General features: G+C 45.7%; 4 protein-coding genes, 1 long non-coding RNA gene, 1 other non-coding gene and 1 pseudogene across 23 annotated transcripts in view; 2 read left to right on the top strand and 5 right to left on the bottom strand.

Moving 5' to 3' along the window:
* Positions 1-9,789: 9,789 nt before the first annotated feature.
* Positions 9,790-53,206, top strand: GPAT4 (glycerol-3-phosphate acyltransferase 4). 4 transcript variants are annotated; one of them, XM_033232106.1, is made up of 14 exons: positions 9,852-9,941; positions 16,474-16,605; positions 31,149-32,156; positions 38,937-39,006; positions 39,173-39,473; positions 40,256-40,330; positions 41,445-41,534; positions 41,721-41,814; positions 42,412-42,527; positions 44,270-44,325; positions 44,847-44,932; positions 48,606-48,734; positions 48,820-48,899; positions 50,806-51,827. In XM_033232106.1, the coding sequence occupies exons 3-14, from the start codon at positions 31,992-31,994 to the stop codon at positions 50,912-50,914; spliced, it is 1,371 nt and encodes a 456-aa protein (XP_033087997.1). In that variant the 5' UTR covers positions 9,852-9,941; positions 16,474-16,605; positions 31,149-31,991; the 3' UTR covers positions 50,915-51,827. The 4 variants fall into 4 exon arrangements, with proteins under 4 accessions (XP_033087995.1, XP_033087997.1, XP_033088000.1 ...); XM_033232104.1 differs by lacking the exon at positions 16,474-16,605 and having other exon boundaries at positions 9,790-9,941; positions 50,806-53,206; XM_033232109.1 differs by lacking the exons at positions 9,852-9,941; positions 16,474-16,605 and adding an exon at positions 28,997-29,129.
* Positions 53,207-73,297: 20,091 nt separating this feature from the next.
* On the bottom strand, positions 73,298-79,500 carry NKX6-3 (NK6 homeobox 3). Its single transcript, XM_033232113.1, has 3 exons — positions 78,563-79,500; positions 76,190-76,359; positions 73,298-74,822 (listed from the first exon to the last, which is right to left on the bottom strand). Exons 1-3 carry the CDS (start codon positions 78,942-78,944, stop codon positions 74,583-74,585), a joined length of 792 nt encoding a protein of 263 aa, XP_033088004.1. The 5' UTR covers positions 78,945-79,500; the 3' UTR covers positions 73,298-74,582.
* Positions 79,501-81,636: 2,136 nt separating this feature from the next.
* ANK1 (ankyrin 1) lies at positions 81,637-325,531 on the bottom strand. 13 transcript variants are annotated; one of them, XM_033232122.1, is made up of 44 exons: positions 325,131-325,528; positions 188,194-188,295; positions 164,440-164,538; positions 158,723-158,821; positions 158,071-158,169; positions 156,561-156,746; positions 155,311-155,409; positions 154,716-154,814; positions 154,306-154,404; positions 150,519-150,716; positions 148,943-149,041; positions 148,441-148,539; positions 147,794-147,892; positions 146,497-146,694; positions 145,816-145,914; positions 144,976-145,074; positions 139,282-139,479; positions 136,315-136,413; positions 134,546-134,644; positions 134,202-134,300; positions 131,946-132,038; positions 131,449-131,521; positions 130,413-130,436; positions 129,434-129,530; positions 127,754-127,832; positions 126,387-126,484; positions 126,074-126,298; positions 124,894-125,048; positions 124,323-124,534; positions 123,643-123,847; positions 122,871-122,967; positions 122,430-122,658; positions 120,252-120,377; positions 120,005-120,124; positions 118,317-118,380; positions 117,951-118,022; positions 115,963-116,094; positions 114,350-114,496; positions 102,181-102,739; positions 96,735-97,032; positions 92,103-92,186; positions 90,273-90,413; positions 89,893-90,027; positions 83,100-84,211 (listed from the first exon to the last, which is right to left on the bottom strand). In XM_033232122.1, exons 1-43 carry the CDS (start codon positions 325,254-325,256, stop codon positions 89,929-89,931), a joined length of 5,823 nt encoding a protein of 1,940 aa, XP_033088013.1. In that variant the 5' UTR covers positions 325,257-325,528; the 3' UTR covers positions 83,100-84,211; positions 89,893-89,928. The 13 variants fall into 13 exon arrangements, with proteins under 13 accessions (XP_033088043.1, XP_033088044.1, XP_033088042.1 ...); XM_033232146.1 differs by having other exon boundaries at positions 90,348-90,413; positions 102,181-102,253; positions 118,302-118,380; XM_033232137.1 differs by having other exon boundaries at positions 102,181-102,253; positions 118,302-118,380.
* A 42,124-nt stretch (positions 325,532-367,655) lies between these two features.
* Positions 367,656-493,306, bottom strand: KAT6A (lysine acetyltransferase 6A). 3 transcript variants are annotated; one of them, XM_033232156.1, is made up of 17 exons: positions 493,179-493,306; positions 489,569-490,493; positions 425,222-425,330; positions 418,484-418,599; positions 417,487-417,568; positions 414,899-415,013; positions 413,250-413,569; positions 410,986-411,104; positions 392,879-392,994; positions 387,167-387,308; positions 385,394-385,555; positions 384,235-384,328; positions 381,699-381,930; positions 380,732-380,939; positions 378,818-379,420; positions 375,321-375,633; positions 367,656-372,966 (listed from the first exon to the last, which is right to left on the bottom strand). In XM_033232156.1, the coding sequence occupies exons 2-17, from the start codon at positions 490,166-490,168 to the stop codon at positions 370,310-370,312; spliced, it is 5,988 nt and encodes a 1,995-aa protein (XP_033088047.1). In that variant the 5' UTR covers positions 490,169-490,493; positions 493,179-493,306; the 3' UTR covers positions 367,656-370,309. The 3 variants fall into 3 exon arrangements, with proteins under 3 accessions (XP_033088047.1, XP_033088045.1, XP_033088046.1); XM_033232154.1 differs by having other exon boundaries at positions 414,878-415,013; XM_033232155.1 differs by lacking the exon at positions 493,179-493,306 and adding an exon at positions 490,798-490,885 and having other exon boundaries at positions 370,310-372,966; positions 414,878-415,013.
* On the bottom strand, positions 484,118-484,189 carry LOC117096077. Its single transcript, XR_004442339.1, has one exon. It is a non-coding gene; the product is annotated as a small nucleolar RNA SNORD112 (small nucleolar RNA).
* Positions 493,178-576,716, top strand: part of LOC117095527 — an 84,315-nt gene continuing 776 nt past the window's right edge. The window contains exons 1-3 of the long non-coding RNA XR_004442061.1: positions 493,178-493,263; positions 576,014-576,076; positions 576,707-576,716. The exon at positions 576,707-576,716 is cut by the window's right edge and continues 414 nt beyond it. This is a non-coding gene — a long non-coding RNA (uncharacterized LOC117095527). The remainder of the gene's footprint in view (positions 493,264-576,013; positions 576,077-576,706) is intronic.
* Positions 522,383-523,102, bottom strand: LOC117095511 (annotated as a pseudogene).

Below are 576,716 nucleotides of genomic sequence, written 5' to 3' on the forward strand. Positions count from 1 at the left end.
CCTGCCTCGGCCTCCCAAAGTGCTGAGATTACAGGCCCGAGCCACCACACCTGGCTGCTACTACTTTTTTGAGTCCAATTTACCTAGACCCAGAAGCCTGACCTTTGCTCCCATGGCCCCCATGGCTCCCCGTTATGTATTGATGGTCCAGTATTGAAAGCATCCACTGAAGTGTTTGCCTCTCCCAGGATGGGAGAAAGTGAGGACAAATCAGCCTTGGACACAGCCAGCCCCAGGCTGGCCACCCCGCTGGAGTTCAGAACATATGGATTAGAATAATATATGCGAATGTGTGCCAAGTGTGCCTCTAGCTTCAATTTACAATGTTCTGAGAGCTTTAGATGTTGGAAGGCTTTAATCTCTTTGTGGGGACCCTTCATTCTTCAATTATTATTCATAGATGACAAATTTTAAATAAAAAATTCCTTTGTATACACTTTTATCTCTTCTGATACTTGGACTACATTTGTTTGTGCCAATGGCAGGTATTGAGGCTGAGCAAGCAACATTCACTTTTTTCTTCCTTCCTTTTTTTTTTTTTTCCTTCCTGTCGCCCAGGCTGGAGCGCAGTGACACTATCTTGGCTCACTGCAACCTCTGCCTCACAGGTAAGTGATTCTCCTGCCTCAGCCTCCCAAGTAGCGGGGATTACAGGTGCCTGCCACCATGCCCGGCTAATTTTTGTATTTTTAGTAGAGACGGGGTTTGAATGTTGGCCAGGCTGGTCATGAACTCCTGACCTCAAGTGATCCACCCGACCTTGGCCTCCCAAAGTGCTGGGATTACAGATGTGAGACGCCCCACTCGGCCACTTTATTTTTTTCCCTAAAGGGCCTGTCCCGCCTGACTCTGAAACAAAACAGACAGGGTGCCCTGCCAGGCAGATAACAGGGTAAAGACAGAAGCAGCCAAACACACAGGCTTCCAAGAACAGTGTGGACACAGCTGCAGCTTCCTCATCTGATAAGGGGAGCTATTGCAATCGCTACTGTTTCCCCCTTGCCTTCTGGAAGGCCTGACTCCATTAAGGGTTGATCATGAATAGGGCAGGTGGACTTACAGAGAGCATGCTGTCAGAGTTGGGGGTTGCTTTCAAATTCAAGTTAGTAAAAATCAACATAAAAGATGAGTAGCCAGCTGTAGAAGTGACGTACTCCTAAGATGTGTGGTAATGTATTTCTAATGACATTAGAGTTTCTGAAATCCATCTCATCATCATGGCCTAGCACTGGAATGTGGAAGTGCTGGGAGACCACGTGGACCAGGCATCACATTTAGAGAGGGCCTGGGACCTAGACTTTTGATATTATCACCAAATTAAGTTACACATACAACTACAGAGAGAACTAACAGGATTGAAAAAAGATGCTGCTCAGCTGGGCTCAGTGGCTCCTGCCTGTAATCCCACCACTTTGGGAGGCAGAGGTGGGTGGATCACCTGAGGTCAGGAGTTCAAGATCAGCCTGGCCAACATGGTGAAACCCCGTCTCTACTAAAAAACACAAAAATTAGCTGGGCATGATGGCAAGTGCCTGTAATCCTAGCTACTTGGAAGGCTGAGGTGGGAGGATCGCTTGAACCTAGGAGGTGGAGGTTGCAGTGAGCTGATATCTCACCATCGCACTCCAACCTGGGCAACAGAGTGAGACTCTGTGAAAGGAAGAAAGGAAGAAAGAAAGAAAGAAAAAGAAAAAGAAAAAGGAAAAGGAAAGAAAGAGAGAGAAAGAAAGAAAGAAAGAAAAAAAGAGAAAGAAAGGAAGAAAGAAAGGGAAAGAGAGAGAGAAAGAGAGAAAGGAAAGAAAAGAAAGAAGGAAGGAAGGGAAAAAAGAAAGATGACTGCTGCTCATCATTCACCTCCAAATTTCACATTTGCATCTCATAGCCAGAGATGTATCTCATGTTGCCCACTTTGCACTTTGAAATAATATTTGACATTTTTATAAAGCTTTATCTTGTAAGCAGCACAATTGTGAATTGTCAGTTTTGGAAATATACACAGATGCCATATGCCACAATTGTAATCCTGTAGTTCTTTCTTTTTTTTAAATGTAGGAATAGTTTCAAAAAATAAAAATAAAAAGTGATCAAGGGCTCCCTTGACCTCTGAAAGGTCCAGACGAAGATAAACTGGTCTGATTTATTACAACCTTTCCCATCTAGGTGATGTTTTAATATGTATGTATAATATGTATAAATGTATGAATATGAGTGGATATTCAATAAGCAGGGCTGGGCATGGTGGCTCACGCCTGTAATCCCAGCACTTTAGGAGGCCGAGGCGGGCGGATCACGAGGTCAGGAGATGAGACCATCTTGGCTAACACGGTGAAACCCCGTCTCTAATAAAACATACAAAAAAATTAGCCAGGTGTGGTGGCGGGCGCCTATAGTTCCAGCTACTTGGGAGGCTAAGGCAGGAAAATGACATGAACCTGGGAGGCAGAGCTCGCAGTGAGTAAGAGATCGCACCACTGCACTCAGTCTGGGCAACAAAGCGAGACTCCGTCGCAAAAAAAAAAAAAAAAAAAAAAAATTCAATAAGCTCAATATTTTTGCTGTTAAGAATTCCTTTGTGCCACTTGAGGTGGCTCACGCCTGTAATTCCAGCACTTTGAGAGGCCAAGGTAGGAGGATCACTTGATTCCGAGAGTTCAAGACCAGCCTGGGTAACATGGAGAAACCCCGTCTCTAAAAAAAAAAAAAAAAAAATAGCCAGGTGTGGTGATGCACACCTGTGGTTACAGCTATTTGGGAGGCTGAGGTGGGAGGATCACCTGAGCCCCAGGAGGCAGAGAGTGCAGTGAGCTGAGATTGCACCACTACACTCCAGCCTGGGTGACAGAGTAAGAACTCATCTCAAAAAAAAAAAAAAAAAAAAAAGAACATGTCTTCATTCTCTCACATACCTAAAGTATTTTCTATCAAACTTTGTGTATTAAGTACTAGTTTAGTTTATACTTTTATTCATCAGATGTATGCATAATTTGTCTAGTAGTTTCTGGTAGTCATCATGTAGTTTTCACTCATCCAACAAACATTTATTGAGCAACTACTATATATGCCAATTGGTGACAGAAGGATGAATAAATCAAAATTTATGGTCTGGTTGGGGGACATACATGTGAATAAATAATGAAAGTAAACAATATTAGAGGCACCCAAAGAGAGAGAATGAGCCCCTGGGGGAATCAGAGAAAACTTTCTGTTGGGGTTGATCTCTGAAGTGAGTCCCTAAAATATGAGCGGATATCCGCAAAAAATTACATTTTAGTCCATTTAAGTATCCTTATTTCAGGTAAATGTGTGATTTCTACTAGACTTTTTGAATTGTTAAAATAATGTACAAGCTCCTGTTTTCTTTCCGTGGGAACCCCAGGAAGGGAACTATAGTCTCACGGGAGGTGGTAATGGTAGGTGGGAGTGAATTTCAGAAAGTGGGGAGCTGGGCTAAGAGAAATAGTGTATCATGGTCATCCAAGAGGATGGTCTGCTATGCCAGCTTTTATCCACTGCTTGGCAGGTGCAAGCAGAACTTTGCAAGTAGAGCCCATTGCCAGAGCCCTGAGAGCCACACATTTCCTCGTTTCTTTTTTTTAAAAAACCTTATAGTAAACAAACAATCAACTGATGTTGATTTGATTTTCCAAGTATGTAGACTTTCCTACTGCTCAAAGTATGAGCTGACCTACTAATTCTATCACTCCAGTTAATTGTGCATTTTCAATCCTACAAAATAATAAACCTTTTTGTATCAGTGTCCCTTGTTGGTTTGAGTCTCTGAACCAAATTGTCACAATCAATTCATTATAAATTGGCAAAATAGAGTGTGTTTTTCTTTTTTGTTTTTTGTTTTTTTGTTGTTGTTGTCGTTGTTGTTGTTTTTGAGACGGAGTTTCGCTCTTTTCGCCCAGGCTGGAGAACAAAGGCGCAATCTCAGCTCACTGCAACCTCCACCTCCCCAGTTCAAGCAATTCCCCTGCCTTAGCCTCCCCAGTAGCCAGCATTACAGGCAACCGCCAGCACACCTGGCTGATTTTTGTATTTTTAGTAGAGAGGATTTCTCCATGTTGTCCAGGCCTTGGTCTTGAACTCCTGACCTCAGCTAATCCACCTGTCTTGGCCTCCCAATGTGTGGGGATTACAGGCACGAGCCACTGCGCCCGGCAGAGTGTGTTTCTTTCCAATTGCAGACTACGGTGTAGATCTGGACTGAAACAGCCTGTCTTCTTCACTTTGCTCGTAACTGCCAAGTCTCGCCTTAAGTCTGGGCTTCCTTGTATTCATCTGTTCATACTCTGATGACTCTAAAATTTTTTTTTTTTTGAGACATGGTTTCACTCCAGTAGCCCAGTCTGGAGTGCAGTGAAGCAGTCTCAGCTCACTGCAGCCTCGACCTCCTGGACTCACGTGATCCTCTTATCTCAGACTCCCAAGTAGCTGAGACCACAGGCTCCTGCCACCATGGCTGACAATTTTTTTTTTTTTTTTTAGAGAGAGAGGGTTTCACCATATTGCTCAGGCTGGTTGGAACTCCTGGGTTTGAGCGATCTGCCTGCCTCAGCTTCCCAAAGTGTTGGAATTACAGGCATAAGCCACCGCACCCAGCCTGACTCTCAAATTTACATCACTAGCTAGAGCTCTCCTCCCAACTCCAGACTTAAAAAAACTGAAAGTAGAATTACCATGCAATTGGGCAATCCCACTTCAGGGTAGATACACAAAATAATTGAAAGCAAGATCAATCCCAAATGTCCATCAACAGACAAACAGATAAAGAAAATGTGGTATACAAATACAATGGGGCCAGGGGCAGTGGCTCATGCCTATAATCCCAGCACTTTAGGAGGCTGAAGCGAGTGGATAACTTGAAGTCAGGAGTTCGAGACCAGCCTGATCAACATGGTGAAACCCCATCTCTACTAAAAATAAAACAACAGCAACAAAAAATTAGCCGGGCATGGTAGCGCACACCTGTAATCCCAGCTATTTTGGAGGCTGAGACAGGAGAGTCTCTTGAACCCCGGAGGCGGAGGTTACAGTGAGCCAAGATCATGCCATTGCACTCCAGCCTGGGAAACAAGAGCAAAAACTCTGTCTCAAAATAAATACTTACATACATACAATGGAATATTAGCCCTAAAAAAAAGGAAGGTCTGACACATGCTACAACATGGATGAATCTGGAGGACACCGTGCTAAGTGAAATAAGCCAGCCACAAAAAGACAAATACTATTTATGTGAGGTATAGTACTCGAACTCCCATTAGAAGAACGTAGAGTGGTAGAATGGTTTTTATTGGGGTTAGAGAGAAGAGAAATGAAATTTTTTTGTGTGTGTGGGTATAGAATGTCAATTTTTTAAGATGAAAAATTTCTTTCTTTCTTTCATTTTTGTAGAGATTGGGTTCCCCCATGTTTCCCAGGCTTGGTCTTAAACTCCTGGGCTCGAGCAATCCACTTGCCTCAGCTTCCCAAATAACCAGAATTACAGGCATTAGATACCACCCCCAGCCTTGATGAAAAATTTTCCGAAGATTCACAATAATGCCAATATATTTAACACCACTGCACTGTACACTTAGAAATGATTAAGATGGGCCAGAAATGATTAAGAAGTGCAGTGGCTCATATCTGTAATCCCAGCACTTTGGGAGGCCAAGGTGGGTGGATCACGTAAGGTCAGGAGTTCGAGAGCAGCCTACCCAATATGGTGAAACCCTATCTCTACTAAAAATACAAAAATTATCTGGGTGTGGTGGCGCGCACCTGTAGTCCTAGCTACTCGGGAGGCTGAGGCAGAAGAATTGCTTGAACCAGGAGGCGGAGGTTGCAGTGAGCCGAGATTGTGCCACTGTACTCCAGTCTGGGCAACAGAGTGAGACTCTGTCAAAAAAAAAAAAAAAAAAAGAGAGAACTGATTAAGATGGTATAATAATTTTAGGTTCTACTGATTTTACCATAATTTAAAACTTTTTTTTTTTTTTTTTTTTTTTGAGACGGAGTCTCGCTCTGTCGCCCAGGCTGGAGTGCAGTGGCCGGATCTCAGCTCACTGCAAGCTCTGCCTCCCGGGTTCCTGCCATTCTCCTGCCTCAGCCTCCCGAGTAGCTGGGACTACAGGCGCCCACCACCTCGCCCGGCTAATTTTTTGTATTTTTTAGTAGAGACGGGGTTTCACCGTGTTAGCCAGGATGGTCTCGATCTCCTGACCTCGTGATCCGCCCGTCTCGGCCTCCCAAAGTGCTGGGATTACAGGCTTGAGCCACCGCGCCCGGCCAAAACATTTTTTAAAAATAACATTTCTTTTGCTTTCTTTGGCTTTTTCTTTTGGTGCTTGGAAATGAGCTTTGATGTTGCTGATTGTGCAGTCAGCAGTTATAGATTCACCTCTTAATGAATGGCAAAGTCTTTGTAGATGTTAAGGTTGACTTTGGAAGAAAGATAAGTTGTACAGCACAGGCATAGTATTCTCCTGGGGAAAGGAGTCCTTCCCAGGCTCACAGCACTGTGCACCATGTACAGAGCAAACACACATTTTGGGGAAATGCCCTCATACTATGAATGAATTCAAAGTTAGTATGGGGTAGGATCTAAATCTTGTGATCTCTTTCTTCTAAAGGACTACCCTTCATCAGGTTTTAAAAATTACTCCTATAGTTTCCGTAGTATGAGTTTTTTCATTCTAGAATGTGAAAATACTGCCAGCAATAACCTAAGGACAGCCCATATTCACAGCGACAAGAAGTTCAGTGTTGGCTATAAGCTCGGTCATGCTATGGGCAGGAGGCCTTCTCTAAAGATAGGTCTGCTTTGTGTCAAGCATTTCAAGCATGACTTGCTTGTTTCATCTGCCCCATTTATATTCCTTGTACCTAGAAATGAATGTGATAAAAGTTTTGGTGCCTACAGGAACTATATTTACCCAGTTCATGTTGGCTTCCCGCTCAGAGGGAAGTCTGATTGCCTTCCTGCACTTGAGAAGTTTAGAGAATGTGCCAGTGAATGTGCACACTCACAAGGTGTGTGTGTATCAGTGTCAATACCCAATAATTGAGCCTACTATTTGCTTGGGCAAAGAATCAATCAACACCATTTTCTCTTGAGCTTCTAATATGTGTGAAATATTTGAAGATTTCAATATTATGTACAAAGAACTAGTAGATGTGAGAATTGTGACAAAATATCATGAGAACACAAAGAGAGTAGAGCAGATGAGTGGCTACTTCCAAGACTGGTTCTGGGGACAGAAAACGAGACCAGGCATAAGACTCCAAAGAGCAATTGTGTGATGTCTGGTTTCATCTCTTTTTTTTTTTTTGAGATGGATTCTCCCTCTATCGCCCAGGCTGGAGTGCAGTGGTGAGATCTCAGCTCACTGCAACTTCCACCTCCTGGGTTCAAGCGATTCTCCTGCCTCAGCCTCCCCAGTAGCTGGGATTACAGGTGTGCACCACCACGCCTGGCTAATTTTTGCATTTTTAGTAAAGACAGGGTTTCACCAAGTTGGTCAGGCTGATCTCGAATGCCTGATCTCGTGATCCGCCCACCTCAGCCTCCGTAAGTGCTGGGATTACAGGCGTGAGCCATGGCGCCCGGTAGTTTCTTCTCTTGTGGATTTTTTTTTTTTTTTTTTTTTGATAGGGAGTCTTGCTCTGTCGCCCAGGCTGGAGTGCAGTGGCACGATCCCGGCTCACTGCAAGCTCTGCCTCCCGGGTTCATGCCATTCTCCTGCCTCAGCCTCCCTAGTAGCTGGGACTACAGGCACCCACCACCGCGCCTGGCTTTTTGTATTTTCAGTAGAGATGAGCTTTTACCGTGGTCTCGATCTCCTGACCTCGTGATTCGCCCGCCTCGGTCTCCCAAAGTGCTGAGATTACAGGCGTGAGCCACTGCGCCCAGCCCTCTTATGGAATTTAATGTAGTTGAAGATTAGACATGGCCATGCATTACTCAATCTTGAATTGGGATCCCCAAAAAAGCTGGGCAAGTAACAAGGGCTCAATGAATGGATAAGTGATTGAGTTAATAAATATGTGATCAGTTCCAAATGGGTAACATTTAGTTATATTTGGTGGAGATGAGTAGTCCAGTGTTTTGGAGCAAAGTGGTTATTCTTTTCGTTCTTTCTTTTTTTTTCTTTTTTTTTGAGATAGGGTCTCGCTCTGTCATCCAGGCTGGAGTACAGTGCCACAATCTCAGTTCACTGCAACATCTGTCTCCTGGGTTCATGCAATTCTCCTGTCTCAGCCTCCGTAGTAGCTGGGATTACAGGTGCGAGCCACCAGCCCCGGCTAAGTTTTGTATTTTTAGTAGAGACGGGGTTTCACCATGTTGGCCAGGCTGGTCTCAAACTCCTGGCCTCAAGTGATCTGCCCGCCTCTGCCTCCCAAAGTGCTGGGACTACAGGAGTGAGCTACCTGCGCCCCACTCCCCCCACCCTTTTTTTTAATTTTAAAAATTTTTGTAGAAGTGGGGGTCTCGTTATGTCGCCCCGGCTAGTCTCAAACTCCTGGCCTCAAGCGATCCTTCTGCCTTGGCCTCCCAAAACGCTGGGATTACCGGCATGAACTACCATGCCCTGCCCATTATTCTTACAGAGATTTTGAGGTCTAAGAATGTGGACTTTACCCGAAAGATTTCATTATCAGATTATGCATTTAGCATGGAATGACAATCTGACAGCAGTGTACAGCGTAAACCGGCAGAGAGGGCTTGGCACTAAAGGCAAACTGTCTTTTAAGAACAGGAAAAAGGGCCGGGCGCGGTGGCTCAAGCCTGTAATCCCAGCACTTTGGGAGGCCGAGACGGGCGGATCACGAGGTCAGGAGATCGAGACCATCCAGGCTAACACGGTGAAACCCCGTCTCTACTAAAAAATACAAAAAAAAAAAAACTAGCCGGGCGAGGTGGCGGGCGCCTGTAGTCCCAGCTACTCGGGAGGCTGAGGCAGGAGAATGGCGTGAACCCGGGAGGCGGAGCTTGTAGTGAGCTGAGATCCGGCCACTGCACTCCAGCCTGGGCGACAGAGCGAGACTCCGTCTCAAAAAAAAAAAAAAAAAAAAAAAAAAAAAAAAAAAAAAAAGAACAGGAAAAAGAAAGGTAATATATATTTTAAAGAGGTCCAATTTTAGGTGAGATAATAAGCTTGGGTTAGGCGTGTGAAGTCAGAAGATATGGTAAGAAACTCCAGCAGGCACCAGCTAGACTTGAATACAGACAGCAGGTCCAAGTAGAGGTGGAAGTTGGCAAGTTGCATCTGCGAGGGAGGGCAAAGGTGGCCCACACCCACTCCTGGAGCACCTTGCTTGAGAAGCAAGGCCGACAAGATTGAGGGATGCTGCTGGTGATGACGGTGGTCGTGGTGATGGTGGTGATGGTGCTGGCAGCTAACAGATCTTGAGCGTACCAGGCCCTGAGTTGAGTCCTCTACGGGCAGAATGTCGCTGCACACGGACAGCAGCCCCAAGAAGACAATGTGATTTCGTGACTCTAGCCTCTTTCCGCGGTGCAGAGTTGATTTCACCCTCTCCGGAACGCACGTGCGAACCTCCGGGTAGGGAGCCAGTATCGGGTCCTGACGCAGGGAAGCGCTCGGCTTATCTGACAGGGACGCGCCAGCTGAGGGGCGGCCAGGGCCCGGCCTCTCCCGCTCCCGCCCCGCCCCGGGCAGGGGCCCCTAGTCCGCCAGGGGGCGACTCCGCGCGTCCCGGGCGCGCCCACCCGGCGGGCCCGGCCACGCGGCACCCGCCTCTCCCTAGGCCCCCGCCCTGCCGGCCCGCGCGCGCCCGGCGGGAGCGTGCGGGGCGGTGGGCGCAAGGTCACGTTGGGTGGCGTAGACAAAGGCGGGCGCGCGCACGTCCTGACGCAGCCTGGGCCCGCGGCGTTGGCAAGGGCGGGAGGGAGCGGTCGCCGCGGGATTTGGAGCTGCTGAGCTTCGCGGTCGGTGAGTAGGAGAGAGCTGGCCCCTTCCCTCAAAGTCCCCGGCCTCCGGGGAGCCAAGAGCGGGACGAGGGGGCCGGGCTCGGGCGGCCGCGCGGGGCCTGCAGTCTGGGACGCCCCGGCGACGCCGCGCTGGCGTCAGGAGGCGCCATCGCCGCGCCCCGGGGATCCCCGGCGGGTGGAGCGGGTGCCCCCCGTCCCCGATGGAACGGTCCGCGCCCGCCCCGAGTCCCGGCCGCCCGCCTCTCCGCTCCCCTGCCCTCCGAGCCCGTTTCCTCGGAGCCCCGCGCCTCCCCCGAGTCCCAGGTGTCCGCAGCTCTCCCGCCCCGGGAGTCTGGGAATGTGGGTGGCGAGGGCTGCGGGGCGTTGGAGCGCCAGGAAGCGCCTTCCCCTGTCATTCCCCTTCCTGTGTTCTCTGGTTGCCCTGAGATGCTTGTCTTTCCCCTCTTTTTCTCCAAATGCATGCTCCCATTTTTCTTTCTTTAGGATTTCTTAACTCCCGAAATCCCTTGCCTTTCCTTTTTTATTTCAGCGCCCTCCGAGGCATCCTCTTACTGGGGCTTGTTTATTTCCTCGCTTTCCATGTCACAGAAGGCTGAAGTTTTACTGTTCAGAAGTGCGGAAAATAGCTTATAGGAGACATACGGTGTAGCACAATGGAAATAAGTTCCATCCTCTGCCAAGTATCACCATGAATCTTCTCATTGATAACCTTGAGGTTATTTGAGGAATTTTGGTTCTAGTCCGTTTTCCTTAATTTTGGCTGAACTTTGAGGAGTTCTGATTAGTTTCATATGAGTCTTGTAGATTCTATCTCAATCCAAGGGAAATGGTGTGAAGAGCAGTTATACCATACCAAAGTCTGCAGACAAAATCCTGTAATAATGCCAATCGAGTATACTACTCTCTCTTTGAAAGAGATGTGCTTTTTAAATTTAATTTTATTTTATTTTAACTTTGTATTTTGGAGAATTTCAGACACAGGAAAATAGATGGACTAGGGAACCAGCATGTACTTTGTACTTGGTCTGGCCTCCTCAGCCACTTAACTGTGGCTATTCGTGTTCCATCCACACCCCACCCATTTCCCTTCCCGTTGTCTCAGGGAGAACTTGATGCAAGGTGAGTCTGTCAAACGTAGCTTCAGTTCCATAATGAAAACCACCCTACGAAGTCGTAATGTGCTTTTTGTTTTGGAACACAGCCCACTCTTATGAGGTCTTAAGAAACACACAATAGAGTTAAAGAAAGAGCACAGCAAAAGGTATTTTAACATGATCGAACAGGTTAAAAGAAAAAGTATGGCCAGGCGCGGTAGCTCATGCCGGTAATCCCAGCACTTTGGGAGGCTGAGGCGGGCGGATCACCCTAAGGTCAGGAGTTCAAGACCAGCCTGTCCAACATGGTGAAACCCCACCTATACTAAAAATACAAAAATTAGCCGGGCGTGGTGGCGAGTGCCTGTAATCCCAGCTATTTGGGAGGCTGAGGCAGAAGAATCGCTTGAACTTGGGAGGCACAGGTTGCAGTGAGCCGAAATTGGGCCACTGCACTCCAGCCTGGGCGACAGAATGAGACTCCTCTCAAAAAAAGAAAAAAGTATTTCAGATCTGGATGAGAACATTTGGAATGTCCTGTCCAATGTTTTCATTTTTTCTGAGCCCTTGGAAGTCCAGAGAAGTTCAGTGACTTGTCCAGAGCCGCAGGTCGTAAGAGGCCGAGGCTGGAAATCCTGCCTCTGCTTCCAGGCTGTGGTTCCACTGACCCATACTGCTTGCCTTTAGGTTGCCTTCAGGAAAGAGAAATGTGTAGGAGGGCTGTGGATGAAGACGCTTACGTTCATGGAGGGTTTGGATAGGCGAACATGAGCTTTTCCACCAAATTCCAGAATTTTAAAAAATGCCTTAAATTATTTCTTAAAACTTGAATTGGGACAGATGAGAAGTTCTGATAGTAGTTTTTAGGGAACATGATAAAATTCTGACCTTAGAACTGCTATACCAGTTTGAGAATAAGAACAAGCTATAAACTATGTAGAAAACATTCACAGCTATTTAAGAAAGAGTTACTAAGGGAAACCAGAATGACTTGGGAGTGTTACTCTTCTTTTTCTGAGAAAACAATAGAATCCTCTCAGAAAGCCTTTCATGCCATTAACAGATAAGAATCTGGGCTTCTTGGACCGTGGGTTAGACTTTCTTACAAAACCATAATATGCATTTCCTAGCAAAATCTTGATATTACGTTTCCTTATCTCAGCGAAGACTGGTGAATTCAGTACTTGTTCCTCAATTTTCCTACCCTTAAAATGGGGATATTCTACCTCTCCAAGGAATGCTGGAAACAAGCAATTCCTCATGTTAGGGGTCTTTGAGTTTTCATGGAAGTTTAGGTTATTTATATGGTGACATAGTTGTCAACTTACTTTCAGAATGGACTTTTCTTTTGTGAGTTTGTGACCTAAATACAATAGTTGTCATGCGTGTCCAGTTTATGGAAGTACCACTGCAATAACAGCATTTGAGTGTCATGGTAAATCATTACCCCTAAAGCTAGAGGAGGGAGGAGGAGGAGGAGACTGTTGTGTCTATTTTGTGTTTGATGTGAGGAGTGCTGTGGCTAGTCTCTTCGGAGGCTAGCCTAACTTGTTAAGTGGTTTCTGCTAAAGAAAAACCCACTTTTCTTGTGTGTGCTTGTCACCAAAAGTTAGCTTGTATTAGAAACAAAACAAAACTCTCTGAGCTATCTGGAGGTTATTTGGCCCTGGTTAAACTTGAACTGTACTGCAGAATTTTTTGTTCAGGTAAAGTAGAACCTCATTATGGCATGTCATTTACTTCCTACTGTGTCATTGTGTTCACCGGGAAAACTTGATGGAATATCATCTGTTCCGTGTATCACTAAATCATGTAGTAGCGTACACTATGATTAAGGCTTTTTAAGAGAATAGAATTTTAGAGTTAGAAGGAGCCTTCTAAGTGCTTAGAGTTTAGCCTGAGTCCTTCAGTGTACTCTTTCACCTTTAAAACACATGCAGACATGTGCGCATGCCACACAAACACAGAGGCTCCTCTAGGGCTCTCTTCATTTTGCCTTGTATAATCTTAGTATGTTTGGATCCCACCTCCAGTTAATTTGTAAGCTGAAGATCTGCTGTAATGGAAAAATACTTTGTAAAACAGGAGTGTAATACATTTGCGCTTGACTTTTATCTATTTATTTTACGGAGATGGTCTTGATCTGTGGCCCAGGCTGGGGTGTAGTGGCATCATCAAGGATCACTGCACCCTCAACCTCCCTGGCCCAAACAGTCCTCCCGCCTCAGCTGCCCAAAGGGTTGGGATTACAGACATGAGCTACCACACCTGGCCTTTGTTGACTTTTCTGAATTAAAAAAAAAAAAGTTCAGGAAACTTAAATGAAGGGAAGTTCAATGATTTTTTTTTTTTTTTTTTTTTTAATTTTTTTTGAGGCTGAGTCTCCCTCTGTTGCCCAGGCTGGAGTGCGGTGGCGAGATCTCGGCTCTCTGCAACCCTCCACCTCCTGAGCTCAGATGATTTTCCTACCTCAGCCTCCCGAGTAGCTGGGATTACAGGCGTGCGCCACCACACCCAGTTAACTTTTGTATTTTTAGTAGAGATGGGGTTTCACCATGTTGGCCAGTGTGGTCTCAAACTCCTGACCTCAGGTGATTCACCTGCCTCAGCCTCCCAAAGTGTTGGGATTACAGGCATGAGACACTGCACGCGGCTGAAGCTGAATGATTTATTCAAGGACACATAGACCACACAGTAAGAATTGTGCCTGGAACCTAAGAGTAGCCCTGGTTCCAGATCTAAGCCCTCTCTGCTGTACCATTTTCTTCTCCTCGGAGAAATAGGGTGGAAAATTATATATATACACACACACACACACACACACACACACACACACGTCTTTCTTTCTTTGCCAGTTGAAGATATGTTATTATTATTATTATTTGAGATGGCAGTCTTGGTCTGTCACCCAGGCTGGAGTGCTGTGGTGGGATCTCAGCTCACAGCAGGCTCCGCCTCCCGGGTTCACGCCATTCTCCTGCCCCAGCTTAACAAGTAGCTGGGACTACAGGCGCCCGCCATGACACCCAGCTAATTTTTTGTGTATTTTTAGTAGAGACGGGGTTTCACCATGTTAGCCAGGATGGTCTTGATCTCCTGACCTCGCGATCTGCCTGCCTCGGCCTCCCAAAGTGCTGAGATTACAGGCGTGAGCCACTGCGCCCAGCTGAAGGTATATTATTTTCAGAGTCTCCTTTAAAAATTTTTGATAAGTGCTGTCCCATAGAAATATTATATGTACTATATACACAATTTAAAATTTTATAGTAATGCTTTTTTAAAAAGCACAAGGAAATAGATTAGGTTGATTTAATCATTCCACAAGGAGAGAGAGAGAGTGTGTGTGTGTGTATGTGTATCTCAAAACATCACGTTGTGCCCTATAAATATGTAAATGTATGTATCAATTTTTTAAAAATTGAGAAACAGTAATTTTACATATTTATAGTGTAGAGTAATATTTGCCCACATGGATAGAATGTGTAATGATAAAATCAGAGTATTTAGGATATCCAGCACCTGAAACATACATTGTTTCTTTGTGTTGGGAACATTTCAAATCTTCTACTTAACATTTTAAATTAAAATACACAAGAAATTGGCCCAACGTGGTGGCTCATACCTGTAACCCCAGCACTTTGAGGGGCCGAAGTGGATGGATCACTTGAGGTCAGGAGTTTGAAATCATCCTGGCCAACATGATGAAACCCCTTCTCTACTAAAAACACAAAACTAGCTGGGTGTGATGGCCTGTGCCTGTAATCCCAGGTACGAGGGAGGCTGAGGCGTGAGAATTGCTTGAACCCAGGAGGCAGAGGATACAGTGAGCAGAGATTGCGCCACTGCACTCCCGCATGGGCTACAGAATGAGACTGTCTCAAAAAAAAAAAATGTGTGTATATATATATATATATATATGTACAAGAAATTGTTAACTATAGTCATCCTACTTTGCTCTTGAATACTGGAACTCATTTGTTCCAGCTAAGTTTTTTTTTTCTATCCATTAACCAAGCTCTCAACATCCACCCTTCCCAGTGTCTGGTATCTATTATATTCTACTGTCTACCTCCGTGATCTCATTTTTAGCTCCTACAAATGAAAGTCAATTTAAATTTTTTTAAAAAATCATAAAGTAAAAAACAGGTGAAAATAATTTTAACAATATATTTTATTTAACTTAGTTTATCCAAAATATTACTTTAATCCATAATCAATATAAAAACTATTAATGGGATATTTTACATGCATTTTTTCATACAAAGTCATGGAACTCCAGTGTGTATTTTACATTCACAGCACATTTCAAGTGCTCCAAGGTCACACATGGTTAGTGGCTGCTCTGTTGGACTGCAGAGAATCACTGTCAGTGGAACATGAAGGAACGTTTTATTTTGCTTAGTAATGTTCAGGTCTGAGGTTAGAGTTTGTGGTTGTCGTCATTGTTTTTTTCTTTCCTGTTTTAGTGATTTTTTTCTTTGCACAATTAGAAGTATTTTGAATTTGCAGAGAGATGAACAAAAAAATCTGATGTCACAAATTTGTGCATTTGTGATGAAAAGCTTTCATTTAAGACAAGCGTGTTGCTCTGTTGCTCAGGCTGGAGTGCAGTGGCACTATCAGGGCTCACTGCAGCCTCAGCCTCCTGGGCTCAGGTGATCCTCCCACGTAAGCCTCCCAAATAGCTGGGATTACAGGAATAAGCCACCATGCCTGCCTAATTTTTGTTTTTTTAGTAGAAATGGGGTCTCTCCTTGTTGGCCAGGCTGGTGTTGAACTGGCCTCAAGTGATCTGCCTGCCTCGGCCTCCCAGAGTACTGGGATTACAGGTGCGAGCCACTGTGCCTGGCCAGTGATATGTCTAAATTTAAAAGACTGACCATATCAAGTATTGGTGAAGATGTGGAACAAGTGGGAGTTCCTACGCTGCTAGTGGGAATACAAAATGGTACAACTCATTTTGGAATTTGTCATTCCACTCCTAGGTATTTACCCAAGAGAAATGAAGTATATGTCCATACAAAGACTTGTAGATAGCATCTTTATTTGTAATAGCCCCAAACTGGAACAATCTTAGTGTCCATCAGTAGGGGAATGGATGAAGAAACTGTGGTATATCCATATGCTGCAATACAGCTCAGCAATCAAGAGGAAGAAACTGTTGACACATGCAGCAACGTGGATGGTTCTCAGTATAATTATGCTGAGTGAAATAAACTGGATAAAAAGATTTTTTAAACAAGAAAAAGGCCAGGAAGTTGCTTCTAATTAGGTATACAGTACTCAGATGTCAAGAACTGGTATTGAAATGGAGCCATCAGAGCAGTGTTCAGGTTGAATAATGAATTGTCTTGGGTCTTAAAGCTCCAGCAAATCAAATTGTCCTCATTAAAATATACTCTGTCTTTTTGTCTTGTTTTCTATTTTTTGTTTTGCCAGCTTCAGTAGATGGTTCCGTTACATTGGGGTGAACTTGGTACCAGTGCCGGTTCTAACTCAAGAAAGTTCTGGAGGGCATAATGATCTTAGATAAGACCAAGGCCCTGAACCTGACCATGTTCTATTTTCCCTGTGAGTTGAATCATCCTTTGGCCGGTTGGATCCTGGCTTTGTCTTGAGTGATTTATTTTATCCAGGATTGATGCCAACTGTGTGTGTTCTGGGTTTTCAGCACTTCAGGTTCACGTCAACCAAGTCGCTCTGAGAGCTACCCTCTTTGGAAACATGCACTTTCCCCACTAAGCAGCAGAATCCTATTCAAGCAAATTTCTTAACACTCTACTAGTCCTGGTACACTCGACATTAAATTCAGCCTAGCATACATTTCTTCGTGCCTGTCTGTGCATGTTTGCTTACATCACATTTGGGGTATTTGATGGGCTATGTTCTGACAGTAAGTAAACTAGGAAAAATGGATGCTTTTCTCTGAATTGTAACCCACCCTAAAGCAAGTGAGGAGTCAGCTGGGGAGTAGGAAGCGCACTCGACTGGGTATCAGATGGGCGTTAGTCCTGCCTCTGTTACCAGCCAGTTTTGTAACTTGTCCCTGTCTTCGAACCCTTTCAAGGCTCAGTTATTTGAGCCATAAAATGAAAAGGTTGGACTAGAAATCTGAAAGATTAATAAAGTTGTGGTTTTTTCATTTTATTATTATTGCCTCCAGCTTTATGGTGATGATTAGTAGTAGAAGCTTCTATGTATAGATGATTTTGTGCCAAGCACTACACTGATAGCTTGATAGGCATCACATTTAGTCTTCACAACAATACCACAGGATATGTATTATTCCCATTTTACAGATAAGAAATCTGAAGCATGGAATGTGACTTTTTTGAGGTCAGACAGTCAGAAGGTAAGGGAGGCTGGTGTTTTTTTTTTTTTTTTTTGGAGACGGAGTCTCGCTCTGTTGCCCAGGCTGGAGTGCAGTGGCCGGATCTCAGCTCACTGCAAGCTCCGCCTCCCGGGTTTATGCCATTCTCCTGCCTCAGCCTCCCGAGTAGCTGGGACTACAGGCGCCCATCACCTCGCCTGGCTAGTTTTTTTTTGTATTTTTTAGTAGAGACGGGGTTTCACCGTGTTAGCCAGGATAGTCTCGATCTCCTGACCTTGTGATCCGCCTGTCTCAGCCTCCCAAAGTGCTGGGATTACAGGCTTGAGCCACCGCGCCCGGCCTGGGAGCCTGGTTTTGAATGTAGCTTGTCTGATTCCCTGTATGTATGGCCATCATGCTTTACTGCTTCCCTCACATTCTGCAATTTTAAATAAAGACGTAAGGACAAAAAACTTGTTTCAGGAAGGAATTTTAAAAGACATCCAGTGTAACCACCATAACGTATCTGCCACTTGGCAGAATGCGGATGTAGGTGAAGGTCTCCCTATACAGTCTATTCTTTTTGAACAACTCAATCTTAGATTCTTTTAAAAATAGCTTTATTGACTTACAGTTCACCCAATGAAAGTATCCAGTTCATTGGGGTTTGTTATGTTCACAAGTGTGTACAGTCATCAACATAGTTTTAGAATGTTTTCATCACCTCAGAAAGAGACCTTTTAGCTGTCGCTCTCGTATCTGCCCGCTCTCGCCAGCTCTAAAGTAACCAGTAATCTACTTTCTTTTTATGTAGATTTGCGTGTTTGTATAAGTGGAATCAATATGTGGTCTTTTCGATGAGTTTTATTTACTTAATATGATGTTTTGAAGATTCATCCATGTTATAGCATGTATCATTTCTTCATTTTTATGGCCAAAGATTCCATTGTATGGATGCACCACATTTTGTTTATCCAGTCATCAGCTGATGGACATTTTGGTTGTTTCCGTCTTTTGGCTGTTCTGATTAATGCCATTGTAAGCATTCATGTGAAGTTTTTTTGGTGTAGACAATTTGTCTTTCTCTTGGGTATATACCTAGGAGTGGAATTGCGAGGTACATGTTAACTTTGTTTAACCATTCTCCGAGCTGCACTAGCTTACATTCCAACCAGCAAAGCATGAGGGTTGGATTCTTAGTATTGAGCTAGAATTTGCATCCCATACCTGCCAATCATAAAATCAATTCCCTTGCATCAGGTGTCCCAAGCAAATCCCCTTTTTCTAGGTGACAGCCAGTCCGGTCTGACCTTCTGAGTGCTCTCCAGTACTGAAGGGTTTCCACTGGGTTTCATGTCATGGGTTGTCATTCTAGATCCTCACCACCTCTCTTATGAATGTGATCCCCCTCCTTTTTTTAGAGAACTAGATGCCTTTTACGTATGGGTAATTTGTGCTCAGAGATGGTTGTCTTCTCAGTTTCAGTTGTCCTATCTCAGTTAACTGGTAAGAACCCTTAACCCGGTAGTCTCAACTGACTACACATTAGAATCGCTCATTAGAATCGCCCAAGTGTCTTAAGAACAAATCCAGATTGTACCTGCAGATATTCTAATATATTTCATCTGGGCTGAGGCCCAGTGATGCAAATGAGCATCCTGGGTAGAGAACCAGTGCAGCCTTTAGTGGCCAGGGGATGGCTCTGGCTGGGTCTCTGAGGGCCCACGTGGCTCATGCTCCTGCCATCTGTGCTTGGATATCAGCTGTCCTGATTCAGAATTACTGTGAGAGTCTCAGTTTTTACTCATGCGTTTACACAGAGTGCCATCTTGAAGCCTCAAGCATTTATGTTCCTGTTTTCTGGAGAGTCTCGTTTGCCCCCAGTGTTCTCTGCAGACACTGACTGTGGCAGTGTTTGCCTCCCTGTCAGGCCGTGTGCACTTCCTGAATGAGAAAGCATGCTCCAGCCATTTTAGAAGCATATAAACACCTTTAGGCAAAAGTGGTAGTTGAAAACCTCATTAGTGTAATGTCATTACTTCTTGGGAAATACCTTCAAATTCCCCTTCTCCTTCCTAGTGACAGGGGCTCAGATGAATAGTATTCCATTATATCCTCTATTGGGAGACATTGATGTTTGTTTTGATATTACAGACTATGCTGCAGTCAGTAACCCAGCACATATTATCACTTTGCTCATGCTTTAAAATACAGGATTTATACACTTCTGCACTACTGACGTTTGGGGCTGGACAGTTCCTCATTGCGTGGGAGCTGTCCTGTGCTTTGTAAGATGTGCAGTGCACTAGATCCCTGTGCACTGCACTAAATGCCAGTAGTAGCACTCCCATCCCAAATCATGGCAGCCAGAAATCCCTGCACATGTTGCCAGATGCTCCCCAAGGGGGTAAAAAAAATCATCCTTGGTTGGGAACCACTGGTCTGATTTATCCTTAGGATAGATTTCTAGAAGTGGAATTGCTGAATCTAAGGTTATGTACTTTTAAATTTTTGATGGCAGTCGCTAAATTGTTCTTTGCAGAGGTTAAACCCATTTTACAGTCCAACCAGCAGTATTTGAGGATGTTTTTTCATTCTCACCAGTACAGTGGTTTATCAGAATTTCTTTGCCATCTCACTGTACTTTCAGTTCAAATTTCTCTGTTTTACGGCTAACCTTTTTATTGAACACTTACTGCTTGCTAGGCAAGTTGTGTTGTTTGGCCTGTGTATTTTGTGTCATACATTATAATGCCTTCCTCTCTAAGCCTTCTTGAAGTTTAGTACCTAGCACTGACGACTGAGTTTCTTCTGATTCTAATGAAATGATAATATATACCATTCATTGAGATCTAACATGTCACCGGCATTGTGCTTGGTGTGCTCTAAAAATATGTGCATTCTTGTGTGATCTCAGCGTGTATTAATAAAGTGGCCTTTCTTTTACCTTTTGAGCTGGCACAGGGCTTCTGTCTGCACATATTCTAGCAGTTGTGGTCCCTGAGTTGGGATGTGTCACAGAGAGCCAACTGAAAAGTATTTGACTCTGCAGTTAGGAGTGATAATAGTCCCAGTCCAATACCTTGTGATTGGGACGGAATTGGTGTAGATGCCTTGATTTAAATTAAGTTCTGTTCTGTTTTGTTCTCTTTTTTCTTTTCTTTTCTTTTCCTTTTCCCTTTCCTTTTCTTTCTTCTCTCTTTTCTCTTCTTTTCCTTTGTTTTCTTTTCTTTTCTTTTCCTTTTCCCTTTCCTTTTCTTTCTTCTCTCTTTTCTCTTCTTTTCCTTTGTTTTCTTTTCTTTTCTTTTCCAGGAGTCTATTTTCCTTGTCTACAGTCATCATAGTTTGAAATTACGACTTTTTGTGTGCTTGTTTCTGGATGGGCATATCTTTTCACCACTGAACAACAGCTGACACATGGTGTACTGTCTGGCACACACTGTGTGCCCAGTGAGTATTTGTTGAATGAATGAACTAGTCACTCCAAGAACTGAGGCCCTTAGGGGGCCTAAAGGCCCAAATTTGCCATTCCATGGGTTGAAGAGTTAGGTTAGCTTAGTGATGGGCTCTGTTGCCTTCCTGGAATGGAGGCAGCTTCCTTCCTAAAAGGCTCAGAACTAGCTGATTCTCTGGAATGTTTGGCCTGTTGGGGAACGTTGGCCCTGATGATTCTGGGTGAGTTTGGTTGGAACCCAGCTGTGAATGTTGAGAGAATAAGTGAATATTCCTGTGAATGAATGGCTGCCCCAGCTCACATTCTTAAGGCGTCATGCTTATATTTACTTGAGGCCAAGTGATAGCCTCTTGTAAATGAACGGTTATCGAGAAATTGTGGTTGGATTTAGTTCTGATGTGAACAGTTTTGATATTTCCACACATCAAAGTCTGTATTAAGGGGACCTTCAGCCACCAGTTCTCTCTGGCTTTAATGAGTTTTCAGTTTCCAAACACTACCGATTCGATAAACTCAGTTGGCTTGCTCTTTCCTCTACTTCTAAGAATTTGTGTGAGTATTGTTTAGTGTTGGCCTAATAACTTGTTAGGCCAGTTTGGTGTTCTCTGTCCTGGAGGCTGGCATTCAGCAAAAGGAACTCGGGGTAGGGTGTGGTGGGGGGGATAGGGTGGGATGGGATGGGACTGGGAGAGCCAGCAGGGGGCCTCTGAGCGGAGGAAAGACCAGCAAGGTCATGAGTGCAAACTCTTCCTATAAGGCGCAGATAGTGAGTATTTTAGGGTCTGTAGGCCATGGTCTTTGACAAATCTTCTTTGTTTTTTGCATCTGTTTAAAAGAGTCTAAGAATGTAAAAACTCATGAGCCTTTGTGAAAAAAACTGTAGCCAGATGTGGGCTGTAATTGGCCAACCCCTGAACTAGGTGAAGAAATTGGTTTATTGCTACACGTGTTTACTGGTTTGGGGACATGAACCCAGAATAACCTTGGGAATTTTCAGTTGTGATCCTTAGAGGAGTGATCTATACTCTGGCATGAGGGTCAAAGTGACCCTGGTGTCGGTCACCTTGGGTCAGTGGAACTCAGGGTAACCCTGACCAGTAGGACAGAGGCCCTTGCCGCCTCTTTCCCATGGCAGTCCTGTCCACGGGGAGTGGGGAGACAGCAATGAAGGAGGAAAGGAGATGTTGCCTTGGACAGGCCTGAGGACTTTGGTAACTCAGGTGCCTGGACTGCCTCTAGAACACAGTTAGAAAACTGGTGTGTATGAGTGTTTATGAAAATACAAGAGCATGTGTGTATCTTGGATTCTGAGAACACCACCAAATTCTAATACTGGAGTCCAGATCCTGATGGTTTTGTCTCATCACAAGAAGTTCTGTAGAGCAGTCTGGCTTGAAGGAAGTACTACTTCTTTTTTTTTTTTTTTTTTTTTTTTTGAGACAGAGTTCTGTTCTGTCTTCCAGGCTGGAGTGCAGTGGCGGCGATTTCGGCTCGCTGCATCCTCTGCCTCTCTGGTCCAAGCAATTCTCCTGCCTCCTGAGTAGTTGAGATTACAGGCATGCTCCATGATGCTCAGCTAATGTTTGTATTTTAGTAGCGATGGAGTTTCGCCATGTTGGCCAGGCAGGTCTCGAACTCCCAACCTCAGGTGATCCGCCTGCCTCAGCCTCCCAAAGTGGGCTTACAGGCGTGAGCCACCGCACCCAACCAGTGGTACTTCATTTTAAAGCACGTAGTTTGGGAGATAGGAAGGAGTAGGAGTTACAGAGCAGGGGCCTGGAGACGGATGCTCTTGTCCTGCTTCCAGCTCTCTGCAACCCTGGGTGACTTGACTCCCTTAATCTTCCCAGCCTCAGCGTCCTCACCTATAGATCAGAATGACAATGACTCCACTGTACAGCCATCGTGAGGATTATGTGTGGGTGGTGTATGTGAAATGCTCCTTAGCGCAGTGCTTGGCATGTTGTAAGCACTCAGTCAATGTTGGCAATAGCAGTGACAATGTGAAAGTGGAAGGAAATGTAAGAAGTGGCCATCAGAACTAGGAACTAGGGTTCATGACTCAGCGCCACTGATTAGCATGTCCTTGTAGACTAGAGCATTTTGTCCTCAGACATGTGTGAATGTCATGGAGCCGTACAGAGGAACTGGGTCTGCAACTGCCTCTCTCAGCTTCCTGATGTGTAAAATGGAAATCATACAGATTGATGGGCTGGGAATAAACAAACGAGGTAACAAGGGAAGGGGCCTTGAGTTCTCTAAAACTGTAACAGGATGAGCCACAGATAAGAACCTCTCAGACACCGAGTTGTAGAAGGAAAGGGCTTTATTCAGCTGGGAGCATTAGCGGAGTCATGTCTCCAAAAACTGAGCTCCCCGAGTGAGCAATTCCTGTCCCTTTGAAGGGCTTACAACTCTAGGGGGGTCCACGTGAGAGCGTCTGATTGATTGAGCAAGCAGGGGGTACTAACTGGGGGCTGCATGCACCGGTAACCAGAAGGGAACAGAACAGGACAGGGATTTTCACGATGCTTTTCCATACAATATCTGGAATCTATAGATAACACAAGCAGTTAGGTCAGGGGCTGATGTTTAACTACCAGGCCCAGGGCATGGTGCTGGGCTGTCTGTCTGTGGATTCCATTTCTGCCCTTTAGATTTTATACTTCTTTCTTTGGAGGCAGAAATTGGGCATAAGACAATATGGGGGGTGGTCTCCTCCCTTAAAACATTGAGCAGATTTTAAGGCAAAGTCAATACTCGTTCGTTCCCTCCCTCTGAGAACCTCACTCATTAGTGGGAGTTCTCACTTTCATCCTCACTACCATGTCTTCTTGCAAGACAGATCAATAGTGATTCATATAGTACACTTGTGCTGAAGCATTTTGGTGAACTAAGGTAGCGATGAACCTTTTTATAATTTGAAGAAGTGCAGGTAGCAAACAAGGGAGTAGTAAGCAGATTCCTATTACTATTATAACTCCTATTATAAGAGTTTTAAATCCTCCTAGCGCTGGGAACCATTTTCCAAACATGGCCCCAGGATCAAATTCATGCCACACTTGCACTGGCACATGTACCAGTTTTGTCATATCTCTAACTATGTCTTCAACTACTTGCCTTAGATAATCTATGTGTAGATGGCAGTTAGTAAGGTTAAATTTCCCATAGACCCTTCCTTCAGCTGCTAGCAAGTAGTCGAGAGCCAATCTATTTTGATAGATAGCATTTCTCATCCGAATTTCCTGCCGGGCCAGAATAGTCAAGGCTCTGCCAGTTTTATTAGTGATTATTTCTAAGACAGCTTATAACCATTTGATTCGGTTGAGCATGTAAATGGCTGTCCGGTATCCCTATGAGCCGTCTTGTGCCCAAGTAGCAGGCCCATAATATGGTTTGATTCTCTTAGGGAGCCATTTATCTTCTTTCCAATTTCCTATAGCTATGCTTCTCTTTTCACAGGAAGCATATACAGGGAAGCCCAGGAGGTCGCCCATTTTTATGGGCAGTAGGAAGAAAGATGGTTTAATAGTGCCAATAACACAACTACCTGGCACTGGTCGGGTAATGTGACGTAAGCTCTATGCCCACATATCCAGTATAATCCAGTGGGGGCTCTCCAGTCCCAGTGGGACTCCGGGTGGGTCCACACGGTTTGCAACTTTGGGAATTTACTAAATGGATTCCTTTCTTTTTTTTTTTTTTTTTTTTGAGACGGAGTCTCACTCTGTCGCCCAGGCTGGAGTGCAGTGGCCGGATCTCAGCTCACTGCAAGCTCCGCCTCCTGGGTTCACGCCATTCTCCTGCCTCAGCCTCCCGAGTAGCTGGGACTACAGGCGCCCGCCACCTCGCCCGGCTAGTTTTTTGTATTTTTTAGTAGAGACAGGGTTTCACCGTGTTAGCCAGGATGGTCTCGATCTCGTGACCTCGTGATCCACCCATCTCGGCCTCCCAAAGTGCTGGGATTACAGGCTTGAGCCACCGCGCCCAGCCTAAATGGATTCCTTTCTGTGTGATTTGAACTCCACCAAGTGACTGTTTTTGTGGTACCATTATACAGTTTCTGTCCATACAACTAAGTCGTCCTACGGGGTGAGTGAATTCTTTTCCTTCTCTAGCTATGCAATATTGTCCAATAATTGAGGCTTTTAGGACCCAGAAATTATCAGGGTGATTCTTTTGAGCCGGGAATTCATCAGGAACTGGGTCTGTAGGTACTAATTCTCAGGCTTCCCATGGCCATTGATCTCCCATTACATTTCCTCCACATATATAACATGAAGTGACATTGAGAGACTGGGCTACGTGCTCAGCTAATTGCAAAAACAGATTTCTTGTTTTTCCTGGAATTTCTGGTTCTGGCACATTTAGTTCATCATAGAAGGTTTGAAACACTTGCTCAGGAGAGCATTTGTAAACTTCTCCTCGAACTAAGATATTTACTCGAGGATCCAGTCCGGCCCCATCCATTCCTAAGCAAGGATCAAGGGGATTGGTTATTACTAGCTCTAAGGGGTTACATTGTCCCTTGGTACAGGAAGAGCCACTTTTTCCTTTCTCAGGGTGGACTGGATCCTTTTCATTTTTTATCCAAGTGGCCCAAATGACACAAGACCAGCATCCACATACATTTCCACACAGTCCTAATTCATGACAAATGTACTTATTTTCAGTCATATAGCCTTTTTCCCAATCAAAAGAGCCACATCCTCTTCCTAATGACAGCACAGGCATCAAATTTCAAGACTATGCATTTGGGCACCCCTTTTTTCTCTGTTCTGGCTAATACTTTACTTGTATCATTTACAACTCCCCACCAGTCTTCAGTCCTTAATCTTATTTCAGAAACTGAACATGGGAGGCTCAAAAGGGTTATAACACACATCAGGCTGGTCACTTCCTGGGCTGCATACCCTGTACTGGGTGGCATTATGCAAACAAGTCCTTTTTAGAGTTCCAGCACATTTATAATAACTATAGAACAAAAAGTTTTAACTTTTTGCCCTACCTTAGTGACTGGATGTATACACTGGGAACAGTCCTTAGTTTGAGGAAGGTCAGTTGAAGTCCCTACTGTACAAGTCCAAAATTTAAGGAAAATAAGTCCCACGGTGAGTTTCCTCATGCTTTGTCCGTGTGTGGACCAGTCAGCCTCAGGTGTGACTGGGACTGTGTGGCCCACGACTCAGGAGGAGATGCCGCTTTCTTGGGTGTGATGGGTCTGTCCCTTTTTCACTGTATGAACAACAGTCTCTGTGGTTAGCAGCACAAGGTAGGGTCCTTCCCAGGCTGGCTCGAGTTTCCTTTCTTTTCACCCTTTGATGAGAACATGATCTTCAGGCTGATGCTGGTTTACCGGGAAATTCTAGGCGTGGTACATGTGCTAAAAGACTTTTAGTTTTGAGGGAAAGGAAAGTGGAAGATAACCAAGTATATAATTTTTAAGAAATTGACCTTTGTTTTAAATGTGGGGACATCAGCAGTGGACTTTATAGTCCTTGGTGCTTTTCTACTGAGAAATTTCCTTTAGTACCTATTTTTATTAGTTTTTAGACCGAAGAAAGCCAAACACTGTTTGATATTTGACAGTGCTTCCTGTATGATTTTTATACCAGATAAGCTAAATTTCATTTTTATATTAGTGTGTTGTTAATGTTAAACTTAGTTTTAATAAAACTTTGTAGACGTATTTATTCAATTTTTAATGTCTGACCATAAGGTAAGATTTTTATAGATTATTTTTAAAAGAGCAGGTTAGTGCTTTAAGAAAAACCCGTTGTGTTTTTATTTAATGCTCAGTTTACAGAAAAACTGGATGATACCTCTTTAACTTTAGCCAATATGTTTACACACAGAATTTTCTTTACAATTAACGTTTTAAAACTTGCTTAAACCTTTAAAACAATTTTATAACCTTTTAATGTAGGTAAAAATTTACATTCTTATGCCTCCTTATGATGCCTTTACCAAAGGCATATTTTACTTTCCTTATACACGTTGCACATAAACTTTTTTTTTTTTTAATAGTTTCACATTCAGGAGACCTAGTTATTTTTAAATTATACAACATTTCTTGCATAAATTCCTTTTTTTAATAACTTTTTTTTCTCACGACTTTCGCAGACAATTCTTTGACATGTCTCAACTTTCTGACTTATTACAAACTTTTTTTTTTTTTAATAGTTTCACATTCAGGAGACCTAGTTATTTTTAATTATACAACATTTCTTGCATAAATTCCTTTTTTTAATAACTTTTTTTTCTCACGACTTTCGCAGACAATTCTTTGACATGTCTCAACTTTCTGACTTATTACAAACTTTTTTTTTTTTTTAAACAACCAGTTAATTTATTTCAGGACAAGAATTTACCATATAACTTTTTTTACGTAAATTCTGTCCCCCCTTTTTTTCGAAGATGATAACCATTCTTTTCCAAAGTGAACTTCCTTTATGTCTGTGGACTAGACTGTCTAAGGCTACAAGATTAGAAGTTACTGTAATACATGTTACACTGTTAACTTTTAGCAAACTTTACTTTTGTTGAAAACCTTGTAAGTTTGGGATTTTAATTATCCTTTGTTATTAATAAGACCTTGTTTAGTCCAAATTGACTTAGAATTTGTATAGATTTTTTTTTTTTTTAATTACCCAGGAGGAACCATCTATTGTCCTGTCCTGAAGGGAGTTCCTGCTAGGTCTGGTCAGACCTTTGTATGATAATTAAGATTTAGATCCCCTGTTAGGAAACTTGCTGGGTTAAGGCAGTTTTCAGTGGTTAATGTTAAATCATACTTTTTTTTTTTTTTTTTAAGGATACTTCTGAACTGGTGAGGTATGCTTTCACAATGCGGTTTCTTCTAAAAGTTATTTTTCTACTTTCTTCTGTTAGCAGAGCAATTGCCGCTACAGATTGAATGCATTTGGGCCATCCGCAGACTACTAGGTTAAGGATTTTTGATAGGAAGGCTATAGGTTGTTAGTGACTTCAGTGCTTTTGGGCTATGCCCTTGTTTACACTTATAACAAGGTGATATTGGAATGTTGTAGGGTCACAGAGAAGACCTTCAATTATCAATTATAGGTTTTAAATTTACCCTGGCTTTTAAAGGAATAGGGTACACTTTTTTTCTTAACTCCTTGTGTATCTCTCTCTGACTTTCTGTCTCTCTCTTTGACTTGCCGTCTCTCTCTTTAACTTTCCTTTTGCCTCTGTCTCTTCCTCTCTCTCTCTTTCCTTGACTCTGTCTTTGTCTCTGTCTCTTCCTGTCTCTCTTTGCCTCTTTTCCTCTCTGTCTCTTTTCTCTCTCTCTCTCTCTCTCTGCTGGTCTTTTCTTGCCTCTGCCACCCGCTTATGCTGCTGTTCTCTCAACCTCTGTGTGGGGGGACGTGGGGGAGTCTAAAACCAGCTGGTAACCAAGTGTCTATGAATGGGAACTGGTCTGGGTGCCATGGCTTACAGGTTACCTTGTGCCATATCTTTGAAACAAGGGACCTGTCCAGGCTTCCTTCTGATGGCCAACCTACCTCTAATGCTGGTCAGTCTATTTCACACAAAGTTCTGAGTTTTCCTGGTGTCATAGTAATACCATAATCTTCCTTAAGTCCTTTCTTGGAAAATTTTCAACATAGTTCCTAGTGGGGTGGGCTTACTTTGTGCCTGACCCATGCTTCCTCAAGACAAAACACCACGCTCACACCACACGCACATCACAAAACAAAGAATGGGTAAAAAGGGCACACACACACTTTTACAGTTTATACCAAACCAGAATCAAAACCAAAATCAGAGTATCAAGAAATCCAAGCCAGGTCAAAACCAAAACCAAAGTATCAAGCAATCCAAGTTAAGTCAAAAACAAAAACCAAAATGCTGGTACAGGCGTGCCGTGGGTGATCAGGCCACGCTTCCACTCAAATGGAGTAGGCAAGTTTTGAAGACCAGTCTTACCAAGTTTCAGATGTCCGGACTCCAAGTGCCAGTTCCTTCTCCGTGTTCAGCCACTGTGTTGATTGTCCGCGGGAGCCTGCCACACGCTGCTCTAGCGACGCATCCCTCCCGGGCAACTGCCTACCCAGGAGTACTCTTTGGATCTGCATCACTCTGGCTGGTCTGAGTCCCCTGCAGAGATGCTGCACAGAGCATGCCTAAGTCACCTGAGGGGCTGCCTTGGCCTTCCGCTGATCACCTCGCTTCCTGGTCAGGGAACCAAGAAATGTAGCAGTACTAGCTACAGACAAGAACCCCTCAGACACCAAGTTGTAGAAGGAAAGGGCTTTATTCAGCTGGGAGCATTAGCGGAGTCACGTCTCCAAAAACTGAGCTCCTGGAGTAAGCAATTCCTGTCCCTTTTAAGGGCTTACAGCTCTAAAGGGGTCTGCGTGAGAGGGTCGTGATCGATTGGGCAAACAGGGGGTACTGACTGGGGGCTGCATGCACCAGTAATCAGTATGGAACAGGACAGGGATTTTCTCGATGCTTTTCCATACAATGTCTGGAATCTATAGATAACACAAGCAGTTAGGTCAGGGACTATTTTTTTTTTTTTTTTTTTTTTTGAGACGGAGTCTCGCTCTGTCGCCCAGGCTGGAGTGCTGTGGCCGGATCTCGGCTCACTGCAAGCTCCGCCTCCCGGGTTCACGCCATTCTCCTGCCTCAGCCTCCCGAGCAGCTGGGACTACAGGCGCCCACCACCTCGCCCGGCTAGTTTTTGTATTTTTAGTAGAGACGGGGTTTCACCGTGTTAGCCAGGATGGTCTCGATCTCCTGACCTCGTGATCCGCCCGACTCGGCCTCCCAAAGTGCTGGGATTACAGGACTATTGTTTTTTTTTTTTTTTTTTTTTTTTTTTGAGGCGGAGTCTCGCTCTGTCGCCCAGACTGGAGTGCAGTGGCCAGATCTCAGCTCACTGCAAGCTCTGCCTCCCGGGTTTACACCATTCTCCTGCCTCAGCCTTCCCGAGTAGCTGGGACTACAGGCGCCCGCCACCTCGCCCGGCTAGTTTTTGTATTTTTAGTAGAGACGGGGTTTCACCGTGTTAGCCAGGATGGTCTCGATCTCCTGACCTCGTGATCCACCCATCTCGGCCTCCCAAAGTGCTGGGATTACAGGCTTGAGCCACCGCGCCCGGCCAGGACTATTGTTTAACTACCAGGCCCAGGGCATGGTGCTGGGCTGTCTGCCTGTGGATTCCATTTCTGCCTTTTAGATTTTATACTTCTTTTTTTGGAGGCAGAAATTGGGCATAAGACAAGATGAGGGGTGGTCTCCTGCCTTAAAACATTGCACAGATTTTAAGGCGAAGTCAGTACTTGTTAATTTGTTCAGTTTCTTGAACTTCTAAGTGTTGAGAACAGCCTGAAGGTGATTGGTGTGAAGCCAAAATGTTTACCAGAGAGAGTTGATAGGATACTCCCAAGTTCAGGGACTTGGAATGTGTGATATAAAATTGGAATACTTTTGTGAGATATTTGAAATAGTGGAATTTCACAATGAGTGACCAGTGTGGGGAGAGGCTGGAGGAGATTTATCTCTATGTGGAAAATATGACAAGATCTTGCAAATTTAAAAATGTGTATTTTCTTTTCCTCTGCAATTCCATTTCTCGGAATTTACCCCGAAAATATATTTTCTAAGCACATTTTGTGTACTAAGTCATGCATGTACCTGGTTATTCCTTACAACATTATTTATACAAAAAAGAAAAAGGTAGAAATATCAGTGTTTAACCTTAAGAGACTGGTGAACCAAGTTGTGGCACATTCTTAAGTTGAAAACTGTGCACCTGCGGAGTGAGGGAACTCTATATGTATTGATGGGACATTCTTCTGAAATGTGTTAAGCTAAAAACAAAAACAAAAAGCAAGGTGAAGAATAATATGTGGTTGTTGCCCAGCCTGGGGGCCAGTGGTGATGGAGAACCATTGTGATTTCCTTGTTTAAGCACAGAATGTCTTGGGAAGAATACAAAGGTGGTTACAACCTTTGGCAGCATCTGTGCAGAACCACTCTGAATACCTGGGGGACAGGTAGTAAGGAGATGTACTTTCCATAGCACATGCTTTTTATCTTTCAGATGTGTCTTGTATACACGTATTTTCTATTCAGAAAGTTTGACCACAGGTCGTATCATTTGGGTTGAAAACTGAAACCTCTATGTTTCCCTCCCACATTGATGTCTACCACCTGTTGGCTCTGCCTGGTCTCTTTGACCTTGATGACTTGAAAAGTGGGCATTGACCACACTGATAGTTTTAGGCTTACCCTGAAACAGTCCCCCTGGTCCCCAGCATATTGACATTTCTCCTCTTGATTTGTGTGACTAACAGTGTTTCTGTTTCCCTCCCCCAGCTTTGGCAGCATGTAAGCAGCTATTTGCCAAGAACCCAGGTCACTGCTAAGAAAGGGAGCCTTAGGGAGAAGAGTGTCCAGAGGAAACCAATGCCAGATGCGTCTGGAGTTACACTCAGCACTTGCATTATGAGACATTGTGTGCCAGCATCTCTTTCCTGCTGGCAAAGACTGTAGCTCTCCAGGTAGGAGGGTCCTGGAAGCTGTGAGCGCCAGGAGCCTCACCAGAGGAGGATGGGGCCAGATAATGAACTCTCTACAATGAACATGGTTTTCAGCTTATGAAGGAATTTTAAGTAAAACAATTATTTAATTTCCACATATTCAAGTTCAGAAGCCTTCTGTGTAAAGTGCCAGTGATTACCCCTCCACAGAAGTTATCAGGATTTTTCTGGCACCAAGTTGAACTCTTCTTGGTACTACTGGCAGTGACAGGGACAGATTTATCTGTTGAATGCTCTTGGGCAGGAAAACCATGTAAAACCTCTGGAAGCAGCATCAGGACAGCAGAGCAGAGCCCCTGCCCTCACTGCTCACTTGCACAGAAATTCCATCTGGACTCGGATGCTTTTACTGAAGACCTATCGAGCTTCATTCATCTTTAGAGTCCATCCGTTTTGTGGAGACCTGGCGTTTGCAGCTGCCTCCTGTGGCCGTGTTTTCCTGTCCTTCTCTTCCCAGGCCTTCTATTCAGGTGGTTGAGGGGTGTGGACTTTGGAATGGGGTTTGCTGTTCTTCAGGAGCTTGCTTCCTTTCCCTGGCTGATGCTGTCAGGAAGGACCATCTGAAGGCTACAGTTTGTTCTTGGGGAGGCAGGTGCTGGCCTGGCCTGGATCTTCCACCATGTTCCTGTTGCTGCCTTTTGATAGCCTGATTGTCAACCTTCTGGGCATCTCCCTGACTGTCCTCTTCACCCTCCTCCTCGTTTTCATCATAGTGCCAGCCATTTTTGGAGTCTCCTTTGGTATCCGCAAACTCTACATGAAAACTCTGTTAAAAATCTTTGCGGTAAGTTGTGCTGTTACAAAAGGTTGCTTCACAGAGTCGGGTAGAAGTGCATTTAGCAAAGAGAGTTATTCTTACAGGCCTATTGTTATCTCTTTATTAGACAGGGAGAAAGTTGGGAGAATGGGAAGTGGCTTTTTGAGTAAGAAGAATAACTAAACGTGTACTTTTGAAAGGCACTTGTATGTTTGATTTATGCTGAGCTGAGGGACCTATACCATGACTCCACATGTCACCTGTTTATTTCAAAGAGAATGGGGCTTAGAATTAAAGAAAATTGCTGCCAGTCTTTTGTCTCTTCTTACATAACTGATGTCATAGCTCAAAGCTGCTGCAGGCATATTCCCTCACTTGAGAAGCATGGGAAAGCCTCTTCTCTTCCAGTCATTTATTCTAAGTAGGTCCTTGCATTTCAGACTAAAAGAATGGACAGAAAAGGGCATTGGAATTGTTTCATTTTCTTTAAAGGCAAAGGATACATTTCTGAAGATATGTCAGAACTTACCTGACCGTTGAATTATACCAAACTGGTCACATTGTAAGGAAATGGGTGAGAAGTGATGTTTTTTGGAAGTTGATCTCTCCCATAAGACTTAAATACTTCTGCACAGATTTGGTGATTTAATTGTAATGTCTGTTTTTAGTAGTCACCAAATCTTTAGGGATTCATGTATAATTTGAGAAACGCACTTATAGTAGTAAAAATAATACAGCATTGTTTGTTCATATTGTATCTTTTTTTTTTTTTGAGACAGAGTCTCACTCTGTCACCCGGGCCAGAGTGCAGTGGCACAATCACAGCTCACTGCAACTTCTGCCTCCCAGGTTCAAACAATTCACCTGCCTCAGCCTCCTGAGTAGCTGGGACTACAGGCACATGCCACCACACCTGGCTAATTTTTTTGTGTTTTTAGTAGAGACAGGGTTTCACCACATTGGCCATACTGGTCTCAAACTCCTGACCCCTCAAGTGATCTGCCCACCTCAGCCTCCCAAAGTGCTGGGATTACAGGCCTGCGCCACCGTTCCTGGCCCATATTGTATCTTCTGGTTTTGAGAGTAACTTTTATCATTTTTCTTTGGTTCCTTATAATTCTGTGGTAGACGGGATGTTTTATCAACCTGCATTTTATTTATCTGCATTTTTATCAATGAAGAAAACGACTCAGATTAAGTGAGCTATATGAAATGTTACATTATAGTGGGAAATATTTTTATGTTTGTCATTGAATCTTGGGTTTTATCTTTTTTGGTACTTAGTATGTCTGTAAGCATATGGGTTTTTTTTTTCACATTTAAGAAAACCAAGGGGAAATTGACAACATAAAGTTAATAATTTTAGAGTGAACAGTTCAGTAGCGTTTACTATATTCACATTGTTTTCTGTCCAGTTCACAACATTTTCATCAGTCCAAAGGAAACCCCACACTCATTAAGCATTCACTCCCATTCCTCCCTCCACCAGCCCCTGGCAACCACAGTCTGCATTCTTCATAAAGATCACTAAAACTGGATACCTAATAGTTCATGCGGTACATATACCTGTGCTTTTGGCAGACCTAAGCAAGCCCTGGCTTAAAGCTCCTTTCCCATGACTAGTTCTCCCTATATAAAGGAACTAGGAGAAAATATCTGTGTACCTGCCAAGTGATGAGGAATATGGAGAGGATATGGGTGGATCAATGTCGTTTCTATTCCCTTTCCTGGAAGCCCTATCTCAGTGCAGGTCCTGTTCATGCTGAGTCACAGAAGATCTTTGTGTGCAGAGAGCAGCATGTGACTGGAAGGGTTTTAGTCTGTTTGCTTAATGTTTGTGCTTCACATGAACCCTCTCCATAGTGGCGATGGTATCACTAAGAGCAGAATTCCCAGGAGTAGACTCTCAGCTGAGTTGAAAATGACCTGGAAGAGGGGAGAGGAGAAAGCCTGGATGTAAAGGAGAAAGATGAGAATAAATGATGTGAAAGGAGTTGATCAGGTCACGTTAGAGAAGATGAGACAGCTGTAATGTGATCTGTGTTAAACTCCAAGATGGAACTTGCTGGTGGAGAGTCATAGAAACCAGTGGCAGTTGTGGAGAAGCTGAAGAGGTTGGTGGTGAAGAAGCTGAAGAAACTAGTGGTGAAGAAGGAGAAGCTGAAGAAACTAGTGGTGAAGAAGGAGAAGCTGAAGAGACTAGTGCGATGGGCATTCATGCTGGGTCAGGCAGGTGTTACCTTGAATCCCAGGGCTTCCATTACTGGCTCTGAAAAGGCATTGAACTTTCCAGTGTTTCTTTGTCCAGAGAGTGGGAGTATTAATACTCCCTTTTACATGGTTGTAGTGAAAGAGGTCATCCTACTTACCCTGATGAGGAGTGTGATTTTAAAATAGCCTTGAGTAGGTTAAAGGACAAACTGAAGGAGACAGGAATTGGGGGGAAGATGATAGGAAATAGTTCCAGGTTTTGTCATTTTGGTTCTACTTTTCCATAAGGAGACCTTGATGGAGAGAAATATTGGGAGTTGATAAATTAAATCAGTGACTGCCTACTAAGTGGAAGGCACTCTCTCAGACTGTGCTGAAATGCACAAAGGGGTAAGTTCTGGCTGCTGCCTCTTGAGGTGTGTGTAGTCTAGTAGGAAAGACAAATATACGCATATATAACTAATTCAGAATGGGATACCAGTTGAAGTACACAGGCAGAGGTGAATTCTGATTGCAGGAATTGAGTAGGTAGCATTTCTTAGATTTGACATTTGAACTGGATCCTAAAAGGGAAAAGGATAGAGCATTCTGGAAGCACAGCTGATAAAGGCGAAAAGGTAAGTCTTGTTCAGAGATGGCACATAGTTCAGTAGAGCAAAAACACTGGGCACATGGAGGGAATGAGGTGGGTTATAATACTTTAGACATTGGGAAGTCATTGAAGTCAGTGAAGGTTGTTTTTTTTTTTTTTTTTTTTTGGAGACAGAGTCTCCCTCTTGCCCAGGCTGGAGTGCAGTGGTGCAATCTCGGCTCACTGCAATCTCCGCCTCCTGGGTTCAAGTGATTCTCCTGCCTCAGCCTGGGATTACAGGCCTGTGCCCCCACACCTGACTATTTTTGTAGTTTTAGTAGAGATGGGGTTTTGCCATGTTGACCAGGCTGGTCTCAAACTCCTGACCTCAAGTGATCCACCCGCCTCAGCCTCCCAAAGTTCTGGGATTACAGGCGTGATCTGCTGCACCTGGCCCATTGAAGGTTTTTGAACAAGAAAGTGGCATGACTGGACTCTGGCAGCATGTGTTCAGATGGATCAGAGGGAGGCAAGAGGGAAGCAATTCAATAGGGAATAAGGGAGTGCAGAGAACAGGGCATGAACCAGGAGGCAGCTAGGTGAGAGCATCCTCTTGAGAGAAATGGCAAGGGCTTGCCGTATCTTGCACTATGCATCTCTTCCATCTGTTGCTTCCTGAGCTGTGTGTCCTTTATCGTAAAGCCATACATGGAAGTAAACCATTACCCTGAGTCTTGGGAGTCACTCCAGCAAATTGAACCTGAAGAGGGGTTGTGGGAACCCTGATTTATAGCTGGTCAGTCAGAAGTATGGGTCACATGAGACTTTCAACTTGCATCTGAAGTAGGGGCAGTCATACGAGACTGACTCTCATAACTTGTGGAATCTGATACCAACTCCAGGTCGATAGCCTCAGAATTGAATTGAATTAGAGGACACCCAGCTGGTGCCTGCTGAAGATTTGCTCAGTTTGGGTTTGGGGGTGGCATTCCTCACACATCTGGTGTCAGGAGTGTGCTGTGTGAATATAGTGCAGAGAAGCAGTGTTTTCCCAGAGGCCCTTTGATTTGGTCCAGTAGGATTTGTAGGGGCCAAGGGAAAGCATCCCCTTTGCCCTCTGAAGATTCACTGAAAAATCAACTCTCAAAAGCAGATTAATAAAAGAAAAGACATACAGATTTATTAAAGACATACAGATTTATTAACGTGCACAGGAGTTTTACAAAGATTTCAAAGAAGTAGCCAGATGGTTGATGCTTTTGTAGCATTTGAGGTTACAGAAGCAGTGGGGACTCCGAGCATGGCCAAAAAACAGGCTATGACGGTAAATCAGGTGGCAATAGGTAACAAGAGGGAGAGAAGAGGAGGCCTGGCTGGCACAGGTGGTCTTGTGTAGATGAAACCTCACAGATAGCAGCCCTTCAAGAGTGTAGATGCTAAGTGTTTCTTTCAGACCTTTAAAGGCGTCTCAGTTCTTTCTAGATTCGGACAAGGAGGGAGGTGCTTCAGAGAAAGCCCGTTGGCATCTGTTGTTTACTTCACTTTGTCTCCTCTACAGATGCAAATTCCTCCTGCAAAAGACAGCTTCTCCATTTTTCTTGCATTTCCAGTCCTTCTGAACAGTCATCTTGAAATATGACAAAGACGTATATTTCAGGATGAAATATTTTGGTTTCTTTCAGGCCAAAAGGATCCAGTTCATTGATCAGCCATTTCTCAAACTCCTGGGCTTAAATGATCCTCCTGCCTGTAATGCTGTGATTACAGGTGTGAGCCACTGCACCCAGCCACCTGATCAGCCATTTCTTAACAGGCTGTTCAGCCCTCTCCTTGTTTCCCCTGCCCTTGTGACTTTGGACAATTCTTTCCTAAACACAGACATGTTTTGTCATGTTCCTGAAGTTAAAAAGCGGGAGGCCAAAGGGATGTTTATTACTGAACTGCCACAGAACTAGGAGATGTAGACTCTCAATTAGCAGATCCCTTTCCTGTGATGACAGAGACTGTAGCCATCTTGAATTTTGCACATTGAAACAGTCCTCAGACTGAAATTGTCATCCGTAAGAGGTCTGATGTCATATATTCTCCACCTGTTGCAGTCTCATGGAGTCTCAGAATTGTCAGTACAGGATCAAGTTTCTCTCTCTCTCTCTTTTTTTTTTTTTTTTTTTTGGCGACAGGGTCTCGCTCTGTCTCCCAGGCTAGAGTGCAGCGGTGCGATCTCCGCTCACTGCAGCCTCAACTTCCCTGGCTCCCATCTCAGCCTCTGGAGTAGCTGGGACTACAGGCACACACCACTATGCCTAGCTAATTTTTTTGTATTTTTTAGATACGGGATTTTGCCATGTTGCCCAGGCTGGTCTCAAACTCCTGGGCTCAACCGATCTTCCTGCCTTGGCCTCCCAAAGTGTTCGGATTACAGGCGTGAGCCCCACTGCGTCTGGCTGCAAGTTGTTCACTTCTGATTATTCTTGCAGTGCCAAAACAGAGCCTGGCCAAAATGTAGAACCCTAAATTCTGGTTGAGTGACCTGTGTTTTTGCATGCCAGGATTCTTGTGAACTCTCTTGCCCCTTTTCACCTCTTCTCTAGTTCCAGGAAACCAGATGAGATTTACTTTCCTCCATTTTAGGTATTAACATTTTTAAAGGAAAGCTCATGTGTGCTTAGAGCCAAAAGACATCAATGGCCAAATATCTGAAACAGAGAAAGTCATGTGAGTTTTCTTGCCTTTGAACTTTCTTTGCGTGCTGACTTTGTGAGCCACCTTCCTTTCTAGACTGTGGGGTTTGAGATTTCCAGATGAGGTCAGATCACTGATTAAACTCGCGTGCAGCATTCGGCTTTGCTGGACCACGTGGTGCAGTCTTGCTGACCCTTTGGGCTTTGCCAGCAGAATCTGCACCATGTGCCCTGGGCCATGTACATCTTCCTGTGCCATAGAATGATGGGCTTGTGCCCACCATGCATAACCGTGGAAGCCGAAGTTTGAGGCTTTTGAAATGCCTGTTCTGTTTCTCTGACTTGCTGTGGACATGACATAGCTTTCTCTCTAGTGATACCATATCAAAGAGGGGATAAGTGCACCCACGTTTTCACCTCTCATTTGATAGTGGAAGAGAACCAGCCTGTTATACCAGCTGTCTTATACCAGCGAAATCGGTTTTAATGAAGAGGGGTTCTAGGAAAAGCATCTTTTTCCTAGGTCTGTTCCAGAATCTGTGTTATTTCAGTAATAATGAGGACAGAGTGCTTTGCATTTCCCCAGTTTTGTCCCATACACGATCTCATTTGATCCTAAGTGACCTCATGAAGTAGGAGGTTGAGGTAGTATCAATACTGTTTTGCAGATAAAGAGATCAAGATTCAGAGACTTGGAATGGGTTGCTTAATGAACACAGCTAGTGAGTGTAAACTTGGGAATTGAATCTGGGTTTTTTTCGGTTTCCTGATAGTGTTCTTTTTCTCCTTTAACACTATTAAGCCACTCCCAGGCCTTTCAATGTTAAGTTTTGGGATTCTATCATTAAAATGTTACTCCTGTTACTGGACGGTCCAAACACATGTATTACTCAAGTTCTTTGTCTCCTTGAAAATGAAAATTGCTGCTTTCTTGGAGTAATTTGGTGGCAGGCAGTAGTTTATAGGATGTCTGGCTTCGCTGTTTTGAGTAGCTGCCGTGGGGTAGTGCAGGAGGAATTGTGAGGTCTGTGTTGTCAGCGAGTGAGCTCCCTACAGCCCGGAGACAAAGAGACGTAGGCAGTGAGGAACCAGGCCTGAGGAACTCACCCCAGCTTCTTGAAGTTCCCAGTGTTTTGCTTAAGGTGACTTAACTCTTGGTCCCAGCTGTCAAGGAAGGGGCTTCTCGGGGGAGAGGTGGTTTGAGTTTCCTTCTAGACTATGTGCTTCTTGGCTACAGTCTTAAGTGACTAGGACTGAGGCTTTCATAGAACAGAAATGGAGGTGTTCACTGATTGAAAACAGATCTCATTCTCGCTCTTGTATCTTGCTTCCTTCCCCTCCTAGTGGGCTACCTTGAGAATGGAGCGAGGAGCCAAGGAGAAGAACCACCAGCTTTATAAGCCCTACACCAACGGTAAGATGGTGTGGTCCTTGTCTTGAGAGGTCCATTTGAACAGTGTTCCCCAGTGCTTCTGGTGCCACACACGCTCTTCCCTGCATTAGTGCAGGATGTGTGCTCTGAGTATGTCTCATGTGCTCTCCCGGAGCATGCTGCTTGACAGGGACACACTCTTTTGCAGGAATCATTGCAAAGGATCCCACTTCACTAGAAGAAGAGATCAAAGAGATTCGTCGAAGTGGCAGTAGTAAGGCTCTGGACAACACTCCAGAGTTCGAGCTCTCTGACATTTTCTACTTTTGCCGGAAAGGAATGGAGACCATTATGGACGATGAGGTGACAAAGAGATTCTCAGCAGAAGAACTGGAATCCTGGAACCTGCTGAGCAGAACCAATTATAACTTCCAGTACATCAGCCTTCGGCTCACGGTCCTGTGGGGGTTAGGAGTGCTGATTCGGTACTGCTTCCTGCTGCCGCTCAGGTGAGGCAGGGCCTGTGGGGAGTGGGGCTCGCTGCTGCCACCCCACTTGGTGCACGGCCCACCTGCCTGCTCTGCTGTGTGTTGCCGTTTTAAAAAGGAGGAGGGAATGACTGTCACTAGCCAGGCCATGTGACTCTTTGGAGGGGTACACTGGTGATTCTCTTTTAGAGGCCCTTGGATTTTCTGCATATCAGACAGAAGTAGTTGGATTTCTTAAAGACGGCTTGCTTGTCTAGATCACAGCAAACACAGGGATAGGGCACATTGTGTGCTTTCTGCCACTCCTCCCTGGGCATGGCTCATTCTTTCCTGAAGCTTGCCTCTCAGGTACAGAGGCAGTATTGATCTTTCAGCTTCTCTGCACCATGTGTTGCTCTGAGTGTGACTTGCCAGATGCCAATACCCTTCAAGCTCCACTTCCTGTTGCTTCAGAGGGAAGCTGTGCTTCCACCGGGGTTTTCAGCCAAAGGGAAGGGGTGGGCAGCAGGGAGCAGCCCTGCGGCAGAACAGCCTGCGTAGGGTTTTCCAGCCTTCCAGCTGCCTGAGGCCTCAGGAGATGCTGGCAGCTGAGAGCCAGACCCAGGGCTCACTGTCAGTTGGAATCAAAAGGATCTCTGGTTCTGATAGGCCTGCTCACATTTCTAGCTGACCTCTGGTCCAGATCCCAGGTGAGCAGGTCTTGGGGGTGGTTTTTGTGATGCCCGCTGTGATTTTCACACCTTCAGTTCTGTACGTGGTACAAGGATTTGCTGGCTATGCTCTAACTTTTCTTCTTCTTACAGGATAGCGCTGGCTTTCACAGGAATTAGCCTTCTGGTGGTGGGCACAACTGTGGTGGGATACTTACCAAATGGGAGGTGAGTAGAATGTGGCAGTCCACACCTAAAGGGCAGTTAGTTCTGGGAATGGTGCTCAGATATCGAAGGCCAGGCCCCTTCTTTGGACACAACCAAAGCCATGGAATCTTAGATGGATTAAATAACCCAGTGGTGGCCAGGCATGGTGGCTTATGCCTGTAATCCCAGCACTTTGGGAAGCTGAGGTGGGCGGATCATCTGAGGTCAGGAGTTCAAGACCAACCTGGCCAGCATAGCGAAACCCTGTCTCTACTAAAAATACAAAAATTAGCCGGGTGTGGTGGCGGCTGCCTGTAATCCCAGCTACTTGGGAAGCTGAGGCAGGAGAATCCTTGAATCCGGTGGGCAGAGGTTGCAGTGAGCCAACACCACACCACTGCACTCCAGCCTGGGTGACAGAGCGAGACTCTGTTTCAAATAATAATAATAAGAAGAAGAAGAACAACAACAACAACCCAATGGTAACAATGGCATCAGCAGTAAAGTCTTTACTTTTTTTTATTTTGATCTATGACTATTCTTTTTTTGTCCTTTAGCCCTCACGTTCTTCCTATTTTAAAGACAAAAGGGAGAAGCCACAAACGTAAAGTCCAAGACTCAGATGCTAACAGATTTTACAGCTTGTTGTTTAGTTTTGAGCATTTGACTGTGTGGATAAAGTGGTGAGACAATACAGTTTTTAAAATGATATGAAATGTAGGGAGGTTTTGTCTGTTTGTGAAGAATATTTTGCTCCCTTCAGGAAATTCTGGGGCTTGGAAACCTTTCTTCTGCCTGGGCGGGTGAGGAGGTTGGCCTCTGGCCTTGGGCCTGCCACTGGGTGTTGACTGGGGGAACGGAATTCAGCCCGCCTGTGGTCTTTTGATGTCACATTCTAGGCTGTGAGTTCTCCACCCACTGATTTGGGTGGATGTAAGCGAGTCTCCCTGTCCCCTCTTTCTTTCCTTGTGTGTGAACATAAAGGTGGTCATGCATCACAGGGCTTTCCTGTACGTGCTCATGTCTATGAAAGCACTTTGCCGTCATAAAGGACTGCTGAACTGTTCAAGTCAGCAACTCTTTCTGTCTTCCTGTATGTAAAATAAAACCCAGAATCCTTGTCCTGTTGTTGCAGGTTTAAGGAGTTCATGAGTAAACATGTTCACTTAATGTGTTACCGGATCTGCGTGCGAGCGCTGACAGCCATCATCACCTACCACGACAGGTGAGAGTGCTTTGTATCGATAGGAAGGGAAATGGCACTGCAGGAAACACCACCCACCTATACTTGACCAAATGGGAAGGCACTTCTCAGCTTTTAGTTAGAGCAGATGAAACGTGTGAGGTGAGAGGTGTGTTACATGAACTGTTTCACACTAATTTTGGTTGCTTTGCATACATTTAAACCCAGGGAAAACAGACCAAGAAATGGTGGCATCTGTGTGGCCAATCATACCTCACCGATTGATGTGATCATCTTGGCCAGCGATGGCTATTATGCCATGGTAAGAGCTCTTTCCGGTGCATTCTTGAGGCAAGACTTCCTGCTTTAGACTGGTCAGGGCCAGGAGGGTCTAGGAGGCTCCTGGACCCTTCACATAAACACTTTTATGCGTGGGCCACCACCTTACTGTCACTGTGGGGGCTCTGTGGGACTGTGATAGGAGATACCCTGGGTAGAGTGAGTGGTGAATGTGGTTGGAGAGGATGCTGAGGGCGGTCAGGCACACCAGCATGGGGAGAGGGAGGAGCTGGCAAGGACTGTGTCCAGAGCATCTGAGAATCTGCCCAGGGAGAGGCAGTTTTACACAGGGATTTGCACTACTTTAGTATTTTGTCTTAGGGGTTTCAGTTATGTTTTTAATTACCTATTTCTAGTATTACTGATTAAAAGGAGAAGTTTAAGATTTGGGGAGTCTTGGTAGTGGTTTCTTGGCAGTGAGCAACCTCCAGCCAGCAAGTGTTAGAGGTGAGAGGTTGGACCAGCAAGCGTTAGAGGTGAGAGGTTGGACTGCTTATTTTGTGAGATCTGGGGCTTCCTAGAGTGGGGAGATTTGTGTGAGGATGACTTCACTACTAATGGGTCCTGTGCCTGCGCTTAGGTGGGTCAAGTGCACGGGGGACTCATGGGTGTGATTCAGAGAGCCATGGTGAAGGCCTGCCCACACGTCTGGTTTGAGCGCTCGGAGGTGAAGGATCGCCACCTGGTGGCTAAGAGGTAACAGACAGAACACTGCTGTTCTGCTTGGCCGGTTAGAATGCTGAAAAGGTTTCAGGGAGTTATCCCTCCACAGTGTAGTTATATGCCTTCTATCATAAGTCTATACTGCTTTCATAATAATCTTTTCCTAAAACATGAGATTTTAAAAGTGGCCGGGTGTGGTGGCTCATGCCTGTAATCCCAGCACTGTGGGAGGCCGAGGTGGGCAGATCACTTGAGGTCAGGAGTTTGAGACTAGCCTGACCAACATGGTGAAAATACAAAATACTAAAAATACAAAAATTAGCTGAGTGTGGTAACGGGCATCTGTAATCCCAGCTACTAGGGAGACTGAGGCAGGAGAATCGCTTGAACCAGGGAGGCAGAAGTTGCAGTGAGCCGAGATCGCACCATTGCACTCCAGCCTGGGCGACAGAGTGAGACTCTATTTTAAAATTTTAAAAAAGTATAGAAACCCTAGTATTATTTACCAAGTTAATGATGTTTCTTAACCTTTTTTTACTCCTTGTATCCATCGTAATAAACAAAATACGACCTTTTACTGCTATTTGAAACCTCAAAATGAATTCATTTATCACAAATAAAAAGAAACCTAGGGCAGTGGAACAAAGTACTACTCTGTTTTCAAACTTTAAGAAGGTGAATCTGGTGTAAGTAATGCAAAGAGATTTGCAGCAGAAAGAGACATCAAGACAGTTGAGACCAAGCCACAGGCCTGTAATCCCAGTGCTTTGAGAGCCCGAGAGTTCAAGACCAGCCTGGGCAACATAGGGAGACCTCATCTCTACAAAAAATTTAAAATTAGCCAAGCATGGTGGTACGCTCCTGTAGTCCCAGCTACTTGGGAGGCTGACGTAGGAGAATCGCTTGAGCCAGGAAGGGTGAGACTGCAGTGAGCTGTGATTGCACTACTGTATTCCAGCCTGGGCAACACAGGGATACCCTGTCTCAAAAAATAACAAATAAGAAAAGACAGTTGAGATTATCTTCCATAGAGACAGATGAACCCTCTCCTAACTCCCTTTGCTACATCTCAGGGACAGAGCATTGAGTCAGCAGGGCTGGGCCCAGCCTCACAACTGTTACACAGTCTAGTGCCACAGGTTTATTGAGGGGGCCATGCCCAGGCCTTGTGGCAGGCATCTCCTTCAAGTGGCCCCCAGGTTGAGTGGCATCGTTGGTGCTCCGATGTTCACACAGAATTGAACAGTTCTGTGAATTAAATAGTAACCTGATTTTCTCTATCCATATACATTTTTTCTTGATGAGCATTAGATTATGGGTTTAAAAGGATATGGTCATGCTTATTAACTTTTTCTTTTTTTTTTTTTTTTTGAGACAGAGTCTTGCTCAGTTGCCCAGTTTGGAGTGCAGTGGCGCGATCTCGGCTCACTGCAAGCTCCGCCTCCTGGGGTTCCTGCCATTCTCCTGCCTCAGCCTCCCAAGTAGCTGGGACTACCCGCGCCCGCCGCCGCACCCGGCTAATTTTTTGCATTTTTAGTAGAGACGGGGTTTCACCGTGTTGGCCAGGATGGTCTCGATCTCCTGACCTCGTGATCCGCCCACCTCGGCCTCCCAAAGTGCTGGGATTACAGGCGTGAGCCACTGCGCCCCGCCCTGCTTATTGACTTCTTATAATCGAAACTAGTGTCACAAATAAATAGGTTATTTATAAACGTATTTTGACAATGATGTGTATAAGGTTGTCTGATCCTTCATTTTATTTTCCTCTTTGAAAGACTGACTGAACATGTGCAAGATAAAAGCAAGCTGCCTATCCTCATCTTCCCAGAAGGTAAGAAGGGGTTGGTTGCCACAAAGCGCTTCTGTGAGGAGTGCGAGAGTGTGATGCTGATGTTTCATGGGAACCAAGGCCCTCAGCCCTTGTTGGGGTTGTCTGTTTTCACTGAATAATGTTAGGTCCCCTTTAGATTGGAAGTAGGACTAAAAACTCAGGCAAGTTCAGAATTTGAACTAAGAATGCCATAGTGTAGACTCCCCAAATGCAGGAATTTTTTCTGTAATGTTTCAGCTCCTCATGGAGCTCGTGGAGTCCTCCTAAGGCCACTGCGCATCTCTGCTTTATCCAGGCTGTGTGCGTGAATCAGGGAAAGTGGTCCTGTAGCAGGAGAATTGGAGGCACCATCTTGCCTGTCTCTGTTAAGTGTTTGTTTTTAAGTTAGGGAGATGACAGATGTATCTTATTGGAGGAACCATTAGAAGAATTTTGACTGTTATACTTAGTCTTTAAGAAACGCCTAATATCTGGGGTAAAGGGCCAACAGAAATAGCATTTTATTGTCTCCTGCATTTTAGGAACCTGCATCAATAATACATCGGTGATGATGTTCAAAAAGGGAAGTTTTGAAATTGGAGCCACAGTTTACCCTGTTGCTATCAAGGTACAAGACCTCCGATGGTACACACTGTCATTATTGGAGCTGCTGTGAGTGGAGCGTAGCAGGAGGAGGTGGAGGAAGGAGCCGGGGTCACCAGTCTGTGGTCGATGCCCTCAGCAGAGTGACATGGGACTGGGCTGATGTGGGTCAAGTGCTGCCGGAGGAGGATGCTGAGCACTCAGCACCCCCTTAGAAGGGCCTGGGGAGTGTGGGATGGGGGACAGCCAGATTCCCGCCTGCATGCTGCTGCCGCTACCATTCGGGAAACGGCAAGCCCTTCACTTCTTACTTTGCTTCATAAACCTAGCTGGAATGTAGGCCCCTCCACCTGGAAAGGTGACTGATTGCAGGGCACAGAGGTATAGTTTCAAGCTGGATTTTTGCATTTTGGGGGAGCTGGCGAGGATGGGGGGGTCCTTATGCCAGCGCAGTGGGAGAAACAGCTTCACTGCTTTTAGTTATGTCATCTTTTAGACCTACAGCCGCTCCTGACAATGAGATGGACCCTGGGAGTTTATCTAATCTACGTCGACACTTTAGGAACTGCTCCTCTAACCCTTCAGACACCCAGAGCTATAGGATGTGATTAGCCAGTCATCTGCACTTTGTTCCTCCGTGGTCTTACCCTCTCCACATCCACGAGGCCTCACATCATGACACCTACAAAACACAGGCCATCCTCAGTGTGGTTAAAGTATTTAGACTGCAGCCTGAGAGCTTGGTAAAATGGTGAGCAGATATGAGTCAGGCTCACGCTTAGAATTTCTTTTATAGGGGACTGTGGGTTGTCTGCAGAGCCTTCTGTAGAGTTGGTTCTGACTTTCTTTTCACCTTGCCAGTGCCACTGGACAGGTGTTACTCCTGGTGAGACAGATGCTCACCAGCCACTCACTGTTCATCATTTAGGCAGAGGACCAGGCCAGGGATGGCAGATGAATATTGCCTGCAGGGGACTCTGATTGACAGGTTAGGACTCACCAGAGCCTGAGGGTGCAGTGTCTGGGTACAGCAAGAAAGAGGAACATAGTCTGGTAGCAGAGTCTGCCTTGGGTGTGGGAGTGAGGAGTGGCATCTGCATCCTATATTCTGGCAAAACGAGGACAGGTGCTTTGCAGTGTGACCGTGAAGCTGCTGAATGGAAGCCCTTGCTGCTCCCCTCTGGAACAGTGGCTCTTGAACTTAGGCTGCATCAGCATTGCCTGGAGGGATTGTTAAAATGCAGATTGCTGCCCCCCCCCCCCATGGGTTTCTGAACTTCCCATTCTTTTTCTTTTGAGGCAGGGTCTCAGTCTGTCACCCGGGCTGGAGTGCAGTGGCACAATCATGACTCACTGCAACCTCGACCTCCCACATTCAGGTGATTCTCGTGTCTCAGCCTCCCAAGTAGCTGGGATTACAGGTACACGCCACCACACCCAGCTAATTTTTTAATTTTTGTAGAGACGGAGTTTCACCCCAGACTGGTCTGGAACTCCTGGGCTCAAGTGATTCGCCTGCCTTGGCCTCTCAAAGTGCTGGGTTTACAGGCCTGATCCACCCCTCTGGGGCTTCTGAATTTCCATTCTAACATGTTCTGGGTGGCACTGATGGTGCCAGTTGGGACCACACTGTGGCAGCCACAGTTCTGAAGCTGCTCTTAGCTGCTGTTGAAACACAAACCCTGAGGAGTTTCCGCTCCTCTCCAAAGTAAATGCTTATAAATTTTAGATACATTTCCATTCAGTCCACAGAGTAGAGCCCATGTATGGCTAAGAACATCTGGTCTACAGATTACTGGTTTTTGTGAACCCTTTATTGGTAACCAAACTTGGATAACCTTAGTGATTTCCAGGCTCTTCTTATATTCACACCGGAATTCCACCATGACCTGATGTGAGGAGTGTGTCACTGTGTTGAGCTTCTGCCTTGTTTCTCTGTCCACACACACTGCCCAGTGTGGAATAGAGAATCAGCCCGAAACAAAGGGTTCTCACACTCTTGTGACATCAGAATTTCCATCCATATCAGGCTTTATAAAATATAACATGACCAGGTGCGGTGGTTCATGCATGTAATCCCAGCACTTTGGGAGGCTAAGGCAGGTGGATCACTTAAGGCCAAGAGTTTGAGACAAGCCTGGCCAATATGGTGAAACCTCGTCTCTACTAAAAATACAAAAAAATTAGCCAGGCATAGTGGCAGGCGCCTGTAGCCCCAGCTACTCAGGAGGCTGAGGCAGGAGAATGGCGTGAACCTGAGAGGCGGAGCTTGCAGTGAGCCGAGATAGCGCCACTGCACTCCAGCCTGGGCAACAGTGCGAGACTCTTAGCTCAAAAAATATGTATATATAATAATAATAAAAATAAAAAATAAAATAAAAAATTATTTCTGATCATACACATTAGCTTAGTTTTAAAAACTTATTATTTTCCCTTGTTTTGTTGGTATTATAATAACTCATTAAGCCTTCTGTGGTTAAATCTAAATTTCTTAGCTTCTATAATTAAGCCTAAATTACCTTCATTTTTGTAGTTAGGGCCACAGTCTTGTCAAAATTATCCAATTTTTATACTGTGGATCATAAAAGTTAGGCTGGAAAGGCCTAAAAGATCATAGAGTTCAACCCCACCCCAGCCCATGCTCACATGTGGGACCCTGCCCTGGGCTACTTCTCAGGCTTTCCCAGGAAAAGGGCATTTTTGATGTTGTTGGCAGCATGGCCGTGTGGCATAACTCTTGAAATTCTGGCTCCTTTATTTTTCCACTCTGGTCCTGGGTGTTTGCACAAGGTCAGCCTACTGCCTTGTATACAGGATCCCTTCAGACATTTGCTGGCAGCACCAGGCACTTTGTCCAGGCGTTCTCAAGCACCCAGGTCCTCCTGTTGCTCCTTGCGCAACTTCCTCCGGAGCTTACCCACCCTGATCACCTGCCCCTCCAGCTGCTGGTTTGGTGAGAATGTGGGTCACAGCTGCAGCCACATTTTCCGCAAAACGCCACTGAAGTGCTGCCTTTTGCCTCCATTAGAGCCATTGGCAAATGAAAGGATCTGATACCTGCTTCATGGTAGAAGCATCCTATGTGGTTGAGACCTCCCGGGGCTATCAGCGTGAGCACAGAGCCGTCTCCTGAACAGACGACTGACTTTGTTGAAAGTGTAAATGCAAAAGCTTTCTAATAGTTTCCTCCCTGGTCTGGGCACCAGAAATCATATTTAAAACTTGGTGTTTGTGTAAGAAAATATCTTTATTTGGGGGAGGTACACTAGATGAATGACAGGATGCTGGGAGGGGAGAGATGGAGCAAGTGGGAAGCGGTGATGGTGGTTGAATCAGGGAATGGGTACATGGGAGTGCATGATCCTTTTCTCCCTGGTTTTGAAGATGTTTGAAAACTTCATATACCTATGAGTAAGACCTGAAACTAATCAAAGAGGGAGACATTTGCTTGAGGCAGGCTGTCAGGGGAGCCTTACTTACTGATCTGCAGCAGAGGCCAGGTCCCTCGGGGGAGAGCAGTGTTGCTCGCAGTCAGAACCGGCCACATGGAGAGGGGCTTCTGCAGTACTCATGCAGGGTCAGGGAGCAGCGCCCCGGTACCAGCGTGGCCCAGTGGAGTCACTCACAGCAATCGCTGTGGACTCGCACACGTTGTGAGAACTACTCACGTCTTACCTTCAGCTTTCCACTGTTTTCAGTATGACCCTCAGTTCGGTGATGCCTTCTGGAACAGCAGCAAATACGGGATGGTGACGTACCTGCTGCGAATGATGACCAGCTGGGCCATTGTCTGCAGCGTGTGGTACCTGCCTCCCATGACTAGAGAGGTGAGTGCCTGCCCCAGGCAGATCTGCACCTGCTCTGTGTAACGTCAAGCCAGGGCTGAGTGGTCTCATTTGTTCTTTCTTGCAGGCAGATGAAGATGCCGTCCAGTTTGCAAATAGGGTGAAATCTGCCATTGCCAGGCAGGGAGGACTGGTGGACCTGCTGTGGTAAGTTTAGAGCCAGGCCTTATCAGCTGAGTTCCTGCAGCAGATGCTGTGTCATTGACTTCACTTACATGTCATTCCCCCTGCTGTGGAGAATTCAACTTGTCAGCTCTAGAGAGAGCAGTTTGACTCTCCCCGAATTCCAACCCAGAAGTGCCCTGTGCTTCCTTGACCTTGGGGAACCTGGATCAGGGACACTTGGACTGAAGCCATTGATTCTGTGTACCTTTCTGGGGTTTGAACCTGTCTTCCAGGACACCTGGACAGTGCCCTTCTCTGGGTGGGTGTGACCTGCTACTGATCTGAAAACCTCAAGAAGGCAGGGTGACTTTCCCTGGTCCCAGTGTATCTAGCAAAATTGAACCATCCTTAGAAAGGCAAAGGTTGTGTTTGTTGTATTCAGCTTATTACCTAATAGAGCAGGATTGGCATACTTTTTCTGTAGTCAGTAAATATTTTAGGGTTTGCAGGCCATATGGTGTCTGTTGGAGCTACTGATCTCTGCCATTGTAGTGTGAAAACAGTCTATAAACCAATGAGCATGGCCGTGTTCCAATAAAACTTTATTTACAAAAACAGGTATCAGCTGGATGTGGCCCATGGGTTGCATTTGACCAGCCCTTATACTAGAGTATAAGGTAGTTTTATCCCAAACAGTAGGAGAGTGACCAGGGGTGAATGCTGGTTCAGAGAAACTTTTCCACTCTATGGGTCACTTAGGTTTAAGAGCCAAGGGTCAACTGGGGAGAGCATTTGACTTAGATGGGCATTATCTATGAGAAAAGAAAGGGTAGAAATTCACATTGTAAACCCAACTGTATAGTCTCAGGGATTAGATTGGCTCTCAGATCATGGCCTTTTAAAAAATGCTAGCGTGGATTGTGCACTCACTGTGTGCCAGCCACCGAGCTTCTGGGGCCCTGTGTGATCATCTCTTTCACCCTCACAGTAGCTGCAGCCCTGTAAACAGTGTTCCCATTTTACAGATGAGAAACTGATACTTAGGTTAAATCACTTTTTTCCAAAGTCATAGCATTGGCACTTGGAGCTAGATTTTGCATCCACATCTAACAGACTTTTAGAGCTTCGAGGTTTAACTTCTGCCCCATCTTCCCATCTCTAAGAGAGACAGAGTGGCTGCCTTTAAAAACCATGCCTTTGCTATGGATTTTAAAGGGTGTAGTGGAGAGACTGAAAACAGGCTTGGATTTTTATAAGTTGTTGAAGGTGGTGATAATTCTAGAGTGTAGGCACAGAGGGGACCAGCAGGTGAGAGGGAATGGGACTGTAACGAAACAACCCCAAGTCTGATAGGTTGGTTTGGGGCTGCTGCAGGGAGGCACTGGGGCAGTGAGGTTGGGACTCTGAGAGGCAGCCCCGGAGATAAACCTCCATTCCTGACGGCACTCTTTTTTGAGCATGGAAGAAGTCAGAACGTGCATTACCCCTTGTGTTAGCTCTCTGCATGAATTCAGAGTATCCCTGGGTCTGAATTAAACAAATGACATTTTACAGATCGATATTACAGATATGTTACGAGTCGATATTTCGGAAGCATGTCTACCTTCCGTAATGCCAGAATTCCTCCTCTTCCTTTGTGAGGTGAAGATGAATGTTAGAGTAGAAAGAATTGTAAACTCCTTGGTAGGTTTAAGCAGTTACCAAGTACTTTCAATGTGAGTAGTAAATTCTTACTCCAGGGCAAGAGTGGACCTTTTGAGATAGAAAGGGTGAATATTGGGAGCCCAGAGCCCCAGATCCCCTGAGGTTGTCGTGGTGAGAGTGCCACGGGGTACCCTGTTTCTGGCAGGTTTTTCTTGGTATTTGGGCAGCACGGTGCATCTCCCATGGTGTGAGGGTGCCTGGGAACCCTCTTGGCTGTTACTACATCCAGCCTTTGTCTCTCCAGGGATGGGGGCCTGAAGAGGGAGAAGGTGAAGGACACGTTCAAGGAGGAGCAGCAGAAGCTGTACAGCAAGATGATCGTGGGGAACCACGAGGACAGGAGCCGCTCCTGAGCCTGCCTCCAGCCGGCTGGGGCCACCAGGCGGAGTGCCGACGGGCTCGGAGCTGGAGTTGCCGCCGCCGCTCCCACTGCTGTGTCCTTTCGAGACTCCAGGGCTCCTCGGGCTGCTCTGCATCCCAGGACTCCGGCTTTCGCCAAGCCGCAGCGGGATCCCTGTGCACCCGGCACAGCCTGCCCTTGGTGGTCTGAACGGATGCTGCTGGGTGTCACAACCCAGGACGAGATGCCTTGTTTCTTTTACAATAAGTCGTTGGAGGAATGCCATTAAAGTGAACTCCCCACCTGTGCACGCTGTGCGGGCTGAGCGGTTGGGGAGATGTGGCCACGTTCTTGTGCTAGGGATGGCGGGACAAGAGTCTGTTATGCAAGCCCGTGTGCCAGGGATGTGCTGGGGGTGGCCACCCGCTCTCCAGGAAAGGCACAGCTGAGGCACTGTGGCTGGCTTCGGCCTCAACATTGCCCCCAGCTTTGGAGCTCTGCAGGCATGATAGGAAGGAAACTGTCATCTGCAGGGGCTTTCAGCAAAATGAAGGGTTAGATTTTTATGCTGCTGCTGATGGGGTCACCAAAGGAAGGGGAAGAGGCCAGGTGGACCGCTGACTGGGCCGTGGGGAGAACACGTGTTCATACTCCAGGCTAACCCTGAACTCCCCATGTGATGCGCGCTCTGTTGAATGTGTGTCTCAGTTTCCCCATCTGTAACCTGAGTCGGGGGGAAGGGTGGTGATTCCTACCTCACAGGGCTGTTGTGGGGATTAGAGTGCTGCGGGTGAGTGAAGGATACGTCACGTTCAGTGTTTCAAGTACAGGCCCACAAAACGGGGCAGGGCAGGCCTGAGCTCAGAGCTGCTGCACTGGGCTTTGGATTTGTTCTTGTGAGTAAATAAAACTGGCTGGTGAATGAACTGGGGGACTTCTCCCTTTACTTTCGCCCCGGCTGTGGCCCTGAGTAGCGGGCTTCTCGTGAGAATTCCCGTTCTCTTCTGGGAGCATGGCCCTGGGGCTGCGGAGAAGCTGCCTGACTGCTGGAGCGAGGAACCCTGCAGCTGAGAAGGTGAACGGGCTCGTCTCAGATGCTTGCAGATCTTTGGTTAATTTAGAATTTCCAGCACAGACGTGAATTTCTCCAGAGATTGGGGATACACAGGGTGCTGATGTGAGGCCTAGGGGAAGCAATGAGTAAACTCCAGGGCGGGGGAGGAGTGGGGCCCAGGGAGGGCTGCAGAGGGCCAGGGTGGGCAGGGCGTGTGCTGCGTGGTGGCTTCCACACAGCCAGAGCAGGCACCACAGGGAAAAGACTCGGCCACTGGTGCCTGCTGTACAGTCAACAGTGGAGGCAGAGCCAAGGCCAAATAGCCCCTCTGGGTTCTGGGGTTTCACCAATTTCATGCCCCTCCGCCCCCCATTCATGTGCCACTAGCCCTCACTTAGGACCCACGCTCCCTTGTGGCACAGTCATGACGCCTCAGGATTTTGTGCCAGTGGTGCCGTGTCGTGTCCCTAAGGTCGCCCTGTGTCCTGTGATTCAGGGATGGGTGGGAGTGAAGCCGTGTTCGTGGGACTGCAGACGGATCCACTTTGTCATGTGGGGACCTGCTGGGTTGGCCCTGCAGTCTCCCTTTCTCTGCGCCTACCTGTGACCTCCCCGGGAAAGCCTCCCATTTCCTCACCTGCCCTGTTGCCAGCCCAGGGGAGATCCTCTTTTTGCTCTGAAATGAAGACTGAAAAAATAAATAAAGTCAGTGTTATGACTAATAACAGTCTCTTAGGAACTGTTTTACAAAATACTTAAGAATGAAAAGTGATTTTCAGCTTTTATAGGTGATGTTTACAGTGTTTGTAAACTAACTGGAGGGATCAGAGATCAGGTTCTCTTTTAAAAAGTTCATCTGAAACTTTATGATTTGTTACTTTCGTGATTTGCATAGGTATTTATGTATACACACACAGGTTTTGCTTTTGTTTGTCTCACATTCAGCACAGCTGTCTGCAGCCCCTGCCGGCAGGTATGGCCACACCTGGTGTGAAGTCACGTGGAGTCAGCGCTGTGGAGGGAAGTCCTGTGCGGGCCAGGCAGTGAGGAGAGGACTGACTGTCACTCCTGCAGAAACAGAACCTCCCCTTTCTGTGTATGCCTTCTATCATCATCCAGGAGACTGCTCCATCCTTTTAAATTAAGGGTCCTGCAGGCCCCAAGTGACCCATAGTGTATCTGGTTTGGGATGACTGAGTTGGTCTTATGGGACAAAACCTCAAGACACTTAGAAACATGCAAAGTACAAAATAATGTGTTCCCTCCTGTTACCCCAGTGAGGGTGGGGCTGAGCCGGGAATGACACCTGGTGGTGTAATGAGTGCAACAAGTGCTGGCCAGCTGCTAACCCCCCTCCAAGCCTGCTGCATCTTCACTTCTCTGCGTCTGTCTTCTGAGTCATAACTAGGGACTTGGCTGGATGACCTCAGAGACCCCGTCCATATCTGAATTTTCTATTTTGAAGCCCATAGTTCAAACTTTGGTTTTGATCTCTGAAGTCTTCTGGGTTTGGAAATACGGGAAGTCAGCTTTGAATCCATTGCTTCTCTAAAACATCGGGGCTAGAGGAACTAACCCACTTGAGGGGGACCTCAAGGGCTTTAGGCGGCCGTGGGGCTGGTGCCACACTGCTCTCAGGCAGGGTAGTGGCCATTGTGGATCTCTTTAAAAAAGGACAGCCTTTTTTACTCATGTTACATGAGACCTTGCACCCACCAGTTAGAAAGGGAACTTTTTTTTCTTTTTTTAACACAGAGTTTCACTCTTGTTGCCCATGCTGGAGTGCAATGGCACAATCTCGGCTCACTGCAACCTCCATCTCCCGGGTTCAGATGATTCTTCTGCCTCAGCCTCCAAGTAGCTGAGATTACGGGCATGCACCACCACACCCAGCTAATTTGTTGTATTTAGTAGACTGGATTTCCTCATGTTGGTCAGGCTGGTCTCAAACTCCTGATCTCAGGTGATTCTCCTCAGTCTCCCAAAGTTCTGGGATGACAGGCATGAGCCACCGCACCCAGCCAGGAGGGAATTTTCTCATAAAGCTAGCGGGGTTCCCTTGACAGCAGAACCAGCTTTGGGACTTGATGCTTCACTGTGGCAGAATCCAGTCCCTGCTGCTGCCTGTCAGAGATAGAAGAGGCTTGATGTGTGAGGGGTCGGGGGAGTGCTCCAGATCCCTGAATGTCCATCCCACACCAGTGACAGGCACTTTTGTGTGCCATCGTGTGACCTTCACGGCAGAACAAACAGTGGGCACTAACCCTGTTGTCCTGTGGAAATCTGAGTCTCTGAATCCTGCCGTTTCCTTCCTGGAATTGGCCAGGAATTTGATTGTCTGGGCTAGTGCTTGCTGCTGTCCCCTGATGCATAAAGGATCCCCCCGTGTCATAGGTCCCACCCGCCTGCTGTGCAGCCCGGGTGGCCAGACTCGGCTTCTGCAGGTGCACTTGTCCTGGGTGGCCCGGCCCGTGGGCTGGAAGGGCAGCTGCAGACGCACTGCCTCGCAGACAGGTTAAGAGACGGGCACACGGCCATCCGTCTCCTACAGCACGCACACCCCGCTCTCCCCCCAGTCAATATGTCTCTCTCCGATGGGAAAGTTAATAAATTTTGCTCTAGATTAAAAGTATTGATCATTTCATTTGTAAACGATAAATAAAAAGGGGGAACTTTTCATTGCGCCAGGGGTGGCGCCTGGCGTGTGTTGTGGGGGTGATTGCGCTGGCTGCCGGGGGGTGGGCTTCTCATATGCATTCTGGCCGGCCAGCTGCATTGATTTCCTATTAGTCTCCCAGCACCACCCAGTAACACATCATTTCAGTACCTGCTATTAATGGTCTTTTGATAAATAATCACTTGTAAGTCAATAAATTTTTATTAAACAGTGTGGCTCTTTGATTTATTAAAATCCGACCGTGTTTGTCTGGGAGAAAAGGGATGCCGAATTGAAGCGGAGGTTTTCATACATCTTCCTGACGCAGAGCAGTCACCACACACTCCAGAGAAAAACAATTGCATTTTAACAGAAACAAAACGGCCGAGTTTGGAACTTGGGCCCAGGGAAACTTTGTCTCTACTCTGCCGGGATCAGCCGCAGGCTGGAGGGCACAGAGTTGAGAACTTTGTGTTGGTCTCCAAGAGTGCCCAGGTGCCAGGGCTGGATGCCCCTGCTGGGCTGCATTCTGGAGTGGCACCTACCGGCCCTCTCCCAGCTGGGGATGCACCCTGGGGCAGGCACCCTTTGCCAGCAGACATCTGGCATCAACAAGAGAAGCTCGTATGGCAGGACCCTTTAGCTTCCTTCCTGGCCAAATGGCCACCAGAGTCACCTGTGGCAGGAAGATGTGCCAGGAGACAGTCTTTTGCAGCAATCAGGCTGTGTGGATTATTTTTTTAAGTGTGGGCCAATAGCTGAAGACTGGAAATGCCATTTTGTGAGATTTTCATTGGCATAGAGTTTGCTGTAAAGAGTTTGGCACTTTTCATCGAGACGAATATGGCCCCAAACAGATGGTCTTACGTAGAGCAACCCAACCACTGACGATACAACCAGAATTCTCACCCAGGGAGAAGTTGTAGGAAAGGGAAAACACTTTCCATTCTAGTGTTTCTAATAAACGTTTTTATTAAAGCGAATAGTTGGAACACCTTCTTGACCCTCCCTCGTTCAGGCTGCTGCTGCGGACTTCCTTCCATTCATGCTTAGTGTGGCGGATAGGAACACACAAGGGCTTTTGACAGCAGGACTCTCAGTAAGAAGTGAGGCTGCGGGCCCCAGTGTGCTCCAACCTGCTGCGGGCCTTCTCTGGGGTTGTTAGGATTTCCTTTTCTCTTCTGGTTTCAGGGGACCTTGAAGGTGGTTAGGAAACTGGATGGCAGAAAACAGGTCTGAGTGTCCCACAAAGCAGGTGAATGCCAATAGAGTAGTTTTCAGGAGTGTGGTCCAGGCTGTGCCCACGTGCAGGAGGCTGGTCAAGGACCTAGTTTCTCTTCCAAAGACTTCCAGCCCTGCCCCCAGGAATGTGCCAAGCTGGCCAGTGAAGCCGGGGGACACCATGGATGTGGATTCCCAGCGCACCTTGCATGTTAACACGTACAGACTTCAAGTCCACTTTCGGGGTTAAGCAGGACACTTCTGAAACATTTCAGTGGGGGCTTCAGTGCGCTGGCTCCCCGACACCTCACTTCCCGTGCCCACACCCATCCCACTGCACTGTTAGGAGCACTTTGCTGGGGAGGCTAAAGAATGATCTCAGGCTTTCTCATACTCCGTGAGGTTACTTCCTGTGCAGGAGTCAAAATACATTAAGCTGGGAAAGGAATGGCTCTTGCTTGGCAGCTGCCATTACAGTTGCTGATGGGGGGCCAGAGGAGTGAGGTTGGCTAAAGGTGGGATAAGGGGATTTGGGCCATCACCCAGCAGGTACCTGCACCACCTGTTGATGTCACCAGCAGGAAGCCACAGCAAGGCGGATGTCAGGAGGCTCTGTCTCCCTCGAGAGCAAAAGAGGAGACCTGGTAATTCCAAGAGTAGCCATGACTGCACTCCCTTCCCTTGAACCCACAGGTCCCAAAATGCACTTATTGGTTGTTGTTTTGTTTTGTTTTGTTTGTTTGTTTTTGGGACAGAGTCTTGCTCTGTTGCCCAAGCTGAGTGCAATGGCATGATCTCGGCTCACTGCAACCTCTGCCTCCCAGGTTCAAGTGATTCTCCTGCCTCATCCTCCCGAGTAGCTGGGATTACAGGCACGCACCACCATGCCTGGCTAATTTTTGTAGTTTTTAGAAGAGACAGGGTTTCACCATGTTTGTCAGGCTGGTCTTGAACTCCTGACCTCAGGTGATCCACCCGCCTCAACCTCCCAAAGTGCTGGGATTACAGGCATGAGCCACTGCACCCAGCCCAGTTGTTATTTTAAGAGACAAGACCTCACTCTGTTGCCCAGGCTGGAGCGCAGTGCTGTGATCATGTTCATGACTCACTACAGCTTGGGCTCCTGGGTTCAAGCAATCCTCCTGCCTCAGCCTCCCAAGTAGCTGCGACTACAGGCGCACCACCACACTGAGCTAATGTTTTAAATTTTTTGTAGAGGGGGGGGTCTCACTATGCCGCCCAGGTTGATGTTGAACTCCTGGCCTCAAGCAATCCTCCTTTCTTGGCCTCCCAAAGTGCTAGGATTACAGGTGTGACACACTTTGCCTGGGCAACCAAAATGTACTTTCAGTGCATTCAAACTCCTCCATATGCACAGACTCAGCTCTGGATGGCTGGATGTGAGATCAAGAGGTTAACTGGTGCCTTCCCTTCTGATCCATCCAGAGTTCTAGGCAGATGTTCGGAGGCTCCCTCTGCTCCCTCTTGCCCTGTGTTCCAAATACAAACAAACACCTTGCCTCTGCCTGCTAAGGAGTCAGGGCTGGGTGGGGGCATGGAGGCCCTGCTCAGCCTCTGCAGGAGAAACTGGAAACAGAGGCTGGGAGGGCCCAGCCCCGGGCCGGGGTCCCGGTTCCTGCTGCTCGGTGTGGGCTTGGGGAAGGGCTGCGCGTACGCAGATTGATCCACCAGCTGTGATTTGTCATTTCTCCCAGGCAGGCGCTGTTTTCTCTTGGTTCAGGAGGCCCCTTCGACACCTGCTTTATTTTTCTTCCTGCGCTGACGTGACGGGAGACAGGTGTTAAACTACTTAATCACTTTAAAATTGTTTTAATTTTCTGTTTTTTATTGATCTCTCCAGCACCAATTAATCAGCTCAGTGGACCAGGCAGTTAGTACATTAAAAATTGTCAGAGAGGCCGTGCATCTTGCAAAATGTCTAAAAAATATTCAGCTAGCAAATTTCCCTTTTCTTTCGCATGCAACAGTCCATGGCCCATGAAACTCCCACTCAGAAAGGGCCTCTACCTCCGGGACTCGTGTGCGGGGAGTATTCAGGCCACCGCAGGAGCTCAGGGCAGGGGCTTCCGGTAGGGCAACACTGGACGCAGGTGCCTGGCTCATCCGTCATTTGCCACCTTTCCTTCTACTTTGTTCTGTTTCTTGCACATCCGGGGTCTGCTTTCCCCAAGGACTTTGGGAGTTTTTGTGGAAGGGGATTTGACAGTCTATGACTGCTCTGTGGGGCCGGGACAGAGGGTCTAGAGCAAGCGTCTCTTTCCACAAAACCTCCCAACATTTGGCCCCCGAGCCCACAGCCAGATTTCCCCTCCCTGGGACAACAGCACTTTTGGCTTGTCCTTCTGACAATGCCGAAACCACCTCCCTGGGGCAGGGGTCCCCTATGCTGGGTACACTCCATCTGCTGGCGGGTGACATGGTGTCATGCTGCCTCTTCCCCGGCACTCAGTGATGGGCCTGAAGCCCTTCCACAGAATGTCCTGGGCAGTGCCACTCCACACCCACCGTAACTGTCACTGGCTCCCGTGCTGCAAGCCTTCACTGCCTGTCTTTCGTCACCCCTCTGGAAAATGATGTATTAACTGCTTGACTGTACTTCTCATTCAATAAAATATGGACGGAACAACCAGAGACTTCAGCCTCACTTCTTGGGGTGAGAACTGTGTTTTCCAGTCTTCCCATGTTTGCCTAGTTTCCTATCACTTCCCAAGAGCAAGCCGCTTATTTCTTCCGGGGTGCATTAACCATCCTGCAAAGTGTCCACAGGGTCTGGGGCGCCCGCTCCTTCCCAGGGGCACCACCCTCCCACAGCAGCCCTTGCTCTCCTGGCCCTGTCTGCAGGCCCAGTGGGCCCCATGCAGGCAGACAACATTTCCTCCCCTCCCACATGCTTCCCGCTCACGGGGCTCCCCAGAGAGCTATGGTCCAGGCCCTTGAGACTCAGGGGTCCCAGTCCCTGCTGAGAAGTGCTGCCCCCTGCCCCCCGCCCCACATTCTGGAAAGTTGGAGGGTGTGGGCCTCGGGGGCCGGCACAGCCAGCCCTGGTTCTGGCCGTGGACTTATCTCCCTCGCCCCACCCGCTTGGTATTAATTGGTATATGATTGGGCCGGGACATATAATCTAGTATTGATTTTCTCTCTGGACGCCACAGCTTTATTTGCTCACATCTGCCTTGTGTTTAATTGGTGCTTTGCTCTGGAAACAGAGATCTTATCGGCCTGCTGCGTTTCTTTTCCTGGGGCACACAGGCATGCACAGTCCCAGCCCTACCTCTCCCGGAGCCTCCCACAGCCAGGCCTGCCCGGGCTTAAGGGGACAGCAGGGAATGACCCGGGGGGCTTGCTTTACACTTGACCTCCCGAGCTGGGGCCGATCCTTCCTGGAGTGAATGTGTGTGTGTCTCTGATGATCACTGGAGAACACTGGCTTTGGGTGGGGCCGGGGTTCATACCCGCTTCCTCCATGTATGTCTTCGTGGCTAGCCTATTTAGTTTCTCAGCACAGTAATATCTCTTCCTTATCTGAGAGAAAGGTAAAGTGGATACCTGCCCTGTGGGACTCCTGGAGATTAGCTTTCAGGCCCCACACAGCACCTGGCACTTGGTAGGTGGAATGAGCAGCAGTTCCTTTGTCATTTGCCTGGTCCCACTCAGCCCATGCAGCTCTGTCAGAGGCCTGTGAACCACAGCAACTCCATCTTGAATAGCGGCTGGGTAAAATGAGGCTGAGACCTCTGGGCTGCATTCCCAGGAGGTTAAGGCATTCTTAGTTACAGGATGAGATCGGAGGTCAGCACAAGATACAGGTCATAAAGTCCTTGCTGATAAAACAAGTTGTGGTAAGGAAGCTGGCCAAATCCCACCAAAACCAAGATGGTGACAAGAGTGACCTCCGGTCGTCCTCACTGTTGTACTCCCACCAGTGCCATGACGGTTTACGAATGCCATGTCAACGTCAGGGAGTTACCCTATATGGTCTAAAAGGGGAGGCATGAATAATCCATCCCTTGTTTAGCATATCATCAAAAATAACCATAAAAATGGGCAACTGGTAGCTGTCAGGGCTGCTCTGTCCATGGAGTAGCCATTCTGTTATTCCTCTACCTTTTTTTTTTTTTTTTTGAGACAGAGTCTCGCTCTGTCACTGGGCTGGGGTGCAGTGCTGTGATTTCGGCTCACTGTAACATCTGCCTCCTGGGTTCAAGCGATTCTCATGCCTCAGCCTCCTGAGTAGCTGGGATAATAGGCGCCCACCATGACACCCAGCTAATTTTTGTATTTTTAGTAGAGATGGGGTTTCACCTTTTGGCCAGGCTGGTCCTGAATTCCTGACCTCAAGTGATCCACCTGCCTTGGCCTCCCGAAGTGCTGAGATTACGGGCGTGAGCCACCGGACCTGGCCTTAATCCTCTACTTTCTTAATAAACTTGCTTTCACTTTACTCTGTAGACTCACCCTGAATTCTTTCTTGTGAGAGATCGAAGAGCCCTCTCTTGGGGTCTGGATCGGGACCTCTTTCCTGTAACAGTTCCATGTGACTGTAGGCATGGAGAGAGAGAGCCACAGGCATGTGCATTGGAAAGGCGGTATCTCCTGCTGACACCTCTGTTTGTAGGACTGGGCTGGGTGGATCATGTCCTCCTAGGGACCAACAATCCAATGTCAGCCTCTGACCCTGAGGCCCTGTGGTCACCACCCCCCACCGCCTTGTCTGAGGTTGAGGGCTTCTGTCCTCTGCACCCAAGAGCTCACCCTCAGGAGGGCCTTTCCTGCCCCTGCCCTCCCAGCTCCATCACACCCCCACCCCTGCATTTTGGCTTTTTGTTTTTCCCTCATCTGGCTGTGGTCTGGCATTGGGGCTGTTCCACCCTGCCTGGGCTTTTTGTAGTAAAGGGAAGAGAGAAAGGCCAGGGGTAAACACTGATTTCCTATTGACACAACATTAATTCTCTTGCTTGGACAGGTGAATGTGCTTTCACTAACTTTACCAAGATTAATGATACTTGTTTGCTTGCTAAGAACAGCCTAATGAGGGGCTTTGGAACACATGCCTTCTGAGCTGGTGGAGGGAAGGAGGCTGCAGGCTGCTGGACGTGGGAGGAGAAGCAGCCTCCCCACTCTGCTTTCAACGCTACGGCTCCTCCTTGGGCGCTGGTACCTTTCCCTAGTAGCAACAGAATCAAGGAGTTATTGGATAAAGAATGTGGGCTTTTTGTGTCCTGCCCCTGGGGTTATTTCTGACAAGGAGAACTTCTCAACAGACCTGCAAATGGGGTCCCTAGTCAGTCCGCCCCTACCTCTACCCCTGCCCCTACCCCTGCCCCTCCCTGCCAGTCACCGGAAACTCTCCTCCCACCTGTGCAAACCGGATCCTCCCTCCATTTGTGCCCAAGGCCAAGGTCAAATGTAGGATCAGTCTTTGCTTTATGGCTCTGAAGAGTAAACAATAGCATTGGAGAGGACAAGCTGGGGCTTCTGAGGTGGGACAGCTGGCAGAGGAGCATCGGAGCCACGAAGGATGCCCTTGACCTAAAGGGAGGGGACTCCTGGGCCTGTTGAGTGATGCAGCAATAAGATTGGATCAGAGCTGTTTCTGCCTTGTGACTTTGTAGGTTCAGCACAGCTTGAATAGGGCAAGAAGAAGCCCTACAGCCTCTCTTCTCAGCAGAACAGCGGTGGCAGGTCATGAAAGCGGGTGCAGGGGTGGAGTCGCCCCAGTCACAGGCTGTTCCAGATCCAGGGACTGCCAGGATCTCCTGAGGACTCCCTCACCAGGTGGGAGGCAGACAAGGCCATGCCACAAGCAGCCAGACGCAGCAGGCCTCCACCAAACAGAAGCGCCAGCTCTCAGGCAGAGCCATGCTAGAATTGTAAGGCTGGCATTGCTTTCTTTCCAGCACTGAGCAGCAGCAATTTAGCAAATTCTGCTAAAGCAGGGTCTCTTGAGAAAATAAATAAACATGATCTTAAACTCCAAGAGCCTACGAAGGTTTTCTTCCGTAAGACCTTCCGCGGGCATTGCGTAGCAGGACACCTGGGCCTGTCCCTGCTCTTTCACTCTTGCCACCTTTCCGGGTCATTCATATCTTTATCATCTGGGGAAGAAGGAAAAACTACAGAAATCAACTTAGATCATATATGGACAACTCCATAGGGGGCAGGGAGAACCAAAACATATGGATTTAAATCAAATTGGGCTTTAAAAATCACTCTTTCCCAGGAGGGAGAGCATTAGGACACATACCTAATGCATGCAGGGCTTAAAACCTAGATGACAGATTGATGGGTGCAGCAAACCACCATGGCACATGTATACCTATGTAACAAACCTGCGCGTTCAGCACATGTATCCCAGAACTTTAATTTTTAAAAAAAAAATCACTTTCTGAAATGCCTCCGTCGCAAGTCCCTGGGGCGCTTGTTAACCAGGCAGGTTCCTAGGCTGCCCCTCCCTTCCCCTTCCAACTCCCACTGAGTCTGAATATCCCTGCTGGCTATGGGGTCAATGTGTCTGACTAGTCTGGTCATCAGGCGGGTTGGGAAGCTGCCCACATGAACATTGCTGGCCGAGGGGTATCTGCTCCATCCAGGAATACTGGCAGCCAAGCTACAAAGCAGCAGGAACTACTCCAGTAAATATGATGCTTGCTGTGAAAATGAACTGGAACACATTTGATCAGCGTGCCTTTGGTTAGAAGACTTCCTCTCATCCTCTTGTGTCCACTGTAGCTTGGAACTTCAGGCCTTTATACACCTGGGGAGTGGACACAGATCTGGATGAGAGCTGGAAGGCAGGGTGTCAGCCCCAGGCCTCACACTTACTAAAGTTCTGGCCTCAGAAAAGTCTTCTCAGCACTACATGCCTCAGTGTTCTCATCTGCAAATTGGGAATAAAACTGGATGGCGGGTCTGAGAATTACAAAATAATGTTCAAGAATGCAATCCCTATCAAAATTCCAATGTCATTTTTCATAGAAATAGGAAAAACAATCCTAAAATTCACATGGAACCACAAAAAATCCTGAATAGCCAAGGCAATCAGGAGCAAAAAGAACAAAGCTGGAGGCATCACACTACCTGACTTCGAACCATACTACAAAGCTGTAGTAATTAAAACAGCATGGTACTGGCATAAAAATAGAAGCACCAAACAATGGAACTGAGTAGAGTCCAGATATGATCCCACACACGTATGGGCAATTACTGTTTCTTTTTTTTTTTTTTTTTTTTTTTGAGACACAGTTTCACTCTATCACCCAGGCTGGAGTGCAGTGGCACAATCTTGGCTCACTGCAACCTCTACCTCCTAAGTTCAAACAATTCTCCTGCCTCAGCCTCCCGAGTAGCTGGGAATACAGGTACCCACCACCATGCCCAGCTAATATTTGTATTTTTAGTAGAGACAGGACTTTGCCATGTTGGCCAGGTTGGTCTCAAACTCCTGACCTCAAGTGATCTGCCCACTTCGGCCTCCCAAAGTTCTGGGATTACAGGCGTGAGTCATTGTGCCCAGCCTGATTTTTGACAAAGATGCCAAGAACACACAATGGGGGAAGTATAATCTCTCCAATAAATGATGTTGGGAAAACTGAATATCCACATGCAGAAGAGTGAAATGAGACTCTTATCTCTCATAACATACAAAAATCAACTCACACCGAAATAAAGGCTTAAATGTAAAACCAGAAACTATAAAACTTCTAAAATAAAACATAAGGGAAAAACTGCACAACATTGGTCTGAACAATGATATTTTGGTTTTGACCCCAAAAGCACAGGCAACAAAAGCAAAAATAGACAAATGGGGTCATATCAAATGAAAAAGCTTCTTCATAGCAAAGGAAATGATGAAGAGAGTAAGAAGCCAACTTATAGACTGGGACAAAAAATTTGCAAATAGGCCGGGCATGGTGGTTCACGCCTGTAATACCAGCACTTTGGGAGGCTGAGGCAGGTGGATCACCTGAGGTCAGGAGTTTGAGACCAGCCTGACCAATATGGTAAAATCCCATCTCTACTAAAAATACAAAAATTAGCCGGGTGTGGTGGCAGGTGCCTGTATTCCCAGCTACTCAGGAGGCTGAAGCAGGAGAATTGTTTGAGCCTGGGAGGCAGAAGTTGCAGTGAGCCGAGTTCGCACCACTGCACTCTGGCCTGGGTGACAGAGCAAGACTCTGTCTCAGGAAACAAAACAAAACAAAACCCTCCAAAACAAATCAAACACTTTGATAGCAAGAAAACAAACAACCCAATTAAAAAATGGACACGGGACCTGAATAGACATTTCTGAAAATAAGACATATAAATGGCCAAGAGACATGAAAAACACAATGCTCCACCTCACTAATCATTAGGGAATGCAAATTAAAGCCACAATGAGCTATCGCCTCACACCTGTCAGAATGACTATTATCAAAAATACAAGTGTTATTGAGGATGTGAAGTAAAGAAAACCCTTATCTGCTCTTGGTGGGAATGTAAATTAGATTAGGTATTGTGGAAAACAGCATGGAGATTCATTCCTAAAACTAAAAGCAGAGCTCCCATATGATCCAGCAGTCCCCTATTAGGAAAGGAAATCAATAGATCAAAGAGATACCTGCACTCCCACGTTTATTGCAGCACTATTCACAATGGCCAAGATTTGGAATCAACCTGTGTCCATCCATCATAGATGAGTAGATAAGGAAAATGTGGTATATGTCACAATGGAATATTATTCAGCCTTAAGAAAGCAGGAAATCCTGTCATTTGTGACATCATGGATGGAACTGAAGAACATTCTGCTAAGTAAAATAAATCAATCACAGGACAATAACCACATGTTCTCACTCATATGTGGAGTCTCAGACAATTGAATTCATAGTAGCAGAGAGTAGAGTGATAATTACAGAGACCAGGGGTTGGGAGAGTGGGGAGATGATGGTTTCCCACACAATTTGACAAGAAAAATGAGGTTGTTTGTTTGTTTGTTTTTGAGACAGAGTCTCACTTTTGTCACCAGGCTGGAGTGCAGTGACATGGTCTCAGCTCACTGCAACCTCCACCTCCCGGGTTCAAGCGATTCTCCTGCCTCAGCCTCTTAAGTAGCTGGGATTACAGGTGCACACTACCATGCTCAGCTAATTTTTTGTGTTTTTAGTAGAGAAGAGGTTTCATTGTGTTAGCCAGGATGGTCTCAATCTCCTAACCTCGTGATCTGCCTCCCAAAGTGCTGAGATTACAGGCGTGAGCCACCGCGCCAGGCCAGGAATGAGGTTTAATTTGAGCTCTATTGCACAGTGTAGTGAATATAGTTAATAATAGTGTATTGTACATTTCAAAACTGCAAAGAGACTAAATTTCCATGCTCTCATCACAAAAAATGATAAGTATTTGAGGTGATGGATCTGTTAATTAGCTTAATTTAATTATTCCACGTTTTATTCATAAATATAGCATCACTTTCAACCCCAAGATATACAAAATTATAAACCATCTATTTATAATTAACATTTTAATAAAACAAAAAATAATGTACAAGACAGCCAGGCACAGTGGCTCACATCTGTAATCCCAGCATTTTGGGAGGCTGAGGCAGATAGATGACTTAAGCCCAGCAGTTCGAGACCATTCTGGGGAACATATGAGACCCTGTCTCTACAAAAAATACAAAAAATTAGCTGGGCGTGGTGGCACACACCTGTGGTCCCAGCTACTGGAGAGGCTGAGATGGGAGGATTGCTTGAGCCCAGGAGGTGGAGGATGCAGTGAGCCATGATTGTGAAACTGCACTCCAGCCTGGGCACAGAGTAAGACCCTGTCTCAAAAAAATAATAATGTATAAGGAAGTGTCTTGAAAAACTTCAGCTTGTAATAGTGAGTATATTGTTAGCATGTTAGTGAGTTACATTAGTATGTTGTTTAAAATGGGAATCTGGTCATGGCTTTTCATATACTATATAGTCTCATTGAAATTCTATGAGTTCTTAATTTTAGGTAATGTAGACACGATGATTCTTACTGAAACACCTTGATTTTAGTACTCCTTTTATGTTAAAGAATATGTTTAGTAATCCTTATATGTTAAAGGATGTAATGCTTTTGGTGAGAATGGTGCTGTGTGGATCGATTGTGAGTCGCGTTATTGCTAGTGTACATTACTTAATGTTCTTGCTTCTTTTTTTTTTTTTTTTTTTTTTTTTTTTTTTTTGAGACGGAGTCTTGCTCTGTCACCCAGGCTGGAGTGCAGTGGCGCGATCTCGGCTCACTGCAAGCTCCGCCTCCTGGGTTTACGCCATTCTCCTGCCTCAGCCTCCCGAGTAGCTGGGACTACAGGCGCCCGCCATCTCGCCCGGCTAGTTTTTTGTATTTTTTAGTAGAGACGGGGTTTCACCGTGTAGACCAGGATGGTCTCGATCTCCTGACCTCGTGATCCACCCGTCTCGGCCTCCCAAGTGCTGGGATTACAGGCTTGAGCCACCGCGCCCGGCCTGTTCTTGCTTCTTAACCACTGCCTCCCACAGGTCCCTCTGTGCCTGGTGAAAGCATTCCTCAGAGCACTAGCAGCCGCATTTCCTTTGTTTCTTGGTGCAGTCCTCTAGACTGTGAGGTCAGCAAGGTAGGGAGCTCGCCCTTGTCACTATCCCCAGCTCTAAGCACAGAGTGAGGCAAAAGGCAGACCTCAAATGTTGATTGCATAGATTTTCATTTACAGCACGTATGACCTTCATTTTCTTTTAAACAGTTCAATAGCCCAGTCTTAATTCAAACAGGCCTCTCCTTTCCCTTTTTATGGTGTTTTTATGGTGGTTAAGAGCGGGAGCATCAGGGTTTGTCTTCCGGGATTAAGCTGTGTGACTCAGGACAGTTTACTTAACTTCTCTGTGCTATGTCCTGGCAAGACAGTGGGCATAATAGTAGTGCCTATTTGATACAGATTTTTGAAAATTATACGAGCTAAGTAAAGTACCTAGAACGGTGCCTAGCACATAGTGAATGTTTAATAAATGTCTGCAGAAAGTGGCAGCAGGAGTGGGGCAGGCTTGGCTGTTCCGTTGCAGTGTGGTGAGGGCACAAAGCATGTGCTTTGGAGTGGGGCTGAATCACCACTGAGAAGCCATGGGCCTGAGGCACTCCAGTGAACCTGCCTGCTTCAGCTTCTTCATCTGGAAAATGGGGGTGTTAATCATGCACAGCTGTTGGAGGATAAAAGCGTGAATGTGAGGCATTTATTAATAGAAATATCCCTTTTCTTTTTTCTTTCTTTCTTTCTTTTTTTTTTTTTTTTTTGAGGCAGAGTCTCGCTCTGTCCCCCAGAATGGAGTGAAGTGGTAAAATCTCAGCTCACTGCAATCTCCGCCCCCGGGTTCAAGCGATTCTCCTGCTTCAGCCTTCCCAGTAGCTGGGATTACAGGTGCTCGCCACCACGCCCAGCTAATTTTTGTAATTTTAGTAGAGATGGGATTTCGCCATGTTGGCCAGGCTGTTCTCAAACTCCTGACCTCAGGTGAATCCACCCACGTTGGCCTCCCAAATGCTAGGATTACAGGCGTGAGCCACCGCACCCAGTCGAGCCCATTTCTTAGAAGGTGCTGGAGTCTCCCCTGCACCTGGGACCCCTGCATTATAGGGAACACACAAGCACCTCTTCGGCAGCCTGGTCTGATGCCAGATGGGTCCTGTCAGAGCTCCAGGCCCTGGAGACGAGATGACCACAGGGAACCTCTTAACCTCGTTCCCAGGGCCTCTGCCTTGGGATGATGGGAAATCCTTTCAAGCAGAAGTCTGTATTAGATTCCTCCATAAACTCCCAGCCCAATCTCAGAACCAAGCTGAAATGATGTGATCCAACAGTGATTACAGGATTTGTATGTAGTTGGTACCATTTTGTTTATCTGCACATTATCAAGGGTGAATGAATTGTTCTAAGCAAGATAATGTTCCAATGAAAATCTTCTAGAATATTATGCTGTCCTGGCCATTTGAAGCAGAAGATAAAAAAAACAGAGCTAATCTCAATTACTGTGGAGCCTCATTCTAAACAGGAGCCCTGTGATGTCCTCTGACTTTGGATTGGGTTTTCAGTGCTATCAGAGGCTGAACTCCTGGGCTTCCTCCTTTTGCCTCCTTCAGCCTCTGCTAGTGGTTTGCTTCCCTGTGTCTTCACTGATGGGACCCTCGGAGTCTAGTCTTGCACCTGTTAAATCTCCTGGCCTTACCTGGGAGAGCATTGCATGGACTCTATGGCAGCTGCCCTCTGGTCCTCAGAAGATTTTCCTTATTCTGCTCACAGTCGAGTTCCAGCTGTGTTGCCCATGCTCATCTGCCCATACCTATCTGTACTTGTTTAACAATTTTTTCATTGAGCCTCCAATTTGGGCCAGTGTCTTAGTCCATTTGCATTGCTATAAAGGTATACCTTAAGGTGGGTAATTTATAAAGAAAAGAGGTTTCTTTTCTTTTCTTTTGAGACAGAGTCTCACTCTGTCACCCAGGCTGACATACAGTGGCACAATCTCAGCTTGCTGCAACCTTTGCCTCTCGGGTTCAAGCAATTCTCCCTACCTCAGCCTCCTGATAGCTGGGATTACAGGTGCCCACCACCTCACTCAGCTAATTTTTGTATTTTTTAGTAAAGACAGGGTTTTGCCATGTTGGTCAGGCTGGTCTCCAACTCGTGACCTCAGGTAATCTGCCCATCTTGGCCTCCTAAAATGTTGGGATTGCAGGTGTGAGCCACCGCACCTGGCCAAGAAAAGAGGTTTCTTTGGCTCATTATTCTGCTCGCTGGGAGGCTGAGCATCTGGTGAGGGCGTCCACCCCTATGACCCAAACACCTCCCATTAGGTCTCACCTCCAACACCGGGGATCACGTCTCAACACTGGAGATGGCGGGAACAAATATCAAAACGATAGCATCCAGGCACTGTGTCTGAGAAGAGGGGTGCTGTCCACACATGTGCACACAGACATGTCCACTCTGGATCTCCTCACACCAGCAGGGAATTTGTTGAAATGCAGATTCTGATTCAGGAGGTCTGAAATAAGGCCTGAAACACCACATTTCTAAAATTTCCCAAAGGAGGCTGCTGCTTCTGTGCATGGACCACTTCTTTGCATAGTGAGGTTTAGAGCAGGTCCACAGACTCACACACCTGCCTGAGCCAGACAGGTGATGTTGCTGTGGAACCCAGGTGTGGGACGTGAGAAATGGTGGGTCACTCACTGGGCCAGGCTCGTCCTGCCTAGAGGCAAGCTACAGTTTCTTTCTTTCTTTTCTGAGACAGGGTCTTGCTCTGTCACCCAAGCTGAAGTGCAATGGTGTGACCTTGGCTCACTGCAACCTCTGCCTCACAGGTTTAAGTGATTCTCCCGCCTCAACCTCCCAAGTAGCTGGGATTACAGACGTGTGCTACCATGCCTGGCTAATTTCTGTATTTTTGGTAGAGACAAGGTTTCGTTATGCCGGCCAGGCTGATTTCGACCTCCTAATCTCAGGTGATCCATCCGTCTCAGCCTCCCAAAGTGCTGGGATTACAGGCATGAGCCACCGCACCTGGCAAGCTACAGTTTCTATAAAAGCACTGTTCCATGAATAAACACATCTGCATGCTGAATTCAGCCCTGGACACCTTGTTCAGACCCCTACTCTAGAGTTCAGATCTCAGGGGTTTGCAGATAAACTAATCTGGTCACTCACTGAGTCCTTCCATAGCTTCCCAGCTAGTAGTTGATTTGCCAGGACTGTTACAGGAGTGGGTAGCTGTGATTTTGGACCAGCTTGTCCCATTGTTGAGAAGATCGATTAGAACTGGCTCTGCCGCTTACTAGTGGCGTGAATTTGAGAGGAAGGAGAGACTGTGAGTGTGCCAATGTTTAAGTGCCTGCACCATTCTATGCTTTGTGCATGATTCCATTTGAATCGTCTCATCTGTCTTGCAGAAGTGGTTCATCTGCTTCATTTTACAGGTGAGAACAATGGAGTTGAAGAGCTTAACTAACCAGTCCTGGCAGCCCAGCTACTACTTTGTGAAGTGGGGATTCAAACTCAGGACTTCCAGCCTTCATCTTAGTCCATCTGTGGCGTTTTAACAAAATATCTGAGACTGGGTAATTTATAAATGATAGACATTTATTTCTCACAGTTCTGGAGGTTGGGAAGTCCAAAATCAAGATGCTGGTAGGTTCAGTGTCTGGCAAGGTCCTGGTCTGTGCTTCCAAAGTGGTGACTTGACCTTGTGGAGGTCACATGGGGGAAGGGATGGAAGAGCAAAAAGGGTCGAACTAACTTCCTCAAGCCCTTTGATAAGGGCACGAATCTGATCCATGAGGATGAAGCCCTGATGGCCTTATCACCTCACAAAGGCCCTACCTTTCAATACTATCACCTTGGGAGTTAAGTTTTGACATGTAAATTTTGGAGGGGACACCGACACTCACACCAAAGCCCTCTCTGAATAATACAGGGCTACTGTTTACTGTCTGTGTATGCCAGGCCCATGCGTTAGTTCTAATCTCACAGAAACCCTGCAAGGTGTGTGGAATTATTCCTATTTTACAGATGAGTAAACTGAGGTTCAGAGGTTAAGTAACTGGCCCAATGATACGAAGAGTGGTGGAGCTATGGTTTAAGCCCCTATCTAACTGACCCCATTCCCCTAACCCATGCTGCAGGGACAGCCAGTTTCAGGGGTCAAAACCTAGGGGTTACCTGTGGATGAGGAGGGGTTACCAGAAGTGGGACTTCAGCACCTTGTCGCCATTTTTTTTTTTTTTTTTTGAGATGGAATCTTGCCCTGTTGCCCAGGTTGGAGTGCAGTGGAGTCATCTCGGCTCACTGCAACCTCTGCATCCTGGGTTCAAGCAATTCTCCCACCTCAGCCTCCCCAGTAGCTGGGATTATAGGCACCCACCATCATGCCCAGCTAATTTTTGTATTTTCAGTAGAGAGAGGTTTCACCATGTTGCCCAGGCCAGTCTCCAATTCCTGATCTCAGGTGATCTGCCCATCTTGGCCTCCTAAAGTGCTGGGATTATAGGCGTGAGCCACCGCGCCTGGCCTCTTTGTCTTATTTCTGACTGTTACAATCAGCATATGGCCACTGTGAGCCTGGTAAGGCATGGACATCCATCCACCCTCGCCCCAACCTGCTAAAGACATATCCCAGGTCCTGCTGATAGCGGAAGCCACAAAGATGACGGCTACGGCAGAATCAGTCCTTACTTGGTGGAGCCCATGGAGCCACCTGTCAGAGCAGATGCCACAGCTGTCATGGACATGGGACTTAATTTCTTTCCTTTTGTCTCTGAAAAGTTTGTGATGTGGTAAGAGAGGAGCTGCAGGGAACACGCATTTCCAAAGTTCAGTTGCTTTTTGTATGTTTGTGAATTCAACCCAGAAATATACAAGAAGTTCTACTTATGAGCAGGGATAAAAGTGGAGCCTATGGCTTATGATTTTTTTCTTTTTCTTTTCTTTTTTTGAGACAGTTTCACTCTGTCACCCAGGTTGGAGTGCAGTGGTGCAATCTTGGCTCACTGTAACCTCCACCTCCCAGGTTCAAGGGATTCTCCCACCTCAACCTCTTGAGTAGCTGGGACTACAAGCACTCACCACCACACCCAGCTAATTTTTGTATTTTTAGTAGAGACAAGGTTTCACCATGTTGGCCAGGCTGGTCTCGAACTCCTGGCCTCAAGTGATCTACCCATCTCAGCCTCCCAAAGTAATGGGATTACAGGTGTGAGCCACCACGCCTGGCCAGCTTATGATTTCTTTATGATGGACGAAGTGAAATAGCCTTGTGTTCTCCCAAGTAACACATACACACGTATGCACACACAGGCATGCACATGCATTCACACGTGTGTATATCTGCAGAGGGCCAGACTTATCTCAAATCACCCTTGGGAATCTGGATCATCCACCTTTGAGTTTTCTCCTCCTTTGAACTCCAAATCTAGTCTTTTGAATATGCTTCAGCATGATCGTTAGGGAAATGAGAGGCAGTGCCTCTCCTGTGCTTGGCCCTATGTTCAAGCAGTATATGAAAGGTGGCGTAGAGTTAGAGGAAACAGCCTGGAAAGCTGGAGTCTTTAACTAAAGGTTCCAGTGGCAGGTGACCCAGAACTTTGAGGTCGAAGGAGGTCTTGTTTAGCTCAGCAAATGTCTCCTGGGAAAAACTTTCCCCTGGCTTGATTTCATATTGACCCCAAACGACTTGAATCAGACATGCAAGAATTACAGCTACAATAGAGCAGTTAAGATTACAGCATTGCTTCAGAAAAAGATAAGGAAACACAGTTTTTATGTCACTGGCATCTTCCTCCATACCTGCTTGGTGACTTCGCACCTGGGCTATGTGATAGCCTTTTCCTGCCTGCAGCACTCAGTGAATCGCAAGCCTCCCAGGGACACAAAGACTTTTCTTCTTTGAAGCCTGTGCTGAATTCTAGGGTCCTTTCCTGCTGTAGCCACTGTAGGACCCACTCAGGACACCCGTGACAGAGCATGGCTTCTCAGTGTGCACACAGAAATTGTGCTCAAGTCCCTTCTTTTCTCCTTTCCGCTTTCCAAGGGGAGAGACTGACACCTGAGCTTGGGCATCTTCACAGATGGAGGGTGGAAGTTTGCACACATTCTGCATTTTCTGGTCATGTTCCCCACTGTCCTCCGGTTGCACTAAGGGTCTTAGGAAAGGTGGGTGCACCACTTTCTGAGATGCTCCTAGCTGGGTCTTCCTCCACCCTCATCCCCTCTCAGGCTGGTTCCAGAGCCAGGTTCACCTGTCCTGGGGGACCAAGGATGGACGATGGACTTCTTGGGAGAGCAAAGGGGTCAAACCTAGTTGCTAGTTGCATAGATTGTTGAAGTTGGAGGGCCTTAAACTACTTTTGGTTCTAGCCTCTCATTTGACAGAAAAGGTTTTGAAGGGTGCCCTTCACAACCCAAGGAAGTGGCTGAAAGGGCCTTGGGATCTACTCTGAGGTTGCCTCTTCCCACTTCCGTGACTTGGTTTAGGAACTTTCTGAGATTTGGTTTTCTCCTCCATGCATTGAAGATGATACCTACTGCCTAGTTTTCTTGTGGGGTCAGTGATAATCCAGACATTCTACAGGGGAGAAATTAGCAGGTGTTCTGTTAAAGTTAGCTCTTCCAGTCTCTCCCTCCTTATTTTTCTTATGATACCCAATTCTCCACACAGATCATTTTCCCCACTAGGGTATAAATTCCTGGAGATCAGGGACCCCATAAAATTCATCTTGGGTTTCTCACCGCCTGGGGACAGTGTCTGGCATCTACCAGCGAGGTTGCAAATAACCTGTGTTGTGCAATCTGTCAGAGCACGAATGTCCCCAGGAGACTAGACAATGGCCCTCGGGGAAGGCCCCACAGCTGGCAAGTCTGGGACCTCACAGCCAGTTTCCTGCCGTTCGTCCCTTTCACAGAAGTACAGGAGCCATAAGGTTCACGGGACTTTTATTTTTACTGTTTATTTTTTGAAAGCCAGCAAGGATGGGCAAGTGCTCAGTCCCTTCTGGGCTGCATTCCTCTACCACCAGTCCCCACCCGCCTCCCCCAGCCCACCCCCCTACCTGCCAGCAGCTCAGATCACCTGGGTGAAAAATATCACTCTGTTGCCCAGCGTCCCTGTCAGCACCAGCTCCAGTGCCAGACCGCAAGATTGTCCGAGGAAAGGAAGGGCCATGATTCCCAGCAGGCCGTGGTTCAGCCCCTCCCTGGCATCCTTCACCCAGTTGGAGGGGCTCTCCTTCTCCTTTCCTGCCTTGTTGGAGGGATACTGTTCCCAGCCCTTCCTTTCCTCCCCAGATGGGATGTTCCTTCTCTCTGGGTGGGCCTGTCCTTATATCTGCACCAAATGATGCCCAGGTGGGCAGCCCTTGGGTACACTGTCCCCGCCTCACTTCTCCCTGCACCCTCCCCTTTTCCCGGTTGTCAGGGAGTTTCCGAGTCTTCCGGTCTCAGAGGTATTGACCCTGAGGGTAAATCGGAGAAAGGAGGCCAAGGGGATTTCCGCAGCTCAGGGGCCATCATTCTGGAGTGTCAGGGGCGTTTATTCTTCACTGGGATGTCCCACTTCCCCTCCTGGAGGCAGATTCCTGCAGCCTGGATTAGGTGCTCAACTCTGGCCCCTCCAGTGGGATCCTTCCTGTGCACAGGTCTGAGGAGTGCACCTGGCCACTCACCTGTCTTTTCTTCTGCAGCCAGCAGCTGGCTTGGGGCCCAAGACTCTGGTCTTCTGACTCCCCAGCCAGCTGCCTTCCTTCCTGGGATGTCCTGCCCCCCACCCCCACAAAAGTTGGATCACAGTGGCATGTCTGGGACCCCACAGCCAGTTTTCTGGCTGCAGAGCCTGGTCATTTTAGTCCTCTGTCCACTTGTGAATCTGCAGAAGTGGCAGGCGAAGCCCGCGGAGGTGCAAGGGGCAGCGGCTTCCAGGTCTCAGGAGTGCTGTGCCTCCCTCTTGGCCTCCTCCTCCCTTAGTTAGGATGCCTGTCCCCTTTCCCTCCTTTTCCTCCTCCTCTCCCGCCTCCCCTCCCGCCTCCCCTCCTCTTCTTCCGCCTCCTCCCCTGCACCTGCCGCTCCTCCTCCACCTCCTCCATGCGCTCCTCATCAGAAGACTCAGTCCCTGCGCCCCCAGCAGCGTGGGGAAGGGGAGGGGAAGGTAGGCTCCTCGGCATTCCCCCGCGGGCTGCAGCCAGGATCCCGGGCCTGGACGGCGGGCGTCAGACGCTGTGCGCTCCCAGGCTGAGCACCGAGAAGGCGGCGCGGTGCTTGCGCAGCAGCAGGCGGATCTTCTCGTCGTCCGAGTCAGGGTCCAGCGGCTTGTTGTACTCGTCGTCCTCGTTCTCCGAGGGTGCGCGGTCCCCGCCTGCGCCCGCGCCGCCCGGGGCCCGGGGCGTGGAGGACGAGGGTTCCAGGGCGCTCTTCTTCCGCCACTTGGTCCTGCGGTTCTGGAACCACACCTGGGATGAGAAAGACTGTGAATGGCACAGGGGCACAGCGCGCACGGGACGCGGGAACAGCCATCCTGCTACAGCTAAACAAATGGTTCAACAATGGAGTGACTGTCACATTCACGTTTCTGTTGGGGAAGGACAATAAAATTTTAAAACGTGAGCGCAGCAGCCCTCCCCTCCTCTCCCCCAACTCCCCCGTGTTGCCGCCGCCTCCTCTTCCTCCTCCTCCTCTTCCTCTTCCTCTTCCTCCGCCTGGGCTCTAGGTGGAAGATGCGGAGTGCGGGGGTGGAAGGCTTAGCCCCGGTACTCATTGGAAGGTGCTTATGAGCAGTCCCTCCTCTGGGCTTCATAGACCCTCACCCTACTTCATAAATAATTGTTCCCCTGGTTAGAAAAGTAACGTTGGTCCATTCCTTGGGATAGTTGAAGAGTGCAGGAATGCACCCCAGAAGCAGAAAGACATGCAGAGGAGTCTGCCTCTTCCCCCCAGCTCTCGCCCCAGGGCAGTTGAGCGGCTGATGAGGAGGGCTCAGCGGGTGGGAGCTTGGAGGCCCCAGGGCCCTGAGCAAAGCCCAGACCCAGGTGCCAGCTGCCCGTGCTGCATCCTTAGGCCCGTCGCCAAGTCACTGAGCCAGCAGTTCCTGCACAGTTCCGAGCTTTCTTGAGCTTCGGTGCCCCAACTCAAAGTCCCAAGAGAGATCTAGCATCAAAGTGGGGAAAGTTGCCCCCAGACTCTGAGGCGGTAGAAACAGGTCTCCTCAGGTCTATTTAGGGGACATTTGGGGCCCCTGCGTGTGGAGTGGGAGAGCCTGGGCTCACCTTCCCTAGCCCTGGCGGGCGACAAGGCTCCAGGCCCCTTATAGCCCATCCGATCCTGCTTAGTAGGAGGAGGCCTTGTCTTCATCTTAAAGATTGGTAAACTGAGGTCAGCTCCTTTTGCTCCAGGCATCAAGCATGAATCTGGGCCAGAGGCTGCCGACAGTGCTTGGAATTTTTGGCCAAATACGGGGGGAGAGGGAAAGCCTGAGGTTGGAGTCCCCACCTCAGGGGTTGAATCCCAGCTCTGCCAGCTCTCCCAGACACTGACCTTCATCTGCGAAATGGGTAATAATACCGTCTCCCCGGGTTGCTGAGATGATGAAATGAGGTGCCGCGCATAAGGCTCTGAGAATGGGGCTCAGTGGATGATGGCCTTTTCCTGGCTATGGTTAATTACCACAGGCTCCAGGGTTAGGCAGGCAGGCAGTGCCCAGACACCAGTACAGCTGTCCTCTGGGGGGCTGCGTTGTGTGGCCACCTCTCTCCAGCGCAGTGCCGTCCTGTCCAGCAGGCTCCTCCCTGCAGAGCAGGCGCCATCTCCCGCACAGACTTACCTTGACCTGCGATTCAGTCATGCCCAGGGAGTATGCCAGCCGCGCCCTCTCGGGGCCAGCCAAGTACTTGGTCTGCTCAAAGGTTTTCTCCAGGGCAAAGATCTGGTGCCCCGTGAAGGTGGGCCGGGTGTGCTTCTTCTTGTGTACGCTGTCACTCAGGGGATCTGGGGCTGGCAGGAGGAAGGAAGTGTGGGGTTAGTAGAGTAAGTGGGGACCCTGAGGCTAGGCACGACTGTCAGGGCAACAACCATGCCCGTCCTCTCCTTCCTACAGAGATTGCCAGAGCACCAAGATTCCTTTCCCCTGAGCAGCATTTTTTTTTTTTTTTTTTTTTTTTTTTTGAGACAGAGTCTCGCTCTGTCGCCCAGGCTGGAGTGCAGTGGCCCGATCTCGGCTCACTGCAAGCTCCGCCTCCCGGGTTTACGCCATTCTCCTGCCTCAGCCTCCCGAGTAGCTAGGACTACAGGCCCCCGCCACCTCGCCCGGCTAGTTTTTTGTATTTTTTAGTAGAGACGGGGTTTCACTGTGTTAGCCAGGATGGTCTCGATCTCCTGACCTCATGATCCGCCCGTCTCGGCCTCCCAAAGTGCTGGGATTACAGGCTTGAGCCACCGCGCCCGGCCGAGCAGCATTCTTGATATTGGAGAACAGTGGCTGTGACCTCTGCCCCGCCTGGGTGGACAGGGCTCCGAGAGGGCAGCTACCCTAGGGTAAGGGGACTGAGGGGCAGCAGAGCCTCATGCCTCTCTGTCTAAATTTCTCAATACTCACTGATGTTGCCTTCTCCTGAGGGGCAACAGGAGTTCCCTCTCTGTCCCAGGGATGTCCCTTCAGGTCACCCTTCTCCTATAATTAGGGACCGGGGCCTGTGAATTCCCTCCACCCCTGGCTTCTGCCAACTTCCTTGCTCTTGAGACCCAACTTCCCAGGTCTCCAGGAAACCAGGGAGGGGGAACCTCAAGCCCCAAGCTGCTCCTTCCCCAAGTCACCAGGCCTGGAAGTTATGTGGCTTAAACCACCCTAGAGAGCCTGGAACAGAGGCCAGAGACCTCCAGCCTGGCCAGGGCAGCCGGCTTGGGAAGGAGTTGTGGAAAGTGGGCTCAGGGGAGTCAGAATTCCCACGTGTCAGGCCTCGTTCTGTGCAGTCTGACAGCTCAAGTTACAGGTGAGGAAACTGAGGCACAGAGAGAGGAAGGGCCCTCCTGAGAGATCATCTTCAAGTCTGTCTGCCTTTGCCTTCATTAGCCACTGACTTTCTTGGCTGTGTCCCTGTGTGTGTACCTGCATTCAGGGCTGAAGAGGTAGTGTGTGGGTTGTGGAGAGGGGACGGGGAGATGGAGGGAAGAGAGAGCCAGCTGAGGCTTAAAGCGCCCCCGAAGCCAAGCCTAAAACAGGATCCAAGAGAGGAGGCCTTCACCTACAGGGGCACAGGGATGGGTGGCAGCCCATGGAGGGGTGGCTGTCAGGCAGTGTGACTGGCAAGGCAGAGTAGCAAATGGGGGGACAGGTGTGCTTTTGGGGATTCCTAGGTTGGCCCCAAGCCCCTATTGGTGTGGGGGAGCCCAGAGATCAGACAGAAGTGGAGGCCCCTGCCTGACGTGGGCAGGGTTTCAGTGGCACAGGGAAGGTTCCAAAAACCCTCACCTCCCTGCCTCCCAGTGGAGCCTCATCTGCCCAGGCATGCCCTGCCACCTCCTCCAGTAACCCTGAATGGCATCACAGGCCCACCCTCTGAAAACCTTGGCTGAGGGATGGGTGGGCTGAGAAGAGGCCCTCTGCTTCCCCACAGCCAGGACCAAATTCAGCTGGGCTCAGCAGCAACTCCTGGAGACAGGCTACTTGGTGCGGCTGCTGTTGCTAGAAACCAGAGGATGTGGTGGGCATCAGCCCCCTGGCTCAAAGGCTGGACCTGGATAGGGTCAGGGTGCATTCTGCACCCCTGAGTGATGCCAGGGCTGTCTGGGAAGGTAAGCTGGGACATCTTCCTCACAGGGTAGCATTTGCCTGCTTTGGGTGAAGAAGTGGATGCATGCGCCCTGGGCTGCAGAAGCAAGCTGGGCTGCCTGCTGGACCCTGCAGGTGTGGGCTATGGGGCCTTCTCTAGATCTGGAACTCCCGGGGGCCCTAGGAGGGCAGCTAAGGTGGCAGCAGGTGAGGGGGGTGGCTCAGACACCTGTGTCCAAGCACTGCTGGATGGGAAGGAAGAGCGGGTAGAACTCAGCCTGCACTGAGCTGAGGCCACGAGTCCAGGGGTTAATGGTGGCTGGGGGAGAAGGCAGTGGTGCGGGGTGCCTGGGAGGAGGCCCCTCCTTGTTCTCTGCCCCCCGGGGCCTGGTGGGTGCTGGTAAGTGGCTGGGGAGGCCCCGTACTCACTGTTGCTGCACTGCCGACTGCCTCGCCAGTCCTGGCCTGTGTCCGCCCAGCAGTTCCGGGTCCGGGTGGGGTACTCGTTCCCAGCCTTGGAAAAATTTCCTACCTGGGGGCTGTAGTACACCCCCTGCGAGCTGAGCCCCCCGAAGCCTGCCACGTGGGAGTAGCCGGAGAGGAGGCTGCTGTTCGGTGCAGCCACGGGCCTGCTCAGGATGTCCGTGATCCCGTGGGGGGTCCCCGCGGCCAGCTGGGGGCCCAGCCCCGGGGGGCTGAGCTTGTAGAAGGAGTTCTGCACTGAGTACTGGCACACAGGGGCCTTCATCTCTGGAAACTGAGCCAGCGGCGTGTTGTTCAGCAGGAACGTCCCCTGCAGGTTGGACTCCATGATCTCCCAGTCAGGACAGGGAAGGCTTCTCCAGGCCCCTAAAACCCAAGAGCCCACACTCTAGCCCCAAATCTCATGGCAGGCCTGGGGGGTCAGGACCAGCTCTGAGCCCCTGACTGCCTCCCACCTGAGGCCTCAGCCAGGCCCTGGCCCAGGCACCCGCACCGGGTCAGCTGCTCGGAAGTCAGGTGCTTGGGGCAGGTGGGAGGCCTCCCCAGGGCTCCTGGCCTCTCTCCTTGCCCTGGCTGGACGGGGTGGCTCCCTACGCCTCAGCTCAGACCCCCTTTCTGCCTCTGAGTCTGGGGACCCTACATGAGAAGTTTTAAGTTCAGAGAAGGAACATTTCCCTGATAAACATACGGCCCATTAGAATACAGGCCCGAGACTGGCTGAGCCGCCGGAGCCGCGCCACCATTGGTCGGGGCACACACGGGCCTCACATTGGCTTTTCCTAGACAAATTGCACTTTGAAAGATTGACTGTAAAATCAGCCAGGGTGTGTGTGTGTGTGTGTGTGTGCGTGCGCGCGCGTGTGTGTGAGAAAGACAGAGAGCGAATTAGCTCTAGAAGCCCTGCTCATCGCCAGAGGGTCCATCTGCTCCCCGCAAGTCTAGCATCTAGGAAAAGGTGAGTGTCTGGGGGCCCCTGGAGGCTCCCAAGCAGCTGTTTCCCTGGGGGAGATAAGGCCGAACTCTGAGGCCACTGTCCGGAGCTGCGCCGGCCCCTTTATGCGCAGATGCCCAAGCTCCACAGGAGAACACAGCCTCTTCCTTCCCTTCCTCATGGGGGGATGGGGTAAGTGGCTTAAGATTGGGTAAGTGTGGGGATGGGGTAAGAGGCCGAGTGGCATTGCTTTCTGGGGGATGCAAGTCCCTGTGGCTGGCTTGAGAGCCTAGGGTGGGAGCCTGCTGGGCAGAAGGCAGGGTGGGGAATGGGCAGCCCTGACAGTGCCAGGGTGTGCCTCCTCCAGCTGCAAGAGGCTGAAGAGAGGGCCACCCTGCACGCGTGTTCTTGCCTCCACCTCTGGTCGGCCTTCCCTGAACTCCCTATCAGAATCTCTTCCTCATTTGTGCCTCGGCTGGAGCAATGGCCATGCTCTGTCTGGTGTGGTGCCCAGGTTTGAAATCCCTGATGGCTGAGAGGGTGGTGGAGCCCAGTGCCAGGCACTCTGTCGGTGCTCAGTTAGTAGTTGATGCACAGGACTGGGCTGAATCACAGAGCATGCATATGCTTTTTTTTTTTTTTCTCGAATAAATTTTTATAATGTACAAGGCTTTATTGAGGGAAACTCTCATTTTACAAACAGGGAAACCAAGGTATAGAGGAGTTGGAGCCCACGTTCCAGGTATATGGGTGACTTCTGGACTGGGCAGGATTCTTCCCTGCAGTTTTTCTCTAAAAATGGAAACTAGCAAGCATGCCACTGGCCTGAACATGTAAAATGCTAGGAAAGATTGTGACTGCCAGACAGATGGATTTCTGCTCATCTCTGTGCCTGGTGGCCTCAGAGCCCTTCCTGACCAGGCATGAGCTCTGCAGAGCTTGATCTCTCACTCCCCAGAGGCCGCCCTGGTAGGTGGGAGACGAGAGGCACTGCTTCACTGAGCTTCTCCTGGGTTTCCAGGCCATCTTGGTTTTCAGTGGGGAGCAGAGGACCCCAGGGCTCAGGGCGAGCTTCCTTCTCATGCAGAAGCTGACCCTCTGTAGCATAAAGATTTAGGTTATGCAAGAAAGACCTCACAAAGGGTGTGGAATGATTCTCTACAGATTTGGTTTAAAGGGAAAAGAGCTATGTCTTCGTCTGAGATGGCTTTGCCACCAGGCTGCATGCCACAGCCATCTGATAGACCTGGTTCTGGTTCTCAGCGTCACCACCCAATCCCACCCAGGCAACTGTGATTCTGAAACTGCATTTTGAAAAGCCCCCTGGGTGCTGCAGATGACCTGCTGCGGTTGCCCACTGGCCTGGATGGCCTGTCTGATTCCAGGAGAGAGGCTTGGAGTGGGGTGGGACTGGGGTGCTCCAGGGGCCTTGGGATTCTGACTCCGTCACCCCCTCATGATGGGGAATTTATGTGGCAGGAAAGCCACAGCCAATGATTTGATTCTTAATTAATGCCAAGCCTGACAAAAGCATTGGTGTCTGGCGCCCCTAGGATGAGAAACTGAAGAGACTTTAGCAACCACCTAATCCATTCTTCCATTAGACAGATGAGGAAACTGAGGTCAGCTTGGTGACCAGCCTTGCAGGAAGTGTTAGCAACTAGCTAGAAACAGGGCAATTTTTTCCCTATAGCAAGAACAAGTTCTTGAACTTTGAATGGCATTGAGTACTGGGGCCAGATGCCTTCCTGGGGAACGCTGGGGAGCCCCCTCAGTGCATGCCAGCTGGGGGCCTGGCCAAGAATCTTAGTGAGTTGTGGTGCCCCCTCCCCCGACCCCCAGCTTCTCCCCATCTCATGGGAGCTATCAGGTGGAATAGAAATCTACTCTGCCACCTCTCTGGAGGCCTCTCCCAGGTCAGGGGTCCTGATTAAGGGATTGTCCAGGCTTCTGGGAGGACTCGGCATTGGCAGGCTCTCTGGGACCTGAGCCCCACTCATAGATTCCTTCACATCCCAACCTAGGCTTTAGGCTGGCCTCAGCACCCCTTACCCCCAAAAGACGAGTGGGAAGGAGAGATAGAGCCCTGTGCCATTAGTCCATTTCTTTATTAATTTTGACATTGGTTCGGCTGGTGTAGGGAGAATGGTCTATACATCAGAGTAGGGTAGGGGGTTCTCTCCCGTAACAGAGCATGTGGGAGAGTCAAGAAAATATCCATTTTCATAACAATTAAAAAAATCAAGGTAATTTCAAAACTTCTAAAAAGCGTCTAATGTGCAGACTGCAGCATTCTCTAGGCATCGTGTGGAGACCCCAAACTCCTCCCCTAAGGGCTCCTACTAGCAGCCGGAGCGTGCAGCCATGCCAGCCGGAGCAGAGGTGCCAAAGCGGAGCCTGGAGCCGCGGGGCCCGCGGGGGCGCTAAGGGGGCTACTGGGTTGGCTGCAGCGGCGACCTGGGGAGAGGAAGGTGCAGGATCGAGGCGTGGGAGGCGAGCCCTGCGCCCAGCTTCCTTGGGCCGTCATCGAATCGGTCCCAGCCGTGCTGCGCGACCCCCCTGCCGTGGCCCCCGGGATGGGGGGATGGATGGGGGCGCCTCTGCGCCCTGGAGGCCGGGCCGGGGTGGCCTCTGGCGGCGACGGCAGCCATCCGGGCTCGCCCTGCAGCTCTTCAGAGGCAGCCTCGGGGAAACTGAGGCCCGGAGCTAGAGCTTCCTCTCCCTGCCCGCCCCTCTAAGGAAGCAAAAGCAGCCCCGCCCCCGGCCGACAAGGTGCCTCGGCCGCCCCGGGGCCTGCTCGGCCCTGGGTGCATCAGGGCGGACTTGTGGGGGAGGCAGGGCCCCTCTCCGCTCACAGGCCCCGCGACCAGGGGGCCTCTGATGTGGAGGGGGCTTCTGTGCTACTTGGAAGGTTTAAGTGTGTCCCGAGGACACTCCCGCAGAGCGGCGGGGCGGAGGGGGCCAGGCCGTCCACACCGCGGCTCCGGGGTCGAGAGGAGCCAGCCCTGTCTCTCTCTCCTGGCCCTGGGGGCGCCCGCCGCGAGGGCGGGCAGGGATTGTGCTGATTGGGGCCTCCCTGGGCCGGAGGCTCTAGTGGAACTTAAGGCTCCTCCCTGATGGCACCGAGGCGAGGAACTGCCAGCTGTCTGTCTCCTTTCTGCCCTGACCCGGAGCCTGGCCCCGGCCTCTTGGCGTCCAGGCTCTCTGCCACCGACTCTGCTACCACTGGTCATGCGATCCAGGGAGCCCCCTGGCTGGCCTCTCCAAGAGGCCACAGAGGCTGGGCAGAGGGGAGGCACCGAGACAGACAGGAAACAGCCTCGAGCCTGGCACCTGCACCCAGGGCCCCCAGCCTGCAGGCTGCCTGGACTTAGAGCACCAAGTTCACTCTGGGAGACCTTGGGTGGTCCTAACTTCTAAGAACTGGCAAATACATTCACTAGACCTTTCCTTCCTCTTTCACTGAAAGGCAGGCCACAGCTCCTTCTCCTGAAGCCACAGAAGTCCTCAGGAGCTGTGCTGTCAGGCTCTGTACATACTGCTAAATGTTTCTATTGGTTTGCATAGTATTTATTGTTTTTCATATACACAAGGCTGATTACTGTACAGTTTACACTTTGAACACGGACTATGATATAGTGCTTGAAGATATAGAAAACCTCTTCTCTATGGACATGCTGGTGCAATCCTGGGTCAGCCACCGGCCTGTCCCCCAACTGAGAGAGGAGACCCTTTCAGATGGGGTTCTGGCTCCCTTTGAGCCCTACAGGTAAGCCTGGGAGTCCTCGCCTCAGATTCTTAAGTCCCTAACACAAGGAACCCCGAACGCACTCTCAAGGTAATGATTTTCCATTGGAAGATGACTTGTACTGAAATTGGCAGAGAGAGAGAGAGAGAGACAACATAAAAAATTCCAGTTTATCCACAGCAGAGTCTATACAGCTTCAGAAGTCACAGTAACATCTGTGTGTAGATTCAGTGGAGGCAAGTGGTGTGTGTGTATGTGTGTGTGTGTGTCTCCTGAATGTCATGTAGAGCGATCTGGGAGGAGCATCACTAGGGAGTGAAGGGGGTGTCACAAGTGGAATGGAGGTGTGTGGGTTGGGTTGGGGAGGGTGGGCAGATGAGGACACGGCTTAAGATTAAGGTGGCTAAACTGATTTCATGCCTAGTTTTCTTTCTTTCTTTCTTTCTTTCTTTCTTTCTTTCTTTTTCTTTTTTTTTTTTTTTTCTTTCCAGGAAGCCCACATGGATTTCTGACAGATGAGGTCGGGAAAAAGTACCCTGTGCGAAGTCAAAACAACTAAAAAAAACCCCCCAAAACCAAAACCCATCCCCAGCCACAAAAAGCCCTCATTCACTGTTGCGTTCACACACTCTCCCGCGCCTGTTCTCTGTCCCTCTCTCTCCCGGCTTCTTGCTCCTTTTGTGTCCTGGTTCCGACAGATCAGCTGTCATTGCAAGAGGCAGGATTGAAGCCTGGAGGTCATGCGTCTACAGTCAGTCATTCATGCGTAGAGGGGACTAGCGGGAGTCCCTTACAGAGGTCATGCCGTCAGCCCAGAGGAACGTGTGCACCACTGCGGTGGCCCTCAGGTCCAGCTCTCCTCCTGTGTGCATGGCAGAGTGTGTGAGGTTCAGGGGTTGGGTGTCGAGGTGTGATCCTGGGAGACACAAAGAGAGAAGGGGTCACTTAGAATGCAAAAGGGCAACATCCAGCAAAAACCCGACACACAGAGTTTTGTGCTGGCAGCTCAGGCCAAATCTGACTCAGGAAAAACAGTCTCCCTAGGCAAGGCGACATGCAGAGGGCGCTGCTCTTACAGGCCCAACCTCCTGAGATGCTGCCCTCCTTCTCTTGCTCCCTATGCAGAGGCTGTTCTCAGAGCCGCCACCCAGGCCTCATGAATTCCTTCTGAGTGCTCAAGCGCTCCAGGATGCCTCTCTGTATGGGCCAAGGAGAGCGCTGTGCTCCGTGTCCTGGGAGAGGAGCAGAGGCCCCTGTGCCTATGTGGTCACCTGGGGAGACATCCTCCCAGCAGATCCTTGTACTTAGGAAGGGCCATTTTTCTTGAGCCAGGGCTTGTGCCAAGAAGGGGCTAGGTGAGGTTAGGTGATGCCTTCACTTTCTCAGTTCAGCTCTGCCAACATGCACTGATGTCTGCCATGCGCCAGCCTTGGGGACCCAGGGATGGTGCGGACGTGCGCCCTGGCTTTGGGAGCTCATGCTTCAAGGGTGACAGCTCTCCTTCAGCTCTGGTCCACAGTTCTTCCTGACCGCTGCCTCTGGCTGCTCTCCCCATTCCCCTCAGATGGACAAGATCTCTGAAAAGGAGATGCATCCTCCTCTCTTCCTCCTGTATTGAGTCCTAGGCTGGAGAAGAGCAGATTTGCTGGAGGAGCTAAGCCTACATTCTTCAGCCTGGGATTCACAGTGAGAAACCTCTCCTGTCCCCATGGGGCCTCCAGCCTCCAACCTGGGGTGAAAACTCCATGTTTTCAAGACCAGTCACTCATGTTCTATCTGCAGGGACCCTGGGACCGCTGGGGAAAGGAGGATGCTTCAACAGGGAGGAGGTGACAATCTCTTGGGCAGGGCAGGAAGTGACACAGGGGGGCAGGAGCTCATCCTCAGGTGGTGCCATCCCCAGACATACTGCTGTCTTGGGTTCTCCAGGTGAAGGTGTTGGGGAGGAGTGTTGGAAGGGAGCAGGGAGAACTCAGCTCTTGGGTGGTTCCCCAGGGATGGGAGGGTGGTGCCGGGTTCCTTGCCAGGGGCTGCTGTAGAACTGTAAAACCAGGAACCGCTGCCGCAGTGGGTGGACAGTGCTGTCACCGTAGAGGGAAGATGCTTTCATCACTGCCGGGCCATCACATCAGTCAAGCCTGACTGTCTCCTCTAAGCCTCTGAACATCCTCTACCCTCCTGTTCTCTGCCTTTGGTCACGCTTCTCCTGTCAAGGCTGCCTTCCGCTCTCCTTTCTGCAGAGGTTCTGTCTGCCGCCTTTAACATTTCCACTCCACAAAACCTTCCTGATCCTTGGAGCAGGCCCCTCTCCACTCTGGAAGCTCTCCCTTTTGTATTTTGTAAAAATACAAAATACAAAAAAAAAAAAAGAGGCTGCCTTTTCTGATCGGGAGATGGCAGAGTCGAATGGGTAAGAACATGAACTCTGGAGCCAGACCACCCGGGTTCAAGTCCCGTGCTGCCTGACCTCAGTCAAGTGCCTTACCCACTCTGTGACTCAGTTTTCTCTGCTGTAAAATGAGGGCAGTAATAGGACCTACCCATTAGAGATGTGTGATGTTTAAAAAAGCTAAGACACATAGGTGCTTAGCATTGTATAAATGTGAACAATTACTTGGCTCTCTAGAAATGTTACCGTCTCTGTCCGTCTGTGCTTTTTGATGTCTGCATATTTCCCTGGTTGGATTAGAAACACCGACGGCAAGAACAGCCTCCTGGTGCTCCCCACGGTGCCTGCCCCAGGGGGAAGCACTCCTCAAATAAGAGACCATCATGGAATGTGCGGCCTAGGAAAGATAGTCTAGGATCTCCCATCTACTTTACTGCCCAGGCACTGAGCAGAAGAGAAAGTTCAGACCTCAGAGATCATGCTGGCATGACTGCCCATTTCATCCCTTGGTAAACTGAGACTCTGGAGGCACGGTGGCAAGAACAGGGGTGGGATGAGGATCTAGGTCACCTCACTCTGCTCAGGACTCCTGCATTGTTCTGGCCTCTTCTCCTGGGTCCCCTCACCTTTCAAAAGGTTAGAAAAGAGTCTCTTTCATTCTTTATTTTTATTTCATTTAGAGACAGAGTCTTGCTCTGCTGTCCGGGCTAGATTGCAGTGGTACGATCATAGCTCACTGCAGCCTTGAACTCCTGGGCTCAAGCGATCCTCCCACCTCAGCTTCCCAAGAGGCTGGAACTACAGGTGTATGCCACCATGGCCAGCTAATTTTTAAATTTTTTTTAGAGACAGGGTCCTACCACATTGCCCAGGCTCATCTCAAGTGGTCCTCCTGCCTCAGCCTCCCAAAGTGCTGGGATTACAGGCATGAGTCACTATGCCCGGCCCTAGACAGCCCTTTCACAAACATAAACTCAGCAACCATCATAACCATCCTACAAGGGAAATGCTGACATTATTGCTATTTTATGGCTAAGGAACCTGAGGCTTAGCGAGGTCATTTGACTTGCTCTGAGTCACACTACAAACAAGACCTGCAATTATTTGAGTCCCAGAGCATATACGTTCGTTCTTACTCTCTTCACATCAGTGCTCACAGTTACCATTATTATTTTGAAACCTTTTTCTTGAAGTGTAACACATTGAAAGGGACTATTTTCATCCTCCCTTGAGGAGACTGAAGCTCAGGGCTGTTACATGACTTAAGGCCATACAACCTGGAAGCAGGAGGAAGAGGCCTTAATTCTAGACTCACAAGCTCCAGCTTTCACTCTTTGAAACACATACAGCCCATTCTAGTCATTTGCAATAGCTCTGTTCTATAAATTAGTCGCTGTTTGAGGCTACACACAGTGGCTCACGCCTGTAATCCCAGCGCTTTGGGAGGCTAAGGAGGGCGGGTTACTTGAGGTGAGGAGTTTGAGACCAGCCTGGCCAACATGGTGAAACCCCGTCTCTCCTAAAAATACAAAAATTAGCCAAGGGTAGTAGCACATGCCTGTAATCCCAGCTACTCAGGAGGCTGAGGCAGGAGGATCACTTGAACCTGGGAGACGGAGGTTGCAGTGAGCCAAGATAGTGCCACTGCACTCCAGCCTGGGCGACAGAGTGAGACTCCCTCTCAAAATATAAATAAATAAATAAATAAGTCGCTGTGAACATGGAATTAGCGAACACTGAACCACTGCTCCTAAGGGAAATACAAGGTTAGGCTCCCGCGAGCCTCTGGCCACAATATTTTGGTCAACTGATGAATACATAACTTTGTCTTAGGTGCGTTTCTGTTTCAAGACACCTTATGTAATATATAGGGTTGACTCATTAACACTGACTTCACCAGCACAGGCACTCTAACTCATCCCTGAGCACAGCTTATCTGATGTCCGTTCTCTCCTTAAGGAACATCCCAGCCTTCTTGCGCTTCACACCAGATACCAGATAGCACTTCCCTCAGGGGCCATTCTAAACAATGAAACCAAAAATTCGAAAAATGTGGCACTACACAAGCTGTGAGGAGGACACTTATTTATAGTATGAAGCACCGAGGCAGAGTGTGGCTTTGTCCATCCTCAGCTGGGATTGCACATGTTGGGCGACTCAAACTTTTTGCCTCTGTGTGCATGCCCATGAATGAGCAAAAGCATGGTGAGTGTCAGCTTTGGGGCTACAGATAAATGTTAATGACTAGGCGAATTCGCAAATGCCGAATCGGTGAATGATGAGGATCAACTGTACACGCTTGTCGGGGGTGGGGGTAGTAAATTAGAAAGCCTTCGGGCCCTCAACCGTCTTCTCTGTAGCCTTAGCCCTGGTTGGGAGGGTAGGGCATTTAATGCTGTCCCCTAACCCTCCGGGACTTCAGCAGGAGCTTTTCTCCGCCTCTCCCTCGCCACTGCTCTCACCCCTCCTCGCCCCCTTTCCCCACCGCCACTGTCACACTTGTCCCTGTGCCTGTCACTGACAGAGGGCCAAGTGCTGTCCCAGAGCCGGGCTGCTCCGTGTTTCTGACACCCACGCTAGTGTGGTCTGGTCCTTAATCACCTGGGGTGGGGGCTTCAGCCACACTGCAGATCATTTACAGCAAATTAAAATGAAATTCAAGGCTCCCTCCTTCCCCCTAGCCTGGCTTTTGGGCTGCCTCTCTCCCGCCTGCCTCTCTCCCGCTCAGGAGCATCCATAGAACCTGAGCCAAACAGAAATTTAAAGCCACAGCTGCCACTGCTACCATAAGAAAAACAAGTCAGAAGAGTGTACTTTTCCTTTCCGTTTGCTGCTTTTAAACATTATTTGCATCTTTGGGTTCTTTCCAGGACCCAACAGCAGCTACTCAGAGTCTTCTAAACCAGCAGCCTAGTGGGACCCCGGCAGTGCAGGGGTTAACACGGTGACCTCCTTAAGCTGCTGAGATGTCAGGTCTAATTTTATCCTATAACTGGATCTGCCAGTCCTCTTTTTTGCCCAAGTGCTGAGATATATCGGGAAGCCCAGAGTCAGCACTTTTGGTGGCTCAGGAGGCAGCGGGCCCTGATTTTTGCTGAAAGCTTTGGAAAGCTAGAGCCTCCTTGCTGCTCGGCCCCAGAGTCAGGCCCTGGGGTGTGAATGGTAACGACCCGGTTAGTGCTGCACTGGGGCCACCATGCCCCTCACCTCCTGCTGACTCCCACCCCGAGGTATCCTGTACTGAGCTGCCCCGAGCTGGGCAGCATGAAGGGCCTCGGGGCAGCTCAGTACAGGATGCCCCAGGGAGGATGGAGATCAGAGCCGGCCCCTGAAGCCCCCAGCACCGCACACACCTGCTGGAGACGGTCGCAGTCGTGCAGCGTCTTCACGTCCCTCCCTCATGGCACGGCACGGCACGCCCCTGCTCCGTGGCCACACTGCCCCGTGCTCACACACATGCACCATGGCCCAGGCCCCAACCCTGATGGTCTCCTGACTTGCAGAAAGCATATCGTCCACCCCTTAGGCCTGTCAGCTCAGCCCTTTCCTAGAAAGCAAGGGAGCAACATGTTTCATAAAACACCAAGGAGAAGCTAAGCCTTGGCCAGGTCAGAACTGTAGCTGGGCTCCAGGTTCAAAAGACAGTCCAGTCCTCAGTCTTGGAGCTCTTATGTTGAAACATCACAGCCCAGATCGACTCTCCTGTCCTCTCCAGTGCCCTGTCCACCACCTTCTAGACCCCCATTTCTTGGTTTCCAAGATAATATTACCACTTAGATTTACAGAGTGCTTTTACTCTTCAAAGAGCCTTTTTTCTTTCTGGCTTTTTGTTTTTTTTTTTTTGAGATGGGGTCTTGCTCTGTTGCCCAGGCTGGTCTTGAACTCCTGGCCTCAAGCAATCCTCTCGCCCTGACCTCACAAAATGCTGGGATTACAGATATGAGCCACTGTGCCTGGCCCAAAAGGCATTCTTACAAAACTGTGCGGTCCCTGTTAAGTGGATGTTATTAACTCTGTTTCCTTGATGAGGAAGCTGGGGTTCAGGGCCGCTGTTAGTAGGGCTGGGAAGCGAGAATCTCTGCCTCGAGACACAGCCGCAAGTTGTCCCACATCATGCTGGGGTGGCTGGGAGGGGATTGGGTGAGACAGGGAGCAGCCACTCCACCAAAGAACAGGCCATGCAGAGGGGATGAGAAGGGCTGCGTTACCTCCCGAGAGGCTACTCCAAGGAGAGCGGCTCGGGGTCACTGTTTCCCCCTTTTCAGGCTGGCCCGCTTCACTATCTGCGCCCCTTTCCTGCCCTCTATCAGGTCCGGCTGTAGGCCACTCCCTCTCAGCGCCACCTGCAGACAGCAGCAGAGACAGAAAGCAGGATAGATGGCAAAGATGGGCAGAACACAGTCAGAAAATCGAAAGGAGGCTACACAGAGGCGGCAGACGTACTGCCCACAGGGGAGAAGGGAGACTGGAGGGAGAGCTCATGAAGAGGTGAGTGGAGGGAGATGTCACACAGATGGCCCGGCAAGATGGGCAGAGCGAGGCAGCAGTGATGGCGCTGGGTCCCCCAGGGCGGCAGGAGCCTCAGTACCTTGGCATGTTTCATAAAGGAATCAATATCGACCTCCAGCTCACTGGGATCCTCCAGGGGCCCCGTGACAGTCACCTCCTCGTGCTCCTGGGCAGCGTCGGTGCTGGACGAGTCTATCTGCCGAACCACCTTGCGAATGATCTGGGAAAGGAAGGGAAGGAGGAAAGGGCTGGTCAGGCCGGGCACGGGGGCTCATGTCTGTAATCCCAGCACTTTGGGAGGCTGATGGGCAGATCATCTGAGGTCAGGAGTTTGAAACCAGCCTGACCAACATGGTGAAACCCTGTCTCTACTAAAAAGACAAAAATTAGCCGGGTGCGGTGGCAGGCGCCTGTAATCCCAGCTACTCAGGAGTCTGTGGCAGGAGAATCACTTGAACCTGGTGGGTGGAGGTTGCAGTGAGCTTAGACCACACCACTGCACTCTAGCCTGGTCGACAGAGCAACGCTCTGTATAAAACAAAAACAAAAACAAAAACAAAAACAAAAAACGCTGGTCAAGCCCTCAAGAGCAGGTCCCAGGAATGAGCTCCGAATGGGGGAGGTAGCCTTTGTCCTAGGAGCCCCTCCTTGAGAGGCCAAGAAGAGGGACAGCCTTTGCCCCATCGCTTTATGGAAAACCCTCTGGTAGACAGCCCTGAAGGGGCCTTGGCAGTGCCATTCCATGACCAAGGAGTGACTGGGTGTGACCTCCCCCTTGAGCACACAGCCTTCTGTTTTGCTTTTTGGTATGGATGGAAGTTTGTGCTCTTCCCCATTCTACTCCCATGCGCCTAAGGGCAGAGGGCATCTCTTTTTCGCCCACCCACTCCCGTATTCACCTGTCCAAATATTCAAACCCTTTACTCTGTACCTGCCATGTGGTCTGAGTGGGAGATGAAACATCAGCCAGACACGGTCCCTGCCTGCAAGCAGCTCAAAGTGCAGGAGGAAAGATAGACGCACAAGCAGCCTTGCTCCAGGGTGATGCGAGCTGCACCCCAGCAGAAGCACATTCGAGACCCTGCCTTGGCTCCTCCTCTCTTTTACCCATAGCTGGCACTGTGCCCCATACTTGACAGGCAAGGTCATGTCTCTGAATTAATATCTGCTACCAATCCAATGCGTTTTCACTTCCTTTAAATTATTTAATTATGGTGACGGGGTCTCACTCTGTCACCCAGGCTGGAGTGTAGTGGCTCAATCAAAGCTTATGCAGCATTGAACTGCTGGGTTTAAGTGATCCTCCTGCCTCAGCTTCCTGAATAGCTGTGACTACAGGCATGCGCCACCATGCCTGGCTAACTTTGTGTGTGTGTGTGTGTGTGTGTATTTCTTTCTTCCTTTTTTAAAACTTTTTTAGAGATGAAGTCTTGCCATATTGCCCAGGCTGATCTAAATGCCTGGGCTCAAGTGATCCTCCTGCCTTGGCCTCCCAAAGTGCTGGGATCACAGGTATGAGCCGACACACTGCCCACATCCATTTTATTTAAGAAGGCCCATGGTAGGCCTGGGATGCTCAAACTACTTGTTTAACAGCTGTTTTCAGGGTTAGGCATCATGGGACTAGGTCTGGGGTATTTCCTTGGGGCTGGCCCTTCTGGAAGGGAGCAGCAGAAGCTATTCAGGTTGACTCAGACAAAGCAGTTGTGAGGACACCGTGTCTGAACTGCAGATGACCAAAGCTCCCAGCTCCTGGGCCCTCCATCCGTCCTGGGCGCGGGGGCAGCCAGCCTGGCCGTGCTCACCTGCTGTGAGGGCAGCGGGGAGAAGCTGCTGGCTTCTACCGCCTTTTAGCTTCTAGCCCACCTGCCTGTCCCCAGCACAGAAGGGAACAACACTCTGCACCCACCTTCTTGGTGACAATGTTGCCCTGCTCATCCGTGAACTGCTCCTCTGTCACCTGCTCCCCTGGAATATTCTGAAACTCATTCCCCTGGAATTAGAGAAGAGGAGAAAATGCAAGATTGGTGAGTGGGAGTCTGGGAGGAAGAGTGGAGGAAGAGGAAATGAAACAGCAGCAGCCAAAATAGCCATGGCCCAATAACTCCTCCAGCAGGAAACTCCGGCTCAGCATGCAGTGGGAGACACGCCAGGGCTCCCAGGGCGTGGGCGACGCCCCTGAGGGTCTGGGAGGCATGAAGATGAACAGCCCAAGCTCGCAATTGTGCACTCGGCCCTCACAACACCCCCTGGGAACTGGCAAAATGGGGGCAATTATGCAAGTCTGACAGAGGAGGCCCTGAGAGAGGAAGCAAGGCACCTGTTTCCTATTTTTACAGCACTTTGCAATATAGAAAAGCCCTTCGACAGGCAGCATCACCCAGAATGTGACTTGCCCGAAATCCCAGAGCCAGTTGGTGACAGAAACAGAAACAGGACAATCCAGGTGCAATCCCATGGTGGCACATGCCTGCAATCCCAGCACTTTGGGAGGCCAAGGCCAGAGGACCACTTGAGTCCAGGAGTTCAAGACCAACCTGGGCAACATAGTGAGCCCCCGTCTCTACAGAAAATTTTTAAAAATAGCCAGGCATGGTGGTGTGTGCCTGTAGTCCCAGCTACTCAGAAGGCTGAGGTGGGAGGATCACTCGAGCCCAGGAATTTACAGTGAGCCCAGGTTACAGTGAGCCATGACCATGCCACTGCACTCCGGCCTGGACTAAAGAGCAAGACTTCACCTCTAAAAACAAAAGAAAAAAGAGAAGAGAGAGAAAAGAGAGAAAGAGGAAAGAAACAAAGAAGGAAACAGGACGAGCACAGCCTCCTGAGACCCAAAGCTGAGTGTTTAATGTCACTGTCACAACGCACTGGGCACCAGAGGGCAGGTTCTGGTGGGCACCATACACACTCTGGCTCCCAGGGCAGAACCTGATCCCAGGGGGCCTCCTGGTCCTTTTCTTCCAATGTCTCCCAAGTCTGGGTCCGGAGCTCCCCACAGCAGCGTCCCCTCAGCCCTGGCCTCCGGCGCCCACACCGCCAGCCCTGCCGGCCTCCTGCCAGGCAGTTACCTTCAGGAAGACCCGCCGCCGGACCACCCTGGTGGAGATAGTCTCCTCGTCGTCACTGAGGCCCTCGCTCTCCCCCAGCTCCTTGTCCAGCTCCTGGTGGATGTGCTTCAGTACGAAGCACTGGGACCCCCTGACAATGTGCATCACGTTCTGACAGCTGACCAGGAAGAAGCTCAGCAGCACCAGTGTGACCAGGAGCTGGGTGACGAAAGTCCACATCCTCCCCTCCTCACCAGCCCAGTCCTCCGGGGACCAGAGCAGCTAGGGGCCGGACTGCCACGGGGGGCCCGCCTCTCATTCTCCACTGGGACTCCTGAGTCCCCCAGGGACCCCTTGCATTCCCCCTCCCTATCTCTCTGGTTTGCTCTCTTGGTCTCTCACTGTTTCTCTCTCTCTGGGTAGGACACCGAATGGCCCTCTCGGCTGAAGCAGCCCAGCCCAAGTGCCCTTCTGCCCAGCAGCCAGGCTCTGCCCTGAGTGGCCCGGGTGGCGTCACGCTCCTATAATTTTAGCTCCCCAAACCAGCTGCCGGAGCTGTCCAACTGAGCTAGAAGGAAGCCGGCAGGTGCCCATGTCCTGAGCACTGAAAGCACAAGTGAAAGTCACTGTGTGAGTGACACCCGCTGCTGCCTAACCCCGCCCTGCCCAGCCCTGCCCAGAGAGCTGGAAGTGGGGGCTCGGCCTGTCGCCTATCCTGCCCGTCCCCATGGGAACTAGAAAGAGTTCTGCCCAGGGAAAGTTTCTTACTTTCAGAAAATAATATGGTCCCAGAAACCAGCTACTTGTGTGTCTCCTTGGGCTGCTACTGCAGTGATCTGAATGATGTTCCTCAGCATGGTAGGGATGAGACCAGCTAATACCCTGGACACTTGTCTGTTTCAAAAATTGCCCCAAAAGGGTGAGTGATGGGCTCGCAGACAGTCAAGTGAGCCCAGCAGGGGCCCAGCACAGGTGGTGGGGCCACCTGGAAGCCAGTCTGTAATTCCTATCAGCCCGCAGGCCCTTGTACCCTTCCTTTACGGGGCACAGCCTCCCGAAACTGAAGCGTGGAGCTGGTGTGTCTATTTAAGGCCTGTCCTTAAAGGCTCTTCCAGGGCTGGGCTATCAACGCCCACTGAACAGGAACCACGCATATTAAACTCGTGTTTACAGAGCTGATTCACAAATATAGCCGCAGCAGCTGTGGCTGGAAAAAAATTTCACTTTCTAGATCAGGTTGTTCCTCTCTGAGTGGCAATGCAGCATGGCAGAAAGAACACAGATCCGGGACACAGCAGACTGACCCCGCAACTCACCTACTGTGGGGTCTTGGGAAGGCTGGGTACCTTCTCTGTGCCTCAGTTTCCTCATCTGTGAAGCAGGGATTAAAGTGCTCTTCCCACTCCTCTCCCTCAAGGCTGCTGGGACAATCATGCCGCTTTTGAATGCTAACACTATGAATAATAATGGCAAATGCTTGTGATAGTGCATGGTTCTTTGTGGATTTCACGTTAATTCAGAGACACCTTACCACAAGCCTAACCAAGGAGGTTCTATCGTCTTCCCGTTTTACACAAAGGAAACAGAAGTAAAGTATTCTGCCTAGGTGGAGGAGTAAGTAAACGGAGGAGTCACATTCCAAATGCCTTTCACTCCACAATACTCCTCATTTCAACAAGAAAGATTGGGAAAAGTATGTGCAAAGAAGCCAGGCACGGTGAAGCATCTGGTTTTGGCCCAGTCAAGAAGAGTCCAACTTCAGATATTTCTTCCTAAGTCCTCAGGGAAATCAGCTGGGTCACAGTCATTTCAGGCCACCTCCCAAGTCCCAAGTTACAAGCAATCTCTCTATCTCCCTGTCACTGTTTTCAGAGGTCCAGTGGAAATACTAATAAGCTTTGCAAACCATCAGTCACCTTCAAGGGTCTCCTTATCAGCCCTTGGGGCCTGTGAGACAGGCACTGGCAGCAGCCTGCCAGGCCCTCCAATCAGCGTCTCCAGTTCTGGGCTGGGCATGCTGGCGTTGCACGTGCATGCTGGACGTGAGGATGTAGGGCTTGGGAACTGAGGGATCTGACCCTCCTGGTCCCTGACATTGGTCCACTGTGTGACTCTGGAGAAAGTTCTTGGCTCCTCTGGTCCACAGTGCCCTCGTTTATAATTGAGGGGGTTGGATGTGTGATCTAGAAGGTCCTTCTAGTTCCCCTCACCAAAGGCTGACTGCAGACAGGCAGTGGGAAAAAGTGCTGTAGGCGTCTTTCTCTTTCCCCAGGGATTCAGGAGAAGAGACCCAGTTAAGATCATGTGTGCTCTGGGAGCAGGAGAACTAGGTGCCCAGGAGGGCGTGATGGAAGAAACGCACAGGCCACCTGTGGTGAGGAGTGCACACAGGTGCTGGCTCCGCCCAGGGCACATACTTGGCAGGGGAGCATTCTAAATAAAACCTGACTGAATTCCTAGCAGTTCTATGGCTGGCAGCTCAGGGTCTCCCTTCCAGAGCCACCCTAGTCCTGGAGTCTGAGGTTCAGGTAGAAAGGAAGGGAGAGAAGGAAAGAAAGAAAGAAAGGAGAGGAGGAAGCACCATGCCTGGATGAGGCGTGAAAACAGAAAGAGACAGAACATGTCGTTCATGTACACACTAAACACGCACATGTGGAGAACAGTGGTGCATGTTTTATAAGAACACAAATGGAAAAGACACCCATTAATATGATGGCCAGGATGTGCTTCCAAATAATAGGTCAGTGGGAGAAAGTGGGGGTGCAGATGAAACAAGATTGGCCACAAGTAGATCATCATGGAGGCTGGGAACGGGGAGTGGGGAATGAATCAAACAAAATGAAGTTCAGCAAACTCAAAGGGAGTCTGGGGAAGTGGAAGAAAGGAGGGAGGGCCGGGAGAGGGAGAGGCCCGGGAAATCAGGAGCAGGAGAGGAGACCTCTCTATCCCAGGGCCCCTCTTCTACTTGGTGACCGCCATCCAGAGTCCACCTGAATAGCCACAGAATTCCAGAGCCAAGTAACTTCAGCAACATTCCAATCACTCCTTCCTTTACCAATGAGGACCCTGAGGTGCTGGAAAGAGAGCACCTTGGGCACATCACACAGGACACCGTAAGAGAAGAGTAAGCCCAGCGCCCAGTGCTTGGTTCCTAGCCCTTTCTAAAACGAGACGGAACAAGAAAACCAACAAAAGCCACAACTTTGGAGTCAGCCAGACCTAGCTCAGAGCCCACTTCTGAAACTGTGGTCTTGAGCAAGTTGTTCAGCCACTCTGATCAGCAGCTGCCCAACAGGTACAGGCGCCTTAGCAGGGATCCGGGAGGCAGAAAGGCGGGCCTTACCCTTGACTTCTAGAGAAAGGGAAGCACCACCAAGTGTTAAAGGGAGATATGCTTAGCTCAGGGCTTGCATGTCTGAGAGACAGCCCTGGAGTCCCGGTCCCTTCCGCTGCTGGGAAGGAACAGCAGCGTGCAGCTCCCCACTGGCTCTCACCTGCACCACCTGGGTGAAGGTGTTCCTGGCCTCCTGCACCTGCTCTCCTTGACCTTGCTGCCTCTGGTCCCTATCGGCCTGGGAGCTCTCAGCCTCGGGCTGTTCTGTCCGCGTGTGCTTGCTTACAGACACCAGGACGTTCTCGTACTCCTGAGATCCACTGGGCTCTAGCCCTTCGGTCGTGGTGCTCGTTCTCTGGAATAAGTGTGGGCCTTGCGTGACCTCCTCTCGCCAGGAACCTTGTGCAGCATCTTGCAGGTATGAGGCAATGGAGCCGTCTGGATCCCAGTCCTGCAGTCTGGGGTCCAGGGAGGCAGCAGATGGCCGGCCGGGGAGAGAGAAAGGACATCTGGTCACCCGTCAGTCTCATTCCTTTCAGACACTCCCCCCTCCAGAGCTCTGGCTCGTCAAGGACACAGACTGTCCTCTCATCCCTCCAAAGGTCAGGAGCACGTGAGCACATTGCCCACCTCACTGCTGTGGTTCAGAAGGGTACATGTGGCCCATCTAATGCTGTCCAGGTAGAAAGGCCACTGGTCGCTCCCTGTGGGTGAACGGCTCGCCCTTGGGGCTCCCAGGGCACTTGGCTCACCCTAATGGTCCAAACACTGGGGCCTCCACTCTCATCCCACATCCTCAAACTCTGCCACCACCTCCTGCTCTCCGGGCCCTTCCCATTCAGCAGTCCTCATCTGACAAGGTGGTCATTCTCTCCCCCTCGAGACACATTCTCCCGTGGATCCTGGAAGGTGCTGGCCTGGCATCCCCCCTTCCTCTCTGGCCACTGTTGCTCCATGTCCTCTGCTGATTCCTCATAACTTTCCTGACTTCTGAACATTGGAGCGCCCTGGGATTCAGTTCTCAGACCTCACCACTATCCACATCCGCTTCCTAAGCAAGCTTGTTCATCCCATGGTTCCAAAGCCCATCTCTACACTCAGCGTGCCTGGATGTGTGTCTCCAGCTCAGCTCTCCTCCCCGAACTACAGCTGTGTGCATCCCGCTGCCTCCTCCACATCTCTACTTTGTTGTTGTTTTTGAGACAGCGCTTCACTCTGTCTCCCAGGCTGGAGTGCAGTGGTACAATCACAGCTCACTGCAGCTCTGCATTCCTGGGCTCAAGCCATCCTCCCGCCTCAGCCACTTGAGTAGCTGGGGCTGCAGGCACATGCTACCATGTCCAGCTATTTAAAACATTTTGTAGAGATGGGTCTGACTCACAGGTCTACTTTGGATCTCTACTCAGCATCTCCAGGACAGTGAGATCCAATCCACACTCAGAATCTTCTCCCCTAGCCTGTCCCACCCCATCCCTGCTGCCATCCCGGGTATCTTCATCCTTGCAGTAGGCAGGTCGAGGACACCACTGCCCTCCTTGACCCCTCTCTTCCTCTCTTCCCCCACATTGTATTTGTCAGCAGATGCTTCTGAAATATGTCCTGCACCCACCCACCTCTCAGCATGGCCACCGCTGCCGTTCCAGTCCATAAGCCCACGGCCCTTTCCTCCCGACGCACCTCCTGCTTCTCTGCCAGGTTGCGCCAGCCTCCCCTCAAGGCAGGTGCAGCTTACCCTGCTCACCCTCCCCTCCCCAGCTTCATGGGCTTGGTTACTCTGTTAGGGCACGTGCCAGGCACGGTCTCCTTCACAGGGCTAGGCCTTCTATGGGGCATCCTCCCTGAGATGTCCTCACGCTCACCCTCAATTCCTTGAAGTCTGTCAGCTGGCACTCATGCAGGCCTCCCCTGGCCGCCCATCTGTAATTCCAGCCGGCCTTCTTTCCACACACACACTCCTACCTCCTGTCCTCCTTCTCTGCTTGATTTTTCTTTTTAGCACATATTATCTAGAATTTCTGTTTTAATGACTTCTAATTTTATTTACTTTATCTTGTTTCTTATTAGTCTCCCTGCTAGAACCACGTTTCTTGCAGGTGGAGACTTTTTTCTGTTTCATTCAATGCCGGCACCCAGGCACTCTTTATAGGTGCCTGGCACACAGTAGGCGCTCAATAAATATTGTTGAGTGAGTGGATGAAATTCATCTGTCCCCATTAGAAGGCTGACCAAGGTCACAGCGCCAGGAAGTGACACAATAGGCCTAGAGGCCAGGCGTTCATGTCCCCAGTTAGCAACACTGGGTAATGCAGGGGCCAGCATTCAGCCCCCGTAGGTGCTCAATAAATGCTTGTTGAAGGAACGGCCGTCCCAGGAAGGTGCCTCTCTCCCGGGAAGGCCACTATTTCACTTTACACTGGCTTAAGCTCCATCTGTTCAATCCTCCCCATGAATCCAAGGATTTGTGTAGGAAAAAAAATTAAATCTTTGCTGTCTCAACTTCCAAACTACTTCCTTTCCCTTCCTGTTAGGGTATTGGGGCCACGCTGAACGGATCCTGTGGAATGACCCTACCAGCCTGGGCCTCAGGGTGGGACCGAGGGGTCACACAGGTGGGGAAAGGACACGAGAATAGCTTTCCTTTACCTGGCCAGTCCTGAGCTCCTTGGGGTGGGGCACAAGAACCATGTCCTTTCTTTAGGGAAAACTTAGCAAGCCAGGTGACCTGAAGGAAAGGGGATTCCTCTGTCATCTGCTTCCTGTGCTAGCCCAGGAGGACAACGTGAGCCCCACCTCATGTCTGTCTCATCTCTTTCTGTAACTGCAAGGGCCTGGCTTGCCTTGGCATCCTTCCCTGCACTCAGCGGAGGGGCGTGGTGTAGGCCCTGGCCCAGATGGGACAATGAGAGCTCCAAGGTGAGCCTGCCCTCGGCCGCAGACTCGCAGTGTCTGGGAAATGCATCCCCTTCTCCTGACCTGCCGACACTGCTTTTCTGCTGCAGCACGGGGGGGTCTTCTCAGCACAGGCAGCTTGGGGAGGAGAGACCCACTGCTCTACAGCTGAAAGCTCTGTCCTGCCCCAGATAAGCCCACCAGCCCCTCCTTCAACATGGATAAGTGAGGAAGGCACCATTCTCAGCTCCATCACATGCAGGCTGTGTGACTGCACACAAATAACTTCCCTGGGTACTGGTGCTTCTAAATATGGTCTTCAACTAAATATGGCCTTCAACTGGAAGCACGCAGTGGGAGAGGAGCTCAGAACACCAGCTCCAGCAGCACACTGACCCATGGTCTCCCCCAGCCTCATCATTGCTCTCCTATGTGAGCCCTCCGTGTGCCCTCATGTCCCTAAGCAAGCCCTCCCATGCCCCAGTGTTCCTAAATGAGCCCTCTCTGTGCCCTAATATCCCTAAGTGAGCCCTCCCGGCGCCCTGATGTCCCTAAGTGAGCCCTCCCTGAGCCCTAATGTCCTCAAGTGAGCCCTCCCAGTACCCTCATGTCCCTCAGTGAGCCCTCCTAGCCCCCTAATGTCTCTACATGAGTTCTCCCAGCAGCCTAATGTCCCTAAGTGAGCCCTCCTGGTGCCCTCATGTCCCTAAGTGAGCTCTCCCAGCACCCTGATGCTCTAAGTGAGCCCTCCCGGTGCCCTAATGTCCCTAACTGAGCCCTCCTGGTGCCCTAGTGTCCCTAAGTGAGCTCTCCCAGTGCCCCAGTGTCCCTAAGTGGGTCCTCCCAGCAGCCTAATGTCCCTAAGTGAGCCCTCCTGGCACCCTAATGTCCCTAAGTGAGCCCTCCTAGTACTGTGATATCCCTAAGTGAGCTCTTCCCATGCCCTGATGTCCCTAAGTGAGCCCTCCCAGCTCCCTAATGTCCCTAAGTGAGCACTTCCAGTGCCCTAATGTCCCTAAGTGAGCCCTGCCAGCACCCTAATATCCTTAAGTGAGTTCTCCCTACTCTCTAATGTTCCTAAGTGAGCCCTCCCAGCTCCCTAATGTCCCTAAGTGAGCACTTCCAGTGCCCTAATGTCCCTAAGTGAGCCCTGCCAGCACCCTAATATCCTTAAGTGAGTTCTCCCTACTCTCTAATGTTCCTAAGTGAGCCCTCCCAGCTCCCTAATGTCCCTAAGTGAGCCCTCTGGGTGTCCTAATGTTCCTAAATGAGCCCTCCCATCGCCCTAATATCCCTAAGTGGGCCCTCACAGCAGCCTTATGTCCCTATGTGAGCCCTCCCAGTGCCCTAATGTCCCTAAGTGAGCCCTCCTGGCCCCCTAATGTCCCCAAGTGAGCCGTCCTGGTGCACTAATATCCCTAAGTGAGCCCTCCTGGTGCCCTCATGTCCCTAAGTGAGCCCTTTCCATGCACTAATGGCTCTAAGTGAGCACTCCAGGCACCCTAATGTCCGTAAGTGAGCTCTCCCAGTACCCCAATGTCCTAAGCGAGCCCTCCCAGTGCCTCGATGTCCTAAGTGAGCCCTCCTGGCACCCTACTGTCCCTAAGTGAGCCCTTCTGGCTCCCTAATGACCCTAACTGAGCCCTCCCCACACTCTAATGTCCCTAAGTGAGCCCCCCCCCGTGCCCTAACATCCCTAAGTGAGCCCTCCCGACACCCTAATGATCCTGAGTCCTCCCAGTGCCCTAATGTCCCTAAGTGAGTTCTCCCCATGCCCTATGTCCCTAAGTGAGTCATCCCAGTGCCCTAATGTCCCTAAGTGAGCCCTCTCCGCACCCTAACATCCCTAAGTGAGCCCTCCCCGTGCCCTAATGTCCCTAAGTGAGTTCTCCCCATGCCCTATGTCCCTGAGTCATCCCAGTGCCCTAATGTCCCTAAGTGAGCCCTCTCCACACCCTAACATCCCTAAGTGAGCCCTCCCCGTGCCCTAATGTCCCTAAGTGAGCCCTCCCCGTGCCCTAATGTCCCTAAGTGAGTCCTCCCCGTGCCCTAATGTCCCTAAGTGAGTCCTCCCCGTGCCCTAATGTCCCTAAGTGGGTCCTCCCGGTGCCCTAATGTCCCTAAGTGAGTCCTCCCCGTGCCCTAATGTCCCTAAGTGAGCCCTCCCCATGCCATAATGTCCCTATGTGTGTTCTCCCAGTGCTCTCATGTCCCTAAGTGAGCACTCCCAGCCCCCAATGTCTCTACGTGAGTTCTCCCAGCACCCTAATGTCCCTAAGTGAGCCCTCCTGGTGCCCTAATGTCCTTAAGTGAGCCCTCCCAGCAGGCTAATGTCCCTAAGTGAGCCCTCCCAGGAGGCTAATGTCCCTAAGTGAGCCCTCCCAGCAGGCTAGTGTCCCTAAGTGAGCCCTCCAAGTGCCCTAATGTATGTAAGTGAGCCCTCCCAGCGCCCTAATGTCCAATGTGTGCTCTCTCAGTGCTGCTCGGGGTCTCTCCTGCTGGGCATACTGGGTGGGGTCTTGGGGAGGCACTGGCTTTTGCAGATGGCACCTACACCCCTATATATGGCGTCTGCCAGACTGAATGTATTTGTTCCTGTGCAATTAGAACCCAGGGTCAGGGTTGGCATCAACACCTCTGTCCTCACTGCCAGGCACAATCTTACCCAGGAGCCCAGAAGACAAAAAGGGACCCTGCTCCCGCAGTCAAGCTCTTACCTGTCCTGACTCCTCTCCGTCACCCGACTCATGGTAGGGGAGTATGTGACTCGGGCTTGCCCCCTCTGATGGCCTGAAACAAGAGACACTTCATTCTCTGAGTCCTGCCCTGCACCTGTCGCGTCATCCTGCCTCTTAGAACCTGGCAGCTTCTCTTCTGACCTCTGACCTTCCTCCTGTTCAAGCAAATCGATAAGGCCATTTGTGGCATCTGAATCCACTGTGTCGTCCTCCACAAGTTCCAGAGAGCCCAACTCGGGGCCCTGCGGTTCCTCTGAGAGTGCCCCCTCCAACTTCCACTCGTGACCTGTGGCGTCAGAGTCCTCGGCCTTGCTGCACTCCAGAGAGGAGTCCTCAGCAGTGACCAGGGAAGGCATGAGGCCCGCGGACCACACCTGCATGTCAGACATCTCCAGCATGGTGTCATGCTCCGTGGCCACCAAGGGGATGGCGTCTAGGACGGCCACCTCGTTCCAGTACTGGTCTGCACGTAGCGGAGAGGAAAGCGCACAGCCCAGGGAGGCAGGGGACAGCAGCTCGTCCTGCAGTGAGGAGTAACCTGGATGGGCAGACAGAGGGCAACATGCTCCAGCAGCGATTCCTGTCCCACGCATTCACGTGCAGGTCAACGCACACGCACAAACACACACACGCAGGCATGGCCAGAGAGGTACATGCACATTCGGGGTGGGTTGGGGGCTTTCCAAGCTCCAGGCCCAATGCTCAGGCCTTGTGGCTACTGCCTGGGCATCCAGGCAAGAGAAGCAAGGCTCTGAATTGGGTGGGGGCAGCCAGGGTGTGAGGCAGAGATGGGGGAGCTCCCTGCTGGATGGTGAAGAGGAGACTGGACTCTTTCTTATCCAGTTCAGAGCACTAGATAAAGAAGCCTTTATCCAAAGGACTTGTGCTCCAATCTGTCTCTGATCCCATGAAAGCTCCACTTCTCCACGGCTGGGCAGAAATAGACGTAGCTCCTCTACTCAAACTTCACTTTAGCTCAGTTCTTAGGTTCTCAGGGATATACCTTAAAGGGAAGGAAAAGCCACCCAGAACCAGGGGTAGTAACCAGGCTGCCCTTGAGGGGCCTACCAGGGTATACCAAACACCCATAGACCTCAATGTGGTGGTCACATGGGAAACAACCTTCTGGTGTGGCCAGGTGTCACTTTCCTCAAGTTGCTTATTGGTTCTAGAAACTCTGAATGATCTAAAGTGCCAGAGGGGAGGGCTCTTAGGGCTCAAAAGGGGCAAGGTCAGAAGGCAACAAGAGGCACCAGGTCTGCCCGCCCCAAAGCCCTATGTCCAAGAGCCCTGAGCTGTTTGTCCCAGCTGCAGGTCAGCACTGACCTGGTGGGATGGGAGCCAGCTCACTCAGGCCCTGAGTGCATGACCTGTAGTCACCATGGCCTGCCCATCTGCCATTCCCTGCTGCCTGGCTGGGATGGGAGTCCCTGCTGATGTTCTGGTTGGCTTTGGCACTGGCTCCCTGATGTTCATAAGTGACCGTGACACTGAGTGGCATGCATGCACATGAGCATTTGTGGGGGCATCAGCGCTCCATCCGGGGCTTCTCAGCCCTCCTCTGGCTGGGAGCAAGGACTTCTGCTACAGGAGAAAGAGGTCTCTGATGTCCCTTCAGAGCAGGTGCCTCTGTGGGTGGGAGAAGGGAATAGAAGACAAGATTCTACAATGGTCTTGGCCTGTCTAGGAAACCAGGAAACAAGTACGTGCTTACAGCAGCTGGAAAGCCCACAGAGCTGAAAGGGAACCCTGTGAATGGGCAGGGCTGCCCCTTGCATCTCTCTAGGGACCTTCCTGCCATCCAGAGATGTCCAGACAACCCCCAGCCTAGAGTTCAAACCTAGTTCAAATGCTCCATTCTGCCATTCAGTCCCTACCCCCACCTCTACTGACATCCAACTGTCCCCAGGCTGTGCTTTGATTCAAGCCAGGCAGGCTCCTTTCTTGCCCTCTTAACCCTCCGCTAAGGGCCTCAGCTCCTGATCACCTGCTCCCCTGCTTTTACATCACTAGCTCCATTTATTCTCATCCACTCACTGTTCAACCAAAACAAGAGAGGTCCGATTACATGCCAGGCACTGTGCTAGGGGAATGGGGATGACAAACCCCAAACACACATGAACACACACACACATACACACACTCACACACACTCTCACCCACACACTCACAGATGGGACAGCTTCTTGTTTCACGACATTTTCACAGCTTCAGCTCCTGTTGATCCCTCCCATCTCTGAGGCTGTCCTAAGGCCCTTGCTAAGGCTGTTCTCGGAAATGCAAACCCATGAGGACAGGGCTGATGTCTGCTTTCCTCTCCCCACCCTTTCCTACAACAGGATTGGGCCTCCACTAGCCCCATGACCACTGCAGAGCTCTCCAGGTGTGTGAGGACCCAGCAGCTGGAACAGAAAGACCTCAGGCACATTTAGTGGAACTGCAATTGCTAACATGTACCTGTGTGTTCAGCGTGCCTGGAGCCGGGCTGTGTACTCGGCATGCATTCTCTTAATCTCCCAGGAAAGTTTCCTTCCCTACAAGCCTACTTGGTTCCAGGTTCCAAATGAGCGGGGAGGATGAGCCCGTGAAGGTGGGGTGGCTGGGAGCAGGGCTGCACAATGGCAGAGATTGAGGGAAACCTCTTTTAGCTTTGGCCAAACTAGGAAGAACAAGGAGGAGGGAGTGGGAAGAATAGGTGAAATGGGTCACATCTTACCATGAAATGAACTCCAAGTCACTGTACATGAAACTGTGACTTGAGGAATTATATAGCTGACCAGGGCCCTGGCCTTCAAACCCTTCATAGAAAGCCCTCCAGATATACAAAAGCAGGACATTTTGGGGTCAAGTGATGATTATTTTTCTTATTACTCTTGAGAGCATTTTTTTATTTACATCACTTACTGAGCATTTTTTTGTTGTTTTTTGAAGCAGAGTCTTGCTCTGTTGCCCAGGCTGGAGCGCAGTAATGCAGTCTCAGCTCACTGTAACCTCTGCCTTCGGGTTCAAGTGATTCTCCTACCTCAGCCTCTCCACCGGGAGTAGCTCGGATTACAGGTATGCACCATGACGCCTGGCCAATTTTTATATTTTTAGTAGAAACAGGGTTTTACCCTGTTGGCCAGGCTGGTCTCAAACTGCTGACCTCAAGTGATCTGCCTGCCTCAGTCTCTCAAAGTGCTGGGATTACAGGGTTCAGCCACTGCACCCAGCCATTGAGCGTATTTTTAGTGCAAAACATATCTAACGTGTTATTTTTAATTGCCACAACAACCCTACAAGGAAAATAATATGATTCCTACTTTATAGATTAGGAAACTAGAGGTTTAGCAACTTGGGGAAGGTCACACAGCTAGTAAGTTTGGTCTTTTCCATAGACTTTGCCATTAATCTCTTTTAAAAATAGCTTTGTTGAGGTATGTTTGACATTCAATAAATATGTATCTTTAAAAGGGGGTAAATTGATGCATTGTGAACATGTGTACCCCCATGAAGCCATCACCTCAAAGAGGAAAACGGACATTTGTCACCCCAGAAAGGTCTTCTCAAGCTTCTTTGTAATCTCTCCCTTCCCTTTCCCCATCTACCAACCCCAAACCATTCCCAGGTGACCCTGATCTTCTTTTCGTCACTATACATCACTTTGCATTCCCCAGGATTTTACATAAATGGATTCATACAGTATGCACTCTCTCTTTTTTTTAAGCCTGGCTGCTTTCACTCAACACAGTCATTTGTGTTTCATCCATGCTGATGCATGTATCAATAATTTATTTCTGTTGCTAAGCCATAGTCCATTGGATGGATATATCACAGTTTGCAAATCTATTTACCTGCCAATGGACATTTGGGTTGCTTCCAGTTTGTGGCTATTACAAATAAAGCTGCTAGTCTGTATGGACATAATGCTTTCTTTTCTCTTGGGTAAATAAGTAGGAATGGAATGACTTGATCATACAGTAGGTATATGTTTAACTTTGGAAGAAATGATCAAGTGATTGTACCATTTTGCAGTCCCACCAGTGGTGTATGAGAGTTCCAGTTCTCCCATAGCCTCACCAACACTTTATATGGCCAGCCTTTTTAATTTTAACCATTCTTTTTGGTGTGTGGTGGTACTTCCTTATAGTTTTGATTTGTATTTCCCTAATGACTAATGATATTGAGCATATTTTCATGTGCTTATTTGCCATGTGTATATATTCTGGGTGAAAAGTCTGTTCGAATCTTTTGTTCAATCTAAAAACTGAGTTGTTTTCTTATTATTAAGTTTTGAGAGTTCTTTATATATTCCAATACTATAGCAGATGGTTATTTGCCAATATTTTCTCCCAGTCTGTATCTCGTCTTTTCATTTTCTTAACAGTGTATTTTGAAGAGCAGAAGTTTTGATTTTGTTGAAGCCCAACTTGTCAATTTGTTCTTTTATGCATTGTGCTTTGGTGTTGTATCTGAGAAATCTTTGTCTTAACCAAGATCTTTAAGGTTTTTTTCTTATGTTCTCTTCTAGAAGTTTTAAGTTTTAAGATATTACATTTAATCTATGACCCATTTAGAGTTGATTTTTGTATACAAGGTAATAATTCAAGTTCATTTTAGTTTAGATTTTTTGCATAAATATTCATAAATGATACTGGTCTGTAGTTTTCTTGTTAATTGTTTTTCTTCCCAGTATCAGGGTAATGCTGGCCTCATAAACTTAGCTGAGAAGTATTTTCTCATTTTCAATTTTCTAAACAAGTTGTTTCTTCCTTAAATGTTTGGTAGAATTCACCAGTGAAGCCATCTGGGCATGGACTTTTCTTTGTAGGAATGTTCCAAACCATACATTTAATGTCTTTCATTTATATGGCGCTATATCTATTTCTTCCTAAGTGAGCTTTGAGAGTTTGTGTCTTTCAAGGAATTTGTTGATTTCACCTGTTTTCCAATTTACTGACATAAAATTGTCATAGTATCCCTTTATTGTCCTTTTACTACCTGTAGATATTCTATAGGTAGTATATATTCCTTATTCCTGATATTGGTAATCTGCAGGTCTTCTCTTTTTTCATAATCAGTTTGGCTAGAGGTTTATCAATGTTATTGATCTTTTCAAATCACCAGCTTTTGGTTTCATTAAGTTTCTCCAAGTTTTTCTGCTTTCTATGTCACTGATTTCCACTCTAATCTTTATTATTTCCTTTATTCTATGATTCTAGGTTTAATTTGCTCTTCTTTTTCTAATTTCTTAAGGTAGAAAACTCTTTATTTTGCTTTCATTTTTGAAGTTACGTGTGCTAGGTATAGAAGTCTAGGTTACTTTGGAGATGTTGTTTCTTTCCTCTTTAAAGATGTGGCATACTTTAAAGATGCCATACCATGTTCTGGCTTGTGTTGTTCCTTTTTTTTCTTTCTTTTTCCTCTTTTCTTTTCTTTCTTTCTTTCTTTTTTTTTGAGACAGGTTTTCACTCCTGTTGCCCAGGCTGTAGTGCAATGGTGCAATCTTGGTTCACTGCAACCTCTGCCTCCTGGGCTCAAGCGATTCTCCTGCCTCAGCCTCCTGAGTAGCTAGAAGTACAGGCATGCACCACCACGCATGGCTAATGTTTGTATTTTTTGTAGAGATGGGGTTTCACCATGTTGCCCAGACTGGTCGCGAACTCCTGAGCTCAAGTGGTCCACCCACCTCGACCTCCCAAAGTGCCAGGATTACAAGCATGAGCCACCATGCCCGTCCTTGGCTTGTGCTGTTTCTAATAAGAAATCTGAGGTCAGTCTTATTTTGGTTCCCTTGTACATAACACATCTTCTTTCCCCCTCTGATTGCTTTTAATATTTTTCTCTTTACCACTGATTTTGACCAGTTTGCTAATAATGTGCCCTGATAGAGTTGCTCACATGTTTCCTGTGCATGGGGTTCATCAAACTTGTTGGATCTATGTCTTTATGATTTTTATCAAATTTGGCAAATTTTTGTCTATATTTCTTTTTTTTTTCTTTTTCTTTTTTTTGTGGGAGGATGGTTGAGAACTCTGTTGCCCAGGCTGAAGTGCAGTAATGTAATCTCGGTTCACTGCAACCTCCACCTCCTGGGTTCAAGCGATTCTCCTGCCTTGGCCTCTCAAGTAGCTGCGACTACAGTCGTGCACCACCATGCCCAGCTAACTTTTGTATTTTTTTTTAGTGGAGACAGGTTTTCACTATGTTGGCCAGGCTGGTCTCGAACTTCTGATCGCAAGTGATCCACCCACCTCGGCCTCCCAAAATGCTGGGATTATAGGCATAAGCCACTGTGCTCAGCTCCGAATTTCTTACAATACTTTTTCTTCCTTCTTTTCTGTTGGGAACTGTAATTTCACATATTAGGTCACTTGAAATTTCTCCATAGCTCACTTTCTGTTTCTCCAAAACAGAAAGAAAAGAAAAATATTTGGAGTTTCTCTTGCTATATTGTCAAGTTCACTAATCTTTTCTTCTGCAGTGTCTAATGTCTAATCCTATCCAGTGTATTCATCCTACACATTACAGTTTCATCTCTAGAAGATTGGCTTGGGCCTTTAAAAAATATCTTCCATGTCTCTACTTAACTTTTTTTTTTTAATATCTGAAATACAGTTACAATTACTGTTTTACCATCTTTGCTAATTCTTTTTTTTTTTTTTTTTTTGAGACAGAATCTCACTTTTGTTGCCCAGGCTGGAATGCAATGGCACTATCTCAGCTCACTGCAACCTCTGCCTCCTGAGTTCAAGCGATTCTCCTGCCTCAGCCTCCTGAGTAGCTGGAATTACAGGTGCCCGCCACCTCACCCAGCTAGTTTTTTTGTATTTTTAGTAGAGACAGGGTTTCACTGTGATGGCCAGGCTGGTCTCAAACTCTTGACCTCAGGTGATCCGCCCACCTCAGCCTCCCAAAGTGCTGGGATTACAGGCATGAGCCACCACGCCCAGCCCTTTGTCTGCTAATTCTAACATATTTGTCAACTCTGGGTCAGTTTCAATGGGTTGATTTTTCTCCGCATTATGGATCCTGTTTTGCTGCCTCTTTGTGTGTCTGGTTACTCTTAATTGAATGCTGGACATTGCGAATTTTACCTTGTGGAGTGCTGGATGTTTTTGTATCCCTGTATGCTTGAGCTTTGTTCTGTTATGCAGTTAAGTTACTTGGAAGCAGTTGGATCCTTTTGCATTTTGCTTTCAAATTTTATTAGGAAGCACTGGAGCTTTAGGGGTTAATTTTTCCCTATTTCTGAGATGAGATCCTTCTTTGTCTCCTGAACAAAGGCTGTGAGAGATTAATTGGGAATAGCTGGCTAATACTCATCTGAAACTTGTGGGGGACCCTCTGCAGGTCTCCAGAGTGTTCTAACTGTGCAACGGTCTCGTCTCTGGTGCTCTGTCTTGAGAACTCCAGCTGTCTTGGTCTCCTTGGACTTTCAAAACAGTAAACTAGACAGCTGTAGGACTCACTTCATTTATTTCCCATGCTTTGTGGATCAATGTCTTTTGTTATTTGATATCCAATGTCTTAAAAACTGTTGTTTCATATATTATGTCCATTTTTTGGTCTGCAGTAGCTTCAAGCAGGAGGGTATATCCGGTCCCTGTTACCCTGTCTTGGCCAGAAGTGGCACACATTGCATCTGACATGGCTCCTTGGATTTGGCTGGATGAACATTCCATCACTCCTTGAAATTGGGATGAGACTTGAGGACTGGGAGAGGGCAGCTTTGTAGCCACAGAACACTTGAGGCTCATTCTTGGGTTCCTTTTGTGACTTTCCCACCTTGAGACTTCCACGGTATTCACTTTAATGGAACTTCACCCAAATAAAGATGTAAGGGGCCGGGTGCGGTAGCTCATGCCTGTAATCCCAGCACTTTGGGAGGCTGAGGTGGGTGGATCACCTGAGGTCAGGAGTTTGAGGCCAGCCTGGCCAACATGGTGGGACCCATGTCGCTACTAAAAATATAAAAATTATCTGGGTATGGTGGCAGGCACCTATAGTCCCAGTTACTCGAGAGGCTGAGGCAGGAGAATCACTTGAACCCAGGAGGCAGAGGTTGCAGTGAGCTGAGATTGCACCATTGCACTCCAGCCTGGGCAACAAGAGTGAAACTCCATCTCAAAAAAAAAAAAAAAATGTATGGATACAGAGAGCACATGTACCACCTCTGCAGGAAGTCCCTGCTTGTCCTCACTCTGGGACTCCTTCCCTGGTAGCAGTATTTAGGGTGCATGCCCAGCTGCTTCCTCTCCCAGCCTATGCAGGCTGAGATCCAACGCCGCCGGTAGCTAGTTGTACTCCTGGTGCTGATGGGGATCACTATGAAGCTGGAGCAATACTCGCAGAAGCACAAGTGCATCCTCATGAGGAACATCTCACAGGTCTGGGGTGGACCAGACCATAGGCAGATCCACTGGATGCCCCAGGGTGAGTTCCAGAATGTCTGTCTCTCTGGTAGTCTCATGCAGCCCCACCACACCTGGGTCACCAGCCCCTCCCTCAGTCTAGAGACCTCCTCTTGGGGCTACATGTTGAAGAAGTCAGGTAAAAGGCAGCCACACATATCAGTTTGGGGCCGCATATGGTCAGGTGGTCCCTCCTCATTTGAGGTCACTGCCCTGGTTCTGTGCTGACCCAGAGGTAATAATCGTCCTGCTAGCTTAACGTCAGCAGCAAATGGGGCAACAGGGGTCATCAGACAGCCTCGCCCCTGACAAGGCCACACTTCACTAGCCACAGTTGTGAAGAATTGAGGGAAATAAAACATGTTTTATTCCCAAGTAGACATTAGTTTGTGTCTGATTGATCAGGCCAAATGGAGCTCACATGGGTGTGAGATGACCATTTCTCCTCTCACAAGGGAAGTCTGTTTTATTTTCAGAAACATGCTATTTTATTTTGGCTCTATATGCCATGCTTTTTTCATGTTTATTCCCAGGGCCTGGGCAGTCTTCTTCTGTGTGGGAGAAGCACACTGGCCTTTTGGCCTGAGTGCCTCTGCTCTGGCCAATTCAGGCGCTGGTGGCCAGCAGAGCTATGGAGGGAGAGACAGCCTCAGGCTTCTAATTCCCAGACACCACCCACTTATGTCGCTCTCACAGAGCTGCCTATCACTGCCTGGAGTCCCAGGGCCTCAGAAGGAGGCTCAGACACACAGAGGGACCAGGAAAAGCACAAAGGAGCCAAGGTCCGACTGTGGGCATCGGTGCAGTGGGCTGGGTGGGCACCAGGTCAGGCCATCACGAGCCCTGCCCAGGGGAGAGCAGAGAAGCTGCAGAGCCTGTAGTGTCCCCCCAACTCCTCAGACCTCTGACTGTCCTGCCACCTTCTCTCCAGACCACAAGGGCATCCAGATGAGGGCCAGACTTTCTGGGGCAGGGAGGAAGGCAGGAAAAATATAAAGACGCCAATTCTAGACCAAGCAGGGCATCGGTGCATGAGTCTGCTGGGGCCGGGGGAGGGTGCATGGGGCACAGGGCTGGGTCTAACGGGGACCCGCCAGAGAGGGCATTGGGGGCTGCTGAGGCTGCACAGAGCAGCCAGGAAGCACGGAGCATTCGACTGTGACCATCTGAAATCAACTACTCGGGAGAGGGCTCCCTCAAAGACTGAAGTGCAGTCATGCCACTCTTTGGCCAGAACCCTCTGGTGGCTTTCCAGCTCACTCCACATCAAACCTAATGTCCTCATGACAGTCTATGGGTGGGCTCCGTGCCACCCCTTCAGCCCCCACGCCTGCCCTCTCTCCCACTGTCCCTTTGCCTCCACCTCCAGCCCCATCCTGTGAACACATCAGGAAAGCCCTCTTCACACTCCCTGCCCTGAAATCTTCCTCCTTAGCGCCGACGCATGGCTCTCACCTCATCTCTGGCAAGTGCTCGAACGCCACCCACTTCCCTTGCACCATGAGACCCCCAAGCCCTGACACTGGTCTGTTTCTCCTGCACCATGTGCGGTAACTGCTGGTGCGTGATACAGTCCCCTGCGTGGTTTTCCTCACAGGAGGGAAAAGTTCCACGAAGGCAGATTTTTGTTTTGTTTTGTCTGGTTGAGAACAGGTATCTCTCTCCTGCCTAGCACAGTGCCTGGCGTGCGGTTGATGCTTGAAAAATATTTGCCAAATGGGCTGACCCCCCGAAGCAGAACCCTTTCAGCAGACATGGAGTACACAGGCCCAGTCCCACACAGGGATTGAGAACCACTCGGGCAAGAATGCCTCAAAGCCTGGTGGAAGCCAGGGGTCTGTGGCCCGGGGAGATGCTCACAGATGCCCAGGTCTGTAACTGTGAATATTCACACTCATGCGGTTCTGGTGGCCCATAGTCCTGTAGCTGCTTCATCAGGGCACAGGAAATCAAAAGCGTGCCCCTCTGACTTGACCAAAAGTACGCACTGGGTGTTAAAGAAGCCTCCACACACTGGAAGGCAGAGGAGCTTTGTCACCAGAATTTCCCCAGGTTTGTGACCTCCCTCAACTGCCCTTAGCCCACTGAGCTCCTGTAAAGCTCCAGCCAGGTCCCCTGAGGGGAGGCTGGAATCCCCAAGGGGGTCGACCCGGGGAGTGGGCTGGGCACACGCGGCAGGCAGCACCACACAGCAACACCCGTGCACACACACGCACACACACACATAAGAACACACACACGCACATGCACACACACGCACATGCACACACACGCACATGCACGCACACGCACATGCATGCACACACGCGCACACACATATGCACACACACAGGCACACACACATGTACGCCTGGGACACAGCCATGAGATGCGTGGGGAGACAGGGCTGGTGGCCATGACATGCATGTGGACATGGCCGGCTCTGTGCCTGCCAAAATGGGGACAGTGGAGACAGTGGAGACAGGCAGCACCATAGCATGGGTGCACAGAAGTCAACATGAGGTTAGAGGCAGAAGAGAGGGGTTGGGATGTGACCAGCAGATGGGCCCTGCTCCCAGGGTGCAAAATGGCACACTTCAGTAGTCACAGGATGTGGGGCAGGGAACAGGGAGGGCTCAGCGAGCACAGGGTCCCCTGGCAGGGGCTCCGTGCCCAGGCCCACCTGGGACTCACCCTTGGCCGCATCCCCCAACTGTGTACCCAGTCACAGGTGTCCACCCTCAGTCTGGGCGTGGCGGGGATGGCCCTTAAGACGAGGAGCTTAAGGAGCATACACATAACCATGCAGGCATCCAGGGTGACGGGTCAGCCACCTGAAGATTCCATGTCACAGACATGGAAATTTTGTTTCAAGGTCTGTAAGGAATTTTAGGGATCCAATCCAACTTGCTGATTTTACAGAAGGGGAGAGGGCTCAGTCATGCAGGGAGCTGGCAGGAAGGAAGGGCCTAGAACCAGACCTCCCAGCCAGAGAGTGGGGCCTCGCCGTTTATGTGCCCGCTGGCCAGAGAGGGGGTGGGCGAGGAAGGGGTTGTGAGGGGGCCTGGCCCAGGAGTGATGGGGCTTGGGGACAGAGGTCACAGCCTCCTGTACATCCTCTCTTTGGGCTGGATCTCATGGGGGACCCCTGCCATGCTGAGTCACATCAATAAAGAATGAGGGGAAGGAGATGAGATGATAGAAAAGGGAGAGAGGAAAAAGCAGAGAGACCTGGCTCCAGGAAGAGCAAACTGCTCAGTCCCTAGAAGTGGCCACAGCAGGATTTGTAAAACATCGTCCAGTTAAACTGCCCTAGACCTTGTGCCAGGAATGGCCCTCTGCTTCCCAACCACTGACTGTTTTACAGATGGGGACACTGACACCCCAAAGAGGGCCCACGCCTTGCAAAGAGCTACTGGAAAGTCTGCAGCTGTTTAGGGGCAATGTCTAGCTGGCTGCCTCTGACTCAGCTTTTTCTCATACACCAGGCCCTCTGGGGATGCAGTTGCTGATGGCAAGGGCCTGGAGGCCATTCTGCAGGGCTGCAGAGGCTCAGTCGGCAGGCGATGCCGACCTGTACAGGAGCAGCCATCTCTCTCTCCTTCACCTCTGCTTCCCCCCGAAAGGAGGAACTCATTGCTGACAAACCAGCCCTCCCACCAGTGGGAGGCAGAGCGGGCTTTGAGGGATGAAGTATTATGGGAAGGGGTTATTGGTGCTGATGCCTGAAGGGCAGGGCCCCGGCTCAGCCCCCACCTGGTCTAGGTGACACTCACCATTCATCTGGGAGGGTGACAGCGAGTAGTCGCGGTCCGCGTGCCGCCTGTCTGGCTTCAAGTTGTGGCTCTGTCGGCCGGAACCCTCCAGCATGTTCACAATCTCGCCACGGTCGATGCTCTGCAGGGCTGTGCACAGATTCTCCACTGAGGGCGCAGAAGAGAGATATGCGTTACTCCAGGCCAGCGAGCGAGGATCACATGGACTCAGAAAATGGGGTCAGGACGAAGATGGAGAAGGGAGATAATTTTTTTCAGAAGGTGGAGGCACCCTCTTTTCTTAGAATCAAAACAAACTTCCTCTTGGGAGAATACTTTTTATATTTCAACAGATCTTTTCCAAATGCTAACAGTGGGCAGTTATTTTATTTACTGGCCTGTTACCAAAAAAATAGTAAATTATTTTATTTATTGCTCTTACTCTGTCACCCAGGCTGGAGTGCAGTGGGGCAATCTTGGTTCACTGTCCACCTCCCAGGTTCAAGCAATTCTCGTGTCTCAGCCTCCTGAGTAGCTGGGATTACAGATGCATGCCACCACACCCGGCTAATTTTTGTACTTTTAGTAGAGACAGGGTTTTGCCATGTTGGCCAGGCTGGTCTCGAACTCCTGACTTCAAGTGATCTGCCTGTCTTGGCCTCCCAAAGTGCTGGGATTATAGGCGTGAGCCACCACGCCCACCACAGTGGCCAATTTAAAAGTCTAGAAAGACTGTTTTTTATTTATTTTTATTTTTATTTTTGTAATCTAAGAGGAGTACCACAAGAAAATAAGGATTAGAATGATTAGATTCTGTCCTTTTGAAATTCTTGGTCCTTGCCAGATGATTTGAGATGCAAATGTAAACACTCAATTTCTACTTAGTGGTTTTAAGTCTGGGAATCTGGTTGAGGAGGAGCTGAAAAGAGAACGAGGCAAAGTTCCCTCCAGGTTGGAGGAAGCTCCTGGGAGAATGAGAACTGGTTCAGACTGGGGTCCAGCTCACCCAGACTGTGTCCTGAGAGGACAATACTCATTTGCTTGGGAAATTCAACGGGAAGACCTCAAAGATGAGTCATACACCCTACACACATGTTGTCATCTAGGAGTCCTGATGCAATTTTTATTTTATTTTTTTTAGAGTCAGGGTTTTGCTTGTTGCCCAGGCTGGAGTGCAGCAGTGCAATTGTACCTCACTGAAGCCTTGACCTCCCAGGCTCAAGTGATCCTCCTGCCTCAGCCTCCAGAGTAGTTGGGACTACAGGTGTGTGCCAACACATCCAGCTAATTTTTAAAGGGCTATGTTACATAGTCTGCTCTCAAACTCCTGTGCTCAAGCAATCCTCCCACCTTGGCCTCCCAAAGTGTGGGGACTACAGGCGTGAGCCACTGTGCCAGGCTTTGCAATTTTTATCTTATTCCAAGGATATGAGAAAGGCCGAGGCCAAGCTTCTCTGATCATGCCTTCTGGCAGGACTGCCTGGAGACCTTCTGATGCGAGAGGTGCATGCGTGTGTGTGAGAGAGACAGATAGACTGACTCCAGAGGCCAGTGTCATGAATGGAATTTGAAGAAAGAACAGTTGGGTGGGGAGGAGGTCCTAGGACAGGCTTCCTCAGCGGGACGGTACTGACTGTCTGTATTTTGGCCTTCACGGATGACCCAGAGGTTCAGCAAGGCCACGCTCTGCTCCAACAGGGAGTTGGGATTTTCCACTCGGATCCTGTTGATGTCTTCCACACTGAACTGCAGCTCCCGGGCCAACTCTGCAAGCAAAGAAACAACAGCAAATGTGAGCCACGCAGGGGGCCTCCAGCACACAGGCTGGGTGGGCACTGGGGCGTGAGGGCACCCAGTGGGGAGCACAGAGAGCTCTGAGGCAGCCTCCCTGTGGATTTGGTCTTCCTTCTTATCAAGAAATTCCTTATGAAATGCCAGCACCTATACATTTATATCTCCAGAAAATGGAAGAATGGGAGGGGTGCTTGATAAATAGGTCCTGAATGAATGAATGATTAAATGTCCTTTCTTCCTTTCATAACTTCCAATATGAGCTGACATGGCCTCTCAGCAAGGTCAGCAACTTCTGCAAGGTCACAGAGCCAGTGAATCCCTGAGCCAGGAGGGAGCCGCACCTGCCAATTCTCACCCCAGCGCTGCCTTGGCCACACCAGGACACCATGCCCTGCTGCCGAGAACCAGTGAGAACAGAAATGGACTCCTGAGCTTATGCTTCTTCAGGGAGAGGTGTTATTTACATTTAAAATGAAAATACAAGTTCCCATCTAAATGCAAGGCAATAATGCAGACTGTTAGCCAAAATCCCCCATTATTTTTATTGTTATTTCTTTAGAAGGAAAATAGCATTAGAGTCTAATTTCAAGGATAAAGAAGACTGCGGAGAAAGTGATGGTGAGAATCAGAACAGGCACACACAACACAAACGTGCACACACTCACAACACATATGCACGCACACACGCAAGCACATACACGCCCCCTGAGCAGCCAGCAGTCATGGTTTAAACAAGGAGCCATGTCTGAACTTCTGCCTTTCCACAAGTTATTGCCAAAAGGTTTCTGAGTATGTCTAAAGTCTTCTCCAGGTGAAGTGAATGAAGGGAGTCTACTCATATAAAGGCTAACAAAAAATAACGAGGGGGAGGGGAAGCCATCTTCTCAGCGTCAACAAGAATTGAGCACTGGGCTCTGGACAGAAATACAGTTATAATTAAGCATTCACCAAGCTGCATTTGGGTCCTCTTCTTTGTTGCTCAAAGCCACACAGTGCTGGATACTGACTACTTGCACCCCCATTGTTCCTAAAGACAGGGTTTCTGACATTAGGCTTCTGTTTAAGGATCCCTTAAGATGGTTTTCAGAGTCCCAATTCCAGCAACCAGTTTGAAGGCAGGGATCAGCACGAGAACGTAGCTTCTTCCTCTCCCTGTCCATGACTTCACCCTGCACTTTCCAACCAATCAACCACCTCCACACTTCAGCCACTCCAAAGCCTTTAACAGCCCTAACCCTGAACGCCTCCTTGGGGAGATGGATTTGAGGTTTCCTCCTCCCTCCTTGTGTGGTGGCCCTGTGATTAAGCCTCTTTCACTGCTGCAACCCCGTGTCTCCGTGTGTCTTGACTTGCCATTCACATCAGGCAATGGACCTGCTGCGGTTACACAGGGAGAATCCAGTTCTAGGGTCTGTGGTTGGGCACAGCACATTCTGAGCCTTCACTTTATTTGCCCACCTGCCTCCCTTAAATAAGATCGACCCCGACGCCTGGTAGGACTTCTGCGAGATCCAGGCACAGCCACAGACCACAGTGAAATATGTCGAGACTTGCCCTCTCCTTCCCTCCTTTTCAAGGTCGCCTGTAACCTCAAAAGTTGATTCTTTCTTAGAAAGGAAAGTCAGACAGAGATGGAGGCAGGGGGCTCCCCCTTCCATGGGCACTCAATGGTGTGGCTTGGACAGCAGACCCAGCTCAGACAATCACAAATCAGATAACCCATGGGTGATAAAAGGAGGGTTAGAAATGCCTCATTCATTGCTCATTAGGGGGGAAGAGGGTAGGTGAGACAGACAAAGTGCTTTTCTGCCCCCAATTTCCCACTCACCTGCCCAGCTGAGACCGAGGTGCTCTGAGATAACAGCCATCTTCTCTGCCTGGTCTGTCCCGCTGAGAAGACCTGGAGAGAAGCATTAGATTTCATTTAGTAGCCAGGGCAGGACACAGTTGACAGGCGTGAGGATATGGCCTGTGATGGACATGGCTTCCGTGTGCACTAGGGTGATTGTCTAGACTCTCTGCAAGATCGGGGAAGACCCGAGTCAGCTCTGCAGCTGCTTTTGGAACTGGCTGAGCGAGCGGCACCTCAGCAGAGCCCTCACATGGCTGCAGGGAGATAAGCTCACACCCACCCTTCTTGGGAAGGGAGCAAGCATGCATCATCACACAGAGGCTGTACCTGGTGTGGACTCACTGAGAATGCTGTATCGCAGGGCCAGGGGTGTTGGGGTCCTTCTCCTATCTTCAGCTCCACTTCCCTGCAGAAGAAGAAAGGGTGCTTTGGGTTTTGGACTCTCCCCGCCTTCCTAGAGAAGGTGATCTGAGCTCCTATGATGCAGGGGTGGGGAAGGCTGACCCCAGTCCTGGTAAACAGTCCATTTCTTCAGGGACTTAGCACAAAGAGTAACGCATGGGAGGAGTGGGAGTGAAGGGAAGCTGACGAAGTGTACATGCGTTATTAATCACAGTCATAATAACGGCAAGCCCACGTCACCCCATCACCTGTGAGGCCCTATTTAATGTTCATGGCAACGTAGGAGCTGGGTACTGTATTACTCCCATTTCATCAATAAGGAAACTGAAGCATAGAGAGACTAAGTTCCTTGCCCAAGATCACCCAGTTAATAGGTGGTGGAGCTGGGTTTGAACTTAAAACAACTGTTTTTCTTTTTGGATTTCTTTCTGCTTCAAAGACCCGTTTCTGTACTGCCCTAAGGCCTTAACATCAAAGCCCTGTGGAAAGCATCCAGATGCTCTCCCGAGGCTGCAGAAAAATATTCTCTCTTTTGTTTTTAAGAGCCAGGGTCTCACTCTGTCTCTGAAGCTGGAGCGCAGTGCAATGGCACGATCACGGCTCACTGCAGCCTCAAACTCCTGGTCTCAAGTGATCCTTCTGCCTCAGCCTCCTGAGTGCTGGGGACTACAGGTGCATGCCACCATGCCCAGCTAATTTTTCATTTTTATTTTTTTGTACAGACAGGATCTCACTATGTTGCCCAGGCTAGTCATGAACTCCTGGGCTCAAGCAATCCTCTTGTCCCAGCCTCTCAAAGCACTGGGGTTACAGGCATGAGCCTCTGTGCCCAGCCTGAAAATCCTCTTTTGAAAGATAAGTTGGTTCACCCTCATCTCATCCCCAAAAAGAAAAGAGATTGAGCCATGGACTTATGAATGTAACCTTGCTTCTTTCCTAGTTTAGCATGGAAGGCTAATGATTAAAACAACAACAGCAAAACAACACCAACGAAAACCACGGAGACGGTCTGGAGACGTATGATCCCTCCAAAGTCCCTAGCAGAGGTGGTGACTGGGATACTCTTACAGGTATCGACAAATGAACATACGTGGCCAAGACTCCTTTGCTGAGCTCAAAACCCTGGGTGTTTGCAGTGGCTGAGGACACCAGGCTTCCCTTCTGTGAGGGCCTAGCACCCTGGGAAGATAAGCAGGTAGATGAAAAAGCGGCCTGGGAGAAGCCGTGCCGGGGCTGGGAGACCTTAGCAGCTCTCCTTGGTGCGAACCTTGGAGGCCTCGGGCCAGGGATACTGAGGCAGATGCTCTTAGGGCCCCTTGTCACCTTCACACCTAGGGAGCCCAGGGTCCACAGCATGAATGTGCCCATCACCATCTGATACCAACATTTGTTCCTCCTGTCACATAACCAGTGCTGCACATGAATTGCAGAGAGGGCCAGGGCACGGTCTCCCCCCCAGGCCATAACATGGGCATGTGGAGGAGAGCTCAGCACCTTTGTGTGCCTCGGGGGACTCAAAGGTTCCACCAGAAAGAAGCCCCTTGGAAGTGCTGAACCTGGGGTCTCTTTGGGGACCTCCTATGGGGAAGCCTTCTCTGGCCAAGGCTCCTCGGCAGGTGCCAGCTCACCTTGCTGCAGGGGGGCATGGTGATGTTCAGGTGGCAGAGTATGTGCTGGGTGTCCTCGTACTTCATCGCCTTGCGCAGAAATGACAGGGACCCTCCCGGCTCTCGACTGCTGTCCCTCACCTAAACTCAATCACACAAAGGAGAATTCAGGGGCCCTTTTCTAGGCCACTGGGCTGTCTGGTTTAGAGAATTCTGCCTCCCCAACTTCCTAGACCCAGAGGAGAGGTCAGCCAGAGGGTGCCGGCACCTTTACAGGTATGGCCAGACGGTTCTCCCGAAATGACTGGAAGTGGAAGCTCCGCTGCTGGGCAGCTTTCTTCACAGGCACCAAGTTCCCAGAGAGTTCTGCAAAGAGGGACATTCCTTCCAACACCTACAGGAGAGGAAAAGCAGATACAGCTTGTCAGGGAGAGAAGGGCCCAGATGTCCCACCTTCAACCTTCGGTCCTTCCCTCTCCAAGACACACCCTGCCACAGCAAGAGGCATGGGGGTGTGTGCTGAGAAATCCACTGTTTGTTTTGGGAAAGGCTTTATTTCTAAAATTGTGATCAACGAGGCATGCTTCCTGACTTCAGTGGATTTTGTTATATGTAGGGATCTTCTAATATCCCTGAGATGTTGATGAGAATTGCTACCAAGTACTCCAAAACGTCACTTGAATATCATAACACAGTTTCTGAAAAACAAACAAACAAACAAAAAAAACCACCACCAACAACAACAAAAAATCCTGGTTCTGGGCTCATGCCTGTAATCCCTCCATTTTAGAAGGCCAAAGTGGGAAGATTGCTTGAGTTCAGGAGTTTGAGACCAGCCTGGGCAACACAAGGAGATCCCCATCTTTACAAAAAAATGTTACAAATTAGCCAGGTGTGGTGGCAAGTGCCTGTAGTCCCAGCTACATGGGATGCTGAGGCAGGAGGATCACGGGAGGCCAGGAGTTTGAGGCTGCAGTGGGCTCAACAGACTGAGATCCTGTTTCTAAAAATAAAACCAAGGTTCTGTTTTTACATCTGTCCAAAGATGCTTTGTTCATGAGAAGAGCTGGAAAGCACTTGCTCTATTTTAATCTCACCCATAATAATGGTCCCTACTGTGTATATATAAAGCTTTCAACTGAGAAGTTATCATTAACCCATTTGACAGCTGAGAAAATTGAGGCCCAAAGAGAAAAACCAGTTTGCCTCGTTAGTGCCTAAGACAGGATTAGAACCAAGGTTCCAGTCCTGTGCTTGTTCTACGGGGCCCCCAGCCTTCCCCAGGAAAACTCAGCACAGATTCTGAGGCTTAGATCACTGCTGGCTTATGACACATCTTAAACCAAGTGGGTCTCTTAGGATAGGGAACCGGTTCAGACCTAGCCCCCATGCCTTCACTCGGCACATTATCTGTTGAGCCCTTTCCTCTGCCTCCTCACCTGGGTGCTACTGAAACTCTAGCACAGCAGGTCACAGTGTGGACTCTGGGGCCAGAGATGACCTGGATAAATCCTGTCTCGACCACTCACTTAGCTGTGTGACCATGGGCACATTACTTAACCTCTCAGCCTCAGTTTCTTAATACCTAAATAAGGAATAATAAAGGTACCCACAAATATGATAATTAAATGAGATTATGCAAGAAAAACATTTTTAGTTATTTGTTTAATAGAGATGGTATCTCACTATGTTGCCCAGGCTGGTCTCAAACTCCTGGGCTCAAAGTGACCCTCCTGCCTAAGCCTTCCAAAGTGTTGGGATTATAGGCATGAGCCATTGAGCCTGGCCAGCACTTTTGTTTGTTTTTTGTTTTGTTTCTTGCCCCCCACTACCATACCCAGCTGGCTAGCACTGTTTTTGTTGTTGTTGTTGTTTTTTTAAAACAGAGTCTTGCTCTGTCGCCCAGGCTGGAGAGCAGCGGTGCGATCTTGGCTCACTGCAATCTCTGCCTCCCGGGTTCAAGTGATTCTCCTGTCTCAGCCTCCCGAGTAGCTGCTATTACAGGCCTGTGCCACTACGCTGGCTAATTTTTGTATTTTCAGTAGAGACAGGGTTTCACCATGTTGGCCAGGCTGGTCTCTGACTCCTGACCTCAGGTGATCTGCCCGCCTCAGCCTCTCAAAGTGTTGAGATGACTGTGAGCCACTGCGCCTGGCCTGTCCAGCACTTTTAATAGTCCCTGGTGCACAAGACCTTCTGCAAATGCCAACTCTTTTCACAGATCACTGGACCAAAAGCCTGCAGCCTCCTCTGATATGTGCATGGTGGCATCTCTCAGCTTTCCTGAAGCTTATCTAAGATGCTTCTCAAGAGGAGTCTCAAAGAGAGACAGCTGTGGAGCCCCTCGTCTACAGAGGGAGGACTACCTGCCTGAACCAGGCAGGGGTGTTCTGGAGAAATGGCAGGGAAGTTTGTCCCAGAGGCAGTGCAGGACCCAGCCCCGTACCTCTATGTCCCTGCTCCGGGCCACCTCCACGAAGTTCTCATGCTGCTCCAGGGTCTTGTCCACTTTATCATCCGTCATGCAGTAGCAGCGCAGGCGGCCCTCTCGGGGGTCATTCATCTTGGCAAAGATGACAAATTTGGCCATGTAGGGCACTGCGGTGAGCTCTTTGTACAGCAGAGTGGCGAAGTTCACAGCCTCAGCGGTCCGAGGACAGTCTGACAGCCAAAACCTAAAAAGGAGGGCACGTTATAATGTGTTCCCAAGTGCCCAACAGAGAGCATCCTCTCCATCCAGATGGAAGCAGCCCATGAACCATGCCATGGCTACTCTTGCCACACCTGTGGTCACAGAGGCTTCCACGTGGAGGGAACAGTGAGGGAGCCTCAGTCTCAGGCCTGAGGATGGCCCACACAGTGCTGGGCTGGGTTGGCCTTGTCTCACCTGGCGGAGACATTGGTGGTGAAGTTGGCGCACTCGTTGGCATATACAAGTTTGGTGGTTCCTGTTATGTCTTCCCACTGAGCTTGGTCTGTTCCTCCTGTAACACCGGCAGAAACGGGGCTGGGGACAGTCTTCAGGATGTAAGGATGGAGCTTACTAAAATGCTAAGGCCCTGGTGTGCAAGGTGAGCCTGGGTGAGGCTCACTTGGTCTGCAGCCCTGGGCACACCTACCCTCACCCTCTGCTCTTCCTCCTAGCGACCTGCACGCCCCTCCTCCTAGGGCTTGGAGGGTTCTTCCCCACGGCCATGGACTTTTTTTTTTTTTTTTAGATGGAGTTTCAGGCTTGTTGCCCAGGAGTGGAATGATCTCGGCTCACTGCAACCTCCACCTCCCAGGTTCAAGCAATTCTCCTGACTCAGCCTCTGGAGTAGCCGGGTTTACAGGCGTGCACCAACACGCCTAATTTTTGTATTTTTAGTAGAGATGGGGTTTCTCCATGTTGGTCAGGCTTGTCTCGAACTCTTGACCTCAGGTGATCCACCCGCCTCGGCCTCCCAAAGTGCTGGGATTACAGGTGTGAGCCACTGCATGGGCATGGACTTTTATGCAGATGCATCATCCTTCCACCTCTTGGAAGAGCACCTCACTCCCGGGGAAGCCAACAAAAACTAAGGGGATTGCTGGCCTCGCCTTCTCGCGTCACCCCCTACTGTGTTCCAGAAGCACTGCAGCTGTGGAGAAGACAAGTCTGAGACAGGGGCCCCTCTCACCAATGACGCTGCAAAGCAGGCGCAGGCTGGTGGTGTCTCCCTCCCCGCTGTCCCTCGGGTTGTCAGTCCAGGAAGGAGGTAGCGGGATCCGAAGTCCGATGGGGCGGTGGAACTTCCGGCGCCGGGGCTCCACGGTGACAATGGGGCTGAATGTGGCCTGGTTGCCCAGGAGCTTAGTGACAAGCTCATCTGGGACAGGCTGGGCCTGTGAAATGACAGAAGCAGGACACTCAGGCCCAAGCAGGAGAGGGGCTAGTCAAATGGGAGGCAGCTCCATGCCCAGAGAGAGTGGCCGTCAGTGCATGGGGTCCCCTCTGCTGTTGGACTGCAGGACTGACATGGTGGAGCTCGCCTTCCTGAGCCCTTTCTCCCCCTCTCCTCTGCTTCTTACTCCCAGGGCTGGTGCATCTTTGCTCACATCACGGTCAGCTCCCAGAGGTCACGTGGTTCCCGCATGCTGCACAGACCGGGTCATGCAGCTTGATGGATGCAACTTATCAGGGAGCTTCTGCCTCACCCCTTCCCACTCAACTCTCCTTTGAGCTTTAAAGTCAGATCTCCACTGTGGCATTTCAAAGCACCGGACAAAAGCATGGGGATGTCCTGGGGAAGAGGGTGGCCTTCCCGGGGGCCTGGAGTTCAGTCCACCCCCAGGACCTGGCAGGGAGGAGAGCTGTCACCTGCAGAGCCAGCTTCACTCTCTTGGTGACTGCATTCTCCGGGAACGTTGCCTGTACCAGGGGCACCAGCTTGCTCTTCAGGGAACCCCCTTCGGGACCGATGGTGTCGTAGTCCTGGCAGAGCCGCGACATGATCACAAAGTACAGCGGGAAGTCTGTGGTGATGATTCGGCACACCCTCTTCTTCTCCAGCTCCTCCAGGCTCCCCAGCTCTGGAATCACACACACAGGCCACCACCGCAGTCACATCAGGCACAGGTTCAGGCCTTCCAGGGGCCCCAGAGCCTCCTTGTCCCCAAGACCCAGTGCACACACCCTCTCCAGGTGCCGGGCGGCATAGTGGCCAGAAGAAGTGCCCAGGCCCAGAGGCCCAGCAGAGCAGATGCGGCTGCAGGCAGCAGCTGAGCATCCCCTCACACATCCTGGGGACCCAGGGCTTGTCCACACCAGGCCATTTCCAGCCTCTTGGGGCTTCCCAAACTCCAGGTGGCCCTGAAAGACCACCTTTAAGGTGCAACTCAAACCCCTCTTCCGCAAGGAGGGGACCCAGCGCTGGGATCCGCCCCCCTACCTTCGTCCATCCCGTTGAGGATCTGATCCAGGTAGCTCTCTCCATAGCGGCTCCTGTGCTCCTTCCACACGGAGCCGTTTTCACTCCTCAGAACCACGAGCTCCCGGTCTCCACGGCCATGAGAGGCAAAGTGCGGGATCTCCACGATTACAGGGCTGAGGCAAGGACACAGTGGTGGTGGGGAGGTGCTCACACAGGGCAGGCAGGGCAAAGGGAGGGATGGGGCTGCTGGCTCCCACCCAGATGGAGAAGACGCTTCCACAGCCACGTGGAGGCCCTACCTGCAGGCAGGTCTCTAAGTGGACCAGACCCGTGGGGGGTCCCCCCGGGCTTCCCACAGCCCTGCTTGCTCCCCACCAGACTTGCAGTAACAGTGAGGGCAGAGCCAGCCTCATTTCACGGGGGCTCTGCTCCGGCGACCTAAGGATCCTGTCCTTGCACCTAATTCTAAAAACCCATCTGACACCCCTAGACGGGTAACCTCATCTACCAACTGGTCATAATGACATTTCCTTTGGAGGGACGCTTTGAGGACAAAGAAAGGTCAATGAGAAAACTTGCTGCTTTGCAAATTGTGGTGACCGCTCTGAGGGGGGCCAGGAGGGTGGACAGAGGTAAGGGCCTCCTGGTCAGCCCTGTCCCCACATCACACCCATGGTGCCTGAAGGGTAGCAAAGCTCCAGGAGGAGCCCACACTGCTTCAGGGAGGTGGGCCATAGGCCTCTGGAGCTGGGTACTTCGCTCGTCGTCAGGGGAAACAGCCAGGGAGGCTGTCTTCCTGGGGACTCTCAGTGCATAAATGGTCAGACCCTCAGGGCCTCAGTTGGCCTTGTCTCTAGTGTCACGCAATATTTAAGAGTTGTTTTTTTGGTTTTGTTTTTTATTTTTTACAATGACGGGGTCTTGCTATGTTTTCCAGGCTGGTTTCAAACTCCTGGCCTCAAGCGATGCTCTCACCTCAGCATCCCAAAGCATTGGAATTACAGGCGTGAGCTATCATGCCTGATCTGAGATCTGAGAGTTGTAAGCCCTCTCAGGGCTATGGACGCCTTCGTGTGTTAGGAAAAGTCAGGGAAAGGGGAGGAGCACCCAGTTCTGTTTCCCCATCGGGACAGTGGAGATGGCGTGGCCTCCATGGCACAGGGACAGGTGAGGACATGGGCTGCCTGCGCATGCTCACCTTAGGAACTGTGCCCCTGTGGGCCCCAGGGCAATGATCCTGCTGGCCAGGCCCTCCTCCTCGGCCAGTGGGGGCGGCGTGCTGAGCTTCTGGGGCTTGACCAGGCGGCAGGTGATGCGGGTGGGCGCTGCGCACGTCCGTGGCGGGATCACCACTCGCAGGCCGTTGTGGCGACTTCCTCTCATGGAACCACCCCGGGCATCGACCATGAAGCTCACCAGAAACCTAAGAGTGGGGCAGATGCACGCTGGGCTTCTGGATCCCCTCTGGGAGATGGAGACAGGAGTCCCCGAGCCCTGCGCCTGCCACTCACCCTGTGTGCACCGGGCTGGCCACCGGGCTGATGTTGTCTGAGGTCTCGGTGGCCGGACTGCTGGGGATGAGGGAGTCCTCATCATACTCTTTAGATGCCTGAGGACAGAGAAAAGGTCCTCCTGTTCCACTTCCTCCCTGGCCGGCTGGATGCCGTGCCAGGGCATGAAGGCTTGGAAGAGCCTTGCTGCTAGAAACCAGGTGCCACGTGGAGAAAGTGCTCCCACGGGACCCCACCGCCCTATCAGACAAGGCTGTCCTGGAGTCTAAAAGGAGACAGGAGCTTCCTCCCACCTCCATGCCTCTCCTGGGCTCAAGACCCTGGGACACAGCCTTGGAATGAATGGAGCCAGTCCTCACCATTCAGTCTGACTCCTGGCCCCCAGGCCCACTGCACCTGCTGCAGACCCGCCCCCTTCTTTCCAGCTCTGCCCACGGGGAGCCCTGCCCTCGGCAGGCCAACTTCCTCTAGGGTGGGCACTGCATCCCAGCACCATGACCGCCTCACCACTTAGCTGTGGGCGGGCTACCTGCCCTGTGGACATCTGGAGTCCACGAGGTGAACACAACAGACTCCCACCCTTGTGGGGCTTCCTGCTTCCTCACCTGTATAGCAGGGACTTGCCTTAGGGTAACACTGCAACTACAGGGATGCCAGCCTGCCCTGGCACAGCCAGCAGGACCTGAGCCCAGCCTTGGTGCTCTCTAGATCTTCATGTTTGCTTTTCCCCCAGTCCAGAACATCCTTGTCCCTCACCCTTGTTGATCTAATCCTCTCCACTCCCCACATCTCACCTCCTCCACAGATGCTCCCGGCCACCCTGGGGCTGGCTAGGGCCTCCCTGTTCTGCACTCTGCCAGCACTCACACCACACAGTGGAGCACTCCCCTGCTCTCCCTCCCAGTTCTATGCTAACTGGGTTCATGCGTCCGAGTCCAATCTTTCCGGTTGGGCCCTGGCTCCCAGGAGGCAGATGTCCAGCCCTCCTGCCTGAGCCTGTCCAGGGCGCACAGCAGGAATCCAGTAAACATCTGCTGGCTGGAATTCCTACCCTAGGCCAAGAGTTGAAGACAGTGGGCTGGTCAAGGACCCGCAGGTTTCTCACTGCTGCTGTCCTGGGCTGCATCCAAGGACTGAGCCACCACAGGATAGGGCCCCATCTGACCATCTCTCCCAGATGCGGCCCACCCAATGCCGCCGATGTTGCACCATTATGAGGCATCCAAGCATGGAATGCCAGTTGGACAGTGAGTGGCATGTGAGCTATTAGTGTCTATTGTGCTACGTACAGGCCACCCGTCAACAATCACTGTCCCGGGGTACTCATGCTCTCCACGTGGGGAAGCCACAGACAAGCAGCTTCTTACCTGCTCCTGCTCTTCTGACCTGATCACCACTGTCTCGGGTGTGACACAGGGAATCCTGGGGATGGCTGGAGATTCCACCCTGTATGCCAAGACCACCAGAACATCACAGGGCTGATCCACATGTGCACACAGCTTCCTCTTCCTCTTGCCTCCAAGTCTCTCCCTCCTGCTTTCCACTCCGGAGCCTAACTGCCCTTCACAACCTGGTGGAAGGACCACCTCCTCCTCCATGAAGTCCTCCCCAATGACTCCAACCTACACTCGCCACCCCTTTCTCCTCCTTTAGAACCTGTTGACAGAATCCTCGCTCTGGCTAACAATATATCTTTCTGTGTTGCTACATGACCACTTGGTGTGCATTTCGATCCCACCAAATGAATCCGTAAGTTGCTTATGGTCAGGGTTACAGCTCTGTATTTCTTTCTAACAGATGTCTAGCAAATTCAAATGGAGCAAATGGCCCCATGGTTTCACTCCCTGCTTGTTCAGGGACATTTCCATCTTTTCAGAAAACATCTAGGGTTTAGTGTTTCTGCAAAGTCATTGATGCTAGATTGCTTTGCAAAATGTCCCTGTGTACACTGTGCCCACAGTGAGATAACTCATAGCAGTCACGGGGGAAATGAGAAATGTGGTCCAGACAGACCTGAATCTCCCCTGGCTTGTACCTAACATACCTCAGGGGCAGGATGTAGTCAGAGTTCGAGCTTAGCCTGGCAATAGTTTCTAATGTGAATCTTCCTCAACCTTTTTTTTTTTTTTTTTTTGAGGCGGAGTCTCGCTCTGTCGCCCGAACTGGAGTGCAGTGGCCAGATCTTGGCTCACTGCAAGCTCCGCCTCCCGGTTTACGCCATTCTCCTGCCTCAGCCTCCCCAGTAGCTGGGACTATAGGCGCCCGCCACCTCGCCCAGCTAGTTTTTGTATTTTAGTAGAGACGGGGTTTCACCGTATTAGCCAGGATGGTCTCGATCTCCTGACCTCGTGATCCGCCCGTCTCGGCCTCCCAAAGTGCTGGGATTACAGGCTTGAGCCACCGCGCCCGGCCTTTTTTTTTTTTTTTTTTGAGATGGAGTTTCGCTCTCATTGCCCAGGCTGGAATACAGTGGCACAATCTTGGCTCACTGCAACCTCCACCTCCCGGGTTCAAGCAGTTCTCCTGCCTCAGCCTCCCAAGTAGCTGGGACTATAGATGCGCACCGCCACATCCAGCTATTTTTCTGTATTTTTAGTAGAGATGGGGTTTCACCATGTTGGTCAGGTTGGTCATGAACTTCTGACCTCAGGTGATCCTCCTGCCTCAGTCTCCCAAAGTGCTGGGATTACAGGTGTGAGCCACCGCGCCCGGCCATCTTCCTCAACTTTTGGATGAGAAGTTGAGTGTTCATAAGAGGGAGAGGGGTTATGGATATAAGGCTGTGAATGAGGGGAGCCTGGGAAAGGAGGGGAGACTAGAAGAGGAGCAGAGAGGCATCCAGGCAGCATGGTGTGAGGAAGGCCTCCTCCTGCCCTGGTGGCTCAGGTGCACAGCTAGCGCATCCTAAGGTGCAAACTGTCTCTCTCTGCGGGCAGCATGCCCAGCACCTGGCCTGCTGTGCCCTTCCTCCCTCTGGAATCCCTGCTCTGAGCCACAGGGCTACATCTTGGCATCCTCCTAGGGACCCTCCCAGGAGCCCTGCTCACACTTGGTCTAGCTTTGGCACAAAATCCAGGAGCTCCTTCTCTTCATCGACATCCCTGGAATCCGGCCTCTCAGCCTTGGAGCCGATGAGTTCTTCCCCTGAAACAGCAAGAGCTCAAGTGAGCGACAGGGTAGAGGGAGAAGAGTCCCTCTTTCTTTTTAAAAAGCTCTGTTCCCACTCCGCCTCTCAGAGCTTGCTCCTGAGGAGTGGGGAAGGCCTTGATGCTGCAAGGAGACCGGGAGCAATGTCTTTGCCCAGTCCTGGTCTTCCAGCTCTGGGATAGAGAGCAGGGCAGCCAGCTCCTGACATCTTAGATGCCTGACGCTTTGCAGGAAGCCAAAGACACAGCCAGAAAGAACTTTCTTCATTTAGTTTCAATTCAAAACAGCCCTTTTTGGGTGCAATGACACCAAAGAAGGAACTGTTACTGCTCTTTTCCACTCCACACCAATAGAAGAATAAACTACAGTGGAACTGGACCCACTCAATTCAAAGGGCTGGAGAATTTTCTGTAACCATGGCAGCCAAAACCTCATTACTTCCAAAGCCCATCACAAAGAGGTTCAAACTATGGGTCAATCAGCTGCCTGCACCTCTGACTGCCCCTTTGTTTCTCTCTCCTAGTTTGAACTGGAGCTGGAGCCCCGGCCCTCAACCTTGAGGGGTCATTCAATGCCACCCAGCAGTGAGCACCATGGCTTGTGATCTGGAGCTGACAGGATGGAAGAACAACAGCTCATGCAGTTATGATCACAAACATGGTGGCATGGGCACAGACACAGAGATGGACCGGCAGGAGCTGCCTGCCGGGCATGGGTCTCATGGGTGTGAATTCCTTGGTTTAGTTGAGCTCCTGGCTCCAGATTATTAGCTGTCAGAGGAAGATGGAAAGCAGGAATGGATTAGTGAGCATCTGGGTTGCTTAGGGTGAAATGCACTCTAGTGAGAAAAGACCACAGGAAACAGAAAGCGTTCCATACCCATTATAGTTATATGAGCAGTTCCTGGAAAGCAAAGGAGAGCAGAGTTGAAAGAAGGACCACATTGAAGGCAATTAAAGCGAGAGACATATATTATCCAAAGGAGCACCAGACAGCTCTGCTTCTCTAGTTGACAAAGTTATACAACCATGGAATAACCCGGATGGAAAGGACCACCGAGCTGATCCAGCCCACCCCACTATTCAACATCCCCGGAGGTGAGGACCCTACTACTCAATATCCCCATCTAATTAGTGATGAAATAAGGTTTGTTGGGGGTAGGAAAATACTGGAAGCATTCTGTAGTTCATAAAAGCTGAGACTATAGTAATTTCTTTCTTTTTCTTTTAGAGACAGGGTCTGGCTCTGTCACCCAGGCTGGAGTGCAGTGGGGTGATTACAGCTCACTAATTTTTAGTTCCAATTTTTTTGTAGAGACGGGGGTCTCCCTATATTGCCCAAGTCTGGTCTTGAACTCCTAGCCTCAAGCAATCCTCCAACCTCGGCTGCCCAAAATTCTGGGATTACAGGCATGAACCCAGGCACCCAGCCAGACTATAGTAATTTCATAATCACAGAAATAACCCAAAACCTACTGACCCGCTATGTGGTTGAAGTGCAGCTTAAAAGGCATTCTCACAGATTTTGAATAATCCACTTAGTATTCATTCAAAGCACAAAGAAAGAACCAGGCAGAATTTTATTACAGTTCCTCATGGCGCTGAGAGCTGGTCTGAGTAGAACCACGCTCCAATTTGATACACATCCATAATCTATGCAAACACACATGTGTTTTTGAAACTTCATGGAATTTTAAATTTAGTCAATGTTCTTTCATCTAAGATTGTATTAACAGAGTAGTATTTTTGATAATAGACAACAGCTATAAAAAGCAGGTCTCCCCACTTTCAGTGTCCATCTACAGCTCTTGGGCGTGTTGTAAGAGGACAAAGCCGGCAGGTGGCAGGAAGCCCCCTTGGAGGGTGCCCAGAGCCCCTCTGTCCCCACCAGCCTGGGCTCATTACCCCAACTTTACCTTCATCTTCCGAGACATCCAGGATCTCATCAACTGTCTCAGGGAAACTCATCCGATGCTTATCACTGACTAACTAAAAGGAGAAAAAGCAGATAACCCAAACTAGAGCCGCACGCATTTTTTACCAGCCCAGCGGCTCCCTGGTCACGCCTGTGGGGTGTGCCTCAAATGCAGAAAAACGGACGGAGGAGGCGCTCAGCCTGGAAGCTGCCGGGCAGGAACCACTGAGATGGGACCCGGGAAAACTGGCTTCCCATCTCCCCAAACCCCATCCACTCCGCTGCTGCTCGGAATGCTGGTCCTGCCCCGAGTCCTCGGGCCGCTAGGTGGCAGCACAGCCCCGCTGGAAGGAGGACAAGCTCCCACCCGTCGGGCGCTGCGCCTCCGACCGGCGTCCTGGAGCCCCAGAACGCACCCCACTTCCAGAGTAACCCCGGGCACGCCTCTGCGCCAGGTTGAGTGTGTCCGGGGTGGGTGCGGGGGAGAGGCAGACATACCACGAAACTGGTTTCATCCGTGACGACCTTGAGCACGTCGGTGACAGAAATGTAGCCCAAGCGCTTGGCTATGGCCAGAGGTGTGGTTCCATCCTGGGAAAAGAGCAGCCCGGGTGCAGTCAGAGGATGGAGTCTAGCAGGCGCCCCTGGCCCCTTAGACACAGATCGAGTTCACCTTCTAGTTGTTCAGGAGAACCTGAGTGGACAGATGTCACCGTGGGGCCCAGAACGAGATCCCTGCACGTGTGTGTGCCTAGATGTGTGTTAGCAGCAGCACCCAGAGATGGGTGTGGGAGGAGGGAGGGCAGGGGTGCTTTCGATCTGCAGTGTCAAGTGTGGGGCCTTGCAACCCAGCAGAGGAAATCTCCCAAGGAGAAGTCAGGCTCTGCCAAGTGGGTACCCACCGGGAAGAAGGTCAGAAAGTTAGCAGATGCAATTTTAGGAAGATGAGGACAGAGGGAGGCTGCTTGCTGCTCCCAAAGTCTGTTCTTAGGTGTCAGTGATGGGGTATTAAAGTAGTTGAATTAATCCATATACTTCAATGAACTCTAATCGGAATACTCAGAAATCACAAATCACCAGCAACACAGCAAGGGCATACTTTCCACTTTGATTTGAAGAGAAAGAGCTATGTGATCATAAATGGATACTGAGGCTTGATTTTTCTTTTGACTTCTCTACTTCTAGGATGTGCCTTGGGCTCCATTCAGATTCAAGCCCAGCTGCAGCTGCAATTTCTGCAACCCCATCTACAATCAAGGATCCACTTTTGTGTGTGTGTGTGTGAGACAGAGTCTCACTCTGTCGCCCAGGCTGGAGTGCAGTGGCGCAGTCTAGGCTCACTGTAACTTCTGCCTCCTGGACTCAAGTGGTTCTTGTGCCTCAGCTTCCCGAGTAGCTGGGACTACAGGTGCCTGTCACCTCACTCAACTCATTTTTTTTTTTTTTTTTTTTTTGAGACGGAGTCTCGCTCTGTCGCCCAGCCTGGAGCGCAGTGGCCGGATCTCAGCTCACTGCAAGCTCCGCCTCCCGGTTTACGCCATTCTCCTGCCTCAGCCTCCCCAGTAGCTGGGACTATAGGCGCCCGCCACCTCGCCCGGCTAGTTTTTGTATTTTTAGTAGAGACGGGGTTTCACCGTGTTAGCCAGGATGGTCTCGATCTCCTGACCTCGTGATCCGCCCGTCTCGGCCTCCCAAAGTGCTGGGATTACAGGCTTGAGCCACCGCGCCCGGCCAACTCATTTTTTTTTTGTATTTTTAATAGAGACACTTGCCCTGGAGTGTTGGCCAGGCTGGTCTCTAACTCCTGACCTCAAGTGATCCACCTGCCTCGGCCTCCCAAAGTGCTGGGATTACAGGTGTGAGCCACCGCACCAAGTCAAGGGGGTCCACATTATTTCAGAGATAGAAGCAAACACGGAGATAATTTCATAGAACCTCCGCATGGTCAGATGAGAAAGCTCATAGTGAACAATGATTGCTGATGTCACTAAAGATAACCTCGAGCCTGAAAGATTAGGAACCACCCAGGACATTGAACTATGTTCACTTGCACCATATTGAAAACAGTTTCACATATTTTAGAATGGGTTTCAACAAATATTTATATATATGGTATATATGTGTGTATGTGCATATATATATGTATATGTGTGTGTGTGTGTGTGTGTATATATATATAAAGACACAAGGTCTTGCTCTGTCTTCCAGGCTGGCTGTCAAGTGGGCAACTGGAAAATGGACACTGAACTGCAGTGGCACAATCACAACTCCCTGCAGCCTCGACCTCCTGGACTCAGGCTATCCTCCCACTTCAGCCTCCCAGTTAGCTGGGACTACAGCTAATATGTGTCACCACATCCACGTAATTAAAAATTTTTTTTTGTAGATTCAGGCACTCACTGTGTTGCCCAGGCTGGTCTTGAACTCCTGCCCTGAAGCAATCCTCCCTCCTTAGCCTCCCAAAGTGCTGTGATTACAGGCGTGAGCCACTGCACCCGCACTCAAGAAGGATATTTTAATAAACATAAAAGAGGAGGGAAAATGGTGATTAAAAGGAAAACGATCAATTTACCAGAAAGAGGAACTGATCACAGCGCCCCATCCCCAGGATATTCAAGGTAGCTATAGCTTTAGGGTCTTGCGGCCCTGTCCGGGCCCCAGACATGTGCATTAACCTATACGGTTAGGGGAGGTCACCCAGGGCTGCTGCCACAGGGAGCAGTTTTCTAAACTCAGGAGAGAGAGTGTACTCACCGAGCTGACCTCGTTTGGGGAAGCACCGTTTTTCAGAAGCAGAGTCACGATGTCTGTGTGTCCCTGCTGGGCTGCCTGGTGCAGGGGGCTGTATCCTAGCTGCAAAGCAAGCAGACATTTTGGCAGGGTTAGCCAACCATTAGACAGAGACCTGCCTACACATGATAGTGCCTGTCCATCTTCGAAATGGGACATTAATAAAATGCATTTCCCCCTTTCTTCCTTCAGCGTCCACGGTCAACTGTGGTGGAACCCCTAGTGGCCCAGAGCAGCAGCTCTGGCTGCACCCTGATGTGGCATGGAGAAGGGTCAGTGCAGGAGTCGGGGCTAGGGCATCCCTGTACCTTGGTCTTGGCATTTACATCTGCCTGGTGCTGCAGCAGAAACTTCACCAGCTTGATGTTCCCGTAGTGACTGGCCACATGGAGGGGAGTGTAGCCCATCTGAAAAGCAGATGAGAAGGAGTGACCAGAGCTCTCCTGAGCCGGGCATCACATGAAATCCTTCCCAAAGCAGCCAAATCAAAGAGAGAATGGACAGGGAGCCCCTTGAAGGCTGACACTGAGAAGCTGAATGGCTGCTGCTGGGCAGAGACCACCAGGCTGAGATGCTTGTGGGAGACCCAAGGGGAGATGTCAACCTGGCAACTGGAAAATGGACACTGAACCGCAAGAAAAGGGCTATGCTGCGGTCGTCAGTGCATGGGAGATCTGAGAGCTTTGGAGGTGAGTGAGGTCCCCCAGGATAAAGTGGAGGGTGAAAAGTGGGGCCGAGGGAGTGAGGCCGAGGCAGAAAAGAGGGAGAGGGAAACCTGGAGAGAGGAGCATCACAGAATCCCAGGGGGGCTATTTCAAGAGGAAGAAATAGCCTTCAGGCCTGGGAAGGGCGCAGAGATGAGGGCAGATGGGGATGTGAGGTCATGTTCACTCCAATGACAACAGGCTTATTTCCATTAGAAAGCTGAAATCCCATTGAAAAATCCCCAAAAGGCTGTCCAAGTGACTTAGTTGTGGCGTGATGGAATTTACGGGAACTGGTCATTGCTTATTGAAATGCACGGGCTTGGGACATTTGCTCATGTGAGTCTGGGCTGTTCAAGGAGTCTGTCCGGCTGAATTTTGTGGTAATGCTTCCTGTGGGCAGGCAGGCCAAGGCCCTCTGAGCTCTTTGGTCCCAAGTGTCCCGGGAAGCTGGTGCCAGATTCCAGAGACCACCCAAGCACAGGTCCTTCCCATAATGGGGTGAATTTGGGATCCTCAAGGCCATTCTAACCCACAGGACAGGGTCTCTTGGTGCAGGACCCCAAAAGACTAAACAGGGCCCGCAAGTGAAGCCTCAAAGATCCAGAACATTCTTAGATTTTAAGCAGATTCCTGTGGAAGCTGCAGGCAGTTGGAGACAAAACACAGTTTCCAGACTTTTCTCAGGGTGACTTCAGCATAACATTGTTGCTGGCATTTCTGTGCTACTCTGGAGGGGGCAGAAGTTCCTGGTACTGTCACTGTCTCTTCCTTTTAATATGGTTCCCTTGTGGGGAAAAGAAACAAAATGTGGCTTCTTCCATGAAGCCCGCCTCCTCGCACCGACTGAAAACACCCTGTCTGCCCTCTGTGCTTCCAGCTCCTCTCTTAAGAGTAAATATCAAATTACGCTCTTCCTTCCTGTCCCTAGCAATCACCTCCACACCAAACTGCAGACGCTTTGATGGCAGATTCCATTCACATAGCTCCTTACACACATCAGAGGTTCAAAGAAAGTTGAACTGAATTTAACCAAGTGCTGGAAGAAAAGGTGCTAAGCTTTTGTGTGAATCTGGGGAAACTTGACATTTTGACATGCTGGCTACTCGTATTAGACAGGTCTTAGAGTCATGATTAAACATTCGTCCCACTTTCTCACTGCAGAGGCTCAAAGGTCTAGCAAACTTTAAAAATCCCCAATGAGAAAGTAAGATAATGAGGAGTAGCGTTTTCAAACTCCACTGCCCGCTCTAGGAAGTGGCAGGGAAGAATGTTCCACTGGGTCTTCAGGGTTTCAAAGCCCCGTGGAAGATTCAGTTCTGAAGTGTGAGCAAGGAGTCCACACAGACTGAAGTTCTGGCTGCCTGCCTTACCCGGGTGGTGGCATCCACCATGACGCCGTGTTTGATCAGCACGTCTGCCACTGGAACGTGGCCTTCTTGTGCTACCAGATGGAGGGGAGTGAGTCCACTCTGCAAAGAAAAAGACGTTCATTACCTTCTAGCAAGTAAAGAATTCCAGGCCACAAGGAAAGAGCTCTGAGGTCTGGGAGCTGAAGCTGACTTTGCAGTCACCAACTAGTTATTTGGCTCCAGGCAAAGCTCTTCTTGTTCTGGGCCCCAATGTCCTTATCTAAAAAGTAAGGTGGTTACACTAGACCATGGGTTGGCAACTTTTTCTGTTAAGGGCCAGATGATCAATATTTTTGGCCATGTCTCTGTATGACTAACATTTAAATGAATGGGCATGGCTGTGTTCCAATAAAACTTTATTTACACAAACAAGTGGTGGGCCAGATTTGGCCCATGGGCCCATAGTTTGCTGACTTCTGATCTAGATGAACTTTATGGCACTTTCCCAGTGTTGGTGCTTTATGGACTGCCCAATAAAGAATGCCCTATTTCCATGGTGAATTTCAGAGCCCTGTAGCCTTGGTTTCCTAATCTAGACAATAGGGGTTATCATGGATCCATCTCAGGGGCAAGGTGAGGAGTGCTGGAGAAAGCACAGGTGAAGCACATTGAGAGGCACACAGTGCTGTTTAAATGAAGCACGCTGGCTGGGTGCGGCAGCACATGCCTGTCATCCCAGCACTTTGGAAGGCCAAGGCGGGTGGATCACCTAAGGTCAGGAGTTCGAGACCAGCCTGGCCAACATGGTTAGACCCCCATCTTTACTAAAAATACAAAAATAAGCAGGGCATGGTAGCTCATGCCTGTAATCCCAGCTGCTTGGGTGGCTGAGGCAGGAGAATCACTTGAACCTGGGAGGCAGAGGTTGCAGTGAGCCGAGATCGCACCACTGCACTTCAGACTGGGTGACAGAGCAAGACTCCATCTTAAATAAACAAACAAACAAACAAACAAACAAACAAATAAATAAAGTACCATACTGTTATCACTGCACAGCCAGTGCTGGCATGGTCAAGAAGGCAAAGCATCCCACCAGGAGTGAACGGACCATATTCTTGCACGTGGCATCACAGCTTCCTCAGGAAGGCAGTAAGGTATCAGAGATGTTGTTTGACATGTGGGCACCCACAGGAAAATATCAGAAAAGTCTTCTCTCCCCTGGACTTTGCCTCAATACCCTTTGCTAACGTGGGACCAACAAAACTGGATTTCTCTGCAGGCACAGACCATGTCCCCTCTACGGGACTCCACTTGCCCTCCTCTGCCTTCTGCACATCCCGCAGGCTGACCAGAGGCTTGTGGGTAGTCATGACACCCCACCACATGTCACAGCGGCCAGAACTGGCGGGCCTGTCCTGCAGGCAGACCGGGGATGGCTCAAATGAGAACAGTCCTCAGTTGCGGAGTGACTGTGTCAGCCTCTCAGGCAGGCGCTCTGCCTCATTCTTGAGCTAACACCAATCATCTGCCTCGTGAGGGCGGCGTGTGGATGACAGAGTGGGTTACCAGTCACCTTACTGCCTTCTGTCAAAGCTCCCATTAAGTGGGGCAGTGAAGGAACCCAGAATGCCATGAGATATAATGGTCCTACCAGAATGGTTCCCTCATTGGGGGTCAACTGTTCAAATTTGTACAAAATGTGCCAGATTTTGTACAAAATCTACAGGTTTTTGTTTTTTGTTTTTGTTTTTTTTTTTTGAGATGGAGTCTCGCTCTGCCGCCCGGGCTGGAGTGCAGTGGCCGGATCTCAGCTCACTTCAGCTCACTGCAAGCTCCGCCCCCCGGGTTCACGCCATTCTCCTGCCTCAGCCTCCCAAGTAGCTGGGACTACAGGCGCCCGCCACCACGCCCGGCTAGTTTTTTGTATTTTTTAGTAGAGACGGGGTTTCACCGTGTTAGCCAGGATAGTCTCGATCTCCTGACCTCGTGATCCACCCGTCTCGGCCTCCCAAAGTGCTGGGATTACAGGCGTGAGCCACCGCGCCCGGCCAAAATCTACAGGTTTTTAAGAAACCTTAAGTTGCCCTGAAAATGCTTGCCTTTCTGAGTATTTGCTATGTGAATTTATCATCGAAGAAGTGGTTGTTCACATTGCATGGTTCCACTTATATGAAATGTCCAGAACAGACAAATTCCTAGAGACTGAAAGATTCGCGGTTGCGAGGGACCAGGGGCTCTGGGGGAAATGGGAAGTGACTGCCAACAGGTACAGGGTTCCCTTTGGGGGTGATGAAAGTGTTCTAGAATTAGATCATAGGCTGCTGAATTCTGTAAAAATACTAAAACACATTGAATTGTAGAGTTTGAAAGGGTGCCTTCTAGGTGAATTATATTTCGATAAAACTGTTATTTAAAAAAGAAGTGATTTTTAGTCTTTTTTTGGGTCACACATTCCTTTGAGAAGCTGAGAAACACTGAACACTTCACCCAGAAAACTGCTCACACACCCTTCCTCCCCAGATGTGTGCGCAATTTTAGAAGGCTTTATCCTCACCTATTGTCGCTAGAGTAAGAACTCCCAGTGTATAGGTCAGTAGTTTTAAAATATCTTTCCCCCACAGAACATAGAATATTTAGTCCCAAATGATAGAATGTACTCCTGAAGGTAGGTGCCGGCCTATATTTGGGAAAGTGTATTATGGATTTTAATATTGATCTTTCTGCAGATCCTTAAGTCAATCTGTTTAGAAAGATCAGCAAAGGCTTTGGCATCAGAAAGGCTCAGAATCCTGCTATCTCGGGACTAAGCAACCTTTCTGACTCTGTTTATTCATTTATAAAACGAAGGTGAAATGTACACAGGGCTGTTCCAAGGTTTACACACACACAGCCCTAACTCAGAACCTGGGCACACATAGATACTTAATATGCAGACACCACACGTTGTTAGCCAGCACTCCAGGGCAGATCCAAAGACACCACGTCTACCTTGTTCCCCAGGTTGCCATTGGCTTGTTTCGAGAGCAGCAGAGCCACCATCTCTGCATGGCCCTCCTGGGCAGCCAGGTGAAGGGGCGTCACACCTTGCACCGACTCGGCGTTTGCTGAACCCCCATACTGCAGCAGACTGCGGGCCACCTCCACCTGGTTCTGCTTGGCAGCGATGTGCAAAGGGGTGTAGCCATTCTGAAACAGAAGAAGCCACACAGAGCCTGGTTACAGGAATGCTGAGCTGACAATATCAACACACGAGCAGGGGCTGAGTCTGGTTCTTGGCCGGCTGGACACCCAATGAGCAGGGCTGGCGTCACCCAGGAGCAATTTAGGTAAACGAACAAACAAACAAACAAAATCCATTTGATTTGAAGCCAGCGCCTCAGGCTTGCATAGCTTCTGTATGTCCACCTTTTTTCACCATCTGTTTTCTGTTATGCTCCGACAAACTGCTGGACAGGAAGAGAACTGGAAGGCCAGGTAAGGAAATGAAAGGTTCTCATTTCTTCCTTCCTGCAATAAGAGCCAAAAACCCTAAATATTTCATAAAGAAGAAGAAACAACAGCCCCTTTTTTTCCCAGTGCAGCTGGGCCAAGTGCTGCCCTCTGGGCCTTGCCGGCATTAGGTAGGGTGGTTTAAGGGACTTGCACCTGGCAAGGGACTTGAGGATGTGGGACAGTCCTCACTCCACTATTAACTACCTGTGTGACCCAGGGCAAGATATTCCATGACCTAGACTTCCTTCTGTATCTTTTAAGTCATTAAAAGTGGATAATAGCATCTATCTTTTTCATTTCTCAAAGTTGTTAGGTAGACCAAACATGATACTATATGTGAAGGTATGTTCCAAAATTAAGATATAAAAAGTTGGCAGGGCACAGTGGCTCATGCCTGTATTCCCAACACTTTGGGAGGCTGAGGTGTGAGGATCACTTGAGGCCAGGAGTTTGAGACCAGCCTGGGCAACATAGCTAGACCCTATCTCTACAAAAAAATTAAAAAATTAACTGGGCATGGTGATGCATGCCTGTAGCTACTCAGGAGGCTGAGGTGGGAGGATGGCTTGAGCTAAGGAGTTGGAGGTTGCAGTGAGCTCTGATCGTACCACTGCACTATGGCCTGCAGCAGAGTAAGACCTTGTCTCTACACATAAAAGTTTTAAAAAGTAATGCACTTGTGTGTCATGGTTTTGCAGTGCACTGGTTTGCAAGACATTATAATTGCATAATGAGATGAAGGAGCTTGCCTCAAAAGTAAATCAATGATGTCACTGTGCACTGTTTATTCAGCCAATTTTTGTTTTTATTATTATCATTGATAGCAAGACTGTCTTAATGAAGGAAGCAGTGCATGGGTTTACACTCTGGAGCACACTCCTTATCTCCCTGCAGGCAAGAGACGGTTCCCAGGTGGGCTCCTTTGCTCATCACTGCCGAAAACCACTTTCACCTGCATTATCTTTTTTGTGCTTCATTAAAACCACATAAGGTCACTAGGGCAGGCATTTTTATTATTATCCCATTGTGTGGAGAAAGAGGCCAATTCTCTGTGAGGTTAAGTGCCTTATTTAATGTCACATAGTAAGCAGAACAACAGATAACCCAGCCCTGACCTTCTGATTGCACAGCCCAGGTAATTCCAGCTAGAACAGTGGTTCTCCAACTCTGATGTGTACACAATCCCTTGGGACCTTGTTAAAATGCAGTGTCTGATTCAGAGGCACTAGGGGGGCCCAAGATTGTGCATTTCTAGCAAGCTCCCAGGTGATGCTGACAATGCTGGTCCAGGGACCACACTTTCAGTAGCAAGGCCCTAGGGCACTCAGGGTTAAGGGCAATGCCAGGCTGGAGGACGTCCTGGACATGCGCCCACCCGGGCCCATAGCAGATGGCTGCCCAATGTGGGATCTGTCTCAGGGCACGAGATTTCCCCACCTCGGCCAGCATTCCTCTGGCTGAGGACTGAGTTCTCCCTGCCAGCCACTCTCTTACTGTGGAAACTAACATTTCTGATTCTGCCAGGATCACTGGTCAGGAAGAGGAAAGGGAAAGAAAGGTGCCGGCCAAGGCAGTCAAAGCCCTGGGTACAGAGAAAGCTCAGCAAGGTGGGCCCATAGGCGGCTTTTGTGGTGAAATGAAAAGTTGTGACTTACCCAAGGAATTGAATTAAATTGAAAAATCATTCTTTTTGAAGAATGACGTGTGATAATCCTTTCCAGTATTCTTCCTTTTTAATTTGATTATGTTATGAGAAAACATTAAATTGTTCTTTGTAGGTTGTGTTCATGTAACAAGATCAGCATTTGGATTATAATAAGTTTAATTAAACAGCATGATTTTTGCACTGTATTAAAAGAGAGCAAAGGAATGGGGTGTGATGCCACAGATCCAGCCTGAGATGCAGGGTTGGCTCAAAAGGGAGCTAAGCCTCCCCACAACGAGACACAGCGCACCAGTCAGCACTGGCCCAGAGAAGCCTTTCACTATGGAAACGGAATATAAAACCCTAAGCCCCCAAACAGACCCCAGTTGGACCAAAGAGATCCCAGAAAAACCTAAAAAACTGAATTCCCAGCCATGAAGGAAGGGAGGTTGGACACGCCTTGCTATACCCACTCCCTTTCGGAGTTTAGGCGCAACTGACCAACATTCATGTTAAAAGAGATCATAAGACTAACCAAAGGGACTCTCTGTGACAAGACACCAAATTATCAACAGGACCCAAGGCCACAATAGGCAAGGGCTGAGTCACACGTCCCCTGGAGGTCACTCGGCCCAGGACACTGGTGAACAGACCCTTCTCTCAACTTAATTCTTTTCTGCTGATTCCAAACTTTTTTTTTTTTTTTTTTTTTTGAGGCAGAGTCTCGCTCTGTCGCCCGGACTGGAGTGCAGTGGCCAGATCTCAGCTCACTGCAAGCTCCGCCTCCCGGGTTTACGCCATTCTCCTGCCTCAGCCTCCCCAGTAGCTGGGACTACAGGCGCCCGCCACCTCGCCCGGCTAGTTTTTGTATTTTTAGTAGAGACGGGGTTTCACCGTGTTAGCCAGGATGGTCTCGATCTCCTGACCTCGTGATCCGCCCATCTCGGCCTCCCAAAGTGCTGGGATTACAGGCTTGAGCCACCGCGCCCGGCCATGATTCCAAACTTTTAGATAAAGCTTTACTCCTTTAACCAACTGCAAATTAAAGAATCTCTGAATCTGCCTATAACCTCCGGGCCCCTGTTTCTAGGTATTTTTGTCAATATATACCTTCCATGTATTGATTTATGTCTTTACCTATAACTCCTGCCTCCCTAAATGCATAAAACCAAACTGTAACCTGCCCCAGACACACTTTCTCAGGACCTCTTGATACTGTGTTGCCCAGGGCCATGGTTATCACATCAGCTCAGAATAAACCTCAGAAATACTTTATGGAGTCTGGTTTTTCCATTAATAACTACATGAAAGCAACGATTATTAGGCTTTTTTTCTTGAGACAGAGTGTTGCTCTGTTGCCCAGTCTGGAGTGCAGTGGTGAGATCTTGGCTCACTGCAATCTCTGCCTCCTGGGTTCAAATGATTCTCCTGTCTCAGCCTCCCAAGTAGCTGGGATTACAGGTGCATGCTGCCATGCCCAGCTAATTTTTGTATTTTTAGTAGAGGCAGGGTTTCACCATGTTGTCCAGGATGGTCTTGAACTCCTGACCTCAAGCGATCCGCCTGCCTCGGCCTCCCGAAGTGCTGGGATTACAGGCTTGGGCCACCGTTCCTGGCCCTATTAGGCCATCTTTTAATGTACAAAGGACCATCACTTGAGCAATCTGCAGTGTGTTCACGGATGTATCCTCAGGAATCCCAGGTTACCTGGGAAGCAGTGATGTCCACACTGGCAAGGCCAGCCCCCTGTCCTGCCCTGGACATGGCTCAGGCTGCCAGGTAAACCTCTGGTTAAAATTGAGATACAAGTGCCACTGTCACTCTCAGAACATGGAGTGTTCACAGAACAGAGCTTCCCCTAAACCGGGACTGAAAGGAACGAATGAACTTCTGCAGGTGACAAGGACAAGGACAACTAGGCTGGAAAGTAATGGAGAGGGGAGGGAGGAATGTGTGCCCGCAAAAGACTCTTCTTTCCCAAGGAAATGAGCTCATCCTAAGGAATGCACACGGAGGGAGCTCTGCCCAAATGTTCAAACAACGTTAGCATCAAAATTAGAAAGGGGAGGGTTTGGTTTGGGTGCAGAGAGATTTGCATGTGAAATTCTACAAAATTGCCAGACTACTTTGGAAACTATTTTTTGCCATGGAAACAAAGCCCATCTGTACAGGGTTTGTGCTTGGATTTAGTTCTCTTTAAATATAATGAACCTGGATCCCTTTCCTTTTATATAATTAGGGGAATGAGGAGGAGGAGGGGAGTCCAGGTTTTTATTTTTAGAGGCAGGAGTAAGTCGACATCGCAGCAGGGCCATGTGCTCCCTCTGCACAGCGACGTGGGGCTCGCTGCAGCAGTAGCGAGGACAGGAGGAGACAGCTGTCGGGAGCCGGCGTCTGCAGAAGAGTGATGATGCAAGATGGGGACACGTGTCTGTCCAGGGAGGGAGAATGCGCTGCACCGACACTGAGGCTCCCTGCCTGGGCTGCGGCGGCCCTAAGCCAGCAGATGTTGGCTGGAGTCATGCGGGGTCCCACCCTTAGGCTCCTTCTCTGCGGCACTTGGACACCTGCCACATGACGGATCACAGGGGTTTGCTCTCCCATAGATTATCCTGTTCCCCGTGTGCCTGGCTGCCCCATAGAGTGCGGGGACTGCGTGTGGCTTTTGTCTTCCTGGCCCCGCTCCCTCTCCTCTCCCCTTCTCCCTGCTGGCCACCAGTCCCATGGCACCTATCCCTACACAGCCTTGTCTTCCCACAGCAGGCAGCCTGTTCCCAAAAATGATTATTCCAGCTTCATCCTCGCACTACCCAATCCCGTGGGGTCTTCCAGAAGCTACCCATCTGCTCCCTCCTCTGATTCCCTCAAGGGCCACGGAACCTGCTGCCCTGAGCAGCTCGCCTCTGAAGCTGGTGTGAGGTCGGGCCAACATGTCTCATATTCAGGTAAGCCTCTCTACAAAAATGCCACCATCAAAAAGTCTGAGCTCAGAGAGAAATGAATTTGGAGGCGATCATTCTCATTTTAAAGAGGTCCCTTGCTTCCAGTTTCCAGCAAGCTCACCAGCAGCCCTGAGGATTTCTCAAAGTACGGTCGCTGTGGCCCCAGCCTCAGAACCATGCAGAGAGTAGGTTAAAAATGAGGCTTCCAGGCCACACTGCACAGTCCCACAGAGTCGGAATCTGCTAGAACCAGGCTCACCACTCCCCAGGGATTTTTATCCACACTGATCTCTGACAGTCAGTTTACAAAACCCAGCTGACACGCAACTGCTTGGGGACACATTTGCTGTATAAAACAAGTTCTGCCTCTTCGAGGTAAGCCCTGGCTGGGAATTGTTACCCACTTCCCATCCCACTCCTGGGCCCTGAATAGCACGATTACAGGACAGGTAACATGTGTGAAAATGAGGCATGATTCCTGAGGTAAAAATAGCAACAGAACGCAAAACCCCTGGGCTGCTGTGGAAACCCCCCTCCCTGAGGGACTGGAAGGTAGCAGGTGACCTGCTCTCCGGGGCAGCTGGGGAGAGGCGCCAGTCTTACCCAGGCGGGGCTGTGCGGGGAGCCACCCCGGGGAAGCAGCAGCTTGACGATGTCCAGGTTGTTGTGATGGACGGCCACGTGCAGGGGGGTCAGGCCATTCTGCAGAGGAAAAAGACAAAAGAGATCAGATGTCACTCCCACGGACTTTCTCCCAGGGTTCCCTTTAGGCATGGCAGCACCTATTTTACACAGTAAAATCCTGTTTAAAATCCTTCCCAGGCCAGTCTTAACTTGGAGTCACGACAGAATGTCATCGGCAGGACCCAGAGCCCTGTGGGAACCAGAGGGGACGTGGGCAGTGAGATCAGCACATTTGCCCAGAGAAGGCCGTTGGGTCTTTCCAAATGGATAAGGCCGGTGACAGAAAGGCCAGTCTTTCCAAAGGGCATTCTCTCTCCATGGCTACCCATGGAAATAGGAACAGGCCGGGTGCAGTGGCTTGCACCTGTAATCCCAGAGCTATGGGAGGCTGAAGAGGGAAGATCACCTGAGCCCAGGGTTTGAGACTAGCCTGGGCAACATAGTGAGACCCTGTCTCTATAATTTTTTTTTAAGTTAGAGCCGGGCATGGTGGCACCTGCTTGTAGTCCCAGCTACTCAGGAGGCTGACACTCAAGGATGGCTTGAGCCCAGGAGTTGAAATTGTAGTGAGCCATAATGGCAGCACTGCACTCCAGCCTGGGCAACAGAGAGAGACCCCGTCTCAAAAAAAAAACAAGAAAAAGAAAAAAAAAAGGATGGACAACATAGGCAAGAGATGGAATCTGCAAGAGCTGAATTGCATCCTCTGTTCTTGCCTCTAGCCTGAGAGCTGCAGGGGAGGGCGGGGTTCAAACTCACTTTTCCGGCAGCATTCGGGTGTGCGTCCTGCTCCAGCAGCAGCTCTGCCACCCGCACCTTCCCATACTTGGCTGCCACGTGCAGAGGGGTAAATCCTTTCTGAGGAGAAACACAGGCCGTCAGGACATCGGGGCCCCAGGGCTGTCCTCTCTGGAGAAAGGGCCCATGGCAAAGGAGGCTGCCCCCCTCTGCTGGCATGGAGATGCCAATAAAAGCAAAGGCACAGCCATTTTTGAGCCCTCCAGGAGGCTGAAGACCTCAGGAGTGGGCAGGCATCCCTGCACTTGCTGTACACGCTCCTCTGGAGAGAGGGTCTCGACCACCTCGCAGTGGTAGTTGATTGCTGGCTAGCTGAGGGCAGGGTATGAGTCTTAATCCTTCTCATATCCCCAGAACCTGTCTGTGACTTGCCCAAAGCAGGTTTCAACTAATAATTGTGCCATGATAAATGGATGAAGGCTGGCTGGGCGTGTGAGAAGCTGTGATTGACCTCCCGTTTTGGGGAAGGATGGAGACACGTCGGGCTTGCAGATGGCGGGCAGCCCCGAGTGTGATGACCCTTCCAGTTGCTTGCAGCATCACTGAGGTGACAAAGAGAACCAGGCACGAATTCCCCTCCAAGCCCCAGGCCTGGCTGAGTGAGCCTGTTGCTTCCTTAGACCGAGAGGAGGGAGGTTGTACCTTGGTCATGCAGGCCTGGGATGCTTCCTTTTCCAGAAGAGCCAGGACTGTTTCCACGTGGCCCTCACGGGCTGCGATGTGCAGGGGCGTGTGCCCAGCAGTGGTGGCCAGGTTGGGGTTGGCATTGTTTTCCAGCAGGAGCTTCACTATGTTTGTGTGGCCGATGCGAGCTGCACAGTGAAGTGGGGTCTGGTCATCCTGGACCCCGAAGCGAAAACAAAGAAGAAGAAATGCTGATGTTACCAAATCCAACTTTTCATCTTACAGAATAACAAGGCAGGACCCAGAGAGGGCAAGTGACCTTCTCAAGGTCACACAGCTAAGAAGATGAAGAGTCAGGGTTTGAATCAAGTCTCTGAGTTACAGGAACCAATATGCTGTACCCTATTGAATCCTTACAACAGCTCTTCAAGTGAGCTGTTATTTCTACCTAATTTCGCAAAGACCCAGCCCTGCCATCTGTAAAATGGGAATAATAACATCTACTTGCTAGGGCTCATCTGGGATCAAGCAGATAATGTACACGTTTCTGTGTTTGTGTATAAAAGGCACTCAATGCAGTGTGGTTGCTCATCTGTCTCCCATATCCTTTCTGAGAGGATGCGCTTGTCTTTCTGCTTGAACTCTACTTTGATTTTCTCTGTGCTGGGGTCAGGAGAGTCTCAACTGCTGACAGAGAATGAGGACTTTTCATCCACACCCCCAGCTTCCTGCTTCTGAATGCTGCTATGGAGCTGCCTGGGCCAGGTTTCATGGGGCCCAGCTGGAGGCATCCCTTGAGGGCCCCAAACACAAATCACAGGACTGACTCTAAGGAGAACCCATCGTGGCCTGTGGTTAGGAAGCCTGCTGTTGGCCAAGTGAGCAACTGGCAAACTCCACAGCTCTTCTCACTGCCTACTCCTCCAACCCCCGCAAAATGTGCTTACAGCAAGGGGGAACCCTCCAGTTTTAGATCAAGTAATTCTTGCCTGATTTTCGCTGGCAATGCTTTCTTCAAAAGGTTGCCCCCCTCCTTACATGGCAACTGTCGTCGTTAGCCCAGGACATACTCAGCCCAACCATGCACCTTGGACTTTCCTTATTTTAAAGAAATGTGGCGCTAATGCAAAAATATCCCTGGTCTTCTCAAACCCCCTGCAAAGCAGAATCGGAGCACGCGGAGCGACCTGATTGGGATGAAAAGCGATCCCCAGGCCACAGTACTGCAGCCCTGCCTGGAATGAGGATGGGTTCTCTGCACAGTGCTGGAACTGCTCACATCTGAAACCCTTCTCTTCCTGCCTTCACAACTCACCTTGGCCTTGGCGTTGACTTTGGCTTTGTTCTGGAGTAAATATTTGGCCACTTCCGTGTGCCCAGCTCTGGCTGCCATATGTAGCGGGGTCTCCACTTTCTATAAAATAACAAAATTGTAGAACTGTTCATACATGCCTGCTGTCCAAAACTGCACACACAGAGCTAGGAAGTGCAGCTTCGAGTGGCTTGGTGGGTTTTTGTCCAAGAGGTGGAGTTGCCCCAGCAGGCACTCTTTAGTCTGGTGTGTGTGCATGTGTGCATGCGCATGTATGTATGTATGTGTGTGTGCACGTGTGCAGGTGCAGGCATGTATGTGAGTGCATGTGTGCATCTGTGTATTCTAGGTACACTTAAAAGTAAACCCCAGAGCTAATGAATATTCAAAAATGTAAATGTATTCCCAGTGAACACTTACAGACATTCCAAAATTATTGTCCAAAACAAAACCTCCAAGGTTTATGGATGTGTGAGAAATTTAATCCAGAAAGCGTCAGTACACAGGGATGTCCTCCCCCAGTCTGAAGCATTGGCTATTCTGGGAATTGTAGTTCTGTCCCCAGAGAAGAGGCCTGGGAGCACTGGTGAAAGCTGCCCTCTGAACTCTTGGTCTAGAGGAGCAAGTCCCTTGCCTGCCTGAGGGCTTACCACGTTGGAGACGTTGGGCGATGCCCCCCGCTGCAGGAGGTTCTTCACGATGGGAAGGTGCCCCATGAAGGAGGCCACGTGGAGAGGTGTCAGGCCAGACTGAAACAAACAAGGGCAGAGTGAGATAAGTGGGAGTCTTTCCGTTCCCCTGAAGAAGAGAGAACCTGACAGCATCTAACGCTTTCACAAATGGTTTTCCAAGAAAATGGAGTTATATGAGGTGGGTTTGCTTCCAAGAAAATGGTTGGAGAAAAAAATTACCGTGGGCAAGTCGTGCCCACTCTTACAACTTGCAAAAATTGTGTCTGATCTTGGAAAGCTCCGTGAGACTTGACTCATATTCCCTTGTCTTAGTCACCTCTAATTCATTCCTTCCAGCAGTCCAGACTTGCAGACACACACACCCCTGCAGCCACTCAAAGCTACAAAGAGCGACTCTTAGAGAGGGTGGGTCAGGGGAGACCACAGGCCTGCCCCCAGGCTCCTCTGCAGTCTCTCCTACCTCAGTGACCGCGTCAATCGAGGCTCCCGTCTTCAGCAGCAGCTCCATGACACGAACGTGGTTCTTTTTGCAGGCGATGTGTAAGGGGGTAAAGCCATTCTGCAGCCCACACAAAGGAAGACAGACAAGCAGGAGTTTACACATGGGCCCAAGGAATGCCCAGAAGACCACCTCGCTGCTCTAAAAGGCAGCTGCTGCCCAGGCCACCAGCAGATGCCTACAGACCAATCAATGAATTAATGCCAATTGATTAGTCTTACAATGTCAATTAATGCAAGTCACATAACAGACAGGTGGCTCTCACTTGATGCACTAGATATGTTCCTGAACATGTTGTTTATAAACTTTTAAAAACAATTTATTCACATTTTGGATGCACTAAAAGATCCTGCTGTTTAAAGTCCCTTAAGGGTAAATTTACAATAAAAGAGTACTTTTGTGAGGCAAATCATGTTCCCTCTTCCCTGAAACCACTGATCATTTTTAGTGAAATGGATTTCTGCTCTAAAGTGTGATGTACTCTGAATATAAACTCTGAAGGGCAGAAAAGTATGTTTGTTTTTATCTGTTTTTTCAGTGCTTTACCCACTTAAGGCAGTGGTTCTCAAATGTGGGAGGTGGTGGTGGGGGGTATCATTTGCACCTCACCGCCAAAATATGTGGCAATGTCTAGGGACATTTTTTATTGTCAACTAGGGAAGGAGAGCTATGAGTGCCTAGTGGGTAGAGGCCTGGGATGCTGCTAAATATCCTACAACACACAAGACCACAAATATCGACCCAAATGTCAATAGTCCTGAGGCTGGGAAATCCCAACTCCCCTACAATAGCATGTGGCCTGCGGGCATTGCTCAGTGAAAGCTTTTTTGAGTGAGTGAGTGAGTGAGTGAGTGAGTGAATGAGTGAGTGAGTGAATGAATGAGCCATCCTCTGCCATCCCTGGAGGATATCCTGCCCCTCAGTTCTGCTGCCCTGGGAAGGGGCAGAGAGGAGATGTGGTTACGGGCATGCTTAGTGCAAAGCTACAGCCCTACTGGATCCCCAGACCTCCCTGGGAGGCCCTGTCCTGGGAAGGAGGCAGAGGAACCACAGGAGGGATTTGCTCTGGGCCTGAGCTTCCCTTTACATGAGTGCCATGAGAACTGCAAGCCCCTCTATAGACGAAGGATGCTCAGCTCCAGCCACCTCACACATCCCCAAAGCAGCTCAGAAAGCCACGTAGCCCCTAAAGAATCACTCAGCTCCAGGCCTGACTTCAGTGGACAGGTGCCCCAAGCCTGTATACCTACCATGCGGGATGCTTCCTGAGTCCGGTTTCCTGGGCCCAAACTCACGCCTGACCTCAGCCTGGTCACCAGGGGCAGGGGTCAATACCTAGCTGGGTATGCAGTGGAGGGTGCAAGAGGGGTGCACACCAGGCCCCCACCATCCTGTGCTGTCACACCGCACTTCTCAGGCCTCGAATCCGGGGAGCTCTGGGCACCTGCCGCCCTTCCCACAGGTCCAGCCATGCCTCTCTGGTCCTGCCCCGAGCCTGCCCTGACCCTCTGCACCTTCTCCAGCAGCCCCCACTCACCAGGGCTCTGGAGTTGGGTTTGGCCCCTTTATCCAGAAGGACCTTGGCCACCCTGTGGTGTCCGCAGTGGGCAGCCACGTGGAGCGGGGTCAGGTGGTCCAGGGTGATGTCGTCTATCTCTGCGTCATATTGCAACAGGAGCCGGACACAGTCGAGGTGGTCTCCCTGAGCCGCCATGTGAATTGGGGACAGGCCGTTCTGGGTAAAGAGGAAAACACAAGCAATCACAAAGCCTTCTGGGGACTGAGCATGGAGATTCAGGACGGCTCCAACGTCACTCCCTATTTCTGCCCTACACGATGCTTCCACAAGGCCCCGGAGGGAGCTTGGCTCACCCTGGCCTCTACACTTCTGCCAGTCTCTGACCACAGACATTCTCCTTTCCGCCTGGCCAAACCTTCAAAGCCATCTCCAGCAGGCCCACCTCTTCCAGAAAGCCCTCCCTGACCGCCCTAGACTCCAGCAGGCTTTCCTTATCTGCGCCATGCACTTGGACCTTATTCTCATATTTGCCCAATTACACTCATAGTTAACTGTTTAGGGGAGTGTATCTTTTCAACTTTTCTCTTTACTTATATGCCTCTTAAGATCAGTGACTGAGCCTAATATTTCTTCTTAAATGCCCCACAGTGCCCAGTAAATGCATGTAATACACATTGTGGTCCTTAAATTATGCAATTTTGAATAAATGAATGAATGAATGATGATAAAATAGAACTTGGATCTAAATCCCTCTGTTCCTTATCCCTGCCAAATGCAGTTCAGTTAAAGAAAATTCATTAAGGATACTCATTTCTCAAACAGCAATTTGTTGAAAAAACATTAAAGAGAAAGGAGACTCACTCATTCATTCAGACATTGATTCAACACATACTTATCAAGTGATTAATGTGTTCCTGGTAATAGGTTAAGCTCTGTGGAAACAGAAGAGAACAGACATGAGCCCTGGCCCCAGGAAGCTTGTGAACAAACATGGTGGTATCTTTCAGTGCCCTGAAGTGGGATGAAAAATGATCAAAGCACAGAGGTGAAAATCAAACAGATGGCGTCCTTGCTGAAGGAGGGGCACTGGGAGGGAGGAGGTGAGGCCTGAACTAGGACTTGAAAGGAGCTGAATGGAAGTTCACCAGGAGGACCAAGGGGGAAGAACATCCTAGTGAAGGGAGCAGCATGTGCAACATCACAGAGGCAGCTACCCTAGGGGAACCCAGGGGCCTCCATGCAGTTCGACAGGCCAGGGCAAAGGGATGGCAAGCATGGAGGCGGGCTGGAGAGGAGCCTGGAGCTGCGCCAAGAAAGACTAGGAGCTCAGAACTTGGGACTTCAGCTTTTCGAAAGTGGAAATGAGAGGATTTTCATCAAGGAAGACGCAAATCAGGTTCCATGACAGCAGATGTTAGTGTTACAGGCTGAATTAGGTCCCACAAAATTCACATGCTGCAGTCTTAACCCCCAGGACCTCAGAATGTGACCTTGTTTGGAAACAGGGTCTTTGGGGATGTAATGAGCTAAAATGAGGTCATTAGTGTGAGTTCTAATCTATGACTGGTGTCCTTAGAAACAGGCAGATTTGGACACCTGCACAGCAGGAAGATGCCACATGAAGATGAAGGCAGAGGTCAGCATGATGCTTCTATAAGCCAAGGAAACCAAAGATTGTGCTCAAACCACCAGAAGCTCGGGGAGAGACCTGGAAAAGATGCTCCCTCACAGCCTCAGAAGGAACCGACCCTGCCAGGCACTGTAGCTCACCCCTGTAATTCCAGCACTTTGGGAGGCCGAGGTGGGCATATCACTTGAGGCCAGGAGTTTGAGACCAGTCTGGCCAACATGGTGAATCCCCACCTCTACCAAAAATACAAAAATTAGCCAGGTGAGGTGGCATGTACCTGCAAGCCCAGCTACTTGGGAGGCTGAGGCACGAGAATTGATTGAACCTGTGAGGCAGAGGTTGCAGTGAGTGGAGATCACACTGCTGCACTCCAGCCTGGGTGACTGAGTGAGACTTCATCACAAAAAAAAAAAAAAGGCCGGGCACAGTGGCTCATGCCTGTAATCCCAGCACTTTGGGAGGCTGAGGCGGGCGGATCACCTGAGGTCAGGAGTTCAAGACCAGCCTGGCTAACATGGCAAAACCCTGTCTCTAATAAAAATACAAAAATTTGCCAGGCATGGTGGTGCATGTCTGTAATCCTAGCTACTCGGGAGTCTGAGGCACAAGAATTGCTTGAACCCAGGAGGTGGAAGTTGCAGTGAGCCAAGATCATGTCACTGCACTCCAGCCTGGGTGACAGAGAGAGACTCTGTCACAAAAAAAAAAAAAAAAAAAAAAAAGAACCAACCCTGCTGACACCTTGATCTTGACCCTCCAGCCTCTGGAAGTGTGAGACAGTAAGTTTCTGTTGTTTAAGCTACTCAACGTGTGGTTCTTTGTTAGGGTGGACTGAGCTAACTCAGTTAGTTACACTTGCATTTCAGAAAGGTTGTACCATAGTTCCCAATTGAAAAGTCACATATTCTCATATTCTCAGAAAATACTTATCATAAGCATTCCTTTCAGCCCCATTCTAATGATCTGGATAATAAAACAAAATATCTTAACTTCTGGTCATGTATTATGTTTAAATACAGCACTCCTGGAAAAACGTTGGGAATTTCCTGACCTAATAATCTAACTGATAGTAGCAATTCTACTTTCATTTAGCTGAGGAGTTTTACTGTTAGATATACTCTTGAAGACATTATCTCACATGGTCGTCCCAATAATCCTAGGAGAGAGGGCGGGGGCTCTCCAGATGAGGAAACTGAAACACAGAGAGGGCAAGACACATGTTCAGAGTCACACAGCAAATCAGCCAAGGATGGAGGGTTAAATGAGAAACTGCTTTAGTAGAGGACACCCTCATGCAACAGCACACACAGACACAAACAAGAGCCAGTGTGGGGACTATGAATCATGACCCAAATTAACGACAGCTCTACAGAACAGAACGTGATAATGTGTTGGGAATAAATCAGCTCTCACTGTATGGACTGAGCCATCATTTCATGACAGAAGTGCTCGTGGGAAACCTCCGGGTAGCCGTGAGTGGGCCTGGCTTCTGCCTTGCTCTGCACTGACACAGCTCAATTCACGGGGCAGAGGGCCTGGAGTAGGCTCAGGCAGCTCTGTGTGGCTGACAGCTTTCTTCCCTGGAAGACTTAAGTCCTTATGTTAGAACCACGTAACAAGCCTTTTCTCTGGCCTGTAATGGAGCCTGAGAAGAACTGTGTTCTTTTCTTTTTAACTTCGCTCCAGTCTGATCCGGGCTCTGCAGACTTCTCAGAGTACTTAGTGCCTGTCTTTTCTGGAGCTAGGAAGAGAGACATGGAGATTGATCTAGAGCAGTAGTAGGCAAACTATACAATCTGTGGGTCAAATCTGCCCCACCACCAGTGTTGGTCAATAACGTTTTATTAGAACACAGGCCCTAGTTTGCATATTGCCTATGGCTGCTTTTCTGCTACGTTGGCAGTGTTGAATCACTGCAACAGGGACCATGGCCTGCAAAGCCTAAAATTGTCTAATACCTGGTCCTTTAGATAAAAAGTTTGCCGACCCTGATCTAGTTATGAATTAGAGCTACACTGAGGGCCTCCTATGTGACAGACCTTGTAATAAATGTCAAAGGTACTATTCATTTAGTAGTATTAGCATTTCTGTTTTACAGAAACAGGATTTGATGCCAGGTCTGTTGGACCTGGAGCCCTGCCTAAAAAATGCTCCTCACAGGAAGGAAGCACACACCTTGGTTTTGGCTTGGATTGGTGCCCCGTGGTCCAGCAGGATCTCTGAGATTCGCACGTGCCCATTTCGAGCTGCACAGTGGAGAGGTGTCAATTCGTCCTTTAAAAGACAGAGTCAAAAACAGAAAGCCCAAAAGGCGGCTATCAGAGGTCATTTGGAGAGAAGACCGCCTATGGCACCATCCCAGCCCATGCAGGTGCTGATGTTTCCTCAAGCACCAGCTCGGCCTCAGCACCGTTTTACTGCTGCCTCCCGCTGCACGCGGCACTGCCCAGAGTACTGCTGCAGGCAGCTCCAGGAGGCTGCTGGTGCATCCCGAACTAGGTCACCAAGGACCCGCTGCTCTGGGTGAGGTTCGTGAGGGGGGAACTCCCTCCCCCTGCCTGGCTGCGGAGCCTGCTGGCACCCACCTTGGTCTTGGTTTCTATCTGGGCTCCCCGATCCAGCAGCAGCCGCACCATGATCACGTTGCCCCTGCGGGAGGCGATGTGCAGGGGCGTGATGCCGTTCTGAAGGGAGGAAGCAGGACAGTCAGGGCGTGTCATCCTTCCCTGGAATGCAGCTGCTGTGCACCCGCTCCCCATGTCCCCAACCCCCAGCCCCCAGTCCTGCAATGGTGCCGTCAGGGCATTTCTAGCCTAAGACATTTTAAAACCTGTAAGGATCTGCCAACAGGATGGGTCATCCCACCACACCAGCCAAGCCCATGCCTCCCAGAGTCAACATAACAGACTGCAGGAAGGTCAGTTATTTGGAAATCACTCTCTGCCCTCCAGATTTCCCACTTCTAGGATGGGCAAATGGACTTTAGGGTTTTCTCAAGCAAAGCAGGTAGAAACTGGGGGGTGGATGGTCAGAAACCTGCCAGCAAGGAGGTCGAACAGGCAGCAGGGCTGTCTGACCTACAGGCACTTCTGCCACTGGGATGAAATCCATGGTGCCAAGGCAGGAGCACCTGCTAGCCCCAAGCCCCCAGACAGTGAGGGCGCACCTGCCCCAGGTTACCTGTGGCGTGAAATTGACGCTGGCTCCCCTGTTGAGGAGTAACTGGGCCACGTTGAGGTTCTCGTAGTGGGCCGCAATGTGCAGGGGCGTGAATCCCGTCTAGGGCACAACAGAGGGGGAGAAACTTGTCGTATGTGATTTACTTCTATCTCAGAATCAGCCCTGGGATGTCCGAAACTCAGGTGGGGTGACAGGACTTTACAGACAAAGGAGATTTTGATGGGTGGGAACATTTGGTGAGGGGGTCAAGAGAGGCTCTGTGGCACAGTGTATTCAAAAGCTGGGTATCCACCCTGAGCAAACTGACTTATATGCTAACCTCAGACTCTGTGGGCCTGTTCGTCAGAGTGATCACCGACAAAGAGATTTTCATTCATGAATGAAAGTGTGATGGTGCCATGGTCTTTTTTTTTTTTTTCTTTTTTTCCCCCTCCATTTAGACAGGGTCTCACTGTGTCGCCCAGGCTGGAGTGCAGTATGATGTGATCACAGCTCACTTCAGCCTCGACCTCCTGGGCTCAAGCAATCTTCCCACCTAAGCCTCCCCAGTAGCTGGGACTACAGGCGAACACCATCATGCCCAGCTAATTAAAAAAAAATGTTAAGAGGTGGGGTCTCACTATGTTGTCCAGGCTGGTCTCCAAATCCTGGGCACAAACCATCCTCCTGCCTCAGCCTCTGTCCATTGTCATCATTCTCTTCCAGAGCCTCAAGCCAGGCCTAACCCCACCCAGGTGTTTTCCAGACAAAACCCGGTGGATCTGGGGCCGGTGGAAGAGGGGAGGTGCGGGGTGCAGGAGGGGACTGTGAATAACTCCAGCAAATCCATTTCCACTAAAAGAGAACCAGCAGCCTCACCCTACAGACAGCAGATCAGCAGTGCCTCCGAACACCAGAGAGCATGCCCAGGTGGCCCGACTCCTGCACGCCTCCTCCCTCCACTACCGGGCAGCCGGGGAGGAGAGATGAAGGAACATCAGGAAGGCCGCCTCCTGGCGTTCCAGGGTAACTCGCCCTGCCCGCCTGGACGCAGAGCACATCTGTTGCTCCAGATGACCTGGAGCAACAGGAACCACTCCTGCTGCCAGGGATTTAGAACAGGGCTGTCCAGGGGCCCCTCTGCGTCCTGGGATGGGGACGCTCCGTGAGCACGCTGGGGCTCCTGCTTGGGAAGTCGCAGGGCGTACTCGGTGCGCCCTGAGCCCGTGGGCATCCGCGGCCCAGGGCTCCTCCCTCCCCCTCGCCCTCACCTTGGAAAGCACGTCCGGGTTGGGGTCATTCTGCAGCAGCACCGCAGCAGTGCGCGTGTCGTCGTTGCGGGCCGCGATGTGCAGGGCCGGGAGGCGCACCTTCCCCTTGGTGCCGTAATTGATGAGGTGCGCGACGACATTTTCGTGGCCCTGCTGCAGGGCCACCGCCAGAGGCGTGAACCCGTCCTGGCCAGAGGAGGAAAACGCTTTGCTCTGACTGCTCTGAACCTAGCTGCCCTTCACACAGGACACAACCTTGCCCCTCGGGCTCATGCTCCCAGCGGCGCCAGCCTGAGGGACCTCCCTCCACCAAAGCCCTCTTCATCCACCAAGTTCAGCCTAAATACCACCTCCTCCCTGAAGCCCTTCCTGCTTCCACTTCCTTTCTCTGCAATCTCACAGAACCTGCCAAATTTTTCTGTAGCATTCCTTTAGTTTTCCTTTATAATTTGCTTCCAGTTTGATTTGTTTTAAGAAACTTTTGACTGCTCGGATTCTTTGCCTGCTCCCCTGCTCACCCCATCTGCTGGTGCCAGGATAGTGCCTTGACAAAGCAGAACATTATTAACACTGACCAAAGGCCAGAGTCCACAGAAGGCCCTGATAATTCAATTGTGAGCTACTACTACTACTATTACTATTATTATTATTATTATTATTTTATTTTTGAGACAGGGTCTCGCTCTGTCACTCAGGCTGGAGTGCGGTGGTGCAATCATGGCTCACTGCAGCCTTGACCTCTTGGGCTCAAGTGATCCTCCCACTTCGGCCTCCCAAGTAGCTAGGAATCAGGCACACGCCACCACACCCAGCTAATTTTCTTTTTCTGTAGAGACGGGGTCTTGCTGTGTTGCCCAGGCTGGTCTTGAATTCCTGGCCTCAAGTGATCCTTCCACCTCAGTCTCCCAAAGCAGTGGCATTACAGGCATGAGCCACTGTGCTTGGCCATGAGCTACTATTACTAATTCCCTCAGTTGTGGACATACTAAGGGGAGCAGGACCCCAGGAACTGATAAAACGGAATGACAACAAAGTCATGTCATTGAGCCATCCAAAGTTAAGAGTCAAGAGACTCTTTGGCTCTATCTAGTCCAATTTCATTATTTCGCCAATGACAAGACTCAGGACCACAGCAAACGAGAATTGTCCAAGGGTGCATGGTGGTTTTGTGGCAAAAGCCTTTCTCATTAAGGCCCAATGAAAACTTGCCAACCATACACACGCATGCTTTGCCTGCCCCTCCAGTCACAAGTATTGGCCATAGCGGGAATGATGCCCTCAAGTGTGACGTCGTTTCTTTGGTACGTGTCTGGGCCTTCTTCAAGACCCACAACTTTGTCATTATTCCCTTGCAGAACTCGACAGTGCTCAGGATTAGTGCAGCGACCTGAAGGTCATCTATCACTACATGGATGCACCCCAAGCCACACACCCAGAAAGGTGTCACTTGAAGCAAGGTTGTACACCTGGGAGACTTCCGGTGGTGATGACATTTTTCCAAGCTACTTACTTCCGTGGCTACGTTCTGGTTAGCTCCATTTTCCAGTAAAAACTTAACCACTTCCAAGTGGTTCTCTTGTGCTGCCATGTACAGGGGTGTAAAACCTTTCTGTAAACCAAGAGAGGACATCATTAGCATCCACCCGCAATGTAAGAAAGGCCGACACCAGCACAAAGCCCTCTCACCTGGAGGACAGCACTCTCTTTATTCCATTTCCTCCCACCTGACCCCTCCTAAGGAAACTCATTGTCACGGTGACTAGCTTCCTGGGATTATTACAAAAGGCCACAGAGGCTGTGCCTCCCCTCGCCACCGTAGGTCAATCTCTTCGGCTCACACACTCATTGATTTCATCAATGCTGCACCCCGTGCCTCATTCCTCCGGTCCTCCATTTCCCTCTCCACCTGGGCCATAACTGGACATATTATTTGGCTTAGGTCCACAACAGTTCAACCCCGTCATGCTTAGGACGTGCGGTCTATGCATGAGAAATAATAAAGGATGTCTTCACCACTGCTTGGAGACACGCTCCCGAGAAATCTAGGCCCTGCCCCACAGTGTGTCTGTTAACACAGCTGCCAGTGGATCCACGAGGGAGCAGGAAAGAGGAACCACGTGTGGAAAGGCAATACCCTCTGGTACAGACCAGAGAGCCATTACCTGCGACTGGGCATTGACGTTGGCGCCATAGTTGACAAGCTCCCGGACCACCTCGTCCTGCCCGGCCAGGGCAGCGATGTGCAGGGCCGTGTTCCCCTTCTGAAACACACAGGGGAAGGGAACAGAGGCGGTTTCCCACTGGGCCTGCTATGGGACCAGCAAAGGTCTGTGGATAGCTGCTGCTTGAAGGACCCGGGGGCTTTCTCCATGGCCAAAAGGGGTAGAAAGGACACACGTGTGTGCTTGACCCCTCGCACATCCTGAAATCACACTGAAAGTACAGGGAGGAAAATCCTGCCTATTGTCTATGAAAAACAATGCTGCAAGAGCCATAAAAAAGAAGGAAATCAGGTCTTCTGCAGCAACTCTGATGGAACTGGAGGCCAGTATCTTACATGAAGCAACTCAGAAACAGAAAGTCAAATACTGCATGTTCTCACTCGTAAGTATGAGCTACATAATGTGCACACGTGGACATACAGAGGCTGGAGAGACACTGAAGACTCGGGGGGTGGGAGGTGGGGGCGATGAGAAATTATCCTTTGGGTGCGATGCCCACTATTTGGGTGATGGCCACACTAACAGCCCAGGCTTCACCTCTACACAATGTATCCATGGAACAAAGCTGCATTCGTACCCCCTCAATCTATAAAAAGAAAAACATTTAAAAAGAAAACCACCAGCATTGGCTGGTGTGATTGGAGTGGCGCAGGAAGGGGACAGATGACACTGAGAGGTGTGGTTGAAGGAGACTGCAGCCATGTCAAAAGAACTCCTTTATTGTTATTATTATTATGTATCCATAATAATTAAAAATTTAAAAATGTTTATAAAAGAAAAATAATACTGAAAGAAAAAAAGAGCCCCTGCCAACACACACAACTTCTGAACACCTAATCTGCTGTGTGGGTGCGGTGTCCTGTCCCCAGCAGACGGCACGTCAGTGTCCCTCAGGACACACACTGGAAGGCTTGTCAGCGAGCTGACCCTCCGCGGACCTGCAGCTCCGCTCAGCCTGCAACCCTGCCAGGCAACAAGCCCTCTGAGAGGCCTGGGAGCACTGGGAAAGGAGGCCGGCGGGTCCCTCAGGCCCAACCTTTGACACCGTCCCAGGGATACCCACAGACCACAAGCTGCAGTGGAGGGCACAAAGAGATGGTAGGCAGAAGAGTGAGGAAAGTATTGGACAGTAAAGGAAAGGGTAAGGTCAACTCTATTATGTATGTAGGGAAGAGAAGAAAAATCAGAAAATAAATGGGGGTTAATAAATGGAATACAATCTGACCAAGAAAAATATAAAGAATATGCGACATACTAGTAGGCAAAATGTAATGAGTAAGGGTTCACCAAATCGGAGAGGAGGAAAAAACTGGAGAGAATAAACACTGGAGGAAAACAAGGCATGTAACTGTTTTAAACTTCGTAAAAGATGAGAACCAACAGCAGAGACTGAGAAATAAGGCAGTTTCTGAGAAAGTACGTTGTTTTGGTTTTAGAATTGGAGCTCTCACTCTAACACCCAGGCTGGACCGCAGTGGCACCATCATAGCTCACTGCAGCCTCCAACTCCTGGGCTCAAGCGATCCTCCCACCTCAGCCTCCCACGTAGGTGGGACTAAGGTGTGTGCCACTGTGCCCAGCTAATTTTTAAAATTTTTGCAGAGACGGGCTCTCACTTTGTTGTCCAGGCTGGTCTCCCGTTTCAGCCTCTCAGAGCTCTGGAATTACAGACATGGGCCTGAGAACATGAGTTTAATGTTCTCAGGTTTTCTTGTCTGGATTCTTCTTGGATATTTAACAACAACTCACAGACAGGACCAGCAGCCGCCATCTGTTGCCGGGATACCCACAGCCTTCCAGCCAGGCTCCTGCCAGCCCCCGGGGGTCCTGGACCAGAATGTCAGCACTGCCTCTGGGGGTGGACTCCCCTGGGTGCCCTGCACCTGCGCCCCCATTCAGGGAGTTCGGGGGCGGGGGTGGGCAGGCCCCACCCCATACTTCCGTCAAATAGGGCGAATGCAGAAAATGTGTCCATGGTCGGACCCATCTGTCCCTGCACTACTTAAGGAGCAGAGATCTCAAACAACCTCGTTTTAGAGTTTAGACAGTATGTAGTTCTTTTTACTAAACTACATAATCGTTAACTAATCCATTTCAAGAAACTTAAGAACTGACAGGCAGGGACTTCGGACTCTGACCTTGCCCGGTGGCACCTGTCACCTGGAGGAAAAGCTTCCTCACTGAGATGGAAGGGAGCAGCCCGGGGCCCAGCCGTGTGGCCCACCAGCCGCTGCTGATCCAGCTTTCCTGGGTCAGGGAGGCAGGCCCATGAGGCCGCCCTGGGGGCTGGGAAGCAGCCCAGGTCTATTTCTTGTACTCTGCCTGGTAATTCAAGCATGAAGCCTGGGGCTAGGTACAGCAGCTCACATTCGTAATCCTGGTGCTTTGGGAGACCAAGGCAGGAGGATTGCTTGAGTCCAGGAGTACAAGACCAGCCTGGGAAACAGTGAGACCCAGTCTCTCTGTCTTTAAAAAAAAAAAGGCATAAAACCGGTTTTTTGTTTTTGTTTTTGTTTTTAAAAGGCAGGCACTTCCCATTTGTTGCCTCCTGAAGTTGTCTTTTTGATTTCTCCTCAAGTTCTATTTGATGAAGAACAAAGTTCTTCCTCAAGTGTCCATTGGAGAATAAATGCCAGATATGAATGTCTGGAAGTTCATTAATAATTTTTCATAGAAGTCCAAAGAGCCTCCATTGAGAGGCTTGGCACCTGCTGTACCAAATGGAGCAGGGCTGCTGGCACCAGAAACTTTTCTAGACACCAGGACGCTGAGCTCCAAGTAGCGTCTTCTGGGCTCCCATGGAAAAGAAGGAGGCATCCTGGGTCCTTTCACTCACTCGTCACATGCTTCCTGGGCATAAGCACAGCAGGCCTGGGCCAGCATGGAGGCACAGAGGCCACGGAGACATCAAGAGGCTCACGTCAAATGTTTCTTTCCATCTGACCCTTCCTGCCTGAAGTCCAGCGATATGAGAGCTTTCCTTACCCCACGAGCAGGGCAAGGCCTCCTGTCTGGGGGAGCTCATCAGTGATGGAACTCTGGCTATGGATCTTGGTTCAAGCCAGCTGGGCCAAGGGCAGCATAAGTGAGGAATAAGAACACAGGGAACATTCTGGAAGTGAATCTCCTTTCCCCTATCTATACACACACATTATGAGGCTCAAGAAGGCCCCTGGCCTAAGTCGTGGGAGTCACAGGAAAAGGGATTTGTGAGCCTCTGTTTCCTCTGCCCCTCCCTCAATATGAAAGAACATTGCCTCAAAGGAGCAGGAAAAATCACTTAGCTGTATTTTGCTCCACAAATACCCAATTTCTCTATTTTCAGGGGCTTACAGAGCTCAGAGCAGGGACAATGGTTGTATGGGTGCTGGGTGAATGCAAGCGGAAGGGGGAGAGGGACCCCGAGTGAGACAGCAGGCTCTTCTCCAGTGGAGATGAAAGCTGTCCCCGTTCATTAATAGCTTAGGTGCTGAGCTCCAGTCTTTAAGAGCTGGAGATAGGAGGATGGGGAGAGAATGCATTTGTTTTATGCTTTTAAAATTTCTAAGTATATTTTAGGAATCTAAATTGGTTTTGGCTTTTTACTCTTTTTCTTTTTTTTTCATCTTTCTGCTGCCTGGGAGCCTCATCACCGTCCCCAATCTGTTGTGACTCTTCCCCAGCCCACGGTTTCAGTTCCACCTTTTTCCCCTCTCTCTCTGGATGGTATTCCAAAGCCACGTTGGCTTAGAAAATTTCTAAAAATAAAAAAGACACACCAAGTGTTCACTTGCAAAATCACAACCTGGGGAGGAGATTCGGAAATAGTCAAAGCACTGAAGCCTCGTGTTTCCGCAGCCCTTGAAGGCACGCCAGGGCAGGCGCCGCTCCGGCACACAAGGGGCAGGTCAGATGGCACGCAGCTCACAGCCAGGTACGTGGGAGTGTGCAGAGAAAATAATCTCATCCTTCATCCACACAAGAAGCAGAGTGGGAACAATTGGAATTTGACATAGAATTTGGGGAAAAAATACCCCATATCCAGTCAGAAAGAGCAACTCAGTTTATTTTACCCAAAAGTGCAACAAGATCTTTTCACATTCAGGAAATGACATGAAAATTACAGAATTTTACCTGAGAGATGATTCTACCTTCATAATATTTTGGTAGTTCACTTCATAACCATAAATTATATCTGTTCTCTACATACTGTTCTTCTACATTCTCTGCTTGAGAGGCAGCAAACTGTTTGCTGCATGGAACTGAAATTGAGGCTGTGTGTGAGAACATGTGTAATAAATACCAAATGGAAAATAAGAGGCTAGCGGGGAAAGAACTCCAGAAGAAAAACATGGGAAAGAACAGAGGAGGGAGGAGAAGAAAAAACAAGAACTGGGGAGACAATACTTGAGTTAGCAAATGGAGATGATTTTTTGTTTGTTTTATTTTATTTACTTATTTTTGAGAGGGAGTCTGTCTCTGTCACCCAGGCTGGAGTGCAATGGCATGATCTCAGCTCACCACAACCTCCGCCTCCTGGATTCAAGCGATTCTTCTGCCTCAGCCTCCCGAATAGCTGTGATTTCAGGCCTGCGCCACCATGCCTGGCTAATTTTTGTATGTTTAGTAGAGGTGGGGTTTCGCCATGTTGGCTGGGCTGGTCTCAAACTCCTGACCTCAAGTGATCCTCCCGCCTCGGCCTCCCAAAGTGTTGGGATTACAGGCATGAGCCACTGTGCCCAGCCTGTTTGGTTTTATTTTTAATTGCTGGCTGCATCCTGTTTGATAAATAAGATGTGTGACAGGTAAAAAATGAAACTTATTTTGCAGTCTGTAGATGTATCAATTTCCTGACTCTGGGATTTCGGAAGTTGAGTCACTGGTGTTTATAATCTACTGAAATGGAGTGAAATACATTACTGTGGATGCCTGGTGTTGCCCCATGCCAAACACCTCCTCGTGAAAGAGAATGCCGTTCCAGGTCATTAGCGAGGAGAGGAAATCAGTTTGGGGCTGAACAAGGAAGACTTGCTGGAGAAGGAAAAATGAAAGAGATCTGGATTCTTTTACACAACCCTCAGCAACAACATGGTCACCAGTATTTATTGATTCCTTACTATAGGAATCAATAATCATTAATAAATCCAGTAATCAATAAATAGATCCAATAAGCAGTAAATACATCCATCCAATAAATACATCCAGGCATTTGATGTATGCCATCTCACTTAATTTTCATACCAACCCTGCAACTAAGCATTATAATCTCCATTTTACAGACAAAGCTGAGGCTTCACAGTGGCCAAGTAACTCGTTCCAGGTCACAGAGTGTGAAGTACGTCTGCTGGGATTCAACTCCAGGCACCTGACTGGCGCTTCCAGAACCCTTGGACACTGAGTTAGAGTCAAGGACCCTGAGAAAGCATAAAGCAACCAGGAAAGGGCTCTAGTTTTAGATATGTAACCTAGTGATGAGGATAAAGGCCCACTGAATCTTTCTGGAAACGGGGTCTGTTTCAGGCAGCTTCAGGGATTCAGAAAATCAGTAGAAAGTGATTGGAAGGATAAGAGAAATTCAGATGCATGCCTGAGTTCTCTCATGAAGGACTGGTTTCTAAGGAAGGACTCACAAACTTGAATTTTCAATGCAAAGCTCCCCCACTCCCTGTGAGACATACCTTGGTTGTTGTTTCTAGAATGATTTCTTTGTGCAGAAGTTCAACCACCATTTTCACATGGCCTTCCTTAGAGGCCAGATGCAAGCCATTCAACCCATTCTGTAAAGAGCAGAGAGGCGGGAACGGGATGGTTAGTCAAATGGTGCATTCTGTAGGTCCCAGTGGGGGCCCAGGCCCCTTCCCAGCCCTGAGGTGTTCACAGCACTGGAGGGAAGGAGTGGAGGGTGTCTAGGGGTTGAAAAGGGCACAGGGCAGGGCCACTCAGCCTCCCCTTCATACCTCAGGTCACAGCAGAGCAGAGGTGGAAAGGAAGGGCAAGAACTGGCCCACCACTCCCAGATGGGAATTACGCAGGAAGCTCTCACAAGACCCATGGTGACCTTGATATTCAGGTCGAGGCCACGCTTTAGGCAGCCCACTTAATTAAAATGATGTAGCTTCAACCCCTGGTTAATTTTCACAGCAGTGACCAGGAAAAGCAAAGTGGTAACACCAGTGCATCCTAAATGCTTGTAGAAATAGACATATGTTTGGTAAGATGTTAAACTGTGAAGCAAGCTCATATGAGAAATGAATACCACCAACCACCCAGCTGTAAGATTTCCTCAACAGAAAAATCAGTATTAAAATAGCCCCTTTGGCCCAGTACAGTAGCTCATGCCTGTAGCCCCAGCACTTTGGGAGGCTGAAGCAGCCTGGTTGTTTGAGCCCAGGATTTTGAGACCAGCCTGGGCAACATGGTAAAACCCTATCTCTACAAAAGAAGAAGAAAAAAAAAAAAAACCCACAGAAGTAGCCAGGTGTGGTGGTGTGTGCCTATAGTCCCAGCTACTCAGCGGGCTGAGGTGGGAGAATCATCTGAGCCCAGGAGTTTGAGGCTACAGTGAGCTGAGATCCTGCTACTGCCCTCCAGCCTGGGTGACAGGGCCAGACCCTGTCTCAAAAATAAAAATAAATATAAAACATAAAATAGCCCCTTTACCATCCCATAATTTCAAAGGTGACCAAAGAAGGCTGGCTGACAGTTAAGCTTTAGGCAAAGCAAAAACAAACAAACAAACAAACAAACAAACAAAACCATTTTCCCTGCCCAACACTTAGCCCACAAGAGCAGAACCAATTAAAATTTAACCAATTAAAGTTCCAGCTGCATCTGGTGAAGCTGCCACTGTGCTTTATGGAAGGCAGCCAAGCTCAAGTTTTATGTATCACTCTCATGCTTCCTGCTCTTCTGATCCTTGCCCTGAAAGGTCTTGAAACTTTCTGGCAAAAGCTGACATCAAGGAGTGCTACTCGGAGCCACAAATAAGTCTGAAAACATGAAGGAGCAAAATATCAATTCCAACAGATGAGTTGATCTTGGCTCCGTATAGAAAATGATTTTAGTCAGTAAGCAAACTCCACCCCCTGCTTTTTTATTTTGTTCCTGTCCTCCTCCTTCCCCACTAGCAATTTTCCCCTCCTCTCCTGCTCCTCCTCCTGGCCTCCCATTTTGATTAATTCTGTTCTATATCATTCCTTTCCAGGGGAGGCCTCAGAGCCACTGCAGGCTCCAGCTCATGAAATAGATCCTAGCCACCTAGACAGAGGGCTTGGTTTCTGCAGGTATGATTTGTGGGGTCCCTGACTCACATGTCCCCAAATATCTCTGCAGTCCCACTCTGCATTCCTCAAATTCCAGCTCTCCCACTGTGTCAGGGCATCATTTTCAAGAGGTTCTTGTTCAAACACAAGTATTCTACATGGGAGTGGGAGTGCATTAGCCCATTCACAGATTAGGCAAATTGCTTTGCCATAACTAGCAGAGGAAAGTCACCCAAAGTCACGATAGGAGAATGGGAGGGGGCCAATGCTTCTTTTATGTAGGGGCCTTGGACAGAGCAAATATAACAGGTGCCTTGGATGTTAGAGAAATGAGAGGGGGCTGCAAAGGGAACATTAACTACCTCCTATTTAGGTCAGGGCAGCCCTACACTCCCGCCTATCAGCACAGCCAGCCTTGCCAGGGTGTGTGTGTAGGGGAGAGAGGGTGGTTCACCAAATACTTCCTCATGCAAACGCCTGAAAATGACCACTGGCCATTAGATTTCCTCGTCTTGCAGATTTTGCACACCATTCACTGAAGGGTCCAAAGCTGTGTGGATTCTTCTCACCCGGTGTGAATGAGTTTATCAGAGAAAGCTAGGTCAGAGCCATTCTGGGTAATAGAGAGGGAGAAAGTGCTTGAGGGCCAAATGGGAATCCAGGAGAAGGGGAGAGAGCACTGGGCAGGCAGAAACCAGTTCCCCTCCCCTCGATTTGCAAGACAAATTCACTGCAAAGCAATTTGTTGAGTGACCAGTGCGCTAGTAGCCCGGAGTCACTCTTGCTTCTGCCATCTTGCAACTCTTTTCTGGGGTGGGTGAGCAGGAAGGAGTCCCTGCTGCTTCTCAGAGCAGGGTGAGCTTTTTCAGGCAGCACACAGCATTTCTGCAAGCGCTCTTCCAACCCAGCGACAGCCTTATCTAGAAGCTTTCTGGTGCTGACAGCGGATGCCTTGTGATTGCTTGGGAACTGGGGTGGTGTTTGTGGCTGTGGGCGCGGCTGGAGTGACAGTCCGGCAGCTGCCGCAGGCTGCTTACTGCGGGAAGCTGACTCGCAGCGGCAGCCAGCCTTGACTTGGTGCTGACGGCTGAGGTTTTAGTGCTTACTTGGGCAGCACAGTCGCTCTGATGAGCATTTGTGGGTCCTGAATGCATCAAAGCCGCAAAACCAGCAAGCCTGGAAAGAAAATAGCTAATGCTTGCCGCTAATGCTCTGGGACGGCCGGCCCCTGCTCTTTGAGGCCAATGTCAGGATTTCAGTCCGGAGGCATTCTAGATATACTATCTGACCAGAGAATGCAGGACACGAAAGGGATATTAGAGGTCCCTGAACTCCACCCTTTCATCTGCAGCTGAGGAAGTTGAGGCCCAGAGTAGTCAAACAATTGACAGAGGCCAGGCAGCCTCTACAGGGCACACCCACACACAGGACCAACCTGGAATTCCCAGGGAAAAAGAGTTTTGGTTTTCTTCCCCCTAAAAACTACTGTGATAACTGGCTGGGCACAGTGGCTCACATCTGTAATCCCAGAACTTTGGGAACCGAAGCAGCTGAATCACTTGAGGGCAGGAGTTCGAGACCAGCCTGGCCAGCATGGAGAAACTCTGTCTCTACTAAAAATACAACAATTAGCAAGACTTGGTGACACACGTCTGTAGTCCCAGCTACCCAGGAGCCTGAGGCAGGAGAATTGTTTGAACCCGGGAGGCCAAGGTTGTAGCGAGCAGAGATCACACCACTGAATTCCAGCCTCGGTGACAGAGACTCTGTCTCAAAAAAACAAAACAAAACCCCAAACGACTGTGTTTCTTTTTATCAGATGATGAAAGCATATCTTCCCTTTTCTGGTCTCCATGAAGTTTAGCGCTAACGAATGGATGTGACCTCGGCAATTGATCTCTAGGATTTTATTCATCTCCCGATCTGCAGAAAATCCCCCTTCTTCCCTTCCTGGGTCCCGCGCTTCCCTCGCAAAGGGCAGAGAGTAAGGACCCTAGCCACGACAGGGGCCTCCTGAGTAGGCCTGCCTCTCGCAGAGCTGCACTCTCCCTCCATCCCAGATACTGGCTCAGTGACCTCCGTCTTCTTTACGATTTTTGAAAAATGTTTTCTCACTTCAGTGTAAATTTGTCTTTAACATAGTCACCCTAAATCACTTCCAAGTCTATTACTATGGGGATCTGAATCCACTGTTCTCAGCAGGGCCACTGAATCAAACCCCACTGGGCACAGTTCATGAGAGAGATGCAAGATGGCCTGGGAATGCAATGCCTGTAAAAACCACATGGGGACGGGACTGCAGAAGCACTGGTCTCAAACACAGGTGTGGGCACTGTTGCCATCAAACGCTGAGCAATTGCTTAACCCCACTCAACAAATATTTATTGAGAATCTAGTCTGTGTCTAGCCCTGTGCTAGAAATGAATCAAACACAAACTATTTCCCTTGAAGAACTCAGTTTTGTAGGGAACACAGATGCATAAAAAATAAACGCAAAATCATGTGAAAAAGGTCCCAAACAGCATGTAAAGGGGTAGAGGTGGTACAGAGGAGAAAGGAGTTGCTCTGTCAAGAAGGCCTAGAAAGCTTCACAGAGGCCTTTTCAAGGCAGAGGAGCCCACCTGCACAAAGACAGGGTTGCAAGTTCATTAACAACAGCAAGATGAGAAGCGTGTCTGAGTTTAGATTCTAAACCCATAAGCTAAAATATGCTACCAGCTCTCTCAGCAAGTAACCTCCTCTTCCTTTCCCAAAGCATTTGGATACAAGGGATGCACAAACATCCAGACCCCAGCAGCACCTCTCCTCCAGCAATTGGTCTTAGTAGAGACCAATTGGCTGCGTCTACCTACTTAAGGGGTGGTGACAGTCACAAGTCACCACCATTTAGCAGCGGAAGTTGCTGAACATCTGAAAACGAACCTCCTGCACACACACACAAAGGAGCTTGTACAGCTGTCTTATTAAATGTATAGCTAGTTTATTCAGGAGACCACTTCTGATATCCAAAAGAGCATTTCGTGGATAAGTACCATATCTAATACTTCCTTTTTCTTTAAGCAGATTTTTTCATTGCTCAAATGAGAAGGAGGAGGAGGAGTGCAAATTATGGGAGCTATTTGTTCTTAGCTGTAACTATGGACAGAGATGAACTGTAATTTACCACCTCTTCAAAACTGAGAATCATGTTTTACTTTAGCTAAATCAAGTTTAAGTTAGCTTGGTTGCTAAAAGGCAGCTTGCTGAGACTTGCTTTGAATCTTTTTGGTGACTCCCTCTCACCTTCACAGCCACTTTTCTTGAAGCCAAACGGCAGACACGCTGTTAAAGGGGATTGGGGGTGTGGATAAATCACACATTTCTTCCCTCAAATAACAGGGTGTAGAAGATAAACAAGAAGGAAGTGGAAGGATATAAGAGTAAATGATTTCACTAAATTAGAAGCTGGGAAGAAAAGCAGTAACAACTTGTGGCCATTTTTTAACCATATGGCTTTTCCTGGAGGAAAACACTAGAGTCCTTTTCCTACAGATACTGCCTCCCGGAGCTCCAATTACATGTGTTTTAGACCAGCTGATGTTGTCCCATAGCTCTTGGCTGCTCTGTTTTGGTTTGTTTTTCCCCCTTCTTTTCTCTCTTTTGTTTCAATTTGAATTATTTCTATTGACTTATCTTCAAGTTCTTTGATTCTCTCCTTAGCTATGTCCAGTCTACTGATGAACCTGTTGAAGAAATTCTTCATTTCTGAGAAAATGTCTTTTGCTTTCAGCATTTCATTGTACTTTTTCTTACAGTTTCCATCTCTCTGCTGAAATTTTCCGTCTACTCATGAATGTTATCCACTTTTCCCACTAGATCCTTTAACATATTAATCATAGTTATTTTAAAGTCCATCTAATACTTCCAACATCCAACATTGTGGTCATCTCTAGGTCTGATTCTGTTTATTGCTTTGTCTCTTGAAAATAGTTCATCGTTTTTTTCTTTTCTTTTCTTTTTTTTTTTTGGTGTGTGATAATTTTTAGTTGAGTGTCAGACATCAAGCATAGAAGAGCAGTAGAGACTGAGGTAAATAGTTTTTATGGCTAGAAATGAACATGCCTCTTCTTCTGTGAAGTTGTCAGCATGGAGGTGGGAAAGCTGAGTCAATCTTAGGGGTTGACCTGAGTTTGAGTTTTGTTGTTACTTTCAGTGCACCACAGCCTTCACATTCTTATAAAGGTAGACTGTGGTTATCTTGAACTTTGAGTTGGAGCTGGGGTGCTAGGGTTTTTCTGGGTGAGTGTTCCTGACCTCCCTCAACTTCCAGCCATCCTGCATGCCTGGGCCTTAAGTGAAGTCTTTCTCCATGCTCCTACTCTTCTCCCAGCAGTGGCCTGCTCTTGCTTATTATAACATGTTAGGCTGGTAGTAATGAGCATGTTCTCTTTTCTTGTGCTCCAGCTTCAGTGTTAGGCAGGCTCTGTACATCTGGCCCTCCAAGGTGGGATTTCTCTTCCATGTTTAGCAATCCTTCCCCCTTCTCTGTGGCAGCAAAACCTGTCTCACTTGCATTGGTCTTGGGTGTGAGTTTCTTGTTCCTCCCCCAGCAGTCGCCGACCCCTGCTTGTTTTTTTGTGTGTTTGTTTTTATTTTTTATTATTATTATTTTTTGAGATGGAGTTTCGCTCTTGTTGCCCAGGCTGGAGTGCAGTGGCATGATCTTGGCTCATTGTAACCTCCACCTCCCAAGTTTAAGCAATTCTCCTGCCTCAGCCTCCCAAGTAGCTGGGATTACAGGTGTCTGCCACCACGCCTGGCTAATTTTTTGTATTTTTAGTAGAGATGGGGTTTCACCATGTTGGCCAGACTGGTCTCAAACTCCTGAACTCGGGTGGTCTACCCATCTCGGCCTCCCAAAGTGCTGGGATTACAGGCGTGAGCCACCATGTCCAGCTGCCTGCTTATTATTGGTGTAGAATCCCGGGCCCAACACAATCTCCAGCCCCTCCCCTAGGAGTCCCAGGGTGGCTGCTCCTACCTTCCCTGCAGCAGCAAGTTGTTGGCAGGAATGTTTCCTACCCTTCCCCTGGCTGAGGCAGTTTGTTTCTATTCCTCCTCTAGGTGTACGCTCTAAGGATTGGTGTATCTCTATATGCATGCACTGTATATACACATTCATGTAATCACTACCCCTCAATGTCTACTTCAAATTAAGGTTCCTGAGTGCGGGTGCAGTGAGTGCTGGATAAGCCAGCTCAGGCCTATGGGGCTGACACATGGATCTTTGCTTGACCATGTCCTCTGGGATACAGGTGCAAACCAGGCCCAACTGGCAGATCTGTGGGCTTCAGCCTGGGGCCAGACACTGCCTCCCATACCCGGACAGCACTGGGTTAACAGGCCTGCTCTTACAGGTAGGCTGGGCTGGCTCCTGGCCATGCAGGGATCTCTGGTCCCCAGGACGGGGACAGGGCAGGTGAGGATGCTGGGTGGGTGGGGAAGAGCAATTGCTTTGTTCACCTCATGCACCCACAGGGACCTGGGAGTCCCATTTACAGACGGGTGGGGCTTCCAGCCCACTCCACCCAGAACTGGGCTTCCCTCCTCTCAGAGTGTCCCATAGGAGTGGGGTACGAGAGGCCTGTTTTATTCTCAGGATTAATGTTACCACAATTTCAAAAATAAAAATAAAGGTGAGAGGGTCTGTTTTTGCCTCACACGAGGGAAAGATCTGGAGAAGCAGTGAAAGCTTCATGTCCATTCCTCCCTCCACCCCTGCTTGAACAGCCAAGGGTCACCTCCTGCACACCTGGCTGCCGAGGGGGCCTCATCTGGCTCCTGACATATCCCAATACTTCTCATGGGGGGCCCATGGAGAAAAGCCTGTTCCAGACACACCAGCCCACACTTGGCCTTCAAGAACTTTTAAGATTTTGGTGGCTGGGTGTGGTGGCTTGTAATCCCAGCACTTTGGGAGGCTGAGGTGGGAGGATCCCTTGAGCCCAGCAGTTCAAGGCTGCAGTGAGCTATGGTTGCACCATTGCCCTTGAGCCCGAGTGGTGGAGTGAGACCTTACCTTAAAAAAAAAAAAAAAGAAAAAGATTTTGGCTTGTATGGTGAACACCACTCTTTCCCGACCTCTGCCAAAGCTGAAGTGATTTATGTGACCTGCTTCTTAGAGGGCCTTGCTTCTGTTTGAAATTCTGTTTACTCGCCTGCCTTACTACCTCAGGCAGGCATGAGATGGGTTCAGGAAAAAATGACCATTTTGTAGATTAACGAGTTTTTTCTCATCGTCAGGGTAGGAACCATGCTCTCTGCAGCCTTCTGCATCCTACATACTCCCTGTACTGAGCCCTTAAGGCCAGCTGGCCCCATATGATCTCTTTCCAAATGGTCCTAACACAGCAGATAACCTTTTAAGGCTCTTTTTGGCAAAAATCTTCATGCCAAGCACACACACCTGGAGTTGTGCATCTGCCTTTGCTTTTTCAGGTGAAATGTCAATTGACAGGATTGTTCTGAAAAGCGATCTATCTGTGTGGTGGGCGGGGAAGGAGACCTCAGCTGGCTATGTTTCTTTTAACATTTTTACAAAGAAGAAGAAAAAAGTCACATTCAGCCTGATTGATTCAATTTGGAGTATTTTCTTGCACCAACTGTGAGAAATTCCATTGGCAAAATACACAATTCCAGACATTTGTTCTCGTTAAATGATTCCTCTGTTTAGCTCTTCTGATTGCCCCAATTGCACTAATTGATTTCCAAATGTATGAATACAGGAGACACAGGGAATTTAACTCTGCCTGTCAAGAGAAGGGGAACGGTTTGAAATAGAAAGGCCTTGGTGTCTCTGCAAAACTGCAAGAACATCTCAAAAGCAAATGCCTACATTCCCATGAGGACACACAGCCCTCACACCTCCTTTCCACACAGCTGTTTATTTCACCTGTGCACAAGGCTGGCCCTGTCTCTATGGAGCAGGCAGCTTCAGCTGTGTCCTGTGACTGAGGACCTCCCCACCCCACACCTCCTGAAACTCACTGCTCAGACCCCCACTCCCTTTCTTTGAGCTGTATTTCTGGAGAACCTAGGAAACATGTTCATATAACACTCGGGAAACACAACGTTTGCATCCATCAACAGCTACTATCCAATGATTGGTCGAGCCAGGCCCAGAGGCAAGGGAGCACTGGCCAGGGGAAGATGTTATGGGGATGGAAGGCACTGCAGTCCTGGAAAAAACAGGCCCAATAGCAGTGGCAGAGACACCAAGGAGTCTGAGGACCCCAGAGTGAATAAAATGAAAGGTGAGAAAAGAAATGCCTAGATGCTTTTACATTTACCCATGCAGGCAGTAAAGATCCGATCAGAAGATCTTGCTTGTGATAAGGAGGAAGCTGTCTACATAGTGGATGCTTCTATTTAATATCCTAGGTTAGTGGGATACATTTCATATCCCAATTTCCTATTCAATCTGGATTCTCTGTTGAGTTCGCCATAAACAAGCAAGTGTTATACTCGATGTCACAGAAGCTTAATTCCCCAAATAGCAACCAACCTGTACGTGTGTTACCTCTCACTTTGCTCTATTATTGGTCCTTGTTTGTGGAACAGACAGAATATATTATATTTGCAGGTCTGCAGCCCTGCAGCAGAGTAGGAGAGAAGAGCCTAAACTGGAGTTACAGAGAGGGAAAGGACTGGAGTGACTGCCATTCTTACTCCAAATTCTGAAACTGATGAGAATGAAAGAAAGAGTAGGGAAGAAAGCAATGCAAAGACCATGGAGCCACAGGAAACAGAGCGGATGATGGGAAGGGAAGGAGCGACGGCACGATGGTTTGGCTGGAAGAGGAAATGAATTGAGACACATTTAAAAAATTACTAGAGCTATATAAGTTTTGATTTCTTTCCTCAAATTGCCTACATCAAATTTTCAACCAAAACAGAAAGGAGATCAAAGCTGAAGGGGTGCTTTCCCATCTTCCCTTCTCATCCTTCTCCCTCCCTCCCCACCCAGCTGGGAGAGATGTCAGCCTTATAGGGCAGTGAGCAGAGAGGTGCCCTGCAGGGCATGGGCAGCAGCATGTCTGGGGTCTGAGAAAGAGGACAGCTAATGGAATGGCTGGGATGTTGTCACACTGAGCAAACGAGTCAGTGAATACGTTAAGGAGGATGGGCATCAGTGGCATTCAGGCCTCCCACTGTCTGAAGGACTGTACAAACATGGGGAAAGGAAAGGCTAGAAAGAATTCTGAGCACTGGGCTGGAATCGAAAAAATATTGGCGTGATCTCATTGACTCTTAAAATATATATACATAGACAGCTGTAGATGTAGTTAACAGACTCGGGTATGCACACATGCATGCACACAGACATATGACAACCCGGAGCAACTGGCACACTGGAGACCAGACCCTGGTGTCTGAGTGCTGTCTCCACTAATAGGAACCAGGGATCTTTGGAGAAGCGCTGAGCCAGGGCTGGGGCAGGGCAAGTACAAAATGAGCCTGGGGCACCTTATGCCAGAAAGTAGGAAAATGCTCAAGGAATGAGGAGGACATGTCAAAGGATGAAGAAGCCAACTGATGGGAAGGACTCCTACTGGCCCAGCTTAGACTTGACCATTAAAATAAGTCATGGGAGTATCAGGTTGAAACCCATCAAATGGAAGATGGATCCATGAGTCCAAACAGGTCTACACAAATAAAGAAAAAATAAATGAATGGGTAGAAGAAAAAGCTTATCCTTTAGTAGAATGCCAGCTAAAAAATGTAGAAGACATGATGGAAATGGGGAATTACTCTCTGGAGCCACCACAGCAGTAGCTGATATAGGCAGATGTCATCAATGGGCTCGCATCAATGGATCCCTTTAGACTGAAATTTCCCTCCCCCAACACAATACTGATCAATTACAAAGGGAAAATCAGTGAACTTACAGTAGAAAAACGTGGCTGACACCAATTTTACTGGGTGATCAAGATTAACATCCCCAGGAGTGGGGAGGGAGCATGGTTTCTATGGTATTCCTGTCGAGCATGGCCATATGGCCATGAGGCAGCATCAGACAGACAGCTGAGGTTCAAACTACAGCATGGAAACAGTCAAACATAGGAGAAATGGGCACGCTGAGGGCCTATTCCAGATGGAAGGAGGCTGATGAGATGTGACAACTAAATGCAAAATATCTTCCTGGAGAGATTTCTGAAACAGAGAGAGACAGAAAAAGGTGGAGGGGAACAGAGGCAGTGAGAGAAAACAGACATAGACAGAGAGACAGAGAGAGAGAGAGAGGAAAGGAGGGAGGAGAGCAGGAAAGGGAGGTGAGGGAGAAAGAGGAAGGAGTGGGGAGATGTGAGGGAAGGAGGCACAGAGAGAGGGATAAATTGTTGGGACAGTTGGCAAAATCTTAATGGAATCTGTGGATTGGATGGTTGTGTTGCATCAATGTTGATTTCCAGATTGGCAGGCACGTGGGATGGATACATGGGAAAGTACCCTTACTTTTGGATGGTATACACTGGACTGTCTGGGGATGTGCAGAATCATGTCACACGTCCTACATTATAGACAGATGGACAGGGACAGGAAGTGCAGGAGAACGGGCATAGAGAATGCAGACACCAGAGACGCAGGAATTCTCTTTATGGTTCTTGTAACTTTTCTGTAGATTTGGAACTATTAAACGATGTTTTTAATGCGAGGTAAAGAGGAGTGGTAGTGAGCTGCAGAGGCTGTGCAGGAGAGGAGTGATGTTGTGGGGGTAATTCTGGGGTCTAAGTAGGGGACAGGTGGCACACTGGGGCTTCTACACATTTGGGAATCACAGTCAGTATGAAGTTATAATTACATCTATCTGTCCTGGTTTTTCTTTCTTTTTTTTTTTTTTTGGAGATGGAGTCTTGCTCTGTCGCCCAGGCTAGAGTCCAGTGGTGCGATCTCGGCTCACTGCAAGCTCTGCCTCCCAGGTTCACGGCATTCTCCTGCCTTAGCCTCCCAAGTAGCTGGGACTACAGGCACCCACCACCACGCCCGACTATATTTTTGTACTTTTAGTAGAGATGGGGTTTCACCATGTTAGCCAGGATATTTTCCATCTCCTGACCTTGTGATCAGCCCACCTCAGCCTCCCAAAGTGCTGGGATTACAGGCATGAGCCACCATGCTCGGCCGGTTTTTTTCTTTCTTGCTTTTAGAGGTTGGGCCTTGCTGTGCTGCCCAGGCTGGAGTACCATGGCTATTCACAGGGGAGATCACAGCTCACCACAATCTCAAATTTCTGGGCTCAAACGATCCTCCTGAGTAGCCGGGACTACAGGTGCAGGGCCATGCCTGGCTAATTTGTTTTTTAATGTTTAATTTCTAAATTATTTATTTATTCTGTAGGACAAGGTCTCGTTATGTTGCTCAGGCTAGTTGTGAACTCCTGGGCTCAAACCGTCCTCCCGCCTCATCCTTCTGAGTGGCTGTGCATCTGTCCTATTTGTAAAGGATCCGTGAGGCACGACCTTTACTGGAGTTCTGATATTATTCCAGGAATGGAAACCCCAGAGTGCAATCAAACATGCTAAGAGAACATCCCTCAACCCACACAGAAACCTGCTGATGGGGGAGACCTCTTCTGAAGGGCAGGCCTCTCGTTCTGTGGGACCACACCACCTGCAGCCTCTTTCTAACCCAAATAGTTTATGGCTCCCCAGAGACCGCTTGGTGGGGAAAGGTCTGCTAAAAATACATGATCTTGGAATCTAATGAATCAGAAGCCAGGCAGAGCTGAAGCAACTGCCATAACCATAGTAGAAAGTCACACCTGATCTCCTTTGCAAACCTGTCTCTTGCCTAGGGGCAGGAAAGACAGAATAAGAGAAGAAACTGAGAGGACAGCACAAACTCAGAGAGAGGTGGTGCAGATGGAAAGGAAGGCGACCGGCTCTGAGCATTTTCCCTGTTTGCTTTCTTGCAATCTAACTTTAGCCCTCCTGCCCAGGTAGCACTTAGGATTCACAGTTTGCTAGATACTCATGAGGAGGAAAAACACTCTAATCCTTTTCATTACCTTAAAGAAAAGGAATGCACAATGATTTTAGAGCTCTGCAAGGAAATGAATCAACCCCAGCTCACCTTCTTTCTACTCTGATTGTACAGAACTCGCAGCAGCCCTGTGCTCTGAGAAATCCTGTAGTTCAGCAGCAAATCAACTGCAGAGGTTGATAGGCCCTTGGGAAGGTGGAGGAGGAAGTGTGAGCTTGAGTTAATGAGAGAATGGGACTCTGAAATGCAGCTCAGCAGCTAAGAATATCTCCTATGGACTAGAAAGAGCATCTATGCCCAAGATCTTGGTATTCTTTTTAAAAGCAAAACAAAAAAAGACCCAGACTTTCAGAAGAAGGGCAGTGGGGTCAGGAGAAAAGAACCCTGGACTTCTAAAACTGTCCTTATCTATGACCTCCCAGCCTTCAATTTATGCTGCTTTGCAATGACAAAACTGCTCTGAGCTTCTAGTTTCCTCTGAATTCCATAATTCCAAGAATAAGACAACGTAACAGCTTGCAGAAAACAGTTAAGCCATGTGTTTTGCATGTACAGAAAAAAAATATGCCAAGATTCATATAAACTGTTAACAGTGGTGTCGGGGAACGTAAGGGAGTTAAAATCAGAGCCAAGGCTTGTCAAAACGGACAGAAAGGATTTACACCAAAGAAGTCACAGTCGAACGCAAATAATCGCGGCCAATTCTCATTCCTCCTCTAGTCTCATCACAACCATGGGATCTGCTTTCAGCATTTCCTCTAACAACCACAGAGGCAAATCTTCCTCAAGGCCCAGACCCAGTGTCATTTTGCCTGTGACTTTCCCTGTCTGCTCTCTTTGCCACGCTGTACCCTATTTCCAGCCCCCTAAAAGTGGATTGCTTTCTTGGCCATGTTCCCATGGCCCTTGATAACTCTCTCAAGACCCTCATCACACAGAATTGCATTTATCTGCGCTTGTGTCTGTCTATCCCAAAGGCCTGAATTGTTTTGCTCACCTTGGTAATCAGGTCCTAGCATGGAGCCTGGTGCATAAGAGTTTGCAGAATTGAATGCACTTTCATGGAACCACACACAACCCTATCTTTTTTCTTAGTCTCTCAGCACTATGAAGATCACATCTGGTCTTCATATTCTAAATTCCTAGAGCAATGAAAGCATAAAGTGGAGTTTAGAGAGTGTGCTTTCCTTGCACTATGTTCCGATCATTCCTGAAGGTGCTAGTCACCCTTTGCCTAGTCCCTAGGATTCCACGGAATGTCGCTGCTGTGACTACAAATGAAGATTTTTATGTAACTGAACTGGTCAACTAGTTGCAGAGGAAGGGAAAATGAAATCAGTCTGGGGTAGATCACTCAGAGCAATAACAGGCTTGCTGTACAGTGTCAAATCCATCCTCTGAGTGAGTACAGAGGCTTGGGCTGGTCGTCTCAGTCCTGGGCTCTGAGGTTCTTCACCTCTCTGAGTCTCCCCAGCCTCCCTGGTCAAGTACCTGCTCTAACCAACTCTCAGGGTAATGTGAGCATTAATGGTGGAGCAGGCACTAGGTGCCAGGCATAGGGGCACCTAGCTGCATATCTGGTTTAACTATTTAACACAGAGCACTCATTTCCCAGGTGAGGGCTCCAGTGAAACATTTTCTCTTCCTCATCACTATTCCAGAGCTGCACCAAGGCAGCAAGTCTAAAGAAGCTTTAATACCACAACACCATCATATTAGGAAGGCTTTCTGTGTGTTTTGGGGGTGCAGGTAGGATCAGAGAGCTATGTAGTTTAATACATTTTTCTATGCTTGTCAACAGTTCCTAAGAAAAAACCAACGACAGAGAAAGGTGCCAGGTTCTAGATCTATACAGATCTAGCTCTAACCTCCTAAGATGGATTGACCACCATCCTCATCCTCTTTCATTTCATGTACCCCAACCTCCACCAAACTGCCCCCTGCCCCAGTGCCCTATGGCACTCCAGCCTTTGCAGTCCATTCCTTCTTACAGCAATTCCTGTTTCCCAGTTCTCTACTAGGAGACTCCTTCCTTCACGACCTTTCTCTGACGCATTGGCAGGCCAGCCATTACCCTTAGACCAGAAACGACGTAAGGGCAGCTCCCGGGACCTGCTCACCTTTGACTGGCTGGCTCTTGGAACATTAGAACAACAAAAAATATTTGTTGAATGAATGATTACATGGACAAAAACATCTGCTGTACTCCTTTAGGATGGCACTTACAATACTGAATTTGTAATCTTTTATCTACAAGCTGGACCTTTTACCTGCCTCCGAGTTCTTTGAGAACAGGGCGTGAATTTATTCATCCTAGTTAGCCCTAGTCTCTAGCATGGTGCACGGGCCATTGTAATTGGTCAATATATGTTTGCAGAATAAATGAATGAGCAGAGAAATTTCATTTTGGACATTTTTTTTTTTTTTGAGATGGAGTCTTGCTCTGTTGCCCAGGCCGGCAGTGGTGCAATCTTGGCTCACTGCAACTTCTGCCAGGTTCAAGTGGTTCTCCTGCCTCAGACTCCCAAGTAGCTGAGATTGTAGGCATCCACCACCAATGCCCGGCTAATTTTTTTATTTTTAGTAGAGATGGGGTTTCATCTTGTTGGTCAGGCTGGTCTCAAATTCCTGACCTCAGGTGATCCACCTGCCTCGTCCTCTCAAAGTGCTGGGATTACAGGTGTGAGCTATTGTGTGTGGCCTCATCTTGTACTTCTTCTTTTTTTTTTTTTTTTTTTTTTTTTTTTGAGACAGAGTTTCGCTCTCGTTGCCCAGGCTGGAGTGCAGTGGTGCAATCTCAGCTTACCACAACCTCCGCCTCCCAGGTTCAAGTGATTCTTGTGCCTCAGCCTCCTGAGTAGCTGGGATTACAGGCATGCGTCACAACACTCAGCTAATTTTGTATTTTTAGTAGAGATGGGGGTTTCTTTATGTTGGTCAGGCTGGTCTCGAACTCCCAGCCTCAGGTGATCTGCCTGCCTCGGCATCCCAAAGTGCTGGCATTACAGGCATGAGCCACCGCGCCCAGCCTCATCTTGGACTTCTTAAGCCCAACTCACCAAATCCAAAGTCATACAGCATAAGATATTCAGAAGTAACTTCTAGACCTCAGTTTCCTGAACTACAAACTGAAAATTGAATGCCGTGAGTTCCACTAAGCCCTAAGATTCTATAGCGTGGAAAGGTCATAATTATCACCATCACCAGAGCCCAAGAAATCCTGATCAAAAGACTTGGCATTTGGCTGCTGTAAAAAATACTACACTGTAGCAGAAATTATTGTTATAGGTGCTCCATTTATTCCTAATGCCAGCAACCCTTTACCTTCGAGATAAACAAGAGCCCAACAATAATAGGGCTTCCTAATGCACATTTCCACACAGTGGAAATTTAGGGCACATCCAGGGAACTGGCATGGTTTCAGGTGCTTTCAGTGGGCTTTTGCACTGGAAATCGTTTATGCTTTTGTGATCATTCAGATGGTCGAGCTTCTGGAAGCTGCAGCAAATATTGCCAAATACTCAATCTGTGGGGCTAATGTCAGCATCTGAGCCGTGTTTATTGCAGGAGTCATTATCCTAAGTATGCACGATTGCACAAGGCTCTTACAAAGTGATGGTGCTTAGTCTAGTTCCTACATGGACTAAGTATAAAATATATAAGCTTTCACCATTCATAGCTACAGCAAACAACATCGCTGCTTTTTTTTTTTTTTTTCTTCAGTCTGTCAACTGAGTTTATGAGCACCTACTATAGGTTAAGCAGGATCCTGATATGGAGCAATAAGGAAAGCAAAGCCCTCTCCCCTTAAGATGCCTACAATTTAGTGAAGACAAAAATAAGCAGACACATAAATGCGTATGAAGGCAGGCAGTAGCAAGCACTATGGAGAAAAATGAGACAGGCAAAGAGGACCAGTGGCGCCTGGGCTGCTCCGGGAAGTCCTCACTTTTAACTCTGCCTTACACTGAGTCGTGGATGACAAGGCTTCTCCTTTTCATGGAAAATTATCTCCTGGAGCCTCAAGCTCTTTCTTTCCTATCAGGAAGGCCAAATGAACCAGCAAGTGTCAGCGTCATCGGAATAGAACAGAAAACTAAAACCATGAGGCTTTTTGCCCCTGGGATTCCAGCTCACAGTCCCCAGTGGAGCATCCACGTCAATCTGACAGTTGTAGGAATTCAGGGGACACAGGCTGGCACTGGTCTTTTCTAGTTTTATTTTATTTGGTTGACTCATTAATGTATATAGTCAGTTACTTCATCCCAGAAAGTATTTTTGTATTGCTATAGTCTCCATGAGAAAAAATTTTGATTTGATATCAATCTAACAATAATTCTGGAAACTGAGCATGTGAAGCTAATACAGGTCTGTGCACAATTATGTGGCCATTTATTAAGACAAATGCCAGAGCATCTAATATAGGACACATCCTATGCCAGGTGCTGTGGAAAAACAGAGTCCCCAGTCATGGGCTTTGCCTTCCTGTAGTATGGAGCCCACCAGGAGAGGGAAGACCTGCTCAATGTTACTACGCCACATAGTGGGGCCGGCTAGGCTTAAGCCTTAAGAGAGGTACTGACACATCACAAAGGCAGGGATGGCTTCAAGCTATGGGGATCAGGGCTGTCTTCACAGTGGCTGTTGAGCTGAGATGGAATCTACCAACCCACTGCTATGTGGCTGCTCCAGCAGCAAGAATGACCCAGTCCCGGGCTGCGTAAGGGGCCCCGGCAAAATGTGTGCTGAGACCACCACATCTGAGGTGATGACACTCCAAGCCTGGGCAACAAGTCCTCTGGCCTCCCCACCTCTCTTCTCTCCCCCTTATTCAAAGCCGCCACAGGATTCCACCTGGCCCCCTACAGCAGCCTCCTCACCAGTCTTGCTGCTCCTGTCCCTGTGCCCCGAGTCTGTCCTCCACACAGCAGCGAGGGCAATTGTTTAGAAACCTCCATCAGCATAAGCATCTCTTGTGTAACACCTTCAAATGACTTCAACCTTATGGCAAAATCTAAGCCCTCACCAATGCAAGCCCTCCTTGATCTGGCCCCAGGCACTCCTCCCACCCCACTGCCTACCACCTTCCCTTCCATCACTCAACTCCAGCCTCGCTGTTCCCCAAGCAAACCACTGTCACTCCTGTCCCAGGGCCTTTGCACGTGTTTTCTGCTCTCCCAAGAATGCTGTTCCCCAGAAACCACATGGCTCTCTCCCTTACTTCTTCCAGGCCTCTTAAAAGTTGTCTCCCTAGACAGCCCTCCCAACCACCCCACCAAAATAGACACCTTGACCTTCCTCCTCCCCAGTGTCTCTCATCAGCTGACTTCATGTATGTGCCCATCCTCTTAGCTATTGTCTATTTCCTTCACCAGCACGCACAGGCCACCAGCATGCAGACTATTTTGTCTGTCTTGTTCAGTGCCTAGAATAGGCCTGGCACAGAGTGGGTGTTTAATGAGTGCTGTGGAATGACCCCACACAGGCGAGTGGGAGTATATTCAACATGCCTTTCCTCCCTGCTCTCATCAGCCCCCACCAGCACTTGACTTCCTCGAAGGCTGAATGACTTCCAAATATCTATCTTTGGGCTGGACTTCTTATCTGAATTCCGGGCTCAAATATCCAACTGCTTACTATATATTTCTGCTCGGATTCCTCAGAGCCTCCTTACCAGGATCTGGACACAGCTCTGCTTTTGACTCCTCCCCCATGTTTCCACACCCCGGTCCGCTCCCAGTATCCCTCATTTAGCGGATGGTGCCACCACCCACCTGCCATGGAAGCCAGTCCTCCGAAGGTCATTCTCAAGTCTCCTTCCCCTCAGTGCCCCATCCAACCCATCACCCAAGCCTGCTTGGCTTTGCTCCATCTCCACAGCCATGACCCTCATCCAAGCTGCCCATACATCCCTCCGATGCTGCTGGGCACACACAGGCTCCCCCACTGCACCATTGTGCCCTCCGCCTGTTTTCCACGAGGTAGCCAGTGAGACCCTTTAAAGCACACCCTTAATCACATCACTCCTGTGCTTGAATCTGTGGTTCACTTTCCTCTATGCTCGGGAGAAAGACTGGAATCCTTCATGTGGCTTCTACAAGGGGGGGATATTCAACCAGGACACAGCAATACAACTGCGCAGGTGTTAAATGCTGAAATCCAGGTCAGTGGCCACTGCCGCAGGCTTTTTTTTTTTTTTTTTTGAGACAGAGTCTTGCTCTGTTGCCCAAGCTGGAGTGCAGTGGCTCGATCTCGGCTCACCGCAACCTCTGCCTCCTGGGTTCAAGAGATTCTCCTGCCTCAGCTTCCTGAGTAGCTGGAATTACAGGTGCCTGCCATCATGCCCGGCTAATTTTTTTATTTTAGTAGAGACTAAATAGTTCCACCATGTTGGCCAGGCTGGTCTCAAACACTTGACCTCAGGTGATCCACCCACCTTGGCCTCCCAAAGTGCGGGGATTACAGGCATGAGCCATCGTGCCCGGCCTGCTGCAGGCTCTTAAGTACCCCATCCCTGCTGCTCTGGCCACTGTCCCCTTCCCCCAGGCCTCTTCCCTTCAGTCAGCAACTATAGGGTTAACGTCTGGTGCAGCTGGTGAGCACACACATGCATGCACACACACTGCTCTGGCCCAGGGGCACACTGTCCCAGTTGTTTATCATTTCAATTTCTAGTTTAGATTCGGGGGTACCTGTGCAGGTTTGTTACACGAATGTACTGCATGACGCTGAGGTTTGGAGGACGTATGATCCTGTCACTCAGGTAGTGAACACGGTACCCAATACTTAGTTTTTCCACCCATGCCCTCTTCCTGCCCTCCCCCACCCATAGTTCCCAGTGTCTCCTGTTCCCATCTTTATGTCCCTGTCCCAGTTACTGAATGTTGTGACTCTCGCCCCTACCTGTAAGCTCCAGCATGATCCCAGCTCCACCTCGCCTGGCCTCTCGTGCTATCTGCACTGCGCCCACTCTGGCCTTCCTTCAACCCCCTGCTCCTTTCCCTGCCTCTGGGACTTTGCACAGGCTGCTCTCTAAAACCAGCATGTTCTCCCTTGCTTCACCTCATTCGCCCCTGCTCCTCCCTCAGCTCAACTGTTTCTTCCTCATGGTAGCCTTCTCTGACCTCTGACTCTAGGGAAGTCCTCTCATATACTCTCTGCCTTCCATTCATGGTTCCTAACACAGTTTTTAGTATGCATATCTGTTTGTGTCATTATTTGATTAATAGCTGCCACTGCCAATAGACTACAGTTCAGAGTGGATAAGGACCATGATTTTAAAATGAAATTATTCTATTCCTTCAGCCCAGCTCTCCATATACATGTGGAGATGCACAGAAGTACATTGGACACAGCCATCTAAAGTGCAAACAATAAATTTTAAAATTGGCATTCATATAAAGGGGCTCATGTATGCATACATGTGTGTTCTTACATACACATTTCTTCTTTCCTGTAGACATGGTCATGAGAATGATGATAGAACATTAGTAGGCACAGTCTATGCAACAAGGAACTGCCCTGAATATTCAGACGTCTGTTATATAAGCCAAGAGTTCTTCTTTCTTCACTACTTAGAGTAATTACTTCCTATTATGGCAAACAGTATGCATTCTTTCCACAAAAACATACTATTTGAAAGTGTGTTACTTATGTAAGGATAAGTATTTGCCCTGTTACCACCACTACAGTCCATCAGCTCAGAAGATTCAAGCTGAAAGCAAATTCTCTTGCCATGACCCCGGGACAACAGCTTGCTTTTATGCGTGTTTTAAAGAGCAGAAGGCTCTAGTAGCATTAAGAGGCTGGCCCTGTGCACATTAAGCAGATGCAGGATCGTCCCGCTGGGTGCACTCATGGGTTTCATGCAGGCATGGGTTCAGTCACTGGAGTCCTTCCCCCACTACCAGGACTCTCCCGCCAACAGCAAAACCAAACTGCCCTGTGCAACCAGAATGAGGTTCAGAGAACCCTGATCAGCTCCTTTCCAGGCGCAGTCACCTGCAGCTACCTGTCCTGCTCAGCCATAGACCATAAGACAGGGACCAACAGGGCCACATCTGGCAGCTGTGGGAATTAACCAGCAGCAAGGGGCTTTGCACTCGATGCATCCTGTCTTTCGTTCCCTTCTGACACTCATTGCCTAACTTGCAGCAGTATCCTCTTTGAAAGAGAGGCCAGGCTTAGCCAGGACTGCAGTCTTGAGTCTGAGGCAGGAGCCTCCCCTCAACCTCGAGCAGGGCTGACAGCCACTTGTCACTGGCGCTGAGCCGATCGGAAATGGTGTCAATAAAGTGCAAATAATCCCTCAGTGCTTGCTGCTCTCTGAGCCCAAAATGAACCGAAGAGGTGCTCTGAGGAGAGAAGGCAGAGTGACAAGGCAGTTATACCCAAGGCCTCTCCAACGGGAGACCAATCAGGACATAGCTATTCCCCGAGTGGCATCAAAATCTTCCAATTTCACACCGAAAATGAGCCCTGGCTCAAGTCTCACACACGTTCAGTTGTCCCCATTTTAGCTGAGTGGATTCCTTTGAGAGCTAAAATCTTAACCCTTGAAAGGCCTCTGAAGGTGTGATTCACCTCCACTGAGAACTGCACTGCAGAGAAACACATCTGCAGTTCTCCAGCCATAGTAAGAACAAAGAAAGCCTCTAGGTGTGCATCTCTGCAAGCCCAAGAACACATCCCAGGTGGAGAGAGTGAGCAATCCCCCTGCCTATGGGGGGCTGGGGCAACACAGCTGCAGCCTGTGCAGCTGCTTCTGGAGGTGTGGTGCTAAGAAGGTCCCAGACCCTGTCTCCTGAACAACTCTCACACCAGGACCTTCATCCTGCCCCCAGACTTTGCTGCATCCACCTCTTGGCATCAAAATATGGGCTTAGACTTTCAACCTGCTGTGCAAAGGTCAGCCTGAGCGGATGCTTGGTTACAACCACCACAATATCCTTTGGGCTGTGGATATGTGGATGTTGGCATTTCTGGGTGGAGGGATGAGAAAAGGGGCGGAGGGCCTGGTCCCTCATCCAGTTTGCAAATTCCAGTCAGGTCCACATACCTCACTTTCCCTCTGAAGTGCACTGCCAGAGGCTTTGCTTCCTATCAGACACCTACTTCTGTTTCCTATCACACACAACACTGCTCCATTCTCTCTGATCTTTTAGTTGTGAATTTCTACCACTGCAAGACCAACTTAATCCAAATGGGGTCTCAGTCCTAGGAATGGGGGCAGGTAGTACTTTGCATTTTATTTATCTATTTATTTACTTATTTATTATTATTGTTATTTTTTTTGAGACAGAGTTTCACTCTGTTGCCCAGGCTGGAATGCAGTGGCACGATCTCAGCTCACTGCAATCTCCACCTCCTGGGTTCCAGCAATTCTTCTGTCTCAGCCTCCCAAGTAGCTGGGACTATAGGTGTGCACCACCATGCCTGGCTAATTTTAGTATTTTTGGTAGAGACAGGGCTTCACCATATTGGCCAGGCTAGTCTTGAACTCTTGACCTTGTGATCTGCCCACCTTGGCCTCCCTAAGTGCTGGGATTACAGGTGTGAGCCACCATGCCCAGTCTATTTTATTTTATTTTTGAGATGGAGTCTCGCTCTGTCACCCAGGCTGGAGTATAATGGCATGATCTGGGCTCACTGCAACCTCCGCCTCCTGGGTTCGAGCAATTCTCCTGTCTCAGCCTCCCAAGTAGCTGGGAGCACGCACCACCATGCCCAGCTAATTTTTGTATTTTTAATAGAGACGGGGTTTCTCCATGTTGGCCAGGCTGGTCTCAAACTTTGACCTCAGGTGATCCGCCCGCCTCAGCCTCCCAGAGTGCTGGGATTACAGGTGTGAGCCACTGCACCGGACGGTATTTTGCATTTTAAACAGGGGCAGGAAGGGTAGGGAAACTGTAGATGAGGGGGTAGGACAGGGGCACGTGGCCCATGGAAAACAACCTACATTCAGAAAATCTGGCCCTGCTAGCTTGGAAAAGTCACACAAGCCACTAAAGTACAGAGGAACCATGAAGACATTATGCTAAATAAAAGAAGTCAGTCACAAAAGTACAAATATAGCAGGATTCTGCTTCTGTGAGGTCCCTATAATAACTCGTAGAGACTGGAAGTTGAAGGGTGGTCACCAGGGGCTGGGGAGTAGTCGGAAATGAAGCGCAAGTGTTTAAAGAGTACAGAGTTTCAGTTTTGCAACATGAAAAGAGTTCTGGAGATGGATAATGGTTACAGGATAATGTGAATGGACTTAATCCCATTGAACCGTATGCTGAAAAATGGTTAAGACAGGAAATTCTATGCTGTATATTTTACCACAATTAAGAACACATTTTTAATGGCTCAGATGGTTTAAAAAAGTTCACAATGGGTAAGTGTATTCTAAATTAGAAACAATTAGCATGTGTAACTAAACAACTTAATTGGCAGGCAGATATCTACAAACAAACAAAACCTGTCACCAATCCACAAGCCCAAACCGCACACCTGTTCCCTTCCTGGAGGGTCATTTCCTCTCTATTCAGTCAGTTCCTGGATCTTTGGCTCCAAGCCTGAGTCTCTGCCCTCCAACCCAACCCGAACACATTTTGTTTCCTGGCCAGCCCCTCCTGAAGCTAAGGCTCAGCTATGTCACTCAGGAGCCCTGGAGTGCCAGCCTCTGTGCCAGCCCCACCATCCTCAATCCGAGCCCACCCGCCTTTGTCAGCACCTGACCAAAGCAGGGCCTCATTCCCCGACTTTCTTCTCAGGCTAGCGAGAACCCACACAGACTGCCAGTGGACAAAGGAGACTGAACGTCCCTACTGACACAGAATCTTTCAAAGGCTCTTCCTCCTGCCCCAATTCAAAGGCCACATATTCTAAGACAACAGCAGGGACTGACTGGAACTTCTAAGTGAGAAGACCACAGGGGATCTATGCGGGCCTCGCCCACACTGTGCAGGCATCAGCCCTTCTCTGTGGGGCCCTGGGCCACGGCAGAAGTGGAAACAGCAAGGTTAGGGCCTTTGGCAGGCAGAAGCCATGGGGGAGTTTTGAGGCCACTGGGAAAAGGTTAATAGAGGCAGTTTCAAAGCTCTCAGGAAATGGCATCAGGCAAGAGCTACTCTTCAGAGACAACAGGCCTGCCTCCATCCCACTTACCTGGTTACAGGTGTTAATGTCTACCCCATTCCGCAGGTGATCCAAAGCTTTGTCCAAGTTACCTGATCTTGCTGCTCTCAGAAAGCTGGTAGCAGCATCGGCCTGTGAGGAAAAACAACAGGCGTTGAGTGTCCTGGGTATATTAATGACTTCTCCGCCCCATCCAAGCCCCAGGCCCCTGCAGCAGCCCCTGCATCCTCTGATGTGGCACCCTGGTACCCACAGTGACACCAGGTGTGCACAGGAGACCTACAGCCCCTGGTTGGACTGTTCTTGGGGTTAACTGCCTTCACACCCAGGCCTCCTTTCCTGTGGTTTTTTGTTTTTGTTTTTTTAAGAGAGTCTTGCTCTGTCACCCAGGCTGCTGGAGTGCAGTGGCACAAGCACAGTTGGCTGCAGCCTTGAATTCCTGGGCTCGAGAGATCCTCCCAAGTAGCTGAGACTACAGGTGTGCACCACCATGCCCAAATATATTTTTTAAACTTTTTTATAGAGACAGGGCATCACTATGTTGCTCAGGCTAGTCTCAAACTCCTGAGCTCAAGCGATCCTTCCACCTTGGTCTCCCAAAGTGTTGGGATTACAGGCCTGAGCCACCGTGCCTGGTCCCCTTTCGGTACTTTTATAAGCAAACGTTCTTGGCTTGGACTCAGGAAGAATCAGCCTTTGAGAGGGAGCCCATTCCAATGGCAAGAGCACAGCATAGCCTGGTGTCTCCTTGCTCTGAGGTTTCGGGGGCTCCACGGTCTTGCTGAAGAGTTTGCAATATCACAGAGGTCCCTGGCCCCAAGAGTCATGAATGCAGGCACCAAAGGAACCAAGCCTGGGCTCTTTGGAACTGTTTTGTGTTTTTGTTTTTATTTGCCTGTTTTTCCTTTTTAGAGATGGGGTCTCACTATGTTCCCCAGGCTGGTCTCGAACTCCTGGGCTCAAGCAATCCTCCTGTCCCGGCCTCTGAAAGTGCTGGGATTACAGGCATGAGCTACCATGCCTGGTCCTGTGTTTTTGTTTTTTAAGTAAACAGCACATAGCACTTACTATGTGTTAAGAACCATTATTAGCACTTTACATATACAGTCAAACCCATTTATTCAACCAACCGTGGATGGAAAATTTGCAGGAAAAGAAAATAAAAATAACGATACTAAGATAAAAAGGAATACTAACAGAAGGCCGGGTGTGGTGGCTCATGCCTGTAATGCCAGCACTTTGGGAGGCCGAAGCAGATGGATCATGAGGTCAAGAGACCAAGACAATTCTGGCCACCATGGTGAAACCCCATCTCTACTAAAAACACAAAAATTAGCTGGGCGTGGTGAAGTGCGCCTGTAGTCCCAGCTACTCAGGAGGCTGAGGCAGGAGAATCACTTGAACCCAGGAGGTGGAGGTTGCAGTGAGCCAAGATCGCACCACTGCACTCCAGCCTGGTGACAAAGCAAGACTCCGTCTCAAAAAAAAAAAAAGTAATACAGAAAAGCAATGCTGTACAACAATTATTTACAAAACACTTACAATAGGTATTATAAGTAATCTAGAGATGATTTAAAGTATATATGAGGATGTGGGTAGGTTATATGCAAACACGTTATCATTTTATATGAGGAACTTGAGGAATCTGTGGATTTTGGTATCTGCAGTGGGTTCTGGAACAAATCTCCCACGGATACCAAAGGATGACAATAATATATATTCACACACATGCACACGCACAGATATGCATTTTATCCTAATTTTAAATACCCAAGAAGTAAGTAGGATTGCAGAGTCCCATTTTACAGATGAGTGGGCTGAGGCACAGAGAGCAGAAGTGCCTTGTGCAGCATCCCACAGCAGGGAGGAGGCACAGCCGGGACTCAGATGCAGGTAGTGTGACTCCGAAATTCATGAGCTGAACCTCCCAGCTCTGCAGCCAGCTTGGTCTCAGCTTTAACTCCGGGTGCCCCCCACCAGATTTACTGAATGAGAGTGAAGGCTGTTCCTTAGCTGTGCTACGTCACCCACCCCATGCAGCTCAGACCCTGCCCCCAGGAACATCTGTTTGCTTTAAAGATGAGTGACAGCCAGAGAGGGTGAGACCTGAAGACAGTAAAATAAAGTTTACCAATTGATATGGTTTGGCTGTGTTCCCACCCAAATCTCATCTTGAATTGTAGCTCCCATAATTCCCACATGTCCTGGGAGGGACCTGGTGGGAGGTACTTGAATCATAGGGGCTGGTTTTTCCCATGCTGTTCTCATGATAGTGAATAAGTCTCATGAGATCTAATGGTTTTATAAAGAAGAGATCCCCTGCACATACTTTCTTGCCTGCTGCCATGTAAGACATGCCTTTGCTCTTCCTTCATCTTCTGCCATGATTGTGAGGCCTCCCCAGCCATGTTGAACTATCAGTCCATTAAACCTCTTTCCTTTATAAATTACCCAGTCTCGGGTACATCTTTATTAGCAGTGTGAGAACAGGCTAATACACTCACAAAGACAAATGTAATGATTAAAGTCCAGTGCTCAGGCACTGGAGCTGGTGGCCTAGACTCAGAGCCACTCCACTGGGTCTAGCTGAGTGCCCTCGGGTACTTAGACATCCTCGGCTTCTATTTCCTTATCTGTAAGCTGGGGAGAGTAAAGCCTTTCTTGTCCCCTTTTCATGATGCTTAAAGGAAATAAATAGTGCTTGGCGCATAGTTGCATACAAGGCTGAGTTGAAGGGGTGAGAGTGGTCATATGACAAGCCACAAATGGGAGAAGCATGTGACGCCATTCCCACAGAAGACCCACAGTGGCTTCCTCTCCACCCAGGCACTTTGTCTCCTTCCTCTACGTGCCCTCCTTAAAAAAAAAAAAAAAAAAAAAAAAGCATGCTGCAGTGGGCTGAATGGTGTCCCCCAAAAGATACATCCACACTCTCATCCCTGGAACCTGTGAAGGTGACCTTATTTGAAAAACAAGTCTTTGTAGATGTAATTAAGTCATGGATCTTGAGATGAGATCATCCTAGACTACCTTGGCTGGCCCTAAATTCAACAACAAATGTCCTTATAAAAGACAGAAAAGGAGAAGACACACACGCACACACATACACATGCACACACACAGACATGCATGCACATATATGTGCGTGCACACATGCACACACACAGATGCACGTGCACACACAGCTGCAGACACACACACAGATTTGCACACATACAGATGCATGCACACACATGCACACCAAGAGATGCACACACACACACGCACAGACATGCACACACATGCACACATACACGCACACACAGAGACCCATGTGCACACACACACACATGTGCGGACATACACATATACACATGTGCACACACACGTATGCACACACACAGAGGTGAAGCTATGTGAAGACACAGCCAGAGACTGGAGTGACTTTAGCCACGCACAAGGAAGCAAGGAACCTCTGGGAGGTGGAGGCTCATGGAAGAGGACCCTGAAGCCCTGGAGGGAGTGTGACCCTGTGGAGGCCTTGATTTAGACCTCCAGCCTCCAGACGTTGAGAGAACACATCTCCGTAGTGTTAAGCCACTAAATGTGTGGTGATTTGTTACAGCAGCCACGGGAAACTCATGCACACACTAGTAATGACCACCCTCGAACACCCTCAAACACGGAAGACTCCAAATCTACAGCCAAAGACCAAATAGAACTCTCATCCTCCTCCCCAAAGCAGCGCTTCACATCTTCACCATTGAAACAGGGAGTCCCCAGGGTGTCAGCAGTAGGGCTCTCCAGCCTTCCAGACGGGGTCCTCCCTCCACATTCAGGTGCTGCCCCACACCACCCGCCAACCCCGCCCACAACCCCAGGCCTGCAGAAGTACCACTTCCTCCCTCTGCCTCCCAGCCAACCTCCTCCATCCCTGCCTCACTGGTCTTCCCCAAATCCTGACTTCCTGCCAGCCCTTCCCAACCTCAGGTCCCACATGGGCCCTCTATGATGTAAGCTCAAGTTCAAGTACAAGCCCTGTGGCTGCCTGCTCATAAAGCACACTCATCTCGTTGTCCCCATGGCGGCAGGAGCCCCTTCTCACCTCCCTTGTCCTCTGTGACATTCCCATGCTCTGTCTACCTCCTGGCCTGCACGTTCCTCCTCCCTGGGCCCTGAAGCTCTGTCTCCCTCTGGTTTGCTAATTCCAATCCTTCTTCTGTTCAAGGCCCCGATGGTGGCTACTTCCTGCGTGAATGACACTATGCTTAGACACTCAGTATTTGCCATCTTTAAATCTAGAAACCACAAAATAGGAGCTTGGTTTTTTTTAAAATGCACTTAAAATATCTCTTTCTCTAGCTATTTAATTCAGGCAAGTCTTGCCTCCCCAGCCAAACTGTTTGCTTCATGGGGCAAGGACCAAGTCTTCTATCTCTTTTGAATCCTCCAGAGCATTAAGTGTCTGCTAGGGCGAGGCCTCCCTTGACCTAAAGCACATGGCATTCACATCCTAGGTTCCTCAGCAAGGCATCTGCGGGGCAGGAAATAGTTCAGAAATGAAGATCAAACTGTTGGCTCTCCAGGCACGAGCTGGGTTTCCAGAGAAAACCCAGTCAAGGTTTAGTCTCTCAGATAAATGTCTATTTATGCCTGCTGATTCAGAAAGTCTGTCTAGATTCAATTACTAGAAAAACACTATATTATTCCCCAAGAATAAAAGTGTTAAAGAGACATTTCTCCCACCAATTAACTACCGTTTATGGCACAATAATAGGATTCAGGCTGAAAACCTGAGAATGGGTGGATAAAAATAGACGCAATATCCACTAATGACACTGTTTGACTGTTCAAAGCACTAAATCCAGGAAGAAAAGAAGAATATTTATGACAAACTGGCTGGGCGCGGTGGTTCCTGTAGTATCAGCACTTTGGGAGGCTGAGGCGGGTGGATCACTTGAGGCCAGGAGTTAGAGACCAGCCTGGTCAACATGGTGAAACCCAATCTCTACTAAAAATACAAAAAGTAGCCAGGCGTGGTGGTGCGTGCCTGTAATCCCAGCTACTTGGGAGGGTGAGGCAGGAGAATCACTTGGACCTGGGAGACAGAGTTTGCAGTGAGCTGAGATTGTGGCACTGCACTCCAGCCGGGCAACAGAGCGAGACTCTGTCTCAAAAAAAAAAAAAAGTTTATGACAGACAAGCACATACATAGAGGGTAAGGGAAGCCCCATCTGGACTTGACTGAGGAAGGCTAAACTGTTTCTGTCGTTGCCATAATAGAATACTAAAATTATAATACCAACCATTGGGTCAAATGTATTACCAGCATTATATCTTTTAATTCTCATCACAACCTGTGGGTAGGTATAATTATTATCCCCATTTTAGAAGTGACGAAACTGAGATTTGGAGAGGTTAATAACTTGCCCAAGTTCTGTAGATAAACACTTGGGGTGATTCAATCCAGGGGTACCCCACTGAAGTCTATGCCTTTCCACTGCCCTTGACCCCAAGGGTGTTCTCAGCAATTTCAAGCCTGAAGGTGTCCAGGCAGCCCTGACAGGTGGGCGGCTGGGCAGGCCTGCATGCCCACGCCAATTAAACAGTTAATCCACGGCAGAGGAAAAATGCTGGGAGGTCCCACTAGGTCTGGGCTCTATCCCTGAGCACTCTATTCAGACCAAGATAGGTCTCTAGAAAGGAACCATCTAGTTCCAGCCCTTCTTGTCACTGATGATAAAATTGAGGCCTGGGGAAGTAAAGTGACCAGCTAAGGTCACCTAGATAGTTAGCAGTGAAGTGCAACTGCTAAAGCTCTTTCTTTCTTTCTTTCTTTTTCTTTTTTCTTTCCTTTCCTTTCCTTCCTTCCTTCCTTCCTTCCTTTCTTTCTTTCTTTCTTTCTTTCTTTCTTTCTTTCTTTCTTTCTTTCTTTCTTTCTTTCTTTCTTTCTTTCTTTTTTTTTGGTCTTCTACAGACTTAGAGTAGTCAGGACTCAGCAGGATCCTCAGGGCATCTGGGAGGTGAACTACAGATAATGATGCCATGATGCCACTCCCAGTAGCAACTACACATCACTTAGTTTAATTCTACAATGTATTTACTGGGGTCCTATTTCAAGACCAATATCCTGCCAGGATAAAGAGAGAACAATAACTCAGAATAGAGGTCCTTGCTCTCTTGATCTGAACAATCAAGTGATTGTGTTATAAAGGGGTCATATGTGCATGCATGCACCCATGGATCCATTCCATGAGTATTCATTGAGAACTTCCTAAGGGCCAGGAAATATTTCAGCTACAGAGCAAATGGCCCTTGTTGGGATGTGACACTCATCTTTACCATCGTGTTCTGCTGAACCCCTACTGCCCACCTGTCTAGTCCAACTGCTCCAATTCAATGACCTGTCCTGGGTACATCCAACAAATGCAACAGGGCAGGAGAAGTGTCCAATGAATCCAATGTGTTCCATTCAAAATATTTACCTGAGTGCATACTGACCTGAAAAACAACAGCAACAAAATACAAACCTGACCAAGGCTCATCCATTCCCAGATTGGGAGGCCAGGAGGCCTGCTCATCCTATACAGAAAACTAACCCACCGTGTCCACAAACCCCGGTCACCAATGAGGCGCTGGCACCTCTGCTGTGCACCCCACCAAAGCTGTCTTCTGGTGTCTCTTCCCCTCCTCGTCTCCAGCTTCATTTTAATTTAATTCTACCTGTGTGAGTGTTCAGGGATCTGCACACAGCAGACATTCTGCTGTGCCTGCATCCCTGCTGCCTAATCAATGTGATGTCCCTGAACTTCCTTTCAAAACAAAACAAGTTTACTTTCACAAAGCTCTCCCTAGGTTTTAAACATGCCACATAAATTGATTCACTCCCTCCTCAGAATACTGTCACAAGGCAGGTGTTTTGTTATCGGCTCTTTACAGATGAAGTGACCAAGTCACAGAAAAGTAACTTGTCCAAAGTCACACAGCTAATATGTAGTGTGGCCAGGATTTGAGTCTACGTAGCATCTTCTTAACTATTGTGCTATACTGCTTCCTGGGCCAATCATTTCCCTTCCTTCCTTTCTTTCCTTCTTTCCTTCCTTCCTTCCCTCCTTCCCTCCTTCCTTCCTTCTCTTTTTCTTTCTCTTTCTCTCTCTTTCTTTCTCCTTTCTCTCTCTTTTTTTCTTTCTCTCTCTTTCTTTCTTTTTATTTCTTTCTCTCCTTCCTTTCTTTCTCTCTCTCTCTCTCTTTCTTTCTTTCCTTCTTTCTTTCAAGACAGGGTCTCCCTCTTTCTTCCAGAGTGGTCCCCCAGTGGTGCAATTATAGCTCACTACAGCCTCAAAGTCCTGGGCTCAAGAGATCCTCCTGCCTCAACACCCCCTCCCCCCGAATAGCTGGAACTACAGGCGTGCACCACCACACCTGGCTAATTTCTTTATTTTTTCTCGAGATAAGGTCTCCCTATGTTGCCCAGGCTGGTCTTGAACTCCTGGCCTCAAGCAATCTTCCCACCTCAGCCTCCCAAAATGTTGGGATTACAAGTATACACCACTGTGCTGATCTAGTCATTTTTTAGTGCTCATAAGGGTCCTCTCCAATTCAGCTCTGGCTGGAGAAAGCCTTCTGCCTGGGTTTGGAGGCTGTGCCCATGTCAGGAGGAAGGGAATGGAAGAGAAGGAAGGGAACAGAATTCTTCCTAGGAATTAAGTTATCATCAGGCCTGCTCTGAAAGGGTGGTGAATCCTGGTTACCTGAGACACCCAGACTATTATTAAACTTGCACTTCCTGAGCAGATACTAATATAGCAATACATGGTGAGCGAGGGGGCTCCAGTATCCTGGGAGGGAGGGGCCGGAAACACACTGCAGAATGTCAACATGTTGTCACCCATGAGCAGGGGACGTTCGGAAACACAGGCAGGCAGACCCAGGTGAGAGAACCCCAGGGCCTCTTCACACCTTCTCTGGGGGTTGGGGTGGCCTAAGTTTTCCCTAGAACAAATCAGACTGACCTTCTCAAGATCTGTAGTACAAAATTCCTATCTAGAAAGGCGAATGGAAACTGAGCTAATATCAATTACTGTAAACAGTGATAAGGCAATACCATTTTCCCAAGGGGTCTTGTTGGAGCAAAATGCAGTTTCTTTAACACAGCCACTGTCAGAGCTCTCAGGAAGAGATTCCAGGTCCTTTCCTGGGGGACCTGCAGCCCAGCCAGAAGACAGGCAGCAGCCCTGATGTGGAGCTGTCTGCTTGTGCGTGGGGGATCAGAGAGCTGCACTGGGGTATGAGGAAAGACAGCCGTCCCCAACCAGCATACCCGGGTGGCCCTGCCTTTACTCCCTTGACGATGGAGAAACAGAGGTGAACACTGGGCCCTAGTGAGTGTGTGTTTTATTATGTGTCTTTCCTTTTGCCTTCCAGAAAGGTGTGCTGTTACAGCTTTACAAACTGTCTCCAGACTCCCCAGTCTGACTATCATTGGCAAAAATAAAATGAACAAGTCAAAGGTGTCATTGAGGAAACAAGACGCCTGAGCGGGAGTGCTGGGCTCCCTCTTAATCCCTCAACCCGAACTCGGGACCTTGGGAAAATCCCTGGGGTTCCCTGTGCTGTCTGCACCCCTCCCTGGAGGCTGGGCAGGGTGGGCTGGGATGTCGCCGGGGAAGACCTGGCTGGGATGCGCTGCTTGGCCTCTTGATGCTGTGCTCATCCAAGACCCCAAAACTCCATTTCCCCATTGCTAAAATGGGGATCCTGCCAGGGAGCTGCGAGGATCGAAGGCGACAGCGGCGAAGAGCTCCAGGCTTGCCAGGGCGCCCAACAGGTCTGCCTTCCTCTGCCCCATTCATTTCCTGATACCTGGGGGCCTCCGGGCGTCTCACGTTTCTGAGTTTTAGGGGCCAGACGTGCCGCAAGCCAGGGGCCCGCCCAGCCCAAGGCCGTGCATCTCCCACCCTCTGCTGAATCTACGTGGCTAGGCTCTCCCCCTGGGGTGAGGGGACTCGGCCTCGGCCAGGGCCCGGCCCCCCTCGGGGCACTCCGGCGGCGGCTCCACGCTCCCGCCCGTGCGCCTCTCCCGGGCCGGCCACAGGTCCCGCTGCCTCCCAGCCCTGGCTCCAGCCCCTCCGCAGCCGCAGCCTTCAGGCCAGAGGAATTTTCCTCTGGATCCTGCTAGAAGCCTCGGCAGCAGAAGGGCAGCCCCGGCGCGCGAGCCCGCACCCGCCCGGGAAAGTTGGCGCCAGGGAGCCAGGCACGGAGCCACAGCCCGCAGGACGGACGCAGAGCCCCAGCCTCGGCCCGGTCCCCGCGCCCCGGCCCCGGACCGGCCACCGCGACAGCTCGTGCACTCACCGCAGGGTCTGGCCCGGACCTGCCCTGTCGCGCTGCCATCGTCCGGCGCCCGCGCTGAAATCCGAGCCCGGCTCCCGCTCCCCCTCCCGGTTATCTGCTGGGCGGCGCGGGGAGCGCCAGCAAGTTACGCGGCATCTGGCTAAAAATACAGGCGCCCTCCGCTTGCCCGGGCCCTGCCCCGGCCCTGCGCTCTCCCGCCCGCCAGCCCGCCGCTAATGGGATCTCTTCATTTTCTCTCCATGATTATGTCAGATGGGAAAGTTAATGCTAAGCGCTCTCCAGAGAGCAGGCACCTGCTGCCAAGCCCCGCGGAGGGGTTGCGCGCGGTGGCGCGGGCGGGGGTGCAGTCCCAGCTGCAGGTGCCGGCCGGCTGGCGCGGGGCGGGCGTCCTGCCCCTGCGGAGGGGAGGCACACACGTCCAATGGAGGTGAGGAGCTCCAAGCTGCATGGCCTCCCGCCCTGCCTCCCGCCGCCCCGAATGCCCCGGTAAATGGGCCCCGGAGCCTGCCGAGACGCGGCCGGGGTGAGCTCAGCAAACTCTATTTATGCCCCATAACCGATTTGCATGTTTTGAGTTCTTCAATCGTGTCCTGAGATACCAGTTAATCAGCCTATTCCAGATTCTGCCTGAGAGCCGCCACGCGAGACGCAGCTGGGTTGCAGGAGAGCAGAGCTGTCACTCCCCGCTGCCTCCCGCACTGCTCTGACGCTGGCGGTTAACTAGCGTCACCCGAGGCTGTGTCCGTGCAGTAAGCAACCAGTGTTCTGTCCTGGGACCACCATCACCTTTTCATGCAGTCATTTCAGGGGCAGATGTCAAAACCCATGTCTGAGGTTTTGGAGAAGACTTGGGGTGACATCATCAAGAGTAGGTTCAATTCAGAGGGATGAGGGAACCGTCAGTAAAAGCAGTGTCAGGTAACTGGGCCCCTGGTAATATGGCTTGTTCAGATCATAGGTGTTTTGTATCATGAGTCGGCTTCGTGCTGGCTTCAAGTCACAGTCAAGACACAATACCAAATGCTCTTTTCCTCTCCCACTGTCCCCTGACATTGTACAGTACAGCTGTGCGTTGGTGAGGAACTAGCATGCTCAGCGCCTATTAGCTGATGGACATACTGCATTATTCCACTTAATCCTCACAGCCACCCATAAGGCAGGCAACGCTACTACAGTTGGATAAATGAATAATCTGAGCCCAGGGAGGTAATGGGTCGAGACCAAGGTCATCACTAGTAAATGGTGGGTCCAACTGGTTCGGAGCCAAACTGATCCAAAGCCCTGCCACTAGCAGCACTAGCAAGATTCCTAACAATAGTGTGCTCAGCGCCAGGAACAGATAATGTGGGGGATGATCTTGAAGGATCATAATCCCAGCACTTTAGGAGGCTGAGGCGGGAGGACTGCTTGAGGCCAGGAGTTCAAGACCAGCTTGGGCAACATAGCGAGACCCCCTGTCTCCACACACGCACACACACACACACACACGCACGCACAAATTTAAATAGCCACGCATGGTGGCACATGCCTGTAGTCCTGGCTACTCAGGAGTCTGTGACAGGAGGATTGCCTGAGCCCAGGAGTTGGAGGCTGCAGTGAGCCATGATTGCACCACTGTTCTCCAGCCCAGGTGACAAGAGTGAGACCCTGTCTCTAAAAAAAAAAAAAAAAGTTAAAAATTAAAAAAGAAGAAAATACTATGAGAGTGTGTTGCAAAGCAAACCAGGTACTCTTCAAAGCCATGCAGCAATCGGCGGGCGTCCCAAGGAAGTAGGATAATCAAAGATCAAGAGAAAAAGCCAGGTTATTGCCAAAAACAGGGACCTGAAGTGTAATAATACTACTCCTCCCCATGGGGGTTAAAAAACTGGTATTTGAAGACGACAATGTGAGAATTCTCCAGGCAGAAGACCCTCCACAGCACTGGGGCTGAACTTGAGTATGGGCACCCTCTGGAAGGCAGCAGCCTGTCTGGATGTAAGTCATGCAGCCCCTTCCCAGCTAAAGCCCAGCTCACCCTCTAGGTCTCTTGCCTCACGCCTCTGAAAACCACCTTCCAGATTTGCTAGAATCCTCTACACAGAGAGCTCCAATTAACAAATGATGGTTACTGGAACATCCCTGATCACAGCCCGGTGGAATATCTCAAGAGATTCTAATGCACTGTTCCAACATTAATATTTAGAGAGAGAGAGAAAATTCCCTGCTCAAATGAATAAATCATATATACGATACTTTCAAAAACACGAATGCAATTGACTTTCACAATGAACTGAAAGAGATACTATTTTTTTAGCAACTATTTCTATTTGAGGATTAATTGACTCACTATGACTTGCACATTTAAAATGTACAATTTACTAAGTTTTGGCATATGTATATTCCTGAAACCAGGGCCACATAAGATAACGGGCATAATCACCTCCAAAAGTTTCCTCATGTCCCTTGGTATTCCCTGCCTCCTGCCAGCCAGTCCACATCCTTTTCAAGACTTGGTATGGTCTGTCTTAATTCAGACATCCTAATAGATGCACCACATGGCGAATTTAAAAAAAAAATTTTTGTAGAGAAGGGGTCTGTTGCATTTCCCCAACAACTGATAATATCAAACACCTTTTTCAGGTACTTATCTGCCATCTATATATCTTCTTATTTTTTCTTTTTCTTTTCTTTCTTTACTTATTTATTTATTTAATTTTTTTTGAGACAGAGTTTCGCTCCTGTTGCCCAGGTTGGAGTGTAATGGCAAGATCTCGGCTCATTGCAAACTCCGCCTCCCAGGTTCAAGAGATTCTCCTGCCTCAGACTCCTGAGTAGCTGGGATTGCAGGCATGCGCCAACATGCCCAGCTAATTTTGTATTTTTTTAGTAGAGATGGGGTTTCTCCACGTTGGTCAGGCCGGTCTTGAACTCCTGACCTCAGGTGATCTGCCTGCCTAGGCCTCCCAGAGTGTTGGAATTACAGGGGCGTGAGCCACCACGCCCAGCCTATATATTTTCTTTGGTGATACATCTGTTCAAATCTTTTGTCTATTTTTTAATTGGAAAGTTGGTTTTCTTACTAAGTTTTCAGAGTTCTATCTATACAGAATATCTGTCTTAAAGGTGAGATAAACAGATCTTACACGTAAGATATTCAAAGCTCAGTAGCAAAACATTTCCAGTCGCATTTTGGTACTCAGTTCTTATAATTCTTAAGCTGTGTCTTTCTTCATATTATACAATACTGTGGGTTATATAGAATCACAAAGAAAAAGATGTGATAGTCATAATGGACCAGAAGCTGAATACAACACACAGCACTCTGAGTGTAATGGGAAAGATGCCGAAGTATTATCAGAGGACTTAAGTTCTCAGAACTGCCAAGAATTCTTGACATTAGTCATGACCTCCTTAGGGTTGAGGCTTTGAAACTTAGACAGGCGATGAGTCAGGCAAGGCCCAAGAGGAGGAGAAAGGACACAACTACAAACATGTTGCTCAGTGAGGCCTGAGGTTAAAGGAGTTGAGATGATAAAGCTAAGGGAGAGAGCCCTTGAAACATAAATTCCAGCACTGCAGCCTGAAATGCCACAGTGGAGCTAATTATATGGTACCAATTCCCAGGTGTGGTCCCTGCCACCGGGACTGAATTCTAAATGTCTCCCAGGCAGAAACAGCTTGGTTCTCATGTTCCAAATTCCCAGTCCTTCTCCCTTGCTTTCCCCACCTACTCCTCTATGTGACTGGCACAGTGCTGGGCAGTGCTAAACACAGTGATTACTGACTGGTGTTAGAAGAATGATATCCCCACCACTTCCATGAGTCATAAAGAAACTGTAAGTCTTAGGATTCAGTTGCTATGGAAAAGATTTAGATTCCACAGAAAGAACTTTCCAACTATAAGAGATATGTGACTTGATAGAACTCATTAGTCAGAAAGGGGTTAATCTTTGCAGGAGATCCTTCAGGATGGCAGGAAAAAAAAATAACCTCAACATTTGATCTGGCATAGAGACCACTCAGTAAGCTGTATGACTTGAAAGGGTCTTTTTGGGTTCTAGGGATTCAGAAAGCTAAACTATTGTTCTTTTCCCCATAACTGACTGCCCCTCAACCTTCCCTCACAACCACACCCTCAGACCACAAATAATCATCCTGCTTCTCCATCTCCATTTTGTTCATACTTCAAGGCTGCACATTTTAATGTAGGCATTTAGTGTGCTAAGATCTGCCGGTGAGATCAAAACAAACCACCAGAAAGGAATTGATGGGCTGAAGAAAAGGCTAAAGACTCTTGGCAGACATAGACCACTGTTCTAGCCTGTAGCTTCATGGAGTCTTCAGGCTTTTCCCATCTTGCTAAATATTTTACCGACTGTCTCCTTGCAGGTCTCTCTGCGGACAAGCATAATGAAATGCTGGAGGCCTCGCCTTTGGGGTTCTGTCCTCTGGGCCACATGCAGCTATGCCAAGTGGGGATGATGTGGGAGAGAAGAAAGGGAAGAAATAGACTGTGCAGCACTTAAATCCCCAGCTTGCTCCTGGCTTGATGTGGTAGGCTGTTCTCGGTGTAGACAGGGACTCTGGGACACTTGACGGGCTGCTGCTGCTGTCAGTTCCTGCAGGGATTTCATGAGCTGGAAGAACACAAGCCTGCAGCAAAGAATCCCATGCGAGTGGAATTCTTAGGCAACTCTGCCTCCCCAGGATGATTTGGGAGAACAGGTCCAGGCTGCTTCAAATGGTGGCCAGTCAGAGACTTGAGGTGGCTGCTCTCTATAGGGACATCAGAGCTGAGATCAGGGCAGCCCCAGGATTCGAGAGAAGGGCGTCCTGGCAGCTCAGGCCCTGTAGCAATGACCATCCCGCTTAACCCTCCTATTCAATCAACTCAAACCCAGAACTCAATAGCAACAACACTATTTGCTTTCTGGACAGTCTCTTAAGAGACTCTAAATCAGTAGAGCTGTGCAGCTTTTGATAAAGGAAATAACTTTTCTGAGCGTTGATTTCTACATCAGTAAAATGAAAATAGCTTCACCCATCTCTCCAATATTGGGAGGATAATGTAAAATGCCGACCACCATTTCCCGCACACGGTAAGTGTTCCATCAATGACAGCTGACCCTCTTTTTTCCTCCTCCCCTCCATTTCTTCTCAACTAAAGCTTTTGTCAAAGGTTAACATCTCCCCCAGAGGTGTGGGGTGTCACTGATATCACCTCAACACTGGAAAATCGAGGCCTCATCACTGATTACCCAGGGTCAAACACCCATGGCCGAAATCAGGACCCCAAGAAATCTCAAAGCTCTGCCCTGCACCCAGACCTCTTGGGCTTACAAAGCACCCTTTTCAATGCCCATATTCTCTGCAGCAAAGAAACAATGTGTGGACTCAGTTGTGCCCCCATGCTCCCTGTCCGCAGCTGCCCTTGCAGTGTCCTGCCGCTGGCTGTGGCCCGCTGACCCGTTCAGCTCTTCTTCTGACCCTCCTTCCGTCTGTTCCATCCCCACCCACCCAAGGAGCCACCCCCGTTCCTAGAGACTCTGGGCACCACCGATAAGGGTGGGTACCAGGAACTCCACCCTTTACTGAGAAAGGCAGGCTGGTTTATCGCCACTCAGACCCAGCCAGCGACCACCCTGGGGAGTGTGTCAGCCACCAGGAGCATCGCTGTCAGGGAAATGTTATTAACTAGGAAGGAACTTTACAGACTGTTCCACACAAATGTCACATTGAATTGAATCAGAAATCCAACCTGACCCCCTCCAAACCTGGTCATTCCTTCTTAACCTTGATGGCAGTGACAGAAGAAAGGGAGAGGGGAATGGAGTCTTGGTTGTTTTTCTATTTAACTTTGTGTGGGGCGTGCCCAGTGGTCAATTAAGGTACTCCTGGGCCTGGCTGGAGTAAGGGATGGCAAGTGCGGGGGTCTATTTAGGGAGGTGATCAGAGCCCAGATCAGGCCCCACAGAGTTGGCACCGATCTCCATCATGTTCTTTTTAAGAGGGTTGGCAGCCCTAGAGTCTATTTTTAAACCCATGAGAAAGGTGCTGTGTGGATTCCAAAAAGGGCCAACATTAAACCCGAGATCCCTGGAGGAGGGAGGGAAGCGGGGAGGCACAGCTGAACCTAAGATTTTCTCTTCACACACACAGGGTTCCCCTTATTCCTGGGATCAGATATTGACAGTCCTTCCAAAGGGATCTCTTGGGTTACAGGCCCACTCTTTGGCACGGCTTTGGTGGAATTGGACTCCTAATGAGCTCGTGAGTTGGAAAAGGGTTTGCACACTAGGTCTATTTTTCAGAATTGAGATTTTTTTTAAACCCCCTACCCCCAGTGTGAAAAAATCCATGTGCTTTTTATATATCTGGCATCTCCCCCTTCTTCCTATTTTCAAATCATATGCTCTGGAACCCCGGCTCCTTCCTGCATGCACTGCAGAGCCCACAGCCAAGAATTTACAACAGAAAGACCCCACAAGTCTAAGTTTCCCATGGCCATAGTGCCCAGCTCCCCAGAAACCCAGTCACGGTGCTGGAGGAGGATGGGGAGTGGACCCAAGTGGCAAGCCTGCAGGAGACAGGATTATTTTACCAATAGTGAGAAATAAACAGGCATCCAAACGCCACTGTTTCCCATCAAATAACCAGATGAAGCGAACAGAATGTTTTATGTACAATAACAAATTTCAGCGTCAGTATCTGTGTCTCTTTTTGGATAAGAAATAGAACCAGAATTCCTAAAGAACAAAATGCCTTGAGATTAAGCAAATGCTTCTGCTGAACAGTTCTGGGACCACCAAGGACTCCCTGGGCAGGGAAGTAGGAGATGAGGTCTCTTCTCATCTCCGCCCAACTCAGAATCCCCAAGCCTAGCACAGAAGCAGCACTCAATACATGTTTCCTGAGCGGAACACGATGCAGTTATGTGCCCCATGTCAACCAGATAGGAGCTCCGGTCAGGCATGCTCAAAACAACAGACATGAGTTTAAGCACAATGCTGGCCACACAACAGGGGCTCAATAAATGTTAGCTGGATTGGAATCCAGTCAATTCAGATTTCTAAATGAATCAGATATTCGGGGCTGGTTGACTAAACTGTCCATGCCCCCATGTGCTGTTATGGCCCCTGTAGAAACAGCCTTGGGACCAGTGTCCTCTTCTAGGCAGAGAAGTTTCAGGTGCTTCCCATCCCAGGGCCAGGGCCGTGTTGCAGAAAAAAGCCTTCACACCCCAACCTGCCCTATCTATCCTTTCCCCACAATCTCCATTAGTCCTAAATTGCCAGTCACGCCCAAGAGAGCAATTCTGTTTCTTCAGTCCCAAGGCAGCGAAGCAGACAGCTCTTCAATAGTTTACATCTTTCTGCTGAGGATGGGAAGATGTTGGGGTGTCACATGGGTGCCTAAATAGAATTCCAAGTGCACCCACATCACCAAGAGCCCTGGCCCATGCCACAGAGCATGCCACATTTCCCCACTGTGCAAGGAATGGGCTGCATTTAGAACTGACACTTCAGAACATATTGCAGACTGGGGAGCCGAGACTAGAGTGGAAATTACACACATTTTGGAAAACGTGGATGAGCAGCACTGCCAGAACAGGCCCATTTACTAAACTACCTTCAGTGTTTCCAAACATTAGGGAAACCTTCCTCGGCAGCCTGCTGGTATGCGGGGAGGAGGAGCACATACCGGAGAAACTGCAAAATCAAACTCACTGGGACGGTGCTAATGGGCGCGGTGGCTCAAGCCTGTAATCCCAGCACTTTGGGAGGCCGAGATGGGAGGATCACGAGGTCAGGAGATCGAGACCATCCTGGCTAACACGGTGAAACCCCGTCTCTACTAAAACTACAAAAACTAGCTGGGCGAGGTGGCGGGCACCTGTAGTCCTAGCTACTCGGGAGGCTGAGGCAGGAGAATGGCGTAAACCCGGGAGGCGGAGCTTGCAGTGAGCTGAGATCTGGCCACTGCAGTCAAGTCCGGGTGACAGAGCGAGACTCCGCCTCAAAAAAAAAAAAAAAAAAAGGAAATTAGGGACTCCTTTTTTTTAAAATTGCCAAACAGGCTTAAGTACTGGCAGTGAACCCCATGGCTCCAGAGTTTCTGAAGGATGCCCAGGGGTTGGACAGCCCTGCATGGCATGCTCACCCTCAGCAATGAAGAAAGGTTCCCACCCTTCCTTAGAAATGCAACTTTGCCTGATATGAGCTGCCATCTGGAGCAGGCAGGGCCAACCAGGGGGTCCCCTGAGGCTTCTCCTTTATTTAAACAATTCACCCCAAGGGACACAGCCAGATGGGTGGCCCATTGCCAGCCAGAGAGACCTGCCCAAGATTCCAGAGGGGTTTGTGACCCTGAAATTTGGGATCTGTACCACGAGAGTTTGTTCAGACTCTGGAGCAAGGCTTTCCCTGCATGGAGAAGGTAGCCTTGAACCATCCATTGGGAACTGGGCCTGGAAGGCCCCATCCACATCCTCTAGCCCATGATGATTCACCACAGAGACCATGAGATACAGAATTAAGAGCAGGAAGGGGGAACCGATTTGAAGACAATAATAATAATAAAGCTACAGTCAGCAAGGCATTGTGACTTACGCCTGTAATCCCAGCACTTTGGGAGGCTAAGGCAAGAAGATCACTTGAGGCCAGGAATTTGAGACCAACCTGGGCAACATAGCAAGATCTCTGTTTCTCTATACACACAAAAAATTTAAATTAGCCATACATGATGGTGCGCATCTGTAGTCCCAGCTACCCGGGAGGCTGAGGTGGGAAAATCGCTTGAGGCCAGAGTTCAAGGCTGCAGTGAGCTATGATCCTGCCATGACACTCTAGCCTGGGCAACAGAGTGAGACCTTATTTCTAATAATAACAGTAATAATAGTAATAGCTACAATGTGTGAGCCAAGTATTGTTCAAAGCATGTTAGATGTGTTAACACATTTAACCCTCACAACCACCCTATGAGTTAGCAACTATTATTATTCCTATTTCACAGAAGTAGCTAAGGCACAAAAACATTAAGTCATTTGTCCAGAGTCCCCCAGGAGTAACATGATGCCTGGGGCAGTGCATGGAACACAGCAGAGGGACTGACCCTGGGCTTTGCACCATCCTGCAACCCAAGGTATTTTTAGGGTAGAGGGGGAAAACTGAAATTCAATATTCTCCAGTAAGAGTTGCTCAGTGTTGGAAATCTGGGTGCAACCAGGGCATCTTTAATAATTTGGCCATTATCTCTATTCAGAAAAGATGCCAGCCACCAATCACCATCACGTTCAATGCAGAAATGTGAGGTATCTGTTTCCATGAACTAGGCCCTCCAGGGTTTAAAGAGGGGGGAATCTGTCCTTTACAAGAGCCATAGAGAAATGGGGAGACCTTGAATCAATAATCCCAGCCTCTCCAATCGAGTTCTCTAGAATTACAACAATAACATTATCATGTAACCTCCATTGCACACTTCTGAACCAAGAGAAAGAAGCTCCAGGAGCTGGTGCTAGGCCTTCCCAGCTGGCCCAGAATGATCCTAAACTCCAAGAAAGGATAATGAGGTAGACCAAGCCCGGGGGACCCTCTGCTGTAAAACCCACTTACTCGTCATCATTGGGACCCTGCTGATAAGGGGTGGCTTCCACTGGCTAAATGCTGACTGCAGAGGTTTCCCCTCTCTTCCCAGAGCCAAAACATTGCAATTAAACCCAATTAAATTGCTAACTGGCCTACCTGTGCCTCCTGAATTTTTCCATTTGTACAACTTAACAACAGGAAGACAGGCTCCTTCCTCCAAGATGCACTTAAACTCCTTTCAACAGGGTGCTTAGCAGCTACCACTGGAAAACACCTTGGAATCAGCCCTCAACTTCCTAGTCCTGTTTTCTCTTTACTACCAAGGCAACAAGAGCAGGTGCCACCCATAGTACTTCACATGGGGCTCATCGTATTATTTTACTAATTGAAGAGGGACCATTATCTTTCTATTTAATCCTCTTATGAATTCTGGCTGGCTGCTCTTTCAGGTATCTTTTCATACAGTATTTATATCACCCTTTTTGTAACTATTTAAATTTAAAAGGTGAGGAAATAAGCTCTAAACTGTCAACCACAGCTTCATTTCTTTCTATGTTGCTTATCTGCAGAAAACCCTGCCCACTACAGGGGAATCCTAAGGTATGTGTCTAATCTGGATATTTCTTATCTGCACAATATTGAAGGGTATCTAGAGGGCCTCCTCTTAAAGCCTTGGCTTCATGTCTTTTTAAAGAATTACGGCCAGGTGCAGTGGCTCACACCTGTAATCCCAGCACTTTGCAAGGCTGAGGCGGGTGGATCACCTGAGGTCAGGAGTTTGAGACCAGCCTGGCCAACATGGTGAAACCCTGTCTCTACTAAAAATACAAAAATTAGCTGGGCATGGTGGCGTGCACCTATAATCCCACCTACCCAGGAGGCTGAGGCGGGAAAATCGTTGGAACCCAGAGGCAGAGGCTGCAGTGAGCTGAGATCACGGCACTGCACTCCAGCCTGGGCCCTGGGCGACACAGCAAGACTCTGTCTCAAACAACAACAGCAACAACGTTATGGCTGTGTCGGCAACGTTCTTTCCACCTCTGCAGTTGCATGAATTTGTGAAGTGAAGACCTCATTTCTACTCTAACATCAGTGCAGAAGTCCACTTTCATAAGCTCCTTTTCAAAGTGACCTGTCTCAGCACCCGTGACCTTGAACTCCTGAATAAAGGGATGTCAAGTGTTAGAGAAAGAATGAAAAATGCACAGTGAATCAAGCATCACACAAAAACAGCCAACGCATCATTTCTGGAATGACTGAGCTTTAGTCTTCAGAGAGAGACATTTCTAGGATTTCTGAAATAAGATACCAAGATGCCAATCAACATTTCCGAAGGAAAATCATTGCCAATATCCATATCCACCTCTAGTGCCTCAAGTGCTTTTCGGGTGAGAGTCACAGAGATAAAGTCTCAATGCAAAAATTCGATGGGACTAGATAGATAGGATTTTTCCTCATTCATTTATTCTTTCACTCAAATGTGAACTGTTGAATTGCATTGTACAATCTGAGCACCCAGTGGTAGACACAAAAAAAGTAAATGCTGTTTGGTTGCTACTCTTGGAAAGACTGCAAACTAATAGAGGTGAAAGATAGAGTTCTATGAAAAATAGGACAATAAAAGGGTTACATACTCAGTAAGATAAGAGCTCAAGAGATGCCCCAAGACAGTGTACAATTAAATACCAAATGAGAGGTTGCAACACGAACCGCCAGGAGTTCAAGGGAGTGGCTGAGATCAGAGAGAGCTACAGCTCTGGGGGCATCTTTGATGGAGCAGTGAGAACTGAACAGAATCTTCAAAGACTGCCAGGTTTTAGGAAGTCGTGGGGATCTATTTCAACACCACCAATGTTTTTTTGAAGGCCACTGTGTTCCAGAATCTTCTTGATTATAAAAGATAATCAGAGAACACAGGCTTCCTGACCTCCTGGAGAGAACATGTGGATCTAGAACCAAACGCTTGAAAATTAAAACATATATGTTAGACGACAACATAAATATGCCTACTGTAGGGAGCTGTGTGAATGTTATGTAAAGGAATGATTCGTTGCTAATGATTGTATAGCCTTTACAGCCTTAAATGTCTCCTGTCGTGAGGCTGGAGGGAGTTTCCATCCCTCACAAAGATTTTATACAAAGAGGAAAATAAAGTAATGATTTTTAGATTTATTCAGTCATTTAAAAATTATGTGTGTGCCTGTGGAGGGGCCAGGCCTTGTTTAGGATCCGACACTGACCAGACAGGCAGGAATCCTGTGCACACAGAGCTGACATTCCTATAGGAGGGAGGAGAGAGAGACAGATGAGCATTAAGATCTATTTATCCCACAGGGAAGTGGTGAGTGCTAAGAAGAAAATCAAAGGTGGAGTGGGGATGGAGAGGGCTGTGGGGTGAGGTGACCGATGGTGTTTGGTCCCTGAGGCCTTTCTGAGGAAGTGACACTTGGGGAGCTGGATGCAGGCGGGGATAAGGCCGCAGTACCTGGACATGCCCAGGTTGTGACAGGTAAGCTCCATGCAGTGGGAGACCACTCTAGTGCCCCACCCCATCCCTCTCCTATCCCTGAGATATGCCCCTTGCTTGGTCTGGAATGTCCTTCTCTACACCTACAGATGTTAGGCAACTTTTTTTTTCCTTTTTCTCACTCCGTTGCCCAGGCTGGAGTCCAGTGGCACAATCATATCTCACTGCAGCCTCGAACTCCTGGGCTCAAGTGGGCCTTCCACTTCAGCCTCCCAAGGAGGTGGGACTACAGGTGAGCACCACCACACCTGGCTAATGTTTTTCATTTAGTTTTTGTTGAGATGAGGATCTCACTATGCTGCCCAGGATGGTCTCAAACTCCTGGCCTCAAGTGATCCTCTTGCCTTAGGCTCCCAAAGTACTGGGATTACAGACATGAGCCACTGTGCTCAGTCTTTAGTTTGATGCCCATGGGACAAGCAGTTAGAGGCACTGGTGGAGGAACGAAAAGAAGAAAGAAAAGACAGGAATCGATAGCATTTAGGAGGTGCTGGGTACTGCTCTAAGCATTTTACAAGTGTTCACCCACTTAACCCCCACAACAACTTTATAAAGCAGGTTTTCTACTTATCCTGATTTTACAAGTGTAAAACAGGGCACAGAGAGGTTGAAAAACTTGCCCAAGGTCACACAGCAGAGAAGTGGCGGGGTTGGGATTTGAACTCAGCAACCGGAGCCAAGTCGGCCCCCACAAGCATTCTGCTCTTGTGCCTCAAAGATGCCTGTGCAACAACAGGAAGCTCAGGAACTCTGAGGAAGTAATGAGTAAAAGAGACATGGGAGCTGGCTGGGAAAGCCATGAAAGAGACTCTAGGGAGGTTCTTGGTTCTCCATCGACAGCTTTTGCTACAGAGCACAGTAGTGCCTTGTTCAGGCCACTAACTCTAATTAGTGTTTTGCATTTGCCAAGTGCCTACCCTGTGCTGAGGCCAATGGAAGGATGCTGAAGTCAATGACAGCTGACATAGTCCTCCCAGGGCCTCCCTGGGGACTCACCTGGGAGGCAACTGGTCAATCGGACCAGAGAGTTGGCCTGGGTTCATTTCTTTTAGAATTTTTTTTTAGAGATGGAGTCTTGCTATGCTGCTCACTTTTGGTCTTGAACTCCTGGGTTCCAGCAATCCGCCCACCTAGGCCACCAAAAGAGCTGGGATTACTGGCATGAGACACCGCACCCAGCCTCTTCTCGATTTTTGACCAATAACTTTCCATTATTTCCTCTTAGACTCCAGTTGAATTCATGAATAGCATTAACATTTTTCAAATGCCCGTAGGAGTTTGTTGAGTTAACCTGAGTGACTCACCAGAGAGCCTTCAGCTTATTCTCCTCCTCTCTGGGGGGTGAGACATTCTCCTCTGCCCACCCAGGGGGTGGGGATGGGAGGGGACACTTCTCCCTCAGTAGATTCTTCCCTCCGTAGTGGGTCAATGTGTCTCAGATACCAAGGGTCAGGGTGTTCCTGGAGTCTGAGGCCTCGGTGGCGCTGGCTGCCAAGGGAATGTGTGTTCTGTGGGCCACCCAGAGGGAACATGTGTGCACATGTGTGTGCATGCATGTGTGTGCACAAGTGCCTGTGTGTGCACATGTGTGTATGCATGTGTATGTGTATGCACAAGTATGTGTATGCACAAGTACGTGCATGTATGAGTTTGTATTTGTGTATATATGTTCATACGTGTGTGTGTCTGTGCATGCATGCATGGATGTGTGTGTATGTGTGTGTGCATATATCAAGGCAACTTGAGACAAGGAAACCAAGAGTGGGTCCCAAGGGGTTAGTGTCTGGGGCTGGAGGCAGTGTTGGGGGAGAGGATGACAAGGAGGATGCAGCTGGGGGTGGGGAGAGAATATACTACAAAAAGAAATCAAGAGTGGTTCTGGCATTTAAATTTCTAATCTCTTCTCACTAGAAAACTTGTAAAATGTCTAACCAGAAGTGTTCAAGAGAAACATCTCTGCCTAGTTCTTTTACATTTGTGGAAAGTCTCCCTCAACTTTTTGTGTTGAGTCTCCCTCAAACACTTTCTGTTTTCACTGGGGACTCCATTTGGAAGGCTGTAGAGAAGAGCTGAAAGCCAACAGAAGGTCTTGCTGGTGATGTGAAGTGGGGTCCATCTGTGGCCCATGCACGCCAAAGCCTCTCCAGCCACCTCAATCTCCTGGCCCTCAGCAGTTTCTAAAAGGTGGCAAGCTCTGGACCACACACAAGCCTACCAGCTAGGAGCCTAATGACTCCCTGCTGAGCAGCCATTCCCCAACTGGATAGGGCCACCATGCCAGCCAATTCCAAGACACGCCTTTTAGGCAGAATTCACGAGAATCTGTTCTCGCCCCAGCACAGCTATGCATAGTGCCTGTTGCGTGGGTACCACGTCCATGGACCACCTTCCTAGGCCCTCTCACTGTATTTCCACCACCCTGCCCTCCCTTCTGCAGTCATCTACCACACTACTGTTGTCTTCTGCAGAGGAATAAACACACCTCAGTCCCCATCCCAGCAAGAGCAGAAGGCATGACAGAGGTGGCACCAGAGACCACATCCCCTGTGGTCTGGGCCAGTCCATTCCACAGTCGCCCCACTGGAGTCTGCACAGATGGCTCCTCCCTGTCCTTCATGGGAAGGGATGGAGCTGAGAGCAGAGACCAGCAATCAACAGAGCCAGAGGAGCACAGACCCTGCCCCAGGGTGGTGACCCAGGGTCAGGAGGGAGGCAGAGGGTCTCCAAGGCCAAGAGGGCTGGGGGCAGAGGTCAGCTTCAGGGTCCATCCCGGGGGCTAGGGCTAGGAGAGGGTGGAGAGCACACTGAGTGAGGACTGGGGGTCTCCACTGCTGGCGGCTCCCCAGCTGCCTCACAGCTAAGGGTCTACGTCACAGTCAGGGACAGAGTGCCAAGAAATACCCCTGGCCAAACTGGGAATGGAGCTAAGTAAACCCAGGGATTTAAATAACTGGGATTTGTAAAGGCTAGGCACAAAACGGGGGTTTGTGACAATGTGCAGAGCCCTCCATCTAGCGGAAACATTGCTTATGTGCTTGACACCAGCTCCATCTCACTTGGGCCGGGGGCCCTTCAGCAAGGGTTCCTGCTGCCACACCCCCTGCCATGGGGCCATCTGATGGAAAAAATAACTGAATATTTCCATAGAGAGCTTTCGAACCAAACATGCAAACTCACAAGGCCAAAACGCAGGGCCAAGAAGAAAACGCAGGGGCTTGCTGCAGAGGAGCCCACCGTGTTGCGTGAGGCTTTGCCTGGCATTTCTTGGATAGATATTTCAAACAGGGGGAGTAAAGCTGCCCTTCTGCGAGTCCCTTAATGTCACCCTCTGTGTCTCCTTTTATCTATTTGCCGCTAAGCAGCAAGCCACTGAACCATTCCGCTCCCCAGTTTCCTCCCCAAAATAAGATCTTATTTCCCAGAGGGAGCAGCGTAGGAACTGAGTCAGCCCTGCATCTAGCAAGTCTTCCCCTAAACACTGTAGGGCCCTCCTTGCTCCAGGTACTTCCTGACACCCAGGAAGGACGGGGCCGCCTGTTGAGAACCGTCTCAGGGGGTCTCAGATTCTTGGCGAGTTGAATTCTAAGCATTTTATTTGAATCGAAATACATCACATTGTATACATCAATGTTTACTTCATCTTATGCATTTGGAGTTAGAGCCTCTCTAATCACCTAGCAAATCCAAGTAAACAAGGTGTAAATCTGGATCCCAAATTAGATGAAAATATTCCATCCTATTCAGCTTATCAAATTTCAAGTATTTCATTAACTTGATCATTAGATGCTAGCTGATCAGAAAGTCCCAAGATTTCTAACTACTATAATCTAAATGGTATAGGCGTTTCTAAAATATCCACACTGAAAAAAGCTCCTTTGCTCATCCAAATCCATTTCATCTGATTGAATGATTTTCTCATTTCCACAGAGAGCTGTTAAACCAGCCATGCAAACTATCAAAGCTACACAGGCCCAGGAGGAGGAAGAAATTAGACAACATTCAAATAAGTCAATTCTTAGCAAAGTAACGGTGCACCTAATTAATTGAATGCAGTGCATGGGGTTTCTGTGAACCAAGTCCTATTCCTCTGAGAGCTGTCTAACTGGTAATCCAGTCATTGAAGGAGATCGTTTTGAAGGTCTCCCAAGTCCTACTCCCGGTCCATGCAACTGTCCCTCCTCCAAAATTATTCACAAGACTCTGATCAAATACTTCCCTCTTCAGAGAATTCTAATTTTTGGAAAGTTCTTTCTCATCTCAAGTTGAAATCTGCTTTCCTGTGACTTCTACCCCACCCTTTCCCAGGTTCTTCCCTGGAGCACCAAGGAGTGAATCTCTACTCTCGCTGGTAGCAACCTGGTGACAAATCTGGACTTTTTTCAGCCTTTTCAGTACTCTCTTTTCCTCTGTTCCTCCAAGGTTTCTCCCAGGGATGGAGAAAGACCCTTTTCCTCATTGAACCCCTGCTTATGTTCATCCAACGATCAAGGTCTCTCCAATAAAGGAAAATCTGAATGCCATCCTCTTAATGAAGACTGACACTGCATTTCCCAAAGTGTGTTCCCAGGAACACCAGCCCTGTATAATGTCACCCACACCAATCCAAAGGGTGCTCTGGGTAAGTAAATGTGGACAATGCAAACCTTATCCTTAAAGAGTCACAAACCAAGGAAGTATATTAAAGCCCTGAGCAGGGCCAGGTATGGTGGCTCATACCTTTAATTCCAGCACTTTAGGAGGCCGAAGTGGGAGGATCACTTGAGGCCAGGAGTTTGCCACCAGCCTGGGCAACATAGCAAGACTCTGTCTCTCAAAACAATTGTTTTTAATGAGCTGGGCATGGTGGTATGCACCTATAGTCCCAGCTACGGGAGAATCACTTGAGCCCAGGAGATAGAGGCTGCAGTGGGCTATGATTGCATCACTGCACTCTGGCCTAGGCAGCCTTGGTGGCATCGCAAGATCCTACCTCAAAAAAAAAAAAAAAAAAAGGTGTAAGCATTCTTGGAGAAGCTAATGAACAGTGTTTAAGCCAAGATTCCATAATCACATTTGACTCTAAAACTCTTTATTTCCCCCACATAACAAACATGCTTTGGAAAAGGATGGTTATTTTCACTCTGACCGAGCTTTTAACATTTCACTATATTTCTCTACCCCACTCTCTCACCCTCACCCTCTCTATCCCATTCCCCACTCTTAGCCTCCTGGTCCCCAGGAACTAACACCATCAAAACAGAGAACTTTAATGCAATAGTTCTCAGTATTTAGTGAATGCCGTCTTAAAGCAAAGCATCCTTTTGGGATACAATTAATCAATTCCCTAATTTTCTGGCTTTGTACATGTGAACATTAGTATATTAAGTATCCACTCCTTCAATGAGATCTGTAATACAATTCAGTGCTACCACCTACTGCAAGGGCATTTTTCAGGTAATTGATGTTTGTCATTAAATTCGCTGACAAATATGAAAGGCAAGGAGAAAACCAGAAACATTTTGGACACTTTTTAGCATGCAAGTATATCTAAATCTACTCAGTTGAAGCTTTTTTTTTTTTTTTTTTTTTTTTTTTACTTTCCACAAATGTTTTTAGCTATAATATTTTTCATATGCACTTACTCAAAGAAACCTCATGGTGAAGGTTTTGCAAATTAAACAAACATCCTGCAATGCATCTGGGCTTTGAGTCTTGAGCGTACACAGTTTTTAAGGTGGTTTTGTTTTTGGTTTTCTGAGTTCAGAAGAAAACCCTGTACATAGTGGAACGAACTATGTTCTTTCAACAAATCAGAGTTTCTTGAAGGAATGGGCAAAGCAGGTGATACAAAGTTTCCAAAAGATGGGCCTCCCCTGGGGTCACACATGTGGTCAGCGGGCTTCCAAGGGTCCCATCTGAAATGCCTCACAGGACCCGGAGAAGCGACGCTGGGCTTTGCCAGCCCTCGAGCCCCAGCTTCTTCTCTTGAGTCTCCTGTTTCTGCCCCTCAAACGAAAGCAGAATGAGACTGGGCATGATGGCTCACTCCTACAATCCCAGCAGTTTGGCAGGCCAAGGCAAGAGGGTCACTTGAGTCCAGGAGTTCGAGACCAGCCTGGGCAACATAGCAAGACCTCTTCTCTACAAAAAATTTTTTAAAAATTACTCAGGGGTGTGGTGCATGACTATGGTCCTGGCTACTCTGAAGGCTGATGCGGGAGGATGACTTGAGCCCAGGAGTTCAAGGTTACAGTGAGCTATGATCACACCACTGCACTCCAGTCTGGGTGACAGAGTAAGACCCTGTCTCTAAAAGCAATTAATGAGATAATAAAACCACATGAAGCAGAATGATTTTGTGATTAAGGACTCTGACTCTGAGGCCAGCTTGCCTGGCTTCCTGTCCTAGTCCGCAGCTGTCTAGCTATGGAGAGGTGAGTAAATCAATCTCTCTGTGCCTCAGTGTCCTTATCTGTAGCCTGCAATGACCTCACGGGATAACTATGGGGACGAAATGCGCTCCTGCCTGCATGGTTCTTCAATGAGGCTTGGCTGGGGTCCGACCTTCCCCTCTTCTGGGTGTGGTCACTCCAGTCCCAACCACTGCTGCCCCTGCTCGCTGCGCATCCCTGAGGTGGGGTCTTCATCACTTCCGGTCTGGGCCTTCCCGCAGGCGCTGCCGAATTGATCTTGGTATCCAGGCTTCCTTCCTTTCCAGATCGCTCACTGCCAAGGGTCCTCCCGCTCAGAGTTGTCCATTGCTCCTTGGTGTTTTCCAGACCCTTTAAACACTCCAGCGGAGCCTTGCCCAGCCCTTCTGGGTCCACTTGGCAGCGGAGGGTCGGAGCTGACCTCACGCTTTCCGCACTGCCGGGCAGCGTTGCCATCAGCCGTACTCTCCGCCTGGGAGCCCTCCTGCGTCCCTTCTCCCTGCACGCTGGAGTGTCCCTTACAGCCAACTTAAAGGCGCCTCCCCGCGGATCGTCCCTATTCCCTCCTTTGCAGTTTTCTCTCAAAGCGTTGTACCTCTTGTAGCAGGTTCCTTTTGGCAGCGTTTGTGGTCGAGGCACAGCCCATCTCCCCTTCCAGGCTCTTAAGTGCTTTTCAGAGAAACCACCACAGACACTGAAAGAAGAGGAGGAGCTCGCGTCTTGCCAGGGGCCAGGAATTAGGAACATCTCAGAGGGTGGGCTCCCTGTAGGAGGCAGGGCTGAAGGGGCCTCTACAGGCAGCCCTGCATGCTGCCCCTGAGCCCTGAGAGAACCCAGGGGACCCTGTAGACAGGCTCCGCCCAGGTCACAGTCATAATAATGCCCCTGAAGAGAAAGCATCTTTATTGGTAAAGAAATAAAATTAGATGCAAACAAGCAAAGCAAAGATCTTTCAACACCACCTTCAGGCTGCCCCAGCGACTGCTGGCTCTGAAGCCATCCCATTTATTCAAAGGCTAGGGACAAGCCCCCAGTGGCCACGTTACAAACTAACGGAGTCGAGAGAAGGGCTCAGAACAGTTATCCTAATCCTGGAGTGGCTATTTAAGTACCTCTTTGTGCCTGAGACATTCGGAGCAATTTGCTAATCCCTACCCAGCACTCACTACCATGCACCTCTGTGATGGTCGGTGCCACACACTAGTGTCTCCGTTTCTCAGATGCAGGCATGAGGACACTGAAAACGAAGTGAATTTTCAAAACTCCGCAGGAAGACTATGTAGATGGAGCCTGGAAATTCAAGTCTCTCAATTTGCCAGTTCATCACTCCGCCTGCAGATGCTTTTTAACCAAATCTGAGAAACACAGTGGTTCTAATGAAAGGCTGTTTCTATGGCAGATTCCATAAAAAGAAAAGAACAAAGGTGGTGGTGGAACAAGTTCCCTTTAACAAATCACTCAATGCAAGAAGTTTGACATGTTTTCATGGTTTCCCACACACTTAAGTCAGAGTGGGTATCCGGTGGTCATTCATTTTTCCACTCCACATATATTTATTTAGTGCCAGCGACATCCCAAAGCACAGAGGGATGCCTGATGGGGGTCATGGCCTTAAGGGGCCCAGAGGGTGAGGAGCCAGGAAGCTGGACAGGAGGGCAGGCCCTGGCCTGGCCCAGAGGGGTGGGCTGGGTTTGGACAGGGGCAGGGAAACAGTGGTGGAGGGGCTGGCCCTGGGGGAGGCCAGTGGAGATGAGCAGTCACGGTTTGTGGGTGATTATGTAAAAAATGTGGGAAAAGTCTGCTCTGGCTGATGATATTGAATGGCAATTCACACCCATTTGGTAATGAAAAGCCTCCCCAACTTACGGATTCAGCATAGTAGAAAGAGCTGGGCTTAGAATTCACACAGTCCTAGGTCAGACCCTGCCACTTACTGGCTCTCTGACCTATATTTAAGGGAGACCCACCTCCCTACCCCCAGCCCAACCTGACAGGGATAGCTGGGAGAGATAAGGAACTGGAAACCGTGTGGTATCATATGACCTTCTGAGAGGTAAACCAGTGCAATCAACACAGATGCATAGCCCCAGCTAGCTTCAAACATCCTTGGAAAACAGGATGTCTCTTAAGTAAACAGCAGTCAAAACATGGCTCATCTGATTAAGGCTAAACTAAAGAAGGAGACAGAAAGTAGAAAAAAATAGCCAGACATGCTGGCCTGCACCTGTAGTCCCAGCTACTTGGCAGGCTGAGGTAGGAGGATCACTTGAGCCCAGGAGGTGGAGGCTGCAGTGGGCCATGACCACAGCACTCCAGCCTGGGTGACACAGTAAGACCCTGTCTCAAAAGGAAGAAGAAGGAAGGGAGGGAGGGAGGGAGAGAGAGAAAGAGAGAGGGAGGGAGGGAAGGAGGGAGGGGGAGAGGTGCGGAGGGGAGGGGAGGGGAGGAGAGGAGAGGAGGAGGAGGAAAAGAAGGAAAAACACCAGTGACCTAGAAATGGCTACCATAACACTCCCAGTAACACACCACCCTGCCCCTCAGTACCCCTGGCAGAGGTTGCTAAGTTATCAGAGCACTCTTGCCCGTAAGTCTAAAAGTGCCTTCAGAATCTCTCTCAACACAGCATCCCAGGCAGCTGTTATCAATTGGATTGGCATTGACACTGGGCAGTGAGACTCATTTTCTATTCCAATGTTGTTTAATCAGTAATTTGTAACAAACATGGTGCTCTCGGCTATGGGGCATGCATGATTCATCACGCCATAGCACAGTCTTGATGACAGATTCAAGATGATGTAGCCTCCTGTTTTTCTGATTGCGCCCTTACCAGGACATTGGTTGTAACTGACTTGCCTTTTAGGTTTTCTTGATAGGACAGAATTCACTGACCAGAGAACACAAGTGAACAAGAACACAGAAGAAAGGCAGAGGACCGGAGGATTTCTCAATGTGAAGTTGGAGTGCTGACGCAAACAACAGACACCTGTGAGGTGCATTAAGTCAGTTTCCAAACCTGCTATCCTCTGGTTGTGTCTCAAAATCAAGTTACCGGAACTACATCTCAGACCACAAGGGCACCTGCATGATCAGCCAGTCAATATCCCCAATAAACAACTTCATTTCATCACTCTTCCTAGCTGCAATCTCAGTTTCCTCATCTGTAACATGGGTAATTTTTATGTGGCTGCTGCGAGCATTAAATACGCTGTGATATTTAATCACATAGCACCGTGGCAGGTACACAGTAGCTACTCAAGAATGTTCATGATCTTCCAGGTCCCTCTATTTAGGACCTCATCAAGCCTTACCGGTAGAGGGGCAGTATTTTCACTCCAGTGACCCCTCTTTGAGAGGGTCTTGCCAGAGGGGGCTTCCTGAAGCCGTAACACTTTCCTACTCAAAACCTTTGTGGGCTTCCCCAACCCTGTGGACTAAAGACCAAAGTCTCAGGCTGACGTTCAGAAGCCTCCTCAAACCAGCCCCTCTCTATCTCTTCATCCTCATCTCCTACTCTGTCCACCCGACCTGTCCCTCAACACTGGATCCCACACCTCTCCCAAACACACAAGCTACACTTTTCATGAGGTTTTCTGTTTTGTGAAATTCTACAGATTCCTCAAGGCCCATTCAAAGTTCTCTTCCTCTGCAAAGCTTCCCTGGCACACTCCCTGGCTTTCTTGGCCAGAGCGTTCACTCTTCCCTGTTTCAGCCTCCATGGTATTATTCGAAAGTAGCATTTCCCACTTCTGAGAACAAGGGACTGTGTGATTTACTGTTTCCTACTCCATACATTCTGTTGGCCTGAGTCAAAGGTACGTGGAAGGTAGAAAGATCTTTTTTAAATTTCCAGAGTTCTCAGAAGATTAAGAGTTATTGATCCAGAGAAGAACCTGTGATTCCAAAAAAGTTTATAATCACCAACATTTCCCAAAAGGCTTGCTCTGATTTCCTGTATTGCTCACAGCAACCCCAGGACAACCATGATGGTCTTCGGTTTCCAGGTGCGGACTGGAGATGCAGGGAGGGCAGGTATCTGGCAAAGGATAACGTCCAGAAAGCAGCAGAGCACAGGTTGGAGGTCAGCCGCTCTGGCTGCGGTGCCCACAAGCTGGACCATATGCTGTGCTGCTGGGTCCCTACGGTCACACTGCCAGCCTCGAGGCCCTGCGTGGATGGGTTCACCTGCACCAGGCAGTCTGGGTACTGGGACTGGGACTGCAGACTAGTGGGGAGACAGGCATCTAAATAATAGTTTCAGCATGACCAGTATGGTGAAGAGCGTCTGTCTTAAAGGGTTAGGAGACAGACGTGAGCTGGAAACCTTGCTGGGAAACGTAGGCCAATCAGCTAACTGTTCAACCCTGTTTCCTCATCTAGAAATTGAGGACAGTGTTACCTACATCCAAGGACAGTTTCAATACCACATTAAGATGAAATATATAAAGAAAGTTCTGTGCTTCTTGTATGGTAAAACTATATAATTCCACACACAAGGTTTGAAAAGCTGGTAGAGAGGTAAGGGATAAAACCCCAGGGATCTCAGGCCACGCAGTCCAGCCAACTCCTGGGCCGACCCTGTCGCCACCTGGATGATGTGTTCATGAAAAAGGTTTTCAGAATCCGGGTAATTCCTGTCACCTGCCTCCAAGTCCACTGTAAGTCCTACATCACTCACCAAATTGCACTCTCCATGCTGTGACAGGCCAGACTGTCCTAGGGTATCTGACCACTTGGGAAGGATTTTTTTTTTTTTCTGAGACAGAGTTTCACTCTTGTCACCCACGCTGGAGTGCAATGGTGCTATCTTAGCTCACTGCAACCTCTGCCTCCTGGATTCAAGCAATTCTCCTGCCTCAGCCTCCCAAGTAGCTGAGATTATAGGCACCCACCACCACACCCAGCGAATTTTTGTATTTTTAGTAGAGACGTGGTTTCACCATGTTGGCCATGCTGGTCTCGAACTCTGGACCTCAGGTGATCCGCCCGCCTTGGCCTCCCAAAGTGCTGGGATTACAGGCATGAGCCACTACACCCAGCTTGGGAAGGAATCTTGAGCCCATTCCTATCCTAACTCAGGGAGCGAGCTTCCCCTTCCCTCCTAACCACTGCACCAACACCTCTGCACCTCCCTGCCCGCCCAATTCATGAACTGCCCTGAATCTCACTCCTGGCGTATGCCTAATCCTCAACTAATCCCACTAGTTCCCTGCCTCTGTACAACTCAAGATCCTATTATACAGCTTTAAATGCATGCAATTAATAGAAGCCTTTGAGATATAAAACCCCTTTAAGAACCTAAGGAATAATCTCTGATGGTGAAACTTTAGACTTCCTGGCTAATGGGGGTTGGGGGAGATATTCAAGGACTACGAAGACATTCTGGCACCTTCAAATCACGCCGTGTAGACAGAACATTAGCCAGCCCCAAGCGGGACTTAGACATGTTAGAGGTTAGATAGATGGCAGATGAGGAGCCTCTCGCTATTGCCTCCCTTTGGAGAAAAAGCAAACTACAGGTACACACCCTGGCCCAGCCCAGCTCCCCCACCCAGAGAAGAGGTTGCCAGAGTGGGCGGAGAGCAGGACAGAGGGCACCAGGCGGTTGCACGAGCTGCTAATAGGTTTTCTGAGTAGCTGGAATCCGCTCCACTGTTTGCAAATCATCATCACCCTCAATCAGTGGCTGCGCCCCTAGGTGTGGAGAAGGGCTGGGCCTCTGCCAGCCTCTTTTCAGCTTTCCTCAGTACTAACTTTTTTTTTTTTTTTTTTGTGAGACGGCCTCTCCCTCTTGGCTCACTGCAACCTCCGCCTCCTGGGTTCAAGTGATTTTCCTGCCTCGGCCTCCCGAGTAGCTGGGATTACAGGTGCCTACCACCATGCTAGTTTTTGTATTTTTAGAGATGGGGTTTTGCCACGTTGGCCAGGCTGGTCTCAAGCTCCTGACCTCAGATCCACTGGGAGGCAATAACTTTCTTTTTTCTTTTTTTTTTTTTTAACAGAATCTTGATCTGTCTCCAGGCTAGAGTGCAGCTCTGCTCACTGCAACCTCCACCTCCCAGGTTCAAGTGATTCTCCTGCCTCAGTCTCCTGAGTAGCTGGGACTACAGATGCGCGCCACCATGCCCAGCTGATTTTTGTATTTTTAGTAGGGACAGGGTTTCACCACGTTGGCCAGGATGGTCTTGATCTCTTGACCTCGTGATCCACCCACCTCAGCCTCCCAAAGTGGGCAGGCACTAACTTTCTGAAGGAAACTGAAACCAGGTGCTCTTTCTTCCAAAATATTGCTTCATTTCCCACTTCTGGAAAGGGCATAACAGTGTTCTGACCAATATCACCCTGGGGGAGGGCCAAGAGGCTCCCTGCTGCCTTCCAGACACCACTGGGGGGCCCAGAGCTTTCTCAGGAAGAAAAACCCTTCCAGGAGTTCCTATAGGAGAGAAAGGCTGGGGGCAGAAAATCGTTTGCTTGCTTTGTTTTTCCTAATCTGTCTGTAAACAAGTTTTCTGCACAGGCAACACACCCTGTTTCATTCCTGCACCACCTTCCCCTACACGCTAATAGGTTTCAGCAGCTGCTCAGCCAGGCCCATTAGCAGCAGTCAGCCTTCCTCCTGTAATGCGCTTTTCTTCCTGAGCCCCCATTGTAAATTCAGGAGATAAATCAGCCTCTGCTCAGAGAGCAGCAGCCGAGGGGAGGGTGATGGTCAAGGGTGAGTGAGAGGCAGCGGGAAAAACAATGCCACTTCTCACTAGATTTCTAATTGGTTGTCACTGCCTGTCGGAGAGTGATGACAAACACCACACTTGCCCTGAGAGGGCTGCAGTCCAGGCTGGGCTGTGCCGAGAACCCTTGGCCGGCGGGGGCATCAGGCTGTGACCACCTACTCCCGCACGGGGCCAGCTTGCAAATTTATTTTCCAAATTTTCCCAATTTTCCCAACATCAGTTGGCCCAACATTTTCCTAACAGCCAAAGCTCACGATCTGGGCAAGCAAAGGAGAAGCAGGAGCTCAGACTCGTTCATGGGTTTCCAATTAATTCATTTAACAAATCTATTTTTCAGCCCCAGGTTCAAGACCTTGGTCGAAGCCAGGGAAAATAAGAGGAAGTGACTCAAAGATGAGTCAGATGGAGCTGCTGTCCGCCTCCCGCCTGCTCACAGCGTGGAGGAGAGATGACATATATGTAAATAAGCGGGGAGGTGTGGAAAATGAGGAGGGCCGTGAGGGAGGTTCTGATAAAGTGCAATGAGAGTTCAGAGGAAGGAGAAACTATTTTATGAATTTTAAAAAATCCCAAGAGCAGAGTATCTAAAAAGGCATCTACGCAAACCCTAGAGCAATAATTTTCAATGGCAGGTTTGTGAGCAAACTGCTAAGCAGTCATCAACCACGAGGTGTTCTGCAAATAATTTACTGTTCGTTCATGAATGCAACCAACATTTAATGAGCATCTACCATGTGGCAGGCACTGTGCTAAGTGCCAAGGACACAGCAGTGAACAAGGCAAGCCTGAGTCCCACCCATGTGGAGTTTCTGAATATTATATAAAAATTTCCAAGTGCAGTCTGTTGAAGGAACTGACAGTGTCCTGGAACAATTATTGTGGGAGTGCTGAGTAAGAAGTAGTCCAGGGCCAGGTGTGGTGGCTCATGCCTATAAACCCTGTGCTTTGAGAGGCCAAGGAATGAAGCTCACTTGAGGCCGGGAGTTTGAGACTAGCCTGGGCAACATAGTAAGACCCCTATCTCTACAAAAAATACAAAAATTAGCCGAACGTGGAGGTGCACACACCTATAGTCCCAGCTAATCCGGAGGCTGAGAAAGGAGGATCACTTGAGCCCAGGAGTTGGAGGCTGCAGTGAGCTATGCTTGTGCCACTGCACTCCAGCCTGGGTGACACAGTGAGACCCTGTCTCAAACAAACAAACAAACAAAATAAAACAGTGCAGGATCAGGACAGGAGCCATCTCAGGAAGGAGTTTACACTGTCCTGAGAACACTGTGAAGCGGCTGAAGATTTAAAGCAAGAAAGAGAAGTAGTAAGATTTGCCCTTCTAAAACAGTACTTTGGTTGTGTGTGAAGAATGGATTAGAGGGAGTGAGACCACCTGTAAGAAGACCACTGCTAGTTTTTAAAATTTAGAACACATTCAAGGTTCCCCTTTATCACAGCGCTGCTCTTGCCTGCTTACACCCGAGCTTTCTTGACAGCTCATGCTCCAGAACCTTGGTCCACTTTATCCATGCCAAGTTCCCAAGAAGACCACGAAGGATCTTCTGCAGCTGTGATCACAAGTTCATATACTACATATGAATTGTGATTTTATAGTGGCTCCCATGTCCTTTTAAATATTACCAGTGGTAAATTATTAAGTAAGAAGCATCTATAGCACTATCTATTTTCTCATTAAATAGGAAAGTGTAAGAGAGAGGGGGATTATTAATACCCAGGTATGGTCATGAAATATGTCATGCAGAACAATGTCAACAACCAGCCCTATGTATCCCAGAGGGAAGCAAGTTGAGAACAGTTGCATTCGAAGTGCATGATAACACCATTTGCCACACTATATCAGGTGGTTTAATTTGGTAGCCCATCCCTACAAAATGTGAATCCCTGGTTTCAAAGGCATTAGGAAGTCATAGATATAGGTAGAAGTCAAATGGTGCCATTTGTATCATACCAATACCGTCTAATGATTCTCATCTCGCTCGAGGCGGAAGTAAAATCCCCACATCAATGTACAAAGCCCTGCATTTTCTTCACCTGTGCCCCTTTCCCAGTCTCTCCGACCTTACCTCCTCCTGCTCCTCCTGCCTCACTCTGCTTTAGCCACACTGGCCTCCTGGTTATTCCCATGACACACGCCTGCCCCAGGACCTCTGCATGTGCTGTTTCCTCTGGCGTTGGGCCTGGTTGTCTCCTTCACCTCTTTATCCAATGGCACCTCACTGAGGCTGTCTCAGAGCACTCTATTTCAATTGCAGAACTCCCCACACATCCTATTTCCCTTGCCCGCTTCCCTCTCCCTCAATAACAGGACTGACTTTTCACCTTTCAACAGAATGTAGTTGATTCCTTTATTTTGTTTTTAGTCTGTTTCCTTTCCCTGCCGGGAAATAAGCTCTGCAAGACAGAGTTTTTGTTAGTTTTATTCACTGCCATATTTCCGGTGCCCCAACAGGACCTAATACACAATAAGTGCTTCATAAATGTTTGTTAAAGGTTGTTTTGTTTGTTTGTTTGTTTCTGAGACAGAGCCTCACTCCATCACCCAGGCTGGAATGCAGTAGCGTGATCTCGGCTTACTGCAGCCTCCACCTCCCAGGTTCAAGCGATTCTCCCACCTCAGCCTCCTGAGTAGCTGGGACTACAGGCACACGCCACCATGCCTGGCTAATTTTTTGTATTATTAATAGAGATGGGGTTTCACCCTATTGACCAGGCTGGCCTCCAACTCCTGACCTCATGATCCATCTGCCTCGGCGTCCCAAAGTGCTGGGATTACAGGCATGAGCCACCATGCCTGGCCGTAAAGGTTGTTACACAGACCTCGAGGACAAAGGTTTTTAGTCACTTTACCTTTAGAAAACACTCTATTTTCTCTGTTCATTTTGTCAACAACAACAACTGAAACCCTGCTTTTCTAAATATATTTCAGTTTAATTAATCTCAAAATAAGTCAGCTGGTTTTGCAGAGACACTGGCAGAACCATTTTGAGGTGAGAGGTGGCAACCTGGGTTTAAAAACCATTATAGACCAGGTGCAGTGGCTCACGCCTATAATCGCAGGACTTTGGGAGACTGAAGTGGGTGGATCACCTGAGGTCAGGAGTTTGAGACCAGCCTGGCCAACATGGTGAGACTGAGACCTAAAAATACAAAAATTAGCCAGGCAGGGTGGCGCACACCTGTAGTCCCAGCTACTCAGGAGGCTGAGGCACGAGGATTGCTTGAATACGGGAGGCAGAGGTTGCAGTGAGCCAACATCACACTACTGCACTCCAGCCTGGACAACAGAGTGAGACTCTATCTCAATAATAATAATAATAATTAAATAAATAAATATAAAAACTAATTACAGTTGCACAAAGGAATATCACTGAGGCATGAAAAAGAATGAAATCATGTAGCAACATGGATGAAACTGGAGGTCATTATGTTAAGTGAAATAAGCCAGGCACAGAAAGACAAATACTGAATGTTCTCAGTCATACATGGGAGCTAAAAAAGTTGATTTCTTGGACCTAGAGAATAGAATAATAGATACCAGAGACCAGGAAGGGTGGGTGGGGGGCAAGGGGAATGAAGAGAGATTGGTTATGAATACAAACATACAGTTAGAGAGAAGAAATAACTTCTGGTGGTGTTATAGCAGATTAGGGTGACTATACTGTAAGAGCAACAATACCATGTACATTTCAAAGTTACCAGAAGAGAGGACTTGAAATGATACCAACACGTAAAAATGATAAACATTCAAGGCTGTGGACACCCCAAATACCCTGTCTTGGTCAGTACACATTCTATGCGTGAGACAAACACTCACATGTATCCCACAAAGAAGTAAATTATTATATACCAATAACAGAGAAGAAACTAATTATAATTGACCCATAAAGTCAAGGGTGAGCTGAGTATATGGATCCTCGTTACAATAACCAACTTCAAGCCTCTGTCCCCTTTGCTAATGTTTTCATAACCGAGTACCTCACTTCAGTCTCACAGCAGATCATTTTCCACACAAGGAAACTGAGACACAGAGAAAAGTGGCTTGAGGTTTGTGACTTGGTTTGTGAAAGGAGGCTAATTTTTACCCATTTTTTTCCATCGGCCATCCTTTATTCCTGCAAAAGACTTGTGTTTGAGTCTGAAGACAGTTCACACATTACACGGGACACCTGCAGTCACCTGCCTCCTTCCAAAGTTGGCTATGAGCAGGTCTCCAAGGCTCACCCTGAACCTCTGCCCTAGAGTGGCCCTGTGAGAGGAGAAAGACTCTACGAACTTAACCTGAAGTGCTTGCCGCTGGTGGAACTAAAGCTTCCTCTACAGAGCCTCCCCATCCTTAGGGGGAAAAAATCAACCAGGAAAGGCAAATTGTGCAGATGCCACTACAAAGAAATTCCCGCTTAATATTGCTTCCCCTGCGCCCAGCGACTTTTAGACAAGCAGAAGAGGAGATGCCCTGCCCGCGACTAAACCAGACTCCCTTTCATTTACTACCCTCTCAGCGTGTGGGCTGATGTCCAACTCTGGGCTCTGAACCCATCACCAAACTAAGAACCGTACCCAGCACAGGACACTGACACATGGTGCAGGCTGGCTGTGCTGCCAGGCAGAGATAGGATGGGTCCTATCTACACAGGGAGAACGAGAAGGCTGGGCTGGCCTTGCTAAGGCGCCATTATCACTTGAAAAATATCCATGAGAGCCTATCTCCCAGGGCCATGCTACCGCTCTTTTCCTTCCTTGGTAGACGTCTTTCCCTCCATGAATTAACAACATAAATCCAAAGAACCGAGCAGGTGTGACCATGAGACCACCGGCCTCCGTGGGTCTTTGAGAAAACAAGCCAAAGTCCCCTTCCAAATGACAGTGACAGCCCCCTAGCCGGGAGGCCCACCCCGCAGCCTGTGATGATACACCTACAAAACGCAGTTTAGCAGACTCAAAGGAAAGCCTCTAGGATCTCAATAGATGTGGACTATAATCCAAAAACCATCCCTCCTCAGCGCTGTTGCTGACAGGACATAATTCAGAGACCCAGGTAGTTGGAACTCAATTTGACAGCAAATCTCTGAATGTAAAAAATATATACTGGCTTGAGCTAGTAGGGCAGAGTCCACCTGCTCCCTTCAGCTACAAGGCCGATGTGCCGCTCTGCTAAGGCAGGGAGCCCGCGGGGAGGCAGGGGGCTGCAAAGCTGCCCTTGCCCGCGTGCTGTCCACCGGAGCGGCCTGGGTGGCCCCCTCCTGACATCTCCGCCCCCGTCCACCCGAGAAGCCGCCCAGTACTCACTTTGCGGAAGCCCACCGACCAGGGCATGCCGGTCCCTCAGCAGGGGCCCGCCAAGGGGCCGTCGGGGCTTGAGGAGGAGCAGCTGGGGCTGGCTGACTCCCCGCAGCCTCTGCGGGGCCTGTGACGTGCGGGCCGGGCCCCCGAGGGCCTTATCGGCGCCGGAGGCGCGCGCTATCGGGCCGGGCGCTCCTGGCACGGGCGGGCGGAGGTCCCCGCCTGGGGACCACAGATTACAAGAACACCTCCCCCCCAACCCCAGGCGGCCCCGCTCCCCAGGCCTCTGCCGGCGCGGACCTCTGGGTGCCCCGGGATCGGGAGCAGCCTGGGAGAGCTGAGTTCAGAGCCCAGAGTTGGACATCAGGCCACACGCTGAGAGGGTAGTAAATGAAAGGGAGTCTGGTTTAGTCGCGGGCAAGGCATCTCCTCTTCTGCTTGTCTAAAAGTCGCTGGGTGCAGGGGAAGCAATGTTAAGCGGGAATTTCTTTGTAGTGGTGTTTACACAATTTGCCTTTCCTGGTTGATTTTCCCCCCCTTAAGGATGGGGAGGCTCTGTAGAGGAAGCTTGGGCCCTGGGTGCCCCGGGGTTGGGAGCAGCCAGGGAAAGCTGGGCCAGGTCCACAACCTGTCGGCGCTGAGGGTGTGGGGCGCAGGAGTCCTTCCGGCCATACCCCCCACCACCCCCTGGGGAGGCTGGAGCTCTCCAAGGCTGGGGAGCCTCTGGAGCGCGCTGCCCAGCAACCCTGGGCCCTCTGTTCTCCGCGTGCTTTCACTAGGGCCCCATGCTGCTTAGTGGACGATTTGCAGGGAATCTGGGGACAATCTTAATAACATCAGGGTCAAAAATAACAATGTTCCTGGGAACCAGAGGTGAGTCACCACAAACAGCGGCTAGGAGGCCGTGGTTGGGGTGGCGGGGCGCCCAGGCGGTCCCGCAGCTGCCAGAAGGTCGGGGCTGCCCGCCAGCCAGGCTGGACCATCCCAGGCCAAGCTCCTGTGGGCCTGACCTAGGAAGCCTTCTTTTGCAAGCTTCTTATCCAACAATGGGATGAGGTGTCATATGCCCAGAGTGGCTTTATCAGTGAAAATACCGCGCCCTGGAATGGCAGTTGGTGGCTGGCAGAGGGAACAGGTGATCCCGAGGAGCTGAGCTGCCCGGCCAGGGGCATGGCAGACTCCCTGGAGCCTGGGGGTGGTGCCATTAAGGTGGGGGCTGTCTCCCTCCATGGTTTCCTCTAGGGGTGGGTGTCACCGCTGGGGGCTGCTGGTGCAGTCTTCCCTGAGAAGGGTCTCTCCAGCTCTCCTCACATGATGCTTGGCCTCCTGCTGGACGCACACTGGTCCAGGTCCCCTGACAAGGCTGCCATCTGGCTTTAGAGCTTTCCTGCAGCACCAAACCAGCCTTGCCATGAGGGCACAGCTGCTGCGGAAAGATGCCATGGAGATCGGCTTCATGACCCCTCTGTGTTTCCCACAGCAGCAGGAGCGCACCCTACAGGGGCTGGGCCATCTCCCCGGGTACTAGTGCCTGACAGAGCTGACACAATTCTAGGCCACATCTGGGCTAGAAGGAACTGCCATGTCTACCACAGCACCTTCCTTAAGCAGGAGACTTTTGAAGCACTTGGACTCAAAACAATGGCTGTTTTTGTTGTTTGTTTGTTTGTTTGTTTGTTTTGAGGGAGACAGAAAGCTAAAAAATGTAAAAGAAGCAGGTCACATTAGACATGATTTCAGACAGCCTCCCCGAAGGACAGATGATCTCACTTGGCAACACATACTGGGCCAGGCTCATTCATGAAGGGGCAGTATGGCCTGCACCCCACTCGGGGGCAAGAATGAGGCTGAAATAATAGCGGACTCGGAACACAGCAAGTGCTCAGTAACGGCTTCTGGAACAAACCTGCGGTTGTCACCAGCAGGAGTGATGAAAGCTAGAAGCCGTTTCACCATCCAGGGAAGAGGAAGAACAATATTTTTCTCTTTGGAGTTCCCACACTCAGAAGAGAGAACACCAGCATATGAACACAGAGTGTCACATGACGTAGGAAACGTCCTTTAGGAAGACAGTATCATTCCAAAGCTTAGGATCCTGCTAGTTCCTTCTGCGGTGCTTCTGGTGGCAACATGGTGCCTCCCCAGTCCCTCAGGCCTGAGATGGGCCAGCACAGCTTCTCTGGGAGCCAGATCATTTCAGAATTTAACCCCAGAACCAGGTCCCCTCAGGCAACATAAGGCTCCTCTCCCTTGGATACAGGAAGCGGAGGAAAAAGCCAGGTGTGCTCGGGGGCAGGCCAACACCCAGGTGAGAAGGAGCTGGGCTGGTTACTCACGCAGCTTGGTTTTAGGGAGCCGGACTCACGATGTGCTTGAGACCCCCAAATTCACCCCTGGAAGCAGCTCCCCCCATGACAAGGAACTAAGGACAGGCATGTCATGGACTGTGAATTGGAGTGACATTTGTCCCTCCCTTCATCAACAGACTGCCCGAAGAACTTCCCAAGTTACCTGCCATAGAATACCTTGCTTCCCCCTAGTCTCTGAAAGGGGGCCACAAAAGCTGTCCCCACACTGGAAGTGCAGTGCCAGGCCTTTAAAGTTTTGCTCCCGGTTTATGACAACACCTCGAAAATTCAGTGCTTCCCTCCACTCCCCCAAACCTCTTCACAAGCCCCCACGCTTTGTTTAACATATATATATAGTGCTTTCCTGGTACCGGGTACTGCTTTAAGCACCTGACAAAATATTAAGTATTACATATAACCCTTATAATTTCGCTGTAATCCACTCTTGTCAGATCCAGTTGTTGTGAAGAAATGGAGACACGGGGAGATTAAGAGAGGTACTCAAGAAGACACGGTGCCAGGTTTCTACCCAAGCCATTTGGATCTAGGGTCTGGAGGCCATGTGCACCATTTTGCACTAGATTAACACTTTAATTCAGTTCACAGTTAGCCAATACACATTCCCCATCTATATTTATACCCATCTGGAAGGCATCAAAAAGATAATAAACCAACAGTGTCATGCGCCCATGACCCAGCTAACAAAGAGGCTCTGGGTTCTAATGTCCCATCTTTCATGGGATTCCATCGACCTCATGCCGTGCTCCCCTCCCCAACAGAGATGGAAACATTATCCTGAATTTGTATTTATCATCCCTTGTTTCTCTTTATAGTTTTGCCACTTATGGTTGTATGATTGTTGTTTGTTTGTTTTTTGTTTTTTGAGACGGAGTCTCGCTCTGTCGGCAGGCTGGAGTGCAGCGGCGTGATCTCAGCTCTGCCTGCCAGGTTCAAGCCATCCTCCTGCCTCAGCCTCCCAAGTAGCTGGGACTACAGGCACGTGCCACCATGCCCAGCTAATTTTTGTATTTTTAGTAGAGATGGAGTTTCACCTTATGGTTGTATCTTCAAACAATGTCTTGTTTAGTTTTGCCATGTTTTCTGACTGTCAATAAATAGAATTATGTTGTGTGAATTCTTCTATTTGCATTTTTGCTACAACATGATGTTCCTGAAATTCAGCCATGATTCATTTATTCCTTTTCACTGCTGTGTGATATTCCATTGAAGGCAAATAGTACACAATATTTACTTATTTTCCAGATGGGATCTCATTCTGTCGCCAAGGCTTGGAGTGCAGTGACCCCATCATGATTCACTGCAGCCTTGAACTCCTGGGCTCAAGCAATCTTCCTGCCTCAGCCTCCTGAGTTGCTAAGACCATAAATATTTATCCATTTTACTGCTAATGGAATTTGAGCTTTCCTATTGAAACATTATTGCTATGAACATTCTTATAAAAGCTTCCCAGTGCACATGTGCAAGATCTTTCTAGTGTATATGCTAGCAGGAGAATTACTGAATTGCACCGTACGTGTATCTTCCCTCTTATTAGATGACACTGACTTGTTTTTGAAATTGGCTTTTCTAATTTACACTCTCAATAGCAGGGTGATGTGGTTGCCTGCAAGTTCAGCAACATTTCGTATTGTCAGACTTTAACGTTTTTGTCAATCTGGTTGGTATAAAATGGTATGGCATGGTGCTTTTTATTTGTATTTCCATGATTACTAATGAGATTGAGCATCTTTTCCCATGTTTATGGGCCATTTACTTTTCCTCTTCTATGAAATTACTACTCAAGCCCTTTGCCCATTTTTCTGTGATGTTTGCTTTTTCTTACCGAGGTGGAGGAGTTCTCTGCAGTCTGAATACGAATCATTTTTCAGTTATGTGCATTGAAAATATCTTCTCCCAGTGTGTAGCTCTTTCCACTTTTTAAAATGATATCTTTTGATGAACCAATGTCAATTTTAATGTGGCAAATATGTCGATCATTTTCTTTATGGTTTGTGTTTCTTTTGTCTTATTTAAGAAGTCCACTTCTACCCTGAGCTTATACACTTTTTTCTGTATTATATTTATTTTATAGGGTTTTTGTTTTGTTTTGTTTTTGAGATAGAGTCTTGCTCTGTTGCCCTGGCTAGAGTGCAATGGCACCATCTCAGCCCACTGCAACCTCCGCCTCCCGGGTTCCAGCAATTCTCCTGCCTCAGCCTCCTGAGTAGCTGGGACTACAGGCACTCACCATCATGCCTGGCTAATGTTTGTATTTTTAGTAGAGACGGGGTTTTACCACAGTGGTCAGGCTGATCTCAAATTCCTGATTTCAAGTAATCTGCCTGCCTCAGCCTCCCAAAGTGCTGGAATTACAGGTGTGCTTCCCCCCAGTCTCTGAAAGGGGGCCACAAAAGCTGTCCCCACACTGGAAGTGCAGTGCCAGGCCTTTAAAGTTTTGCTCCTGGTTTATGAGAACGCCTCGAAAATTCAGTGCTCCCCTCCACTCCCCCAAACCTCTTCACAAGCCCCCACCCTTTGTTTAACATATATATATATATAGTGCTTTCCTGGTACCAGGTACTGCTTGAAGCACCTGACAAAATATAGTTTTCTCGTATTTAGGTCTTTAAATCCACTTGGCTTATTTTGTGTATGATGTGAGTTGAGTTCTGATTTTTACCATGTGGATAATGAAATATCCGTGCATCATTGATTGAATAGCCCATCCTCTCCCCGCTGAACTGCAGTGTCATGTTCATCGTTTATTAAGTCTCCACATGCATGAGTCTGTTGGAGAGTCTGTGATCCATTGGCCTGTAAGTCTGTCTCAGTACTGATGTCATAGTGTCTTCATTGCCACTGCAACTAGTAATACATTTTATAATAAGTTTTAATATTGTCTGTAATAAGTCTTAGTATTGTTGAGGAAGTCTCCTTGCTTTATTCATCTAGAAAAGCATCATAACGGCCAGGTGCAGTGGCCCATGCCTGTCATCCCAGCACTCTGGGAGGCCGATCACTTGAGCCAAGGAGTTCGAGATCAGCCTGGGCAACATGGCAAAACCCCATCTCTACTAAAAATAGAAAAAAGTAGCCAGGCGTGGTGGCTCGCATCTGTAGTCCCAGCTACTGGGGAGGCTGAGGTGGGAGGATCACCTGGGAAGTCATTGAGGCCACCGTGAGTGATGATCATGCTACGGCACTCCAGCCTGGGTAATGAAAATGAGACCCCATCTAAAAGAAGAGAGAGAGAGAGAACGATGATAGAAGAAAGAAAGAAGGGAAGAGAAGGGGAGGGGAGGGGAGGGGAGGGGAGGGAAGGGAAGGGAAGGGAAGAGGGAGGGAGATAGAGAAAAAAAAAGCATCAAAGCTTCTCTTGGTCCTTTGCCCTCTTGTTTGATATTTTTATTGGGTTGTTACAGTCTATAGATATATAAATTTTTGTATCTTGAGCCTGTAGCCAGAAATCTTGTTGAGCTCTTTTATGAGGTCTCATAGTTTGTCCCTGGCTGGTCCGAGTGCAGTGATGTTTACAACTAATTGATCACATTCAGTTACAGATTTATTTGTTCCTTCTCCATTCCCACTGCTTCACTTGACTAGCCTTCAAAAAAATTGACGATGATTCTCTTTGATTTTTCTCTATAGACAATTATTATTCACAAATCAGGACATTTTGTTCTCTTCTTTTATAGTTTTTGTGCCCCTTCTTTGCTTTTCTTGCTCTATTATGTTGGGTAAGATATCCAATATATTTTTGAGCAGAAACAATGATAGGACGTTTATCTAGTTGCTGACTTAAATGGAGCTGCTTTTAAAGTTTTACCATTAAGTATAATGTTTATGTAGGACTTTTGTGAATATCTTTGTATTAGTTAAGGAAGTTAGCTTCTAGTCTCAGTTTATTAAAATTTTAATCATGAATGAATGTTGAAATCCAAATTTTTATTTTCCTTTTTTGTGAAGGTGGTACACTGCATTAATAGATTTTTCTAATACTAAACTATCCTTCCATTTTTGGGTTAAACCCTTCTTGGTCATAATGAATTATTAGTAATATAGCACCACTGAATTAGAGTTGTGGAATTTTCTACAGGATTTTTACACCTGTATATTCGTAAGTTATATTGGTTATTTTATTTTGCTACTGTTGCATAACAAAGTAGCCCCCAATTGTGCTGATTTAAAATACATAAATTTAGTATTTCAGAGTTTCTGTGGATTGGGGATTCAGGGGCAATTCATCTGGGTGGTACTGGCACAGCATCTCTCAAGAAGTTGCCATCAAGGTGTCAGCTGGGGATGCAGTCATCTGAAGGCCCAACTGGGGCTGGGATTCACTTCCAAGATCCTCCTATGGCTGCTGGCAGAAGCTCTCAGCTCCTCACCACATGGACCTTCCACAGGACTGCCAAGCATCCTCTTACACTGCAGCTAGCTTTTCCCAGAGTGACCCAAGAGAGAAGGCAGAAGCCACGAGGCTATCACGGCCTAGTCTAGACATCACATATCATCACATATTTGCTAGAAGCGAGTCACTAAACCAGCCCACCCTCAACGGCAGGGTAATTGTCCAAGGGAAGTATATCAAAGAATATGTACATATTTAAAACCCCCACATTGGCCTATCATTTTATTTTCCTAAATTGTCTCCAGTTTTAGTATCATACCATACTAAACTCACAAGGTGAGTTGACTGGTTTCTCTCCCTGGCTACGAGAGGGATTAATGAATTGCCTACAAAATAATCTGGTCTTTTTCAATGAGAGGGTAACTATGGGAGAGAGATTACTGATTTACTTTATTTAATGTTAAATGTTTGCTCAGGCTATGAGTTTAAGGATCAATATTTTTAGAACATATTCCAGATTCTGAAAACTTGATTCTCATTCGCTTAAACCTTACACATCTCCATCTGCTCGGCACTGGCTTAGAGTGCTACGAAATTCCCACATTCAGGCAAAACATGATCAAAACAGAGAAGTGACCTTAGTCTTTTTTAAAAGTCTGCATGAAGGGTGGGGGAACTAAAAGCTTTAAGAGGTTAAACAACAGATGCTTAATTAATTTTTTAAAAATTCAAGGACAAACTCCCACTCATTCTGGTAAACTTCGAATAGTGTTGAATGGAACTCAAACTTTTTGATCTCGGGACCCTTTTACATTAAAAAATATTAAGGACCCCATAGAGCTGTTTCTTTCTTTCTGTGTGTGTGTGTGTGTGTGTGTGTGTGTGGTGTGTGTGTGTGTGTTTCTCTCTCTCATAGAGCTCTTTCTCTATCTCTTCTTTCTCTCTCATAAAGTTCTTTCTTTCTCTCTCTCTCTCTCAGATTCTTGCTCTGTCACCCAGATAGGGGCACATTATTACGATCATGGCTTGCTACAGTCTAGAACTCCTGAGCTCAAGCAATCTTCCCACCTCAGCCTCCAGGTATCTGGGACTACAGGCTTGTGCCACTGCACCCAGCTAATTTTTTAAATTTATTTTTTGTAGAGACAGGATCTCACTATGTTGCCCAGGCTGGCCTTGAACTCCTGGGCTCAAGCGATCCTCCTGATTCAGCCTCCCCAAGTGCTGAGATTACAAGCATGAGCCACTCCACCCAGCCCCATAGAGCTCTTTCTTAAATGTGAGTTATATCTAGCAAGATTTACTATATCAGAAATTAAAGCTGAGAGTTTCTAAAACTATGTATATATTAGTTCATTTGAACATAGCATAATAAACCAGTTTCATATTAATACAGACAACATATTTTTCTGAAAAATAACTATATTTTCCAAAAAAAATCAGTGCAAAGAGGGTCACTGCTTTCCATTTTTGCAAATCTGTTTAATGTCTGGCTTAAGAAAAAACAGATACGTTCCCATATTGCTATCTACATCAATGTGGTGGAATAGGTTGTGTCGGTTGAGGTATATGACGATCTGGCTTCACTTGGATATGTAGTTGGAGAAAGGAGGAGTATTTTAATAGCCTTTTCAGTTAACTGTGAAATTCTTTTGTATACCACATAAAAACTCAGCAAGTGGTAATTTCTTAAAGGCTGGTTACAGAGTGGAATCACAAAGAATATTAACGAGCTTTTCATATCCTTTACACTTCCAAGAGAGAGAAAGTGAAAAATTCCAATAACATTGCCGTATTGTGAAGAATTTTGACCCTAGAACCCCTTGAAAGGGTCTTTGGGGAGCTCCCTGGGTCCCCAGGCTACACTTTGAAACTGCAAGTTTAGGCACTCAAATATACCTTGACGTTAAGCTATTTTTAAAAATCACAGAACCAGACTATGATAGACTGGACAAGAACTCAGAGAGTGATGGCACTCATGTCCTCATTTTGAGAATAAAATGGCAGCCTAGGGAGATAACACGATTTGTCCAGTATCTTTCCAGAGCAGAGTTCATGCATCCCCTGTTCTTTGCACTATTATGTATAAAAAGGAGCAAGATAAAGGGGAAAAAGGAGGAAAAAGATAATATAAAAGCAGCACAGGCCAGGTGCAGTGGTTCGTGTCAGTAATGCTGGCACTTTCAGAGGCCAAGGAGAGAAGATCACTTGAGGTCAGGAGTTCAAGACCAGCCTGGGCAACATGGCGAAACCCTGTCTCTACTGAAAATACAAAAATTAGCTGGGCGTGATGGCACCTGTAAGCCCAGCTATTCGGGAGACAGGAGAATCGCTTGAGCCTGGGAGTTAGAGGCCACAGTGAGCTATGATGGCTTGAGCCTGGGAGTTTGAGGCTACAGTGAGCTATGATGGTGCCACTGTGCTCCAGCCTTGGCGACAGAGCTAGACTCTGTCTCAAAAGAAAAAAGCAACACAATGTTGTAAGACAGCAGATTGTGACAGACTCCACTCTCAATGGTTTTCCGTGATGATCATCCAGTTTATAGATGTCTCAGGCCCTTTTTGTCCTCAGAAATCCCTGGTTATGCCTGCATTGGATCATGCTCCTGCTGCTAACAGTTTTACCATCCACAGATGTGAGAAAAAGAGGCGAAAAAGCAAATCCATAAAATTATACTTCTTATCCTTATAAGAGGGATGGAAGAATTAGATACTTCACTATGCTAATAATTAACATTTATTAAGCACTTACTATGTTCTCATTCATTCATTTGTTCATCATTCATTTATTCTCTCATCTGTCTTTCTCATAATATTTACCAAGCACCTATTATGTGCCAGTGATAGTACTAGGTATGCAATGGGTGAAAAAAACAGACGCGGTCTAGAGTTCTGCATCATTATTCACTCATGACTCCAGCAGTCTGATGGGGCAGGCACTGTGATAACCCCCCTGTTACTGATTAGATGACCAAGGCAAGAGAGGTGCTTACCAAGGTCACAGAACCAGTGAGAAATGGAGACTTCAATCTAAGTTTCATGCTTAACCATGACACTGTATTGCCTCCCAGATAAGACTCTAATGTGGCTTCAAGTCACTTTTAGTTTATTTATGTTAATTTATACTCCCTTCAAGTCCAGCATTGGAAACAGAGAGTCTGTACTGCCCTGTCTGTTATGGCCCTTTCACCTTCTTTCTGTGAATGGCTGGCCCAACATCGCACCTTGTATCTGTGAGCAGGACTATCCCTAGGAGTTGACAGGAAATGGCATTGAAGAGGGGTTGGTGTCCTGGATGGATTGCACGGTGCTGGTGGTGGCAGTGGTCATGATGAAGAGGATACTGATGAGGCCAGGTGGTATCACATAAAATCTCTGATCCCCTCTGAGATAATATTTGAAATCTTAGGGCACTGACTTCCTCTGTCTTGTTTTTAAATCTGAGAGTAAAATATTAGTGTTCAAAGGACGCTAATTGAAGAAAGCCAGATCATGTCTCCAAAACTTCCCTCTCTCCCAGCGTCTACAAGGGGGAGCCAAAGAAGGGAGTGGGAAGGAGGATTGGGTTTCTCTCTACAAAAAGGAGGAGGAGGGGAGAAAGAGGACAGGAATGGGGACAAAAGAAGGGGGTAGGAGGAGGGAGGGAAAGAGGAGGAGGAGAGGAGGAGGAGGGAGAAGAGATGATGATGAAAGAGGAAGAGAAGGACTCCTTCTGGAGACCGTGCCTGGCCAGCCCCAAGGTCAGCAGCCCTCTGCTCTAAGCCCAGACCCAGAAAAGGTCTTCTCTGCAGAGCAGGCCAGGGCTGGGGACACTCCACCTCCTCTATGAGTGCCATGCCCTGTGGCTACCTGCTGCACCAACTCAGACCGCTCTGGCCCACCACTGCAGACCCACCATGCAATTTCTGATCACATGCAAGCTCCCATGGGGTTGTTTCAATTCCAGAGCAACTTTTCCTGACAGCTCCTTGTCTAGAGAAAAGCACTGGAGTAAGATGGTCTCAGCCCTGGGCAAGTCTTTGTTACTTAGGCCATGGAACCTGGGACATGCCACTTACCTGTTGTAAGGAAGGCACAGTGCCTCAAGCCTGTAATCTCAGCACTTTGGGAGGTCGAAGCAGGTGGATCACTTGAGGTCAGGAGTTCAAGACCAGTCTGACCAACATAGTGAAACTCCGTCTCTATTAAAAATACAAAAATTAGCCAGGCCTGCTGGCTGGCACCTGTAATCCCAGCTACTTGGAAGGCTGAGGCAGGAGAATCAAGTGAACCTGGGAGGCGGAGGTTGCAGTGAGTCAATATCATGCCCACTGCACTCCAGCCTGGGTGACAGAGCGAGACTCTGTCTCAAAAATAATAATAATAAATAATAAAAATAAAAATAAGAATGTTTGCTGTTGCATTTAATCCACCCCCTACTGTTGCACATAAATGCTTCCTAATTTTTTTTGGCTAATTTAGACAATGTTACAATTAAGATTTTGTGCTCTTGAATGTGACTGTTTCCTTAAGATCTTTCCCAGATAATTTTCTAGACTGGCTGAAGTCAAAGCTTATGAACATTTCTGAGGCCTTATTGGCATTATAGATTTTCCAACCAGAAAATGAGTGTTTCTCTGCACCGTGCTGGCAAAGGGTACTTGATATTATTATTTTTTAACTTTTTGCTATAGGATTATCATCCCCACTAGTCACCCAGCTGCATGACTGCCCTGCAAGTCTTGTTCTTGCCTGTGGATGGCCAGACCCAGGTGACCACACAAGTGTGGTTCGTCCAGGGCTCACACTTCCCCAGATGAGTCTCCTTAAATGGGGAGTCATTCTTAATCTCCACTTTGACCTCATGCCTTAAGGGTCTTTCTGTGCATGTTACTGAGCTAAGGGCATGACTACCTTACACATGCTGGCTTAGCCAATATTTATTTAGCTAATTATCCCAATCCTTTGAGGATCCATAAAACAAACACTACATCTACACCAAATACACAGCTCTGTGAACACTTCCAAGCCAGCAGGAGGTCTCCATCTTACAATCATTATAGAAATAACATAGAGCAATTAGCCAACACTCAACATGCACTATGGTGTGTGATACTCAAAACCATCCTGGAGTTTCAATTACCATGAAAAATTGTTATTATTTCCGTTTTACAAAGGGAGGAATTGGGACTGGGCATGGTGGCTCACGCCTGTCATCCCAGCTACTTTGAGAGCCAAGGTAGGAGGAACACTTGAGGCCAGAAGTTCAAGACCAGCCTGGGCAACATAGCAAGACCCCACCTCTACAAAATTTTTTTTTAATCAGCCAGGCATGGGGGTACATGCCTGTAGCCCCAGCTACTTGGGAGGCTGAGGCAGGAGGATCGTTTGAACCCAGGAGGTCAGACTGTAGTGAGCTATGATCGTGCTACTACAGTTCAACCCAGGTGACATAGTGAGACCCTGTCTCTAAAATAAAAAATAGGGAAGAATTGAAACTTAGAACATGACACTGCACTGCCCATGGTCCTACAGCTAATTACTGACTGAGGCTGGAATCCATTCTTCTGACCAAACCCTAGATGCTCTGCCTCTCCTACTTTGTGAAAATAATCAGTCCTGTTGCTTCAGGTTAACTGATGGCTTGTACTCTCCCACTGTCATGTTACTGTGAGCCACGGGGATCCACAGATGTGGGGAGGGCATGTTATATGCAGGCAGTGGGGAGGGAGGACAGAGAGAGAGAGTGAAAAGAATTTTGCTTCAGGTTCCCCTAAATTCCATTTTTACCCCTGATTTGCTGATTATAAAGTTTAAAACGTAAAACATCTTGTTGAAGGATCATTCTCCAACCTGAAGGGCATTTAAATGCCCAAGCTCTTTCCTTTCTGCTTTCAGATCTGGGCGAGGTCGGCCTGATTATTCATAGCTTGGCATTTCCTAAATCCAGGTGGCTCTGGGGGAGGAAAGTCTGTCAGACTGACAAATGCTGAATGTGCACAAATTAGCTGAAGAATCAGCGAATCTGCGGTTTCATGTCAGGAGGTGTAAACGTTGAAGGCTATTTTCTATTTCCCCCCAAAAAAGGGAAAGCTCGGGCAATGGCCACTCCAGCTTGTTTCCTGCACCCCTCAGGCCGTGAATCTGACCTCCCCAGAACGAACGTGTTTCCACGGTGAAGCCATCTGTGGTCCCTCTGCTGAGGCTGCCCTGAAGCCCTGTGAAGGCTCTTTAGTGGCTGGCAAACCCACTGTCTGTAAGCAGTGGCTGCAGGTCCGTCAGGCCACACAGGAGCAGAGCATCTCTGAGTCATCCAGGGTGGAACCCCTCTTCTGGCATCCCTGAGGAGGAGCTGTGCAGCCTCTCATTGGCCTTCCAGAGCAATGTGCCGCCGAAGCGTAACAGCCGATGGGTTCATCTTGCCCGCTGCCCAGAAAGCCAAATGCGCTGAGAACAGGCACTGCCCCAAAGGAAGGCCTCATGACCACAGGGCCGGGAGAGCCAAGAGAACGGGAGAAACTTCTCACACCTGTCTCCCCAGAAATTCGGAGGCCGGGGTATTTTAAGGGTACTTTGGCAGGCAGGGGCTGGGAAACTGAAGCAATGGATGGCATCACAGAGGTACCTAAAATCGTCTTCACGCAGGTGCATCGGTTCCCGGGTGCGGGTCTCAAGACCGGGTTGCGGTTCTTGGTCTGAGAAAATGCTAAATCTGAAAAAATATCTCAAAGGCCCCTTCTTTAGGTTTCACAGTAGTGATGTTATCTCTAGGGATAGTCAGAGAAGTTATAAATCTTGCCTACCCTGGTTGCATGACCCTGGGGCAGTACACAATTTATAGAAAAACAAGCTAAGCATGGCAGCTCATTGTTTAACTCTGCCTATCCTTTAGCAAAGCTCAAGCCTCTACCATAATTCAAACCTTGTTTCCTGAATGCAGCTTCGCTCTCCCAGGAAGGGAGCAGGGGTTTCAGTTTTCCTTGCCTCAAAGTTTAACTATAAACTAAATTCCTCTCATAGTTATCTTGGCCTCCATGCCAGAATAAGCAAAAAACAAAACAAGAAATAAGTTAGCCTATGAGATTAGAAGCAAGATGGAGTCAGTCATGTTAGCTTGCTCTCATCACTTAGAATTCTGCAAAGGCAGTTTCAGAAGATTCGAAGTCCCTCCTTACACAGGAGCTGCCATTGCGCCACAGCTCCCACCTTCTGCTTCCACTTCTGCGCATCAGCTCCATTCGGAATAAACCCACAGCCTTCCCCTCAGCCTTCATCCACACATAGGATGGCACTGCCCTCCCTGGCTCAGACTGCCCTCTCCAGGCCACAGGCCAGACCCTTCCACCAGTCTTTGTGCTGCAGAGGCCAGAGCACAGAACCTCCCAAACCTCAGTGTGTCCAACTGCACAATGGGACTGCCAATAGTGTCCGCCTCACAGGGCTGCTGTGAAGACTTCGTGAGGTTGTGCCAGTGCAATGCTCAACGCAGTGCTCACATGTGGTATGTGCTCAGTACATGTAGCTATTGTTATCATTATTATGGTTAATTTCTCTGACTGTACTTTCGGTTTGTCCATATTTCTCAAGATCTTTCAGAGGTGGTGACAACATACTTGTATATGTCCTAACACAAGACAAAGAGCAATTATAGCCTCCACTCATCTGAATACATTTAATGATCCGGCTCCCTGAGAATTAAATGAAGCTGCTTGCTATGTCTGCAGGCAACTGTAAACTGGAATGTTAATCAGTATATGGCCAGGGATGGGGCCCAGCAGCACATCACTAAAGCTCTCCCTTGAGGCTGATATTAATTCATCAAGTAACCCACTTAATGTATAGTTGTTCCATGAGTTCCAAATCACTTCGTTATCATCATCCAACTCAAATATCTTCACTTTCCTTCATTTTGTCTGCAGGGGAGCAAAAATGGCTTCTCCCCACTGTTCTAGGTTCTTTGGCTGTGCTATAAATTAAGTTGACATAATAAGATGAACAGGGAGAAAAAAATAATTATATACTACTTATGCATGGAAATCCCACAATATATGAGACTCAAGGGTCGGATGTTTGAAGCTGATAGAGTGTCCTAAACTGTAGAAAGGAAGAAGGGCCTGGGGCCTCCAGGAGGAGGCAGTGGCCAGCCATGGAAGGTCAACGGAGGAAATGCATGGTCAGCAAAGGTTGTCCTGCTGTGCAGATAAAAAGTAAAAGTTGTCTAGAGCAGTCCTCTTTCTGATAAAGATACTTTCATTACTGTAGGTTTCCTTTATAGATGTAGATTTCCCTGACAAAAGGACAACTTCTTAGAGCTACTCTTTTGTCTGTAGTTTCTTAGAATAACCAGCATGAAATACACCAGAGAATAGAGGTCCCCAAGCTTTTTGGCACCAGGGACCAGTTTTGTGGAAGACAATATTTCCACGGACCGGAGGTTGGGAGATGGTTTTGGGATGAAACTGTTCCACCTCAGATCATCAGACATTAGTTAAATTATAAGGAGTGTGCAACCTAGACCCCTCTTATGCACAGTTCACAATGGGGTTCACACTCCTATGAGAATCTGATGCATTTGCTGACCTGACAGGAGGCGGAGCTCAGGCAGCAATGCTTCCTGGCTCATTGCTCACCTCCTGCTGTGCAGCCCGGTTCCTAACAGGCCCCGGACAGGCTGAAACTCTCCCAAGAAGTTTTTTAGTCCAGAAACTGAGTTGGTAGATTGTCCAATAATCCACCAAAGAGTCATTTCTATGGCAACAAAAGAAAAATGTAAGTTAATAACTGGAGTAGAGAATAAACCAAATTTCTGAGTCTGGAGGGCAGCCAGTTGAGAAAATTTCTAGATTGTGGGCTATAACGAAGCACTTTTTGCAGTTTGAATGTCTCTGGTGGTCTAAGTGGTCCATAGGGCAATAGGCACAAAGGTTATCCTTACATAAGATGTTGTGGTGATTTCTCCAAAGTTCACATCGGGTCGTCTGGCTTCAGCTTGCAGGGCTTCCGGAAATGGACAGCTTTTGTTTTTAGTGATTCCAAGTCAGAAAGGTGGGAGAAATTCTGAAATGTTAGCTTGTAGAGTCATAGCCAGATATTAAGGAAATTTAGGTTCCAGTCCAGTTTAGAGGTAGATAAACATCTCAAGGAACATGAAGGCCAGAATATAACAACAGGTACCCTATAGTTTCTACTGAAACATGGATTTTCTTACAGTCACCTCCAATTTTACCAAAAATAATTACAGTAAGACTAATATATCTGCAAAATAACTTTAGTCTTCTTAAACTTGGCCTGAGCATTTACAAAAGTGCAGCAAGAATAGTGATTGATCATACAAGCTCTTTGAAGTCTGTTTTTCTGAAACTTTTAATAAGGAATCTCAGACTGGACTTTTAAAAGCCTATTAAGGCTAGGAAGCTAAGCAAAGGACTTGCCATCAGACTTTGTCTGTAATACCTGTCGATTGGGGTGAATTCCTCTCTTTTCAAGATCCCTAAAATATCCTGAGGTTCCTGGGCCTGCCAAGAAGTGACAGTCCTTACCCACCTTTAACGTTTCCATATGAACGGTTGTTTTGTTTTTCAAGGGCTTCATTGGCTCCATAAAGTCAACCTTAGGTCCTTAAAGTTGTCTGGCATATTATAAAATGTGACATTCCAGTCAAAGCATTGGTAACATAATCAGTGTTTCCAATTGTGTCCCGTTACAAGAACAGATTCTTATTAAACTTATGCAAATAACTATATTGCCATTTTAAAAAATTCATAGAGGCCGTGCACAGTGGCTCATGCCTGTAATCCCAGCACTTTAGGAGGCCAAGGCAGGTGGATCACGAGGTCAGGAATTCAAGACCAGCCTGGCCAACATGGTGAAACCCTGTCTCTACCAAAAATACAAAAACTAGCTGGGCGTGGTGGCGGGCGCCTGTAGTCCTAGCTACTCAGGAGGCTGAGGCAGGAGAATGGCGTGAACCTGGGAGGCGGAGCTTGCAGTGAACCGAGATCGCACCACTACACTCCAGCCTGGGGGACACAGCGAGACTCCCCCTAAAAAAAAAAAAAGTATTCCTCCTGGGCTCATTCAGTTGCATGTAATTAGTTCTTATTCTGCTTCATGTTATTAGCAGTTTCATGAATCTACCAGGTTCCTTACTAGAATTCTGGAGATTACTATGCAGTCTCATGGTATGATCTTAAAGTTATCAGAAACCTGTATTCCAAAATATTTGTCAGAGTGTTTTCTGTAAATCTCCTTAAAGAAGCTTTTAGAGAATTAAAGTAAAACAATAAATGAATGACAAAGACTTAAAATAGCCATGGTTAAAGATCAGATGAGAGTTCATTATAATAATGATGCACCTGACAAGCTATTTGTTTATTTTTATTGTTTTATTTTTTATTTTTAAATTTTTATTTATTTTATTGTTTTATTATTCATTGTATTTCCATGGCAAACAACATCTTAAAATAACAACTAGAATCATGACTGATTTATCAGAACTTAGCAGATTTCTAGGAATTGCATGTAATAACATATATCCACATAACTCAAAGAAAGTTAAACATCATTTCCTACTTGATAATGCTTTCCATGCAAATGTAACATAAAATAAGCCTAATTAGCTTACCAGGTATGTTTCATAAGAAGAGAGAACAATTTGGTTTTGAAAACTTCCAGGAGCCCATCTGAAAAATCCCAAAGTTATTTCGAGGTCAAAAAGATTAACTTTGAATTTGATTTTGGAACGTGCCAATATCGAAAGGTTTAAACACTTCATTAAATAGGATCACAGATCATTATGAAGGAAAATCCAAGTGACATGAGAGCTTAAAGGCAAATATTTAAAAGCTTACATAATCATAAAAAGCCTCAACTCTTTTAATATTGAGAAGACTCAGTTTTCTTAAGTAATCAGAGACCTAATAATGAAAACAGGAAGCACAGGAAATTATTTTGATAAAACACAGAACCCTCTTTTGTTTTTTAAGGCAGATCACTCAAAAGGTGGGAAAAAAATTTCACTATCTCTTATTAAGACTACAAAGCACCCTTGTTGTTAGAAGAGAAGACTAAATTCTAGTTTTGCACCAGTGTACTTTTGATATTAAGGCTCATTTTAAAAATCATTATAATAAATGTATTCCATTTTAGTCAGTTTGACCCTATGGGATCCCTCTTTCTCTCTTTCTTCCCAACTTCATATCCGTTCAGTTTTCCCCCATCTTTCCTTCTTTCATTTTGAAACAACCTTTTAGTAACCTCTAAACTAGACAAAGTTATTTTCCCTCAACAAAAAAAAACCTCATACCTTATAACAACTTACTTTTCTTGTACACTTTCCATACAGAATTGTTTTTCTTATCATTTATAGTAGTTTTAATTACATTATTAGAATTTTAAGACTTAGTAACCCTAATTTCCAGTGAAAACCTAGGAAGCAAGCAATTTTGAACTGTCACATAACATTTGTTGACTGCATATTTCATCATTTCTAGAAATATATGCTTCCTGCTTCCTCATAGAATATCTTTTCAATGTGGAACAGGACATATTTACTAACCCAAGTACGTTTTGTCTTTCTATAAAATTTAAGAACCCAAATGTAAATAAACTTAAATTTATGTTCACCAGTTAATGTTTCAGTATTTTATCTTATTTGGAAATAAACTAGACATTTGATGAAGATATCTAAGGGTATAGTTATGAAAGAGATTGGGAAACCTTTTTAAACAGATATATTATAAAACATAGGCCGGGCGCGGTGGCTCAAGCCTGTAATCCCAGCACTTTGGGAGGCCGAGACGGGCGGATCACGAGGTCAGGAGATCGAGACCATCCTGGCTAACACGGTGAAACCCCGTCTCTACTAAAAAAAAAAAAATATACAAAAAATTAGCCGGGCGAGATGGCGGGCGCCTGTAGTCCCAGCTACTCGGGAGGCTGAGGCGAGAGAATGGCATAAACCTGGGAGGCGGAGCTTGCAGTGAGCTGAGATCCGGCCACTGCACTCCAGCCTGGGCGACAGAGCGAGACTCCGTCTCAAAAAAAAATAAAAAAAAAAATAAATAAATAAAAAAAATAAAACATATTTACTGTTTCAAAGTCCATTTATAAACCTTTATCATTCTTACATCTGTGTAATTCACTTGTTCTTAACAATTATACTTGGATTATTCATAAAAATTAGATAAGACATTAGATAAAGCTAGCCATCATTTCCATTAACTATTTTAATAGTTGAATGGAACTATTCAACTATTCAGCAATAACGGAAACGCTGTTTCCATTAACTATTTTCATAGCACCTGCATGTTATGAGAGTCACAAAAGCAATAACATAAAAAGTTAAATAATTGGATTTTTGTCTTACTGCTGTGCTTGATATACACACAGCAATGGACACTGCAGTTTTACTTGCACAGTTGATCTTAGGTTGAACCCACAATCTTATGATTTTAAACATCTAAGAGATGAAAATTTGTTTGCATTATATTTAATGCTAACAATTCTGAAGACATGCCTGTTTTAATTAAACAAATAATATTCATTTTTTTCTTATTTAGAGATAAGGTCTTGCTCTGTCACCCAGGCTGGAATGCAGTGGTGTAATCATAGCTCACTGCAGCCTCGAAACCTGGGCACAAGGGATCCTCGCACCTCAGCCTCCCAAGTAGCTGGGACTATAGGTGTGCACCACCACGCCTATGAAAAACTATGTAATTAGTTCTTATTCTGCTTCATGTTATTAGCAGTTTCATGAATCTATCAGTTTCCTTATTAGAATTCTGGAGATTACTATGCAGTCTGAAAATAAAAATTTTTTAAAGTTTATTTTTTGTAGACACAGGGTTCTCGTTATGTTGCCCAGGCTGGTCTTGCCCTTCCAACCTCAAGCAGTCCTCCCACCTCAGCCTCCCAAAGTGCTGGGATTACAGGCATGAGCCACCAGGTCTGGCCAATAATATTTTTATTTACCAAATTTTATCGGTTACATGAAGTTGAAAAGCATTTTGGTTAGTTTCTCTTTTTCTGAGACAATAATTTTTATAAGCACTTATTTTTCTTTAAGCCAATTTAATAGACCTCATCCAGAGGCAGAAAATATCACATTACATGACATACATACATACATAGACATACATAAGCATATAGACAGAAACAGATCTTTCTAAATTTTAATCATGTACCAGATACAATAATTCAAAACTCACTTATAAGAGAATAGCTGGACCTGGCAAATGGGACCAGTGAAGGTTCCCTGCTCAGGTGGCTCATGCTTTTGTAGTCAAGACTTTTCATTTGCCAGTTTCCAAATAGTTTCTTTTTTTTCCTTTATTTTTAACCTGAGAATCATCTCCCTGAAGTTTGCACTTCAAGAAGGATTGTTCTTAGGTAAGACAGGTTAGAAAACTTACATCTCAAAAGCACAGAGAAAGAATTCAAGTTTTCAACAGGAAAGAGTTTTGGGGGCACATTTGCCTATTATCAGAAGCCTAGGATAAATCTATTTAAACTTTTCCTTCTTTTTCTTAAATGCAAGACAGCTTTGTTTCCAATGCTCTGATTTGTTGAGGTTTCTGCAAGCATCTTGAGATGAACAGGTGAGGTTTGGGTACTGGTAAGAAGGCTAGGTGGGCTTTGAATTGCTTCAAGAGGCACATTCTTGTTGTGATAAAGCCTCAACATGTAAGACAAGGACAGTTGTTTTTAATTCCCCTAAGCACTGGGTTGCAGCCTGAATGTCAAGATGCTGACCCATCCGCCCATTCTCAGTTTGCTCCTTTATGTAAGGAAACAGATTTCCAACTAGAATGGAAATCAAAATATTCCTTTGTTTTAGAGGTAGAGCTATTTGTCTTTGAAAAGTTTTAATAAACTGTTTTCTTTATTTCTGAGTACACAGTTCCATTTTAGCTTAGGAGGGAAGAGCTAAAGGAAAAAGTTTCTATCATGCTCTATATAAACCAAAGCTCTAAACCGAAGATATAACTAACAAGTGACTCAAGACTAAAACAAACATGCTTTTCACCACTGAACCACGGACGCATGAAGCATCTCCAAAGAGAGATAGAAAAGATGCAGCCCTTTCACAATCCAGGGTCACTCTCAAAGACAGCCACAGAGAGAAACACTGAGACAGTGCTCCTGAGAGCTGGCAGCAGTTGGTGTGCCAGCTGCCAATGGGCTGCACCCATGTTTCTGTCCAGCCACATTCTTGGAGGTTTCCAAACTTTTGGCTGGCCACCTGCACACACAGGCCCAATAACCCAAGTGCCCCCGCTGGTTGCAAAGTCAAACAAAGCTCTTGGGGAAGAAAAAACAAAAGAAGACATATAGGAAAGCAATAGCTATCCATGGGAGGGAAAGGGTTAATAACTAAGTGGTACCCCAACACCAAGACTCAACTCAAATCCATTCCTACAAATGTTTCCCGCCTGAGCTAATGGAATTTACTGAGAAAATGGAGCTGGATTTGGAGGAGTGACATTTTAAATCAGGGGCCCAGAGCTCCAGAGATCTTCCAGAGGGTCAGGGCCAGGGAGTTGTGGATATATGAGAGCACAGAAGAGGAATTTAGGTCAAATTTAAGCAATTTTCACTTGGTTCTAAACTTGATTTCTGCTTTTAATCTTGCTAAAGGGGCCCTAAGGCTAATCATTAAATCCATTATGTCTTCTTTTCAGTTGGATTATCCCACAGGTATCAGTAAGACAGTTGTTCAGGATGGGAGCGCTCTAAAAATTTTTTCAAATATAGCCAATGTATTTATCCCAGAGGTAGTGACTCAAATCAGTAAGTCTTTTCTTTCTTTTTTCTTTCTTTCTTTTTCCTTCCTCACTATATTGCCCAGGCTGGTCTTGAACTCGTGGATTCAAGCAATCCTCCTGCCTCTGCCTCCCTAAATGCTAGTGAGAGAGGAGAATGGAAAAAACCTGGTCAGGCAGTTAAAGTGGGTTCTCGGTTGAATCCTTTCAAACAAAAGAACAGTCTGTAGGCACAGATAAGGGATCTTGCACAGCGGGGCTTGCCAAAGGCGTGCCCACAGCTGCACAGATAAGAAAGACTACACAGGTAACTTGCCCAGACAGGCCAGCAATGGAAAATTCCATCCCCTAACACATGCACAGTAAAGGTAACAAAGCAATATGGAGTAACTCAAGCCTGCATGCGCACTAGAAGAACAGGGTGGAGCTTCTAGCCTTATTGATGCTCAGCCCTCACTGGTTTCTCATAAACAAGCCTTTGCATTCAACTGTAAAAACAGCAACCCTCTTCTGGGTCCCCTCTCCACAGCAGAGAGCTTTCTTCTTTCATTTGTTAAACTTTTGCTCCAGCCTCACCGTTGGTGTCCATGCTCCTTAAATTTCTTGGTCGGGAGACAAAGGACTTCAGGTACTACCTCAGGCAATGAGAGACTGCTACACTGTGATGCATGTCGAGACTGTAACCCTAGGATTATAGGCTGAGCCACCCCACTCAGCTCCAATAAGTCTTTTCATAGAAAGACCCAGAGGTAACTTGCAGGTTTAGAAAGTGGGCACAAAAGACACAGCTCCCATGACTGAAGAGTTCATTCCCACAGACTGATAAAGAAAGCTAAGATCTTCATTGCCACAGGTAGAAGGGATGGTGTTTGTGAAAATGGTGCCTCCAGCCTCCCTTGGACACATGGGGAGCTTCCAGGCACCAGCCTGTCAATCTATGACGCCAGGCAGGACCTACTGGGATTGGACTTTCCCAGTGCTAACCAAGCAATCAAAGGTTGGGATGACAAGGGCCCTCTGAACTGGGACCTCTGAAGACAAACTCCCGAAAGCAGGCACAGTCACAGAGAGAATACTGCTTATGGCTTGTGACTCAGGCTCCCAGCCTACTGCACTGGCCTCCCGACACAGGCTGACACATGCACCCCAGCCTGGCAGAGGCCAGAGAGTATTCTCTCTGATCAAAAAGACAGGATCTCACAGCATAAAACAAGCTGGAAGGAGACTCTCATCCATTTTCTTCTGTCTCAGGGTCACACAGCAAAGTTCGTCTAAACAGACACCAATATGGTGAGAACCACAAACTCAGCAGCCTGTGAGGCCAGCTCAAACCACTGCCTTATGTAGGGTGCATGCCACTGATCCTGCTCTGAGAGTCTCCTCCTTGTGACACATGACACAAGAAACACAGGCAGGAAAACAATGACCATCTCTGGGAGGGAGAGGGTCAGAAAATAAAAATACTCATACTCCCCCAAAACATCAGAGTTGCTCCACAGGAACTAATTCACACACGTTTTCTAATCTAAATTTAGATCTCACCTTTTTTTTTTCTTTTTCTTCTTTTTTTTTTTTTTTGAGATAGGGTCTCACTCTGTCACCCGGGCTGGAATGTAGTGGTACAATCATTGCTCACTGCAGCCTGAAACTCCTGGACTCAAGTGATCCTCCTGCCTCAGCCTCCTGAGTAGCTGAGATGGCAAGTGTGCACCACCACATCAAGCTAAATTTGTGTGTGTGTGTGTGTGTGTGTGTGTGTGTGTAGACGTGTTCTCCCTATATTGCTTAGGCTGGTCTCAAACACCTAGTCTCAAGCAATCCTCCCACCTGGGTCTCCCAAAGCACTGGCATTATAGGCATAAGCCCCCACACCCAGCCACCACTCTCATTTTGACCAGACTCTGCAGGCACAGATCCAGGAACCTAATTTGGTACAAAATGTTACCTGTGGCCAGTGTTTTCTCAGGGGTCCCAGGATCCTGTAGCTGCAGCAGTCCCAGAGCAAGCTGGTCCCAGCCAGTGATGACCCACACTGGGCACCAACTGTAGGGAAGCAAAACAGGGCTTTCCCCACCTTCTAGGTCCTTTGGCTGGGCTAGGAATTAAATTGACATAAACCAGATTAACAGGAGAAAAAGCATTTTTAATTGCTTATGTACACATGAGAGTCCCACAAAACAAGAGAATTGATGAAGGGTCAGATTATGGAAGCTGATACGGCATCCTGAGCTACACAAAGGAAGACGGCCGGGGCTGCAGGGAGGTGGTGACCACCAGTGGGAGGGCGAAGGGAGGAAATGTGTGATGAATGAAAGCTATCTATCTCCAGTTGACCTCTCTAATTTGTCATGATTTCACCAATATCCCCAAGAGCATTGTTGCGACCCTAAGTATGTCCAAGCTCACTCAGCCCAGGAATGGCGTAGCTCTGCGCTGGAAGACAGCAAGCTTGTGTGCTGATGGCTGATTGGGAATGAGGTGGATCCGTTTGGCAGAGTACAGTCTCTAAACTTTTAGAACTTTATACTTCTATCAATAAAAATATTTTTGAGCAGGTATCTTAATATACACATATTAACGTATTTTTAAATCATATACCTGTATTATCTTGTGCCAATACATGATGTGCCATATAAAACACACAACAAAATAGAAATTTTTAAAGGGTGATATTTTTCAAATCTGGATACATAGAATCTCTAATGACTTCTTTCTGCATCCTTGTACCCTGCACACTGCTGGGTACAAGGACCCAGGAGACCACAGGACTTGTGCTTGCAATGAGGATGATGAGCTAATCCCCCGAACGGCCAGAGAGGGTCACAGGCCTCCGGAGCTACTGCCTTGGATCCTTGACCCTGCAACCATCCCACCAATAGGGGCCGCTGGTCACATGGTCAAGAGCCAGCAACGAGGTTGGATTTGCACCCCTGTACGGGAAGCACAGCGTGAGAGCAGGAGCAGTGGAGGGCGACTTGGATGTCAGCCAGTTTTATCCCAGGCTGATCTGGGGCGCTCCATGTGTGTCTTATTCTGGGTAGTCGCTGAGCACTGCTGAGCCTGCCTTGCCAATTTGTGAAACAGGAACACTAATGCCTACAGGACAGGCTGCTCTGAGCAGGAACGGAGGCAGGAAGGGTAAACTCCTGCAATATGGGCAGAGGGGGTGCCCACAAACCTCTGTCTCCTCTCGTACACGGTGCATGACCTTTTTATTTATTAGGTGGTATCTGTAAGAAATGGAGTTGCTCAGATCTCATGAAGAGCCTCCGTACTGATGAATGGGAGCATTTACCTTCTAGCCGGTAGCTGAAGATAGAATTACTTGGAAACGCTGCAAGGGACCATCTAGGGGGAGAGAAGTGGTGGGTGTAGATAAGAAAGGGAGTGGGAGTAAATGCACAACATTAGAAAAAAAAACGCCCAACTTGGGGAAGAAAAAGACATATTTACTCAACTTTCCACCCTCCGCTTTTTCTCCAGTGAAGTAATCTTTATATTAGAGATACTTTTTCAATGTAGTTGTATGTATCTTCTAACTGTATTATGCAATGTTGAAGACAAACAAAAATGAGTAAAGAAAAATAAACGCAGGTATCCACTACTCAGCTCAAGAAACAGCACTTTGGGAGGCCGAGGCAGGAGGATCCCTTAAGTCCAGGAGTTTGAGACCAGCCTGGGCAACACAGCAAGACCATGTCTCTACAAAAACTAAAAAAAAAAATTATCCAGGCATGGTGGCATGAGTCTGTAGTTCCAGCTACTCAGGAGGTTGAGGTGGGAGGATTGCTTGAGTCTGGGAGTTCAAGGCTTGCAGTGAGCTACGATTGTGCCACTGTATTCCAACCTGGGCAACAGAGCAAGACTCTATCTGAAAATAAATTTTAAAAAAAATTTTAATCAAACACTGCCCACACAGTGAAGTTCACTTTCTGCACCTTCTCCAACACCTCCCTCCTAACCCACTATTTTTAATTTGGCATTTATCATTCAACATACTTCTGTATACTTTTACAACATACATATGTATTCCCAAGTAGCAAATTTTATCTTTCTGAGTATTTTTTGTTTTGTCTTGTTTAGTTTTTGAGACAGAGTCTCGCTCTGTCGCCCAGGCTGGAGTGCAGTGGTGTGATCTCGGCTCACTGCAGACTCCACCTCCCAGGTTCAAGCAATTCTCCTGCCTCAGCCTCCCAAGTAGCTGGGATTACAGGCACGTGCCACCACGCCTGGTTACATTTTGTATTTTTAGTAGAGATGGGATGGGGTTTCACCATATTGACCAGGCTGGTCTCAAACTCCTAACCTCAGGTAATCCAACTGCCTCGGCCTCCCAAAGTGCTGGGATTACAGGTATGAGCCACCGTGTCCGGCCCTTTTTGAGTATTTTTAAACTTAAAAAGTCTTATAATTATTATTATGAATTTGGGTCATTAACTCATTCATGCAACACATGTTTTTAAAGCACCTACTATGTTTGTTGTGCCGTGAGTAATCACAACAAAAAGTCCCTTCACTTTCAAGTCCCGGAAACATGTCAGCACTAACTACATGAAAAATGATTCCTTTGTAAATTCATTTTCAGACTTTGCAAATTCTTGCTGCTTTCATGTCACCACTCCTATGGAAACAGAAACTCTATATCTACAGAAAACCCACTGTTCTGTGATTAGGCAAAACGGTGGTAGATATCGTGATTCAAGGAACAGGGGGGCATTCCATTCTGCAAAAAGATGGGTCATGAATTCTAAATAAGCTGTCCCCAGAGAAAGCAATCTGGGGCTCTAGGAAAGGTGGAGTTCTGCCCTGACCCCACCTTCGCCACTCTTATTTTCTAGACAGCAGAGTTCAGCATAGTGTGGGATTCTCTTGAATCTCATTCAAGGTATCTGCTCAGGAGTGTAGGCAAAAGACTCACTAACTCCCCTGGTTGTGCCCGAGCTCACACAGCGTGAAAGAAGGGAGTGTGGAGGGCTGGTTGCGGAGCTGGGGCTGGCTGGCTGCAGGGCCTGAGTCCCTTCCCAAAGTTCTAGAGGTGGGGTCCACTTGAGGGTGAAGGGCCCCCATTTCTTGCCTTCCACTGATCTCAAGTGGCTGGAGCAAAATAGTGAGCCCAAATTTCACAAGTTACCAGCAGAGTAACCTAAAGATGACCCTTCAGGGGTCCCTGAGCATGGAGGCCACAACAGGAAGGAAGTCCTTGGGGCTCAGCCCGGCTACTTCCAGGTGGAAAAAGGAACTTAGGCTGCATTCTGCCCAGGACCCAGCTACCCAACTAGGACATTTTTGCTCTTCCAAATGCACTTCCATTCTAGTTTCCTATGACATATGCTTCTCGCTGAAAAGATTTTGAGTTCATGATGTTACTGTTCTGTGGATTAGGTAAAGAAATGTATTTCTGTGAATATAAATGATCAATACTCTATTAATATTTAATCACAATTGTTAGTAAGCTGCAAAACCTCTCCAGCTTTGTCCCCCCTAGAACTGGCCTTGGGGTCACACTTTCACTTGAATCACACTCTGGCCTCCCACATCCACCATACAGTCAGAAGTTGTTTTGGCCACTGACAGTTCAGTGTTTCCGCAGGTATCTGTGTGGCAACGGCCTCCGAGAACTGTGTCCTGTTGACCAAGCTGAGCTTCTCAGTGAACCGCCAGGTCTGAGCTCAGCACTGGAAACAAGTCCATTTTCTCCCAGTGGAGACTGGACAGCATGGTGGGATTTCACCTTACCCTTCCATATGGTTTGGCTGTGTCCCCACCCAAATCTCATCTTGAATTGTAGTTCCCATAATTCCCACATGTTGTGGGAGGGACCCAGTGGGAGGTATTGAATCATGGGGTTAGTTCTTTCCCATGCTGTTCTTGCGATAGTAAATAAGTCTTAGGAGATCTGATGGTTCTATAAAGGAGAGTTCTCCTGCACATGTTCTCTTGCCTGCTGCCACGTAAGACGTGCCTTTACTCTCCTTGCCTTCTGCCATGATTGTGAGGCCTCCCCAGCCATGTGGAACTGTGAGTCCATTAAACCTCTTTGTCTTAATAAATTACTCAGTCTCAGGTATGTCTTTATTAGGAGCATGAGAACACATTAATACACCCTTGGTCCTGCCCACTAGTGACTTTTTGTAGGCAATCAACAAGCCTTTAGTGCTAATCCAAAGAGGTCTGATGATTTAGGAATGTCAGAACTAGGGAATGTATGCCCCTAGCATCCAATCCTATAGAGGGGAGGGGTCCTTGGTGCCCCCAACCTGCCAGCTGTGAGATTTCTAATCCTCCCTTTGCTGCCTGTGCAATTGCCCTATTTTTCTAGAAAAGGCTACTCTGGCCCATCGCTGATTGTCTGTGACCCCACGGGGTCTAAGTTACTCACTGTAACTGTCCCCAGAGAAAACAGTCTGGGGTTCTAGGAAAGGTGGGAATTCTGCCACCTCGAAGTAACCTTAGAGCTGGTCCCTTCCTCCTCTGGTCACCATGCTCGCTCCTGCTGCCCAGGTCTCAAAGACAGCCTGTACCACCCATTCCCTGGCTCAGCACCATCCCCTGACCTCTGTCCCTGCCGCCTGGGCCTCTGGATTCCCTTGCACCCCAGGCCCACTGTGTGCTGAGTGTCCTACCATCCCACCAGCACCTGAGCTGGCCCCTCTCCAAATAATGAACAACACTTTATTTTCTAGTGATAAGAATAAATCATTTCATTGAAAATAGGAAATAACAAAAAGTAAATAGAGGAAACTAAAAATCACCCATAATCTATTATATCGTAAACATGATTTACATTTTGATGCATTTGCTTAGTCTTTTTTCTTTGCACATTAATAATACATGTTTTTCCACAACTGGAATTATACCATGCATAATATTTTGTACCCTGCATTTTTTTTCTAGCCTCGTCGTAACAATAAACATTCTGCTCTTATCCTTAGATCTCCATGTGAGTTTTCGAATTCCCCTCTCCTCCCCTCCATCCATCTAAATCTTTCCCTGCCTTTAATTCTCCGTCCCAAAAAGCCTGGCCTAATAATTCTGGTTGTATGTATGTATGTTCCTGTCAATATGTTCAGCCTTTGCCGCACAGATTGCATAATTCACTGCTTGATCTATTGTCTTTTCTAATGACTTTGAGAATTGGTTTTCTGTTGCTGGTAATAATATAAGCCCTTAACAATCAGCAACCTTGTCTTATACATAGTAGCGCTCAGTAATATTTGCTGATTTTCAGATTGCTTCATATTATTTGAGTTCCATATTCTCCTGCCCCTTTTTTGTTTCTATGCAAAAGTGAAAATTCTCAGACAAGGTTGCTGGAAGCCAGGAATAAATATCCATCTAATGGTAGCAATACTTGTAAGGTTTGTCCTAGAAAAGTACAGGACTCCCATCTTGCATTTTCCTAATCCAGTCTTTCCCCTTGCTGGTGTGAATGAGATGTATGCCTCTGCCAGAGTAGGTGGCCAAGATGCACCCATCTTGCCAGCCGCGAGCGTCTTGGACTGCTCTCTGAGTTGGAATTTAGGGCCTGAATCAGTCAAGCATCAAATGAAGAAATAATGAGATGCCAACTCTCCTTCACATAGTATCTTCACAGCTTTAAAATAAAACAAAATAAAATGGCCTTTAAAAGGAAATGTAGGTTAGACAGGATTGCAAGTTAACTACAGTTATTTTCTAACACTAAAGTAATAAAAGGTATTTTTGACCTCGTTTTACAAAGGCTATTTCTTCACACACACACACACAAACACCCAACCCCCCACACACATCCCCCCATATACATACACACTCACATACACTCATACACACACCCACTCACACACACATACACACTCACATCCACACACAGCCCTACACCCACTCACACATCCCACACACCCACACCCCACACACACCCACACACACCCCACACACATGTGCACGCCCACACACATGCACACACACATGCACACACCCACAGACACACACGCACTCACACATGCATACACAGATACACACCGCCCCCACCCACACACACACCCTTGCCTAACCAATAGGAAGCCCCCACAGTTTGCCCCCACTTTCGTCCTGTTAAAACAGACTAAGATCATTCAGGGTTCAGCCCCACCCCAGGGCCGCTGGTGCTCAGGGATTTTGATTCCAGGCCCTGGGCACCAGGCTGGAGTTCCCTGTCGGTCCTCCATCACCCGGTGCTGAATGTTTAATTTCCTACGAAAGGCTGCGAGCTAGAGGAGGAGGAGGAAGCAGGAACACCCAGCGCCGTTCCCGCCCATCCTCTCGCCCCGCCCCGCCCCGCACGTGCTGGGCTTTGCCCTCTACACCACGCAGCCGCCCTGGGCCGTCTGTGCGTGCAGCAGCGCCGCCTCATTCAGCTCAGGCCGGGCACCCCATGAACTCTCATGCTCCACCTTCCCCGTCTCCAGCTTCCACGCTGCACAGGGCCAGGCCAGGTGCGTGATGGCGGGCACTGAATTACAGATCCCGTCTGTGGCCGCCAGCCTCTGTGTCCTGCCACCTCCTCCGGGAAGCCTCCCTTCCTTATAAACACGTCACCGCCACCAGGTGGAGCGAGTCTCCTCCTCTGCGCTCCAACCACGTGCTGTTTATTACTCTGTGGGGATTCCCATACCGAGGCCTCTTCAGTTCCTGGAACAGTAGCACTAATTCTGTTAATTGGATTGTTCTGGTTCGCACTACAATGATCGGGTTGGGGAGGGGGCGCTTGTAATGAAACAGGAACTGCTCCTCGCGCCTGTTCCAGAGTCCTTTACATCTTTGGGGAGGTGGGTACGGGGAGCTACATTTCATTTTCCTGAAGATTTTCCACGCGAAAGTGCTGGGGAGAGAGTTGGGCCTGGGAGGCTGCGCCTCCTTCCCGCGAATCCGGAGAACTGCGCGGCAAAGGTGGATTCCGCAGAAGTTACGGGTGGCCCGGGGCGCCGCCCTTCTTTTCGGGACCCATGGCGGGGTCCATTCGAGGACCGGCCGCCCGTCCTCTCCAGAGCACCCCCTGGCGCCCTCTAGGCCATCTTGATTCCACGGCCGCTGTTGAAAGAATTAGTAAATAAATACTAGTCTCCCGTCTAGACCCGCACATGAGGGTCCCCTGCTCACTGGACACCCTGCCGCAGTCTCTGCTGTCCGATCCTGCCCCTCCCCCTACGGGGATGGGGGCCATTGTTTGCACATCAGCGGCGTTTAGGACAGCACTGTGCAAGATCTGTGACTGGGCTTTCAGAAGCTTCTGCCACAAGGCTTCAAACGAAACCCTCAATTTTCACATTTCCTAGGGGAAAAAAAATCTGGTTTCTTCTTGTGGCTTGATGAACTTAGCTTTCATTGCTGGAATAAAACCCAAGGAACAGCGTCTTCGCCACCCTCGCCACCTTACTGATGTTTTTCAGCATGTAGCATGCCCATGGCAACCTTATGAGTGGGGTCATGACCAATCCCCATTTTTCAGATGCAGAAACAGGCTCAGAGAAGTTAAGTGCTACTTGCTCAAGGCCACAGCAGGGAGTGGAGCTGGGTTCGCTCCCAGGCAACTGACCCCAGCGTCTAGTCGATGCCTTCTCCTAGTCCCACTCACCCTGTAAGACCTGGCACTTACAGCTCCCCAGGATACAGTCAATAGTCTTCCAAAATTTAGATGCTCTTTGTGATTCACAATCGGAAGGGCACTAGGGGAGCTCATTGTTTAAGACTGCCATTCCTAACTGCCTTTTAAAAAGAAATCTGAGGTGACAAGGTCTTTAGTTTTTATAAGTGAGGTCTCCTCTCTTTGCCTAGATATTCCTCCAATAACATCAATGAAAGTATCTAGCACGTTTTGCCTAGCACAGAGCAAGTACTAAATAACGATTTGGTGAATCTAATGTTGAGCCCGCAGTAATCCAACTAGAAACACTTAGCCACTCCAGGCATACCTTTTATCTGGGTGAGGGGCACTGCAGTTCTCTGGGCAGGGGTTAGCTAGGAGAGACCAATAGATGCCCCGACCCCAGGCTGCTAGACCCATCTCCAGGACCAAACAGCCAAAGCCCCTCTTCTTTTCTTCAAAATACACACATTTCTAGAAATTCTCTGCAAAATACATGGGCTACTAGATAAGCACCAAGTTCCCCTCTGGGGTCATTTGTTCCCGAATGAGGCTTATTAAAATAGCAAACTATTTTTAAGCTAAATCATCAATCAAAAGTATTCTTCATTCTGGTATATGGCTGCTTTCCACAGATAATAAAATCCCATCAACTTGATCCAAAAAAAAAAAAAAAAAAAATGACCTACATAACAATGACAGCATGAATAACAATTAATCCTCCATTGAAATATTCAAAAGTTGGAATTGTGGTAAAGCCAAGATTCCCAGGGAGTGTCAGGAACTGCTCTCTTGATTCTAAGCTTGAAGCAGATAAAGAAAAGATTGTCTGGGACTAGGGTTTTTTGGGGACAGGACCCAAATCCCAAGGCAAAGGGAGTCAGAAACGAATAAGGAAAGCAAACAGCTCCTACCTACCCAGTGCCAAAGAAATGCAGACACCAGTTCTGTGTCGGTTCTGTTTGAAAAGATCTGAGAAGAAGAATTTGGTAGATGAATCATTGAAGAATAATTTTGCAGACAGCTCCATCAAGCCAAATGGCCAGCATGAGGGCTGTGTATATAATACTGTCATAACCTTTGAAGATGGATTCTGTTAATCAACACAGCTGTTTACAGAATCACTTGGTCACTTCACCAAATGAATTAATCTTTTTGGTCACATTCCTTATCAGTGCATGGAGAAGCTTATTGTTGGTGGCCCAATGTGTCCCATAAATGGATCCCATGAGAATAAGGTTGGAGCAACAGATGATGAAGGGAACTGAGATACAGACGAAAGCACAGCGGCCTGGGAGACAGGAGATGAGGCTCTGCCTGGACCTTGACGACGACCTTCCTTAAAACTCTGGACTCATCTTCTGACCTCTCGAGGCCTCCATTTCCCCATCTGTAAAACCAAAAGCCCCTCAGCAATCTGGGGCTATTATCTGAAAAGTGTGGGCAGCTGTGAGCGCTCATACCTCAAGTCCCAAGAGTTTCTTCTTCTAATGGTAACATACTTTGTACGTGACCCAGCAATCCCACTCCTGGGTATTTACCCGATAAATGAAAACCCACGTTGACCAGGCGTGGTGGCTCATGCACGTAATCCCAGCACTTTGGGAGGCCAAGGTGGGCGGATCACTTGAGGTTAAAAGTTTGAGACCAGCCTGGACAACGTGGTGAAACTCCATCTCTACTAAAAATACAAAAATTGGTGGGGTGTGATGGCACATGCCTGTAGTTCCAGCTACTCAGGAAACTGAGGCAGGAGAATTGCTTGAATCCAGGAGGCAGAGGTTGCAAGTGAGCCAAGATTGCGCCACTGCACTCCAGCCTGGGCGACAGAGCAAGAGTCCATCAAAAAAAAAAAAAAAAGAAAAGAAAAGAAATAAAGAAAGAAAGGAATGAAAGGAAAGAAAAGGAAGGAAGGGAGGGAGGGAGGGAAGCAGGGAAGGAAGCGAGACCATTGAGAAGGTTAACACAAAAACCTGTACCCAAATGTGCAGAGCTTTATTTTTACTTATCGTTGCCCCAGACTGGATGTCGGGACGTCCTCGGCATGTGAATGAATAAACCAACCGCAGCACATCTGTACAGTGGAGTGCTACGGAGGAACGAATATGGATTCGCACAGCAACATGGGTGCATCCCAAAGGCATACTGCTACACGGATGCAAGGCCTTCAGACTATATGATCCCATTTAGGAGACAATTGGGAAAAGGGAAAATCCAGGGGTGAAGAATAGATCTGTGGTGGCAGGAGTGGGAAAAGAGGGGAGAGAATTTTGCAGGGCAATGGATCTGTCTGTATTTTGACCATGGTGATGATATTTGACTGTGCATTTGTCAGAACTCACAGGGCTGAATGTGAATTTTACTGCATGTGAATTTTCAAAATAAATCCTAGAAAGTTTTTAAAAAATCAAGCCCAGATCCTGCAAGACATTATGGCTCCCCACCAGAAAGGGAGACATGGGGAAAAAGAAGTGTCCCCAAAGTTAACCCATGTTCCCTGGGACCCACCTCTCTCCCCACTGCCACTTCCCACCAGCCTCACGCACGGGCCAGACCCTTCCCTTCGCAGCTCACAGCACAGCAGATGTTAGGTCAGAATGCATCCTCTCACTTGACTACAGGTTTAGAGCCAGCAAGGTTGAAACAAACCAGGTATTAACACTCCCTCCTCCATGCCCTGCCCACCTCCTAGCCAGTACCAGTGAAGCAAAAGCCACTCTCCCACCCCCAGGCTGTCCCAAAGCCCTGAAGACCCAAGAAAGCAGAGCCAAAAGGAGTGACCCTGATACCAGGGCCAGCTGCCCAGGCCCCTGTAGCTGGGGAGGACCCCCATCTTCTTGCGAGGCAGACACTGGGAGTGCCCCCTCCCTACAAGGGAGATTTCTCCTCCGCCAGGGTTCCCAGAGGAAATACAGGATACCCGAATCATTTGAATGTCGGATAAACAATAAATAACGTTCTGGTACAAGTCTCTCCTGTGCAGTATTTGCATGTGTTTTTATTTGCTAAATGTGGCAACTCTGTCCGCACCCACAGGGGCATGCCTATGGTCACCACACCAGAAGGTAGTCCATTACATCTCAGTAACTCTAGATCCGTGCACCCACGTAATTTGCTTCTTGGCTCATCTCCTGGGAATTAGAGAACTGGGTCTGTTAGGCAAACTCTCAAGACACCTGGCCCCAAAACAACCTGGGGTGCTGAGGAAGGGGCAGAAAAGGCAAACAGCATGCCCTCTCCAACTCCCACCCCTACTACAATCTGGGGTCAGAAGCCAGATGTGGGTGGCATGAGAGGGAAAGGCACACCCGCCTGAGGACCTCTTCCTGAGCAGGCTGCGGGGAGGGAGGCCTATCCCAGGCCTCCCTCCAGTACCCATCAGACTCTCTCAAAGGATACACGGATCACCCCTAGAAACCCCTAGATAGACTCTGCACCCAGCCCAGCCTCCCAGGTCTCCCCCAGTCACCCCAGGTGGCCCACAGGGGTTTCTACACCTTCCAAGTGCCCCGTGGTGATAGCCGGTGTCTGGGGGTGGTGAAACCCATGGGTCCCTGCAGTGTAGGGAAGGGGGTGGTGCTTCCTTTCTGGGGCTTTTTATTTTGCCATTAACAAAGGGAAAATCTGTCCAGAATTTATATTAAAAGCTCCAGCAGATGCTAAGCAGCTGGCCTCCATCTGCAAGGTTGATGGAACAAGGCTAAGAGGAAGCGTGGGGATTTAGGTTAGCTTAGACATGGAAAAGGAGGTTGTGAAAAGAAAGAAAGCTGAAGATGATAATGGTCACTGCACAAGACTGGTATGTCTCCTGTCTCTGGGTGTCCCAAAGATGGGCTGGAGTTTGCCTGATGAAGGGTCCTATCTTTTCATCAGTGAACAGGCAGTTATTAGGTACCACTGTGTTCTGGGCTCTGTGTTGGTGCTGTGGCAGCTAAGATGTGTACAGAACAATCCTGGCACTCAAGGAGGTCGTGTTCTAGGGGACAGCCACCACCACAATGGGGCAAGCATACAGCAGAGTTCAGGAATCCTGGAGCACTGAGGAGCTGCAGGATTGGACTAAGAGCCCGAGGCCATGCCTGACCGTAGTATGAAAGGAAAAGCAGAGGTCAGCCAGGAAGAGGCTGTGGAGGGACAGGGCTCCAGGCAGAGGGCCCTGCATGGATAAAGGCATGGAGGTGAGAAACTGCTGTAGTATGTGGGGAACATGGTGTGGCTCGGGCATGACATCAGAGGGTGAGAGGGCACCAGATGGAGGCCTGGCATGATCAGTGGGGGGTTTCCGCCTGTCCCGAGCAGCCGGGGGTCTCTCAGCAGGTCAGAGCCACAGGGTCCTCTGTGCATTTTGGAAAGATCACTCCGGTAGGAGAAGGGTGGCTTGTCAGGAGGCTGTCCAGGCTCAGGCTGTCGAGGCCTCCACAAGGCCATGGCCGTGGGGCAGAGAGCAGGGGTAGGATTGAGAAAACCTGGAGGCAATGCCAGCAGACTTGGGAGAATAACGGGATGTGGGAGGTGAGGAAGAGGCAGGAAAATATGTGCTTTAGCTTCCCAACACCAACCAGCTGGCTAAGAGAAGGCAAATGACACGGCGCCCACGTCAGAGGCAGCACTGGGGCTTTGTTCTTGCAAACCCCTGGCTCTTGCAAACCCCAAGACCTGCCCTGACCAGTCAAACCCCATCCCTAAACCTAGGACACAAGTCACCACAGAGGCTGTCCTGTGGTCTCCAGCCTGGCCCAGCCTCTCCGCAGCGTTTCAGCCACAGTTGCACAGGTGTGGCTGGACCTGGACCTGCTGAGGGAGGTTCTCAGGGTCCGGAGTTGGCCTTAGGTGGTCACCATGGTGAGATCCTGAAGGCATTGAAGAGGCCTCAAGAAGTACAGGAATACAGCCCGGTCTTAGCGGAGGCCATGCAGCAGTCGGGGCCCTGGGGGGGATTCTGGAGCACCTGCTCCCATGCTAGGGCTCAGCATAGCTGTCTGTCCAGGGATGAGCATGCAAAGGCCACATCCTACTGGGTCTAAGCTCTGGATCCTGTTGAGGACAGAACTCAGCAAATACAGCTCAGTGCTGCCGCCTACTGCTCACCTCTTGCCATTACACACTCAGTGCGGGGATCATCCCCCCTGCCAGGGAGGAGCTGGAGGGCAGGGTCCTGACCCAGAATGGCCATCATCCTGCCCCAGGGCGGCTAAAGGACCCTACAACCTACTGTCTGATTTGAAGGCAGCCAAATGCGCTTAGGAATTAGGTCAGAGCAGCTACAACGGGCGCAGGGCAAGAAGCAAGCAGGTGTTGTGGCCATTGGAGGGCCGGGGGTCCCTTTGCAGAAGTTAGCAGGTGTAAGCAGGGTAGGGTGGCTCATGCCTGTAATCTCAACACTTTGGGACGCCAAGGCAGGTGGATCACCTGAGGTCAGGAGTTCAAGACCAGCCTGACCAAAGTGGTGAAACCCCGTTTCTACTAAAAATACAAAAATTAGCCAGGCGTGGTGGCCGGTGCCTGTAATCCCAGCTACTCAGGAGGCTGAGGCAGGAGAATCGCTTGAACCCAGGAGGTTGAGGTTGCAGTAAGCTGAGATCGTGCCACTGCACTCCAGCCTGGGAGACAGAGCGAGACTCCGTCTCAAAAATAAAATAAAATAAAAATTAAATATATATAGTTTAAAAAGCTAGCAGGCGTATACTCTGCAAAGACCTTCGGGCCGAGGCTGCACAGTCACCTTGTCACAGGGGCTTCCACAGAAAAGATCCAGGTTTTGAGGGGGTTGGGGGAGGAGCGGGGAGCAGGGGATGCTGCCGCCAGCAGAGCCCACACTGGCCGCAGGGCTGCTTCTGTGCAGCCCGCGCCAAGAATGGTTTTTACATTTTTAAATAGTTGAGAAAAGGATTCAAAGACAGCAGAATAGATGCGACCTAGAACATGTGGTCCTCAGAGTCTGAAATATTTACTATCTGGTCTTTGGCGGAAGCGTGCTGCCTCCCGGCCTACACAACGGCCCAGATGTCTGTCACCTGAGATGGTCGTTTAGGGTCGGGCACACTGTCACGGAGAAGCCTGCGGTGTCGCCCCGCCTGGGAAGGACCCTCATGCCCCGCACAAGCTCCGGAGTCTCCCGCAGGCCCCGCCAAGAAGGGGAGAGGACAGGGGGAGAGGCAAGGGAGAGGGCAGGAAGAGAGGCAGGGGAGCCGGAAGGACCACAGCTCAGGTCTGATCTGCTGGTCTGCAAGCCTCTCTCCGGGCCGTGCCCAGCACAGATGTTCAGGTCGGGGTGGCGATGCTTCCCCTGGAACTCTCAGGGACGACACAGCTGTCAGAGGACCCAGCAAGACGCTTCAGCCACTCTGGGAGGCTCCAACTGGGCCGGAAGTCTCCCAGAACCCACAGCATCTCACGGGAAGTGTCAGAGTGGCCTTCTTTGCTGCAGATCCCGTCGCAACAAAATCCCGCCGACAGTTCAGTATTTTCATTCACAACCCGAAGAAAAAACACCCCTCCATTCTTGCTGTTTCTGAGGGGAGAGGAAGTCATTCGTCACATACATTCATTGAGCGAGGTTTCCATTCTCCAGTAATTTCTTCTCTGTCTCCTGTCTGCAGTAGCAGGGACCGCGTGACTAAAGAGCAGGAACTCATTGTGGCGGCACCCTGCTGTGAGCACAGCCAGTGCTGGGCCCTTTCCTGACGCCACCCAGCAATGTGTCCAGGCTTCCCCTCCCCCGAGGTGGTGGTGGGCTCCTAGACCAAGTTCCATTCTTCAGTGCCCTGGCTTCCAACCGGCGAAAACTCAGCCTGGGCTAAGGGCCATGAGGGCAAGGGCCTCTCAAGAGGAGGGTAAGAGGTGGATGCAGTGGTTCACCTCTGTAATCGCAGTGCTTTAGGAGGCTTTGCTTGGGGCCAGGAGTTCAACACCAGCCTGGGTAACATACTGAAACTCCTGTCTCTATAAAAAAAAACTTTTTTTTTTTTAATTAGCCAGGCATAGTGGCACACACTTGTAATCCCAGCCACTCAAGAGGCTGAAGCAGGAGGATCACTTGAGCCCAGGAGTGGGAGGCTGCAGTGAGCTGATTGCACCACCGTACTCCAGCCTGGGCAATAGAGTAAGAAGCTATCTCTGAAAGAAAAAAACAAAAAGGAGGGTAAGAGGTTTCCAAGGCATTGGGCAGAGCGTGGGCCTGGGGTCTGGATGCAGAGGTCTTGGTCCTGGTCTGTGGTCAGTAGTTGTGTGAAGTCCCCTCAAGGGCAATGTGCACTGGTGAAATGAGATAAAACCAGCAAAACGCCCATTGAGAGAAGACCCTCGATAAATGTGTCTTTCCCGTACATTTCCTTGACTGGTAAAATGGAGATAATATCATCAACCCCTTTCTCACAGAGTAATTTTAAGTCTCAGGTGAGACAAATAACGCAGGAGAGATTTATAGCTATAATCGCTATAGTCACACCTTCATCCAGCACTTACTAGGTGTGAACAAGACAGAAGCAGTCCCTGCCCTGGCGTACATTTCAGTCTACTTTTCATAACGAAAGATGGTATGTTTTTTATTACTCAAGCCATAGTCCTTTTGCTCAGGAGTGGGGGGAATGCACAGACAAGTGGGCTTCCTAATTCACCATTAGTGACCTCCTGATCCAAGGATGGTTATTTGAACATTCATTTCTCCACCTGTCAAGTGGGATATTTGTGAAAATTAAATGAAATAATATGTATGAATGCATTTAGCCAGTCCATGCACACAGTAGAGCTTAAAAAGTGTTAATTTAGGCCGGGCACGGTGACTCACGCCTGTAATCCCAGCACTTTGGGAGGCTGAGATGGGCAGATCACTTGAGGTCAGGAGTTCGAGACCAGCCTGGACAACATGGTGAAACCCCGTCTCTACTAAAAATACAAAAATCAGCAGGGTGTGGTGGCGGGTGCCTGTAATCCCAGCTACTCAGGAGGCTGAGGCAGGAGAATCACTTGAACCCAGGAGGCAGAGGTTGCCATGAGCCGAGATCACACCATTGCACTACAGCCTGGGCAACAGAACGAGGCTCGTCTCAAAAAATAAAAAATAAATAAATAAAAATAAATAAATAAATAAATAAATAAATAAGTTAATTTAATGGCATGACACCTGGTGAACACTGTAAGCTCATTCACCTGAATGGCCAAGGCTGCAGGGCAGGCTCTGGTCACCCTGAGTTCTAGGGGAGGGGTGACTGGACCTCAGACATCACCTCCTCCACACATCCGTCTTCTGCCATTTGTGATCCCTCCCTTGCCCCTCACCAAGGCCTACAAGGACAGCGCTCACAGATGTGTTAATAACATAAATTGCCACTGTTTATTGAGCACTTTACATACTCCAGACATCCCTCCCCTCACTTTATCCTCACACTGAGGACACCGGAGGTACTGTTGTTATCCCTTTTTATAGATGCGGAAAGCAGGGCACAGAAAGTTTTGGTGAATTGCCCAAGATCACACAGCTAGTGTGAGGGCAGCCAGGGTTTGAAGGCTAGTCCATTTGAGTACATCTGAAGTTAACAGTTTCCAGGCTGTAGGACCTGAATAACCTGGATGGCCGGAAGCCCAGGGTATTTGTAAAACACACTCTACTAGTAAAGCTAACATTTATTAATAGTAAGCACTTACTGTGTGCCCCAGACTGCTGTATTATGTTTTAAAGTGATTGTTAAAGATGCAACAATGGGCTGGGCACGGTAGCTCACGCCCGTAATCCTAACACTTTGGGAGGCCGAGGCTGGCGGATCACCTGAGGTCAGGAGTTGGAGACCAGCCTGGCCAACATGGTGAAACCCTGCCTCTACTAAAAGTACAAAAATTAGTAGGGCATGGTGGTGCATGCCTGTAATCCTAGCTACTTGGGAGGCTGAGGCAGAAGAATCACTTGAACCCAGAAGGTGGAGGTTGCAGTGAGCCGAGATGGCACCACTGCACTCCAGCTTGGGTAACAGAGTGAGACTCCCTCTCACAATTAAAAAAAAAAAAAAAAAGCATGCAATGATGACCATACCACCTGCACCAGTTAATAGTCATGCTGCAGAAAGAGAAATTCACCTGTCTCCTCCATGTGTCAGTAACTTCCAGTTAAAACTGGTGCTTTTATATCATAATGATGGGAGCCAGGTAGATAGTACTGACCCTGTGCCAAGCATGCTCTGAGGACTCTGCACACATTAACTAAGATGGAACCAACTGTTATCCTCACTTCATCTGAGATAAGGAAACCCAGTCACTTGGCCAGGTTCCCTGGCTGTTAGTGGCAGATCTGGGATATAAACCCACTCTCTGCCCACTCATTACACCTGCCTGAGCTGCAATGGGCTCAGGGGCCATTGTGAAGCAGACACAGCAGACCTCTTTGTCCTCAGAAAACTGTGAAACAAACAGTGTTTAGCAGGAGACAGGCTTGGCCTCCCCCGGGCCCTAGAGATGATTTTCATATCTTTGGAAGGCACAGATGGGTGGGATAAAATTTCCTTTGCCAGAAACATTGCCCAGGAAAGTGTATTCAGCCCCAAATCCTCACCCACTGTGGGACTTCATCCCCTTCACCAATGACTTACGACAACCACCTCAGCCAAAATGACATTCCAGAAAACCAGGGGTCATCTGTCGAGGTGGCCAAAGACAAGGAAAATCTGAGACACCGTCAGTCAAAAGGAACCTAAAGAGGCACGACAACTAAATGTCATGTGGCATCCTGGATGGGTCCCTAGGACAGCAAATGGACATGAGGAAAAATATAAGGACATCTGAATAATGTACAGATATCTAGTTAATAAAACTGTATCAACACTGGTTCATTCATTACAACAAATGAAGCATATTCATGGAAGATGTTACCAGTAGAGAAACTGTGTGTGGGGCTTATGGGAGCTCCCTGTACAAGCTTTGCAAATTTTCTATAGATTTAAACTTTATTTTTTCTTTTAAAATTTTTATTTTTTAAGGAGATGGGGTCTCACTACATTGCCCAGGCTGGAGCACAGTGGCTATTCACAAGCATGATCCCACTACCGATCAGCACAGGAGTTTTGACCTGCTCCATTTCCAACCCGAGCTGGTTCACCCCTCCATAGGCAACCTGCCAGTCTCCTACTCCCGGGATGTCACCATATTGATGCTGAACTTAGTGTAGGCCTCTGATTGACATAGCACACTACAGCCCAGATCTCCTGGACTCAAGCGATCCTCTCACCTCAGCCTCCCAAGTAACTGGGACTAAAGGCACACTCTTTACAAATAAAACGTGTTATAAAAAATATATACTCGGCCGGGCGCAGTGGCTCAAGCCTGTAATCCCAGCACTTTGGGAGGCCGAGATGGGCGGATCACGAGGTCAAGAGATCAAGACCATCCTGGCTAACACAGTGAAACCCCGTCTCTACTAAAAACAAATACAAACAACTAGCCGGGCGAGGTGGTGGGCGCCTGTAGTCCCAGCTACTCGGGAGGCTGAGGCAGGAGAATGGCGTAAACCCGGGAGGCGGAGCTTGCAGTGAGCTGAGATCTGGCCACTGCGCTCCAGCCTGGGCCGCGACAGAGCGAGACTCCACCTCAAAAAAAAAAAAAAAAAAATATATATATATATATATATATATACACTCATTAATGATACTACTTAATTTTATACCTACCTCTTTTTTTCATATTTCAATTTGTCTTAGCTCTGACTGCTGTAACAAAATAACATAGACCTGATGGCTTAGACAAATCTTTATTCCTCACATTTCTGGGGGTTGGACGTCAGAGGTCCAGGTGCCAGCAGATCTGGTTCTGGGTGGGGACTGTTGCCCTGGCTTGCTGGCAGCTGGCTTCTCTCTGTGTCCTCACACGGCTGACTTCTAACAAGTCCCATCACGGGAGCTCCACCCTCACGGCTCAATTACCTCCCAAAGGTGGGGTCTCCAAAGACCGCCACACTGGGAACTAGAGCTTCAATCTAAGGATTGGGAGCAGGGACCCAAACATGCAACCCGTAATACAACTGAATTCCATAAGGAGCATATCAACGCCACAAACAGAGAGGCCCGCTTGAAACGGCGGTAATCCCTCCTTTCACCTCACGCCTGTGAGGATGGCCATATCGAAACAAACAAGGAATGCCGGCCAGGTCATGGAGAAATCGGAAGACTTATCCACCGATGGGGAACAGGAAATGGTGTCGCTGCTACAGAGAACAGTGTGGAGGGTCTTTCAGCAATTACTGCGAATCTACCACGTAACCCGTCATCAGTCCACTTCCGAGTATTCATCAAAAGAACGAAAATCAGAATTTCTGGGAGATACCTGCAGCACCACGTTCACCACGGCAATATTCACGCAGCCAAGACATGGAAACAGCTCACATGTCCAATGTCAAATGAATGGATTGAGAAAATGTGGTCTATCCATACCACAGAATATTATTCGGCCTTGAAAATGAGGGAAATCCTACTGGGAACTTGGAGGATGTTACGCTTAGTGAAATAAGCCAGGCCTACAGGGACAAACGCTGTATGATTCCACTTAAATGGAGGACTAAAATAGTCAAACCCATAAAAGCAGAGACTAGAATGGTGGTTGCCAGGGGCTGGGTGAGGGAGAGCTGGGGATTTGCTGCTCAGTAGGCATAAGTTTCACTACGCAAGATGAATGAGTTCTAGCTATCCAGTGTACAACATGGTACCTACAGTAAACAACACCGCACCAGGCACTGAAGCATTTGTTAGGAGGATGAGCCCCCAGCTAAGCGTTCTTAACACAAAGCAGACAAACAAACAAAAACAGGGGTGTACAAGGACACCTTTGGAAGTGATGGATGTGTCTATTACCATTTGATAGCGATGGTTTCACAGGTGTGTGCAGATGTCCAAACTCATCAAATATACACATCAAATACACACAGGGTTTTTTTGCGTATCAATCACATATCAATGAAACTGTAAAAAAGGAAAAGGAAAAAAATGACCCTTTCTGCCACACATCAAGACCCCTGCCCCTCTCTCTACTTCCTCCTCAAAGGGTAAACCCAGAGATGTGGTCCTAACTGGTAAACCCCTATGGCCAGGACCCTAAGGCACCTCCTGGGGCAGAGAAGCAGCTTGTGTCACCTGCCATGGGGACTTCCCCAGCCAGTGTAGTTCTATCCTGTTGTTGCTCCTGTTGCTGGAGTGACAGTTGCATCGTGTGTTCCACTTATCTGGACAAGGATGAGAGGAGGCGGGGCAGCCTCTGTGGTAGGAGCGGCTGTAGAGACACCTTGGCTGGAAGCAAGAAGGCACTGCTTTGACTGTGACCCAGGCCACCCCAAGGGAGGCAGCGGCCCAGGAGGCACCAGGGTGGGCAGGGCAGGAAGTAAAGCGTTGCTCCCTGTCCAGTGCTGTGGCTTTCGAGTAAAGATCTGGAATGAGGCCGGACACAGTGGCTCATGCCTGTAATCCCAGCACTTTGGGAGGCCAAGGAGGGCAGATTACGAGGTCAGGAGTTCGAGACCAGCCTGGCCAACATAGTGAAACCCCTGTCTCTACTAAAAACACAAAAAATTAGCCAGGCACGGTGGTGGGTGCCTATAATCCCAGCTACTCGGGAGGCTGAGGCAGGAGAATCATTTGAACCCAGGAGGCGGAGATTGCAATGAGCCAAGCTCACGCCACTGCTCTCTAGCCCAGGCAACAGAGCAAGACTCCGTCTCAAAAAACTAAAAATAAAATTTAAAAATAAAAATAGGAATGAAGCCCTGACTCTGCCTTTTCTTAGCACAAGCAACCCTGTGAGAACCACATATCCCTGTAAGCCTCAGTTTCTTCATCTGTGAGATGAAGACCACCCGCCTCGTGTAGTTGTGGTGGAGGTTACAGGAAAGTGCATATTAATGCAGATGTGGAGGGGGCCACAGAAACACAGAAACAGTTAAGGTGACTTTGTTTGGGACTGGGGCTGGGCATTGAAAGGTGTGGGTTTGGGGAGTGCTGCTTTCACTGAACTGTGTGAATCTATTATTTAGATTATTTAGATAAAATAACTGAACACATTTTTCGGGGATTGTTCGTTTGTTTGTTTGTTTTGAGACAGAGTCTCCCTCTGTCACCCAGGCTGGAGTGCAGTGGCGTGATCTCCACTCACTGCAACCTCCGCCTCCCAGGTTCAAGCGATTCTCCTGCCTCAGCCTCCTGAGTAGCTGGGACTACAAGTGTGCACAACCACACCCAGCTAATTTTTGTACTTTTATTAGAGACGGGATTTCACCACATTGGCCAGACTGGTCTTGAACTCTTGACCTCAGGTGATCCGCCCACCTCGACTTCCCAAAGTGCTGGGATTACAGGCGTGAGCCGCCGCACCCAGCCAATGTTTATACATTTTAACAAAGTATGCTTACATTGCCTTACATTTTTTACTTGTGCAAATTCCTGGGATACACGAGAGATTTTGTTACACATATATAATGTGTAGTGATCAAGTCAAGGTATTCCCGTGTCCGTCACCCAAGTATAAAACATTGTTGTGAAGTATAGTCACCCTGCTCTGCGATCAGACATTGAATCTGCTCCATCTTACTGTGCACTTGTCCCCTTTCACCCACTTCTCTTCATTTCCCCCCCGACCCACTCCCCACCCACCCCGCACTCCTCCCAGTCTCTGTTATCTCTTTCTGAATGTGTGTTTAAAGACAGGAGCCTGCAGCAATGCTCTCAGCCCTGGTCCGGCACATAGGCTAGGCTCATGGTCCATGGAGCAGACAGGGCAGCTAGGGGTGATCAGAAGATTCATTCTGCTGCTGGAGGCCTGCTTGGGCCTTCCTGGAAAGGCCAAAGAGATAGTGGTGATAAGAATCTAGAAAAATCTCATGAGAAGGACTGGCAGACACTAACTTGTTCACCAAACCCCACAATGCCAGATCTCTCTACCCTCTGCCAGAGAGCAGATCTCTTCTTCAAGGTGATTTGAGGACAAATTTGCAGCAGCTTGTACATGTACGGATCTTGTTAACTCAAGATATGTATGATGCAGGCCGGAATCAGAGAGAGACAGGTCAAGAGGGGTCTCCATAAATCTCATGCCATGAAATCACACATTTGTCACTGAGGGAAGCCAAAGAGGTCATGCTGTGTCACCCAGGCTAAAGTACAGTGGCACAATCATGGCTCACTGCAGTCTCCAACTCCTGGGTTCAAGTGATCCTCCTGCCTCAGCCTCCCCAGTAGCTAGGACTATAGGCATGCATCACCACACCCAGCTACTTTTGTATTTTTTATAGGGATGGGGTCTTACTATGTTGTCCTGACTGGTCTTGAACTCCTGGCCTTAAGCAATCCTCCCACCTCGGCTTCCCAAAGTGTTGGGATTACAAGCATGAGCCACTTCACCTGACCTGTCCCTGCCTTTTGAGAGGAGGGCATCTGTGCCCTGCCCTGGTCCAACTCCTCACCCTGGCAGACCTTGCTATACCCTCAGGGAAGTCTATAGATGAACCATGGGTGTGACCTGGTCCAGTAAGAACAGTCAGAAAAAGTTATATTGGAGGTGCTGGCAAATGGGTAGATCCAGGTCAGAAAAGTGGGCAGATGGGAACAGAGACCCTCTGTACCTCTCGGCCCAGGACAAACACGTAGAGAGGACACCCTCCCCCACCTCCACCACCTGAGCCCCAGCCTCCCCACCCGGCCATACACCACAGGCACACACCCCTCCCCCCAACTGATGCACTCACCGCACACACAGTGCCACAGCAGGGCAGGCAGCACAGGAGCTGCAGTCGAAGGCTCAGAGCCCCAGCCCTGCCACCTGTCTCTAACACGATCTCAGGCATGCCTCAGACTCTCCCTGAGCCTAGACTTCCACAGCTCTGAGTACAGAGAAACGTGGCCTCCAAAGAAAAGTGGTAACGAACAAATAGGAATAAAAAGTCTCTAAAGAGCTTTGTAAACTGCAAATCAGCTTATCAATGTAAGTTGTTTTTGTTCTTAATGAAATGGTCCTTTCAGCGTTGGACCCCAGATGTGATGTCTTGGTCCAAGCAGGTTACAAAGGGGTGAGTGAGGGAGAGCCAGAGGGAAGAAGAGCTGGGAGTGGGAGACAGATGAGCAGGCCCCTGCCCCCGTCCCCAGGATGCACTTTCTGGACCCACTGCACACCCACTGGTCAGGTATGGAATCTGCACCAGCCCCAGGATTGCAATGCAGAAGAGCTACCTCTACTCAGCAGATAGACCAATTTCCTGTTTATTTTGAAAGAGACACTCTACCCCTGAAAGTAACTGGTAGCCAATCATGTCACACAAAGATGTGAATTCCAGGCCAGGCACAGTGGCTCATGCTTGTAATCCTAGCACTTTGGGATGCCGAGGCAGGAAGATTGCCTGAGCTCAGGAGTTCGAGTCCAGCCTGGGCAACACGGTGAAACCCCGCCTCTATAAAAATACAAAAATTAGCCAGATGTGGCGGCATGTGCCTGTAGACCCAGCTACTTGGGAGGCTGAGGCAGGGGAATTGCTTAAACTCGCCTGGGAGGCAGAGGTTGTAGTTGCCAAGATCATGCCACTGCACTCCAGTCTGGGTGACAGAACGATACTCCATTTCAAAAATAAAAGATGTGAATTCTTGAACCAATTGACTGGTGATTTCTGTTTGTGTTCTCTTTTCATTTCTGCTGCTTGCAGTGGCCTCACTGGGCACAGTGGGGTCTCCCCTCAAGAAGTCCAATGGCACTGACCATGGTGTGGTGCGTGCCTTTGGGGAGAAGAGTCTGGGGCTTGGGGGGGTCTGGATCATGAAACAGTGATTCACTCCCTTCCTACTGCAGTTGCACCCACTCTGTTTGTGAAGAAGGGAGAAATGATTAACTCTAGGAACCTGGCTCATTTGCATAGATGTGCATAAATTATGCCTCCTCACGAAATGATCTGAGCATGAGTAAAAGCAAATGGGAATGTGTTTTTCTGTTCTCCTTTTCCATCTGTTTTTCTCCTCCCCCTCCTGCTACTTCCGTAAACATACCAAAACCGTTTTCAGTTTCCCATGCAGAAAGTACATGCTGGTGCATGTATTACACAGGGATTTGCAGAATGTTGATATATCAGGATCACCAAAAGTCCTGCTTTCTTCCATCCTTTTCCCCCTACCTTCTCTCCATATTCATTTCTACCATTTTCTCTGCAAAATAGAAGGCTTCAGATTTCAATGTTCAGCATGCATGGAAGCTGATAATTCTTAAGCTAACAGGGCACAATAATGGACCAGCCAGGAGGCTCCACAAACTCAGGGATGCTGGCTACCTGCACTGCACTGTGTCTCCAGGGTCTATGATTGGACAAACAAGATGCCTCTGGCCATTTTATAGGGACAAAGCAGGCCTGGAGTATGACTGTGGTGTGGCTGGACTTAACAAAGCTTGTTACAGACTAAGACGAAGTGCTGAGCAGAGTCCAGGGTCCTGCCGCAGAGCCCAGAACTCTCTCCACAGGCCCATACCACCCATTATGCTGGCAACTGGCCGAATGGGCAGATTCACCTGTGTGCCCTTAAAGGCCCTTTCCAGCCATATTCACCCACAGAACAGAGCACCAGATGAGCCAGGCCTGGAGCTACGATGGCAGAGCTCTGCCAAGGCCCGTGTGGGCTGCAGCGCATGCAGATGTGTGTCACCTGCCCCATCTGAGCTGACTCCTGAAGTCAGGCAACTCTGAAGGCTCGCAGCGGCTGGCGTTTGTCCCAGGAACAGGGGCCAAGGGCAAATTGCTTCTTAATTACTGCTTACAGTGCAAGTTTTTGCTTTGGCTTGGGCAATAGCCAATCCCCCAAACACATTGAGTCTCTTATCAGCCTTCAGTTAATTGATCCTGGAAATTGATCCGTGACTTATCCATGGATTCTATGGTAACTAAAGAAGCTGCAGCAACCACCCCTGGCCACAGGCTGTTCTCACAGCTGGAGGACACCCAGCAGCCCTCATCTGGGCTCCTTTTTCCCACACCCTCCCACCCTGCTCTGCAGATGGTCTGCAGCCAGGCCTTCCTCATTAAGAGCCTCAAGCACACAGCCCACCCCACCTGGTCTGTTCCACATGGCCCGGGGGCCTGGAAAAAGCCCAGCTCCAGGTCACAACCCGAATACCTCGGCCTGCTACTCCCTGCAACGTTCACAGAGTGGCATGACCATCGCCTCTCATGGGATTTTCACACACAGCCCTTGAGGCCAGAAACAAAAGCAAAAAAATGTGACTTTCTCACCTTCCAGTGAAGAAACTGAGATTTAGGCAGCAGAACAGAATCACAAACTCAGAACCCTGACAGCAAATAAAGTAGGGTAATTTAATATACCTAGCACTGACAACAAATGACCCCAAAATCTCAGTGGCTTAACACCAGGAGTTCACTTCTTGCTCCTATCAGTCTAATGTGAACCAGCTGGCTTTCCAGGTGGCTGTTGTCCAGGTGGACACTTAGGGATGACACCTTCAGCTCTAAGGTTTACCTGGGGAGGTGAAAGCAAGGAAGACGGTGCAGGTGGATTTACGGCCAGGCCTGAAATAACACACATCTTGTCTGCACACATTTCACTGGCCAGAACCAGTCACATGATTGCTGACTGCAAGGGAGGCCGGGGAATACGGTCTTCATGGGGGAGCAGAAGAGGAAAGACAGGTGAGCATCCACGACCTGCTACGGAGGTGAAAATGACACTGACTTTTATTGATGGAATTCCGTAAGCCAAGTATTGTGCTAGGAGCTATATAAGCATCATCTCCTTCAATCCCCAAGACAGCTTGTGAAGGATTACTCATCTTCATTTTACACATGCAGAGATTCAGAGATCCAGCAACCTGATTCCAAGTTCCTGCTCTAACATAGAAATTATAGTCTTCTTGTGCAAAATTAAGACATTACAGAGCTGCGTTCTTGGCCACCTTGCCTTTTATCCCAGATTCCCCACATACACACCCAAATTCACCAGAGCTGGCAGTGTGACGTGTGTCCTGAATCTTTTTGTATGCACATTTATATGCATGTACTCATGATTATCTGGTAGATTTATCATTTTCTTTAAAAAATAGAACTGTGGGCCAGGCACAGTGGCTCACACCTATAATCCCAGCACTTTTAGAGGCCGAGCTGGGCAGATCACTTGAGGGGCAGATCACTTGAGGTCAGGAGTTCGAGACCAGCCTGGCCAACATGGTAAAACCCTGTCTCTACTCAAAATACAAAACTTAGCCGGGTGTGATGGCATGTGCCTGTAATCTCAGCTACTTGGGAGGCTGAGGCACAAGAATCGCTTGAACCTGGGAGGTGGATGTTGCAGTGAGCTGAGATCGCACCACTGCACTCCAGCCTGGGGGATACAGTGAGACTCAGTCTCAAAAATAATAATAATTATTATTATTATTAATAAATAAAACTGTGCAATATACATTATTATGCAATAAATATCTAGCACATTCCTCTGCATAAAACATCCAGTGATTTTTTTCTGCTGGATCACACAGCTTCCCAACTTTCCACCATAGAGTAAGTAATCCCTTTGGACTCTAGAAGGTTCTTGGCTAAAATGTGAAGACCTCACAGGCAAGTGGGAAGCGTGAAGCACTAACAGTCACGCTTGTGTGTAGCACCATTGGTCACTGCAGAGCTGGGCCGAGGGAGAGCAGGCCCAAGACTGACACTGTGGATGCCCTTCCCCAGAGGCCAGCCCTGGGCCCCCGGCCTGGTTTGGGGACCCTCTTGTCTGTGCCCTGAGACCCTGTCTCTCATCAAATTGCCCAGAACACTGGGAGTTGGGGGATAAATGGATCCCTTGAAGGTGAAGAAAGAAATCACGCTTTTTGAAAGACAGACAAGACTACACCAACTTGAAAATAGCCCCAGGTCTGGACAGCTGAATTTACTGAGCTTACGGTGATCTCATGCAATCCTTATATAACTGTGCAGACAGCCTGGCATTGGTATCCGCATTTTACAACTGGATACATCAAGTCCCAGCAGGGAGTAGATGGCCCCAGGTTGCACCGCAAAGCCCATCCCCCACTGCAGGGAACATTGCTTCAGGGGCCCTGGGCCAGACCCAGTCTCCAGGCCTGTGACCATTGCCCCAGGTGCCACCTGCCCCCATCCACCTGGAGCTTGACCTGCCTCCGTCCACCTGGAGCGTTATTGATTGAAGTTTCCACCCTCCAGGACCAGAAAGGGCACCAGGGACTGGAATCAAATCCAAAGAGAATTCAAAAATGACTAAACTGTGTGAACTTGGAACCAAGCTTCAGCATTATTTTAGGGACCTCTGAACCACATTTGGAGGGGCTCACTTCATATCCCCTGTCCATCTTCGAAGGCCTAATGGAAACCCTCTGGGTGAGGCTGCCCTGATGTCTCCACTGGAAGGGACCTGTGCTCTTCTGAACTCAAGAGCACTTACTGTCTGTACAAGTAATAGGCCAGTTCATCAGCCTCACTCCATGGCAGCTCTTCTTTGGCCTTGGGCTGTGGTGAAACCCCGTCTCTACTAAAAATACAAAAATTAGCCAGGCATGGTGGCAAGTGCCTGTAATCCCAGCTACTAGGTTAGGCTGAGGTAGGAGAATAGCTTGAACCTGGGAGGCGGAGACTGCAGTGAGCCAAGATCACACAACTGCACTCCAGCCTGGGAGACAGAGTGAGACAACGTGGCAAAAAAAAAAAAAAAAAAAAAAAGGAGTCATTTATAACGAGTTCCTGTCCTATTTCCCCCAAATAGAGGGTAACCCCCTCGAAGGCAAACGCAGGATCCTGAGCATGACAACAATCCCCTGGGATCCCACCACCGCGCAGGGAAGGTGCCCACCACACACTCAGGGCTTTCCATCACTTCAGTGTTTTCATTCTTTAATAGTTAGTACTCTGTTATTGCACCTAACAGGACAATGTCTTTTCTACGTGATCTCTCAGCTCCTTTCGTCAGCACGTCACTCACAATTTTCTCTCTTCCTCTTAACTCGTTTTCACCAAGCATGCTGAAGTTTGAGAAAACTTATTCCATCACCATCTTCATCTTCCCCATTATCTGTGGAGCGCCTGCAAATGGCCAGGCACTGTGCTACAAGCAGACAGCATCACCACAGGGATCGCCACAAACCTTTATCGCCTTCCTCTGATCATGCCGTCAGAGGCCCGGCAGCGGCTCTCAGACAGTCCCTCACTGCAGCCTCCCCACAGCCCTGCAACCGCTCCCACACATGAGGTCCTCACCCTCCTGCCGGCACCAGGCTCAGCACGCTTCGTGAAGTCACTCGCTTCACCCTTTATAAGGTAAGTAGAGTTTTTCCATTTTGCAGATGAAGAAACTGAGGCTTGGGGACAGGGGTGGTCCCAGCAACTTCCTTTCACTCTTGTTCTAGTGCAGCCATCGTTTAGCCCATGGGCTAAAAGTTCTACCTGAATGCCCAATAACTGTTGAAACTAAATGATGGTTAAATGGGGCTAACGGTGACAACTCTTCACCTGAGTATAGTTGACATTTTTCATAACAAACATTTAAAATCAAAAGTTGTTTCTTCCAGAAAGGAAAAATTTAAAAAATGACCAAAACAGTAGCAGGTCTAACTAACTCACTGGCATATTGAGTACCTGGTATATAGTAGGTGTTCAATAAATAGTCATTTTAAATCTGTCTTTATGAATTTATTTATCTTTTAGAGACAGAGTCTTGCTTTGTCACCCAAGCTGGAATGCAGTGGTGCAATCATAGCTCACTGCAACCTCGACCTCCTGGGACCAAGTGATCCTCCCGCCTTAGCTTCCTAAGCAGCCGGGACTACAGGTATGAGCCACCACACCCAGATAATTTTTTATATTTTTGCAGAGATGGGGTCTCACTATGTTGCCCCGGCTGGTCTCAAACTCCTGAGCTCAAGCCATCCACCTGCCTTAGCCTCCCAAAGTGCTGGGATTACAGGCATGAGCTACCATGCCTGGCCCACAATAACTAATTATTGAATGAAAAACAAATGAATGAAAAGCTTAAGCAATATGCCTGAAGCCTCAGCTAGTAAGTGGCTGAGTCAAGAGCGAAACCCAGGTTAGTCTCATGGCAAAGCTCACATGCATGTCACCACATAGGCTACCTGGCCTCTTTCTAAGGGAGGCAGGGTGAGTCAACACCAGGTGGGCGTCTGGTAAAGGGAAGACGGGTTGCGATTTCTGTGGTTTCTGGAAAAGAAGGCGCCTCCCCAGAAATCTTAACTGTGTCTTTTCAATCAAAACTTGCTCCAGCTCTGAGCTGACCTTTGACAGTAAGATGCCTCCCTATTCAATTTTAGTGCTTAGAGATCAATACTGGAGCTGCAGAGTTCACAGAATGAAATCGATCAAATTGTGATCAATATTAATGGCACAGCATGGACATCAGCTTACTCAGCAGTTTCTCTCTTCGTCCGTCTCTTCTTTCTCTTCCTCCCTTGAAGCTTCACTAGGGCCCACAAGGACCGCAGAGAACACTCCAGCAATGAGGCAGTGGGTGTTGCAGGCCCACGGAAAAGCCAGAGCCCCACCCTGCTCCCAACAAGATCTGAATCTACTAAGTCTAGACCCAGGGCTCATATGAGGCCAAACGCCTAGCTCCCTGCTAGGCACAGGGCAGGCAAGCGGTGGTATTGACTGCCTCCTGCCCTTCCTGCCTGCTGGGCCTCACTCCCTGCAGTACCACTCCACCTCTGGAGGCTGCTCCTTCACATGTAAGTATTAAAAGCCCCAGGCAGCTGGGTCCATGGCTCACACCTGTAATCCCAGTGCTTTGGGAGGCTAAGATGGGAGGATTGCTGGAGGCCAGGAGTTTGAGACCAGCCTGGGCAACACAGCAAGACTCCATCTCTACAAAAAAATTTTTAAAAAAACATTAGTCAGAGCAGTGGCATGCGCCTGCAGTCCCAGCTCCTCAGGAGGCTGAGGTGGGAGGATCACTTGAGCCCAGGAGGTCGAGGCTGCAGTGAGCCATGATTGTACCACTGTACTCCAGCCTGAGTGACAGAGGCAGATCCTGTCTCTACTAATTTTTTTTAAGACCCGGCTAAGCACAAGTGTGTTAACTGGCTCAGCTGTGACATTCCTCTACCATTGGCCCCCAGTCCTGTGCACAAGCAAGTTCATATTCATAACCCTCTTCAGAGGCTTTCTCTATACTATCCTGCGTGTTCAGACATCACCACGCCCATTTTATAACTGAGGAAACTGAGGCTTTAGGAAGAAAAGTAGCATATTGAGATCACATATGGCTAGTAGTAGATGGCTGAGCCCAGGATACCTACCTAGGAGAGAATATTCAGGTAGAGGGAAGGAGAACAAAGTTAGGGGTTCTGGGCTGTGGAGGGCAAGGAAGAGTGCACAGCGATGCCTTGGGAAGGCATCTGGTGGGGAGAAAGAAAGGGTGAGTACTCGGGGGCCCTTAGCCATGGAGCAGATGCTGGGTCACAGAGCGCCTGGCTCGCCCTAAGACGTGGCCCCTGCCTGACAGCTTCAAGGGAACATGCAGGCCGAAGCAGGGTGTGAAAACTAGGAGGCCCCTGTAACATCCTGGTGCCACTGCTTGCCTCTCATGCACTTGCAAGAGGCTCTGCTGATGACCAAGGCACCTCCTATGCTGCTCACTGAGAGGAAGCATAGCACAGAGTGCGCACAAATGGGGGACATACAGAGGAAGAGGCTGGGAGAGACCCCAAGAGGCCACGGTTTGGCAGAGGGGCTCTGCACCCAAAGACCTCCAGCTCCCTCACTAAATATGGCTACCACTTATTGAGCACCTGCTGTTTACTAGGCACAATCTCATTTCATCCCTTAAGCAGCTTCTAAGGGAAACATCCTTCACCTGGTCACAGAGCCGAGGAGCAGCAGCTCACCATGGTCTGATGATTTATCGAGGATGATGCCGCTGATAGGTGATGGAGTCAGGAGCTCACCCAGGTCTGTCTGGCCTCAAGGCAATCCTCTCCCCCACTGGCTCAGTGTCCTGGCCATCAAGTGCCTGGGTTTGCCCAAGGCCTGGAAGTCTTCCGTGAGTAAGGCTTGTCTGAGGCTTTGCCATGTTTGACCTGGCTCAAGGACATGTCCCCCAGAGTTTAGCCTGAACTTCACAGGTTGTGATGGGGACAAATTATCCTTTCCTTCTTTGTCCATATGTGGTGGCTGCTTTAAGCAGACTCAAAATACAAAAATCCAGTCTTAGAAACAATCTTTCCATGTAAAACAGTGAGAAAGGGAAAGTATTCGCTTACCCGAAAGGCATCTTCATTTTGACACCTATGAGATTCCCCCAGTGCATTCAGAAGTAAGACTCAAATGACAAAAATTCATTTGACATTCAACTTTTCAGGAACACGACTATTGTCAATTTATAAGAGAACAAAACAGTTCTCTTTCCTGGCTTTCTTCCTGATACTGACATGCCAAAGAGAGTCAAGGTTTACTGAAAAATGATTTACTCTACAAAAATGTCTGCCAACTTTGCTTACGACGTCTCTTCAGGGCAGTGTTGAAATAAACTTTCAGAATTTCTGCAAAGGCAAAAGAGGGAGGGAAAAATAGCAAACTTAAAAACGCTCTGACAAGATCAACGAAACATATTTTAGACGTTTCTTTCTTCTGAGGTCAGAACACTTAATGTTTTTCTTCCTATGGGTAATTTTTCAACTTGAAATTTTATTATTGATTTTGCTCTAGGCTGTCTTGATGCACTGCTCCTTTTAAAAATCAAATTTATTTTAATTTTTACATTTTAAAGATGGCAAAAAGACCACACTAGAATAAACTGGTTCTTTTCCTCTCTAAATTCAACCTCTTCATCCCTACCCCCACCACCTTATAACAGAGGCTGGGCATTGGTGAGACACAAACTCACCTTCCCTTGGGATTTTACTTATTTTATTTTATTTTTTAATTTAATTTAATTTTATTTTTAGAAACAGGGTCTCGTTCCTGTCACCCAAGCTAGAGTTCAGTGGTGTGATCATAGCTCATTGCAGCCTCAAACTCCTAGGCTCCGGCAATCCTCCCACCTCAGTCTCCCAGAGCACTCAAATTACAGGCAGAAGCCACTGCACTGGACCCCCTGGGTTAATATTTTATTGGCTAATGAAGAACCACTCTGCTCTATTTGGGCTTAATATACATGACCATTTTCCTATGAAGGACTGAAATGCCTTCTCCTTATCAGACTAACAGTATTTATTCACTAATTAATATTTGATTAGATACTTGGCTATTTATTATGGCTTCCAATCTTGCCAATTAGTTAAATGGCTAAACCACATCTTCCTGCAGTAGGTCACTGCTCCAGCTGGGCTGTACCAGGGCTCTGGGCACTCCCAGGAGAGAGAGAGCATCTTTCATATAAAACGTTTCAGCTCGTTTCAGCTCCCATGAAATGAGGAAATGGGAAGGAGAGGAGAGAGAGCACTGAACTTATGTAACTGCTTGCTGTGACTCTGAGTCTAGATTAAAACCTGACTCTGCCGGTATCCATCCAGCTCAGCCTGGTCCCCAGTCCCATCAAGCCAATCACAGAGCCAAATAATTCCAACTGAACCCTCTATTTCACCTAATTGTCTGGAGACCCAGAAAGGATGCACAGCAAGCACAAGCATCATATCTGAAACATGCCTTCTGCTTTCTAAAGCACCTTCACATGCTTTCTGTACTGGGCCTTCACCATAATGCTTCAGTGAGAGGTGGTGAAAAGAGAGACAAGGGAGGCAGTGAGGGCCTTCCAGTTACTGGCTCTTGTTTTAGCCAGCAGCATCGGCCCCACCTGGGAGTATTTTTAAAATGCTGAACGCGCTGGTCATGGTGGTTCACATTTGCAGTCCCAGTGCTTCAGGAGGCCAACATAGGAGGATTACTTCAGGCCAGAAGTTTGAGACCGGCCTGGGCAACATAGTAGGACCCAAATCTCTACAAGAAATTTTTGTTTAAAAAATCAGCCAGGTTTGGTGGCGCACAGCTGCAGTTCCAGCTACTCAGGAGGCTGAGGTGGGAGGATCACTTGAGCCCAGGAGTTGGAGGCTGCAGTGAGCTATAATTGCATCACTGCATTCCATCCTGGGAGATAGAATGCAACCCTATCTCAAAAGGAAGAAAAAAGAAAAGCAGAACACTGGGCCCTATTTTAGACCTATGACTCAGAATCTGCATTTCCCAAGATTCCCAGGTGATTCGTGTGCATATAAACATTGAGAAGCATTGCTCTAGTATCCAGAGCTCAGAGACTACGTCTTATTCATCTCTGTATTCCCAGTGTCAGTTAAGTAGCTGACACTCAAGAAATGTTAGTTGACCAGATGATTGACAGGTAGATAGATAGATAGGTACAGGAACAATTGAATAAATAAATGAGATGCATTGAGAGATAGGACACAAAAATGTTATGTGACCAAAGTCACCAGGAGATGAACAGCTAGAATCCCGGTGATCTCCAGACTCATCCACTTTCCATTTTTTATTTGTCAGTGAAGAAAGTGGACTACAAAGCCCATATGAGAGCTCCCTTTTAAAAGGTGCTTGAGAGGAGAAAGATATGTAACAAAGCACTGCACAGAGGCCATCCTCCCTCCGTCCACATTTTGGATCACTGGGTCATGTTTAGAGAGGATTTTTCAGAGAGCAAGTCAATCAAAGAAGCCGCTTTCTGTATAAAGGAACGCAGAGCCACTGCAGGCTATCTGTTGTGTCTGTTTTTCAACCACATTGGAAATCAAACCATTCTGAGAAAAAAGTCAAGAGGAAGGTCACTGCCTATCCCAGATAACCGGCTCTCTGTTTCTATAAACGTGGACACGACAAGATTTGGATGATCTGAAGGTGGGGACTCTGCTGCGAGTGTGCTCTGCAGGCTGGAGACATCCTTCTCCTTTCCCCAGCATCAGCAAAATCACCGAATGCATTAACCCAAGGGGGCAGGACTTCACTCAGAACCTGCCCTTGCCAAGTGGAAAATCCTACAGCTCCTGGCTCCCTACCATCCAGTTCTGTCACATCCAATTCATCACTTACTGTAGGCCGGGCCTGGAGACTGCAGTCCCTGTGGATTTAAAGCCATGACATCCTGAATCTAGAGCTTCAAAGGGGCATGGCGAGATCGCTCGCCCCGACACCCTCAGCACGGGAAATTCTGATGTCAACAGGCCAGGACAGTCTCCTCCACCAGAAGTCCATGGACGTAATGCTCTTTGGGAGAAATCTGGTTTTCGTGCCTCTAAAGCGGAAGTCCCCAACCTTGCTTGAATCATGGACACGTTTGAGAAACTGACGAAAGCAATGGCTCCTCTCTTCCAGGGAAAATGCACACGTGCACATTTTGCTTTCAATTTCAAGAGAACTTCTTGAGAGCTATTTGTAGAGTCCCTAAGGTCCAGAAATTCTAGGTTAATAATCCCTGATAGAAATGCAAACTCTAGACCTTTGCTCTGGTCTTCTAAGCAGGACTGCACCTCAACTAATGTTAACACCAACAGGAGTTGTCTTAAATTCTCTGCCCAAATATGATTTAGAAATTAGAGAGGAGAGGCCTTATGCAGGCCAGAAACTGCCTAGGATATTATGATCTGGAAAATCTGGATTCGAATCCCAGTTCTTTGTTTAACAGCTATTTCTTTAACAAAGCCACTTGATCTCTCTGAGTCTCAGTTTCTTATCTGAAAACTGGGAATGAAACTAACTCACAGGGTTTTCAGATAACGCATGAAAAGTGACTACAGGTTGAGTAACACTAATCCAAAAATCTGAAATCACAAAATGCTCCAACATTAGGAACATTTTGAGTGCCAACATGATGCTCAAAAAACAATGCTCATTGGAGCATTTAAGATTTTGGAATTTGGGGTTAGCGATGTTCGATTGGTAAATATATAATGCAAATGTTCCAAAAAAAAAAAAAAAATCTGAAATCCAAAACATTTCTGGCCCCAGGCATTCTGGATAAGGAACACTCAACCTTATCAACCACAACAGTCTTACACCTTGGTGCTTAATAGCCCTCCTTCTTTTTTTTTTTTTTTTATCTGAGACAGGGTTTCACCTTGTCGCCCAGGCTGGAGTACAGTGGCACCATCTTGGTTCACAACAACCTCCACATCCCAGGTTCAGGCAATTCTCCTGCTTCATCTCCCAAGTAGCTGGTATTACAGATGTGCACCACCATGCCCGGCTAATTTTTGTATTTTCAGTAGAGACAGGGCTTCACCATGTTGGTCAGGCTGGTCTCAAACTCCTGACCTCAAAGTGATCCGCCGACCTCAGCCTCCTAAAGTGCTAGGATTACAGGCGTCAGCTACTGCTCCTGGCATCTTTCCCCCCGCCTTTCCGTTAATGAGAACTGAAGAAATTCTCTTACTCTAAAGTACTTTGAACCCCTCTTTGACTCGTTCATTGGTGTGAAGGCATTTTAATGGGCTCTGTCAAAAATCTACCTAGTGGCCAGGCGTGGTGGCTCACACCTATAATCCCAGCACTTTGGGAGGCCTAGGCAGGTGCATCACCTGAGGTCAGTTCAAGGCCAGCCTGGGCAACATGGTGAAACCCCATCTCTACTAAAAATACAAAATTAGCCGGCACATGCCTGTAATCCCGGCTACTCGGGAGGCTGAGGCAGGAGAATCACTTGAACCCAGGAGACAGAGGTTCTGGTAAGCTGAGATCACACCATTACTCTCCAGCCTGGGCAACAAGAACGAAACTCCGTCTCAAAAAAAAAAAAAAAATTGGCCAGATGTGGTGACGCATGCCTGTAATCCCAGCTACTAAAGAGGCTGAGGCAGGAGAATCACTTGAACCCGCAAGGTGGAGGTTGCAGTGAGACAAGATTGTGCCACTGCACTCCAGCCTGGGTGACAGAGACTCCATCTCAAAAATAAATAAATAAATAAATAAATATCTACCAAGGGGACCAGGCACGGTGGCTTATGCCTGTAATCCCAGCACTTTGGGAGGCCATAGCAGGAGGATCACTTCAGCCCAGGAGTTTGAGACCATTCTGGACAACATAGCAAGACCCCCCATCTCTACAAAATAATTTTTAAAAATTATTCAGGCTTGGTGGCATGTACCTGTAATCCCAGCTACTCAAGAGGCTACAGTTGGAGGCTCACTTGAGCCCAGGAGTTGGAGGCTACAGTGAGCTACGACTGTGCCACTGCACTCCAGCCTGGGTGATATAGCAAGACCCTGTCTCTAAAAAGACAAAACAGGTTTGGGCAGGATAACTGCTTGCACTCAGAAGGTGGTGGTTGGAGTGAGCCAAGATTGTACCACCGCAATCCAGCCTGGGTGACACAGTGACTCCATCTCAAAAAAAAAAAGAAAAAAAAAAGAAGAAAAGAAAATTCACCTAGGGCAAGAGGGTGATGACCAAATCATCTGCCCAAGCACTGCTGAGCAATTCTCCCTACATGAGAAACACTGGAGGAGGCCCCGTGGACTGTGCCCCAAGCTGGGTGTCCACTGGAGAAATGAACAGAAACAGAAGACAGTGATGACCTCGGGTGCAAACAGTCAGTGCCAAGAGAACTGCTCAGACGTGAGCACAGTCGCTGGGGCCCGCAGAGGGCTTGGGGGCCAAGAGCCTGGCTCAGGCGTCAGGTGGGTTAGGCCTGGATTCTGCTCCTTCTGTGGGATCCCCTGTAAAATCCAGGACAAGTTTATCTTAGTCTCCTTGTCTAGAAAAAAACAAACCAAACCAAAACCAGCAACAATAAAACCTGCTTCACAGTTTGTTGTGTGGATTAAATGACATGCTTATGTAAAACACCTGGTATCAGGGTGACTGGCAGGGAGCTTAATAAATCTAGGCTGTTCTCATTACCTGTGTTGGAACAGGGCTGAGGAGCGGCTCCCTAGAGAATGGTGGATGACAGGCTCTGAGAATGGAGAGACTCAGCTCAGGAAGGCTGCAAGGAGGGAGGCCAGACCCAGGCGCAGAGGGGTGGCCCCCAGCCACCCCGAGCTATTAGTTGCTGACCCCACCAGGTTCAGCTTGGTGCCCCAGGAGAGCAGGGCCTCAGGAACAGGACGCTGAAATGGGTCAAGGGAATCGGGTCCTGGGGATCCCTGCCGAAAGAGCACAGGCCCTCCACGGGGTCTCTGAGGCCCCACAGTGCAGCAGGAAACCTAGGACAGGAGAGGAATAGCACGGAAGGAAAGAAAGCCCCCTGGGCAGCAGGTGGGAGGACGATAGGGCACCTACGGGAATTTTCCCTAGGCTTGGCCCTCCAACAAAAGTTGAGTCTCTTAAATCCATATTGTTTTGGTGGGTTTTTTTTTTTTAGAGACAGTCTCGTTCTGTCGCCCAGGCTGGAATGCAGTGACGTGATCTTGGCTCACTGCAACCTCCACCTCCCAGGTTCAAGTGATTCTCCTGCTTCAGCCTCCTGAGCAGCTGGGATTACAGGCACACACCACCACACCTGACTAATTTTTGTATTTTTAGTAGAGATACGGTTTTGCCATGTTGGCCAGGCTGGTCTCAAACTCCTGACCTCTGGTGATCCGCCCACCTCGGCATCCCAAAGTGCTGAGATTACAGGCTTGAGCCACTGCGCCCAGCCTTAGTGGCTACTTTTTTGACAGTCACAGACTCTGCTCAATAAATACTTACTGATTGATTGATTTCTTCCTCGGCTGTGTTGCCAGGAATGAACCTGTTCATGAAGCCTGTTAAGCGTGGGGTTATGAACTGCCTGTCTTCCCACTTCTGAGGGACTGGAGCTTTATAAGTCCAACCAGGGGCTCCGAGCTGGCCGCAGCAACAACAGGCAGCTTGACGGATGACTCTGGCCCCAACCAGCTGGAAGAATTGATGTGTCTACAGTCCAGATTCTCTAGAAAATTGCCAATCCTCTCTGTTGACCTCTGCCACCAAAGGCTTGATCTCACTAACGAAAGGGAAATGGGGAGGTGGCCACGGTCAGAGAGAAGCATCTAGAGCAAGGACATGGCCCTCTTAACACCTACCGTCAGCAAACAAGACAAGGCAGACTACAGACTGAATCTGCTCAAACATTTATGGCATAAAAGAGGAAACTACCGGGGTGGGGGCTGGAAGGGGAGCCTGTGTGTTAGATGGACATTTAAAAATTCTGGTAAGTCTCCAAAGCCCGGAGGAGCCAGATCATTAAAATCTGCAGGCTAAGAATAACTCAAGATTTATTCCCGACGCTGGACAGTCCTGCTTGGCCCAGATGCGGCCTCCAAGCAAGCAGTGAGGTTTCACTTTGGCTTAGGCAGATTCCACTGCTGGGATTCACAGGCAAGAGAATCCCAAACTATAAAGAGAAGCTTGATCAGCCTTGTCCACAACGTGGAGCAGTAAAACAGTCAAGGCCAGGTCTAACATCCTTGGTAAACACACAACCAGGCCAAGCTAAGAGCCCCTGTGAATGCACTCATGAGACATCCAGGTGCTAAGAGGCTGTAGGCTGTGGTGGGAAGGCCAGCTTCAGCTGTGTGACCTGAGCAGGCTACTTAACCTCTCTGAACCTCAGGTCCCTCATCTGAAAAATGGGGGAATGAAAGCACCTAACTCGTGAAGTGCTGGGAGGATGAATACAGGCAAGTGCCCAGAGCTGAATTTGCCTTCCAACAAGAAGCAGTGTTGTTAACATCGGCATCTCTCCCAAATATGGAGAACAGCAATAAGTGAAGGACTTTACAAGTCAATAAGAACATTTCCCAGGAAGTGACCCTCTGAGGATTGCTGTGGGGGCCAAATGAAAAACCTTAAGGGGTCTCAGGGCCTGAGTGCCTCCCCGGCTGTGGCTGGAGCACCATCGAGGCTGCACTGCTACCAACAGAAGCCTGCAGAGAGCCGGCCAAATGTTCTCCAGCAGTTTATGAATAGAACTGCTGCTTCCGGAAAACTCCTCTGCCATTTTAACAAACTCGGAAATGCCTTAACCCTAGAAAAACTGGCCCGAGTAATCAAAATGCTAGCGAGGTGCCCTGAACCTATAGCCTCACAGAAGAATCAACAGGAGCCGAGCCCTTTGTGTGTGGCTGAGGATGAGGGCTGTCTGGGTGATATGTGCTTGGAAAAGACAGGCCTGTGGATACCAGGCTTTGGCGGAATGAACTCCGGACAAGGAGAGCAACACCATGCACTGAATAAAGCCCTCTATCAAATTGAGGGCTCGCTAATGAGCATGTGTCCAGCATGCAGTGTTTCACAGTCTTGGGCACACTCCTGGATAGTAGCATTTCCCAAAGTGTGTTCTGTGGAAACAAGTTCTACCATATGCTCCATGATGAAAGGGTTCCTCAGTCAAAGGTGTTTGGGAACACTGCAGAACAGAACCCCTACTGAACAGTTGCACTAATAAAGGCTTCGAAAGGGCCTGCGGGAAAAAAATGCATGGCTTGTTTAAGCGTGGAACTGTAGTTTGGTTTTTGGTAGAACCCTGTAGAACACACTTCGGGTATACCACTTCAGAACTCTGCTACTGAAGCAGCAGCCATGGCTTGGGAGACCCCACTCTGCTGCTGATTCAGTGGCGAGTGCTCACTCAGTGCCTGTGTTCACTCATCTCCAGGTCTCTGTGCTCTGGGGCTGAGCAGACCCTACCAAGTCCATCAGAGATGGCCAGGCCCATGCCAGGTACTGCGGCAGAAATAAGCGCAGAAATGAACCCAAGCCCTCTGAGGAAATACCAAAGGACGGGTATCTGGGAGGACCCGAGGCAAAGGCAGTTTCTCGGCCTCTTCCTCTCCCCACACCCCTGCATTCCTTGCTGAATCTTACAGGAGACTCACATTGAACTTTCTGAGCACGCCTTCTTAGAAAACACACTCAGTCACTTTCACGTACAGCAGTGCCCACCTCCGCGAGCCTCCTCTTGCACACTCCTGCCTTAAACCCACATTTTTCTTCTCATCCCCAGAGGTCCCTCTTTGGATCAGAAGCAGATATGCCAATTTTACAAATAGCACCAGGCCCTGCTCAGACGGGGTGAATCTAGGTGACTTGGAACTGGAACAAAATTTCGGAGAAATTGGCAAAATGTCTTTAACCTCTTCCCTCTCCCTCTGGCCTCCCAACGGCCGGATTCCCAGGGACATTATTTCTGCTTGGGGCATAACAGAGCTAGATACAGATATACATGAACTTCCTAGTCCAGGGTGCAGCTCTCAGCTCTGGTATTGCTAGCTGGGAGGCAGAGGACGAGTTATTTAACCTTTCTAAGCTTTAGTTTCCTTATCTACAAAATGTTATCTAGAAACACTATGCCTCAAGGCTGGGTTGAGGCTGAGCTGAAATGCAGGTGCATTGGAAGGCAGGTAGCACCTCCCAGCCCTGAACAGAGAGAGCAAACAGAAGAAGCCACGCTCTCCCAGCCTGCGCCCCAGGTGGACCTGCTGATTCATCTTCCCAGGTCAGACTGGAGAAGACAGAGGAGCACCTGTTTGATGGCAGAAAGGACACATTCAACATTTTTAAAAGAATGGAAATATTTTATATCCAATTTTTGCAAGCCAAAAGGCTGGGGAAATGTTTGTTTAAATGAAAATTCCTTAAAATTAGGAAGAGGAGCAGAGGAAGGGGATGAGAGAGGACGCTCAGACGGAAAAAAAAAAAAAAAAAAAACAGGAAAAACTAAACAAGTTCAAAAGGGGAAAAAAGAAAAACTACTGCAGGCCAGGTGCGGTGGCTCACACCTGTAATCTCGGCACTTTGAGAGGCTGAGGCAGAAGGATCACTTGAGATCAGGAGTTCAGGACTAGCCTGGCCAACATGGCAAGACCCCTGTCTCTACAAAAATTTCTTTAAAAATTGGCTGGGGATGGTGGCATGCACCGATAGTCCCAGCTATTCAGGAGGCTGAGGCAGGAGGATTGCTTGAGCCCAGGAGTTCCAGGCTGCAGTGAGCCATGCACTCCAGCCTAGGTGACAGAAAGACACCCTGTCTCTAAAAATAAAAAATAAAAAGTTTGACATAGAGAATTTTTTTGCACTGGATTAAAAAGTGAATTATAAGGAAATTCATTTTCATTATAGAGAAATTAGAAAGCACATTCAGCAGAGAAAATTAAAAGGGAAATCATCATAATCTCACCAGCTAAAGGTAATTTCAAACCTGTGTATACCTTGGCTGTTGTCTTGCTAGGCATGTTTGGCACGTAAATATTTTCTGGCTAAAATGAAGCCATATGCTTGGTAACTTACTTCCTCCCTTATTAGTACTATACAATGAACTCTAACATTGTTGCTTTGGGTAAAGCTCACAGGATCTTAGCTTTGGGTTGGTTAAAGCCTAAGCTGGCTGGTTGATAAACCTTCTGCACATCACCCTTGCTGGTGAGGTATCATGAATCCCATTTTGCAGAGGGAGAAACCGAAACCAGAAGCTGTCTCGCTAATGTCATACAAGTTGAAAGAGGTTCTGTGCTGGGGCCCGGAACAGAGGGTCCTCTACCTCCCAGAATAGCGAATGTGGTGTCTTTCAGGCTGTTGCCACACATCCAGGCGCTTACCACGCGCAAAGGGCCAGTTTGTGAGTTCTTATTCTATGAAACTGGCGCAATGAATGAGTCTGCTGCATGTTCTGTGCTTTTGTTAATTCAAGCGTACCAATGGCCGGGCGCGGTGGCTCACGCCTGTAATCCCAGCACTTTGGGAGGCCGAGGTGGGCAGATCACGAGGTCAGGAGATCAAGATCACCCTGGCTAACATGGTGAAACCCCGTCTCTACTAAAAATACAAAAAATTAGCCAGGCGTGGTGGCGGGCGCCTGTAGTCCCAGCTACTCGGGGGGCTGAGGTAGGAAAATGGCATGAACCAGGGAGGCAGAGCTTGTAGTGAGCCAATATCGTACCACTGCACTCCAGCCTGGGTGACACAGCAAGACTCTGTCTCAAAAAAATAAAAATAAAAACAAAAGAGTGTACCATTTCCTCCAAGAGGCCACATCTTGCCAAATGGAAAATTATTTCTCCCATTGGGTTATATGTGAAAACTTTATAAGAATGTTTCTTTATTTAAATGCCTAGGAGACTCTTTTGATTGGCCCGTGGGATGTGGACGATCCCCTGAGTGGAGGCGAGCCAGCCTGTGAGTGCACCTCCTGCCCACCACCAGAGCTGCTGGCCGCATGCTGAGTCCTCCCTACTCTCCCTCATCCCTGGCTCCTCCTTGCACATGAGATCCCCTCAACTGATAGCGCAGAATTTACTGACTGGTAACCACACTCAGCTTCCTTGTAAGCAACAGCAAACCACGGCTACTTCTGCCAGTTACTGCATCGTAAATAAAATAAATGGAAGAATTGGAGGGAAATTAAGCCCTGCAGAGAGATAAGCGCTTAGTGGGTGAGGCAGGCAGGGAAAGGATAACTCAGATCCCTCATCAACCTAACCTTTGTCACTCATGGAACCACGGCTGAGCGGGTGTGCGGAGCATCCAGGACAGAAGAAACTGATCGCCCTTCCCTCGGCTCCCTGACCAAAGCCACGTCCACATGAAGCCAAACACCTGGATGTTTAGAAAGCATCCCTCATAAGCATTTCCCAGCCCAAACAACTCAGCTTCTCCTCCCAGGGTAGGTCTGTCTCAGGCTCAGAGCACTGACCAACCCGTTCACACATGGCAAGAGGGGACCAGCCAGAGACATGGCAACCCCTTCCAGAAACCTTGAGGCTCCAGAAGGGGATCACCCCCATTCCTACCAGTCACAAGGTGGTGGGGTCTGCGAGTGTCCAGTGTGTGACGCTGCACACATCCTCTGAGCTGAGGCCTCCCTGGCCACCCAAGGGCTCCAGGAGCTTGGGGTCCATGAGCTCCCACTGACTCACCCATCTCGTAAATTTGGATTCATGGCTGAGGAGGGACTTGAAACAAGTGTTAAAACTCGTGGTCTCTTTGAAGCAGCGCATTTTCAGGAACTGCATTTGCTGAGCGGTGCCTTCCTCCCATTTCTGTTCCTAGCAAGGTGCCTGGCTCCCACAGGAGACTCAGCAGCTCTCAGCTGAACACAGAGCTCAGTGAACACGCGGGTGCCCATCGTGCCTAACACAGGACTGAACTCGTAGCTGGGGCCCAGTAGATACTCCCTGGGTGAGGAAGGAATGGCTTCCTCAGTGCTCCGAGGCCTCCCAGATCTGCATCTCTAGTCCAGACCTCCAAATTCACAGGTCCCACTGGCTCAGAGCAGATGACCCTGCGGCACCTGAAGCTGCACACCTGTGAATTGGAGCTGCTAACTCCCTCCCCTCCTCCAATTCTCTCTTCTCCTTTCCACACAATGCACTCACCACCATGCACTCAGCCAGCCTCACCAGGACCTGGGAGTCAGCCTAGATTCTTCCCTCTCCCTCCTCCCCACATCAGCCCCAGGTAGGGCCTCTGGAAGGTTCAATCCCCTTCTTCCCATCCCCCTTCCACTGCTTTCCTGATTTCCCCCCAGGACTCGCCTCCTAATCGCTTCCATCCCCTCATCACCATTCTCTCTCTCTCTCCCCTATCCCTGCACCAGCCTTCAAAGCCACTATCCATAGTAATCTCAGAAAATCTCTCCAAGGTAGGAATGTGACAGTGCCACTCTGATGCATTCCACACTCAGTGGGTCTGAAGTGCCCCTGCTAACCCAGAGCTCCATGCCCAGCTCTCGCTTCTCCACCATGACACTGGCCTCCGCCAGACCCTGGAGGAACTATGCACATACCCTTCAGTGGGGATGTATGGAGCCTGCCCTCCCTTCTCTTGGGGCCACCAGGGAGAACCTGCTTCCTCTTTTGTCTTAGGATATCATGCCTTCACCCTTTCCCAAAGGTAATTTTCTTTCTTTTTTTGGAGGTGGTGGTGGTTAGGGGGACAGGGTCTCACTCTGTTACTCAGGCTGAAATGCAATGGCGTCATCACAGCTCATTGCAGCCTTGATCACCTGGGCTCAAGTGATTCTCCCATCTCGACTTCCCGAATAGCTGAAACCACAGGTGTGCACCACCAAACCTAACTGATTTTATTTTTTATTTTTTGTAGAGACAGGGTCCCACTATGTTGCCCAGGCTGGTCTTGAACTCCTGGCCTCAAGTAATCCTCCTGTCTTGGCCTCCCAAAGTGCTGAGATGACAGGTATGAGTCACTGTGCCTGGATGCCTTAACCATTCTTAAGTGTACAGTTCAGGGACATTAAGTACATTCACATTGCTGTGATACCATCACCACCATCCAACCACAGAACTCTTTTCATCCTGCAAAGTGAAACTCTGTACACATTAAACATGAACTCCTCATTGCTTTCTCCCACTGGAAATCACTGTTCTACTTTCTGTCTCTGTGCATTTGACTACTCCAGGAATCATACAGAGTTTGTCCTTTTGACTGGCTTATTTCACTCAGCACATTGTCCTCAAGGTTCACCCATGTGGTGGGTGTAGCATTGTCCTTCCTGCTATTTAAGGCTGAAGAACACTCCATGGTGGTATGTATACACTGCATATTCTTTATCCACTCACCCATCAAAAGGCGGATTGCTTCCACTTTTTGGCTGTTGTTAATAAGTCTGCAGTGAACATGGATGTACAAAATATCTGTTTGGGTTCCTGCTTTCAATTCCTTTGCGTATATATCCAAAAATGGAATTGCTGGATCATATGGTGATTCTATTTTTAATTTTTTGAGGAACTTCCCTACAGTGTCCCATCTAACCTAGTATAAATTTTACATCCATCTGATCAATTGGTTCTTAGTGTGGGGAGGTACAGACCCCAACACCAGAAGCAGCGAAGGTGCAAGTTGCTAGGACTCCATTAGGAGGCTCTAGAAAGAGCTGTCTCAGGACAAGACCCCAAGAAGGATGAGTGACAGGTCAGCACCCCAATCTCTGATGATGCCCCTCTTCCTCTCATCTTGTGATGGGCTTGTTCCAGAGTGGAAGGCGTGAAACAGGGGGCTGCAAAATTCTGCAAAAGGAGGCAACGTCAGCTCTCAAATAAGACACTCATGAGCCAAAGATGCTCATGCTTCTCACAGTGCCTGGTTAATACCAAAAATAATACAAATCTCCTAAAATGCATAAAATCTCTTAAAATGCCTAGGAAATGAAGTTTCTGCACAGGAGGGTCCTGGACCTGATAACAGCCCCAAGTGATCTCCACTCCAGCCACAGCAAATGACTCCCAGAGCCCAAGCATCAAGCCCTGTTTCCTGCAGACCTTTTCCCATGCCATTCCCTCTGCCCACCGCATCCTTCCACCCGGCAGCACCCATGCCACACACACACCGTCAGGCTAGGTGACATCCTCTTTTTTGCTTGAGCAGATCACACATGTCCATCAAGACACAGCTTGGGTTTCTTCCTCATCACCCCTCTAAGCTGTTAGCTGTTTCCCCCACTGAAATGACAGTGTTCCTCATCTCCGTATCCCCAACACCTAGCACAGGACGAGGCACACAATCGAAGCTCTGTAAATATTTTTGGACGGTTAAATAATATTTCTAGGCCGGGCGCGGTGGCTCAAGCCTGTAATCCCAGCACTTTGGGAGGCCGAGACGGGCGGATCACGAGGTCAGGAGATCGAGACCATCCTGGCTAACACAGTGAAACCCCGTCTCTACTAAAAAATACAAAAAACTAGCCGGGCGAGGTGGCGGGCGCCTGTAGTCCCAGCTACTCGGGAGGCTGAGGCAGGAGAATGGCGTAAACCCGGGAGGCGGAGCTTGCAGTGAGCTGAGATCCGGCCACTGTACTCCAGCCTGGGCCACAGAGCGAGACTCCGTCTCAAAAAAAAAAAAAAAAAAAAAAAAAAATAATATTTCTAAAGCAGGTGTGTGTGTGTGTGTTTGTTTGTTTTGAGACAGATTCTCTCTCTGTCGTCCAGGCTGGAGTACAGTAGTGCAATCTCAGCTCACTGCAACCTCTGCCTCCCAGGTTCAAGTGATTCTCATGCCTCAGCATCCCAGGTAGCTGGGATTACAGGCGCCCACCACCACACCTAGCTAATTTTTGTATTTTTAGTAAAGGCTAGGTTTCACCATTTTGGCCAAGCTGGTCTTGAACTCTTGACTTCAAGTGATCCACCAGCCTTGGCCTCCCAAAGTGCTGGGATTACAGGCATGAGCCACTGTACCCGGCCTAAAGCAGGTTTTAATGATAAAAGCATGATAACAATATTAAGGCAGGGTTTCTCAACCTCAGCACTACTGGGGCCTTTTGGGGCCAATAATTCCTTGCTGTAGGGCGCCATCCTGCAAATTGAAGGGTGTTTGATATCTCTGGCCTCTACCTACTAGGTGCTGGTTGCACCCTTCCTCCCAATTATGACATCTTACATGTTTCTAGAGTTTGCCAAATGTCCCCTGGGGTGGTGGGGAAGGATAAAAACATTCCCAGTTCAGAACCACTGCACCAAGATGATGGGCAATTATTCAGGCAGGGTTCATCCTCTCAGAGACCTTCTAAAGGTCCAAGGCCTCAATGCAGCTTCCAGACAATGTACGAAATCTCATCAGAAGTGTTTGCAGCATTTATTATCATTTTGTAAATGGTTCATGACTTTATATACCTTGTGAATAATTAAGAAATGTGCCCGGGAACCTCTTCCAGCAGATCTTCTGGTAGGAATCTTAAATCATGTGCCATAAGCTATCGACCCTGGTCTGATACATTATTTACAAAGCTCACTAAAGCCTGGGACAAGGAATCACTGCATCGAAACTGTTCCCTTCAAAATCTTTTTTAAAAGAGCTCAGAAATTTTCAGAGGAGTGTGCAGAGAGCAAAGTTCCTGGAACAAATTTTATAACAGCCACTCGAACTTTCAGATGGGAGACACTACACCCAAGGCCTATTTAACAAAAGCAAACAGAATGAGAAAGATGAGGCTCAGACAGGAGAGAAGGAATGGGAACACCCAGGGTTCCAGCATCGAGCTAAAGCATGTCCTGATCATAAAGTGAAATATTTACATAAAACCATTTACTATTCATTGGCAAGATTAAATGGGATGAGGAAAGCAAAGCACAGGCCTGATTCTTATGAGAAACTCAATAAACAATGGTCTTCTTCTTTAGGTGACTCTTTCTGGGCTGAGAAAGGAGGAAAAGATCAAAATCCAGAGTGGGAGGTGTCAAAAAACGAATTGTTCCTAATCCCTAAAATTGCATGGTTGGATCGGATGGTCCCTTCCCTTCCATCCCTGATGTTCTGACTCAAGACTGGCAGGAGCCCCTCGCCCTCCTCAGGGTCTCAGGCAGGGAAGAGAGTGCTGGGCTCCTTGAACTTCACTGGACAGAAGAATCATCAAGGATCTTGCTTTAAAATGCAGATTTGAGGACCCCGTCCTCTGAGATCTTAATTCAGTAATTCTGAGGCACAACCCAGAGGCTGCATTTTAAAAGGAGGGACCTGAAAATCAGCCCAGCGTGGTGGCTCTTGCCTGTTGTCCCAGGTACTTGGGAGACTGAGGCAGGAAGACAGCTAGAGCCGGGGAGGCAGAGGCTGCAGTGAGCCATGTTCTTACCACTGCATTCCAGCCTGGGTGACAGAGCAAGACCATCTAAAATTTAAAAAAAAGAAAGGAAAACCTGGGCATTGAACACTGACCAGGGAAGACCAGAACCAGGACTGTGCTGAGAAATGCTGCCTTATAGGAAAAGCACCCTGAGAACTCACAGAGGCCTGTGCCCGCCGAGGCCTGGGGGTGCTTCCGGACATCCACATGCTCCATGGGCCACCATCAGTCGACACCAGACTGCAATTTGCTGATCCAGGTTATAGGAAAAGCTAATGTTCAGTCAAAATGGTAACTGGGGCTTGCTTATATTTTCAATATTGTTACACATCCAAAAGCTCAATTATTTGGCAATAACGTTGGCCTCTGAGTGCAATAATTCTCAAACTTTAGTGTACAGATGACTTACTAAGAAGCTCCCAAAAAGAAAGGATCTAAGATACAGATTCTTGAGTCCTATCCCTGGAGAATCCAATTCAGCAGGCTGAGAGAGTAGGCCCTGCCATTTTAATCGGTGTCCTAGAGGCCTAAAACCATTTTCAGGATTCAGGTGGTTCAAGGACCCCTCTGCAAGTAACATCACCAGCAGCTCTACCAACAGAGAGCCCTACCTCTATGCCCCGAATGAAATGAGGAGGCTGAGAGATCCAGCAGAGCATGCCAGTCTTTACCAAATGCCTGAGATTATGCATGTGAAGGTGAGGAGGATAAGCACGACCAGCCTAAGTTTTTGCTATAAAAGAGAGAGAGAGAGAGAGAGATTTCAATGGGCACAGTCTTTTTATGCAAGTCCACCTCTGTCCCTTCTGAAAACAAGGCTGAGTCACCTTCTCCATCATTCACTCGCGTTCATTCATTCAGACGACATGCTCTGAGCTCCACTCATGACTCACACCTCAAGCAAGGTTCCAGGGACATGAGTGTCCCTCCATTCTAAAGCACTCCCTGAGCCTCAGCCCCTGTGACTGGGGATGCTTCACTCCACAATATCAAGGGGACTCTCTGAGCTCTAGCCCCATGGATCACGGAAGAAGCTGCATGAGAAACGTGAGGCTACTGGGCAAAGCTGCCAGAGGTCTGAGAACGTGTGGCCGGCATGAGAGAGCATTTGCTTGATGATGGGCCAATGGAGGGCAACCAAATAAATGTGAGCCCACTCAAAGCTGAGCTGGAAGAGGAGGCAGAAAGGGTGGGTCCGGCACACACATTAGCCGAGTCCCTGGCTTTAGCTGACCAAGTTTTTGTTCTTGTTGGCAGCGCTCTGGCCATGGCACCTGGGCTCCGCTTCGCACCAGAGCATGTGGGCACGTAGTGCTGCTGGCAGTCGTGGGTCGGAACCTCTGCTTGGTGAACACTCCTTCTGGAAGCAAGGATGAGCTTCTCCCAGCACTCCTGGCTCTCGAATGGGCATGAATGCTCACCTCCCTTCCTGTTCTCTCAACCTCAACTCACACTCCAGCAAGCCCCTTCCTCAGGGCTAGTCCTCTCTGTAGCCTCTGGGTCCCACAGAGCACGTCTATCTGCCCCTCACGGGTCACACCTTTGACTCTAAGAGGCCTCTGCTACTATGACCCGCACCCCAGGAGCTTCCGAGGGGGAAACACCGCACAGGTCCAGGGTGCCTTCCCATCGCCCCTGCATTGTTTCTGACGCATTTATGAGGCTGCATCTTCTCTCTCCCAGTGACTGGAAGCTGCTGAAGGGTGGGGCTACCAATGGACCTCCAAAACTCTGCAGAATCGAGGCAGCCGCTGGAGCTATAATAGATGTTATTTATGTTTTAGAGACAGGGTCGCTGTCTCACCCAGGCTGGAGGGCAGCAGCACGATCACAGCTCACTGCAGCGTCAAATTCCTGGGCTCAAGTCATCCTCCCATCTCTGCCTCCCAAAGCACCAGGGTTACAGATGTGAGCCACTGCGTCCAGCCTATTAGGGTGCCTTTATGAAAAGGGGAAATGTAGACATGGAGGCAGATGCAGGGAGAGCACCATACGTAGAAGATCCGGGTGGGCGATGTTTATACCAGCCAAGAAATGCGAAAGACTGCCGGCAGACCACCTGGGCATGTGCTCTCCTACAGTCCATCAAAGGAGCCGATCCTGCCCACACCTTGTTCTTGGACTTTCAGCCTCCACAAGAGGGAGATAATAAATGTCTGCTGGTCAAGGCACCCTGTCTGTGGGACTTGGTTACGCCAGCCCTAGCAAGCTAAGACGCCATGCATCTCAGTTCTGATAGAAAACTTGCGTGTGAAATACTTGAAACTCCACAGCAATGGTAGCTGCTGCAGAGCAGAGGGCACGGGCTGTGCTTGCTCTGAACCCACCCAGCACAAGCAGACCTCGAAGTCCCTCCCAAGGATCCTGGTTGGAATGGACCCCCCTGGGATGGGGGAAGGGAGGGTCCGGGCCAGGCACCCACACTCCAGACAACAGGGCCGCAGCAGCCCTGGATGGGTTTATTATTTATGAGCTGCTGTCCTCACTTTGCTCAGTCTAACCCACTTTGGAGAGTGTTTAATATTTCAGAAACAGATGAGCCAGCATTGCCCAAGCTGGTTCGTGGTCTTAGTCATACAAAACGTTTCCTCCAAAAGGGTGCTGCAAGATGACTTCAAGTTGAACATCTTGTGCAGAGGAGAGAAGCCGACTCCCTGGAGGCCTCAGCTCCCAAGTGGAGCTTAACTACAGCGGAAGAGCAGCGTCCCTATGGCTAAGGGGCCTCAGTCCCAGTGAGTGAACACAGCACCCCCTGTCCAGCCGCCCACCTCGGCATGCACTCCACTTCCTGCCAGGCCCTAAGGTGAGGCCTCTGTGCAGCTATCCCATTAAATCCCCCAGTGCTGCTCTTTCCTCACGTCAGAATCCAAAGAGTGCCAGGAGCCACAGAAGCAGTGCAGGTGGAAGCCGGGGTTCGAATCTAGCCCCAATTCCAGACCCTCAGCTTCTCCCTACTAAATAAGCCACATGTCTGGAAAGTCATGCCTGGTGAAGGCGGCAGTGAGGGCAGAAGCCCCATGTCAGAGGCCTTGGAGCCGTGGGGAGTGCATCCAGCCGCGGATGCATGGCCAGTTTCCCCAGGGTGTGCCCCAAGCGGGGAATGGGAGGTGCTCACCTTACAATTCTCAGCCTGGATTACAAAGGGACCTTACGGTTTAAAACAAGCCAAGAGGAGATACCTTCAGAATGACTCAGTAACATCTCGGAAAGACAGAGGCCTGCCCACATCTCTCCCTGGAATAACCTGCAGGAGGTCTGCTGGGGACCCTTCCCACCGCACCCAAAGCCTCAGAGCACAGCCGCCCTCACAAGCTACCCCACATCTGGCTTCCCGCTTGGGAGTCTGTAGGGTCCGTGTCTCTGCTGACAAAGGCAGAGAGTTTGAGGTAGAACAATGGGTAACGTAATTTATAAAAACACAATATTAAATCCTCAATCCTCTTCAACGGAAAAGAAGTCTCTCGTGTGGGCACGCTGCAGAGGGGAAGGCTGAAGCCAGCCATGCGGAGCGAGCCATTCTCGTCTCCTGCTCATTCCATCTGAGCTCTCCCCTCCCCCCCATTATTGTTTATTTTCTTTGCAAAAAAGAAAAAAGTCACTACTCTATTTAAAAGATTTGAGCCGGGCGCGGTGGCTCAAGCCTGTAATCCCAGCACTTTGGGAGGCCGAGACGGGCGGATCACGAGGTCAGGAGATCGAGACCATCCTGGCTAATATGGTGAAACCCCGTCTCTACTAAAAATACAAAAAACTAGCCGGGCGAGGTGGCGGGCGCCTGTAGTCCCAGCTACTCGGGAGGCTGAGGCAGGAGAATGGCGGTAAACCCGGGAGGCGGAGCTTGCAGTGAGCTGAGATCCGGCCACTGCACTCCAGCCTGGGCGACAGAGCAAGACTCCGTCTCAATAAAAATAAAAAATAAAATAAAATAAAATAAAAGATTTGATGGATTTAGTCTATAAAGAAACAAGTGACTACATTTTCTTCCCGATTGCCTCAAACCTTCATGCAATGTCATTATCTCTGTGTTTTGTGAACCTCCGCATAAGAAAGATTTTGAAGTCATATTTGGTCCATCGCATCCTGACAGTGCCGCTTTCTCTTAGGGATATCTGCTTCCCAGGCCTCGCTTTCCTTACTTGCAAACTGAAGATGGTGATGTCAGCATTGGTGAATGAGTTCCACTCAGCATGGCTGGTGAAACAGGCACATCCCATTCACGATCTCATTTAATCCTCACAATAACTCTCCAAGGCACACTATTATTAATCTTATCCCATTTTGCAGACAAGAAACTGACACTGAAAAGGGTTAACTGGCCTGTGGTTACAAGTGGTGGAGCCAGGAGTTGCATCCAAGCTAGGCTAGTCCATATTCTCACTGGAATCACGATGCCTCCACAAGGATAAAATTAAACAGCACAGACCAGAGCCGAGCCCTCTGTAAGCTGGCACGTGTCAGGTTGAGGCTCACTGGTATTTTCAGGGGTAGGCAGGGGCTCCTGCCATATTGCACAGCTGTGGAGTGGAGCCTGGGCCTTGCTGGCTTCACAGCACTGGAAATGCTGAACCTCAGACACCTTAGATGCTGCAGACCCAGCTTCGTTTCCCTGAGCACCTTGTGCCTTTGTTGGGAAAACTTGGTAACCAGCATGACTGCCTTATATGCTGAACCAAGGGGAGGCTGGCAAACCTGTGGCCTTGGCTGGACAAGTTACTCCAGGAGCCAAACAGACCCAACCAAGCTCAAACCAACACACTCCGCCTACACACACAAACACACATGCACACACAATGCATACACGCAGGCACACACATGTACACACACAAGCACACATGCACACACACACGGGATCCTAAGTACTAAGAGACCTGTGGACACACAACAGGGAAGGATGGGGCCTTGAAAGGCAACAGCTCAGATGTTTGGATGTCCTGCAGGTAAGTAGGGAGTAGGGCAGCGGCACTTAGGGGTGGACCAGGTATGGGGCCTGCACCCTGAACTGTCTCGGGGACATCCTTGTTGGACTGCAGCTACAACAAAAATAGAGCCTCCTGTGGCTGCCTTCAGAGCAAGGCCCACAGCCACTTATCTCAAAGGCCTCTATTTCAGATCTTATATTTTTTCTCACATCCATCATAATTGAATTTTGAAAAGTTGCACTGGGCCCAGGGAAAAGGCAGTGAGTTGGGAGTGAGAACCATTTAGCAAAGCACTCTTTTCTTAAAGTTGTGGCTGCACATCCGGGTCACCTGCCCGCATGACAACTGAGAATTGTACTTTCTGGGTTCTGGCCTCCTTGTCTCCCACTGCTTCTCCTTCATGGTCATTCTTTGACTCTGAGTGAGTTCCTGCTTTTGATCCTCCCATTCCAAGTTGGAAAAGTACCCAAGGTCATTTCCACCATCACGACTGACCCTCCACTGGGCAACTCCTCCTGGCACTTGCAATGTAACCCCACAGTCTGACTATGGAACAAAATGCGCTGTCCCCGCTGCAGCACCCTTGGGAGAGACTGGGTGGCAGTTTGTGGTGGTCTAGAGAGAACGGGCCCAGCAGGACCACCTGCCTCGGTCCATTTATGGAGCTGGGATGGGAGATGTTAGGGAGCAGAGCTGGGCTGGAAAGGGTACGGGCTGACCAGGTTCCCCTCTTCCGGCCCTTTCTCTTCCTGAACTCCAAGCTCTCCTGTCCTGTTCCTCCAAGTCCCGGTCACCCAGATGGGGGGCTCCTGCACCTCTTCTCCCCCACAGGAGACCCTAAAGACTCTGCAGTTCCTTGCCACCGGGAGCCAGCGGCACCAGGTCCCAGTTTAGAGGCTGGCGGCAGCAGGCATTTTAAAGAACTGGAGGCAGGAGGAGGCAGGGGATCAGTGCAAACAATGGGTCAGCATGGATGGAGATTGGCGTACCCAATACTGGGCCTCCACAAGTTCTTGAGAAAGTCACCACGGGCCTGCCAAGAGGAGCTACAAGGGACTCTGCCAGGTGACACCTGATGGAACCTGGGCTTAACCCTAGATCCATCCAACTCCAAACTCCTGGCTCTTCCCAGTGGGCAGCCCAGCTCCAATGCCAAGGCTCGGCAGACAGGCACATCTGTGCAGTATTAAGTGGCTGCTTCCCATGGCCATTCGTTTCTCTTGCTGTGCCACGGATGCAGTCAGTGACGATGGAATGAATCTGGGTTAGCCGGTCCCTCTTCCCAAGTAGCTGGGAAGCCTCCTTGCTGCTCCTAGGAGAACACTCTTTGCAGGGCGAGGACAAACTCCCACTTAACACCACTGCACTGTGGGCGCCATTTCTCCCGGAACAGCCGCATCTTGCTTTTTCCCTTTTGGCAGTGTTTTGCAGATGATCTAGTGTTACACGGCGCAGGGACTGTGAGGCAGCCGGCACGAGAAAAGAGACCGAGCACACCCACTTTGCCTTCATTCCTCCGGCTGCATCCGAGGCTCCCCAGAGGGGCCGGCGCGCGCCCGGGCGCACACTCGCACACCTGCCCGCGCGCACACACCCGCGCCTGGCCCCACGCGCGCACGTCCCGCGACCTCGCAGGTTCGCGGCCCGCAACGGGCAGGGCAGGAGCTTCCACCAATCCCCTCGCCTCACGCCTCCTGCCCAAATATAGAAACCGACTTCTTTGCCCTAGAGCTCAGAGCGGCGGCCGCCCTCCCTCACTGGGCTCCCGAGGCGGCGCTTCCCAGGCAGGCGCGGGACGGCCCTGTCTGGCCTCACCAGCACGTGGGGCGCTGCCTGCCCTCCAGCCGCGGCACCCTGGCGCCCTGGCACCGACCGCCCAGTCGCCTCTCTCCCGGACGCGCAGCCCTTCAGCCAGTGGGCCCTGTCCCCACCCAGGTTCTCTGGCCGCTCAGCAGCGGCGCCTCGCCCTGGGACAGGCCCCACCTGGAGAGGGGCTGACTGACATTGATCGTGCCCCCTGGGGGCTGGGGCGCATAGAAGGTAACCTTGAAACCTCACAGGCACATGGAGGTGTCAAGAAGGAACTGATGACCTATCTTACAGGTAAAAAAGCCGAGCTAAGTGAGTAGTCCCAGGTTCCCACAGCCAGTGCTTGATACTCAGCCGACCCCAGCCTGGCCTGTCCAAGTCAGAAACCTACACGCTGTCCTTCACATCACTGAAGGGCTCTGGTTTCCAGCCTGAAGGCTGGAGAATGCACAAGGAAGGGAATGCCTAAAATCCCCTGACCTGATCCTCATCGCACGTGTCATGTTTATTAAGATACCGAGATGAAGATGAAAGGTTTGTTGGGGAATGGTAACCCCTCATCTGGTTGCACCACTTTTAACTTTTCGGAGCAGTTTGCAGACGTTATCTCATCTATTCTTACCGTGTGTGAGGGGATTGGATGGATTTGGTAGAATTTGTTCGTTTTAATAAAGGCCATTTGATCAATGTAAAACCAAAAGGGTTTTCATGGAAAAACTCATATTTTCAAATTTGCTACTCAGGATAACTTCTGTGACCATCTTCAAAAAAAAAAAAAAAAAAAACTTATGGGCTGAGCACAGTGGGTCACACCTGTAATCCCAGTGCTTTGGGAGGCCGAGGCAGGAGGATTGCTTGAGGCTGGGAGTTCAAGGCCAGACTGGGCCACACAGTGAGACCCAGTAGTTATGAAAAAAAATCATAATTAAAAAGATTTGTTATGGAACTTCCACAGTGTCATAGAAGGGACCTGGGAAAGAAATCACCATTCCACAGGGCAGGTGAGAAGGGTGGGACCTGCTGGAGAAGCACACATCCTGGTCCAGACCGTGGCCTCCTAATCACCAGTCTCGTGCTCCAGGCTGGGGCGAGGAGCAGGCTCATGGTGGCCGGTAGGCCACTGATGGTGGGAGATGGGTGTTGGGGATGCAGACAACAGCTCTCCTTTCCAGCTGAGACCCTGGGCAAGTTGCTGAATTCCTCCAGGGTCTCCACTACCCCATCTAGGAAGTGACGCTCATAGTGCCCCAGCTGCAAGACTGTGGTGTCAATCTATTGTTTTGTTGGATATACAGTTATGGAGCACCAATTGTGTGCCAAGCACTCTTCCAGATTCTGGAAATCCAGTTCAGGAGACAGAAAAAGTCGCTGCTTTCACAGAATTTATTTTTTAGTGAAGGAAGAGAGAGACGGACAATAAAACAGAAATAAATAGGACCATTCAAGATAGTGAAGAAAATGAAACAAAATGATGTGATAAAGCAGGTGGGAGGGAGCCGGGCGGGGGTGAAGTGGCCACTGGAGAGCAGTCGTCTGGGCAGTTCTCTCTGAGGGAGCAACATCTGAGCTAAGGACAACAAAAAGGAGTGGAGTAGCTTCGTTCATGGCTGCGGAGAAGACAGGGACAGCCTGAAGCACAGAGGCCTGAAGACAGGAGCCAGGTAGACGTGCCTGAGGAACAGAGCTAAGGCGAGTAGGGCTGGGGCCGTGTAAGGGAGAGGACAGGAACAGGAGGCTGGGACCTGGGCAGGAACGCTGGACACACAGCCTGGCACCCAGCAGAAGGTCAGTGACTAGGCTATTGGGATTCCCGGAAAACAGTCAACTGAAAGCACGTGCATGAACATTCTGGAAGGTGGCAGAGTGCATAGCAGTACCAGACACCCACTTTTCTCAAACCCGTTATGCAACTTACCAAACCATCCCAAATGTCATTGGCAACAACAACTAAAACTAATAGAGAATTGAGTCCAGGCCAATTCTGGAGAGCTGGGGTGGCTCTTCCTCTCTACCCTCAGCAGGAAGACAGTACCCGAAGGTTTACTCTGCATCCAGCCTGCTGCCCCGCCCTGGACAGGGGACAGACACACCCCTACATCTTCAAGCTCACCTCTCATATATGGTCCCTGCCTGCACAGGGACTAAGTCTAGAGGCAAAGGTGGAAGGAACAGCAGTAGCCAGCTGACTTGGCCTTCTCGCCAGTAGCCGCATGGAAATTACACCTTTAAACAGGTTCCGAGGGAGCTGTTTATAAAAAGCTCTTCTGGACATCCCAATAGCCATGGTCAAGATCAAATTGCACTCAAGGTTAATTGGATAGAAAAATACAAGTGCTAGCCCAGGAAGATGATCTCACAGCCAGGACTGGCCATTTAATTTGCATAGCCCAGGACAAAATGAAAATGTGGAATCCCTCGTTAAAAAAACAATGAGTAATTTTAACACAGAACAGAGCACTGAAACAAGCACAGGACCCTTTTAAGGACAGGACCTTATGTAACTGGACAGGTTGTCCACTGATAAAGCCAGCCTTGCCTACATGTCAAAAAAATAAAAGAGGGGCCAGGTGCGGTGGCTCATGCCGATAATCTCAGCACTTTGGGAGGCTGAAGCAGACGGAACACTTGAGGTCAGGAGTTCGAGACCAGCCTGGCCAACATGGTGAAACCCTATCTGTACTGAAAACGCAAAAATTAGACAGCCATGGTGGTAGATGCCTGTAATCGCAGCTACTCGGGAGGGTGAGGCAGGAGAATTGCTTGAGTCTGGGAGACAGAAGTTGCAGTGAGCTGAGATTGTGCCACTGCACTTCAGCCTGGGCGACAGAGCAAGACTCAGTCTCAAAAATAAAAAATAAAAATTGAAAAATTGAAAAAAAGCGTGACAATGTGTTTAAAATATAGCCCAGTGGAATAGAAGCCATAGAGAAATCAGACATGTGTTCCTGTCCCAGCTCTGCCTCCCGAGAGCCGTGACCTGGGGAATGTAAGTTAATCAGTGGGGACCCCAGCTTCCCAGTCCAGAAAATCCGGGATCACCTCCTCGGGGGTTGCTGTCCTTCTGAGTTTGTTGTGAGAGATCGAATGAGATCATGAAGGTGGCGTCTGGGTCGGGAGGCACTACACCAATGTAAGGGATTACTATTATTCACCAAGACCTGCCAGATAGCCTGGATTTCTCAAGAACATTGACATTCCCCAGCAATTAAGTCAAATTAACATAATTCAAACAAAACATCTAATTTTAGCTATGTGTAATGATTCCCTCTCAACAGAACAGGCATTGCTGCCTCTCATTCAAGGAGGGCAATGCCAGAGAGATGTAGGAAGGAGACCAAACCATTCTGCCACAGGCCTTTTACCCAGGCAGGCGCCAGATTGTTCCTGTTTCCACAACTGAAAGATGTGCCGCTGGACAGATTCTCTTTCATCCAGCCGTCCTGCTGGCCCAGTTCATTGGAGCTTCCCCCGACTGAGAAGGACCAACAACCAGCGCAGCCCGTTCAGACCTTGGTCACAGCAACACTCCCGCTGGAGTAGGAATCAGAAGCCCTGGGGCTCCTCCCACAGACCAGTCCTATGGCCTCAGTTGTCCCATCCATAAAAGAGGGGCAATAATGCCTCTTCTGCCTCCCTCTCCCAAAAGATTGTTTAAGGTGTTAATAATGATTATTCCGTGTGTCTGCATTTAGTGCAAATTACCAGATTCATTCATTCAACCAACGAGTTTTGGGAATGCAAAGGGGACCAAGGTGCTGCCTATGTGCAGTCCAGCCAGAACAACAAGCATTTAACCCAGGGGGTGGCAAACTGTACGCAAGGGCCAGGTCTAGCCCGCTGCCAGTTTTTTGCATAGCACGGGAGCTGAGAATGATTTTTACATTTTTAAGTGGTTAGGAGAGAAAAGAAAAACATTTCGTAATGCGTGAAAATTAAATGAAATTCAAATTTCAGAGTGCATAAATAAAGTTTTATTGGAACATGGCCATGCTCGTTTGTTTGTGTATTGCCTGTGGTTGCTTCCATGCTTCGCCAGCGGAGCTGAGTATTTGCAACAGAGACTGAAATATTTACTGCCAGGTCCTGCACAGTAAAAGTTTGCCAATCTCTGAAACAAAGCCATGAGTGAGATTATCAGTGTTAATGGAACACGGAAGAGGAAACAATTATTTCTATTTAATAAAGTTGGGGAAGGCATCCCAGGAGTGATTTTTTTTCTTCTGGACTTTAATGCTCAGCTGTGAACCCCGGGAAAGGGGCTGCCCTCACCCCAGGTCTCAGTTTCCTCATTTGCAGGATGAATAGGTTGTCTTTGAACTAAGGGCCTGTCCCACTAATATGTCCTGCAATACTGCATGTGCCCCCAGGGCCAGTTCTTGCAGTGGGGCTGGTGTGGGCATCCACCAAACCCCACAAACACCTGAGCTATGCGAGGCACACAAAGAGCACTAATTAGGACACTGGGATGAGGAGCAGTTTGGAATAATCTATCCAGGACACATTTCTTGGCACCACGTCCCAGAGAGGGCTCAGGCTTCTGCATCCAAACTGGAGCTCCCTGGCAGGTTTCTCCCCCAGCAGAGGCGCCTGGTGAGTCCTGAATAATTTAGCGATCTGCACCAGCAGTGCAGATGGGCACCTCCCATTACCGCAGGCTCTGCACTTTGCTGCCTTACTTGGTAGAGCCAAGGGCCATTTCCACATGGAACAAAAGAACAGAATCCCCCTTGTCTTCTCAGAGTTCCTCTCAGCACATTGTGCTCCAAGAGCCATTGCTCATAAGGGCTGGGATTTCTTGCCAGAGTACAGAGAGTTGGGCCTGGAGATCTAGTTCTAGTGCTTAGTTGGCCACTAAAAATAGCTCTGTGATCTGGACAAGCCACTTCCTTTCTCCAGATGGCAGTTTCGTCATGAAGGGGATGGGGTGTGAGATTCGCAAGGTCCCTTCCAAGAAGCTGTGTCTTCTAGTCTAGTCCAGACTAGAAGCTCTTTGTTCTACATGTGAAAAAACAGAGGCCCAGAGACGCACAGTTATTTCCCCAAGGTCACCTAGCCACTTCCTGAGAGGCAGAGTCAAGCCCAGCAGCTTTAGTTCCTAATGTTCCCATTCTAAGGCACTGCCCATACCTGGTGTGTGGTATGTACAGATCTATGTCTATGTCTATGTGTGTCTATGTCTGTATCTGTATCTATGGGATTGGTTCTGTCTCGGGAATACATGCCTTCTGTACTCGGGGGGGTTTGGATGCTAATACAAGGTGGGGATACTATTTTATCTTACAGTCAAGGGAACAGGTATACAATGTTCCCATCAAGCTCTAGGCTCTGTGTTACATGCTTTCAAAACGTTCTTTCTGTTTAGCCTTCTGCCTCTCACTTTTCTCCTCTTAGGTACTTATTTCATTTCATTTAATCCTCACAATAGCCCTGGAAGCAGTAAGGCAAGGATGTTAAAATCAGGCAGCTGGGACAAACCCCAGCTGTGGCTCTCATTAGACATGTGATGTGAGCAAGGGACTTCACCTTCCTGAGCCTTCAGAGGTCCTCACCTGTAAAACACCGTCCCCACGCACCTGCCTGGCTTGTGAGGGCCGAGTGGGCTTGAGTGGGGAGCACAGCCATCACAGATGATCCCTGCCTTCCCTGTCTCCTTTCATGGAGAGATCAGTCACAGGTGACGGGGCCTGGCTCTTTTCCTGCTAGTAGCTGGGTGGGCAGTTGATAGACGAGAAAATGACATGAATTTCAAATCACAAACCCTACATCTGTCACCGCCTGCTTGTCATAAATCGGGACTTTGGAGAGGGACTGTTCAAGGCTTCCCCCTACCTCTGCCACTGAGCAGTAGTGTGAAATGCACTTAATCTTCCTGAGCCTTAGTTTTCTCCCATGTGAAATGGGAAATTTGATACCTGCTTCTCCACAGCATTGCTGGGAAGATCAATGACATAATGCCCTGGGAAGCGCCTGGTGAGCCACTGAGCTCCATGTAACACCATGGGTCACCGTCCACACGGTGCAGGCCCCACGCCCTGGGGCTCCTGGAAGCCTGAGTTTCCAGGGTTCATCTCCCCGTACATGCAGCCACAGTAGAGGGTTCCAGCTTAACAGCAGCCCAAACCTGCCATCACCTTCCTGGGGGAGTTCCCTCTCTCCTCTCCCCAGCCCCAGCTGAGCAGCTGCTGGAGAAAAATGCAAAAGGTGTTCAGCACCTGGAGCTTCCATGACAACCAGTGAGGAATGCATCCCAGGGCGTTGGAGATGGGCACTGGGAGGGACTGAAATTGAAAAGGAACTTTAGCCAGGGTGAACCGGGAGACAGATCTCTCCTGAGAATCCTGAGTCCTCAGAAACTCAGAAACGGAAGAAGCTGGGATTTACCAAAAATATCAAATTCACTACTACAAGCCAAGCCTCCAAAAAGCCAGGCCTGTCTGACCCTGGTTTCATGCACCCCACAGAACATTGCCAGTGCTCTGGGCTGTGGGATTGCCCGAGTTGCTTTCCAGGAAAACAGGCAGCCAAGGCTGCTTAGCCCCCCTCTCCCTCTGGAGTTAGGGCCTCCATGCTCCTCCAAGCTCCACAGAGGAGGATGGCTGTCCCCTTGACCTTGAAAGCAGCTTGGCGGTGTGTGACAGACCCAGTCACCTTGCACTGAAAACAGACACCATTCTGCCTCCTGCATTCCCTGTTCACCTGAGGCAGGTGCTCTCCACCCTCCCCAAGGTCACTCTTTTGGCCAACAGAAAGGGGCACCTCCTCCCTGGCCTCAGCCGGAGGTTTATAGAGTCACAGGGGTGCCTGATTACACAGGCTCAGCGAGAGACAGAGTCTTCAAAAACACATATCCAAATGGCCAGCTCTGTTAACGAAAAGCACAGCCCACACTCCCACAGCGCGTGTGGCCCCGGGCACTTCACCAGCACAGATTCTTCCCCATATCAACCACAACAGGGTCAGCATGGGGGCAATGAGAGGCCAGGTGGAATGGGGTACTAATGAGGTGGATGGCCTTTTGCATGTCTGTTCGCACTCATATGCCTTGCAGTCTGGTGCCACCACCCATCCAGATTTCCCTTCAAGCGACCTTAGGCCCATGTAAGCCAGCTGGCATCTGAAACCATTCTGCCCTGTGGCCTTGTAAACCCACATAATCAGAGCATAACAGGTACCGAGAAGGATCTCATCATTTTTTTTTTTCTTTTGAGACAGTGTCTCACTCTGTTGCCCAGGCTAGAGTTCATGGCACAGTCATAGTTCACTGCAGCCTCAACCTCCTGGGTTCAAGCAATCCTCCCACCTTAACCTCCTGAGTAGCTGGGAATACAGGCACACACCACCACACCTGGCTAATTTTTAAATTTTTTGTAGAGATGGGGTCTTCCTATGTGGCCCAGGCTGGTCTTGAACTCCTGGGCTAAAGGGATCTTCCCACCTTGGCCACCCAAAGAGCTGGGATTACAGGCATGAGCTACAGCACTCAGCTCCCCAGAAGGGTCTTAAGAGTCCTCTAAACTAAAGCCCTCATTTTAGAGGCAGGGAAACAGAGGCTCAGAAGCAGGAGAGCCTCTGTGTCCAAAGCTACACGGGACAGTCAAGAGGACTGGAACTAAGAGCAGATCTGTTGTCGAGGGCAGGTTCTCTTCATCCACAGCAGCACAGTTAATGCTCATAAATCAGAGGGAGTGGCACCGGAGGGGCAGACGCTCCTCCAACTCAGATCGTTCTCAGGCCTAGTTAGCTGGGAAATGCCAGGGAATGCATTGGTTCCATTTCCTCACAGAGCTGCTCTAGGACTTCATTAAAGGTGCCACTACGGCTGGGTGCAGTGGCTCACATCTGTAATCCCAGCACTTTGGGAGGCCAAGGCACGCCCTGTCTCTACAAGAATAAAACATGAGCCGGGCATGGTGGCACATGCCTGTAATCCCAGCTACTTGGGAGGGTGAGGCAGGAGAATCACTTGAACTCGGGAGGTGGAGGTTTCAGTGAGCCAAGAACACGCCATTGCACTCCAGCCTGGGCAACAGAGTGAGAATTCGTCTCAAATAAATAAATGAATAAATAATAAAGGTGCCATTACATTAAAGGGCCTAGCCTCGGCTAACACACAGTGGCAGAGTGGGAAGGGATCTGGTCACCACTGCATCCAGTATCCCTCAGGGCAGGCACTTCTTCCATAGTATCTCAGACCCAGCCTCAGGAAAGCTTCCTGGAGGAGGTGAAGCTTAAAGGATGAGTAGAGGCTGAGCACAGCAGCTCACATCTGTAATCCCAGAGCTTTGGGAGGCTGAGGCAGGAGGATCACTTGAGCCCAGGAGTTGGAGACCAGCCCGGGCAACAAAGTGAGACTCTGTCTCTACAAGAAACAAAAAAAATACCCAGGTTTGGTGGTGCGTGCCTGTAGTCCTAACTACTCAGAGGCTGTGTTGGGAGAATTGTTCAAGCCCAGGAGTTTAAGGCTGCAATAAACTGTGATCATGCCACCGCCCTCCAGTCTGAGAGACAGGGTGAGACCTTGTCTCAAAATAAATAAGCAAACAAACAAGGGATGAGTGGGAATCAGACTGAGTTCTGGAGAGGGAGTGGCCTGAGCAAGGTGTGGAGCAAGGGAGCTCAGCAAATCCTAGGAACATGGGGAGGCTTGAGGAGGGGTGAGGCGCAGTGGTCGGCAGTGGGGAAGGGTCTGACTTCATCCTCAAGGCAGTGGAAAGCAACTGAAGGGTTTTAGGAAGGGAAGTGACAACTATCACATTTGTGTTTGAAAAAAAGTGGGGGGGTCTCTGCAAGATAAAGACCAGATTGGAAGGGCAAGACTAGAGGAGGCAGGGATGCAATGGAGACTCCAGCAGCAGTGAGGATGGTGAGTTCACTGGAGTTAGCCTTAAAAGTTCTTCCTGAAAAATCTGGTGATGGTGCCCGGTACAGAACCATAAAGTACGTTTTTTCCATCTGTGTCTTTAAGTCCTGTATGGAGCAGTATTGACATCTCGGTTTAAAGTGCTAACGTTCAACCACATCAGCTGTAGTCCAGGTGTCCTTCAATGCAGATCTTCTCAAGAATGAAGTGACACATGTGACTGGCAAGAAGACAATATTTTTTTTAAAGAGACAAATGGTTTGACTATGACTTGCTCTGCCTAAAGCAGATACTGTAGTTAAGTGCAACAGCTCAAGAACTTGGTAAAACACCATGATTTCCAGACATTGCTCCATGTCGGCAGACAGGCACTGGTTCCCTTGCATTGTGTGCTATCCTGAATCAGAGGAGACTTGCTGACTGGATCCGTCACACACCTGTCCCTTCCCAAGTCTCCATAGGGTAGACAAGCTGTGGAAGGGCCTTCCCTGCCCACTGGCACTATGTAACCTGAGATCAGCAGGGAAACAGTCTCCTCTCCAGAGCGTGGTCAATGGTAGAAACCAAAGCAGTTCTTGCAAATGGCATTACAATGAATTGGCCAAATCTCTATGCTGCAGGAGAATCTACTGTCTCCATAAATTCAGTGCAACTCTATGGACGTTTCAGACTTTGAAGTTTGCCTCACTGGGCTGTTTCTGATTCTTCACTCTGAGTTTCAGATCAGGTTCACATTTCTCCAAAGTCTTTACTAACTCATTTAAGAAACTGGCAGTAATACTAGTTGAGTACTACCACCCTTGGCATTTGACCTGATGGCCATCTCCAGAAAGGATAACATTGTATTTAAATTAATAAATACAAGGTGAGAATTTAGCCAAGTGGGACCGGATGTTCATTTGTTAAGTCTTGTTCAGGATTAAAGAGGAAAACTCCAAGGGTCACATTTTTTAAGTCTTCATCTACTTACCCACTCAGGGCTCAGGTGCAGACATGTGTTTCTCTCTGCCAGCCACCCCCAGGTCCACAGCCTGCTAATGCTCGTGTCTTGGATTTTATGGGCAGCCCCAAGGTGAGTATGGGTGGAAGCTGAGGCATTGCCATGCCACTTATAAAGTGCTTATATGCCAGGTACTTCCCATATATGAAGTCATTCAATCCTCCCAACAGCCCTGCATAGCTGTGGGGTGGGTAGTATTCTCTCCACCTTACAAATGACAAAACTGAGACTCAGGAAGCTCTACTGAGCAACTTGCTCAAAGTCAGCTAGTAAACACCTGACTCCATCTCACTCCACAGGTCACAGCTCTTCATTACTGCTTCGATTTCACCAAGATGACCTTCTGATGCACACTAAAGCTCTGCTGATGCTCTGGCCCCCTTGCCCAAGGGCATACTGGAATCGTATGGGAGAGGGGAGCCCAGCCTCGTCTAGGACACTGGAGGCAATGTTCCAACTGCGTTCTGACGGAGGACTTGACATTAATGTTGGGGGCCAAGGATGTGGCACACAGGAAGATCTAAAGGCAAGTGAAGGTATACATTTCCAAGTATCAGTGTACAGCCCAGTGCAGGATGCAGGAAAGATAGCGATAAGACAGGAGAAGCAGCTAAGGAGTAGATTCAGGGGTTGGAAGGGAGGAAGCCTGGTTAATCAGCCTGGACTTCATTCTAAGGGCAATTAGGAAGCCACTGAAGGATTGAAAGAAGGGAGTGTCAGGATCTGATTTGCATTTTTGGAAGATCCCCCTGGCTGCAGAAGGGAGTATTAAGCCCAACACACACACATTTTCAAGTTGGTTTACAATGGAAGGCTTCATATGCCAAGACCCAACAGCCCAGGCTCCTGGGGGCCACGCTTCAGCTCCACTTCAAGCCAGTACATTCCGTTACCTACTTGGCTCTAGTCCACAGCACCTTGGAATCCCTTACTGAGGGTGTGGTGTCAGCTATAAATTCCAGATTTCATCTCCAGAAGACACACAGGCAGAGAAAGCCCTGCTACCCTCTTAGACAGGTGGCGCGTCCTCTGCTTCTTCTTTCTGTGTCTTGATAACTTGTTTATTTTTAACATTTTTTTCTTTTCTTCTTTTCTTTCTTTCTTTCTTTTTTTTTTTAGAGACAGAGTCTCACTCTGTCACCCAAGCTAGAGTGCAGTGGCACCATCTTAGTTTTTGTAGAGACAGGGTCTCGCTATGTTGCCCAGACTGGTCTTGAGCTCCTGGCCTCAAGCAGTTCTCTTGCCTCAGCCTCCCAAAGTGCTGGGATTACAGGCATGAGCCACTGTGCCCAGCTTATTTTGAACAATTATTAAAAATACAGAAAAGGATAAAAAAGAAAATTTAATCACCCAGAAACACACATGACAAAGATGACCACTGCTCACACAGTGTGTATTTCTCTGTCTGATGACATGTTACTTGGCTACTCTGGCCCTGAGTCTTCCTGGTCTACTCCACGTATATTATATATACAAGTGTAGATTGTGTCAATTTCAAGTGAACATAACACAACAACTGAAGCATATTCCTATTTTCAATTAAAAGAATATTCTTAAAAACATTTTAAGCATGTTTTTGGTGAATGTAAAATATGTCACCACATGGGTGATGGCACCAAAGTCCTGTCTTTAAGAATGGCTGGGTCCTGCTCCCTGAGCCCACCTCCAGCCAGTGGGGCTGGCTTTTGGGTGGGACCATCAGCATCCTTAGCTGTCCTAACACCCTGTCAGCTTGGTCATGTGTGTGTCGTACTTAAAGCCAGTGCTTAGAAGCTCTGTGTTCCAGGGCCTAGCTGGAGGGCATAGACTTGAACTGACTGCCAGCTCCTCCCACTACAAGCCCGGCAGCTGCCCCTGCTGTTGAAGATGTTTTCTATGAGCTCTCTCCCTCTATCAGGTGAGAGCCCCAGGAAGCCACCTATGCCACATGCCAAGGACTCACCACCTTCCTCCTAACCCGTCCCCCTCCTCTTTCCCAAGCTCAATGGAAGGCACCAACTAACAAACTGCCCAAATGCCAAATCAAGAAGGGGCCCCTGTTGGCATCTGACCATATGTACACACACATACACACACTTACATATGTACATTTGTATGCAAATGTGATATCGCTCATTGGAAACTACTCAGACCACCCGACTTCTTAGGGGCAGGCGACAGAACCATGGGGATGCAAGAGCCGGGAGAAAGCTGTGGAGCAAGAGCCAGCCGGGCTCATCCATTCACACCCTGCTCATCATATCATCTCTGTGTCCGGCTCCTGGCAGGTGCTTCTGGGACAGGCCTGGGAAGCATCCACATGAAAAGCTAAAGTCCCAGATAACAGGAAAAACAGATGATCATGGCAGCAATGCCATCCCTGTGTATTGACTAGTGTCCACACATTATGAAGTGATTATATAGAGAAGATGTGGACTTGACGATGTGGTGAACAGAGAATCTCCAAACAGACGTTAAGAGGAAAGTTAACCTGTTAAGAGACAGACTAGCCAGAAACAAAGCAGAAACCCCAGGACTCCATTTTCACCTGCTCTTTGATCTGCACTCTGTGTTAATCTCAGGGCCCGGTGGACAGAGTCCTCAGCTCCAAGACATTCAGAGGGGCCTCGGACACCCACATTTCCACTGGAACCAGAGGCCACAGGCTTTGCCCTATGCTCTCCATCCTCTGCCTGAGGTTACTTCCACCTCTGGCAGCTTTTCCACTAATTTGTAAGTCCTTCACTTCAAAGAAGGAAAACTATCTTCAGTTTTTAAGTTTTTAGTGGAGACTGGGTCTCACTATGTTGCCCAGGTTGGTCTTGAACTCCTAGCCTCAAGTGATCCTCCCATCTCAGCTCCCAAAGTGGTGAGATTACAGGCATGAGTCACCGTGTCCAGACAGAGAAGGAAAGATAGCTTCAGCTTTGACTCTTCTCTCAGTGCCTAGCATAGCTTTGAATATCCTAAGGGCACAACCAGTGCCTGGGGGAGTAGTCGAGTGCTGTGGACTGTGAATAAGCTTTGGAGTCAGGTGTGCCTGGGTTGGAGCCCCAGTTCTGGGGTTACCAACCTATTGGGCGACAGCATGACAATGCATGTCATACACGAGGAACACTAGAGACCCTTATAAGTGCAGGCACCTCCTTGATAAAGAAAGAAGTTTTTTTTGCAAGTATCATTGTCAATGCTCACCAATGGATGCAAAAGCAATGGGACATGTACAATTTCCTTGTAAAAATACAGGGAAATCTTTGAGAAGAAGAGTCCAGTTACATTGGAAGTAAATGAGGAGGAAAAAATGGTGCTCTCTTCTTTTTTTAATTGGCTGACCATTACATCTTTGCTTTCACTTTGAGTGTCTCCAATGCAAGTTTTCCTTTCTTGGAGAATATGCTGTGCTTTGTGTGCCCAAGATCCAGGGAGTCTCCGCCAGAGGAATCTGGTCTCCCCACAACACCACACATTCCATTATCTGTGACAGTTCACACCCAGATTTACTACCTGTTCAACTAACAGCCATGGGAGTCTCAGCAAAGTTAGGAAGCCCTTTTATGTTCCCCTCTGATATACAGCACAGGTGCCACACAGGACTTCAATAAAGCTTGCAAGTATCTAGGCCCACCTGGAAGCTGTCGACTGAATCCATGCAGATTACTGAGCAGGTCTGCAATAAAAATCCTGTCCAAATAGAAAATTCATTTTTTTCCTGAAAATGAAATGAAGATATGATATAAAGTATTCTTTTCTCATTTCTCCGTACTGAAAGAATAACAAGCTGGCCTTCCCCGGCAAATCTCAAGACTTCACAATGCCACTGGAAGGCCAGGCATGAACCTTGGTAAAGAATTTATTAGAAAGAATAACTTTATGAACAATCATTATATTATTAGCTATAATCCATTAAATATATGAGAATTTTAAAATTTACAAAGCATGCACTCATTTATTATCTCATTTGATCCTCATCCCTATTTTACAGATGAGCAAACTGAGGTTGGAGGAAATTCAGAGGCTTATATATACACACGTAGCTGATACATGCAAGAGCTCAAACTGGAACCCGGGCAGCCGACTTCAAGCCAGTGTTCTGTACGAGGCGGACTTTTGAGCTTCTCAAGAACCAGAAATGGAGATAGAGAGCCAGGCAAAGTTGATTTGCCTTTCTCAAAAAAAACAAATACTAGCTGGGTGGGGGCGTGATGGCTCACGCCTGTAATCCCAGCACTTTGGGAGGCCAAGGCAGGCGGATCACCTGAGGTCAGGAGTTCAAGATCAGCATGGTTAACATAGTGAAATGCCATCTCTACTAAAAATACAAAAATTAACCAGGCATGGTGATGTGCACCTGTAGTCCCAGCTACTCTGGAGGCTGAGGCAGGAGAATCACTTGAACCCAGTAGGCGGAGGTTGCAGTGAGCCGAGATTGTACCACTATACTCCAGCCTGGGTGACAGAACAAGACTCCATCTCAAAAAAAAAAAAAAGAAAAGAAAAGAAAAAACAGTGACAATAGATTTTATTTCAGTCAGAATAATTCAAGGTGGGGGGAAACAATAGTTTTACTTGGTACCAATTTTTTAGGGTCAATTTTCTCAAAATCAAAAAGAACAACTAAGAAAAAAAAAACCTGTACTAGTTAAATGTAGCTTTTCAACCAATTCTAAAAGCCATAGATATTTAGTGAATGGTTATGTACAAAGACGCTAGCATTGGCTTCAAAGTGCTTACAATTTAGTAGAAGAGATAAAACAGGAACTTCTGCATGTGCATGTGTGTATGTGTGAAAGGTGCAGAGAGAGCAGTGGGGTGGGGGTGAGGAGGGGGCAGATATGAAAGATTTCTTGCAGGCGACAGTGATGGGCTTTGACATTGAAGGAGCAAGGAATCAATGACAGGACTGCCTATTCAAAGGTGTTGCCAAAGCAGACGCAGGGGCAAGCTAACACAGATGAAGAGTGCCTGTACATAGGACACACTCGCCACTACGCACTCATTTTTATTGTGAAAATGGGGAAGAAGCCTCAGATGGTTTTTTTTTTTTAAGTGTTGCCACATTGAGAAGAGAGGAGCAGAACTGGTAAGCCAGCAGCCTTTGCTGGGGTGAGCAAAAGAAATGGGGAGACACTGGAAGCTGGCTCGTGTCCCCTGCCCAGGGAGGTGACTTGCTCCAGGTTCTGAATTTCGGCTGCTGCTGCACCTGCTCTGAGACAGTCCTGCACTAGATGGTTAGCATATCACTTGCTCCTCACAGCCACCACTCATAGAGGTGGAGCAGCAGCCAAAAATCAGAGTGTAACATCTTCTCGGCCCTCAAAACCCTGCTCTGCTGGTCTAGCCTATGGCTGGGAAGTGAGGAGAGCTCCTGGGAACAGCCCCCACTGCTGCTACCTCTGCAGCAAGGAGGGAGGAGCTGGACTGAAAAAATGGACAGGAAGCAGGCTGGGAAAATTCCCACATCTTCAGCCCCTGCCGGCACCTCCCAGAGCTCCAGAGAGGCAGGCCCACCTCCATTTATTGAGGCTCCCAAGGTACTAAAATAAGAAGAAATGCCAAAGCAGGGATACCAAAGTTGTGGTATGTTTTAAAGGCTTGCAACAAAGAAACCAACGCTCTAATAATTCACATGCAATACAACATAAGTATGCTAATCAAAAGCCAAATTGAGGCTTTACATATAAATATCCATTAATGCCACAACATATATTAGTGAAATGGTTTAGCAACAGGACCCAGATTAAAGATGTGGGATGAGCACTGTTCTCTTTCAATTCTGTCAGCGATCTCTTGGATTGGATTTATAAAACCTTTTGGAGATAATAGCAGAAGTTGAAATTTGAGGCCTTTTGCAAATGAGAGTCATGGGCCGATATGATTCTAATGCTTAACTTTCTTCCCTCCATCCCGCTTTCCCCACCTCCAGACCCACCAAGCCTCCTTGTCAATCCTCCAGTCTCACGCAGGTGCCCCCCACCCCAAATCTCCCCTGTGATTCCAATCATTGGATCCACAAAAAACCCTCTCCTGTCCAGGAGCAGGGTCTCCTCCTGCTGAGAGAGGAAGGCTGTAGGCTCTTTGATTACTGCTGCATAGACTGGAAAGACTGATGGAGCTGCCTGCACAGCTAAGTGGCAGAGGCCACTCTCCACATCTGGGCTTTTTTTTTTCTCTCTTCCTGCACTCTTCCTCCATCCCTCTTTGTGAGTGCCTGGCTTCTTGGGACCCTGTGCAAACACTGTTGTTATTACAAATGTCTAAAACCACTTGACATTTAGTGTAGCAGAGACCCTGCAAGGAACTAACTACATGCTCAGTGGTGGAATTCACTGCACCAAAAGATTAGATGGTTCCACTGCATGTCTACAAATCTCTATTGCTTTGAAAATGATTAGAAAAGGAAAAAAGATCAGGCTTTTTCCAGATGCCCCCAAAAGACAGTCAGTCAAAGGGTGTATTATTCACCGGAACACATGCTTGCAACCAAGACAACATCTGGGCAAGCAGAGATTAATATTATATTAATTCACTCATTCAACCATTCACTCCACAAACATCCACTGCCTGCTGCTTGTGTCAGGTACTGAGCTAGGTGTCAGGTACACAGCTATGAATAGGACATGGTCTTTTCTTTCACCATCAGAGGATGAAGTAGGTGAACATAGCTAGGGACAAGGAGAGAGCTGAGTAAACACTACCCTGGGGTCTCACAGTGTTGAAGGTAGCCGGCTTAGTGTGAACCTGTCACTCAGGGCCAAGGCATCAGCGCTCCTCTCCCTATCCACTCTTCCTTCCTTGAATTCTGCCTTCTTCCATCCTCTGCCTCACTTTTCCCCCCTGTCCTCTTCTCCTCCTACCCTCAAGCTCTGGGTAAACATAAAAAGCACACACATTCTTATGCTTCAGGCTCCCTCAGCCCTCAAAAGCTGTAATTCTTCATGCAAATGCCTGCTTTACACATGCTTTGCAATTTATTTCCATTCCAACCTTCAAAAACAGAGGGACTTATCAGTAAATATCATAAATGCTTGATTTTTTTTTAAGCTGCAGCTACAACAGCAAGTGGCTGACAAGGTTGGCTCTGCACATGCACAGCACTGAATGAAGCCCCATGAGAAGCAGGAATTGTTAGAGCTCTAGAGTTTAGCTCAGTTCCCTGTGTCGAGGTAGCTTCTATCTGTGTCAGTCAGTGCGTCACAACACCAGCCTCCTCCACCCCCCACACACAGCACCCCTTAGCAAGCGCCTTCCCACACAATATCATCAACTGTAAAAACTGCAACTGTCGCCAAAGTTACAACTGCGGTTATTTCTACAAATGGGAGGGATGCGGTCTGCTCAGTCAGTCCCTGGTAAGTAGGTTACCCATGGGACAAACACCTTTCCTTTGAGTTAATTCAGAATGCCCTTGGCTCAGCTAGCCATCCACACAAGAGACCAATGTCCTGGAATAAAATGTTTGTTTGCATGTATGAGATTCTTCCTGCATGCTGGTATAGGAAACGGAGGCTGGGCCCACACACTCTGTAGTCTGTGTGAGCAGCTGTAAAGTCCTCAGCTGCCTGATTTTAATACACTTCACCTTGAAAAATTATCTCCTTCATGAAAAATGGCTTAGTTAGACTTCACCTTATATGAACCTTTGAGTTAGCCCTAGGCCCTCTGCCTCTCCAGGCCCCATGTAAGCTTTGTTCAAATGCTCCTTTCTGCACTGCCTCCCTCACCTTTCCCTCTAGAGCTTTCCATCTGCTTGTGATTTTCAATTTTGCTATAAATTTTAACTCTATTCTCTGAGATGGCCCTCAAGACCATCCCAATGCCTGAGAAAACTCATGGCCCTTACAAAAAATGAACAAAGCATCCTTACATCCCACCCCATACCATTTCCCCCGCACCCAAAGAATCTGTCCTAATAGTTTGCGTCACTGCTATCACTTTAAATGAAAATTTTCTTATCGTTATATTAATCATAGCACCCAGGGTACTGCATAAAATAATGAAAATCTGAATGGAAGATTTTTGAACGCTTACTGACGCAGTATGCTGCGACCGGCTAGTAAAACAAGGTAACACCATTTGTGGGGAGGAATATATTAAATATTATCATCTATCACCAAAAGAAAAAAAAGAAACGAGGTTTACTATGAATGTAAAGATTAAGACCAAAGAAGCAAAAAGAATATTGAAATCACCATTTTTATATGTGTGTATTACACATAGTCAGAATTCAGAGTTATATTAAAGGAAATTTTCACAGAATGGAAAAGAATCACAGGAGAGGGGGTGGGAGAGAGTGTTTTGACTATTTTCAAAAAATGATTTATAGTGTCAGGAGCGTCAAGAAGGAAGCCTGGGAGAGAGAGGTGGATGAGAACATTGAGTGAGCAGCTCGAAGAGGAGCGCCTTGGCTCCAAAAGCAGGAGGCAGGAATGGAAACACAGAGCACTCCTTACTGAGAAGAAATTTACATTCACGCCAAAAAAGTGGGTGAGCATCGCAGCGTAGAGCCAGACTTCCCCTGCCTGACTCACAAGACGGGCTCTGGTATTTTAGACCCCCGCAGAGGGACCTGCGGAGATTCTCTCTCGGTGGCACCAACCCAAACTCTGATTCATCATCGGTTTGGGAAAGGCCCCTTTTCGGTCCTCTAAAGGGGTGGTGCCTTTGTGAAACTACTATTTACACACAAGATGGCAATCCCTCAAGGGAGGTGGGGACGTCAGTTTTGGAAGGGTACAGGAAAGCCTAGAGAGTGCTGGTTACTTCCTTTGAAATCAGAGAACACCTCTAGGAAAAGGATGGATGTTGGTCTGCTGACCAACTGTCAAGGGGTGTGTGGCCCACAGACAGCCTGCTCCCCAATACTCTGCTGTCAGCCACAGGCTCCAAACTTCTTTCTCAGAATGAGACAGTTTCAGGGAAAGAAACCATGTTTCTTTCTCAACCAAGGCCAGAGCCTCTCCCTGGAAGCCTGAGGGGTCCCACTCCTTGCCAGGCAGCAGTGCAGGCTGGGCCCCACATCAACTTCTTCAGGTGAAAATGGCTCTCCTGAAGCCAGAGTTCAGCATCTCCGATTCCCAGAATTACACCCAGGTACTCTTGGCCTCCTCCGTGGCTCTAAGGCACCCTGACTTCTGTCACCCTCCCTTCACCATCAAAGGTGCTTCTGACTTAAGGTGTTTCTCAAGGTGCTTTGATCAGGGGTAAGAGGACCTCAGAGCCAAAAAGAGCTAAAAACAGCAACAGTTGCCCCTGGAGGTTTGGGTCTTTACAGGCCTATCTTGTCTCGGCACCCCGACACAGAAATACCCGGGATGCCTGCCCATGGACAGAGCTGGTCTCTGACCAGGCCTTTGGGCCAGGCTGGAGCACCCATGCCTGGCTTCCAAAGGAACTTCCCCTCCCTGCCATGGGTGGCTCATCTTGAGTGACCTGAGCATAAGATGTTGCCAAATGCCCCGAGGAGGGGAGAAGGCGCCTTCTTTTCTGCTACCAGATCCGGAGGGTCAGGAAAGGTGCTCCCTGAGAAGGGTCAAGGAAGGTCAGAAGCCCCACTCCCGTTCAGAGACACCTGGGAAAAACGGTCTCCGCGCCAGAGTGGGTCACCTAGGGAGGCGCCGGGCAGATCTGCCCCCCTGGAGACTGGAGCCGCGTTTACCCAAACCAGCTCTCCTGGAAAGCCAGCGGGGGCAGCGCGCCCGAGCAGGGCAGCCCACCACCCGCGGCCGGTAGCCAAGGTCGGGAAAGTTGGTCCTAGAGCCCCGCGGGCCTGCCGGGCGCTGTCCAAGGTCCTGAAAGGTCTCCGCGAGCAGCGGGCGGGCTGCTCTGCGCGCCCTCAGCCTCCCTGCCAACCGCTCTGCCCTTCCAGCCTCCCGCCCTGTCCCCTTCCCAGCCGCACAGAAGCCTCCGTCCCTCTTCTGCACCCACCAAGCCCTCCCCGCTCGGGTGCCCCCAACTCCGCCGCACCGGGCCCCGCACCCCACCGCGTCCCAGGCCACCCGACCCCTGCCCCCAGCAGCCACTTCCAGGCGCCGCGGCGCTTTCACCGCCGCCCCCTCCTACCTTCTTCTTTCGGTCACGGGAGCGGTTTCTCCGCTTCCTGTTGGATTCCTCCTTCTCCTTCTGCTCCTGGAGGGCCTGTGCCTCGATGTCTTTGATTTTCTTCAGCTGTTTGGCCGCTTGAGCCATGGCGTGTCACGGCGCTCCCGTCCCCGCCTCCTGGACCCCTAGCGCTCAGCGATCCCAGCGACGACACCCCCTAAGAAGGGGAAAGGGTCTCTGCTCCGCCGAGGGGACAGCGTCCGTGGCGCGCCGCGGGCCGGCTGCGGCGGGGCCGCGGGAAGGCGAAGGCAGCTGCGGGCGCGGAGGGCGAGGCGCGGCTGCCCGCGGCCCGGGATGGCGCTGCCGCCGCGGCTGGAGCTCGCTCGCCGGCGCCCGGGACGGGCTCTGGGCTGGGCCCGCCGCCTCCTTCCCTCCGCCTCCCTCCCTCTCCTGCGGCGGCGGCGGCGGCGGCGGCGGCGGCGCGGGGGGGCGGGGGCGGGGAGGTGGCTTGTACTGCGGCGGCGGCGGGCGGTGAGCGACCGCGGAGGGGGCGGACTCGGGCGCTCAGCGCGGGAAGGCCCAGGGGCCCGGCCGGAGCGGCGAGGCTAGGTGCGCTGGGCGTCCGCACGGGGGCATGGCTAGCGTCGGGCTTCCGCCTTTGCAGAGCCCCGCGCCGTCGGGCGGCGGGAACAAAGCGGCCGCTCTACCCCGGACCCCGCTGCGGGCCGCAGGGCAAAGCCGGGGAAAGAGGGCAGGCTGCCTCGGGCGGCGCGCCCCGCGCCCGGTCGACCCGGCGGACCAGCGCGCCTGGCGGCGGCGAGCGCGGCGACATCGCGGGAGCGGAGGCTCGGCCCGGAGGGCGGGCGGCAGAGGGCGGGGGCCGGGTCTGGGGCGCCCCCGGAGCGGGTCGCGCGGTTCCGCCCCCGAGCCCGCCGCGCGGTTCCGCCCAGGGCGCCCTCGGAGCGGGTCGCGCGCCTCCGGGGCTCCCTGGGGAAAAGCCAGTTCCCCGAGTCGCGCGCTGGGAGCTTGATTTGCACCTTTCAGACCTTGTGGGCCTTTTCATTTGCATATTTCCCAATTATAGATGAAAACGTGTCCAGGATCAAGTAAATTGTTTTCCTTTGAGTCCTTTTGGGACAGAAGTAGAACTAGGTCCCCGCTCCAGGCCCGTCCGCCCCCCGTCCCCGGCGCTCCCGCGCACCCCTCCCTGGGGACGCCGCCGGCGCCCGTGCCCCGCGGAGAAGAGCTGCACTTGGGTCCGCAGCGCCAACCCAGCCTGCGGCAGGCGGAGGGGGGCCTCGGGCTCAGCCAACCACCCCGTCACGCGGCACAGGAGCCAGCCGGGGTCCCCGGCTCGGGAGCTGCCGCCCACCCACTACCTCTCCATCTCGTGGGATGAGCTCTTCTTCCACAAACGGCTAAGGAATGAGTTGTGAAAAACAATATTTGAGACTTGGAGAAGAGTTATTATGAAATAGTCTGCCTCCTTCTGCCTTCCCTAAGCTGAGGGCTTACTGTAGACATTTACCCAGCCAGGCTAGAGCCGAGAAAGGAGGCGTTTACCAAGCTGCAGAGAACGACGTCCTGGGCCTGCGAGCTGGGCCCCACGCTGTGCAAACTTGGGAGCAACTGGGCCTTACCTCTGACCCCTGCAGCCCGCAAGCGCTCCCTCACAGGACCTCGCCGCGCCTCCCACCGCCCCCCGCTCCCCCACGTCTCTGACCTTCCAGCCCCTTCTCCACCTGCACTCCTCTGGCAGAAGCTTTGTTTTGAAGACGATTTCCCAGGGCTGGGTCCTGGACTGAAGTCTTCTCACTCTGGACACAGTGCAAGCCACAAATCCCAATTTCATATGGAATTTAAATTTGCAAGTAGCCATATCTTTAAAAAAAACAAAAAGAAACTGGTAAAATTAACTTTAATAATACATTTTAATTCAATATATTCAAAATATTTCATCAGCATGCAGTGGATTTATTATGAATAGGGCATTTCACATTTTTACTAAGCTCAACATTCAGTGTGTATTTCACACTTACAGCATACCTAAATTCAGACCCGGCACATTTTAATTGCTTAATAATTACATTTGACTAGTGGTTACTCTATTACACAGCACAGCTCTAGACTGTCTCCCAGGCCAACTCACCCCCTGGTCTGGGCTGTAATCAACCTACCAACAACACACGTATTTTATCTCCAGCACAGCCCTCTTCCTTGAGCACAGGCCCCAGGGCCACTGTTCCCCTGGGCCTCCTCACAGTCATGCCTCCATTCCTTCTGGCCACCAACCTGTCCACCCTCCACTGCAGGATGGACTGCACATCACAGATCTGGCTATTGTCACTTCTCCACTTAGCATCCTTCCTTTTTGCTCATGAAGATCAGAATCTGTTACACCGCCTATGAAGACCTGAATGATCAGGCCCTTCCTACCCACTGACTCATCTCGCCCAGATCTGTGCTGGTCCCTGTGCTCCAGCCTCAGCAGGCTTTGAGCAGTCCATGTTATCCCTCTACCAGGCTGCTGTGTCCTTGATGGCCCCTGCCCAGACTGTCCTATGTCCTCTCCACCCCCATCCCCAGTTTAGCTAACTCCAACTCACTCATCAGATTTCACTGCGGTCTTCACTTCCCTGGGGTCCCCAGACTGGCTCTATCCTCTTGCAGTAACATCATGTGTGCCTCCTTCATGACACATGTAATTTTACGTTAGTGTGATTGATTGGATTCATGCATAGCTCTCCCACTAGACTTGAATCTCCATAAGGGAAGGGGTAGTGTCTGGTTTTGCTCACTGGTATCTGCAGCACTTGCATAGTGCCTGACAAATAGTAGGGGCTCGATAAACGTGTGTTGAAGAAATTCACAGGTCTACTGTGTCCTGGTTTAAGGAATAATCATAAATTAGCAGCATTTCCATTGCACCAAGCATTATCACCATTTTACAGATAGGAAAGATGAGGCACAGAGAGGCTGAGTAACTTATTCAAGGTCACACAGCTAGTAAATAGTGGAGCTGCTTGTAATCCCAGTGCTTTGGGAGGCTGAGGCTGGGGGATCACTTGAGCCCAGGAGTTCAAGACCACCTTAGGCAACATAGTGAGGCCCTGTCTCTACAAAAAATAAAACAATTAGCCAGGCATCGTGGCTCATGAGTATTGTCCCAGCTACTCAGGAAGCTGAGGTGGGAAGATCACTGAAGCCCAGGGGTTTGAGGCTGCAGTAAGCTATGATTGCACCACTGCACTCCATCCTGGGTGACAGGGCGAGACACTGTCTCTAAAAATAAAATGAAATAAAATAAAGTAAAAAATAGCAGAACCAGAACTTGAATCCTAAGCAGCTGGCTGTGGAGTCTTAACCATTGCACTGCACTAAATCACTCCATTTCCTTATCTATAAACAAGAATGCTGACTTACCTCCTTCGAAGGATTGTCAGGAGGACCAGAAGAGAAAGAGAATGTTAAATGTTTCAGTAAAACATCAAGTGCTGTACAGAGTGTCAGTTTCTTCATGGACTAGTTGATGTCTAAGGCTCCTTCAGCCCCAGAACCCTGATTCCTCCTGTAGATCTAAATCTTTATAGAAGCCTTTTGAAGGTTAGAAAGAAAAATAATCTCTCTGACTCAAAGGGAATATATTATCCTTAAGGAACAGCAGACAGCACTTGGTAGATAGGAAACTCTTGCCTGAGTCCCCCTCATATCAACACTTAGGATGGTGACTGTGGCCTTTAATATTCAAAAATCTCAGTTGGGGTACAATGAGAGTCCTGGTCATGTCCCTGGTCTACTTATGAGGTAGCTCCCCGTATCCTATTATATATTGGGAAGATTTCAGGCTGAGAAAGAGAAAGTGGGAATGTAGTGTTGAAGCTATGGTCCAAAGCCTCTAACAGGCTGATCTGGACACCATGAGAGTGATAAGGAAATGGTGGGAGCTCTAGTTGAGTTCCTACTGAAATGAGGGACCAGGGCAACACCAGCATCTCAGCAGCCAGAGGAGCTTCCTCACTCCTGTTCAGAGGAAAGATGATGCAACCCTTCTCCACACTCCCCATTGCAACAGACCATCATCATCATCATCACTAGCATCATCGCCATCATTCACATCATCATCACCATCACCATCATCATCATTCACATCATCATTGTCACCATCATCACCATCACCATCATCATCATCACCATCACCATGACCAGCATCATCATCCTCATCATCATCATTCACATCATCATCACCATCATCATCAGCAACCACCATCATCACCATCACCACCATCATCATCACTATCATCACCATCACCAGCATTATCATCACCATCATCACATCACCATCATCACCATCACCAGCATCAACATCACCAGCATCATCATCATCCTCATCATCACCATCATCATTATGCCCATCATCACCATCACCATCATCACCATCACCAGCATAATCATCACCATCATTATCCTCATCATCACCATCACCACCATCATCATCATCATCACCAGCATCATCACCATCATCATCATTCACATCATCATCATCACCATCATCACCATCACCATCATCATCATCATCACCATCACCACATCATCACCATCAGCAGCATCAACATCACCAGCATCATCATTATCATCCTCATCATCACCATCATCATTATCCCCATCATCACCATCACCACACCATCACCATCATCACCATCACCAGCATCATCATCACCAGCATCATCATTCACATCATCATGATCACCATCATCATCATCACCATCATCACCATCACCAGCATCATCATCCTCATTATCATCACTCACATCATCACCAGCATCATCATCACCAACATCATCATTCACATCATCATCATCACCATCATCACCATCACCATCATCATCACCATCACCATCATCACCATCACCACCATCATCATCACTATCATCACCATCACCAGCATTATCATCACCATCATCACATCACCATCATCACCATCACCAGCATCAACATCACCAGCATCATCATCATCCTCATCATCACCATCATCATTATGCCCATCATCACCATCACCATCATCACCATCACCAGCATAATCATCACCATCATTATCCTCATCATCACCATCATCACCATCACCAGCATCATCACCAGTATCATCACCATCATCATCATTCACATCATCATCATCACCATCATCACCATCACCATCATCACATCACCATCATCATCACCATCACCATCATCACCATCACCATCATCACCATCATCATTATCATCCTCATCATCACCATCATCATTATCCCCATCATCACCATCACCACACCATCACCATCATCACCATCACCAGCATCATCATCACCAGCATCATCATTCACATCATCATGATCACCATCATCATCATCACCATCATCACCATCACCAGCATCATCATCCTCATTATCATCACTCACATCATCACCAGCATCATCATCACCAACATCATCATTCACATCATCATCATCACCATCATCACCATCACCATCATCATCACCATCATCACCATCACCAGCATCATCATCACCATCATCACCATCACCAGCATCATCATCACCATCATCACCATCACCAGCATCATCACCAGTATCACCATCACCAGCATCATCATCACTGTCATCACCATCACCAGCATCATCACCAGCATCATCACCATCATCACCATCATCACCATTACCAGCATCATCATCATCACCATCACCAGCATCATCACCATCATCATCACCATCATCATCACCAGCATAATCATCACCATCATCATCTCCATCATCACCATCACCAGCATCATCATCATCATCACCATCAGCAGCAGCAGCAGCATAATCATCACCATCATAATCATCACCATCATCATCACCATCATCATCATCGCCATCATTATCATCCCATCATCATCATCACCATCATCGCCATCCCTATGATCATTATCAGCAGCATCATCAGCAACATCGTCATCACCAGCATCATCATGACCATGATCATCATCCTCATTATATCACCATCATCATCCCATCATCATCACCACATCATTATCACCATCATCACTATCATCACCATCATCATCATCCCCATCATCATCACCACCATCACCATCTCCAGCATCATCATCATCATCATCACCATCATCACCATCTCCAGCATCATCATCACCATCATCATCATTACCATTATCACCAACACCAACATCATCACCATCATCACCATCATCAGCATCATCACCAGTGTCATCATCCCCATCATCATCACCATCACCACCATCACTAGTTGCATCATCACCAGCATCATCCTCATCAGCAGCAGCAGCATCATTTCATTATCACCATTATCATCATCACCATATCTAGTTTCATCATCACCATCATCATCATCCCCATCATCATCACCACCATCACCATCTCCAGCATCATCATCATCATCACATCACCATCATCACCATCTCCAGCATCATCATCACCATCATCATCATTACCATTATCACCAACACCAACATCATCACCATCATCACCATCATCAGCATCATCACCAGTGTCATCATCCCCATCATCATCACCATCACCACCATCACTAGTTGCATCATCACCAGCATCATCATCACCAGCATCATCATCATCATCATCATCACCATCATCATCATCACCATCATCAGTATCACCATCACCAGCATCATCCTCATCATGGTCAGCAGCAGCAGCATCACCATTATCATCATCACCATCATCATCCCCTCATCATCATCACCATCATTGCTATCCCCATCATCATCACCACTAGCATCATCATCACCATCATCACCATCATCATCCCCATGATCATCCCTATCATCATCCCCAGCATCATCACCATCATCATTACCAGCATCACCATCATCAGCATCAGCATCACCAGTATCATCACCATCATCATTACCAGCATCACCATCATCAGTATCACCATCACCAGCATCATCACCATCATCATCATCGTCATTACCAGCATCACCATCATCAGCATCACCATCACCAGCATCATCACCATCATCATCATCGTCATTACCAGCATCACCATCATCAGCATCACCAGCATCATCATCTTCATCATTACCATCCACATCATCACCATCCCCATCATCATCATCCCCATCATCACCAGCATCACCATCACCAGCATCATTATCATCACCATCATCATCCCCATCATCATCATCATCACCATCATCATTACCAGCATCACCATCATCAGCATCACCATCACCAGTATCATCACCAGCATCATCATCATCACCATTGCCATCCCCAGCATCATCATCCCCATCATCATCACCAGGATCACCATCATGAACATCATTATCATCATCATCATCATCATCACCATCAGAAGCAGCAGCATCATAATCACCACTCACTGACAAGATTCTTTGCTGTGCCCCAAGCATTGCTGATCATATATCAAACATTGATTTCTCATAACAAAAGCACTGATGGCCCTGTTTTCCATATGAGGAAGCCAACGCTGTGCCATAGTTTGGATGTTTGTCCTCTCCAAACCTCTGTTGAAATTTGATCCCCAAAGCTGGAAGTGAGGCCTAATGAGAGGTGTCTGGGCCGAGGAGGTGGCTGCCTTACGAAGGGACAATTAATGCCCTCCCTTGTGGGTGAGTGAGTTTTCACTCTTAGTTCCCACTAGAAATGGTTGTTAGGAAGAGCCAGGCCCCTCCCCTCTCTCTTGCTTCCTCTCTCGCTGTATGATCTCTTTGCACGCCGGCTCTCCTTCCCTTCCCACCATGGCTGGAAGCAACCTGAGGCCTTCCCCAGACGCAGATGTTGGCATCACACTTTCTGTAGAACTGTGAGCCAAATAAACATTTTTTCTTTATAAATGACCCAGCCTCGGGTATTCCTTTATAGCAACACGAACAGACCAAGACAGGCTGCCTGTGTTTAAGTGACTTCCCCCAGGTCACATTCTGATGGAGCAGAGTCAGAATTCAGGCCCAAGCTGCTTAATGCAAGGCCTGACCTAAAAGGAACCATCAGGTGACAGATTTTGACAGTGACTCAGCTGGTTTTCCTGAGTGTAGAAGTATTAGTAACCTGAGTTAGCCACATAAAATAATATCCCCAGACAGGCAACCAAAAGGCCAACCTATTCCTCCAAAGTGATAGAAACAGAACCCACAGTGACCCCCACACAGCATCAAGAGACAAAAGACTGCCCCACTGTGGTCCCCAAAAAGCCACCTCCTCCACTGCAGCCACACCCCTCACTGAGGTGTCCCTGCTGGGTTCCCACCATTCATTCTCAGGCTCTTCTCATCATTTCTTGGGAGCCACAGAGTCTGGCACACACCCACGGTGGAGGTCACTAATCCATGGGTGAGGACAGTTGGTCACTCAACATGCAGGGAAGTGGTGTGGGGAGTGAGTCTGAACTCTAGTACAGAAGACAGCCCCAGTTCTTCATTTTCTTAATATAGGGATGCTTACTACTCAAGGAAATTCTGTATTTCAGTGGGGCCTTTTTATTTAGCTGCTAAGTAAAGGGGAGTGGAGTCCATATTTATATCTTTGCTGCTTTCTTCCCTAAGATTTCCATCTGGTTCCAAGTCCCATCCTGAGTGTATGCATTTATGCAACTAGACTGACTTGTGTTTTTAAAAGAAACATTATTAATAATTAATAAAGCTTCCCAAGATAAAAAGCTGCCTCTTTAACTAAATAATATAAATAGCTAAAACATAATGAGAGCAGCGGGCATTCTTCTAAGCGTATTTAACCCTAAGAACAACTCCATGAGGCAGATGCCATTATCATCACCATTTTACAGATAAGGAAACTGAGGCACGGAGGGAATGAAAAACTTGTTCAAGATCAATGGCTACTAAGTCATGGACCTCAGATTTGAAACCAAACAGTCAATCTTTAGAGACTGTACTTTTATTGCTACTTAGAACAAACATCCTAAATTGAGGGTGGGCCTGGAAGGTTCTGTCCATGTACCATTAATCCCTTTCAGGAAAGAAGGAGCTAACCAGTGTCTACCAGTCCTGACTCCTCTGAGGGCAGAGGGCTGTGGGGCCTCAGCCATCCAGTCCAATCCCACACCCCATAGGTGTTCAGGTCAAGTTTGATCCAGGAGAGGTTATCCAGGAGCCATGAATATAGAGGATAAAACAGGAAGACAAATGGAAAATTAGAATTGCAGAATGAGAAGGAACTGCCTTGCACTTCCCAAATGGGAGGCTTCTTCTGCTCACTCTCACATTCCCAGACCAGATCACTCCCCAAGAGGGCTTCTGTCCATTTCCCACAGGGTTCAAGTCATCTCCCCAGGTGTGTGCACGCCAGCCCTGCTCTGCCGTCCAATGCTACACTGAAATTATTCAAGCCCTGCTTCTGTGTGATAGCCCTTCAAATATTTGAGGAGAGCTTTCACTCTCCCCTATGCTTGACCAAAATAATGTCAGGAGTTCATAGCAAAGGTGAATATTGAGCTCACGGATTCCTAATTTCCTGCCCAAGGTTTACCAATGACAGCAATCTGTCGTTTTCATAATTGCATGTTCCAGGGTGGAATTTGAAGAGATAAAAGAGCCTATAAGCCAAGGTGTTCAGAGAAAACAGAAAAGCAGGAAGAGGGTTTACATCAGGATTCGTAGAAAATGCTGGAGTAAGGCCGGGCATGGTGGCTCCTGCCTGTAATCCTAGCACTTTGGGAGGCCAAGGCGGTGGATCACCTGAGGTCAGGAGTTTCCAGCCTGACTAACATCATGAAATCTCATCTCTACTAAAACATACAAAAATTAGCTGGGTGTGATGGTGCACACCTGTAATCCCAGTTACTTGGGAGGCTGAGGCAGGAGAATCGCTTGAACCCAGGAGGCAGAGGTTGCAATGAGCCAAGAAGGTGCCACTGCACTCCAGCCTGGGCAACAGACAGAGACTCTGTCTCCAAAAAGAAAAAAAAGAGAGAGAGAGAGAGAGAGAAGGAAGGGAGGGGAGGGGAGGAAAGGGGAGGCTGCCTGGGTCCTCAGGCCTGCGTGTGGGTGAGGCCGCTACTGCTCCCTCTTCTGCACTCTCCCACCCAAGGTGGCCACCACTTTGCCCCTCCGTGGTGACAGTGCCTTCAACTCTGGAGGGGAAGTGGAAGCCCTGGGCTGTGTGGGCTCAGTGCCCTCCCTTCTGCACCACTGAAATGTGTCTGCATCCAACTCTTCTTGGTACCTTTGGACCCCACTCCTTCTCACCTCCTGAGAAAACAGGGCTGTCAGAGAGCCCTGCTCTCACCGCGTCCCCATGTTGTGCCTGTCACCAGCTCCTCCAGCCTGTTACTCTCGGGTGCAGCCCAACTACACTCCAAATTCTCTTGCCACCATGGAACCTATGGACACATTTGGATCTGACTCCCTGGAGCCTTTGGCCTGGCGGTGTATCTCCCCCATTCCTGAGACTCCACTCTCTCCCTGTTCCCCTCCCAGCTCCTGAATGCTTTCTACAGGGCTCACTAATAAAACTTCTGCCTGGGCTCTTTTTCAGTTTATACCTTCTCCCTCTGTGGTCTTGTCTCTGGCTTCCACTAGCACCTGCATGCCCAGATCTATAACTCTAGACTTGACCTCTTTCGGAAGACTGAGGCAAGGAGTCCACCCAGTGCACCATCAGAAGTCACCTCCTGGCTCCTCAGTCCCCAGTTAACCCAGGCAGAAACCTGGGCATCCCAGGGAGCCCCGCTTCCTCTCCTTTACAGCCCCCGGTCTTCTTACTCACTCGATTTCAGAGAACTTTCTTCAAAGTTCTCAAATTTACACATGTACTCACATCACCTAAGGATCTTATGAAAATTCAGACTGATTCAACTGCTATGGATAGATTGCAGCCATGGCTCATGGTCTCTCCCCTGCATGCATACTATTTATTTATTTTAATTTAATTAATTGTTTTTTTGAGATGGAGTCTTGCTCTGTTGCCCAGGCTGGAGAGCAGTGGCTCAATCTCTGCTCACTGCAACCTCCGCCTCCTGGGTTTAAGCTATTCTCCTGCCTCAGCCTCCCCAGTAGCTGGGATTATAGGTGCCCACCACCACACTGGACTAATTTTTGTATTTTTAGTAGAGACGAGGTTTCACCATATTGGCCGGATTGGTCTCGAGCTCCTGACCTCAGGTGATCCACTTGCCTCGGCTCCCAAAGTGCTGGGATTACATGTGTGAGCCACCACAGCTGGCCCATGTATACAATTTACATATACACCTCTGTGAACCCGCCCAGCCCAAGCCCACATTTCCAGCTCCACCCGCCCCCATGTGCTCTCTCTTACCTCTACTGTCAGTGCCCCTCCAAAAAAGGCAAGTACTGTTTTGACCTTTAGCACCCTGGCAACCAGCCCATCCTGATGCCATCCAGAGCCCACCAAGAGTCACCTCATTAGAACAAAAGATGCTCCAATCACCCAGGAACTCCCAAGGGATTAGGAGCTCTGTGTCAGGAACCAGGGTCAAAGGGCAAATATTAGAACAAAAGATTCTTCCAGCACCCCTTTCTACAGCAATATTAGGAGCTGTATGTCAGAAACCAGGGCCAGATAACAATATACATATTTCTTATTATTTCACAGTGGTATTTTCCTAATCCTACTCCATCCATGAGCTCCTCCTCATTCCCTTTCCATGCCAGTTTCCTTCCAGTAGCTCCTGAGGGACGTCCCTCCCTACCAAGGTGAGTCTGCAGGCCCAGCCTTGCATGGAGCCATCGTTGGTGCCTAAGTCCCGTCTTCCAAGCCACGTGGCTGTGCTGCACATGGACACTGGCATCCATCGGCTTACCCCAGACATCACTCTCCTCTTGCTCCATGGCCACTGCCCCTCCCTGGGCCCTCCACTAGTGTCCCTGGGCTTTGGCTGTCACCCACTGAAACTGTGCCCCAGAGCTTAAAAAAAAAAACAACCTAATGACTAATAGAAATGTTTGAGTTTTCAGGATAGCAGATAAGAAAAGACAACTTCCGGAAACACTGAAACTCCCTCTGCTTGCGAGATTTTAAAACCAGTTGCAATTGGTTGGAACCAATATGGCCAACTAAGTCTGCACAGAACCCACCTGCTAATGTCACAGCCTGAATTTCCACTGCATATGTCACACTAACTTCCTCAGAATTTGCACATGGGACCCATGAGGAGGCATGAAGAGACAACTGCACAGGTGTAAGAACTTTCTAGACCTCCTTTTTCCCTCCACCAATCACCTACTAATCCCAGAATCCACTCCCTTAACCTTTTCTAATAAAATTCCTGCCTTAAAGCCAGCACTTGGAGACAGATGTGAGCTGGATGCCTATCTCCTTGTTAGCCCACTAGCAATCAAAACTTTCTTTTCTCAAAAGCCCAGTGTCACAGCACTGGCTTCTTGTACACTGGGCAGAAGTCTCTTTTGCTTGTTAACCCCATCAGCCAAATCCCCTGCCTCTGTGTGTCACTGTAGGGCAGCCTCCTCACCTCCTAAATCTCCCCACACACCTCACCCCTTGCTGTGGCAGCTTGTCAGGAAGTGGCGGGGAGGACAACGGAGGTGTCTCCCAAGCGTGGAGGCTGGAAGTCAAGGTCAAGGTCACTTCTCAAGGCTGCAAGGAAGCATCTGTCCCAGGCCTCCCTGCTTGCTCCTCGTGGCTCAGATGCTCCTTGGCTTGGAGATGGAAGCCTGTGTCTTCTCCCTGCATCTCCCCATCAGATTCCCTTGATGCATCTGTCCCTGTGTCCAAATGTCCCCTTAAAAGGACACCAGTCACATTGGATGAGGGCCCACATTAATGACCTCATCTCAATTTGATCAACAGACACTTTTTCCAAATGATATGTTACACACCAAGTTAAATGATTGGTTCCAAGGTGATCGTCACAGGTTCTGGGGATTGGGACTGCAGCATCTTTTGGGGGACCACAATTCAACCCCTCACGCTCTCTTCTCCCCTGAATTAAGCCTTCAGCAGCAAGCTTCCTCTCCCCGCCAATAGAGTAAAGAGTCCCTGGGGTGGCTGTCGAGGCTCCTGGCTCAGCCCCTCCCTGGCTTCTAGTCTCATCCCCTGCTGCCCTCATTCCAGCCGGGGAAGAGGGCTTGCTGACCCCAACCCAGTCGCGTATGAAGTGCCACATGCCTCGACTCAGGCCCGCTCCCTCCCCTGCAGGTCTCCCTGTCCTCCAAGGCTCACTGGCTGCAGAGCCATCCCCAGATGACCCTGCTGGAACCCGGAATCCATCAGGCAGGTGCCCCCTTCTGTGAGGACACCCATCACAAGTCAGTCGTGTGCCTTCCCCCGTCCCTCAGTGCCCTTCAGTCTTGTCTGTCATCCACCAATCACTCCTGGAGCCCCTGCCAGGTGCCAGGCACCAACTGGGCTCTGAGTTCATTATCTCACTCAACCGCCACAGCCAGCGGGTCGCAGGAGGCACGCTGAGGAGCACAGTTGAGTGCCCAGCCCTGATGTCACCTGAGCATGCTCCTTGGAACTTGGTCCTGCTGGACTGTCTGTGCACAGGATGGACGGGAGTCACAGATCCCCCATCCCAGCCCAGGGCCCACTGCGGACTACAGCAGCTCTGGGCAGGAGAAGGGAAATGAGTCAGCCTAGGAGCCGAGGCACTTAGGTTCAGATTCAGTCCCCAGAACCAGGTCATGCAGCCAACTGAAGGAAGTGAGGTGTGGAGTGGGGTCGGGAGGGGCTGACACCTCCACTCTTTGGTCTCCAGGGTCCAGAGCACCTAGCACAGTGGCTCCAGGGTAGGCGCCAGTGTGTGTGCACTGCACAGAGAGTCTGCAGAGGTGAGACAGGGAAAGGAGCCACAGCCCACTCTGGCCTTGGGGCACCTAGTCCAACAATTCCCTTCCATCTCCTAAAACCTCTATAATCCCAGCACTTTGGAGACCAATTCGGAGGATCGCTTGAGGCCAGGAGTTCCAGACCAGCCTGAGCAACATAGCAAGACCCCATCTCTCCAAAAAATTGAAAGCAAAACAAAAAAAACCTTTGCTGTTTTCACTTCTTCACCCAATTTTTAGCTTTAGCTGCCTCTGATTCCTTGCCTCCTACTCTCTCACCCTCATCAGGCCTCCACCCATGGCTCCAGAGGCCATGCTCAGTCTCATCTGACTCAGCCCATCAGCAGCGTTCAACAGAGCTGGTCACTGGCCACTCCCCCATCTCCAGCACAGCGTGCCCTTGGTGCCTGAGACCCACCTTGCCTGGTTCTCCTCTGACCATACTGGCTGCTCCTTCTCACTCCCTGCCTTTGAGTACTGGGCATCGAAGGGCACTGTCCCTGCACCCCGTTCCTTCCTGTGCCTACTCGAAATGCTATCACCATCTGGTGGTTTAGACACATCCATCAGTTGGCCACTCCCACCTGCATGTCTTCATGCCACACCCTCCCTGAAGTTCAGTGACCACCTACCATCTTCACAGCTGCACCTGGATTTCCAACCCACTTCTCTGACCTAACATGCCCAGAGCTGAGTCTTAACCCTGGCTCCTCCCACTATCTCATGTATCCTAGGCCATGCCAGCTTCATGCCTCCAGTTGTTCAGAGCAAAACACAGTTCTCCTAACTCTTCTCTCATATCCCACATGTGATCTGTCAGCTAGTCCCACTGACTCCACCTTCCAATTGCATTCGGAAGGGGTGCTCTCTGCTCTGCCCTTGTTCACACCACCATCCTCTCTCTGCTAAAGTGTAAACAACCCACTAACTCATTCCTGTTTCCCCCTTGTCTACACGATGCCTGTTCCAATTAGCAGCCAGAGCAATTCTGCTCAAATTAGATCAGACTATGTCTCACTCCTCTGTTCAAAACCCTCCAACACTTGCCCATCTAAAAAGTAAAAGCCAAACCTGCTCCTGCCACCTCCCAGCTCTGTAATCCACCTGCTGCCCTGCTGGCTGTCTGGGCACCTCCTGCCTCAGGGCCTTTGCACCTGCTGTCTGCTTCCCCACCCCCTCTGCCTGGTACATTCCCTCACTTCCCTCTGAGCATCACGCAAAAGTTAACTTTCTTTTTTTCTTTTTCTTTTTTTTTGAGATGGAGTCTCGCTCTGTCACCCAGACTGGACTGCAGTGGTGTGATCTTGGCTCATGGCAACCACCGCCTTCCAGGTTCAAGTGATTCTCCTGCCTCAGCCTTCACAGTAGCTGGGACTACAGACGCCAGCCATCACGCCCGGCTAATTTTTATACTTTTAGTAGGGACGGGGTTTTGCCATGTTAGCCAGGCTGGTCTCAAACTCCTGACCTCAGGTGATCCACCCGCCTTGGCCTCCCAAACTGCTGGGATTGCAGGCATAAACCACCGCGCCCGGCCCCAAAAGTTAGCTTTCACAGCGAGCTCTTTCTATTGGTCTGCTTGGGCTTCCATAATAAACTACCACAGCCCGGATGCCTGAAACCTCAGACCATTTTCTCACATTTCTGGGTCTGAGAAGTCCAGGATCAAGGTGTCAACAGAGCTGGCTTCCCCTGAGGCCTCCCCTTCTTTGGCTTGCAGAGGCTGTCTCCTCCCTATGCCTCCCCATGTCCTTCCCCCTGTGCATGCAGGTCCTAATCTTGTCTCATAGGACACCAGTCCTATTGCATTAGGACTTACCCTAATAATGCCATTTAACTGAATCACTTAAAGGTCCTGTGTGCAAATGCAGTCACATTCTGATGGGTGGGGGTGAGGATCTCAACATGGATTTTTGGGGGGACAGCTTAGCACATAACAGCCTCCCGTACCCCTGCCCCATTACCTTCCATCTGGCGTGCCTCAGCTCCCCTTCCTGCTTGGGTTTTGCTCCTCGGGCACTCATCACTGTCTGTCTGCCACACTGTGTGTTTTAATTATGCATTGAATTCCTGGCCTGTGTTCCCTGCTGCAGTGTGAGCCCCAGGAAGGCAGGGAGTCTTGTCTGTTTCACTTTCTGCCTTATCCGCTGTGCCTTTAACAGAGCCTAGTAAGGCAGCCACTATCTTAATATAACATAATTAACATCTATAGTTAATGTATATTCACTCGATAAATTAATTAAAGCCACAGCTGTTTTTGCAAGGCCTCTGGAGCATCCTGATGTTCCTAGTTTTTTCTTTATTTTCTGGAAGATTTCTTTGTGAGCTCTGAACATGGACTCATCCTCGGAGACACTTGTCACGGTCATTCATACCACGCTTTTGCTCGTTCATTCGCAGGCTGCTTCCTCCCTGTCACTTTCTTCCTCCTGCCAACTGTGAAACAGCCTTTTCATTTCTTAACCTTTTTGTGGCTCCAGAAGGCATATCGTTTTCTTCCCTCCTGCCCTTCTGTTTGGTATTTAAAAACACACCCTGAGAGACATAAATGCAGATTTTTTTTTCCTCCAGTGAATTTTCTGCAACTGCGGGCCTTGCTTTAAGAAGACTCAACAGATAACAAGTGTAAATGCCAAAAACATCAAGCAAAGGCAGAGGGCCAAAGGGAAGGGTGATGGTTTTACTAAAAGTTCTTTTTTCTTTATTTTCAAGGATTCAATGTGCATTTCCTTAGTGGTGGTTTTCCTTTTGTGCTCATAAAATGTGATTTGACTTACAAATTGTAATTCCTATAATACTGTTTAGAGCATTTGTACTTCATCAAGGTAGATACAGCTGTCTTGGCATTTCTTTGCTAAAATGCTTACAAATACTTTGGACTTCTCTTGACCTTTTCATTTTTCCCTCACAGAGTTACTGATTGCCAGTGTGGGCTCCCAGCTTTGCCCTCAGGGGCTGGTGTGAGCCCGGAGCAGCCGAGTGGTGGCTCCAGGAAAGGGGAGAAGTCAGGGGAGGGAGGAATCTTCCTCCCAGATCAGCCCACAGAAACCTCTGTGCCCATCACACACGCCTGAGCTTCCAGTCCCCTAGGTGTCCCTTGCAGCTTCCTTCGAGTCCAGCTGTGACAGAGGGAAAGTGAAAGACACATTATAGAATGGGGTTCCAAAGACTTCACAGCCAGGCCCCCTCATTCCTCAGTGAGAAGGAGCAGAATGAAAGTGCACGCAGAGGGCAGGGAGGTGGTGCAGGCCCAGAGAATTTAAGAGATGGCACAGGCATGCAGAGGCAGAGGTCCCGTCCTTCATCCATGTGCTGACTGAACACGTCTGTTGCATAGCCCAGTGCACAGAAACGTGTCGGGGGTGGGGGAATTCCGCATCTCTGCTCCCACCAGTTGCTTAACAGGAAAAAACCTAGGAGGTTACAGGAAAAAGTGAATAGTGGTTTGCATTAGCCTATAGGCATAATGACACATCACTGCAATGGGGTACTATGAAGCCTTTAAAAGAACAAGGTGGGCAGGCACTGTGGCTCACATCTGTAATCACAGTTCTTTAGGAGACCAAGGCGAGGCGGGAGGATAGCTTGAGCCCGGGAGTTCAAGACTAGCCTGGGCAATATAGAGAGACCTTTTCTTTAGAAAAATAAAAATAAAAAAATTTGCTGGGCATGGTGGCACACCTCTGTAGTTCCAGCTACTCAGGAGGCTGAGGTGGGGGGATTGCTTGAGCCTGGGAGGTTGAGGTTGCAGTGAACTGTGATCACGCCACTGCACTGTAGCCTGGGTGACAGAGTGAGACTGTCTCAAAAAGGTGAAAAAAAAGAAAAAGAAAAAGATGATCCCATAGAATAGGTGATACAAAGTAGTCTTTCATCTGTGTACTCAAACACAAGAGGAGAGCTAGGTGGCATGGACGTACTCATAGACAGCTGTGTCTGTCTCTGCTGAGATACACAATGGGAACTGTCGGCCATGGGGAAGGGAACAGAAGAGCTGGGGCAGAGAGAGGAATTAAACTTTCCATTGTATGTCCTGTATGCACTTCTGCTTCTCTGACATGTGATACCTTACATTTTTTCTGGAGACAGAATTTCGCTCTTGTCACCCAGGCTGGAGTACAATGGCGCCATCTTGGCTCACTGCAACTTCTGCCTCCTGCATTCAAGCAATTCTCCTGCCTCAGCAGGAGGTATTACCTGTAATCCCAGGTAGCTGGGATTACAGGTGCCTGCCACCATGCCCAGCTAATTTTTGTATTTTCAGTAGAGACGGGATTTCACCATGTTGGCCAGGTTGTCTTGAAGTCCTGACCTCAGGCCATCCACCCCAAAGTGCCTTGGCCTCCCAAAGTGCTGGGATTACAGGCATTGTAGCAGGACGGGCTGCAGACAAAACCTCTCAGACACCAAGTTGTAGAAGGAAGGGCTTTATTCAGCTGGGAGCATTGGCAAGCTACCGTCTCAAAATCCGAGCTCCCTGAGTGCACAATTTCTGTCCCTTTTAAGGGCTCATAACACTAAAGATTTTACATAAAAGGGTCATGATTGATTTGAGCAAGTAGGGAGTACATGACAGGGGCTGCCTGCACTGGTGGTCAGAGAGAAACAGAACAGGGCAGGGAGTTTCACAATGTTCTTCTATACAATGTCTGGAATCTATGAATAACATCGGTTTCTAAGTTATGAGTTGATTTTTAACTACTGGGTTTAGGCCAGGCAGGCCCGGGCCTGGTTTTGGGCCTGGTGCCAGGCTGCCTATCTTGGTTTCACTTCCTTGTTTTTTCTTAAAACAGGTACTGAGTATAAAACAATGTAAAACAATATGAGAGGGTCTCTCTCTTTCCTCATTTCTCCCCTTTGAGACTCTCACTTTTTATTAGTGGGAGTTGTCACTCTTATTTTTGCTACTTATGTCTTTTTGTGCAATAGATTGATAGTGATTCATATAGTACACTTGTGCCGAAGCATTTTGGTGAACTAAGATAGCAATGAAGCTTTTTTTATCATTTGAAGAAGTTCAGGTAGCAAACAAGGGAGCAGTAAGCAGGTTCTTATTACTATTATAACTTTTATTATAAGAGTTTTTTGGCCGGGTGCAGTGGCTCACGCCTGTAATCCCAGTACTTTGGGAGGCGGAGGCGGGCGGATCACGAGGTTAGGAGATTGAGACCATCCTGGCTAACACGGTGAAACCCCGTCTCTACTAAAAATGCAAAAAATTAGCCAGGCATGGTGGCGGGCGCCTATAGTCCCAGCTACTCGGGAGGCTGAGGCAGGAGAATGGCGTGAATCCAGGAGGCGGAGCTTGCAGTGAGCCGAGAACGCGCCACTGCACTCCAGCCTGGGCGACTGAGCGAGACTCCGTCTCAAAAAAAAAAAAAAAAAAAAAGAGTTTTAAATCTTCCTAGTGCTGGGAACTAATTTTTAAACATGGCTTCAGGGTCGAATTTGTGCTACACTTGTACGGGCACATGTGTCAGTTTTGTCATATTTTTAACTATGTCTTTAACTACTTGCCTTGACAGTAGTATGTGTAGACAGTAATTAGTAAGGTTAAATTTCTTATAGACCTCTATTTCAGCTGTTAGCAAGTAGTCGAGAGCCAATCTATTTTGACAGACAGCACGTCTTATCCCAGTTTCTTGCCAGGCCAGAACAGTCAAGGCTTGACTGGTTTTATTAGTGATGATTTTTAAAACAGCTTGCAACCGTATGGTTTGGTTGAGCATGTAAATGGGGGTCCAGTATTCCCATGAGCCGTCTTGTGTCTAAGTGGCAGGCCTATAGTATTGTATAATTTTTTAGGAGTTCATTTACCATCTTTTTAATTACCTGCGGCTATGCTTTGTTTCCCACGGGAAACATAGACAGGGAAGCCCAGGAGTTTGCCTGTTTTTATGGGCAGTAGGAAGAAAGATGGTTTAATAGTGCCAATAACACAATCACCTGTCCACTGGTCAGGCAGCTTAGCATAGGCTTTATGTCTACATATCCAGTATAATCCGGTGGTGGCAGTCCAGTCCTGGTGGAATTCTGGGTGGGTCCAGACAGTCTGCAACCTTGGAAATTTACTGAATGGATCTCCTTCTGTGTAATTGGAACTCTACCATGTACCTGTTTTTTTGGTACCATTATACAGTTTTTGCCCCAGACAACTAAGTCATCCTACAGAATAAGTGAATTTTTTTCTTTTTCTTAGCTATGTAATATTGTCCAATAATTGAGACTTTTAGAGCCTAGAGATGATCAGGGTGATTCTTTTGGGCCAGGAGTTCATCAGGAACTGGGTCTGTAGGCATTAATTGTTGGGCTTCTTATGGCCATGGATCTCTTATTACAGTTTTTTCACAAACATAACATAAAGTGACATTTACAGACTGGGCTACATGCTTGGCTAATTGCAAAAACAAATTTCTGTTTTTTCCTGGAGTCTCTGGTACTGGCACATTTAGTTTATCATAGAAAGTCTGAAATACTGGTTCCAGAGACAGTTTACGAACCTCCTCTTTTACTAAGATATTTACTTTAGGACCTAGTCCTTTTCTATTGATGCCCAGAGATACGTGTTCTCCTTTTGTTTACCTTGGGTTTAAGGGATTTGTAATTATTAATTTCAAGGGGTTGCAGCTTCCACTTGTACAGGAGGGGCTGCCTTCTCCTTTTTGGAGCTAAAAAGTATCTTTTTATCATTTTTTTAAGTAGTCTAGATTACACAAGACCAGTAATTACACACATTTGCACATGAGCTTAATTCATGGCAGATATATTCATTTCCTGCCATGTAAAACTTTTTTTTTTTAATTTAAAGAACTGCATCTTATTCTATGCTGATTGCTATTGATAGTGGCACAAGCATTAAATTTTAGGGTTGTATGCTTGGGGACCCCTCTTTCTTCTGTCCCAGCTATGACTTTACTTGTGTCGCCTAGAAAAGGATCAGTCCTTAATTTTATTTTAAACACTGTGATCATGGGAGGCTTAAAATGGGTCATAACATGCATCAGGTTGGTTATTTCCTGGGCTACATACCTTGGATAGAATAGCATTATACAAATAAGTTTCTTTTAGAGTCCTGGTACACTTATAACAACCATAAAATAATAGGACTGTAGCAATCTTTTATCCTACCTCAGTGCCTTGATGTATATATACTGGGAACAGCCCTCAGTCTGAGGAAGGTCAGTTGAAGTTCCTACTATACAAGTCCAAATTTCAAGGAAAATGAGTCCTGCAATGAGTTTCCTCATGCTTCGGCCATGCGTGGACCAATCAGCTTCCGGGTGTGACTGGATCAGGGCTTGTTGTTTTCTTCAGAGTCACTTTGCAGGAGTTGGCGAAGCTGCTCCCATCCACGTACAGCTTCCAATCTACTGATGTTTAAGGATGGTCTCGGAGGTTGGGCTCACTAGAATAAACTGAGTCCAGTACTTTTACACAGTTACATTTAACTGGGCTCTCTGATACCAGTAGCAAGGTGCCAGGGTTTAGGGTGTTGCAAACTTCAATGGTTATGCAGGGATTTTCACAGAGCAAACTTTGGTATCTAGTTAGTCTAGCATTCATTAGCTAATGGTGTCCTTTGGTATTTATTAAAATTACCACAGCATGGGGGGGGACTTTAGATTTTACCTAAGAGTTAGCTTATTTGCTTCTTGTGCTAACAGGGCCATTGCTGCCAGGGCCCTTGGACATGGGGGCCAGCCTTTGGAAACCCCATCTACTTGGTTTGAGAGATAGGCCACTGGCCTTGGCCAGGGCCCTACAGTCTGGGTTAAAACTCCAACTGCCATTTTTTTTCTTTTTGACACATAGAGTGTAAAGAGTTTTGTCAGGTCAGGTAGCCTCAGGGCTGGGGCCGATATGAGTTTTTCTTTTTAACTCATGAGAAGCTCATTGCTGTTGGTTGTATTAGATGTAGTTTATCTAATCTACATTTTTATTGACTGTCTTCTACCAAAATATTGACTTAAATCCTGTAACTATTTAATTTCAAACTTTAAATTGACCTAGTATTCCTTGCGGGGCTCCAGTTGCATCTAAATAGATGTGAGAGTTGAAAGACCTATAAGGGGCTTCTCTCGCTTTACGATGTCTTATTATTTTTTTTTCCTCCTCTGGTTGATGAAATGTCAGGGTGAAAGGGATAGCCAAATGGACTAAAAAGTACAAGTGCTACTCTAGTTATCAGTCAGAGTGCCCGGTAAAGGTGCACCACAATACCACCACATATCCGCTCGGGGATGAACAAGGGCTGACTGACTGATAAGCTCTTGAAAATTCTTAAGCTCATTGCATCCCTTCAGGTCTCCAAGGAATGCTAAGTCTCCTCCCTGCCATGAGAGACACGAAGTGAACCTAGTGTTGGGAAACAAAAGCTGGATGACCCTCGGGGGCTGACCCACAGGCACTTTGGGATATAGCAGAGAGAGCTAGGCATGACTTATTACTCCAGGCTGTAGAATCCTGGAAAAGAGCTACCATGCAGCCCACACCTGGTCGACTGGAGGACCACCTTAGTGGAAGGGGAACAATCAGGGCCTCTGGCCTGCCATGTGCACAAGCATAACAATTGCTTTTGTTTAACGTGCAGATGGAATATTTGATCCATTTTAACCAGGCGTTTGCATCTTGGTATGCTGTCTTAATTGCCAAAGTTTGTTTTAAGTCTTTAACTTTTATGATCCTTTAGTAAAATGAACATTTTCTTTATCACCTATCTTTATTAGTTTTTAGACCAAAGAAAGCTAAACACAATTTTATATTTAATAATGCTTCTTGTATGATTTGTATACAAGATAAGCTAAATTTTACCTGTATATTAGTGTGTTATTAATGTTAAACTTAATTTTAATAAAACCTTGTAGACATATTTATCCAATTTTTTATGTTTGACCATAAGGTAAGATTTTATAGACTTTTTTTTAACCTTTTATAATTTTTGTTAAAGAGCAGGTTGATGCTTTAAGAAAAACCTATTGCATTTCACTTTAACGTCCAGTTCACAGAAAAACTGGATGATACCTTTTTAACTTTAGCTAATATGTTTACACACAGAATTTTCTTTACAATTAACATTTTAAAACTTGCTTAAACTTTTAAAATAATAATTTTTTAACCTTTTAATGTAGGTAAAAATCCACATTTTTATGCCTCCTTATAATCTTTTTACCAAAGGTATATTTTACTTTTCTTATACACCTTGCACATAAACTGTTTCTTCAATAGTACTCAGGAGGCCTTATTACTTTTAAATTACACAACATTTTTTGCATAAAAATTTTTTATAACTTTTTTCTTTTATGACTTTTGCAGACAATTTTTCAACATGTTTCAACTTTCTTACTTATTACAAACATTTTTTTTAAAACAACCAGTTAATTTAGTTCAGGACAAGAATTTGCCATATAACTTGCTTTTTATATATAAGTTTTGCCTCCCCCCTTTTCTCCCTTTCTTGAAATTTTTTAACATAGTTCCTACTGAGGTGGGCTTATTTGTGCCTGACCCATGCTTCTTTGAGACAAAACACCACACTCACACCACACGTGCACCACAAAACAAACAAACAAAAAAAAACAAAACAGGTAAAAAAGGGCACACACACATTTCTGCAGTTTACACCAACCAAAATCAAAACCAAAATCAGAGTATCCAGAAATCCAAGCCAGGTCAAAACCAAAACCAAAGTATCAAGCAATCCAAGTCAAGTCAAAAACAAAAACCAAAGTGCTGGTACAGGCACACAGTGGGTGATCAGGCCATGCTTCTACTCAGATGGAGTAAGCAAGTTCCCAAGACCAGTCCACCAAAGTGCCAATAAAGGCATGCCATGGGTGATCAGGCCACGCTTCCACTCAAATGGAGTGGGCAAATTCCAAAGGCTAGTCTTACCAAGTTTCAGATGTCCGGACTCCCAGTGCCAGTTCCCTCCCCGTGTTCAGCCACTGTGTTATTCTCCGTGGGGGCCTGCTCCCCGCTGCTCTGGCGAGGCGTTCCACCGGGACAATTGCCTACCCAGGAGCGCTCTTTGGTTTGCATCACTCAGGCTGGCCGGAGTCCCCCGCAGAGATGCTCCACAGGGCAGGTGTAAGCCGCCTAAGGGGCTGCCTCAGCCACCTCGCTTCCTGGTCAGGAAACCAAGAAATATAGCAGGACAGGCCACAGACAAGAACCCCTCAGACACCAAGTTGTAAAAGGAAGGGCTTTATTCATCTGGGAGCATCGGCAAGCTACCATCTCAAAATCCGAGCTCCCTGAGTGCACGGTTTCTGTCCCTTTTAAGGGCTCACAGCACTGAAGATTTTACATAAAAGGGTCGTGATTGATTTAAGCAAGTAAGGAATACGTGACAGGGGCTGCATGCACCGGTGGTCAGAGAGAAACAGAACAGGGCAGAGAGTTTCACAATGTTCTTCTATACAATGTCTGGAATCTATGAATAACATCGGTTTCTAAGTTATGAGTTGATTTTTAACTACTAGGTTTAGGCCAGGCAGGCCCAGGCCTGGTTTCGGGCCTGGCGCTGGGCTGCCTGTCTTGGTTTTACTTTCTTGTGTTTTCTTAAAACAGGTACTGGGTATAAAACAATATAAGAGGGTCTCTCTCTTTCCTCAGCATGAGCTACTGCACCCAGCCTAAGAACAGAATGTTAAAGGCTCTTCTTTGGCTACTCTGTGTGCTCTGACATCTCTCTCCTGTAGAGTCTTGGTTACCTCCTGGCAGAACCACCGAGGAGGACTCCTGCCACTGCAAGCCTAGTTTCCTTTCCACTGCTCCTTATTTATCCTTCCTGCAGGTGCTGTCAGCTCTCAAGTTCCCCCTGATCCCTCACTTGACCCTGCTCACAGGGGACCAGACCCACCTTCCTGCTGGCCATGAGCCCTTTAGAGCCCCAGCCCCGTAATCAGGGCTGTCTCTTAGAAATGATTCTGAATAAACTGGTTCCTGGCACTCCTTTGTCAGCTCTCCTTCTTCACTTAAAATATATATATACACACCAACCTATATGTAACACAAATATTTACCATTTTAACTATTTTTAGATGCACAGTTCAGGGGCACTAACTACATTCACATTGTTGTGCAACCATCAAAACTATCCATCTCCAGAACCGTTTCCTCTTGCCAAACTGCAGCTCTGTCTCTGTTAACGGTAACTCTCAGCCTGGTGCGGTGGCTCACGCCTGTAATCCCAGCACTCTGGGAGGCCGAGGAGGGCGGATCATGAGGTCAGGAGTTTGAGACCAGCCTGGCCAACATAGTGAAACCCTGTCTCTACTAAAAATACAAAAATTAGCCCAGTGTGGTGGCGTGTGCCTATAGTCCCAGCTACTCGGAAGGCTGAGACAGTAGAATCGCTTGAACCCAGGAGGTGGAGGTTGTGGTGAACTGAGATTGCACCACTGCACTACAAACAAAAAAAAAATAATAGTAACTCCTCAATTCGCCCTCCCTGCAGCCCCTGGTAACTACTCTTCAGGGGTGCCTAATTGGTGCAAAAGTAATTGAGGTTTAGGACTGTGAATTTTAAATCATTATAACTAGGCTCAAACACATCTTTATTAATCAAAATAGGAACTGATTTGTTTTTCTAAGACCACCAGAGCGGGCACAAAAGAAGCAGTGAGCAGGCAAGGGTAGGAGCAAAACTGCAAATTTATTTTGGTCACCTAGCTTCAGGGAAGAAGGTGGGTAGGGAGAGGTCTGTCGGCCTCCGGCAAAGGAGGCCAGGAGAGTCGCCCGGTGAGCTCTCGGGCGGAGTTCCTGATACAGTCCCGACTGGGGGCTGGGAAGTCCACGCGTGGCGTCCGTCTGGAGCGGCTTTTCTAGGAGTGGGAGGGCAATAGGCGGGGCACGGGCGGTTGGGGGGCGTTCTGCAGGTGCGACCAGGTAAATCTTAGTCTCTTCAGATTGACGTCACCTGGCACATGCCCGGTTGGTCTGCACCTTCCCGGGCACCGGCTGCATTTTCGCGAGCACGGGAAAAGTTGGTGATGAAGAACCCGAAAGTGCACCATCTTGCCTCCGTTCATCCAAACAGTCCAACCTTTTATTGGTAATAGTGATAAGGGGTGCCGTGGTCTGTCTGGCTACTTCCTGCTGTTAAGGGGCGTCATTAAGGTCGGGGCCCATGGTTGGCATTTGGACGTACGGATGAAGAAGCACCTGGTTGAAGATGACGCGAGTGACCTCCTGAATCCCGGCACAGAGAAATTTGATCAAAATGGGGACAAAACATAAAATAAGGCACAGTATTAGTATAAGAATGAGGAATGGAAGCATTCGTTGGGACATGGACAAAACTCAGAAGGATAGTCCTACCAAGTCTGGGGAGTTTGAGATAGTTAAGAAAATTTAGTAAGTTTGAGGCGAGTGGGGGAAAGCCAAACTGATTTCTTGGCCTAGTAAGGGGGTAGGGCATGAGGGTATAATGAGGAACGAGTGCGCAAAGTAGTTGTTGGCCAGGCAGCAATTAAGGAGTGGAGTTTTTCGTGGAGTGGATGGCTTTCCGCTTACTCCTACTACAGAGATATTGGATGGAAGGCTAGGTCCAGAGAAGGACGGCAAAACAGAATAGGTAGCCTCACTGTTGATTAAAAAATTAATTGTCTTACCTGCTACCAGGAGAGTTACCCGCGGCTTGGCGAGGGTGATGGGGGTCCCTGAGTCTCGGCACCTTCAGTTGTCGTCGTCCAGATGTAGGAGCTGGAAGGAGCTCCCAGGATCCTGGGAAAGGGGGTCACGTGGAGACGCGGCACCTGTTCTCAGGGTGGGGCAATCAGACTTCCAGTGTCCTCCCTGTTGGCAAGTGGGGCAGGAGGGTTGCTGGTGGACGAGGGTTAGGACATTCACTGGCCCAATGTCCTGACGCCTTGCACTTATAGCAAGGCTGCGTTGGGGCTCGGGGACCTTGTGGACACCTGTTGGCATAGTGTCCTGCCTTGCCGCACTTATAGCAGGCTCCTTTTGTAGCTTTGGAGTCTGCAGAGTGTGTGCTCTCTGGTCTGGGGTTACGACTGGGCTGTAAAGCCGCCGCTAGGAGCTGTAACTTCTGTTTGAGGCGAGCCTGCCGTCTCCTCTCTGGAGTTATAGACCTTAAAGGCTAATTTAACTAGGTCTTGTATTGGTGTCTGAGGACCATCCTCTACCTTTTTAAGTTTTTTACGAATGTCAGGAGCTGATTGAGAAATGAAATAAGATGCCAAAATGGTGGCCCCTGTGGGGGAGGCCGGATCTAACCGGGTATATTGGGTTAGAACCTCAGTCAGCCTATTTTTCTTCTGGATTTTGAACAATTTCTTTTAATTTGTTAAAATTTACACTTTTGTTTGAGGCTGCTTGCATACCAGCCAACAAACACTGGACTGGACCATTATGTCTCGCCTACGGCGCTCAGGCTGGCCTGCTTGGTAGTTCCAGTCTGGGTCTGCCGAGGGGACTGCTTGCTCCCCTAGTGGGATGGTGGCGTCAGTTAAATGTAGTTGGTTGGCGTGCTGCCTGGCGGCCGCTAGGATGCGCTCTTGCTCCTCAGGGTTTAGGGTAGAGGTTAGGATAACCTGGAGGTCATGCCAAGTTAGGTCATAGGCCTGACAAAGGTATCTAAACTCCTTTATGTATATGGTAGGATTAGCTGAGAAATCACCTAAATGCTTCTCAATTTTGGAAAGATCGGCCAGTGAAAAAGGGACATGTACTCTGACTACCCCCTCCGCCCCAGCTACCTCTCACAAAGGTGCTAACACTGTAGGAGGGTGTGGGGCAGGAGTGAGGGTGTCAGCAGGGCACTTAGAGCGGGTGTGTGCAGAGATAGGGGACCCTAGGTGGCAGGCTGAGGACGTGGAAGGGGGCACGGGTGCGAGTAGGCTACTAGTCAATGAGGAGCAAGGAGGAGGAGTCTGGGCAGGAAGGGAGGGGGTGGAGAGAGCGGGGTGAGAAGGAGGAGTATAGGGCAGGTCGGGACGAGAGCTTAAGGCCCAAAAGCCTTGTATGTAATTAATTTCGGACCACTTGCCTAGCTGCTGGCAGAAATTGCTGAGGTCGATCACGCCACAGTGGAAAGGAAAATTAACTGCTTCCTCCTAAGGTCTTGTTCAAGCTGTAAGGTTTTTAAATTGGCTAGGAGGCACCCTAAGGGGGTGCTCTTTCGAAATTTGGACTGGGGGTTTCCCATTTGTTTCCTCTTTACTTACACAGTGGACACAATGGAAATGGAAGTGGATCTCTGCCTGGCTTCAAAGCGTCCTTTGGAACCAGCAGAGACAGCCTGGTGGCTCTTGGAGCCAAGGTGGAGATTACCTTCAGGTGGACGTCTCCGTCCTGAACGGGGCTCCTGAGCCACTTGGTGGCTCAAAAGTGGGCCTCGGACCTGTGCAGGATTTTTGACCGAGGGAGGTAAAGAGGAGACAAGGGCACTTACCCCAAAGAGTCCGTGAGAGTGAGGGAAGCGGGTCTCAGGTCCTGGTCCGTCCGCGGTGTGGAAGGAGGAGGAGGAGGCTCCCCGGACCCTGGGGGCCCTGAGGAGGGGTCTCCTCCTGGGTTTCGGCACCAACTGATTTGTTTTTCTAAGACCACCAGAGCGGGCACAAAAGAAGCAGTGAGCAGGCAAGGGTAGGAGCAAAACTGCAAATTTATTTTGGTCACCTAGCTTCAGGGAAGAAGGTGGGTAGGGAGAGGTCTGTCGGCCTCCAGCAAAGGAGGCCAGGAGAGTCGCCCGGTGAGCTCTCGGGCGGAGTTCCTGATACAGTCCCGACTGGGGGCTGGGAAGTCCACGCGTGGCGTCCGTCTGGAGCGGCTTTTCTAGGAGTGGGAGGGCAATAGGCGGGGCACGGGTGTGTCGGGGGGCGTTCTGCAGGTGCGACCAGGTAAATCTTAGTCTCTTCGGATTGACGTCACCTGGCGCATGTCCGGTTGGTCTGCACCTTCCCGGGCACCGGCTGCATTTTCGCGTGCGCGGGAAAAGTTGGTGATGAAGAACCCGGAAGTGCACCATCTTGCCTCCGTTCGTTCAAACAGGAACCATTACAATCAACACATTTTTGCCAATGAGAAATAAGTTTGTTTACTCCTGTAGCATAAAATTCCATGCTTCGGGATTCGACAAACTCTTGGAAAGCATTTTTTGCATCCTGCTGGTTGTGGAAGCATTTTCCCTGCAAAAAGTTGTCGAGATGCTTGAAGAAGTGGTAGTTGGTTGGCGAGAGGTCAGGTGAACATGGCAGATGAGGCAAAACTTCATAGCCCAATTCGTTTAGCTTCTGAAGCATTGGTTTTGTGATGTGCGGTCAGTCGGGCATTGTCAGAGAAGAATCAGGCCCTTTCTGTTGACCAATGCCAGCTGCAGGCATGGCAATTTTCAGTGCGTCTCATCGATTTGCCAAACGTACTTCTCAGGTGTATTGGTTTGGCTGGGAGTCAGAAAGCTGTAGTGGATCAGACCAGCAGCCAACCACCAAGCAGTGACCATGACCATTTTTTGGTGCAAGTTTGGCTCTGGGAAGTGCTTTGGAGCTTCTTCTCAGTCCAACCACTGAGCTGGTCATCACCAGTTGTATAAAATCCACTTTTCATGGCACATCACAGTTCAATCTCGAAATGGTTCCTTGTTATTGAGTAGAATAAGAGAAGATGACACTGCAAAATGACAGTTTTTTGTTGTTGTTGTTTTTTTAATTTTGCTCAGCTCATGAGGCAACCACTTACCGAGCTTTTTCACCTTTCCAATTTGCTTCAAATGCCAAAGGACCATAGAATGATCGACGCTGAGTTCTTCGGCAACCTCTCATGTAGTTGTAAGAGGATCAGCTTCGATGATTGCTCTCAACTGGTTGTTGTCATCTTTTGATGGCCGGCCATACACTCCTCATCTTCAGGGCTCTCATCTCCTTTGTAAAACTTCCCGAACCACGATTGCACTTACATTCGTTAGCAGTTCCAGGGCCAAATGTGTTGTTGATGTTGAGAGTTGTCTCTGCTGCTTTATGACCCATTTTGAACTTGAATAAGAAAATCGCTGAAATTTGCTTTTTGTCTAACATCATTTCCATAGTCTAATATAAATAAATATAGAAAAACAACAGTAATAAGTCATTAGCAAAAAAAAAAATAAAGTGAGAAATGCACATTAAAATGATGTGTAACATAACCATATGGATTTAAGAATGTATTCCAATATCAAATGGCAAATTTCAACAATATAAAAACCACAATTTACTTTTGCACCAAACTTTCTGTGTCTGAATTTGCCTGTTCCAGGTACCTCATATAAGTGGAATTGTGTAACATTTGTCTTTTTGTGACTGGCTTCTTTCACTTAGCATAATGTCTCCAAGGTGCATCTCTGTTGCAGTATGTGTCAGAATCTCCTTCCTTTTTAAGGCTGAATAATATTCCATTGTGTGGATTGACTATATTTTGTGGTCTGTTCCTCTGTCTATGGAACTTGTGTTGATTTTGCCTTTTGGCCATTGTGAAGTAGCCTGCTAGGAACATAGGTGGACAAATGTCTGTGTGAGCCCCTGTTTTCATTCCTTTTGGATATAGGCCCAGAAGTGGAATTGTTGGATCATATGGTAATTCTGTTTAATTTTTTGAGAAACTGCCCTACTGCTTTCCACAGCAGTCATTCAATTTTGCATTCCTACCAACAGAGCACAGTTACACAACATCCTCACCAATGCTTACTGTTTTCTGTTTTTTGGTAATAGTAAGCCTAATGGGTATGAGGTCATAGCTGAATGTGCTTTTGGTTCATATTTCCCTAAAGATTAGCAAAATTGTGCATTTTTTTCATGTCTTTATTGGTTTTTTGTATATCTTATTTGGGGAAATATCTATTCAAGTCTCTCATCCAATTTCTCTCTCTCTCTCTCTCTCTCTCTTTAATTTTTTGAGACAGGGTCTAGCTCTGTCACCCAGGCTGGAGTGCAGTGGTGTGATTGAGGTCCACTGCAACCTCTGCCTCCCAGGTTCAAGCAATCCTCCCACCTCAGCCTCCCAAGTAGCTGGGACTACAAGCACACGCCACCAGCCCTGGCTAATTTTTGTATTTTTTGTAGAGATGGAGTTTCACCATGTTGCCAGAACTGTTCTCAAACTCCTGGGCTCAAGTGATCCACCCACCTCAGCCTCCCAAAGTGCTGGGATTATAGGCGTGAACCACCATGCCCTGCCACACCCAGTTTCTAATTGAGTTGTTTGGTTTTTTGTCTTTGAGTTGTAAGATTCTTTGTATATTCTAGATATTAATCCTTTCTCCAAAAGGAAACTTGCAAATGTTTTCTTCCATTGCGTGAGTCGCCTTCTCTTGCTTTTGATAGTGTCCTTTGATTTACAAAATGTTTTTAATCTTGATGAAGTTCAATTTGTCTATTTTCTCTTTTGTTGCCTGAGCTTTTGGTGTCATGTGTGGGAAATCACTGCCAAATCCAGTGTCATGAAACTTTTCCCTAATAAGGGCTTTTGTAGAGTTTGCTTTCACATTTTGTTTTGTGATCCATTTTGAGTTTTGTGTGTGTGTGCGTGTGTGTGTGTGTTTGTGTGTGTGTGTGTAGTGTGAAACAAGGGTGTGGCTTCATTCTTTTGCATGTGGATATCCAGTTTTCTCAGCATTATTTGTTGAAAAGTCTGTCATTTCCCTACTGAATGGCCTTGGCATCCTTGTTGAGAATCAGTTGCCCGTCTTCACACGAGGGTTTAGTTCTGATCTCTTTTTTCTGTTCCATTGGTCTATATGTCTGTCTTTATGCTGGGACCACACTCTCTTGTTAGCATAGGCTTGTAGGAGATTTTCCTTCCCTTCCATCTTGTCTCGTTTCCATGACTTGGAGATATCCAGGTCTCTCCTGCTGTCCATGCCCCTCAGCCTCCACCCTCCCCCCATAATCCTATTTATCACCCAGAGCCCCAAATTAAGACCTTTCTCCCTTATCTGCACCCATTAAAATGTATCCATTCTTTGCCTATTTCCCTTAAGTTCACATGACTGATCCAGTGCCAATTTTATGCTAAGGTGTTGGTGGTAGCCCATGGCTTCATGCACTCACCCTTCAATGTGGCTCTCCTGGGTCACCCAGTCCATACAAGCCTAGTCTGCTGGCCACCGGCAGGCTTTCTTCCAGGATGTCGGTCTCAGACTCCTGCCCCACCTCACTCCACTCCACCCTCACCACTGCTTCAAAGGTTATCTCAGATCTTGACTCCATCTTCCCCTCAAACCTACAATTGCTCTTCAGCTGCCATCTCTGACCCACCCACCCACCCAAATGCAAACTCTTTAGCTTGGTATTGCACTGATATTATACCCAAAATATAACCCGAGCCCTGACCTTCCCTTCACCTCCATCATGGTTTCCCTGTCCCAGCCACCATCAAGTCTCAGCCAGGTCACCACAGTAGCCTCTTTGCTGTTCCCCACGTTTCCACCCTGGCCCTCCACAGCACAGCAGGTGTAGGACAGATGATAACACTCCTCCACTCAAAATCCCCCCACATGTCCCCTGCCCCTGTTAAGGTGTTTCCAATGACTTAGTGACTGCCACTGTAAAACTGCATAGGAGCCACCCAACACTGAGCAGCTGGCACAGGTGTTTAGTGGGCCATCCAGGGGCCTGCAGGCAGATGGCGTGACCACCAGGCAGGGCTCTGGAGATGCCTCATCTACATGGGATCCGTCCCTTTGTGACTGGCCTTTTCATTCCGTGTCGCGCCCTCAAGGTGCATCCGCCGTGCAGGGTGTGCAGCATCCCCTTCCTCTTAAAGGGTGAGTCATATCTCATGGTGTGAATAGACCACATCTGTTCATCCATTCATCCATTCATGAACGTTTGGGTTGTTTCCATCTTTGGGGTATTATGAATAATGCTACTGGGGTGTATGAATATCACTTATTTTTTAAAAAATTAAATTTGATTAGGTATAATTTATACACAGTAAAATGTATCCATTTTCGTGTGCAGTGTGCTAGATGTCATCTAGATACAGAACATTTCCATTGCCCAGGAAAGTTCCTGTGCCCTTTGCAGTTAATCTCTCCTCCAATGCCCAGCAACCCCTGCTCTGCTCTCCATCACCGTAGGTCAGTTTTGCCTTTTCTTTTCTTTTTTTTTTTTTTGAGATAGAGTCTCACTTTGCTCCCCATGCTGGAGTGCAGTGGCACAGTCTTAGCTCATTGCAACCTCCACCTCCGGTGTTCAAGTGATTCTCGTGCCTCAGCCTCCCAAGTTGCTGGGAGTACAGGCACGCCCAGCAGTTTTGCCTTTTCTAAAGTTTTACATAAATGGAATGATATAAAAAGTACTCTTTGAATCTGGCTTCTTTTGCTCAGCAAAGGGTTTTGGGATTCACTCATATTGTTGTGTATGTCCTTTATTGGACAGTTACTGTTTCATTGTATGGCTATGCCATGTGTGTCCACTCAACAGCTAATGGACATCTGGGTTCTTCCCAGTGTTGGTCATTTGTGACTCAAGCCGCTACAGACATTTGTGTAGAAGTCTTTGGGGGAACATATGCTTCTGTTTCTCTTGGGTAAATACCTAGGAGTGGACCTGCTGGGATGGATGTGGGAAATGTATGTTTAACTTTTTAAGAAATGGCCATAGTGCTGCTTTTCAATGTGGTTTACTCTCTTACACTCCCATCAGCGATACATGAGAGTACAAATTTCTCCGTGTCCTGATCAACACTTAACATGGTCACTTTTTAGTCTTTTCCATTCTAATTGTGGGAAACAGTATCTCGCTGCAGTTGTAATTTGTATTTCCTTACTGACTAACAATACTAAACATCTTTTCACATATTGGTCATTCACATATCTTCTTTGGTAAAGTGTCTGTTCAAATCTCCTACCCATTTTTAAAAATTAGGTTGTTTATACTACCAAGTTGAAAGAGGTCTTTACATATTGGACACCAGTCCTTTGTCAGATACACATATTGTAAATATGCATATCTCCCACCCTGTGGCCAAACTTTTCATTTTTTAATGGTGTCTTTCAAAGAGCAGGAGTTTTGTTTTGTTTTGTTTCAATGAAATTCAATGTATCAGTTTTTTTTTCTTTAATGGATTGTGTTTTTTGGTGTCCTAGGTATTCTTTTTTTGGCTTCTTTTGCACATTATACTTCAGATTCATTCACTGTATTTATCTGTAGTTCTTTCAATTTCATTGGCATGTAGAATTTGGCATGTACATACTGCAAATAACCATTCTATTGTGATGGTATGTGGACTGTTTTGGGCCACTACAAATTATGCTGTTGTGAACATTCTTGTACATGTACCCTGAGACACATGGGCTTGAATTGCTCTAAGTTTGTAACTTACAGTGGAATTGCTGGGGGACAGAACATGCATAGCTTCAACTGTACCAGATAATGCCAAGAAGTTTTCAAAAGTAGTTAAACTAACTTATACTCCCATCGTAGTTTATAAGTTGCTTCACATTCTCATTAATACATTATATTATTTTTCTTTTCTTTTTGAGACAGAGTTTCTCTCTGTTGCTTAGGCTGGAATAATGCAGTGGTGCCATCTCGGCTCACTGCAACCTCCGCCTCCCAGGGTCAGGCAATTCTCCCACCTCAGCCTCCCAAGTAGCTGGGACTACAGGTGTGCACCACCATGCCTGGCTAATTTTTGTATTTTTAGTAGAGATGGTGTTTTACCATGTTGGTCAGGCTTGTCTCAAACTCCTGACCTCAAGTGATCCACCTTCCTCCACCTCCCAAAGTGCTGGGATTACAGGTGTGAGCCACCAAGCCCAGCCAATACTTTATATTTTCAGTCCTTTTGATGTTAATCTAGTGTGTGCACAGTGGCCATTCATCTTTGGCTCTTTTTTTCTTTTTTGACTACATACATTTTTCATTAAGGCCATAAATTTCCCTCTAAATATTTCTTTAGCCTTTCAGTATCTTCAAAAGTAGAGAGAATAGTGTCATGAGCCCCCATGTACTCACTAGCCAATTTCAACAATTATCAGCTTATTGTTCATATTATTTCATTTAGACCAACGCTGGATTATTTTGAAGCAAATTCCAGACACAATATCCTTGCATCATACTTATTTCAGTTTTTTTTTTTTGTTTGTCTGTTTGTTTTGAGATGGAGTCTTGCTGTGTCACCCAGGCTGGAGTGCAATGGTGTGATCTTGGCTCACTGCAACCTCCACCTCCCAGGTTCAAACATTTCTCCTGCCTCGCCCTCCCAAGTAACTGGGACTACAGGCATGTGCCACCACGCCCAGCTAATTTTTAGTAGAGAGGGGATTTCATGATGTTGGCCAGGATGATCTCGATCTCTTGACCTTGTGATCCGCCTGCCTCAGCCTCCCAAAGTGCTGGGATTACAGGTGTAAGCCACCGCACCCAGGCATATTTCCTAATTTCTAGTCTTCTTTGGCTCATTAATTATTTAAAAGCATTTCTTAATTCCTAAATGTCTGGGAATTTTCCTTTTTTTTTTTGGATGGAGTTTCGCTCTTGTTGCCCAGGTTAGTGCAATAGCACAGTCTGAGCTCACTGCAACCTCCACCTCCAGGGTTCAAGTGATTCTCCTGCCTCAGCCTCCCAAGTAGCTGGGATTACAGGCATGTGCCACCATGCCAGGCTAATTTTGTATTTTTAGGAGAGACAGGGTTTCACCATGTTGGCCAGGCTGGTCTCGAATTCTTGACCTCAGGTGATCTACCCGCCTCAGCCTCCCAAAGTGCTGGGATTATAGGTATGAGCCACCAAAGAACTTTCTTTTAGCAGTTCTGTTGTTAAAACATTGACAACACCAAATATTGGTGAGGATGTGGAGCAACAGGCACTCTCATTCATTGCTGATGGGAATGTAAAACAGTACAGTCACTTTAGAAGACAATTTGGTAATTTCTTACAAAACTAAACATTCTCTTACCATATAATCCAGCAATTGCCCTTCTTGGTATTCATACAAATGAATTCAAAACTTGTCTGCACACAAAAACTTGCAAACAGACATTTATCAGTTCTGTTCACAATAGCTAGCATTGGCAAGAACCAGATGTCCTTCTGTAGATGAATGGATAAACTGGTACATCCAGACCATGGAATATTATTTAGCACTAAAAAGACATGAGCTGTCAGGCCATGAAAAAACATGGAAGAAACTTAAATGCATATTATTATAAGTGAAAGAAGCCAATCTGAAAGGTCACATGTGGTATGACTCCAATTATATGACATTCTGAAAAAGACAAATCTATGGAAACAGGAATCAGATTAGAGGTTGCCAAGGAATAGCAGGGAGGGATGACTAGGCAGAAAATTTTTAGGGGAGCCAAACTATTCTGTATGATGATGGACACATGTCATCATATATTTGGGGAAAGCCATAGAATGTACAACACGAAGAGTGAACTCTAATGTCAACTACAGACTTTGGGTGATAATGTAGATCAATTGTAACAAATGTACCACTGTGGAGGATGCCAATAATCGGGGAGGCTGTACATGTGTGGGGACAAGGAACATTTTGTACTTTCCACTCAATTTTGCTGTAAACCTAAAACTGGTCTAGTAAATCAAGTATATTAATTTTTTTTTTAAACTCCCTCTATGATTTTTCTCTCATTATAGTTTTGCCCATTTTTGACTTACATATTTTAGGATCACATTAATAAGGCCATAGGAATTTAGAATTTTTATACCTTCCTGATGAATTCAAACTTTTACCATTATTAACCCTCTTTATTTTGGTAATCCTTTTTGCCTTAAATTCTATTTTGTCTCATATTAATATACCTATACTAATGCTTTCTTTTGTTAGTGATTTCCTAACATAGTTTTCCTATATTTTTAACGTTTGTTTTTCTTATGTTTTTGATGTTTCTCTTATAAACAACATATAAGATTTTTAAGCTTTTTCTAATAATCTGTCATTTAATTGGAATATTTAGTCCATTTACAAATCACTTGATTATGATATATTTGGGTTTAAGTCTATTTATAATGGGTTTTCTATTTACATGTCTGTGTCTTTTCTTTCCTTTGTTCCCTTCAGATTCTTTTTTACATTTTATCATTCCATTTTCTCCTTGTATTATTTTGGAAGTTACACATTGTTTCTGTTCTTTTAGTGATTGCCCTGGAAATTAAAATATGTGTCTTTCAAAAAAAAGTATCTTTCTCAGTAATATTAATCAAGACATTGGAAAGACATTGAAGCACTTTAACTCCATTTATCCCTTCCGAATTGATATGAAATTGTCTTGTGTTTAATTATATGCAATGCATGTGTGTATGAGAGAGAAAAATCATGCCTTTCCAATAATGCAGAAAAAGTGTTTGATAAAATTCAACATCCTTTTATGATAAACACTCTTAGGAAACTAGGAATTGAATGGATAGTTCTTCATCTGATTAAGGGTATGCCTGCTCTAATGACTTCAACACTGTACTGAGCCAGTGTTGTAAGACCAAAAAATATATATATATATATATTATGTTCAATGAATGGAAGAATCAATACTGCTGTTAATTTTCATTAAATTGATTTTTAGAATAAATGTAATCAAAATAAAATGTCAATATGATCATTTAGGAATCTAATACATTAATTCTAAAAATATATGGACATGCACAAAGCCTAGAAGGGTCAATCACTTCTGAAGAAGAAAAACAACTTAGGAGGAGGACTTGCTTTACTTAATATGAAGATTTATTTTGTAGCTACAGTAATCAAGCCAGAATAGACATAGAGATCAATGAAGCAGAATAAATCGTCCAGAAATAGGCTGATGCATATATAGACACTTGACATAGAGCAGTGGAGAAAGAATGAGTACTGTCAGAACTGTGTCTCCATATGAGGGAAAAATGAAACTGGTCCCTACCTCATACCATGAACAAAAATCAATTTCAGATATATTAAAGATTTAACGATGGAAGCAAAATAATGAAGCTGTTAGAAACTAGAGAATATCAGATAAAATCATTATAATCTCAGAGTAGGCAAAGATTTCCCAACCCACACAGAAAAAAGCACTACCCATAAAGGAAGATATTATTGAACTTGGAACACATTAAAAACTTATGTTCATCAAAAGATATCCTTAAAATGAAAGGGCAAGTCCCAGAATGGCAGAAGATATGTGTAACATATGTAACTGACCAAAGACTCTTATTCAAAGTATATAAAGTACTCCTATAAATCAATAAGAAAAAGGCAATTCAATAACGATCCAGGCATAAGACTTAAACACATTCTTCACAAATGAGGAATCTCAAATAGCCAATAAGCATATGAAAAGGTACTCAACCTCATTAGTAATCAGAGAAATGCAAAAGAAAATCACAGAGATTCCACTACACACACACACCAGACTGGCAGAAATTGAAATATTTGAAAATATCAAGTATTAACAAGAATGTGGAATAACAAGAATTCTCATACACAGCTGATGGGGGCCAACAAGAAGAAACTGAATGGTTACTTTTGAGCTTGGCATTAGGTGGTGCAGCTGGAGTTAGACACCTGCCTGATCATCCAGCAATTCCCCTTTTAGGAGCATACCTATGAGCAATGTCTGCAAATGTGCACCAGATGCATGTGGGATTAAACACAGCAGTATCATTGGTAATAACCCAAACTGAAACCTATATATTTGACAACTTTAGAATGTATAAACACATTTTTTGTAGTCATATAATAGAATATTATACAGTAGTTAAAATAAATGAACTACAGCAACATCCAACCTCATAATCTCACAAACATCTCATAAACAAAATCTCACAATCATACAGATGCAAACTGTGTGATTCCATTTCCGTCAACTTCAAAACAAGATAGAGTGAAGCTACGATGCTTAAGAATGCACACCTAGGTAGTGAGATACAAGAAAAAGATTTACCGCCTAAGCCTGTGTGGTGATCATCTCCGCTTGGGAGGGAAGACTGCTTAGGAAGGGCCCTCTGAGCCACAGTGGAGGGACTACTGAGCTGCTGTTCTCTTTTACAGCCTGATTTATTTGTACAGAGGTATTCACTTTAGACAAATGCATTCAGCTACGTATGTTTTATTGACGTTTCTATAGGTGCTTTATTTTCACAATAACAAGGGGTTTAAAAAAGATGTAAGGGAACCAAGTCCCTCTATTGCATGAGCATTTTCATGTCTTTGTGTGACACCTGAGGCTGCAGAGGAAAGCAGTTTAGACAGCAGCCCGCCAGCAGCAAGGCCGACCCCACGACCCCACGACCCCATGGAGCGGGGAGTTGCCTGATAGAAGCAGCACTGCAACCTGAGATCCCCGGGCAGTGACTCAGCAAAGGTGAGTGGCAGCAGCTGGCTTGGGTCTGCTTGGCTTTGTATTCCTCTGTTCTTTTAATTGAACTACTTCCCTGGCCTTTAAAGTTGTTCTTGCAATATTCCATATTATTCAGCTTTCAGATTTACAACTTTCAGTCATCCTTTGAGGATGTCAGGTTAGGAGTTCTAGTTAATTTCAGCTGTTTTCTCTAAACAGGAGGTAAGACAAACTTCTTTGAAAGCATGTAATTATCCCATTTTGCAAGAAGTCCTTGCCTTTAGTAAAGTCTTAATCACTGTCTCTTTGTCGATGTTTTCATTTTCTTTGGAAAACTATGATCAAATTCAATCATTTTGATGTAATTGACTACAATTGCTTTATTAACCTTCATTTACAAAGAAAACTATAGCATTTGGAAAGGCTGAGGTGGGAGGATCACTTGAGCCCAGGAGGTCGAGGCTGCAATGAGCTGTGATAGTGCCACTGCACTCCAGCCTGGGTGACAGAGTCAGGCTGTCTCAAGAAAAAAGAAAGAAAAGAAAAAAAAAAAATTACATCAAGCAATTTTACTAAATGTAACACATCAATTAAACCAGTAAAACTTGCTTGTACATGGGACACAGCCTCAGTCCTAGCAAGGAAATTGTGTATGAACGTTTCTTTACTTTGTTCACAACAGACTTTAAACTCAGGATACCAATTTAAAGGTTTTATATAAAACTTTTAAATTATTAAGATTCTGGGGCTCAAAAAGCTCTTTAAGGCCAATTTTAATGAGAGGTGATTTGAATGACTCATGTCTTCCAACGTTAAGCAGATGTTCATTTTTCAATGCGTATTAATAGAAATTCTAATTAAATGCACCAGCTCTAAAGTGAAACATTGGTGTGCACTTGAAGCACAGGCGACAGCTGACGTTGGTTCATCATGCTTATCTTACTGGCTCACTTCAGTTCATCATGCTTACCTTACTGACTCATCTTTGTGCATGTATAAACTAAGAACAGTTAAAAATGAACTCACTATCCCAGAGAACACATTCACTGTTTCTTTTTTGAAATGGTTTAAATGTGACTTTCAGACATGTCTATTTAGTAAAAAGTTAAATGTTAGAACATTTTCTCCTTGAAATAACAAGAAGGTGTATTTCACACTCACAAAATCTGTTCGTTAATAGCCACAGGAAAACATTCCCTATGACCATCTCTGTCTAGGGCTTTAAAAGACCTCAAAAACCAAAGTCCATCATATCTCAAGTTTCCTTATTTTAGGCAAAAATGACAGCTGCCATCTTTTTGAGGCTTTATGCAATTGGTATACCAGTATGTAGGCTCTTTACTAACGTAGCTAAAAATCTCCATGAAGCCCCATTTGTAGCTGTCACTCTGGAAAGAAAATCTATGGGTCTATGTTGTTACGTAATCATACCAATTTACATAACAAACCCATCCTGCCCACTAACAGAAAGTTATTAGCAAAAATGTTGGGTGTTGTTCTGGGGACTGTAGGCTTTTACTTGGATGACCATGCTCAAGAATTCAGACACGACCGGGCGTGGTGGCTCACGCCTATAATCCTACCACTTTAGGAGGCCGATCATGAGGTCAGGAGATCTAGACCATCCTGGTTAACATGGTGAAACCCCATCTCTACTAAAAACACAAAAAAATCAGCTGGGCGTGGGGGCAGGCGCCCGTAGTCACGGCTCCTCTGGAGGCTGAGGCAGGAGAATGGCGTGAATCCAGGAGGCAGAGCCTGCAGTGAGCCGAGATCGTGCCACTGCACTCCAGCCTGGGCGACAGAGCAAGACTCCGTCTTGAAAAAAAAATAATAATTCCAGACACTTGCCAACACTAAAAATGTTACTCTAAATTGTATTTTGAGGTTACAGGAATCATTCGAATTTTTACATTTCTTGAATATCACATCAATAAGTAGAGCTCCTTTTCTCCACCACTCATCATAAGGATCCTGGATACTCTGTTCTGCCGAAGATAGCAATTTTTGTTTCTTTCACTATTCCTTTCAATTACCATCACCACTGACCCACATCTTGCACATTATGAACTAAAGGAAGGAATATGACGAAAATCACCACACTGCCTGAGCTGTGATTTGGGTAAGCTGAAATAATTTTCATCTAAAGAGCTGGAATTGTGAGGCTGCCAAGACTCTGGTGTTCAGGGAGTTCATACAGGTGCCACCATGCTACAAAGGAAGCCAAGCACCACCTAAAGTGCCCAGAAATGCTTTAAAAGAATGGGATTCCTGGTGCTCTAGTTTCTGAATGTTCGACAATAGGTTGGTGGACTAGGGCTCTCAGTATCACACACATTGACTGTGTGTCACTTCCTTTTCCTCCCCCATCTACTCTCTGCAGGATGTGGACAGACACCAAAGAAATAGGAACACCTCCCCTACTCCGAACAATTCATTCGTTCCATGGGATTACATAATTCAAATTATACTTAAATGCAATATATAGTAAATATATTCATATATGTTTTTTGAAAGTCTAGAATACAGTCTTTGGCTACATTCTCTTATAATGAAAAAACAGAATTGCTTTATGTCGAAATTACTTTAAGCAATACTTTTCAGTAGCAAGGCAAGAATGTTTTCAAGACAATCCACTAGTAACTGCATAGCACAGTGACACAGCCTGTGTCCAAATAATGGTTATATAAGCCAGCCAAGAAATCGAGGGACACACACCATTCCTTTTGAGATGACATGACTATACAGCACAAATGTCTGCTACAGGTAATGTCATGTACAGTTTCTCAACTCCTCAGTGTGCGAGGAAGTGTGGAGGCCGCTAAAACTTGAATCTGCCTCAGTGTCTACCGCCAGAAACTAAGGCCAATTTCCCAAAGTGAAATCTAATTTTCTGGACTCTGCCTCCTGTCCACAATTCTAAATGATGAGAGGCAAACACAACCCAAAAGAGAACACCAAAAAGTAGTCAGTGTTCAGGGCCTTGAATTCTGGCAAAAGGAGAATGACAAATCTTCCTAGATTACCCAATTAGGTAAAATGAAATGAGAAAAAAAAAAAAAAAATGCTTTCCTTTAAAAATACTGTTACATTATAAAATAAGATCTATAAAAATTACTCCTCCAATTTATCACAAGTCTAGGAGCTACTTGTTATTGCAATTGCTTTTTTGGGGGAAGCCCGGGGGATGGGAATTAAAATCCCTTTAGAAGCTTTTCATATGAATGCCCCTACAAAATCCAAAGTAGGGTTACTCTGCCATGTTCTTTGGAAATGGAAAACCCATCCATATTGTTGGCATTTAAACACAGACATAAATGAAAACCAGAATTTCAAAGCAAGGCCATGGACTTGTACTTCTGTAATAGAGAGGAAAATGAAAAGGCTAATGTTTATAGGTCTCTGGGTGTAGAACAAGAAATGAAGAGTTCTGACATTCGGGGAAGGGAGAAAAATTCCACATGCAAGACAGACATCCAAAATGGCTCAACATAATTTATTTTTTATGTTAAAATGTACAGAGTTCTTTTGAAAGTACTTGCTAGAAAGGGAAAAAAAGGTATTACATACAAGGAGAGGAAGGGAGGCCGGCTGGCCCAGGAGCGCGTGACATGGAGAAATACAAAGGCATCTAGGCACCCCTTCCCCTTAGCTTACAAGTCACCAGGAACAAAGTACAAAGAGGTTACAAAACAGGAAAAGCAAATATAAACAGACAGGATAGACGTGGCTTCCTTTGTACATGCGGCTTTTAGAGGCATCTGGAGCTCTATTCACACACGCTAGAGATCTCTTTAAAGAGAATTTTTATCTTTCTTAAAATAGTTTTTAATATTCTACAACAAAGATAAAAAATTTTAAAGATGGAATGAAATGAAAAAGCTCTCATTTTAAAAGGCATCAAAGTCACTAACAGTGAGTTTTTAAATTTATTTTTTAGAAGATTACCCAAGTTATCTTGCTAAAAATACATTTTTTTAAAACAGAAGTGAAAAAATGACAGGTACCAATATTACTGTGTTGGATAATTTCTTTTATAATATAGAAAAGAACATTTTTTTCTACAATAGTTCTACAGTCACAAAGAGGCTTGTGGAAAAGGGAGCTGCCCGATTGAATTTTTTTTAAAGAAACAAACAAAAACAAACACAACCGCAAACCAACAGAAACTGAATTCACGGCCCTCATTTCAACAGCTTCTCCTTCTGCCTTGACCCACCCTCCTCCCAATATACCTCCCTCCCGACCCACCCCGTCCCCACCCCAACCAGGAAGCAATGACACAGCTGAAGATGTAGGGCGAGGGCAGCACAGTGCACTTTCTACATAGATGACTGGGAACTGGAATAGTATATACAGAGAAACTGGGTCCTACACAGCCTTGCACATGCTCAGAGCTGAGAGTGGGAAGATGTGGAATTCTGCCTGTTTCTACCTAGCACGCTTGAGAAAATCAATTAAAGTGTATAAAAAAACCAACAAACCTGTGCATTTGAAAAAAGTTAATGCCTAATTAGTACTTTAAAAATTTATCTATATAAAATGTACAAATAAAGGAGAGAATTTAATGCTTACAGATATTTCTTTAAGCAGTACTTCCCCCTTTTGGATATTTGACTGCACATACCAAGTGGTATAATAGTTTCCATCTTCTAATGATGGTATATATATATATATATATATATTTTTTTTTTTTTTACCTATCCCTGGAGCAGTAGGAAGAGAATGGGCGAACTGGTTGCACGAGAGAAAAAGGGAGTTGGGAGCAACACATGAACCTGCGTTATAACATCCTGCGGTCCAGATCTGCCCTACTGTGCTGGTGGTCAGTCTGTCCCTCTTCTCATTAGCCACTCACAGGAGAGGTGCTTGTGCACTCTGATTCACAGGGGATGAACTCAAGATCTCAAAAGACAAATGAAAACTAGAGGTATGTATCATTTAGATAGCTATGAAACTCACACTGTGATCTCCCTTCTGACACACATCTGCGCCATCTCTTCCAACATAAAAATAAACAGTGTCAATGGTTTGTCAGTTATTTTTCAAATCACTAAAATGTACAGTCATCCACCAACATTTTAAGAAAGAACGTTAAGAGGCAAATCACTGGGGACTGCTATTTGAGTTTTATCAGTCAAAGGCTCAAGCATCAAGACCCTCAGCATTTCAAAGTACATACTAGAAACAAGAGGCTAGGTGGCGTGTGTGCGGTATGGCTGATTCACCAGGTGGTAAAAAACAAGAGGTTAATCTCCTCTTTTTGATTGTTAATTGACCATCTCTATTCCTCCAAAGGCTGGATTTGGATTGCAAACAGCTTTTCTCTGAGATTCTGCTGTTAATTGAGACTTACAGTATTTTTGTGTCTCTGAGTGCTGAGTGGGAGTATTTTAAAAAAGAAGAAAATTATATTACACTTGATTCAAGAACAAAGATTTCAATGAAGTCCGTCTACAAAGAAACATTCTTGGGGAAGGGTTTCAAGAGGTGTGTGTGTGGGGGGAGTGGAGGGGATTTTAAAAGGAGAAGCATTTTCCTGCCTCACTTTATTAATAATAATAATAATAATATTAACAATAATAATAACTTTAAGGAGCTTGGGTTGTTCTCCATGTCCCCGTCCAAGTCTCCCCTAAGTGCCTCCTGCTGGAATGAAGTAGGAAATGAAAGGTTGGGTTTGGAGGAAAGGGTCTGGTTAACCCTTGAGATGTATATAACATTTAAAAATGACAACATTGGGAGCTGCAAACAGTGAGGGGAAACATACATTTTAAAATAAAGATAATTCACTTTTACACAAATTCTGTCCATGTGGTATGTAAAGAAAGTAAGGCTCTTTTTAATTATGAAAAGATTTTGTGCATGTTTCCCCATCCCCAAATCCATTTTTAGATGAGTTCTACTGTAAAATGTTCAAGATTGTGAAGAAAACCAAAACCCAGAACAAAATGAACCCAAAAAAAGAGAAGATCAGGTTTTCTAAAAAATAAAATAAACCAAAGAAAAATTCCTCTAAATCTACAACAATATTTTAACTGGAAAAAGGTCCATTTTTCTCTGGTTTGTCAGTATAAAAGGTTCCTTTATTTATATATATTTAAGTTTTTGATTGCAAGTCCATCTTGCTCATCTTCTCATGTAAGGTCCATTGAGTGACTGCTTGGGCACGCCAGCAGCGTTCATGTAGCTGTGATGGGAGGGGCCCGTGTACATCATGTTCCCGTGAGGGTTTGGCTGCATAGGCTGCTGGGTATAGGCCTGGCTCCCCATCATTCCCATCTGCATCTGCATAGGATACTGTGCTGTCTGGTTCATGTAGGCAGGGTTACTATGGTAACTGCTGTTCATCATGGGCTGTGTCATTCGATAGCTGTTCATGGCATTCAAGGTGTTCATATTCATGGAATTGACATTATAGGCGGGGGTAGGCATCAGATTAACCCCCATGTTCATGCCACGCTGAACAGCCAGTGCACGAGGGCCAGCCTGCATGGCAACTGCCGACGGGCTGCGGCCATACAGCTGCTGCTGGTGAGCAGCCGCAGAGGGCAGTGGTGCAGACTTGGAGCGGATGGAAATGTGCCCCTTCACTGGCATTTGCCCTTGCAATCTCTGCGTGTGAGGAATGCCAATGTTGGTGGCAGACATGTTGCACTGGAGCAGAGGAGACGTGAGGTTCATGGTAGTGGATGCCAAGTTTGGGGGTGGCGTCATGGTGGCTTGTGCTTGAGGAGTCCCAGCTAAGGGATGAGACGGAGCCAGCTGAGCCAGTCCTGTATTGGACAGAGAAACACTGGTTGCATAGGAAGTCACAGCAGGAGAATGGCTATAAGGCATGGCATGAGGGTCCATAATGGTGTTGGTCAGCTGCTGCAGCTTGGCTAGGCTGAAGGTGGCTGATGGTTGAGAGTAGCTGCCAGCACCAAAATCCCCTGGAATCCTCTCATAGATACTTATGTTCCCAGTGCTTCCAGATTCTGGTATCTCCATGATCATAGGAGCTGGGGTGAAACTGTTATTCATACTACACTGTGACAGCGGGGGCTGCTGCTGGGGAGGGGGTGGGGGCGGAGGCTGCTGGGGCTGAGGCTGCGGCTGCTGCTGTGGCTGCTGCTGGGGTGGTGGAGGCTGCGGTGCTGGTTGTGGTTGTGGCGGCGGTGGCTGCGGCTGCTGTGGAGGTGGTGGCGGTGGCTGCTGCTGGTTACTGGGAGGCCTCTCCACCACGCAGCTCTGAGGTGATTTGATGCTGCAGTTGGCAGCAGGCTGGACACTGCTCTGCTGCATCATGCTGCAGCTGCTGCCCATGCTGGCCATCTGCTGAGTGACCACACAGCTGCTCTGGGTGAGGCTGCTGGAGGACGACAGCCCACCGTAGGAGCAGCTGCTCTGGGAAGAGCTGTTCCCACAGATGCTGCCGCCCATCGTGGAGTCATAACTGCTCGGGTTCTCATAGTTTTCAGTGGTGCTCTCAATGCTGCCCAGGTCACTGAAACCGCTGTCCACCACCTGCTGAGAGTGGTCTGATACAGAAGGCACATCCATCATAGGGCTGGTCTCCATGTTCTGCATAGAGGGTGCGGACAGGGATCCTTGTTCTGGGCTGATCTGGGTGTAGCCACTCTCAAGGGCAGGCACGTTGGGACTGCTGACCGAACGGACTGACTGGCTGGGGTGAGACTGAACAGAGGAGATAGGGCTGTTATGTTCTGATGCATGACAGTCTTCAATCATGGACATCTGAGGGTCCTCGTCAGCCTGGGTATAACTCTGCAGAGTCTGACATGCCGCGAGAGTTTCCTCACAGTCCTGGTAGGCGCTCTCATGCTCATTGCTTTCTTCTTGAGTCAAAGACTGCACTGCCTGTACAGTTTCCAGATCCAGCTCACTATGAGGAATCTCTTCCTCCTCTTTTAATTCGATTAACTCTTCCTTAGTGTGGGAGTCTTCTTCGCGGTCGTCCTCAGACCCAGGCATCTGCTCTGACACCACGGACGTGTCATGGGAAGGTTGCTCCTCTTCGGAATCCAGCTCAGTTTCCTCTTTATCCTTTATCTTTTCCCTACTCTTCTGCATATTAGCATCTAAAAAAGACTCTTGAACACCAGGCTCCTCCTTGACATCTTCCCTCGTGGGCTGTTCCTCCAGCTCCTTTTTCTTTGTGGACTCCAGGTGGCCATCATCCTCATCATCAGCATCGTGGTCATCATTCTGGGCAGTCTCTGCAGCTGCGTCCTCCTCCTCCTCTGGTTCTGGCTCCTCTAATTCCTGCTGCTCCTCCTCTGACTGCCTCTGCTCCTCTGAGACACAGGGCTTCTCTTCTTCCTCCTCCACCTCAGGCTCCTTGGTTTCGGTCTCAGGACTATTGTTGGTGTCTGCTGGAGAGGCTACTGGGACTTCACTGTTGGCTGCATCCTCTTCCTCACCCTCTTCAGCCTCTTCTGCCTCTGCTTGCATCTCCTCCTCCTTTCTCTCCTCGGTTAGGGGCATGTCTTCTTTTGGCTCAACAGTTTCTTCACTCTCCTGGATCTTGGGTTTACGTCCAGCTTTAGGAATGGGGACGACGGGCTCAATGACGCATGCTTGAGTAGAAACTGGCATGATTTCCCGACTCAACTTAAATCCTGGTTTTCGACCAGGTCTTTTCTTCCAGTGGATTGGTTTGCGACTCTTGCCTTTGGGCCATCCCTTTTTCTTTTTCAAAGGTGTGGATGTATCTGGCTCAAGAGGAGAATTCTTCACATCACGTTTTCGCAAGAGAGATACTGGCTTTAGGATAGGAGTGTCTATACAGGAAGGGAAAAAAAAATAAAGACAGGTTACAAGGTCTTACATTTTCTAGTTCTTTCTTCTGAGACTAGCATGTACAACAGAAATGACTTTATTAATCATTACTTTTAAAAACTGCTGATTTTATTTTAAAGTTAAGAACCTACAGGATAAAACTAATTAGTGACATTCTAAGTCACAGTGAACTGGCAGAACTATGAAAGAATCCTGGTCAACATTATGTTATAAGACACTAGTTAGAACCAATTTAAGACTATCATCATCAGCTGCATGGCTGTGGGAAGTTACTCTACGTTTCAGTTTCTTCATCTGTAAAATGGAGATGAACTTTATAAAGAGGCAAATAAGTAGTAAGCAGTACTTTTATCAAGTTGTCTCTACTAAAAGTTACAAATTAGCTTATTTCCTCTTTTTTTTTCTGCTTGTGATTTATATCTCCGATTTTCTTAGTTTCCACAAATCATCACTTCAGGTAGTATGATGAGCCAATTACTTTAGGCCATGACTGAGCCACTGTATGTGAAACAGCTGTTCAGTTAATGTTGTGTTTGTATGGGAATAGCTGCAAAGCATTTATTTAGTCCTAGACAAAAACTGACATTTAGACCTAGACAAACAAGAAAAAATTAAAGCACCAATTACATTCATTAAAAATAAATTTTATATTATTAGCATTTTTTTTTAAAAAAGGTAAATTATACGTAACATAAAACTCAAAATTTTAACCATTTCTAAGTGTAAGTTCAATGGCATTAGGTACACTCACATTCCCCATTAATTTTTAAAGGATAAGAATACCAAGACAAGAACATGATGCGGTGGGGGCACGGCTAAAAAGAAGACATAGTTAGTAGTAGCAACTTGAAAGTCAACAAAGGAAATGGCTGCATCAGCAAAAATCTAAGTCAACAGGAACTTCAGCAGGGGTACTATTTTAGTGTACAATGATCTAAGACAGAATGTAAAGTGCCAAATTTACAAAATAAATTTTTAGTTTCTTAGTTACGTACTTCAAAACATAACAAGTTAAACTTTATAGAATCATTCATGATAGAGCAAACAACTCATTCATTTTATCACTATATTAAAAGTATTTGTTGGCCAGGCCTGTAATCCCAGCACTTTGGGAGTCCGAGGCAGGCAGATCACTTTTGAGGTCAGGAGTTTGAGACCAGCCTGGCCAACATGGTGAAACCCCGTCTCTACTGAAAATACAAAAATTAGCCGGGTGTGGTGGCATGCACCTATAATCCCAACTACTTGGGAGGCTGAGGCATGAGAATTGCTTGAACCTGGGAGGTGGAGGTTGCAGTGAGCTGAGATTGTGCCACTGCACTCCAGCCTGGGTGACAGAGACAGACTGCATCTCAAAAAAAAAAATTTAAAAAGTATTTGTTATATAGACAATACGAGAATGGAGGAAATGCAAGTTTATCTTCTAGACTTGAAACTGAATTTTTAAAAGAATTAAAAAGTTTAACTAGTTAATGCATAAAAGCTAAAGGTTTATGTACCGAGACTGGACAAACAGATTTCTTCAAATTTACGCAACAAAGTAAAAAAGCTCATTCTGAGCCCACGGGAGATAAACACTCTGCAGATGCAGGCAGCATGACACACCGGGAAAACTTTAGGCTAGGGTGAAAAAGGCTGGTTTCTGACCTGGCTCATATATATGAGAGCTAGTTTCAGTATCTCTAGAGAAGAAATGATAACTAGGCTACTTTACAAGTAAATAGTTGGATTTGTATCTACACTATAAAATGTATTTTGAGTTACTGTTACCATTTGTGAGAAATCCACTACTAGTTGGGTAAGACACACTAGAGATACAATTCAGGAAAGATTCCTGAACAGATCTGACACAAGTTCTGATTTACGTGAATCTGCTCTTTCTGGAGAATTGTCTTCTTAGCATTCACTCATTTAACACTACTTACTGAGCACCTGGCTTAAGCACTCAGCATACAACAATGAGCAAAACAGACTAAGTCTAAAGAATGCACATTCTAGTGAAGGGTTACTACATCTTCCTGATGCTGAGTCCAACTCTCCCATTAACTAAAGATTCTGATAAAGGCTTAGAAAGGATTAGGCAAAAAAGAACAGTTGCCTAATTGTAAGATATTTTCTGCAGAGGCAAATTAATATAGGTTCTGAGTTGAAGGGAAAACACATTTAAAAATCAGCATGGATATACTTGATATAACTTTTTAGAGACTGCCAAACGTTCCTGTTCTTGCTTAGTGGGTTGTGTTCATTTTTCAGCCTTTTTACTGAAGGTCTGTCACTGCTACTGCTGTATATCTGAAGACAATAATCCACAGTGAGTGAGTTCTGTAAAACATACCATCAGCATCATCTGACTCTTCATCATCTTCTTCATCTTTAGACTTCCTCTTAGAAGAGGACTGACACCTGAGTACATCCTGCGAAGACAAACAATGGAAGTATTCTCTAGGGAAAAGTTCATTTTCATCCTCTTCCTCCTCTTCTTCATCGATCTCAAAGGTGGGTTCTAATCTTGGCATTGGCCTCTCAGAGTCAGAATCTTCAAAAGGTTCATCTAACACTTCAGTGGTCTCAGAAATAGTTTCCGTGACTACACTGCTATTGTGGTGTTTGCGCTTTCGGACTCTCCTCCTTCGGTGGAGAAATGGTTTCTGTTTAATAGAGAAAGCAAGCATTTACAGTTAGGAACACTATCTTTTCTATTAATAACACGAAAACAGTTTTAAAACCAAATAGAATTAGCACATATAAAATGAAGATGTTGTTTGCCAAAAAATATTTTGAATATTATTTCAAAATACTATAGTAAGATAATATACTTATTATACATACAAAGGTGTTAGGCAACTGAACACAACTTTGTAAAATACGCAGCCATCTCCAAATAGCAGACATGATAATTCTCTTAATAGTTCAGTTAAATTTAGCACCCTAGAGAGCTGCCTATTTTAATACTGAAATGACCCAGAGGCTAATCCCTTAACTTTTTCTTAAGAGCAAAAGAGAAATAAAAACACTTTGTCTTACAGCACTACTGTGAAGGTTTGCAGAACTATCAGTAAAGTTGTATGCCATTTTCATGAACTACTCATAAAAAGTTGTGGAATGTAGAAATATGGGGCTGAAATGTATTTACTCAGTGTTAGTGAAATATTTCAAAAGTAAAATAAATCTGTTACTGAAATTTGGGCACACTGAGCACAACTTCGCACTGGACTGACCAAGTAGCTTAAATTATACAACTAAGATCACAAAATAAGAGATGATGCCCCAGAGATGATCTAATCCAATCCCTTCATTCTACAGAAGTCAGAAAGGCTATAAGACTTGCTTAAGTTCACACATCCAGTCAAAGCATTTATTCATTAACTTCAAAATTACTTTGCATGTGAGCTTACTGCCTATTCTTTTTTTTTTAACATGATTTGTTTTACTTCATAAACTGTCAGTATAAAGATCTATTCTTCATGATCATGCAATGAACAGCAGAGTTAGTCAATGTTCAACTTTTCTCTGCTTCAAACTTACTAGTCCCAATTGAGTATGTAATTTTCAAATTAGATTAGAAACGGCCTGGTCCTTGGAGAAATGGCTGATTCTAGGTCTAGGGCATGAAATATACAAGATAAACTTGAAGCATCTTGTAGTGCCAAAAAGGAAATGCTTAAAATCAAACAAAAAGACTCCACAATGACAACAACAGTATGTATGTTAAACACAGGAGGCCAGGGGCGGTGGCTCATACCTGTAATCCCAGCACCTTGGAGGCCAAGGCAGGTGGACTGCGTGAGCTCAGGAGTTCAAGACCAGCCTGAGCAACATAGCAAAACCCTGTCTCTCAAAAGTACAAAAAATTAGCCAGGCGTGTTGGAACATGCCTGTAGTCCCAGCTACTCAAGAGGCTGAGGTGGGAGCATTGCTTGCATCCCAGGAGGTGGAGGTTGCAGTGAGCTGAGATCATGCTGCTCCACTCCAGCCTAGGTGACAGAGTAAGATTCTATTGGAGGGGGGGGAGCCCCAAAAGGGAAACAGAAAGAGAGAAAAGAGCTCCTAATGGTCAAAACTGGAACAATTTAAGCAACAAATTTTAAAAAGTAGTACTACTGGATTATAAGCCGAAGTATCACGTAAATATCTGAGTCCATAATGATATAAATAAATGCTTGGATAAATAAACAGATGAGGGAGAAAGGACAAATCTCCCAAGCAGAAATTCAAATTTATGGTGAGCCTCCATTCTGAGGGGGCAGAAATCTTAAGTGTAGCTATATGCACAGTGACTTCCTTCCAGTACAGGGAAAAGAAAAAAGAGAAGTAGAAACCTGACAAACAATATCTTAAGCCAGGTCATCAAAGTTAACTTCAACAGGGAAAAATCATATTGATAATACCCTCATATTTGATACTTGTTTCTTTTTATTTTCACAGATGGGGTCTTGCTATGTCACGCAGGTTGGAGTGCAGTGGCTATTTACAGGTACAATCATTGTGCACGACAGCCTCCAGCTCAAGTGATCCTCCCACCTCAGCCTCCCAAGCAGCTATGATTACAAGAGTGACCACTATGCCTAGCTTCCCTATACATACTGATAGATATATGCTGACAGGTACCCTTTAGTTGTATGATGAGAATGGCACTTTACCTCTATTGTCTTCCTGTCAAGAATATATTACCCCATTCTAATATCACGAGGGATCATCTACAAAATACCTGACCAGTCATTCTCAAAACTGTGAAGGCCATCGACACTAAGGAAATTCTGAGAAACTACCAAAACCAAGAGGAACCTAAAGACACACGACTACTAAATGTAATGCGATATGCTGGGTGGGATCCTGGAACAGAAAAAGGACGTTAGGGAAAACTATGGAAATCTCAATAAAGTAAGAACTCTAGTTATTGATGTATCTACACTAGTTCAGTAACTGTGATAGATATACCACACCAATGCAAGGGATTAATAATAGAGGAAACGGGTTGGGGTATGCGAGAACTCTCTGTACTTTCTTTGCAGTAATTCTGTAAATGTAAAACTGCTCTAAAGATATTATTCTTAAAAAAAAAAAAAGATCGTGCCTTGCTTTTCAAGACCCTGTAAGGAAAGGAACAATTGTACTGCTTTGGCTGGAAGCTGGCTGAGTGGCTCTTCCAGGGAGCGGCCTCGCTTTAGTCTGGCTGCCTCCTGGCAATGCTTAAAATACACTCCGTAGCCTGGGATGTTTCTGGTAAATGGCTTACCAGAATTCATTATCATCATCATACATTATTTAATAACTAATCGGCTATCATTATGATGGAATATAGTTTAGAAAATATTTTTAAAGCAAGAGAGACCAAGTTAAACCACGGGAGGTATGTGTGAGAAGCAGGGAGAGTACAGAGAAAACAGTAGCACCCAAGATGAGTGACTTCACTCTGAGTACGGCAGCACTATGTTCACTTTCCAATTAATTATGTAATATTTTGGCCTCGTTCTCTAACATAAACACTTCTAATCTGTACATACTTCAAAAATATCTTTAAAGCCCCTAAAAGTCATGATTTGAACATCAAACCAGTAAGCTGAAAAAAAGTTTGTTTGCATCCCAGGAGGTGGAGCCCTTAAATAAGCTTATGATTTCTAAGTGAATTCCCATGAATCAAAGAAGTCAAACACACACATCTCAAATGCTCACTGGGAAGATCTTGAGCTACAATATATAGAGGCTTAAGGTTTATAAAGCAACACACTAGGAATTTCTAACTTATACTCTTTCAGAAATGTAAGCTAAAACGAAAAGGTGTATGATAAACTGGAATTAGAGGAAGAGAAGACCTGGAAAGCAATGTGTTACCTTTCGCTTCAGCGTGGGCTTTGTGAGAACTGGTGGTGAGCTTGACCGAGGGCTTTCTGGCTCTTCCTCCTCCTCGCTGCTCTCACTGAAGCCCCTGAGGACAGCCCTGTCACCCTCACTGTAGCGGCGGGGCAGCCTCTCATTTCCTTCTGTTAATCTGCACTTCAGAGCCTCAGGGCTTTTCTTGAGCTGTCCTCGCCAGGGCTCAACCCCCTCACTGAGTCTTCTTTTGGGAAGGTCAAGTTTCCCATCCTGGCTTAGCTGCTCCTGAGAGGCCACCAGCTGTTCTTCACTTTCAGTGTATTGTTCCTGGGTGGCTTCTGATTTCTCCTCACATTCTCCATATTGTTCCTGAGGAGCTGAAGATGTCTCTTCCAAGAGCAGTTTAGAATCTTTATCACCGAAGCGTTCCTGGGTTTTTCTGTTCTTCCTCCCCCAGCGGCCCCTCCGAGATGGCTGGCTATTTGCAGGAAGACTATCACGAGGAAGGGCTTGTTTGTTCAAACGTGTAGAACTGACTGGAGCCGTAACTTCTGGTTTCTTTTCACTTTCTACTGAATAAGAATCTTGTTCTTTCTTCTCCCGAGACACAGACTTTCCCACCTGATTTTAGAAAATAAAACAATGCTGGTTAATTTTTCAGTCTTGTTTGCTTACATTTACCTATTCTGACCTTTTAAGTACTGAGAGAAGAAAAGGAAACTGAGCTTTAAAAAGAAAATGATCAATTATTTAACATGGATATTTCCTGTTTCAGCACTGTTTTAAATTCTGTATATGCATTATTCATTTAATCTCCCCAACAATCATATGAAGAATTACCACTACATCTCCACTTTACAAATGAGGTGTGTGGGGTACAAAAAAATTTAAGTAATCTGCCCCAGATCACGCAAGAACAAGTAAAGATGCTGGGATAGAAAGCCTGTGCTCTGAACCTTTCTGCAGCACCACCCTCAATAAGCAAAGTGAATACTATTGTTCTTTTAAATGTTAAATGACATTGTTTAACAAAATTTCTCAGAAATAAAAATTTGTAAACAGGGTGGAGGAGACAGGATCTTGGGACACATGACATGGGCAAGAGGAAGGAGGCATTTGAGAAATATGAAAGAAAATTTATGTAATTTTTAAGTTTACTTTTATTTTGAATAATTTCATTTTGAAAATTAAACTGCACTAAAGAGGGGCATGGGATTTTTTATGTTTATTAAAGGACACAAGTGTTGAAAAGATGAAGCACTGCTTTAAAAAAAAAGAGCTATAAAAGTATGCATCACATGAAGAATACTGACAATGACACATGCACTACAGTTCACCAGCAACCCTTTAACAGCTAAAGAGATCTGTGTGTCCACGGGATGTTTTGGTGCCCCATTAGAAAACATACACAAGTTTACAATAGTTACTTAATAGTATCTCTACTTCATTTTGTTGTTGGTTTTTTTGGTAGACATGGGTCCTCACTATATTTCCTTGATTGTCCTGAACTCCTAATCTCAAGGAGTCCTCCTGCCTGGGCCTCCTAAAGCGCTGAGATTACAGGCATGAACCACCACACCCAACCTCCATTTCATTTTTTAAAACTGTCAGACTTGAATTCAATTCAGATTTCTCAACTACTATCCAGCTTAAAATTGAGCTGCTTCTTGGCACCCTAGTAAGAAATATTTTTCTCACAAGTAACACATTATAAGAAATTTGATGGTCTCCTCCTAATTGTCAAAGGCTTAAAAATACCTAAGTAAACCAGGCCCAGTCTTCCTGAAATCTCTACCATTGAAATAACACTCTTGACGTTCTAATGTGAATTTACTTTTCTGTGAAAGATTATCATAATTTATTACCATAAATACTCATGAAATCAAAAATATATCTTCTGTCATCAAAAATAGAGACTATTCATGCCCTTACACTGATCTCTAATTCTCTTTCCTGGCACTGTGGCTCTTCGTTTTCTCCTTCCTCAGCCTCCTCTTCTTCTTCCTCTGAGACCACAGAGTTGGACACTATGACTGGAGTCCAGCGCAAACATTCTGGATCTACATCTACAGGTCGCAAATTCAGCTGAAGCTTTGCCATGTGATCCTGGATAAGTTTTTCCCGGCGGATAATCACAAATCTGGAACCAGAGAAAAGTTTATAGCAATCAACCATGTACGAGATGTACATAAAAATGAATGTGGAGATGAGACCCCTGGTGAAGCCTGTAGAAGATGATGGGTACTGCAAAGATAGCCTGCCCGGAAAGATGGAACGCAGAAATGTGACACCACAAGAAGACGACCAGGAGCGTGAAGCTGGACAAACGCTTCGCTCTCTACCGTAGCCGCAGGCTGTTTTCACTGCCTACTGTCTCACATGTCCCGCTCCGGAAGTTCTGCTGCTCTTCAGCATTCTCTTTCCTATTCTCCATTTATTTGGCTCAAATGCCTCCTTTCTTTGTGACCTTTTTCTGACCACTTTAGGGAAGTGTGAACTGTCGTTCTTCCTTTCAATCTATATTCACTTTGTGCCATTTATATGAAAATTTGTCATGGGCATTTTATTTAATGACTCTGTTTCTAGACTGGGTTACTTCTTGTATTGTGAAAGAGCTCCCAATACTAGAATATGAAAGATTCAGTAGCTTAGGTTCAAAAATTAGGAGGAATACCAGAAAAACAGTTCAGTTTAAAAAGCATATATAGAGACTATAGACCATACATATATACATATAGTCAATCAAATAAAATATCCTAGAAAGGAAAATGATATCTCATTATCACCAAGTATATCATTTATATTAGTTAATGCCCTTTCATCAATAATCTGACTGGTTGATCCAAAAAACTTCAACCTAATTATCTTTCAAAGGTACACAAAAGGATGTGATACTCACTGGTCACTACGGAAGTCCAGCATTCGTAGGTGGTGGAGTGTGGAAGTGATGTCTTGAGGGCAGATTCCAGTCAACTTGCTTAACTTCTTAATGCTGATCTGCTTGTCATTTTGGTGATAAAGGCACTCCAATATTACACTTTTCCAATATGCCATGTAGGAAAGACGACCCAGATCGGATAACGGTTTCTCTGGAGACCCTGCTTGGCCTTCACGCTTTGATAACAAATAACCTAAAGAATCACAAATAACTCAAATCAGAACTAGGTTAGAGACTCTGGAAAACTGGATTCACCAAAATAACAATCCCCTCTTCTACAATCAAGAATAACTCCAAAGATAAATTCCTTCAAAAAAGAAAAAAGAAAGAAAAAAATTGCAAAACTACTTTAAAACAAATTTGCAGAAAGAATACAAAATTTATATGTATTGAAGACTCTGTATTATTATGTCTACAGTTAATATCAGTCACCTTATTAAAATATTCAAAGTGTTAAAAATCAGGACTCTTAACAGTTTCGTTCAACGTTCTGGGGAAAACAAGCCTTGCATGCTTTATTTGGACCACTAGATGGCAACTGCTGTATCTGAACTGAGAAGTCCAAAGTACAAACGAATGCCTTCCTTTTCACATAATCCTATTAAAACTGTAGTTCTGTAAGCGAATTAGATGACAATCTTTCACTTCAACCAAAACTCCTCACAATTACCTATCACTCTAACTCTAGGCAAGCAGGACTGCCAACATAAGTGTGGAACTGTGGACTCTGTCCTCTATAGTGCATGACTCTCAAGAACTGAAAAACAAAGGCCTAACTTCTAAGGAAAAGCATCGAAAATGGAGATGGCAGAGAAAGTTATTTTTACTGTTTAAAGAAAACATAAAAGCAGTCTAAGAATGTTATTTTGGAAACATATTACATTAGGAAAAGTAAATACAAAAACAAACATTACTGGTATTGCATGGACAGTTTGCATACCACAAACACACAACCCCCCAATCACCAAAAGTAAAATATTTTTCCTAACTTTGCAATTTAATGGTATATATAACATGTCTAATTGAGTCCTATTTCAAAACAATATATTAACATTAAAGGAAGTAATCTGAGTTCCATCCCCTACTGTTCATCTAAAAAGACCAGAAAATGTGTAAAACAACCAGTAGTACATGCTTCCAATAAAATATAAACAGAAGGACAGTCTAAAGCCAAGAAGAGGCTTAATTAACAACTCAAGACTGGAATCAAAATCCTTTGTTTGAACCATTAGTTCTGCATATATTCATTTAAATATCATTTTATAGCAGTATCTGAGGTAAAATATTCCCTCAAATTACTATTTCATTTTGTTTCACCAACGTGTGAAACAAAGTATAAAATACAGTTCCACAATGATCTCTTCAGAACTGTGAGCTGTCACTTTTGCACTCAGATTAAACAATTTTCTCTATCATTCACTTCTTCAGGTATTTAAAGATGTGTTGCATATGTTTAACCGCTAGGTAGAGCCTACCTAAAAAATGCACACATTTTCTCAGATAACTGAATAACAAAACTAGGGCAAGCACAGTACTTCTTCTTCTTTTTTTTTTTTTTGAGATGGAGTTTCGCTCATCGCCCAGGCTGGAGTGCTGTGGCATGATCTCAGCTCACTGCAACCTCCACCTCCCGGGTTCCAGCAATTCTTCTGCCTCAGCCTCCCGAGTAGCTGGGATTACATGTGCCTACCACCATACCCAGCTAACTTTTTGTATGTTTAACAGAGATGAGGTTTTGCCATGTTGCACAGGCTGGTCTTGAACTCCTGACCTCGTGATCCGCCCACCTTGGCCTCCCAAAATGTAGGGATTACAGGTGTGAGCCACTGCGCCTGGCTCACAGTACTTCCTTATTATCTCTAATTGAAGTAGTTATACAATGTTTTTAGTATTATTAGTATTACTGCATAAAACTAAGTTCCACTGTAAATGAACAGTTGGAAATTAAAGGTATGTGCTATACATCACACAAAATTTTATTCAATATTAGCTGTTTAAAAATATTTTGTGTCCAACCAAAATAAAAAGGAACGTGTTGCTTTAGGTTTTATTTATTTCCATTTTTATTTTGAGACAGAGTCCTGCTCTGTGGCCCAGGCTGGAGCCTACAATGCAAGGGTAGCACTGCTCACTGCAGCCTCAACCTCCTGGGTGCTCAAGTGATCCTCTCACTTCTGCTTCCTAGGTAGGTGGAACCCTAGGTGCATGCCATCATGCCCACCTAACTTTTTAAATTTTTTGTAGAGACAGGGTCTTGACATGTTGCCTAAGCTGGTCTTGAACTACTGGGCTCAAGCAATCCTCCCACCCCAGTTTTCCAAAGTGCTGGGATTATAGGCATGAGCCACAATGTCCAGCAGTGGCTTTAGGTTTTAAAGACTCATACAGCAATATGACAAGTGATACTAGCAGCCAACAAAGCACCTACAAATCTTTAAAAACATATATACAGAAGGTCCACTGGAAGAAACCAATGAGAAATTAATATAATCCTTACTGAAATCGATGAGAAACCTGCCATAGCCCTTACGCTGGTATTGAGGAAGAATCATTATACAGGAAACATTGTACTTCTGTTGGCAGTGCTTTTCCTGGTGGAGAAAATACAAGTCAAGTTTTAAAACAGGCTGGTAAAAGTGAGTAATAATGTGAATTAAGAAACAAAGACTAATGGCCAAAACCCACAGCCCTGGTCCTTTGGGAATAGCCATATACATCAAGAAAAAACTACCCAACTGGGAGAAGATAGGATAATGTCAAGTCACTGCCATTACCCACAAAGCAACCATCCCAGGAGAGTAAAACTATAAAACAAAACAATGTCATCCAACACCATCTGCAACTCAAAAACAGTACGCCAATGCCTAAGGATCAGCACTGGAATCTGAGTCCCAAACAATCTGTAAAGCTACAAATGATCAATCAGTGTGCCACTCTAGAAGTGAGAAGACTCATTAATTATGTCAGAGTTTTCTTTCTCTCCTGCTCTGGTGCTACTCAGAGCAGTCCTATTAGCTGTATCTAACTTGACACAAAATAGTCATTTTTATAATTTTATAAATGAGTCAGTATATCTTAAGTCATATCTAACTAATGAAGTAGCCTAAAGAATTCTTATAAATGCTTATAAAAAGCTAGTACTTCCCCTTAACTGTTCTATACACTTGGATTTTACCATGGGCTTGCTTAAATAAAAGTATATCTTTTATGCTGTCTGACTAGAAAAGAAACTTTTTCCCTCTAAGGGAATGGAAGATTAAAAAAGGAGAAAATATCCTTTAATCAAAATGCCTTACTACTTTTATTTCTATGCTTAAAGTTCAAATTAGGAAAAGAAGATTTAAGCTGAGACAGAACTCAGAGAGCTAATGACTGTTTATTTCACAAGTTCCATATTATTACCATGGGAAGCGAAGCCATTTAAAACCTTCCTCGTGAGTACTGCCAGCAGTCTATACTCCTCGGAGAATACAGGTTGTTGAATGTTACTAAGCACCTTCTAGCACCTGGTAAGTTTCCAAATGTTCCTTCTATTCTTTCCAAACAACTAGATGACACCTAGGAGGTGCTGCATCTTGTTGTGTTCCCGAGTGAGAACCAGCAAAGACTGTTTCAGATTTCCGTTAAGAATTCAAACTTTAAGCTAACATACTTACTTTAGAAAAGTAGCCAACAAGGTGGCAGCCCTTGACATCATTCTGTGTTAGTACATAAAAAAGAAATGGCTCCACATCATAATAGAGGGTTTTGTGGTCAAGAAACAACTTTGCCAAGAGACACAGGTTTTGACAATAAATGGTACTCACATTCCCATCAACCTAGAGAAATAAACGGAACAAAACAGTCAATAGAGGGTCTCTTTAGTTCTAGAATAATATGTATCAGTTAAAAGCAACTCTAGATATCCACAGTCCAGCCTAGGAGAAGGTGTCCATGACCAGAACACTATAGAACCTGGAAGCCATCCTTTGAAATAGTAGTATTATGGTATCTGGTTTTTTGTGCTTTTTTTGAGACAGTCTTACTCTATCGCCCAGGCTGCAGCACAGTGGCGCGATCTTGGCTCACTGCAAACTCTGCCTCCTGGGTTCACGCCATTCTCCTGCCTCAGCCTCCTGAGTAGCTGGGACTACAGGCGCCCACCAATTTTTTTTTTTTTTTTTTGTATTTTTAGTAGAGACGGGGTTTCACCGTGTTAGCCAGGATGGTCTCGATCTCCTGACCTCGTGATCCACCTGCCTCGGCCTCCCAAAGTGCTGGGATTACAGGCGTGAGCCACCGCGCCCGGCTGGTATCTGCTGTTTTAAGACAACCAAATATATAAAACACCGTACCTTCAACAAAGCAGGAACAGCCAGATAAGGAGGTGATAATCTGGTTTTAAAAGAGCAATTTTTGCTTTAATAAAAAGATGAATTGTAGCAATCCTTTGGATAGCAAGCTTCATTTTCAAAGTATTTAACACACAACGAAAGATCTAAATACAATCCTTCTAAAATACATTTATTAGGTAAAATAAGATCTAACTATGTAGTCTAATCTGTGTCAGCAGCCTGAAGCAATGCAATCTGACTACACGATCGGGCTTGAACCCAGATAAAACTATTTAAGGGGGTACTAACTATTGCCAAGCAGAAGTACCAAGTGGGTTCCTCAAGTAATCATGTAGTAAATGCAGCTCCAGGTTCGCCAGGCCCAGGAGCTAGAACTCTACTCTTTCACTCCTGGCAGCCTTGTCTGTGTTAATGGAGTTGCCAGAGCTTTCTTTTTTATCAAAATGCCAATGGATGCCCACATTAGCTTCCAAGACACTGTCTGGGATACTAACAGAACTCCTAAACAATCCAGGTAATTTAATATTATTTTCAAACAGTGTTTTACACCACACCTATCCCAGCTTCTCCCAAGATAAAGAACTCCTCTACTGATCGCTTAAGAGTCTTAGGGAGGACCAAGAAAGTGAGAGACTGAGGGGATCCTGACAATCTGAAATTTTACTGTTAGAGTAAGTAACAGGGCACATAAGCAAGTATTCAATTAATATTTGGCACGAAAACCACAGAACTGAGGATCAAGAGCACTACTAACAGCAATAGAGAATCAGAGAGCAGAGGTCACACATCATCATCATCACATTAAGATTTACTATTAAACAGATCTCTGTGAGATATTCCTTTTAAATAAGTGATAGAAATCCTTTCATTTAAATGTCATATTTCATAGATTCTAAGAGGTACTTTTATCACATCTTTATGCAAAATCAACTGGCATTTTATAATCAAATGAAGTTTTAAAAATTGTAATTAGAACTTTTTCCTTTTTACTGATACACAAAATAGTAAGACAATGGTAAGTTGCACAATAGAAGCAATATAGGTGGCCCTACTTTTGAAATGGGTTAGAGGACAATTACTAAGTATCTACCTTACCTCAAAGACAGAAATATTATTCTTTCTGTAAATCTCATTGGCAGGAGGATGGAACCAACCACATTTCTTCATGTGCTGCTGCAGAATAGTTCTACTTTTCATATATTTTAAACAAAATTCACAAAGATACAATTTGGGAAGCCTGTAAATGATAATCAAACAAAAAAGACAGGGCTTTATATTTTAGAGAATTTCAAACTTGCACAATTATCATCTTTTTGCCTCTCATTACTACCCAGGTAACAGGTTAAAAAAAAAAACAAAACAAAAAAACTGCATATGCAAAAATATTGGATGGTAAAATGACAAAATATATAATTCAAATAAATTACTGTATCTTGTCTCATATTAAGTACTGAGATGAAAAGAAAAAATTAATTTAGTTGCTATCAATTTGGATAGTTATGCTTAAAATATTACTCTAGAATTAAAGCAAATAATATTTGCTAAGTAGGTTAAGACACACAAAAATGTTTGGTTTACGTGAAGACCACAACTATTTTTTCAAGTTCCCACTCTGAAAGCAGCTTTTAAAATATAATTACAATTTATCTGTAAACATCTAACATTCTACTAAAGTTTTTCCCAAGGTTTATTTATGGAACACGAATCCTGCAGGTACTAAGGATTTCGTGCTCAAATAAGGGCAAGAGGGCACATGCTTTTTCCCACCTTTCCTGGGGGATTCACAATGTGCATTAATTCTTCCCATATAATCTCACATCTTATTTTTATTTTTTAAACTGTCATTCAATTCAGCACACTAAAAGCTTCCAAGGAACTTTTGTACTATAATATTACTAAACATACAATATCGTTTTTCAAAATCTCTAATGTTAGCCACACCAATACAACTTGTAATTATATTATTAGTACAACCACTCCAAAATTAAGCACTGAGTGAAACAAATAATGAACTGGCACTATAAAGTCAAGAAGCAGGAGCTAAGAGCATGGAAAGCAATGTGTCGTTGGCTACTTTGTTTCCACTGCATTCTGCCTCAAGCCCCACTATTCAGGAGGAACCACCAGATGAAGAGGTTTTTCCATCTTCACCACCAGAGCTACAAATCACAGAATGAAATGGCTCCTTATAAACTTCATCATCTAATATGAGCACTAAATGTATTAAATAAGTCTTACAGGTGACCTATAACTGGGAGACCACCTTCCTGAATACCTGGATTCTGAGTAATTTCTTCTTGAAAGGAAGAGGAAGAATGAGTCTCCTTATGTAGATGTAATGGGTGGCACCTCCCTCCCTAACTGTTTTACTTACCTCTTACCTGTGCTAAATTCTCAATGAGCAATCTTAACTTGTCACGGCATGAAGATACAGAAGTAACACTATCTGTGTCCAGTTTCACTTTGAGGGCTAAATATTACAACTAAATACTTCCTATAATACGAATCTGAGAAACTTTAAAAATTTTGTGCTTTTTAAAGTATTTTTGTAAAAATGATACAGTAAAAAAGTGACAGATCATTTACTAAATCATGGTAAAGATAAATGCCAACTTTAACAGCATCCAATCCAACTGTTAGATCTCAGCACAGAGACATGAAAATAAAGTACCATTTATGTTAATTAGCTAGATTTAGTCGTATTTCATAATGTGCATATTTCAAAACATCATGTTGTACATAATATATGCAATTTTATCTGTCAATTAAAAAACAGAAAATATTCAATAAATGCTAATTACTTTTCTGGAAACAGAAGGAAGAGAGGGGAGAGAGGAAGGGAGGGAGGGAAGAAGGAAGGGAAGAAGGAAGGAGGAAGGGAGGGAGGGAGGGAGGGAGGGAGGGAGGAGGTAGGGAGGGAGGGAGGGAGGAAGGGAAAGAAAGTACAATTTATGTCCTAAGGTCTGTGAGAGAAGGCCAAAAATGTTTAATGCTCTCACAGTAACCAAATTGCTCAAGAAACATCAGGAGAAATAAAAGCTCTGAGAAAATTACTGTCAAGTCTTCTCCAGTAAATGAAGAGTTCATGCTACTTCCTTAGAATGGCAAGATGTATGGCATGTATGGCATTTAATTGATGATTAAAAAAAGAAACAACTTTTGTGAACCTTATTATGTGAAAAATAGTAAACTGAAAACAAGCATTGTGATCTACTTTATTCCAATCCAGTTCTCGCTGAAAACATTTTAAAAGCCCCTTACTTTATTAAAACCAAGCCCACTGGGATGACACTGCTAATCTAAAGGGAATCATCTGGAAAAAAACTACTGGAAAACCAAAATATTTCTAGTAATATTATAAACAACTGCCGTTCTCTCACTGAAAAAAGATCTATCATAAAGAAAAACATGAGACTACATGAAATGAAATGTATTTATAAAGATTATGAATACTCCTAGCCCTGGAGAATCTTGTTGGGGGCTGCTTTTAGTGATCTTCTTCCTGGCAGGACCTAGGTCTCAGCTATCAAATATGTAGCTGTACAGTGGTTTTGACCAACTGTACGTGAAGTGTCACCTCCACACTGGAAGTTTATTCTAAAGTCTGCCGCAATGCTGACAACCCAGCCCATGGAACCAGGGCTGTGCTGTAGCTGGGCGTGCTTCTCTAACTTCTAGAATGATGCAATTATTATTCTCAGGAATTTCTACAGTACTTTCTGGCTTCTGAACATGGCCCAACATAGTAGCAGTTTGTGGAGTCAACTTGTAGCAAATTTTTAATGTAACAATACAATTTATACCAAATATTACTTAAATCTAAGATTATGGTACAAGTCAAGGGAGATCAACCTAGATATACATGCTACATGGAGTAGCATAGGCCCAGTGGTGGCCCAGTGGTTAATGGTTATGGCTATGTAGTAAGAGAGAAGTGAGCTTCAAGTTCTGCCACTTATACACTGTACTGTCTGGAACCAGGTCTGCAAAATGAAGACAGTAATATTCATCTCACAGAATTTACACCAGAGATGCTTAGTCCAGTACCAAGCTCAAGGGATGGTAATAACAGTTGCTATTACTTAACAATTACTATTTGTATTCTTCTTTCATCAATTTTACTCAATAATTTAATAGCCAAACGCATTAGGGATCCTATTTGGTTTCTTCTTCCGTAACTGGAATGATGAGAATAATCAAACTGGTTCTAGTGACAATCTCATAATCTAAGTATCAAATAAAGCCCAGAGGAGAATCAAAAGGCAGAGGAATCTTCCTAGGCTACTCTATCACCTAGGAATCTGCCTCTTTAGGATCTCAAAGCAAAGAGCTAAGCTCTAAGCAGCACAGGAGCAGAGGGCATCCCACGATGACAATTTCTTTTGCCTTAAGACCATCTATGTCATGCTCTTAATGGCAGAGTAGGTTTCGTGATGAACCTGTCTCTGCCATGTGTGGGCACCACATGGCACTGTGGGAAAAATTCATAGTTAAAACTGTTTTACACTCCATAATGTCTGAGACTTAATCACACTGCTCCAAATGAAACAGTATTATTGCTTCATTGTTTTGTTTTGATTTTTAAAGACAGGGATACAAGATTACTTACACAATGCACACACAAATATTTGGATATGAAAGGACATTCCCTAAAGCATAATCCCACTTCCCAAAAGAGGTTGTTCTTGTGATCTTTTCCTTTTTGTTTGCTCCTACTGCCCTGTTTTTGTACGTTACAGTGTTTAAAACCTTTAATGAGAAAACAACTTATAAGTAGTTTAGCACAAAATAATAAATAAGCAGTAACAAAATTAAGAATAGAGGTTTATTATTTGGAAAATGTAAGATCTCCAAACATTTTAGTCACCTCAAGTTTCAAGTTCACTTAAATAAATATAATTTTTAAAAAATGTAACCAAGAGAACTATGAATATAAAGACAGAAAAAAGTCATAATTACTCAAGAACCTATTAAAAATTACAGGATATTTTCTAATTGAAAACTCAAAGAACCCTACCCAATGGATGAAAAAATACACAGAAAATGTCTAAAACTGCTTAAGGAAGTTGATGAACTTTATAAGTTCCTATCCTGTTTCTGCTTTCTACTGTTTCCTACTATACTTTTTTAAGTTATTTTTTGATGGCATTATTTATTCTTTTACTGATAACTAGTCTCCTCACACCTCTTTCTAATGAAAATCTCATCAGAACAAAAGTTACATTTTCAATGAATCCTTTAAACATCTATCTTAAAAGACAACAGTTTATTATTCCATTCTCATCATTCTCTTGAATGATTACAGGCAATATGTCCTTGGCATATTTCTTCTCAGTCATACAAGATCTTGGCTATTCAGAACTCCTGAGGAATAATATATATTATACATAATATATATATGTATAATATATATACATGTATAGTATGGAAATGCAAATACAGTGCAACCTTATCTTAAAGTCAGATTAACTGTTGTCAGCTCATGATACCGTGTGCTGCCTTGAAGACACGCCAGTGTTTGGGGATAACTGATCCTACAGTAAATGGCCCTCAATGTTGTGTTTCATGAGCTTGTATGTTAGCTTCCTGGAGTTTTGCTTTTTCTTCTGTTTTTGTTTGTTGTCACTTTGAGGTCGCTGTCTGAAATGGGCATTCTTACCCCTATTTTTCTGCTTCAACTATAGACTAGAGAAGCAAGTTATTATATGGAAAGAAAAAGTAAAAAGATAAATGAGTTTTACTCGGTGGCCCTTTTAACAACTATACTGGCCTATTCCTAGTTTCTTGGAAATAACTCATGTTAAGGCACTCAATATATTGTAAAGTACTGAATAAATTTTGCTAATGTTTTGGACAGGCAATGTTACTAAATGGGTGAAAACTTACAGGATGAGAATACTCTGAACATGTATTTAACCCACAAAGCACCATGACGTATTATTTCTTGTAACACTCTGCTATACGGGAAACTGAGGCATAAGTAGTTTATAGATTAGAGAGCATTAATGTCACTACTGCACTTCAATTAACTAGTATTTAATTTTTTGATCTCATCTTATTTCATCTTTTAATTTTAACCATAAAGAAAAATATAATAATTGACATTATTGAGCACTTACCATTTTCTAAGTGATTTACATGCTGTAGCTCATTTAATGTTCTCAATATCCCCACGAAGTAAGCACTATTACTATCTCTGCTTTACAGATGAGGAAATTGAGGCACAGAGCAGTTGGGCAGCTTTTAAGGTTACATAACTTGTCAATTTCAGAGCTGAGTCATGAGACCACTTTAGCGCCACCAAGCTGGTGAGTGATCAATGGTTATTAATATATCTGGAAGCCCAAACTATTAATATATAATTTTACACCATTTGTCCAATTTTTTCTGGGAAAACACACCATTTACTAAGTTTGCCAAATTATAAATATTCAGATCAAAGGCTCATCAACTGAAACTTTATATTAATTTATATATGAGTCTCTTCTCTTTTTCAAAATTCTTAGTGATAGGAGTGAAGACAAATTTCTCTTAAAAAAAAGCATTCCCCTTTTATTGTGACCATGCATTTGGGTTTCTCATTTTAAACATCAGTGTCTGAGAGGTTACAGAAGATAACATCTAAAGCAAACTGGGATGCAGTGGCTGCCAAAGCTGCTGCTATTATTACGGACATTTAAAAGCCCCCAGTTTCCTCAAATGTCAAGGATAAAGTGGACTCAAACATCTTCAAGACTTCAAAACACCTTCCAGTTCCAGACTTCTATGGATCTCAAAACAGAAGGTCAAGGGTCTCTCAAAACATACCTTGAGTATTCTTGAGGATATGGGGAGGAGTACCAGGTGTGAATTTCATACTTCCCAAACTCAATGACAGAGGGACAGCGGACTTGTGGATCAGGGGGACCAGTCACTCCAACTTTCTGTGCAGTCAAGAAATACATTCAAAAGTTAGCTAAATTAGACACACTGAGATAACAAAGTTCTGAATCTAAATGTTGTCTTCTCAGGACTCCAAAGGAGAAACACAAAAACAAAAACAAAGCTACAACAAGCTAACATATTTTGAAATAAGTTATATTATTCCTTAAATAGAGCACCCAGATGAAGAATAAAAATGCTAATAAATCTCTTGGAAACAAATGCATTTGGTGTTCCTGCATTTCTACATTTAATAACACTAAAAATATTTTCCTCAACTAAACTCACTCTTAGTGACTAATATTAAAGAGACACTGCTGATACTTGGAGATACAAGATAAAGAACAATTTACAAGTAAGGGAGAGGGACACTGCATATTTGTTGAAGTCCTACCACACTGACTCTGCTGACAACAATGGAGATGCCCTACTGAACACATAAGCACACAAAGGATGATTTTCTAGTTTGGGAAAGTAGATATTTAAGAGAAATATAAAAAGAATCAGACAAATGTCAAGAGAGTTTCATTTTATACTATGCCTAAAATTCCCTTCATTACTAGCTCTGCATAGATTTAACCAAAGAAAAAGACAGTCTGTTATATATAGACCTTCTTTTTTCTACCTTCTCTTTACCATGAAAACAATCTATACGCCCCTCATCCCTGCAATAATCTGAACTACATTATCCAAACAGAGAATAACTTTTAAAGCCTTTATGACTTCCCTGACTTTCCAGATCAGAAATTCAAACCTAAGTACGTAGCTCAAGAAAACAAAGGCAAGCCGGGCGCGGTGGCTCAAGCCTGTAATCCCAGCACTTTGGGAGGCCGAGGCGGGCGGATCACGAGGTCAGGAGATAGAGACCCTCCTGGCTAACACGGTGAAACCCCGTCTCTACTAAAAATACAAAAAAATAGCCGGGCGCGGTGGCAGGCGCCTGTAGTCCCAGCTATTCGGAGGCTGAGGCGGGAGAATGGCGGGAACCCGGGAGGCGGAGCTTGCAGTGAGCCGAGATTGTGCCACTGCACTCCAGCCTGGGCGACACAGCGAGACTCCGTCTCAAAAAAAAAAAAAAGAAAAGAAAACGAAGGCTGTCAAGGGTCTTAACACGTTAACTCAAGGGCAACGTGACTTGCTCTGCACCCAATCTAGCAACAGATGCATATACACACTCACGTCCATGTGTGTGCATGCAGATTTATCATGGATGCTCTACAAATACTAATTGACAAGCAAAAGACAAAGAGTTTAGCCTAACCAAATACAAGTATTAATAACTCTTCCCCAAAAGGACAACTGAAAATATCCTTCAATTTTATGCTTCAAAGACCACTAAGAGGGCCGGGCGCGGTGGCTCAAGCCTGTAATCCCAGCACTTTGGGAGGCCGAGATGGGCGGATCACGAGGTCAGGAGATCGAGACCATCCTGGCTAACACGGTGAAACCCCGTCTCTACTAAAAATACAAAAAACTAGCCAGGCGAGGTGGCGGGGGCCTGTAGTCCCAGCAACTCAGGAGGCTGAGGCAGGAGAATGGCGGGAATCCAGGAGGCGGAGCTTGCAGTGAGCTGAGATCCGGCCACTGCACTCCAGCCTGTGCGACAGAGTGAGACTCCGTCTCAAAAAAAAAAAAGGCCACTGAGATTAGTAAAAATTCCTTGTTAGAGCACGCAGATACACACACATATTTTATAACAAACTAAAAAGAACAGAGATTTTTATTCATTGGTTTTACATAAATTCGTTTCTGAAAAAGTCTCTTCACCACTTCACCATAACTCATTAGAGAACTCTGGTCTTTCTAACCGTTCTCTTTTATAAAAGGCCAAGGGACTTAACTCAGGTTTCATACTGGAATGTAGCCAAGTGAAATCTCAAGCTCTTCCTTAGACACCTCAAAACAAAAGACAAACATCTGTTTGTGGGATGAATTGTGTTATAACACCAACAAGTACTGGGGCTCCTCCAAATACAAAAACAAAAAACAATAAAGAATACATAACACAGGGTTAAAGTAAGATTTCTTTCATTTCTCAAAATCCAAACAGAACTTTGTAAAAAGATTTTTTAAAGGCTGTTCTTGAAACTACATTCTAGAATCAACTACTCTAACTCATAAAGTAGTATCTTTTCATCTATCTTCACAACTCAAAGTAGTAACAACAGTATAGGAAACTTTCAAAATAACCAAATACCAGAAACCAGATCTAACTTCCTGAGGCAAGGATCAGATAGAAAGCCCGAAAGTCAAGGTCAGGCACCTGCTGCAGCACTGCCTGTTGTTTGAGGGTGTTCCTATCAGCTGCCAGCTGCTCTTCTAGGCGGATGCCCGACGTGAAAGTGGATATCCAGTTCCAGTACAGCTGTTTGCACATCACCACAACTATGCACGTCTGTCCAGAATGGGACCTGTGGGAGGTTCCCCTCTGCCCACATCCGCCCTTAACCTTTGCACGGTGAAACGCTCCTGCACATGCGCTCATGTGCGAGCCCGCCTCCACTCCGTTCCCCTGAGCAAGCCTCCACAGCAAGGGTGTTTCCTCTTATGAAGGTTTAAAAATTAGCAAGGCTCTCTACACAGGGAGGAAGAAATGGCTACCTAGAAACCACTCATTCCAGTCCCAACCAAACTCAAACTGTCATATCGGAACTATAAGGTTACCTTTGCTAGGTCATTTTATTTTAACATTTCAGCCAAAGTATGTTTTCGTTAAACATGTTACTTTCCAAAGCAGCAGGTGTCTAATATAAATAACCAAGGGCACAAAATATATTTAAATGTTTAACTCAAGTTCTGCCACTTCATGTCCTCCTCATCTAAATATGCCAAATTCTTTAAAAGAAGACATATGTTCCAGGCCAGAACTGACCTTTTAATCTAAGATAACTAACCCGGGGGGGGGGGGGGGGGTGGCGGGGAAGGGGGCAGATTAAATGCACCAGTAATTGGGCTAAACTAAAAGAAAACTTTATGCCTACTGCTAGATAATAAAGCTTTTATTACCACTGGTTTATATGAAAAGATTATTACTCTTCTACAAAAAAATTAAGCTTCCATTAAATGACTCATCTAACTCCTATTTCTAACATTAAAAAGGCCATTCTTGCAGTATCTCCAACTCTGGATTTGGTAGGGACACCAAAATTGTGTAAATAATTTAACAATTTTTGTAAACACAGAGCTGCTGCCTTCCCCCATCTGTCCACTGGAGCACTCTCATTTGCCCTTACCTCTCCATTCCCCATGGGGGTGTAATGTTTTGAGGAGAGAGGGGGGTAATCCTTTATTATCAGTGTGAGGCTAGGAAATGTGGGGAGAAGAGATGTCTTTTTGGCATTTGAACATTTTCACACAGAAACACTATAGTAAGTAATTCCATTCATTAGGGATTAAGTAACATGATGAAAGAGGTATGAAAGAACGAATTCACATGCTCCACAACAGAGAGAGCATGAATTTAAGGACTACAGCGAATCAGCGTTTGTGGAGCACCTACTGTGCTAGACTCTGACTTGAGCCTTACGTCATTACCTCCTTTGGTCCCCACCATCCATCCTTCAAAGTAGAAAACAATATACCCACTCTGCAGATGAAAAAATAAGCCTCAGAGAGGTTAAGAGGCAAAACCACTAGGGCAGGAATGGCAAGTGAAGCATAAAGACAGAAAAGAAAGACATGGGTTGAGATGTGACGGAAGTAGAGATAGCCCTCAACTAATTCTTCCCTAAATTCCCAAAGTTTGTACGTTTTTAAAACCTGGAACATGGTTTTCCAAAGAAATGAAGCTACAAGTCCACAAACTCTTAATCCAAAACCCTTGGACTAGAGTAGAATGTGTTTTGGAATTCTGATATTTTCTGATTTTATAGAAGCATTAGTACATACATGTGTACAGTATGTGCATGTGAATAGCCCTAGTAGGATTTGGGGCAGCACTCCATAATCAGACACACTAAAATTTCTTTAGCAAAGCGTACGAATATTCACATTAACTGGCATAAGTAAGGAATATAAATAGTCTGTCAGGTCAGATCATGTTTTGCCAGTAACTCGGTTCAGGTCAAGTGGGACCTTATTGCAAAATGAGTTGGAAAAAAATTTCTTTCCGTTCTCCAAAGAAGATATACAGATGGTCAATAAGCTCATGAAAAGATGCTCAACATCACTAATAATTAAGAAAATGTAAATCAAACCACAATCAGATACTACTTCACACCCATTAGGATGGTTATTATTTTTAAATGTAAAACACCAGAAAATAACAGATGTTGGTGAAGATGTGGAAATACCAGAACCCTTGTCCCATTGTTGGTGGGAATATAAAATGGCACAGCTGCTGTGGAAAACAGTATGATGGTTCCTCAAAAAAGTAAACAGAATTACTACATAATCTAGCAATTCCACTGCTGAGTATAGCCCCCAAAGACCTGAAAGCAGTTCTTTGTATATGGGTATCTATTTGTACACCCATGTTCATAGCAGCACTATTTACAATAACCAAAAGGTGGAAACAATCCAAGTATCCACTGATGGATGAATGGATAAACCAAAAGTGGTACATACATAGAACGGAATATTCTCCAGCCTTAACGAGGAAGGCAATGGTTGGGCGCTGGTGGCTTACTCCTGTAATCCCAGCACTTTGGGAGGCCGAGGTCACGAGGTCAAGAGATTGAGACCATCCTGGCCAACATGGTGAAACCTCGACTCTACTAAAAATACAACAATGAGCTGGGTGTGGTGGCACGTGCCTGTAGTCCCAGCTACTCGGAAGGCTGACGCAGAAGAATCGCTTGAACCTGGGAGGCAGAGGTTGCAATGAGCCAAGACTGCACCACTGCACTCCAGCCTGGGCAACAGTGCAAGACTTGGTCTTATTTAAAAAAAAGAAAAAAAGAAAAAAGGAAGGCAATTCTGACACAGACTAAAATACAGATGAACCTTGGGGACATTATGCTAAGTGAAAGAGCCAGACAAAAAAGGACAAATACTGTATAATTCTCCTTATGGTACCTAGAGTAGACAAATTAATAAAGGCAGAAGACAGAATGATGTTTACCAGGGGCGGGGGGGATTCGGAGTTGTTTAATGGGTACAGAGTTCCAGTTTTGCAAGATGAAAAAGTTCTGGAAATAGATGATGGTGATGATTGCATAACAAGGTGAAGGTCTTTAGTGCCACCAAATTGTAACACTTAAAAACGGTCTGGGGCCAGGTGCGGTGGCTCACGCCTGTAATCCCAGCACTTTGGGAGACCGAGGTGGGCGGATCATGACGTCAGGAGATCAAGACCATCCTGTGAATGGTGAAACCCCGTCTCTACCAAAAATACAAAAACTTAGCCGGGCATGGTGGCGAGCGCCTGTAGTCCCAGTTACTCGGGAGGCTGAGGCGGGAGAATAGCATGAACCCGGGAGGTGGAGCTTGCAGTGAGCCGAGATCGTACCACTGCACTCCAGCCTGGCCAGCAGAGCAAGACTCCGTCTCAAAAAAAAAAAAAAAAAAAGGGTCTGGTTAGGCCAGGCGCAGTGACTCATGCCTGTAATCCCAGCACTCTGGAAGGCCAAGGTGGGTGGATCACGACATCAGGAGACTGAGATCATCCTGGCTAACACGGTGAAACCCTGTCTCTACTAAAAATACAAAAAATCAGCCGGGCATGGTGGCAGGCACCTGTAGTCCCAGATACTCGGGAGGCTGAGGCAGGAGAATGCCGTGAATCTGGGAGGCTGAGCTTGCAGTGAGCTGAGATGGCACCACTGCACTCCAGCCTGGGTGACAAGAGTGAGAATCTGTCTCAAAAAGAAAAGAAAAGAAAAGAAAAGTCAAGTCTGGTTAAAATAACTTTTATGTTGCCACAATGATTTTTTTTCAAGTTTTCAGGACTCCTTAGATTTCAGGATTCTGGATATTGTGACCTGTATAAACATTGATACCTAGCTAAGCCACAAATGCTCAAGACACTATATACTACTTCCTATCTTTCCCTTTTCCTAAGCCTTTTTGCTTTATACTCAGACTTCTCTTCATCCATCTCCTTTGCTAGTTCTTTTACTATAAAATATTGACAAAATCTAGAATTCTGTCCTTGGCCATCTTATCTTTTCCATCCGGAGGACCCATAATCCAGTGCTTCCATCAGTTTTCCACTCTCCTCACGCCCTCCTTTCTCTCTACACAGCTTAGATTCTAAGGTTTTTCCCTGTAATTCCACCCTTTGCAGAGACCTTTAACTCTCTTGCTTCTCTTCTAATTTAACAACAAAATCCTAACCTCTATTAAATTCAACTCTTCACATAATCCAAGTCATTACCTCAATGTGAACATGGGTGGAGAAAAACAGAGAATCACGCTACCCAGTCTCACATTATACTCCTACCCACAAACCTCAAGCAGGTCCTGATGCTTCCTACTCTACTCTCCCGTTCTGAAAGACAACTGCATCCTTTCTCCTCTGCTCAAGCCTCCAACACTGCTTATTCCACCACCTTCACTTTCAGCCAATGCTTTTGCTTCCTATTGCACTAAACTGGACAAAATCAAAAGAAAACTTCCGCAATTTTTCCCACCCACATCGGTCTGCCTCCACCTTTGTGCCACACATCCTGCCTTTCACCAATACAGTGGATAGAGATTGAGCTCCTCAGCCTACAGCTTCCCATGAGATAACATCTTCCTGCTCCCTAGCGAAAGAACATCACCCAACAGTTCCCCCCCTATCTTCTGCATCATCAGCTTTTTTCCCTCTACCAGGGCATTCCATCAGCATACAAAGAGCTGTTATTCCTTCCATATTTAAAAAAAAAAAAGGAGGCATGGTGGCTCACCCTGTAATCCTAGCACTTTGGGAGGCAGAGATGGGCGGATCACAAGGTCAAGAGATTGAGACCATCCCTGGCCAACATGGTGAAAACCCATCCCTACTAAAAATACAAAATACAAAAATTAGTTGGCAGTGGTGGCGTGCACCTGTAGTACCAGCTACTCGGGAGGCTGAGGCAGGCCCTTGAACCCAGGAGGCAGAGGTTGCAGTGAGCCGAGATGGTGCCACTGCACTCCAGCCTGGTGACAGAGCGAGACTGCATCTCAAAAAAAAGGGTATCTTCTTTAGCCCTCACAGCTCTATCCAACTCTCCCTTTCTCTGCTCCTAATTACTGTAAAAAACCTCAAAAGAGTGGCCACATATTACTACTATAACCAATTTCTCCTTCCATTCTTTCTTGAACCCACTCCAATTATCTCTTCACCCTCCCCTGTCCCCATCATGGAAACAGTTTCTCAAGATTACTTCCTTGTTGCTAAGCTGGACAGTCAATTTTCAGTTCTCATCTTACTTGGTCTATTTGCAGAATTTAAAAACCGATCCTTCCTTCTTACAACACATTCTTCACTTAGCTTCTAAGGAACTACACCTTCATGGTTTTTTTCCTACTTCACTGGCCATTCCTTCTCAGTTTCTCCAATCTCTAAAAGTTGGAATAACCTAGACTCAAAGTTCTTCTCTTCTCCCTTGGTGATCTCATCTAGTCTCGTTTTTCAAAAAACAACCTACTTGCTGGTGAGTTCTGAATTGAAATTTTCAGCCCAGACCTGTGTTCTGGCTGTGTTCAGACTGTGTTCTGGCATTGTCTCGAATTCCCTGCTTTCACAATGCATCAACATATCCCAATGGGTCTACCTTCAAAACGTAATAGGGAATTCCAATTCCACTACTACCACCACAATCCAAAACACCACGTCTCTTACTTCAATAATTTTAAGAGTCTCCTGAAGTTCTCCCTGCTTCTATACTGCCCTCCATCCCCCACCCCGAACCCCACCCTGCCTCAATCTACACAGGAGCCAAGTAATCCTGTTAAAACAAAAGTCACTCTTCTGCTCAAAACCCTCCCAGGGTTCCTATCTCATTCAGAGTAAAAGTCAAAGTCCTTACAACAGCCAAGAAGACCCTACAAAAGCCAGCCTTCGTTACCTTTCTGTCCTTGCCATCTGCTATTTTGAGCCTTACCTGGCTCTAATCACATTGGCTTCCTTGTACTTCCTTGATCATGCACAAATCGTGACTCAGGGTCTTTGCATTTCCTGTTCCTATGCCTGGAATGTTATCCCCCCGTTACCTACATGTTTCATCCCCTCACCTCCTTCAGGTTTTTGCTAAATGTCAGAGAGACAGTCCCCAACCAACCAATTTAACATTGCACACATTAATCCTCTCCCTCTGAATTCTCCCTCTTCCTCCCCTGCGTTTTCTCCATAACACTACCACATGGCATACCATTTATTTTACCCCATTCCAACCCAAACTAAACTGTTAGCTCCCAAGAGTAAGGAATTTTTTTTTAAATGTTTTGTTCACTGCTAAATCTTTAGTGCTTGGAACATAGTAACCAGTACTCAGTAATATTTATTATTAGATAAATATTATCCAAGACAAAAACTTTATCAACAATCACCTGTGTGCTGGTAACATGGCAAATCTCCTACCCAAGGTCTCCTGTATATACATGTAACACAACCATTTACCAAAGTTCTCCACTTTAGATTTCACACAGTCCCACACCTATGTAAGCATGGTCTCTTCTTCCATTTAAATATGCTCCTCTTCCTATATTCCTACATGTAATATCATCATCTACTCCAAAGAGAACACTAGAAGACCTACTTGGTTCTGCCCTCTCCTTCAATCCTAACTCCCAATCCAACAGTAGTCTTTTCCATTCTATCTTAAGTCTTTCTCAAAATGATTATCTATCTGTCTCCTATCTATCTCTTCTACCTTCATTTAGGCCCCAGTCACTTTTCATTTGGACTGTTGTAATCATCTGACTGGTCCCTTGCTCAGGTGTTCTCCAATCCATTGCTCACAGTATCACCAGAGTTGAGTTTCTAAAATGCAAATATGTCATCCACTTTTTAGAAATTCTTTAGCAGTTCCCCAAGAGCTATTTAGCTACTATTTAACTACTTGAAAAAACTACTTTACCTACAAGATTAAGTAAAAACTCCTTAATATGAAACACAAAATCTTCATGATCTAGTACCTTTCCAATCTCATCTCTTGTTTGAACTCCAACCAACTACACACAGCTCCAAGAATACAAGATTTCTCACACCCAAACTTTCTACTAGAAATGCCTTCTCACTCTTCTCCAATAGTAAACTCTTACTCATCCCTTCAACACCCTACACAAATGTCACCTCCTCTACGAAGACTTAAAATTGTAGTTAACCACAATAACTAAAAATAGAACAATAACATCCCTAGATGTCTTCCTGTTCATTCTCACTGCAACTTATGCATATCTCCATAGTAATACTATATCATAAATTAAGCAGTTAAGAATTAAGGCCATGGTGTCAGAATACCAGGGTTCAAATACTGACTCTGAAACTTAACAATTTATAACTCTAGGTAAAATAATCCTTCTAACGTTTCCGTTTCTTCATTTGTAAAATAAGGCCAAGTAATTAATAACAAAGTTGCATTAAATGAAACAAATATATAATGCTGAATATAGTATTTGGCATACAGTAAGAGGGTTATCTATTACTAACCACATGGCTTTAATTACTCATTTATTCAATAGTCCCCCTTATCCACCCACTGGGAACACACTGTTCCAAAACTCACAGTGAACGCCTAAAAATTGTAGATAGTATTAAATGTTATACAAGTTGAGTATACCTAATCTGACAATCTGAAACCTGAAATGCTGCAAAATCTGAAACGTTCTGAGCACTAATGACACTCAAACGAAATGCTCATTAGAACATTGCAGATTTTGAATTCAGGATGCTCAACTACTAAGCATATGATGCAAATACTCCAAAATCTGGAAAAAAAAAAAATTCAAAATCCAAAACACTTCTGGTGCCAAGCATTTTGGATAAGGGATATTCAACCTGTATATACTATGTTTTTTCTTATACATCCATACCTATGATAACATTTAATTTATAGATTAAGCACAGAAAGAGATTAACAATAATAACTAAAAATAGGACAATTACAACGATGTACTGTAATAAAAGTTACGTGAATTGTGGTCTGTCTCAAAATATCCTACTGCACAGTATGCACCCTTCTGATGATGATGAGGAGGAGGAGGAGGAGGAGATAATGATGATAATAAAATTCAGACCTTGGCTAACCAAGGGTGACTGAAACCATGGAAACCAAAACCACATATAAAAGGGGGATTAGGAGATAGGGTGATTATTGGCTCATCAGATCAACAAATATTTGAGGACCTACTACATGCAAGTCACACTGTGGAGATGATATAGAAAACATAGTATCTGCCCATAAAGGTGTTGTAAGACAGGCAGTCCTTGTTTTTGATGGCACTGTTAATGGAAACAGGTACACATAAGAATTGTGTCCTTGCTTCTGAGGTGACAGATTTGACTTTAGTTCTGATATGCATGGGTTTTGTGTGTGTGTGTTGTAATGAAACTTTATTTACGAACACTGACATTTTTCACATAATTTTCATATGTCCCTAAATATTATTCTTTTTATTTTTGTCCAACTATTTAAAAATATGAAACAATCCTTAACTTGTAGGTCATACAAAACAGGCCGTGGATGGGACTGGGCCACGGGCCATATTTTGCCAACCCTAACACAGGTGCAGCAGTTTCTAAGCTGTATCTATGCCCTCAAAAACGACTTTCGGCATTACCTTTATGAGTCTTTTTATTATTCAAAACATCCTCTTATCTAGCCAAGATGAACTGTCCCAGCTGGCTTAAAACCACGTTCTTTATTACAGTAAGCCAGAGAACCTAGAAGTCATCTTTGATCATCTCCTGTTCCTTCAATCTACCTTAGTTCGATAAGCATGGGTTTCAGTTAACATTGCACCATGCAAAGTGAGGAATGGCTGGAGTTTAGTTTGAGATAAAACAGGGTGGAACATCTGTTGGGCAATGGTAAGTAATACACTGAATTACTAGTATTAAGCTGCATTTTGGAGGGTTTTGAAAGCTAGTAACAAGATGTTAGTTTTGGCATGACAGGATTTTAAGGTACCCCCATGACATCTTTTTGCTGTTAAGTGATTTCTCTTTGATATTGCTGAAAGTAGGCATGGGAAGTGGGGGGATGTTTAGTGTGTTATTTACCCATTAAACGTAAGTCACATATTAAAGGCTGCATAGATGTATTTTTAGCTCACTGGATAATTTAGTACAACATTACTTATTAAGATAGTAGTTAAGAGCCTGGGAACTAGAAAAAGCTAGCACAGTTCAAATCCTATCTCATTGAGTCACCTTAGTTGGGCAAGTCACTATTAGATTTGTTGAAAAGATTAAACGAGTTGATATTTGCACAGAACTTAGAGCACTATGCCATTCACGCAGCAAGTGCCAGATAAATGTGAGTTTCTGCTTGCTATCTCAGTGGCAGGTTCTTGGAATACACAGATAATATATCTTTGCCCTCCAGCTGGAATTATTTATAGTAGTCTCCCCTTATCCCCAGCTTTGCTTTCCGAGGTACTAGTTATCTGTCGTCAGCCTCAGTGCAAATTTTATCATCTGACACCGTCAGGGGAGTGAGTACAGTACAATAATACAGTAAGAGATTTAGAGACCACATTCATATAACTTTTATTACAGTACACTGTTAAAATTGTTTTATTATTATTTTATTATGCCTAATTTATAAATTAAACTTTAGCATAGGTATGTATGTATAGGAAAAAACACAACACAGTACATACAGGGTTCAGTACAGTCCCCGGTTTCAGGCATCTACTGGGGATCTTGGAGCGTATCACTGGTGGGTAAGCAGGGACTCCTGTATAGTAGTCATTTCTTCCTCAAAGCTGAAGTTAATATTGTTTACTTCATCTGATAGGCCCTAGTTCTCTCCATCTACCTAAATCCTCATCATTCCTGAGGCCTGCTGCTTCTGTGATCATCTCAGATTGCACCAATTTTCACACATTTTAGTATACTGTGAACATCTGAGACAAGTCTGAATCATTTAATACAGCAATGCACTATGTTTCACTGGTACTCTAAGCTACTGTCTGTTGTGTATCTTCCTAAGCACCTTTACCTACCTGCATTTAGCACATGCCTAATGATTTTGCTACTCCCATAACATCCTGCATACAGAATAATGCAGGATGTTACTGTGATTAAGGGTACAGAATTGGAAGTCACACAGGCCTAAGTTTTAATTTCGGCTGCACTATTACTAGCATAAAAACTTACAGGAAGTCACTGAACTAAAAGTGCTGGTTTCCTCATATGTAAAATGGCATAACACCTCTACGTCATGGGATTAATAAAGTTGTTGAACCTAGCTTACTATATTTTTAATAATGATTTAATTCTTCAAGCAAGGAAGAAATTTTAATAACCCACACAGATTTCAAAAATGCTCTGAAACTTCCCAGAACCACACAAAAACCAAAGGAATCCTTCAAAATCAGAAAGCATTAAAATTTGTATGAAAATACAATGTGCTCTTTGATATTTTATGTAAAAATCATTCTATATATTTCAAGAAGGCTGTCACGCTCCACTGGAATGAACTGAATACAAATGCAAGTTCTTTCTACTGATAGAGCCTTTTAAGAAAAGTAATTTCTCCAAGCTCGTAAGCTCATAGTTGAAATAAAATTCTACAACAAAAACCTATACTACTAAATTTTTATGCTTCCACTTTTGTATCCAGAGGTGGCTCTTTTTCATGGAAGTGTATGTTGTATAGATAATGATGGAACACAGTACTAGGCAAACTACATCCATACTTACCCTACTGCCTGCAACAGTTTTTTTAAAAAATCAAAACCAATGAGTGGCTGACTCCTTTTGATATAAATCTTGCTCAACATTTCAATTATCTTTGACTTAGATAATGTTCCATGCAAAGTTTGATTATTCAACATAGTCCCTTCCAGACTATAAGCTCTAAGAGAACAGAAATTATGTCTTTCTGATAGCCCCTATACATAGGATAGTTTCTAGAACATAGCAGGCACTCAATAAACAATGTGTTATTAGTTGGATGGATTCTAATATTGATTCCTTTATCATATGTCTTTTGCTGATGCTGCTGTAAGACTACCAAAGACCCTGTAATAAAATCTTCCTCCAAAATTTTTGAAACACAGGTTCTAGCAGCTTCTAAGCTATATCTATGCTCTAAAAATGACTTTCTGCACTGTATTTATGAATCTTTTTATTATTCAAAATGTCCTCTAGTCAACATGAACTTTCCCAAGTAGCTTCAAATCACTTTCATTATTAAGTCAGAGAACCTGGAAGTCATCTTTGATCATCTCTTGCTCCCTCAAGCTACACAGTAAACTCATCACTAAGTTCTGCTGATTCCATCTCCAAAATACATCTAAATCCATCCACTTCTCTCCCTTTTCTACCACCACCCCTCTAGTCCTAGCTAACACTTTTCTTATCCTGATCACTGGAAAAGCCTGCAAAGTGGTTTCCCAGCTTCCACTTTTGCTTAATTCTAAACCACTCTTTATGCAGTAGCCAAGAAAAAACATTTTTTAATAAAATTGATCTTGCTGTTTGCTAAAAACCATTCAATGTCTTTCCATTGCAATTACGATAAAAACCCCAATCCTAACTTCTGGACTTAGTCTATTTCCCCAGCTTCACCTTGTGCAACTCTTCTATTCACAGTACTTGAGTTACACTGAACTTCAGTTCCTCAAGTTTATCAACTACTTTCACTCCCTTATATGTTTACATAGGCAGTCCCCTTGTCTCTGAAATATTCTTCTCTAGCTCTTTACTCCACTGACTTTTGAATAATCTTTTGGAACTATGTATAAATTGTTACTTCTTCCCTTCTCATAAACACTCCAACCCCAATCCTCAGCACCGTAGCCCAGCTCGTCAGAATCCCTCACTGCATTCTTATTTCCTTCCTACTATCAGTTTGTAAGTACAGTTTTACTTTTATAAGTGTTTATTATCTGTCTATTTGTGAAACTAAAAGCTTCATGAAGGCAGAGTCTGTGTCTTTTTGTCTGTCCTATAGTGCTGGTACCAAAGAAGGTGCATGATGCTAATGAATAAGCCTCATGGAGAAATAGCAACATCATCAGAATTTCAGGGCACTGCCAACAAGAATAAGCATGAATTAGACTTCCAAGATTTAGCTGTTTATTTCCTTGGTGCCAACACATACACAGACAATCCTGGGTTTAATAAAATGCTAGAAAGAAACATAGGATTAGCCCAATTACCATCAATAAGCATTTACACTGTCTCCCCAAGCCTCAGCAGGGCTTAGCACCTCGTTTAACTCTCTTTGGTCATCCTTCTTGCACCTTTCTATTATTTCAACCCCTGCCCCATTTCTCCCAGAAGAAAATTGCATTCAATATCCTCCATTCATTAAGCAAGTATTTACTGAGGCTTTACTATATTCCAAGTACTCAGTAGACAGCAGTGACCAAAAAGAAAGTCCTCGTTCTCAAGGCACTAACATTCTAGAAATAAAAAATTTAAATTCAAGAGGTGATAGGTACTATGCAGAAAAAGCAGGCATGTCAGGGGACAGAGGGACAAAATGGGCTGTAAGCTATCTTCGTGTGGGAGTCAGGAATGTCTCTCTGGTAAGATGACATATGAGCAAGACAAATGGAATGGGAGGTGAACCTACCAAATCATTGACTCTAGAGGAAGGGCCATCGAGGCAAGGTGCAGCAACTGCAAAGGCCCAAGGCAGGCGTGCTTGGTGTGTTTGAGGAAGAGGCAGCGGCTGTGGCTGGAGTAGCCTGAGAGCAAGAAAAGCAGCCAAAGAGGGAGGCAGGCACAAGATCATATACCGCCTTGGAGATGAGAGAACAGACCTTTTTTTTTTTTTTTTTTTTTTTTTTTTTTTTTTTTTTAAATTCTAAAGAAGACCGAAAGACATGAAAGGTTTCCTGGGCAAGGGAGGAGTAAAATCCAACTTACGTTTGAAAATAATTACCCTGGCCCCCATGTAAAGAAAATAGGAAGTGGGGTAGGGGCAAAAGCAGAAGCAAGTTTAGTCTGGAGGCAATTATAGCAGCCTAAGCCAGCGATGACGGTGGGTCGGCAGTAGCAAATACTACAGACATATTCTGAAGGCAGAACCATTAGAATTTGCTGATGGACTGAAAGTGAAGTATGACAGAGAAAAAAAAAAAAAATCAAGATGACATCTCTGTGGCCCTAAGCAAGTACAGGATAGAGCTACCATTTACTCTCGTTTACCACTAAAAGCCAGGATCTATGGCTACAACAGTAAGAGACTAGAACATCTTGCTATGGCCAGAAGTAAATAAAAATGATGATGATGTGTTAAAAGGACACAGGAGCTTCTAGAAAGGAGTTCCCCTCTGCCTAAATCTGGAACAATTTAAGCATCAAAATAAACACTAATATAGCAATGGATTATAACCCATAAAATAATCTATGAGTTTAAATAAAATGAATAAATAGGAAGAAGAAAAAGCTTCTTCTTACAGTAGAATGCCAATTAATAAATGCCAAAGAAATGACAGAACTGGAAAATAATGTTTGGCCACCAACAAAGTAAATGATTCAGGCAAGAATCATCTCTGGATGCTAAATGTGGTAGATAAAAGTTTGATAAAAAACAGGATATTTGCATTTCTGTCTCAAAATATGTGCCCCCAAGATATTTAATTATAGCTAGAAAGTAATAATGTTAGAGAAGAAACATGGACACCACCTAAACCAAGTGGCCACTGTTAGCAGCACTTGTGATGAGAACTTAGATATTACATGCCTTCTGATTGTGACACACTGAGGAGGACACAGCACACCTGTGGAATTTTCTAAGCATGAAAAATAAAACAAGCTCAAAGTGATGACATTCTATAAAATAAATGACCTGTGCACTTCAAAACTGTCAAGGTCATGAAAGATAAAGACTGAGGAACTGTTCCCAATTGGAAGGAGACTAGAGAGACATGATAACTCAATTAGACAATAGCGCTTCATTTGTGTTAAATTCCTGATTTGACAACTGGACCATGGTCATGTATGAGAACATTTTTGTTTTTAAGAAATATACATAAATAATTAGGAGTAAAGGGATATTAACATTATGTCTGCAACTTACTCGGGGGGGAAAAAAAACAACTCTTTCAGTCAGGAAGGACATAATTACTGCCTTCTTTCAGTCCCCACTGAAGTCCATGCAGATTTCTACTAGAGTACCTATAATAACACATTAGCAGGAAAGGAAACAAGCTTTGAGGGCAACTTGCTCAAAGCAGAAGTTAGTAAACGACACATCAAGACGTGAACCCAGGTCCACCTGACTCAAAGCTAATATTTTGTGAAATCATAATACAGCAGAATGCTGAGTAAATGTGTACTGAGTATTTGTACTGCTGTTTTATATTTTCAAAAGTACTCACAGAATGACTGACATCAACAGTCTATTCACCACCACTGGGTCTCTTACTACGAAGAGTTTTCCCTAGAACCCTCGGCATCAGCCTTAGAATTTTTTTTTTTTTCTGAGATGGAGTCTCACCCTGTTGCCCAGACTGGAGTGGTGTGGCATGATCTCGGCTCACTGCAACCTCCACCTCCCGGGTTCAAACAATTCTTCTGCCTCAGCCTCCCGAGTAGCTGAGACTACAGGCGTGTGCCACCATGCCCGGCTAATTTTTGTATTTTTAGCAGACGGGGTTTCACCATGCTGGCCAGGCTGGTCTCGAACTCCTGACCTTGTGATCCACCCGCCTCGGCCTCCCAAAGTGCTGGGATTACAGGAGTGAGCCAGCTACCGCACCCAGCCTAGAAATCCTTCTTTTCAAGATAAGAGATAGAGAACTTGGCTTACATGGTACATTTGTTGGTGGCAAAGAAGGAAAAGACAAAAAATAAATGAACATAATCTGGAAGAGCCTTTATGATCTGGCCCCTGCACTTTTCCAACGTCACCTCCTGACATTCTCCACACCCTATATTCTTTATCCTGAGCCATTTTAATTCCCACAATTAAGCATGTTTTCTCTTATCTTCAAGTCTATTCCATCTTCACTTCTGTTCCTTCTGATTATATAAGAACCAACTCTCTACATACCCCTTGAAGGGATATGCACAACTCCTACACATCCTTTAAGGCCCCTCAATGAATCCTCCTCTGACCTCCCCAGGCAGAAGTAGAAGTTGGCTTTCCTATTCTCCCAAAACACCAAGTATTCTATAATTGAACTTTTCATGTTAATGACATTATTTATTCAGAAATCTCTTGTATAGTTCAGGGAAAGAATTCAGTCATTCACTGGCATCTCTAGCATCTGGCACATAGACTCTTTGCCTATATAATCTTGCCATGTGTCACAAAGAATTGCAATTTTTTTTTTTTTTTTTTAAGACAGGGTCTCACTGCCACCCAGGCTGGAGTACAGTGGCATGATCTCAGCTCACTGCAACCTCCACTTCCCCAACTCTAGCAATTCTCCTGCCTCAGCCTCCTAAACAGCTGTGACTACAGTTGTGCACCACCATGCCTGGCTAATTTTTCTATTTTTTGTAGAGATGGGGTTTTGCCATGTTACCCCAGCTGGTCTCGAACTCCCGGACTCAAGCAATCCACCCACCCTGGCAAAGTGCTAGGATTACAGGCATGAAATATTTCTTGAATTAATAAATATGGGTGCTTTATTATCACTCATGAGAAGCCTGTCTTTTGTTTGTTTTTGGTCAAATCCCAAATTCTTCATATAGTAAGACAAAAATAAACCAAGCTTATTTAATACTGATAGTCAAAGCCTAGTCAAAGCCATGTGCTTATCTGCAAAACCAAAGCAGTTATCCTGGGTTTGAAAGGAATATTATAACCAGCAGAACTACATATACACACAAACCACCACTATTCTGAGATTAGGCAAACTGCTGTTAGTGCTTAACCCATAATGTAATTAATCTGCTGTTTCTCAGCCATGAACAAGTTGCTTGATTGTCCAACCTGAATATCCAACTTTACCTGCAGTGCTTGTTCTTGGATATCACGAAATAATTCCATATCTTTCTCAGTCATGATTTCCTGGCTCCCAAAAAGTCGCTCCTCATTTTCTTGTTTGCCATCCCAGCCATCCTGATTGTCTGCATATAAAAAAAGAGCTCACGTTAACTATCCTCAGATTAATACATGAACTAGAAAAAATTTCAAGTCTTTATTTAAATTTGAATAACTTAATATATAACAAAGAAGAATATAGCACTAAATTGACTCCTAGAAGAATACTACTCAATAAATAATATTTATGTATTAAATCTGCCTTATAGTGGAAATCCTGAATTGTCTTAAAGCTTCCTAAAAATATTATATAACTAAATTTAAATTTCATTAAAAGATTATATTTTAATACACAGGCAGACAGAAAAATGGTATAAGGAATATAAATTTTATTTTGAAATAGTATAAATTTGACACTTTTAGTATAGGTTTAATGCATTAATGTTCAAAAAAACCTCTTGAGCTACCTTAACTGATGTCAGAAGTACTAACTCCCATCACATTCTGGGTGCCCTTTTAAAGCACAAACTCCACAAACCTGAGGATAACAGATAATAATCATCTGGGTGAATATGAAAACGTATGATAATTATCTACAAAATGATGGAACTTCCTCAAGTGGGCAAAAAACTAGTGAAAAGAGTATTTGGGAATTACGCAGATCATTATTCTTTGCAGTTGAAGATGACACTGCTGATGGGCTCATTTGCTCTTTTTATGAGTATGGCTGAAAAGACCAATTGGTGACAGTTCTTCTCAAGTCAACTGCACATATAGGCCATCTATTACTAACTTAACACAAGAAGAAAAAGGTCAAGGACTCACCGTTGACAACATTCCCAAACTGGAAGAAAAAAGTACAGTCTAAAGGTACTATGTGACTTTAATGCCCCCTAGTGCATGATGCAGGCACCTCTCTAATACAGCATTCGGTACTTAAACTTTATAATTCATAAAGAAAATGACAGAGCCTATTAAAGCAAATGCTCACACCACTGCCTAAAATTCAATATTGGTTCTCCATATACTTGATACATTTGCTCTAACAATTTCTATTTCAAAAGCTTTCTAGTAATTTTTCTAATAAACCATCTCCAGTACAAAAGGTTAATTCAAAAATGTCTTTCATTTTACTTTGAGATTCTTTCCAAGTTTAAACGGATTGCATATTTTCTTAGATAAACATGCTCAGACCAGGAGCTTATCTGCAGGCTGATAAAGACATGAAGAGTCTTGAATGCTTGCAGAGTAATTAGCTGATCATCACTATGGTGAACGACCAATAGCATACAAAGGGGACTCTAACAATTACAAGGACTTTCTCTCCTGCACTGGACAATCAACTATTTATGAAAGCAGGAGTGAGAGCAGTGAATACACTCTCCCTCACCAAGGAGACATTCAGGGAGGAAACCAAGGTCAGGGAATTCTCCTGCAGTAGATGAGACACTACAACTCTGGCCTTTGTGATCCAAAAGAGTTCATTCTCATTCTACTTTCTTCAAGCCCTTTCTACTTCCTTCACAGGGTTAGTTTCTCTAAATTCAAGGCTCAGCAATAAGGCTATTTTAAGCTTTAATTTATTAGACAGTTAATCAAATTCTTATCCTCTGACTTGAATGATCTGCTACATTAAGTCCTCTCCACAGATGTTTTCTACTTTGAAAACTAGGGAACTTAGCCTGATACACAAGCAGCCTGGAGCTGTTGTTCTGTCTCTCGCTTTTTAAGTGCAATCCATGACTTACAACTATATTTGTCAAGATCTGCAGTAGAAAAGTCAATGACCTCATCACATCTGCATATATTTTGGTCTTTTTTTTATGCTTCAACAGCATTTTACCCAGCTCTATTCTTTCCAGTTTCCTTCCTGGAATAAGCAGGCATCACAACATTCACCATATGATTTCTTTAGTAATTTATGAAATGTAAAGTAATCCTCAAGGTTACACCCCAAGTTTCTGTAGGCAGATTCTCTGTGGTTCTATAAAAAAGCAGCTTCCTTTTGCCTAAGAGTTCCTATTGTCCCATTCTGCAACTTTATCTCCATCCTCTAAATTTCTGCCATAGTTACCACCTCAGTATCATCTACATGTTTTTTTCAATGTGTTCTTATATTATATAACCAATTTTTTATAATCAAATATAAATCTATTATAGATAATTAGTGTTATCCCAAATAATACATGTACAGAATACAATTTGTTTCTAAGTTTGTTCTAACCTCTTACCTGTGGGCCAATCTGAAGTGCTTGATTTCCTGTTGCCCCTCTTTCTGATTCGATATTGCTCAGAGTAGTCCACCACTTCCCCACGAGCTTTCCGCCCATCAGGGGAAGGGGTAAAAAATTTGGTAAGGCCATCAATGAGCCCTTTGGTTTTCTTGTTGAACTTCAAGGAGACACTGCTATCTCTGCAGAAGTCCAAGCCATCTATCTGTTCTAAATATCCTTCTTCTGATGATGATGATGCTGATTGGCTGGAAAGAGTGATTTTTCGTTTCCTACCCCTTCCAGGGCCAGTTCGAACTTTGCTGAAGGGACCTTTTGATCTAAATAATAAAACAGGGGAAAGGGTAACTATTAAAAAAGATACTTACAGGGTTCCTATTTAATACATAACATATAATTAGTAAGTAACCTATACCTTTATTAAAATCTATATTTTTAAGAATATTCTGCAAACTATAAATAGTACTCTATGAATGAAAATTAAATATTAGAAACATCTATTTCCAGGAAGCCTACTTATAGTGCAATGAATTACAGGGCAGGAGTCAGAAGACTTGTTCTAGTCATAACTCTCTCTCTTACTAGCTGTACAACTTGGACAAATCACATTTTTTCTAAACATACGTCTTCATCTGTAAAATGAGAACTGGACTAAGAACAACTAAGATCCTTCCAGGTATAAAGTTGTACTACACTGTGATCTCTGCACCAACTCAAAGTTATACTTTTATCTCTAAAACACAAGGCCAGGTTATTCTTTGAAGGCCAGGAATCAAAAGATCATTTTATAGGAAAATCAAAGCTTGATTTAAGATTTTGAATACAGACTACAATACTGGTTCTGCACATTTCAGGTTGCTAATGCCCATTCATTTCAGTTATATCACCTTCAAGATAGTCTTACGTATAAAAAAGGTAAGTAAAACTTCTGAGAATAAAGGGAGGTTGACAAGCCTGAAGATATTTACGTATTTATCAAAGGTGAGTTACTACAGATATTTTTAAAAAGACAAAACTAGCTACTGAATCTTGCCCCACCTCCTCCAGACATAGCCCAGCTTTCTAGTCCACAATTTCTGATTTCTGCTAACAGATGAAAACATTCAAATTATTTTACATTCCAAGAACACAAAAATGGGACTTAGCCATCACGTCAACAGGAAGAACCTATCCGGTGGTTTGTACACCTAACAGATATTAACAACTGAGACAAGATCAGGAGAGGGACAGGTGAAATGTCACAGTAACAACTTTTTCTTTTCTGTTTTTATATAAGAGAAGCAACATAAGGCAATGGTTAAGAGTCAGACTTTGGTGCCAGACTACTTGGATTTTCATCCCAGTTCCACATGTACTATGCCTTAGTTTCTTCCTTTGAAAAACGAAAGTAACAACAGCAGCTATATTTCACTGGGTTGCTGGGAGAATTAAACAATTCAATGCATGTAAAGCACTAAGAACAGTATCTGGCACTTATTAAGGGCTCAGTAAGTGTTAGCCATTATTATTATACAAAAGTGCCAGATATGACAATGGAAAATTTTTTTCATAGAAAAAACAAGTGAATCCTACGCTATAGAGAAGACCCTATCCTTTTCTCCCCTCACCTTGCCACAAGTACAACTTACACCGTGTTTTGTTTCTTTAACCTGTTTTTTGGACGTCCTATTGGATTAGCATAGCGCCGTTTTATCTGTGCTGCCTTCTTTTGTAGAAGTTTTCGTCCTTTTTTCCTAGGTCGACATATTTGACATATCCACATGCCTATAAAAAAATAAAATTCCACATACAAGTGTGACAGACATAAATATACTAAAAGGTTTCAGATAGTCTTAAGTCAGAATCTTAACTTTTTCAGGTAAAAGACTGTCATTAGAAAATCTGATGAATACCGCCCCCCCACCCAAAATAAACATTAAAACATATACACACAAAATTCTACGAATAATTGGAAGAGACTCACATACACCTTCAAGTCTGCACTTGAAGTTCACTGACTGCACCTGAAGTCCACTGAGGGCAAGGCGGGCGGGTCACCTGAGGTCAGGAGTTTAAGACAGGCCTGGCCAACATGGTGAAACCCTGTCTCTACCAAAAATACAAAAATTAGCCAGGCATGGTGGTATGTGCCTGTAGTCCCAGCTACTTGAGAGGCTGAGGCAGGAGAATCGCTTGAACCCGGGAGGCAGAGGTCGCAGTGAGCCAAGATCGTACCACTGCATTCCAGCCTGGGCGACAGAGTGAGACCCCATCTCAAAAAAACAAAAAAAAAAAGTTTCCTGCTTAAAGCTGCTATATAATCTCTTTTGTAGAAGTTAACCACACAGGAATGGAGTCCTAAGGAAATCTTTCTTGGCTGGGCGCAGTGGTTCATGCCTGTAATCCCACCACTTTGAGGGGCTGAGGTGGGCTGATTACCTGAGGTCAGGAGTTTGAGACAAGCCTGGCCAACATGGTGAAAACCCATCTCTACAAAAAAAAATTAGCTGCAGGCCAGATGCAGTGGCTCACGCCTGTAATCCCAACACTTTGGGAGGCCAAGGTGGGCGGGTCATGAGGTCAGGAGATCGAGACCATCCTAACATGGTGAAACCCTGTCTCTACTAAAAACACAAAAAAATTAGCCAGGTGTGGTGGCACGGGCCTGTAGTTCCAGCTACTCGGGAGGCTGAGGCAGGAGAATCACCTGAACCCGTGAGGCAGAGGTGCAGTGAGCCGAGATTGCATCACTGCACTCCAGCCTGGGCGACAAAGCCAGATTCCATCTTAAAAAAAAAAAAAAAAATTAGCTGGGCATGGTGATGTGCCCCTAGTCCCAGCTACTCAGGAGGCTGAGGCAGGAGAATCACTTGAACCCAGGAGGCAGAGGGTACAGTGAGCTGAGATTGTGCTGCTGCACTCCAGTCTGGGTAACAGAGGGAGACTCCATCTCCAAAAAAACAAAACAAAACAAAACAAAACTTCCTTATATTGAAGGACTCTCAGAAGGCCCCTTGCTCAGACTTCATGTAAGTGGAAAAAGTGAGTATTTATTTTTTAATACTTATAAATTTAAGGTTTTTCAAAAGGTAACAATCAGTAAGTGAATTCAGGCTGGGCGCAGTGGTTCACGCCTGTAATCCCAGCACTTTGGGAGGCCGAGGCGGACGGATCACTTGAGGCCAGGAGTTCAAGAACAACCTGGCCAACATGGCAAAACCCCGTCTCTACTAAAAATGCAAAAATTAGCCGGGTGTGGTAGCACGCCTGTAATCCCAGCTACGTGGGAGGCAGAGGCAGAGAAACGCTTTGAACCTGGTAGGTGGAGGTGGCAGTGAGCCAAGATTCTGGGCGACAGAGTGACACTCCATGGATGAGGGGGGTGGAATAAGTGAATTCAAGTAAAAACCTAAAGTGTTAACATGGCTACAAAGTACGGTTAAGTCCTTTTCTATACACAGGGAAACTTTTTCCAAACAAATATTATGAAATATCCTACAGGCATTTTACTTAAGAAGCCTATAAATTATAAAATCGGAGTTAAAATGGAATTTGTGACAGACAAAAAGGGGTGACTGGCTGAAGTTTTTTTTAAAAGAAATTATAAGCATATGAATATGGAAGTCCAACCATGAGGCAGCTGTGCCCAAACTAAATACCTCTTAATGAACAGGAATCAAAAGAGAGTAACATTAAGCTGTGCCCTTACAATTTGGACATTTATTTGTTCAGAATGTATTTCATCCATATATATATAAAAAATATATATAAACTTATTTAATTATATATATATATATAAACTTTTTATTTCATAAAGTATTTCATAAAAAGGTTTTTAAGTTCTGAATAAACCATATCTCTACAGTTCTAGGGCCCTCAAAAGTGCTAAGCAGTGATATAACCAACACGACCTAATACTACTTTATTTCCTCCTTTCAATAAAGAGATATTTCAAGATATATTTAAGGCAAGTATTTTATCTTCTAGCTAGAAACTAGCAAATATGTATAAATGAACCACTTCACCCTTCATGGATGCCTAGATATTGAAAGTAACAATAAATCCATATCATATAAGAATGTTAAGGTGCCTAATCAGAAAGACTATCCCCACCTTTTGAGGTGACAGTTCTCTTCCTACTTATACAACCTCAAAAAGAAAGATCCAATTATTCTTTCATTTAACAAAGTAGATAAAATGTGCTTTCACTAACATACTCCTTTATATTCCCAGTTTGATTTCAGAAAGTATTTCTCACCTTTTGGCATACGGGTGAGTGGTGGATCACAACACTCCATGTGAAAACCTCGGTCACACGAATCACAAAAGAGCATGTTATCCTATCAGAAAAAAGAAAGGACAGTTTCGCTTAACCTTATGAAGCAGAAACATATTAGGATCATGACTATATAAAACCTAGAAAGCTTCAGGGATCTTAAAAAAAAGAGATGAGCCAGGCACGGTGGCTCATGCCTATAATCCCAGCACTTTGGGAGGTCGAGGCGGGTGGACCACGAGGTCAGGAGTTCAAGACTAGCCTGACCAACATGGTGAAACCCTGTCCCTACAAAAAATAACAAAAATTAGCCAGAAGTGGTGGCACGTGCCCGTAATCCCAGCTACTCAGGAGGCTGAGGCAGGAGAACTGCTTGAACCAGAGAGGCAGAGGTTGCAGTGAGCCGAGATCGTGCCACTGCACTCCAGCCTGGGCGACAAAGTAAGACTCCATCTAAAAAAAGAAAAAAGAAAAAAAAAAAAAAAGAGCAACCATAACATTAAAAGTTTCGTTAATTTGCATTAACTATGTAAACAGAGTTAGCAAAAAGTTATGTTCCAGCCAATCTTTGACAAAGAGCTAAAGTTCCACTAATTTCAAATATCCAATAACCAGATATAAGCTAACCCTTGTCTGCTTTAATAATGAGAAAAAGGGTGATTTGTAATTAATGTATCAACTGACCATCCTAAATGAATGCCTCTGTACTGCTCAAAGAAATTTGGGGAGTATTTCTTTAATGTGGCTTAGTCTCTCTGCAAATATATAATTAAGTGCTTTACAAATTACCTAGACATAATCCAAGTGTAAATTAGCAAGTATTCTAAACTAATGACATGTAGTTTAAAGAGGCTACTGGCTATTCTAAATGCTACTGGACCAAGTGTCTGAAAAATAACCAGTCATACTTAGATGAAAATGCTGGTCGTACATTCTACTACTAAATGAAACACCCATATTAGAAGGTAAAGATACTCACCGCATTTTTGCCTTGATCTCGACAGGAGCTGCACGTTTTACACTCAATGCACTGCCACCGTAAGGCCTTCACTCGAACCGTTAGTTCAGGGGAAAACTTTAAACAGGATGGATGACCTAATACGAGGGAGAATGTTCATGCATGAAAACAATCAAGAAGCATTTTGCTATTGTACTAAAGAAATGATATAGAAAAAGGCAATCATTTTAAATACAAAATACATATCAAATAAAGCAAGATGTTCCAGGAAGCCTGCCACACATTTCTCATCAGGACTTGGCACCACAATTCAGTTTTATTAATGTTAAAGATGAAGCTAGGACCCTCCCCACAATCTGATTATTAAAAAAACTTAACAAACTCCAAACTTTTATTAAGCCTACATCAAAGCATTACGTTTGTACATATCCGGGGTATGTGTGTGTATGTATCAACCGACCATCCTAAATGAATGCCTCTGTACTGCTCAAAGAAATTTGGGGAGTATTTCTTTAATGTGGCTTAGTCTCTCTGCAAATATATAATTAAGTGCTTTATAAATTACCTAGACATAATCCAAGTCTAAATTAGCAAGTATTCTAAACTAATGACATGTAGTTTAAAGAGGCTACTGGCTACTGGCTATTCTAAATGCGACTGCACCAAGTGTCTGAAAAATGAGAGAGATATATATATACGAGAATGAATACACGTATGTTCAGATGAGAAAAGTTCATATATGATTACTGAAATAACATACAAAAAGCTGTTTACATTGATAACATCCTAGAAAATTGAGCTATATATATATCAAGAAGGATTTTATGTCTCAGTTTATACCCGTTTGTGCTGTCTTTTTTTTTTCTGAGATGGAGTCTCGCTCTGTCACCCAAGCTGGAATGCAGTGGCGCGATCTCAGCTCACTGCAAGCTCTGCCTCCCGGGTTCACGCCATTCTCCTGCCTCAGCCTCCCAAGTAGCTGGGACTACAGGCGCCCGCCACCACACCTGGCTAATTTTTTTGTATTTTTAATAGAGACAGGGTTTCACCGTGTTAGCCAGGATGCTCTTCATCTCCTGACCTCATGATCCGCCCGCCTCAGCCTCCCAAAGTGCTGGGATTACAGGCGTGAGCCACAGCGCCCGGCCTGTGCTGTCATTTTTTAAATGATAATGTGTTACTTTGTAATTTAAAAAATACAGTTAGTCCCCTTATCTGCAGTTTTGCTTTCTGAGGTTTTAGTTACCCACACTCAACTGCAGTATGAAAAATTAAATAAGCAACTCCTAAGTTTTAAGCTGGGCACTATAGCATAATGAGATCTGCTGTCCCAGCTGGGCTGCTATCACCCACACTGCATACACTACCCACTTGTTAGTCACTTAGTGGTCATCTGGGTTATCAGACTGTCGCTGGTGTCACCATGCTGGTGTTATTATCATGCTTGTGTTGGAGTAACCCTTATTTTACTTCATAGTGGTCTCAAAGCACAAAACTAGTAATGCTGGCATGTTGTTATAATTGTTCTAGTTTGTTATCTATTATTCTTAACCTCTTACTGTGCCTAATTTATAAATTAAACTTTATCGCATGTGTGTATGCACATGCACAGGGAAAAACATTGCACCATATACACAGAGTTCGGTTTTATCCAAGGTTTCAGGCATCCACTGCGGGTCTTGAAACCAAGAATAAGGGGGATTCCTGCATATAATAAAAATCCTATCACTTAAAGTGAGTTATCTGCTCACAATTTAAGGCACGCAAGCTAAAACTAAAACCAAAAGCAGTATTTCTACTGTGCTCAGAATGAATAGCAAGAGAAAAAAAAATGCTTCCTCTTTCAAGAGTTAGTTATCAGTCTGATTCTCAAAAATTAAAGGTAGTCAATTTCCCCTCAACTCTGAAAAGACTGTCCCTCTCCTCTAAAAGTTGGTTGTGCATATTTTTCTTTGGTGAGAGAAAGGGCTTGTTAAATCATCTTCTCTTCTATTTTCTATTCCTAAAGGATTTTCTCTTTTATGAGATAGCAAGTTTATTATCAAAATATCACTAACACTGAAGGAAAATCCAAAAGGTGTGAAAATTTCACCCATAGTCCTATCATCCTAGAATAATGGCCATTTTTATGTTAGACTTTCCTGTTTAAACTAGCTGAAAACTCTGCATGACTGTAATTTTAGCATATTTACAGTTTTTGTTTTATTTTGTTTTAAATTTTTATTTAAGTGAACTTTATATTCCTTAAACTGATCATATTCCACTGATTGATACACTATAACCTGCATAACCATTTCCCTATTGTTAAATACTACTGAGACTACAGAACACTAAAATGAATTATTTCATGTTCCAGATCCTTTACTTCTTTTAATCCCTTAGAATGAATTCCTAAAAGTGGAATTGATGAGTCAAATGAATTAAACATTTTTATTGCTTGATATGCACTGCCAAAACATTTTCCAAAAACTATGATATACAGTGCCACCAGCAAAAGAACAAGTGTTTTAGCACAATTACATGAGCTCTAGGTCTGTTATCTTTCAATTGTGATTATTACAAATGCTATACAATGATACTTCACTGCTACTGTGGTATGTGTTCCTACTATTACTTGAGTAAAACACTTTTCGGCCGGGCACGGTGGCTCAAGCCTGTAATCCCAGCACTTTGGGAGGCCGAGACGGACGGATCACGAGGTCAGGAGTTCGAGACCATCCTGGCTAACATGGTGAAACCCCATTTCTACTAAAAAAAAAAAATACAAAAAAAAAAAATATATATATAATGCTTGCACTACTAGAGGTAAAATATTAATCAACAAATGAGAGGTTTAATCTCTAAATTGGTATAACAGTTCCTCAGCAGCTTTGCTTAACACGGTAAAAAAAAAAAAAAAAAATTAAAAAAAAAAAAAAAACACTTTTCATAGGCTCAACTACTAGTTTTCTTTCCTATAAATTGCCAGTTCACAGGCTCTGCTCTTTGGACTTTATGTTTAGAAATGTAAACATGTTCTTTATACTTACATAGCTTTTGGCCCTTTGCCATATTTAAAGCAGTTATTTTCCCCAAATTATTCTTGCTCTTTCTATTTTAGGTATGTTACTTGTTAATTTAGAAAATATCAATGTTCATATATCCAGCTATGCCCATGCTGTTCTTCTTTGGCTATTGTGACAGCCAGTTTTCAAGCTGCTCCCTAGGCATTCTTGCCTCCTGCTAGTCATACTCTCACAGTTCCCTCCCATAAGGAACTGGGTTGATCTGCATAACCAAGAAGATATTGCTGAAATGACACAGAATGACTCTAAGGCCAGGTTATAAAACACACTGCAGATTCCACCTCACTCTCTCTCAGATACCGATCAGGGGAGGCCAGCTGCCACATTGCAGACATGCATGCAGCCCTGTGAAGATGTCCACATGGCATGGAACTGAAGCTTCTTGTTGACAGACCCGCGGCAGCAGCAACTTGCCAGCCACGTAAATGAGCCATCATGGAAGCCTTCAGATGACTGCAGCACCAGTTAAAATCTTGGCAGCAATCTCATGAAAGTTACCAAGTCAAAAACTATCCAGATAAAGCAACTCCCGAATTCCTGACCCACAGAAACAGTATGAAGTAAAAAATGTTTTGTTGCTTTAAGCTGTTAAGATTTAGAGTAATTTATTTCTGCAGCAACAGATAACTAGTAGTTAACTGTTCTACAATTTCTTTAAAAGTTACCGCTGGTCAGGCGCGGTGGCTCAAGCCTGTAATCCCAGCACTTTGGGAGGCCGAGATGGGTGGATCACGAGGTCAGGAGATCGGGACCATCCCGGCTAACACTGTGAAACCCCGTCTCTATTAAAAAATACAAAAAACTAGCCGGGCGAGGTGGCGGGCGCCTGTAGTCCCAGCTACTCAGGAGGCTGAGGCAGGAGAATGGCGAAAACCCGGGAGGCGGAGCTTGCAGTGAGCTGAGATCCGGCCACTGCACTCCAGCCCGGGCAACAGAGCGAGACTCTGTCTCAAAAAAAAAAAAAAAAGTTACCGCTACGGGGCCCGGGCGTGGTAGTTCACGCCTGTAATCCTAACACTTTGGGAGGTCAAGGCGGGAAGATTACAAGGTCAGGAGATCGAGACCATCCTGGCTAACATGGTGAAACCCCGTTTCTACTACAAACACAAGAAATTAGCCGGGCGTGGTGGCGGGCACCTGTAATCCCAGCTACTCCGGAGGGTGAGGCAGGAGAATGGCATGAACCCGGGAGGCAGAACTTGCAGTGAGCCGAGATCGCGCCACTGCACTCCAGCCTGGGTGAGACTCTGTTTTAAAAAAAACACGTTACCACTACAGTAATAGTTTTCAAATTACACTCATCCTTAGCTTAGAGAGACAGAGACCACCTCAAATACAAGGCTACTTAGAAGGTAGGGCTGCAAACACAACACTCCCTTCTCCTCCATTTCAATCCCACCCCACCTAGAACAACTCATTCTGTTTTATATATTTGGGTTTTAATTGGGGGATTTGAAAATTACTGCATTGTATGGCATGCCATTATATTTTTATCTAATCTTTTATGATTTATGGTTTATATTTAACTATGAAATCCATCCAGGGTTCATTTTGGTTTGTGATAGCATGCTGAATATGATTACCTAGCACTCAAGATCTAGTCTCACCTTCTACTATGCATAAAAACTGAAAAACTAAAACATCGTACTTCTTAGACTCCTTTGAAGCTAGGCTCTAAGTTCTGACAAGTGGATGTATTCTCCAGGGATATTTGAAAGGCAAAAACAAAGCAAAGATCATCCTCCTCCTAGTACTATTTTCTAATGAGAAGCAAAGTCATGGAAACAACTGTATCCACGCTTCTCCCTCGTGGATATCCAGAGCTACTGTAATGATGGCCAAACTTAGCACTTCAGCACCAACTACAGAGTGCAACTGTTGTGCAGTGGACTCCCTCCTGCTTCCACCTCTTCCACATAGAGGCAGACACAGTGACTCCTCAGATGGGTCAGTTCTGCAGTGTACCCAGAGTCAGTCCTTAAAGTCCAACCTCCAGCTTGCCTCTCCAGCCCTGACGATTTCACAAACACCTAATTCCAATATTTACCTTCCTTCCTCTTGAAGTATCTAGTGTGGTTTCTGTTTTCTGAGCTAAATCATGGTTGTTATCACTGTAAAACACTGAAAATTAAGCCAATGGTCAAAGATAATGCTGGTTTGCTAAGGCCTTCCTGTAAGGTCTTGTGAGTTTTTTTTGTTTGTTTTTTTTTTGAGACAGAGTCTCGCTCTGTCGCCAGGCTGGAGTACAGTGATGCCATCTCAGTTCACTGAAACCTCTGACTACTGGGTTCAAGCAGTTTTCCTGCCTCAGCCTCCCGAGCAGCTGGGACTACAGGTGCGCACCACCACGCCTGGCTAATTTTTGTACTTTTAGTATTTCACCATGTTGGCCAGGATGGTCTCGATCTCTTGACCTCGTGATCTGCCCGCCTCAGCATCCCAAAGTGCTGGGATTACAGGCGTGAGCCACCGTGCCCAGCCAATCTTGTGAGTTCTTGAAATATAAAGCAAGAATATCTCTGGAACTGGCAAATTAGAAGATTCTGCAAAATCTTTCTTAGGGCCTAGAATTTCACATTGCTCGCTAGACTGCAGTATCAACACTATTTCCCAATGTGACATATGTAAGTTTCCATCAAGAAAAACAAATCTGTTATCATCCTGGTTCAATTCATCAAGCCTGAGGCATAAATCAAGAAAGACTAAGTAGCGATTATTAAAGAAACCAGCAATAACTTCAAACTGATTGCTGTGATTTAAGCAGATGTTAAATACTGAAATGTAAAGACCAACAGGAAAAAAATAACCCCACAGAAAGTGTTTTATATAAAAAAAAAAACTAAGACCTGATTTAAACTAACTGAATTACACATTTCAGCTACATATGCAAATCCCTCCCTAGTGCAGAAGCTCATCTTAATTACCTAAAACCATAATCAAATTAAAATACAGTCATGCACCACACAATAACGTTTCAATCAAATACAGCCCGCATATGGCCGGGCGTGGTGGCTCACATCTGTAATCCCAGCACTTTGGGAGGCCAAGGCAGGCAGATCACCTGAGGTCAGGAGTTTGAGACCAACCTGGCCAATAAGGTGAAACCTTGTCTCTACTGAAAATATAAAAATTAGCCGGGCGTGGTGGCAGGCGCCTGTAATCCCACCTACTTGGGAGGTTGGGGCAGGAAAATTGCTTGAACTCAGGAGGCAGAGGTTGCAGTGAACAAGATCGCGCCACCGCACTCCAGCCTGGGTGACAGAGGAAGACTCTGTCTCAAAAACAAATAAACAAAACCAGATCACCTATGACTGTAGTCCCATAAGGTCATACTACTGTAATTTTACGGTACCTTTTCTATATTTAGATATGTTTAGATACACATATATTCGCCAGTGTTACAACTGCCTACAATAGTCAGTGCTGTACAGCTTTGAGCCTTTGAGCAACAGACTACACCATATAACCCAGATGTGTAGTCGGCCATCCCTCTTGGTTTGTGTCAGAACACTCGATGATGTTCACATGATGATTAAAATACCTAAGGACATGTTTCTCAGAACGTATCCTCCATAATTAAAAGATGTATGACTGTATTAATTTCATAAGGATTAAGGACACAAACTCAAGTCAACATACTTTCTGCTTGCCTTCATAACACATTTTAGAAGAAAAACAGAAGGAAATCACATACCACTGTTGCCACAGTCGGCACAGGAGATGAGTTCCTCTGGCTTCTTTTCTCGGTTTTGTTCTTTTGTACCAAGACAGAAACTACAGATGGGGATTGGTTCAGCAACCGGCTGTGAAGAAAAACACAATTCATTCCAGTACTAATACTTTCATTTAGTATTACTATAAAGACATCAAAATTATAGTTTTAAACTCCTACCAGAGTAAGTTTAGGACAATTGTTATTACTCTCCTAAATTCCAGCTAAGTAGGTGAGTTTTTACAAAGCCTGCTCTGGCTGGGCCTTTACAACTGGTCCTTGTGATGACCATTCAGAAACTTTTCACTCCAAAAAATCCTATCCCAGTCAGGTTCATCACTTAGAACCTAAAGGATACAGTGTGGATTTTAAAAAGCAAACCCTTAAGACTGAAAAATTCAACTGGAATAAGTTCAAGAAGACACAGTGTAAGCCTCGAAAAAGCATGTGATCTAGTAGAAGAGCAGTAAGATATATACAAGTAAACACAGACACAGTGACTCCTCGGCAGAAGACATTAAGTGCTATAAGAGAGAAACAGTAAGTGTTTTCTAGCAGTACGAAAGAGAAATTCCAACAGTGATGTGGAGGAAGGGAAAGGTTGAAAGGGGGAAAACAACATGTATTAAGCACCAGTACTATGTTACGGGATCTTTAGAAACTTGTCCAAGGACAATAGCTAACAAGTGTTAAGAGTGGTTTGTTTAATCTATGTTCCTCCTAAGAGTGATGGAGAGAAGGCAATAGAGGTAGTATAAACAGAACAGACTCAGGTGTGCAGTCTGGTAAGGCCAACGCTTAAAGCATATAGTTTCTGCCATAAGGGAGAGGAAAAAAATAAAAGAAGCTAGATAAGTTCGTGAAGACTGCCACCGAAGGTAAAGAAGTTGGGTTCTCAAACTCATTAAAATGTATACATTAAATATTTGCATTTTTTATATATCGATTTTACCTAAATACAGCTTTAAAACAAAAAAAAAATTTGTTTTAATTGGATTTGATCCTATAGGCAAGTTTACAGAACCAAGAGATAATCACTTGAAGAAAAATAAGTATTGTAGCAATATCAAAGACGAATAGGGAAAACTCCAAAGATAAGTAAAACATTTAAACAGCGGTTACAATGATCTAGTGAAGACAAGATGAGAACTTGAACCAAAGCTAAGGAAATGAAATAGAGAAACAGCAATGGGCTTAAAACCAGTTGTGAGAGTAGCAGAAAAAGAAAGTGAGTTAAATATGACTAAGCGGACTGAAAAGATGGTGACGCTATCAACTGTGCACAGCAAGTTATTTTAAAGCAGAAAGTTTGGAGGAAAGCAATTTGGAGGAAACTGATGAATTCCATTTTAAATGTGTTTAGCTGGAGGTACCCTCAGTCACCTCTCAACTGTTTATGCTAGGCACTGTGCAGGATGGCAATGGAAAGCCTTCAAGATGCATGCATGCATGCATTCGTTCGTTCATTCATTCATTCATTCATTTGCTTGCTTCCCCAAGGACAAAGTATCGAGATGCTTTTAGTCTACTGGGGAGAACAGAGAAAGTACAATAAAATGTTTGTAGGTACTATGATAGAACTATAGTAATGGAAAACAGAGGAGGAAAGTGGGCAAGGAGGTACTTTCACAGAAGTACCCTTTGACTTCAGTTTTTCCAGAAGTATTTAACAGGCAGCCCCACCAGGTTCAAAAAGGTGTACAAAAAGGTAGAAAATACAGAATCGAGTTTGGGAGTGGAATGTGAGCTTAGTTTGGGGCTTACTGAGCTTAAAAATTTTGCTTATGTAGCCGGGCACAGTGGCTCACACCTGTAATCCCAGCACTTTGGGAGGCCAAGGAGAGCAGACCACCTGAAGTCAGGAGTTCAAGACCAGTTGGCCAACATGGTGAAACTATCTCTACTAAAAATACAAAAATTAGTTGGGTATGGTGATGTGTGCCTGCAATCCCAGCTACTTGGGAGGCTGAGGCAGAAGAATTGCTTAAACCTGGGAGGTGGAGGTTGTAGTGAGCTGAGATCGCACCACTGCACTCCAGTCTGGGTGACAAGAGCAAAACTCCATTTTGGAAAAATATAAACTAAACTAAACTATAAAATAAAATACAATAAAATAAAATAAAACAAAACAAAACAAAACAAAATAAAATATGTTAACATTCATGTAGCAATACTCACTGACAATATAATACAGGGAGAACTGAACTTTAAGACAGAGACTGATCTGGATTTAAAAATCTAGAAGTCATATACGTACAAAATGGCATTAGAGTCATCAGAATTGATGAGTTTTCTCAAGGAGAAAGGTATGAAGAAGAGAGCTAAGGTGAGAACACCAATAATTAAGTGGCTGGCAGAGAATAAGCCAGAAAAGCAAACAGATTAATGAGAGAGTTGGGTGGAACACCAATATCAAAACATCCAACACAAACAAGCTAACAGTAGTGCTCAGCCAAGAGACTGAGAGATGAACGGCTAATTGTCTTAGTAACTATGGCTTAAGCATAATTAAGACTACCACATCCTTTCCTCAAAAAGGAGTATGAAAAAAGAACTGGGGAAGTAGGTCAGGAAAGACTTTATTCAGCAGTAAAAATTGGGTGGGGGGGGTGGGGGGGACTCTAAAGAAGGCCTAAGAAGTCATGAGATTTAAGCTTTATTCTGTAGCCTCTAAGGTACAACTGGGAGATTTTAGGCAGAGGAACAGTACAGCCAAGATTTAAATTTTAGAAAAGTCATTCTATAAGCAGTTAAAAATTGATTGCAAGGGATGTGATCTATAATCCAGGCCATGAGCAAAGAAGGACTGTATTAAGGTGCTGAGCAAAGAAATGCAGAAAAGAAGATAAAAGATATTAAAAGATAAAATTGTCAGGACTTGATGGCTAATTGCTTTGGGGAGGGAAGCATAGTAAGGAAGACAAGAGATTGGGAAGACAGCACTAAGAAAATGAAAAGGCAAGCCACAGAATGTAAGACATGAAAAACAAATTTAACCAACAAATGGCCCATATCCAGTATAGATAAAGAACTTTTACACTGCAGTAAGGAAGAGGCGGACAGTTCAACACAGATGGCAAAAACTTCCACAGGTACTTTCCCACAGAAAATACATGAATAACACATGAAAGGCCAACAAACATAAGGAAAGATGTTCAACCTCATTAGTCATCAAGAAAATAGACTTTCGAGAATGGCTAATATTATGAACACTGGTAATACTGAGGGTTGATTAAAAAGTGGAACTACAGCCAGGTGCGGTGGCTCACACCTGTAATCCCAGTGCTTTGGCAGGCCAAGGCGGGCAGATAACAAGGTCAAGAGTTCAAGACCAGCCTGGCCAACGTGGTGAAACCCCGTCTCTACTGAAAACACACAAAAAATTAGCTGGGCGTGGTGGTAGGCATCTGTAATCCCAGCTAGTCGGGACGCTGAGGCAGAAAAATCATTTGAACCCGGGAGGCAGAGGTTGCAGTGAGTCAAAATTGTGCCACTGCACTCCAGATTGGGCGCCAGGACGAGATTCTGTCTCAAAAAAAAAAAAAAAAAAAAGTGGAACAGCAACATACACTGCTGACAGGAATATAAATATAAATTAACAAGACTAATTTGAAAATGTTGACATTATCTACTAAAATTGAACATGTGCATACTACATGATCCAGCACTTCCACTCCTAGCTGTACACACAACTGAAGTACATATTCATAAAACATACACCAAAATGTTCAGAGCAGCATTATTCATAATATTTTATTCAAACAAAAATTACCCAAATAATTAAGTGGCTAAACAGATAAACTGTGCTGTGTTCATACAGTAGAATGTTAAACAGTAATAAAAATAAACAAATGCTGCCAACAACATGAATATCATAAACCACACTGAAAGAACAGATAAAAGAATACATCTTGTACAATTTTTTAATGTAATGTTCAAATATAGTTCTACATTGTTATGTCAGGAAAATGGTTACCTTTGAAAAGGAAGGAAGCAGTAGTGAATTGTAAACAGATTTCTGAGGTGCTGGTAATGTTCTCTTTCAAGACCTGGATGGTGGTTTCACAGATGTTAATTATGTGTAATTAAGGTGTACACTTAAAATCTGTGCATTTTCTGTATATGTATTTTAATTAGAGAGTTAAATTTAAATTAATAAAAAAATATTGTCTAGGACCATGGTACCTTGGAATATTCTTCAAGAAATATCAATAGTGATTTGGATATTAAAGTTTGGAACTTAGAAAACAGGCTAAAGATAGACTGAAAAGATATCAACATGCAGGTGATAACTGACAGTACTCAGTAAGAACGTGGAGTGGGTATAAAAGGGTAGAAAGTAAGGAGAGGAGAGTATAGAAATGGGATAAAGTCTGAGAGAAGCATACCAACATTCACGAACACCTGAGGAAAAAAAGGAGACCACAAAGGACCAATCTAAGAGAAAACAGAAGCAAAAGAAGCAATGACACAAGAACTTCAACAAGTAGAGAGTAATCAATAATCAATTTTGGAAAGATAAAGTATCCACTGGAACCTGGGCAGCAAGCAAAACCCCATCTCTTCAAAAAATATAATTAGCCAGGTACGGTGGTAAGCACCTGTAGTCCTAGCTACTTGAGAGGGTGAGGTAGGAGGATCGCTTGAGCCCAGAAAGTCAAGGCTGCAGTGAGCCATGATCATGCCACTGCACTCCAGCCCGGCAACACAGCGAGACTCTTGTCCAAAAAAAAAAAAGATATCTACTAGATTCTGCAACCGAGAAATAGTTGAAGCCAGCATTGTGAGAGAGCCCTTTTCAGTGACAGAATAAGAACTAAAGTCACAGGACAAAAAAACTGCCATGAAGGGACAGATAAAAGGTAGCTAAAAAGAAACTGCAATAGGTTTTAATGTATTCCAGGTGTTCAAGATGGGAAAGCCTAAACCTATTTAAATGTAGAACAGAAGACAAATGTAGTAAGAGACTGGACCTATTAGATTACTGTTCTGATTTTAAAAAGAAGATGAATTGTAAAGCATAGGTAAAGATACTGGCTTTAATAGAGATACATTGTTTGAAGGAGGGATGGGGGGATGCCCATTTCTGACAGCCTCCATTATTTCTGGAAAATGGGAAATAAAATCACCTGGTAAATGTGGGGCAGAGACTGGCTAGAAAGAACATGAAAAAGTAATAATTGACCAAGAAAACTGAGAGGAAAGATTGAGTGGGTTCAAAAACACAGATAACAAAAACGCCCCCTATCAAAACAGAAAGCAGACACACATCCTTCAGTCAAGATAGAATCAGAGAAGTATGCATTAAGAAAGAGAATAAACTGAAAATACATGAGAAAAAAGTTGAGGAAGCCCCTGCAAAAGGGCCTCCATATTTCCACTAAAACAAAAGGCAACATTACTTGCTATAAGAAAAGTTGATGGTTTGGGCATTTACAGGGAGCTGAAAAGGTCTCAAAGTCTCTGTGTGGAAGGGGGAAGCAACTGGTGACAGAAAATAAAACTGTCCATCAGCTCTAAATATGAAGCTACGATTTGAAAGAATTCATTTATACTGGATCCCATCAAAATGGTTATACAATTTTTTAAACACTTCTGAAGTCTGGGACTGACAAAAACAGAGAGCTAGAGAGAGATAAGCCACAGGGTAAGCGGCCCTCGAGTGCAAATGCAGACGTTTCTCAAATGGCAGATCACAAAGTAGAGGCTGACTATCATAAGAAGAAGGGAACAGACAAGCTGGAAGTGTAATGAGTTAAAGTACTGTAAGAACCAGGATAAAACTACAAAGGTTCAATAGGAGGTGAAAGAATTTGAAAAGGAGGATTGAAGATTGTATCAGCAGAGAAGCTTTCATGTTTGTGATTTCTTTTATTCATTTTTTGTTTCATTTGTTTGTCTGTTTGTTTTGTGGACAGGGTCTATGTTTTGTGGAACATAGGCCCATGCTGGAGTGCAGTGGCTATTCAGAGGCACGATCATGACTCAATGCAGACGTAAACTCCTGGACTCAAGCAATCCTCCTGCCTCCAGCCGCCTGAGTAGCTGGGACCTACGCAAGCTAGAGTTTGCAGCTTCAATCTTAAGTATAAGGTTCTGGCTAATGAAGGAAACCCCAAATGGCAAACGTGCATGAAATCTTTTTTTTTTTTTTTTTTTTTTTTTTTTTTGAGACGGAGTCTTGTTCTGTCGCCCAGGCTGGAGTGAGTGCAGTGGTGCGGTCTCAGCTCACTGTAAGCTCCGCCTCCCAGGTTCACGCCATTCTCCTGCCTCAGCCTCCTGAGTAGCTGGGACTACAGGCGCCCACCACCACGCCCAGCTAATTTTTTGTATTTTTAGTAGAGACGGGGTTTCACTGTGTTAGCCAGGATGGTCTCGACCTCCTGATCTCGTGATCCACCTGTCTCGGCCTCCCAAAGTGCGGGGATTACAGGCTTGAGCCACCACGCCAGGCCGCATGAATTCTTTAATAATAAGCACTCCTAGACACTGAGGGCGCAGTGGTAATGAGGCAGACACAGCCCATGTCTCATGGAGCTTGCATTCTGGGTCAGTACTGAAGAAAGCAAGAATGAACATAATGGAATCTGGAAGTCAAGAAGCTGGGAAGGCATGATTTTAGAAGAATCACATACATGTCTTTATCAGTGAAAACGATGACAGTTCCCAAGATAAGAAAGTTTTGCAAAGACAGTTAAAGAAAAGAATATTGGTAAATAACAGTCTCTGCCTCTAAAGTCAAGATAATGGTATTAACAGACGGAAAGAACTTCATATCAGAAAAATTTGTCCATAGGGAGCAACGATCATCCTTAGAGGCAGTGAAGATCAAAGAATGTGTCAACTCTTCTTACTGGGCCTCTCTCCACTACACCATCCTTTATAAAACAGGGGTGAGAGTATGGAAAAGTCGTTGTGCTTGAGGGATATGTACACAATTCAATGTAGCGACCTATGGACAGTGGGTCACAGTACCACGTTCACATATATAAAGCACATTATATCATTTCAGTAGTCTGGATTTAAAAAGGAACAAAGGGGTTTAGAGCAATCACTGAAGAAAAGCCTACTTTAGGACAGGGACTAGAGGGAAGACTGAGAACAGTATCACAACTCAAACTAAATTACCAAAATTAACATATTTAAGTATAGCAAAGTACCTGGCCAATCTGCTATACTTCTCAGGGACAGATTAGATAATTTTATTACTACTTAACAGAGCAAACATAAAAGGGTAAAAAAGGTGAAAGTCTGGAGGACAATAATTTGTTTTCTTGAAACAGTCTTAGGAAGTTAAGACTATGGAGTAATTTGTGTCTTCAAACATGTGTCTTTATCATCCAGAACAAGACAGTAAAGTTTCTAACTGCAAAAAAAAAAAAAAAAAAAAAAAAAAAAAGGTATTCAAAATCATAACTAAGAAACCCCTAGCAAAATTGTACCCCTATGTTCCTGTATGTTCCCTGTAATATCACTACTGTTAATAATTCTTTTACATATGACCAGTTTCACATTACTAGACGTTGTCTACCCCAAACCAAATTAGCTTCAGCCATTCAAACCTACTCATGAAAATGAAGGGTGGAGGCGCAGTGATTCAGACAAACTGGCTGTGTTGTTACTTAGAGCTGGGTAGACAGTTTAACCAAATTATTCTAGCACTTATCAAATAATCCCAGTCTTAGACCTTGCTTACTCATGACACAAAACAATTTGCTGATTAGTCCCAATAATGACAACATAAGTTTACACAATATTGGTATTTACAGTGTGAAAATAAAGCTGAAAAGCAATTTGTTAAGCCAAATAAAGGCGTTATTCCAAACAGAGCCAAGCTGTATAAAAACAGCTTTCAGTCACACATGGCATGCTCCCCATTGAAGATGCATATTCTTTGGCCAAGCATAAAAATAATGAACTTTTCAGCTGCCAAACCAAAGTGAATCCACAGAGAAATACTATTACTGACAACGATCATGACATTTTTAACTAAGTGATAATTTCAGTTTGTTTTTTAAGTGCAATTTGGGAAAAAGTAACAGTACCGTGGGGGTTTAATCATTTCAGCTGATGAGCTACAGCAACAAATGGTTTAAATAAATCATCTAGGTTAAGACACAGTCTATCAGTTTTCTTTAATTTGTTGGTCAAATAGTACTGCTAATCAGTACACCATGATTTGTTTTACAGTATGCCAAACTATACTGTTAAAAGCATTTAAAACTTGTAACTCCAGATCACTCTCATTCCCAAACTATTAATGAGCATGAAACCCAGTAAGGTAGGGCTAAAACTATATTGGGTTCACCATAAGATTTGAATCTGAAATGCACTAAGGTGGTTATAGGAAAAAGAGAAGAGATAGTCATAGTATTTTCCAAGTAAAAGTCTACAAGCTGATTTCAATTGCTCTGTATCACAAAGACAAAAACTACTGATAATCAGTGAATACAATTTTTAAAAATCTGTGCAGAGACAGAAAATATGCCATATGTTTCTCTCAGACCTATCCAAGCTTCTTATACTTTATTGTTCCCATGATCTATATAAAGTAAACCTGTTTCTACAACTAATAAAATAAAAAAGGTTGTAGCAAATGACTTTACACACCATTAACCACAGCAGCCACAGTGAATCTGTTAAAAGGTAAATCAAAGCATGTCATTCAGCTGCCCCAAACTCTCCAGTCCAATTGCTTCCATCTCAGATTAAATGCCGCATGAACTACAAGGTCCCATGTGATCTGTACTCCCCTGTTTTCTCCCTCAGTTGCCTCCCTGACCTCATCTTCTATTGCTCTCTCCCTCTACACCCCACTCCAGCTTCCTTGCTTAGGTTTTCAAGGCAGCAGTTACAGGCACAGGGCCTTTGCATCTGCTTTCCTTCTATATCTAGAATGTTTGTCCCTAGATCTTTCAGATCTCTACTCAGGAAGTCACCTTCTCAGTAAGGCTTTTTTTGAACACCCCATATAGCATTTAAAAGCAACCCACCAACCCCAATAATTTACAAGTTCCTTCCCTGCTTTTTTTCCCCTTAACCCTTTTCACTAATTAACATGTGTGTATGTATATCTTATTATTAACTAAATGAAACTTCTATGAAGGCTCTGAATTTCATCTGTTTTTTAGGACCGTATTCCTACTAATAAATACAATGCCTAAGCTGGGCGCGGTGGCTCATGTCTGTAATCTCAACACTTTGGGAGGCTGAGGCAGGTGGATCCCGAGGTCAGGAGTTCGAGAGCAGCCTGGCCAACATGCTGAAATCCCGTCTCTACTAAAAATACAAAAATTAGCCGGGCATGGTGGCGGGCGCCTGTAATCCCAGCTATTCAGGAGGCTGAGGCAGGAGAATCGCTTGGACCCAGGAGGAGGAGGTTGCAGTGAGCCAAGATCGTGCCACTGCACTCTAGACTGGGCAACAAGAGCGAGACTCCATCTCAAAAAATAAAAATAAAAATAAAAACAAAAACAAAAACAATGCCTAGTATATAGTAGTCACTCAAAAAGTATTGCTGAATAATTAATTGAATTACCTTGTAGAACTAGATAAAATAAGAGTACCTTACATAGAAAGAACAATGAGTTGGTATGAACCTGATAAAAAGCCATGTGCACTGCAGTAATAATCACAGCAGTACAGAAAAGGTCTACTGGTTACAAAGCAATCTCACAAAGTGATTTCATGGCCATAACTAAGTAAGATTTCTGCCACAGCAACTCAAAAGCAGAGGAAGACTTGTGGCAGAGGGTACCAAGATTGTGTACCTTGTGTCATCGGTTGCCCTACATCTTCTTAAGCACCATGTTGAGATCGCTATAATAATCACCAGATGGCAGTATTGAGGCAAATACAGGGTGGATGATTCTGTAACAAGCAGGCATTCTTTCTTCAACTTTTGGAAATAACTTTTAAAAACAGGAACAGTAAAAATTTTGCCCAATGTTCTCTGTTAAAGTTTATACCATGAAAGAATTTTTAATCATAACCACTTGAGTATCTTAAATAATGACATTTTCTAGATATACAGATATATCTGAGATATTCTCATCTTAAAGTCCAATTTTCATTTATTTTCTTTTTTTTTTTTTTTTTTTGAGACAGAGTTTTGCTATTCTTGCCCAGGTTGGAGTGCAGTGAGGTGATCTCGGCTCACTGCAACCTCTGCCTCCTGGGTTCAAGCGATTCTCCTGCCTCAGCCTCTCAAGTAGCTGGGATTAGGAGCATGCGCCACCACACCCAGTTAATTTTGTATCTTTAGTTGAGATGGGGTTTCTCTATGGTGGTCGGGTTGGTCTCGAACTCTTAACCGCAGGTGATCCACCCACCCTGGCTTCGCAGAGTGCTGGGATTACAGGGGTGAGCCACCACGCCCGGTTCCAACTTTCATTTCTTTCCCCCAATACCGTCTTTAATTTTTTTAAAGGCCATAAACCTGTAATTATCTATATTTTCTAGTATCTTCTGAGCAACTCAAATCTAACTTTATTTTGTCTCTGTTCTTAAACACTGACAAAAAGAACAGTCAAGAACCTGTTTTATTATATGTAATTAGTTCTAGTTCTTTTAAGACTGAACTGAATGATAAATTCTATAATTTGTCACTGCTGAAATTTTCTTTTTTCTTTTTTTTTTTTTTGAGACGGAGTCTCGCTCTGTCGCCCAGGCTGTAGTGCAGTGGCCGGATCTCAGCTCACTGCAAGCTCCGCCTACCGGGTTTACGGCATTCTCCTGCCTCAGCCTCCCGAGTAGCTGGGACTACAGGTGCCCGCCACCTCGCCCGGCTAGTTTTTTGTATTTTTTTAGTAGAGACGGGGTTTCACCATGTTAGCCAGGATGGTCTCGATCTCCTGACCTCGTGATCCGCCCGCCTCGGCCTCCCAAAGTGCTGGGATTACAGGCTTGAGCCACCGTGCCCGGCCATCACTGAAATTTTCATTGGAAAAAACTGCACTTGTAAACTCAAACCCCTGACTTTGGAAACCTCTAAGAGATCACTTCATAAGCAATCAGGCAATACAGGTATGCGGTTTCTAAAAGCTACAAAATTTCTCAAGTTTTACAGCCACTGGAAATTACTGAGACACACTGGCACAGCCAATTAAAAGAGTATGGCAGAAGTACATATATAATTCATGTAATACTCGTAACACTCAAGCATGCACTAAGCAACAAAAAATAATAATGAGCACATCCTTCCACAGACTTAAACACAAAACATCTATAAATATCTACGGTTTCAATGTCCCCTCCAAGTCCGGTGTTAAGAGGTGGGTGGGGGCTTTCAGAAGATAATTGGGCCATGAGGGCTCCGCCCTCATCACCAGATTAATGCTGTTACCAGGGAAGTGGGCTAGTTATCGTTGGAATTTGGCCCCCTTTTCCTATCTCATAGGCTCGCTTCTATCTTCTGCCCTTATGCCATGTTATGGCACTGCAAGAAGGCCCTCACAGAGAGATGTGGCCCCTTGATCTTGGACTTCTCAGTCTCCAAAACTATGAACCAAATAAACATCTTTACTTTATAAATTACCCAGTATGTGGCGTTCTGTTACAGTAGCAGAAAACAGACTAAAACATACACAAAACTTATGTTCAACTATAATTATTGCAACTCATTTCTTTAAAATCTAGTAGTGTACCATAAAAGGACACATATTATATGATTCCATTTATATGAGGTACCTAGAATAGGCAAATTCATAGAGACAGAAAATAAAACAGGTTATCAGAGGCCACAAGTGGAGAATGGGAAGTTATTGTTTAATGGATATAGAGTCTATTTGAGATGATGGAAAAGTTCTGAATGAATGGGAAAGAAATGGATGGTGGTAATGGTATCACGACAGTGTGAACGTACTTAATGCCACTGAATCATACACTTAAAAAATAGTTAAAATGGTAAATTTTTATATAAATTTTACCATAATAAAACATGAACAAAACCAATTAGTATAAATGTTTCATATTTTCACAAATCAGATGATTTAAGTAATAGGTCAAAACTCATGCAATGAAAAGCAACTACTATAATTTGTTCTCATCTTGAAACCTGTATTTTTAACCATTCCTGTAGAATCCTAGGAATATGTTAAATCTTGTATGCAGTAAAGAGAATTAGAAATATAATTGTATATAATTGTGGCCCATCAAAAATGAAAAAAAAAGTTACTAATAACAATTATATTTGGCTACTGAATTTAAATGTTAGCCATTTTATTTTCACTGTACCTACATGCAAGTTAGTTATCTTTTAATCCAATTGCATAAAAACAACTCACCTTTATGTCTTTTTTTTTTTTTGAGACGGAGTCTCGCTCTGTCGCCCAGGCTGGAGTGCAGTGGCGCGATCTCCGCTCACTGCAAGCTCCACCTCTCGGGCTCACGCCATTCTCCTGCCTCAGCCTCCCGAGTAGCTGGGACTACAGGCGCCCGCCTCCTCGCCCGGCTAGTTTTTTGTAGTTTTTAGTAGAGACAGGGTTTCACCGTGTTAGCCAGGATGGTCTCGATCTGCTGACCTCGTGATCCGCCCGTCTCGGCCTCCCAAAGTGCTGGGATTACAGGCTTGAGCCACCGCGCCCGGCTCTCACCTTTATGTCTTAACAATTTTCTTGTGAAGTCAGTCTAAGAATTAAACCTAACACTCAAACACTTTTCAGTCTCAAACAAAAAGTTCTTTCACCATATATCTTATCCATCCAGGTTACTCTGAGCATAAACCACCATAAACTTCTCTCAAATCTATCCCTCTACAACTACAACCTACACTGCCGCTCCAGTATTCTCCAGTCTTCTAGGGGCTCCCTAGCACTTTATCCCACCCCTTTCTTCTCCCACAGTTATAATCAAGTAAAGTAAATTTAACCTGAAATTAACTTTCTTCGGTGAGTATTTGTTTCACAGAACTTGAGACAAATAATTTTCAGCAGAGACATTATCTGTAAGTTGATAAACATCTACTGACAAGCACTCTACTATATAAATACCTGAAGGATAAAGAGCAGTAAGTCTTAAGCTTAGAAGAGTGGAAAACTGGAGTATTCTCAGGCATGGTACAGTGAAGGAAACCAAAATGATGCTCAATGGCTGGGCATGAGGAAAACGAGTATTGCAAGGTTGTGAAAATATAACCCAATATACAATAAGAAGTCTAGTAAATGTTACTCCTTGGTGGGCATTTTAACATAACATAAAAATTTGAGTCAATCAAAGAAAAGGTTGTATTCACATTTTCAAAGCACTTATCAATTCAAAAGACAAAATCCACACAAAACAATTAGAAACCAATTAAGTACCATTCATATTTTCCACTCACACACCAAAAAAGTAAGCCTTTTAAGAGAATCTTTGCAAAATTAGTTATTTCCAGTATCATAAGAGTAACAAACTAGCACACATATTCCCTTTAGAAAACTCATCCTTTGTTGGAAAGTGCTGACCCTTTGAGCAAGGAGCAAGCTGAACATTCTAAAACATATGGCTCTCTTTCCCTCAGGCAAGCCCTCCATGTTAATTTTACCAAGTTTTTCATTCTTTCACTAATAATAGCCTACCAAATCCTTTCTGACAGTTTTGAATTCCATTTTTGGCCACCTTTTCCAAACTGATATCCTAGGTGAGCAGATATCACCACTTAATTCACTTCAAGTGAATCTGTATATACTAAGTAAGCGTTTGCTGAAATTTAAATGCAACAAAACCATGCTTAGCTCCATTTATCAATATTTACTCAGAGCCTTTCCTCCTAGATTCTATATCTTCAAGGAAACTATATTTGGGTGGACTTTAATCCAAGTTCTTCAGCATCCCACATACTATCAAGTACTCTATGACTGCTTATTAAACATTTTTAAGGATAATCTGTTCTCAAAAGTACACACTTGCAAAAGATTTATAATTAAAAAAACAAACATGAATGGCCTGGGAAAAGACCTATAATTTGCATTATTCATATAGTCTATAACTTTCTATAATTTTAATCAACTCCAACATAACCCATTAGCCATTACAAAACTTTAATAGGGATGCTAAATTGAATTCATTTTTATTATGATGAGTTCATTCAATGACTTCTACAATTAGACATCAATAGGATTATCGGTCAAAGTTAAGGATATAATTAGATCAGTAATGATCAACTTCAATTTCCACTTGCACTATATATGTAGATTATTGGAAATTTAGATGAGAAACCAATCATCTATTAAGATACTATGACAATCTTCTATTTCTTAATCAGAAGTGACATAAAAAATGACAATATCTGTATTTGCTGAATTTGAATTCGAAGCTAAGAAACTGTAAAGTGTTATCTTCCTTTCACAGGTTTAGTGGTTATTTGAAAGCTCCACTTTCTATTTGTCAGTGATACATAATTTTCCTCATTCATCCAAATACTGGATGATACTTAAAAATTATTATTGCATCTCCCTTCCTTTGTGATCCTTTTCTTTCTACTTTAGTTTCTTTTTACATACCTCTCTCCTGATTCAGTCATGTCACCATATGCAATCTCCTACACAGACTGACTCCCTCTACTCTTCCTTTCCTTTGACTTTTTTCTGCATATTGCTACCAGATTAATCCTCCTTAAACACTATTTGTATCCAGTCATTTGCCTGGCTCAACTGTCAACTCCCACAGGCTGGAATTCAATTCCCTCCTTTATAAAAACTAAACTAACTTTCTCACTCTATCTTCCTTTATTCCCAATCTACTCATTCATCTTCAGAAATCATACTTTATGCTCATTCTCCAGGGTATTTTACCCCTTCTCTCAAAGTCATTTGTATCTCTACCTACAAGAATCAGCTCAGCAGCACTTAGAAACAGACTGGGTTCTGCCACTGTGGCATCACTTTGAGCAGGTTACTTAACCTTTTTAGTGTTAAAATACAACATACCTGCCTTTCAAGTTAATGTGAAGATTAAATCAGATAAAGTTATAGCCATGTAATTCAAATGTAAGAAACACCTAGTAAGTGCTAGTTTATGCTACACCTTTTTCATAACTGTATCTATCCTTCAAAGCTTATTTTTTGTTAACTGACTGATTGCTATTTCTTAACTCAGGGCAAGTTTTAGTTCTATTTTAACTTCCTGAAATAGGCAATTAAAATTTCCTGTGGCCTAAGAAATTCTGTATATATGGTATTTACTTACACAATTGCATTAAGAGTTTTAAAGTCTTTGTACACACACATTTACCACACTGCATATTACCCACCTAAAAAATAATTTAGTGGTACTTCAGTATTAAGAGCATTAGCAAAAGAATATTTCTATGCTAAAATACATATAGAAGTGATGGTTGCCAGGCACGGCGGCTCACGCCTGTAATCCCAGCACTTTGGGAGGCTGATGGAGGTGGATCATCTGAGGTCAGGACTTTGAGACCTGTCTGCCCAACCTAGTGAAACCTCATCTCTACCAAAAATACAAAAATTAGCGGGGTGTGGTGGCAGGCGCCTGTAATTCCAGCCACTCAAGAGGCTGAGGCAGGAGAATCACTCGAACCCAGGAGGTGGAGGTTGCAGTGAGCCAAGATCACACCATTGCACTCCAGACTGGGCAACAGAGCAAGACTCTATCTCAAAAAATAAAACAGAAGAAAAAAAAAAAGTGATGTTTTAGAAGAAGCAAGATGTTCAACAATACTTTCATGTTCATTAAATTTTTAAAAGATTGTTATTGTAGGCATTTATTTCGGCCAAATAAAGGTTTAAGAACACTTGAACAAATCGGCAAATAGCATCATTTTCTTGAAGACCTAGGAAGAATAATAACTGATACATAGCTGATAGAATGCAAGATTCTGTTATCAGAATCATGAGGTTTGGAACTAAAAGGGATCTTCAAAAATCATTATACGCTCCTTAAAGAAAAAATCAGTCAAGGGTGCACATGACTAGTAAAGTGACAAAAGTAACATTCGAAGTCAGGTAGATATTCTGACTCCAAGTTCCGAACTCTAAATACATTATGCAGTTTTCAACTCAGTTGCTCAAGTGAACAATCTATAGCTAAAATGTGAGGGAGGGAGAGGAAGGAGAGCAGGAAGAAGGAAGGAGGCTTTACAGGTAGAAAATGCTGGGTTTCTATTTTTGGTAAATAGTGATACTAACGTAATATAGTGTAGAATGGTTTAAAGTTGGATATTTAAAACAAATACTGACCAGAGGTTCTCTGCTGCCTTCCTCAAAGAACAGCAATATTCATAGCAAAAAGAAATCAATCTTTTATTCCCTTTTTCCACTCTCAGAGAATTATTAAGAAAGGGGAAAAGACAGACAAAAATGTGGAAGCTACAGCAGGTTCCTAAGTGTAACTAAAACATCAGTAATAAGACCTTTTATTTTAACACAGCACATTAGTGTCTCTGTAACTGAGTAAGACAAAAACTTTTCTACCTAAGAAACTAAGACAAGGCATTGAGAGGGTCAAGAAAGGTGGAAGGAGGTTGAAATGTAGAGTAAGTGGTGGCTAGTGACAAGTTCCTAGAGGCAACGTGGTCAAGGGACTTTTTAAAAAACCGTAAGACTCCGTTCTAAATTTTTTCTATGCTACAATAAAAATCTTGAAACTCGCAGCCCATTAAAAAAAAAAAAAGTGAGTAATTTTTTAAAAGGCACGAGGCTTAAGTTTGATTCTGTGCAGTGCAGAGGGAAGAGAAACACCCAAGGAGCTAGGGCAAAAGTTAGATGAAGGCCTTGGGAACCTAGCCAGAAGTGAGTGTAACAATCAAGTCCCTGGGGATCTGTACAGATCTTGAGAAGAATGAAACTCTCCTACAACAAGGAATAGGGGCTTGTCAAAAGACAAGCCTCAGTTGTCAGCTACATCTAGGCTGCAGCAGGAAATGCTTGGTTACCTACAAAGAGAGCATCTTGGAGTTCTAGGTCTCCTACATGTAAATAAAGATGCTTAGTACATCTTTGTCTGCTTTACTGTTTTTAGTTTTACTATTTATCCTAATAGTAGAAAAGCTTTACTATTTATCCTAATTATAAAATCGTAACATTCATACTAAAATTTTGATAATAAAATGAGAGATAAGACTAAAATTTTCTCCTAATCTTTCACTTCCTCCTCTTAATAGCCAGCATCTACTGAGAACTTAATCACAAGCACTGTTCTGTATGCTTTACAGGTATTAAAACCTTCAGACCTCACAACTGTCCTATGGGGAAGGTAAGATCATCACCACTTTCCAGATAGGAAACATCCCCAGAAAGATTAATGTGGGTTACCCAAGTCATAAAGATGTAAGTGGCACAGCCCAGATACAAATCCAGGCAGTCTGGCTCCAGAGCTTGCATTCTTCAACCTGATGTTGTACTGTCTCTTTTCCTGTATATTGTTTTCAGCTTTTTCTTTACACAGATTTAAAACAAAACAAAACAATCAGTCTGGCAAATCTGGCAACACCCCATCTCTTCTAAAAATACAAACATTAGCTGAGCGTGGTGGTGTGTACCTGTAATCCCAGCTACTTGGGAGGCTGAAGCACGAGTTATCACTTGAACCCGGGGGATGGAGGTTGCAGTGAGCCAAGACTGCACCACTGCACTCCAGCCTGGGTGACAAGTGCGAGACTCTGCTCAAAAACAAAAAAAACCCACACATACACACAGACGACTCCATAGCAGGATGGGGTATAATCTGCTTTTTTGTTAAATTTTTATTTCCACATCAACAAATTAAAATCAGTATCATCTTTCTTAAGGCTATGTAACACTTCACTAAATGCTATAAGGTAATTTGACCAATCTCATATTGATGAGCATTTAAATTACTTCTAATTTTTTATTATATGCAATATTGCAGTCAAACAGCTTTGTACTTACATCTTTACTACTTTTTGGATTATTTCCTTAGGACATATTCCTTGAACTGGAATTACTGGGCCAAAAGGTATGCACATTTCTAAGATTTTTGATCCATACTGCCAAAGTAAATTTCAGAGAGGCTGTACTCCCACCAATAATATGTGTACCAGCTATGAAGCTGCTGTGTTTCAAAGTCCAAGTTCACTCTTCTCTACCTGGCCTTATGATGTGGGGCTCAGATTCTACACACTTCCTTTCTCCTGTCAGGTGGCTTCCCATTCAGGTCCACCAGCCAGGAACACACTAGAGGAAGACTAGAACATAAAGTTGACAAAAGAACGGAATTGCTCCTTGCTAGCTCCTATCCTGCCACTGGAACCCTAGCATTGGCCCTTTCCGAGGAGAAACGGTTGTTTCCAGTCTTCGGCTTCTTTTCAGCTCTCTCAGAACTAGACTTACCATGCTTCCCAGAAAGCCCAACAGCAGCAGGGCAAGGCATCTTTCTGAGAGATCTGAGACTCAACTTTGTGGGGCCTCTTGCTCGAGTCTTTGAAAGCAATCAGGCAAAGGGCCTTCCTTGTAAGTCTGAATCTCGGCTCCGTGGAGCCCCCGCTCCAAGCTTCTAATAATTCACATCTCTCTTTTTTTTTTTTTTTTGTTCCTCCAGCCCATGGGGTTGTAGCTGATTCAGGAAGTTATTACCTCGGCATTACTTCAAATTTTCCATTTTGCATTTCAGTTCTCCAGCATCTGCTTTATCAATTCCCTATATATTATTTTCTTTACTGAAGTATCCAATATGTATTCTATTTAGTATCTTAGCAACTTGGCATACCTACCTATCTTCAGGAGGTCAGTGTTATAGGCTAAATTTTGCTACCCGCAAAAATTCATATGGTGAAGCCCTAATTCCTCAATGTGACTCTATTTGGAGAGAAGGCCTTTAACAGAGGTAATTACGGTTAAATAGATCATAAAGATGGGACACTAATCCAACAGGACTGGTATCCCTATAAGAGGAAGAGAAATCAGGAGTGTACTCTCAGAGAAAAGCCTGTGTTGAGGACATAGCAAAAAGGTGACCATCTGCAAGACACGGAGAGAGGATAACCTTGCCGGTGCCTTGATTTGCAACTTCCAGTTTCCAGAATTGTGAGAAAACAAATTTCTGTTGTTTAAGCCATTTAGTCTATGGTATTCTGTTATAACAGCCTTAGCACACTAGTTAGCTAGCGAAATCATCTCATACTATTCGTATCTTTTTTTTTTTGAGACGGAGTTTCGCTCTGTCGCCCAGGCTGGAGTGCAGTGGCCGGATCTCGACTCACTGCAAGCTCCGCCTCCCGGGTTCACGCCATTCTCTTGCCTCAGCCTCCTGAGTAGCTGGGACTACAGGCGCCCGCCACCTCGCCCGGCTAGATTTTTTTTTTTTTTTTTAGTAGAGACGGGGTTTCACCGTGTTAGCCAGGATGGTCTCGATCTCCTGACCTCGTGATCCGCCCGTCTCGGCCTCCCAAAGTGCTGGGATTACAGGCTTGAGCCACCGCGCCCGGCCTATTCGTATCTTTAATGTTACCTACACAGACCATTATTGTGTATACTGATATTTAGTTAGGTGCTAGAGAAACAAATATATAATAAAACTAGCTCCCTGCTGCTGGGTCTTATGATCTAGTTGTGAAATTAACATGTGTGCATTAACATTACAATACAGGATAGCATATGCTAAGTAACAAATATAATGAAAATATTATAGATAAGGTGCCTGAATAAACTGATTCAAATTAATGCTTTCCTAAACTGTATAAGCCTAAAGGATTCAGGAAAAAAAGAAGTAGGAGCACACTTATTTTTTAAATAACTACATAAAGCTTTAATAGGCAAAGTCCTTTTTTTAGACATGGATTCAAGCACTCTCACCAGACTTTGCAAAGAATGAAAAGCTAGGCCAAGACGGGCGGATCACGAGGTCAGAAGATCGAGACCATCCTGGCTAATACAGTGAAACCCCGTCTCTACTAAAAAATACAAAAAAACTAGCCGGGCGAGGTGGCGGGTGCCTGTAGTCCCAGCTACTCGGGAGGCTGAGGCAGGAGAATGGCGTAAACCCGGGAGGTGGAGCTTGCAGTAAGCCGGGATCCAGCCACTGCACTCCAGTCTGGGTGACAGAGCGAGACTCCGTCTCAAAAAAAAAAAAAGAGAATGAAAAGCTAATTTTTCCCTCGAAAACCACTGACATATTTTGCAGTCTACTCAATTTTATAAAAAATCTTGAAAATAAGAACCCCAACTTTCAAGATCCTACATTACCTTCTTTAATTCAATAGACTAATAAACGAGATCATGTGTTCTAGAAATGACTATTCACAATGCTGATCAACGTTAAAAATCACTACTTCGGCCGGGTGTGGTGACTCACACCTGTAATCCCAGCACTTTGGGAGGCCGAGGCAAGCAGATCACCTGAGGTCAGGAGTTTGAGAGCAGCCTGGCCAACATGGTGAAACCCCATCTCTATTAAAAATACAAAAATATTAGCCAGGTGTGGTGGCGCGCACCTGTAGTCACAGCTACTTAGAGGCTGAGGCAGAAGAATCACTTGAACCTGGGAGGCAGAGGTTGCAATGAGTCAGTATCATGCCACTGTACTCCAGCCGGGGCAACAAGAGTGAAATTCCATCTCTAAAAAAAGGTCACTATTTCTACATATAAATGGAATCATACAGTCAGTAGCCTTGTGAGTCTAGCTTCTTTTGCTTAGCAGATTACATCTGAGATTCATTCATGTTAATGGCTGTGTCATAGTTTGTTCCTTTTCATTGCCAGTAACATTCCATTGTATGACTAGGCCACAGTCCATTTCTCATTTGAGGAACATTTGAATTGCTTCCAGATTTTGATTCTTATAAAGTCATTATAAATATTCGTGTTTAAAAAAAAATCAGTACTTTTCTGTCTTCAAAGTCCTTTGAAAAGATGATATTCTCTACACTACCCTAATGTTGCTCAGAAACATAGAAAAGCATACTCTAAGTTAACATTGCATCAAATTAAAATGTATCTGACTTAAATATATTTCATCTTCAATACTACCTCCATAACAGTATAAATAAAGCCTTAAGTGTTTAACGAGTTTGAAACCCGAGGACAGTAGCTCTCCAAAGAAAAGACAGTGTGATAAGGGTGGAGAATATAGTGACGTAATGCTCAATAAGGAAAGCCCTGACAAATGCAGACTGCACACACACAATAAGAGATCAGGAAAGCGAGGCTGAAGCAGCCAGCTTGGTTTCATGCTGCAAATTTTTGGCAGACATTCAACTCCTTCTGCTGTTTTCCTAGCCAGCACATTTATCTATGTAATGTCACCAGATCCAGAGAGGGAGTGAGGTTGGAAGGAGGGGGAAGAGGAGAAAAACTGTTTTACAGGCTGCCAGCCCTTCCACACATGCTGTTACTATACAAAGGATGTCTAGAAAGCCAATGTGCTGCACATATTCAAATGCTGCAAGCAAATACACACTCACACACACTCTCTCTCTCTCTCTCTCCCCCTCTCTCTCCCCCCAACATCCATCCATCCATCCATCCATCCACCCACCCATCCATCCAAAGAACAACTGCAGAAAAGGAACTGCCTTTGAAAAGAAGAAAAGCCCATAATTAAAGTCTTGCTTCAGAAGCAATGACTTCCTTCTGAAAATGATTTCAGTTCTTGGGGGAAGAAGGTGGGGCTACTAACCCTATAGGGAAATAACCTGTATTCTGCAAAAAAGCCTGACCTGATCTGGTCCCGGCCAACCACAAGCATATGCTACCACAGAAATAAACAAAGTTTCTGAGAAGCAAAAGTATACTGTCAAATAACAATTACCTTATTAATACCTAATATACATACCACTTTGCCAAGGACTAGGAGGAATAAAAATGAATTTTAAGAAACAGTTGCCCGGCACGGTGGCTCACGCCTGTAATCCCAGCACTTTGGAGACTGAGGCGGGTGGATCGCAAGGTCAGGAGTTCAAGACCAGCCTGGCCAAGATGGTGAAACCCCCGTCTCTACTAAAAATACCAAAAAAAATTAGCTGGGCGTGGAGGCGGGCGCCTGTAATCCTAGCTACTCGGGAGGCTGAGGCAGAGAATCGCTTGAACCTGGGAGGTGGAGGCTGCAGTGAGTTGAGATCGCGCCACTGCACTCCAGCCTGGGTGACAGAGTGAGACTCCATCTCAGAAAAAAAAAAAGAAACAGTTTAGGGACCCTAGAAGAGTCTAGTCTTGTCTGTACCTAGGACAGTTTGCTGTTCTTAGCATTCTTGTAAGTAGGTGTCTGAGAGTATATATGTGTGTGTGTGCATGTGCACATGTGTGTACACAATAGTAATATCAAAACGAAAACTGTACCTGGAATATAAAACTACAGATCAGAACGTATAGCTCATAGAAACTCAGGCCTATTTGCTTCTATAAATGGACACTCCAACTCCATAACATCTTGCGTTACGTTGCCTCACCTCAGGTTGGGTATACCTTCTCTCTGAAATGCTTGGGACAAGAAGTGTTTCAGATTTCAAATGTTTTTTGGATTTTGGAATATTTGCATTATACTCATTGGCTGAGCATCCCAAATCCAAAAATTCAAAATCGAAAATGCTCCAATGAGCATTTCCTTTGAGAGTCATGTTGACGCTCAAAGAGTTTCAGATTTTGGAACTTTTTGGATTTGGGATGCTCAACCTATACTAGCAAGTACAATACATGAAGATATAGACCGGGAGTATTTATTTAACCTAAGAAATCAGTTGGCTGGGCACATGCCTGTAATCCCAGCACTTTGGGAGGCCGAGGTGGGCAGATCACCTGAGGTCAGGAGTTCCAGACGAGACTGGCCAACATGGTGAAACCCCATTTCTACTAAAAATTCAAAACTTAGCTGGGTATGGTGATGCACACCTGTAATCCCAGCTACTTGGGAGGCTGAGGCACGAGAATCGCTTGATCCCAGGAGGCAGAGTTGCAGTGAGTCAAGATCATGCCACTGCACTCCAGCCTGGATAACAGAGCAAGACTCCGTCTCAGGGGAAAAAAAAAAAAAATCAGTCAACTTACTCTAATCTAAAACCAAAAATGCCTTTTTCATAATACTGTATCTCCAAAACTATCATGCAATTTGCCCCTAAGAACATGTCATAAGAAACAAACAGGAAATATCGTGTGCTGAAATCCTAAGTTATAAATAACTTTATTCTACAATGACAGTTTATATAGATAATATAGTATCCTCAATATAGAGTAGTGCTTAGAACTTCCTTCAGATTAATTTAATAATCAACTAATAGTCTGATTAAAGGCTAGTTCTTTAATTCTAATTCTCCAAATATGGGGAACTGACTTAACCTGCCAGGGTTCTTCATTTGTAAAATGAAAATACTTGACATGACTATCTCTAAAGTCTCTTTTAGTTCTTAATTTCTAAAATTATAGTATAAAACAGGGTTTCTTACTTTCAAGGACCTCATTATCTAGTTAAAGGTAATCATACATGAATTAGTAAATTATGTAAGACAGTGACTGGTCCAGAGCAGTTACTTCAGAAGTGTGTGGACTGAGTTCTATAAGGCACTACACTGAGCTTTAAGGGCTTAGGAGTCTAGAGAAGGAGAGATCAAGTTGAGATAACTTCAAAACACAGCAAAAGTTTCTCCTGGGACTAGGACTAGAAGATTCATTAAAATTTTGATTGTTAACTTCATAACCCCTGTCAATTAATTCAAATTCTATATAGTTGGTATCTCATTACCTTCATTTTATTGATAAGGAAAAGATATTAAGCATCAAGGCTTTAACTACATAAAACAAACATTTGCAAATTCCATACTACTTAACCCTCCATCCCCCCACCCCCGTAAAAAACCCTCAGCCAAGTATGGCTGATGTATACAGAGCCAGAGAGACTAGTAAAAGATTAGGCAAAGTGTGAACATGACAGGCTTGATCCACAGATAGTAAGTCACAAAGCTCCCCTCATTAGGATAATCTAAAGCTAACATTTTCAACTCCAAAAATCCTAGAGCCTAAAAAATGAAACCCCATCCTTAAACAGTATTTTCTTTTTTTGAGACAGGGTCTCACTCTGTTGCCCAGGCTGGAGTGCAGTGGCACAATCTTGGCTCACTGCAACCTCTGCCTCCTGAGTTCAAGCGATTCTCTTGCCTCATCCTCCCAAGTAGCTGGGATTACAGGCGTGCATCACCACACCCAGCTAAGTTTCATATATTTTTTGAGTAGAGACAGGGTTTCACCATGTTGCGCGGGCTGCTCTCAAACTCCTGACCTCAAGTGATCCGCCTGCCTTTGCTGTGGCCTTCCAAAGTGCTGGGATTACAGGCATGAGACACGGCATCTAGCCCCTGAAGTGACATTTTTTTAACACTATTCTCAAAAACAGTGCCGTCTAGTAAAACTTTCTGGGATGATGAAATGTTCTATATCTCTGTTGTCCAATACTGTAACCACTAGCCACATATAAGCTAGGGGGTACTTGAAACGTGGCTAGTGGTTATCATTACTTTAACTTTAATTAATTTTAATTTAAATAGCTACATGCACCTAATGGCAACTGTATTGGTATAGTTCTCGAAAGTCTATATATAGAAGACATTTTAAAACTGTAATTTAAAAGCTGGTGAATAAAGCAATATCAAAGATGAAGAGAGCAATTTTTTTACCTTGAAAATCAATTTTTAATGTAAACTCTACAGTAAATGACTCTGCACACAGCACCCTGTACAAGGCTGGCTTTCATACCAAGTGTCTCAAATCATGTATCATCATTCACCCTTTAATAGCATGCTCTCAAGTTTTAGTTTAATTAGTTGCAGAAAATACATTAGTGAGAGCATTGCATATAAGTAACTAGCTACGTAAGATAAAAAATCAGTTAGTTAACTACAATGGGTCTCTTTCCTTGACCATAAAATGGGGATAAGAGTAACTAGATCTGTAGAACTTGAATAAAAGAACAGGAACCATAAAGTAATCTGAAGTAAAATATTAAAAGGCAATGCTATTAGTTTATATGAAAATAAAAATGTTAAATATTATCTTATGCTGTTATCTTAGGAGACTTCACAGGAACTGGATTCTTGCTGAACAACCACATACAGCACCACTGTGCTAGGTGCAGATAATCCAGCATGTAAGTTTAAAAAAACAAAAAAAAAAAAACAAAAAAAAAACCCTACATAAAAGGCCACAACAAGTATTTCATGGAAAGGTGGCATGTGACCCTGAGAAGACTAATGTGTGCATGTGTGTGCATTTTACATTCTTCACAAAACCTTTAATTTTTTTTTCCTGTTTTTCCAGAACATATTAAACATTATCATCCTCTGTCAGGCCAGGCACAGTGGCCCATGCCTGTAATCTCAGCATTTGGGGAGGCTGAGGTGGGAGGATTGATTGAGCCCAGGAGTTCAAGACCAGTCTGGGAAACATATGGAGACCCTGTCTCTACAAAAAAATTTAAGTATTAGCTGAGCATGGTGACATGCACCTGTGGTACCAGCTACATAGAAGGCTGAGGTGAAAGTATTACTTGAGTCCAGAAAACTGAGTCTACAGTGAGCCATGATCAGAGCACTTATAGCCTGGCGACAGGGCAAAACCCTGTCTCAAAAACAAAACAAAACAACAAAAAAAAACACAATCCTTTGTAAAAAGCACAGGTCTCATTAAAGAAAAAGTACACATTTACCCAACCAGAAAAAACAAAAAAAACAAAAAAAAAACAGGACAGTCGCAGTGGCTCAGGCCGGGGGTAGTGGCTCACACCTGTAATCCCAGCACTTTGGGAGGCCAAGGCAGAGGCAGGCGGATCACCTGAGGTCAGGAGTTCAAGACCAGCCTGGCAAACATTGCGAAACCCCGTCTCAACTAAAAATACAAAAATTAGCTGGGCATGGTTGTGCACACATGTAGTCCCAGCTACTCTGGAGGCTGAGGCAAGAGAATCACTTGAACCCAGGAGGCAGAGGTTGCAGTGAGCTGAGATCACACCACTGCAATCCAGCCTGGGTGACTGGTATTGTCAATACCATCTATTGACAATAGGCCAGAAGACTGCAGATCAGACAATCCATGTATTTGTTGAGTAAACACTGTATCAGAGCACAGACCTGGTTTCCTATGAGGAAGTAGAAATTGGGTTCAGATTCTAGAACTTCAACTTTATCCATAAAGCAATTACATTTACCAATTAGGGCAGATCTACAGAAATCTTGGCTTGCCTCAAAAAGATTCAATAAAGCCCAGAGCTCTGCCTGGCTTTCTTCCACACACACTTAGGCAAGTCTCTTCCCGATTCCAAACCCTCAGCCTCAGAGCGCCCTACTGTGCAACAAGTCTGATTATCACCTCCCCATCACTGGGGTATGTGAGACAGCCCAAGTTTACATCTGTTGTCCTAGTACTTCCCTTCATCTCAAAAGTGATCCGGCTTGTGTAAGAAATCATATGATGGTCCGCGCCTTCACTAACCCAGCAGTCACTCCCAACCAGCATTATAAACTGTTTATGCTCTACTATGTGCCCAATCATTCTTGACACCAGATTCTTCTTTGCTTTCCCAGGGTTTCCTAAGCCTATTTGCAAAGAAGGTCCCTTTTCTTCCTCTGGGGTCACTGAAATAGAAGGATACGCGCCCTAAAACACCAGCAACCATGATCCCAATCATTTGGAGAAAACTCATCTGAGACAGAAAACAATGTAATCAATTCAAAGAGAGAGCAGAGAGAAGAGGAGATAATCCAGGCAATAATCTAATTCCCAGATCAGTTGTCCCCAAAACCAATTCCATCCCTATCATTCCTTATAGTTTGGTCCTATGTACTAACAAATTGCCCTTTTTACTCAAGGGCTTCAGTCACTTGCAACCCCAGACCTAACATACCCACTGCATGTTAATTTAGATTATATTTTCTTTTCTGAGAAAATCTATCAAAAGCCAGAAAAGAACCCAAATCTAATATACCTAGTTTTAGAAACTCAGAACAAGCTGGGCGCAGTGGCTCACACCTGTAATCCCAGCACTTTGAGAGGCTGAGGTGGGCGGATCACCTGAGGTCAGGAGTTCGAGACTAGCCTGACCAACATGGAGAAACCCCGTCTCTACCAAAAATACAAAAAAATCAGCTGGGTGTGGTGGTGCATGCCTGTAATCCCAGCTACTTGGGAGGCTGAGGCAGGAGAATCGCTTGAACCCAGGAGGCGGAGGTTGTGGTGAGCTGAGATCGTGCCATTGCACTCCAGCCTGGGCAACAAGAGTGTAACTCCATCTCAAAAAACAAACAAACAAACTCAGAACAAGTTTGTGGCAAGGAAATATTGAGGAATATAAAGGATTATAAAAGCACAAATATCTTCCCAATTCCCTGGAGCCGAAAACTAATTTTAGGGAGAACAGAGGTATGGGGAAAAAAAGAAGAGACAAAAAAAAAAAAAAGAATAACAAAGAGGAAATCTGCCCCCCTGCCAGAAAAATAGGCAAACTACTTGAAGAGACACTTCACCAAAGAAGGTATGTACATAAAACACATGAAAAGATGCTTCACACAACCGTTAGGGAAATGCAAATTAAAATCACAATGAAATACCACTACATACCTATTAGAATGGCTTTTTAAAATGACAATATCAAGTACCAGTGAGGAGTCTGAATAAATGAGATACTCATACACAGCTGGTAGGCATGCAAAACAGTACAGCCACTATGGAAACAGCTTAGCAGTTTCTTATAAAAGTTAAACATACCATTACCACACAACCCAGCAATACACCTCCTAGGTATTTGCCCAAGTCAAATGAAAACCTAGAGTAGTAGACTGAAATCCCCCACAGACAGCTCATTCTAATCCCTGGAACCTGTAAAGGGTAATTTATTTGGGAAAAGGGTCTTTTCGAGTGTGATTACATTAAGAATTTTGGGATGGGGGGTCGGTTATCCTTGATTATCTAAGCGGGCCATACATGTTGTGACAAGTGGCCTTAGAGAAGCAGAGGGACAGGTGACACACACACACAAAGGAGAAGACATCATATGAAGAGGCAGAGATGGGAGTGATGCTGCTGCTGGCCACGAGCCAAGAAATGCCAAGAGCCACCAGAAGCTCAGAACGCCTGCAGGGGCAATGTGCCCCTGCCAACACCTTGAGTTCAGTCCAGTAATACTGATTTCAGACTTTCGACCCTCAGGATAGTGAGGGAATAAATTTCTGCTGTTTCAAAGCTACCCAGTTCGGCAATTTGTTACAGCAGCCACAGGAAACTAATGTACTATATTCACACAAAAACCTATATATGAATGTTTATAGCAGGCTTATTCATAATTGCCAAAAACTGAAACCAAATGTCCCTCAATAAGGGAAGAGATAAACAAACTACGGTGTACTTACCACACCATGGAATAATACTCAGCAACAAAAAGGAACAAACTATTGACAACAACATGAATGAATCTCAAAAGCATTATGTCAAATGAAATAAGCCAAACTTAAAAGACTATACATGATTCCATTTATATGAACAGTCTGGAAAATGTAATATTATAGGGAGAATAATAGCTCAGTGGTTTGCCAGGTTGGGAGAGGGTGATGACTACAAAAGTCTAGTTTTTTTTGAGTGAATAATGGATCTTTCCTATATCTTGATTGTGGTGATGGTTATACAATCCTATGCATTTATCAAAACTTGTGAAACTAGACACAGAAAAGAATGCATTACTGCATGTAAATTTATAGATAAATAAATACAGCAATACACAGGAAGGTGGCTCTGTCATTTTTCTTTTTCTTTTCTTTTTTTTTTTAGATGGAGTCTTGCTCTGTCGCCAGGCTGGAGTGCAGTGGCGCGATCTCAGCTCACTGCAACCTCCGCATCCCAGGTTCAAGTGATTCTCCTGCCTCAGCCTCCCAAGTAGCTGGGACTACAGGCGCGTGCCACAAAGCCCAGCTAATTTTTGTATTTTTAGTAGAGACAGGATTTCACCATGTTGGCCAGGATGGTCTCCATCTCTTGAGCTCATGATCCACCCACCTTGGCCTCCCAAAGTGCTGGGACTACAGGCATGAGCCACCCCACCCAGCCTTGGCTCTGCCATTTTTCAATTACAAATGCTCATGGACACGTATGTATAGTCACTTCTGTATTCAACAGCATTTAAACACAAGATATGGGGTTCCTTGCTCCTATCCTAACCAAAGTTAATGGTCCTTCTATACCTTTCATTCAAAACTGTCCTTGATATTTATTTATTAACCTATTTTATCTAAACAGAGAGTGGTTTACTTTCTAAAAAGATCACTCCACTGACTGTGCAGATTTAAAGGGACAAAAACAGAAGCAAGGAGTTCAATTAGGAGGCAAGAACAATGACTTGGTCAAGAGGGAAGTAAAAAGTGCTATATTCTGGATATACACCAGATCAGGGTTTGGCAAACTGTCTGTAAAAGACCAGACGGTAAATATATTCAGTTCTGAGGTCACAGGGTCTCTGTTACAATTACTCAAGTCTGCCGCGGTAACATGAAAGAAGCCATGGACAACACAGAATCGAAAACAAATGTGGCTGTGCTCCAATACAATTTTACTTATGGACACTGAAATCTGAATTACATATGATTTGCATGTGTTTTAAGTATCATTTTAATATTTTTCAACCATTTAGAAACATAAAAAAACATTTTTAGCTCCTGAACTATACAGAAAGAGGTGGGGGCCATAATTAGCTAACCCCTGTTCTAATGGGCACAGCCAAAAGGATTTGCTACTGGACTAGATGTGATGTGTGAGAAAAAGAGATGCCAGATATGCTATTAAAGTTAACTATGCTTCTGCTACAGTTAATTTTCATACCAAACTGTTCCATACACAATACAAAGCAAAATAATTTCTGGGTCATAATCTGTAATCAGCTATTATAGGACATTCACAATTATCTATACCCATACTATATATCCAGGGCCAAACTCCACAGAAAAATCAATTGAAGATAAAATATCAGTTAAACGAACCACATTTTTGACGTGAGATCAAGAGGCCACGCTGTCTTTTAAAACACACACGCAGAAATGCCTCAGGCAACCAGTTTCTTAAAACACATACATAATTAAGTCAACAAATATACCTGCAATCCACTGTATGATCAATAAGGGGCAGAGGGTTACAGCAATAAGACAAGGACAGATCAGGGGGCTAAAGAGAAGCAAGGAAAATAAGAAAACAGAAAAAGATTAAATGGGGCCCGGAGGACAGCGTATTAGCACTTTTCAAATAAATAATGGAAGAAATTCAGAGGTATTACTCAACTAGAATAAGCAACCTCATACACAAGGGAGATAGAAACTGAAGTAAAAGCTGGAGCAGTATGTGATCCAATGAAATACTTTGGTACATGCAGTTATTAAATGTAGTTACATGGTCAGGATTAGGCTAGGTCAGGTTAAATTACAGGTTCAGTTCTCTAAGGAGCTGAGAAATCACTGTCCACAACTACTCCTCATCTTTAAGCCTCCAGAAACACTATTTCAAATGGGATAACCAGTGCATGAAGGGAGATTGTACGGCAGAAGAGAGCAGAACAATATAACAGAGTAGGCTATAACGTCAAAGTCAGAGGTTGCCTGCCAATGTTATCCACAAAAACTTCTCAAAGCTCACAAATAATATGTTCAATGTGGTCAGGGCTATGGTCTCATGTCCCTTCTGTGCTAAAAAGAATCCGGACTACCAAGCTGGCAGCCCTCTGCTATACAGTAAGCAGAGTTGCAATCTACAGCCAGATCCCTTTGACATGGATGAGTTGGGGGAAAGCAGAACTGGGAAGCCAGGAGGGCAGACATACGAGGAGGTAACTATGCAAACAACTTTTCAGATACCACAAAAGCACTTAAAAGCAGATCCTATACAAAATATTTCTTGCCTTAAGTTCAGAACACAAACTACTGCCACTCATAAAACAGCATTTGCCTGTGGGCAATATATAAGATGTAAGAGACACTGAACACTTTACCTTCAAGGCACTTACAAATTAGTGATCTAGAAAGCTTTCGCTGCCAAACCACAACCTCCTATACAGTTGTACACACAAATTTCAATATATAGATAAATTTCAACTCCTGACATATGTACTATTCTATCCTTTCAGCAGAGGAACAGGTAATAAAAGGTGAGTTAAATATGTGTATATTGAAGGATATTTTTCATTTGAAAATTTAGGTTTTCAAAAAGCATTTTGATTTCATCATAATTTTGTATTAACCATCTTTTTGTCCCATGCAATGCTATGAACTGAGCTGAACATCAATTTATCTATTCCTACTCCAATAAGCCAAAACAGCCAAAAAATCTGATGTTCACACAGGAATTTAAAAATAGCAAAGTGCGCATGCATATAGACACACTCTAGACACAGACTTTTCCAATTGCAACAGACTAGCTCATTTTTCCCCTTGAAGTAACTCCCACAGACATTTTACTGCAAATGCAGATGAAGCAAAGACTCTAACTCCCATTAAATAACCAAAAGGCAAGGTACCAGGACATTAGAGCCCCAGAAATCACATGTAACAGCAGTACATGTAAAGATGAATATTGTTTGTTGGGGTGGGGGGATCTAAAGGAATGAATTTGCAGACAGAAATGTATGTATAAAAATGTTAAGACAGCATTGTAACAGCTGTAACAGCAGTGTTTCCCAAACAGGTCTTAAGGGAGGCAAGAGATGAGGGAAGGGAAGTTGTCCTCCCTCATACAAATAAGCTAAGTTAGCAAAGTTAAACAGGTGTAGAGGTGGAAATTCCACAATTCCTTCGCTATGTTTATGTGAAACATGAATATGCACCATTTGCTATGCTTATTCTGCCTTGGAATCTACTGTTCTCTGAACACATATTCAGGAACTGAGTGCCAAGGAAGCAATTTGAGAAACACAACTCTCTTCTGTTTTAAAATTACTATTAAATGCAGGCAATATAAAAATTAATAGCAAAGTTCATTTCAATGATTAGTTAAACCTTTCCCTTATAACAAATTTGCACACAATGTATATTCTAACAGTTGTTTCCAAAATAATGTATTTATCTTTGGTATGTCCAAGGATATTTGTATATCCTTGAATAGAAAAACCATCATGAAGTACACAAAATACTTAACATCTCCATAAACATAAAACAACAGGTTGAGAGATTAATGGTTGTAAATACAAAAGGCAAACTGTAATATCCATAAAATAAAGGTCAAAGAGGTAATGTGAAAACAACTAATCTACTGTTTAAAAAGGGGGGACATACGTGAAATTCAGAGATACACAAGTAGATGGATTTACTACGAAGAGGAGAGGGAGATGGAAGAAATTTTTCTCCAAGGGTAGCACTTACAGGTCCAAACTTGCTCTTAATTAGAAAAATGTAATTTTATAAGCCTTCACATTTTTAAAGATACTAAAAACAACTTAACACAGTTTTTCAAAATATATCTGATATATTACTAAACTATCAAAATAACTCTGGATCTCTGAGGGATGCAAAAAAAATTAGCACTACATAAACTTTTATTTTCCCCAAGTTTGTGTCAATATCTCTTCAATAGTTTAAGCCACTACTTCAATAAAAAGATACTCTCAACACTTGTTTAGATACTTGATAGAGACTACTTATTAGTTTTCTAATAAATATATATAAAATTTAAAAGATAGTAGGCTGTGAAAATAAGGAAGCTGTCAGCCTTACTGTGGACTCATCTGAGGACAGATTATCTACGTGTCTCTATCACCGGCACATAGTAATAACCACTCCACTAATTTAAAGGGTTACTGAATGAACCCCCAGCATGCTGTCAGGTTGACAGCACTGAGATAGTAGAAGTCTGGGCCATTGATTCATTTGTTCAATTAATATTTCAAACCACTACGAGCCAGGCCCCTTGAGAGACACTGAAAAATAAACAAAAAAGCAGCCTTTGCCTTTAATTCTTGTAGGACAGGTAGATAAATAAACAGACTATCATAATACAGGGAGAAAAACATCATAGTATCAGTATGCCTAATGTACTATGAGAATATATTTGTTTATAAAGGAAGGGAGTCATGGCACCAAAGCAGAGAGGTGGTAGTGGGTAAGTCAAAGAGGCTTAAAAGATGAATATTGTTTGTTGGGGTGGGGGGATCTAAAGGAATGAATTTGCAGACAGAAATGTATGTATAAAAATGTTAAGACAGTGTGGTGCCAGCAAGGGACTACAGCGTGCTGGAAGGCAGAGGGTTAAGAAGAGCATGGCAAGAGATGAAGTTGCAATAAAGGCTAAGGAGCCCAAACTTTGTCCAAAAGACAACAGAAATCCACTCCACTTGCACTTGAGGATTCTGAACACTAGATGGACATATTTTAGAGAGAGCACTCAGACAAAAGTAGAGAGGGAAGCTCTCAAAGTATAGAGCTAGAGTCTGCTAAATAATAAGCTCCACAAGGGAAGGAGCTTGATCCATCTGGTTTACTGCTGAATTCTCCGCACTTAGAAGTACCTATCATGTGTCACCACTTATTTATTGAACGACTAAAGGGAAACCATCTGAAAGACAACTACAATAACCCAAGAAAGAAAAGACTGGGCCTGAACCAAGGCAAAAGGAGACAGATAACAGAGGCATGACTAAAGCTGCCCAACAGCAATTACTTTGTATTTTTTGCTTGTCAGTATTTAATGTCACCTTTCCTTTCTACTAATCAACTCAAAGAGACTAACAGTATTGTAAATCCTAAGCTCTGTAAAGAAATTCCAAGTTGGTTTACCATAGAGCTACAAAAATGTCATAGAAAATTGTTCCTAGTGACAATATTAAAGAAATAAAAATTATTAGGCCAGGCGCAGTGGCTCAGGCTTGTAATCCTTGCACTTTGGGAGGCTGAAGCAGGAGGATCCCCTGTGGTCAGGAGTTCAAAACCAGCCTGGCCAACATGGTGAAATCCAGTCTCTACTAAAAATACAAAAATTAGCCAGGCGTGGTGGCACATGCCTGTAATTCCAGCTACTTGGGAGGCTGAAGTAGGAGAATCGCTTGAACCCAGGAGATGTAGGTTGCAGTAAGCCGAGATTGTGCCACTGCACTCCAGCCTGGGCAACAAGAGCAAAATGTCTCAAAAAAGTAAATAAGCCAATAAAAATTATTTAATTTACAGTCAGGCCTATGAATAGCTACCAACCATCTCTGTTAAGGCTAGAAAATTTTATGTGTCAACACTTCCTAAGTATTAAAAACACATAGAACAGGCTGGGCAAGGTGGCTCATGCCTGTAATCCCAACACTTTGGGAGGCCGAGGTGGACGGATCACCTGAGGTCAGGAGTTCAAGACCAGCCTGGCCAACACGGTGAAACCCCATCTCTACCAAAATTACAAAATTAGCTGGGCGTGGTGGCCACTCCTATAATCCCAGCTACTTGAGAGACTGAGGCAGGAGAATCACTTGAACTGGGGAGGCGGAAGCTACAGTGAGCCAAGATCGCACCACTGCACTCCAGCCTGGTGACAGAGAGAGACCGTGTCTCAAATTAAAAAAAAAAAAAAAAACCCACGTAGAACAAGTTATTCGGTGCTTAAACGGAAACAGATGAATTTAACTTAAATTCCTAACCAAGAGGCAATAGCATCTGGTTAATCAATGAATGTTAGAGAATATTCTCCACACAAAAAGACAACATATCAATCAGCATTTAGAGAAAGTCATTTGATCTCATCTGTAAAATATAAGGGTTTGAATTTAAAGAAGTCCTAAGACTTTTCGTCCTACAACTAAATGATATTTTTTCCTGAGATACCTCTATTGACAGGTCTTACATTGGTTTGCATGTTATTTTGAAAGTGTTCCTCTTTATTTTTATATACAACTCCAAGAAAATTTTAAGATTCTTATATGCCAGGAACATTTTTTTCCTGTTTCCTTCAGTACATTAGTAAATTGCTCTGCAGGCAGGTCAGAAGAGAAGAAAGTAACATCTATAGAGGGCTCACTATTTTCTAGCGCTATACTAGCTGCTATCAAATATTGTGTGTTTTTTTATGATTTTCAAAAGTATGTTGCAGTATCATTATCCCATGAAGAAACTGAGGGCAAAGAGGTTAAATACTCTGCCAAATTCACGAGTTAAGTGATGAAACCAAAAGGTAAACTCCAGATCCTAAATTCTATTCATTACTCTAAATGATGGTAATAGAGTATCCAGGGATGTCCTCTTCTGGTCTGGGGATTACATAGTTTTCAATATTGTCCAGAAAAAGCAATTTACAGAAATGCTTCACTGCATACCTATACTGAAATTCTGTAACTCCTTCTATATATCATGGCTTCTTTCCCCCATATAATAGAAGGGAAAACTGGGCATTTGTGCAGCTCTTTAGGAGTTCTAACTAAAGTTCCAAGCAACAGAACTTAACCCTTTTTTTCCCCAGTGATATACCAGACAAATGACAATCACATATATAATATATTCTCAGGGGTATCCCTAGGTATATAAACAACTAATGTTCCAACATAGCATATTCAAATGCAAATGAATCAGTGATGCAGTGATATTATCAATGTAATTACCTCCTTTTTTAAATAAATCATTCCTTTAAACTATTTTCATATCTTGTAAGTGAAGAGTGATACGCTGCCATTTTAGAACTATAGCCCGCAAGCCAAATCCAGTCTACCACCTGGTTTTGTAAATAAAGTCTTACTGGAACACACAATCATTTACATGTTACCTGGTTCGCAGCCTTGAGTAATTAGCAGAGACTGTATGGCCCGCAAAGCCTAAAATATTTGCTATCCTGCCTTTTATTTACAGAAAGAGTTTGCCAACAACCATTCTAGACTAATATCCAATGAATATCCTCCATTCTACGCCTACTGGGGACCTAGATACCAAGATATCAGACAAACTAGGTTCACTGTCTTCGTAAATCTGTCAAAAAGTAGTTTTTGTGCTTAAGATTATCAGCTCCCTGGACTTCCCCATCACCACCTACATATACTTTGTCGTCATTTCTTTGGCTTCCCCACTTGCCTGAGAGCAGACTATCTACCTAGCATCCCTAGTAACCCCAGTATCTAGCATAGTGCCCAGGTCATAGACATTCAGCAGAAATCTGCTGAATGAATGTCTGAAAAGAAGCATATGATTTAAGATAATTAGTCAAGAGTAAAAGATAGGTTAGTCCTACAGAAACGTGCTACTCAAAGTGTGTTTTGTGCAGCAGTAGAATACTGGGGAGCTTTTTAAAAATGCAAAATCTCAGACCTCATCAAAAATCTGAAACTTCATTTTAACAAAATCCCCAAATGAAAACTTGAGAAGCAGTGCTACACAACATGGTGCTTAATTATATTACAGTCATTCGTTTCATTCCTAATATGAACCAGGCCACTTTGCATGGGGAAAAAACAGCTCTGTAACTTGATCTTGAGCTTTCAAGATATAAAATACAGACTTATTTTAACAACTTTAACAATGGGGAGGGGGGTACTCTGCTTCTTGTTGTTGTTGTTATTTTTTATGAAGAAGTCTGTTGTCCTTGTTACTGTTCTTTTATTGAGGAAAGAGAGATACACTGTTACTTCCAAATACTAAAACATGGGGCCAAATAAGGGGGAATAGGAATATTGTTAAAATATTTTGCCTTTCCCAAAGGCATATGATCAAAAAATATCCATCCTAATTTAAATAGAGTATAAAATGTGACAAATGGTTTTATGTTACCTAGATGTCTACTTCTATGTCATATTAAAAATTTATGTGTTCATGAAAATTTCAAATGGTCTTAAAATATGAAGGCAATATTCTGTGAGTTAACAAACTGATATTTTGTTTTGTTTTGTTTTACTGGAGAAAAGAGAGGGAAGTCAGCACTATTTCTTGCTCTCTATTTTTGAAACAGGCTAAAAGACCACTGCATGGGGGAGTCCACTCCTAGGGACTTGTAAGTGAAATGATATACAAATGAAGTTATTAATGCAGCACTATTTGTCATCACAAAAAAATTAGAATGACATGATCACGCTAATCATAATCTTTAAAAAGGTATGGTTGCTTTATGAATTTTGTAATTTAGGTACTATTACAATACTATCCCTCTTTTATAGAAAAGGAAACTGAAGCTCATGGAGAATTAAGTAATTTAAAGATCAAATAACAAGTGAATGGTGAGACTGCAATCTGTGCTCTTAATACTCTTATTCAAGTCCTAAACTAATGAGAATTTGTGTTGTAAAAACTCAGGGAGTACTTTAGGCCAGGCACAGTGGCACACACCTGTAATCCCAGCACTTTGGGAGGCCAAGGCGGGCAGATCGCTTGAAGCCAGGAGTTCAAGACCAGCCTGCCAACATGGAGAAACCCCATCTTTACTAAAAATACAAAAATCAGGCTGGCTAATTAGCATACCTGTAGTCCCAGCTACTCTGGAGAGTGAGGTACAAGAATCGCTTGAACCTGGGAGGCGGAGGCTGCAGTGAGCGGAAATCGCGCCACTGCACTCCAACCTGGACAACAGGGTAAGACTCTATCTCAAAAACAAAACAAAACTAAACTCAGTTAATACTTTTAATTATTGCAAAAGTTTAACAATTTCAGTTTATCTCTACTCCGAATGTGTATTTTTCTCTTTTGAAGACTTTACCAGCATCTACATTCTAATACGCTACAGGCAAATTGCTTGATCTCTATGAGCCTTCGTTTCATCTATAACATAGACAATCTTCTTTAAAGGTTTGCTGTGACCTAAATATAATACCTAGCATATAATACGTATTCAAAATTATACAGGTTTTCAAATACAAGTACTACATAATGGGCACTTTAAAAGACTGATAAACCTATCAGGATCAAACCTGATACTGTATCAGGTTTGTAAAATACAGTATGTAAAAAAAAAAAAAAAAGTCACACTGTGGTAAGGTTAACAGAAATCTATCAGGTCACCGCTTTCAAATCAGACCCAGCAAAAAGACCTAGATATTTCTAAAGCAACATAGTAACAGTTTAAAAAAAAAAAAAAAACAATTATGATTACCTCTAAGAACTGTACATTTTTTTGGAAAATCAGGGTTAAAACAGCCCAACAGTACAAATACAAATTAGATGTTGTCTTTGGTCATCAGGCTGGAAGAGCGAACTCCCTTGTGAGTGAAACCATGTAGTCAAAAGTGGGTAACAATTTTTCACTTGTCAGACTGCCAAAAATCAAAAAGTTTACAGTGTATCGCAAAGGGTATAGGGAAGCAGCAACTCTCACATACTGTTGATGACTCTCTATGGAGAAAAATACAGGAATATCAAAATTGTAATGCCATAACACTCTTTGACCCAACAATTCCACTCCTAGGGACTTATAAGTGAAATGATATACAAATGAAATTATTAATGCAGCATTATTTGTCATCACAAAAAATTAGAAACAAATATCCGTTAATAAGGGGCTACAAATAAAAATGTATAAATTGTGACACACCATACAATGAAACATTACTAAGCCTAATGTACTGATATGAAACATCCTTTAGGATACTGTCATGTGTCACTTAATGATGGGGATTCATGCTGAGAAATATGTCATTAGACAATTTCATCATTGTGCAACATCATAAAGTATACTTACACATACCTAGACTGTATAGCTTACTACACACCTAGGCTATATGATATAGGCTACAGCTCCTAGCTACAAACCTGTACAACATGTCGCTGTACTGAATATTGTAGGCAACTGTAACACAATGGTAAGATATTGAGTATCTAAACATAGAAAAGGAACAGTAAAAATACAATATACAAGATTTTTAAATTGGTATACCTGTATGGGGCACTTAACACAAATGGAGCTTGCAGAACTAGAATTTGCCCCCAGAAAGTCCAGTGAATGAGTGGTGAGTGAACACAAAAGCCTAGTACATTACTATACACTAATATAAACTTTATAAACACTGAACACCTAGGCTACACTAAATTTGTAAAAAAAAATTCTATCTTCAATAATGTTAACTTTACCACAATGTAACTTTTCACATTATAAGCATTTTAATTACTTTTACTTTTAAAACTCTTTTGTAATAACACTACTCAAAACACACACTGTACAGTACAGCTGTATAAAAATATTTACTTATTTTTTTAAGACAGGGTCACACTCTGTTGCCCAGGCTGGAGTGCAGTGGCATGATCTTGGATCACTGCAGCCTCAACCTCCCAAGCTCAAGTGATCCTCCCACCTCAGCCTCCCAAGTAGCTGGGACTATAGGCGTGCGCCACCATGTCTGGCTAATTTTTGTATTTTTGTAGAGACGGGGTTTTGTCATGTTGCCCAAGCTGGTTGCAAACTCCTAGGCTCCAGTGATCCACCTGCCTTGGCCTCCCAAAGTGCTGCGACTACAGGTGTGAACCACCACGTCCAGCCTACTTAACTTTATAAAATCCTTATTCTATAAACTTTTATCTAAGGAAAAAAAATTTTTTTTGCACCATTTTTGTTAAGCATTAAAAAACAAACATTGAACATTAGCGTAAGCCTACACAGGGTCAGGATCATCAGTATCACTGTCTTCCACTGCCCCCATCTTTCCCCACTGGAAAGTGGGGTGATAACACAGATGGAGCTGTCATCTCCTGTGGTAACAATGCCTTCTTTTGGAATACTTCCTGAAGGACCTGCCTGGGACTGTTTTATTGTAAACTCTTTTTAATAAGAAGGAGTACACTCTAAAATAATGATAACAACTGTAATACATAAACCAGTAACGGGCAGTTGCTTATAATCAAGTATTATGTAGTATATATAATAGTATGTGCCAAGCTGTTGTAAGACTGACAGCACAGGTTTATTTACACCACTATCACCACAAACATGCTGAGTAGTGAACACTATGTACATTACAATGTCTATGACATCACTAGGTGTAGAAACTGTTCAGTGCCACTGTAATAATTTTTAATTTTTAATATATTCATAATTGTACATATTTATGAGGTACATGTGATATTGATACCTGCATACAATGTGTAATGATCAAATCAGGGTATTTAGGATATCCATCACCTCAAACATTTATCATTTGTGTTGGTAACACTTGAAATCTTCTAACTATTTTGAAATATGCAATATATTGCTGTTGACTATAGTTACCCTACTAAGCAATGAGCATTAGAACTTATTCCTTCTAACTGTATGTTTGTACCCATTAACCAACCTCTCTTCATCCACCCCACCCCTCGCCCATCTCAGACTTTGGTAACTATCATTCTATTCTCTGCCTCCATGAGTCAACTGTTTTTACTCTCACATATAAGTGAGAATATGTGATATTTGTCATTCTGTGGCTGGCTTATTTCATTTAAAATAATAGCTTTCAGTTTCATCTGTGTTGCTGCAAATGATAGAGTTTCATTCTTTTTTGATAGCTGAGTGGTATTCCATGGTGTGTATACATACATACATATATATAAAATTTTCTTTATCCATTTAACCACTCATAGACACTTAGGTTGATTCCATATCTTAGCTATTGTGAATGGTGCTGCAATAAATATGGGGGTAGAAGTATCCCTTTGATATGCTGATTCCCCTTCCTTCAGATAAGCACCTAGTATTGGAACTGCTGGAACATACGGTAATTCTACTTTTAGTTTTTGAGAAACCTCCATACTGTTCTCCATAATGGCTGTACTAATTTATATTCTCACAACACTTATAAGAGTTCCCTTTTCTCCCTATCCTCACCAGCACTTATTTTTTGTCTTTTTGACAGCAGCCATTCTAATAAGGTAGAACGATATTTCATTATGATTTTGATTTGCACTTCCCTGATGATTAGTGATGCTGTTTGTTTTTTTGTTTTTTGTTTGTTTGTTTTGTTTGAGACGGAGTTTCGCTCTTGTTGGCCAGGCTGGAGTGCAGTAGCATGATCTTGGCTCACTGCAACCTCCGCCTCCCAGGTTCAAGTGATTCTCCAGCCTCAGCCTTCCAAGCAGCCGGGATTACAGGGGCCCATCACCACGCCCAGCTAATTTTGTGTATTTTTAGTAGAGATGGGGTTTCGCCATGCTGGGTAGGCTGGTCTCGAACTCCTGACCACAGGTGATCTGCCTGCCTCAGCCTCCCAAAGTGCTGGGATTACAGATGTGAGCCACTGCACCTGGCTGAGCATTTTTTTATATACCTGTTGGCCATCTGTACGTATTCTCTTGAGAAATGTCTATTCAGATCCTTTGCCAACTAGTTAATAGGATTATTTGGTTTTCTTGTCTTTGAGTTGTTTGAGTTCCTAGTACATTGTAGACATTAGTCCCTTGTTGGATGAATAGTTGGCAAATATTTTCTCCCACTCTACAGGCTGTCTCTTCGTTATGTTGTTTTCTTTGTTGTGCACAAGCTCCTTAGTTTAATATATTCCTGTTGGTCTATTTTTTGTTTTTGTTGTCCATGCTTTCGAGGTCTTAACCATAAAATCTTTGCCTGCATCAATGTCCTTAAGCTTTCTTGTTTTCTTGTAGTTTCTTGTCTTATGTTTTCTTCAAGTAGTTTTATAGTTTCAGACCTTACATTTAAGTCTTTAATCCATTTTGGGCTGATTTTTGCATTAAGTGAGAAACAGGGGTCTAGTTTCTTTCTTCTGCTTATGGACATCCAGTTTTCCCAGCACCATTTATTAAAGAGATTGTCCTTTCATCAGTGTATGCTCTTGGCACCTTTACTGAAACTCAGCTGGCTATAAATACAAGGATTTACTTCTGAGTTCTCTATTCTGTCCCAGTGGTCTGTGTGTTTTTATACCAACTTGCTGAATTAGTTACTACAGCTTTGTAATATACTTTCAAGTCAAGTAGTGTGATGCCTCCAGCTTTGTTCTTTTTGATCACGATTGCTTTGGCTATTCAGGGTCTTTTGTGGTTCCGTACAAATTTTAGGATTGTTTTTTCTATTTCTGTAAAGATTGTCAATGGTATTTTTATGGGGATTACATTTAATCTGTAGATTGCTTTGGGTAATACAGTCATTTCAACAACAGTAATTCTTCCGATCCATGAACAGGGGATGTTTTCCCATTTGTTTGTGTCCTCCAATTTTTTTTTTTTTTTTTTAAATCACTGTTTTAGTTTTCCTTATAGAGGTCTTCGACCACCTTGGTTAAATTTATAACTAGGTTTTGTGTGATTGTCTTGGTAGCTTTGTAAGTGGGATTGCTTCGTTTCTTTTTCCATTCTTTTGTTATTGGTGTATGAAAACATACACCAATGTATGTTTTTGTATGTTGATTTTGTATGTTGATTTTTGTATGTTGATTTTGTATCCTGCAACTTTATTGAATTTGTGTTATCAGTTCTAAGAGTTTTTTTGTAGAGTCTTCATGTTTTTCTATATATGAGATCATGTTGCCTGCAAAGAGGGACAATTTGACTTACTCTTTTCCAGTCTGGATGCCTTTTCTTTCTCTTGCCTGAATGCTCTGGTTGGTATTTCCAGTACTACACTGAATAAGAGATGTGAGAGTGGGCAACTTTGTCTTATTCCAATTCTTAGAGAAAAGGCTTTCAGCTTCTCCCCACTTAGTATAATGTTAGCTGTGGGTTTGTCATGAATAGCTCTTATTAATAAAGTATGTTCCTTTTATGCCTAATTTGTTGAGAGGTTTTATTATGAAAAGACGTTGAATTTTTATCAAATGCTTTTTCTGCATCTATTGAGATTATCAAGATATTTGTCCTTCATTCTGTTGATGCAATGTATCATTTATTGATTTGCATAAGTTGAACATGAACATATTTGAACATGCATCCTTAGGATAAATCCCAATTAATCATAGTGTATTCTCTTTTTTATTGTTGCTGGATTGTTTGTTAGTATTTTGTTGAGGATTTCTGCACGGATGTTCATCAGGACTATCGGCCTGCAGTTTTCTTTTTGTTGTTGTTGTATTCTTATCTGGATTTGGTATTGGGATAATGTTGGCCTTGTAGAGTGAGTTAGGAAGAACTCCCTCCTCTTTAATTTTTTGGAATACTTTGAGAAGAACTGGTGTTTGTTCTTCTTCTTAAGTTTGGTAAAATTCAGCAAGTAGAATTGAGAGGAAAACCATCTGGTCCTAGGCTTTGCTTTTTGGAAACTTTTTATTTCTGATTCAACTGTGTTACTCATTATTGGGTGTTCAGGTATTCTATTTCTTCCTGGTTCAATTTTGGTAGGTTGTACGTGTCCAGTAATGTATCCATTTCCTCTAGTTTTCCAATTTGTTAGCATACAGTTGCTCACAATAGTTGCTGATGATCCTTTGTACTTCTGTGGTATCAGCTGTAATGTCTCCTTTTTCATTTCTAATTTATTTGGGTCTTCTGTCTTTTCTCTTGGTTAGTCTTGCTAGCAGTTTATCAATTTTGTCTTTTTAAAAAACTAACTTTTCATTTTGTTGTTTTGTCTTTTTTCAGTTTCTATTTTGTTTATTTCTGCTCCTGCCTTTTTCTTTCTTTCTACCAATTTGAGGATTTGGTTTGTTCTTACTTTTCTATTTCCTTGAGGTGCAGCATTAAGTAGTTTATGTGATATCTTTCTACATTTTTAATGGAGGCACTTATTGGCTGTAAACTTCCCTCTTAGCTCTGCTTTTGCTATATCCCATTTATTTCAAGAATTTTTTTTTTTCATTCTTAGTATCTTCACTGACCCAGTGACTGTTAGGGAGCATGCTGTTTAATTTCCTTGTATTTATATGGTTTCTAAAGTTCCTCTTCTTGTGGATATCTAGTTTCACTCCATTTTGGTCTAAGAAAATACATGATATGATTTTGGTTTTTAAAAATTTGTTGAGACTTGTTGGTCTACCAACAAGCATGGTCTACCCTAGAGAATTATCCATGTGCTGATGAAAAGAATGTGTATTCTCTGGCTGCAGGATAAAATGTTCTGTAAATACCAGTCAGGTCCATTTGGTGTAAAATGTGGTTTAAATCCAAGCTTTTTGCTGATTTTCTGCACAGCTGACCTGCCCAATTCTGAGAGTGAAGTGTTGAAGTCCCCAACTATTACCATAGTGGAGTTGTTCTCTCCCTTTAGGTCTAATAATATTTGCGTTATGTATCTGGGTGCTTCTGTATTGGGTGCATATATATTTATAATTGTTATATCCTCTTGCTGTACTGATCCCTTTATCATTATGTAATGACTCGTTATCTCTTTTTGCAGTTTTTGACTTAATGTCCACTTTATCTGATAGAAGTATAGTACTCCTAATCGCTTTTGGTTTCTATTTGCATAAAATACCTTGTTCCATCCCTTCACTTTCAGTCCATATGTCTTTATAGGTGAGGTAAGTTTCCTGTAGGCAGCATATAGTTGGGTCTTTAAAAAAAATCACCTAATCTATATATTTTAAGTGTGTAATTTAATCTGATTCAAGATTATTATTGATAGCTGAATACTCATTCTGTATTTTGTTAACTTTCTGGTTGTTTTGTGTATCCTTGCTCCTTTCTTCCTCTCTCGTTGGTTATCACTGCAGTTTGGTAATTTTCTGTAGTAATATTTGGATCCTTTCTCTTTCTCATTTGTATGTCTGCTCTTCTAGTAAGTTTTATGTATTTGCATGTTTTCATGGCAGTACATACTGTCCTTTCACTTTGAGATGTAGAACTCCCTTAAGCATTTCTTGTAGGGCCATCTAGTGTTGATAAATTCCCTTGATTTTTTCTTATCTGGGAAAGAATTTATCTTTCATTCTAAAAAGACAGCTTGTTAGGTGTAACATTCTTGGCCAGTAGTTTCATTCTTTCAGTATTTTGAATATATCATCCCATTCTCTCCTGGCCTATAAGGTTTCTGCTGTTAGTCTGATGGGGATTCCCTTATATGTGATTCACTGCTTCTCTCCTGCTATTTTTAGAATTTGCTGTCTTTGTGACAGTTTGACTATAATGTGCCTTGGAGAACACCTTTTGGACCGAATCTTTTTTGAAATCTTTTCGTTTCCTAAATCTGTATGTCTATATCTTCTGTACAATTTGAGAAGTTTTCAGTTATTATTTCAGTAATAATTTAATGAATTATTCATTAAATAGATTTTCTATGCCTTTGCCCCTCTCTTCTTCTGGAATACCCAACAATCAAATATTTGGTCACATTATGGTGTCCCTCCCATATGTCACATATGCTTTCTTCTTATTTTTTTGTATGACAATTACTTCAAAAGACCTGTCTTCAAAAAATCTAGACGTCCTTTCTTCTGCTTGATCCAGTCTATAGTTAAAGCACTCCGTTGCAGTCTTTTTTTTTTTTTTTTTTTTGAGATAGGTTCTCACTCTGTTGCCCAAACTGGAGTGCAGTGGCATGATCACGGTTCCAGAGACAGGGGACTCACTATGTTGCCTGGGTTGGTCTCAAACTCCTGGGCTCAAGGGATCCTCCCACCTTGGTCTCCCAAAATGCTGGGATTGATTACAGGAATGGGCCACCATGATCAGCCTCAATTACAGCTTTTATTTCATTCGTTGAATTCTTCAGTTATACAATTTCTGTTTCTTGTTTATGTTATCTGTTAAATTTCTCATTCAGATCATGAATTATTTTTCCGATTTCTTTATATTGTGTACCCTTGTATTTCACTGAGCTTCTTTAATATTATTTTGAACTGTTTCTCAGGAATTTTATAGATTTTTTTTTTCATTGGACTCTTTCTGGAGAATTATTATGCTCTGCACTGCTGGGTCCAGCTGGCATTGTGATGCTGCAGCCCTCTGGATGGACACAGGAACATGTCATCAGGGCACTAGGGATATGGAGATTCAAGGGCAATTGGGCCCCAGAGCAAGATATGGTCTAGTCAGGGCTTGACTCTCAAAATGGCACCCTGTTGCAGCTCACTGGGTCTAGGGGGAAGGCAGTGGTGAGAGGGGCAGCATGAACTCCCTCTCTGGAATAATGCTGTTGCACAGACTCCAGGCAGCTCCCTATTCTCCTACTCTAGTATCAGGGCCCATGAGGGCCAAGAAGCTCTCCTAAGGCCAGATTACAGGAGTCCATGACGGGAACACAGATCACTGGGGATCTGTCTCTTGCCTTTTCTCCACACCGGGGACTTTCTCCTGGCTCCAAGCCAATCCCAGCCAGGCCAGATGTTCACTTCCCTCTCCTCCTGTGCCTCAGAGATTCCTCGTCCTTTCTGTGTTAAATTTCAGTGTTCTCTCTTAGATGCTGTATTCAAAATGTGATTATCTACTGGTTGTTTTGGTCTACTTTTTGGAGAAAGTGAAAGTTGGGGTCCTCTAGTTACTCATCTTTAAGCCTCCTTAATTTCACCTCTATTAAAAATATATATATATTTTTTTTTTGACACAAGAGTTTTGTTCTGTCACCCAGGCTGGAGTGCAGTGGTGGGATCTCAGCTCACAGCAACCTCTGCCTCCCGGGTTCCAGTGATACTCATGCCTCAGCCTCCCAAGGAGCTAGGATTACTAAAGCCTGCCACCACACCCGACTAATTTTTTGTTTTGTTTTGTTTTGTATTTTTAGTAGAGACAGGGTTTCACCATGTTGGTCAGGCTGGTCTCGAACTCCTGACCTCAAGTGATCTGCCTGCCTCAGCCTCCCAAGGAGCTGGGATTACTGAAGCCTGCCACCACACCCGACTAATTTTTTTTTCTTTTTTTTTTTGTATTTTTAGTAGAGACAGGGTTTCACCATGTTGGTCAGGCTGGTCTCGAACTTCTGACCTCAAGTGATCTGCCTGCCTCAGCCTCACAAAGTGCTGGGATGACAGGGGTTAGCCACCATGCCTGGCCTCTCTGTTAAAATCTTATGGGACAACCTTTGTAATATGCGGTCTACTGTTGACTGCAACATTGTTATGCAGTGCATGAGCACATATTGTTAAGTGGTGAGAAAAAAAAAAAAATAAGATGCAAAGGAGTATGTTAAGGTATGCTACCACTGCCAAAAAAAAGGAGGGGACAGGAGAAATGTATGTATAAAGTGATCACTTGTGTACACATACAATCTCTTTGAAAGGTACAAAAGAAACATACGACTCACTGGCTGCCTCCCAGAGGGGAGCCAAGTAGCTAGGGAATAGGACTTAGAATAATACTTTTCACAGAATTCTCTTTTGTATTTTTTGAATTTTATACAGTGATGAATACATTTCCTACTGAGAAAACAATTTTTTTAACTTTTAAAAATATTATATGGTTAATACAAAACAAATACTATATTGAAGGAAGTGGCAAATGGTACTTTTCAGCTGAGGTATCAAGCATTTCTATAATACATCTGAAACCCTATTTTCTCCTTTTCATCTAGAGGCTACAAATTTTGAGAGGATAAAGAGAGCTGAATAATTTTTTTAATCAACTTAACTTCTATCATCCCCCTTCTAGTTCACACATGATGGTTTCAATTCTAAAAACAGTCTGGGCATTGTTAGAAAGTGCTGCAAGCTGGATTCAAAGGTGAATAATACCTATGATTTGATAAAGGGTTTCACAGATCTATGAAACAAATATTGAAGGAGCATTCACTTTTTTTTTTTTTTTTTTTGAGACAGAGTCTAGCTCTGTTGCCCAGGCTTAAGTGCAGTGGCATGATCTTGGCTCACTGCAACCTCCACCTCCCAGGTTCAAGGAATGCTCCCTGCCTCAGCCTCCCAAGTAGCTGGGATTACAGGCACCCACCATCACACCTGGCTAATTTTTGTATTTTTAGTAGAGATGGGGTTTCGCCATGTTGGCCAGGCTGGTCTTGAACTCCTGACCTCAGGTGATCCACCCATCTCAGCCTCCCAAAGTCTGTAGGATTACAGGCATGAGCCACCACGCCTAGCCGTACTTGTTTTTTAATGCTTGTCATTTTCATGAAATACTGTAGTCTTGAACAACAGGCAGCTTGATGTGGCTGAAGGAGTACTAAGATTGAACAGACCCTAGGCTCTATTTCCATTTATTCCCTTAACTATATAATTCTGACTAAGTAAAATTTGGTGATCATAGCATCTGGGCTGCCTATCTTTTGTACCTCTGTACAAAACTGTTACATCAAAAAATGTATGTATGCGAAAGCAAAATTCTTCAATATCTGAAATATTTCAATATTACCATCCATATAAAGTTTTAGGGGAACAGATCGTATTTCCCTTTATCCTTCTTCTCTAGGTTTGTCCCAATTGGCTAAAGTTATGAGAAACAAAACTGTATTTTTATCAGTCTTCTTTCAAAGTTAATAAATTACAAAGACAACCCACTTGCAAAGAATTCAAAGACAGCAAAAGGTGAGTTTTTATTTTACTAAAAATTACATAAAGTCTCAAAGAGACAAAAGGAAATATTCAGTAGCAAATTAATAGTTGGAGCTTGCACAGCACATTAACCAATGCCACGTTACTCTTACAATGGAGGGCTAATGAGAACAACAGGAAGTGTGGGATGGCAGCAACAAGAGCAAGAAGAGCCAATACAGAGGGAGGCTAAAAAAGTGACAACAGTTGTGGTTGGCACGCTGGCTGCCTTCAGCCTTCCTGATGATATGCTTTCTCAATGGTCTAAAGCTTGTTTAAAACCTTGGCTTTTTTTTTTTTTGAGATGGAGTCTTGCTCTGTTGCCCAGCCTGGAGTGCAGCGGCAGTCATCTCAGCGCACTGCAACCTCTGCCTCCCAGGTTCAAGCGATTCTCCTGCCTCAGCCTCCCGAGTAGCTGGGATTACAGGCACCTACCACCATGCCCGGCTAATTTTTGTATTTTTAGTACAGACATTCACCACGTTGGCCAGGGTGGTCTCGAACTCCTGACCTCGTGATCTGCCCGTCTCAGCCTCCCAAAGTGCTGGGATTATATGTGAGGCACCATGCCCGGCCAAACCTTGGCTATTCTTACTCAGTAAGAGTAATGTGTTTACTTCTGTTACCACTGATGTGTTCCTAGCCCTGTAGAATAATTTTCAGACAAAACAAATCCTTTTTTCTGCTTTAAAAGGCATTAAGTAAAAAGATGTATCCTTCTGGCTTGGAAGTTACCCTATCACACCATAACCATCGACTCAAAGTGTGATATCAAGTATGAAAACTGCTTTAAAAATACAGAAGCATATAAAATGCAATGTTTGCTGGGAAGGGTGGTATCTTCTAAACCGAGAGCTAAAAGTTAGACATGTGATTTTTAAAATTCATATCCAACTAAACAGTTACTGCGTGCATACAATGTTTTGTTTCTAGGCCTTTGTACATGCTGTTCCCTTTTCAGGAACTACTCTCTTTCCCACCACGCCCATTTGCTTCCCCACTTCACTTACCTCACATGTGACTTCCTCTGAACAGACTTCCCTGACTTTCTCCACCCTCTCCTCTGTGTTTCTATTTTACTTCATCAGAGCACTTATCACCATGTGTATTTATTACAGAGACGATGTCTGCTTTACCTACTCTGTCACTCCTAATCACTGTGCTGGTCCCTGGAAGATGCTTAATACATATGAAACAACCCAAACAAAACACTTAAAAATTTTTTAATTTAAAAAAATTAAAAACAAACAAAACAACCAGATACTGCCAGATAGATGGAAATACAAAGATGAAAAACAAGAACCTAAATTCACTAATAGGAGACAGGCTAAAAAAATACTATGTAAAATAGGCTATGATGCAATTGTGTACAGACATATGTAGGAAGGAGATGAAGACAGCTCTTGAAGTCAGCCTGGGAGCAGGCTGATAAGGTGGAAGAAACAAAGAAACCTGACTAAACTAAGTCTGCAAGGTTGAAGCACTAATTAATGAGGAAGAAAGAATGGATAATAATCATTCCAGACAGGAGAAAAATATAGGGGCAAGGAAAAACAAGGCAGATCTGAAGAACTAAAGGGAGACTGATGCAATACAATGGCTCTGAAACTTAAAGTGTGCATCAGAATCCCCTGAAGGATTTATTCGCATACGGGTTGCAAAGCCCCCAAATTCAGTTTCTGATTGAATAGGCCTGGAATATGGCTCAAGAATCTGCATTTCAAACAAGTTTTCAGGGGACACTATTGCTGGTGCTAGTCCTCCACATCCACACTTTGAGAACTGGTATAGTGGAACACTGAGGGCATTATGAAGGAGTGGCAACTGACAAGTCTGGGGCAACACAGGGGAATAGGTTACAACTCAAATATACTATATTGCAGAATTTGGCACTGAAGGATTTTAAGCAGAAAGGTTTAATTTTAGAAAAATGGTAATAATAGCTAACATTTATGGAGCACTTATGTGCTAAACACTATTTCTAAGGACTTTACATATTCTGTACTGTCCACTATAGCAGCTACTAGCCATATGTGGCTATTTCAATTAAATTATAACTAAATAAAATTTAAAAGTCAGCTCCTTCCTCAAATAGCTATATTGCAAGAGCTCAATAGCTACACACGGCTCTGGCTACCACAGAGGGCAGTACAGATACAGAATATTTCTATCATTGCACAAAGCTCTGTTAGCTCAGATATATATTAACTCATTAAATTCTCACAACTTCACTATAAGTACTGTATTATTCCCATTCTATAGAAGAAAATGGGGCAAAGAATGGTTAAGCAAATTACCCAAGGTCATAAAGTAGTCCCAGTGTGGGACAGAAAGCCCAGATGGTCTGGTCTTTGTGCCTGTGTTCTTAATCATTTCTTAATAAGATCATTTTGGCAATAATGTGGACTAGACAAAGAAGATACTGGAGGAAGGAAAATCAATGGGAAGAAACTACTAAGGTAATCAGGAGAGAAATGATGAGGACCTGCTCTAACAGAGGATCTCGAATACAGAAGAGGTTAAATAAGAGATGTTAAAAAGTATAAGACAGAAGACAGGATGGAACAGAACTGAATCCAAAAGACAGACAAGTGAGGTATGGAAGATGACACCAAAGTTTCCATTTTAAGCATCAGAGTCAATGGCAACGGCTCTTACCACCATAAGAAATGACAGCCAACTAAAGGAAGTTGATAAATTCCATTTGAGCCATCGTGAATCTGATATACTACACAATTTTTTTAATTGAAAACAAACAAACAAACAAAACAACCAGATACTGCCAGACAGATGGAAATACAAAGATGAAAAACAAGAACCTGAATTCACTAATAGGAGACAGGCTAAAAAAATACTATGTAAAATGGGCTATGATGCAAGTGTGTACAGATATATGCAGGATGGAGATGAACACAGCTCTTGAAGTCAGCCTGGCAGCATACATAAAATACTACACAATGGAATATACAAGTCCAAAGGTCAGAAGAGAGCTCTCAAATTAAGATACGAAATTAGAGTCATCAGTACAGAACACAGAGGTCTAGACAACCCAGGAAAGTTGAAACAGTAAGAAACGAGTGAAGAACAGAACCTTAGGGAATCCAACATCTAGGATACAGGCAAAAGATAAAATGTCAATAAACTGCAAAAGAATTACCAGAAAGATGGGAAGACGGGGGAGACATCTAAGAATTATCCCAGAGTAAAGGGAAGAATGAATGGTCAACGAACCCTAAATGCAGCTGAGAGCTCAGGTAAAATAAGACTGAAAACTGTCCACAAGAGCAGTTTCAAATAGTGCTGCTCTAGGGCCAAAAGCCAGACTGCAGCAGAGGTGGAATGAACATAGACTTTTTTCAAGAAGTTTAAAAATGAAAAGAAACAGGGTATACATAGAAAGAAGGATCTGCAGTTGTTTTTTGGTTGTTTTTACTCTAATAGGAGAGGCTTCCACTGGCTAAGGACTAAGAAGTGAGAAAGATCGAGTCAAAAAATGTGACTACTTTTGATGGCACACGGCCCCTGAGGCAGGAGAGAATGGGGTCCTGAAAAAGAATGGAGAGATGAGCCTTTCACACTTCTTTCACTGTCCTATGAGAAGGTAGCAAAGGGGGCAGAAATAAGCACAGATGTATTTAGGACAGCATGAGAGGGTATAAACTCAACGAACTCAATTGGACAGATTCCATTATCTCTATGATGTAGCATATGAGAGTATCTACTGAAAATGAGGAAAAAAAAGGTGGGAGGAAATACTGAATTTCTGCAGACAGAAGAGACTATACACAGACATACATCTTCAAACAGAGGGTAGAGTTGAGATTGGAGGCCACAAATTTGTAAGTGGCATCCCACCACCACATGGTCATGAGATTTCCCCCAAAGTTAAAGCAGACAGGGTTGGCACAATGGCTCACGCCTGCAATCCCAGCACTTTGGGAGGCCAAGGCAGGCGGATCTCCTGAGGTCAGGAGTTCGAGACCAGCCTGGTCAACATGGTAAAACCCCATCTCCGCTAAAAAAATATAAAAATTATCCAGGTGTGGTAGGAGGCATCTGTAATCCCAGCTACTTGTAAGGCTGAGGCAGAAGAATCGCTTGAACCCAGGAGATGGAGGCTGCACTGAGCAGAGATCACACCACTGCACTCCAGCCTGGGTGACAGAGCAAGACTATGTCTCAAAAAAAAGAAAAGCAGAGAAGGTAAATGGCTGGAGTTTGCCAACATGATGCAGGAGTAGTGACTGAGTGAGGATGTGCCATAAGGCCAAGCAATGAGAACAGCATCAGAGTGATGGGAGGGCACCTGTCGGAATCATGCAGGTAACTTTCTCGCAACTATATACCACAAAAGATCTTCATGAGATAAAGCAGTGAGGGTAAGGAGAAAGAAAGGTAGAAGATTAGAGCAGTTATAGCCAGGGAGGACAATAAAACAGAATGTGTATTTCCAGAAGTACACTGTCCTGGGTCCACAGTGTGTTCATGAGGGTATGTGTGAAGTATGCTATTTCATCTATTTGTTTGAATGTCAATTATGAGGCTAAAAAGTACCTGCTTCTTCTGTCTCCTGACACTTAGCCAGTCCCCACTACAGAGATGTTTGTTCTAAGCATTAGAGCAATGGTTCTTCACCCCAACTGCACATCAGATAAACATTCTAAAAAAAAAAAAAAAAAAAAAAAAAAACTGAAACCTGGGCCTCAGTACTAGTCAAATTTAACTGGTTTGGTATTTATTTTTTAAGCTTCCTCAGGTAATGCTAAAGTGAAGTTAGTGCCAGGAACCACTGCTTTCCAAAGAATAGGGCTTTGGATTTATATTACAGAATTAAAGAAAAACTGAGTGGCATGGAAAAAAGTAAGGCAGGAAGATGGTGAAAGAGGGTCTAAATACTAAGATATTTAAAGATGCCCTGAATAGAAAAATTAGGAAACCATTAAAGTACAGAATCACACTCCACACACAAAAATAATAATGTTTCTGAGAGTTCTGTTAAAGGTTCTAGAAAACTCAGGAGTTAAATGCCTCGCTGTAACTAAGCAATGACTAAGAAAAAAGGAACCTAGACTTTACTAAGCTCAAAGAATTGAAAACCAACACTTAGCAGCTCTCCAGGTCAACTACAGTTCACAATTCCCTGGAGGAAAACGCAGCCCATAGTACAAGTCTGACAACACCTCCAGATCTGCGGAATCACCTATTCTACATAAATGGTAAATGGCAAAAGAAGCAACTATTATATTCTTTCACACATTAAAAGTTTTGTTTTTTTTTTTTTTTTGGCTGCCAGATTTTATTTCCACACCAGTTATCTTCTTCTTAACAAGTTACACCTATAATCTTAAAATCGCCCAGTTATTTTACAAATAACTGTCCTCACTCTTAACCTTTATTTGCCACTATTCTAACGTACTTGTTAAGTTTTACAACAAAGCACAAGTGATGCAGAGATGAAGTGTTAGTCATAAAGACCAATAAAGAAAAAGTGAGGTGCTGTCTGCGGTCTTCCCCACACGGTCTGTTTACAGGTAACATTACAAATCTTTCAAGCTCCTCCCAGACACTATGTTTATAGAAGTGCTAGACTATATACTTTTGGTCCACCTATACTGAACGTCTTTGGTAAAAATTACTTCATCAATAGAAAGGTTTGTACCTTACTATCTCTAGCTCAGTCTCAAGAATTTTAAATTCTAACCAACTTCCAAGTCACTCAGAGGTCATTTGTGTTGTAGACCTACTGAAAATTAGACTTACCTTTAAATTGACTTTTTTTTCCAAAACTCAAGGAGTACTTTTTCTTCCAGCATTAAGGTAGCTCAACATGTTCCTCTTCTAATATTTAGCCAACAACTTAAGAAAACCTTGATTCCTCTCATTTCGGCCATAAGAAAACAGTCTTTTCCCAAAAAGTTGTTTCAAAACTCTAACAAGAGTGTATAGCTATTTTCACACACTGAAATAGCAGATTTAAATACTTGTGGCTTACAATATCACCAAAATTCTCTAGACAAGGTTTATTCTATGGTTTCCATTAAGGAAGAGAATTCTAACTAAATTATTTTAGGCTCACTGCTCTCTAAGGCCATAAAGCAGTACTATAGCATAATGAAAAAAGCACAGAACTGAGAAGGGCCTGACCAGTTCTCCCAGATGGTAAACTTGCTGTGTGGCACTGGACAAGACATTTCAATGTCTTTGGCTCTCAAATTTCCCTATTATTTGTGAAATCAGATTAGAATCACTGTGATCCAAGAGTGCTACTGACTCAATAAAATTCAATAAAATGCAGAAAATACAAGTCTTTTTTTCTAATAATCTGTATTTTGTAAGTATAATAGAATTAAACCATAAAAGATACCTCAATCAACACTACAGCCAGTCTTACTTTTCCCTAGCAGTCTTATTTCGTTTAACTGCTGATAGTTAAAATTTATTTTGACCCGGAATGGCATACTACTGTAATCTCTATGCTTAATTTCAACCCCTAACAAAACAGTGCCACACTACAAACGGTTTCTTCACCTGTTCCCTAATGAAGTTGAAAGTAATTCCTTGGCCTTGAATTTAAAGATACATGTACAGGGCTGATGAAAGCCATCTGTTGGGAACTATGACTTTCATGTGAAAGGAAAAAACCAGAAGGAACTGCTTTCATTTTCCTGGGAACCAGCTGCAGCTGAATGAGTCCTAATCCTGCTCCAGCTGGGACAAGCAGAAGGGTGAAGTTACTCCTGGTCTAATTCATTCGCTGCAGATCGTTTGTGAAATGACTCCACCCCTGAGTAGCCAATTGGTAAACAACTTTATCAGAATGAAGCTCTTAATAATTCCTATACATAAATCAGAGCATGAAAAGTACTCATTATTATAATTTTAAGAAACACTCTCCAGGTCATCAGAAAAAAGCAAATTTTTAATTCTATTTAAACCAGCAAATTTGGCACCTAGATTTTAGTCCTCTTACATAGCTAAGAACCAAGTCGGTATGACAAATATACTTTCTCTAAAACTTTAAATGCAAAGAGAAAATAACTCTAAAAGATGTTAAGGAGATTCTTACAGCTTCAAGAAGACTGAATGATATAAATTTTATTTGCAGATTCATCACAGTTCCTGTTATGTATTTGTTCTCCTAGTATTAAACGTAAGTGTAACAAAAAAAGTATTGGCCCACATGTCCAGGATGAACCCAAGAAAAACAGGCAGCAAGGATAAAAAAGAAACTTAATGTATTTTGTATTTCCTTATATTCATTTTCCATTTAGTTTTCTGTAAGACATAATGAAAACTTGTATTATTAAATACCTATTAAATAAACATCATATGCCTATAAAACTTAACTATATAGAGTTCTTTCGAGACTTCAATAAGAAAGTACATGTTAAAGCACTTAAAGAAAAAAGTCTCCAACACATCATCAGCCCTTAACAAATGTTAGCTATTAATAGGTTTCTATAAGCAACTCTTTACATTCCCTTAGCCTATTGACACAGGGCAAAGAAAAAACGAAGTTAAGATGGTTAGATCCTCTAGATTTCTATTCCTGAAGCCATTTGTGGTACCTGACGTCTTCATTAATTTCTTCTTTTATTTCACCAATTGGAAGGTAGACCAAGAAAGAGTAAAGTACTCAGTTGCTAGAAAAATGTCTAGGTTGTAAGTATAAAAAAAATTGGTGGCTGGGTGTGGTGGCTCACACCTGTAATCCCAGCACTTTGGAGGTCGAGGCAGGTGGATCACCTGAGGTCAGGAGTTCGAGACCAGCCTGGCCAACATGGCGAGACCCTGTCTCTACTAAAAATACAAAAAATTAGACAGGCGTGGTGGCGGGTGCCTATAATCCCAGCTACTCATGAGGCTGAGGCACGAGAATCGCCTGAACCTGGGAGGTGGATGTTGCAGTGAGCCGAGATCGCACCATTGCAGTCTAGCCTAAGTGACAAGAGCAAGACTCTGTCTCAAAAAAAAAAGAAAGAAAAGAAAAATTGGTTTGGTATAGAACTTTGGATTAGTAATGGCTAACCCAAGCTTTAGTAGCACAGTAGTTTTATTTCGGGGTGTGTCATGGGCTGAAAATTACCAAAAATCATTGAGCTAGATGATCAAAAAAATCTGTACACTTGGCCAGGTACAGGGGCTCACACCTATAATCTCAGCACTTTGGGAGGCCAAAGCAGGTGGATTGCCTGAGGTCAGGAGTTCAAGATTAGCCTGGCCAACACAGTGAAGCCCCATCTTTACTAAAAATACAAAAATTAGTTGGGCGTGGTGGAGCATGCCCGCAATCCCAGCTCTTCAGGAGACTGAGGCAGGAGAATCGCTTGAACCTGGAGGTAGAGGTTGCAGTGAGCCAAGGATGCGCCACTGCACTGCAGTCTGGGCAACAGGGTGAGATTCTTTCTCAAAAAAAAAAAAAAACTGTACAGCTGATTGTACTTAAACAGATACTATTTTACAACATATCTCGGGGTTATTTTTCAATTTCTGAATTTTTAAAGAATAAATCTGCTGAGACAAAGTTAATTCCTAACCAGATTTACAATTAATCCACCTCAATGACTTGTTAGTAACAAATTTGTATTTCTAGCCCACTGCTCCTGGTACATTTGGAGTCACAAACAAATGGTATAAACAATGATGTCAGAAATGTACGGCATGGGCCGGGCGTGGTGGCTCACATTTGTAATCCTAGCACTTCGGGAGGTGGAGGCAGAGGCAGAGGTGGGCGGATCACCTGAAGTCAGGAGTTCCAGAACAGAAGTGGCCAACATGGCGAAACCCTGTTTCTATTAAAAATACAAAAATTAGGTGGGTATGGTGGCATATGCCTGTAATCACAGCCGGCAGGCAGGGGAGGCAGCAGAACTGCTTGAACCTGGAAGGCAGAGGTTGCAGTGAGCGGAGATCAGGCCACTGCACTCTCAAAAGAAAAAAGAAAAAAAAAAAAAAGAAATGTATGTCATAAAAAAATTTTAAATTATTAAATGTAACAATTATTGAGAGCAATCCATTTCATACGTGATATTATAATATCTATGTTTTCCACATCACTGTATCCTCAATATTTTATCTTTTGCTTTCAGAAGATATTTTGTTTTTTTGTTTTCCAAAGTGAACAATCATTCTGTCAAGCAGTCCATGTAGTCCTGAACTTAACAGCATGGACAACTATTCATTGTCTTTCTATATAGTATCAAAGCAAGAATCTGAAATTGAAATTTCCAAGCTTACATTGGTTAACAATTATAAAATACCATGATTCTAACATATAAAATGTGAAACAACTCTACTATAAAGGTCATTTCCAAATAGCTAAATCAAAACTTTATCACTCTTAACTTTCAGTAACTTAAAAATATATCCCCGGCCAGGCGCGGTGGCTCATGCCTGTAATCCCAACACTTTGGGAGGCCAAAGCGGGCAGATCATGAGGTCAGGAGTTCAAGACCAGCCCGGCCAACCTGGTGGAAACCCCATCTCTACTAAAAATATAAAAATTAGCCGGGCATGATGGCGTGCACCTATAATTCCAGCTTACTTGGGAGGCTGAGGCAGGAGAATCGCTTGAACCCAGGAGGTAGAGGTTGCACCACTGCACTCTAGCCTGGGCAACAAAGCAAGACTCCATCTCTCAAAAAAAAAACAAAAAAAAATCCACATTTTAATCAGTATCTCTACATCAAAAATTTAAATTCTAAATTCCAGTCAAATTCCAGCTCTACTTACTCTATAATTTAAAATATAAATTCCAATAAAACAAAATAAGTTTGACTCTACTAAGAGTTGACCATATTGAGATGTAACTTAGAGTGAAAGGAAAGAGATTTATCATTGGATCTTTCTGCTCCAGGTTACCCAGCTGGGAGTAACCTGAACAATAACATTAGTTGACAATACCTCTCTTCCCTTTCCAACTGAATGCTTTACCAAATTATAATTCTGTTCCAAAATACTATGCCACCAAATAACAACACTTTTAATGAGTTGGCTGATTACCATGAAAGAGAATACTTTTCTGGGCTAGTAATACAGAACACAAACTATATATATTCAAGTAAATTATGTCAGTGTGTAAAATGAACTCAGAAGTTTTAAATCAAGGTGAAAATTATTCTTGGAAGGAAACTGAATCTTTCCAAGACTCACTATATAAAGATAATTTTTTAAATGGACCATCACAATCTCAAATAATTGCCTTGCCCACTAAACATCTAATTATTTCTCAAAGTCATGACACTTAATTGGTATGAAAAAATAATAATATAAAAAAATTAACAGTTCATAAACTAAAAAAGGCTTTCAAAAAATGTATTTTGTATCTCTATTCTGTCTGCTTTAATCCCCTCACAGGACCTAAGTCCTAAATCCACTGTTCATGGCAGGCATTCAAATGTTTGCTAAATAAATAATGAATAAGTGAAGTAAATGCAACAAATTACCTTACAGTAATATCTATATATCAAAAAGAAATTTACAAGGAGGAAGTTGCTATTTAAGCCAGTTACACACTATTCTCCTCACCTATAATCCCATGATTCAAGGAAAGCAGTATTTCTGTCCCAAATTAAAGCACTCTGGTATAGCCATACAACTGATCCCTACCATGCCTATCAGAAAATGTTAGTGACAACTGAAATGAAAACTAGTAAGCATAGAAATTATCTTTAAGGGAAAAAAAATGGCATGTAGGCAAAAACTTTTTTTAATGGACCTCAGACATACAAAACTAGATTACTCATAATCTTTGGTTCCTAACACATTCTTATCACTGGTCCAAAGTGAGTTTTCAAATCTGTTCTGCAAAAAAGAAAAATGGGCACAAACAATGAAGGGGAGTGGGGAATTTGTCCTTTTACAATTAGGAAATGTGCTATGAAGTTAACACCAAGGACATTCATGAGTTTGTACTTGAGTGCAGTGATAGCCATCATACGTTACTGCTCCTAAGAGGTGGTCAGTCTGGCTATTAGAAAGAATTTGGAGCCAGACTGCCCAAATTCAAATCCTAGTCTGCCACCTAATATTGGTGTGACTTCTGCAAGTTACTGAAATCTCTTTTATGCCTCAGTTTCTTCACCTGTAAAATAAAAGTACCTATTTCACTGCTAGTACTGTTACCTTATTAATAGCTAGCTAACCTAACAGTAGCTAGTTATGTTAGAGGATTAAATGAGTTAATATATGTACAGCATTAAAGTAACGCCTGGCACATAGCAAATAAGCAAATAAATAAACTCACCATGAACTACCACACTCTAAAGTTAGCTCAAAAATTTCCCTTATGGCCGGGCGCGGTGGCTCAAGCCTGTAATCCCAGCACTTTGGGAGGCCGAGACGGGCGGATCACGAGGTCAGGAAATCGAGACCATCCTGGCTAATACGGTGAAACCCCGTCTCTACTAAAAAAATACAAAAAACTAGCCGGGCGCGGTGGCGGGCGCCTGTAGTCCCAGCTACTCCGGAGGCTGAGGCAGGAGAATGGTGGGAACCCGGGAGGCGGAGCTTGCAGTGAGCTGAGATCCGGCCACTGCACTCCAGCCTGGGTGACAGAGCGAGACTCCGTCTCAAAAAAAAAAAAAAAATTTCCCTTATAACATGGGTTAAAAACTTTTTTTTTTTGAGATGGAGTCTTGCTCTGTTGCCCAGGTTGTAGTGCAGAGGCACATTCTAGGCTCACTACAAGCTCCGCCTCCCAGGTTCAAGCGATTCTCCTGCCTCAGCCTCCCGAGTAGCTAGGATTACAGGCACCCATCATCATGCCAGGCTAATTTTTGTATTTCTGTAGAGATGGGGTTTCACCATGTTGGCCAGGCTGGTCCTGAACTCCTGACCTCAGGTGATCTGCCCCCCTCGGCATCCCAAAGTGCTGGGATTACAGGCCTGAGCCACCAGGCCCGGCCTAAAAACTTTTAATCATAGTATCCCATGGATTCTCCTCAGTACTTATCAATGTGAGAAGAATACACTAAAGTTCAAATGTCTTCACAAAAACTCCTCTTAAACGTATTCCAATACAGTTGATCTCCCAAAAGGATCAAAACCACTTAACTGCTGAAAATCTAACATACAATTCCTTCCAAAGGTTAGTATCACAAAAAAAAAAAAAAGTTAGAATTGAAACCAGAAAAAGTAAAGAGGAACTTGCTCAAGTTTCTCCACGCAGTCTTTAAATTTCATCTTCACCTTACAGTTGGTCAGGTTAATAGAAATACCTGCATTAGCATCCCAGAGAAGACAGAACTGTTTCTGTTCCAAGCAGAGTGCCTGGTCCACAGTAGGTGTTTAATGACTATATGCTGAACCAATTAATGCCTAAAAGTGAAACTACTTCTGACCTATACACCTTCCTTTCTCCATCACTGTCAAATAAACTCCGGATAATTTTTTTTTTTTTTTTGAGAACATCTAGGTTCGTAACAGCAAACCATCAATTCTGCATATGAACTGACTGCGTAGTTTGAAGAAAAGAAAATAGTTAAAATACAATTTTAAAGGGGCAGAGATAATCTGTTCAAAGGAATAATCCCTCATCCTAGAATTCACTGTATTATGATTTTAAATCTAAACTTTTCATACCTTTGGGGGAAGTCACACAGGTAATTCACTACTGAAAATAAGACTCCATTTAAAAATACAGAAGAGAGCTCATCAACTCTAATTTAATATATGTTATCATGAAATTAGTTTTCCAAAGAGATCAGTACACATACAAGTCTACTTACTCAAAGAAACAAACTCTATTTTTCCACATGTCTAAATTGAGTTACTTCAGTTAACAACACTACAGGCAGGGCGCGGTCCAGCACTTTGGGAGGCTGAGGTGGGCGGATCACCTGAGGTTGGGAGTTTGAGACCAGCCTGATCAACAGGGAGAAACCCTGTCTCTACTAAAAATACAAAATTAGCCGGGCATGGTGGTGCATGCCTGTAATCCCAGCTACTTGGGAGGCTGAGGCAAGGGAATTGCTTGAACCTGGGCAGTGGAGGCTGCAGTTAGCCAAGTGCCATTGCACTTCAGCCTGGGCAACAAGAGCGAAATTCCATCTCAAAAAAAAAAAAAAAAAACTATATATGAAAGCAATGTAAGCAAATTGGTATTTCTTTTTCATTTTTTCAATTATTAAATCACTTTTGTTTTTCTCACTTTATTTCTCCAAAAGCAAATGGGGCCAGGTGCAGTGACTCATTCCAATAATCTCTGCCCTTTGAGAGGCCAGGTCAGCAGGTCGCTTTAGGTCAGGAGTTGAGACCAGCCTAGCCAACATGGTGAAACCCCGTCTCTACTAAAAATACACACACACACAAAAAGTAGCCAGGCGTGGTGGCGCACATCTATACTTCCAGCTACTCAGGAGGCTGAGGCAGGAGAATCGCTTGAACCTGGGAGGCGAAGGCTGCAGTGAGCTGAGATCACACCACTGAACTCCAGTCAAAGCAAAACAGCACATCTCTACTGAGTTAAACTTTTCTTAATGCAAAGGTGCTATGAAATGGCCTCAACAAAGTTCCTTAGCTCAGCCGCAAAATAAGGACTGTTGGATTAGACAGTTCTCAGGGTCCCTTCCAAAAGTAAAATCCCAGGGTTCTAGGACTTGGATTTGTCTTGCTCTATACTATACTGACTACCTTTTAAAAATATGCTCAAATGACATTTTTATATGGCTAGTATTTTTTAAAATTAAAATATCTATTGATAATTCAAGCAAGTGTAATTACAATAAAAGCAGACAACAGGCCAGGCACGGTGGCTCATGCCTGTAATCCCAACACTTTGGGAGGCAGAAGCGGGTGGATCACTTGAGGTCAGGGGTTCGAGACCAGCCTGGCCAACAAGGTGAAACCCCGTCTCTACTAAAAATACAAAAATTACCCAGGCATAGTGGTGTATGTTAATCCCAGCTACTTGGGAGGCTTAGGCAAGAGAATCGCTTGAACCTGGGAGGCAGAGATTGCAGTGAGTGAGACTGCACCACTGCACTTCAGCCTGGGCGACAGAGCGAGACTCCGACTCAAAAATAAATAAAAGCAAACAGGTGTCCTAACAAGAACTTATAACATCCACTTCACAAGTATGGCACTGAATTGATCTAACTATAAATTATTTCCTGTTTCCAGGCAGTTAACCTGTTAGATCATTTAATAATTGTAGAAATCCAATCATTGTATTTAACTTCAGCCACATGTGATAAAGTTTCTACAGGTAAGATTTCTTACAGCACTAAAATACAGAATAAAGCATTTTAATTACTTGTCTACCTTGAATTTTTAATAAATACTCTTAATAAATGCTCAAATTATATACAGCCATTTTATGAATGAGATTCTCTGTCAATTCATGACTACATGAGAATCATTTCAAGGGTAATAACAGCAAGATTATGTTTTATTTCAGTGTTCACAGGGAAAATTGAACCCTAGAATAGATCTCTAAAAATTTCATCAAAGAAAAATACTGTTAATTTTCAATTGTTGAAGAAAAATCTCCAGGTATTCAGTGGGCTGCTAATAATACAACAAATTTAGATCAAATCTCAAATTTTCAAAATACATTCAATGTTTACCATCTTTCCACCCTAGGAGTACCCTTTATCATCTTACGCAAAATGAAGACCATTTTACTTATGTCTACCAAGGTGTGCAGCAACTTAAAGCATCACTGCTCTCCAAGGAACTATAATTCAGAGCACCTCAAGAAAATTTACAGCTAAGATACTAGATCAATGTAAAAAACAGGTACTAACAAAATTCTCCTAATCTCCAAATATCTATTGAAGCACCAAAATTTACTGTTTAAGAAGTCATACTTTCAACTATACACAATAACATCCTAAAACACAACAGAGTAAAGTATACACCTGGGCATCAAAACTTCCAACTCTCCAGAACTTTACCTTTCTTTTCGTTTTTAGAACAGGTGTCACTCAGTTGTCCAGGCTGGAGTGCAGTGGTGAGAGCATAGCTCACTGGAGCCTCAGACCCCTGTACTCAAGCAATCCTCTCCAACACAGCCTCTCAAGTAGCTAGGACTACAGGTGTGCCCATACCTGGCTAATTTTCTATTTTTGGTGGACATGGGGTCTCGCTATATTGCCCAGACTGGGCTCAAACTCCTAGGCTCAAGCCGTCCTTCTGTCCCAGTCTCCCAAAGCGCTGGGATTACAGGCATGAACTACTGCACCAGGCCCTCCAGAACTCTTCTAATTCAGGATACTGTATTCCTGTCCCATGCAACTACAGCTGTCATAAATAACAACATTTAGGACTTGATCATATGCAAAGCCATAATACATGATAGAAAGCTATAATACAAACAGCAGAAACAAGAATTGCTAAGTTTGCTTAGTTGCGCCTATGGGTCATGAGAATCTGTCTCATTCCTGTGCAACAAAATGGAAAATAGAAAAAGACAGGTTCTCAGAGTCATCTGCTTGTTTCAAATTCAAGTCTCCAGGATTTGGCTGCTCATCAACTTCCAGTAGTAAGGCATTGTAAGAATCTTTAGTTAAAAGTTTTATAGTCTCATGCTGGACTACTCCTCAAGCAAAATAATTTTTAAAAAGTTTTTAAAAAAAGGTTTTAAACTCATATGCCACTTTTTTTTTTTTTTTTTTGAGACGGAGTCTCGCTCTGTCGCCCAGGCTGGAGTGCAGTGGCCAGATCTCAGCTCACTGCAAGCTCCGCCTCCCGGGTTCACGCCATTCTCCTGCCTCAGCCTCCCGAGTAGCTGGGACTACAGGCGCCGCCACCTCGCCCGGCTAGTTTTTTGTATGTTTTAGTAGAGACGGGGTTTCACCGTGTTAGCCAGGATGGTCTCGATCTCCTGACCTCGTGATCCGCCCGTCTCGGCCTCCCAAAGTGCTGGGATTACAGGCTTGAGCCACCGCGCCCGGCCTCATATGCCACTTTTTCATTGTAATGTAAAGAAGTTCTTTTAGGAAGATTAACATTCTACATTTTTAATCTTAGGCTTCAAATATTTCAAAGTACCAGAACAAATCTATGTTCTCATAGCTACAACTCACCAATAAAAAACCACAGGTGATGACTCCACTAAAGTCCCCAAACAAAAAACTTGAATATAACTTCCCAGAAATGTGAATTTGTAGCATCCTATATCATCAGCTCTATAAACCCGGAGGCATATGCCATTCTTACCTTATCCTTTTCATGTGGAAGAAGGGACACTGGAGGTAAACAGGAAAGAGACTCACAACACTCTTTCCCATCCACATTGGTTGCTTTAGTGTTGAGTCGATAAAGAGGTCCATCTTTAAGGAGTCTGCCATGGCCAATGGCACGTTTAATAGCCAATCGTAACTGCTGGTGAAAGCCAGAGGCAGCACTGCCTCCAAATAACGCAGACACATCCTTCTGACCTTTCAAAAAACGTTCGATGCTTTTCAAAGTTGAGCCACCAGACTCTGCCAAGCCCTCAACTGCCCGCTTTATCAGTTTATTCCAATCCACATTTTGTTTATTATCCAATTTTCCATGGTTCCGAGGCTTAGGAAGTGCTATTCGCCCAGGATTATCAGGATCTTTATAGGAATTGAGTCCTTTATTTGAGACTTTTAAAATCGTTCCATCTTTAACACTCAACTCCAATTGTTCTAAAACAGTTTTACGATCTAAGCCATGGGATGAAGACACAGCATTGCATATCCTTTCTTCTGAAGGACGCTGTTTCTGCTTTTTCACTTTTTTGATGGCCTCCAAAATCCACTCAGTATAAAGCGGGTTTGCGAGTTTTACCATGGTGAAGGATTCTGTATATCCATAGAGTCGTTATCCCTTATCCTGATGCTGAGTAAGTTTTACACCATGGAAACCAAGATTCTCGGAGGCTGGGAACCAGTTAACCATAGCATACAAGTTTTCTGGCCTAAGTCCTTCCTCCTTTCACAAAACAGAATGCCTCCCCAATTGTACTATAGAAACCAAAACAACCTGTTGTTTGAAATGTCTTCCAACTTCCCAACGAATTTCTCAATAGCACCACACATAGGTCTCGTCATAAAGCTGTAAGAACTCAAGAATATTTCACTCCCGGCTTCAGAGCAGAAAAATGTGCATCTTATGCCTGAAAAGCAATGAAAACAAGGTCAGTTTTCTACCAACACCTATTTCGAACGAAAATAAGCATCCTCATCTTAAAGCAATCAAACAGCAAGTGTTGAGTGGGCACCCTTGCGAATTTCCAAATTTATCTATTAACATTCCAAAACAATCATGTATGTAAACCACGGGAATAAAAAACAAAAGAAAAAAAAAGATGAGTAATTAGGATACAATGAGGAAACACGATGAGTGTTCTAAGAACGACCTTAAGCTACCACTAACCAGAAGGGGTGATGGCTATTCTGTACTCCGCAATCTCTGCTCACCAGTCTAGGAATTTCAACTCTTCCTTGACATCTTTCCCCAAGAAACTAGTCAGCACTTCAACAAGTATCTGGATTAGTAGAAAGAATCCTGCAATGAAAGTAAGAGTGAATCTTTCACCTTTCAAAATTCTAGACATTCAGAGTGGACAAAAACAGTCAATAAGATAGGAAGAAAACGATTGAGAAAATTTTAGCTATTTCTTATATGAAAAGAAACAATGAACACAATATGCACGCCCAGTTTATAATTTAAGTACAGTATTACCTTAATCTTTCCTAATGGAAACAAAAATACTACTGAAAATAGCCTAGGGTGAAAGTGCTACCTGAATTTAACAATAATTCACTTACATTCAAATTTTAAGAATTATATGCTGATAGCTTCTCCTAACCCAAACTAAGATGTTTCCTTACATTCAAATTTTAAGAATTATATGCTGATAGTTTCTCCTAACCCAAACTAAGATGTTTCCTTACATTCAAATTTTAAGAATTATATGCTGATAGGTTCTCCTAACCCAAACTAAGATGTTTCTATCCATATGCTGAAGAGAGTCACAACTGTCAAACTGCGTATAAGTAATCCATAGTCAGGAAAACTAGACGTGAGGAAGGCCCAGAATCACTGGGGTCAACGCACATACTACCTATCAAATGTACAGTACAGAAAAAGAAATGTACTGGCTACTTGTGGGTCTAAAGAGACACCCAAATAATAAAGATATAAATTCAAGATTGCTGTCCTGAAACGAACACTAATAAAACATAAACACAAATGTACTGTCTCTCTGAATCAAAGTCAGTATCCTTACAAAAGAATCTGGTAGATGGAATTTTATTTAATCACTAAAATACTGAATTCTAAATCTAACTCTTTTACCTCCAAAACTAAGTTTAACTGAGTGTTTCTTAGAACTTCTGCTCTCATTCTAGAGATCATTTGCATTACAATATAAACAATGCTAGACAAATGGCTCCCACAGCAACTATTCTTAGTAGTGACATTAAAATCAAACGGAAAACTAATACACACTAGGAAAGAGATATTACTATTAACTCTGATAGGAAAGAAAAGAGTGAAGCAAACATTCAAACCTGAGCCAAGATTTGTTTTTAAATTAGCTGCCTAAATAGAAGCCCCCTGGGACAGCTATGCTTCAATTTGGTGAGGGTCTCAAGAGGGTAGATATCAGAGTATTATTACTCCAAGCAAGTTCATTATACAGATATTAAGTCTAAACTAAAAGAGAAGCTACAACCTGAGTTTAAGAAGCTGGGAACGAACGTCCTAATTGACTAAGTTTCGCAGGTAAAAAAATGAGTGACAGTCACTCATTGTCTTTCCGGCCGGGATTGTCATCAGTCTCCCGGTCTTCGGAAAGTCAAGCGTCTGCAGCCTCGGATCTTAACTCCCGGAAAGTACGCTAGTAGAGCGAGCGCAACTCGCTTCCGACAGTCCTTCCCGTCCCCATTCCCCACCCCCAAACACGTCTTCGCGCTCTCTTTTCAAAGAGCGAGAAACTTTAAAAACTTGGATCGGCACAGCCCCGCAGCTCGCCGACTGGCGCTGCGCCGTTTCCACGCGATGGAAACAGACCCAGAGCACAAGTTAACAATGAAATCATGTGAAGGAGTTCAGACCCGTGCATCGCCCCGGCCCAGCTCCGCACCCTGAGCTCTGGGGGCCGGCTCGAGGGCGGCGCGGGGTGCTGGGAGCCTGACAGTAGCGCACTGAGCGAAGCGGCGAGGTTGACAGGCGCCCGGCCTCCCCTCGGCGGCGGGGCTGACAGCCCGGCAGACACAACACCACACGTGCTGCGCCTCGCACCACAACACCCGCCGGCCTGTCAGCCCCGCTCGCTGCCTCAGCCCGGCTCGGATCCCCGCGCCCCCGGCCGCAGCCCAAGCCGGAGCCGGAACCCGAGCCAGAGCCCGAGCGCCCGCGAGCGCGGGGAGAAGCGACCCGGCCCGGCCGGCACTGCGCGCGGCGGGCGGGTGGGCGCGCCCCGAGGGAGAGCGGGCTCGCCGGCTCCGCCAGCCCGAGGCTCCGCGGCCTGGGCCGCTCGCCGCCCGCCCACCCGCCGGCTCCCCCAGGGCGGGCCCGGCCGGCGGGGTCGGGGGCGAGGGGCCCGGGAGCGCGGGGCCGGGCGGCGGCGCGCGGGCCGCGGGCTGGGGCAGGCGGGCGCCGGGCGGGAGGGCGCGAGGGGGCGGCCACGGCGCCCCAGCCCGAGGCCTGGCGCAGAGCAGCGGGAGGCGGCGCAGGCCGCGACGGGGCCTGCAGCGGCCCGCCGACCCCGCGAGGCAGCGGAGTGGGCCCTGGAGCGGCTCAGCCTCGGGCTGGGCGGCCAGAGGCTGCCGGGGACGGCCCCTCGGCTACTTACCGGGAGGAAGTAGAGCCCGGATCCCGGAGACCCGGGCCGGACCGCCGAGATGCCCCAAACTGACACGGCCGCCATCTTGGAGACAGTGAGCTCCAGCCGGGGGGAGGGGAGGCGAGGCGGCGGAACAGCCGCGGGGGGAGGGGAGCGTCGCGAGGGAACGGCGGCCTGGGGGAGGGAGCGGGAAGAGCCTGGGCGGGAGGCGAGGGGAGGCGGAGGCCCGGCAGCGCGGGAGGGGGGCGGCCGGGAGCGGGAAGAGCTGGGCAGAGAGCCGGGAAAGGCCGGAGGGCGGGGCGGGGCAGCAGGGAAGAGCCGGCCGGCGGGGTCACGTGGGGCCGGTACAAAAGGCCAAAGCCAGGGTGGGAGAAGGACTCGGTGGGGCTGGAGGCTGTTGAGCGTGGCCTCCTTCTGTACCTTCTCACGCGTTTAAGTCAGACAGCGACCCGGGAGAAGAGCTGGTGCACCCCATGCCACCACTGGGGAAACTGAGGGCAGGCGCCTGGGTGGGGTGGCTTCAGTGTGGCACGGAAATCCGGCAGCCACGCAGGATGGGAACTCTCCGCGGCGTCTGTTTACAGTTAGTGAGCCCTCCCTCCCCACTCATTTGCCTGCAGAGCGACTGTCCGGAGCCCGAGACCGGGGTCCGCCCGAGGGCGGGGCCTGAGGGGCTGCAAGGAGGCGATTTCCCGTGCTCACCCCTGGCTGCTCGTCTCAGCCCCCGACGGCTCTCTTCTGTTGGTGGGAAGATTGGGGAGAGGGTGGAACCAGAGGCACCCGTCTTAAGCCTTTCAGCAGTGACTTCATTTTTTCCCTCCCCCAGCAGCTGAGAGGGTTCTTGGACCTCACTAGAGCTATTTTATGGGAAACGCCACAGACCTGGGTCATGTGACTTGGACAAGGTCACACAGCTAGTGTGTGGCGCACACCTGAGCCTGGGACTGAGATTTGTCTTATTCCAAAGCCGGTCTTCCCTTCTTGCCCTGTGCAGAACTCGTGTCCATACTTAGAGCGGAACCAGGAGCAGGCACTTTGTGGCCTGCCTGTCCTCTACTGGCTGCATGGACGTTTCTTTGTCTTGCCTTTCATTTAGTTTAAACTATCTGATGCAGAGATTGAGTCATACTTTTTTTTTTTTTTTGAGACAGTCTCGCTCTGTCGCCCAGGCTGGAGTGCAGTGGTGCGATCTTGGCTCACTGCAACCTCAAACTCCCGGGTTCAAGCGATTCTCCTGCCTTATCCTCCCGAGTGGCTGGGACTACAGGCGCCCGTCACCATGCCTGGCTTATTTTTGTATTTTTAGCAGAGAAGGGGTTTCACCATGTTGGCCAGGCTGCTGGTCTCGACCTCCTGACTTCAAGTGATCCGGCCTCCTCGGCCTGCCAAAGTGCTGGGATTACAGGTGTGAGACACTGTACGTGGCCGAGTCATACTTTTTTTTTTTTTTCTGCATTCACTGGAAAGACAGTAGACATGAAAAAGACATATTAAATGTTTAATCGTTTACATGGAAGTGTATCCTGCTGCCGGACCTTTATCTGCCCTGTCCCCAACCCTGTACGACCGACCCCACCTAGACTGTCGCCCCCAATACCTCATTGTATCTCAGCTTTAGCTTTTAAGGGCCTCCCTCTCACCCATTGCCTTAACTTCCATGCTGACTTCCTCTTCCGAACTTCTGTAGTAGTATCATTTGCTCTACTCATTTTGGACTTATATGTGGTCTATCTATCTATATATAACGAATACATTTCCTGGTAAATGTTCTCCTATAATGACTTTGCATCTCCAGCGCTTAGAATAATGTTGTACAAGTACTGTAGTAGATAGTTAAAAAAAAAAAAGTTGCTCGTGAATGAACAATTTTTTAAGCCGTTAAGAAAGCCGGTCGTGGTGGGGCGCTCCTGTAGCCCAGCTACTCGGGAGGCCTGCTTGAGCCCAGAAGTTCCAGGCTGCAGTGAACTATGATCGCCACTGCACTCCAGCCTGGGAGACCCAGCGAGAGGCAACCCAGACTTTTCTATCTGTCCCGTCTCCACTCTAATCCGTAGCCTTACCTTCCATACCATAGACTCTGGACCATTCAATAAGAATAATAACTTTTCAGATGATGGTCCAGCCAAATCAATATCCTGACACTGACAGAAACAGAAGTGTAATGTAGTGAGGTTGACTGAGTTGCCCTTCATCACCTACTTCCAAGCCCCATCTCCAAAGCAGTAGAGAAATTTGGAATACATGATAATCCAATAGAAAGGATCTCTTTCATCCTGGATGAATCAGATAGACACATTCTCAGGTAAAATGGCCCCCGTTTGTAATGAAATCACCTCCAGGAATAAAAAAAATATATATATGTTCTCTTTTAGTAGAATAGGCAGATTTTTATTTCCCAAAGAGGGCAGGTAAAGTCATATTAATACAAAGACAATGAGTTCTTCATGTGAGACTATAGTGTGTGCCCTTCAGAAGAAAAATAATACAGAGATGAGTTGTGTTTACTTTTGGATAATTTGGAAGAAAACTGGCCACAGCCATCCCTCTGAAAAGACCAAACTGGGGATTAAACAGCAAGAATTTAAAACAATTTGTAACAACAAAGTATAGTTGAGCTTTTCACACAGCTTCCATAAAGAATCTCTGCTTTACATTTGCATAACTAAATGGCACATTCAGGAGGTCTTCTCAAAATAAAAATCTTGCAACAAAGACAGATTAAAGTCCTCATCATTTGCAAGTTAAAAAGCAATCTGCACTCTGAAAGGATAGTTTTTCTTAGCTCAAACTTTACTCTGATTCAGCCCTGTGGAGCTGGCAGCTAAAGGTTATTTCCCCCTTGCATATTTTGCTCTAGGAATCCCTGCCTTTTCACTTGTACTTGTTAATTATGGCTTATACGGAGTCCATGCCAGCCTGAAATTGGAAGATTGCTCTGTCCTGGTTTCAACAGAAAAAATCTTTAGTCCATTTACATTTAATATAATTACTGGTATATTTGGATGTATGCCCAACATCTTACCATTTATTTTGGATCACCTATTTCACATCCCTTGTTCTCTGCTTTTTGCCTTCTTTTGAATTAATTAAAATATTTTAACTATATCATTAACCCCTCTATTAATTTTTAAATTATACATTACTAGTTTTAGAGATTACAACATTGCTTTTTGACTTACTACCTTCTAATAAATAATTACTTTTATCACTTCCCCAGTAATGCTAAGACATTAAAATACTGTGTCTCCACCTACCCATCTCCCTTCTGTGTTTATTGTTGTCATGGATTTTAACTGTGTATTTTAAGCCCCACAAGAATTTATACTTATTGTTCTGTTCAATAAATACTCATTTAGATTAACCTACATATTTATCCTTATATTGCTCTTCATTCCAATATGTGTTTCTGTGCTTCTGTCGGAAGGTTTTCTTTCTATTTGAATAATTTCTCTGTTTTACAGTGGGTCTGCTGATGACAAGTTCTCTCCAAGGTTGTTTGAGTTTTTACTTTTTGTTTTTTGTGGGGTTTTATTGCCTAAAACTTTGCATTGTCCTTCATATTTTTACTGGGTATAGCATTCTGGTTTGGCAAGGTTTTTTTGTTTTTTTTTTTGTTTTTTTTCCCCAGCACTCTGAAGATGTTTTTCCATTGTCTTCTGATTTCTATCACTCCCTTTTATTCCTTTGAAAGTAATGTCTTTTTGCCTCTGACTCCTTTTAGGATTTTTTCTTATCTTTAGTTGTCAACAGCTTTACTATGATGTGTCTAGATGTGGTTTTCTTTGTATTTGTCCTACTTAGGTTCATGAGTGCAATGGGTGTACACAGAGTCCGTTGCATTTGTGGGTTTATATCTTTTAGGAAATTCTTGGTCACTATCTCTTCTCTCTCCTTTTCTTTTAGGGTTTAAATTATACATATGTCAGAATTTTTCATTGCTTACCATCTGTATTTCTTATCATCTTTTTCCCCACCTTTTTTTTCTCTATGCATGAGTCGGTATATTTTCTATTTAATTGTGTACTTTTAAACCCAATTGTGAGTTCTTAATTTTGGTTATTATATTTTTAAGTTCTAGAATTTTCACATGATTCTTAAAATCAAATTCATTTGGAGAAATTATTTATTTATATATGTATTTTCTCTGCTGTTGCCTCTATTTTCTTGAACATACCAATCCTAGATTTTTTTTAACCCTAGACATTTTAAAGCTCTTTCTGATCATTACAATAGCTGAATCTTCTGTGGATCTATTTCTATTGTATATTCTTTCCATTGGTTTGGGTCACTTTTTTCCTGGCCCTTAGCTTGTCTGAGAATTTTTAATAGAATGTCACACATTCAAATATGAAAAATTGTAGAGGCTCTGGATAGTATTATCTTCATCCAGAGAAGGATTCCCACTCTCCTTTGCAAAGCATTTAGAGTGAGAGCTAATCACCTTAATCAACCAGAGACTGAGTTAACTTGGAGTTGGGTTTTGGCAAGATTTAATTCACCTCTTTTCTGCTGCTGCTTCCAGTAGCATAAGCCTCTGAGGGTTCCAACTGAGAGTTGTGTGTGTTCCCTGGGACCCTTCATCCCAATGGATACTGAAGTCTAATTGTTGTTTCTGTAGAACCATGAGACGGTCAAAATCTCTTCACTCTGCTTTTCAGAGGCTTTCTGCTTAGCTTTTTAACCTTCTGTCTCGTGCATCTTCAGAATTTGGAAAATGACTTGAGGGAGACTGACAGTATTGGGCTCAATTATTTACCCCTCCCTTCTCACTGGGAATCTGGCCCCTCTTGTTCTTAAGTTTCTCTCTCCAACGTTGCTGAACTGGCAGAATCATCCCTGGTGGTGTCTTTGCCTATTAGGGCCTCTTTCTGTACTCAGAACCAAAACTCAGACTCTGGCCTTATGCCCAGAATTTCCCCAAGGAACAAAGGTACTGCTGAATGTCAGCTCACCTCTACATACAGTTTCCCCTTCTCTGAGATTGTGTCCTCATAAGTCCTGGTTGCTTCAACAGCTCACTGATGCCTTCAAACAGATGTTTTATGCTTTAGCTGGCTCTCCTAATTGTTTTCAGCTGGATTATTGGTTGGCTATAAGTACCCCCATCATACTCAGAACCAGGAAATGTTTTTCAAATGAAATGATCTTGCCTTCCCCCTCAGTAAAACAAAAATAAATGTCTGAACAAGGTTCTGCCTGAGGTATCAAGATATAGTTTACAACACTGTCTGTGTATCAGAATCATCTCAGTACTTTTTAATAAGTAAAAGAGTCCAGAATTCCATACCAGACCTACTAGATCTGAGTTTCTGAGAGATTAATTTGGCTGTGTATTTTAAAATGCTTTCCAGGTATGCACATTTGCTCTGACAACAATTAAGTAATGGAGACTGGATTTATCCTCCCCTCTTAAACATCTGGAATAAAAAATAGTTTTCTGACATAGGTTTTCTGACAAAATATATGAAACAATGGTTTTCAGACATTCGACAATAGACAGTGTAGGACACTGATTGCTAAGGTAAGAGAAGTAAACAAGTTGAGCCATCTAATTGCCCCAGCCTACTGCCTTGCAACAGTTTCCAGGCCACAGGACAGGCAGTGGCAGAGCCCAAAGCCCAGCAATACTGCTGACTTGAGGATAATCAAGGATATCAGGATTCAGGGAGGCCAACGTAGCTAAAGTTTGGAGGACAGAGAACCAGAAAGGGGAAAGCTACATAGACATACAACTTCAAATATCTACAGAGGGGTCCTTTTACTTCTTTGGATGAGCATTGATTTGTACATATTTGAGAAGAGACTAATTGGAAACTAATTGGGAAAACAAACCACCAAAAAAAGGCAGGAAAAACAATTCCCAGAGCTCCCGTATGAATGGAAATTGTGCCTGTTTTCACCAGCCAGAATGGGAAGACCTGTCTGTACATTTTGTCCTTAGTCCTCAGGAGGGTGTCATCTTGGTACTGAAAATGAATTTGCCTATATTAAAAGGAACGTGGGGGATTTGAAGAAATAATGGCTGAAATAGTCCCAAATTTAATAAAAACTATAAACCCACAAATTCAAGGCATTCAAATAACACTAAGCAGAATATAAAATTGTAACCACACCAAGGCACATTATAGTAAAATTGCTGAAACCAGGCGAAAGTCTTAGCCAGAAAAAAAAGATAATACACAGGAAAGAACAAAGACAGGAATTACATTAGACTTGTTATTAGAAACTATTCAACCAAGAAAAAAAGTCTTCAGATTGCTGAAAGATTTTAAAAAATCAACCTAGAATTCTTTACTCAGCAAAAATGTCTTTCAGAAATGGAAGAGAAATAAAAATGTTTCAGACAAAAAAGAAAAAAGTGGCTGGGTGCAGTGGCTCATGCCTGTAATCCCAACACTTTGGGAGGCTGAGGCAGGTGGATCGCCTGAAGTCAGGGTTTCAAGAGCAGCCTCTCCAACATGGTGAAACTCTGTCTCTACTAAAAATACAAAACAGCCGGGCATGGTAGCACATGCCTGTAGTCCCAGCTACTTCGGAGGCTGAGGCAGGAGAATCGTTTGAAGCCGGTAGGCGGAGGTTGTAGTGAGCCAAGATCATGCCATTGCACTTCAGCCTGGGTAATAGTGTGAGACTCTGTCTCAAAAAAAAGAAAAGAAAAGAAAAGAAAAGAAAAAAAGCAACTGGGTGCAGCGGCTCACACCTGTAATCCCAGCACGATAAGAGTCCAAGGGAGGAGGATTGCTTGACACCAGGAGTTCAAGACCAGCCTAGGCAACATAGTGAGACCCCCATCTCTATAAAAAAAAAAAAAAAAAAAAAAATTGAAAAAGAGCTGGGTGTGGTGGTGCATGCCTGTAATTCCAGCTACTTGAGAGGCTGAGGTGGGAGGACTGCCTGAGCCTAGGAGGTCAAGGCTGCAGTGAGCCATGATTGTGCCACTGCACTCCAGCCTGAGTGACAGAGCAAGACCTTGTCTCAAAAAAAAAGGAATAAAGGGAGGGAGACAGGGGAGGGAGGGAAAGAAAAAAGCTAAGATAGTTTGTCACTAGAAAATATGAACTTCCAGAGCAAGACTTTGTCAGAAAGAAAGAAAGAGAGAGAGAGAGAGAGAGAGAGAGAAAGAGCTAAGGTAGTTTATCAGTAGCAAGCATGAACTTCCAGGAATATTGAAGATACTTCTTCAAAAATAATGGGAAAGGATACTAGACTGAAATTTTGATTTACAGATAAATGTTAAGAACTCTGTAATTGTGAAATGTGTGGATAAGTACAATTTTTTTATTCTTTATAAGATGATTGTGTAAGGCAAATTAATAACAATGTATTACGGGGTTTAAAACTTATGTAATAGTAAAATGGATAATGGGGGAATGTGGAGAAATGGGAATAATGGTTACAAAGTTTTACACTGTACATATAGTGGCAAATCATCATTTGAAGGTAGACTGTAGTAAGCTAAAGATGCATATTGTAAACCTTACAACAACCATTGAAAGTAATAAAACTACAGTACGGCTACTAGGCCAATAGGGAAATAAAAGAGTCACAAAACTACTCAATTTAGAAGAAAACAGGAAAAGAAGAAAAAGAGTAAAAACTAGATTAGACAAATAGAAAACTATAGCAAGATGATACACTTAAACTCAACTATATTGATAATTATATTAAATATAAGTGGTCTAAACATCAAATTTAAAAGCAGAGATTATCAGATTGTATATAAAAGCAAGAGCAAAGTATGTGCTGTCTACAGAAACACATTTTAGATAAAAAGACACAAAAATGTTAAATGCAAAAGAATGAAAAATACATGCCAGGCAAACACTAACCAAAAGAATGATGGAGTGACAGTGTTACTATCAGACAGATTTCAGAACAGGGAATATTACCAGGAATAAAGATGAATAGTTCAGAATGATACAAGAGTCAATTTGTCAAATAGACACAACAATCCAAAATGCTTATGGAACAAATAACAGGCCTACAAAATGCTGAATCAAAAACTGAGAGCCACCGGGCATGGTGGCTCATGCCTATAATCCCAGCATTTTGGGAGACCAAGGCAGGCTGATCACAAGGTCAGGCATTTGAGACCAGCCTGTCCAACATGGTGAAACCCCATCTCTACTAAAAATACGAAAATTAGCCGGGCGTGGTGGCGCATGCCTATAATCCCAGCTACTCAGGAGGCTGAGGCAGGAGAATCGCTTGAACCTAGGAGGCAGAGGTTGCAGTAAGCCGAGATTGAGCCACTGCCGTCCAGCCTGGGTGACAGTGAGACTCTGACTCAAAAAAATAAAAAATAAAAAATAAAAAAATACTGAGCACCTAAAGGAAAAATAGAGAAATACACGATTAAAGTTTAGGATTTCAACACTATGTTAATAATTGATGTTTTTAAGGAGAAAGAAAAGGAGTAATGATATAGAATACTTGAACAATATTGTCAATTAACTTGAGCTACTTGTTTGTAGGACATTGTACCCAACAACAAAAGAATCCATGTACTCTGCCAGCATGCAGAAAATATTCACCAAGATAGACTATGTTCTGTGTTGTAAAATACATTTCAATAAATTTAAGAGATTAAAATTATATGAAGTGTGATCGCTGATCAAAATGAAATTAGTCTGGAAAATAAAATATTTGCAAATCAAACAATGTTAAGTCAAAGAGAAGTTAGAAATGACAAGAGAGGCCGGGCGCGGTGGCTCAAGCCTGTAATCCCAGCACTTTGGGAGGCTGAGACGGGCGGATCACGAGGTCAGGAGATCGAGACCATCCTGGCGAATACGGTGAAACCCCGTCTCTACTAAAAAATACAAAAAAACTAGCCGGGCGAGGTGGCGGGCGCCTGTAGTCCCAGCTACTGGGGAGGCTGAGGCAGGAGAATGGCGTTAACCGGGAGACGGAGCTTGCAGTGAGCCAAGATCCGGCCACTGCACTCCAGCCTGGGCAACAGAGCAAGACTCCATCTCAAAAAAAAAAAAAAAGAAATGACAAGAGAAGTTAGAAAACTTCTAAAACAGATGTTCAAGAAATTTGAACAGAAACATATCAAAATTTATGGAAAAATATCAAAATTTATGGAAAAATATCAAAATTTATGGAATACAGCTAAATCTATACCTAGAGAGAAATGTAAATGGTCTTATTAGAAGAGATATCTCAAATCCATTAACTAAGCATCTACTCAAAAAAATTGGAAAAGAAAGAACAAGCCCCGTAGTAAGTAAAAAGGAGGAAATAGGCGCCGGGTGGGGTGGCTCAAGCCTGTAATCCTAGCACTTTGGGAGGCCGAGGCGGGTGGATCACGAGGTCAGGAGATCGAGACCATCGTGGCTAACACAGTGAAACCCCGTCTCTACTAAAAAATACAAAAAACTAGCCGGGCGAGGTGGCGGGCGCCTGTAGTCCCAGCTACTCCGGAGGCTGAGGCAGGAGAATGGCGTAAACCCGGGAGGCGGAGCTTGCAGTGAGCTGAGATCTGGCCACTACACTCCAGCCTGGGAGACACAGCGAGATTATGTCTCAAAAAAAAAAAAAAAAGGAGGAAATAATGAAGAGCACCAATCAATGAAATGGAAAGCAGAAAAGCAATAGAGAAAATCAAAGAAACCAAAAGACTTCTTTGAAAAGCTTAATAAAATTGATAAAGTTCTAAGAAGATTGACTAGGAAAACAGAAAGCATAAATTAACAATATGAGGAATGAAAAACAACTATAGACTTTTTAAGTGCATTAAAAAAAAACAAGGAATATTGTGAACAACTTTATGGCAATACATTTAAGAACTAGATTGAATGAAAAAAATTCCTTGGAAGACAATGTACTGAAAGTCACGTAAGAATAAGTAGATGATTTGAATAATCCTGTATCTATAAAAATGACAAAATTTATAGTTAAAAGTCAGGCACAGATTATTTCACTGAAAAGTCATCCAGATTGGAAAGAAAGCTATCTTTATTCAAAGATGACATGATCGAATATCTAGAGTATCCTACAAACAACTACTAGAATTAATAAGTTTATCGAGGTTGCAGGATATAAGATCAACATATGGCCAGGCATCATGGCTCATGCCTGTAATCCCAGCACTTTGAGAGGCCAGGCGGGTAGATCACGTGGTCAGGAGATAAGCCCCAACATAGTGAAACCCCATCTCTGCTAAAAATAGAAAAATTAGCTGGGCATGGTAGTGTGTGCCTGTAGTCCCAGTTACTCAGGAGGCTGAGGTAAGAGAATCGCTTGAACCCGGAAGGCGGAGGTTGCAGAGAGCCGAGATCCCACCATTGCACTCCAGCCGGGCGGCAGAACGAGACTCCGTCTCAAAAAAAAAAAAAAAAAGATCAATATACAAACATGAAGTATAAAAACAACAACGCAATCCAAAAATGGTCAAGAGATTTGAACCGATGTTTTTCCAAAGAAAATATACAAATTACCAATAAACACGTAAAAAAGATGCTCAACATGACTAATCATTAGGGAAATCAAAAATCAAAACCACAATGAGATTATCATTTCACACCCACTAGGATGGCTACTAACAAAACACACAAAATGGCTGGGCACAGTGGCTCACGCCTGTAATCCCAGCACTTTGGGAGGCCGAGGCGAGCGGATCACGAGGTCAGGAGATCGCGACCATCCTGGCCAACGTGATGAAACCCCGTCTCCACTAAAATGAAAAAAATTAGCTGGGCATGGTGGTGCACGCCTAGTCCCAGCTACTTGGGAGTCTGAGGTAAGGGAATTGCTTGAACACAGGAGGCAGAGATTGCAGTGTGCGGAGATCTCACCACTGCACTCCAGCCTGGCAACAGAGCAAGACTCCGTCTCAAAACAAAACAAAAACAAAAACAACAACAAGAAAACAAGAAGTGGGCCGGAAGAGGTGGCTCACGCCTGTAATCCCAGCACTTTGGCAGGCCGAGGCGGGCGGATCATGAGATCAGGAATCGAGACCATCCTGACTAAGACCGTGAAACCTCGTCTCTACTAAACATGCAAAAAACTTAGCCGGGCGTGGTGGCGAGCGCCTGTAGTCCCAGCTGCTCCTGCGGCTGAGGCAGGAGAATGGCGTGAACCCAGGAGGCGGAGCTTGCAGTGAGCCGGGATCTCGCCACTGCACTCCAGCCTGGGCGACAGAGCAAGACTCCATCTCAAAAACACAAGAAGTGGGCCGGGCGCGGTGGCTCAAGCCTGTAATCCCAGCACTTTGGGAGGCCGAGACGGGCGGATCACGAGGTCAGGAGATCGAGACCATCCTGGCTAACACGGTGAAACCCCGTCTCTACTAAAAAAATACAAAAAATTAGCCGGGCGAGATGGCGGGCGCCTGTAGTCCCAGCTACTCGGGAGGCTGAGGCGAGAGAATGGCGTAAACCCGGGAGGCGGAGCTTGCAGTGAGCTGAGATCCGGCCACTGCACTCCAGCCTGGGCGACAGAGCGAGACTCCGTCTCAACAAAACAAAAAAACAAACAAACAAAAAAAAAACCACAAGAAGTGTTGGTAAGCATGTGGAAAAATTGGAGTCCTTGTGTAGTGTTGTTAAGAATATAAGATGGTGCAGCCACTGTGGAAAACAGTATAAAGCTTCCTCAAAAGTGAAAAATAGAGTTACCATAAGATCTAGCAATCTCACTTCTGGATATATATCCAAAAGAATTGAAAACAGGCCAGGCGCGGTGGCTTACACCTATAATCCCAGACTTAGGGAGGCCAAAGCGAGCGGATCACCTGAGGTCAGGAGTTTGAGACCAGCCTGGCCAACATAGCGAAACCCCGTCTCTACTAAAAATACAAAAATTAGCTGGGCGTGGTGACGCAAGCCTGTAATCCCAGCTACTCGTGAGCCTGAGGCGGGAGAATTTCTTGAACCCGGTGGGCAGAGGTTGCAGTGAGCCGAGATTGCGCCACTGCACTCCAGCCTGGGCGACAGAGTGAGACTCCACCTCAAAAAAAAAAAAAATTGAAAACAGAATCTGGAAGAGATGTTTGTATACCCATGTTCATAGTAGCAGTATTCACAGTAACCAAGAAGTGGCAGCAACCCAAATGTTCATCAACAGATGAATGGATAAACAAAACGTGGTATATACATACAGTGGAATATTATTGGGCCTTAAAAAGGGAAGGAAATTCTGACATACGCAACAACATTGATGAAACTTGAGGACATTGTGTCAAGTGAAATAAGCCAGTCACAAAAATATAAATATTGTATGATTTCCCTTACATAAAGTAGTCAAATTTACAGACATGGAAAGTTGTATAGTAGTTGCCAGGTGCTGGAGGAAAAGAAAAATGGGGAGTTATTATTTAATAGGTACAGATATTTGGTTTTACAAGATGAAAAGAGTTCTGGAGATGAATAGTGGTGATGGCTGTACAATATCAATGTATTTTTAACACCCGTGAACACCTAAAAATTGTTAAGATGGTAAATTTTATGTTTTGTGTATTTTACCAGAATTTTTTAAAAAATAAAGTGTATTTCTGTATACTAACAACAAACAGTTGGCGATTAAAATTAAAAAAAAAAAAACTAGCTTTTTACAGTTGCTTAAAACTATGAAAGCTTTGGGGATAAATCGGACAAAATAAGTGAAAGATCTATTCATTGAATGCTATAAAATATTGCCAAAAGCTAAGAACTAAGAAAATAGGGCTGGGCACAGTTGGCTCACATCTGTAATCCCAGCACTTTGGGAGGCTGAGGTGAGTGGATCACCTGAGGTCAGGAGTTCAAGACCAGCCTGGCCTACATAGTGAAACCCTCTCTCTACTAAAAATACAAAAAAAAATTAATTGGACCTGGTGGTGGGCACCTGTAATCCTAGCTACTTGGGAGGCTGAGGCAGGAGAATCGCTTGCACCTGGGAGGCGGAGGTTGCAGTGAGCAGAGATCATCCCATTTCACTCCAGCCTGGGCAACAAGAGCAAAACTTTGTCTCAAAAAAAAAAAAGAAAAGAAAAAGAACTAAGAAAATGGAAAGATACACCTTGTTTTGTGGTTGGAAAACTCAGTAGTGTTAGGATATCAATTATTCCCAAGTTGAGCTATGGATTCAATGCAATTGTAATCATAATCTCAGCAGGCTTTGTTTATAGAAACTGATAAGCAGGCTGGGCACCGTGGCTCGTGCCTATAATCCCAGCACTTTGGGAGACCAAGACAGGTGGACTACCTGTGGTCAGGGGTTCGAGATCAGTCTGGCCAACATGGTGAAACCTTGTCTCTACTAAAAATACAAAAGTTAGCCGGGCATGGTGGTGCATGCCTGTTATCCCAGCTACTGGGGAGGCTGAGGCAGGAGAATCACTTGAACCCGGAAGGCGGATGTTGCAGTGAACTGAGATCACGACACTGCACTCCAACCTGGGTGACAAGAGTGAAACTCCATCTCAAAAAGAAAAAAAAAGGACAAGAAAATGACAAGCAAATTCTAAAGTCTTATGGAAATACAAAGTACAGGATTGTCATAAAACTTTGAAAAAGGACAGTTTGCTGGATTTATACTACATGATTTTAAGGATTCTTATGTTTTCTCATGCAGGGTGTATTAGTCAATAGCACTGATACCTACCATACTATGACATAGGATTGTTGTGAGAATTTTTAAAGTTACTATATATAGTTGTGGCACTAAACCAGTCTAAGTTATATAGAGACCAATCGCTTCTCGGCCTTTTGGCTAAGATCAAGTGAAGTTATATAGAGACCACAATATAAGTGTTAACTCTTATTAGAGTTGTTATTATTTGTAGTATTTTAATTTGCATTTCCCTGATTACTAGTGAGATTGATCTTTGTTTATTGGCCATTTGAGTTTTCTTTTCTGGGAATCTCTTCAAGTCTTTTGTCTATTTTCCTGTTAGATTGCTTATATTTTTCTTAGTTCTTCATATATTTGAGGTACTGATACATGTCAGTTCATATACGTTGCATATTATGTCCCCTAGTTTTAAGTTTTTCTTTTCAGTCTTCTTAAGGGTGTCTTTTGCTGAGTGGAAGTTCCTATTATTCATTTACATAAAGGTATTCTTTCCCTTTTTTTGTCATTTATGCGATGATAGTTGGTACCCTTATCTTACTTCTAATCTTACAAGGAATGCTTTCAGATTAAGGATGATGTTTGCTATAGGTAATCTGAGGATCCTCTTTATGAGGATGAAGAACTTACCTTCTATTTCCACATTGCTAATAGTTGTTTTGTTTTTTGTTTTGAGACAGTCTTGCTCTGTCACCCAGGCTGGAATGCAGTGTCGCAATCTTGGCTCACTGCAACCTCCTGGGTTCAAGCGATTCTCCTGCCTCAGGTTCCCTGGTAGTTGGGATTACAGGCACGCATCACCACACCCGGCTAATTTTTTTATTTCTGGTAGAGATGGGGTTTCACCGTGTTGGCTGGTCTTGAACTCTTGACCTCAGGTGATCCTCCTGCCTTGGCCCCTCAAAGTTCTGGGATTACAGGCATGAGCCACCACGCCCGGCCTCTTGCTTGGTTTCGTATCAAAGTTATGCTTGCTTCATGAAATGAGAAAGGAGCGTTCCTTCTTTTTCTCTACTCTAGAAAGTTTTAGAAAACATAATTATTTTTTCTTTAAACATTTGGAGAAATTCATCAAGAAAAACATCCAGATGTAGTATTTTCTTCACAGGAAAATGTTTGCATACTGATTCAATTTCTTAACGGTCATAAGATTGTTATGCTTTTCTATCTTCTGTAACCAGTTTTGATAACATATTTCTCTAAGAATGTATCCATTTCATTTTAGTTTTCAGTAAGTTGTTTATGATATCCTTGTATAAGCCATGGGATTTCTGTTGTATCTGTAAATACGTTTTCTTTATTTTTCTTTATTTATTTTTTTGGAGACAGAGTCTTGCTCTGTTGCCCAGGCAGTGGCACGATCTCAGCTCACTGCAAGCTCCACCTCCCAGGTTCACGCCATTCTCCTGCCTCAGCCTCCTGAATAGCTGGGACTACAGGCACCCGCCACCACGCCCAGCTATTTTTTTGTATTTTTAATAGAGACAGAGTTTCACCATGTTAGCCAGGGTGGTCTCGATCTCCTGACCTCGTGATCCTCCCGCCTCATCCTCCCAAAGTGCTTGGATTATAGGCACGAGGCACCACACCCAGCCTGTAAATACATTTTCTTTATCATTCTTAATATTATTTTTGCGTTCTTTTTTTGCTTGAATATTATTGACAAGTTTATCAATGCTATGAATTTTTTCAAAAAAACAATGTCTGATTTTATTGATCTTCTCTATTGTACGTCTCTCCTGCCCTTAATTTCTATCTTTATCTTTAATATTTCTTTATTTCTATTTTCTTTTGTTTGTTGTGTTTTGTTTTTGAGACCCAGTCTTGCCGATGCCCAGGCTGGAGTGCAGTAGCCCGATCACAGCTCAATGCAGCTTGGAACTCCTGGGCCCAAGGGATGCTCCTACCTCAGTCTCCTGAGTAGCTGGGACTACAGATTCTTGCCTGTAACACTCTACTAATTAAAAAAAAATTGTGTAGCAACTGGATCTTGCTATGTTGCCCAGGATGGTCTCAAATTCCTGGCCTCAGGTGATCCTCCCGCCTCAACCTTTAGAGTAGCTAGGACTACAAATGCAAGCCACTGCACATGGCTCATGTCTTTTTTTCTCTTTCTCTCTCTTTTTCTTTTCTGAGACAGGGTCTCCCTCTGTCGCCCAGGCTGGAGAGCAGTGGCGCAATCTTGGCTCACTGCAAGCTCCGCCTCTCAGGTTCAAGCAATTCTCCCTCAGACTCCTGAGTATCTGGGAGTACAGTGCATGCCACCAAGCTCGGCTAATTTTTGTATTTTTAGTACAGACAGGGTTTCACCATGTTGGTCAGGCTGGTCTCCAACTCCTGACCTAGTGATCCACCCACCTCGGCCTCCCAAAGTGCTGGGATTACAGACATAAGCCACTATGGCTGGCCCAAAATATATTCTTTTTTCTTTTTTTGAGGTGTAGTCTCGCTCTGTCGCCCAGGCTGGAGTGCGGTGGCCGATCTTGGCTCACTGCAAGTTCCGCCTCGCCTCCCGAGTTCATGCCATTCTCCTGTCTCAGCCTTCGGAGTATCTGAGACTACAGGCGCCTGCCACCACACCTGGCTAATTTTTTGTATTTTTAGTAGAGATGGGGTTTTACCGTGTTAGCCAGGATGGTCTTGATCTCCTGATCTCGTGATCTGCCCGCCTCGGCCTCCCAAAGTGCTGGGATTACAGGCGTGAGCCACTGTGCCTGGCCAATACATTCTTTAAAAATCCAGGCCGAGGCCAGGTGCGATGGCTCACACCTGTAATCCCAGCACTTTGGGAGGCTGAGGGGGATGGATCACCTGAGGTCAGGAGTTCCAAACAGGCTGGCCAACATGGCGAAACCCCATCTCTACTAAAAATACAAAATTTAGCTGGGCATGGTGGTAGGTGCCTGTAGTCCCAGCTAGTTGGGAGGCTGAGACACGAGAATTGCTTGAACCTGGGAGGCAGAGGTTGCAGTGAGCTGAGATTGGGCCACTGCACTCCAGCCTAGGGGAAAGAGCAAGACTACATCTCAAAAATTAATTAATTAATTAATTAATTAAATAAAAATCCAGGCCAGGCACAGTGGCTCACGCCTGTAATCCCACCACTTTGGGAGGCTGAGGTGGGTGGATCATTTGAGGTCAGGAGTTTGAGACCAGCCTGGCTAACACAGTGAAACCCTGTCTCTACTAAAAATACAACAATTAGCTGGGCACGCGCCTGTAACCTCAGCTACTAGGAATGCTGAGGCAGGAGAACGCTTGAGCCTGGGAGGCAGAGGTTGTGGTAAACTGAGATCGTGCCACTGCACCCCCAGTCTGGGTGAAAGAGTGAGACCCTGTCTTGAATAAATAATAAATTAAAATCCCATTTACTGAGGATCTTTTGGAAGTGAAGTCATTCCCCACTTTTAAACATTTTTACTCTGAAATCATTTTTAAAACTTTAATTTTGAAATAATTTCAGATTTAACGGAAGAGTTGCAAAGATAATACAGAATGTTTCTGTGTAACCCTCTCCCAGCTTTTGGGAAGAATAGGACAGGTGACATGTCCTTCTCATCACATCATATCAGGGGCTACGTGATATTAACCTCGATGGTTCAGTTAAGCGGATTTCTCCACTGTAAAGTTGTTCCTTTCCATTGTATTGTTAGATACCAGTGACCAAATCCAGCCAGCATGCAATGAGAAGGGGAAGCCCCACGTCTGGGAAGGAGTAGTGTCAAAGAATTTGTGGACACAATATTAAAACATTGAGGACTCATGAAATAAATTATCCTTGTAGGGAGGGAGGTATGCATGGAGGCAAGGCTTGCGGAGGGGAGGAGGTTATGAGGCTTTCCTCCAAAATGTAAACTGTCCTGGTCCCTGTCGATCTTATAGCAGCCATCTTTGGCTTCCTATCACCTGTGGGGGAAAGCTCGGGTTGCGTGCCACCACGCCCAGCTAATTTTTGCATTTTTAGTAGAGACAAAGTTTCACCATGTTAGCCAGGCTGGTCTCGAACTCATGACCTCAAATGATCCACCCGCCTCAGCCTCCCGAGTGTTGAGATTACAGTGGGACCCACAAAGCTCACCTGCCTGCCCTATATTCTGCCCTTCTCAACTACCTGCAGTGCCTCAGATATGCTGCTTTTTCCTATCCACATGATTCTGCATGTCCAGTTCCACTCAGATGGGAAAGTTTTCTCCTGCTTCGTCTCTCTGTAGCGGTTGGCGATTACATTATTGTTCCCACTTGACCATGCTACCCTTGTAAATGAGCAGCTAGCTGCTGTTAGGTGATTGAGTACATAGTAAGATCAATAAATCCTGAGAAGATAAGCCCCAGTCCTTTTCTTTTTTCAGTGTGGACTGATTTTTTAGGTTACAGATAATATTATTCAGGAGTCCTATGACAAGTATAACTTTCTGTAAGTCCGTTGATGGAGGTGCTACAAGGACAACAGGCAAAGAAAACAAATGCAAAGTAAGCATACGTACCCCTCCTTGTGAGGATGTACTGTTGCCCCCTACGTCTCCTTCCTTGTGAGGATGGATTGTTAGCCCCTTCAGGACTGAAGAGGTCCTTTGGTTTGTAATCAGTCTACTACCACATAACAACTGATTCCTGGAAGTGATACCATATGGGGACTCAGGACTGGTGGCTGCTGCTGGCATGCTAGGCCAAAGCAATGGCCATGAGCCCATGATACCCAAGGCTGGCTTTGGTGAAGGGAAGTTCACGTTGATGAGGTTTTGCACAGCTCCTACCTTGCCACCACTGCCACTTTATTCATGAGTCATTGAGCAAGCACTAAAGTGGTGGGAGAAGGAGGCAGCTGGCTACAGTCATCTTGCCAACCTGGTTATTAGGACGCTTCTTCTTAGCATAGGGCTGTTGGTGAACATCTATCTGGGCACAGAGAGTTGCATACTACTGGCCCATTCTGAGAGGTCTGTCCTCAAACCTCCTCCCCTAAGCAGCTACCCTCCAAATCAAGGTCATTCCAAGTCACTGATCATCCAGTCCAGCCACCAGCCTTTACTCATGAACTGAGGTAGTTTCTCAATTCAGGCTATTCTCTTCTTGATGAGCTGGACAAGGAGATGTGCTGCTTAATGTTCTATCTGGCTGGAGGATTTTTCTGTTTCACTGTCCTTCAGGACAACAACTTCTTCTTCTTCTTCTTCTTCTTCTTCTTCTTCTTCTTCTTCTATCTCCTCCTCCTACTACTCCTCCTCCTCCTCTTCTTCTTCATTTTTTTTTTTTTTTTTTTTTTGAGACGGAGTCTCGCTCTGTCGCCCAGGCTGGAGTGCAGTGGCCGGATCTCAGCTCACTGCAAGCTCCGCCTCCCGGGTTTACGCCATTCTCCTGCCTCAGCCTCCCGAGTAGCTGGGACTACAGGCGCCCGCTACCTTGCCCGGCTAGTTTTTTGTATTTATTTTAGTAAAGACGGGGTTTCACCGTGTTCGCCAGGATGGTCTCGATCTCCTGACCTCGTGATCCGCCCGTCTCGGCCTCCCAAAGTGCTAGGATTACAGGCTTGAGCCACCGCGCCCGGCCTCTTCTTCTTCTTTTTTTGAGATGGAGTTTTGCTCTTGTTGTCCAGGTTGGACTGCAATGGTGCCATCTCCAAACACTGCAACCTCCACCTGCTGGATTGAAGCAATTCTCCTGTCTCAGCCTCCAAAGTAGCTGGGATTACAGGCACACAGCACCACGCCTGGCTAATTTTGTATTTTTAATAGAGACAAGGTTTCACCATGTTGGCCAGGCTGGTCTCCAGCTCCTGACCTCAGGTGATTCGCCCACCTCGGCCTCCCAAAGTGCTGGGATTACAAGCATAAGCCACCGCACCCAGCCCCAGGACAACTTCTTAGTGAGACTACAGCACTACAAATTCCGCTGGTAAGTCAGGCTCAAAATAGTTTTTCCTCATTCAGTTGGATTTAGTGAAGAATTCTCCATAAGGACATAGTAGTGCCCATAGTTAAGCGGGGGCCAGAGTGCACCATAAGTAGACATACTGCAAATATCGTCCATCTGTTCTTTTTTTTTTTTTTTTTTTTTTTTTGGTGGGGGGAGGATGGAGTCTCACTGTGTTGCCCAGGCTGGCATACAGTGACGTGATCTCAGCTCACTGCAAACTCCGCCTCCCAGGTTCAAGTAATTCTCCTGCCACAGCCTCCCAAGTAGCTGGGATTACAGGCAGGCACCACCAAGCCTAGCTAATTTTTATATTTTTAGTAGAGACGGGGTATCACCATGTTGGCCAAGCTGGTCTCAAACTCCTGACCCCAGGTGATTCCAAACAGCCTGGCCAACATGGTGGAACCCCGTCTCTACTAAAGATACAACAATTAGCCAGGTGTTGTGGCAGGCACCTATAATCCCAGGTGCTCGGGAGGCTGAGGCATGAGAATCACTTGAACCCGGGAGGTGGATGTTTCAGTGAGCCGGGCTCACACCACTGCACTCCAGCCTGGACAACAGAGGAAGACCCTGTCTCAAAAACAAAAACAAAAACAAAAAACAAAAAACAAAAAACAAAAAACCCACACACACCTACACACACCCCTGTACACACTCATGTTGATAAATAAAACATTACTAGTACCTTTAATGTTCTCCCTCCAGCTGCATTTGCCTCCATTTCCCCCTCCCCAACTTTCAGGTCATCACTATCCTGTGTTGATAATTTCTTGCTTTTCTTTAGTTTTCCATCTTAATTTGTATTCCTAAATAATAGATTGTTTATTTTTGAAAAGTACATAACAAATAAAAACCCAGTTCTGTAGAGAAAGGGCTACTGTTATGTGAGGGTCAGTGGGTAAGATCATGAGTGAGGTGGGGTATCACAGGGCTCAGCATGGCTGGGCCATCAGGCTTAGCTGTAGCGTATATAGACTTGGTGGTGGATACATGACAGAAATGCGTGAGAGTGAGTTGCTTTGTATTTTATGCCCCCTTTTCTTTTCTTTAAGATACAGGATCTTGTTCTATCATCCAGGCTGGAGTGCAGTGGCCCAACCACAGCTCACTGTAGCCTTGAACTTCTGGGCTCAACCAGTCCTCCTGCCTCAGCCTCCTAAGTAGCTGAAACTACAAATGTGTGCCACCACACTCAGCTAAGTTTGTTTTCTTAATATTTTGTAGACATGCGGCCTTGCTATGTTGCCCAGGCTGGTCTCAAACTCCAGGCCTCACGTAATCTTCCTGCCTCAGCCTCTTAAAGTGTGTATTTTATGCGTCTATGCTTATGACCTACTCCTTTTTTTTTTTTTTTTTTTTGAGACAGAGTCTCCCTCTGTCACCCTGGCTGGAGTCCAGTGGCATAACCTTGACTCACTGCAATCTGCACCTCTTGGTTTCAAGCAATTCTCCTGCCTCAGCCTCCCATGTAGCTGGGATTACAGGCACACGCCACCATGCCCAGCTAATTTTTGTATTTTCAGTAGAGACAGGGTTTCACCACATTGGCCAGGCTAGTCTTGAACTCCTGACCTCATGATTCACCTGCCTTGGCCTCCCAAAGTGCTGAGATTACAGGCGTGAGCCACTGCACCCGGCCGCTTATAACCTACTTCTAGTGCTCATGAGTAAATCAAAACAGACCACTTCTGTGGGGTGAAGTTAAAAAGTCTTCAGTTGATTTAGCAGCAGGACATAGAAAGAAGAGCAGAAATTCATTAGCATATGGCTTTAAGCCAAACCACGTTCGATAAGAATCAGTGCCAGGCTGTGGTGGGTCATGCCTGTAATCTCAGCACTTTGGAGGCCAAGGCGAGGAGCGGGGGGTGGGGTGGATCGCGAGGTCAGGAGACCAGCCTGGCCAACACAGTGAAACCCCATCTCTACTAAAAATAAAAAAAATTAGCCAGGCATGATGGCGAGCTACTTGGGAGGCTGAGGCAGGAGAATCGCTTGAATCTGGGAGGCGGAGGTTGCAGGGAGCCAAGATTGTGTCACTGCACTCCAGCCCAGGTGACAGTGGGAGACTCCATCTAAAAAAAAAAAAAAAATCAGTGCCAGGCTCACTCTGTCCTCACGTGAAAAGATGACTCAGCTGGGCACGGTGGCTCACGCCTGTAATCCCAACCCTTTGGGAGGCTGAGGTGGGCGGATCACCTGAGGTCAGGAGTTCAAGACGAGCCTGAGAGGCCGGGCGCGGTGGCTCAAGCCTGTAATCCCAGCACTTTGGGAGGCCGAGACGGGCGGATCACGAGGTCAGGAGATCGAGACCATCCTGGCTAATATGGTGAAACCCCGTCTCTACTAAAAAATACAAAAAACTAGCCGGGCGACGAGGCGGGCGCCTGTAGTCCCAGCTACTCGGGAGGCTGAGACAGGAGAATGGCGTGAACCCGGGAGGCGGAGCTTGCAGTGAGCTGAGAGCCGGCCACTGCACTCCAGCCTGGGTGGCAGAGCAAGACTCCGTCTCAAAAAAAAAAAAAAAAAAAAAAGACGAGCCTGAGCAACATGGAGAAATCCCGCCTCTACTAAAAAAATATGAAATTAGCTGGGCATGGTTATGCATGCCTGTAATCTCAGCTACTTGGGAGGCTGAGGCAGGAAAATCACTTGAACCCTGGAGGCGGAGGTTGCAGTGAGCCAAGGTTGCACCATTGCACTCCAGCCTAGGCAAAAAGAGTGAAACTCCATCTCAAAAAAAAAAAAGAAAAGATGGTTCAGTGGCAACAGGGATCTTGGAAATTATAACCTTCAATATGTTGACAGTTTGAATGTGCTAAACATGTTGCCCTGTACATCTGCTGTGTAACTATGGTCCTAGAACCTCTTTTCATTGTCCTGCTTGTATTTCCTTTGCCCTTCTCCTGTCTAGAATCTTCTTTTTACTGATATATGTCCTGGTTCTTGACTAAGTTTTGTTTGTTGGTTTGTTTGAGAGCATCTTGAGTCAAGAGTAGATGGGAGGCAAATTTGGGGGAGAGATTTTTGAAAATCTGAAAATGTTTGTAATCTATCTATATATCTCTCTATATGTGTGTGTGTGCACGTGTGTGTATATATATATATATTTTTTTTTTTTTTTTTTTTTGAGACAGGGTCTTGCTCTGTCATCCAGGCTGTAATGCAGTGGCACAATCACAGCTCACTGCAGCCTCGACCTACCAGGCTCAAGCAATCTTTCTGCCTCTGGTTCCTGAATAGCTGAGACTACAGGCATGCACTGCCATGCCCAGCTAATTTTTAAGATTATTTTTTGTAGCAACAGGGTCTTACCATGTTGCCCAGGCTGTTCTTGAACTCCTGGGCTCAAGCAATCCTCCTGCCTCAGCCTCCCAAAGTGCTCGGATTATAAAGCATGAGCTACCACACCCAGCTCTAATCTATCTTCATACATGAATGATAACTGAGCTGGGTATAAAAATAAAATTATATATGAAATTTTTTTTTTTTTGAGACGGAGTCTTGCTCTGTTGCCCAGGTTGGAGTATAGTGGCACGATCCTGGCTCAGTGCAGCCTCCACCTCCTGGGGTTTAAGTGATTCTCCTGCCTCAGCCCCCTGAGTAGCTGGAACTATGGGCATGTGCCACCACACCCAGCTAACTTTTGTATTTTTAATAGAGATGGAGTTTTGCCATGTTGGCCAGTCTGGTCTCAAACTCCTGATTTCAGGTGATGTACCTGCCTTGGTCTCCCAAAGTGCTGGGATTACAGGTGTGAGCCACCACACCTGGCCTGAAAATAATTTTCCTTAGTCTCTGTAGTCCTTTTGCTTCTAGAGTTTCTAAGGAGAAATCCAAAATCATTCAGATTCCACTCTGTCTCTAGAGGCTTGTAGAGTTTTCTCAGTTTCAAATGTTCTGAAAATTCACAGTGATGTATCTTGGTGTAAGTCTTTTAATCTATTGTGTCAGACATTCGATGGGGCTTTCAATTTGACAATTTGTTATTCGTCCTGATAAGTTTTCTTTAATTATTTCATTGCTGATATCTGCTTCTCATTTTCCCTTTTTCTGGATCTCCTATTGTTTGGGTTTTGGATCCACCAGATAGATAATCTTATTTTATCCCCTTTTCTCTTTTTTTTTTTTTTTTTTTTTTGAGGTGGGGTCTCGCTCTGTCGCCCAGGCTGGAGTGCAGTGACTGGATCTCGGCTCACTGCAAGCTCCGCCTTCCGGGTTCACGCCATTCTCATTCTCCTGCCTCAGCCTCCCGAGTAGCTGGGACTACAGGAGCCCGCCACCACTCCCGGCTAGTTTTTTTTTTTTTTTTGTATTTTTTTAGTAGAGACGGGGTTTCACCGTGTTAGCCAGGATGGTCTCAATCTCCTGACCTCGTGATCTGCCCATCTCGGCCTCCCAAAGTGCTGGGATTACAGGCTTGAGCCACCGCGCCGGGCCCCTTTTCTCTTTAATTTTCTATCTCTTTGTCTTTTTTCTCTACTTTTGGGGTACTCCTAAAAATTTATTTTTCTAATTTTTTATGGATTTCTTCATTTTTACTAACATTTAAAGAATTTCTAAGGGCTATTTTCTATTCTCTGAACGTTCCTTTTAATAGAAGAGGATCTTCTTGTTTCATGAATGCAATGCCTTATATTTCAGAGAATATTAATGATAGTTTCCGCCCCCCAGGTTTTCCCCTTGCATAATCTCTAATTCTCTAAGTGGGGCTTTTTCTGTTTGCTTTGGTATCTATCTTGCCTCTCTGCTGTCTGTTTATGCTTAAGTGTGGAGTACTAAAGAGGTGATTGGAAGATCTGACCATGTGGGTGGGGCATAGAGTGCTATAGGAGTCATTTTCAGTGGGCTGTTGGGGAGAGAATCCCCCAGTTAAGTAACATTAAGTCCTTCCTCTTGAGCTGCTCAAACTCCATAGAGAGGGATATTATTCTGTAGGGTAAGGATCTGGCCATAGGGCTTTTGATAGCCAACAGGTAGAGGCAGAAAGGATCTGGTGTTCTCTGCATTCAGCTTTCAGTATGCATATTGTCTCTCTTTAAAAAAACAACAACAAAAAAAAAACTCCTTATTTTAAAGTAACTTCAAATTTAGATAAAAGTTGCAAGAAAAGTCCTGAGAATGCCCATATATTCTTTATCCAGATTTACCAATTTTTAGCATTTTGCCATATTTAATATTTTGCCCCCAACACACACACATAAATTAGTATTTATTTTTTCTGAACCATTTGGGAGTAGAGATTGCTACATAATGTCCATTAACCTCTTCATACTTCAATGTATATTTCCTGAGAACAAATATATTCTCACAAACTGTTTCTTAATCTTCTGGCTTTTGAATATGTTACCTATACCCTCAAATGTGGGTGGCATCCGCCAATCCAGAGACTTTCTGTTTTATCTTCTCTAGAGGATAAACCTAATTTATGGATCATATGTAGATGAGAAACTGTTGCCCAGTGGTGCACAACTGGGGAGGAAGATCTAGATATTTCACTTTCACATACGGCTTTACCCAGTCCTCCTTATTGTAGCCATTCCCTTAATCCCAAATTCCAGAGGTACCTAGTGCTGACAATTTTCCTTTTTTTCAAGATTCTTCAGTGTAATTTTAACTACTTGTGAGATTCCTTTACTGCAGTCTTGAGAATCCAGCTCCCTGAAGTCTTCTAAGTTGGAACCACATGAACATCTGCTTTCTAGTTGTCAAAGTTTTTGCCTCCATTCCTATTCTTTTCACTATTGTTACATCTTTTTAAAAAGTATTATTTTGGCCAGGAATGCAGACTCATGCCTGTCATCCCAGCATTCTGAGAGGCCGAGGTGGGAGGATCACTTGAAGCCAAGAGTTCAAGACCAGCCTAGGCAACATAATGAGACCCCCATTTCTACAAAAAAATTAAAAATAAATAGCCAGGTATGGTGATGCACACCTGTAGTCCCACTACTTGGGAGACTGAGGCAGGCGGATCGCTTAAGCCCAGGAGTTCAAGGCTGCAGTGAGTTATGATTGCGCCACAGTACCCTAGCCTCAGCAACAAAGTGAGACCCTGTCTCAAAAAATAACAGAAAAAAGCATATTCTTTTTCGTGTTTTAGTAAAAGTTCAGAAGGGAACAAAATGGGATGCATGTGCTTAATCTACTGTATTAATCCCTTGTCTTGGTCTAACTGTATTTCTACCACTTTACCAAGTTCTTAGCAACTGCCCACTCTCCCAGTCACGTAGGATAGAGGCTGAGCCTCTCTATGAGAAACATAAGGGTCTGGAAAGAAGGCTTCTTCTGTCCTTTGGCATGTTAGAAAATGAGTCAGGTCAAGACAGGGTGATCCTGGCAGAAGGCGTTAATTACTGTACTTTCTTTTTTTCTTTTTCTTTTTTGTTGAAATGGACTCTTGCTCTGTCACCCAGGCTGGAGTGTAATGACAAGATCTCAGCTCACTGCATCCTCTACCTCCGAGGTTCAAGCGATTCTCCTACTTCAGCCTCCCGAGTAGCTGGGATTACGGGTGCGTGCCACCACTCCCAGCTAATTTTTGTATTTTTAGTAGAGATGGGGTTTCACCATGTTGCCAGGATGGTCTTGATCTCTTGACCTCGTGATCCGCCCACCTTGGCCTCCCGAAGTGCTGGGATTACAGGTGTGAGCCACCACGCCTGGCCAATTACTGTGTTTTCTTGATACTATGATGCACTTTGGGAGGATTTGTAAATTCATTGTGGTGGTCTTTTTTTCATTTTCTTCTTTTTTCTTTCTTTCCCCCCTCCCTCCCTCCTTTCCTTCTTTTTTTCTCAGAAAGCTGAAAGTGTTAAATAAATGATGTATCTTAAAATTGTTAGATTCTTTAAATCTGATTTCCAATATCAGTAACTTCCCTCAAAGAATGTCACGTCACAACAAAATGACGGGGTGAATCCTATTCCCTACTTTAAAGAGAGAGAGAAAAAAAAGAATGTTTAAATATATAGCCAATGGTCCACAAGGCTAGCAACTGATCCATGATTAATAGCTCAAGGTCATAAAAGTAGTCAGGTATAAAAGCCCAGAAAAACATGATTGTCAGCCATACACTTTGACAAATCATCCTCATCCATGACTCTAGAAAGTTTATTATTATTATTATTATTTGAGACAGAGTCTTGCTCTGTCGCCCAGGCTGGAGTACAGTGGCCCCATCTCAGGTCACAGCAACCTCCGCCTCCCGGGTTCAAGCAATTCTGCTGCCTCAGCCTCCTGAGTAGCCGGGATTACAGGCGCCCACCACCACGCCCAGCTAATTTTTGTATTTTTAGTAGAGACGGGGTTTCACCATCTTGGCCAGGCTGGTCTCGAACTCCTGACCTCATGATCCAGCTGCCGTGGCCTCCCAAAGTGCTGGGATTACAGGCGTGAGCCACTGCACCCGGGCTAGAAAGTTTTTTGAAAGGCAGACCCAAGCATGCACTTTTAAATTTAATGTAATTTAACTTGCAGGAAAAATCCTAGAAATGCAGAGAATTTAACAAACATCTATTGACCTTCCATCCAGAATTAATATTTATTTTTTAAATTCAATAGGCAGATTTTTAACAAGATATTCTTAATAGGGAAAATTCATCAAAAACATAACATTGAGTGAAATAAGTAAGTCACAGAAAAAAAAAAAAAAACCATTACAATAAGATCCTTTTTTTTTTTTTTTTTGAGGTGGAGTCTCGCTCTGTCGCCCAGGCTGGAGTGCAGTGGCCGGATCTCGGCTCACTGCAAGCTCGGTCTCCTGGGTTTATGCCATTCTCCTGCCTCAGCCTCCCCAGTAGCTGGGACTACAGGCGCCCGCCACCTCGCCCGGCTAGTTTTTTGTATTTTTTAGTAGAGACGGGGTTTCACCGTGTTCGCCAGGATGGTCTCGATCTCCTGACCTCGTGATCTGCCCGTCTCGGCCTCCCAAAGTGCTGGGATTACAGGCTTGAGCCACCGCGCCCGGCCAATAAGATCCATTTATACAAAGTTCAAAACAGGCAGAGTTGAACAGTGTATTGTTTAGGGAAATACATGTTGGTGATCAAGACCAGGAAGAGAAGCAAAGGAATGGTTATCATGAAAGTCAGGAGCAGAGGGGGAAGGAAGGGATGATTTGGGGCAGAGAGAGGGGAATACTACTCTATTTCGTAGCCTGATGGATGGAACACTGATGTTTATATTATTGTTATCCCCAAAAATGAACATATGTCTTTTTAAATACTCTTATGTTTGTAACATTTTATAGTTTAAAAAAAATCGCTTGAATAAATCTAAAATCCTACACCATAGTCCAAAAAAAGCCAAACCAGAATAGCCTTATCCACCAGACATGGGGTCGTAAAGTGGTGAATCAGGTGATGGAGGCTCCATTTGGAGAAGAGTGACCTCTGATTTTCTCTGTGCAGTCAGCTAAGGTCAAGGCCAGAAACCATGCAGAGCCCAGGGAACTGCCCTTTTCCTGGAAGTAAGGCAATCAAGGAGAGTTGGGGGAACTTAGCGCATGCAATGTGAGAAACCCTCTTTGATCTTCAGGTACCTGCATCTTTCACTGTGCCACATGAGATCATAAAGACAGAATTCATACCTATTGGGCCAGGCGTGGTGGCTCAGGCCTGTAATCCCAGCTACTCTGGAGGCTGAGGCAGGAGAATCGCTTGAATTCGGGAGGCAGAGGTTTCAGTCAGCCCAGATGGAGTCACTGCACTCCAGCCTGGGCGACAGAGTGAGACTCCATCTCAAAAAAAAAAAAGACTTAATACCTATTAACCCCTTGTCATATTTGTTGTAAAAATTTTTTGTGTGTGTTTGTTTATTTCAAGGAACATTTAATTTAATATCAAGAGTGCAATACAAAAGGGCCAAATACAATGAAGGAACACATTCCCCCATTAACACCAACGACAATGCTCTTTTAAACATGTGCCTGTTGAATGGAATGGGGATTTCATAAAATTCACTAAAAAAAAATGCAGTGAGTCTCATCACAGCTAATATCCTTATACAATCTAGTTGTGACATGAATGTTCATAATACTTCAAACAGTTTCAACCTGAAGTTTCATACCACACCTTCATGTTTGTACAGTCCTCAGTAAGATAATCTACAGTTTTTGCAACCATTCAAAGAACAAACCATTGAATAAAACCACATTGATTAAGGCTCAAGCAAGTAATATAGAGCCCCAAACTAAATGGTTAAATCTATGCGCTCCTTGTGCAGACATCTATTATTTGATTCTCTCGTGACTATTAAAAGTTGGTTCTCAGCAAATAAACCCTTTAAAGGCAAAATTCACCTCATTTGAGTTTTGACTCAGAAGTTCAACAGCAATAATGAAGTCCACAGTCTTATTGGCAAAACTGATACACATGTCTCTAAGTCACTATGCTCAAGGTTAAGAGCGATGCATATTCCATTTTCACATTTTACCGAAATTTTTTTTTTTTTTTTGAGACGGAGTCTCGCTCTGTCGCCCAGGCTGGAGTGCAGTGGCCGGATCTCAGCTCACTGCAAGCTCCGCCTCCCGGGTTTACGCCATTCTCCTGCCTCAGCCTCCCGAGTAGCTGGGACTACAGGCGCCGCCACCTCGCCCGGCTAGTTTTTTGTATTTTTTAGTAGAGACGAGGTTTCACCGTGTTCGCCAGGATGGTCTCGATCTCCTGACCTCGTGATCCGCCCGTCTCGGCCTCCCAAAGTGCTGGGATTACAGGCTTGAGCCACCGCGCCCGGCCACATTTTACCGAAATTTTACATGTTCAATTCATGATTTAAAATCTCTAGGTTTTCATTCCTTCAAACTGTCTGAAGACACAGTGTGCCACAGACTTAAGACTTCTGTTTCTCCCTCTATATTCTTTAAACAGAAACATTTCTCAAGTGTCTACATGTTCTAGAAGGGGAATTTTTCGGAGGTGGCTACTTCTTCGGAATAGTCCGACGCCATCAGGCCTCTATCAGGCGTAAACTTCCAGGCACTCAGTTCATTTTGGGCTTGTTCCAGTTTGTCTTCAGTTTATTCCAATTCACCTTTCATTTTTAGGAAAACCAAGTTTGATCGCTGGGTCTACCATTGTTGATCTCAGCTGGGCAACGCTCAGCTGCTGGACTTGCTTGAGGTACTGGATTTGAGTAGTACACTCTTGCATCTGTTGTTCCTTGGTTGTTGTTAGTCGCATTACGAGGGTGTTTTCCCTGCGTGCGGACTCCTGCTGTTGTTGCTTTAGTTTTTCTTCAGACTCTGTTAGGCTAGTTATATCATTAGAGTTAAGATCTGTGTACTTGCCCTCCAAAGCTTGTACATATGCTTCATATTGTTTCCATCTTAGAATTAACTCATCTCTTGCCATGACTTTGAAGTCTGTTTCACTCAGTCGAACTTTCTTGGGAAGAGGTTCTTCGTTGGTCATCTTGAATCAGAAGAGTCGCCTTTCAGGCGTGGCCGCAGTCACTCGCCCGCCGCGGGGTCCCGCCAGGAGAGGAAGGTGAAGGGAGGGAGGCCGCCTGCTTAGCCTGGAGGAGCACTGGAGCAGTAGCTCCCGGGTAACACGCTCCGTCCTTTAGCTCAGCAAGCGCCGTAAGGGAAGCGCTGTGTGTTTGTTGGTTTGTTTGTTTGTTTGTTTGTTTTAAATAAAAGAGGAAACTCTTTAAAGTTGGACTCAGGCTTTTTGAGGCCTTCCCCTGTCACTTAGGCTGGACTGCAGTGGTGTCATCATAGCTAACTGCAGCTCACCGCTGGGCTCAAGGGATCCTCCTGCCTCAGCCTCTGGAGTAGCTGGAACCAGAGGTGTACACCACCATACCTAGCTAATTTTTAAAGTTTTTGTTTGTTTGTTTTTTGTTTTTTGTTGAGACAGCGTCTCGCTCTGTCGCCCAGGTTGGAGTGCAATGGTGCGATCTCAGCACACCACAACTCCGCCTCCTGGTTTCAGGTGATTCTCCTGCCTCAGCCTCCCAAGTAGCTGTGATTACAGACGCCCGCCACCAGACTTGGCTAATTTTTGTATTTTTAGTAGAGATGGGGGTTTCACCATGTTGGCCAGGCTGGTCGCAAACTCCTGACCTCGTGATCCCCCCAACCCTGCACTTCGACCTCCCAAAGTGCTGGGATTACAGGCTTGAGCCACCGTGCGGGGCCAATTTTTAAAGTTTTACAGAGACAGGGTCTTGCTATGTTTCCCAGACTGGTCTCAAACTCCTGGGCTCAAGCAATCCTCCCCCTCAGCCTCCCTAAATGCTGGGAATACAGATGTGACCCTCCACACCTGGCCCCCATAGACTTATATTATAAATCCTTTTTATTTTGTAATGACTTCAAACATGTGGGAAAGTTACAATAATAATTTAGAGAAATTTTTGTGTATCTTTTATCCAAAGATTTTTTTAAAGTTTATCTATTTGTCATAATTCTCTCTGTGTATACATGTATATGTGTGTGTATGTATATTATATTTGGTTACATGTTTTTATATTGTTTTATGTACATATATACACATAAGTTTATGTGTGTATATAGTAATATATAATAATTTGATGTAAACATGTATATATTCCTTTTGTGTTGATTTTTACTGTCTCCATGGTAGAGTAGATTGCAGACCTCATGCCTCTGACTTTAGGGTTTCTTCTTTATGACAAAGATATTGGCCAGGTGCAGTGGCTCACTCCTATAATCCCAACGTTTCGGGAGCTGAGGCAGGAGGATCCCTTGAGGCTTGGAGTTCAAGATAGCCTGGGCAACAGAGGAGACCCCAGCTCTACAAAAACTAAAAATTAGCCAGTTGTGGTGCACACCTGTCATCCTAGCTACTTGGGAGGCTGATATGGGAGGATCACTTGTGCCCAGGAGCTCACGTTATCTCCAGTGAGCAGTGAGCCAAGATTGAGCCACTGAACTCCAGCCTGGGTAACAGAGTGAGACCCCTGTCTCAAAAAAGAAAAGAAAAAACAAAGATATTTTCTTACCTAACCATAGTATAGTTATGAAGTTCAGAAAATTTTACATTTACACAATACTTTAATCTCATCTATAATCTACATTCTAATTTTGTTAATTGTCCCAAATATATCCTTTAAGATATTTTTCTCTCCAGGATCCAGTCCAGGATCACATGTGGCGTGTCCCTAATCTGGCAAATTTCCCCAATCATTGTTTGTCCTTCATGATACTGGCATTTTTGAAGGATACAGACCATTTATGTCACAGAAAAGTTTGCAATTTGTTTTCTGTTTCCTCTGGAGGTATGTGACTTCTACTTGCCCCTCATTGATGAAGTTATTTTTTTAAAAAACAACTTTCTGAGTTATAAGTCATATACCATAAAATTGACTCATTTAAAACCTACAGCTCAATGCTTTTTACTAAGTTCACAGGGTTGTGCAGCTATCACCTCAATATAACTTTAGAATATTTTCATTCTCCCTAAAAAAAAACCATGCCCATCAACTATTACTCCCTATCTCCCTTTTACCCCTCCAACCCACACACCCGGCTCTTAACAAGCATTCATCTAACTTTACCTCTCTAGATTTGCCTATTCTGGACATTTCACATAAATTACATCATACATCATACAATGTGTGTTTTTTGTGACTCAATTCTTTCACTTAGCATAATGGTTTCAAAGTTCATTTGTATTGTAGCATGTAGCAGGTATCAGTACTTTATTTCTTCTTTTTTTCTTTCTTTCTTTCTTTTGGAGACGGGATCTCACTCTGTTGCCCAGGCTGGAGTACAGTGGTGCAATCACAGCTCACTGCAGCCTCGACTTCCTGGGCTTACATAATCCTCCCACTTCAGCCTTCCAAGTAGCTGTACCACCACACTTGGCTAATTTTTTAATTTTTTGAAAAGATTGGGCCTCACCATGTTGCCCAGGCTGGACTTGAACTCCTGGGCTCAAGTGATCCTCCCACCCCGGCCTCCTAAAGTCCTGGGATTACTGGCATGAGCTACTGGACCCAGCCAGTATTTTTTTTGTTTTTGCAGCTGAATAATATTCCACTGTATGGTTAGACCACATTTTATTTAGCCATCAACACATGTTGATGGACATTTATGTTGTTTCCAGTTTGGGGCAATCATGAATAATGCTGCTACAGACATTCATCTGTATACAAGTTTATATGTGGATGTATGTTTTCATTTCTCTTGGGTATATACCTACGAGTGAAATTGTTGGGTTATGTGTAACTCTATGTTTAAATTTTTAAGGAATTACCAAATTATTTTTCAAAGAGTCTACGCTATTTTACACTCCCAGCAACAAGCTCTGAGGATTGCTATTTCTCCACATCCTTAAAACGTGTTCATCTTTTTGATTATAGCCATCCTAGTGGGTGTAAAGCAGACTCTTGTTGTAGTGTTGATTTCACTAATGATTAGTGAGGCTGAGCATCTTTTCATGTGCTCATTTACCATTAGGTATCTTCTTTAGAGAAGAGTCTAGTCAAATCATTTGCCCATTTTAAATTGGGTTGTCTTTTTATTGCTGAGTTTTCTTTTTCTTCTTCTTTTTTTGAGACAGAGTCTTGCTCTGTCACCCAGGCTGTACGATCTCGGCTCACTGCAACCTCTGCCTCCCGGGTTCAAGCAATTCTCCCGCCTCAACCCCCCGAGTAGCTGGGATTACAGGCACCCACCACCACGCCCAGCTAACTTTTGTATTTTTAGTAGAGACGGGGTTTCACCATGTTGACCAGGCTGGTCTCAAACTGCTGACCTCGTGATCTGCCCGCCCCAGCCTCCCAAAGTTCTGGGATTACAGGTGTGAGCCACCACACCTGGCATCTTTTTACTTTCTTGATGGAATCATTTGCAACACAAGTTTTTAATTCTCATGAAGTCTAAATTATTTTTTTCTTGTATTGCTTGTGTTTTTGAAGTCATAGGTAAGAAACCATTGCCCAACTGAAGGTCATGACGATTTATTCCTATATTTTCTTATAACAGTGTTTTTTTGTTTCTTTGTTTGTTTGTTTTTTGAGACAGAGTCTTGCTCTGTCACCCAGGCTGGAGTGCAGTGGCGTGATCTCAACTCACTGCAACCTCCTTCTCCTAGGTTCAAGTGATTCTCCTGCCTCAGCCCCCTGAGTAGCTGGGACTACAGGTGCACGCCACCACACCTAGCTAAATTTTTTGTAATTTTAGTAGAGACGGGGTTTCAGCATATTGATCAGGCTGGTCTCAAAGTTTTGACTTCAGGTGATCCACCAGCCTCCGCCTCCCAAAGTGCTGGGATTACAGGCATGAGCCACTATACCCAGCCTCTTATAACAGTTTTATAGTAAGCTCTCATTTAGGTCTTTGATCCATTTTGAGTTATGTCTTGTGTACAGTGTGAAATAGAGATCCAGCTTCATTCTTTTGCATGAGGATACCTAGTTTTTCTAGTACAATTTGTTGAATACACTATTATTTCCCTGTTAAATAGTTTTGAGACCCTTTTCCAAAATCAATTTACCATAAATGTAAAGGTTTATTTCTGTTTCATAGATCTACATGCCTGCCTGTGTGCCAATACCTCACCATCTTGATTATTGAAGCCTTATAACACATGTTGAATTTGTAAATTGTGTCTTATTTTTCTTTCTTTCTCTTTCTTTCTCTCTTTTTTCCTCTCTCCTTCCTTCCTTCTTCCCTCCATCTCCCTCCCTCCCTCCCTCCTCCCTCCCTCCCTTCCTTCCTTCCTTCCTTCCTTCCTTCCTTCTTTTGTAAAGACAGAGCTGGCCTCAAACTCCTAATCTCAAGCAGTCCCCCAGCCTCAGCCTCCCAAATAGCTGAGACTATAGATGTGAACCACGCCTGGCTCCTTTGTTCTTTTTACAAATGGTCTTGGCTCTTCTGGGTCCCTTGAATTCCATGAGAATTTTAGGGTCAGTTTGTACATTTCTGCAAAAAAGCCAGCTGGAATTTTTCGACGCAGAGATTGCACTGAATCTGTAGACCAGTTTGGAGAGTATTGCCATCTTAACAATATTAAATTTTCCCATCCATGAACATGTGAGGTCTTCTCATTTATTGTGATCTTTTCTTTCTTTCTTTTTTTTTTTTCGAGACAGTCTCACTCTGTCACCCAGGCTGGAGTGCAGTGGTGTAATCTCAGCTCACTGCAACCTCTCTCTCCCAGGTTCCAGTGATTCTCCTGCCTCAGCCTCCCAAGTAGCTGGGATTACAGGTGCCCGCCACCACACCAGGCTAATTTTTTTGTACTTTTAGTAGAGATGGGGTTTCACCATGTTGGCCAGGCTGGTCTCAATCTCCTGACCTCAAGTGATCCGCCCACCTTGGCCTCCTGAAATGCTGGGATTACAGACACAAGCCACACGCCCAGCCTATTGAGATCTTATTAAATTTCTCTCAACATTTTATAGCTCTGCATGTACAAGTCTTACACCTCTGTTGTTAAATTTATACCTAAGGATTTTATTCTTTTTGATGCCATTATAAATGGAATTGACTTCTTTTTTTTTTTTTGACGGAGTCTTGCTCTGTCACTAGGCCAGAGTGCAGTGGCCGATCTTGGCTCACTGCAACCTCTGCCTCCTGGGTTCAAGCAATTCTCCTGCCTCAGCCTCCCAAATAGCTGGGATTACAGGCGCATGCCACCATGCCCGGCTAATTTTTGTATTTTTAGTAGAGATGGGGTTTCACCATGTTGGCCAGGATGGTCTTGATCTCTTGACCTCATGATCCACCCGCCTCGGCTTCCCAAAGTGCTGGGATTACAGGCATGAGCCACCAAGCCCAGCCGGAACTGACTTCTTAATTTCATATTTAGAATGTTAATTGCTAGTGTATAAAAATAGTTGATTTTTGTTATTGATCTTGTATGCTGCAAACTTGCTGAACTCGGTTATTAGGGCTAATGATTTTTGTGGACTACTTAGAATTTTCTCTCTACGAGACCATGTCATCTGTAAATAGAAATAGTTTTACTATTCCAACTTAGATGCATTTTATTTCCTTGTCTTGCCTAATTTGCATGGCTAGAACCTCCAGTACAATGTTAAAGAGAAGTGGCTAGAGCGGACATCCTTGTCTTCTTGCCAGTCTTAGGGGAAAACATTTGGTCTTTTACCACTGGGGGTTTTTTTTGTTGTTGTTGTTGTTTGTTTTTTTGGTTTTTTTGAGACGAAGACTTGCTCTTGTCTCCCAGGCTAGAGTGCAATGGTGCAATCTCGGCTCACTGCAACCTCTGCCTCCCAGGCTCAAGCGATTCTCCTGCCTCAGCCTCCCGAGTAGCTGGAATTACAGGCACCTGCCACCATTTCTACTAAAAATACAAAAAAATTTTTGTATTTTTAGTAGAAATGGAGTTTCACCATGTTGGCCAGGTTGATCTCAAATTCCTGACCTGTGATCTGCCTGCCTTGGCCTCCCAAAGTCCTGGGATTACAGGCGTGAGCCACTGCACCTGGCTGTTTTTGTTTTCTGAGACTCAGTCTCACTCTATCACCCAGGCTGGAGTGCAGTGGTGCAATCTCGGCTCACTGCAACCTTCACCTCCCCAGTTCAAGCAATTCTCTTGCTTCAGCCTCCCGAGTAGCAGTAGCTGGGATTACAGGCACATACCACCATGCCTGGCTAATTTTTGTATTTTTAACAGAGACAGGGTTTCACCAGGTTGGCCAGGCTGGTCTCAAACTCCTGACCTCAGGTAATCCACCCGCCTTGGCTTCCCAATGTGCTGAGATTACAGGCATGAGCCACTGCGCCCGGCCACCATTGGGTTTTTATAGCTTCCTTCTATCCATTATCAGGTTGAGGAAGACTTTTCTATCCTGTTTTTGTTGAGCATTTTTATCATGAAAAGGTGTCAGATTTTGTCACTTGCTTTGTCTGCATTTATTGAAATGATCAAGTGGTTTTTGCCCTTGATTCTATGAATTTGTAATATTCCAGTAATTGACTGTCAGATCTTAACCCAGCATTCCCAGGATAGTTCCCACGTGGTCATGACGTATAACCTTTTTATATGTTTCTGCGTTTAGCTTGCTAGTGTTTTGTTGAGGATTTTTACATCTATATTCATAACCACTATTGGTCGGTAGGGTTTTTTTCCTTGTATATCTTCATCTGGTTTTGGAATCAGAGTAGTACTGTCCTCATTGAATGAACTGGGAAGCTACTTCCTCTTCTGCTTTTTGGAATTGTTTATAAATAATTGGTATGATTCTTATTTAAGTGTTTGGTAGAATTCACCAGTGCGGTCACCCGTGCCTGAGTTTTTCTTTGTGGGAAGTTTTAACGTTACTAATTCAATTTTTTAACTTGTTAAAGGCCTATTCAGATCTTCTGGTTTTTCTTGATTCAGTTTTTGTACTTTGTGTCTTTCTGGAAATGTGTCCATTTCATCCAAATTGTCTAATTTGTTGATATACAGTTGTATTCCCTTTTAATCCTTTGTTTCTCCTGTCAGTTGGAATGATGTCCCCTTTTTCAGTTCTAATTTTAGTAGTTTGAGGCTGGGCACAGTGAGTCACACCTGTAATCCCAGCACTTTGGGAAGCCGATGCAGGCAGATCACCTGAGGTCAGGAGTTCGATACCAGCCTGGCCGACATGGTGAAATCCCATGTCTACTGAAAATACAAAAATTAGCCGGTAATTTAGCCAACTGCGTCTGTAATCCCAGCTAATCGGAAGGCTGAGGCAGGAGAATGGCTTGAACCTGGGAGGTGGAGGTTGCAGTGAGCCAAGATCGTGCCATTGCACTCCAGCCCGGGCAACAAGAGTAAAACTCCATCTCAAAAAAGATAAAAAATAAAAATAAATTAAAAAAATTTTTTTTTAATTAGGAGTTTAAGTTTTCTGTCTCTTTTTAATTCCTTGGTCTAGCTGAAGGCTTATCAATTTTGCTGATCTTTTGAAGAGAAACAACTTTTGGTTTCGTTTATTTTTTGTTTTTCTTTCTTTTCTCCTTCCTTCTTTCCTTCCTTCCTTCTTTCTTTTTTTTTGTTTTGTTTTGTTTTGTTTTGTTTGAGATGGAGTTTTGCTTTTGTTACCCAAGCTGCTAGAGTGCAGTGGCGTGATCTCGGCTCACTGCAAGCTCCACCTCCCGAGTTCAAGCGATTCTCCTGCCTCAGCCCCCCGAGTAGCTAGGATTACAGGCGCGCACCACCATACCCAGCTAATTTTTTGTATTTTTAGTAGAAACGGGGTTTCACTATGTTGGCCAGGCTGGTCTCGAACTCCTGACCTCAGGTGATCCCACCTGCCTCAGCCTCCTGAAGGGCTGGGATTACAGGCGTGAGCCACCTTGCCCGGCCTCTTTCTTTTTTTGTTCTAAGACAGTGTCTCACTTTGTCACCCAGGCCGAACTGCAGAGGTGCAGTCTCCACTCACTGCAGGCTCTACCTCCTGGGTTCAAGCGATCCTCCCGCCCCAGCCTCCCAAGTAGCTGGGACTACAGGTATGTGCCACCAAGCCCAGCTAATTTTTTTAGAAATTGGATCTCACCACGTTACCCAGGCTGTATTTTCTGTTATTTTTCTATCCTCTATTTCATTTATTCCCACTCTAGCCTTCATTTTTCCTTCTTTCTGCTTGCTTTGGGTTTAGTTTGTTCTTTTCCCTCCCTAGTTTATTAAGCTGGAAAGTGATGTTATTGATTTAAGATCATTCTTTTTCTTTTCTTTTTCTTTTTCTTTTCAAAAAATTAAAATTAAAAATAAATAAATACATAAATACAAGTTGCCATTTGCTTTTACATCTAGTGCTGGAGATCATAAGGCACATCATCTTGGGAGTAAATTTTTTTTCTGAGACAATCATTTGAGTGGTTTTTTTTTTTTTTTTTTTTATTGTCTTGCTCTGTTACCCAGGCTGGAGTGCAGTGGTATGATCTCAGCTCACTGCAACCTCTGCCTCCTGGGTTCAAGTGATTCTCATGGCTTAGCCTCCCAAGTAGCTGAGATTACTGGTGTGAGCCACCATGCCTGGCTAATTTTTTTATTGTTATTTTTGGTAGACACAGGGTCTCAAACTCCTGACCTCAAGTGATCCACCCGCCCTGGCCACCCAAAGTGCTGGGATTACAGGTGTGAGCTACCAGCTCAGGGCCTCGAGTGGTGCTTCTTAATTAACCCCTTATTACCCTGGAATAAGGATGTAGCGTGACCATTTTTAAATGATTGGATAAAGGCTGCCATTTCCAATACTCCTTGCTATGCTGTGAAGTGAAAAGGAAATTTTGCAGATGGTCCCAATTTCTCCAGGGCATTACGAGATTGAGACTCTCATGCACACATTCCTCCTGTCTTGAGGTACAATGTTATTAGATTATTCCAGGCCTGCCTGGGGGTCTTCTATCAGGAAAATATTTCAAGTGTCTGCAAGCAGTTGCTTGTTATGAGGGAATGGGAATCTGAACCAAAACCCAGACTGGATGATGAGGGTAGCAGAGTAAATAGGAGCGTTGTCATGCCGTGCCTCCTGATGCAGGCATCCAGGCCATGCGGGAGAGTATGACTAGCAGAGGCAGGGTGCCTGGAGAAGAAATAAAGAGCCTGTACCTGAGGAACCCCAGGGTAGGGAGTGGGCTCTGCAGCAATGGAAATGGGGATCACTAGTGGACTGATCAGGGTCTCCAGTTCTCTCTCCGGTAAGGTAGATTACTTTGAATACTACAAGGATGTGACTTTGTGTGTGTGACTGAACTGGTGAAGCTGGTCATTCCAGTTGCACTGTCTTGGTTGTTTTTTTGTTTCTTTTTAATGTGGCTACTTTAATTGATTTACTTTTCTACCATGTGGCACACCCAGAAAAAAGATTAGCTTCTCAAGGTAAGATAGAATTGTGAAAGGAATTCTGCTTATTTTTTCTTATAGATGTTAGCAATCAGATAGGGTCTGCCTGGATAGATCTCCATATTTAACAACTCCAGAAACAACTCTTTATAAAATCAAAAGACCATTTGATGAATAAAGAACACAGGTTGCCAGCAATAAGGCTAACCAGAGGGTCTACAAAAGATCTAAAAATGCCACCAAAATCTTAAAATTGCTCATTTAAATAAATGGATGCATCTGAAGAATGCAGGTGGAATTTCTTTGATGCCAGGAGCAAAGCAGCACAGAAGTCCATGGAGGGCAGGGAGTAACACTGAAGTTGCTCCATAGCGACCCACAGCCTCTGCCCTGTGGCAGCAGTACCAGCAGACCTCAGAGATACTGTGGGTATCCAAATTACCTCAAACCAAATCATCACAATACAACAAGTCACAAAAAATTATTTTGGTTTCCCAGTCCATGTAAATGCTATGTTTGCACTATACTGTAGTCTAGGGAGTGTGCAATAGCATTATGTCTAAAAAAATACATCGTTTATTTATTTTATTTATTTATTTATTTTAAGACAAAGTCTTACTCTGTCGCCCAGGCTGGAGTGCAGTGGCACAATCTTGGCTCACTGCAACCTCTGCCTCACAGGTACAAACGATTCTCCTGCCTCAGCATCTTGAGTAGCTGGGATTACAGGTGCCCACCACCAGTCCCGGCTAATTTTTGTATTTTTAGTAGAGATGGGGTTTCACTGTGTTGGCCAGGCTGGTCTCAAACTCCTGACCTCAGGTGATCTGCCCACCTCAGCATCCCAAAGTGCTGGGAATACAAGTGTGAGCCACTGCACCCGGCCCATACTTTAATTTAAAAACACTTTATTGCTTAAAAATGTGACAATCATCTGAGCTTTCAGTGGGTTGTAATGATTTTGCTGGTGGAGGGTCTGGCCTCCGTAGTGATGGGTACTTAAGGTTGAGGGGGCTGTGGCAATTTCTTAGAATAAGACAACAGTGGAGTTTGCCACATAGATTGACTCCTCTTGAGCTAAAGATTTCTCTGTAGCCTGTGACTCTGTCTGATAGCATTTTACCCACAGGAGAACTTTCAAAATTAGAGCTGATCCTCTCAAAGCCTGCTGCTGCTTTAATTATCAATTTGTGTAATATGCTAAATCCTTTGTTGTCATTTCAACAATGTTCACAGCATCTTCACCAGGAGTAGATTCTATCTCCAGAAACCACTTTCTTTGCTCATCCATAAGAAGCAACTCTTCATCTGTTTCAAGTTTGATCACACGGTTGCAGCAATTCAGTCACATCTGTAGACTCCACTTCTAATTCTACTTCTCTTGCTATTCCCACCACATCCACAGTTACTTCCTCTGTTGAAGTCATGAACCCCTCAAAGTCACCCATGAGGGTTGACTTCTTCCAAACTCCTGTTAATGCTGATATTTTGATCTCTTCTCATGAATCACAAATGTTCTTAATGGCATTTAGAATGGTGAATTCTTTCCAGAAGGTCTTCAATTTGCTTTGCCCGTATCCATCTGAGGAATCACTATCTATGGAAGCTATAGCCTAATGAAGTGTATTCTTAAATGATAAAATTTGAAAGCCAGAATTAGTCCTCAGGCCAGGTGTGTGGCTCACACCTATAATCCCAACACTTTGGGAGGCCGAGGCGGGTGGATCACTTGAGATCAGGAGTTCAAGACCAGCCTAGCCAACATGGTGAAACCCCGTCTCTACTAAAAATACAAAAATTACCTGGGTGTGATGGTGCATGTCTGTAGTCCCAGCTACTCGGGAGGCTGAGACATAAGAATCATTTGAACCCAGGAGGCAGAGGTTGCAGTGAGCTGAGATCACGCCACTATACTCCAACCTGAGTGACAGAGCGAGACTCTGTCTCAAAAAAAAAAAAAAAAAAGAATGAATGAGAGGTCAGGTGCTGTGGCTCACGCCTGTAATCCCAACACTTTGTGAGGCCAAGGCAAGGTGGGCAGATCGCTTGAGCTGAAGAGTTTGAGACCAGCCTGGGTAACATGGTAAAACCCGTCTCTACTAAAAATACAAAAATTAACTGGCTGTGATGGCATGTGCCCATAGTCCTAGCTACTCTGGGAGCTGAGGTGGGAGGATCACTGGAGCCCAAGAGGTTGAGGCTATAGTGAGCCATGATCGCACCACTGCACTCTAGACTGGGCAACAGAGTGAGACTCTGTCTTGAAAAAAATAAAAAGAAGTGGACCAGATCTGCAATGCCCCAAACACCTGGAAGAAGCAGATGCAGCTCTCAGATAGAGGAATGTACCCTCTATCTCGGCATGAAAGAAGTGTGAAAGAGAAATTTTGAAAAAGATGAGCTAGCAACCTCCAAATCACAAAATACACAAGGAAACAGGTTTTCGTGAGTAAGATTCAGCAATACAAACCTATCAGCCCTATAGAGTCTTCAGATATGGAGTTAACAGATAATATCCAAATAAAATATTGGTTCCCAGCTAACTTTGAATTTCAGATAAGCAATGAGTAAATGTTTAGCCTAAGTATGTCCCACACAATATTTTGGACAAACTTATACTAAAACATTATTTGTTAATTACCTGAAATTCAAATTTAATTTGGTATTCTGTATTGTGTTTTTATTATTTTTTTTAAAATTATGTATTTTTTGAGACAAGAGCTTACTCTGTTGCCCAGGCTGGAGTGCAGTGGTGGGACCATGGCTCACTGGAAACTTGACCTCCGTGGCTCAAGTGATCCTCCCACCCCAGCCTCTGAAAGCACTGGGATTACAGCCCTGTGCCACCACACGTGGCCTATATTCTGTTTTTTTTTATTTTTTTAATTTTTATTTGTTTATTTTTTTTTGAGACAGGATCTCGCTCTGTTGCCCAGGCTGGAGTGCAGTGACCCAGTCTCGGCTCACTGCAGTCTCTACCTCCCCAGTTCAAGCGATTCTTATGCCTTAGCCTCTTGCGTAGGGATTACAGGCATGCACCACCATACTTGGCTAAGGTTTGTATTCTTAGTAGAGACGATGTTTTACTATGTTGGCCAGGCTGGTCTCAAACTCCTGTCCTCAAGCAATCCACCTGCCTCGGCCTCCCAAAGTGCTGGGAATATAGGCATGAGCCACCATGCCTGGCCCATTCTATATTTTTAATTGCTAAAACTGAGAACTTTAGATATAGACTATAAAGTAAATATCTCTAAGATGTTTAAGAAATGAAAGGAATTGGAAAGAGAAGTGATGATCAAGAGACCATCAGAAATGACTGAATATATGTGAAAGAGGAGTAAATGGACCTTTTAGAAATGGAAATTATGTAAATCTAAAATGAAAACTAAATGGGAGATTCAGGATTCACTGATGCTGCAACTTACTTTGGTGTGTACAATGTAGAAATTATGCATAGAGGGGCCAACAGTGGAAAGATATGTGATAAAACAAGGATAGTAAAATATTAGTTGTAAAATATAGATGGTGGGTATATGAGAGTTTAATGTAATAGTTTTTCAATTTATCCTTATTTTGAAAATTATCATAGTAGAATGTTGCAAAAAAAACCAGAAAAGTTAAACAGCATACTGGAAAAGTTTAAATACTGAACTAGAGGGTAAATTTGTAGGGATTTCAAAGACTGTAGGTCAGAAACAAGAAACAGAGACTGTGAGAGACTGCTCGCTGTGGTCTGCATGGTCATGTTCCCCAGAAATTCGTAGGTCGAAATCTCAATCCTCAAGGTGATGGTATTAGGAGGTAGAGCCTTTGGGAGGTGATTAAGTCTTAAGGGGACACGATGAGAGTAGTGCCTTTTAAAAAGAGGCCCTAGAGAGAGCCCATCCCACTTCTTCCCTGAGAAACAGCAAGAATACAGCCATCTGTGAACCAAGAAAGGGGCCCTCACCAGAACCTGACCATGCTGGCACCTTGATCTTGGACTTCCCAGCCTCCAGACCTGTGAGAAATACATTTCTGCTGTTGATAAGCCACCCACTCGATGCTGTTTTTGTTATAGCAGCCTTAACACACCTAGCCACTCATTAAGGTAAGTGCTTGTAGGCCAGTGTGGTGTCTCATGCCTGTAATCCCAGCATTTTGGGTGGCCAAGACGGGATCACTTGAGGATCACTTGAGGTCAGGAGCTCGAGACCAGTCTAGCCAACATGGTGAAACCCCATCTCTACTAAAAATACAAAAATTAGCCAGGTGTGGTGTCGGGCACCTGTAAGTGATTCTCCTGAGGCAGGAGAATCACTTGAACCTGGGAGGTGGAGTTTGCAGTGAGCCAAGATTGCGCCACTGAACTCTAGCCTGGGTGAGAGAGCGAGACTCCATAAAAAAAAAAAAAAAGATATATGCCTGTAAAGTGAGAAGTTGCCGTACATGTCCTACAAGTTCTTGGAGAAGGTAACAGAATGAGGGAGAGGCAACATTAAAGTAATAGTTGCTGAGAATTTTTCATAACTGATGAAAGACAGTAATTCACAGATTCAGAAATTCTTATAAATGCCAAGAAGGATAAATAAAAAGCAATTTGCTTTCTACTAGGAATTTACAAAGGATATATTTCACAAGGAAAGAAAATATTCCTGGAAAAAAGACCTGAAATGTGGGTCATTCTAAGCAAACACTGGTGGTTAGAAAGCAATAATAATGTCTAATTTGTGGGCTAAAAAGAACAGCAAGAGCACCTTTTGTAGCTGAACAGATAAACCGTGTCACATCCAAACAATGGAATCTTATTCAGCAGTCAAAATAAACGAGCGATCACGTCATGAAAAGACATGAGGTTAAATGCAGATTGCTAAGTGAAATAAACCAATCTGAAAAGTCTACATATTGCATTATTCCAACCATACAACATCCTGGAAGAGGCAAAAGTATGGTGACAATAAAAAGATCAGTGGCTGTCAGGGGTTAGCAGAGAGGTAAGGATGATTACGTGGAACACAAAAGATTTCTAGGGCAGTGAAAAATACCCTGTATGATACTACGATGGTGGACACATGTCATTATACATTTATCCAAACCCATAGGACATACAATACCAAGTAAACCGTAATGCAAACTATGGGCTTTGGGTGAAAATGATGTGTCAATGTAGGTTCATGGGTTATAGCAGGGGTATTGCTCTGGTGGGGGATGTTTGTAATGGGGGAGGCTATACACATGTAGGGGCAGGGAGTGTATGGAGAACCTCTGTATTTTCCTCTTTTTTTTTTTCTTTTTCTTTTCCGAGACATGGTCTCACTCTGTCGCCCAGGCAAGAGTGTAGTGGTATGATGTTGGCTCACTGCAACCTCCGCCTCCTGGGTTCAAGTGATTCTCCTGCCTCAGCCTCCTGAGTAGCTGGGACTACAGGCGCCCGCCACCACGCCTGGCTAATTTTTGTATTTTTAGTAGAGACGGGGTTTCACCATATTGGCCAGGCTGGTCTCGAACTCCTGACCTCAAGTGATCCGCCCTTCTCGGCCTCCGAAAATGCTGGGACTAGAGGCGTGAGCCACCACACCTGGTCTGCACTTTCATCTTGATTTTGCTGTGAACCTAAAACCGCTCTAAAAAAAAGAATAAAGTCTTTAAAATTAAAAAGAAAAGGAAATGTCTGGTTAGACCCAATGGCAATGCAACCCTAGAAGGGGGTGGCTGGAATTAAAGGATTATGTGGTGTAAAGCTAAAGACATGAATTATCATTAGGTTTTATTAAGGTAGGTGGTGTAAATTCAAGGGTAACTACTAAAAGAAAAAAATTTTAGTGCGTATCTTTAAAACTAGTAAAGAGCAAAATATGGAATGGTTTTATGTTTAAAAACTAAATTTATGTTCTTTTTGCAGATAAAGAAATAAATTCCATCATATCAGTAATAATAAATGTAAAAAGAGTGAAAAATACAGTTAGTAATAATAGATTTTCACACTGGATGTATCTTCCCAATTCCTTATCTGCAACTGACCATTTAGATAAGCTACTCCCACTCCCAGAGAAGAAAGGTAGAGTCGGGTAGAGGAAAAGGGGGATTTCTGCGCTACCAGAAGCCCATCTACAATGGAAACCAGAAGCTACAGGAACCTAATACTTTTCCTGCTCTTAGGTTCTAGATATAGTTCTTTCTGTCTTTAGATTCTTTCACAAAATTCAGTAAAAGGTGAATCCAAAAATATTTAAAAACCTCTAAAGGATGTAAGAATTAACCACATACCTTAAAATTTTTCTTTGAAAAGTATCAATATTCCCATGTAGGGAAAAATGAAACTCTTGCTAATCACAACAGTAAGGCTGTGAATTTATGTAGCTTTACTATCTTTTTCCATTTCTCTCCATTTTCTCATTTGTATTTGACAAATTCCATTTTTACCGTTTTTAAGATACTCCCATCCATGAGCAATAAATAATATTTTCAACCATTTGTCAAGAACATTAGGTTGGGCGAGGTGGCTCAAGCCTGTAATCCCAGCACTTTGGGAGGCTGAAGCGGGCAGATCACCTGGAGTCAGGAGTTCGAGACCAGCCTGGCCAACATGGTGAAACCCCATCTCTAGTAAAAATACAAAAAGTAGCCAGGCGTGGTGGCATGCACCCATAATCCCAGCTACCAGGGAGGCAGGGGTAGGAGTATCACTGGAACCCAGGAGGTGGAGGTTGCAGTGAGCTGAGATCACATGCACTCCAGCCTGGGCAACAGAGCCAGACTTATCTTAAAAACAAGACAAACAAACAAAAAAAAACTACCAAACAAAGAAATCAAGAACATTGTCATACATTATATTTCATGACGAGAACACAGGAATAGGAAAATGTCTTCTACTATGTTTAGGGGGCGGAAAATGCTATAGATAACATTGTCCTTCACCTCTCTCTAGCAGCAATATGGTTGGGGAAACTGAAATGACCTAAAGCAGGGTGGCCCTATTAGTCTACAGGTGTTCTTATCTTTTGTACCATACCTTGTTTAAGAAGGGGCATCCTATTAGCTGAGTATGGTGCCCGAGGTCCCAGCTACTCAGGAGGCTGAAACAGGAGGATCATTTGAGTCAAGGAGTTCAAGGTTGCAGTGAGCTGTGATTGCAGTGTTGCACTCCAGCCTTGGCGACTGAGTGAGACCCTGTCTCTAAGTAAAATAACATTTAACCTAATTTAAAAATAAGGGGCATTTTAGCTCAAGTAACTGATGAAAAGTTGCACTGAAGGTTGCTGGGAAGTTTCTTCCTTGCACTTAAGGGAGATCACTGGAAAAACAGACATTCTTTTTCTGTGGATGTGGCGAAGAAACATGTGGCCTCGACTTTTTTTTTGAAACGGAGTCTGGCTCTGTCACCCAGGCTGGAGTGCAATGACATGATCTCGGCTCACTGCAACCTCCACCTCCTGGGTTCAAACAATTCTCTTGCCTCAGCCTCCTGAGTAGCTGGGATTTTACAGGCATGTGCCACCATGCCCGGCTAATTTTTGTATTTTTAGTAGAGATGGGGTTTCACCATGTTGGCCAGGCTGGTCTCAAACTCCTCACCTCAAGTGATCCACGCACCTCGGCCTCCCAAAGTGCTGGGATTACAGGCATGAGCCACCGTGCCTGGCCTAGCCTCAACTTTTATCAGGAGTCATTCTGCCCAAAATACCTCCAAGGCCCACTAGGCTTCACCAGCTAGCCTAATCAAGGTTTAAGCCAGTTTGTTTTAAGGTTAAGTCAATTTGTGTTCGATCCTCTCTCACTAGGTGCTAGAATGTCTCTAATTTATGTAATAATTATGCCTTCACATTAAGACATTATTGAAGCATTCTAGTATGAATCTACTACTGAGAAAGCATGCCTGCTTCTATTTATTTAGAGACGGAGTTTCACTCTTGTTGCCCAGGCTAGAATACAATGGCGCAATCTCGCTCACTGCAATCTCCGCCTCCTAGGTTCAAGCGATTCTCCTGTCTCAGCCTCCCGAGTAGCTGGTATTACAAGCATGTGCCACCACACCCGGCTAATTTTGTACTTTTAATAGAGACAGGGTTTCTCCATGTTGTTCAGGCTGGTCTCGAACTCCGGACTTCAGGTGATCTGCCCGCCTTGGCCTCCCAAAGTGCTGGGATTAGAGGTGTGAGCCACCGTGCCCAGCCAAGCACACCTGCTTCTTAGTGGGTCTGGAAAGTTTAGCAAGAACTAGTTGGCTTGCATATTAATGAAATGAGAATTAGCAGATTTCCCCCTATGGTTTCAAGTGTATATGAGACTCATTGTATGGCAAACAATGCTAGTTGCCACCCAATGTCTGCTTTCTCCTTCTTCCTTACTAACAAAACTCAATTATGTTATGGATAGCAAAATGTGCCCTTAAGATGACATACTCTTGTTTCTCCTGTATCTATGGAGAAGATCTTACATCAGTGAGATGTACGCAGAAGTAATTGGGTAGGACTTGCAGGCAAGTTCTTCAAAAGGAGGGCAGACCCTGATAGGCCCTCTTTCGCTTCTTGTACCTTCTTGCTTTCTGGAATGTGGATGTAAGGTTTGGAATTCCAAGAGCCATTTGGGCAATGAAGCAACCTTGCCAATGGAAGTCACATGTTAAAGATGTGGACCAGAAAGATAGAAAAGGCCTGGGAACCTGATGATTGTGGAGCTGCCACCCCAGTCGTGAGCTCCCTGCCTCTGAGTTTCCATTACATGAAAAAGAATAAACCTGGCCAGGTGCAGTGGCTCATGCCTGTAATCCCAGCCCTTTGGAAGGCCGAAGCGGATGGATCACCTGAGGTCAGGAGTTCAAGACCAGCCTGGCCAACATGGTGAAACCCTGTCTCTACTAAAAATACAAAAATTAGCCGGGCATCTGTAGTCCCAGCTACTCGGGAGATTGAGGCAGGAGAGTCACTTAAACCCAGGAGACGGAGGTTACAATGAGGCAAAATCACACCACTGCACTCCAGCCTGGGCAACAGAGTAAGATTCAGTCTCAAAAAAAAAAAAAAAAGAAAAGAAAAGAAAAGAAAAGAAAGAAAAGAAAAAGAATAAACCTGTATCTTCTCTGATCCACATTTTTATTTTCCATTATGTGTGCCACCAAAATCTAATCCCAATTAATGTGTGGTGTGCCACAGTTAAGAACAAAAACTCTGGAGTCAGATCTGAAATAGAGATCCTTCTGTGCAGCTACTTAGCTGTGTAACGTTGGGCAAATTAATGAACTCTAAGCCTCAGCTCATCATCTATAACAGGGATCATGGATGGTACCCACCATGTAGGTACCATTAAGTGAGATAACATGTGAAAAATGCTTAGTGCAGTGCCTGGCACAGACATTCAGCACATATCAGTGGTGTATCTGTTGTTTCCAAACAAATATAGAGGCTAGCTAAAGGCGGCACAGATACCATAGAGAGACGCAAAGAAGAAATTGGTGGCCTCTAAACTAAGCTCTTGGCACCCTTGTTACCCTATCTGTGTATCTTTTGTCATCCAACTCTCTCATTCCTCACACTCCCAACACTTTCTCTCTAGACCTGTGCCTACACTCAAGATTCCTACCCCTCTTGGTATATGACACTGCCTCCCAATTCACAGAAAAAAAAAATGTAATTATCAGGAGTGAAACCCCTGAATGTCCTGCCCTCACACCAACTAACTTCCCAAGACATTTCTTCTGCCCAAAGCTTATCCTTCCATCTGTTCTTTCGTGGCATTTCCTCCTGTCAACTCAGAGATACGGGCTCAAGGTAGGGTACCTACCTTGCCCTCGTGTCCCAGCTTACAGACGTACTAACATCTCTGCTATCTTACAAAAATCAAGACAAGAAAAAATACTGTCCCTCTTTGAGCTGTAGTACTGTAAGGATTGATCCTACTTTCTCCTGCCCCTCCTGGCCAACCTCTTTATTGAAAGAAAGTCTGTATTCACTCTATCCACTGTTGGTAGCACTGGCCACTATTTACTAAATATTTACTCTGTGCCAGATTATATATATACTCCAATCTTCAAATCAATAACACAAAGCAAGACTATCACTCTTTTGTGTGTGAATGAGGTACCTGAAGCTCAGAGATTGAAATGTCTCATTCTGGTTCAAACAGCTAAAATGTGACATTCAAGTCTGTCTGAATGCAGTTCATGTTATTTGCATTCTCTCAGTAGTTTCCAAACCTGCCAGGGCATCAAAATCATCTAGAGCTTGGAAAAGGAAAAATACAACAACAACAGATTCTTGGGTCTCATCCCAGAGCTACCAAATCATAGTCCCTTCACGAAGAGCCCAGGAATCTCAACCTTTACAGCTTGTGGGTGGATCTGATACAGCCCCATTGACATAGGGCTTCCCCATGCTGCCTCTTACCCTTACACTCCTCACTTCATCCCAGTTTGGCTTTTAGTTTCATTCTTCAAACCAGATTACCTTCCCAAGACCTCCTCGTGGCCAGATCCACCAGGCATTCTCCAATCTTTGTCTTGCTTGACTTGCTAACAGTGTTTAACAAGCTGACTAATGTCTACCTTTCTTTGGTTTCCAGAATACCATGCTGGACTCTTGGATTTCCTCCTTTCTTTTTGATCTTTCCTACTCTTTGTCTTTCAGCCACCTCCTAAATGTTGGCACCCCCACTTTGGTTTCTAACTTCACTCTCTTCTCACTTCAAACACCATGCTTGGGTGATCTCATCCACTCCCATGGATCTAATTACTATTTGTATATTAATGGCTCCCAAACTGGTATTTCTAGCTTCCCTCATGGCCACCGGATCTATTATTTTGTATACGAGGAATTGCCAGTTGAATGTCACTTAGATCCCCTAACTTAACAGGTTCATAATGGAATTCATGATCTTCCTGCTCCCAGGTCTGGCTCCACAGGTGCATTAGATGGCTCCGGCTGCCAGAACAAAATGCCATAGACTGAGTGACTTAAACAACGGAAATTTATGTTCTCACAATTCTGGAGCCTGGAAGTCTGAGATCAGGGCGTCTGCATGTTCTGATGAAGGCTCTCTTTCTGGCTTGCAGATGGCTGCCTTCTCGTGTGTGCTCACATGGCTTTTCCTCGATGCATGCTCATTGAGAAAGTGTAGTTTACTGTCTCTCCCTCTTTTCATTTCTGTCATACAAGCTGGAGTGCAGTGGTGCGATCTCGGCTCACTGAAATCTCTGCCTCCTGTATTCAAGCAATTCTCTCCTGCCTCAGCCTCCTGAGTAGCTGGGATTATAAGCGTGCGCCACCATGCCTGGCTAATTTTTGTATTTTTAGTAGAGACAGGGTTTCACCATGTTGGCCAGGCTGGTCTCGAACTCCTGACTTCAAGTGATCCACCTGCCTCAGCCTCCCAAAGTGCTGAGATTACAGGTGTGAGCCACTGAGCCTGGCCTCTCTCTCTTCCTATAGGGACACAAGTCTTATTGGATTAGGATCTACCCTTATGACCTCATTTCACCTTAATTACCTCCTAAAAGCCCTATCTCCAAACACAGTCACACAGAGAATTAGGGTTTCAACATATGAATTCTAGGGGAACACAAGTATTCAGAACATAGCAATAGCTGTGCAACAGTGTTGCCACACTGCACAGTTGTTGAGTCACACCCTGTGCTCAGAAAGTCCCCATGCCTGACGTTTAATGCGCTTGATAGCTGTTTTGAAATGCTGAATAATGTTATCTGTGAATGTGTGTTTTGTCAGCGAAGTCCTATGGGACAATGGAGAGTGTGCTGCATGCTTGCAGCTTCAGTTCACATATCATCCCTGTACATCTGGGACAGGCTCTCAGCCCACCGCTCCTGCCCTCTGGCACCACAGGTCTCCCCTCCTCATCCTCTGTGACTCCTGCCACCTTCTGCACCACCTGGGCTGGAGTCCTGGGCATGGGTTGGGCACACGTACACTGTGGTATCTCAGGGCAAGGCATAGCAGTGACCATCCAGTCCCAGGCTGGAGGTGCCATGGTACATTCAGGGGGCAGTTAAGCAAGGGAAAGCCTGTTGCCCACCACTATCCAGGCACCTCACATTGGCCTGGCACAGAAGTAGCAATACTCTTGACAGCCACCCATCTTCTGTGGGTTGGGACTACAGGCACCTGGGAAGGAGAGATGCCTGGCTCGACTTATAGGAACATTGGTACCTGGCTGGTAGAAGCTGGGAACCTGCTAGCGCTGTGCCCAATCATGAGGTATGGGCCCCAGGAGTCTGTGAGGGTCAGACTCACCTTATGAATATCTGAGTCCAAGGGAGGACAACCTTAAATAGGAAGTGAAGACCACCATGACAAGCCAAAAGAGAGTGGTCATGGAAGAAATGGAAAAGAGTTTTTCCTGCATTTTCAGCAAGGGATCTTTTACAGAAAAAATTTAAAAAAATTTTTTTTTTTTTAACAGACACAGGGTCTCACTATGTTGCCCAGCCTGGTCTTGAACTTATGGGCTCAAGTGTTCTTCCTACCTTGGCCTCCCAAAGTGCTGGGATTACAGGCATAAGCCACCATGCCTGGCCTCAACAAGACCTTGCATTTTTATTTTGCATTGGACCATGTAAAGTTACGGTGATGGCCCTGATCCTCCTCTTCTTTTTTCCTTCTCAGTGATGCTACCCATCCAATCACTAACACCAAATCCACCAGAATGATCCTCGACATTCTCCTCTCTCCTATCCTCTCCCTGCACCCAGAACTCTATGGTCTATTTTCTAGATATTTCTAACATCTTCATTTCCAAATGCCATGGGCTTAGTTCAGATAACAAAAATAAATTTGGAATTATCCTGTTTTTGATTAAACCACCCAAAAGACTCCCCCCCTCCCCACATCATATAGAAAAGAAAGAAAGAAACAGCCATTCATGCTTAGTTTGTCATTTGGGGTGACTGGTTGTGGGAATAACCTGAGATGGATGACTGTGGAAGATACTGTCTAAGAAGACTGAATTCATAAGACCAGGGAGCCCTTAGGACCCGTAAAGATCTGGTTCAGACATTTAAAAAATATCAGCCAAGGGACACCAATAATTTTTTAACTAAAATAGAATTTTATAGAATAACTGTGGTATTTTTAAGACCACCATTTATTAAAATTAATTACTCACTAAATCCTAAACTTTCCTTCTGCTGCTTGGGTCACTGAAGCTGTCTTGGGCAAGACAGCAGGTTTAAAGTGGAGAAAGGTTACATGGTTGCCATGAACATTTGTGGGTGTAAAAGCGTCCTTTTATGGGCCAACTGGCAACTGGCTTGTGGGTGTGTCTGATTGGCATGAAGGTGTGGGATTACACCCAAAAAGTCCCCTCAGGCACTCTTCCTAAAACATCACTGTCTCCACATCCCTTGCCTGCTGAACACCCTTCAGTAGCATCTCAATTTTATTTATTTATTTTTTGAGACGGAGTCTCACTCTGTTGCCCAGGCTGGAGTGCAGTGGCAAGATCTTGAGTCACTGCAACCTCCACCTACCCAGTTCAAGCAATTCTTGTGCCTCAGCCTCCCAAGTAGCTGAGATTACAGGCATGCACCACGCCTGGCTGATTTTTTGTATTTTTAGTAGAGATGGCATTTTGCCATGTTGGTCAGGCTGGTCTCAAACTCCTGACCTCAGGTGATCCGCCTGCCTTGGTCTCCCAAAGTGCTGAGATTACAGGCATGAGCCACAGTGCCCAGCTGCATCTCAATTTTTTGCAGGTTACAGCCCAGCCTATTTAGGAAGCTGTTCAAGACCCTCCACCCTTACCCTTCCCTTACTCTGCCGATATTTGATGTCACCATCTCTTGATACCAGCGTGCACAGAACTGGAGCCAGTTTCCTTCCTGTGCTCCAGCCTTGCTATTCTTTTACCTACCTCGAAAATTTCTTCACTCATTTGATAATGTGCATTCTATCCAACTGAAGTTCTACCCCCATTTTTATTTGATTTAATATAACTTTTAAAAGCATTACTGCTGGATGCAGTGGCTCACACCTGTAATCCCAGCACTTCAGGAGGCCAAGGTGGGAGGATCACTTGAGGTAAGGAGTTCGAGACCAGCTTGGGCAACATGGTGAAACCCCGTCTCTACTAAAAATACAAAAATTAGCTGGGCATGATGGTGCACGCCTGTAATCCTAGCTACTCAGGAGGCTGAGACATGAGAATTGCTTGAACCGGGAAGCAGAGGTTGCAGTGAACAGAGATCACACCACTACATTCGAGCCTGCACAATAGAGCGAGACACTGTCTCAAACAAAACAAAACAAAACAAAAAAAAAAAAGAAAAACGAAAATTAGCTGGGCATGGTGTCACATGCCTGTGGTCTCCTCTACTCAGGAGGCTGAGGTGGGAGAATCACCTGAGCCCAGGAAGTCGAGGCTGCAGTGAGTCGTGATTGCATCACTGCATTCTAGCCTGGGTGACAGTGAAAACCCTGTCTAAAAAAAAATGAAAATAGGAAAGTATTATTATGCATCACGCGGCAATTGCATGCTTTACATATATGGATTATTTGTCCCTATGACATAGAGACTATTATCAATTACCAACTTATAGATGAAGTTAATCAACTTCCCCAAGACACAGAGCCAGGGTTCGAACCCAAACAGCTGCTCTTGACCAGTGTCCTTGCTCTCCCCCCGGCCCAGTGCTGCCTCCAGCAAGCCTTCATGCCCACTCCAGGCCTTCGTGCATTCTTGTTTGTCTGTTTGTTTATGTTTGAAAATGTCAGGAATGTCTTTCCTGACACATCGTTAAAGCTCCCTTTCATCTTCTTCTTGCTTTCTGGGTATCTTTGCTTTGTAGTATCTTAAAAACCTTGGAGCAAGCGTATTAGACATGATTCTATATACAGATTGACAGATGCCTCCATGAGTAAAAGGAGGCAGAAAAAAAAATACACAAGAGCTTAACACTTCTCATGGTTCGTTAGCATAAAATCACATTTTGTGCGTTTTTTCAATGGCGAGATCATAGGGGATCAGTTCCTGCAGTGGCGTGTGTGTCAGGTTTCAATCGCAAATTAGAAACTGCTCTGGATATCTTAAACAGAAAAGCAATTTAATCCAAGGAATTAGATGCTTACAGAAATGTTTGTGAGTTGGAAAAGCAGGCTTTAGGCTGGACCTCTAGGAATGAGTCTCAGAACGACAGGGCCCAAGTGACCCTCTGCTTTTCCCGTAAGTGGCCTAAGTTAATCTCTAAAAATGGTGCATTACTCACTTGACCCAGAAAACCGCTCAAGATTGCACAAATCACAAAGTTCAAATCTTTATGTTCACTTCAGGAATACCCGTGAAACTGCCCAGGCCATCAAGGCTTTGCCTATACCAAAAGCCACCCAGTATCTGAAAGACGCCACAACACAGAAGCAACGTGTGCCATGCTGCCTTACCATGGTGGAGTTGACAGCAGTGCCCAGGCCAGACAGTGGGGGTAATGCAGGGTCAGCGGCCCAAAAAGAGTGCTGAATTATTGCTGCCCCAAAATGCAGAGAGTAATGCTGACCTTAAGAATTTGGAGGTAGATTGTCTAGTCATTGAGCACATGAAGGCGAACAAAGCCCCCAAGATGGCCTATTGAACTGAGAGAGCTCACGGTCAGATGAGCCCATGCATGCATGCCTCTTGACACTCTGAGATGACCCTTCCTGAAAAAGAACAAATTGTTCCTAAATTGGAAGAGGAAGTTTCACAGAAGAAAAAGATATGCCAAAAGAAACCAAAGAAACAAAATGTTATGGCTCAGTAATAAATCCAGTAACATAAATGCAAATAATCATAAATGAAAATAAAAGTAAACCGCCTGGCTGGGCGCAGTGGTTTATGCCTGTAATCCCAGCACTTTGGGAGTCCAAGGTGAGAGGATTACCTGAGGTCAGGAGTTCGAGACCAGCCTGACCAGCATGGTGAAACCCCCATCTCTACTAAAAATACAAAAATTAACTGGGCGTGGTGGCACATGCCTGTAATCCCAGCTACCCGGGAGGCTGAGGCAGGAGAATTGCTTGAACCTGGGAGGCAGGGGTTGCAGTGAGCTGAGATCGTGCCATTGCACTCCAGCCTGGGCAATAAGAGTGAAACTCCGTCTCAAAAAAAAAAAAAAAAAAGCAAACCACCTGAGGAAATGGCTACTTCATCATTACTGGAAGCTTTTGGAATCAGGACACCACCATACAAAACGCACGGTTCTAGGACAGACACGGTTGACATTTGGGACAAGATAATTCCTTGTGGAGGGGGCTGTCCTGTGCATTGCAGGATGTCTCACAACATGACTGGCATAGCACACTAGATACAGATACATACCCTCAGTCACAGCAATAAGAAATGTCTCCAGGCTAGGCACTGCAGCTCATGCCTGTAATCGCAGCAATTTGGGAGGCTGAAGCCAGAGGATCACTTGAGCCCAGGAATTCAAAACCAGCCTAGGCAACATAGGGAGACTCCATCTCTACAAAAAAAGTTTTAAAAATTACCCAGACATAGTGGCACGCGCTTGTAATCCTAGCTATCAGGAGGCTAAGACAGGGAGGATTGCTTGAGCCTGGGAGTTTGAGGCTGCAGTGAGCTATGATTGCACCACTGCACTCCAGCCTGGATGACAGAGGAAGACCCTATCTCAAAAAAAGAAAGAAATGTGTCTAGACTTTGCTAAATGCCCCCACTGGGAGCAAAATAGCCACTGGTGGAGGACGTCTTGTCTAGAGCATCGTAAGCTTAGCCTCTCGGGAGTCCAGGGGGCTGCTACCTTATTGCTTTCACAGATTCTGAAGATCAGGAACACGCTGCCTTGGCTATGTCCAGTGGATCAGCAACACCACTGCAACAGTCAACTCCAAAGCCGTGCTGCACCTGCTGCAATTCATACCTGCAAAACCAATGCCTGCTGCCTTTCTTCCCACTTGATTCAGTTGCATACCCACTTGTGAAAAAAGAGGCATCTAATTGGTGGAAACTGGATCCCATCCAGACCCCCAGCTGCAAGGGAGTCTGGGAAGAATCATTTTTCAGGTTTCCTGTTTTTGCAGTGCAAGAAGGTACCTTAGAAGAGAAGTTGAAATAAGTATTGAGAGAACCAATCTACCGTAACTGCTATAGCATGTCAACTTTTTGTTCTTGTCAAATGAAGCGGGTAACGTGGGAATGTTAATCTATTTGAATGGAAGTGTTTTGAAAAGAAAGGTGGGTGGGGTAGAACACCCTACCAGTGTCTATTATCAGGAACAAGATGCTTTCTAGCATATCGTATTTTATACTCACTGTCTTAATCAGTCGTCTAAACATTAGCAGTTCTACCTTGTGATTTCATTTTACATGTGTAAATGTCTGTCTCCCTGAAAATTTGCAAGTTCTTTAAGGGTAGGACTGCTCCCTTAATTCTTTATTATTCTTACTATTATTTTAAGATTGAGTCTCACTCTGTTGCCCAGGCTGGAGTGCGGTGTGCAATATTGGCTCACTGCAACCTCCGCCTCCCTGATTCAAGCGATTCTCCTGCCTTAGCCTCCCAAGTAGCTGGGATTACAGGCATCTGCCACCAGGTCTGGCTAATTTTTTGTATTTTTTTAGTAGAGACAGGGTTTCACCATGTTGGCCAGGCTAGTCTCCAACTCCTGACCTCAAGCAATCCACCTGCCTCAGCTCCCCCAAAGTGCTGAGATTACAGGCGTGAGCCACTGGGCCTGGCACTCCCTTAATTCTTGAGCATAGTTATAGGCATATTGCCGATATTCTGTAAGAATTATTAAACATTCTTTAAAAGTAAGTTGCACTAACCATCAGAAACAGAGACAGGAATACTTCCAGCCACCACTCTTTAACCAGAATTTCAGAGGCCCTTTCCTGTCTGTTAGGATCATTTTTAACTCTCATAACTTAGAAACTTCATGGGATCTTCAAAATACCAGTTGTCGCAGAATCTGAATTGAGAAATATATTGGGGGTTAAGAGTTTAAGAATTTTTAAAAACACATTTATCTTAAATATGTATTGCTATTTCTCCATTTCCAGTAACCATGGAGCAACCAGGGCCACATTTACCCTTCTACCTGAAACAACAGCAACCACAAAAAATAGACAAAATATACGAAACATCAGTTTTCAAGATGCTGGACATCAGGCAGTGAAGGACAGTGAGTCCCATGAGATAGGAAGGAAATGAGCTGACCCTACAATTGCCTCAGCCTGTGAGGGTTCCCAGGCCAGGGCACAGGCAGGAGAGACTGAGGCAGAGCTCAGGGGATTCCCTGGGTGAGGGAGATGGAACTGAGAATGGAGAAAGGCCACTGGGACTAAAGTTCTTGGGGCAAAGTCCCAGAGAGAGCTGTGTGGAGAGAGGGAGAGAGCTCAGAGATCTGCAGAGGATCTTCCTGAGCCTTCACTGAGTGCTGAGCAGTGCAGATGTGCTGGGGAACAATCAGACTCTAGGGACAGAACCACCCAACAGATTTCAAGAGTGCTCAGCCCTCACACGGAACCAGGACCAGGGTCTGTTTCCACCAGCCAGAGCAGAAGCTTGAAGAGTCCCAGACACTAGGGAGGCTTCCCAGAAGAAATTAGCCTCAGCAGTGAGGAATAATTAGCCTAGACTGAGCACAGCGCCAGACCCCTCCCACCAAATCATGAAAGTGACCCAAAGGGATTGAACTGTTTCCAACAAACTTAACTGCATCGCAGAACAAAGCACACAATTATTTATAGGAACACAAACATATCCAGCACCCAGTGAAGTAAAATTCATGGTGTCTGACATCCAATAAAAAATAACCAGTCATGCAAAGAAGGAAAATATGACCCATAGTAAGGAGATAAATACATCAATCAAAACTGACATAGAACTGACACAGAAGCCAGGATTAGCAGACAAGGACATTAAAACAGTTATTATAATCGCGTTCCATATGTTCAAAAAGTCAAGAAGAGACATATTTGCCTTTTTGCTTTTTCTGTCTGCTGAATAATTCAGTTCAAAAACTAAGATCACGGACACTCAAGTCGATCTGCCTGGTTCAAGTCCCAGCTCTGGAATTTACAGGCTCTCATACATTGTAGCTGGGGCTGGGACTGGATGCAGTGTCTGAGCTCTGGCAGGGTGAGGAGGTGCAGGTATTAGGAGACAGAGCACATACCCAAGCAGGGTGCTGATTCAAAAGTAAATATGCATATTCATGGATGGGTGCAGTGGCTCATGGCTGTAATCCCAGCACTTTGGGAGGCCGAGGCAGGTGGATCACTTGAGGTCAGGAGTTCTAGACCAGCCTGACCAACATAGCAAAACTCCATCTCTATGGGGTTTATAAAAATACAAAATTTAGCCAGGCGTGGTAGCACATGCCTGTAATCCCAGCTACTTGGGAAGCTGAGGCAGGAGAATCGCTTGAACATGGGAGGCGGAGGTTGCAGTGAGCCAAGGTCGCACCACTGCACTCCAGCCTGATCAGTAAGAGCAAAAATCCTTCTCAAAAAAAAAAACAAGTAAATACACATATTCAGAAAAATGGGAGCAGCTTTCTAGGGATCAGAAAAGGGAGACACAAAATGAGAAGGGAGAAATTAGACTGAATTCAAGATACTGGGCTACGCATGGTAGCTCACCCTTATAATCCCCGTGCTTTGGGATGCTGAAGTGGGAGAATTCCTTGAGCCTAGGAGTTTGAGACCAGCCTGGGTAACATAGTGAGAACCCATGTCTACAAAAATATAAAAAATTGGCTGGGTATGGTGACGTGTGCCTGTAGTCCTGGCTACTTGGGAGGCTGAGAGAGGAGGCTCATTTGAGCCCAGGAGGTTGAGGCTGCAGTGAGCTGAGCTCATACTACTGCACTCCAGCCTGGGCATCAGAGTGAGACCCTGTCTCAAAGAAAAAATTAGAGGTATTGGTGTGAGCTCATGGTTTTTAGTACATACAGATGGATAATAAAATAAATATAGATGTCGATGTGTGCACACACACACAGAGACACACAAACATTCTCCAGCTTTGTCCACCAAGCAGATCTAGGGGCAGCCTCACCCTCACCCTGACATGGAGACACTTCTGATTAGAGGTCAAAGAAGAGATGTGTCCAAAGAGGAGAAACCTCAGATCCAGTTATAACTTGGTAATTTCGGGCAACTTTTCTTCAAAGAATGTTTTTAATCTTTGTAAGTCATAAAAACAAATCAAATCTGTCAATAAACACTACATTTCTATATTTAAAAAATTATTTTCATATACAGTAACTTATTTATTGCATAGAAAAATTATAGAAAAGTAATTATAGGTTTTGAGTTAGTCTTGGGATCCTATTTCAGCTCTAACATTCACTCACTTTGTAACTCTTGGGAACCACGTGATCTCTCTGAGCCTCAATTTCCTCAAATACAAAACAAATATATTTACCTTCACAAGGTTTTATATTTTTAATTAGATTGTACAGATCCCCACCATACATGGTATAAACTAAATGCTCAGCAAATGATAGTTATCAGCACATTTGCACACGGTGTAAATTGGGCAGTTTTTGTTGTTGTTGTTGTTGCTTTTTTCTTTTTTTTGACATGGAGTCTGGCTCTGTCATCCAGGCTGGAGTGCAGTGGCACAATCTTGGCTCACTGCAACCTCCACCTTCCAGGTTCAAGCAATTCTCCTGCCTCAGCTCCCTGAGTAACTGGGATTACAGGCACCATGGCCGGCTTTTTTTTTTTTGTATTTTTAGTAGAGACGGGGTTTTACCATGTTGGCTAGGCTGGTCTCTAACTCCTGACCTCAAGTGATCCACCCGCCTCAGCCTCTAAAGTGCTGGGAATATTGGCATGAGCCACCGCACCTGGCCAAATTGAGCAGTTTTTTCTGATTTCAGTTTAACAGGAGAAAAAAGACAAAGGGTGGCAAAGACGTCAGAGCAGAACATATTAATTAATTCAGGTAACTATTTATTTATTTATTTATTTATATTGAGATGAAGTCTCACTCTGTCACCCAGGCTGGAATGCAGCGGCATGATCTCAGCTCACCGCAACCTCCACCTCCTGGGTTCAAGCCATGCTCCTGCCTCAGCCTCCTGAGTAGCTGGGACTATAGGCACCCACCACCATCCTCCCAAAGTGCTGGGATTATAGGTGTAAGCCACCATGCCCAGCCACAAATTATTTGTAAATAGATATATGCATGGAGGGAGGAAGACCTTCCAGAGGCAGGGAGAACAGGAGCAAATCCCCGGTGTGGGCAGTACCAGGAGATGTACAGGTTATACTGGCTGGGGCTGGTGGGGGCAGAGGTGCAAGGAAGCGTGAGGGAAGTGAGGATCCAGAGGATCTGTGCCAGGTTATGTGGGCTAAACTAATACAGGCTGAACTAAGCCAAAGAACTTTGGCCTGGCCGGGCACGATGGCTCATACCTGTAATCCCAGCACTTTGGGAGGCTGAGTCAGATGGATTGCTTGAGTCCAAGAGTTTGAGACCAGCCTGGACAACATGGCAAAACCCTGTCTCTATGAAATTAAAAAAAAAAAAAAAGCCATGCACCTGTAGTCCTAGCTACTCAGAAGGCTGAGGCAGGAGGATCACTTGAGTCCTGGAGGTCAAGACTGCAGTGAGCCAAGATCACATCACTGTACTCCAGCCTGGGCAACAGAGTGAAGCCTTGTCTCAAAAAAACAAAACAAAACAAAACAAAATTTTAGCCGTTATTATGTTGCATGGGCTCTCGTATTCATGATTTATAGTGAACTAGACCACACTTTGTCTAGATATCTCTTCATAGAAAGCAGCCTCTGATTTAGGGCAGTTACTCATTAGATTGTGTTGTGTCCAAGTCAGGAGCCCCCAGCTGCCCTTGGTTTCACGAGTGAACACGACTTTTTGTTGTTGCTTGATGAGACATATTTAAGAGTGAGGAGCTGGCCGGGCGCAGTGGCTCAAGCCTGTAATCCCAGCACTTTGGGAGGCCGAGACGGGCGGATCACGAGGTCAGGAGATCAAGACCATCCTGGCTAACACGGTGAAACCCCGTCTCTACTAAAAATACAAAAAAACAAACAAACTAGCCGGGTGAGGTGGCGGGCGCCTGTAGTCCCAGCTACTCGGGAGGCTGAGGCAGGAGAATGGCATAAACCCAGGAGGTGGAGCTTGCAGTGAGCTGAGATCCGGCCACTGCACTCCAGTCCGGGCGACAGAGCAAGACTCCGCCTCAAAAAAACAAAAAAAGAAAAAAAAAAAAGAGTGAGGAGCTAACATGAGTAAAAGTTCTGTATGTGTAAACTCCCTGGGGAGTTTCCCCAAGATTCACTGGCTGGGAAGATCCTGATGGGCAGCCTCTCCACAGGGCTACACAAGCATTCAAAAGGAATTCAGGCTCAGAGGAAGCAACACATGTCAGGAAAAGCGTATAGTTCCAAAAAGGCTAAAGGAACTGGAAGTATTTATTTATTTATTTATTTTTTGAGATGGGGTCTCGCTCTGTTGCCCAGGCTGGAGTGCAGTCACCTGATCTCGGCTCACCGCAAGCTTCGCCTCCTGGGTTCAAGCAATTCTCCTGCCTCAGCCTCCCAAGTAGCTGGGACTACAGGCATGCACCACCATGCCTGGCTAATTTTTGTATTTTTAGTAGAAACAGGGTTTCACTATGTTGGCCAGGCTGGTCTCGAACTCCTGACCTCATGATCTGCCTGCCTCGGCTTCCCAAAGTGCTGGGATTACAGGTGTGAGCCACCACGCCCGGCTGAGGGAAATATTTAAAGATGGAATGATTTAAGGCAATAAACTCCCTCCCACTCAAACAAGTAAGCAAGTAAAGGAGTATTGTAAAGAGGGTACTTGCACACCTCTTGCCCAAAATCTCAGAGATTCAAGATTTTGACATTTCTACCTTTTTTTTTTTTTTTTTGAGACAGAGTCTCACTCTGTTGCCCAGACTGGAGTGCAGTGGCACAATCTTGGCTCACTTCAGCCTCTGCCTCCCAGGTTAAAGTGATCCTCCCGCTTCAGCCTCCCAAGTAGCTGGGACTACAGGCACATTCCACCACACCCAGCTAATTTTAGTATTTTTAGTAGAGATGGGGTTTCGTCATGTTGGCCAGGCTGGTCTCAAACTCCTGGCATCAAGTGATTCACCTGCCTTGGCCTCCCAAAGTGCTGGGATTGCAGGGGTAGGCCACTGCACCCTGACATTTCCTCTTTGACTCTAATCGGAAGTGTTTCCATGATGGCACGTGTGCAGTAAGACTTAAAAGGCACTGCAGCTCCAGAGACTCCACCCTCGAGTCAATGAAGACTTAGAATTAGCTTTACTGGTTGTCGTAAAGGGTGGAATTTGGTCCTCCTTCCAGATGGAGGGGTGGAGCTGGGCACTGTTTCTCCATCAATGTGTCTTGGCACTTGGGATATTTAGAGATATTTATAATGTATTATGATTTTGGGTCTGTATACTCTACTTTGAAAAATTCTGCACAGGGGGAGGAAGTACAGTTAGGGGTAACTATTGTGGAGAGGAAAAAGAGGATACATAGATCTAACAAGGAAGAAAGGCCTAAGGAGAAGGTGTTAGAGACTGGAATCAATGAAAGAAAGGCATGAGAAATCATTGAGAAATGAATAAGTATTGACACGGTGGTTCACACCTGTAACCTCAACATTTTGAGAGGCCGAAGAGGGCGGATTACTTGAGGTCAGGAGTTCAAGACAAGCCTGGCCAACATGGCAAAACCCTATCTTTACTAAAAGTACAAAAATTAGCCAGGCGTAGTAGTGGGTGCCTGTAACCCCAGCTACTCAGGAGACTGAGGCCAGAGAATGACTTGAGCCCAAGAGGCAGAGGTTGCAGTGAGCTGAGATCACACCACTGCATTCCAACCTAAGCAACCAAAAAAAAAAGAAAGAAAAAGAAAAACACAATAAATATTCATTTTTAAAAATTGATGAGTTTTTACATCCATAAGGCTGTGCCTGAAAAAAATAATAATTAAAACAATTGATGAGTTTCTTAACATGAGTTACTCAGTGTTCTGGGAGGCACAAGGGATATACAGTAAATGACATGAAGCTGCCCTTGAGGAGCTCATAGTTCCATGGGAAGTCAGACATCCATGCCATGAACTCTAATGCCATGAGTGGTCCTCCAGCACAGCTTTACGGGAATGTGGGTGGGGAGGAAGAAGCATCCACCTGCTTAGAGAAGGCAGGGAAGGCCTGAGAGCACCAAACACCTGGACTGAGGCCAAGATGGGCCCAATGAGCTGGGTACGCCTGTCAATACAGAGTACGGGTCCAGCTGTCAATACAGAGGGCAGGTCCAGCTGTCAATATGAAGGGTGGATCCAGCTGTCAATATGGAGGGCGGGTCCAGCTGTCAATACAAACGGTTGGTCCAGCTGTCAATACAGAGTGAGGGTCCAGCTATCAATACATAGGGCGGGTCCAGCTGTCAATACAGAGGGTAGATCTACATGTGAATACAGAGGGCAGGTCCAGCGGTCAATACAGAGAATGCGTCCACCTGTCAATGCAGAGGGTGGCTCCACCTGTCAATACAGAGGGTGGGTCCAACTGTCAATATAGAGGGCGGGTCCACCTGTCAATACAGAGGGTGGGTTCACCTGTCAATATGAAGGGCAGACCCACCTGTCAATACGGAGGGTCGGTCCAACTGTCAATAGAGAGAGAAGATCCACCTGTCAATACGAAGGGAGAATCCACCTGTCAATACAGAAGGTGGGTCCTCGTGTCAATACAGAGGGCAGGTCCAGCTGTCAATATGAAGGGGGGGTCCGGCTGTCAATACGGAGGGCGGGTCCAGCTGTCAATACAGACGGTTGGTCCAGCTGTCAATACAGAGTGAGAGTCCAGCTATCAATACATAGGGCGGGTCCAGCTGTCAATACAGAGGGTAGATCCACGTGTGAATACAGAGGGCAGGTCCAGCGGTCAATACAGAGAATGCATCCACCTGTCAATGCAGAGGGTGGGTCTACCTGTCAATACAGAGGGCGGGTCTAGCTGTCAATACAGAGCAAGGATCCACCTGTGAATACAGAGGGAGGAACTACCTGTGAATACAGAAAGAGGATTCACCTGTCAATACAGAGGGCCGGTCCAGCTGTCAGTATAGAGGGTGGATCCACCTGTTAGTACAGAGGAAGGATCTACTTGTCAATACAGAGGGCTGGTCCAACTGTCAGTACAGAGGGAGGATCCACCTGTCAGTATAGAGAAAGGATCAATTTGTCAATACAGAGGGCAGGCCCACCTGTCAATACAGAGGGCAGGTCCAACTGTCAATACAGAGGGCGGGCCCACCTGTCAATACAGAGGGCGGGCCCACCTGTCAATACAGAGGGCGGGCCCACCTGTCAATACAGAGGGCGGGTCCAACTGTCAATACAGAGGGCGGGCCCACCTGTCAATACAGAGGGCGGGTCCACCTGTCAATACAGAGGGCGGGCCCACCTGTCAATACAGAGGGCGGGTCCACCTGTCAATATAGAGGGCGGGCCCACCTGTCAATACAGAGGGCGGGTCCACCTGTCAATATAGAGGGTGGGCCCACCTGTCAATACAGAGGGTGGGTCCACCTGTCAATATAGAGGGCAGGTTCATCTGTCAATACAGAGGGCGGGTGTATTAGCTCATTTTCACACTCCTGATAAAAGACATAGCTGAGACTGGGTAATTTATAAACAAAAAAGAGGTTTAATAGACTCACGGTTCCACATGGCTGAGGAGGCCTCACAATCATGGTGGAAGGCAAAAGGCACGTCTTACATGAGGGCAAACGAGAGAACGAAAGCCAAGCCAAAGGGGTTTCCCCTAATAAAAACATCAGCTCACATGAAACTTATTCACTACCAAGAGAACAGTATGGGGGAAACTGTCCCCATAATTCAAGTATGTCCCACAGCACCAGGGAATTATGGGAGCTACAACTCAAGATGAGATTCGGGTGGGGACACAGCCAAACCATATCAGTGGGTCCAGCTGTCAATACAGAGGGTGGGTCCGCCTGTCAATACAGAGGGCGTGTCCATCTGTCAATACAGAAGGCATGTCCAGGTGTCAGTACAGAGAACGGGTTCACCTGTCAATAGAGACGGCAAATTCACCTGTCAATACCGAGGGCCTTGTCTCAAAAAAAAAGTTTTTTTAGTGAAGAGCAAAAGTTTGAATTTTATTGTACTGTAGATACCCAATGGAGTTTCTGTTGGGGGGGCGGTGGTTTGAGACAAAGTCTCACTCTGTTGTCCAGGCTGGAGTGCAGTAGTACGATCATAGCTCACTACAGCCTCAGACTCCTAGGCTCAAGTGATCCTCCAGTCTCAGCCTGGTGGGTAACTGGGACTACAGGCATGCACCACCACACCCAGCTAATTTTTTAATTTTTTGTAGAGACAAGGTCTGACCATGTTGCCCAGGCTGGACTTGAACTCCTGGCCTCAATTGATGCTCCCACCTCAACCTCCCAAAGTGCTGGAATTACCAACATGGGCTACCACCCAGCCCCAGTGGGGTTTTATTGAAGGATTTCCAGTAATGGAGTGAATCAGTCAATGCTGAGGGGAGTGTGAAGGATTAACTCAAGTCAGGCAGGAATGCAGGCAGAGAGATCAGTTGAGGTGATGTTTGCAATAGAGCAGAAGAGAAATGACTAAAGCTTTGGTGATGGGAATGGAAAGAAAAGAGCAGATAAAAGAAACATATAGGAGTTAGTTAGCCTGCCTGGGACACATGATGTGGGATAGGAGACCAGGGAAAAGGCAGGAATGACTCCTGCAGAACATTCTCTTTGGCCTCATGGGGGCCCTCTGTGGCCACTCCCCTGCTGCTTTCTGGAGAGTGGATACACTTGATTTTCACTGATAGGGCTCTGAATTCCATTGTTTGGCACCAGATGCAACTTTGATCTACAAACTGCACTCATTTTTTGAGCAAGGTTACAGATGAGTTTGTAGCAACTGTCTCCACTGTACTGGCTGATAATTAATTCCTCCATATGGTCAGAAAATTAAGCCATGTAAGAACCTTTCAAATGGTCTCCCTGTCTTCATCATGTCTCTACACTGCCTTCTTGATTTTCCATTGTAATGATTGAGGATCCCATGAAATTTAGGTTTTCTCAGAGAAGCAATAATCTTCATGAAGGATGAATTCCCTCAAATGCAATTCAAGTTATGTTCCTTAGCAACTGAGTGTAGCACAGGAAGACGGGTGGGTCTGCATGTATGTGCAAGGCCAAATATTCTGTTGGCATAGTATAAGAAGTTTCTAAGTGAACCACAGCAAGCTCCAGGGGACTCCACAAAACCAACTTAACCTGTGAGATCAGGTTGGAAGAGGTGTGGTTTCTTCTTATCCTGAGAAAACCAGCATTCCAGATGTGAATGTATTTGCAGCTCCATGGAGTGGTGCATGGTGATTGCAGCTGATTGGACCTCCCTGGTTTGCCTTCAGCCTTGTTGGATACCCCCTAAAAGTCCCTTTGGAAGACCCTGAACTTCTCCCCCAAGTGAATTTATTGCAGCAGTTACATAGCACCTTGATCCATGCCATCTTTCATAAAATCCCACATGTAATTAGTTTCACAGATGATAGGACCAAGTGGCCACAAATAGTTTTAATTCATGGAAAGTATTTTATGAACACATATACTTCATGTTAAGTGGCTAGACTTGGACATAGACAACCTCCGTTTGAAAAAAAAACCTCATTGATTCTATTTCTTTGCCTAGATGGGTATATGAAACATTAAGTGGCTCTCAATTCCATGTTCCAACATTCAGACAATACCAGGATTTCATTCTATGCATTAACTTCCAGAAGCTTCTGGGAATTCTCTTAATTCCACCTGGTCAAAAGTCCTCTCTTCTCCCACAGCTTATTGTTCAGATGAATTTGGCAGAGTTCTTCAGTTCCTGTCTTCGGGGAGTCCAGCTGGGCCATAGGCAATTTCTGGCCTCCTCTGTACCAGAAGCCCCAAGGTCATAGGAGGGGAGATTTGCTGGAATTCCTCTCACTCACTCAGTTGCATTTCTTTTCCTGGCCAAAGGGTTTCTTCCCATGGCTTCCCTGGAGACCTGTTGCCCTGGTCTTCCACCCCACTTCTTCAGTGCGGGCTCCATTTACAGTTGGGTTTCAAATATCTATTGTGTCAAGATGGTGTCAGTACCTCTTCAAAATAGCTTTAATTTGCTCATTCTGAGTCCTGTGATCTCCCTAATTCCTGGAGCACAGATCTCTTCTCCTTTTTAGATCCAAGTTCACAAATCTTACAAGTACTTTTTGAATAAATCTCTACAGTATGGCTTGGTCTGCTTATTCACCTCACCTGCCAGGGCTACCATCTAACGAATGTCCTAGAAGTCTGTTTATGTCATCATAGAGCTCAGTAGGGGCTTGCCCCTGATGCTAGTGCTCTCTGACCTCCTAGACCTGCTCTAGGTACCTGGGCTGCTACAAAGGCTGGCTGGTGAACTCTTTCAGTCTGATAAGGCTCTATGAAGTGATGAGTGGGACCCTGGTATCTTAGTCCATTCCTGCTGCTATAAGAAAATGCCACAGACTGGGTAATTTATAAATAATAGAAATTTATTTCTCACAGTTCTGGAGGCTGAGAAGTCCAAGATCAAGACACTGATAGATTCCGTGTCTGGTGAGGGCTGCTCTCTGCTTCCAAGATGGCACCTTTTTATTGTGTTCTCTCATGGAGGAAGGGATGGAAGAGTCAAACACACTCCCTCAAGCGCTCCCACGAGGACACTGATCCCATGCATGAGGGTAGAGTCCTCATGGCCTAATCACCTCCTAAAGACCCCAGCACTATTGCACTGGGAATTCTGTTTCAACATGAATATTGGAGGGGACACAAGCATTCAGACCACAGGAGCTGGGTTCCAGGTCCACATTTAGGGAACAACATCCAAATCCATGTCTACAACCCATCTGTTCAGATGACTCTAGAGCAACTGAGTCAGCCTCAGCTTTACCTGCAAAGTTTGAAATATATGTGTTTCACCACCCCCAGCCTCTGCCCTGGGATACATGTTGATCAGGCATGAAATCCAGTGGGAATCAAGGACAGCTTGTGCTTCCCAGAGCTCACCAGATGTTAGAGGATTATGCATGCATCTTTCAGTTGCTGCACTCTAAGAGCCTCTTCCAGGAACCTGCTTTTCCTTCTCTTTTACTCATAGGGCTAAGATTCTGTCTTCTATCCCCTTCCTCAGCAGCTGCCACCTCCACTCTGGGTCAGGGATGTTTTCTCCACCTTCTCTCTCCCCTAAAGCCTGCCAACCACTGGACCACAGTGTTCCTTACTCTCACTTGTAGAGCTGACCCCAACAAATGAGCACATAGGAGTTGGGGTTTAATTTTTATTTGTTGCAGAGGAAACATGGAGAAGTTACAGCTGGAAGTTTGTCCATCAGGGGCTCCTGATCTAATGCACCTGAGAAGCTTTGGGGATGGTGAGGCTTCACCTCAGCACTTTTATTTCCAGGGATGGGACTCGCTACCTACCACCCTCCTCCATCTGACTAGTCCCTATAGGAGTGCCTCTTGGAAATCCCTTCCCCAACCCCAAATTGCAAACTGAACAATACATATTGCCTTGCCTCACACAGGAAATGTGCATCTCTGGAATTATCTTCTGGGTGTTTTCTTAAACTAAATATTATCAGCACTTTGTGGAGCCCCCTCCCTTACTAAAGGCCTCCTTCAGACTCTTGGAAGAGAAGCCATTCCTATCATTCTCGCTATTCCCACTTGTGACTGGTAGAATAATCGTCCCCCACGATGTCCACATCTGTAATCCCAGAAGCTCAAGCCCTGATGTGTATGGGGTCCAAAACAAAAAGGATATGAAGTCTGTGGTTTAAACTGCAGTAGCTTTCAGCCTCAAAATCACAGGTCATTAATTTATTCATTTATAAAAGACATATTAAATGCCCATGATGACCCAGGGCTGAAATGAGGCCCTGGGTAGTATCTCCAATTGAGAACCATCTAGGATAAGGGTGTCCAATCTTTTGCTTCCCTGAGCCACATTGGAAGAAGAAAAATTGCCTTGGGCCACACATAAAATACACTAACAATCGCTGATGAGCTAAAAAAAAAAATGCAAAAAACCTCATAGTGTTCTAAGAAAGTTTCCAAATTTGTGTTGGGCCACGTTCAAAGCCATCCTGGGCCGAATGTGGCTGGTGGGCTGTAGGTTGGACAAGCTTGATCTAAGATGATGCAGGAATCAACTAGAATTTGGAGGAGAAGAGTGTCTGGTCTTGAGGACTAGAGACTGGCAGGATCAGTCAGCTGGGCTGAGGTTCAAGGCCGGGCTCCAACCTCAAAAGGCTACTTGGACCTTTTTCAAGGTGGATTGAAGATGAGGCTGCCTACAGAAAGGTTAAGAAAGGTTCAGAGAAGCGTGCAATCCTCCCCTTCTCCATCCGTTGCCCCCCATCCACTGTACCTGCAGGCATAGAAGCCCAGCCCTCATCCACAAATGGGAAGAACACTTTCAATAGGCTTGCTTTTGAAGGCTTGGGACTTATTCTAAAATCTACTGCTGCATAATAAACCACCCCAAATCCATGGTGTAAAATAGCAGCCATTTGATCACAACACTTAGATTGTGTGCATCAGGAATTCGGCCAAGGCACGAGAGGGACAGTGCTCCACCTGATCCTGTACCTTGGCAGGATTCAAATGGCTGAGGGCTGGAATTGTTCAGTGACTCTTTCCTTTACATGTCTGGTGACTGGGCTGGGCTAACCAAAGGCTGGGCTCAGCTGCGACCGTCAACTAAAGCATCTACCTATGGCCTCTCCATGTCATGTGGGCTTATCACAGCATGGGGGCTGGGATTCAAAAGTGAAAATCCTGAGAAAGTAACTCTGGAGAGCGGGATTTCTGAGGAGCAGGAAGCTGCTGGCCCTTACTGAGCTGGTGAGGTGAGTGAGCAGGTCTGTGAGCCATGGAGGGTTCATGGAAGGACAGAGAACATACAACCCTGTCCTCCAAAATATGGCCTTTGGGGTCACTCCAGAGTGTCCCTAGGTGACCATAGCTGGCTTAGGAGAGGTTCATAGCTATGGTCACCAAACTGAATGCCCACTAGAGAACGCCATCTCAGAGGAGGACTGGAAACAGCGCTAGTCTTGGCCGCAGCAGGGATTCTTGTGTCAGGTCTCAATCATCCGTGTGCTCAGCTCCATTTACCACCTCCTATTCCTCTACTCCTTATTCCCCATGCCCTGCCCGCCTCTAAGTTAAGTCCTACAGACTTCACCTGTTTACCTCCGTGCAGGGCTCTGAGTCCCGCAAGCCCTGTTAGAGACTTAGTTCTCTCCCTGGAGGAGCCCCATGTATTTCTGTAGTCTGGGTGTCCGGCCGAAGCCTGCAGCTCTAACACCCTGCACCTGGCCCTGGGGCATCCTCAGGCAGGAACCATGCTGAGACGAGGTCCAGGCATCTATGCAAACTTATCCTGGGCCAGGGTCTTCTCCAAGGAACGATACATTCTGCCACTATGGTCATCAGTTCCACCTCTTCATACTCTTGGCTTCCTGTCTGCTTCCAGGACACTTTTGACTTTGGGACCTCACCTTAACCAATTCTCTGGAGTACAACTCTACTTGTTACCTGCCTGCCCTCTCCCCAAACTGCCTCCTGACTGCTTGTTGACTCTTTTTCTGAGAAAAGCAGGCAGACTCTGCACCTCTGACCCAGTTGGATTTTGCAATTTGGCCTCCAGGGCAATTAATATGGCCTAGGAGTTTCTAGCCTAAACTAGCCAGCTGGGATCCTCCCTTTAGGTGCCTGCAGGCAAGCCCATGTCCGCTGAAGTCTGCCCCTTTCAGACTGACTTGCTACTGGATGAGGATATGACAGCTAAATATAAAAGGACTTTGCTTTGCTAGAAGCCTTGTGTCTGGAATATTTATAACTCCGCCCATCCCTAGTTCATGTCTGCACTTCATTACATATTTTCTTCTCTGTGATTGACCCCAGCTTTGCCCATTCATTTCTGGATATCTTCTGGCTCAGCAGGTCTGACTGACAAGCAAGATGACCTTCCATGTGGCCAGGGCCATTTTCCTGCCGACAGTCCCCATAGCCAGACTGAGTGAGCCCCATGTCCTGTCGTTTCCTGGCTTCTGGACTCTTCTCTGGCTCCTGGAGGGTTGGAGGCCCATTAACTCCTGGCTCACAGCCCCCAACACACCTTCACTCCATAGCTACCTTGTGAGGGAAAATTGAGAATTTGATGGAGCAAATGGAAGACAGAACAGGAGACACATACTCTTCACAGCTCTGCAAAAATGTAGATTTAGCAGGGCAATTGGCAGAATGAACTATCTTAGAAGCATGGGAAGTCCTCTCCATAAGGTGGCTATAGTTGCCTGAAATTTTGGTCCTGCCCCAGTAGAACCAGCCACGAACTGGACATCCCACTCCCCACAGTGAGACCATTAGCACTAGCATGGTGGGGGTGAGGAAGGCTGAGCTTAGGGTTTGTTTTTGTTTTTTGGGGTTTTTTTTTTTAAGAGGCAGGGTCTTGTCCAGGCTGCTGGAGTGTAGTGGCACAATCATAGCTCACTGCAGTTTCAATCTCCTAGGCTCAAGTGATCATCCTCCCTCAGCCCCCCAAGCAACTGAGACTACAGGTTCATGCCACCATGCCTGGCTAATTTTAAAATTTTGTTTTGAGACAGGGTCTCCCTATGTTGCCCAGGCTGATCTGGAACTCCTAGCCTCAAGGGATCCTCCTGCTTGGGTCTCCCAAAGTGCTGGAATTAAGGACATGAGTCACCGCATAAGGTTCTCTTGACCAGGTAGAGTTTCTTACATGAACTGGTACGGCAAAAATAAAATCAGTGCAGTGGGTCCAAGAGAATTCCTTGAAGGAGAGTGAAACTCAAAGTGCAGGGTTCCAATGAGGCTTCATGGCACTGCCTCATGATGTAACTGTGTAGGCTCCAGGGAGGGCAGCCAGGTGGAAGCTCGTAGGGGCTGAGCCCCTACATATCTGCCTCTGCCTGCTGGGCCCTACAGTTCTTGGACTGGGGCTCTTCTTGCTGGGCTGAGGGTGCATTCACTTGAGTCTCCCTTGCTGTGGCTCTCAGAGCCTCACACTGTTGATAGCATTGCTTGTGAGATATCTAAACAGACTTGGAGGCCCGAAGTCATTTCTCATTTTAGGGGATAGTGTCAAACTTCAAAGCAATTCACAATCCCCTAGAACCTACCTGTCCCAATTTGACCATCTGTCAGGCCGACCACCAAGTGTGGAAACAGGGCCATGTTGTTCTATCACCTACCTCCAGGGGAAAGGAGTATAGCAGTTTCGCAGAATTCCCAAAAGCCGCTACTGATACCTCCACCCTGAAGTCACTTACACTGAACTGTGAGAGCTTTCACTTCTGCTGTCCTAGATCATTTTTCTACCCCACTGCCGGTGATAGAGCTCTTCTTCCTTACAGAGAACTCACACTATGTGTTGCAAGCGAGGTTGGCCGTCCACCACCTCCCACCACAGAGCTGGGCAGATGAACCAAGTCTGGACAATTCTGTGACACCATGCCCTGGTCATCATGATTGGTTCAGAACGAGCTTGTGACCCAAATCAAGCCAATCAGTGAAAGACTCAGGACTTCTGCTGGTGCTGCTAGGAAAGAGATTCTTCCTTTCTATGGGATCAGTGCTAAAGCCTTTAGTCATCTTTGGCTGAAGCCTTTAGTCAGCGTGTTGCCTTTAGCCATCTTTGCCTCCTCAAAACCAGAGCTTGCCTATGAGTAAAACAAACACTTTGAGCAAAAGCAGCAGTTGAAACAAGAGACAGGGCCTTGAGGAAGTATTTCCATCCTTAGATCAGTTGTATCTGCAGAAAGATGGCCTATGTGCTCTTGAGTTACATAAGCCTATGGTTTCTGTTTCCCACAGTCTCCTGGGTTTTGACCATGGCACCTGCAAGGGTCCTCACTGATACCTACTCTCCTCTGACTACAGTTTCTGCGCCCAGTTCTTTTTGTCCTCCACTCCCAGCTGCTCTGGCAGCAGATCAAGACTTAGAAGGCAGGGACAAGAAATGTAATATTTGAGAAGGGTTTATTTGCAAAGGGACGAATTCCCAAAATATGGGTAGGGTAAAAGCAAACTATGCAAAGACTAGACAGGACTCTGTAGAATGGAGTCTGAGAGAATAGGGGGGAAAGCATGCCTGTAGCCTGAAGGAGAGTCATGCGGATTAAGCTGCTTTGAGAGAACCAATGACTTACTGTCCAAGGGCACAGCTAGCCTAGGGTGGCATCACAGGAGAGTCAGAGGAACAAATACTCTGGCCTCACTCTCCTCCTTGCTTCCCATTTCCTGATGGTACTCCCTATTGACTGAACCCAACCCAAAGAGGGAGGGAACTGACTAACTTGTACAGGTCAGCCTCCCAGAGCAAAGGTCAGGGCAGGGAAGAGATGGGGGTGGGTCCAGAGAGCCAAACAGAAGATGCACAGACCAAGGAAAGATTTCCCACGTCACAGGGCCTGGGGATGACCTAATGAGCAGTTCATGGCTATGGACAGTAAGCCACATTTGCCCCAAGAGAGGTCATTTCAGTGGAGAGCTGAGAGTGACCTAGTCTTGATTCATGAGGCTGTTCTTGGGATTTGGTTCATCTAATTTGGTCCATCTTCCATTTCTTTTTTTTTTTTTTTTTTGAAATGGAGTCTCGCTCTGTTGCCCAGTCTGGAGTGCAGTGGCACAATCTTGATTCACTGCAACCTCTGCCTCGTGGGCTCAAGCGATTCTCCTGCCCCAGCCTCCTGAATAGCTGGGATTACAAGCACCCACCACCACACTTGGCTAATTTTTCTATTTTTAGTAGAGACAGGTTGCTCAAACTCTTGACCTCAGGTGATCTACCCGCCTCAGCCTCCCAAAGTGCTGGGATTATAGGTGTGTGCCACCATGCCCAGCCCATTCATTTTCGTGATCTTTCTCTTGCTCTTTCCACGTGTAGCCTGCTAGATACCCACCCTGCACACCACGCATCCCTCTTCCTGTCCCAAATGTCCCTCTTCCTGGATCAGAGATATTGAACCAATGTACATGGCAGCAGATCCAATGATGAGTGGCCCTGGACACACAGCTCTCTGAGGCAGCTACAAGACCTAGTGGACCGGAAGAGGCACAGTCCTCAGGATACCCCAGGGGTGCACAGCTGGCATCGAGCATGGCCACACCTGTACAACAGCCTCTTACTGGGAGAACCCAAAGAATCCCAGCATATTTAGGCTGCAGAATGGGCCAGGGAAGTTGGCTGCAGAGGACAGCCCACAGAAGGACAACCCTAGTAGGCAATGCAACCTCCAGAGTGCCCCGCTGGGCCGGTCAAGCTGTATTGGGCCCGCCTCCGAGTTTGCCTTCTTCCTCTGCCTACTCTTGCTTTCTGTTCATAGGTGTTGATCTCTGATAAACATCTCTGTCTCAGTGTCTACTTCTAGATCATCCAAACTGTGACAACAGTAATTAGAGCAGAGTTTCTGTAGGCACCTGGCACTGCGCCCACACAGCCCTCTCTGCCGTGTACTGTGTCTTGTCTCCTGCACTGTGGGTGAACTGTGTCTCGCTGTCACCGGGGCTGGCACGGTGCATGGGACCCTGTCCCAGCTCCCCTCTCACTCACCCTGCTTGCCCTGATCCAGGTCCCTCTTCTGTGTAAATGTTTCCCTTCCTCCTGGGTCATTTCTGTCTGCATATGAACCTTCTGCTCATTCTGCCTTTCAGAAAACAGACCGATGCCCTCCTCCAGCCATTGTCGTAGTTCTCTTCTTCTCTTTATAGTAAAACTGTTGCATGAGTTGCTTTAATCTCTCACCTCCCATTCTTTCTTGTGCTTCATCACTCCATTTAATCTTCTTTCATCTTAATCTCCTAGAACCTCCACATTGTTAAATGGAATGAAAAATCCCCAGTCTCCCCTTGACTTAGCCTATCAGCAACATTGGACACAGTTTATCTTTTCCAGGGACAATGGTTGTCTGGTTTTCCCTTCTGGCTGCTCTTTTCCAGTCTCCTTTGCTGCTTCCTCCTCATCTTCCTTGCTTTATTTTTTTAATTTAAAAAAATTTTTATTGAAGGCCGGGTGCGGTGGCTCATGCCTGTAATCCCAGCACTTTGGGAGGCTGAGACGGGCAGATCACGAGGTCAGGAGATCGAGAACATCCTGGCTAACACAGTGAAACCCCGTCTCTACTAAAAATACAAAAAATTAGCCAGGCGCGGTGGCAGACGCCTGTAGTCCCAGCTGCTCGGGAGGCTGAGGCAAGAGAATGGCGTGAACCCGGGAGGCGGAGCTTGTAGTGAGCCGAGATCGCACCACTGCACTCCAGCCTGGGCAACAGAGCGAGACTCTATCTCAAAAAAAAAAAAAAAAAAAATTTTTTTAATGAGAGAGGGTCTTGTGCTGTCACCCAGGCTGATTATAGTAGCACAATCATAACTAACTGCGACCTTGGACTCCTGGGCTCAAGTGATCCTCCTGCCTCAGCCTCCTGAGTAGCCGGAACTCCAGGCATGCATCACACAATGCCCAGCTAAGTTGTAAAATTGTTGGTAGAGACAGGATCTTGCTGTGTTGCCCAGGTTGGTCTCAAACTCCTCCCGGCTTGCCTCCCAAAGCATTGGGATTATAGGTGTGAGCCACTACACCTGGCCTTTTCTCATTTCTGAATGTTGGCATGGCCTCAGATATCTCTTTTCTGTCTATACTCACTCCTTAGGAAGCTTCGTAGTACAGTGCATCGTAGTACAGTAGTACATCGTAGTACATCATAGTATATCGAAGTACAGTGGTACAATCTTGGCTCACTGTAACCTTCACCTCCTGGGTTCCAGCAATTCTCCTGCCTCAGCCTCCTGAGTAGTTGGGATTACAGACGCCCACCACCGCACCTGGCTAATTTTTTTCTTTCTTTCTTTCTTTCTTTCTTTCTTTTTTTTTTTTTTTTTTGTATTTTTAGTAGAGACAGGGTTTCACCATGTTGGCCAGGCTGGTTTCAAACTCCTGACCTCAAGTGATCCACCTGCTTCAACCTCCCTAAGTGCTGGGATTACAGGTGTGAACCACTGCACCTGGCCCAACTCACCCATTTTAACATGTATAATTCAGTGCTTTTAGTATATTCATGGTTGTGTGAACATCACCACAATTACTTTGTAGAACATTTTCATCACCACCAAAAGAAACCTCACACCTCCAGTCTCTCTATCTCTCCCAGTCCTGGGAAACCACTAATCTACTTTCTTTCTCTGTGGGTTTCCCTATTCTGGACACTTTATATAAATGGAATCATACAATATATGATCCTTTGTGGTTGACTTCTTTCATTATGACTTAATATAATGTCATAGGTTTTTACATTTTTTAAATGGCTGGAAAAAAAGAACATTTTATGACACATGAAAATCCTATGAAATTCACATTTCAGGGTCTAAAAATAAAGTTGTATTGGAACACACACACACACACACACACACACACACACACACAAGAAAGCTTCATCCAGTCTTGGGCCTTCAAACAGCCTTCATGTGCTCATAGCTCACAACACTTTCTCTCTAGCCTTGACTGCTTCCCTGGATCCCTGAGCTAAATGCCAGCCAACCCCTCATCCCATCTCCATCCACCTGCTCCTGCAACAACTAGGCACATTGCAATACCATTCAATCACAAATTAAAGGGACAGCAGCCACAGTGGGGTCCCCATGTTACAGGAAAGCAGTCCCGATCCAGACCCCAAGAGAGGGTTCTTAGATCTCATGCCAAAAAGGATTCAGGGCAAGTCCACAGAGTAAAATGAAAGCAAGTTTATTAGGAAAGTAAATGAGTAAAAGAATGGCTACTCTATAGACAGAGCAGCACCGAATGCTGCTGGTTGCCCATTTTTATGGTTATTTTTTGATGATATGCTAAACGAGGGGTGGATTATTCATACCTCCCTTTTTTAGACCATATAGGGTAACTTCCTGACATTGCCATGGCATTTGTAAACTGTCATGGCTCTGGTGGGAGTGTAGCAGTGAGGACGACCAGAAGTCACTCTTGTTGCCATCTTGGTTTTGGTGGGTTAGAGCCGGCTCCTTTACCGCAAGCTGTTTTATCAGCAAGGTCTTTATGACCTGTATCTTGTACCGACCTTCTATCTCATCCTGTGACTTAGAATGCCTTAACTGTCCGGGAATGCAGCCCAGTAGGTCCCAGCCTCATTTTACCCAGCTCCTATTCAAGATAGAGTTGCTCTGGTTCACACACCTCTGACACCCAGGCCACCTGCTATAAATTCAGGGATACTTGTTATAGCAGGACAAGCCGCAGACAAAACCCCTCAGACACAGAGTTAAAGAAGGAAGGGCTTTATTCAGCCAAGAACTTTGGCAATACTCATGTCTCCAGCAACCGAGCTCCCCGAGTGAGCAATTCCTGTCCCTTTTAAGAGCTCACAACTCTAAGGGGGTCTGCATGAGAGGGTCATGATCGATTGAGCAAGCAGGGGGTACATGACTGGGGGCTGCATGCACCAGTAATTAGAATGGAACAGAACAGGACAGCAATTTTCACAGTGCTTTTCTATACAATGTCTGTAATCTACAGATAACATAACCGATTAGGTCGGGGTCGATCTTTAACTACCAGGCCCAGAGTGTGGCGCCAGGCTGTCTGCCTGTGGATTTCATTTCTGCCTTTTAGTTTTTACTTCTTCTTTCTTTGGAGGCATAAGAAATTGGGCATAAGACAATATGAAGGGTGGTCTCCTCCCTTACTGTGACGCCCTCAGGTTCAGTAATTCCCTAACATGATGGACAGAGCTGACTGAAGGTGCTATACTTCCTATAAAGGATGCACACAGGGTGAGGTCTGGGAAGGAGTGCAGAGCTTCTGTGCCCTCTCCTGTCACGTGACTGATCATCAACCAGGAAGTGCATCCCAACCTTGGTGTCCAGGGTTTTCATTGATTTTTGTCCCCAGGCTATGGGATTGAACTCCATCTCCAGCCACCCTCCCCTCCCAGGGATGAGGCTGACCCAAAGTTGCAAACCCTCTATTCACAAGGCAGTTCTTTCTGGTGACCAGCCCCCATCCTGAAGCCATCTAAGGCCTCGAGTCACCTCATTAGCATAACAAGCGCATTCCTGTCGCTGTCACTCAGGAAATTCCAAGAGTTTTTTGAAGCTGTGTGCCAGAGACCCAGAACAAAGATATATTCTTTATTACACCACACTCCTCAACTGCTCCACTTGGAAGCATCTCAAATTTAACCCGTCCCAAGCCAACCTTCTAATATTTCACCTGTCCCTGCTCCTCTGGTCCTGTTCATCTTGGTAGAGAGTAGCAGTCTCATTCTTGCCAGGTGCTGAGGCCAACAACTTCAAAGTCGTTCTTGGCTCTCCTTTCTCCCATACCTCCCAACCAATGTGCCAGCAAATCCTCTCAGCCCCACCTTTAATTATATAGCGAATCCAACCACTTCTGGGTATTTCACATAAATGCAATCATACAATACGTTGTCTTTGGTACCTGGCTTCTTTCACATAGCATAATGCTTTCAAAGTGTATCCTGCTGCAGTATGTATCTGAATGCATTCTTTTTTATGCCTGGATTACAGCCCATTGTATGAATACACAACCTTCTGTTCATACATTCATTTGTTAATGGATATTTGATTATTTCTACTTTTTTAGCCATTTTTAATAATGCTGCTATGTACAGGTTTTTGTGTGGACATGTTTTGAATTCGCTTGGGTATATAGCTATGAGTTAAACTGGATCATTTGATAACTCTTATGTTTAGCGTATTGAGGCATGACCAAACCATTTTCCAAAGCGCAGCTGCACCATTTTTCATTTTCACCATGGTATACAGGAGATAAATGTTCTTACAGCCACACCCCCACCCCAGGCCGGCCGCCAAAAAAAAGCAGAGAAAGGTCCAACTGGGAAAAAATATATATATAATGCAAGGAAAAGAAAAAAATGTCTTTGGCTGGGTGCGGTGGCTCAAATCTGTAATCCCAGCATTTTGGGAGGCTGAGGCAGGTGGATCACTTGAGGTCAGGAGTTAAAGGGCAGCCTGGACAACATAGGGAATCCCCATCTCTACCGAAAATACAAAAATTCGCTGGGCACAGTGGCACACACCTATAATCCCAGCTACTTGGGAGACCGAGGCAGGAGAATCACTTGAGCCCAGGAGGCGGAGGTTGCAGTAAGCCAAGTTCGTGCCTCTGCACTCCAGTCTGGTCAACAGAGTGAGACCCCATCGCAAAAAAAAAAAAAAAAAAAGAATATTAACACAATAAAACAAGCTCAAAGATGACACAGAGAGGGGGAATTGGGGGCTGGGCACGGTGGCTCAAGCCTGTAATCCCAGCACTTTGGGAGGCCGAGACCGGCGGATCACGAGGTCAGGAGATTGAGACCATCCTGGCTAATACGGTGAAACCCTGTCTCTACTTAAAAATACAAAAAACTAGCCGGGCGACGAGGCGGGCGCCTGTAGTCCCAGCTATTCGGGAGGCTGAGGCAGGAGAATGGCATAAACCCGGGAGGTGGAGCTTGCAGTGAGCTGAGATCCGGCCACTACACTCCAGCCTGGGTGGCAGAGCAAGACTCCGTCTCAAAAAAAAAAAAAAGAGAGGGGGAATTCAGAACTAGGAAGTAACCGAGGTCCAAGTCAACATTATTATAGAATAAATTAATTAGAGGCCTGGCACAGTGACTAATGCCTGTAATCCTAGCACCTTGGTAAGCCGAGGCAGATGGATTGTTTAAGCCCAGGATTTTGAGACCAGCCTGGGCAACATGGCGAAACCCTGTCTCTACAAAAAATACAAAAATTAGCCAGGTGTGGTGGCACACAACTGTATTCCCAGCTGCTCAGGAGGCTGAGGTGGGAGGATCACCTGAGCCTGGGAGGTTGAGGCTGCAATGAGCCGTGATTGTGCCACTGCACAATCACGATCGAGAATGACAGATTGAGACCCTGTCTCAGATAAATAAATAAATAAATTAGAAAGAACAACAACAAGAATAAACAGCCTTAATAAAGAAATGAATGACAAAGGGGAAAGGCTGGAAATAATCATAGCAAATGTAGATGAATAAGACAAAGACAGTAAAATAACTGGGGAATCTAAAACATATGGAAGACAGATAAAGATAATCCAACATATGTACAAAGAACCCAAGAAGTAGAAAGTAGTTATGTTAAACTATGTCACATAAGATGACACAACTAAAACTGAAGAAAAAACTAAATCTGCAGAGTATACAAAATACAGCATAATACAACGTGCCAGAGAACTTGATAAACTCTCATCTCCAAGATATCTCCTGTGAATTTAAAGGATAAGGAAAGAAGTCTCTAGGGATTTAGACATAAAATGAAATTACCCAAAAGAGGGACATAACAGTGCTTAAAACCCCAGGTCAAAGGAGTTGTAGTTAGAAAATTCTAATCAAAAAACAAAACCTATGACCCAAGAATTAATAGCCAGGCAAAATGTTTTCATGAGCAAAGTCAATAGGAAGACATTCACAGGCATGAGAAATATCAGGAAATACAAAACCATGCGTTCTTCTTAGGAAAAAAACAAACTGCTTCACAATGAAATCCAGATGATTTCAAGATGAATCACCACAAACAATCCAGAAATGCAGAAGCCACCGTTAAAAAACAAACAAACCAAAACTGGCTGTGAGCACAAACTCCATAAAATCCAGCTCAAGAATGACCACCTATTGGATTATTATTACATCGGAGCATGTGACTGATACAAACCTGGACAATAATATGAGAATAGCAATATAACTAATGATACCACAGAGGGCATAAAACATGGGGGCTGGACTGGGCACGGTGGCTCACTCCTGTAATTCCAGGATTAGCTGAGGTCAGGAGTTCGAGACCAGCCTTACCAACGTGGTGAAACCCCATCTCTACTAAAAATACAAAAATTAGCCAGCCGTGGTCTACTCGGGAGGCTGAGGCAGGAGAATCGCTTGAACCTGGGAGGTAGAGGTTGCAGTGAGCGGAGACTGTGCCATTGGACTGCAGCCTGGGAGACAAGAAGGAAACTCCACATCAATAAACAAACAAACAAACCCGGGGGCTGGGAGAGAGTAAAAGCTATGCCCTCATCTTCCAAAGCAGAACACTGGCTGCTACCTGAAATGGAACCATAGAGTTTTTAAAAATAGACACTAGCTTTATTTTTAATAATCTCTAGCATTTTTTGCCTCTCCTTTCTCTCTCCCTCCTTCTCTGTCTCCAACTCTTTAAACCTAGAAGATTTTTAACAACATATTTTATTGTGCAGAAGCATTTACTTGAAAATTCAACAGTTCTTCTAGATGTGTTTCACTTTCTTTTTACTCTATCAAATGCGAATACAATTAAATCATATACTTTAAAATAATATCTTATACTTAATCCTATTCTAATAAAACCTTTCTCTTCTTTTAGGGGGGGGTGTGTGTGTGTCAGCAGGTGTGTGCTATATCTAGAACTAACATTTCCCTAATGGTAATAATTGATGAGATTTGGAGTGATTTTTTTCATCTTCAAACTTCTTTATATAAACTACATTATTTAAATTATGAAGACTTATTGTTTGTACACATATAAATAATTTATAGAAGTAAATATGCTTAACAGGGTTAATACTAGATAATGGTATAATGAATGATTATTTTATTTGGGATTTTTTTGGTAATTTTAAATCCATCCCCATAATATTTTTTTCATTTTAAAAAATCAAACAAATTATATGACATAAAATTCACCCATTTTGAAGTATACACTTTAGTGGTTTTAGTTATAGTGAACATGTTGTGCAACCATCACCACCACTATCAACTCTAGAACATTTTCATCACCCGAAAAGAAACCCTGTACCTATAAGTAATTAGTGGCAATTTTCTCCCCTCCCTATTCCCTAGCAACCACAAATCTACTTTCTGTTCAATGGACTTTCCCATTCTGTACATTTCACAGAAATAGAATCAGATAATACGTGGTCTTTGGCGTCTGTCTCCATTCACTTCGTGTAACTTGTTTGTTTGTTTGTTTTTTAAGACAGAGTCTCACTCTGTCACCCAGGCTGGAGTGCAGCGGCACAATGTCCACTCACTGCAACCTCTGCCTCCTGGATTCAAGCAATTCTCCTGCCTCAGCCTCCCGAGTAGCTGGGATTATAGGAGCCCACCACCATGCTCGGCTAATTTTTATATTTTTAGTAGAGATGGGGTTTCACCATGTTAGCCAGGCTAGTCTTGAACTCCCGACCTCAGGTGATCTGACCTTCTCCGCATCCCAAAGTGCTGGGATTACCACACCCAGTCAACTTAGCATCATGTTTTCAAAGTTTGTCCTGATGTAGCCTGGAGCAGCATTTCATTCCTTTTTATGACTGAATAGTAGCCCACTGCATGAATATATCACATTTTGTGTCTCCATTCATTGGTTGATGGACATTTGGGTTATCTCCAGTTTTGTGCTGTTGCGAATAATGCTGTTGTAAACATTTGTGCACAAGTTTTTGTGTGAACATATGTTTTCAATTCTCTTGGGCCTGTACCTAAGAGTGGAACTGCTGGTTTACACAGTAATTCTTTCTTTCTTTTTCTTTTCAGTGCTCAGCCCTCTGTTGGAGATTCTGCCTCCCCTGGGTCGGATGTCCCTCCCTCTGTGTCCTTGTGAGTACACTCCCACTGTGGGTAGTGTGCTGTGTGTGGGTGTGCTCTGGTGCCGGACAGAGTGCAGGGGAGGGATCTGGCATCCTGTCCTTTGAGAGGGGACCTTGGTGAGCTTGTGTTTATGTGAGAATGCATGTGAAGTGGGTCATATCCTACAACTCAAGGCCCCTTCCTCCTAGAGGGCAGCCCAGGAATGGGCAGGCCTCGGCCAAGGCCTGGGCTCTCTTGAGGAGCCTTCCCTTGGTGCCTCCAGTTCCTGTCTTTGGCCCATCTCCCCAGAAGGTGGTCTTTCCTTGGAGGGGACCGAGACTCCCTCCCCCGGCCCTGGGGTCATTGTAGAAACACTGGCCTCAGCTCCGTAGTGTGCTCCTTGCCTGGCATTCACATTTCTTGGCCCATTTCCTCCACTGGGAGCTGGGATCCTAACCTCTTAAAGTGGGGACCCTCTGAGAGGGTCTTGCAGGGTCGTGGGCATGGAGCTGGTACAGAGTGTATGTGTGGGGTGGGTTGACTGGGAACAGGGCCTGGGTGTCAGGATGACTGGGATGGCCTAGTGATCTCTGTCCTTGGTGTGGTGTTTGAGAATGCAGGTGAACTCCACATAGTTGAAGTTGCCTTTCTTGTCAACAGGCACCTCCGG

Source organism: Trachypithecus francoisi, unplaced genomic scaffold, assembly GCF_009764315.1.
Source record: "Trachypithecus francoisi isolate TF-2019V2 unplaced genomic scaffold, Tfra_2.0 Contig01440, whole genome shotgun sequence".
In the NCBI taxonomy this organism is placed as follows: Eukaryota; Metazoa; Chordata; class Mammalia; order Primates; family Cercopithecidae; genus Trachypithecus; species Trachypithecus francoisi.

What these genes read in the sequence shown, in the direction of transcription:
- GPAT4 (XM_033232104.1), top strand. Translation starts at nt 31,992, where the DNA reads ATGTTCCTGTTGCTGCCTTTTGATAGCCTGATTGTCAACCTTCTGGGC. An exon ending in TTATAAGCCCTACACCAACG is followed by an intron (nt 39,007 to 39,172) that starts GTAAGATGGTGT and finishes ACTCTTTTGCAG; the next exon opens with GAATCATTGCAAAGGATCCC. An exon ending in TATCCTCATCTTCCCAGAAG is followed by an intron (nt 44,326 to 44,846) that starts GTAAGAAGGGGT and finishes CCTGCATTTTAG; the next exon opens with GAACCTGCATCAATAATACA.
- NKX6-3 (XM_033232113.1), bottom strand. Translation starts at nt 78,944, where the DNA reads ATGGAGTCCAACCTGCAGGGGACGTTCCTGCTGAACAACACGCCGCTG. An exon ending in CAGTCGGCAGTGCAGCAACA is followed by an intron (nt 76,360 to 78,562) that starts GTGAGTACGGGG and finishes TCCTCCTGCCAG; the next exon opens with CCCCAGATCCCCTGAGTGAC. An exon ending in TGACTGAATCGCAGGTCAAG is followed by an intron (nt 74,823 to 76,189) that starts GTAAGTCTGTGC and finishes TTCTCATCCCAG; the next exon opens with GTGTGGTTCCAGAACCGCAG.
- ANK1 (XM_033232117.1), bottom strand. Translation starts at nt 325,256, where the DNA reads ATGGCTCAAGCGGCCAAACAGCTGAAGAAAATCAAAGACATCGAGGCA. An exon ending in ATGTAAATGCCAAGACCAAG is followed by an intron (nt 134,301 to 134,545) that starts GTACAGGGATGC and finishes CTTGCTTTGCAG; the next exon opens with CTAGGATACAGCCCCCTGCA. An exon ending in ACGGAGAGGAGTCAGGACAG is followed by an intron (nt 97,033 to 102,180) that starts GTAAGAGCTTGA and finishes CCTGGACCCCAG; the next exon opens with ACTGCAGGACTGGGATCCAG.
- KAT6A (XM_033232154.1), bottom strand. Translation starts at nt 490,168, where the DNA reads ATGGTAAAACTCGCAAACCCGCTTTATACTGAGTGGATTTTGGAGGCC. An exon ending in ACTCACCCGTATGCCAAAAG is followed by an intron (nt 415,014 to 417,486) that starts GTGAGAAATACT and finishes ATTTTTTTATAG; the next exon opens with GCATGTGGATATGTCAAATA. An exon ending in CTGGACTTCCGTAGTGACCA is followed by an intron (nt 380,940 to 381,698) that starts GTGAGTATCACA and finishes CTCTGGTTCCAG; the next exon opens with ATTTGTGATTATCCGCCGGG.